This window comes from Drosophila guanche, unplaced genomic scaffold (assembly GCF_900245975.1).
Source record: "Drosophila guanche unplaced genomic scaffold, DGUA_6, whole genome shotgun sequence".
Lineage (NCBI taxonomy): Eukaryota > Metazoa > Arthropoda > Insecta > Diptera > Drosophilidae > Drosophila > Drosophila guanche.
Genome location: NW_022995743.1, coordinates 14,930,409 through 15,483,339, shown reverse-complemented (window position 1 = coordinate 15,483,339; position 552,931 = coordinate 14,930,409). Strand labels below are relative to the sequence as shown.

The 552,931-nt window shown below is 44.8% G+C and overlaps 76 protein-coding genes, 6 long non-coding RNA genes and 3 other non-coding genes across 141 annotated transcripts in view; 38 read left to right on the top strand and 47 right to left on the bottom strand.

The window, feature by feature from the left end:
* The window catches only part of LOC117592453 (heterogeneous nuclear ribonucleoprotein L), a 99,053-nt gene extending 32,496 nt beyond the window's left edge, over positions 1–66,557 (top strand). For 2 of the 17 annotated variants that reach the window (XM_034286229.1, XM_034286232.1), the window contains 7 exons: positions 16,991–17,173; positions 17,257–17,335; positions 56,123–56,304; positions 56,555–56,647; positions 61,902–62,177; positions 62,237–62,441; positions 64,152–64,288. In XM_034286229.1, coding sequence (XP_034142120.1) covers positions 16,991–17,173; positions 17,257–17,335; positions 56,123–56,304; positions 56,555–56,647; positions 61,902–62,177; positions 62,237–62,441; positions 64,152–64,288 — 1,155 coding nt within the window. Of the gene's footprint in view, positions 1–16,990; positions 17,174–17,256; positions 17,336–24,386; positions 25,036–27,289; positions 27,362–46,595; positions 46,644–56,083; positions 56,305–56,554; positions 56,648–61,901; positions 62,178–62,236; positions 62,442–64,151 lie in introns of those variants that run through there. The other 15 variants (XM_034286218.1, XM_034286217.1, XM_034286231.1 and 12 more) reach the window with 15 other exon arrangements.
* Positions 38,918–40,682, bottom strand: LOC117592454 (elastin). Its single transcript, XM_034286236.1, has 2 exons — positions 40,631–40,682; positions 38,918–40,570 (listed from the first exon to the last, which is right to left on the bottom strand). Exons 1-2 carry the CDS (start codon positions 40,631–40,633, stop codon positions 39,122–39,124), a joined length of 1,452 nt encoding a protein of 483 aa, XP_034142127.1. The 5' UTR covers positions 40,634–40,682; the 3' UTR covers positions 38,918–39,121.
* A 4,858-nt stretch (positions 66,558–71,415) lies between the features above and the next one.
* On the top strand, positions 71,416–77,325 carry LOC117592456. Its single transcript, XR_004574528.1, has 2 exons — positions 71,416–72,722; positions 72,790–77,325. It is a non-coding gene; the product is annotated as an uncharacterized LOC117592456 (long non-coding RNA).
* On the bottom strand, positions 73,457–73,777 carry LOC117592455. The gene is made up of 2 exons (XR_004574527.1): positions 73,645–73,777; positions 73,457–73,582 (listed from the first exon to the last, which is right to left on the bottom strand). It is a non-coding gene; the product is annotated as an uncharacterized LOC117592455 (long non-coding RNA).
* A 4,455-nt stretch (positions 77,326–81,780) lies between the features above and the next one.
* On the top strand, positions 81,781–83,691 carry LOC117588253. Its single transcript, XM_034279394.1, has one exon. The coding sequence runs from the start codon at positions 81,781–81,783 to the stop codon at positions 83,689–83,691; it is 1,911 nt and encodes a 636-aa protein (XP_034135285.1).
* Positions 83,692–83,750: 59 nt separating this feature from the next.
* Positions 83,751–85,544, bottom strand: LOC117592660. Its single transcript, XM_034286605.1, has one exon. The coding sequence runs from the start codon at positions 85,542–85,544 to the stop codon at positions 83,751–83,753; it is 1,794 nt and encodes a 597-aa protein (XP_034142496.1).
* Positions 85,545–85,755: 211 nt separating this feature from the next.
* LOC117592659 lies at positions 85,756–87,067 on the bottom strand. The gene is given in 3 exon segments (XM_034286604.1): positions 85,756–85,836; positions 85,838–86,245; positions 86,294–87,067. Coding segments are annotated over 3 exon segments (1,263 nt in total).
* Positions 87,068–89,329: 2,262 nt separating this feature from the next.
* Positions 89,330–89,401, top strand: Trnah-gug. The gene has a single exon. It is a non-coding gene; the product is annotated as a tRNA-His (tRNA).
* A 1,856-nt stretch (positions 89,402–91,257) lies between these two features.
* LOC117591392 (thioredoxin-related transmembrane protein 2 homolog) lies at positions 91,258–92,526 on the bottom strand. Its single transcript, XM_034284641.1, has one exon. The coding sequence runs from the start codon at positions 92,397–92,399 to the stop codon at positions 91,566–91,568; it is 834 nt and encodes a 277-aa protein (XP_034140532.1). The 5' UTR covers positions 92,400–92,526; the 3' UTR covers positions 91,258–91,565.
* A 2,340-nt stretch (positions 92,527–94,866) lies between these two features.
* LOC117590451 (WD repeat-containing protein 19) lies at positions 94,867–109,826 on the top strand. Of its 3 annotated transcripts, none has more exons than XM_034283094.1 (9): positions 94,867–94,871; positions 98,158–98,163; positions 106,656–106,734; positions 106,800–107,376; positions 107,431–107,713; positions 107,775–107,955; positions 108,017–109,100; positions 109,157–109,526; positions 109,586–109,824. In XM_034283094.1, exons 3-9 carry the CDS (start codon positions 106,669–106,671, stop codon positions 109,689–109,691), a joined length of 2,667 nt encoding a protein of 888 aa, XP_034138985.1. In that variant the 5' UTR covers positions 94,867–94,871; positions 98,158–98,163; positions 106,656–106,668; the 3' UTR covers positions 109,692–109,824. The 3 variants fall into 3 exon arrangements, with proteins under 3 accessions (XP_034138985.1, XP_034138978.1, XP_034138967.1); XM_034283087.1 differs by lacking the exons at positions 94,867–94,871; positions 98,158–98,163 and adding exons at positions 105,017–105,284; positions 105,339–106,064 and having other exon boundaries at positions 106,122–106,734; positions 109,586–109,826; XM_034283076.1 differs by lacking the exons at positions 94,867–94,871; positions 98,158–98,163 and adding exons at positions 105,017–105,284; positions 105,339–106,064 and having other exon boundaries at positions 106,119–106,734; positions 109,586–109,826.
* LOC117590670 lies at positions 95,167–96,056 on the top strand. The gene is made up of 3 exons (XM_034283544.1): positions 95,167–95,543; positions 95,610–95,744; positions 95,823–96,056. Exons 1-3 carry the CDS (start codon positions 95,420–95,422, stop codon positions 95,936–95,938), a joined length of 375 nt encoding a protein of 124 aa, XP_034139435.1. The 5' UTR covers positions 95,167–95,419; the 3' UTR covers positions 95,939–96,056.
* Positions 96,236–98,592, bottom strand: LOC117590626 (parkin coregulated gene protein homolog). Its single transcript, XM_034283440.1, has 5 exons — positions 98,172–98,592; positions 97,922–98,094; positions 96,763–96,934; positions 96,454–96,603; positions 96,236–96,396 (listed from the first exon to the last, which is right to left on the bottom strand). The coding sequence occupies exons 1-5, from the start codon at positions 98,449–98,451 to the stop codon at positions 96,236–96,238; spliced, it is 936 nt and encodes a 311-aa protein (XP_034139331.1). The 5' UTR covers positions 98,452–98,592.
* Positions 99,762–102,576, top strand: LOC117590566 (serine/threonine-protein kinase hippo). The gene is made up of 2 exons (XM_034283311.1): positions 99,762–101,181; positions 101,244–102,576. The coding sequence occupies exons 1-2, from the start codon at positions 99,894–99,896 to the stop codon at positions 101,954–101,956; spliced, it is 2,001 nt and encodes a 666-aa protein (XP_034139202.1). The 5' UTR covers positions 99,762–99,893; the 3' UTR covers positions 101,957–102,576.
* Positions 102,651–104,719, bottom strand: LOC117590581 (rab proteins geranylgeranyltransferase component A). Its single transcript, XM_034283335.1, has 3 exons — positions 104,562–104,719; positions 103,389–104,495; positions 102,651–103,330 (listed from the first exon to the last, which is right to left on the bottom strand). Exons 1-3 carry the CDS (start codon positions 104,608–104,610, stop codon positions 102,924–102,926), a joined length of 1,563 nt encoding a protein of 520 aa, XP_034139226.1. The 5' UTR covers positions 104,611–104,719; the 3' UTR covers positions 102,651–102,923.
* Positions 109,827–110,001: 175 nt separating the features above from the next.
* On the top strand, positions 110,002–111,229 carry LOC117590636 (tubulin-folding cofactor B). The gene is made up of 4 exons (XM_034283468.1): positions 110,002–110,241; positions 110,322–110,690; positions 110,754–110,875; positions 110,946–111,229. The coding sequence occupies exons 1-4, from the start codon at positions 110,143–110,145 to the stop codon at positions 111,061–111,063; spliced, it is 708 nt and encodes a 235-aa protein (XP_034139359.1). The 5' UTR covers positions 110,002–110,142; the 3' UTR covers positions 111,064–111,229.
* A 1,089-nt stretch (positions 111,230–112,318) lies between these two features.
* LOC117590648 lies at positions 112,319–113,506 on the bottom strand. Its single transcript, XM_034283493.1, has one exon. It carries the CDS (start codon positions 113,470–113,472, stop codon positions 112,846–112,848), a length of 627 nt encoding a protein of 208 aa, XP_034139384.1. The 5' UTR covers positions 113,473–113,506; the 3' UTR covers positions 112,319–112,845.
* A 17-nt stretch (positions 113,507–113,523) lies between these two features.
* On the bottom strand, positions 113,524–142,316 carry LOC117590466 (MAP/microtubule affinity-regulating kinase 3). Of its 22 annotated transcripts, none has more exons than XM_034283157.1 (17): positions 130,463–131,143; positions 127,718–129,356; positions 127,320–127,535; positions 127,014–127,234; positions 126,671–126,952; positions 126,406–126,599; positions 125,123–125,235; positions 124,854–125,037; positions 124,657–124,771; positions 124,463–124,590; positions 124,229–124,391; positions 123,519–123,632; positions 120,126–120,169; positions 119,092–119,215; positions 113,921–114,070; positions 113,742–113,860; positions 113,524–113,663 (listed from the first exon to the last, which is right to left on the bottom strand). In XM_034283157.1, the coding sequence occupies exons 2-17, from the start codon at positions 129,104–129,106 to the stop codon at positions 113,605–113,607; spliced, it is 3,615 nt and encodes a 1,204-aa protein (XP_034139048.1). In that variant the 5' UTR covers positions 129,107–129,356; positions 130,463–131,143; the 3' UTR covers positions 113,524–113,604. The 22 variants fall into 22 exon arrangements, 21 of the variants coding, with proteins under 21 accessions (XP_034139048.1, XP_034138998.1, XP_034139040.1 ...); XM_034283107.1 differs by having other exon boundaries at positions 120,126–120,214; positions 130,463–131,141; XM_034283149.1 differs by having other exon boundaries at positions 120,126–120,196; positions 130,463–131,141.
* LOC117590701 lies at positions 116,574–119,078 on the top strand. Of its 3 annotated transcripts, none has more exons than XR_004574324.1 (4): positions 116,574–116,922; positions 117,061–117,234; positions 117,308–117,396; positions 118,648–119,078. It is a non-coding gene; the product is annotated as an uncharacterized LOC117590701 (long non-coding RNA). The 3 variants fall into 3 exon arrangements; XR_004574325.1 differs by lacking the exon at positions 118,648–119,078 and having other exon boundaries at positions 116,574–116,738; positions 116,809–116,922; positions 117,308–117,599; XR_004574323.1 differs by lacking the exon at positions 118,648–119,078 and having other exon boundaries at positions 117,308–117,599.
* Positions 125,580–126,396, bottom strand: LOC117590713. Its single transcript, XR_004574326.1, has 2 exons — positions 125,968–126,396; positions 125,580–125,825 (listed from the first exon to the last, which is right to left on the bottom strand). It is a non-coding gene; the product is annotated as an uncharacterized LOC117590713 (long non-coding RNA).
* On the bottom strand, positions 139,715–142,201 carry LOC117590608 (meiotic recombination protein W68). The gene is made up of 3 exons (XM_034283400.1): positions 142,178–142,201; positions 140,663–141,017; positions 139,715–140,600 (listed from the first exon to the last, which is right to left on the bottom strand). Exons 2-3 carry the CDS (start codon positions 141,006–141,008, stop codon positions 139,972–139,974), a joined length of 975 nt encoding a protein of 324 aa, XP_034139291.1. The 5' UTR covers positions 141,009–141,017; positions 142,178–142,201; the 3' UTR covers positions 139,715–139,971.
* A 1,532-nt stretch (positions 142,317–143,848) lies between the features above and the next one.
* Positions 143,849–145,963, bottom strand: LOC117590593 (diacylglycerol O-acyltransferase 2-like). Its single transcript, XM_034283357.1, has 7 exons — positions 145,779–145,963; positions 145,199–145,473; positions 145,045–145,142; positions 144,843–144,974; positions 144,426–144,767; positions 144,165–144,364; positions 143,849–144,096 (listed from the first exon to the last, which is right to left on the bottom strand). The coding sequence occupies exons 1-7, from the start codon at positions 145,840–145,842 to the stop codon at positions 143,939–143,941; spliced, it is 1,269 nt and encodes a 422-aa protein (XP_034139248.1). The 5' UTR covers positions 145,843–145,963; the 3' UTR covers positions 143,849–143,938.
* Positions 145,964–146,154: 191 nt separating this feature from the next.
* LOC117590599 (diacylglycerol O-acyltransferase 2-like) lies at positions 146,155–147,687 on the bottom strand. Its single transcript, XM_034283372.1, has 6 exons — positions 147,481–147,687; positions 147,334–147,431; positions 147,141–147,272; positions 146,733–147,074; positions 146,466–146,665; positions 146,155–146,409 (listed from the first exon to the last, which is right to left on the bottom strand). The coding sequence occupies exons 1-6, from the start codon at positions 147,607–147,609 to the stop codon at positions 146,252–146,254; spliced, it is 1,059 nt and encodes a 352-aa protein (XP_034139263.1). The 5' UTR covers positions 147,610–147,687; the 3' UTR covers positions 146,155–146,251.
* A 2,072-nt stretch (positions 147,688–149,759) lies between these two features.
* Positions 149,760–153,762, top strand: LOC117590556 (tyrosine-protein kinase receptor torso). Its single transcript, XM_034283299.1, has 13 exons — positions 149,760–150,251; positions 150,312–150,557; positions 150,615–150,852; positions 150,916–150,998; positions 151,056–151,224; positions 151,287–151,592; positions 151,654–151,992; positions 152,048–152,219; positions 152,274–152,754; positions 152,810–152,904; positions 152,961–153,083; positions 153,135–153,272; positions 153,329–153,762. Exons 1-13 carry the CDS (start codon positions 150,102–150,104, stop codon positions 153,585–153,587), a joined length of 2,799 nt encoding a protein of 932 aa, XP_034139190.1. The 5' UTR covers positions 149,760–150,101; the 3' UTR covers positions 153,588–153,762.
* Positions 153,763–153,816: 54 nt separating this feature from the next.
* LOC117590620 lies at positions 153,817–154,989 on the top strand. The gene has a single exon (XM_034283427.1). It carries the CDS (start codon positions 153,929–153,931, stop codon positions 154,877–154,879), a length of 951 nt encoding a protein of 316 aa, XP_034139318.1. The 5' UTR covers positions 153,817–153,928; the 3' UTR covers positions 154,880–154,989.
* A 30-nt stretch (positions 154,990–155,019) lies between these two features.
* On the bottom strand, positions 155,020–158,827 carry LOC117590604 (ubiquinone biosynthesis protein COQ9, mitochondrial). Its single transcript, XM_034283387.1, has 4 exons — positions 158,704–158,827; positions 155,590–156,260; positions 155,321–155,530; positions 155,020–155,254 (listed from the first exon to the last, which is right to left on the bottom strand). The coding sequence occupies exons 1-4, from the start codon at positions 158,762–158,764 to the stop codon at positions 155,216–155,218; spliced, it is 981 nt and encodes a 326-aa protein (XP_034139278.1). The 5' UTR covers positions 158,765–158,827; the 3' UTR covers positions 155,020–155,215.
* On the bottom strand, positions 156,428–158,669 carry LOC117590575. Its single transcript, XM_034283320.1, has one exon. It carries the CDS (start codon positions 158,460–158,462, stop codon positions 156,540–156,542), a length of 1,923 nt encoding a protein of 640 aa, XP_034139211.1. The 5' UTR covers positions 158,463–158,669; the 3' UTR covers positions 156,428–156,539.
* Positions 158,828–159,403: 576 nt separating the features above from the next.
* LOC117590398 (F-actin-uncapping protein LRRC16A) lies at positions 159,404–180,016 on the top strand. 10 transcript variants are annotated; one of them, XM_034283011.1, is made up of 21 exons: positions 162,663–162,899; positions 168,266–168,363; positions 169,822–169,872; positions 169,947–170,075; positions 170,149–170,232; positions 171,136–171,362; positions 171,428–171,589; positions 171,654–171,751; positions 172,398–172,585; positions 172,649–172,726; positions 172,781–173,114; positions 173,191–174,184; positions 175,478–175,640; positions 175,973–176,047; positions 176,702–176,722; positions 177,119–177,713; positions 177,770–178,165; positions 178,217–178,333; positions 178,403–178,459; positions 178,633–179,066; positions 179,327–180,016. In XM_034283011.1, exons 1-21 carry the CDS (start codon positions 162,794–162,796, stop codon positions 179,420–179,422), a joined length of 4,503 nt encoding a protein of 1,500 aa, XP_034138902.1. In that variant the 5' UTR covers positions 162,663–162,793; the 3' UTR covers positions 179,423–180,016. The 10 variants fall into 10 exon arrangements, 9 of the variants coding, with proteins under 9 accessions (XP_034138911.1, XP_034138920.1, XP_034138933.1 ...); XM_034283020.1 differs by lacking the exon at positions 162,663–162,899 and adding an exon at positions 159,404–160,289 and having other exon boundaries at positions 177,770–178,333; XM_034283042.1 differs by lacking the exon at positions 178,633–179,066 and having other exon boundaries at positions 162,661–162,899.
* Positions 180,017–180,969: 953 nt separating this feature from the next.
* On the top strand, positions 180,970–181,987 carry LOC117590632 (probable U2 small nuclear ribonucleoprotein A'). Its single transcript, XM_034283454.1, has one exon. It carries the CDS (start codon positions 181,073–181,075, stop codon positions 181,865–181,867), a length of 795 nt encoding a protein of 264 aa, XP_034139345.1. The 5' UTR covers positions 180,970–181,072; the 3' UTR covers positions 181,868–181,987.
* LOC117590665 (respirasome Complex Assembly Factor 1) lies at positions 181,972–182,890 on the bottom strand. Its single transcript, XM_034283530.1, has 3 exons — positions 182,710–182,890; positions 182,521–182,624; positions 181,972–182,459 (listed from the first exon to the last, which is right to left on the bottom strand). The coding sequence occupies exons 1-3, from the start codon at positions 182,818–182,820 to the stop codon at positions 182,264–182,266; spliced, it is 411 nt and encodes a 136-aa protein (XP_034139421.1). The 5' UTR covers positions 182,821–182,890; the 3' UTR covers positions 181,972–182,263.
* A 1,741-nt stretch (positions 182,891–184,631) lies between these two features.
* Positions 184,632–186,017, bottom strand: LOC117590655. The gene has a single exon (XM_034283507.1). The coding sequence runs from the start codon at positions 185,606–185,608 to the stop codon at positions 184,994–184,996; it is 615 nt and encodes a 204-aa protein (XP_034139398.1). The 5' UTR covers positions 185,609–186,017; the 3' UTR covers positions 184,632–184,993.
* A 1,616-nt stretch (positions 186,018–187,633) lies between these two features.
* On the top strand, positions 187,634–188,329 carry LOC117590662. The gene is made up of 2 exons (XM_034283516.1): positions 187,634–187,771; positions 187,831–188,329. Exon 2 carries the CDS (start codon positions 187,839–187,841, stop codon positions 188,298–188,300), a length of 462 nt encoding a protein of 153 aa, XP_034139407.1. The 5' UTR covers positions 187,634–187,771; positions 187,831–187,838; the 3' UTR covers positions 188,301–188,329.
* A 337-nt stretch (positions 188,330–188,666) lies between these two features.
* LOC117590641 lies at positions 188,667–189,518 on the top strand. Its single transcript, XM_034283483.1, has one exon. The coding sequence runs from the start codon at positions 188,823–188,825 to the stop codon at positions 189,456–189,458; it is 636 nt and encodes a 211-aa protein (XP_034139374.1). The 5' UTR covers positions 188,667–188,822; the 3' UTR covers positions 189,459–189,518.
* On the bottom strand, positions 189,471–190,985 carry LOC117590587 (GPI mannosyltransferase 1). Its single transcript, XM_034283344.1, has one exon. The coding sequence runs from the start codon at positions 190,947–190,949 to the stop codon at positions 189,549–189,551; it is 1,401 nt and encodes a 466-aa protein (XP_034139235.1). The 5' UTR covers positions 190,950–190,985; the 3' UTR covers positions 189,471–189,548.
* LOC117590690 lies at positions 190,935–191,199 on the bottom strand. Its single transcript, XM_034283593.1, has one exon. It carries the CDS (start codon positions 191,164–191,166, stop codon positions 190,969–190,971), a length of 198 nt encoding a protein of 65 aa, XP_034139484.1. The 5' UTR covers positions 191,167–191,199; the 3' UTR covers positions 190,935–190,968.
* On the bottom strand, positions 191,134–191,433 carry LOC117590676. The gene has a single exon (XM_034283558.1). It carries the CDS (start codon positions 191,422–191,424, stop codon positions 191,170–191,172), a length of 255 nt encoding a protein of 84 aa, XP_034139449.1. The 5' UTR covers positions 191,425–191,433; the 3' UTR covers positions 191,134–191,169.
* Positions 191,274–191,865, bottom strand: LOC117590680 (cx9C motif-containing protein 4). 2 transcript variants are annotated; one of them, XM_034283582.1, is made up of 3 exons: positions 191,707–191,865; positions 191,464–191,636; positions 191,274–191,409 (listed from the first exon to the last, which is right to left on the bottom strand). In XM_034283582.1, the coding sequence occupies exons 1-2, from the start codon at positions 191,771–191,773 to the stop codon at positions 191,485–191,487; spliced, it is 219 nt and encodes a 72-aa protein (XP_034139473.1). In that variant the 5' UTR covers positions 191,774–191,865; the 3' UTR covers positions 191,274–191,409; positions 191,464–191,484. The 2 variants fall into 2 exon arrangements, with proteins under 2 accessions (XP_034139473.1, XP_034139463.1); XM_034283572.1 differs by having other exon boundaries at positions 191,292–191,433; positions 191,489–191,636.
* Positions 191,866–192,089: 224 nt separating this feature from the next.
* On the top strand, positions 192,090–193,457 carry LOC117590616 (dr1-associated corepressor). Its single transcript, XM_034283412.1, has 2 exons — positions 192,090–192,240; positions 192,432–193,457. Exons 1-2 carry the CDS (start codon positions 192,199–192,201, stop codon positions 193,338–193,340), a joined length of 951 nt encoding a protein of 316 aa, XP_034139303.1. The 5' UTR covers positions 192,090–192,198; the 3' UTR covers positions 193,341–193,457.
* A 3,996-nt stretch (positions 193,458–197,453) lies between these two features.
* Positions 197,454–205,429, top strand: LOC117592436 (protein stum). Of its 2 annotated transcripts, XM_034286193.1 has the most exons (9): positions 197,454–198,437; positions 198,495–198,959; positions 199,016–201,543; positions 201,604–202,180; positions 203,947–204,582; positions 204,636–204,741; positions 204,801–204,927; positions 204,990–205,184; positions 205,255–205,429. In XM_034286193.1, exons 1-9 carry the CDS (start codon positions 197,581–197,583, stop codon positions 205,362–205,364), a joined length of 5,601 nt encoding a protein of 1,866 aa, XP_034142084.1. In that variant the 5' UTR covers positions 197,454–197,580; the 3' UTR covers positions 205,365–205,429. The 2 variants fall into 2 exon arrangements, with proteins under 2 accessions (XP_034142084.1, XP_034142093.1); XM_034286202.1 differs by lacking the exons at positions 197,454–198,437; positions 198,495–198,959; positions 199,016–201,543; positions 201,604–202,180 and adding an exon at positions 202,973–203,123.
* Positions 205,430–205,995: 566 nt separating this feature from the next.
* Positions 205,996–206,916, top strand: LOC117592406 (eukaryotic translation initiation factor 3 subunit K). The gene is made up of 2 exons (XM_034286143.1): positions 205,996–206,152; positions 206,227–206,916. Exons 1-2 carry the CDS (start codon positions 206,082–206,084, stop codon positions 206,822–206,824), a joined length of 669 nt encoding a protein of 222 aa, XP_034142034.1. The 5' UTR covers positions 205,996–206,081; the 3' UTR covers positions 206,825–206,916.
* On the bottom strand, positions 206,904–208,370 carry LOC117592394 (TATA-box-binding protein). The gene is made up of 3 exons (XM_034286115.1): positions 208,215–208,370; positions 207,362–208,128; positions 206,904–207,305 (listed from the first exon to the last, which is right to left on the bottom strand). Exons 2-3 carry the CDS (start codon positions 208,112–208,114, stop codon positions 207,027–207,029), a joined length of 1,032 nt encoding a protein of 343 aa, XP_034142006.1. The 5' UTR covers positions 208,115–208,128; positions 208,215–208,370; the 3' UTR covers positions 206,904–207,026.
* Positions 208,371–208,967: 597 nt separating this feature from the next.
* LOC117592412 (immune-induced peptides) lies at positions 208,968–209,550 on the bottom strand. Its single transcript, XM_034286156.1, has 2 exons — positions 209,399–209,550; positions 208,968–209,336 (listed from the first exon to the last, which is right to left on the bottom strand). The coding sequence occupies exons 1-2, from the start codon at positions 209,448–209,450 to the stop codon at positions 209,041–209,043; spliced, it is 348 nt and encodes a 115-aa protein (XP_034142047.1). The 5' UTR covers positions 209,451–209,550; the 3' UTR covers positions 208,968–209,040.
* Positions 209,551–209,939: 389 nt separating this feature from the next.
* LOC117592404 (plant intracellular Ras-group-related LRR protein 1) lies at positions 209,940–211,222 on the top strand. Its single transcript, XM_034286129.1, has 3 exons — positions 209,940–210,207; positions 210,270–210,854; positions 210,910–211,222. The coding sequence occupies exons 1-3, from the start codon at positions 210,028–210,030 to the stop codon at positions 211,159–211,161; spliced, it is 1,017 nt and encodes a 338-aa protein (XP_034142020.1). The 5' UTR covers positions 209,940–210,027; the 3' UTR covers positions 211,162–211,222.
* LOC117592421 (mitochondrial import inner membrane translocase subunit Tim10) lies at positions 211,178–211,758 on the bottom strand. Its single transcript, XM_034286169.1, has 2 exons — positions 211,576–211,758; positions 211,178–211,510 (listed from the first exon to the last, which is right to left on the bottom strand). The coding sequence occupies exons 1-2, from the start codon at positions 211,724–211,726 to the stop codon at positions 211,383–211,385; spliced, it is 279 nt and encodes a 92-aa protein (XP_034142060.1). The 5' UTR covers positions 211,727–211,758; the 3' UTR covers positions 211,178–211,382.
* Positions 211,673–212,085, bottom strand: LOC117592427. The gene is made up of 2 exons (XM_034286181.1): positions 211,993–212,085; positions 211,673–211,928 (listed from the first exon to the last, which is right to left on the bottom strand). Exons 1-2 carry the CDS (start codon positions 212,028–212,030, stop codon positions 211,775–211,777), a joined length of 192 nt encoding a protein of 63 aa, XP_034142072.1. The 5' UTR covers positions 212,031–212,085; the 3' UTR covers positions 211,673–211,774.
* Positions 212,086–212,208: 123 nt separating this feature from the next.
* LOC117584640 (cytochrome c oxidase assembly protein COX19) lies at positions 212,209–212,598 on the top strand. Its single transcript, XM_034273666.1, has one exon. The coding sequence runs from the start codon at positions 212,290–212,292 to the stop codon at positions 212,563–212,565; it is 276 nt and encodes a 91-aa protein (XP_034129557.1). The 5' UTR covers positions 212,209–212,289; the 3' UTR covers positions 212,566–212,598.
* Positions 212,562–213,402, top strand: LOC117584631 (phosphopantothenoylcysteine decarboxylase). The gene is made up of 3 exons (XM_034273659.1): positions 212,562–212,736; positions 212,797–212,936; positions 213,010–213,402. The coding sequence occupies exons 1-3, from the start codon at positions 212,562–212,564 to the stop codon at positions 213,271–213,273; spliced, it is 579 nt and encodes a 192-aa protein (XP_034129550.1). The 3' UTR covers positions 213,274–213,402.
* On the bottom strand, positions 213,313–217,886 carry LOC117584611 (cyclic nucleotide-gated cation channel beta-3). 3 transcript variants are annotated; one of them, XM_034273647.1, is made up of 6 exons: positions 217,794–217,886; positions 217,314–217,416; positions 215,074–216,717; positions 214,864–215,013; positions 214,365–214,794; positions 213,313–214,308 (listed from the first exon to the last, which is right to left on the bottom strand). In XM_034273647.1, exons 2-6 carry the CDS (start codon positions 217,338–217,340, stop codon positions 213,392–213,394), a joined length of 3,168 nt encoding a protein of 1,055 aa, XP_034129538.1. In that variant the 5' UTR covers positions 217,341–217,416; positions 217,794–217,886; the 3' UTR covers positions 213,313–213,391. The 3 variants fall into 3 exon arrangements, with proteins under 3 accessions (XP_034129538.1, XP_034129530.1, XP_034129521.1); XM_034273639.1 differs by lacking the exon at positions 217,794–217,886 and having other exon boundaries at positions 217,314–217,493; XM_034273630.1 differs by lacking the exons at positions 217,314–217,416; positions 217,794–217,886 and having other exon boundaries at positions 215,074–216,852.
* Positions 217,887–218,790: 904 nt separating this feature from the next.
* Positions 218,791–224,821, bottom strand: LOC117578641 (high mobility group protein Z). The gene is made up of 3 exons (XM_034264248.1): positions 224,613–224,821; positions 219,234–219,462; positions 218,791–219,161 (listed from the first exon to the last, which is right to left on the bottom strand). The coding sequence occupies exons 2-3, from the start codon at positions 219,390–219,392 to the stop codon at positions 218,979–218,981; spliced, it is 342 nt and encodes a 113-aa protein (XP_034120139.1). The 5' UTR covers positions 219,393–219,462; positions 224,613–224,821; the 3' UTR covers positions 218,791–218,978.
* Positions 224,822–230,122: 5,301 nt separating this feature from the next.
* Positions 230,123–231,221, bottom strand: LOC117578640. Its single transcript, XM_034264247.1, has 2 exons — positions 230,761–231,221; positions 230,123–230,683 (listed from the first exon to the last, which is right to left on the bottom strand). The coding sequence occupies exons 1-2, from the start codon at positions 231,106–231,108 to the stop codon at positions 230,243–230,245; spliced, it is 789 nt and encodes a 262-aa protein (XP_034120138.1). The 5' UTR covers positions 231,109–231,221; the 3' UTR covers positions 230,123–230,242.
* Positions 231,222–233,044: 1,823 nt separating this feature from the next.
* On the top strand, positions 233,045–236,040 carry LOC117578642 (high mobility group protein D). Its single transcript, XM_034264249.1, has 3 exons — positions 233,045–233,144; positions 234,876–235,088; positions 235,155–236,040. The coding sequence occupies exons 2-3, from the start codon at positions 234,939–234,941 to the stop codon at positions 235,338–235,340; spliced, it is 336 nt and encodes a 111-aa protein (XP_034120140.1). The 5' UTR covers positions 233,045–233,144; positions 234,876–234,938; the 3' UTR covers positions 235,341–236,040.
* Positions 236,041–236,348: 308 nt separating this feature from the next.
* LOC117578638 (transport and Golgi organization protein 11) lies at positions 236,349–239,410 on the bottom strand. The gene is made up of 3 exons (XM_034264244.1): positions 239,275–239,410; positions 238,476–239,107; positions 236,349–237,282 (listed from the first exon to the last, which is right to left on the bottom strand). The coding sequence occupies exons 2-3, from the start codon at positions 239,034–239,036 to the stop codon at positions 237,001–237,003; spliced, it is 843 nt and encodes a 280-aa protein (XP_034120135.1). The 5' UTR covers positions 239,037–239,107; positions 239,275–239,410; the 3' UTR covers positions 236,349–237,000.
* On the top strand, positions 237,389–238,364 carry LOC117578639 (MIT domain-containing protein 1). The gene has a single exon (XM_034264245.1). It carries the CDS (start codon positions 237,465–237,467, stop codon positions 238,287–238,289), a length of 825 nt encoding a protein of 274 aa, XP_034120136.1. The 5' UTR covers positions 237,389–237,464; the 3' UTR covers positions 238,290–238,364.
* Positions 239,411–239,894: 484 nt separating the features above from the next.
* Positions 239,895–243,010, top strand: LOC117587687 (lamin-B receptor). Its single transcript, XM_034278584.1, has 3 exons — positions 239,895–240,002; positions 240,301–240,642; positions 240,833–243,010. The coding sequence occupies exons 2-3, from the start codon at positions 240,334–240,336 to the stop codon at positions 242,612–242,614; spliced, it is 2,091 nt and encodes a 696-aa protein (XP_034134475.1). The 5' UTR covers positions 239,895–240,002; positions 240,301–240,333; the 3' UTR covers positions 242,615–243,010.
* A 24,319-nt stretch (positions 243,011–267,329) lies between these two features.
* On the top strand, positions 267,330–268,048 carry LOC117583646 (glutaredoxin-C4). Its single transcript, XM_034272102.1, has one exon. It carries the CDS (start codon positions 267,355–267,357, stop codon positions 267,715–267,717), a length of 363 nt encoding a protein of 120 aa, XP_034127993.1. The 5' UTR covers positions 267,330–267,354; the 3' UTR covers positions 267,718–268,048.
* Positions 268,049–275,193: 7,145 nt separating this feature from the next.
* On the top strand, positions 275,194–276,670 carry LOC117584563 (periaxin-like). The gene is made up of 2 exons (XM_034273528.1): positions 275,194–275,492; positions 275,560–276,670. The coding sequence occupies exons 1-2, from the start codon at positions 275,268–275,270 to the stop codon at positions 276,286–276,288; spliced, it is 954 nt and encodes a 317-aa protein (XP_034129419.1). The 5' UTR covers positions 275,194–275,267; the 3' UTR covers positions 276,289–276,670.
* Positions 276,671–294,537: 17,867 nt separating this feature from the next.
* Positions 294,538–296,383, bottom strand: LOC117591900 (lysyl oxidase homolog 3B). Its single transcript, XM_034285287.1, has 4 exons — positions 296,181–296,383; positions 295,189–296,128; positions 294,953–295,110; positions 294,538–294,890 (listed from the first exon to the last, which is right to left on the bottom strand). Exons 1-4 carry the CDS (start codon positions 296,359–296,361, stop codon positions 294,673–294,675), a joined length of 1,497 nt encoding a protein of 498 aa, XP_034141178.1. The 5' UTR covers positions 296,362–296,383; the 3' UTR covers positions 294,538–294,672.
* A 2,809-nt stretch (positions 296,384–299,192) lies between these two features.
* Positions 299,193–302,246, top strand: LOC117586729. Its single transcript, XM_034277028.1, has 3 exons — positions 299,193–299,215; positions 301,910–302,036; positions 302,088–302,246. The coding sequence occupies exons 2-3, from the start codon at positions 301,911–301,913 to the stop codon at positions 302,211–302,213; spliced, it is 252 nt and encodes an 83-aa protein (XP_034132919.1). The 5' UTR covers positions 299,193–299,215; position 301,910; the 3' UTR covers positions 302,214–302,246.
* An 848-nt stretch (positions 302,247–303,094) lies between these two features.
* On the bottom strand, positions 303,095–304,310 carry LOC117589018 (trypsin-1). Its single transcript, XM_034280646.1, has one exon. The coding sequence runs from the start codon at positions 304,267–304,269 to the stop codon at positions 303,169–303,171; it is 1,101 nt and encodes a 366-aa protein (XP_034136537.1). The 5' UTR covers positions 304,270–304,310; the 3' UTR covers positions 303,095–303,168.
* A 129-nt stretch (positions 304,311–304,439) lies between these two features.
* LOC117589010 (trypsin-1) lies at positions 304,440–306,165 on the bottom strand. The gene is made up of 2 exons (XM_034280634.1): positions 305,150–306,165; positions 304,440–305,077 (listed from the first exon to the last, which is right to left on the bottom strand). The coding sequence occupies exons 1-2, from the start codon at positions 306,104–306,106 to the stop codon at positions 304,760–304,762; spliced, it is 1,275 nt and encodes a 424-aa protein (XP_034136525.1). The 5' UTR covers positions 306,107–306,165; the 3' UTR covers positions 304,440–304,759.
* Positions 306,166–307,773: 1,608 nt separating this feature from the next.
* On the top strand, positions 307,774–308,230 carry LOC117589026. Its single transcript, XR_004574187.1, has 2 exons — positions 307,774–307,879; positions 307,942–308,230. It is a non-coding gene; the product is annotated as an uncharacterized LOC117589026 (long non-coding RNA).
* A 5,634-nt stretch (positions 308,231–313,864) lies between these two features.
* LOC117578554 (serine/threonine-protein phosphatase PP1-like) lies at positions 313,865–314,960 on the bottom strand. The gene has a single exon (XM_034264126.1). The coding sequence runs from the start codon at positions 314,943–314,945 to the stop codon at positions 313,896–313,898; it is 1,050 nt and encodes a 349-aa protein (XP_034120017.1). The 5' UTR covers positions 314,946–314,960; the 3' UTR covers positions 313,865–313,895.
* Positions 314,961–314,962: 2 nt separating this feature from the next.
* On the bottom strand, positions 314,963–316,025 carry LOC117578556 (serine/threonine-protein phosphatase PP1-like). Its single transcript, XM_034264129.1, has one exon. The coding sequence runs from the start codon at positions 316,000–316,002 to the stop codon at positions 315,043–315,045; it is 960 nt and encodes a 319-aa protein (XP_034120020.1). The 5' UTR covers positions 316,003–316,025; the 3' UTR covers positions 314,963–315,042.
* Positions 316,026–316,388: 363 nt separating this feature from the next.
* On the top strand, positions 316,389–317,512 carry LOC117578555 (serine/threonine-protein phosphatase alpha-2 isoform-like). The gene has a single exon (XM_034264128.1). The coding sequence runs from the start codon at positions 316,442–316,444 to the stop codon at positions 317,486–317,488; it is 1,047 nt and encodes a 348-aa protein (XP_034120019.1). The 5' UTR covers positions 316,389–316,441; the 3' UTR covers positions 317,489–317,512.
* Positions 317,513–317,549: 37 nt separating this feature from the next.
* LOC117578557 (serine/threonine-protein phosphatase alpha-2 isoform-like) lies at positions 317,550–318,600 on the top strand. The gene has a single exon (XM_034264130.1). It carries the CDS (start codon positions 317,634–317,636, stop codon positions 318,570–318,572), a length of 939 nt encoding a protein of 312 aa, XP_034120021.1. The 5' UTR covers positions 317,550–317,633; the 3' UTR covers positions 318,573–318,600.
* Positions 318,601–320,782: 2,182 nt separating this feature from the next.
* LOC117578553 lies at positions 320,783–331,589 on the bottom strand. 2 transcript variants are annotated; one of them, XM_034264124.1, is made up of 7 exons: positions 331,420–331,589; positions 329,093–330,111; positions 327,893–329,033; positions 326,566–327,828; positions 322,722–326,501; positions 322,541–322,656; positions 320,783–322,475 (listed from the first exon to the last, which is right to left on the bottom strand). In XM_034264124.1, exons 1-7 carry the CDS (start codon positions 331,487–331,489, stop codon positions 320,916–320,918), a joined length of 8,949 nt encoding a protein of 2,982 aa, XP_034120015.1. In that variant the 5' UTR covers positions 331,490–331,589; the 3' UTR covers positions 320,783–320,915. The 2 variants fall into 2 exon arrangements, with proteins under 2 accessions (XP_034120015.1, XP_034120016.1); XM_034264125.1 differs by having other exon boundaries at positions 329,093–330,105.
* A 1,239-nt stretch (positions 331,590–332,828) lies between these two features.
* On the bottom strand, positions 332,829–333,875 carry LOC117580782. Its single transcript, XM_034267481.1, has 2 exons — positions 333,494–333,875; positions 332,829–333,433 (listed from the first exon to the last, which is right to left on the bottom strand). The coding sequence occupies exons 1-2, from the start codon at positions 333,854–333,856 to the stop codon at positions 332,957–332,959; spliced, it is 840 nt and encodes a 279-aa protein (XP_034123372.1). The 5' UTR covers positions 333,857–333,875; the 3' UTR covers positions 332,829–332,956.
* Positions 333,876–334,581: 706 nt separating this feature from the next.
* Positions 334,582–335,345, bottom strand: LOC117591925. The gene is made up of 3 exons (XM_034285318.1): positions 335,142–335,345; positions 334,927–335,078; positions 334,582–334,866 (listed from the first exon to the last, which is right to left on the bottom strand). The coding sequence occupies exons 1-3, from the start codon at positions 335,317–335,319 to the stop codon at positions 334,606–334,608; spliced, it is 591 nt and encodes a 196-aa protein (XP_034141209.1). The 5' UTR covers positions 335,320–335,345; the 3' UTR covers positions 334,582–334,605.
* Positions 335,346–336,010: 665 nt separating this feature from the next.
* Positions 336,011–336,956, bottom strand: LOC117580018. Its single transcript, XM_034266242.1, has 3 exons — positions 336,677–336,956; positions 336,458–336,612; positions 336,011–336,381 (listed from the first exon to the last, which is right to left on the bottom strand). The coding sequence occupies exons 1-3, from the start codon at positions 336,888–336,890 to the stop codon at positions 336,055–336,057; spliced, it is 696 nt and encodes a 231-aa protein (XP_034122133.1). The 5' UTR covers positions 336,891–336,956; the 3' UTR covers positions 336,011–336,054.
* A 6,243-nt stretch (positions 336,957–343,199) lies between these two features.
* On the bottom strand, positions 343,200–343,271 carry Trnag-ucc. Its single transcript has one exon. It is a non-coding gene; the product is annotated as a tRNA-Gly (tRNA).
* A 5,694-nt stretch (positions 343,272–348,965) lies between these two features.
* Trnag-ucc lies at positions 348,966–349,037 on the bottom strand. The gene has a single exon. It is a non-coding gene; the product is annotated as a tRNA-Gly (tRNA).
* Positions 349,038–361,363: 12,326 nt separating this feature from the next.
* LOC117592650 (mite allergen Der p 3) lies at positions 361,364–362,416 on the top strand. Its single transcript, XM_034286594.1, has 2 exons — positions 361,364–362,032; positions 362,087–362,416. The coding sequence occupies exons 1-2, from the start codon at positions 361,364–361,366 to the stop codon at positions 362,414–362,416; spliced, it is 999 nt and encodes a 332-aa protein (XP_034142485.1).
* Positions 362,417–365,740: 3,324 nt separating this feature from the next.
* LOC117581692 lies at positions 365,741–367,652 on the bottom strand. The gene has a single exon (XM_034269073.1). It carries the CDS (start codon positions 367,529–367,531, stop codon positions 365,789–365,791), a length of 1,743 nt encoding a protein of 580 aa, XP_034124964.1. The 5' UTR covers positions 367,532–367,652; the 3' UTR covers positions 365,741–365,788.
* A 5,187-nt stretch (positions 367,653–372,839) lies between these two features.
* LOC117580295 (leucine-rich repeats and immunoglobulin-like domains protein 3) lies at positions 372,840–455,330 on the top strand. 2 transcript variants are annotated; one of them, XM_034266779.1, is made up of 5 exons: positions 372,840–373,520; positions 431,360–431,436; positions 440,920–441,890; positions 445,987–446,147; positions 453,835–455,330. In XM_034266779.1, the coding sequence occupies exons 3-5, from the start codon at positions 441,051–441,053 to the stop codon at positions 455,093–455,095; spliced, it is 2,262 nt and encodes a 753-aa protein (XP_034122670.1). In that variant the 5' UTR covers positions 372,840–373,520; positions 431,360–431,436; positions 440,920–441,050; the 3' UTR covers positions 455,096–455,330. The 2 variants fall into 2 exon arrangements, with proteins under 2 accessions (XP_034122670.1, XP_034122678.1); XM_034266787.1 differs by lacking the exon at positions 372,840–373,520 and adding an exon at positions 414,562–414,580.
* Positions 383,652–384,831, bottom strand: LOC117580314 (serine/threonine-protein phosphatase alpha-3 isoform). Its single transcript, XM_034266813.1, has one exon. The coding sequence runs from the start codon at positions 384,754–384,756 to the stop codon at positions 383,686–383,688; it is 1,071 nt and encodes a 356-aa protein (XP_034122704.1). The 5' UTR covers positions 384,757–384,831; the 3' UTR covers positions 383,652–383,685.
* A 7,445-nt stretch (positions 455,331–462,775) lies between the features above and the next one.
* Positions 462,776–463,660, top strand: LOC117580325. The gene is made up of 2 exons (XM_034266824.1): positions 462,776–462,845; positions 462,910–463,660. Exons 1-2 carry the CDS (start codon positions 462,789–462,791, stop codon positions 463,471–463,473), a joined length of 621 nt encoding a protein of 206 aa, XP_034122715.1. The 5' UTR covers positions 462,776–462,788; the 3' UTR covers positions 463,474–463,660.
* Positions 463,661–464,653: 993 nt separating this feature from the next.
* LOC117580306 (leukocyte elastase inhibitor-like) lies at positions 464,654–465,912 on the top strand. Its single transcript, XM_034266800.1, has 2 exons — positions 464,654–464,714; positions 464,769–465,912. Exons 1-2 carry the CDS (start codon positions 464,693–464,695, stop codon positions 465,848–465,850), a joined length of 1,104 nt encoding a protein of 367 aa, XP_034122691.1. The 5' UTR covers positions 464,654–464,692; the 3' UTR covers positions 465,851–465,912.
* Positions 465,913–475,893: 9,981 nt separating this feature from the next.
* Positions 475,894–476,330, bottom strand: LOC117587625. Its single transcript, XM_034278488.1, has one exon. It carries the CDS (start codon positions 476,321–476,323, stop codon positions 475,925–475,927), a length of 399 nt encoding a protein of 132 aa, XP_034134379.1. The 5' UTR covers positions 476,324–476,330; the 3' UTR covers positions 475,894–475,924.
* A 739-nt stretch (positions 476,331–477,069) lies between these two features.
* On the top strand, positions 477,070–483,812 carry LOC117592627 (sodium channel protein Nach). The gene is made up of 10 exons (XM_034286563.1): positions 477,070–477,096; positions 477,341–477,930; positions 481,093–481,290; positions 481,369–481,653; positions 481,745–481,981; positions 482,050–482,204; positions 482,459–482,524; positions 482,929–483,020; positions 483,536–483,641; positions 483,701–483,812. The coding sequence occupies exons 1-10, from the start codon at positions 477,070–477,072 to the stop codon at positions 483,808–483,810; spliced, it is 1,866 nt and encodes a 621-aa protein (XP_034142454.1). The 3' UTR covers positions 483,811–483,812.
* Positions 483,813–487,127: 3,315 nt separating this feature from the next.
* Positions 487,128–489,916, top strand: LOC117588417. The gene is made up of 5 exons (XM_034279690.1): positions 487,128–487,903; positions 487,971–488,547; positions 488,612–488,682; positions 488,741–489,030; positions 489,093–489,916. Exons 1-5 carry the CDS (start codon positions 487,233–487,235, stop codon positions 489,332–489,334), a joined length of 1,851 nt encoding a protein of 616 aa, XP_034135581.1. The 5' UTR covers positions 487,128–487,232; the 3' UTR covers positions 489,335–489,916.
* Positions 489,917–490,689: 773 nt separating this feature from the next.
* LOC117583256 (putative gustatory receptor 58c) lies at positions 490,690–492,055 on the top strand. Its single transcript, XM_034271483.1, has 2 exons — positions 490,690–491,801; positions 491,859–492,055. The coding sequence occupies exons 1-2, from the start codon at positions 490,743–490,745 to the stop codon at positions 492,033–492,035; spliced, it is 1,236 nt and encodes a 411-aa protein (XP_034127374.1). The 5' UTR covers positions 490,690–490,742; the 3' UTR covers positions 492,036–492,055.
* On the bottom strand, positions 491,543–492,191 carry LOC117583264. The gene is made up of 3 exons (XR_004573781.1): positions 492,069–492,191; positions 491,880–492,016; positions 491,543–491,820 (listed from the first exon to the last, which is right to left on the bottom strand). It is a non-coding gene; the product is annotated as an uncharacterized LOC117583264 (long non-coding RNA).
* A 146-nt stretch (positions 492,192–492,337) lies between these two features.
* On the bottom strand, positions 492,338–493,969 carry LOC117592625 (putative gustatory receptor 58b). The gene is made up of 2 exons (XM_034286560.1): positions 492,557–493,969; positions 492,338–492,499 (listed from the first exon to the last, which is right to left on the bottom strand). The coding sequence occupies exons 1-2, from the start codon at positions 493,631–493,633 to the stop codon at positions 492,338–492,340; spliced, it is 1,239 nt and encodes a 412-aa protein (XP_034142451.1). The 5' UTR covers positions 493,634–493,969.
* Positions 493,740–495,130, top strand: LOC117582282 (putative gustatory receptor 58a). Its single transcript, XM_034269919.1, has 2 exons — positions 493,740–494,841; positions 494,906–495,130. Exons 1-2 carry the CDS (start codon positions 493,786–493,788, stop codon positions 495,047–495,049), a joined length of 1,200 nt encoding a protein of 399 aa, XP_034125810.1. The 5' UTR covers positions 493,740–493,785; the 3' UTR covers positions 495,050–495,130.
* Positions 495,131–500,273: 5,143 nt separating this feature from the next.
* Positions 500,274–501,567, bottom strand: LOC117583904. The gene is made up of 2 exons (XM_034272585.1): positions 500,960–501,567; positions 500,274–500,895 (listed from the first exon to the last, which is right to left on the bottom strand). Exons 1-2 carry the CDS (start codon positions 501,159–501,161, stop codon positions 500,354–500,356), a joined length of 744 nt encoding a protein of 247 aa, XP_034128476.1. The 5' UTR covers positions 501,162–501,567; the 3' UTR covers positions 500,274–500,353.
* Positions 501,568–503,824: 2,257 nt separating this feature from the next.
* Positions 503,825–522,212, bottom strand: LOC117587695. Its single transcript, XM_034278595.1, has 7 exons — positions 521,938–522,212; positions 521,629–521,772; positions 517,561–517,667; positions 515,614–515,787; positions 510,990–511,144; positions 510,625–510,904; positions 503,825–506,113 (listed from the first exon to the last, which is right to left on the bottom strand). Exons 2-7 carry the CDS (start codon positions 521,719–521,721, stop codon positions 504,547–504,549), a joined length of 2,376 nt encoding a protein of 791 aa, XP_034134486.1. The 5' UTR covers positions 521,722–521,772; positions 521,938–522,212; the 3' UTR covers positions 503,825–504,546.
* Between the last annotated feature and the right edge of the window lie 30,719 nt (positions 522,213–552,931).

The following is a 552,931-nucleotide window of genomic DNA, read 5'->3' as shown; positions in this document are numbered from 1 at the left end:
ACATAAAGTGAATGTGGAGGCGGAATGGGCGGGAGAACAAGTGTAAATCTTGCGCCCACATTTGAATTCAATTTACATTTTGTCGCATTAACATTTTTGGGTATTTTTAATGCCAAAAGTTTCCATCCGGAGCGACCCTCAATGTCGTGTTAAAAGCTTTTACAATGCGTGCGACTGTACGTGCAACTGAGTGTGTGCCAAAAAGGAAAGCCCCTGCACATGTTCTCTCTCAGTGGAACCTCTCAGCAACTGTGCGGAATAAGGGGCATACGTTTTTTTGGTTTATGATTTCAATTTGAATATCTATAGCTCATAATTCCCGGTCATTTCAGTCCGACTTAACATATATTACCCCAGTAAAGGTTGATGTTTATAACTGCCTTGATGTGCCATTTCATCCCCAATCTATATTTCCCTTTCTTGAAGCCTTTAGTCCCTGCAGAAAAGCTCTTAATGCCTCCAATGCCTATCAATTCTGGTTGTAGTACTCTTCGACTGAAACGTGATTAACATGTCGATGTCATTTGGAATTCTATTTTTGATTTATCTTGCAGCATCCATCTACGTATGCTGGTCATAGAAATCTGTTTTCTGTTTTCTGTTTTCCTGATTCCTGTTCTGTTTCTGCTGCCACTCACGAATCCTTCACTCTCCTCTCCGCCTGCCCATGCCACCCATGCCGTAATTATGCATGAATCCGAAGCCACGCTTGAATGGATGCGCCCCCAAAAAAAATATATGCACATAAATTTGGAGCACTCTTTTCCCTGCACCCCCCTGTAGCCCTCCGAACCCCTTTGCCAGAGACGCAATGAAAATGTTGAAACGTTAAAATGCTCGCACGTAGCACAGGGGAAAGCACAGGAAAAGTTATTTGTAATGCAAAGAAAAAAGCAACAGAACAATGGGGAAAACATAGTGATGGGACTTTTGTTTTCTGCACTGTTTCTGTGTGTTCTGTGTGTATATTGGGGGTGGATAAACAAGAAAACGCATTCGTAATGGAAATAAACTTTAACGGCAAGGACGAGACCAAGTAGAAGACACTGCAAAGTATGCAGCACTTTTCGTGGCTGCACTCACGTGGCACTTGCAAAAAGAAGGGCACAGGGCACAGAAAGGCAAAGCAGAGCACAAGATAGATATTCCTGCAGCAAAAGATTGTTGTTCGATCGTAGAATATGATCAATAGTAGAGTATTTGCCAATAAGTTTTTATCGCAGAAAATAGTTCGAGTGTGTGACGGGGCGGCAACAAATTGCTCTCAGGCAGAAAGGTGACAGAGAAATGTGACACCTCCAGGCCAGCTTCTTGTCCGCTTGTCAATGTCATAATTTGCCATTAAAGGGTGGGGCAGGAGGGAGCACAAGGAGGGGCAGGCACAACGAAAGAGGTAGCGCAGATGGATGCAGATGGAGAGAGATGGAGATGAACTATGTCAGGGATTAGGACAGGCATCAAAAGATGTCGATGTCTATGTGGATGTGGATGTTGATGCTGTTTTTGCCCCTGGGGGCAACGGTGGGCGTTGCTAAAAGGGTCCTTGTGATGGTCTCGGTCACTCGTTCGGGGCCATGACGACACTTCATATCGGTAGTTGGACTGGAAGTGGAAGTGGAAGTGGGAGTGCGAGTGGGTGTGAGGTTGTTGCTGGGGTTGTCTGTGGGGGCCAGCTCATGTCATGTCCTTGGCTATGTTGAGCATTGTCAACATTAACACAGCCCAGAGGCATAAAAGGCATATCCAATTGCAAAAAGACGCATGCCGATAACAAAGGCTCAGCAAACATTCAACTAACATTAGTGCCACGCCCCTAGCACACACACACACACAGACACACACAGACATTGCCCTATGGTGTCCTGTGGCACTGTTAGTCTCTGGTTGCAGTCTCTCGTTTGCTGTCTATTTTCCTTGGTCATTAAATTTGGATTTTGCGCTGTGCATATCACAAGCGCTTGACTCTCTGCCTCTTAAATATAGACACACACACACACATACACTTACAGGACACACCACATCCACACACACATGCATAGGTACATCTCTTTAGTGGCCTTTTGTGCGGCTCCGTGCTCCTCAGCCTTTGTATCCTCAACCACTCCCCGCCCTCTCACCGATGTGGCCTAAGCCATGTACTCGCCATTGTTGGCGAGGCATTTTGCATACGGAGAACGGATCAAGAGTGAAGGAAAAGCAGGTGGAAAGTGCCCACTCCACATCACATCTTGCAACATCAGTTTCCCTCTACCCACTACCCCGCAGTCCCGCTTTTAGTGCTCCCTCCCTCCGCTCTAATGTTTTGTTTTGCCTTCGGTTTCGAGTCCTTTGTGGGGTCGTAGATTCTTTTTTTTTTTTTTTTTTTTGCATGGCAATTGCAACAGAAGCAGAACAAAAATGGGTTTTGGAGCTTAATGCTGTGGATTTGATGGGGGCGGTAAACGAGACCGTGCTCTAAGCTGTGGGGGAGAGCAACAAAATAACCAAATCCGTTGATGGGATTTGCGGCAATCGGAGAGGAGTTACTCGTACGCTGGGTAACCAAAGCGAAGCCTTTGCTGTGACAGGAATCGATGTAATGGAACTTTCATGGCTAAGAAATCGTTGTGGCGCGGGGGGAAAGGGGAGGAACACTTGGCGATTGTTCAGTATAGAAACACTTACATTGATTAGATTTACTGTAAGATTGTTTTGAAATACACACGTGATTGCCGCAACTAATTGCATCCATGATTCTTTCTCGTTTTAGGTAAGTTCTCGTGACCCAATTTAAGCGCTCTTGTAGCAAATATTTAAGTCGTAAGTGCGTGAGGCCTGGAAGCCAGTCAATTGCTCATTTGCGCCACCCATCAAAGTCACATCAAGACATCAAATACTCATACACAGACACTATCATCATAATCATACAAATCCATCCATAACAGCAATTGCGGGGCAGCAGATTAGGAAGGGGCCAATAAATCAGTAGAGAAAATTTCCAGGAAGCCACTCCAAAGGCTTCAATCTATGGGGAGCACAGCAATCACAAGAAAACTTTCCAGCTTGATGATAGGGGTTAGATGCTAGGGGTTAGAGGGTGAACGTGGGGTCAGATATGAGCTGGGTGTAACCCAAAAGTTGCATCGTAATTCCCACGATAATAATCATAATAAAAATCAAGCAAGCGATAAAGCATAAAACCAAATTACATACAACTCCGGGGCTCCTTTCAGGATTTCCGAGACGAGCACTTGAGGTCCTGCTGCCACAGGCCTCTGCCACATTCTTGCTGTTTTTGTTGCTGCTGCCCCTGCTGCTGTACCTAGTTAGTGGCATTCTTGTTCGCTACAACAAAAAAATGAAAAAGTTTCTTCTTGCACATTGTCAAAAAAAGAAAGAGGAAAAATAGAAGAAAAGAAGGGCGGCAAATTGCGGCCACTAAAATATGTTTACGTACATGCATATATATTTATATATAAATATTTCCGTTCAGGCCCTCTGCTCTGGTCAGAACTGTGTGGGCATTTTATGGAGCACGTAACGTGCATTTTTTCTTGGTTATATTTCTCACTTTTGAAAAACTTTTCCCATAATACGCGAAAATGATGGGGCTTATGCAATATGGTGGTCCATCCGCAATATCGGCACGTACATACATATTTCGGTGGCCAAAAAAGATAATGCCGGGGGCGATCTGTAGAGTAAAAGTAAAGGGCGCCTGTGGCGTGAATGATTTATGCGCCGAGTGGAAACGCTAAATTCATTAAGTTGTCAAATGCAAGTCAACACAATACAATTTTTGACATGGACATGACATTTCCACTGTGTACAAGCCAGAGAAAAGAAAATGCGGCACAGTGAGTGAGAGAGAGAGAGTGGGAGAGGGAGAGGGTTGACAGGCAATGAGACAACTGCTGAGAGCAATTGGCGGATGCAAAGTCATTGAAAACCATATAAATTCGAAGCTAAAATTGGAATACAGCTAAGCGCAGAACCTGCCGCTGACAGAGAACCCAAAAAATTACCATAAAAGATTCAATTTAAAATTTATTTTTATTGAATTGCGATTGCCCGACGACTACTTAGATGATCCATCGCCTGCAATCCCTTCGACGTATACAGAAACCTGTAACGTCACGCTTCCGCACCATGCCAGGGGCACAGGCACAGCCTCGTTTGCATTGAACATATCTGCATTTGCGCATAACCAGCTGATCCACGCAAAGCTTTTGGCAGGAGCGTGCACACTTTACGGGGACATCATTGTTGGTGCACTCTAGATGGAAATCGAATAGAGAAAGTGTCTGCGGAAATGTCCGAGCTTACCCAGTAATTCTTCGGCAAATGCGAACGATAAGAGCATTGGCTGGCAGATAGCCACAAGCAACCAAGGGAATTTCATCTCAACGCAAATAATGTATTTTCTGTATATTTCAAAACGTGTTGTGGGGCTACGCTGCAAACAGCTGCCCCAAATTGATTCGTGAAGCGGTAAATCGTTTTGTTTCGAAAAATCTATGAAACTCATTTGCCGAACAATGATGGTGTCACCTCGAATGCCCCAAAAGCCCTGCCCACATCGCCGCAAAGCCTCTTAGCCCACAAAAGGCTTCGGCCATATTAAGTGGGAAAATGTGCAACTGACAAAATTTGCGCCAACAGATGAGAGAAATTCCCCACGAAAAGGGTGCGGGGAGTGTAATATAATTCTGCTAATTGATGGAATGGATTTGGTGGCCAATAGCCAGGGATCAGAGCAGGGTCTGGGCCTGGACCTGGCCAAAATCAAATGAAAATCCCTTACTAATAAACGGGTTAACGGAGCGTATGCGCAATGTGCGGTTTGCCATGTTGATTTTCGTGCAGTGTAATTAACTGGCAGCAGCGCACGCATAATTAAAATTCGTATATGTATGCAGTAAATGTGGCATATGTGGGCGTGCGGCATGCGGCATGCAGCAGCAGAAAGGTGAATTGTGTGTGTCTCCGGCTTATATGTCAGCCGTGAATTCCAGTGGGCAGTGGGCAGTGGCAGGGAAATGGATATGCTGCTTCAGCACCGAGACAATGCACAATAGATAACTGACCAGCCGCCCTGTCCCTCTGTCCCTCTGTCCCTGCCCCCTCATTATTGCTCCATGTGTGCGCGCGGCCATGGCCAACGATCATGATGATGAGGCATCACTGGCGCTATTTGTGGTTTTAATTATGTCCAGCCCGCATTTTGTAGAACAATGCGAGTGGATTTTGTGCATGGAAATGAGCAGTGCCACAGTGGCAACTGATTGGAATAAATGATGCGAATGATTCCATTCCGTTCCATACCGAATAAGCAGAAAAATCCAGAGAACCTTCAAACCATAACAAATAGCTGCAGCGACGTGAAAGGAAAGGAAATATGGAAAACGAATGCTCATCAGAGCATATACATATAAATCGTTCCATGCTGCAGGAGCTCCTTCAATTCCATCACAGCATCTCTCAGCATTCGCCACTGTTGAAGCCTGGGAAGCGTTGCCACAAGGCGCAACAATAATGTTCCGTTTAGGGGCACACAGTCAATCAACGTGAATGGCTTAAACTGTCACTCTTAGCCAAACTAACGAACAGAACCCAGTCCCACCCACTGGGGGAGAAATGGGAAAGGTTTATCCTTATGGCTGCTAAGCCAGGCGCCTGAAAAATTAATGCCTGCTAATAATTCAAAGGCCCCGTAAGAGGCCACACATAAAGTGTCTCTGCGTGTGTGTGTGGGTGTTCATGTTAAATAATCTAACGCACAATGAATTGAAGGTGCCATAAATATAGCGCATACGCAACGTAAATCAGCCAAGATGGTAGGCAGGATAGGCCAGCAGACAGATAGACAGTTGGACGGGAGGAGGAAACCCTTCAACAAAGACTGATTATGCACGCAATTAATTTTGGATACCTTTACAGCCCCACGCACAGTTCGGGCACCGAATGGGCACGGGACACAGGACAACAATGGTACATGGGACACGTAAATCTGTTTTTGGAGCCCAGTCCTGGGCTGCTCCCTGGGGCGCATTGTTCTGATAGTTTAGGTTCCTTTGAACGGAATTAACTCTGTGTAGCCGCATACGAATTAGGAGCCTGGTGCTCATTACGTTTGATTGTCTTGTCCCTTGTCTCAATTTGTGGCCAATGGCCAATCCGTTCTTGCAGGCTGCCATTCTCCCCAAATCACATTAGTCCGAGGAACAGCCAGCCGGATATAAAAACCCACGAACAGGGACGAACGTCAGTCCGTCAGTTGACCGCAGCATTAAAGCAACATTTGTTTCGTCTTCTCCGGGGGGTGGTGCAGGCCACCAAGCATTCAGCCGCCATCCCGCCGCAAGGGCAAGGGATATTCCCCTCTTTGCCTGCCGTCAGCTTCTCGTGAAAATTTCAAACAATGCAACACAAATTGTCGAGAACCGCAGCAGCCAACGCGGTTTAGTCTCTGTGGCAGCCACAGACCCAGAAATAGATGCAGTGGCAGTCTCGGACCAAGTTGGACTGAGTGGCAGCTTAGCATAGTTGACCAGTGCTATATTTTGACCTGCTCCAGCTGCAAATAAAAGAAGCCAGCCACCAATTTAAAGTGCAAGTTGAAGCCAAGTGCTTGGAGTGGGCGATGGCATTCAAGCAAAGCAGAAAAACGATTTAATGAATTCTCGGAATATTCTATTATAGCAAAAAATGCATTGGAATCAGGGTACAGAAATTTTCATTCGTGCAATTTGCAATCCAAACTGCATTTTCGCATTTTCTTGTTCATTTTTCTCCGTGCCCGTGCCATGTTTGTAATCAAGTTTCAACGTGACTGTAAGACCCCCACGGATAGACATGCCAACAACGACAGGTGGGGGTCCTAGCATCCTCCCATTCCGCCATTGGTAGTCATTTTTAAATGCTTCAGCAGGGCATAAAATTTGCATGAATTTCTTGCATAGTTTATTTAGCGTTTCGCCCCTTGTTGTTGTCCATTTTGAGTCCGACCCACGTTGAGGGCAGAACAGCACGACTGGAACGCAGTGCACACGCCCCCGAAATGTGTGCAGAAAAATCGACGGGGATGACACCAGTTCCACGGGAGCGTAACAAAACAAGGACCCGGACCAGCCTCCCACGGTTAGCCTTGCCCATATTATGGCTCAATTTCTGCGTGCGGCCTTCGGCGACGCCACAACGAAAAACAAGAGGCCGTTGGTGAATGGTGAATGCAGAATTTATATTCATATATGCGGTGTGGAAATGAATCGTGGACCTGGCAGCTCTCACCGCAGGATTTAGTCCATTGCTGACACACAGGTGGGAGGGTGGTGGCTGAAAAAAAAAACAACCACCTCACAGTGGAGGCGGAATGATGGAGTGGCATCTTCACAGCCAGCAAGGCGATGAAAGTCTGTGAGGCATGTGAACCAATTCAATCGCCGGCTCTCTAATTTCTTCAGTTTTATTCGTAGTCAAAGAAATTTGCATGCTTTTTACGCGTATTAGCATAGACAAACAGAGAAGACCCCGAGCAGGGGCAGCGGTAGCTGCAGGGACAAAGCAGAGCACTGGTGGCAAGTGAGTGTGACTGGGCGTTTGCAGCCTTCATCTGCTGCAATCCAATATGTCAAATTTGAAGCACGCTTCACAACTGTCTCTTGGCCGTTTCTATTTTTATTTCGTTCTTTTTTGTTGGATAATATTTTTGCTATCAAATGTCAAGTGTCAGGGCAATTTCAAAGCCAACTACTCAGTGCTTGTCGCCCCACTCCCACTGCTCTGCCGATGCTAGCCATTACTCCCACTTCTCCTCCTCCATAGTGTCAAGTTGGCTGCCATTTTGACACGAACATTCGTCAACAACGGGGCACTCTCAGTGCATTTGTCCAACCCGTTCCGATTGACATGTTTGCTTATCTAACGGGTGCCCGGCTCCCGGTTCCCGGTTCCCCGTTCCCAACACCCACAACCCTCATTCCAGCAGCTTCTTGTCCGACATGTTTCAATAACTATCCATCCATATTGGCTCATTCAGTTAATGCCAATAAATTGTCCTTGAAATGCATTTATGCAGGATCGAAGTGATGCTGCTGGGAGGGAGATATCCTTGAGCCAAATGACATAAAACGCAATTAATTCTCAAAGGATTGTAATGGAAATCTCCGTTTATCCAATGCAAATGGATTTATTGCAGGGGTTTGGAGGGGATAAATTACCTTTGAAATCGCTTACTGGCCAATATCCTGTTGCCCCGATGTAATTGGCGCCTCTACTTCTCATTAAGCCACTTTATATGCCATTCGAATCAAAGTCTTCAGTTGAGCTTAATTCCGTTTCGCATTATTTGAGTATTTGGGTGGCTGCCGTTTACGTTTTACCCACATGTTTCATTAGCTTCGCCGTCTTTCGCTGTAATTTGTGGCCTTTCAGCAATTAAAGCCGCATTGTAATTCCTTGTCTTGTCTGGCCTCCTTACCTCTCCTCCTCTGCTGCACAATAAATTCATTACACCCTGTCGGCTGCGGGTGTGGGTGTGGGTGTGGGTGTGGCTTGAAAATTGTTGCATACTTTTGTGCGGCGGCTTCAGCGCGGCTGCCACTTGACGCTGCGACAGCAGAAAGCAGAGGCAGCTGCCACTTTAACGCGCTCAGGCTGTGCCTTGCCATGCCACGCCCCATCCCGTATAGTACATCCCTGCCCGGCTTCTAGGGCCAACGAAGCAGCCACCCGGCCACAGGCGCACGGCCCACTCAATTAACGCAAGTCAGCAGAGGGGCTTTTGGGGCGGTAGCTGTAGATGTGTGTGTGTGTGTGTGTGTGTGTGTGTGTGCGTGTGTAGGTATGTTTATATGTGTGCACACTTGTACTTGTATTTGTCTTAACAACTCTTGCATACAATCTAAATGGCTCTGGCTGCTAACTCCAGCATCCTGGATCTTGGCTTCTTCCTTGCTCCTGTTTTTTCCCCCTTTGTGTTTCTTTTTTTTTGCGCTGCCTCTCGCATAATTACTTTGACTCGACTTTTACGACCTTTCTATGAATTACTCAAGAAGTGTTGGGAGCACGTCGCCAGTGTGTGTGTGTGTGTGTGTGTGTGGCTGCCCGGATGCTTGGCTGTACGTTTCAGGACATGCCCTTTCCATGCCATCACATCTCGTACAGAATGGAGATGCCACACTCGCTCCTTCCACCTCGTTCTCCCTCTGGAGTGGAGTGGAGTGGAGTGGGCGACGCAGTTTATCCTTTTTAACTGCCGGGATTGCCATCCTTTCGTTTCGCCGTCGTGCCTGCCCGCCGTTCGTCTTATTTATTTCTTTTGCTCGTGTTTGCCTGCTAATTTCTTTGCTCTCTTTGCTGGAGTGGAGTTACTGCCTCCATCCGCACCCCCACAATTTGCAGAAGGTGCAGCCAGTCAGTCAGTGTCTCAGACAGGGTTGTCGAGTCTCTGTTGACTTTTCTTTTGCTGTAACCTAAATAATTTAGTTTTTTTTTGTATTCCTAAAGTTTCTTCCCTTTCTTATCTTATGGTTATTATCTCTACTTTGTCCTGCAATAATGGCGGAAAACAATTTCGTGTATTTTTTCAATTTTTCCCAATGCCATCGCTAGTTCAGTTTTTATTTTTTCCATTTCCCCTCCAGCGTTGTAATGGCATTCGTTTCTTCCAGCATCATCTTATCTTTTCTTATCACTTTTTAATTTCCTCTACAATCCTTTTGCAACCCTGTCCTGTCATGGATATAACCGCATCTTCCCCCACTCCAGCTTACATCTAATGCAACATTCAGTGGCATATACACAAAGAGAGAAAGAGAAAGAGAGAGCGATTGAGATGGAGAATTGGCCGAACATTATCTCCCTTGGCTTTTTAGCCAAACGACCAAAGGACGACGCAACACCTACGCGATTGCTGGAGCCCATGCCGCCACCCCCCTGTGTCCGTCGCATTGTTAACCAGAATTTATGCTTTCAGCTGCTGCCTCCTACTCACTAACGATACTTTCTTTTTCCCTTTCCCTTTTCCCTTTTCCCTTCTTTACTTCCTGTGCCTGTGCGCTGGCCTGCCCCTTGTTCTTTTTCTTGGGCTAACTGTTGTTGCCATTACGTTTATAATTGTCTTGTGCAACTTCTGGCCGCCGCCCCGTTGTGGCTCCAACACACGCACCCACGCACCCACGCACCAGCAGTACGCAGCACCACCTGCCAGTAGGAGCAACAGCAGAAGCTCCACCTGGCGCCACCCAAGTCGTTAGGTGCCCGAAGTCTCTCTCTCTTTATCTCTCTCTCCCTCTTTCTCTGTCTTTCTGCTGAGTGGTGTAACATCTGCCTCTCCTTCTTTTACTCTCTTTTTCTTTCTCTTTTCTCTGCTTACCTTTCGCTCTGTCACGTTAACGGTTTTGCTCGATTCCGTGTGCCTCCCATTCGGCCCTTTCAGGCTCATTGGCTAACTGTTGATTTCGTTGTCATGTTGAGTGCACTGCCAGCCGCCTCCTCTCCTTCTCCGTAGCAACTACCAACCCCTGCCCGTTGCGACACACATTTTGTGTCCTCTGCTCTCTCTCTGGTTTTACCCGAGCTCTGGGCTTGTTTACATTTTCATGCTCGAATTGGCTCTTGTGCTTTGGCAATTTCCATTGTCTCCACGTCTTGGCCTTCGCCTCCTCCTCCTGCTGTGGCTGCTGCTGTTGCTGCTGTTGCTGCTGCTGTTCTCCTTTTGCCCAACTTCAAACAAACACATTAAGCGGGCTCTGACTCTGGACTTTTGTGTGCCACTGACAGGAGCTAGCCTCTGGTAACCTCTCCGGCTCTGCGGCTCTCGCTCAGCTCTGTTTCCTTTCTCCAACTTCCGCTTCCCCTTCCTGCTTTCATCGCTACCTTTGTGAGACATAAATTTTGCTTTAAAAAAACTGTATATCTCTCTCTACTCTCGAGCAGCAGCAGCAGCAAGCACTCTCTCCCCCATTCGACCCCTCTCTATGGCTTCTTTCATGTCCCCTTTTGTTTTGCGCTTATTTTCAATTTGAACATTTTAATGTTTGTGGTCATAAAATTCTTTTTATTGGTTGTAAAACTGAAACTGAAGAGCTGCAGCGGCAGCAGGACACGCGGGGAGGACAGAGAGGGGAGTGGTGTGTGGTGTGTGGTGCGTGGAGCACAGTGGGTGCTTGGAGAAAATTAGCAGCCTCTTGCCTCTGCCAGCCCTGACAATAGCCACTTAAGAGCCGCGTTAAGGTGCTTTAAGAGGTGCTGAAGCCCAAAATTTGTCAAATGAAACGAGCTCCAAATTGCTTACTAGAATCGATATGTCAATGACTGACACCTTAAGAGATAATTCGGGAAGTTTTGCCAAGATTTGCCTTCCCGTTCCCAATCGAATGTGCACATTTTCCTGCCATTAGCATGCCATTTAATTGAGGCATCCTCCATGGCTCTATGCCAGTTTCATTTCACAGTTTGACGCCCTTTCACGCCCCCCCACAAAACAAAAACCACTTGCCGGCAGACCGAGAGAGTTTCCGTTGAGTTTTTGTCCCAGCCTGGTGCGCCTCAATTAAATGTTAATGGCAAAATTTTATTGCCAACACTCGGCCGCCAGCTCCATCTGTAGTACATTTTCGTTGCCATCTCTGTATCTGCATCTTGGAGCGACTCATTTACATTTTGCTTACAGCCATCGCCACTGCTACTTCCAGCGGAAGTTTCTCAACAGCTCGTCTCTGTCTGGGCTACTTTGCTTTTACTTTTTATCTTCAAACAACAACTGCATCAGCAGCATCAACAATGTGGGGGCATGCAACTGCGGTCACTTTCACACACAAATTTTTCACAAATTGAATCTTCTTTTTGTTGTAGCATGGAAGGGGGAATAACTCGAATTATTTGTATGATTATCTACTTTATTAGTTATTAACTTATAAACAGTTTTATTTCAAATAGTTTCGCCTTGGGAACTTCATTATTCTTATAGTTTTTAATCTATTTATATGACTTATTTCTGAATTCCTGCATTCCGGTCTAAAATAAAACCGTATCTAAGGCTTCGGTTTGAAGCAAAGTTTCCCTCTTGGTTTCTATTACCATTTGCCTGGCCACCGCTCCTCTCCCTCTCGCGTGTATGCATATTTTATGGCTCTGTGATTTTTCAATTTTGATAATTTGTATTATGCTAATTTTCTCACTCCGTCAGAGATCGTTACGATACGGGGGAGAGTCCAGTCCCCCAAGCCCCTGTGCACACGTCCGGATAAACTGCGAATGAAATAAAAATCGAAATGATATCAAAATATTTGTGCAAACATTTTTGTTCTGTGCATTATGATTTGTTTGCTGTGGCCCAAGCGGAGTGGGTCCGGGTCCAGTCGATCGCTTTCAGCATAAATTTAATGTACATAATATTTACGGGACCTATTAAAAATAGAACACTTTGTGTTTATTTACGGGCACTGCGAATGTGTTAATTTGGTTTTTGCGCTTGGACACAGTGATCGCCCAATCAATGGCAACAAATATTTGCCATCGAATAAATTAAAGCGATTCGAGGCAGAATAAAACTAGCCAACTGCTTGCTGGTTTATGCTGGGGCTTAGAGGGTTCGTAATCTCTTTCGCTGGGCTTCACTTTCGGCTCTAACAAATCCACAAAGTCGCAATGCCTTCCTCGCAAAGAGGGGACCAAGAAGCGAGGATGAAAAACCCGTCTTTCCAGTTGTTCAAAATTTACTTTTGCACTCAAGGGCCGGGCCCCGCGATGCTGATTCTGCTGCTGCTGCTGCTGCTGCTGTTGCTTCAGTCCCCCCTCTATGGCTAACGGCACATGGTGAGAGCCAGGCTAAAATGCAGTTACTCACTCTATCTCTTTCTCTCTCTCTCCCCTCTCGTATTTCGACCTTCCCCTGGCAGCTGCAGTCCCCGAAAGTGTTGCAAATGACTTGAAACGGGTTTGAATGGGCTTTGCTCGGATTCGGGCTGTGTTTGGTCTTGTGCTTTTGGTGTTGCCCCGAAGAAATGGGTCAATAAGAAATTCAAATGCTAAAAAACTTGTTGAGTATTTTTTCTCTCTTTTTTTTTTTTTAATTTTGTTTGTGCGAAGAACCAGACCAAAACAGGGAACTGCCTGCTTGCCTGCTGCCTGCTGGCGGGGGAATGAACTCCGCTCTCGGTTTGTTTCCTTCTCAATTTTGCGGTCGGTTCAATGACTTGCACTCAGTTCGACCAAAAACCATGACAATCAATCGAACTTCAGGGCACTGCAGAAAGTGCAGCTGCAGAGTGAGTATCCAGGAGGAAGCCACAAACATGGATTTGATTTGACTTGATTGCATTTTGCTCTGGTCTCCACTGCCCTGACATAAACGTTTCAGCGGTAAGGCTCTGCCTGCTGTCAAATGCTTGCATTGTGTCGTATGCTGGCAGGATAGAATTTTAGTCCTGTAAACCTCAGCAGTAATTTCTGATAAAACCACGAAGCCAAGCAACTGCCTCATTTATATTAATTGAAATGAAGTTCTGGTAATACCGCCACACGTTAGTGTCCATCAAAATTTCTACAGCTTAGAAAGGATCTTATGATTCCTCTTCATTGGGTTTAGTACTTGTCAGACCCTAAAATAGTCTATGTAGAAAATCAAATACTAAAACAATGGCTGACCACACAATTTTTTGCAACGCGTGCACATTGATTGCACATTATTATTAATATTTAATGCGCTTTGCGGTGCTCTCCAGCCATGCTCCATTGTTCCCGTTTATGTGGCCAAATGATGTGGGAGTTCCTGGTCCTGGTCCTGTTCCTGGTCCTGGTCCGGTTGATGGACCTGGGAAAAGCCGCTTAAAATATTTTCCTGCCACACGGAGATGCTGTGGCGATGTTTGTCTCTGCTTTCATTCCATACTCCGGCAGCTGACGCTGCTGTTTTTGTTGTTGTTGCTGTTGGCATTTCGCTGATTTAATATTTAGCACGCCTGGACACTCCCCCAGCCCCTGGGCAACAGCCAACCCCCCTGGCATGACGCCTTAGTAAAATTTTAATGCGCTTTTGATGATGGCCATAAAATGGCAAAACAAAATGCATGCTGGGGCATGGCGGTGGTGCGGGTGGCTCTGGCGAATCTCTGCTCTAGATAAAATATTAATTTATTTTTTTCCTGCACCGCACACCAACACCCAACCCGCTGGTCCCTTTTCGCAGAATTCTTTGTGGTATGTGGGGGTGTGGTGATGATGTTGTCCCGCGGCCAGTCCGAACAAGTTATAGTGCCTCATAAAATGCCGCGTAGCTCGTACGATATGTATTGCTGGAAAGCACGGCGCTTGTATTTTAAATAACTGTTTCATGCCACAAAAAAGTGCAGCACCCACACACGCAACCACACCATCCCCCCTACCCAATCCCCACCCCCACACTGCTGTTTTATTAATACTTTCATTTTGGATGCGGTTTATTTGTTTCTCCCACAAGCTCTCTCTTTCCCTCTGTGTGTGTCTTGCAGCTTTTTATTTCTCGCCTTCTTGTGGATTAGTTTTTTAATTTTCACAGCTCGTGAAATGTTAAACTTTTTTGATATGCTCCGCTCTGCCCCCTCCTTGGATTTAAGAGCATGTCTCAAAGTTATTTGGATTCGTATACGTTTTATGGCGGAAATTCTGTTGGCCTCCATGTTGATTAAAGTTCTCAATCAGTCCAAGGAATGCAAAGAAAAGACGACTCGAACATAACTGTACTTTGTTATGGCATCCTCAGGAGAGAGAGCCCGGCACTTCCGTTGCCAGCCAGCCAAGAGTTTTGTCTAATCAGCTCCATTTCGCACATAATCATTCAGGGATACCAAAGCTCTTTCTTGCCCCTTCTCTGTTTGCCAATCCCAATGCCATTCGCCTAATGGGCTCGAATTACCCAGCCAACAATGACTGAACAGAGTCGACTATCCGTATCCCTTTTCGTTATTCGAGAAGGTCTCCCTGCTGCCATCAGAGGGCACGTGCCTCATTTATTCAATAAGCTGCCCTCATAAACAAGAGTAATTTTTTCACAGGGTTTCCACCTCCACACTTTTTTTTTTTGCACCCTTCGCTGGCTGGTGACGCTCGATGATTACGCTATTTACAATAATTGCAGACATTTCGTGCTCTCCAGCTTTCTCTCTTGCCACTTTCTATCCATGGCTGCCTCCAGCTACAACTATGCCTTGTCCTGTCCTTGTCCTGCTTTAGGACCTTGTGCAAATTGCATTAAATGCAGCTTCAAAAACGAATTGTAAAATGTCGCTGCAGATGAAAATGAGCGAGAAAACGTATTTTCTCTGACCCCCTTCTCACTCCTTCACTATCTTTCTCTGAAGCACACTTGCACTTCCTCCTGCAAGTCGCACTCCGCTTTCCGCTCCTGCAGTGCAGGCACTCCTCTGGCTGGCCAGCATTACCATGCAGTAGAATGGCGCACTATCCAACTATAAAGCGCAGTGTGCACACAAAAACTAATTAGAAAACTTTTGCGGTTGATAGAGGCAGAGACAGAGTTGTCGGGCGGACAAGTCGGGAAGTGTTAAGTGTGTGCAGGGAGCGAGAGAGGGGAAAAGAGTAGTGGAAGTAATGGAAAAAAAGAAAGCAGCTGCATTAATAATTAAGTAATAGTACACACACACACACACACACATACACCCACAGACGTACACAATCATTGAGCCAGAGCGTGGGGCGAGGGCGAGGGCGATGGTGCGGTAAAGTGAGAAAATGATTCATATAAGAGTTCCACTGCAGCCAGGAAAAATGAAGAAAAAACACACAGAGAACATGTAACTGTGTCAGTGGCAGTGGATGGCTAATATTGGGTCTCCAGTTGCAACTCAGTTGGAGTAAGAGTCTCAGAAAGTGCCCTGAAATTGGCTACATAAATACATAAATTTGTAGAAACTCCTTGAGGAACTGTACCAGCCATCCCTTGTCTTTCTTCTGGGTAAAAGTCCACCCAGTCCATGGGATAATATTTGTGCTGATGAAGTTGCTGCTGTGTGTAATGCAAATCAATGTGAAAAGTTTTCAGCACGCTTCAAAATTTCATGAGCCGACGGACTTATCGATGAATTTCATGAATAACAAAATACACTGACAGACAGACAAAATCCGCTTAGGCACTGCCTCCCAATAGAATCTGTGTGAGAGAGAGAGAGAGAGAGAGAGAGAGAGAGAGAGTTGGTAGTGGAGCGGTGGTGGGGCAGGGCAAAATAAATTGAACATTTAACCCATTACAATATGACAAGCGCACCCCCAAAAGAAACCCGCAAAAGCCTCTTCCATCATCGAATTTCTTGACTATTTTGCTTGGGAAATATGTACATAAACGGAAGTTAAAGATAGCGACAGTGGCTGAGAGTGGGTGGGGTAAGGGTGTGGGGACCATGGTGTTGGCAGCTTAAATTTTCCATAAATTTCCATGGCAACGACCAATGCTCATTATAACTTGCCATCAATTCAGGGAACATGAACCCAGCCAGACTTTCTTTGGCCTTCTCCCCACGGACTGCCAGACAAGAAATTCTTTATGTTTGTGCCCAATTCTTGGTTGGCCTAGACCTGACACGCCCAGGATTTTGCCGCCTGCTCGGCACACTCGAAACTCATTAACGTATTTTCGAAAATTTATGAATGTTAATTGGAAAATTTCTTTGGCTCAGTAGTGGAGCTGTGGAGCTGAGCAAAGTGCTTATTAAATTATGCTAATGAGTTCCTGAGCCTCCTCACAGACAGCTGTCCTGGCCAGGAACCCCGCCTGCCTTGGATTGTGGAGCATTCAAATGAGAAATTCCAATTATTTCGGACAAAAAACACAACTGAAATTGAGAAAGCGTGGCTGAAAAAGAACAAAGGACCCAGGGAAAGCCAAGAAATTCGTTTGCAATTTGATCAGCCCACGCATATGTACATATGTATGTATCTGCTGATCAAATGCAATTTCGAATATTATTTTAAATGTGTCGATAAAATGACTTACTTGAATGCATTTTCTTTGCAGGATGTTTTGCACAAAATCTGTCATCCACATGGCCAAGTGCTACGCATTGTCATCTTCAAAAAGAACGGCGTTCAGGCCATGGTGGAGTTTGACAATCTCGATGCGGCCACAAGGGCGCGCGAGAACCTAAATGGAGCCGATATCTATGCCGGTTGCTGCACTTTGAAAATTGATTATGCCAAGGTAAGTTTGATCCATCAATGGGAGACGACAACATAATGCTATCTCTATCGATTTGTTGCTACATTTCATTCATGTTTTTGCAGCCAGAGAAATTGAATGTGTATAAGAACGAGCCCGATACCAGCTGGGACTATACGCTGAGCACAGGTGAGATTCTACCAAGTGCGTTCACATTTTATTACTACTTTTTTCCCCCTCCCGCCCCCTTAGCCACTAAGTGATGCACCTATACACACACACACACAGCACTCACACACATACACACTCTGTCATAGAACACAATTGCATTTGCCACACGCATAAACACACGCACACACACGCACACGTACTCTGTCACGCACACGAAGACGGAGAGATGATGATTGCTTTTTGTGTGTCACCTCTTGAGCGAATATTTAGTGTAGAAATGTACCCAGAAATGTGTCCACAAACTTCGATTTTAATTGGCTAAACAATTCCACGTTGCGTATGCTCAATATCTTCTTACGCTGCTCCATCCCCCCCACAGCAGCTTTTGCTGTAATCCTGTAATCCTTTTATTAACAATTTGTGCCGCTTCAAAGTTCTTACCGTAGCCGCTTGAGGCGTATACTTAATGTCTTAACGTACAATCAGAGACACTCAGGAGGAGACCGCATCATCATCATCATCATTAGCATCACCATTATCATCATCATTATCATCATTGTGTGGCATCTGGCATTTAAGATTCACAACAGTGCCACCAACACCACTAGAGCCGCCTACGTCCAAGCAATAGTGCCACCTGTTTGTCTCTTTTTCTCAGTGCTACCCCAATGCCACAGCCACAGCCACAGCCGCCACTGCCCCTGCCACACCCACTGTCAGTGCTAGTGCATTCGCACATTTCACATGTTCTCAGTGCTTATGACAGGCGACAAAGTTGTGCGCATTAAATGCCATTTTTAATTTGTATATTTCACTTTGAATAAAAATGAAATTAAATGCTTTTGGCCCGTTTTCCGCTCTCTTCCGCTGTTCTCTCTCTCAACTCGACTCCGACTCGACACCGACTCTCGTCTGGGGCAGACAGCGAGGCGACGACACTGTCAGCGTTGTCATCCTTGTCGTTGTCGTTGTCGTTGTCGTTGTTGTTGGTTGTCTTTGTCTGTGTAACGGGCAATTTGTAGCTGGAAGAGGTCGACAGACGGGCAACATCAAAAGGCCGACAAACTGAGCTACCAGCGGATCCTGTCCCGTTCTGGCGAACGCACTATCAATGCTGTTGTTGCTGCTTGTGTTGCTCTGGCAAACTGTCAAAGTCTGCCGCAACCACTGCCACAGCAACGGCAGGAACTGTGACTGGCTGGGAGGGCATAAAGCTGGGATGACCAAAGCCACAATAACTCCAGGCAGCCACGTTTTTTCAATGGACAGACGGACGAGCACAAAGTTTGGCTGCTGTTGCTCCTGTTCCGCCATCCCCTGTTGCATGGCAACAGGACCGATCCGATGCATTTATCTGCCTCGTTGGATTGCCGTTTACATTTGGTGTTGTCTGGTGGCAGCCGTAGTTTGTTTGCACTTTGCATTTGCATGCCACATCCAGCTCTCTCTCTCTCTGTTTGGATTCCTCCACCCTGACACTGTGTGGCAGCTCTTGCCACAAACGGATGAGCCAGTGCTACGCTGTGTCCATTTGCCAGGCAGGGCAGCCTCCCATCAATGAATGGCACAGCATTGAATGAACTTGGATCCTGTCTGCCTGTCTGTCCGGGCGCTGGAAATGGAGAAGGCGTGGGCGGAGGAGATGTGTAGCTAGTAGCTACAACATCATTGTCATGTGGGCGTGGATGAGGACGGGGGACAGAGAGCAGGATATACGTTCCTTTCTTTGTGGTTGATTATGGTACAGCTGGGCTGGGACAGGTGGTGAAAAACTGTGGAATTTTCCCCACAATGTCCGTGTGGTTGGCTAATTGCACGGCCATGCAAAGTGCTTGGCATGGCCCACTGACTGTTCTCCACTTCTTTTGACAAGAAAATCCATAGATTTGATTAGAATTCATCGTGGGGCGGGCTGACAATCCGTCCGACCCCACACAACTTGGCTTGAACGTCAATTTCGTTTTGCATTATTGTCTTAACAATAATAACAGAGCGGACAGAGCAAACAACGGTTAGAGGACAGAGTGGACGGAAAGGAAAACAAAAAAGTAAAGTGAGGAAAGTTAAATATAAAGTGGAAAATGCAAACCTAATATTTGCATACGATTTTTCACTCGCCCCGCTGTGTGAATCGTCTTTCTATTCTTTTCTGCAGCTGTCTTTAACGTTGCCTTTGCCTTTTCCTTACCTTTTTCCCGGGCAATCGATACAAAATGCCAGCACGTGAAGGCGGTGGCAGTGGCACTGTCCTCCTAACTGTGCCACCGCCTTGGGTAAACAAGGTTGCTCCTGCCTGCCTGCCTCCCTCCTCTCCTCTCCTTTCTCCTCTCCGTTCCGCCTGGCCAAAAAAGCATTCGAAATGACTGGCACTGGCCGAACCGTCCAAAGCAGCAAAGAAGTTTTTAACAAGTTGACTTGAGTGCTTAGCCACCACCCGAAAGCCACCCAGGCACTTCCCGTTTCGCAAGGAAAGACTCCTGCAGTGGCTCCAGCTCCTGGCTGCAGCTCAAAACTTCATCAAGTACATACCATAAATTTGTATTTGCATTTGACAACCGAGTTTCTAGCTGCCACAGTTGCCACCGATGCGGTTCGTCCTCGCTCCTCCTCCATCCGGCTGCATAATTTTAGGATATATTTACAGTGGTTGGTTGGTTGCTTGGCGATGGTGATGGTTCCGTCGTCTCTCCTGCATTCTGTCTATTCGCGTTTTGTTAATTTTCTACTCATTTTGCTGTCATCCTTGCGCGCTGCGTCTTGCGGCTCTGGCGGTTATCCTTGTCCTCGGCTGCAGATGGATTCATGCTCATCAGGAGTCGCATTTTCCTTTTCTTCGTGTTGTCACGCGATGTTCTCTTTGCTAGAGCTTCGCCCTCCTATCTCTTACCTTCTGCCCCCCTTCTCTCCTCTGCATCCCCGTTGTTCTTTATTTGATTGCAAATTGTTTTTGCTCATCCTCACACCGACCACTCCTCCCTGCACCACCCTTGTTTGGGTTCTGTTTTGGCCCAAGGACGTTCGATTTTTTTGTTGTTCCTGCATTTTGTCCTACAACTTGAATTTTCATACACTTAGCTTCCCATTCCCGTCTGGCCCATCGCCTTGATGCAAAGTGACAGTTTCGTTTTGCCGGATAGTTTGTCTCCGAGTTAATTTGGTTTGCTGTGCAGAGAAATACTCGTAAAGTGTGCACTTGAAATTGATTAGAAACGATTTTGCGAACCATGCGAATGGTGCATCAAATTGCAGCTTAGTATTTGGGCTGTGGTCGGGACTATCTGCTGGTCAAAACGGTTGCCCATTTTCCCATTAGCCGCAGGCAACCTGCCCATAATTAACCACAGAATGAGTCCTTCCTCCCAGTGGCTCCCAGGGGTACCCAAAAACGAGCACCGTAATGGCAGTCATTATTTAGTTTATTTCCAAACAGCAACAAAATAACAATCATACGAAAAAAGGGACAGAGAAAGGCGGAATTAGGTAGCAGAAATTTCAATAAAAGGCGAGACACAAATAAAACAAGACAAAGGACAAAAGAAACGAGACGGAAATGCCATAAAATATAAAGAGAGAGCAAGAGAGAGTGGCTCTTGGTCCTTTGAAAGTGGGACAACTGAAGTTGAATATAAAACATGACAAAACTATTTCATGTTTACGATTAAATTATGTACGAAGTCTACCTCGTAATCCTCGCAGTTCTCTCAGGGCTACGGTTTGTCCCCCATGCACCAGAACGATGTGTGTCCCTATGCCACAACAATCGAATTAAATGCGCATAAATTATTCATAGAGTTGCTCTTTCTCTCTCTCTCTTTCTGGGTCTCTGGCACACATGCAAATCACGTTGACAAAACCCTGAGTCGGGTCGGGGCATGTGTAGGGGCATGTGTCGTGTGTCGTGTGTCGTGTGTCGCCGTGGCAACTCCGATTCTCCCAGTGATTTCAATTATGGCTAGAGTTTTCGATCCTGCCGCCTTTCGTATTTATTTAAATTGCATTCGAATAACTTTTCCCCCCAAACGCTTTCGCTTTCTTTGTCCTAAATCAACATGGGATTGTCCTTAGTCCTCGTCTTTACCCCCTCGTTGGGGGCTGTACATTTTTATGACACAACGAATTCCGCCAGTGTATGTCCTTCGGCCTGACTGCCTGCTGATTATTTTCGTTTTATCTTGAGCCTTGCGCCATTTTTGGACCCCCAATTTGTTTTTAGTGCCCTCCCATATGCTGTTGTCATTCAATGTGTTCTGTTTGTGTGTGCATGTGTGTGTGTGTGTCGTATGTGTGTGTGTGTTTACCCATCAAATACTACGTAATTATAACGGTTTACTTTTTCAGCATGGTTTATTTAATGCCCCGAAAAAGCCAGCCGAAAACTTCATGTAATCAGTGTGAATAATTTGTGGCCTTTGTGCCCTGATCTGATATGGGCTTTTATTTGCAGGAACCCCTGCCCTCAGTCCACAGTGCCCATAACAGTGCCCTTGCCCCATCAATGCTGCCAGATTTTACGAGTATGTGTGTAGCATTGTGGGACTGTCTTGTCTGTGCAATTGCGTGGACCTCACTCATTTAGAAGCAATTAAAATGGCTTTCATTGCTGCCCACATAGTGGCCAGTGCCGACTTTTAGGGCCTGTCCTATGCCTGCACCGCCCCGCCCCAGTGGCTTATTGCCAGAGTGCCCAGAGTTCCCCCCCCCCACCCCCACCCGCTCTCGGTGACACTGGATGAGATGATGGCACGAAATTTGCGAATGTCATCAGCGTTATGGAGCTGGCGAGTTCCGCTGCGTGGGGCTAGAGCTATGATTGAGTCTTAAACGGAGTCTCGGTTAATTATAGGAAAACATTTGCATAGCAAGAGCCTGAACCACACACACACACGCACACACACACCCATGTCATTCGCCGCAGCCGCTTTACTTTCGCTGATCTTTAGAGTAACTCATTATTACAGCACACAGCGTCAAGCACTCCATCCATTAGCCAATATCCATTATCCCACACACAGACACGCCTGGAATTGGGTATCTATAAACATACATACACACAAACATATATTTAATATCCTATACTTAAGAGTAGCTAAGCTTTTACATAGGAATATATGTACATGCGAATGCGCTCCAGCCACATTACTGCTAGTTAGTACATAACTTTGACAACCCATGGGAAAATATTCTCTACCTTTTGCCTATACCATATTTTGCTACTAGTGAAAAATAAATACACTGTAATTTCCTTGAACGGGGGTTTCATTTCTTCGTTACGTTTTCATTTGTTCGTTTGTCTTTTTGTGCCTTCAAAGTATATCTGATTCAGTGATTAAAGTGATACATAAAAAGTACATGAAGCAGCTCAAGCCTCAACGATCTCAGCACTACAGCCAGCAACAACTACAACAACAACACAATTCCAACACATGAAAAGCGTCTTACTAAACCAACAACAAAAACCAAGCCAAAAAAACACCAAACCCGAAAGAGAACATCTAACCAAAAGAAACAGCTACTAAAAACCTACTAAAAACCTAAAATATGAAACACACTTGTAATATAGGATACGACCAAAGAACACAAAACATTGAAACATTGTGTAACATAAGAACAAGAATCACCACCACAACAAGAACAACAAGAAACAGCCACAGCCACAGCCACATCAAGCCCAGCAACAACAGCCACCAAAAAGAGAGTCTGTCTCTGCTTCAGAAACCCCCCACAAAAAAAAAGAGAAGAGAATTCAACAACAACAGCCAATACAAGAACAACTACAGCCAAATCAATATATTTATATGCTACAGCAAACATTAATTTTAACAAAAATAAAACCAGAAACAGTCAACACCCCTGCACCATTTGTACAAAGAGAGATCCAGAACAGAGAGAGAGGGGACACACTGGAGTGTGTACTCCAGTGTGCTCAGCTATCTAACCAAAACCACCAACTCACTAACAAACAGATTCCGACTAAGAAACGTGTTTTTTTGTTTGTATACATATTTTTTATTTAATGATTTGTTTTATTTTTGCAAGAAGTCTGTCGAGTATCTTGAATATAATACCAATAACAACGCCAAGAAAAAACTATCAGCAACACACGGATAAAGCTTAGTTTGAATACCGAATACTGAATACTGAATGAATACGAGTACCCCCCCCGTACCCAATCGAATCTATCCACTAACCACTGCGTGCGGTCAGAACAGCTCCATCCTCTTACTCCTTACAGCCTTTAACCCGTGCAAAACCCCCTCTGCCTGCCTTGCCTGCCACGCCAACCGAACTAATTTCGAATCCACAATACAATACTAGCCCCACCAAGAATCCGAACCAAGTGAAAGGTACAGCCAGTAATCTATCTGTCTACTACTGCAATGTATTGAGAAAGAAAACAAAAACTTGCTTAAACCTTTTGCTGTGTTTGTGTGCGTCTCTCTGGGTGCGTTGAAAGTTCCGGAAACAAAAATATATATATATTGATGTACTTTATTTAGATATTGCCCCACCCTCCCAAAAAAGTATTACAACTACAACAACAACTACTTACAATTACTACAACAACAACAGCTACAACAACAACAGAATGCAACCAACAACAACAGAAAAATATAATCTAATATCTCTGCAAGAATGCACCAACAAAAATTAATTCCAGAAAATTCAAAGTCTGACAAATTCTTTTGAAAAATACCATTCAATTTTATGCAATCTATACAACAAATCAATCCAAAAAAATATAAAATTCAAAAACCACGAAAATGCTAAAAAAACAATTACCATACAAAAATAAACAAGAAAATATATAGATAGATATTTATATATAGACAATAAATAAAACTCTTTGGGCAGGACCAAAAGCATCACAACAAAAACCGAAACTTTGCAAGAACTCTCACTGTCTCTCTATCTATCTCTCTCTCTCTCTCTCTCTCTCTTTCTCACTATCTATCTCTCTTACTCAAAATAAGTAAAAACCAAACAAACAAACAAAAAAAACCCCCAGTAAAAAAATCAGTAAAATATCACAACCCAACACTATCTACTATCTATCTCTATCTCGCTTGTGTTTGTCTGTGTGCAGGAGAGATGCAGATGCAGATGCATGGCACTGGCTCTGGCACTGGCACTGGCAGCGACACCGACGCATCCAGAATGGTTGTTGTTGGACTTGATCTTGATGATGATCATCCGTATATGGAAAATATGGATAAGGATGAGGATGAAGGTGATAAGGAGTTTATGGATATGGAGAATATCGAAGTGGATAAGGATGAACAGAGGCAGCGATACAACGCGGGATCAAAATCAAAGCATAGATCCTCCACTACTACCATCCTAACAGATACTACCACTAGTGCTACTACCAATACCAATACCAATACCACTACTACTACTACTATTACTACTACTATCCCAGCAATTAGTAGTCGTTATAAGCCGAAATCGTATTTGAACAGATCCTTGAAACGTTGTTTGACTGCCGCCGGCTGAGGCGGAACAAACGAACGAACAAACGAATGTTTTTGAATTTTGTTGCATAAAACTGAAACCAATTGAGACCGATATCATCGGATAACCATGATATATGTACTACCGTATAAACATACATACATATGTTGGCAAATGTAAATGTGGTTGTTGCTGTGGCCTGATGTGTTGACTGACAATCCGACGTATACAATGAGAGAGAAGAACCCCCATAAGAAAAATCAAAACAATATCAAATTAGAACTTTTTGCTAACATCCATCCATATATTATATATATATATATCGTGTAGTATATATATAATTTTGTGTTCTATTTGTCATACCATGAACCACAAAATTTCAATTCAAATTTGAATTATATCTTAATTTTTGTTCACGAATTTTACCATTGGGATCTGTTCAAAGCTATGTAAAGCCCTAGCCTATACCATTCTCGTGTTATAATTATTGCTACTGATTCCCGGGGCAAGTACTATGTATGTATTAGTGAGTGGTATTAGTCGGTCGGTACGAGTATGTGTATGTCTTGTCTGTACGAGTAGTTCCCGTTGCCTCCGCCTAAGCATACTCCTACGCTCCGGGCACAAACCTTTCCTCCCAATTTGCGAACGGGGAGGGGAGGGGAGGGCCTTCCATGAGTGGTGGTACGGAGAAGAGAAGAGAGGCGTCGGCGTCTCAACTACGCAGCGACTGTGTGCCGGAGGTGAGTCAGTTGAAGCACTCTAATCTAACTCTATGTCTAAGTACCATACAATTTCATAGCTTGTAAGTGCCAAACGATTCGATTCGATCCGATCCGATCCGAAACCGACGAGCAAATCTGTCAAATCTAAGCACAAATATACGCGTATTGTATGTATTGTTTAAGACTAGTATGAATACTACTCCGTTAATGGATTGTTGTGATCCTTTTCTGGTGCACGTGGGGTTGGATGGATGGAAAATAAAACAAAGAAAACTGCCCGCGTATCGGTAATCGGTGTACGATGTAAATCATTAGCCCCATTTAGCCATAAAAAGTCAATAAAACAAACGTAAAATGCTGTACATAAAAATTAATTGCACAACGCTGGTCGAGCCGAAAAATAACAGTCGCTGGGGGGCAATCAACAGCGAAAATAAGTAAATAAATATATTTTGAAAACAGGTTCTGAGCCACTCGTCGCACCATTAGCTATACGATTGCTATATGCAGTCTATTGGGGTCGCCATTGAATGATTGGCTGCTGTTTTGGTCAGGCACCGGACTAGAAGTTGGCCCTGAAACATTGACAGTGCACTCGAATGGAGCGTGTGAATGGTCGCGCGAAAAAGTGTGCCAGAATCAACCTGACCATATACATATTTATGTATATTTGTAGACACACATATTCGGGGTGGGGGGTTATGTTATCTCTTGATCTATTCCACGCTTGATGGCACTCTTTGCCATTCTCCTTGTATATGTATTTTTCTTTGTCTCTCGTAAATAGCTCGATAATCTTGTTCAAAAAGCTCTTGATTTATGTGCCTGTCGCCTTTTATCTCAGCTGGTGACGTATGTGACGGTGGTGTAGGGGTAGGGGTTGGGGAAGGGCTGCTGCGTGCTCTGTTCATTTCGCTAAAATGTTCGGCTGTCATAAATTAATCCACTTTAGATGTAGTGTTCGGCATTTGCTTTTTTGTTTCGCTTTTTGAATGAATTTTATTAGTCGACTTCCCATGCCCATCCCATCCTCCCCCCCTTGTTCCTGACTCTGACCTGCCTCAACACTGAAATCCAATTTGTTGTGTGTGGTTTGCCTCTTTCCTCTTTCCTCTTTCCTCTTTCCTCTTTACTATAAGTATTTTATGTGTATATAAAAACTGATTCATTGGCATTCAAGGCACTGAACAACACACGTCGGGTGGTAGCAGCTGAAGAAAGCGGCAACATTAGCGTGAATTTGGATTTATGTGCTCCGCTACCTTTTATTCTAAGTATGCCGGGAACAGGGTGCGGAAAAGTAGACCTTTCACTGGTCGCATTTGGTCCCAAAGAGACACGGGTTTCGATTCCCGATATGCGAAGGATGTTCTTTTCTTTTTGTCTCCTCTATTTATTCTCATTTGGTTTTGTTTTTGGTTTTGTTTCTGTTACATCTGTGAGGTCAAGCACACACACAGACACACTCAGACACCATCTATGCTATGTACACTGAGAACAATTGTGTTTTTGCCTAGTTAGTAGAGAGCAAACAAATGAATGAAATCACAAACCAGAGAGAGAGGTGGAGAATGTTAATGAAGAAACATCGCCTACACAGCATACACACAACCACAAACAGCGATACCAAATCAAATCAAATCAATCAACAACCAACAAAACAACAACAACAACAACCAACCAACCAAACAATCAACAACAAACCCAACCAGCAAAAACCAACCAAAAAACCCAAACAGAAATTCAACAAATTTGTGGAAACATTTATCACGCGCAATCTGTTTGCCATTTTGCTCTTGTCTCATTTCAGTTAAGGATATCGGAAATGGTCGCTCGCCATTACTGCAGGAGCCCCTATACGGTACACGACCTCAGCCCTACAGTGAGTAGAAGGCGCCTATTCATTTGTAGTTTCTGTTTAGCTGACAAATGTTGTACCCAAACCCCCACCCAAAAACCTCAACAAAATATCTATCTATCCATTCGCCTGAACATCCAACGCCTACAGACCCCTACAGAACTATCACATTCGTCATTTTTGTCTAAAGAACTCCAAATGATTTTGGTGTGTGTGTTTTCTGTGTGTGTGCTCAAACACATATTTCAATTATTTATGCGTTTCGTTGTTCGTTTGTTTGTTTCGATATGTTTACCTACATACCTACACGGCTATCCGTTTGGAATGTCTCTAAGAAAATCAGTCCGACCTGACCTTTCGCCCCCACCCGTTTTCGCATTTCTGTGCAGCAGAAAGAACACCTGGCTGGCTGAAAAGTTCCTCTCTAATTGCTGCCACTTACGGTTGCAATCGTCATAGTTGTTTTTGTCATCTTTTCAACGAATAAGCTGGCGACATATGTATGCGCAATTAGGAGGAGAAGAGAAAAAAAGATCTCATCATAATTAACTAGGTTATGGGACTGAGAGAAGCACACTCTCGACCCAATTTCGTGTGCCTGGAAAATTCTATTAACAGAAATGGTGCGGGGGTAAGAGAGAGGTACAAGAGCTAACAATTTTGAGTCAACAAATAATCGAATGCTAGACAAGTGCGGGCCCTAAAACGTGACTGGGTCTGGTGTGATGTGTGTTGGGCCCAGGACATCCAAAGCGAGAGTGCCCAGCCGCCAGGCACCGTCTTGAGTGTTTTCCAATTGCCTTGCAGAAAATTGTCTGGTGTCAACGCCAGAAAACTGCAAAGGAAATGAGATATGTAGGATGTGGGGAAATGCGAAATGGCAGGAGAGGAAAGTAGAGCCTGGCTCAATATTTTCCGAAGAACATGTGTCTTCATTTCGTTGTGGACTTTGTGGCCTGCCAGGCAATCGATTCGTTTGCTTCCGCTCCCTCTCTCTCTCTTTGTAAAGTGGAAAATTAATTGATTTTTTTTTTATGGCATTTCAGGCATTTGCAGCATTTCAATTTCAATTGCGAGAATCCAAGTGTGAAATTCTGAACGAAAGCCAACTGAAACGTTTTCCTTGCCTCAAATTAGCCGGAAGGCTGAGAAAGTTTTATTTTCTGTGTGGGTTTTCTTTTGGCCAATAATGATAAATGTCGGCTGCTGCCACCACAATTCTCGATAAATTATCCATCGTACAGGGCTGAGAATTCAATATAAAATTAATCCCTTAATTAAGACTTTTCAGCCAGAGAGGCTGGCTGCTGGCTAATTCAGAATGGACTTATGTGTTCTCCACACTTTATTACTTATCGATCTTTGGCGTAAAAGTTGTTCTACCCAAGCAACCTCATGGAACGGAAGAACTGAAGGAAACTGAAACGCCTCAAGGACGCATCTAGTTACAACTTTTGCATTATCTCAAAACAGCAAACTATAAAGTATAGTAAAAAACAGCCTCCTGCCTGCCTGCTGTTGCTCCGCCCGCTCCTTCTGGTTATCAAAACTTATGTAACCTGGCCCCGAGGGCGCTGCTGTTGCTCGTTTATAATTTTAGCCAGACAAAAATCTCTGTGCCCTGCGCCGCTCTCAGTTGATGTTTAATTTTCTGCGTAAATAAGATTTGGAATTGGTTTGCTTTTGCATTAGGCCAGGCATAAAGTTTTTCCCACACCGAAACAACAATTGCTGGAACTTGGAACTTGGATGTGGCTTCTGGTGGTAGTGGTGGTGCTGCTGCTGTTGCTATTCCTTTTGCCTGAGTTGTCTGGATGGGGAGCTTTGGGACAAACTGATTCGGAAGATTAAGTAAAAATCCGTCTCTAACTGATGCTTGGCTGCTGCTTTTAATTGCATTTTACGCAAAAGTTTAAGTTCTCGTCGTTGCCTAGGTTTCAATTAGGGTCTTGGGGGTTGACTTCTAACTCTACACCGCCCACACCCAACCCCTATGCGAACTTTCTTTGCAGCAAATACTGTGGGGAGTTGGAGAAACTTTTGGCGTTTCGCCAGTTGCTTCTTTTAGTGGTTATACCCAGGCATTAGTATTTGCGTCAGTAGTAAAGGACTTTCCGAATCTTAACAGCTAGATGCGGATGTACATACATACTCGTATACATAGTATATGCATGTGTAAGGGTATCTAAAGCTTCGAGCACTGAAGCACTATCCTTTCGTTTTCTTTTATGTTTTGTTATATATTCCTTGGTTTCGTTGGTTTTTTTTATTGTAAAAGCATTCGAATGCTGCTCGAGAAACTTTCACAACCAAATTTTCTTTACTGTTTACTCTGTTTGTTTGATAATTGGCCATGGAACGGCATTTGGCATTTTATGGGCGGGCAGCCACCCCCTGGCACTGGCATTCCTGGTCGCTGGAATAAAGTTTTACTTTGCTTCAAGCTAAAAAGTCGAAATTCAATTGATACGAGAGGGGGATGGACAGAGACAGATACGAGCATGGATAAGGGGGAGGGAGAGTTCCAAGTGTAATGGATTCATTGGGTTGTTTTTGCTGTTTTATTCTATTTGTATTGTCATTTTTGGTTGCATGTTTGTTGGCTGTTGGCATGCTTCGGGCCAAATAAATGTGGTTATGCGCTGTGGATAATACATACTTTAATAGAAACAAATGTATGTAAATATGTACGTGCTTCTGTTACGTGTTGGCTAACATTTTTCCATGTTCTTGTTTGATTTTATTTTGTTTTGTGCAATTTGTTGCTGGATGGTAATTTTGATGGTAAATGGAGTTGAGTTGTTGCATTTGTTATTGCACCTTCAGCTGCCCTCCAACCACACCTGATTGTTGACGCCCTCTGTCCCTGCCAAAATGATTTTATGCATAGTTGATCAGTCGTTGGTTTGCTTTTCCTTTTGTCAATTTCCTTCTTCTGGCTTACGGGTTTGAAGGCATGTCGGGGGCAGCTCAACTTCTCCCTTTCCTAATCAGAGAATAACACCAGTCTGGATCTCAGCTGCACTTAGGTCGGAAATGTCGGAGCAGCACAGCAGACCAGAGTGGACTGCTCGACGATTCAATTCATTGGGGGTTTTGTTTTTTTGTAGCCCGTTTTCCCGGCACCGGCTGACTAATAAGCATCCTTGGGGAAATTATGATGAGCAGAATTCAATTTCGAGTTTAATTTGCAGCGAATCCGCCTTCTACTTGGACTCACTTTACAGGGCGATTTCCTTAAAAAATATAAGACATAAAATATGCGTGCAGTCGGCTTTCAAGCAACTTTCAGTCTTTGTTTAGGCCTGGCCAAGTTTTAGTATTTCCAAGCCCCATTTTCGTCAAGTTTCTGTGACCCGAGCTCACAAAATGCAAATTTGTTGGTTTCTTTGTTTTGGCTTTGCCTTTTATAATATTAAAAAAATAAATGTAAACGTTTTATCTGTATCTTGGCTGCATTTGCAACATTCTCACCACTTTCCACATTTTCCTTCCTTAGTTTTCAACCACAATGAGCGCTTTTCATTATTTGCTGTGGAAAACATTTGACTTTTTCCTTTCATTATTTGATTATTCTTTGCCGCTGCATAAAAAAGTATTTTTAATTTTACCACAAACTTTTTTCTACCCCACCGCTCCCCTCTTCGTCCTGCTGCTCTGCAAGCAAATGAAATGCTAAAGTGATTTTTATTAAAAAGTTTACTTTTTAATCTGATGTGCGAGGTCCCGGCCCCGCCCCAACTTTATTTATTTGTTTATGTATTTTGTGTGCCATTCTTTGTTTTTTTTTGTTGCATAATTTGTCGTTTTGCGGCCAGCAGGGGTTCATTAAAATTATCACTTTTGTGGGAAGCAATGACGAAGCCCTGGCAGGGTAACATTTACTGTCAGGAAATTCTGTTAATTAGCACGCGGGTGGAGCGGTGCGATCTTAGGAGTTGCTCAAAAAAAGCCACACAACACCATGCAATAAGCCCGGCCCATATCCCAATTGCAATTCTTTTTGATTAACATATTTATGGCCTCGGGGGCTACTACGCTTTTGTTGAATGTGAATCAGGCAGTCGGCAATCATTCACACCTCTAAGCCAGGCCTGACAGTGCCTCGAGCCTGGTCCCTAGTGGGCGCTGGGCCGAAACGCGTTAAAGCATTGTGCCCCCAGTGGGTCGCTCGTAATGGCTGTACATACAAAATGGCCACGGACCGGAAGTTGTGCTGCTTCTGGCAATGGCGGCCGTGGTGGCGGTGGAACAACTGTAACTGAGCCACGTTTTTTACTGCCATTTCCGCCGCAGTAGAAAATGTTTTTAATTTTAATGCAAGTGCTGTTTCTCTTTCGGTTGCTGCTGCTCCTGCTGCTGCCGCTCTCTGGGGGGATCGGGGTTTTGGGTCACTTTGCCATTTACCATTCTTGAAATTCCCTGAAATATTTAGAGGTTTCAGCGCGACCAGTCCGATTTATCAGCGAAATTCAGAAGGCCGAAATGCAATTCTCAACTTTGAATTGTGTGTCCATATACAATTGGTAGGGGTTTCTCTATTTTTTCTCTGCCGTTTTTCTTCCCATGTTGCCTCAGCTGTCAAGGGAAACTTTTATGAGAAATTGAACTGCAGAAACTGCCACTTGCCATTGGCTGCTGCTGCTGCTCCATCGTCTGCTCCCTCTGGTCCTTTTTTCTGCCATGTTTTGCATTATTGCCATGCCACAACAGCCTGCGGCATTGCATTTGAAAGTTATCAGCAGAAAAACACAAGAGCAAAGCAGCGGAAAAACTATCTAAAGGAAAACTCCATCCCTGCAGCAGCATCTGTTGCTGAATGGCATAATTTTACCTCCCACACAACTCCGTCGTTGCCATCCATCCAATCGACAATTGTGAAGGAAAGAAAGCTCGATTTCAGCTGTTGAGTGTTTTCCAATTGTTATCCGTAGGTTGCATGCCACAGCTCCCATCGTATCTGCCATCAACACATCATCTTGTGTGCCTTTTTTTTGGTTTGGGATGGACTGTGTGGGGTTGGGTGGGCGTTTTTTTTTTTTTATTACAAAATATTGGCAACAGTCTGCCACAAATTGAGGAAGCCAAACGTTTACTGCCCCACGTGACACACACACACACATTATCGTTCCCATCTTGTGTGGTTTGGTGCCATTGTTGTCGGGGCTCGGTCTCTGTCTCTTGTATTGAAACATTTCTGGCCAGATAATAATTTTGCTTTATTATTTTGTGGCCCTAGTCGGAGGAAGGCGAGACATTCCTCGATGTGTGTGTGTGTGTAAGTGCTGCTGCTTTTGTTGTTATTATTGCTGCTGCTGTTGCTGCACTTGTCTGCCTGGCTGTCTGATGTGTGGCTGGTTGACGATAATTGGCACATTTCGCCACTTGCAGCCATCCCCGGGTCATCTCGATCCATATCTGAATCTGACAATCCATTGTCCTGGCCAGGCCTGGCCATTTTTGGGATTGTTCAACTTACATATGCCCACCCCATGGTGACAATTTGTCCATCATCATTGGCAGCCCACCACCAACGGCATCGTGTCGTTTCCATTGTGCGTAATTGCACGTAGTGCCAGTAATGCCGATTGAGATGAAGCGTGACAGCACTCAGGATACACAGGATACAGTTGGATAATCTAAGGGAATGAATACGGCTGGATATCTTCAGGGAATGCGTTCAGTTGAATTCAGTTTGCAAGAAATGCAAGGCCATAGATGGGTCAAGAGTTTGGCATTTGATCAACATACAGGAGTTAATATTTGAGCTACTTCCCATGAGTTGTCTGGGTAATACTTCAATTGCCAAGTGGAAAACTTGTTCAACTATTGGCGGGTTAAAGTTTAGAGAGTCTTGCCAATGGGGGGTACTGTCTAAAATCTGTTTTGTCTCCATTGGCAGTCGGCTGCCACTGTCAGTGCTCAAAGATGCATGGAGCGTAAATTGGCATTGCCACATCTCCACACGCATGGGGAACACACACACACACACACACACACAGCCAAGTGGATGCAAGTGGAAACAATGGAGTGACAGGGACATTGTGAAACTGTCATCGGCGGTTGTCGGCCAACTAAGCATTTAATTTTAGCCCCAGCCCAGCGACAATTTTAGCGAGGCCTGAAGTAGAACTGGCCCAGACCGAAAGTCGAGCTCCCTGTGGCTGCTGTTGCCACAGCAGTTGCACAATACGCAAACTGTTGTTAACTGTTGACGTTGGGAAATTGTACGAGTGACAAAAGACATGGCAACTTGTCCAAAACACAATGAATGCGAACGGCAAATCCGAATGGGAAAACCGACTTGCAGACGTCGCTGATGGCCGGGAAATTGAATTAGCCAAATGCCTGAAAAGTGGTTACAATGCTCGCAGACTGTCTGGCAGCTCTCTCTCTCTGGTTCAGGAGTGCCTCGTGAATTATGCACTTCTTGAATTAATTGCGCACAGCGAGAAGATATCAGCGCTGCAGTCTTGTCGCTGCTCCTTGACAGGAGGGATGAGGGGATTGTAAAGGGAACTTATTCAATTAAACTTTTGCCTTTTCCTGTCCGGGCACAGCTCGTAATGGGAAAGCCTTGGACAGCCGCCACAACCACCGACTGTGGTTGGGAGTGCTGCTGGCGGCGGCGGGCAGAATAACTTATGCTCTAAATGAAATTTCATTAAAATATAATATTTGCTTGGAGACAGGACATTTCTGTGTTCCTAGAGGCGAGGCAGGGCGTTTCGTGGCGTCACATGTGACATGCGTTTAAATAAATGTTGCACTTGATCCTGCTCCACACTGGCAGCGACCGGCAACATCTGTGTGCCTTTGCAGCTGCATGCAAATTGGAGCGTTATTATATTGCACAGCCATCGGGCTAAGGGGCTCTGATGTATGGGAATTTGTGCGGTACGCAACTCGCTTCTACTTGTACTCCTCCTTCCCCGTCTTCTCTCCCTCTCTCTGGAGAGCGACAGTTGCTGACGTTGAAAGCATTTGACTTTTTGGCATTTGACTTTTTGGCCGGGCCCGGCCCCCAAGCTGGATCCGAATCTCTGGGGACGTTGTTTCAACAAAACTATTTCCATGGGAAAAGTCTCTGATTTATGCATGTTCTGTTCTGCCACATGAGGCCTTTGCTTCTGCCCCATCCGACCATCCGTCCATCCATCCAACCAGTCCACATTGTTTGATTAATTTCATAAGCTTCGCTGTGCCGCTGCCGCTGCCGCTGCCGCTGTCTTCCTGTTGCCTGCCACCGCCTGCCAGCAATTACGTCACAAAAAGGACAACATTCCAGGAGCGCCCCCAGCAGGGGAGACACGTGGCACTTGTGTGTATGTGTTTGCGTGAGCTTTAATTGTTCACCAGAAAGTGCTGTGGCAAACACTTGAAGGGCTTAAAGAGCTTGACCATCATTCGGGGCAGCTCGAACGGCCTTTTGGGACAGCAAAGTACAGTGGCTGCCACCCGACAAAAGGAAATCTGAGTCGCGTGTAATGGGACTAGAACGAGAATTCAGGGAATATACAGGAGAAAATATATTTGGAAAATTCTCGGGAAATCTTCAAATCACTCGAGCTCTTTCCTTTTGTTGTGGTTCTGCCAAGGCAACTAAAATAATTACACTGATTTTTCATTTCTTGAGTCATTTAACATTCATAAAATACATTCATGCAATCTCTTATTTCTGGTTGCTGTTACTGGACTTTGGCATTGTGTTCCATAAGCCAAGGCAGGCTGGTCGAACTAATCCCCAGATGTCGACAGCTAGCCTTAGCATCCAACCTCCCCCCCCGAGATGAAGCCTTTATTATAACATTCAGATGGATGTGCAATTTCTTGTAAATTTAATTTCCTGCTTTACATTTCTGCTCATTTCGCTGGCAATCTCTGACTTTTGCTCTTGTTGGATTTGCATTTTTGGCAGGCGAGCAATGACGCTGCTGCTCTGATGGCTTCTACATTGCTCATCATCTGTGCAGAATTCATTTCCTCATTTTTGGACGTACAAATAGTGAATGAATCATTTGCTGCAGAGCTTCCCTAGTTGTCACTGAATTTCAATAGTTAATTGGTTTTGGAATCCTATCATAGATATTCATTTGTGGTCTTCCAATGGCATGCTAATTGTTGATTAGTCCTTGAACTTTCAAAACTTTATTGTTATGGGCTGGTCGACATGTGTATTTGGTGCTGAAAATTGTTTGCCAATCAAATCAGTGGAAAATGTCGCAGCTTTAGATACCCTTGTGGGTGCAGCTATTAATGTGTGATTTGGGCGGGCTTCCTACATTCACCCCATTCCTACATACCCTGTGTAAGGGTATTTACTCAGCACAAAGCCCCAAAGCCAAAAGTTATGTGCAAAAATGTTTTCCCTGCCAATGAGACGTGAACTTTTATGGTGCTCTGCCTCTCACTCTCTCTCTCTCTCTCAGTTCTCGCTCTTGCCTCTGCCGCCCTCTCATGTCAAGAAAACTAATTGATTTTAAAATAAATAATGACTAATCGCCACCTGCAGCAAAGGAAACGGAACCCCACAGTTTTCTAGTGGGGCGAAAATGTTATGTGGGTCGAATTCGATAGCTCTGCGCAGATACGGGATAACCCGTGGCCGTGCATAGGGATCCTTTCCTTTCCACCTCTTGATTAATTGAAATTTCACTCACTGTCAAGGTGTACTACGTGTGTTTGTATTCCCACCCGAAGTTTGCTTGTGTGTGGGCGTGGCAGAAGGTCGGAAGAACCCATTTTCAAATTAATTAAGTGCGCTAATTTTGGCAAAAAGGTTTTTTAATTGATGGGTGAGAAGCGTTGAGGAACTTATTTACCACCGAAATACTCGTGCTTCCTTCAGTGAATGAAATTCCATTTGCACTCAGGCAACGAGTTTTAAGCTGTTAAAACTTTAACCTGTTTGAATGATTTCAATGTTTTATTTGATTTGATAATTGCATAATCTCTGGGCGAATTATTCCATTTAATGCTTGAAGATTTTCCATTGAAGGGAAAGTCTAATCGGCTTATTTTGATCTTAAATGCCACTCAATCGGGACAAAAGACAGCAGGCAAATTGAGAAGAAATAACAGCAATAGCTGATAATGAACACAAATACATAGCAATGATAAATGGACCCTTTTTCATGTGAAATTCGCTTCTCTATGGTTCAGAGTTTGCTCATTTCCACACTCATTTTCTCCACATGTGTTCTGACTCTTTGCACTTTGGTTTCCCCCTCAATTTGCATTCAATATGAGTGCATGAATGTGTCAGCAAGCTGCCTGTTCTATTGCCTTGTGGATTAGCTGCTCTTGATGATGATTTTCACACCAAAGTCTGTACACTTTACTGGCATTTTGTGGTGCTGTGATGATTTGGTAATTGTGCTGCAAGTGGGCAGTTGGCCCAATGAATGGATCGGCAAATAGTAATGTGATTGCTGGCCATTCGAGATTTAGACTCTGCGTCGATTCCAGTCAGATGCAGGAATGCAAGAAATACAACAGGACTGCCACTCTATGTATGCGTGTAGTTCATAGCTATTCAGGCTCTTTTCAACATTTCCTTTTGGCAAGTAATGACCCAAAAATCTACATTTCTCTTGCTACATTTGCTGCTGTATGGCGGCAGATAGTATGCCCAGCACATTTACATACATATCTGGCCTAATGCTATGCCCGAGGGTATGGGTTGGGCCGGGGCACCCCACGACATGCCATCCCCTGGCTGTGTGCCAGGGGCAAAATTCTGCTCTAGCAGGATACTCCATCCTGCACGCAACAGAGAGCAGTCTTCCTGCAGCCTTCTCTTGTGTTTGTCCTTCGACAATATTCAAAAACTGATTTTCATATGTCTCTCAAGTTTATTTGCGACCAGGCAGATTGTGGGTAGGAACACACGGTTCCGCCCTGCCGCTGGGGCACTCGTCTCCAGCTTCGTATCTGTATCTCTGCCGTCAGTCTCTGCTGGTGCTGCTGATGCTGCCACTGCTGCTCCTGCTTCTGCTACTGCTGAAGTCTTATCATCCCTCGCACACGCACCAAAGTTGGCCGAGTGCTTGCGAATTTTTCCTTCCAACTTTTTTTCTTTTCTTTATTGGGTCCCGAATTAAATTCGCAGCACACACTCCCACGGAAAAAGGGAAGTCGGGGCGAGACCCAGGGAATGGCAGGCCGACTCCTGTGTAAGTTTTTTGAAAAGCGATTTCGAATGCAAATTTCATTGGGCCCCCCAGTTCGTGTTCTCCATTCCCGTTGTGTGTGTATGTGGAGATGGAGATTAAAATCAATTCAATTTGCAGCAGACCAAGCAAAAGTGGTAATAATTTTTGTTCTTTGTTTTCCACGCACCCTGCGGAAATTCCCATTTTGCTTGCCTTTACATTCTTTTACTTAAAATAATGAGATTTTAAGCTGAAGTAAATTTGCGTTGAGCCGTTGGCATTGGCTTAAACGATGTTGGGAAATGGAATTGAGGTTTTCCGAGCACTAGCCGGAGCAGGAATCTATAGGATCTGTGCACAGTCAGCTGGCTCTTAATTGACTCATTTCTTAGCTCATTCGATACCTAGCCAGACAGACACACTGCCTGCCGACAATATATCACACGTTATGCACCATTAAGTGTTCATTTAATAGCGTGCCATTTATCAATTCTGCCGTCGATGCTGCCAAATGTTGAGTAAAAGTCGCAGGATGAGCCAGATACCTGGGCGGGCTGTTGGCAGCTGCCAGTTTCTAGGAAAAATCATGAATAATAAAAAAAAATATAAAGGGAGAAGTGGAAGCAGAGGCAAGACATCTGAAGCTGTGTTTGTCATAATAAAAGTTACTTCAAAAATTGTACGAGAATATCTGAGCGTGCATAAATCAACGTCCTGTCCACACGCTGCTGCGCATTCCCGTTTCTGGCCAATCGGGCGCTTGATCTGCGCCAGGTACAGCATGGCGTATGCGTGATTTATATGCTGCCAAGCATCGAAATTATGTTTCAAATATATTTTCCAGCGGAGTTCTCATAATTAGTCAGCGCAACAAAATACATCCATTGAGCTCATCCCAGGCACCGGCGTACCCGGATTAGCTTTGCAGCCAATTCCTTAAGGGGTTTGTCTTGTGTGTTAGTGTTTATTTTACGCTCGTAAATTAACAAACTTGAGCCAAGTTGATGGATAGAGTACTCTGGGAGTGTATCTCGTACCTCATATCTATGTATGTGTCCCGTGTTCCGTGTCCTGTGTTTGCTTAGGCAGAGTGCACAGCTGGCAGGTGCAGATGGAGATGCAGCGGCTCCTGTTGCTTTTGCTCTTGCCAGACTCCCAACAGGCTGCCGCAATTTATTGCTGTCTTGTTCCGCCTTTGGGGCAATCAAATACCAAAATGCCTTCGCTGCGCTTTGACATTTAATTGCGTCGTTCTGCGGTCTGCGTTGTTTATGAAATACGAGTATTTTTGTGCTTTACTTTGCTCAGCCCCCACCCAGTCTGTGTCTTTCCCCACTATCCTCCATCTATCTACGAGTATTTGCCAGAGCAGTCTCATGTGTTTGACGATTTTAACCATCGGCAACCCTGTCAACGCACCGGTTTCCATTTTGTTGATTGGTCTGTGGAGTGAATGCAGCTAAGGATAACGTCCCCCTAAGTCCTTTCGCACATCAGGATTACTTTATTGAATGCAATATTTTGTGATTTGCCTGTCGCCTAAGTGCGCTTGCCCTTGCTCCGACGTATGCCGGGCTTATCCTTGTTCGCACGGAAGCCGTGCCTATGCCTCAGTCTTTCCAACATGTGATTACAACATGCGTTTCTTGTGCTTTGACCGCCAGCTTAAGCCTTTGCTCCACCTTTTGCGCTTGCCCCGACGTGTTCGATGGCTGGCGCCCGTTCGGCGACGCACCGTGATGGATTCGACTTCCTCCACAGATATCTCCTTGTTGGCGTCGTAGTGGTACGAATAGCACTTAACGTGTCCATTCTCGATCAGGCACAGCCAGCTGAGGTCGGTCCACTCGCTGGTTGGCGTCTGAGTCTCGCAAGAGGCGCCCTGGCAAGGTTCATTGCCAGAGAAATCGTAGTCCGAATCTGTACCCATCTGTGCCGAGGAAGCTTGGCCGGAAGGCTTTGGCCCTTCCAGAGGATGTCTATCAAAACTCTGCTTCGGATTAGCTTCAGGAATCCCAGGGACAGCTCCAGGCATTACTCCAGGGACGGTTCCAGGAACACCTCCAGGGAGACTTCCAGGGAGACCTCCAGCGACGGTTCCAGGAACAGCTCCAGGGACACCACCGGGAACACCTCCAGGGACAGCCCCAAGAACGGTTCCAGGGGAAGCACCAGGGACAGCTCCAGGGAGACCTCCAGGGGCGGTTCCAGGGACGGTTCCAGGGGCACCTCCAGGAACACCTCCAGCTGCAGCTCCAGGGACACCTTCAGGGACAGCCCCAGGAACGGTTCCAGGGACAGCACCAGGGATAGCTTCAGGGACAGCGCCAGGGACTGTTCCAGGGACAGCACCAGGGATAGCTTCAGGGACAGCGCCAGGGACTGTTCCAGGGACGGTTCCAGGCACAACTCCAGGAACACCACCAGGGACACCCCCAGGAATACCTACAGGAACACCATCAGGAACAGCTCCAGGGACAGCTCCAGGGATAACTCCAGGGACAGCTCCAGGGATAACTCCAGGGGCAGCACCAGGGACAGTTGCAACCGGAGTGCCTGGTGGTCTGTTGACGGTACACCAGACGTGCAGCTTATCAACCATATCCTGGATGGTCGTACCGGCCAAGAGCTCTTTCATAACGAGTTCGCTGATTGAGTTAACGACATCAGTGTTTATGGGCACTCCAGGGCTGAACTTTTCCACCTGCTTGATGATCACCTTGGTGGCCCCCATGACCGCTACCTCCATAAGCTCGTCCTTGGTGATCTCTGGTGCACACAGTTCTTCCGTCTGCCTCGGTGGCAGCTCTGCATGAGATTGACGGTGCGCTTGAGATTGAGGGTCGGTACCAGGGTCAGCTCCAGGAATAGCTCCAGGAAGAGTTCCAGGGACAGTACCAGGGACAGCTCCTGGAATAGCTCCAGCAATAGCTCCAAGGACAGCTCCAGGCACAGATCTGGGTTGTACTTCAGTACGTCGGCGTGTATGGTGAGAGTGATGACGGTGGCTTCTGGCCTCCAGGAAGTTCAGCGGTCCAATCATTGCGCCCAGCCAGAGCAGCAGCCACAGAGATTGTTTCTACAAAGGGAGATAATGTAACACAATCCTACGGACACGCAGTGTCCCAATAGATTTCACCATTTCAATCTTCTAGTGGCAGCCACCTTCAAGTTTGGTGTTTGGATTTCAATTGAAAGGGGAACATTTGCATTGATTTTTACTGGATTTGGTCTATCCTAAGATTTCAAGCTCATTTGTCATGAAACTGAGATTAGCAACGCCTCAAGTCCATAGTGTTCGTATTATATAAGCTCCCATGTGAAGCAAATTACTGAGATTATCATGCCGTCCCATGCTGTGAGAGAACGGTCACACTGCCACAATTATTCCACTGGAAACGGTTATGCAACAAATCCGATTCTCAAAAGACTTCCCCGATCAAATTCGATTCAATCTGATCCTCTATGGGCTGGCATTCGCCATACTTCGCACTTGAAATTTGGCCAAAGGCACAAACAGAATGCGAAATGCAATTAATGAAAACTGATTACGCGCAGTGGGCTGCCACATAATGTCGGTGTCGGAAATTCTCAGCTTCGAATTATTGCTGCTCTCCAGACTGCAATGTCTGTTTACATTTTGCATTGCCATTTCCCCATTTTACCATCGTTCTCCTTTCTATACCCGGTACTCGACGAGTTAAAGGTGTATATTAGATTTGTGGTTGAATTGATGCGACTAAGGCACAGATGGAAACCGAGTCGATATAACCATGTCTGTTCATCGGTAATGTAAAACATGAAAAACAAGAAAATCATAAGTAGTGATGCGTTTGAACGCGTCTCACAACGTTCCTTGCCGATGGGTGTGCCTGTTTTCAATGAAATTGTTCGGCAAATAAAATTGGGAATATATGCATGTGGTGGTTGCTCTTCCTCAATTGTGCCCCCCTCTCTGTGTCCCTCTCGATTCATTTGTTTATTGGTATATTTGTTTACTTTTGGGCTTGAGGCTGTTGGCAAATATTCGGGCACTTAAATCGCAATGATCTATGCTCTTAGTGTACTATAAATGCACCTCTATATGTGTATGTGTAGCTGTATATAGCAGAATCGGAATTGGAATCTGAATCACAATCCGAATTCGAAATTGTTTACGAAGTTTCAACGCTGCTCAAAGATCTTTGCTGTGCAATTTCTTTCGTCGTTGAATGTGTCCCAACTTATACTACGAATACGAATCCATATAGTATATTGCATGCCTCCTCTCCTCTGAGGCATATTTCACATTTTGGCCCGCTGCTCGACAATTAATGCATTCATTTCAACTGACAGAAAGATGACCGCCCGAATATTTATGTGTAGATTTATGTTCACAGCTTATGAGATTATTTTTCGGATTTGTTCATGTGAAATAGCACCCGTTGCCCCATCGAATTAGAACTCAATTAGTCGTAGAGTACTTGTAAAAATGCAATAGTAGTTGGGATCGTTAAACCAGACAACTGGCCTGATGTATTTCATTGTTCTCTGCTCAGGTCAGCAGAGTGGAAGAGGTTGATTTCATCAGCTGGGATGGAATGCGCTTTCAAGAGTTGTGGGTAAATCGAATTTCCATCTCTTCGCTTCAAACTCCACTCAGTTGTGCTCGCAATATTTCATTTTCCATTTCGCATTTCCCACTTTGCCAATTTCGATGCACCGCATTAAAGTTGTACTTCCGGTTGGCCACATCCTTCCTTCTTTCACTTCCAATGCCCCAGCCAGTGCTGCCCCACAGGTAGTTCTGCCCAAAACAACATGCTGTTGGTTGCCAATGGTGCTCCAGTTTTGATGGCAACATGAGCCAATAGCCGCCATTAAATACGATGGTCAGCACAATGTCCTCCCCTGTGTATCTAGAGCTTGAAGCCAGAGGGGAAACTTTCGATGCAACACTGTTTTCACACTCACGCCACGCACTCTTCTATTCGTATTTGTGCTACTCGAATGGAAAACAAACAAAATAAACGTCGCACTAGTGGACGAGACGGGTTTTCCTACGCTTACATAACGCTCAAATCTCCTCCCCGACGATGGGAGCCAATGGCTCCTGATGAGCGCGGTTCATTGGTCCCCACAATGGCCACGCACATTCCGAAATTGATTTCGATTTCGATTTCGTTTGATTTTGCTTGCATCAGCAGCAGAAAGGAAGAGAAACCCGAACACAAACCGATACTGACTAGTAGAAAAGCAGCGAAAAAACATGTTGAATTGGTGGAAACTGCTTTTGCTTTGCCTGATTGTTGCTGCTGTTACCATTTCCTGGCCATGGACATTGTACTCTCCTCCTGCAGCAGCAGCAGTAAGATTGGAAAACTTGATATTCAAGTTGTGCCATCGCAAGCGGAAAACGCATTTCCCAACAAGAGCGCATAGTTTCCCAGAGCTGTCGTCGTCCACTTTTAGTCGTCGTTGTCGTTGTCGTCGTCGTCGTCGTCGTATGTTGCTCTAATTGCACGACAAACTCTCGAGCAACTTTCACACACTTTTGGCGCTGTATTTGGAGGTGAAGCACCCGCAAAGCGTTTTCCCCTACCTCAGCCCCTGCCCCTGCCCCATTTGATGTCCATAAACGTCACATGTCAGGGAGAAAAGTGAAATTTTCCTTGTGTATGCCTCCAGGCAGCGGATATTGTTGAACTCGTCGTAGTAGGAAGTAAATGGTCGATACGATGCCGTTCTAGAGACGGATTTCTAGGAGTTTGCATCAAGTAATTAATATTTAGATCAGATTTGATACAGGCCAGAGACACGCCGCCGTGCGAAGGCCTCGAGAATGTGGAAGACATTTTAATGTAATTAATTTTAAACGCAGATCTCTGATGAGCTTGTCTGCTGTGTATCTGGGCTAAAGTATGTGGGTATGGTATGCCATAAATATGCCAGAATAACAATATACAATGCCTGACACCTCTAACATCTCTCTCCCTCTTGGCCATTCTCTATGTGAGTGTGTATCTCGACACCCGCTGACAGCAAATACTAATAAGCATAATGAATGAACGAACGAATGAAAGAAGGAGCAAATGAATGGGGGGCAAGTGGCAACCAACCAGCTGAGTTGCTGTTTTCCCTCAACGCGTTGAACTTGTGCTGTCACCTGTGAAGGCAACGATGGGGGCCCCCACAGCACAGCCATAGCTAGGTCCCTCCCTGGTGGTGACCCTGGCAAATGTATTGAAATCTACACCCAGAGTATAATCTATTCGCACATGAGCCCACAAGAATCGTCTGCTTTTCGTCGTTTTGGCCTGGCCCAAACTGCTGTCGTTGGCTGCTGCCGGGTTTAATTAATTTCTATATTAGATACACTTCATTAAAAATGCTTTGAATTCGGATGTAGATGGGTGTGTTTGTGTCCGTTGTGCCATTGCATTGTCAAATGTGTGGACCCATTGTTGTGGTCTGTTCTTGGCAATCGAAAGGAATTCAATGATTGAGCAGCACAAATGCGGCTCGGATGGGGATTTATAATATAAATAGACGGCCCCAATGCATACCTAATGGCTTGTAAGAGATGCATGGTCCAAGAGCTCCAAATCCTGCCGACAAGCACTTGCATAGGTCAGTAAATCTGCTTGTACGTACGTATGTACTACGTACCCAAAACCAAGACAAGTCGAGTCTTTCTGTCAACCCATTCCGGAGGCTTTGGCAGTGCCAGCAATTAACGCACTCAAAACCGCCCCCCCAGGGCCAATAGGATGGGGAAATTGGGTCAAGTGCGGCTAAGAGCAAAGCGAAGCTCAGCTCAGCTCAGCCCGGCTCGACTCGGTCCCTGCATTTAGACTCGGCTTAATGAAATGCACTTCTGCTCTCATTAGGCAATCCATTTTGCGACTGTACACGAGCGGATTCCAGCCCTCGAGAGAGTGATGGTGAGAATGAAGGAGTCCGCCACGCACATGGCAGGGCACCAGCACCAATTATCAAATGGTTAAATTATTTCAAATAGCAAGTGACAGCTTTCTCCATGTAGCTGTCAGTTTTGGGTATATTTAAAGCATTTGGATTGGCATACAATGAAAGGGTTTGTGCCAGATGTGCCAGCCAGGCTGCCACTTAATGCAACTTTGATGTTTTTCTGGCCACGCACCCACCGAGCAAGAAGTTTTCACCTGCTGGTGGATTATCCGAGAGGAAAAATCCCTACACTACAACCAGTAAATAAAAACTTTTGCGGTTAAAGTTTTTGTGCCTTTGTTTTGGTTGCTGCTGCACCAAAAGTATTCCTGCCGCTCTCGCCGCTCATCCAAATGGACTTCTCATTCGCATGGCATTCCCTGGCACTTGCCACAATAGCCACGTTTCACTCTCTCTCACACTTGCACGCTCGCACACCGACAAAAACAGATGCAGAGACACACAAATGCATTCCGTGTCGAGTCATTCTGGTTGCGCACTCTTCCATGGTAGAGCCCGACGAAGGGCGGAGCGGATCTGGTGCGGCTGTGGCTGTGGCTGTGGCAGCCAAGCGGAGTGTGGGGATATGGCCACGGCTTTTTGGCAACAGCAACTTTGCTTTGTCATGTGCCATATTTCTTTCTCGCCCGGCAACTGTGCATCTTTTGTTTAAGACCTGCAAATGGGGAGGAAAACACCATTAAGGAATTTCACCCGCTCCATCAACGACACATCGAATTAACTCAGCACAGATGTCTCTCTCTTTTCTCATGATATTTCTGCGATTGCTATCAATAAGAGTTATCTCATTGCCAAAGTGTTTCCTCTCGTTGTCACACGAATTTCCAGCATTCACATTCAGTATTTCCTTCGATGTTAAGCCTTTAAGCTCTAGCACTCTTTTTCCTGCAAGATTTCATTCGTTGGCTATCGAATGGTCCACATATCGATATTATCCATCATTAATTACCATCATAGTAGGGTGGCAACGCCTGACCAAAGTCACGAACCTTTTAGAAGTTTTCAAATTGAAAATATAGTAGGCCGGTCAAGGTTTACCAGTCAAGGAATTGAACTCAAAAATCATTAGTCGCCAAGTCGTCGAGCCGCACGGAGTTACACAAGGAACTCAGAAAACAAAACTAAAAAAAAAAACCAAAAAAAAATCGGAAAAAACCAACAAAAAACTGTATAGGAAAAAAAAATTGTGTTAGTGAAATCGTTTTTCTGCGCTTTTCTTTCGGTTGTGATACTTTTTTTTCGACACGTTTCGATCGCCAGTTTTGCGGTTTTTTTGTACGTTTTTCTGTTCTTTTCGGCTTTTACTTTGTGTGTCGTCGGTTCGAAATCATGAATAACTTGAACGCCAATGCCACTGCCTTCATGTGGCCGGGTCAGCCGCAGCCGCAGCCCCAGCCGCTGCCCTCCCAGCAGCCGCTGCACCAGTCGCTGCCCTCCCAGCAGCCGCTGCACCAGCCGCAGCCCTCCCAGCAGCCGCTGCACCAGCCGCAGCAGGCTCAGCTGCTCCACGGCGTTGTTGTGCCGCAGAACCGCAAGTTTGGCGGTAACAAGGGAAACTACAACTACGTGCTGAGCCACACCGCTGGCGGCGCCATAATGGGTAATGGTGGTGGCGGCGGTGTTGGAGGCATGGCTGGTGGCGGCCAGATGGGAACCATGGGCGGTAATCCGAATTCCTTCCGCAAGCGGCAGCAGCCAATGAACCAGGGCTATAATGCTGGCTGCTTCCAATCAAATGGTAAGCAAGTGGAATAATCAGCTTATCACTTATTTTGCCCTGCAAAAAGGGACACGCACACACACATACATGCATACAAGAAAAAAATTGCAGCTGCCATGACTGGCAAAAAAAATTAGGTGACGTCATTGGATTTTTTTTTGTTCGACTGACAGCTGAGGGGCTCGGCTAACTTGGTTGCGTATGTGTGTGCGTTTAGGTAGTGCTGTACAATTCCCAATTCTCACTTTCCCCTGTCAACATTTGTCACTAAACACTGTTCAACACAGATGGAATTATTCAAATTGAATTCTTGTACTTACTCACTCACTGTTCGAATTGTGAAATATTATTGTGTGCCGCTTTCGACTGTTTGCACAAATTACTAATTGTTTATTTTCCTTATTCTCATTTTCAGGTAAGTCGCTGTTTTCTATACCCGAAAATGTTGTTATGCTTGAGAGCCGTAAGTACATTTGAAACTACAACCTCTTTACCAACACTAAACCAAACACGATTACCAATACACACACATGCACACGAATGCCAGCACTAAAACCGAAGCACGAAGCTGAAAAAACGACTGCAAAGCCGACAACAAATACCAATACCAATGCCAAAATGCCACTCATCCAATTCGGACATACGAATCAATTTTGGTTGCATTGGCAAAAGGCAGAGATGATGGGTAGTTTTTTGTTTTGTTTTAATGCAAATGCAAGCTGAAAAATTAATTACACTTGGAATGGGGCAGTGGCAGCCCAAGTTCAATTACAAAATAATACAATGGGGCGGGCGCTGGCCTCCGTGCTCGTGCAACAAAATAGATCAAAAGCGCACGCGGCCCCTGTGAACATTTGCATCTCAATGTGGAAAATATTTTGCGAGATCCATCAATTTCGGTTCTGTTTTCGTGCGTTCCTCCCCACTGCCCCACGTTTCGCGTAATGCAATTTCAGTTTTTTGTCTTGCATGAATTTTCAATTGCTATTTCTCCATGGCGCTCCATTAACATTTCCATAACGATGACGTGAATGGGGATCCAGCAGTAGTATCTGGGCAAGACTTCTTCCACATTGCCTTCCCCTTGGCTTTCGTTTCGCATATTGCCATTTATATTTTTTGTGTTTTGCTTTTCCCATTGTTTTGTTATTGCCCGGCGATTTGCATAATTTTCAATGCACGCAATTTCCATTGAAAACGTCGAGCTGACAGGCAGAGGGGCCATGCCATGCCATACATTTTATCTGTACGAGTACAATGTAAGTGCCCGGGGTCCTTTGTTTTTAGTGCCCTGCCAGGCCGTCAGTTGTGCATCCTTTCTCTGGAGCTGCCTGCTGCGATCGAACGACCAATGAGCACTTTCCGAAGGGTTTAGTCAATTCTTATTATGGGTCGTTTTCTTAATCGAGCAACAAGGCAGCCGATTATGACAACCAACCCACCCACACCCACAGCATCAGAGAGTGTCATAAAAATATGAAATGGCCATTTGAATAATTTCTGCTCTCGGCAGCAGAGCAGAGCAGCACACGACGAAGCCGAAACAAATTTGCACCATAATTAAAATAAATGCTTTCAATGGCCAATAATTGCCGAATAAATTAATTTTAATTGCAGGGTGGCTGGCTGTCGGCTGCTGCGGGGGTGCGGCTGCCTTTTGCGGCTGCCTAAAAATACCATTTCAAAAGTGGCTAAAATAAAATGTTTTCATGCGCCTCCGCCTTTCTTCTTCATCTGCTGTACGCCCTCTTTTTCGTCTTATCCGACAGTGTGCGCATTTTATTTTTAAATGTTCCGCTTCTGAATCTGTCCAATACGATCCGTGCCACGCCCACAGACTGCACCACCACCACCACCACCACCACCACACCAGAAGCAGCAGCAATACTCTCGCGGCAGATGTCGTGTCGCACGACATAGTATTACATTTTGGTGTGGTATATTTGCAGGTGGCAATATGTTGGCAAAACACTTAAAAATACATAAAAATACCAATGGTGGGGATGAATGTGTGTGTGTGTGTTAGGCGGAGGCTGTAGGGGAAGTGATTCACTTGACATGTTTATGGCCTTCTGTCCTAAAGACTGTTTTCCATGGGATCAGCATCCGAGTCACTCAAAGATTTATGTGGGCGTTCGTTAAACGCACATCCGTCGTCGGGCCAGCCACAGCCTCAGCCACATCCACTGGCCAATCACTTAGTTAATACGACTACGAGACACGCGGAATCATTTCGGAGCGTATGAATATTTGCATAAGTACTCACTCGTTCAAAGATATGGCGAATGGTGAATGCCTGTGATGGGGTGGGTAAAGTAAACATGACTTTTTGTTTGTTTGCACTTATAACCCCGTCAGTATGCCCAAAAGTAATACACATTTGAATATAGTATGCATATGGCCCAGCCCGTGGAGGTGGCTTAATTTTGTGCCATTACAACGCTTCTCCTGCTCCCACGCCCTTTATTTATCTACTTTTCTGATTGCTGTGCCTTACTTTTCCTGATTGACAGTGCATTTCGTTTGCTTTTCCTGTCGACAGTCCACATTTCCCCTCCCGTTGCTTGTTTTTTGGCTAATATTTGTACGCCTAATGCATTTGTTGTATGGTTTCATTATTGCTTTGGCTCTGCGGCTGTCCAAATTAATTTAATTATCGTTTTTCCTGTTGGGTAGGCTGCTTTTTCCGTGTACCATTTTCACCCAACCTCAACTTTTGCTGTTTTGTGGCTGTAAATCGGGCCGTAAATCTTGGGCCGTGTAACACGGACAAAAACGCAGCATCTTTCCCACCATAAATTCATGGTAAAATCCAATAAAAAGGCTAGGAAAACAGTAGGGGGAATTCTGGATAGTATGAATAAAAGGCAACCGCATCCCGCATGACCAAATATATAAATTGTGTCGCTTGCATTTTAATGGTAATTCAATAAATTGAAAATGACAAATTGTGTCATGTTGCGGTCATTGGATTGGCACCACCAGAACACGACCCCCGGTTGCCCCAGCGTCTCTTGCGGTATTGAAATGCTGGCGGATAATTAAATCTATGTCGAGGCATCAATAAATGTTGCAAATGGTTTTAAAGTTGCCGTGTGTCCATCTCCACCGGGAAGAGGAGGCGAGGATCCCAGGCGCATCCCATCAATCAATCAAGGTCGATCAATCAAATTGTTGTCAACAGCGGAGAGCATACGGCGCACGCAGTTAACGACTACGTCGTAGGAGGAGGATTCCGAAGGCGTTGGCGATGATATTGCTGTCGCTAGATGGCGTGTCGAACAAGAACAATGTCACTATTGGCGGTTGGATGAACTTTTCCACGCACCATCACCAATCCACCCACGGCTGACCCACTAACGAGCGCTAATGGACACCAGTACCAGTCCCATCAGCTCCTTATCCCAGCCCCTATTTTCGCTCCAAGCCGAAAGGAAACTATTGAACCAAAAATGTTTTAGTTGCTGTTTCAGGGTGGGTGGCAGATCTGAGGGCATATGGAAACTTTTCCACTCCACGCAATATTGCGTCGATTATCTTCAATCACGCTGCCGTGATTGATGACTGCGACGACTCGACTGTCTGGCCGGAAGACACTCTTAGGTCGCACACACAGCAGTGCCCGCCCTCAGAGCAGCTTTAAACTTCCTTCCTGCAATCCAACCCAGAAATCGACAAGCAATTCATCAGCGTCTGCGGTATTATTGAAGGCTTTATTGTTTGCCATTTTGATTGCATTCTCAATTGGTTCGTTAAAGCTTCAACTCGACTTCGGATTACCTTCTTCCTCTCTTCAAGTTTCTACTACAAAAAGCGCTGCTTCGAGCAGCTCCTTTGTACAGAATTTGGTTAATTTATGCAGGACACGGCTGCTGGTGGCTCCTGCAGCTTTTTGCCTCTCACTTTGACTTCTAATAATTTGTAATTAATTTGTGCATCTGGCGGCGATGGTGGTGGTCCAACAAAAAGCGTTTCGTGGCAGCTTTTTGTACGCCTCATACTTTTGTATATAGTCATTTTGCACAGCAATTAATTGGACATTTTGCTAATGCGTCTGCCACTGGCAGTTTTTGCGCCATCGCGGAGCAAACCCCAACCCCAACTGGAACCCCAACTATGTAGAATCGTGCAATTTTGCAAATTACAATATCAAAATTGTCCCCCATCTGCTGCACTCTGTACTTTTCCATGCTTCGCTCGCTTCACTTTTCTTTTGCTGTTTGTTGTATTTTTTGTATGGGCAATATCGATTTTCGCTTTTCCCCACTTATCTCTATCGCAGCGAGGGGGCAGGAATAGCAGGAACAAAAAGCCAGAAACTTTATCAAAGCAGAAACTAAGTAACGTGAACGCGAATTCGTTATGAGAATCGGCCGTTGCTGCGCACTTTGTTTAATATGATAAAAGAGAGTGTATGTATGTATTTCTGTACATATGTATTCCACTTACATACAGTGAAACTTCAACAGAAGTAACTTTGATTAATGGGCCTCCAGTTAGTTGCACAAGTTTGAATGGAAATCATAAATATTCAGTGGTAATTCCACTGCGGAGGAGCGCCATTAACTAGCAAAATGCTTCAAAATGTCATATCCGAGGTTGTGGGCTGCTTCCCCACAAAAGTCAATACACTCGTATCCAAGTCGTTGCGTTGTTCAATAAACAAGCAACGAACCAAACGGACAATCTACGGGGCAGGGATAGCCAATAAAGTTAAGGAATATCGAGGGCACTCAATGCACGAGCGATATTTTCGCTTGAGCAAAATGTAGCCACACAGGATATAAGTACTGTAAATATGTACATATGCATGTAGGCATGTAGAAGCATGTAGAAGTTCTGGTATTGAATAACTCAAGTAGGAACTCAAGATTGTCCGAAGAACTTAAGTGCATTCCAAGGAAGGAACTCACTGCTGGCTGCCTTTCTGCCATAAGTGTCTGTGTCTCTACCTATGGGTGTGAGTGAACTGATTACATGTGTGTGAGTGTGGGTGTGAGTGTGGGTGTGTATATGTTTGCATTTGCATGCCATTAACGCCGTGTCCCAAAAGGTTGACCAATGCGATAATTAGGCGAGACCCAAAGCAAATCTCAGACAAAGGCCAAATCCCGGGTGCTGCCAAGGCCAACTTCAATTTGTTAAGAACACACACACACACACACACCAGCAAGCGGTAATGTGTGTGTGTAGTGTGATTATGAATTATATTATAAATTCTGATACACATGGAGGATGGGCCTTATCCTGGCCCCTGATACACAGTGGAACACACAACTTAAATGCCATTTGGCGTCTCTAATTATGTTGTCCTGCACCACCTCCATATCCCACCTCGTCCTCCTTCTCGTCCTCCCACTTTGTCCTTGCCGGCGTCAACGTTCTGCGTATTTGTTCTTACTGTCAGTTATTGCCTGATGTCTGTTGCCTGTTTTCGCCCATGTTTGCACTTGGCCATAACCCCAGGCCCAGACGACAGGACGAAGCCGGAAAGAAGTGCCGCGCCGTATGAGCGGTGGGAGCGGAGGGAGCGGAGGGGTGTGGTGGAGTCAGAAGCACACAGCAATTACATGCGTTTGTATTATTCAAATCCGCCGTAAATGTAATTAAGCTCATGGGAATTAAGCGTACATTTATTTCAGCCAGCTCCCACCGCCAGCAGTTTCCTTCCCTAACCGTTTCGCAATCCTTTTCACTCCTTTCTCGCTAACCCTGCTTATCACAGACGCTAATTTCTCCTACTAAAATGGAAGCGTGTCTTGGGAGGGAGTGCAGAACATATCGCATATAAATTGCCTCATTGCCCGGAGGATCCAAGTACATAGCTCCGTGGCACAATGATTTCTGGCCGATAAGCAATGGCATTTCCTGTTCTGTATTAAAGGCTCATTGAATTTCAGTTTCGTTCTGCGGAAAAGTTTTGGAAGAACTCCACAGAATCCGTCTGCCTTCGTGCCAAACTGTCAACCTGAAAACTGGGCCACCAGATAGGAAGAGAGAGAGAGAGAGAGAGTTTGGGACACATTAAAAACCAATCAGGCGCGTTGTCACATAATCAACCCACAGCGCTCATGGGAGACCTATGTATGTGCTGGCCCTTTCCCCCACAATCTTTTCCCTATTAGAATTTTTTTTTTTAACTCTGGGAGCAGATTGGGTTTGATATGGCTGCGCTTTCGTATCATGTCACATCCAGGGACAACTCTTTGCCAGCATAATAGTTTTGCTTATGAAAACAAATTCAATTTTGAAGCTGCTTATGGAAATGTTTATGCGAGTCGTGAGCGCCAACTGTTGGGTGATGATTTTCCAGAGAACGAGGAGGAAAAACAGCTATGGAGAAAATTAATGTCACATGACAGGACGCGCGCAGCACCACCAGTTGCAAGAGCAGCATTGCTGCCGGCTAGGGGGGAGGAGAAGTCAACGGGTAGTAGCAGCTAGAGAGGGGCTTGGGGGGATGTCAGTACCAGTACCAGTACCAGTACCAGTGCCATTACAGAACAGGGCGTGGCTGTGTGCATGGAGCCACAGATAAACGGGACAACAGCCCCGATGGCGTACGTTGTCATGACTCTTGGCATATTTTGCAGCTCGGTACAGTTTCGTTTTGCTGCTGCTCCCCTCTGAAGCAAACAAATTGAAAATCATTGAACAGAGAGACTGCATATGTGGGAGGCAGAGGAGTGGGTGCAAGTGCTCGTCTAAGCCACTCTGCACAACCCAGCGGTTGGCATGCCCTGCAGTTTGTTGCAATGTAAGCAAGCTACGACAGGGGTGCGGTTGGTTGGTTGGTTGGTTGGGTGGCTGGTGTTGTCGGTTCACTGAAAGATATTGTCGCACACATTTAAGCAAACTGCAATTAAGGGGCAAAGTGGTAGGTAGATCCGAGAGCGAATATGCTGCTGCTGTCCCAGTGCCATTTTAATTTTTCCTGCGAATGGCAACCGTTCCCCATCTACAATGGGTTTTAGTGCATTTTTCTAGCCTTATTTTGATTTAAATCAGTGCTTTGTTTGCCATACATCCCTCCGTGGCGCCAATCGACATTTTGCAGCTGCTTGGAATTCCGAGATTCCATAAATTGTTGGCTTCCGCATGCACAATATTTAGTTTTGCCGCATAACTTCTGGTGTAGAGAGAATTCGTTTGCATACGCTTTCACAACTTTCTCTAATTGCGAACCAACAAAGTACTTAATTGTGGTGGCGCTCACACACATGTCCTTTAAGTAAGCCGCATGGCAACATTTCTATATGCAAATGGCACACACACCACACTTAGCGCTCCATAAAACCGAACTAAACTTCAACTTCCGTCTGCTGGCACTCGCACTCTCGTTCTCACTCTGATGCCCCTGTGCCCCTCTATTCCTCTCTGATTGCTGCGGCAGCACATAATCTAAAATAATTTGTGCGCAGTGAAAATTTACACCTGCCTTGGACTTGCCGCCATTCTTGGTCGGTGTCGGCGACGCCTTGCGTGCGAAACATTTTCCAGCAATTGCATGCAACAATTTCCCCAAATGCTTAAACATTTTAGGCACGCTTCCGACACCATCGTCCGTCCAGCCCGGGGCGGCGAGAATTTTTCTTTTCTTTGTGCGACCCCCTGCAGATTGTGGCTGAAACTTGAGTGGGCGCAATGGCGAAGGCGAAGCCGGAAGCTGGAGTTATTCGCAGGTTCTGCTTGCGCCTGGCGTCACGCATACGCCCCGTGTTGCTGCAGCAGCAGCAGCAAATCAGCGAGAGGGCTGTGAATTTCAATTAAAGGCAACGCCACCACCAATTCACTTCAAATGAATGAGTATGTCTGAGAGTGGGACTGGGATTGGGACTGCTTCAGGCCATGGCCACAGTGTTGTTTGGCCCTTGAACATTTATTACAGTTTATTCTGGCTGTTATTGACTCTCGATTCGGACCATCGCCCTGGGGGTGACACAGGGGATTAGCATGCATGCCAGAGCCAGAGCCAGAGCCAGAGCAAGAGAAAGGACTCTAAGGCCTAAGCAACATCTCATTCATTTCAACACAAACCCAACGCTCCGAGACCGCTTGAACTTCATCGGGGATTATTTACTTAAGCAAAACCTTTGCTGAATTGGAACGTGCCGATTAAACTTTTTTGGGGTCGAACGCTTTAAAGTTCTCTCCCCCAACATCAAACGGATTAAGGCCAAGTGAAAAATTGCATCAATTTACGTTGTTTGTGCTCCTCTCATCTCATGCCATCTCCTGCCCTGCCACCGTCCTGTCCGTGCGAAAAACAACACTGGAAAAGCTGAAAACTAACAACCAACATCAAAATGGTTCCTGTCGAACTTCACGTCGCGCATGGGAATATATGTGTGTGTGTGTGTGTGTGCATTTTCATGCAAATATTTTGTCAGGTAGCCCCAAAGTCCAAAAACAAACCTAGCCGTGCCGTGGTGCGGATTCACTGTTGAAAGGGCCACAGCCAGAGCCACAGCCATAGAGACAGACACAGAGCGCTTGCAACTAAATCAAATCAAAGCAAAAACAGCTCTCTAGCATGGAGCGGTTCTGCCATAACAAGCCACATGCAAATTCAGTTCCTGACGTGACTCCTCTTCTACCTTGGCCATCCCCTCCCTTCCACCTCCACCGCTAGTTGCCTGTGCGCGCGCGGCATTAACTTTGCGAGTGATTAAGTTAGAGAGTGTTTGGGTTAAACAACACTAGAAACTTGCAACAGCTCTTTGCCACACACATGTGCGACACTTTTAAAGTTAATTAAATGTCTTCTAGGGCCTCCATCCCTCCCCTCGCTCTCTTCGTCTCTCCCTGTCTGTGTTGCCATATTTGCTGCGACATTTTGACAGTTTGTTGTAGCCGTTTCCGCTTTAATTATAAGTGGGTTGTGTGTGTGTGTGTGGGTGATTTGCTGCGCGGTGGTTGTGTGGTTGCGCCTTTTGCTGGAATGCGACTTAGTGGGTGGGGATTGGGGGTGGCCCTGTCGATGGCTCTGCCAGAAGTCGACGATGCGGAAATGTTTATTGTTATTTCTGCACAGTGGGGCGAAAATTGGATTGCAGATCAACCGAGGCGCATCTCGTACACAGGCATAGCTAACGGCTATTTTCGGCCATTTCCGGTCGCCGCACACACATACATACACACACGCGCACACACACAGAGAGAGGGCCAATGCAACCGCCATAAAGCAAAACACAAAATGGAAGCCCGAAGAAAATCCTAGACCAATTTGGGCGGCGTATCCTCGCTACATTTTCGCTACATTTTTCTCTGCCTGCCAAAAAAAAATTCAATTAACTTACATGGCCAAACCGCAGCCAAAAGGAGCAGCAGCAAAACCCGCTCCAAAGCGGATCCTGCCAAAACTCATCTGACCAGAACCACGTCTCTTGTGGCATGTCTGTGAGGGTTGCTGGTTCGTGGTTTTCGAGGTTTGATATTAGAAGAACGCTTCAGAACTAGGAAAGGGCCCAAGGACTGTGACCTAGACTGAGACTGGGACTGGGACTACGCTTTAATCATCGACGGGATATGCAACAACAATAAACTAAACCAAATCAAATGGAAAGAAAGAATTCATCCATGAATTCATCAACTAACATTAGTGTTTACTTTAAGTCTTAGCTTTTAATTCTGGCTAAATCCAAAATATGTTTTCCCCTTTTTCTGTTTCGTTTCATTTTTGTTGATTTGCCAAATGTTTATTGTTGTTGCATGCTGCCCATTTGGTTGCAAATACTTACAATACACCAACAAAAAATGCAGTTGCACCACAACAACATCAACAACAACAACAACAACAACAACATGCACCACAACACCACCAACAACAACCACATCATCACCAACAACAACACCACCACCACCACAACAACCACCATCAACAACAACAACAACAACAACTAGTTGCCCCAGCTCAATCGCACAATCTTTGTCAATTTAAAGAGCCACCGCTATTGGGACCGGGCGCCGCCTTCCCGCCATTCGGTGCCCCCGAATATCATCCCACCACACCGGACAACTGGAAGGGCGCCTCCATCCATCCCACTGGACTCATGAAGGAGCCAACCGGCGTGGTGCCCGGACGCAATGCGCCCGTCGCCTTCACACCTCAGGGACAGGCACAGGTGAGTGTTTGCGCGCCGGATGAAGGAGGAGAACGAGGAGCATGCGTAGGAGGAAGTATGTGTCGAAGACACAGCTCTCGCACACCTCTGAAGTGGCTCCAAAATTGCATCACGCGAATATAATTTGAATTTCCGCCAATCTCTGGGCTCAAAGCCGGATCCTTCCCCTGTCTGTCAGACACAATTTTAATTAACTTCCCTTTCTCTTCCTGTACCCCATTTTTTTTTTCGCTGGATGCTGCTGATGCAGGGCGCTGTCATGATGGTCTATGGCCTGGACCATGATACTTCCAACACGGACAAGCTCTTCAATTTGGTGTGCCTGTATGGCAACGTGGCCCGGGTAAGTCGAATTGTTAACTACATATATAAATAGGGTTCCTGCAACCCAAACAAGTGTAAACTGTGCTCAAAAGTGCAGCCACTTTGATGACATTTAGAAACAAATTTAAAGTGAAAGCACTCATGACTTCAATTTTCATTATCAACCACACTTCAGGGCTTTATCAGGGTCGATAAAAAAAGTATAGCCCCTTGCTTTTATAACCTTTTACAATGTGAAGAAGAAACGAAACGTAGAAAGAAATATTCTCCCAGCTTGCACTTAGCCGGAAAGCTGACAAAAAAAAAAAAAGAAAAGGGGAAAAGACGCGTTTCATTGCCTTTTGCGTTGGTCGTCAGTCAGCACTTTGCGGCGAAGGCCTGGCCAAAAAAAAATATAAGAGAGCTCCGAAAAAAGGTGTTTGAATGGGGGGGACGTTGAAGAGCCCCGCAAGACAATTTTGTGTCTGTGGGCCATTTGTAAATGCGCAAATAAAACGAAAGGCAATAAAAGGACGAGACACGGACAGCGCCTGGAGGAGGCACTAGGAGTACCAGTACCAGCTGGCCAGTCGTATCGGCACAGGGACATTTAGATAAAGCGTTTTAGATTAATACCCCAGCCATATGTGTGTGTGTGTGGCATGCCTCGGGACAGCAATCAGTGCAGCGTCATCAGCTTTATCTGACGGCGGGAGGAGGGGTTCGCTGGCTAAGTGCTGGGGACTGGTGGCTTTTTCCCACCCAACAATGCGAAAACGATTGGCAGTCCGCTGTAAATCAAAACACGATGACGACCAAAAAAGGAATCCATTTAAAAGCTTTGGCAAATGACAATTCAAAATGTTCCTATTGTGAGACGGAAGCCAAAAAGAACGAATACTCGCTTGGGGAGCATTTAGCGCATAAGCGAAGGAGATGAGAGGAACCTTTGCCTGTCCCAATCCCACTTCTTGCCTCCCTTCCACAGTCAGTGGGTCCTGACATCAAAGTCAAATGCTAAAAACTTTCTTGGCTTGTGCCTTGTGCCACTACCAGTGCTGCTTTCACTTTATTGCTACTATGGCTTCTCTATGCGTCCCTCCTCGGATCGGAGCTGGAGTGCGACTGCGACTGCGAGTGTGGGTGTGTGCGTCCTTTGACAATTGTGCACACCAAGGACACACACACACATACACATACACCGACATGGGTTCGCTTCTTCATCGCTTCCCCATGACATGTTTTGTTTTCTTTATGTCTGCGATAAAGCGAGTCAAGGCGACTGGGGAGGACCACAGGAATGACTTTTCCCCAAACTCTGAAGTGGCCATGGCAAAGTCAAAGGATTTTCGCAAGCAGGTTAAGAGGTTGCTTTTCCATTTAGAATTTCATCCACATGGCATGGCATACACGTACATTTGAAATTCCAAAACAAATTCTCTTTAAAGTCCAGCGAATGCTCGATCGAAGTTCTTATCTATACGGCCAGTGCATTATCCATTATATTATCCATGCAAATAGTACGGACCGCTCGCCAGGGGCAGAGACAGAGCTCCATTAGCTGGGGTTGGCGCAACGATAATTCAGGACACGGCCATTTAGCTCGGTTTCTTTCAGGGCACTGGCTATCGCTCCGACTCTGACTCTGACTCTGACTCTGACACTTGCCTTGGTGGATATTTATTGCCAACTTCCTGTCCGAGACGGAAACTACTCATTAGCCATTAAAAATGATTATGCGCAAACATTATTCACTGGCTGTGGCCGGTCTAAGCCGCAAACATACATTTGCTCTCCACGCCGCCCACGCTGTCAGGTCTCCTGGTCTCTTTTCTCTTCTCTCTTCTCTTTTGCCTTCTGCTGGCTTGTCTCTCTCTCGCTTTTTCTGCGCCTGTCGTCAGGCACCCACACAGAGACGGGCCCACCCAAATGCCCGCCTCTGTCCGCTGTCTCATTATAAAATCTTTATAAGTGTGCGGCGTGTGTGTGTGTGTGTGTGTGTGGATGGGTAGATGTGTGTGTGAGTGTGTGCGTCAGTTTAGGGGCCGACATGTTTGAATTGCGAATGAGAAATTGATGGCCACTCAATCAAAGTGAGTTTCCTCCTCCTCTCTGCAACTCCGATCCTACACCCATCCGATGTGTCGGTGTTAATGGGAATCCCATGGGAAAGTATTCGGGATCAGACCTACTGTAAATTAGGGATAAGCACAGGCCGCCTCAACGCATGAGTGTATGAACGTGCGAGAGCAAAGGAACTCATTTGGAATGGTGTTGGCCAAAAGCAAACATCCCGGCTGCCATAACGGATATTGTAGAGGGATGCCAGGAAGTATTCGATTTCAATAAGCGAGGCGGAGAGGGGTAGCATAAACAATCTGTTGAAAAAATTTGATTAACCTGTCGAAAAACGTAGTAGGCCTCCTCCAGATGGAATTTCAACCTGTCGAAGCTCACCAAGAAAGCTGTCAAATGTGACAGGAGAGAGAGGGAGCGGGAGATGTTTTTGCATTTTGTGATTTGTAATTTAATGGGGGAGGTGCCTGTAGATGTGTTTACGGACGGGCACGTGTTACCTCCCGCTGGCACATATTTTCTGAACCCATTTTGGAGCCCATTCAAGTTGAAGGGGCGACAAGCTGGTTAATTATTTTTGGAGCTGTGCGATGAAGTCATCATCAAATTGATTTCCAGGTTAAATGGCATGACACAAATAGGACTGCGTTGCTGACAGGGCCAATAGCTACACAAGGAAAATGTTTGGATGTCTTTAAGGAGCAACCCCCGGCCCCACCAGCACACGCACTCAATTAAATGCGTATTAAAAAAACATTTGGATAGACTCTGGGGCGGGAGACGGAAGTGGAAATGAAATTGGAAACGGGGGCGGGGCGGGTGAGGTTGAGGTGGAGGCTGATGGCGAGGCCAGAGGTCAGCCATCGCGGCTGGCTCTCCGCGCTTGGCTCTCTGAGCAGCAATGAGCGCGTGAGCAATTAAATCAAATGGCAGAGCAGACAACATGCCGCACTGCATGGGGAGGTCGCATTTTAATTAACGCAACGCGCGGGGGTGCTGGAAAAGCAGCAGCAGGGAAGGCACAACGCAACAGCACAGCTCATTAGACACGCACCGAATGTTTGCCACCGTTGACCGGCAATGACCAGTCAGCCATGAAGCGCCCTTTGATTTGCCCAGAGTCCTGCCGCTGGTCCCTGTCCAACCCATCTCGCTGTCCAGCTGATGTCCTGATGTGTTTTTGTGTGTGTCTGTGTGTCTAGCCTTCTGTTTGCATGTTTGTAATTTCATTATCCCTTTGTTTTTCCTGGACTAGAATTGTGAATGGAAATGGGCAAATTCAGTGCCTATCTGCCCGCTTTCTGCTTGACTGATTTATGGTCTATATTTAGTTGTATTCATTGTTTTTACTTTTATGATTCGTTTCGTGTCTCGCTTTTGTTTTTCGCTTTTCGCTTTCGATAAGCTCCATTTGCTTTTTATTTACTTTGGGCTTCGGCCATCTCTCTGCATCAGGCCATGCCAGAATTCATTTTGATTGAGCGACTCACTCGTGGGCATAGAGAAACAAATAAAACGACACACTGTCCCCCCGCGTATTGTATAGACTTCGGTGCTTGCACCACTCACAATCCAATGTTGCTGTCGTTATTGACCTTTATTTAAGTTTAAATATCAGCGAGTTGAACCAAATTTGTGCTGCTGTATTTAAGACTTGAAAAAGTCACGAAACTCTCAGCCAGTTTACCGCACGAGAGGCGTAATGTGTGTGCTATTTTCTCGCTTATTTGGAAAACTCCCTTTTCCACAATTTTCCTTCCCCTGTTGTCTGATGTAATTATATCGGTTAAGCAATGGGAAACAATTTTTCCCGTCACTTGCAGGCAACGAGCGCCAATCATTTCGGCCTGCAGTCATAATTAAATTCCTTTGACCCCAAAACTGAAGTGCCAGTGGCCGGACGGGCTGAAAATAAATCAAATCAAAGCTCGGCTTGAAAGAAACTGGCCAAAATGCCAGGCTCACTTTACGGTGCGTGTGTGACAAACGCCACAAAAAAAGCGCCAAATGAAGGCATTTGAAAAGCAAAAATTGCAGCAGCTCTCGCCCAATTTGGACTCGGTGCTGTCGGTCCACCTGTCTGTCTGTGGCTGTTGGTCAATTGCGAAAACTCGTTTGAGCAGCCACCCCCCCTCGGAGCACAATTTTGATTCAGAGTCCGCAGCGCCATCCGACCAGCACTCCATTGAGTTCAATGGCTTGCAGCGGGTTCCAGCAAATTGATTTGCAGCCAAATGCAACCCAACCAAGCGAGTGAATGAACGGGTAACGGGGAACGGGGAACGGGGAACGAACAGTCCAACCAAACCAACCGAGTCCGCCAGCAGCATTTCCATTGATTTTTCACTTTCACCTGTCTCTCTATGTGTGCGTGTGTGTTTGTTGATTTTGTAATTATTACTTTGGAAATTATGATGGTCTATTATGTTAACAACTCTGCAGTTCGTTGGCAGAGCGAGGTGCCAGAGCCTGGGATTGAAAAGAAAATTGAGTGAGCTAATGAGACGGCTTCGATAGAAAGTTTGGTACTGCCAGAATCGAATACTGCTCGCCCGCCACTCCATCCAGTTAAAAGTAGTTGAAGTTTTCTCGCCATTTCAGCATTTTCCATAACTGACAGACTCCAACGAAAGTGTCGAGTCTGTCATATCGAATATTTGTCAAGTCAAAATCATAGGCAATGATAATATTTTATTTTCAGCTATTTCGGGCAATTGGGCACGTACGATATAATTTGATGACCCAATAAGGGAGAATCGGATATGACAATGGAACTGAGCATCCTTCCACGCGTACCTAAGAGTATGTTTGTGTCTGTCAGAGGAATAGTCTGCTGACAATGGGGGAAGAATTAAGGGCACCATTCTGTCATGTAATTGCATTTGAAAGAAATTTTAAATTGAATTCAATGAAGGTGTATTGCTTGTGGAACGTTGCTTGCTTGGCGGTTCAACGAGGCAGAGAAAGGAGGGTGTAGAGGGGCAGGAGACAAGAGAATTCAATCAGTCAGCAGGAGCCGTGGGCAAGGGTCAACTGTGGCATGGACGGAGTACGATGGGGTGCACCTTATATATATAAAGATAATAATTTAATTTATTTGCATTGCGGTGACGGGTTCAGGAGACAGGGGACAGACGTGCAAACGTGCAAACGTGTTCCATATTGGCAGGAATTTAACCTCATATTTGTTTCCCTTCTTCCTTCTTTCTCCCTTGCAGATCAAGTTCTTAAAGACCAAAGAGGGCACCGCCATGGTCCAAATGGGCGATTCAGTGGCCGTTGAGCGTTGTGTTCAACACTTGAACAACATTCCCGTTGGCACTGGCGGCAAAATACAGATTGCTTTCTCCAAGCAGAACTTCCTATCTGAGGTGATCAATCCATTCTTGCTGCCCGATCACACACCCAGCTTCAAGGAGTACACTGGCTCCAAAAACAATCGTTTCCTATCGCCGGCCCAGGCCAGCAAGAATCGCATTCAACCACCGAGCAAGGTAAGTCCCTAAATCTCGCCCAAAAGCTCATGTGGTATATTCTCGGTATTTCGTTATAGATTTTGCACTTCTTCAACACACCGCCTGGTCTGACCGAGGACCAGTTGATTGGAATCTTCAACATCAAGGATGTGCCCGCCACATCGGTGCGTCTGTTCCCCTTGAAGACCGAGCGCTCGTCGTCGGGACTGATCGAGTTCCCCAACATCTCGCAGGCTGTGCTGGCCATCATGAAGTGCAACCATCTGCCTATTGAGGGTAAAGGTGAGATAGTGTTGTGTTTAAGTGTTTTTTCAAAAAAAAAAAAAAAGAAAAAAGAAAAGAAAAGAAGAAAAAGTTAAATTCATCTGGCCACCCCAGAATCCAAAAGTTACACGAAATTCTCTCATCAAAAACCTCCAAAAACACGCCCCAATAAGTAGGCAACATGCATTTTTCGTTTTATTTTTGACTCCTGTTTTAGTCCTTCACCTCCGTGCCTGCACCCTTGTCGTTGCTGCCGCACTGCTCGAGAGTCAAAAGTTTTGACAGCTATTTCGCATGGCCTCTTGGCTTTTACTGTTGTGCAGCAGAGCAGGGGCCTTACACCCACCCAAAACCCTCCTATTTGCCCCACTTTCTACCCAAGCCCCTGGCCCACTCCACGCAATGCAAACTTTAACCTTTCATGTTTCTTTGGCTGATTTTTGGGCTAGCAAAGTTGGCCGCGATGAAAATTTTAATTTGGTAATTAAGATAAACAATTTCAGTTCTGTAGTTATTCATAAATGGGTCGCCCGCTGGAAGCGTTTCTCCAACAATTAGTCCCTAGACCTGGGTTACTCGGTTACAAATGGGTTGACGACCAATAAAAACTTTTCCCATAAATATCTCACCACCAGCAGCAGTTCCCGCCAGCATACAAATGAGGCAACAGATTTGCTGTCCCCTCAAGCCTTTTATTTGCCTTGTATACATGGGCAATATACATAAATTCTGGCAACATCATTTGTCAGCAATGAATATTACATATTCCGAAATTCTGAGTTTTCGAACTATTCCAAAGCCTCTCACCTTCCGTCACTATTAGATCTCTAGAAGCGCAGCCACCGGAAAAACGGTTCAGTCGAGTACGGGCTTGGCATTGGCATATATTTTGCAGCAGCAGTCACATTGTTTACACCTTGTGGTGGAAAACGCTTAGGAATAGCTTGACAGAGTGGCGTGGCCTTCCCGTTCGCATAATTTTGTCGATATTCTTGTTTGGTTATTTGCTGTTGATGCTGCTGCTGCTGCTGCTGCTTCTAGTGCTGCTCGAGTGCATCGCAAACAGTAATTAAAAGTGTAAAGAATGCAAATACTCGTGCACGAATGCACACACCCTCCCACGCACTCGTACCGAAGCAAATGGGAATGCAAATTCAAACGCCGAGTGCAAACAAGGGACATTGCCTACTTTCAGGCAGTAAAATTATGCTGAAAGCAAACATATGTATTGCTCTTTCACTTTGAATTGGCTCGTGCGTGTGTGTATTTGTGTGTGCAATTTTCACATATGAGTAATTTCGATTGCATTGATATGTGGCATATCCATATACTAATATTAGGAAATACTCCCACATATTGTATACATATTTGAGGAATCATAGCTGCGGGTAGCTGCTCCAGGTCCTTGATTGCATTGCATTGCATTGCCTTGCATTGTGCAGGGCAGAGTAGGGCTAGGGCAGGAGGTTAATTTCGTTTCATTCAACCCTCCACCCAATATATCCTTTCATCCATTCATCCATCCATCCATCCATCCATCCATTCGTGGAATACAATCAAAGACTCCTCCAGCAAAATCAATTAAAAACGAAATTCAAGAATATACAACACTTATACACATTACTACACCATGTCTAAATATATATGTGATATAACCATTGTTTTTGCGAAGGAACCACATGTCCTTATACCTCTTTTATCCGTGCTCTCCCACCCCTCTCCACATAGGCACCAAATTCCCATTCATCATGAAGCTGTGCTTCTCCTCTTCAAAGAGCATGAACGGAGCTTGGAACAATGCGACCAACGAGGGCATGATCGAGAAGGAGAATGAGGTCGACTCCAAGGTGGACATCTACAATTGAGATTTGATAACGATTGTGTAAGCGGGGCCCAACAACAACGGGGCCCATCCAGAACACACTACACAACAACAATCAACAAGCAACAAGCATCAAGCAGAGGGCCTAAGACAACCAAAACCTACACAACAACTACAAAAAGAACATTCAGAGGGCGTATACACACATGTGAAAACACACAGCCACAGAAAGGGGAAAATGCTAAGGCAAACAATTGATTATAAACTAAAAACTAAACGCAGAACCACTTCAAACAACAAACAACAAACAACAAACAGAAAAAAAAAATCCAACCAGAAGCACACAGGGCGCAAACGCATGTACTTTTTTACGAGCCACTTACATAGACAAGCTGAAATCATCTTCAATGATTCAGACACACGTTTTATCTGTCGCCCTATGTATGGTACGGACTCGTTCAAAAGCAACACACACTATGCACACTATATAGAATCTTATTACAGACAATTACATGCGTTTGCGTGGCAGCTGGAAAAACATATTCAAAATGCTAAAGAGATACAAAAAATGGAAAAAGAACTTTCTCACTCACACACACACATCAAACGCAAGCCAGAAAGCACACTAACCATTTTTTGTACTGCTTCCCTGTTTATCACACTTGAATCAATTTTATCCAATTGTATGATATGTAACGTTTGATTGGTAAATAATTAAAAAAAGGAAAAACACGAAATGACATAAACCAGAATAAACCAAAAATAATAAAATGAATGTTAAAATAAGCTGATCCCCTGCCCGCGATCCCATGAACCTCCTATCCCACAGGCAGATACTGTTTAGTTAATTAAATAATTTGGAAACGGAAACGAAAACGAAAACGGATACGGATATATGAATATGCAAAAATCAAGAACAATTTCTTTGGACAATATTTCGACAAGTATTCGGGCGTGAGAAAAAGTCTTAACAAAACTATTTATTGAGAGCAAAATAAATGTGTAAATTTAAACCAAAAATTTAGCAATTTTAAATGAAATTTATTAATTTTAGTTATGAGAAAGGCAAACACTGCGGACTGCTGCAGCCGCACTTGCAGTTCATTTTAAATTTTTACTTTAGCAAAAAGAATAAAAAAAGAAAAGAGAATCACAGAGAGAGAGAGAGAGAGAGAGAGAGGGAAGAAAAACTTGCACAAGCCAATGTTTTTACTATTAACAAAACAAGAAAAGACAAGACGATAAACATAATTTTTGTGCTTAATTTACAAAGTTGAAAAAGGCATAAATTTATGTGTACGAGCTGTATTTGTATTTACATTAAAATTAATATTAATTTTACACTAAATGTAAAAAGTGAAATAACTAAACAAAACAAAAGCAAAAATATTAAACCTACCAGAAATTAAGTTAAGTGCAAGTGAGGAGATATGCCAACCGCAGACATACAACAAAAATCAACATATTTTTGAGGCGTTTTAAAGTAAGACAAGGGAAGAGAGAGCCAAACATTTCAGAACTCCAAGTAAAGTTAGCAAAAGCAGAGCGACTACGACGAGCAGAGCAGAGAAGAGAAGAGACGAGAGAAGGATTAGGGCGTATTGCAAATGCGGATAATGGTAATGAAAACAAAAAAACAAAATAAAAGAGTTAATTAATGATATCAGCAATAAAGCAACAGCAACAACACCATATCAAAGGCGTATGTTAGATTATCTAAAACGACATAACTAAACATAAACCAGAAATGCTAAGTAGTAGTGTTATGTATATCTAATCGGTACATCCTCGTTTATCATTTTAAGTTGAAACCCTAACAGGCGGCCAGAAGACAAGAGAACCAGAGAGTCTCAGCTGGTAGCGCCTGTCTGTACATTACACAAGGCGTTGTTCGATATATCCTAAATTCAAATCAACGAATACTTACACTATGCTACGGCCGCGAATCGAATTTCTTCACCACCACCCGTTTCCCACACACTTCACCACACCACTCCATCCACGTTCACCGATTGACGGAATCATTTGCTTCCATAAAGATCGTGCTTCATCCATCATCAATCAACAATCAAATTATGTGCAATTTGGGCTTTAAACGAGACTTTATTTCCTTCTATTTATTTATTGCAACTCCCTCTCATTTCGAAATCTAGTTCGTGTAATTATTTCAAGTGTCTTTACAGTCTTAGTTATTATGTAAATTGTTTTTTAATCATTAATTGTATAATATTTTTGTAAAGATTAAGTATTATTGTACTTAATTTAAATTACGAACATGATTTACTGACAAGCTTCAATTAGCCGCAACAAAAGATGCAAGAAAAACAAAAGCAAAAACAATAAAAAGAGAGAAATAATTGCAAAACAAACAAAAAAAAAAACAAAAAGAAAATCTCGTTAATAATTAATTGATAAATATTAATTTGTAAGAAAATAAAGCAACAACGATCTTGAAGCTCCTAATTAGATAATAATCCAATCAATAAAAAATACAATAAATAATAAATATATAAAATATAAAAAAAAAATACAAATAAAAACTTGGTAGCTATATAATTTATAAACACACATCTGATAATATTGATTTTAAATTGTTAATAGTTTTATTCGGCTTCTCTCGCGAGGGAGTGCCAGTGCGTTTTATTTTTATTGCGTATTTTATTGCTTTTAATATCGTACATTTAATTTTTATGAGTTGAAATAGCAAACAAAATAAAAGATATATATTTACCTGCTGTTGTTTCAATGTGAAGCGGCGACTATAGTTAAATATATATTGCATAAATGTCCGTATATGATATATAATTTGTTTTATTTAATATTTAAATTTTGTTGTTATTTTTTAACGCGTATTCTTTAAGCCCAGAGTTTGTAACATGCGCGCTCATTTTTTGATATAAATATATATGTAAAAGAATCTGGCAATTGCATTTTTATTTTGATGACCGCCCGACACCGCTACAGAAGCAAGCAACAGCATTATCGAGTTTTTCCATATTCGAATAGGAATTTAAACGTGACAAATAATTTTCTTGAAAACTATAAAACACTCGCAATGCATCAAAGGCAATACAATAATGTTAGAGGCATACCAAGAACGCACACCCCTCACGCCCTTTTCCTTTCATTTACCAGCATTACGATCCGCGTCTAATGACAACCTATACTTAAACCAAAAGCAAAACCAAAAGATATGCCAAATAACTTAACGAGAAATCCTGAATTTTTAACATATCGAAATTTTTGAAAAAGCATTCAGACAGAGAAAACGGCCCAGGTGGCATATTTTACACTTTAGGCATTTTAAATGTAAAAAGGATAATCCAAGCTACCCAAACACACTTTCCAATGATCAGCAAAATGGCGAACGAACATAATCCTTGCAACAATCCTTTGTGAAAACGCCAAGAATTGTACATACGAGTAAGCATAAAGCCTATATAGAGCAAACAAATTAAACAAATAATCGACGGAATCCAATGATGGGCCTGAGCCGCCCATACATACATTGTAATTAGTGACTACTTTAAAGTATTATTTAAAAACAAAATTTAAGAGATATGAAAACTAGGACAATTGTTTTTAGTTCATTTCCCGCTTGCTCCCCACATTGAAATTTAGCAAGAAATAATTACTTTCTAGTATCAATTACTTAAGCTTGAGTTAAACGCATTCAAAATCAAATCAAAGAAAATTAGTCAAATTTCGTTACGTAGCCGCCACTTCTGGTAAATAAAAAATTGTGAATCACACTTTAAGGCTGTTACAAGGCCTAAACTTGTTACGAGCTGGCTATTCGCTATTTGCATGTTATGTTAAGTACCAATTATTTTGTTCTGTTTTCCGTTCTTTTGGTTTTGTGCGTTTGCAATTTGCCTTGTGGTTTTCAACTCCAGGAAATGCGCATTTCTTCCGATTTGTTCAAACTTGTGTACCCCAATCCATGATTTGTTCGATTGGGATGGCATTGCTCTCGACTCGATTGACGATGGGCCGATGTCCGATGGGCAGTGTCTATACCAGAATTTGATGGTTATCTCAGCGCTTTGCCTGAACACACCAGCAACACAAAATGGACCAGTTTATTCAGTATTGAATTGACAACCACCAAAAATCAAAAATAACAAAATTATGAAAATTTGTGAAACCGTCCAATAAACACAAGAACAGCAAAACGACAGACACCACACACACACACGATTTGAAAACTGAAACTGGCTACAAGAATACTTTATAGGGGGAAAGGAAGCAGAAAAGCAGAATCAGTTCTGTTTCTTCTGTTTCCGATGTGTCTTTCACAGAGCTTTATATTTCGGAGTGCATACTCGACTTTCACTTTTCCACCTATCTTCCTTCCATGCTGCTTACACGAGTTACAACTACAAGCCTACCACCTACCAATTACAGGACAAACTAAATTTGCTAAAACACATTTTCTATGATCGAGAGAGTCTTTTGAGTTGCTACAAACCTTTTCTAGGATTTTAGTTATGTATTTCCCCAAGAAGCTAAAGAGAAACACTAAACAAAACCAAGAACTTTGTACACCGAAACGAATTCATAATTATCTACAATGCATGTGCATATTGAGATGAAACATGAATTAAAAAGAATACAACTATAAAAACGAATTCAAGATCAACTATATTCTTATAGGCTTATAGTTTATACTTACATACACACTTACAAATACTTATATACATAAATATTTATATATATATATATATATCAGAGGGCATAACGAGCATGGTATTAAGACACCACTCATACACATATACATCATACATACATATAAACATATAGTTTTAATAGGAGGAATAATACGAAGCAGCGTGAGTCAATTTTAAATGCAAGCGAACCCCAAAAACCAAAAACTAACAAATGTACCCTTACTCTAACCAGCACACCCAAGACGATGAGTATTATTACTGTTGCTCGTAAATATGTGGGCAGGGGAGTACAATGGCAGGCATAGCCAAACTTAAGCATAATTACACCACGAATTACACACACAGACACTACACAACAGGCACAGACACAGCCACAGACACAGACACAGACAAAGATACCGATACAGACAGACAGAAGGACGAAGTCAAGTTTTAAAGGCAAACACGGACAACTGCATAGTGTAGTCGTACGCGTAATTACTGGTGATAATTTTGAAAAAATCTAAACAAATCAATGCTCGTAGGAGTCATAAATAATACACACGCAAACTCTAGCACGTTTGAATTTCCAATAGATGTCTATTATGCGTATATACATAAACATAAATATATATTGAAGATTCCTTATAAAACATACATACATAAATGTCTTAGTGTGCAGTCTGTAGAAATGTAAGCGAAAGCGCAGCATAAACGAAAATGCAATAAACGAAATTAACGAGTAAATGAATTAATTTTACCACTGTTCGAGTATTAGTGAATTAGGCATTGTATCTAGCAAACATTATTTAGTTTCCTCTGACATGCAGCATAAATAATCCACCCACCCAAGGGCCCCCAAAACAGGCCAAGCAGAGACTCTGGGACCTGGGATCGCAGGGCTCTAAATAATTTATTAGCATTTTTAAGCTCCCCCCCTATTCTACGGAACGATTCCTATATTTAGGCCCCAATTAGTTTGTTGTATTGTACGAGTATGTCTGTGGATGCAATCACAATTGTCGGTGCACTGGGTTGGCTCTCGGAGTTCGAGTCTGGCCACAGCCGCTTTAGGAAAACACCGATAACTGGCCATATACATACATACGTACATAAATAGTATGTATGTAGTTTCCACTCAACAAATACCGGTTGTACAAGCACACAGATGCGCATACCCACACCAGAGCCCTAACAGGAGCCACTACCGAACACCGGAAACGCACAAGCACACAAAGACACACGTTAATAGCGCTGGGCAGCAGGGAAGTTGTTTCGTTAACCGTGTGCAATAAATATGATTTGACCTGTGTTCAGTTAACACACACTCTCAGCTGTTAGTAATAGCAATGTTAGGATGCAATTTAGTTCAATTTCTGTTAATCGATTTAGTTTAGTTTAGTTTAGTTTAGTTAGTTATACTTTAATTTAGAGTTGATTGTGTGGCGGAAGACGTTTCCCCAGTTTTACACAAGCCGAATGAATACTCACCTTTTTACACACGGCCACACAAACACACACTTGTTAAACTAATCCACCGAATAAAACAATCTCATTGAACGATGTCAACATTTAATGCATTAACAAACAATTTTCGCTGTCTCCGCCTTGAGCTTTCTGTTCTATTGCGTTGCGGTTTGGGGGGAATTCATTGTGTACTCATTATTTAGGCCGCGACTGTGGGGCTAATTCTCGTAGGACCCACAAGACCCACAACAAAGCGGGCAATATCGCATAGAGACAAATTTAAATCGAAATTCTAAGTGTTTAGTTGAAGAGATTGTCGTAAAAAAATCGTATGGTAATACATTTAGCGAATAAATAGGGGAGCTAGTTTACACGTAATACTTACACACCTAACATTAACATACATACATACTTATACATTACATACAAAACATACATACATATATAATAAGTACACGTATTACATACATGACATACATACTACATACATACATACATACATACATACATACATAAATACATATTTAAGCCTACGAATGCAACATAATCACAGCAAAACTCCTTTTGATAACTTATTTTTGAATCTACAATGTACGGAATAGTTTTTGAAACATTTCTGCGTCGCATTTACACAACAGGCACACAGACATAATCAGCAGTTAGACACACAAAAAACATACTTAGATACATAAATACATTCATACATACATATATATAAATGATATATACCTTTATATACACATGCAAATGTACATCAATCGACCATCTTTCGCTTATATTTAAGAACAAGTAGGTATCGAGCGAGGCGAAAGTATTAACAGAAACCAGAAACCAGAAACAAAAGACAAAACAACAAAATATCATTTACTGCACGGCAAATTTACTTCAACAAGAACACACAGAGACACACACTCACACAGACACTAAGACACACACACACAAATAAGAAATTATTAACAAATAATATTCAAAACTACTATTTATTAAACGTTGTTAGCATCAGAAAACAAGAAAAAAATAAATGAAAACGAAAAAGAAAAAGAAAAAGAAAAGCAAGAATAAGCAAACTGATGAAAAATCGCTGTAGTGCAAAAGCAAAAACTAAGAACAAAAACAAATTGTAAACGAACATTGAATCTTATTTAATTTTAAGCCAAGTTTTGCAGCAGACGAACAAAAAGACAATTCTCAAATACATGAACATTAACTACCACAAAACAACAACAACAACAACAACAACAACAACAACAAGAACAGCAATGCCACAACAAATACAAAAATATACGAGTACATACATAATACTACAATTATTTGATCTTAAAGCAAAAGAAAACCCAGAATACCAAAACCGAAAAAACAAATAAATGAAAAACTTAAACTTATACACAAAAGAAACTCGAACGAAAACCTTGTTTTATTTAAGAGCAAACTTCGATTCCTTCGATTTCAACTCACTTTACTCACTCTGCCTATACCTTTATCATATTTACAGTTAGCAACTACAACAACAACAACAACAACAACAACAACAGCTACAACAACAACAACATTTAAACAACAACTAAAGATAGAGTTCAGTTAGTGGCCGCATTACAACAGCAACAACAACAGCACCACAGTCACCAAGCCCCCAAAAATATATCTACATATAGAAAAAACCTCCTAAAAACCACCAAAAACCAATCCAACAACAGTAACAACCACCTCCATCACAACTACAACAACAACAACAACAACAAAACCAGAACAAGAACAATAACAATAACAATTCTAAGAATTAATTAAGTCGCGAGCCAATTGATTGTCCTTTATTAAATTCTATTTTGTTTCGTATGTTTGTATAATAGTTTGCCAATTTGTTGCTCTTGGATACTACTCAGTTAAGCCTCACTTCTGTTTCCTCCTGCATGCGGTAAGTAATTACGAACCAGCAATTACGAACCATTTCATTGCATACCACACGAACCAAAGAAAAAAATCGAAAAACTCTCGATCAGGAATGTTAAACAGATCACTGAAAGGAAGGGTGGTGGTGCCTTGGAGTCAAACTTTCGAGCAGTTTTTACATTTCTGCCTATATGTAATGCAGCCTAAAAATCTAAACTTCGGGTTCTATTTGTTCATATGGTTTAGCCAATGCATAACCAATCCAAGTCATACAATGTTATTCAATATTTTACTCTCTATATTTCAACCGTGAATCGTTGGAAAAATTAAATAAAGTTCCATAATGAAGCGAGCGTAATAATCTAATTTAGCATCGAACCATTAGCTGCTGGTAGTGGGCATGCAATACAATACATTAATTAAATCCAGCCATTCGACAAACCATCTAGTGATTTCAAATGAACACAGCACAGAGTTGGCGCAGATAGCATACAAATTAAAATGTTCCCAACATTTCAGCAAGCAAATTTACTGGTTAAAGCTTCGCCCTTTCATGAATCTGGTCTTTGGTCTTTTAGATGTTTGATAATTTCGGCGTAAATCGACTCGACAAATGTTTGAACTGTTTGTTTTGTGCCCCATCTTCCCCTAATCGTTTTCTGGTTGAATGATTTTTTTGAATTGCATTTAGCATTGTTTAATTAAAAGGCCTGACCGCCTGGCCGCATGCCTGCCGGCCGTGCCTCTCTTCCGACCCACCTAATCTGAGGGAAAACTTTTTTAAGCCCACCCCGCTACGATTGGAAGCAGCAGCATTACCGGAAAGAAGGGTCAATCGTTGGTTCAGATAATCATTTATCAGCCGACTTGGGGCACATGCGTGCAGCCAATCCGGCAGAGCCACCCATCTGAACAAGGCTGAAGCAGTCATCTAAATGCCAAAGCCATGTCTTTGGCCGTGGCTCTCTGTTTGTGGCTCAATAAATTATTTACTTAAGCTCAACCCTATGCAAAGTAGCAGATTGTCCATTGGTAATCCTTTGTCTATTATTTCATTTCGAATCCAGACAGGAGAACGAGAAACCAAACGACTTACACAAATATTCCATTTAAAATGCATTGCGTTTGGCTTTGTTCATCTCGGGTCTTAGCCCAGACAGTTTTCCTTCCATTGTCATTCCGTTGAGCCCGTTGTTTTCCCTTTTTCCCCCTTTCAATGGGTTAAGCCTGTATTTACCTATGCTCCATTTATTCTGTTTCAGCAGAGACCACAATGCTGTACCAGTAGAGAGATAAATGTACATACATAAATGCACTGCTGTTTCTTTATTTATCTGCCAGGACTAATATTATTTCAGTTATTTTTTGCTGTCTTGTAGTTGGCGTTAAATTGCACTTCACATGTCCGGACCATGCCTGTGGCCGGACTGATTGATTGATTGCAGTGGCTGGCGCTCGGGCAGCCATGACAAATGCCAAACTGTTTGTCCACCCGAATATGCAGCAAAGTGAAATAGTTCAAATAAATAAATTGCACTTGCGCAAAAGTGTTTTTGGATTGGCAGCAAAATATGTCTAAAAAATGGCTAAATATTCGAGTTTTCGCCGTCATATACCTTCTGTCGCTTCATGTAATGCATTTCTAGAACTCATTTCCAAGAGCTTATTGACTGATAATCTTCACAGTTACATACATAGACACACACACATACACGTACACGTACACGTACACGTACACGTACATGAAAGGTAATGCCTGGAGGAGGGGTTGGAGAGAAAGGCTAATAGAAGGAAGCACTCGAAATGCAAGCAAAGGGACCAAATATGAGTTGCCACATTAAGATGATTGAGATTTTATGATTGTTTCGTTAAAGTTTCATTTTGTTAGGGATGACATAACACAGATTTAACATATAGCCTTGATATACGAGTGTGCGTGTGAGTCCTTGAACATTTATGGGATAAACACTCGCTGGAAGCTTTGTTGGAAACAAAGTCCAATTGTAAATAACGACAGCCAATGACCACAAAATGTAAATTAAAATGTTGAAAATCGTTTGTAATCCTAAAATTAAAGGACATCCAAAAGTGTCTGCACATGATTATAGCCAGCTTTGGGGGTTCATTTGCTTTGTATGTATCATTTATTTTGTATTTTTATAAATGCTTTGCAGGGAAGTGTGAAAAGTATGCAAACAATTGTAAAATAAAACTCCCACAGAAGAAATGAAAACACATTATAGGTACACATAGGTATAAATATAAGTGAAACATACACGGAAAGATGTTGAAAATGATTCTCTGTAATTTGCTCAATTCACTTTTCCAAGTGATTTATTCCCATTTCTTATCCAGTATTTCCGTGCATCACAAATGTACTCAATGTATGTAGGTATGTACTCCTAAGCCAAACACACACACACACACATAAAGGCATACAAAATAAATATAAACCAATACAATAAATGAGAATTACACCAACCTAAAGGAAGATGAATAAATGTGAGTAATTAAGGTTAGAGTCAATTGCCTCTCAATTATTTTAGAAAAGTGCACAATAATTATTGGATATACAGAAATACATATATACATAATTACATACATTTATGTAGTTGATTTAGATAGAACTACGCGTAGATGTAACTGCACCAAAGAACACTTTTATTTACAATTCTGGTGTAATTATAGAACTATAATTTATGAACTTAAGCAACTCGAAGTTCGGCCAAAAGCATTTCACGATGCGAGCCAACGCGGATGATCCTAATGTCAATTTCAAAGTAAAACTTAAGTAATACTAATAATGAATATTAATGAATACAAATACCTAGGCTAAGACATCACACAATTCATGTGCAAATCGAGTTACTTTAGCCCAGAAAATGCCAATTAGTTGCATCGATGTTTTCCATAAATGTCTGCCTCTGAGGCACATGCATACTTACCTGGGCGTTGGCATACATACTACACACACATACATACACAACATAAAAAAATTCGCTTTAAAGAGCCACGCCCTCCCAAAAATACATATATCACAGCGTTGTATAAAAGCCAAACGAAGCAATTTCAAAAGCGTGATTTAGATATTTGTCACCACTACATAAAAATACATGATTCAAATGTGATTTTGCTATATACATATACATATACATATACATATACATACATACATAAATACATAATAAAGATACAACAAAGTAAAATAAATTTAACTGTACTGTGTTAACTGCGAGACGGCTTGTGTTAGCGGTTTTAGGTTTTAGGGTTTTAGGGTTTTAGGGTTTTAGTTTGTGTAGCCAAATGTTTGAGAATGTAAGGTAGGCCGTTTAGGGTAGAGTAATAGAAGATACAATACATACACTACTACTGTCAATGCCGCCAAAGCCTTGCTCCCTCTGTCTCGCTAATTCTGCATTTTAATTGAACTGTTGTTTAGAATTCATTCCACTGACTAAATGTATAAATGGAGTCCAAATAAAAGCCACCGCCTCTATTTCTAAATAACTTAGAGAGAATTGTGAACAAATTGTGTCTAAACATAGTGCATATAAATATATATACATACTATATATATATATATACATAACTACAACTATTATTGCAACAACTACAACTATATACCATAAAGCATACATAGGTACATATGTATGTATGATGTGTGTAACGATAGGATATACAAAAGAGGAGGCCGACAGTATGCAGTGCAGATAAGAATGTATGCTGCATACAGCAAAAGCATACACAGAGAGAGAAGGAGGAGTACAGCATATATACAGATATTATACATACTTATAATATACAAGCATACCAACCGCATGAATACTCTTGAACTATATACATACGTGTAGATATACATATACCATATACTATGTAATACCGATATGCTAATCCTTTTGGACAACTTTTTCGATGTTGCTACTTCGAACGATGAACGATGAACGATGAACGATCTTTAACCAAAGAACAATTGATAGCCAACAATGTGTGAACAGAGTGTGGACGGACATAGAGCAACAATTATAAGTAGTCGAATTTGTAAATTGTGGTGCAACCTGGTCAAGTATAAAGCCAAATTCACAAAGTATTGAAATCCGAGACGAACAGCAGTTGCAAAGCAAACCCCATTTCCAATCGCTCAGATATTCCCATCTCGAATTGTCTTGTTTTTTTTTCGTAGCCTGCTTGCCTGCACACACACACACACACACACACACACAGCTATCTACTCGTATAATTTCCAAAAAACTACCCACCAGCTGCTCTTCCAGCAAGATGCAAACCAAACTATACAACAAATCCCTTTCCAAGCAGATATCTTGTACGAGTCGATATCTACCAATGAATGCCATCACTATGAGAGAATCTCTTCTAAACGCTGACTGCAGAATACCACCACGTTAAAATTAACTTAAAGTAAAAGTAAATACGCTAAGGGAGGCCAGGCCATCTCCACTCGAATATATTTTGAATGAAATATTGAGCGGCAGCAGGCCAGGACGCCGCCAGCCTCTGTAGTGCACCCTCTGTGTGGTGGAGGCTGAGGATGAGACGGAGGCGGAGGCGGCTCCCATCAGAAAAACATACTTAGAATGTACGAGTAAACAGTAAATTGAATAGCATATAAAGTATATTTTATTAGTAGCGAAATTGAACAGCAGTAACAGTAACAGTAAAGAAGGAGTAAATGTTACGAATTAAACAAATTAATAATAATTATTGTATTTAGCAGTAAGTGTCTATGAAGGTCATGTAATCTAATGCATAAAATGGCAATTAAACCAACAAAATGTTGTTAAGTTTTCCGCTTTAAGTGTCAAATTAGCCAAAGATTGTAATTATGATAAATGCTTAACGAATAATAAATAAATTATTTAAATGGGTGTTAATATAAATGGATACTTTAAAGGCGAAACCATTTTAACTGTTGGCGCATAATTTTAATTGTAAAGAAATTATTTAGTTATACAACGTTTTGCTTTAACGAGAGATTTTATTTATCTTTTAATAAACTAAACAATACGATAATAATACAAGAAGCTAAGGCACAGAGATGACTTTAAAAAAGAACAAATAAATGATAAATATAAATATAAATATAAATAAACCAACCCAAAAAAAAAGTCCAACAGGCAATTAAATAAATTTCTAAATGTATTTCAATGTGTGGCGGCAGATGCTAACGGCAGAATTTACAAAGTCATAACAAATGGTACTGCAGATCCAAACTACAATACAAATTAACAGATGAAGATGAAAATGAAGTGTTATGAAACTTCATGCAGACAAATATTGTAAAAGCAGCCCCAGAAGCTCTATTTCAAATGCGACAAAAATAAATATAATACGATATTAAATTAAAATTTATAACGAGAACTTTTCATTTGGTTGTGGTTAGTTGTTAATGTTAATTTCTCTTCGTCTATGCTCTTAGTTCTCAGCCATTATCTCGTTGGCTGTACACAAGCCTCTCCATCCGGAACCATCTGCAATCGTCTGAGTTTATCTCCTGTTCAGGATCCGCGTGGCTTTAACTGCTGCGAGTGCGGCAAAAACTTTGTCATGCCACTCGACATCCCTCCGGCTGCTTGCTGGTGACAACGGCGCGCGCTCCTGCGGTGGCAGCGGTTTAATTTACCCATTTCAAACTGTCCTGCCAGGCCACATTTCAAATGCACACAGACCACCGGACAAACATGCAAGTGGCGAGGGCCGCCACTGCAGTTGTAGAAGAAACACTTAATGAATGGCATAGCCAAAAATGGGCATCCCTGTACCTACAACTCTTCCTGCCCATCGGTTGCATGTCACTCTTACATGGTGCAACAAAATGTGGTTCCATTTCGAGTGTCATAACAAACAAAAAATACTCAATTAATAATGTTCAGTGTCAAACTATGGCACTTACCAAGGCACAGATTGCACAGACAATTCCTTTGCCTAGAAACTCTGAGCATTACGCAGTCAATGTTAAAGAGATTGCCTTTCCGACTCGCTCTCTGGGCAGACAGAGGGATTCTAATTGACTTTTCCGAAACTTTGGTTGCTGATCAGCAGGCAGCAAATGTCTTCATTAGTTTAATTGCAAACATTATTATTGCTCGCCAGAAAGTTGCACTCGAATGCTGCACCGCTCCAGACAGGAAGACCAGCCAAAAGCTTGACTCATTTGGCTAACGATTCCCATCTGGACGCGGTCCGTGCGCGTAGCAAGCAATTGTTGCTGGGCCCACAGAGTGAGAGATAGAGAGAGAGAGAGAGAGAGACAGGGAGATATATAATGAGGCAAAAGGCCAAAGCAAGCGAAAAGGCGTGAAGCCAAAGTGCGATTTTTTGTGTGTCTTGGTTTACTCTGTTTTTCCTCTGCATAAAATGGCATAATTATACAGAGCAAAAGAAATCTCCACCAGCTGCCAAAATGCCATGCTGTCGAATAAGTGGGCAAACTTTTAAGGGATGCTACTGCAATGCCTTAACTATTTTTCATTTAATGTAGTTAATAAACATGTTCGTTCGCCCATAATTAAGAGTCAGAAAACTACTATTGCCAGAAGAACCCTCCTGCTACTACCCTAAAAACAAGATGCCTTTCGTCAAGGGCATACAAGAAGTAAACTATTGTTCTTCATCAAGGAGAGGTATAGCATAGCGTGCAGCGATTTGTAACCAGGTAAATTCTCTAAGATATATATTTAGCTAAGACTTGTTTATTTGGAGCGTGTGTTTTTGTGTTCTTTCTTTGCCAAAATTAACATAATAATTAACAAAAAATGCATATTTCATAGGTTCTGATAGGGGACCCGCCTGGTTTTCCCCACATAGTCAAGAGTTTCTTTCCTTCTATGCATTGAGCACTTTCGGAGGTTAACGTATACGTAACGCGATTACTTACGTGCCTGAGGTACGGCACGAGTATTTGTTGCACCGAATATCACTATGGTCTTTGGCACTCTTGTGCACTTTCCTTGCAACACAACGTAAATATTCCCTTGATGGTAAATCAGCTTTACTCTTCTTTCCTTCTCGTTATCCTTTTGCTTTCACCTCCCCAGGGGCAGAGGCAGAGCCCATTAAAGTACGCATCAAAGAATACGGAAATTGCCTTTTTTCGGAGCTGCACCTGCAGCTCATAAGTTAAATATTGAAAATTAGCTAAAGCTGAGATATTAATGTGCAAATTGAATTTTTCTCTTAAGCGGATTGCATTGTCTGGAGCTCCTTCGAGGAGACTGTGACTCCCTTGGTCAAAGTTGCTGCTCTAGCTGCTCCTTGGCTTCTGTAAACGGGAATATAAGCACAAAAATAATTACTTTTCATTAACATGGGCAGTCAGGGCCTATTGCTTGCACCTGTTCTCTCTCTCTCTCTCGATGCCGAAAACTGAACGGGCGGATGGACAAATGAACGGACAACATAGCGGGTGAAGCAGGAGAAGCGGAGGGTAAATTAGAAAATACATTTTTCAGCATTAAAAACTGTTCGACGTGCGGAGATTGCGGTAATTTCGCTTAACAGTTAGTTGCTCGGCACACGGGCACGGACACAGACACAGATGCCGACACACACATCGACACATGCTGCTGCTGCGGTGGCAGTCAAACACACCTGCTGCTGGCCGATGTTGGCAGATATGGGAACTGGCACGAGGCACTCGGAAAGTAACCAACCATGGGGGCAGCACTAAATGTCGAAAGTGCAGCCCCCAGCGGCGGATGGGGCAGCAGCTGGCACTTGACATGAGCCACGGCAGGGAGCCACAACTCGAGGGCTTTCTCTCACCACCCTCGCGTATTTCGCTTCCGCTTAGAAATGGCAAAAACTCATTCCATTCCATTCCCCTACCCACTCTTATGCACAAGTAGCGACATCCGTGCATGTGTACGTATAAATCCTTGAAATATATTGCAACTAAAACGCAACAAAATGAGATACAGACGAGAAGAAACATGAGACCAGGGACCCCAAAGTCAGAAAGCGCTGGCGGCTGGCCAAATTGATAACTTTATTTCAGATTGTGTCGACTTGACTGGCATCATAACTGACGTGAAGATGCACGCGTGTGCTGAGATTATGTCTCAGATAATTAGCTTTGGTTTGTGTTAATGTAAAGTGAAGCTACTAATTGATGCCTTGACCTATAGGACCCATGCATAAAGGCGGAAAAAGGGTATTTATAGGACGCGTTAAGTTCCACAATATGGGGCTAATGCTTGGCAAACTTGAACGCTTTTGGCGAAAACAAGAAAAACGTTAAGAAATAAAATAAAAAGAGAGGCCTCTGCTGGTGAGTTTTGAAGTGTCTTCCAGGGTCTTCCTTTCAACTAAGTGTAGCTCCAGGTGTCGTACAGCTGGCCGTGTTCCCACGCATTTGGCGGTGCCTTGGAAGAACACAATGGCAGCATAATGCCAACCCGAAACAACTGCCGGGCTTACGTAAGCCTTAGATGATGATTTTGACAAATCATTCGGCAAACAAAGCAAAGCGAAAATGTTGCTGTCAATAAGGCACAAAGGGCGACTAAGAGGATGAACCCTTGGCTGCATCAATCATAAGTAATTTTAAGCCGCAAAGCATTTGCGATGACTTTGTGTGTGTTTGTTTTTGTGTTTGTGTGTGTGTTTGTGTTTGTGTGTGCGCTTCGTGTATGCGTACCTAATTGCATTAGCCAGGCATGGCACGGGCACGGGCATGGGCATGTGGCCTCAAATGCCAAGACTGCTGGCTAGTGGCATTTGCGCCAATTATGGAGTTTTGCGGCAATTAAAATTTAATGAGCACTTGCAATATGGCAACCCGGCAAGGGTCAGCAACGTTTAGCAGCGAGTCAGGCGCAAAAGCCATTTATATATGTATATCGAGTGACGCACAAACGAAGTCAAAGGATTGCATACAAGTGTCTAAAAGAAAGGACATATGTGTATGCTCAATGCAGATATCAAGTATGGGCCTTTAATCTGTTGAATATTAATGAGGTTCAGAGCATACCTAGCATGTAACATCTATTTCTTTCAGTGTATTAGTTTTTCTGATGGCAGGCGTGTCGACGTGCCGCAGGTGGCCAGCCGATCGCATGACCTGCACCGATTTGTCCAATTATATAGCTCTTGTGGCATAAACCGCTAAATGGCAAATATGCCTGATTTGCACTTGAGATAAAGTTGTTTTAGGGGTCTATAGGAGTTCATAATGAATACGAACCCACAACTAGCAGGGTCTCGATTAAAGCCAGGGGCGCAACCACCGAACGCGGGCCCCGGAAACAATGATGCAAGTACTTCCGTTTCCATTTGAGTAAACACAAGACTATTTAAGCAGCAATTTAGGGGATAAAAGTTAAAAACCTTATTTGTGCCCTGTGCCGTTCCTGTACAATTTGATGGCCATAACTGACATGGAGAAACTCGAATTGTGCCTTGTTGATGAATGTGAGATTATTGCTCACGCCCCGCCCGAACGTTCGCCCCCACATGTACATACATGGCGATGCGTCCTTCAACTTGTCAGTAGCCCGTTGGCATTCGTGCAACCAATATGGACAATCAAGCAGCAGAGCTCATACTCCAGGAGCGGGTTCCCATTGGAGTCCTGTTGCCACAAAATGGCACTGAACGCGGCAACGTGCACTTGCTCAACACCACATTCGTCTTGGAACTGCTGTTTGAGATTACCCAGTTGTATCACTTTAAGAACTTTATTTTCTACATTTCGGAGAGACTGGATCTGAAGAACAAGGACTCGCTGGACTTTTTTCACGACTTCTGGTCAACCTTTCCCCTGGCTCCGAACTTGATCATAACTCGGGACTACCATGCCGCCATTCCGATGGTTCAGTTTCTCAGTACTCCCTCCCTGGTGATGGTCTACACAACGGAACGTGACGACCCCATTATGGAAGTGGCAGCACAAACCATGAGCGGAATTCGCTGGCTCAAGACCATCTTCATACTGTACCCCTCGCTGGACACTCGGGACTTTGAGGAGAGTTTCGACTCGTTTGCACAGTTCTCCAACGACATCAAGGACTTCTACGACTGGGTGTGGAGCAGGCAGTTCATTAACACAGTCCTGATTACCATCAAGAACAATGTGTTCCTGCTGGATCCGTATCCCACGGCGACAGTGGTGAACAAGACAGACTCGTGGCGAGCCGAGGAGTTCTTCAAGAAGCACAGCAAGAATTTGAAGGGTTATGTGGTGAGAACGCCCATCCTGTATGACCTGCCGCGTGCCTTCAAGTCCGACCGGCCCACCAATAGCTACGAAAATAACTTTGTACACGGCACCAGCGGCAACTTGTTTCTGGGTTTCCTCGAATTTGTCAACGCCACGATCCTGGACACCAGCACAAACGTGTCGACGAACTATCTTAACCTAACGAATCTCCTGGATCTGGTGGCCCAAGGTGTGTACGAGACGCTAATCCACTCGTTTACCGAAATGCTCGGCAAGTACGTGGTCAGCTACAGCTACCCCATTGGCATCAACGACTGCTGTCTCATGGTGCCGTTCCTGAATCAATCACCGACCGACCAGTACATGCGGGAGGCGCTTCAGGACAATGTCTGGCTCTCGATAATCCTCTTCGTCTTCTACATAGCACTGGCCATCTGGTGGTGCTCGCCCCTGCGGCCGCGCGACTTCAGTACCGCCCTGCTGCAGTCCGTTTGCACTCTGACCTACATGGCTCCCACGTACATCATCAAGACGCCAACGTTGCGGATGCGCTACTTGTATCTGCTGCTCGCCATCATGGGCATTGTGACGTCCAACATGTACATCTCGAGGATGACCAGCTACTTCACCACAGCTCCGCCGCAGAGGCAAATCAGCACGGTTCAGGATATAGTCGAGGCGAATCTGAGGATCCTCATGATGGAAGTGGAGCACGATCGCATGGCCAAGTCGCCGCGGCAGTACCCGGCCAGCTTCATGCAGCAGGTGGATGTGGTGGAGAAGCAGGTCCTGGACACACACCGGGAGCCATTTAACACAAGTTTCGGCTACACTGTAACCACCGATCGCTGGGAGTTCCTGGACATGCAGCAGCTGCACCTGCGGAAGCCCATCTTTCGGCTCACGGAAATCTGCGAGGGTCCCTTCTATCATGTGTATCCCATGCATCGCGACTCCCACCTCCGCTCGCCCATGAAGGAGTTCATTATGGTGGCCCAGCAGGCGGGCCTCATGGATCACTGGCAACGCGAGGCGTTCTGGGAAGCCGTGCATCTGCATCGCATCACAGTTCCCGTTCACTATGAGGAGCCGTTCGCCCTGAGTCTGAGCTTCCTCTCGAGCATGCTGCGTGCCTGGTGCCTGGGTCTAGTGCTGGCCGGACTCACCTTTGCCATGGAGATGAAATGGTACGAGTATGTGACCTTTCGGCGACGCGATGCTTTCACCCGAAAGCCAAGATCCTTTCTGAGAAGATTCATGAGAGTGTGAGGGAATTGTGCGTATATTTGTTTGTCTACTGCAATAAATGTTGTCAATGTTTAATGGTTTCATACTACTAAACAATTAAGCAGTTCCATGGTGAAGACAACTGCAGCTATGGCGCTCATCACCAGAAGGTAGATAAAGGCAATGGCCAAATGCTGCATTCCTGCTGCCGTGTACTCCTGATTGTCCGGGATGCGCTCGACGAGTCCGGCGTGCAGAGCAGCCTGAAAGCTGCTGCGAGCATAGAAGTTGAGCAGACCCGAGGAGTGGATGCGGAAGGTGAAGTATTCTATGTCGCGCCAGAGAGACGAGTCCATTTGGAGGGGAAAGGCCAGGTGGTAGGAGCCAAAGCAGATGTTGCTCAGCTTGAAGCGGCGCTGCTTCAGGTGCTTCTGCTGTTCGTCGAGGAACTGCCAGTTATCCTCTGTGATGAAGTAGGCAAAGGAGCTGTTGAAGCGTGTCTGATGCTGCACAAAGATGCCAGAGTCCACTGGCCGTAGCAGCTTGTGGAACTCCTCGGGCAGCTCCTGGTTAATCTCCAGCAGGAACTCCATCTCGTAGTCAATGATCATGACTGGCAGCTGGGCTCGCACAATGTCGTCCATGTTGTTGATCTGAGCGTGGAATAAGTTCACGGTGAGAATGCTGCCCAGAGTGGATGTGTAATTAGCGGAAAGGAAGAATCCATGGAAGAAGACCGTGAAGAGCAGCAGGAAGCGCAGCAGGGAGGGTCGCTGCAACTGTCCTTCCGTGGGTACATTAAAAATGTAGCAGAAGGAGCTCAACACTGCTGCATGTATACCCGGCATGGTGGGGCCAAACATCTTGAGCCACAGCAGCTCAAGGCAGGTCAAGGCAAAGAATGATCCTAGGACAAAGAACCAAACCGTCCAATCGAAGGGCTGCAGGGGGTATAGGTATGTGGAGACACTGTTGTAGAGCGGCACCATGAGGCACCACTGCACCACCAGCATGGGATAGGTCTTCTCCAGCTGATCATCCGCCCTGAACAGTGCATAGGCATGGGCGCAAAACTCCACCTGACGATCCCGGACCAGCTGCAGGGCCTGCTTCATGTTGATCACCAGTCCACCGAGGGCATCGGGTGGCTGCCGCAGCTCCCTTAAGCTGCCGTTGATAAAATGGACAAAGGTGTCTATTATCCGATATGTGCTGCCCTCGTAGTGTCCTCGGGACTCGAACAAATGCGGCAGATCCTGCCGCAAAGGAGTTGCGAAACAAAAGCCCTCCACATCCGAGCGGGCGCTCAAAACCTGCTTTGAGGCGAGGGCAAAGTATCTCATGAAATCCGTGCGATTGGAAAACTTCATGGAGGGAAACTTCGAAACGCCAAAGAGCTGATTGAAGCCATCCTCGGTCTCGAAGTAGACCATCGAATTGAAGAACTGCTCGTCGTAGGCAAAGCGCAGGAGATCGTGGACCGGCTTCATATCCTTCATGTCCACCTTCTGCAGCGGCATAATCAGCGCAAAGTAGAAGTGGCGACCCAGCAGAACCTTTCTGAACACCTCCATTATGGGATCATCCACGCCCGTGGTGAACACAAAGCTGATGTGGTTCCTCTTTGCGGGTGAGCGATTCATTCGCATCTCCGTGTCGTTGTTCACCACCGTCTGTGTAGCGGATCCTGCGAATGCCTCACCCATAAGCCGAACGAACTGATCAAGCTCATCCACGCTCTCCTTTTGGCTGACAAACCACACGATTTCCTGGAATATACCCATGCGAGAAAAGGGGGTCAATAGATTTTGCACGTATCGCGGATTCCAGCCATTTGTGGCCTGCACAGCTACCAGTGCCAGGAGACCGACTCGTAACAGCAGCGATGACTGCATGACTTGACCAATGAAGCTCCAAGAAATAATTGAACGGTACGCATTTCGATTTGTTACGCAGCTTAACCTCACCTCAGGCCCCAATGGGGGGAGCTCCCTGGACAGCAATTAAAGTCATGTAAATTCATTCCTTACACGTCAAAGAAGCCCTTGAGCATTCCCTTTTGAGCTCTTGTTCTGACAAAACAAAATGATTAATGTGTCTATTTGATCAAACCGATAACTGATGAGCCGAATTGTCATCGTAGCACTCAAAGCGATCATGGCGGACCCGCCTCGATACCCGCGTATCGTCGATGCACACAAATCTCAAGGCACCAGGCGAGAAAGCTTACGGGGAAGCCGACGACTAGCACCAGCCAGGCTGTGGTAAAGAACTGCAGATCCAGCGGCTCCACAGGGTAAGTGTCGAGAAAGATTTGGGCATAGCCGCCACGAACGGCATAGCGAAAGGCCACATCCTCCCAGTAGTTCCAGAGACCGGCCTGCCAAGCGTACAGAATGAATCGATCCAGCTGCAAGGCGAATGTCGCGTTCCTTCGCATGGGAATTGCATTGTAGAGGCCGCCGAAGCACACTGAGGACAAACGGAAATGGGGCTGGATGAGGACACGCTGCTGGCGGTTAAAGAACTTCCAGGTATCCTGCGTTACCACATAGGCATAAGAGCGCGAGGGACTCGCCAGCAGAGCCTGGTAGTCCTGTCAGCTGCGTGAATCGAACTGAGGCTCCAGCAGGGAAGTGTCGACAATAGGCAGCGAGCGCAGCTCCTCCAGCAACGACTCGGGCAGAATGATGGGCAGTCGTGAGATGATCAAATCCGACCAGGAATCAATTGGACGAGTAAACATTGGCTTCATGTCGTAGGCAGTCATGTGGCTGGAGTGATAGTTGGAGAGAATAAAACCGAGGATGAAGAGCAGTGTGTAGAAAAGATTCACGCGCAGTGTGGCCTGGCTCAGCCTTAGCTTCATGTTCATGTTGGGGCTGAACATCAGGATGGCCATGGCCTGGAGCATGTTCCTGGTGTAGGATCGGGTCGCATGCGCCGTCTCACGCCAGTGCAGATATCTGAGCAGAAAGGCCACGTAGAATATGCCAAGAAAGAGGGTGGTCCAGATGAACTTGCCCAGGGGCCAGACCACGTACATCCACTTGGGCAGCTCCGGGTCCAGCGGCACCATCACACAGTTCATCATCAGCTCCAGCGGATAGCTGTAACGCATTTCCTTCGCAAATGTCTCCTCCCTCACGGGTCTGATGAGTACCCCGTGCATCGAAATGTCATATTGTCCATTGACAATATCCTGCTCGACCGCAGACTTCTTGGGCAAGCTCTGCAACTCGTCCAGCAGCAGTCGATAGCGATTCACGTCGGCAAAGTTCATGGCCATCTCCATGTAGGGGCCACAGAAAAGCTTCTCCGCGGAGGGGCTGTCATTGTAGACAAACGCGTGAGGGATGTCGAAGCTATATGGCGACAGGATACTGCCATAAGCCGCCTGCTCCGTATCCGACAGCATTTTGTTGCCGACTATTCAGCTTGCCGTGCACCAAACCATATTTATAGTATATATATAGTAAGTTGTAAGTTACCAATTACCATAGACTGAGTTAGCAAAAACGTGTCCAACGCGATTCGACAGACAGAATGGACAGGTAAGACTCTTAGTACAAAGTTCATCAGTGATTGTTGATGTTTAATGGCTGGTTTTTGTGTCATTTCGATGTTTATATAGATTACAAATAATATTTGTATGTAAAAAGCGCCATGACGCTTTGACATGGCTGAACTGAGGACTGCAAAGTTATATGCCAATTTTCCAGAATTTAGTTGCAAGCATAGTTTCGGCGTGGGTGGGACTTTGTTATGTAGTCGTCATCGTCCGGTCCAGAGCGCAAAACCATCCGACCCTTTGCGCACTTATTGGAGCGCGAGTGCTTTTTTCCCACTCATATTTAATAAAAAAAAAAGCGGTCAGCTTTTTTCACATTTGAAAGAGCAGTTCATAAAAAAGCATGGGGCGAAAAATCCCTGTGTATTCTGTCTTTGTCTGGTCGGTGGATTTTCCGTTTCCATGTAAATACTTTTCAATGTGTTTGTTTGTCGGTAAAAACCCGAAACCACGAGACCAGCATTCATTCATCTATCCCACCCCACGCTTTCATGAAAAAGGAGAGCTCTCGTTTGCAAATAGCTCAAAAGTAAAAACAAAACTACCATTGAAATAATATTGTGCTTATGGGTAATTACAAAATCGTTAAATGCAAAAAGTTCTATACAACTGGATTGTTCAAGTTTCGGTTGGAGAGATTCGGTTATTGCAAATCGAAACTTTTAAATGGGAATGTCGAATGAGGAAGAGTTCAGGAAGCTAATGAGAATATGAATATGTGCTGCACGCGAGCTTATTTTACACTCATTAATTGTTCCGTAAAAAACGTTGTATTGGGCAGCTAGAAAAGATTGTTTGAAGTGAAATATTTACTTTAAAACTATTTAATGAAACATAGGGAGAACACACATATGTACATATTTACCATTGGTGATAAGAGATTCCCTATAAGCGTTGATATGTGTGCTTATCTCCCTCCTAGGGTTAGCAACTTTTGATAGGCGTCGCTGTGGAATTACTAACTCAAATGTCACATAATTGTATGTATGTTAGACAAATCCACAGCCCCTTGTGAAAAAATCAATTATACAACAAATATCCCGGAGGGGAATGCCATCAACGAACCTCATTAAACCATCATTAATTCAACTCGTACTCGTAATAGTTTTTATTTTAAAGAAATTATATTTATTTTTTCAGTGACCAACGAACTTGAATGAGCCATGCAGGTTTTTTTGAATGCGCTAATTACAATTTCACTTATTTCCATATGTACATATGTATGTATGTATGTCCCGCGGGCTTAAAACCAACATATTTTGGTATAGTGTTAAATATGTAAATATGTACAGTACAGTACAATACAGTTTAGCCTGCCTAAGGATGATGAATGATGATGGATCGGAGAGACATATCAAACATAAGGTACTATGTTAACGTGTACATTTTTACATATGTATTTATATCTATGGTTAATATTGTTGACTGCATGTTCCACTTAACTACGGATATTCATATTACACAAGCATGAAAATCAGTTCATACACAGCAAAGCACCCACCGAAATTATGCATAGTCAAATCAAATAAATTCATTCTTTCAGGTTCGGAAGTTCTTGAATTTTTTAATACATACATATGTACGTAGGTATTTTTAGAACATTTTACTTTCGGAAACCCAGTCTACCCCCCCTGTCTGCCTTTACGGCACAGTGTGCAATGGGATTCTGTTCTACGACAACCAACTGACAGCAACAGCAGCAGCAGCAGCAAAACACTGCTGAGAGCAAAACGATTTTAAATGCTGAGCCAAGCAACGGTGCCGGTTCCGGTCCCTCCCATTTCTACTCCAGCCCACTCCACTCCACTCCACCGACCTACCTTACTTTTTGTGGCCCCATTGCAAACTCAAATTAATTTATGATCCAAAATCTTGTTTATCGGCTGTGGTCTGTGTCGGTCTGTGGGTCTGTCTGTGGGTCTTTGTGGTCCCCACCGGACTGGGGTTTCTTTGGACTTTCACTGGTTGCTACTGCTGTTGTGATTGGTGTTTTTATTAAGAGCAGTTGTTGCTTGCTCCACAATCTTTTTGGAGAGCAAGAAGTGCAAGGCCACCGCTCTACATTGCTCTTGTTCGCCATTTGCAATGCTAGTTTCAAGTGTCTTCGTAGCCGTGATCGTCTAGTGGTTAGGACCCCACGTTGTGGCCGTGGTAACCCAGGTTCGAATCCTGGTCACGGCAATGCTGCAATTACGCATTGTCACGGAGGAGACACATCCTTTTTGTTTTTCTTTCACTTGTATTCTCTTCTAATAGACTATAATATATATATGCTTTAATCTTTTATTCGTTTTCCATTTTTATCAGCCTCTAAGATAAGGTATTTCGGATTGTGTATGTTATTTTGGTGGCTTTGTAAAGCACCTGTGCCCGGGACTGCTTTTCGTCCTTTGCTGTGCCCAACGACGGCTGGAATTGACTGGAATTTTAATTTAATTGTAAGCAATTGACAGAAATACACAAAATCCACTTCGGAGTGTCGACCAAACGATATTAAGACGCCAGCAGCTGGCGTTGACATAAAAACGCAATAAAAAATACGTCCCCAAAAACGAAACGAAACGAAACGAGTGATTTCGCATAGTCAATGGAAAAACGAAGCTGGAATACCCTTTTGTGCAGAATGCCTGTTAGTTAAAACATTTAAGTTACTTATAATTCACTTTGAACTTAATCGGAGGTATCTATGAATATTTTAATGATTGATGCGATTGCCTTTCTCCAAGTAAAAGAGGGTATCGTCGGAAAAATCACTCAAAATCAATTGAATGTGGCCAACAGTGTTTGCCTGTCCCAATAAGGAAAATCAAAGTGAAAATAACGACGACAATGCGTTTTGTTGACTCTGTGCAGCCGCAACTTATTGGATTTTAACCGTGAGAAGCTCTTGACAACATTTGGTGGGGGGTAGTCTTTATTGGAGCAGAGCGACTTCTGACAGCGACAGTTGGTATGAGGGCGCAATGATTAAAAGCAGGGACATAAGCCTTTATAATTGTCCGTAAGTCCTGCGGTTGAAAGTCTTGGGTTCTATCGCATGTCTTATTGAAATTCAACAGTTTGCGTAAATGAATCGCACATGGGAGACAATTATAGTATACAATATACAAGAGCACAATGGAATGGCCACTTCCATGCCGTTTCATTGAAAATAAAGTACAAATAAAAATATTAACCGCAAAAGCGTTGCTCCCATCTGCCAGTTTTTCCCTTGGCTCCTCCAGCCTCTTTTTTGATGTGGGCGTGTGTGCAGTCGCCTGTATTTATGCATTTATAGTCGCTCATCTGTGGGTCGGGTCTGTGTGCGACGAGTATGCATATTGAATGGATAAATGGGATTTGCGACTATTTCGTCCTGGTTCTGGCCTGGGTACGCGCTTGACTGGGCTGTAGGGTCCCCGTGTGCCACCCCAATGGGACGAGCAACACTCCGGAAGCATTTTTGTTGTGCCATTTCCATTGTTATACATTTTCGATTTACACACACGAAGCAATAACGGGCCCATTCAACCCCATTCCATTGTATATTTCATAAACAAGAGCAAATAGGCTTTCACGCGAAGTTTGTCCAACTAATTGGCACTTTACCATAACTTCAGTTTAACAAAGATCTCAAAGATCAGGCTCTACTTATCATAACATGCCGATTCAGAATGGACAATTATATTATTTTATATTGAATTATGCCAAAAATTGAATGCAACGATTTTTAGCAGAGATGCGAACCTTTGCTTTTTAGCGAGACTCGAACCCAGTATTTTTATATCGATAACTTTCACATTGGGGCCAGAATGGGAAGCAACCACTCATATATAAAATAAGGGATTGGTGAATTCGAAATTCTGATTAAAATATTTTAAAAATTCTGCAAAAAATCCGCTTTAGAAACATTGCTTTATTATCAAGAAAATGGACTCAAAATATTCTTCCCGTGCCGTAATCCTATTGTAGATGTAGACTACGGACGCTGTGTAGTCTGACGACGGGAAATTGTCACTTAAGTTAATTGGTTAAAGTAGCAAAGACAGTAAAAAAAGAAAAGTAACACATACTCCGTTGACTCATTCCACAATTTTAATACACTTGATTAGCTACAAATTAAATACATAAATGTCATTCATAAAATGGCAACGTACTGCCAGTACACGATTCAGTGACAGGTAGTTTCAATTATTAGTGTAGTTGTACGTGTCCTCGAGGCGATGGCAGCGACGTCGTTTTGTGCAACGACCACAAATTGAAAACGGTGGCAGACACCCAATAAATAAAAATAAACTAAAAACTAGATAAATAACAAATATTAGCACGTGCACGCTGAAATGAGATTGATGGCTGGGAGCAGTGACTACTTTGACTTCTTGGACTCCAGAGGAGACGTTGCCTTCTTGGCAGGTTCCGGCAAACGCTCAATGGCTTGCTTGTACAGCTGATTCAGTCCAAATGTTGCACGCACATTGTCGCTGGAGAAGAAGAACTTCTGCAGCTTTCCCTTGGTATCCACGCAGGGCCGACGGTCGACTTCTTTGCCCTGCTGGAACAGCACAACGGTGGGCAACTGGCGGGAGAAGCTACTGTCCGAAATGCGATACTTCTGCGCCACATCCGGAAAACGGCCAATGTCAATCTTTCCAAATCGAAGATGCTCTGCGTTGTACTCGTGGGAGAGTTCGGCAAACACGGGTGCGAAGTTGACACAGCTCGGATTCCAAACGGTGTAGAAGCAAATCAGCCAACTGGTGCGCTTGTCCCGCACCAACTCATCCTCGAACACCTGGGAATTGCGGAAGTAGGTTATGTGCTCGGGCCCTCGGTATGACGGTTCCGGCAGAACCATGCCAACCAGCACGCACATCAGAAGGAAGCCCAGGCCGAAACGAAAGTCTGCATAGCCCCAGAGTATGGCATTGGCCACCTTTGTGTAGAGGAACGATGACGACAGATAGTTTATCATGGTGACGCTGCCGGTTTTTCGTGACCGTATCATTACGACGATAAGTAAAAAGAACAGTATCTCTGCCTCGCGGCTGTCAAGATCGCAGACATCGTCCTCTTCGCCAAGGGTAAAGATGCGGGTGCATATAAATTTCGTCTTCTTCGAAAGCAAATACGACAGGGCCATCAATATATTCACCCAGTAGTAGGGCATTGCGAGTGTTGCTAGCTGCTTTTTCCACGTCATGATGTAGTCGGGGGCTGCCTTGGCCGAGTTAGGTTATGCTTTTAATTAACAATTTCCCGTGTTTTTCTTTTTCTTAATTTCGGCAGAGTGTTGTTAATTTTAGCAATTTTAGTGTTATCGATCAAATATACCGTCAGGGCCTTCTAAATATACCAAAATATACCATTGCATCTTCAAAATATACCGTAGTCTTAAATCAGATTCCTCAATTTTGATCTTCTGTTTAATATTACCAGATAGTTAGGTCTCTATGCTTTAAAACTGTAATTTTTCTCGAATCATCATTCAATTCTCCAAGAGATCGGATAGTTTTCATGACTTTCTTTCATTTGAATGTTTTCAAGAAATGTTACGTATTTGATAATATGTGGATGACCCACCGGTATTATAGTATGGGCGTTAGTGTTTTCTATTTTCATTATTTAATATTAAAATTACGTTTTTCCAGCTGCTTTTAAATATTAATTATGACTTTATCTTAGACTGACAAAAATCCCTATCGGGAAGAGAGAAAATCCGCGAGGGGCATTAGAAAAACCAAGGGGAGTTTCGATTCCCTATATTCTTGAATAAACCACAAGAAGTGGAATTTAACAGGCGGATGATTTTCATTAAATATACCCTTAAATTGAACTAATTTTCGTTGTTGAAATATATCCAATTGTTATTAATATATCATTAATATTACCCCATGGTATTATTTTACGCAATTTTAGTTATCGATACAGTATTCTCTGACCCTCAGAAAATACCGGAAAATCTTTACTGTTTTAAATTCCTTGATTTTGATGTTCGGTTTAATAATACTATCACCACCAAACACATAATTTAACCAGATAGCTGAATCAAGTTTCTAGAGGACTGGCTTATTTTGAGGACTTCTCTTTTATTGGTTTGTTTATAACGTAAGCCACTATTCCGGTCCACACACGGTCCACTATTTATACAAGAAATTGTAGGAAGCAACTCGATTCAGTTTGGAAATTCTACCAGAACACTTGTAAAACTGACCCGTAATAAAGTAGTTTGTGGTCGACGTTTTTTTAGTAAATTTAGGGTTTTTAGGTAAATTAGTTACAAAATTTTCTGTGCCATTCAATAGGCAGGGCTAAACTCAGGTGGTTATGCGTATATATTCTGGTATAACCGAACATTCAATAAAAATGTAGGTGTGAAACACCCGCTACCTACCCGTCGATGACCTGTGGACAGTGGCACGTTCAACAACCTGTAATACAAAATTACTTCGAAAGATTTATCAACTTCCTGCCGAGAACATTGCCTTGAAGAACTTAAGATTTACTTCCTATTACATTCCATCCCGCCATGTTCTTTGAAATTCTATATCGAAAATAAATACTTTTAATACTTTTTTCCGACTTTTTACGCGTTTTCAACTTTCAACCAATCAAAATTCAAATTTTAACCAACCAGTGTTGTAAGCTGCTCGCAGTTGCCATGGCTGGCGCCAAGCATTTGTCGATAGCTCGACAATTTAAATCACATGTTGTTGATAAGGTTTATTATTCTGCTTGAATTTATTACGTCAGATTTTTGCAAGAGTCATTGGCGGCTCGTTGAACTTTGCTGAGAAGGTATCTTTCAAAGATGACCGGGGATATTCATTATCAGAGCACACGCCTGCCGAAAATAAAATAAAAAATATGTTAATCAGCAGAACTGGCTGGCTCTACGTGATCATAGACAGACACTCGCATTATCAGTTGAACATTTGTATTTTTCGGACCTCCTGTTATTTCTTTTTTGTACCATTTTACCAAAGAGCGTGTTTGATGAGAATTCATGCATTATAAACACACATTACAGAGTATCGCCTTAGCTACAAATCTGCATCATGACTTTGTGGGAACATTGTGCAGAGATTAAGTTTTATAGTAAACACATTGCGCGTCACCCAATTCAATGATTAATGTATGATTGTATGCATGTGGTCGCGGGTCATGGAGATCGGATCACCCACCTACATATTAATGTAATGTATATGCTGGTTTTCAATGTTTACATTTTCGAGTGGTAAAACCCTTATAAAATGTCTGTACTATTTTCTCACAGGAAAAATGTATTTCGTAAGATGCACACGTACCGCGGAGAGAAGGTTTTATAATACATTTATTTCAGTTGTCAACAATATAATTATTTTACTACAAAAATAAATAAACAACCTGCACTTAGGTCAGTTTTTAATATTATCAGTAACGTTCCAGACCATACATTGTACATACATATGTATGTATATGTACATACTTATGTATTAATGTACGTATAGTATACATTTGAATGTCACTCAAACTGGTTTAAGCTGCCTAATAATTGAGCTTTCGAACCTTAGATTAATGTATCTTCATAGTCAGCGGAGATCTGTAATCCTTCTTAGATCTTGCCCTGAGTCGGCTATAATAACCGTTATACGATTAACGTAATAACTGAAGCCGAATCAGGGCCTCTTTCTCTGTGCAGCACTTACATATTCGCTGACGCCTCGAAACATCCCTGGGAGCCGCCTCAATTCCAGCCGAGTCAAAACAAAACCAAAACAAGCGCAACTGCAGCTGATAATGTTGAGCCGAAAGCAAAATGGCGATCGGTGATCGCTTGCCTGTGGCTATCAAGGCAACCTGATCTCCCGTCTCTCTAACGGGTCCACATTTCGCTTATCGCTTATTGCCCATAGAAGCCTCGATTCCGATTCAGAAGGTCTGACCACGCGGTCTATAAATTGCAATCGATTCGAAGCGGCAAACTCAGTTCAGTTCTGAACCTTGTGCAAAGTGTGTTCGTCGTGAGCTAATGAAAATCGTCGTTGATCATCGAGAAAAACCAATCAAACAGTTTTGGCATTAAATGCCCAGTGGACAAAAACAAATTGTGCTTATAAATTGAATTTGATTGGCTTGACAAAGCAAATTTATATTCCCACAAAGAAACTCTTGGAAATATTTCGACAAATTGAAATATTCCCAATCCCCAAACTCTCCGCGGAATTTGATTTCTGTCTTTGAATGCTGCTGCAGCAAAACGAAAATTCAACCAAATTCAATCAGCATTTCACAGAGTGCTGGAATCAGCTAAGCACCCAGCGAAGGTCCGACATATTATCCGTTCTCAGCACCATATCTTTCAGCGGTAAGTAACAGCTAGGTAGCCTCTCAATGCATCTTAGCCCAAACTCTTTCTCGTTTCCCCCCACAGCTGCTAAGATGGCCACCATGCCCCAGGGTGCTTTTGCCGCTTGCAAGATTCGCCAGCAATTCAACGAACGCGAAATGATCGTCTCCCGCATGAGATCTGCGGCGGATAAGAATCCAGTTGACAACAACTCAACTCGTAAGTAGTGCACCCAGGAGCAATAGGTCAATGGGCCTTTGTTTACCCTCTCTCTGATTCAACCCGGTCTTCTTACAGAACGGGAATACACTCCGGTCAAGTATAATGACATGCTAATGAAGTCCATTTGGGGTCTATACAATCGTTATTCGCCGCACAACGTCAAGAAGAACGAATACGCCCCCACCAAGTGATACCCTAGCCAAGGCGCAGCTGCTTTGCTTATAAGGAAGCTGCTGTGCCGTGTTGTTGTCTGTACCCCTTTCGAGGGCATAGGCCGACCAAATTAATATATATACTCAACGATATATACACACATACTTATATAACCAACCCCCCAACCCCTTTAACCTGCTCATGAAAAATGAACAACAACAAAAATAAGAAGAGGTAATGTTAATCCTTGGTAACAAATTTGAATTTAATTAATCACATCTACTCTGATGCAGTAATATTTAAATTACAATAAAAATACTTATGATGCAAAGCACTCAATTTAAGTAGCACGACTCGTAGGTCGGCACCATGTACTTGATATTGATGAAGGCATCCTCGCCGCCGTGCAGCTCCAGCACCTGGAGCGTCTCATCAATCAGATCGCCAAGGTTCAGATTGTTCTTTTGGGCATAGTCGATCTCGTCGCCACAGTTTACTGCAGGCAAAATTGTTAAATCTTACATAGAGTAAGGGAAGGTGAGAGCCAACTTACAGTTTTTCACTTTGAAAGCGTTAAACATTGGCAGCAATTGTCTGTAGAAGGGCACCAGTGCCGGACCCACCTGATCCGAGGACATCACCAGTTGTTGTATTATCTTCAGTGTCGTGCACATTACCTCCAAATTTCTTGTGCTCAATGCGTCTAAAATGGTAATGGAAAAACCGAGGAGAAGGTTCGGTTCGGTTCGGTTCGGTTCGGTTCGTCGAGGTGAGCGACAAAGGTGCAAATTAAACGGAAAAAGTTCGAGGCATTTGCGTGCCAGGCAATTCCAATTTGCCCCTTTTTTTCCCATCTACTCACTCTTCAGAGGCAATATTAATTGCGGTATTACGGTGTGTATTTTGTCTCCGCCCGCAAGCAGTAGATCCGTCACTCCCTGGCGGGCATAGGTCTTATACGGATGCTTTGCTTCAGCCAAACCATCGAAGAAGAGCGGCAGATAGAGACTGTAGTCCAGCTTGTCAATGTCCACCTGCGGATATAAACAGCAGAGCATTGCCAAGATTTGAAATGGATAGATTCAAAGAATGAGTGGGGATGAGGGTTCAAAGTTCGCGTCAAAGTTCGGCAATTCCCTGGGCAAGCAGTATAAATGTGCACGCAATGCTTGTTACGGTTTTTTGATTTCTATTAAGATGCCTTTTATTTATTTATACTTTGCAAATGGAATCTTTTTCATTACGAATTGCAAAATGGAAATACACCTTCTCTAATCTTTACTTATAATATGTATTGTTTTTGTCAACGAAAGTCCACACAAGCAGGATTTCACCTCATGTTGGCCTACTGATCAGGGGCGACACCGTATTTTATTTGAGCTGTATGTCTTTTGGGCATAAAGATTTGCCATAAAGTTCAATTTTATTTGATGACTTTAGGCGACTGTCAATTGCGTGAACTGCTATGGGGCTGACCTTCAACCCATATGACGCAAATAACATAATGCCACTCACACATCACTCATATGCACTGAGCAGTCACGGAGGCATTTTGGCCTGGATAAACAAACGCACCACTTCGAAGCGATTTCATGTTATATCTCTAACCAAAAGACACCCAAGAACCCAAGGCCTGTGACATTGAAACAACAAGAAAGGGTCACGCCACATACACACATATGAAATGTGGATGGATCCTCCGCCTACACCTCTACACGTATTATGTTCTAGCATTTTCTGCCGGGCTGACTGATTGACGCTTGGACGGCGCGACGTTTTGAATGCCAGCATTCTGATTCCCGGCACCCGTACGACTGTTCTACTGACTCCGGAAATAGACAATGGCATATTATTTGTACACTGGTGTTTTTAGCTGCAGCTTTGGCTTACACTTGAAATAATTGGACACGCAGGTGTAAGGGAATCAAAGCGAAACCAAAGTATGAGTTGTGACCTCAAAACATGCAATATTAAATTGTTAAAAAACAAATAAGAGATCATCTTTGCATTTTTGTACTCACCGTCCATCCAATCTTATCGCCACCGCAGAGATACTCCATTTTGATGGGTAAGTCACCACGATCGAAGTACATTCGAAAGAGAGTGCCTCGCCCCGAGTCGGTGCCTGGAGGGCAGGCATTAAAGCCCATTCCCAGATTGAGTGTGGAAATGGATTTTTGTTGCCTTTTTAGGCCTAAACAACAATAAGGTGTCATTAGGAAAGCAAGCAGTAAGTAAGCAATGGCTGATGGGGTAGACAGGAGTACGCACATTTCGGATTTGGGGCCCGCCCCCTGGCACTTGCCGTTGTCGCGGCGGTCTCGTGTATTGGCCCGTTGATGACAACGGTATTTTTCTGCTGCGACTGTATGGAAAAGGGCGGCACATAACGGGGTCGCACCGCCGCCCCGTGGATGCCACTAAGTGGACGTAATTGCGGTGGATTAGCCGATTTAGAGCGATGCTTCAGCGATATGGAGGTGGCATGGTAGTCGTGCGACGGTCGCGTTCCGTAGGCGTTTGCTGTGGATATGCGTGCCGTTTGAGCCATTTTTGCCGTACAACTTTGCCCGCGTAGTGAGAACAACAAACTGAGCGAAGGAATTTTCTAGCCATCAGTAGGTGGCGGCTCCTGGTCTTTTGTGTTGCTGTTGGGTGTCGTTTCTATGGAGCGCGTTGCTAGGGTACCCCAAAAGGCATACTGACTGATAAGGATTTGCCAAATGTAGCACATAACGCGGCCCACTGTACTCTCGGCAGTTCTCATGCAGCAACAATGATTGAATAATGCTGTATAGCATATCAATACAAAACATTAGCCCTCAAGGCGCCTGGCCTGCCACTTTAATATGCATTTTCGTATCTCCATACAGATGTTCATACAAACATTGATATATATATGTATGTAGGCACGTTTTAGGTCAATGAACCTGGATGTAGCCGGGCCTGAGTTGAATCAGAATTTCCAGAAACCTTCAGTACATACATATTGTACATACATATATTCAATAATCATCAATATTTGTACATATAAATTCATTTTTAAAAGTGTATAAGGAACATAGAGTATAGGAACATACATAGGAGAAGGCTTATTGCATCCCTACATCACACGAAAACTTTCCTAAATGTATTCCATTTGATTGTACCCACATCTTTGTCACATGTTTCAAATAATTATACTTTGGCGCGCAGCTCTAGCAACCATCCAGGTGATAGTATCGATAGAATTAGTGCTTTCTTAGAATCGGCATAGTTCTATTTTTATATTGATCTTCTTGATTTCTACCTCATTTCTATAAAATCCAATAGAAGAGAATCGCAATTAAGATCAATCCGTATTGTAGGAAATTTGTTTATCCATCGAATAAACGTACATATATCTTAAGAGCTGAGAGTCACAGCTGTGTAGCTAGTTATATTAAGCCGAAAGTAAAATCGAGGAATATAGCCAACAAAAGGGAAACTAATGTTGTTTACCGGTTTAAATGTAGGTGGGCTAAATGTGATAAGTTCGTTCATTCCTTGGTATATTTACGGTATATTTTAAACATGAGAACGTATATTTCTAAGGGTCACTAATGGAAAGAAAGAACAAATGAGTGTGAAAGAAAAATCAAACAATTAAACCTGTTTTTAGAAACAATCCAACAAAAAGTAGCCATTACAGTAAGCTAATTTGCAGAGAATTGATTGATAAATCGAATAAAAATATACTTTTAGAGCTGAGAGTCCTAACTAGCTGGTAATATTAAATAGAACTTCAAAATCGAGGAAAACGATTTAAGATTACGGTATATTTACAGTATATTTTGAAAATTCAAGGGTATATTTCGGTATATCTTATCGATAATTCCGCGGTTAAATACCACAAAGAACAAATGAGTGTAAAAAAAATGTCGCTTTAAATTGACAATTATCTTTATATTTTAGTGCTAAAATAGATATATACGCGCAAATATTGTGCTTGTGTGGCTGAGACTGAAGTGTATTATGGCGGGTCACATGTCTTCCAATTCGAATGGGGAGTTGAAGAAACTTTCGGAGGAGAGTTTACTGCAGCCCCCGGAAAAGGTGTTCGACATTATGTACAAACTGGGCGAGGGAAGCTACGGGTCCGTCTACAAGGCCCTCCACAAGGAGAGCTGCTCCATTGTGGCCATCAAGCTGGTGCCGGTGGAGTCCGACCTGCACGAGATCATCAAGGAGATATCAATTATGCAACAGTGCGATTCTCCGTATGTGGTGCGCTACTACGGGTCATACTTTAAGCAGTATGACTTGTGGATATGCATGGAGTACTGCGGGGCGGGCAGCGTTTCGGACATAATGCGCCTACGCAAGAAAACGCTAACAGAGGACGAGATAGCCACCATAATGTCGGACACGCTGAAAGGACTGGTCTATCTGCATCTGCGTCGGAAAATACATCGAGATATCAAGGCTGCCAACATACTGCTCAACACGGAGGGCTATGCGAAGCTAGCCGACTTTGGTGTGGCTGGCCAGCTGACAGACACAATGGCCAAACGGAACACGGTCATAGGAACACCCTTCTGGATGGCCCCCGAAGTTATTGAGGAGATTGGCTACGATTGTGTGGCGGATATTTGGTCCCTTGGCATCACATCCCTTGAAATGGCAGAGGGAAAGCCCCCCTACGGTGATATACATCCCATGCGGGCTATTTTTATGATACCTCAGAAGCCGCCGCCTTCGTTTCGGGAACCAGACAGATGGAGCACCGAATTCATTGATTTTGTGAGCAAATGCCTGGTGAAGGCTCCCGATGAACGTGCCACAGCTACAGAGCTGCTGGAGCATGAGTTTATACGCAATGCCAAGCATCGCACTATTTTGAAGACCATGCTGGAGGAGACCTGTGCCATTCGAGAACAACAGCGAGCCAGTCGGGCTGCTGGCGGAGTGTTGGCCTCTAGTCAGGCCAAGAGTCTTGCCACCCAGGAGAACAGTATGCTGCACAACATGCAGGAGGAAGAAACCGAATTCAATGGCACAGGGAAGACCTTCATCGATGATCCTGGCACGCTGGTGCCAGAAAAATTCGGTGAATATCAGCAAAGCTCGGCTTCAGATGCAACTATGATATCCCATCCGGAGCCTGATATTGACGAAGGCACCTTGGGACCGGGTGGCATCCGAGGTTTGAGCAGGGCAACGGCAATAACGGCAACCGGCGTGACTGCTGTGTCTGCCTCATCCCCACTGGATGTACCAGCAGTCGATAGTGGTACCATGGTGGAGCTCGAGTCAAACTTGGGTAAGAAATATCTAAAACAAATAGAATTGAGAAAGGATTAGTACCTTTTCTTTGCATTTTAGGCACAATGGTTATTAACTCTGACTCGGACGACTCGACAACGGCTAAGCGCAATGACGATCAGAAGCCACGCAATCGGTATCGTCCTCAGTTCCTGGAGCATTTCGAACGTAAGAATGCGGGCGATGGACGTGGAGACGACAAGGCGACGGCTACAGAGTATTCCCCAGCGGCAGCCGAGCAGAAGCAGCAGCAACAGCAGCAACAACAACAGGAGGAGCAGCATCTGGCCAGTGGAGCCAACGACGTAAGCAACTGGGAGCACAACATGGAAATGCAGTTCCAGCAGATATCGGCAATAAATCAGTATGGATTACAGCAGCACCAGCAACAGCAGCATGTGCTCATGGCCTATCCACTGATGAATGATCAACTCATTGCCATCAACAATCAACAGAATCTTCTGCGTAGCAACGCTACGCCCCTGGCTCAGCAGGGACACCCGGCTGTGGCTGCAGCTCAACCGCCGCCCGCATATCAGAATCAACATGTGCACTCGCAATCGCACGCCTATGTGGAGGGCGAATTTGAGTTCCTTAAATTTCTTACCTTCGACGATCTGAATCAACGTCTCAGCAACATTGATCACGAAATGGAGCTGGAGATTGAGCAGTTGAACAAGAAATATAATGCCAAGCGGCAGCCCATTGTGGATGCCATGAATGCGAAGCGCAAACGCCAGCAGAATATCAATAATAATCTGATTAAGATATAGAAATAGCGACTCACAACTTTGCAAGGCAACAAAAACATAGAATTTGAACTCACGAAATACCCTCTGCGTTAAGTTGATCATAAAGAAAGTGCGTTTAAGCTACAGCAGCAGGTTCTTTCTCACCCAGAAATGTTGCTGATCAATCCATTCAGTGCAGAGGGCTCGAAACAAAACGCAAGAAATGAAAACACAAAAGCTTTATTGTTAAATGCAGTGAAAACAGGAATGAAATGTGGTTATAAACGTCGTCGGAAACACATACACACATACCCTACATACATACATACATACATATATTAAATAGCGCACGAACACTTTTCCTTTTTGTTTCGTTTAAATTTTGTTCGATTGCAAGTTTCATTTTGTTTCGCTTCACATTTAAAATATATTTTTGATCTACATATGGATCTATGGATCAATGAAGACATTCTCGAATCGACAAGATATTTTAGCATCTCGCAGCTGCCTGCATTATCTACTGCCTAAGTCCACTCCAAATTTGATAAGACTACGTACAATGTTCTTCCCAGTTAACTATGTAACTGTTAACCTATAATCTCTACCTATATTACCTACTTTTATTTTTGTGTCTTCGTGCGAACCCAAACAAAAAAACAAACAACAAACACACAGAAAACCCGTCAAGCAATAAATATAAAAAGAAATACGTTTTTACAACGCATTAGAATGCATATTTTTCGAAAGGTATATTTATCAAAGCAAAATGCACAGAAGCACTCACATTTATACATACATACTAGTACTTTTAGAACTTATAACTAATTTAACTAATAAATATAGATATATGGTAATATATGCAAAAAAATCCTTGTATACAGATAACTTTGTATAATATAATCTTTCATTCTTATTTACCTTAAAAGCGTATAGTCGTTGTGCTTTGATAATATTTTGATAAAGGTAGATTTAGCTATGGTTAAAGCGTAGTCTCTAGACCTACATAAGTCTAGTCTTGTATGTCCATTTGTTCAGTCGCCTGTTGCATGTCCTGCAGCTGGGCACGCAAATCCTCGGGCAAGCTATGCTCGTTCAAGGCACTTGGATCCTCCCCATCGACGACAATCTCCTCAACATCTGGGGCACGTGGCAAAAATTCCACATCCGTGTAGAGCCTACCAAAGATGTCACGCGCATTGGCAATGGCATCATAAAAGTCCATCTCGAAGCTAGGTGCGTCTGTATAGAAAACAGCATCATCCGCACCAACTTTATCGGGTTGGGACTGCGTAGTAAGGGTAAAGTAGGAGCTGAAGACGATTTCTGGAGTGGAGTTCTGGAAAAGCTGCATTGTAAATGGCCTTAAATCTTCAGCAGGATCATCGGAAACAGCGGGCGTAGTCACATGAAAGAGATCTGCAATTTTGTTGGGCATGAAAAAGAGTTCAAATTTTAGTTGGCTACTACTACTTACACAATCCCTTCGGACAAGCTCCAGAAAAGTGCGAGAGCTGGATGAAGATGGCTTCCCGGACTCCTTCCATTAGGCGGAGGATATTAACGCCACCGCCACCCTTATTAAGCACCTCATTGCCCAAAGGTGTGGAGGATAAAAACAAGCCCCGTGATAGGTGAGGACGCATAACACAGTCGCGTGATGCTGGCAGATATCTAGGAGCAGAAACCACATGTTTCGCACGGAATGTTGTTCCGGCGCTGCTTATCAAAACTTCTTTGGAGTTGGCATCCACGGCACAGTCATCTACGGATCGTTGCAAGCAATAAATGCCCCCGTAGACAGCACACTGACGACAGAAGCTCTGAGGGAATTCCCCACAGCCATACATGGGATAGAGAAACGGTGTGTTGCCATAACGACCGAGACTTCGGAGAAAACGCTGCGTGCGCAGCATTCCCTCCTCGAAGCTGGTGTTGGGGCCACACATGGCAATGGCCTGCATCACGCACGATGCAATCTTCTCCGTCACACGCTGTGCCTGCAGATACTCGGCAAACGTTCTGCCCCGAAAAGCCAGAGTATCCTCGTTGCACTTGTCCTCGCCGTAGTCATTGCACGCATTCATAAATTTCATCAGCAGCCGCTTCTCCACTATGGTCAACGATTTTGTATTGAAGATATCACTGCGAGAACAGGGTATGGAGACAATATTTCCGTTCTGCTGCATACACACATTGTCCACGGCCCGGAATTCCGTGTAGCGGCATATGTTGGACTGGATGAGCAGCTGCACAAGCTCACCAGAGGAGTAGAGAATTCGTGGACAGAGATCAATGCAGAATCGTCGCGACATGGCCAGCACTGTCTCCCGCGTCCACTGCTGCCCAGTCTCTTCTTTCATCTCATCTCCTTCTGACGTGGATGTGTCGCCAGATTCGTCGTGCCAGGTGTAGCTTCCGTTGCGCAGTGTCGAGTGTAGTACAGCATCACTGGCCAACAGCCGAATCAGGTCTTCAACGCCTACTGAGCCCCAAACATTACCGTAGTAGTCATTGCTGTCCAAATGGAGAACGGTCTTGCCCACCCGACTGGCCGCCGCGGCAATGCAAGATTCAGTGAAACCTGAAAAGGACAGCCAGATTTGTATGACTCATACGCCCTTCAAGCTACATTCAATGCCCAACTTACCTGTGCCTATGACTATTAGGTCAAACTGCTCCGGCAAGTCATCCGCCATTATAAGAGGTCTTGTCCAGATAAAGACAAAATTAACCCGAAATATCAAATATAACAATTTGTTTATTGTTTAATAAATTGGCAGTCCGTGTGACCGTGGATTAATCGATCAAATATACTGAAAATGGAGGGAGTGTTGGTAAATCAATATATTTTCAGAGTTTTACCATACTGTAACATGTGAAATCAACAGGTGCACTTCTCGATTTTGAATTTCATTTTGAATATTACTAGCAAATGAGGCTCTCAGCCCACAGAAAATTGATCATACAATCGGATTAAATTCAGTTTTTATTTCTGAGCGTCCTAACAAGCTGATAATGTTAAATAGAATATCAAAATCAATTAATATGATGTAGGATTCGGTATATTTACGGTATGTTTTACAATAGCAAAGATATATTTCATATGGTGCTACCATGGCAACGGGAAAACGGTAAACAAAAGCCGGAAAATTGTAGATCGCAAAATGGGTGCTTTTTCTGTATAGAAAAAAGTTTGTATTTAGGATAAAATGTCTTTCGAGAAGATACTCTACAAATATGAGGACCCGCACGGCATCGGCGACGTCTACTTCATTTGGCAAAAGGCTTTGCTTGCGACTACAGGTACTGATGGATCTGTGGCGCTGTACAATCGCCAGGGACAACTGGTGCAGCGCATAATCCTCGCAGGGTGAGACCCTCCCACATAAACTATATTCAAACTGCATCAAAATAATTCCATTAGGCTCTGTTCAGGATTTGCATGGGACAATGAGGGCGATCTGCTGGGAATCATCACCAGCGGCTCCCCGAACATAACTCTCTGGGACTATGGCACGCAGGAGAAGATCAGCGTTGAAACTGGACTACGCGATCCCCTTACGTGCATACTATGGTCAAAACAGCAGCAGCTGTTGGCCGTTGGCACGGGACGAGGAAACCTGGCGATTTACAACCACCGCAGTGGAAAGCGCCCGACCCCGGTGCTGGGTAAGCACAGCAAGCGAATAACATGCGGTGCCTGGTCGGCACAGAATCTGCTGGCCCTTGGATCAGAGGACAAGAGCTTCTCGTTGAGCAACGAAGATGGGGACACAGTGCGTGTGGTGCAGCTGCGGGATGCACCCACCGACATGTATTTCGCTGAAATGGCGAATGACGATCGCATTGCTGGAGACAATGCAATCAGCATGATCATTGGAAAGCGAACTTTGTTTCTGTACTACTTGCCAGACCCGGAAAATCCCACAGAGCTGGGCTTTCAGAGTCGCTACGGATCACTACTGCAACACAAATGGTTCGGGGACGGCTACATATTGCTGGGTTTCTCCAACGGCCATGTGGTGGCCATTTCCACACACCCCAAGGACGTGGGACAGGAGTTATGGCAGGTGAAAAATCATAAGGATACGCTGACAGGCTTGGCCTATTGTCCGACACTAGACATTGTGGCTTCTTGTGGAGATGACAGGTGAGACAATGATTTAATTGCTAAATATTGATAATATTCCCATCCTATGATCAGCAGCATAAAGATCCACTCGATTACAAATCTGCAAGAAACGGAGCGCATCATTACAGTGCCAGATCATGCTGGCGTCCAAATGATCGACTGGTCACCGGATGGTCAACTGCTGGCCGTAACTACAAATAGTGGCACCGTCTATATCTATGTTACCAAGCTCCCTCAGATATTTGCCGTCTCCGCACCGCGGATCGTTATGCTGAGCAGCCTGGCAGAGGTTTCCATTTATGTGTATGCGCCGGACAAGTCCAAACCACTGCCCTTCCGCTTGCCCCTGGAGGGAGAGCCTACGTTTATAGCTGTTGGCCCTTACAACTTTGCCGCTGGTATTGACAAGCATGTTTGGATCTACGCTTTGGGCATGACACTGGGGGAAGAGCCCCGTCCGCTGAGTGAGCGGGATTTCCCGCGGAATGTGTCCAATATGAGGATGAATGCTGAGTACTGTGCCGCGCTCTGTCCACCCCAGTTGATTCTGCAGGCTATCAGTACAGATAATCCCAATTGCAAGGACAAGCTACAGGCCACTTTTCCCAGCGCTCTGCCGAACATGCCCAACGATGCGGTGATTACATGTTTTGCCTTGAGTCAGGAACTGTTGGTGTTTGCAACCGATGTGAGTCTAGATCTTAGCCAGCATTTAAAGCTCTCCCTACAGCTGAGTTGTTTGATCTTTTTCAGATTGGACATTTGGTGTTTTACTCGCTGGAAAAATGGGACAGTTGTACAATCTACCGTCACAGCATGGGCATTCGCCAGCTGTTTGTGGACAGTGAAGGAACTAAGATCATTTTTATCGACGAACATGCTCAAGGATATCTTTTCCTACCCGCACTGGAGGAAGCCTTGCTCATACCGGACATTCCAAAGCAATGCCTCGGCTGCCTATGGGATCTCACACAGCCGAACATTTTTATTAGCTACGATGCCAGAATTGTGAACACCCACGTATTTGTGCGCCACTCCGTGCAGGGCACACACACCCTCAAGGTGGGCGAGTCTAAGCTGAATCCTGGCCAATTTCCTTTGCTACTCTGCGGCGGCGAAATGGCACTCCACGTGGACGGCGGACAGTACGCCACACAGTCCCTCAGCACCCATGTTTTGAATCCCAGCAACAGCCAGACGGCGAATCTCCAACTGCTCCTTCGCCTCAGGAACTATGACGAGGCGTACAAGTTGTGCGAGCAGATGAACTTGAGCAGCGCATGGCGAGAGTTTGGCGAACAGGCGACTGCTGATCTAGAACCCGACATTGGTAAGATTATTACCACTCAGCACTCCAATGTCTATATATCCAATTGCTCTTTAGCTATTCGAGCCTATAGACGATTGGGCGACGGTGCTCTGGTACATGCTTTGAGTGAGCTGCGATATGTAGAAGATCTGGACATGCTGATCGGCTGCTGCTGCACGATTTTGGCTCAGTACGAGCAGGCCAAGGAACATATGCTCAAGGGCGTATACACAAGAGCGGCTCTCGAACTGTGTAGAGACCTTCTCCAATGGGATCAGGCCCTTCTTCTGGCGCACAAGCACGACCCACAAGAGGTGCCCTACATAGCGAGGGAATACGCACAGCAACTGGAATTTACGTATGCAAATTGTCAGAGCAACTAGAGATCAGGAATTCTATGTTTTTCCGTTACTTTCCAGTGGTAACTATGCGGACGCTTTGTATCACTACGAGAAGGGCTACAAGGAGGATTTAATTAACGACAAGGAGACCGAACAGTCGGCTGCAATGGAAAGTACTCCTGAGTACGAGGAGCACGTACGTCTATGCAAGATGGGCATTGCCCGAACATCAATACGTGCCGGAGACTTTCGACGAGGCGTAAGTAATTATTTCTCTGTGAAGTGAATTACTGAAACGTTAATTACTCGTCCACCTACAGATTCAATATGCCGTGGAGCTACTGGATAAGCAGCTTCTCTTCGACTGTGCGGAGCTATTGGCTACTGTCGGACATCTGACCGAGGCTGCGGGTCTTTATGAGCGTGGAGGGTTTTACGATGAGGCCTGTGGCCATTACATTGCTCTGAAGATGTGGCATAAGGCCAACAATGTACTTTCCAAGGTGAAGAGCAGCAAATTGCATGCAGCCTATGCCAAAGCCAAAGAGAGTGACGGCCATTTCGAAGAAGCCATTCGGTGCTATCGCATTGCTGGGGACTTGGATGCATGCGTGAGGATTTACCTTGATCATTTGTGTGATCCTCATGCAGCCTCGGAAATTGTGTTGGAATCACGATCGATGGACGCTGCTAAACTGCTGGCCAAGTTTTACCAGAAGATTGGAGATATAGAGCAGGCTCTTCAGTTTCTCGTTATCTGCGGCTGTGTGGAGGAAGCCTTCGCTCTTGCCCAGCGCCACAACAAGCTGCGGCGGCATGGCGAACTCCTGGAACGCTACGAAAATGCGAAATCCTCCGACTATCTGGCCCTGGCTCACTACTTCGAGAGTGAGAAGTATACACTGCAGGCTGGAAAGTATTACTTTTTGGCCCGTGAATTCACCAAGGCCATGCGGTTTCTGCTGAAAGCCTCTGCGTTCAACAACGAGGAACAGCTGGCTCTCTCTCTGGCAATTGATTGCGTGGCTACATCGAACAACGAGCAGCTGGCCTCGCAACTCATCGAGTTTCTCTTGGGAGATGTGGATGGTGTTCCCAAAGATCCACGCTACCTGTTCCGCCTGTACATGGCACGAAAGCACTATAAGGATGCGGCCAAGACAGCCGTCATAATTGCCAATCAGGAACAGATCGCAGGAAACTACAAATCAGCCCGGGATCTGCTCTACTCCATGTATCAGGAACTGCGGCGGAATAACCTGTCAGTGTCGGCCGAAATGCGGCACAATTTGATCCTTCTGCACCGATACACGCTCGTCCGCATACATGTCAAGCTGGGAAATCATCTGTTAGCCGCAAAGCTATTGGTGCAGGTGGCTGCTTGCATATCCCAGTTCCCAGAGCGTAAGCAGAGACTTGTTTGTATTGTGTTTGGACCGATAGGTTTATTGCCTTTTCAGACATTATACCCATTCTGACCTCCACGGTCATTGAGTGCCAGCGTGCCGGTCTCAAGAAGTCTGCATTCACCTATGCCTCCACGTTGATGCGTCCGGACTACCGAAATCAACTGGACACTCGCTATGCCAAGAAAATTGAATCTGTCGTCCGAAAGGCCCCAAAGGGTATTAAACAGTTGCGCGATGAGATTGACGATGAGACCATGGAGTGTCCCATATGCGATTCCAACTTGGCCAATATGGAAGTGACGTGCTATAGCTGCAAGACAACGCTACCCATCTGCATAGCAACGGGTCAGCACATCATCAAAACTCTAATGACCTCCTGCCCGCAATGCGATTTTCTCTGCTTCCGTGCTGAAATGGAAAAGTGAGTCGAAGCTGTAGTAAAGGTCTAATGTGGTATTATATCCTTTATTCTTATTTTAGAATACTCTCTGAGAATGGCGAATGCCCCATGTGCGGGGAGCAAGTGGCCCCCGAACAGCTGCTGGATGTGGAGGACATACGTCCATACATCCTGGCGGCATCTTAGAATCGAGTGTCAACATGACTGGAATAAACGAATAGACTGCACAGCACCATAAAACACCAAATAATAGATTTAAGTTGAAAGCACATATAACACTTTTAAATCACAAAACAATACGTTTATAAATAAACACCTCTTAAAGCCAAGTAATTTTCCACAGTTCTATCGCAAAACACTCGCAAACGAGATTAAACGGGAGCAAAAGTTTCCCGCAATGTGTAATTTGAGTTTTCGTGGGTTAAGTCACGCGATATAATTTGCGATCTTTTGGTTTGCTGGGTTGTCGTTTCATGGTATTTTTACAACGCGTTAGTCAATTTTGAAAACGCCGTGACTAATTTGTCCGAGCTTGCGAATTTTGATTTATTTGCATTCTAAATTCTTATTTAATCATTCCCAAAGATTTGTGATATCAACTGCACGTCCCAGTAGATCCTAGTCAAGGATATAAGAGATGGCTGATTTTGTCAAAGTTAATGTATCCAACTCGCATAACGATGCCGTCGCATTCGAGGTGAAGCTTGCCAAAGACTTGACCATCGATGCTCTAAAGGTACGTCCACATGGAGACATATTTCCTTAAAATCTAACATTCCAGGCAATATCCACTCTCATGTTGGTTTCTTTCTGCAGAGTAAGCTGGAAATATTGACGGGAGGCAGTGCTGGCACGATGAAAGTAGAAGTGTTCAAGGGCGACAAGTGCTTGGGCAGCCTGGACAACAACGATGCCCAGCTGGGATACTATGTAAATTGCGATGGCCTTCGCCTTCACGTCATCGATACCTTCGCCAGCTTCTGCTTTGACGCCCCCGTTGAGAAGTTCGAGCTGAGCAAAGACCAGTACGACCAAAGGTCCGACTCTGTGCGGAATTACCTGAAACAAAATCGCCTGGGGAAGTACAACGAGGAGGAAATGCAGCAAATTGAGGAAAAGAAGCGTCAGCAAGCGGAAGAGGTGCAAAGGCAGGCCGAGCTTTGTGTCCTTGATAAACGATGCGAGGTATATGAATAGAACCTGCAAGAGAACAATATATTGATTGCTCTACCCTCTGATGCTTTTCAGGTGACTGTGCAGGGCAATCCAAGACGCCGTGGTACGATCAAGTACAATGGACCCCTTGAGGGAAAGAGTGGTACATTCATTGGAATACAATATGATGAACCACTGGGAAAGAATAATGGAAGGTACCTACCTGTCCATCATGACACACACGATTCTAAAATGCCCACTTATGTCTTTCCTTCCGCATTGCAGTGTCAACGGAAAAGTGTACTTTGTGTGCCCTCCAAACTATGGTGGCTTCGTCTCGCCGTTATCCGTGACTGTGGGCGATTTCCCCCCAGAAGACTTCAACCTTGATGAAGAACTCTGAACATTTTTCCATCCAACTATCCAGACTCGCATCGCACATCTCACACTTTAAATGAAAGACTTAACAAAAACCTAACTTTAGTTATGCCATTTTATATTTATTAATTAAAACATCTATGTATGTATATCAGATAATCTTACAACATGATTATTTGTAAATTCTATAATCGGTTTTATCATTTTTTCTGATTTAATGGTGTTGTCAATCAATTCACATATTTTTATTTTACGCGTAACTCAACCTTTTGTTGACAAAATAAATACCAGAAGTAAGAATACGCTATCAAATATTGTGCAATAAGGATCTGCGGATTGATGACCGCTGATTGATGACAACAGAACTGTCTGCAAACTGTCAAAGATCTCTTCTAGGTTGGGCGGTAGGGGAGCTTTCTAAGTGAGGATATTTTCCGAGGCAATATATGTATTAAGCTTGATTGCTTTATATGTATATTTATGCTTGTATTATATACTTATGTGTGTGTGAATAGGGTGTATGCATGTATGTACTTTTCATTCTTAAAGCTAATATTTATTAATAAATTGCAATCAGCTGTCGTTTAACAACAAATACATATATATAAAACGTTGCATGCATTTACTCGAAGGTCTAGAAGTGTTTTAGAAATGCGTCACAATCATGATGGTTTGCAAACTTTAAGTGTAACTATGTTTTGGTATTAATAGACTGATTTTGAGCCTCCACATACTTGTCAAATCAACTAAGATAAATGGTCTGTAACGTCTTTTTCTACATCTCACTTGTTGAGATCGGTTCTGCTTTAGTAAAACCCATTTTCTTCTCCATAACGCATTAAAGTCTGATTCCGCACAAAGCTCAGGTCCAGCCCCTATGCTCTGTGTGTTTGGGTTATCCGAATAGAGTTAAACTTGGTGGGCAACTATGTAAATAATTGGCCATAATTGCATTCGAGTTTTACATATATTTCGTTTCCGATCGGTTGAGTAAACTTGAAGCCTTAACAGTAGATAATATATGTACGTACATCTCTTTCCTGTGTTCTATGAACTGTTCAAATTGAATGAAATTAACCAAAATATTCAGGTATACAAGTACCAATTTATACCAACTACCATATTCGAGCAGATCTTAACATTTACAATTGCTGCTGCTGTTGTTGTTGATTTCTCATTCCATCAAAGCACTGATACTTTATACTAATATACCTGATGCTGCCCTAAAGCTTCGCAAACAACGTTCATTAAAGTATCTCTTAAAAATGAAACAACCCGAATTTGGATATCAGTGTATATTGTGTACTTTGATAACTTTCTTGCCAAGCAATTCTTTTTTTGTTTTTACTGGATATCGACACATAAATGCAGTTTATAGAGCGTTGATTTGTTCTTGTTAATATTTATTATTATTGTTTTATTGAATTGTGTGTGTGTGTGTGTGTTTGTTTCTCTTTTGTCATGATTATATTTATATACTTGTATTTTGTTGTCCTAACAATTACGTTATTGTATGTAAATGTGTGCGTATCTATGTGGGTTCTAATGCATTGTCAGTGTAGATACAGAGCTCGTCTGCTCGTTTGTTATACGAGCACATACATATGCATGTTGTAGTTTATCCAATCCGTTAGATCGATGAAGGATACTAACATGTACGAGTACTACTATTTACTTGAGATTCTGTGCATGCACCGACCCAAATATTTTAGCAAAACATACATACAACAGATGCGTATTCTACATATCTCTTCACATATCTAGAATTCTATTTCGCATGTGGTACGACGACCCGGTTCCATTATATTTAGAGTGTTGTGGTGCGTAGCATTTCCACATGCGATTTGGTGTTTGGTTTCTCCTCAGCCTGTTCAGATGGGACCTGTGACTCCTTTGATATTGTGTTCGTCCTAGGTGCACCTTTCTTTTCCGACCCACCGTGCCTGAAGGCTGTTAGTTTGCGCACAATGAGGCTGCCCGTGTGTTTGAGGTTCCTTTTTATTCGATTACTTCCGCCGCTGCCGCTGCCACTGACACTGTCATCCCCTCTGCCCTTTTGGCCACCGATGTACGTAGATGTGGTCGTTGGGCCTTTGGTAGCCGATTTGATAGATTCATGCGCTTTGTGCTCAACGCCCTCGCCATCCTCCTCCAAAATTGCGTTAATCGTATTTAATTCACTGCAGAGGGGCAGGACAATTGAATCGCTGGGCTGCGCATCAATACCCAGCGAGTCCTGATCACGCACTATGCCGTGCCGTGCTGCCTGTATATCGTCGCCCGCCTCCAGATTTTCCTTAGAGCTGAAGGGCGAGTACATGTGAAAAGCCGAATGCAAGGATCCTGATTTTTTTGAGTCCTCGTTTCCCGCACTAGACAGCCTGCTCTTCTTGCGCCGCTGCGAGCCATGCTGACTGGTCAGGGATCGGCACATAAGCGAGAGATCTGACAGCTTGCTGCTACCGTCATTGCTGGCCGTGCGACGGTAGTCAGATGAGATGTTGTCGGCATCAGTATCCCTGGCGGCAGCAGCGGCGGCTATCCCCTCATGGTTATTTTGGTTAAGTCACAGACGTAGGTCAAAAGCAATGCGAGACGCAATGTTCTTGAAACCGATGCTGGTGCCTGAACAAATACAAAAGGAGAAAAGGGTGTTGTTACAGCAAGTGTTCTGGTAGTGCCAGTAAACAATTGAACACTCACCAGAGATCCGCTTAAAGCGCACCCCATTCAAGGAGAGTCGCGGCAGCTTGCACACTTCAATCTCCCACTGCACCAAGGAGTCCGTATTGGGATCGCCATGCACGCACCAGAGCACAAACCTAACAAAATTCAAATGGTAAATTCATTATCCTCCTAATTATTCTATCCTGTCTCCTTACCGCTCCCGCTGCTCATAGTCGCAGTTGTTTTGATCCAGCACTTCGCGTATCTTTTGCATTATCTGATCGGGCATGAGGGGCGATGTTGTCTTCATGGACCATGTAAAGCGCAAAACACGTGGTTTCGCTGGCTCTTCCGTGGTGGATTGACTGAAATTAAATAACCGGTTTAAAACAACGAACGAACCACAAAAAATGTATTCAGACAAGTATTAAGCGTATATGGCTATTGCCTTTCCCATGCCGAGCTGTTTACCTGACCTTTCAGATCTAAGATGTTTCACCTAATTTTTGACATGTTCCCAGAACAAGCACCCACGCCTGCATTCCATGCCCAACGAAAGTATTCCGAACATGTTTTTCCGTCATCAGATCTTGTCATGGTCAGTATGTCAGAGTTGAGAAAATTATGTCAGTTATGGCAATCGCCATTTGATCGGAGCAATTTAAGTTTAAAATTTAAGTCCAAAATCACATTTTTGGCTGAAGCGTTTGGTGAGTAAAAGCACTCACGGACAGTCGGACAACTCCTTATCAAAGTGTGTTTACCCCCCTACTACTCGGACATTTGCACTGGTGTTAAATCCCAAAGCTTAGGCTGAAAGTGGGCGAAGGTGTGGGATGGTGATGGATGAGGTTGAGCCAGCATATGCAAAATGGAGAAATGAAATATAATTGAAATGCGTGTAGAGGTTTTCTTTGCTCACAAATGTTTCACATCATTTATTATGGTTTTATTAAATTATCAATTGTTTTAATTATGCGTTATTTCTTTGAAACTTAATATTTAAAGATAACTACGGGTCGAGCCACTGAAGGTGTCCGACATTAACACGATTTATAGATAATCATCTGTACAAATAAAATGGTCGCATGCACTAGTGGTAATACATTGTTATTCCTTGAAGTTAGGCTTAATCTGTTTAATTTCTGGTATGCTTAAAATGCTAATAACGCTGCACGCTCCTCCCTCTGGNGTCCCGCTGTCCTGCTCTTGTAGCGCGTGGTCGGTTTTTGGGTGTGTGGGTGCTTTTGTTGTGTTGGGGGGGGGGGGGGGGGGGGGGGAGCATTGGGTGAGAATTATGAATTGCAAGTTCGTTAGTTGGTTGCTTGGTTGATTGGCTGGCTGGCTGGCTGGCTGGTTGGCTCGCTGGCTGATGTCTGATTGTATGATCCACGGATACAATTTAGTGCAAGCTCAAATCGGAATTTGGAATACAAATACAGTCCATACATACAATACAAACATACATACATACAACTACAGATATTGCTAAATAAAAGTTAAGATCGTACAGTAGTTACACAATTAGCAACTTATTTTGGTGTTTTATTGATTTTACTTTCAGTTCAGCTTAGATCGATCGGTTTAGATTTGGGTTTCAGTTTATTTTAGTTTAGTTGAGTTCAGTTAAGGCTAACGTTCAGTGTAATGTACGAACTACTACTCTGTGTTACTCCGCCACGTTTTCGCTGATGCTCACTTCATTTCATGATTCCGTGCTTCCGTGACGATGTAATATCCATAATAGATTTTATTTATGTGTAGTTTAGGTATAGTTCTCGTAGGTGTAATATTTAGTAGTTGGTGTTGGATCCATAATCGTGACAGTAACAGACAGCAACTGCAGTCAGCATTCTCTCTGATTTATTGCATTATTACACGAGTGCTCACGAGTATCGTTATCGTATCGCCGCCTCTTGCGCTTTTCTCATTGCAATTTCGTTTAATTTCACTTCATTTCATTCATTTGTTCTGCTCATTTATGTTCTTCCATGCGCTGCTCGCTCCTCGCATCGTTTTGCAAACAATGAAAACAAAGGGTTCGTAATTTGCGTTTGCTGTTGCTTTACTTTAAATATATATATATATGTATATGTATATGTATGTTTAATTTATATAAATGTATATGTATAATTAGTTAATAATTGTAATAAAACATAGGCGCATTTGTGAAATTTGCAACGCAATTAACGCAACGGAACTCAACGTTGTCGGTGTTCATTTGAGGGGCAGCTGGCTGTAAGCGGCTCGAACCATTTTCGGAATCGGAATTGAAATCGAAAGCAGTTAAACGTAGTCGATATTCTGTATCGGTATCGTTATCGGTATTCGTATCGGATCGGATCGGTATCGAAACGACGCGGAGCAAAATAACCCGATCCAATCTGAATCGACCTTATCTCTGTACTCTGTCTGTTCATATCATATCTCTCTCTCTCTCTCTTTCTCTCTCGCTCTCTCACTTTCTCTCTCTGTACCTCTCCGTCACGCGCGTTTACTCTAGGGGGAATCGTTTGTCTCAGTTTCAGTTTTAGAACTATTAACAAGAAGTAGTTAATGCTTGTTTTGTTAATTACTGGTTTGGCCTAAAATTAAAGAAAAAATTTTAAACAAATTATTCACGGCTGGAAAAAATATTAATAATGGGTAAAACAAATACCAGAAATGAAACCAAAGAAGACAGATAAGAATAAAACGGAATAATGGTAAAAGTTTTGTTTGTTGTTTTGTTTTTTATGTTTCTTCGTACTAGAAAAAGAAAAGTAAACGCAATATCGCTTCAACAACTGATAAGTTCATTGTACATTTCGCATTGTCTTTTTTTTTTTAATAATCAACAGCATTATCGTAATCGTAATCGTAATCGTAATCGTAATTAAACTGATCATGTATTTAACAAATGAAGGAAAAGAGACGAGTACAAAGGAGCCTTCCTAGCGGTGTGGTGATTTAATGCAAGTACAGAGTCGTATAAAGCAAACGTGGGTATACAGGATTGGTTTGGAACTACTACAAAATATCTATATGCATATCGTATGTACCAGTATACACACATACATGTATGTTGAAATTATAAATTCAAACAAGAGTAAACAAATTATAGATGTGACGGAGATTTCGAGAGCGTAGAGAGGAAGCGACAGACGACAGACGTTGGCAGTTCGGCTCTTGTCATGGATTCTGTTTGGTATTTCTATTACACGTGATTGCACCTATTGTATGTATGAATGTTTTGTATTTTTCGTTGTTGGATTTGTACTTCAGAGGTTTAGGTTTAGATACAGAGTCTTGCAACCGATTCGGCAGTCAACATATCGTATTATTTCGTTTTATGATGGAGCATTTTTGATTACAGGGCAGGCACTGACACATCGGCAGATCATCCCGAACGATTGCCAGTTATTTGTTCATTCATTGTTACTACAGCCGAGCCACACACTCACTCACACTCACACTCGCACACACACAATCATTTGGAGATCACTGAGTAAATACATATAGTATGTACGCACGTACGTATACATATATGGTACGTAAAAATGCTAACTAAATATGAGTAGGAATACAAATGTATTAGCAAGTAAATGCATGCGTCATTCCAGCCCCAAACTGGCATATGCACCCCACAGCTACGCAGATCCACGGAACCCAATGGACCCCCAACCAACGGAGGATCCACCACAAAATCAAGGTGAGTTCGTGCCTCTGGTTCGTGTCGGTGCATATACGAATTTTGAGTCTGTTCTTAAGCAAATGTCCTGCGTGTACGTTAGGCTCTGTGTTATATGTTCGGGTACATACTCGTACACATATAGTAGTACATATGTACATACTTTCATTCTGAAAGACTTTCAGTTCAAAATAATGGAAAAAATAAACAAAATAAGAAAGCAAAAAAAAGAAAAGGAACCATAATTAAAATTCCATATACAAAATACGTGCATATCATTAGTGGAAAATAAGTAACCATTTCATAATTATGAGAAACTCCTCCCTCCTCTTTCGCGCAAAATCAAATTTAATCAAATGAAATCTCGACCGGTCTTTGCATGCAACCAACCAAATTGGGAGTGGGGTGGAGTGCTCTTCCGCGAACCACCCAACGCAACGGTTTAGAACGGTTGTTGTTAGTAACGTTATTGTTTCCTACGGCCAGAACTTCAGCGCATGTGCATAAGTAGCAGTAAAAAGTTAATTGATAATGTCGGTTAAGTGGATAGTTTTCCGTTATCGCTGCAAGACTTCATCTACACCTTCATTGGATTCCAACTTGGATTCCCCTCAGTCTCTGGCTCTTCTCTTTCTCTCTCTCGGTATCTTTTGCATTTTCGGTTGTGCAGTTAGGTGGACCTTAACAATGGTGATATACTTGTTGGTGATTGGGTAAACGAACGAACTTGCATAAACATCACGTGATTGACATTAAACAAAACAGAAATTATACACAGAAATGTTAGTGCATTTACAGAATACTTATGACTCACGTAGAGCCAAATATACAGTGCGTTTCAGGCGATTATCTGTGATTATCATCGAATTACGTTTTTTTGGGTTTATCTCAGCTTTCGAATCACAAGAAATATGATCTGTTAACTAAGAAAATTAGGTGATTATCATTTATTATATGTCAATAATTTGAATTTTGTGGGATTTCCAGGGATTTGTGCGGAAATAAAACAGACAAAATCGAATATCGCAGTACCAGATAATTTTGAGCCGATTTTTAGCCAATTTGCTTTTAACATTTTCTTTCCGCAGTCTACCTTCGTCTCCCTGTCCGAATGTCTGCATCATTGATTGCATGATCAAGGTATTTTCTTTAATAATAGCACTAGGTAAAAATAGTAGCCACCTAAGGCCAAGGTTTCTTTGTCAATACCCGCATATTCAAGATACATTTATGAAATATTTTTAGTCATATGCTTAATGCGTTTCTTTTTAGCGATAACTTGGAGCTGGCTTGGGGTGAGCAAAAACTCGTTTTGGACAGAATTGATATGCAGAATGGACTTTGTACAGTACAGAACATAAACACACACACACACCCATGTGTCATAAACAAATATATATTTTAATAGGTGTATACGCGCACGGGTGTGTGTGCTGCAGATATGCAATTAAACGAAACAAAATATATATGAAACATAAAATGAAAAACAAGGAAAAATACACGAGAAACAAACGAAAACAGTAAATAAACACGAAAACGATAAATAATAAATGATTTACTTATAAAAAGGAAGGAAATTATAAACGAAAATCGATTAAAAAAAGTAAACAAATTCGAATTTGCAGTTTGCATTTGCTTTTCTTCTAATATTCCATTAACTGAAGAAATCAAATTGGCATTTCGAGTGATACATATTCCGGTTGGAATGGCACTTACCGTTTGCTAAAACGTGAGGAGAGTTTGGAAAAGAAGCTCATACGCCCCGGATGGGAAGAGTCGCCGGAGGCCCCACTTGTGCCCGAGTATTCCAGCGCCGTGTTGTTTCGTGCTCTGGTTTGACCTGTGGAGAGCAACGATCATTTAGATTAGCAGCGAACATACTTGTGCAGCACACGAGACTCAATCTACGAGTTGGATAACTCCTTAGTAATACTGACAAGTACGTACACATGTACTAGGATACGATCGTTACGCTGTTTATACATGTATTTTATGTACATACACTAACGAACAGACATATGCCCCATTTTGTTGGCACAAAGTGCACTGTGCAACGGCGCTCCCAGTGCACTTTGCCCCAGGTGGTATTAATGCCAGATGGTAGTTAACAATAGTTTTGATATATGTTTTTTTTTTTGATAAGCGATTTATGGGTATCGCGGTAGCTGAATGTAAACAGAAAAATGTATCTGTTTCTATAAGACTCTATCGTTTTACATTTTGTGTTGCTATGAATAGTTTTCCATTCGTATTTCCAAACACACAAAGATATGTACAGGAGTGGCGGTATGGGCTGGGGCGGGGTTTTTAGGGAAAGGTTCAAGTATAGAAGGCATACGTACGAACAAACAAACGTGCATGGAAGTTGTGTGCAACAGATCGCGGAAATTATAAGCGATGTGGTGGGGTATATAGTACTGTAGTACGTAACGGTACGATAAATAACACAAATTAACATTCAGCTAAATGAGTTGATAGTCGATAACTAGATAATCGATTGAAAACTGAAAATAATCGGAGCGCGCTTGGATATGTTGATATGGATGTGGGGGTGCAGTGCGGAATTTTATTGGTATCGAATGAGAAATGAGTAATCGTTTCAATTATCGATAATCATACGATAACTATGCAGGATTTACACAAGTAGCCTAGTTTTCAGGGATTGTGGACTGGGTTTGGATTTAGTAGGTGTGGATAAAATTAAATTATTATCATTAAAACTAATAAAAATAAGTGAACAGAAAACTCACCAGAGTGAAAGGTTGAACGTGATGGAACATTCCTTGGAAAGTGTCTGCTTGATTTAACAGCCGATGCCATTCTAAGTCGATCGAACAGACTATATATGTACAAGTACAATACATATGTATGCACACATAGGTATGAATGGAAATCAAATCAGTTTCGAATCGGTTCGTCGGAGTACATTCAAATCCAATGAATCGCATTTCAGGGAACGAATATGTTTTTATCAGTATAGAAATGTTGATTTGGTTTTTGTTTAATTTTTGTTGTTTTCCATAAAATATTTGTTTGTGTAATCATTTGTACAAGAACCGTTCGAGGGTGAGTGTTTGAACGTAATATGGGATGAGTAATGATTGGACGAGTGTATCGTGTATCGGGTGGGTTTCGGGTGATTATTTCAAGAGAGCGGTGCACATCATCATCATCAATTCGGTTCGTATCAGATCGGTTGGGTTTTTGGAGTTTCGTTCCGATCCAGTGACGATTTTGTTATCGATTTGGGCATCATTTATCGATTGATGGAGTTGGATTTGTATTTGATATCGATTCGGTTCGGTTCGGTTCGATTTGATTTTGGTATTTGGCAATGACGACATGTATGTAGGATGGCGGCAGGCGGGTGGGTGTTCAGAACAGCGCGAATCAAGCAGTTTGTTTTTGTTTATGTGATAAATAGATGGCGATAACCAAAAGTTGATGGTTTTTTATATATATTTGATAATATATTGTTTTATCAATCACGTCGTAGACATAAACAAAATGAAAAGAAAAAATAAAAATAGATCATGTAAATTTCTCAAGAAGACAAGCACTTAAATATACGATTCTTATTAATTATGCTGGATACAACAAATCCTGAATGAATATGAATTTAGATAGTAGTAGTTGTGGTAATGCCATAATGCAGTACGTTGGAAAGCTGAGAGAGAGAGCAGGTACAATAGATATACATATGTATGTATGTATGAGAAGTTCCTGATCTAAATGAAAGCGTTTGGATGACTCATGCTTACGAAGTTCGAGTACTTCAGATGCAACAGATACATTCGACAATATTTAGATGGGTCTCTCTGCATCTCTGATATTCGATATATTCAGCTAACAATTAGAGTTACAGTTGAAGAAACTACGCATGAAGTAGACACATCGAAGTCGTACATTGGAGAGCATATAGTTAGTATGATCAGTCAGGTAGGCGTACACAAGGTTACAACAGCAGCACAATAACAAGCTATTTCAAATCGAGTATAAATCAGGGATATAAGCATTTAACAGGGAAAACGCAAAAACACAATTATGGAGAAAATTCAATTTACGGGCGATGGTAGGAGTCAATAGAGTTAGACTGACGAAGACAGACATGCATGAGGAAACGAAAACGGAAACAATAGAAATTATGAATTTATAGAAACGTATATACGGATATTCCGCTTTTGCCGAGTGTCGACTCTGTGTTTGGAAAATCCCAATGCGTATACGAAATAAAAAACTATTCACTTGATCAGTCTCGTAACCCTAGCAAAACCGATCCGACATTCTATTCGGATATTCTATCCACCAATTACTGGGCAAGAAGCAGTAGTCGTAGCCTTGACATCGCCGCGAATTGAATCTCGTTCGGATGAATGACAAATTATGCGAAAGTATGCGAACATAAATTGGTAAAAAAAATAAGCCAAATCCTACACTAGTTGTACACACTTAATTATAAATAGCAACTGTATCTGTATATGTGGGGGGAAGGGTCGCGATCGTTTTTCGTACACCCAAAACAACTAATGATCAGTTTTTAGCGAATGTTACAATTAATATATATAGTAAATAATCTTCTGTAATCTAGGATTACTTGAAGCGTGTGTGTGTGTGTGTGTATGGAGACGCTCACGACCCTTGGTTAAATGAGGCACAATATAAAATCTCTTAACGTAAGATTGGATATTCACTCACCAAATTTGTTCGATTTTGTTTCGATTCGATTCGAATCCAAATTGAATTTATTCAAAACCAAAATTCATTTCATTCAAGAACATAAATGGAATTTAGTTGTTTGAATTTTTGTTGGTTTTTTTGTTTGTTCAGGTTTTCAATTTGCATTACGATTACGAACGAAAAGGTAGTAGTAGTAGTAGAGTTATACAATAATTGGGCGAGCGTCGATAGGAAGACGAAGAAGGTTGTTGCAGATTCAGATTCAGATTCAGATTCGTAGGTGGTGGTTGGTTGGTTGGTGGTGTTATTTGTTGTTTCGGATATAGAACGCCACAAAGAATGGATGTACATATGTGGTAGTGTAGTAGTTATCAAATTAGACATTTGTTTTGTAAACAGACAATGTTTAAAATTGTAAAAAACATGAAAAGATAAGAGATTTACATTATTCAATTGATCAAATGGTTAGATCGATAAAAATACATTGAAAATAGTATACAAAACGAATAGAGAACCAAACGAGAAAAGGCCAACACTACAATAAATACTAATAATAGAAGAGTGAACAGTCAACAGACATTAATAATATTCAAATTAAATATATACTTTGAAATTATTTATAGTAACAGGCATATATGTATTCTATGTATATAGGCTTGATCTCCACATGTTCATCGATCCCAGGACACGCGACTAAACATACAACGGTTATGCCACGCTGTTCACGCTGTTCACGCTGTTCACGCTGTTGGTATCGCTCCACAATCCTAATCTGAAATATCTATACAGAACCATGTGACAGACAGATATCTACTACTTGCGACAGCCGAGTCTCAGACAACACGCACAGCACGAATTATTTAATTTAATTTGGATTTTCGGTTTAAATTTAGACTGGTGAGAATTATTGTCAGCCTCTGGGATCCGGTTCGCTCTAATTGACTTGCTAATGGATATTAATTGGCCAAAAGTGGGAAAAGGGAAACGACAAATAAACTAAATTATTAATTCGGATACGGCCATAACTTGAATTCTTTACAAAACCTCCAGAATATATCAAAAGTTAAGTTTATATAAAGTTAATTAAATTCTGGGTATTTGACTTGATTTTCTAGGAATTATAAATAATTATTGGAAAATAATTTGACTTTGCTTTGCCTGTACATCGGAGGTCCATATGCATACGAAGGTTTATATGTGGGTGGATGGGTGCTTACGGCATTGTTTTTATATTATTGGAAACTAAATCGATAGAGCTCTTGGTGACTGATATGGAAACTATGATTTATGAAGGTGACGTGTCGATGTGAATGTCCAAATGCACAATAATTCTCACAAAAAGAAATCAAATGGCAGCCAATTTTGGAAATGATAAGAAGTAATTGAGTTTCAAATAATCCGATAATCAAAGTAACAAAATGTTGTATACAGTTTTTGCTTTGTTTGTTAATTAGACAAGTGTATACCTCGTTCCGAGCGGGTCATTCGAGACTGAGACGCATCCGTCTGTGGAGGGGCGAGGGCTCGATACAGACGCGCTTTTCGTATGACCTTTTCCAGCGGGAGCTGCCGATCCGCTGCTGGTTACGTGCATAGTGGTGGTAGAATCGTAATCGTAAATAGGTTGTAGGTATCGTATGTATTGCATGTGCTTTGGTTTGGATTTGATTTGGTATTCTTTTGATGGGTTAAGGTTTTTCGGTTTGAATGGAACCAAATGAAAGAAACGTGAAATTAAAACGAAATCACTTTTGAATTGTGCTGACTGCACGGCAACTAAAGAGAACTGAATTGTGCATGACGGTATACGATTACGTTTCTATCGAGGGTGGGGAAATTTTTCCTTGTGGTTCTGTCGCCAATTCCACGCCACTGCATGACCGCACCATCGGCCAATATGCAGACTAATTGCTTTCTAGGCCGAGCGGTTCCGTGAACGGGAAGACGTGCAAACCAAAGACAAAACTATAAAGGACAGGCTCCACCAACTAACGACAAACTGAACAACTAAATGGGGCCTGCCAAAACGAGGGTATTACATATGGCAATGCAAACAATAACCGGGATTCGACACAGCAGTACGGAAAACTAATTCAGCATAAGAAAACAAGGCACTACTGTTGCCCAGGGTGGCAACGGGTGGCAGAAACAATTGGCAAGCTCCGGTCTCACGTACTTTGTCTCTGCAGGGATAACGTTGGTCTTCTCCGTCGACGAGGTCTTCTCGTAGAGCGTTGTGGAGCGGCGTGGAATGATGCCACTGGTGCCGCTCACCGTGCGATTGCCGTTCGTCGGATCATACTTCGTTGCCGTACGCGGCTTGGCGGGACTGTTCAGAGCTGCAAGCAGATTAAGGTAAATGGAACGGATTAGATGGAACTATGCTAAGCTTTAGATCAAATCCTCATACTTGTGTCTGTCGTGGTGAGCATCTTTTGGGTGGCCGAAGCAGGCCTCTGGTTCTGTGCGGCCAAGCGCGCCGTGTTCTCCTTAATGGTGGCCGAGTCGATGGTGTTTTGGCGCTTGAAATTGCTGCCACTGCAATGGGAAATCAAATAATGTTGCAACCAATTGACGTGTCCATAATATGCATATGCAACTTACACTGATGCACGATCCGCCGCTGTGCCTGCAGCGTTGTAGTTGTTGCTTGGATTGACCGCACCCACAGCTCCCGCAGCGGCCGCCACAGTTACGGCTGCATTTGCCGGTCCAGTGCCTGCGATGAGAAAGAGCAGAGGTACTGATTAGTATGGGTCCCATTGTACATGATATACGGTTAGCCCCTTGACGGGACTTACGCAATGTTTCCGCACCGGACGAGGCTCGACGACTAGGCTTAGTGCTAGACGCCGATATGCTCCTGTGAACCCCTCTATGTGTGGGACTCTGCACTCCCGTACTTCCCACATTGGCGCCCGCATCATTGCCAGAGATGTTGCGCAGTGATAGTGAGGAGCCCGATCGCGATCCATCACTTTCCGGCTGCATTGGTGGCAGGAGAGAGACAGAGACACAAGGGGAGAATGAGGCAAGATGGAAAATCGGGAATATTCCGCACCACACTTACGTCTGTGCTCTTGCGTCCCAGCAGCAAATACGTTGCAAACACATCATCGTAGCGCACCTGCGAGAGCGAGTTTTCAATCTCTAGTCGATTGTAGCCCATCGCGACCAGAGCTTCTGTACATCGCACGAAATGACAAACAGGAAAAGTGTGAGTGGGGTGATCATTGAATGGATTGTGGGAAAAATGTAGTACATTTAGATATCGCATGCAAAATCATTACAGTTTGCAGCCAGGAGCTCCCATACCACAGAGCGTGGAGCATGGGGCGCACCAGCCATAGATTGTATGTATGTAAGTGTAGCCGTAGCCATGCAGCGAGCAAAACAAACGATATTTAGCTAATGAGCATCACCAGATTGACATTCGACTTGCAGCAGACCCCAAACCGGACTCAATATTCACAGCTTTACGCCTCGACTCGCATTTGAAAGTAGAAGACCACACATCAGTTCTCATCTCTTGGGAGAAATTAATTTATTTTCCATATTTCAGTTCGTACATCGAGAAACATTTACTAAGTGTGCTGTGTGTGCATACAAAAAGGATAGCTATGCTATGCTATGTACAGGAGATGCGAGAAAAGAAACGAAAAACGAGAAACGAGAAAAGAAAAACCAAAGAAAAGGAAGAACCAATTCCGTGTCAACATTCAACACTTTCCGTTCTCTTGAGCTCGTTTGGCATTCGCCTCCTCCTGGTCGGTCTGTTGGAGCAGAAGGCGAGGCAGAGGCAAAGGAAGAAGAAGGCACAAGAGGGGGGGAAATAGAACAGAGATTAATGCGATTAATGCGAGGGGCTGTCTGCTGTGTGACGTAGATAGTGTTTCTCCCAACGGGATTGCATACATTTTGGGTTGGCTTCCGTTCGTCAATCAGAAAATTCACCATCAACATCAAGTTGTAGGCACTACGCCGAATCGAGAGCGAACCTTTGACACCGGTTTGTGGCCCCGCAGCTATGTGATTGAGAATTTACAAAACGAAAATCAAGATCAAGGAGGCATTACTGGCGCATCCCACCATCGCTTTGCCAGAGCCCAACAACAGCACACAGCTGCTGGTACTCTGCTCTGGCGCCACACTGGGGAACATCCGTGAACAATTATTACAAACTACGAAATTATAAAACCAAGTTGGTTGGGTAACGAATGATATTAGTAATATTACATTGCAGCAGATACATAATAAGTATAACAAAAGAAAAGAACAAATTGGCAGGCAAAACTCCACTCCACACACACACAAATCGTTAATAATATTAGTAATGAATTTTGTATACAGTACCCGTCTTACCTATCCTCTTGGGATCGGCTAAATCGGCTTTTGGCTCTATATAAGGCTTGAGCTCATCGTCCTCAAACCCCATATTCATCCACTTGTCGCCCATGATTGTCTCTAGACTAGCACGCTTTGCGGGGTTCAGTACTAAAAATTTGCGTAGCAAATTCTCACAATCCGTCGACATATAGAAGGGGATTCTGCAAAGCACCAGACATTCAGGTTAAAAAAACTGTATTTAAAAATGGTTCATATTATACGAAGTACATACCTATATTTTCCTCTGAGCACACGCTCGCGCAGCTCCCTCAATGTTGAGCCGTCAAAGGGCAGGGAACCGCTCACCAACGTATACAAGATGACGCCCAGCGACCACACATCCACCTCGGGGCCATCGTACTTTTTGCCCTGGAATAGCTCTGGGGCCGCATACGGTGGACTGCCGCAGAACGTGTCCAGCTTGGAGCCGGGCGTGAACTCGTTGGAGAACCCAAAGTCAGCTATCTTTATGTTCAGCTCGCTGTCCAGCAAAAGATTCTCCGCTTTTAAGTCCCTGTTGAATTCAAGTTTTATATGAGTTTGCACTCATATGACGAGCCGCAGATGACTCTCACCTGTGTATAATTCTCTTTTGATGACAGTATTGCACAGCTGAGACGATTTGTCGAAACTTAACGCGTGCCTCCTTCTCCTTCATGCGCCCATGTAGTACCAGATAGTCAAAGACCTCGCCACCCGACGCATACTCCATGATCAGATACAGGGTCTTTTCCGTTTCGATTACTTGAAACAGTTTCACAATATTGGGGTGGTCAAGCATCTTCATTATCCTAACCTGTGTTGTCCCAGGATTGGAGCAGAGAAAATAAATTCATGATTGAGAGGACATTCATTTAAAGGAAGGACAAGCAAGCACAAACCTCTCTGAAGAGTTTCTGAAGTGACCCAGGATTGAGTTGGGTCTTGTCAATTATCTTAATGGCCACCTCCTTGCCAGTGGGCAAATGCTTGGCCAGCTTCACCTTGGCAAAGTTTCCCTTGCCGATCGTCTTGATCAGCTTGTATTTGCCGATGTGCTCTTCGGTGGCGCGCCATCGCATGGGAGCACTGCTTCGCATCTGCATGTTCGGGGAACCCTGGAAGAGTAAGGCAGATATGGATTAGTTTAACTCTCTTCAAATCTATATGGGGTCGGAGGAAATATTTAAAGATCTGTTACCCCCTGACTAGTTTGGTTGGTTACGATTGATAAGACAGAAGGAGGGTTTTGTAAGATAGGTTCAAGTGCTTCTTCGGGTGGTCGGTCGGGAGGCTTTACCTGTGCAGCATGGTTGCTGTACGCATTGCTGCGGTTCACCACTGCATTGGGTGCCGGAGGAGTTGTGCGATGGTGTCCCACAGCTGGGGCAGCCGTCACAGATGCCGACCCCGAGCTGGAGCCAGATCCGGAGCGCGCATCCACGCTCGATCGCACCGCGTGCGAACTGGGTACAGCTTCGGTACGGATCGAGCTGTACGGCGGAATGGGTGCCACAATGGGCCGCTCCGAGCGCCGCTTGGAGCTGGAACTGGCACCGCTCCCAGTTCCGGCAGCCCCGCCCGATGCTGCATGACGATGGGATTTTTGTGCCAGTAGCGCCTCAAACTGGCGCAAGTTTTCCTCCCGCCGCTTGGACGCCGATATTGTGGGGGCAGTCAGTTTGGACGAAGTAATGCCATCCACAACGCTGTTGCTGCTGCCTCCACGGCTGGTGGAGGTCCTCACAGCAGGCGTGGGTGCTGTCCCAGCTGGTCGCCAGGCCTGTGCCGCCTGCTTCTCATCTGGATGCTGGTGCTTCTGCTTTAGGGTGGCCCGCATGGCCAGCACTGTGTCCGTGTTCTTGGTGTCTGAGGCGGTGCGTGCCAGCTTGTTTTTGACGGCTCCGGAGCCACTAGAGGCGACCGTCGTGTTCTTGGAATATGCACCAATGGAGTTGCGGCCGTCGCTGCCCCGCTGAAACTCGGAGAGCATCTGCTCATTGCTGTCATCAAGCTCGGCACGCCGTCCACCCAGGTACTGAAAGTCATTCTCCGACGACATGTCACTGATGCCTGACCTTAGAAGGTTCTCCGTTTCACCGTACCGCTTGCTCTGCTTGCGCATTATCTCCATCTTCATCACGTCCATCGAGGACTGTGACTGTTGCTGGTGTTGCTGCTGCTTGAAGCTCTCCTCGACATTGTGGATGTGCTTCTCTATAGAGCCCAGGGCGAAGGTCACTCCCACGTCGTCCTCGGCAGTCATCAAGGTGCGCGGCGGCTTCTGTCGTTCCTTGGGCTGTGGGTGCAGGGTCGGCATGGCGGAGACGGCCACACGCGGCAGGGGCGGCTTCGCATCGCGTCGTCGCAGCTCTACAATCCCCAACCCGTCCCCGTTGTTATCTTCGGGCTGCACATGGGCGCTGCCATCGAGATCGGGTTCGAGATCCTTGTGGCTGGGACCAGCTGGAGTCCTCATCGAACTGGCAAGTAGTGTTCTCTCACGCTCCGGCAAGATTCCGTCGCTTTGGTTGTTGTTGCTGTTGTTATTGTTGCTGGAGGTGGTTGTGGTGCTAGCGGTAAGGGGTACGGATAGCTTGGGCGGCGCCGGGGCCGCCCCCTTGCGTGCTGCATAGAGCCGGACACTCTTCCGTGTGGTATCGCCACGGTTCAGGTCAGGTGTTTCCATTGTGCTGCTGATTCTGCTTCTGTTGCTGTTTCTGTTTCTGCTTCGAGAACGGTAGCTCCACTTGTAGCTTCACCTGCTGCCTGCTGCTTCGCTGCTCTATGTATTTCTTGTCTTCTGTAAGAGTGTGTTTGTGTGTACGGTGCACTGCACACATGTAAGTAAGTACTTGTCGGAGAGATCACAACTTTTTCTTTTAGCTTTTGGAGCTATTGTTCTTTTATGTCGGCTGGCCACACTTGCTTTTGTTACACTGTAAGTTTAGATATGGGGAGGGTTAAGGGGAGGAGGTAGGGTGAGATTATTTTCTCTGCTTTCGGCATGCCAGTGCATCTGTGTGGGTGTCGTCTTTGTTTGGACTCGTTTCTGTGTGTGTTTGTCTACGACTGACATTTTAGAGTTTTTCGCTTGAGAACATTGGCTTTTTGCTCTTCATTTAATTACTTCACTTTACTTTATCACTTATACTCCACTTTACACCTGAGTGTGTGTCTATGTGTCTGTGCGCGTGTGTGTCTTTACAGTTGCTTTCTAAATAATGATCGGTAAACGGGAACAAATTCAAAGTCGTCTTTGTTTGTTTTGTCGCCTGGCCACACAGTTGAGGCGCATTTTAAACCTCGAAAATGAATTAACTTCCATCCGTACATATGTATAGATAGGTACACATATACATATATAGCTAATGTATACAAAAAAAAAAATGCTGTGAGCGTAATATTTACGACAAAAGGCGGACAAGAGCTAATCTGTCTCCCCGGTGACACTGAAATAAACACAAGCAACATACGTGCTAGAAAGAAATGCCCATAGATGTGTTAGTGGAGAGAGCGAGAAAGAGCTAGAGTGAGAGATATAGAGAGAAACAGCTACACACACGCTCCGGCCGACGCACACACCTGCGCCGTAAGCTGTTACCTGCGTGTGTGTGTGTCTGTACGTTGGCTTTCGTTTCTCTCTCTCTCTCTCTTTTTGTGGGGGCCCAGCTGAGATGCTCTCAGCTCAACTGTGTGTGTCACCCTCCCCCTCCTACATTTACATCTCTCCCTCTCACACTGCTGTTTCGTTTCAAGCTCTCTTTTCGCTTTATGATTCATTTTGCCTGAACGCTATTCTTTCGATTTTTTCGTTGTTGATTAAATTACTGTCCAAATAGTAGCAATGCCTCGGATCTAACTATCTGTCTATCTATGTATCCCCATGTACAAGTATCTAAAATTCGTTTTGTTCGTTAGCTTCTTTTTGGTTCAGTGAGCAGCTGAAAAGCTCCAATGCACACACACACACACATATCAGAACCAACACCAATGCAGCTTTTACACCAACACACAGGCAAAGAGTCGAAAGCAAATGAACTACTTTTTAGACAATTAAGCCGACTTTTTCACTTCTTTGTAACAGTTAGGATTTATATATAGATATCTCTTTATGTTTCTCCCCTTATTAGGGAGCCGAGTATCACTTTTTCGCACAAATCCCGTTTTCGTTTTTTATTCGCGCAGTTATCTTATCAGTCACACACGCGGGGCTTTCGAAAGTTCTTTGCATTTGCATTTACCCAGCGCAGAGGAGTGGGAAGACAGTACTATATTTTAGATTTATTTGTCTTTATTAACGGCCGTCCGTCCCTTCCATCCGTTCGTGTGTAACTCTGACGTAAACGCGCCGCTAGCCCCAGAGCCAACTGCTCGTACAATCAACAGGCGGCAGCGGACAGCAGAGAACACAGCAACGACAACCGACAAACCGACAACGACAGCTCAGCAGCCAAGAGCCAAGAGCAATAGCCACTTTAGCCACACGAACCAACAGCAGCAACTGGAGTGCGAGTGAGCGAGCGAGTGCGAGTACTCCAAAGCACAGGCAGAGGCATCGTAGAATGGCGGCCGAGCCGAGGCAGAGACGTCGGCCTTAATACACACTCACGCGAATGGATTCAGTGGGCAGCACTCTCTCTAAAAAACACACACAGACACGTTGCAGGCCCCCATCATTCCCCCAAAAAAGTATCTCGACAGAGAGCCCCGTTTTGGAGCTCTGATTTAAGAATGTGTGCGAATGTGAGCGTTATATGTATGTGTGTGCAGCTGATATCACCTGAGCGTAACGCTGAGCAGTAGAGAGGTAGAGAGAGAGCGAGAGATTACTGAGAGCAGTTTTCAACGAATTCGAGTCTTGGTCTGAGGCTCCTCCAATGATTGACGCAAATCTTCGTGTTATGCAAATGGTTGCTGCTCAGCCTGATCTGATCTAACACGCTCATGCAACCTGCTGTTCAATGTCTATAGGGATGGATTGGATGGTTGATCCCAACCACATGACTACCAGTCCCTGATTGTGGGCTGAAACAGGTCGGGAGAAATGACCCAGTTTGTATATGATATAAAAACCCCAAAATTAGAGTTTTGCCATCAGTACTTAATAGGAAAGCCCACTCCGAATCGGATATCCTACTAAATACCTGCTCCGATAATGTTTAATTGCAAATTTGCTTATTTCATATCTCAAAAGGCAATCTGATTCTGGGAAGACCCGTAATACCCTCTGCCAAAGTATAGTCAGGAACAACAGAAAATGATATTGAGATAAAAATGTGTAAACTGATATAATGGAAAAAACTACTGCGAATCGGATATTCTACTTAATACATATGTACCTACTGTATTGCATTATTCTGGGAAGACTCGAAAAATAAAATTGAGATAAAAATGTGTAAAATTATACAATGGAAAAAAAGCACTCCGAATCGGATATTCTACTAAATATGTACCTACTCCGATTACGTTTATTTGCAAATTTGTTTATTTCATATCTTATTAGGCAATCTGATCAATTGCATTATTCTGGGAAGACTCATAATACTCTCTGACAGAGTAGAGTCAGGACAACAGCAAAAGATATTGAGATAACAATGTGTAAAATGATATAATGGAAAAACCACTCCGAATCGGATATTCTACTAAATATGTACCTCCCCGATTATGTTTATTTGAAAATTTGTTTATTTCATATCTTATTAGGCAATCTGATCGATTGCACTATGCTGGGAAGACTCATAATACGCTCTGCCAGATTATAGTCAGGAACAATAGCAAATGATATTGATATAAAACTGTGTAAAATGATATAATGGAAAAGGTAAACATAGACAGAGGCAGACACCCGAGGAACGAGTTATAGAAATTCAATACAACTCCAGAGTTGAGTTCAAATTCCTCGGGAAAACTTTCAACAGACGCGTATTCAACAACAGGCGTGTGTATTCTCTTATTTACATACATAAACACATGGATATGTACACAAAGATTTCATTTGAAAGAAATTGGATAGTAGAAAACAGTTTCCTTACACTCGTTGTTACGGGAATTTCAGTTAATTAACAACCCACAAGTGCAGCCTGGTATGCTTTACTCTGCTCGTGTCTAGTATCGCACACATGTTTGTATTAATTAAGGCAATTGAACAACTTGCCTCTTTAGTCCATGTTAAACAAGGAAAACAACATACGACTCCAAGACCCTATAATCTCTGGAAAGCGCACGACAATATCCTAATCCTTTCCCCTTTTTCGACATTTGCCAAAATATTGGTATGACCTACGATCATTTATTGAACCCACTAAAAGCTACTCCAGCTACCACCACTCTAATCAATATAATTTAGTCTCCAATATCAGCTCAAAAATATAAAAAAAAACCCGGTCAAGGTCAAGTGTGCAATTAGCAAAAACAAATGTTAATTTCCGCTCGTATTTTTGGGTAAGGTGGAATCTAATTGAAGGTGAGGGGGGAAACAAAAAAATCTGAAATAAAACAAAAGCCATAATCAAAATAATAGAAATGTTAGTTAAACCAAATCGAAACTCGTTTCAATTTGTATCACGGCACGAACAACACACACAAACACCAAAACCGATGATAGTCACAGAAACTTTGTCATATGTGAAGAAAAACGGCGACAAAAGAGGCGATTACGATTAGATTGAATGAACGCATCGACAGGGTGGGCTAAGAATTGCATTTTCGTATAGGAAATGCTGTGCTTTGGGGAAAATGAATGGATTGCTCATTGGGGACAAGATTACAAACAAATATGAGTATATTTCCGGGGGAATAAAAAAATAAAGAAATCCAACGCTGTGCCTGTGTGGCGCCCACTTGCAATCCGAGACTTAAGAATATTAAACCCAGCAATCAGATCATAACCTCAACTAGATATGTACGTCCCCCAGACTCTGTGTATACATACCCTAGAGGCGCGCGCCTTGTTACTGGAAGATGTCGTATCCTTGGCCTTGGGTCGCTCCGCCTTGCTGGTAGCCACAATTGGCAGTCCCCCGTTTTCAATCATGGTCACCACAATCTTGTTGTTCCGGCTGCCCAACGGTCCGCCGCCGGATGCGGTGCCGTACGATGAATGGCTCTGTTTGGAACTAGCAGCAGTCGTCGCTGCAAGGTTCTTCTGGCGCATGGCATTGGAGAGCCGCTGCTTCCGCTCCATACGGGCTTCCTCCTTGTCCTTCTGCAGCTTGGCAATGGTGGCAGGAGTGTGGCTCTTAGAACGCTTCAGAAACTTCATCAGCTGGCTCTTCACATTAGTGGCTGCGCTGGCAGCACTGGTGGCATCGAGGCCACCGCCCATGTCCTCCGCCCTGGAGGAGCGCCGCGAGATCTGCGCCTTGGTGGGCACTTCGAGGCGACGGAACACCCCGTCCGCCATGCGAACAAAGCAACCCTCGGACATTTTGTGAAATGAGTCCGAGGGCAGCTTGTGGAAATCGCCGTTGGGGCCGCGGAAGTAGCAGTGGTCCGTCCGGTGGTAACCGTCGCCCACAATGTAGAACTCGTTGCGGTTCTCCTTGGGAGCCGAAATCGACTCAGCGGCCAGATCGTCAGTCTTAGCGCTGCGGTCCACCGGCCTTTCCACCTGGATGGCCATCAAGTTGGTACTGCTGCTGGCCGCCTCCCCGGGTTGCGGCACGACCGATCCGTTGCTATCCTCCACTCCTCCGTGGGCGGCACTCGACGAGGTGGACGTTTGTGGTTGTGGCTTCAGCTCGCTGATCGTCACTGGCCGGCGCTGGGGATCTCCCATGTTCTTGCGCATAATGCTGCCATTGCGCAGCAGGGAGTCGCGCAAGAGGGAGAGCTCGTCCTTGCGTAACGGCTGCACCAGTGTTGTGTAATGTTTCGACGATGTGGATTTGCGCCCCGATGTGCGCCGGTTGCCAAATTGTGATGTTGCAGTGGCGGTGGCGGTGTCGTTGCCGGCGTTGAGGGTCTCCTCTTTATTGTTATTATTGTGGCTGCTCGAGTGGGTCTGCCGGTGACTCGAGGTCTGGCCCATGATGGGAGCTTGGTTTCTTTGTTAGCCAACTGATTCTCAAAGATCTGGCCGGGCCTGGTCTGATCCGCTGAATTGGTTGTTAATGCCTTACGGATATTCGCAGTCGCTTCTTGTTGCTGCAGTTTTTGTCCCAATTCCAATGAAATTGTGACACATATTCCTATTTTCCCGGAGATTCAAACAGATCCACAAAACAGTCAGTATTCGTCGTATGTCAGCATTTAGAGCCCTTTTCTAGATTTATTTATTTGTATACTACGTTTAAACGTGTATTCACATTAGTATATACAACAAAGAGTATTGTATTGTATTTTATTTTATGTTATTGTATGATAAATTTGTTCGTCTGTATGGCACAATCTCGATTCGGTCGGTCGTGGCTTTGTCGCTGCGACTTTTCAAAAGTTCATCTTGTTTAATTCTATTAGAGCATTAACAGCACAAATAAATGAGAATTGAAGCGAGGCTCAGTTTCAGTCTCAGTTTCAGTCGCATTTGCAGTCATCATTCCCTGTCAGAGTCACAATAACATCAGTAGCAGCCTATACTCTGTTCTTTAGTTTTATTATTCCTGTCTGATCCGCCTCTTATATACGAGTGTCTACTAGTGTATGCACATTCTATTTACATATCTAGATTACCTTCCTGTATCACAGAGATCACAGAGCAGAGCGTAAATGAGGCAGGGGGAGGGAACTGCTTCTTATCAGTTATCGCACTTTACATATCCGTATCTGTGTGTACAAGACGCATTCCCGATAATTTCCACTGTCGCCTAAATGCGATCCACACGGTAGCAGAAGCAGCTTCAATGTCTAGTGTGGAACGTAAGCCTCGGCACGCCCGAACCGAAAACGTAGATACAGAGTATATGACCAAAAACAACAACAAAAAAACTACTGCCACACTGGCGAACGCGGAGACACAGTGGAACAGAGAGACAGAGAGAGAGAGAGACAACGATGAAGCCCCACACGTTGGGGGCACAAGCTATTTTTGTTTTTCCCTTCCTCCAGCCCTCTCTCTATCTATCTATCACTCTAACTTGCTGCTGTTTCTGCTAGTTACCTCGTTTACGTTGTTTTTAAAGCGTTACTTGCTCGCACTGACACAAACACACTAGCTTTCCGCTGTTGTCTGTCTATCTCCCTCTATCTCGCTCTCACTCACTGCTGCAGTAGTGTTTGTGTATCTGTGTGTGCAGGAATTTGTTCATATTTCATTTTCATTCCGCTTTCGTTCTTTTGGCTTGCTCTCTGCCTTTTGCTCTCTCTCTCTTTCTCTCTTTTGCTCGCTTGTTGCACCATGTCACTTTTTTATACTTTATAATTAAATTAACTTATCATCCCAATTGGCTTTTCTTATTGAATCTGCGGCGATGAAGTGGCTGTAAAGCTACTTTCCAGCTGAATTTACTCATTCCACTGGAATGGTTGCTTGTTATTGCCTTCTTGTTATTTTGTTGCTCTGCTCTACTCTCTCGCGCACACACACACACACTGGCATACATTTGAAATTTATAAATTAAACACTATTTAACCGAATTTATTTTTAAACAAGTCCGCACGTGCGTGTGTGTATTTGTGACTCCCACAATCCCACCCTCTCCAAACGCCCGTCCTGCTGCCCTTGATGTCATCTCAAGCCATTGTCCATCACAGTCGTAAAGTAGTTATGTATAAAGTTCTATCGCGGATGCTGTTGTATTACTCTTGCCACTGGGGGAGATCGCTGACTAACTGCGCAGCCACTAACCGGAGAGCGCAGAGTGCTGCTGCTGCGTTTCGTTTTTATATTTTTTGCAATCTTTTTCAATTTTTTATTTGACGTAACGCCAGCCCCGTTACCCTTGTGCTCGGCGCGATAACGGTCACAATGGCAAACGCGTATAATGCGAATAATGCTAAAAAGTTCCAGTCAAATCATCGCTGGGCGATAACCACCATGATATCGTCGGATCGTCGTCGGGGAGGCAGCGACGCGACGGATAATGACAACAACGACGGTACGGCACGGCGAGGCGCGACGAACACGACGACAGTGACCACACGAGTGAAGTGGAACTTAATACTAAAACAAGCTTTCGACCATCGCTTGTATCTATGGCTGTGGCCTGTGGATGTGGAGGCGACTCGATTCGACTGTTGCTCGTTCTGTTATTATTGTGGCGAGCTTCGGGCTTGTTTGTTTTTTCGCAAAAGTTCTGCAGCGGGGGCTTACTCAGAGCGGCTGTTCGTTAGGTCGTCCAATGTGCAAAGACAGCCACGACACACCCTATACACACACAGTCTTCGGGGCGCAGGTAAACTGCAGGTGATTCACAACGCATACGTGTGTGTCTCATGCTCACGCACACACTGTTATTAATGCGAGTATAAGATATTCGTCAGTGAGTGATAGAGAGAGAAAGAGAGCCACAGCCAGAGAGAGGAAGCTTTGGCATGCTTCAAACGGATCTTCATCAGTAGGAGGAAGCATAAGTTTAAACTTGGCTTCCAAACAAAGAGTGGATGGAGCTTACAAAAGCTTTGTTGCAAGCGAACAAAGTGAATGGCAAAGGAACGGCTGGCTATATTCCAGCAGTTAATTACGAGCCCACACACACAACCTATCGTATTCGAAAAAGGCAGCTTGTTAAGCTTATGTATTTGCATGAAAATATCTATGTACAAATGCAATGCAATGTGTAGTTTATGTGTGGATAACGCACACCAAATGGAAATCAAAACAGTTACAAGCTTGTGCGGCTCTCTGAGAGAGTGCCGTAGATCCCCCAGAAAAAGAGTTGGAAGCTTTATCTACGACACAGCTGACGATTTAAGTATAATAAATGTGGTTTCTGAATGGACAAGGTGTGCATTGCAATTCACTTGACTCACTTGTTATATTTTCCAAGTGTGTATGTGCCTTCCCATTGCGAATCCAACTCAAAGTGGTTTAAAGAGTGTTTGCTTTGCGTTTTGATTTGTAGTTAGCATGTCTACATATTTTGTACAAACAATCCACATTTAAGGTTCCAGCTGGCTTTTGATCTCACCACTGTCTCACCATTAGCACACCTCACACCTACACCTTCCTAATCGTTCTCAATCTTTTTAAAGTTTCAATTTGAAGATTAACGGAGTTCTTCTGCAGTTACCCAACACTATTTGAAGGTAACAAATACTGATTTCTGTATGTCTTCCTTATCCTATCCACTCTCCACCACTGTCTGTACGGTACGTAGAACATTTTCCATACTCTAACATTCCCGGATATACACAAATATTCTATATTATTAATAATCAACATTTAATAGGCTACCTTAGCAAAATAATGAAATATGATTAGAGGAAATATGAGTACTGATTGGTAATGGGACTCGCACAACAGACAGTTTTCCCAGACAGACTGAACCACTCTGAAAGGTTTTCAATCTGTGCAGGTTATTCCATGATACGTTCACGAATGATTTTTTCCCACAAACCCAATCTTAGATTGTTATACGAGTATAAAACGTTTCCCCTTCCGCCGAGAATATAGGACATTTGACTCTTAATTAATGGACAATACAGGGAATAATGACCCAAGCCTGAGTAGAACGATACTCTGAGTAACAGGGAGTAGGTCGAACAAGTAGATGAACAGGACGGGTAACAGATACAGGTAAAGCTACAGAAAGAGGAGGATGAGACTCACCTTGGCGGATGCGGTTCGCTGCTTGATGGCAGAGGCGTGAGCCGAGTGTGTGCTGAGAACATTCTTGTTGACTGAGGAAGGCACGGCCGAGCCCACGCCGGTGCCAGAGTTGTGGTGGTGATGGTGGTTGATCGTGGATGCCGCAGCAGTGGCGTTATTGCTTGAGAGTCTGGCACCGTCCGTGGTCATGTTGTTGGCCACGTGATGGTGGTGCTGATGGCTGTGCTGGTGCGAGTGGTTTGTATTTGCCGTGGCCGAGGCAGCGGACACCGAAACAGGCACGGGAACGGGCGTGGAAGTCACCGCACCCGGCACGGGGGTGGTCGTCACCGTCGGCGTTGGCGCAGCCGCAGGGCTGTTGCTGATAACCGCATTCGAGGACGTTATTATGGGCATCACCGTCGTGCTGGCTACAGACGTTGTCGTTGGTGGCAGTGAAACAATGTTGGCATTGGCGGAATCATGCTGCTGCTGCTGTTGCTGCTGCTGATCCTTGACAGAATGCGAGGATGTGCTGATCGAGTTGTTTGCGTAGGTAGTTGTGCTTGTGACGGCCGCCAGAGGAGGCGTCGCAGTGACACTCGAAGTAGTGGCCGATGACGCTGCAACGGTGGTTGCTGTGCCATTCGAAACGCTCTCGGCTGGCAGGGCTTCAGGAACTGGCTGCAGTGTGGTTCTCATTGCCGTAGACATAGTTCTACCAAGTCCAATTTACTGCTGGCTCAAAAATGAGTGATCTTGGGGTCCGTGCAGGTCCTGCTGGGGTTGGTACGTCCACAACTATCGTGAGATTCAATCGAGCGTCTCGGCTTCACTCTCCTGCCCGAACTGCACTAGAGTACTTTGCCGTCGAGTCTATACTGTTTCTCCTCCTAAAGTTATCCTAATGCCAGGTGGGCTTCCTGTCATTCGAGGAGCTACTTAACATCTGCAAATACAGTGAGAATATTTTTTTATTAACATTATTATTATATTAATTATTATTACATTAATATCGTTGCTGATCAAAGTGGGGCTTATAGTAATCCCTGTTCGTTATTTGACTGACTGCTTCCTGAAATCTCTTAACTTAATTTCCTAGCTGCCAATTTTAATCTCAGATTATGCATTTGTAAACTATTTATATATCAAATGAAGCCTAGACACTATTTGCGCTGTCTTTGGTCAATCATATTATATCACGTTATATATTTTTTCGAGCAAAAGTATGAATCGGAATAGTCCATTTTGGAAGAACGATTTCCCTATACATATTTATTCTAATATTAATGATGGAAGTTGCAGCCATTATTTTTGAGAATATTCACAAGCTGTTCAACCAATTATTAACTTTAACTAAGAATCTATTTCAGGAATACTACTTTATAATTTTATCGTACATCTAGACAACAGTTCCCACCGTTAATTACAAATAATCCCGTTTCACAGTGCGTTTGGTGTCTAATAAGAACCATTAATGTAATAAATTGATATTTCTGTTGATTATTGATATTAAACGAGTTCCTATTGAATTTTTTGTTACTTTGTGCCAAATTGTAAGCATTGTCAAAGTAATTTTTGCTTACAAAATACGCACTTGCTCGAAACTTAAGAGTTCTGCCACAAGTTTTATTTCGTTTGACAAAAGAGTTGAATGAATTGAGCTAATGGATCATTGGGATTAAGCAAAAAATCTGTAACTAAGTCCGTACAAATACAGGTGGAAATTAATAATTATATTGGGATGGCTTTAATATAGTTAAAAATGGGTTTGACATGATTGATTCTTTTCCTTTCTTTATTACTGTTTGCGAACACTTTCAGAGTAAGCTTTCGGGTAGGTAGGGTATTCATTTTCCATGAATCTATAGAAATAAATTCCGATTTATTTTGTTTGGAATGTAGTCGGTGAATAGGAAGTCAATGACACTCTCGATTTCGGCCTTCTGCTGTATCTGACGCAGCGAGAGCAGCTCCTGTCGCACTCCGGCTCCAATGTGGTCGCGAGCGAGTATGTCTTCGATTTTCTTGTTGTCCCTACTGCTAAGGGCAACCGCACCGATGGAGAGTGTCGGTATTTCGGAGGGGTGAAGGCCAATCCACCGCAGCGTAGGCGTAGCTAGTTCTCCCGACGTGAAGCTCATAGACTGCGAGCCGAGACGATAGACGAGCATTATTTCAATGCCAAACGGATCGGCGTCGACGAGTATGTACGCCGGCAGGTGGCACTCTACGGAAAGTCGATGCAAGATGCGCCGCGTGCGGCAATCTGGATAGCCCTTGCCGGTCAACAGGATGAAGCGACGACCAAAAGTGTTGAAAACATCGCGGGCAAGCAGGCTCTCGAAAACCGACTCCTTTTCGACCACCAGCACAAGGTCCGCCTGGGTGACAATGCGTTCCACCTGCTCGGTGTTCGAGGGCAACGTGATAGCCCCGCTATATACGCTGCAGTCCAGGACATCTCCGTTAGTCATGAGCATCCGTATGTTGCCTGCAAGATATCAACAACTGGTCAGCATGAGAAGAGAGGATCGCCTAGCTAGCTCGACTCACCTGCGATGAGGCCCTTGGAGGCGGAGAGCACTCCCAAGCGAGTGGGCGACGTGTTCAGCATACGACATACGTCCAATCGGGCTGCCGAAATGTGCAACTGCGTCCTTATCAGCTGAGTATCGCCGTAGTAGAGACCCCGGACCGTGTAGCTGCCGCCGTTCACCTGCAGGCGGTGAATCTTGGCCAGCATGTAGACCACCAGACAGAAGCGATGGCGACTCCGTCGATTGTTGTACGAAACTCGGCGATATTTGTTCTCATTCCGGGGTACCTTGAAAGTGGCATCGCCGTGGAGCACCAAGCTCGCTAAGAGTCGCACCACAATCCCCTCAACATCCTCGCTCATTTTCCGGTTCTGATGATCTAATCCACAAGGCTTAGACAATCAATCTTAGATTCTATTCTTAGGTAAATTAAGTAACTTTGACTTCAAATTAACTAATAGCTAGGGAAATTCCACAAATTTGGTTATTTTCTTATCATTTTTACATATTTATATTTAATGCTAATGCAGTTGACATTTTTTCGATGGTTTACACATTTATTATAGCTTTCAAACTTTGAAACTCTTGGATGGAAACTGTATTCCCTTGTTCTCTGGAGACTGCGCCCTTCTACCGTTCTTATTGTTCTATAAATTAGATGGATTAACAATTGCAACAGCTGTTTTTCTTTTTTCCTGACCACGCCCCCGAACCTGAATACGGGAACATTAAATCCAATCAATTATTTATCCCATCAATTCGGGTTTTTCAATAGCCGGGAAAATGTTAGTCAGGAGGGGCAGGATGTTGTCAGGTCGTCACACGCCCACCCATACATATATATATATACATGTAGATTTGTGTGTGCGCATGGGAATAAGTCTGCATATTGCTTTATACGTATTGTAAATACGTAAGCATGTACATTTATATAGAAACTTACATATACCCCGATGGGTTGCGTTTTGGGAACATTAATGCTTCGTAAACGTTTATCGCGTAAATCATTGCGTGGAAACGTTCGAGTGGGTTATAAATAATTTAAGTACGGGAGCTTGGTGGCTAAAAATACAATCACCAAAAATTCCCTTTCTGCCAAACAACTGTTTTTTAAATATTAACGCAACACTCGCACTCCGCACACACACACGCGTTAAACGTACACGTACTCAGAGATGGGCACGAAGGGAGAGAGACACTTGTACATAAATTTATGTGAATTTCTTTCTTTATTCGGTCTTTCTTTTTTCGTATGTGCAGAAAATTGTACTCGCTGTTACAGAGCACACACACACGAACGCACAGAAAGCGCTATATTGATGGGCGGAAGCGGGGGCGGTGTCGCTGGCGGACTAGGCGGGGGTTGGTACTGCCAACGAATGGGAAAGAAAAACTAACGAAACGGAATGGCAGCCCCTTAAAGTATTGATTTGCTGGCGCTGGTTGCCCCGACTCGCCATCCCATCCGTTCGACTGCGCGGAGCGCCGCTGGGCGGCGGTGAGCGGTGCGGCACTCTCTTCTTATACTTACCAATAAAATAAAATTTCCGATCGGGCCTGGGCAAAGAAGTGGTTAGGCGTTTGCTACGGCTGCTGTGTTCTGGGGTTTCGAGGGGTCCGGTCAGGCACAGCACTTCCTTCAGCACAGATTGTTTCCATCGATGTAACACATTATTATTATTTAATTTATCTCCTTTCTTTTCCTTTACGATTTTCACACAGTGGTTTCAGTGGAAAGGCCGACTTTTACCGAACAGAGTCGAAAGAGACGACAACTGACACACACAACGAAATGCAAATGCAATACATATCTTTCTCACTCGCTCACACACTCACTCGCTCGCAGCAGCAGTAGCGCTGCTCTGGTTTTCAATCAGATTTTTATCTTTTCTCTTGCTATTATTATTGCTTTTTGTTATTACGATATTACCGAGACGGCCACCGAATTTTCACAAAATTACAGCGATTGACCACGAATATTTTCTTCAGCTCTGCTTTCTTCGTTGGCTATATATTCGTAGTTATGTATCTATGTATTCGTTATGTACATTAGAGGTGGAGAACTATCGATAGTGGGCACCATCGATAGTGTACGATAGTAAATTTTAAACCATCGATAGTGATCGATAGTCGCAATGGAAAAATTGTTTTTTTTATGTATAACATATGTTAAGTATTTTTTTTTATTTAATCCACAAATTTTGGTTTAAAAATAAGAGGAAGTTTACGTTGTCCTCAGTAAGTTTTGTTCGCCTTTCGCAAACAATTTTCCCAGCCTTACTGAACTCCCTTTCCGACTCCACAGATGTGGCGGGGATGCAAATCAAAAAATTAGCCCGAGTCATGACTATGGGTGTCCACTTAAATAATCCTTCTTATTGGATTGTATGACCACCTTATGACCTTATATATCACAAATTTTTAGTTGAATTTTTCATTTCAATTACCCCTTCTGAAAACAAAGGCGCTTTATCTCCATGTAAATGTATATAAATTACACTACTCGACAATTTTTTTAATTACAAAAAAAAATTAAGTCCTGTCCTGTCAAAACAAAGAGAAAATTTCCTATGGACAGGAGAAAAAATCCTCAAGGGACATTTCAAAAACATGCTTATGGGAGTTTGGATACCCTATATTATTGAATATGCCTTAAAAATTGAATTTAATTGACGGATGATATTCATTAAATATACCATTAGGTTCAGATATACCGTAAATATCCAATGAACTCGATTTCGTATTCAAAATATCCTGAAAAGTTTTTAATATACCTTAAATGGTCACTCTTGTACATACATACAGTTTGAACGCAGATTTATCGATCAAAAATACCCCTAAGCGATATATCGAAATATACGTTCTCATTTTTAAAACAGTCCGTAAATATACCGATCTCTAAATCGTTTTCTTTGATTTTAATATTCTGGTAGATGTTACTGGCAAGTTCAAAGTCCCAGCCCTGAAACTATAATTGTGTAAGATTGATGAATCGATTGTATACAAGATGGGTTGGTTTTAGGAATTCCTTCTATTGGAATGCTTGCAAAAGTAGACAAAAAACGTTAAGCTAAATGACAGTTGTTTAATTTGATAGCTACACAATAACTACACATTTGCTACATGTAATAAATCTAAAAATGTAAGAGAATAAGATTTACTTCGCGCCCAACTCCCATTTCAAACGTGCGAAATATCGGAAAACAATAACAAATTTAGATTTATATTAAATGCAAGTTGAACTAAGATCACATTTCGTCGAAATACTTAAAGCACCGTTTTTCTCTACCGTTTAATGGATGACCAGCTTGGTGTTCTTTGGGTTCGGAATATACTTCTTCTTGTACTTTTCGAACATCTTTTCCAGCGCCTCAATAACCTGGCCGTGCACCTTGTCCACGTAGGCGGCATCCGGTTGATCGCTCTGCACCACATTGATGGGTGCACCCACTGTGGAAGTGAGTGTTTCATTTTAGATTAAGTATTCAACTGGAGTAAAATCCCGAAAGAAAACTCACCAACTTGCACGATGCGACGACGATTGGGCAGGAAGCCAAAGGAATAGTTGAAGATGCCACGACCCACTGGAATCAGCGGCGATATGCCCGTCAGCTGTTTCACCACAGTCTGCACGCGACGCACAAGGGAATTGGGAGGATTGGGCACCTGATCGAATATGTCCACCTCCCCGAAGGAAAACGTGGGAACAATCGGTGAGCTGCATTGAAGCGGAGGTTGGAAAACCTTTAAAATATTTACTCTGCCGTACATTTACTCACCCCGTTCGGATGGCCATTTTGACGAATCCTTTGCGATTCCTCAGCGTCACAATGTACTGCCCTGGATGGGAGTCCATGGCCTCTTGGGCGCCACCCACGAGAATGGCCACCGCATTGGATGTGAAGCCATCACGATTGTCCGCATGCTTGGGATCATTCGACTTGGTTAGCAAATAGTTGAGGGCAGCCTTCGACACGGACACCAGGCCCCAGGAGCGCAGCACCTCACGTCCAATGGGTATCAGGAAGTTCTGATCGAGAGTGCCCACCTTGGGGCGGATCTTGGGGAAGAGCTCAAGCCAGCGTGAGATGTCCAGGCCCATGTTGATGCCGATTCCGTTTCTATTTCAGGGATCAGTGTTCAGTTTCGTCACTGGAGTGCTTCGATAAGATTGGGCTATCTGTCGACATTCTTACCCCAGTATGCCGTGCGGAAAGCTGGCCAAGATATAGTTTTTGTTTGGTGGCAGCTCGGCTGTTTTCACCAGCTCCACGGGAAAGTAATTGCGATAGTGTCGATACAGGCGATTAGAACGGTTTAGCAGCCAACTGAAATAGATTTCCAAATGGATTTATTTCTTACCAAATCTGCTTTGCACACTCTGCACCTGATACCTACCCATTGCCATCAATTACAGAATTGTTTCTTTTGTGATCCACAAACACGTAGATCAAGTAGATGAGCACCAAGCTGCGTAGTATGAGTCCACCATAGAGCTAAAGGTAGTCAAAATGTCATTAAATACATCCGATTATCTCTGCAGTTTCCTTACCAGCGATGCTAGAATAATTGGTATGGCGGTTATTGAGAGCATAAAACACGTGAAAGTGATCAGAAACGTCACCAGAGTCTGCAGTCGCCGGCGTGGCGGCACTTTCAGCGGTGCCCATTCAATTTTCATATTTTCCCAATACAAAAAACACCTCACGGATCGACAGTCAAGCGACTCTTGCGACGGCACTCCAGCAACTGAGTGGCAGCAACTCAATATTGTTCGGCACTTGCACTTATCCTTATCAGTGGTCGAGCGTACACGGGGGCCCCCAGCTGTTAATAGAGGTGTGTTAACGAGTACAAATTTGTTAGCCGAAGAGTACCCAAGAGTACCCACTACTTTATAGCTCGAGTCAGCGAATTTCGAGTCGTTCGCGTAGTGATAATAATCCAATTGGTTGTTGCATTGCAATCATCGTCTGGCAAATTATATGTTTCGGGTTCAAGGTGTTGCCCCGATAAGCGCCAAGTCTCGACCCCTTTAGAACAACATTCTTTCACTCTCCAAATGTTTAGTTTGGTTTTTAAGCATTTAATGAGACTTGTTTATCGGGTACATATTGTGGGTAGCTACTCACATTTAGCATTCAATTGTGACTGCAACCAGATCAACAACTGCAGTTCTCTCAGACTAATGAACATGAACTGAGTGTGTGGCACGTGGAAATTCAATGGATTCAATTCCGATCATTCCTGCTCCACGTAAATTGTGCCGACGATTTGCTTATTTGTTGACCCCGTGCCAAGAATTTTCTCGCAAACAGACAGACAGAACACACCCGTCAACGCTGCCGCACAATGTTCAACTGGCAAATGCTGAGTGTAAGGCGAGTAGCGAATTAATTCACTCATTTATATACTATGCAAAATGTGCGCTATAAGCTGAAAAACATTGAAAGTAAACATGCATATCCATGTAGCGACAGAATCACATAATAATATGCCGACTTTGCATTAAATACAAATAAACAAACATATATTTATGCATAAACTCGTAATAGATGCTTTTGTAAGGCAGATTGAAGATCAAAAATATGTGCAGTGTGTCTGGTTACTGTATAATCAGTTTTGTGTTCTTTGACTGCGGTATATATTGCTCCTTGTACTGATCAAACATCTTCTGGAGAGCCTCCATGACCTGGCCGTGTATCTTGTCCACATAGGCGGCATCTGGTTCAGCACTCTGGACCACATCGATGGGCGAGCCCACTGTGGAAATTGGGTTTTAAAAAAGTCCATCTGCCACCACTCCAACAGCTACTCACCAACTTGTACGATGCGACGGCGTTGGGGCAGAAAGCCAAAGGTATAATTGAAGAATCCGCGACCCACTGGTATCAGCGGGGCAACGCCCGTCAGTTTCTTCACCACAGACTGCACGCGACGCACAAGGGAATTGGGAGGATTGGGCACCTGATCGAATATGTCCACCTCCCCAAAGGAAAATGAGGGAACAATCGATGAGCTGCAAGAAGAAACAGGAAATTACTTCCATTATCCTTCCTTAGCATTTATTTCCAGCATCTACTCACCCCGTTCGGATGGCCATTTTGACGAATCCCTTGCGGCTCTTCAGCGTCAGTGTGTACTGCCCGGGATGTGAGTCCATGGCCTCTTGAGCGCCACCGACGAGGATAGCCACCGCATTGGATGTGAAGCCATCACGATTGTCCGCATGTTTGGGATCATTCGATTTGGTTAGCATGTGGATGAGAGCCCCCTTTGATACCGACACGAGACCCCAAGAACGCAGCGCTTCACGCATAAACGGCACCTGGAAATGCTGGTCCAAAGTGCCAACCTTTGGTCGTATTTTGGGGAATAGTTCCAGCCACTTGGAGATTTCCACACCCATGTTAATCCCGATGCCAGTTCTATTGCGGGAAATCAGTAGCGAAACGAAATTAGAGTGCTTGCAGATAAGATTGGAGCTGACTTACCCCAGAATGCCATGGGGGAAGCTGGCCAAAATATAATTTCGGTTTGGGGGAAGCTCCACTGTCTTCACCAGTTCCACGGGAAAGTAATTGCGATAGCTCCGATGCAGGGTATTGGTGCGATTTAACATCCAGCTATGGAGGATAGACCCATGAGTATTTCCGCTAGGAAATTTCCGCTTTGTTTATGGCTTACCCATTGCTGTCAATAATGGAGTGTGTTCTCTTGTGATCCACGTACATGTAGACCAAGTAGATGAGTATCAAGCTGCGCAGCACAAGTCCACCATAGAACTAGAAGATGGATAATATAGCAATACTGACTGGAAGGTTTTCCACTTACCAATGAAGCAGCCACAAACAAGTAGGAGCAGAACAACAGCACAAGGAATGCCATGGTGAAGAGTGCCGTGACAAATGTTTGTAAACGCCGTGCCGGCGACACTTTGAGTGGTGCCCATTCGATTTTCATGATTCCCGTTGATGATTCGCCACGGACCCTAAGACAAAAGTCTTCCAACTCTGTTAACTTCAGCGGAGCTACTGAACGACAGCCGCCAGTGCAGACATTAAACAATTGCCACTGGACTAGAAAAACACTTATGATTATCACATTATCAGTAAAGCAATCCGAAATAGTTGCTAACATCCACCGACTGACGACTGGTGGGCAACAGTTCTTTGTTTGGGGGGTAGCAAAACATTCCGATTAGCGTCTGGGAAATCATATTTCACTGGGTCAAAGTCGAGTATGAGCACTTCACCAATTCTGCCACTGAAATCAACATAATCATCCTTATCAAAGCACCTGCTAGAACAGTCACTTGGACTGGCGAAATCAAATTATGCGGAGTCGATTGAGATTAGTGAATCATGTTTTAGATTGTTTTGATAATGGCTGGTAATGGTGTGTGACTGTTATTCCATTCCTCTCTGCTTATTTTCTGAATTTTAAATTCACGCGCCACAGAGTTGCAGTTTCTTGGCTATCGTTATGCATTCACTTCGAACTAACTTCGAAAATGAATTCGAAAACTCGAACTGACAGCAGGGGACCGTTCAGTTATATCGCTATTTTTGTAAACAATTCAATAAAAGATGTCATAAAGAGTGGGCCGACCTTGTGGCGAATGTATTGTACAAGCGTAGAAAATTGAAGTTCCCCGGCTAAAAGTCTTAGTTGGATAGCAATATTAAGCAGAATATTAAAATCGAGTAAATATGTGTCATTGACCGAGACCGATTAACCGATAACCAATGACCAATGGGTGTTTAAGTGCAAACTAAGAAATTTATGAAACTTAAAGATTATTAGCGCAGTTTGGTTGAATGAAACGGTGCCCATTCACCGGGTGGCTACAATAAAGATTTACAAGAACTTTTATTTCCCCAATTTGGACAAAGTGTTTACCTATTTAAAAAGGCGGGCAAAAGGGTTGCAAAAGACAGTTAAAGGGTAACAGTTTCAAAGTGACAGATTCAATGTGGAAATGAACTGCCGTCCAACCTGGTGTCTCAGATCGTGTCCCTCTTTGGCATTCATCTGTATAGCGGAATAGGGACCTCGATGAACTTATGACCCTCGGTAGAGCCTTAGCCAGGCCATTAGCTCGCGCCAGCGCCATTGCACCGTCCTTATGTCTGGAAGCCTTCTACGGACAAATCGACGCACAGGACATGGAGTACATACATGCAGGTACATATAAAAAGCGTATAATAAATTAGATATTCATTCGTCGCGACAACAAATATATCATCCGACCATTTCTAAGCCCTTTCAGAATAAGTTGGCTTGTTTCCTTGAGGGAAAATTGTGTCGGTTAGTGTAGATTAGGGTCTTTGACCCTAAAATATTCTCCAAATTTAGTTTACTAATTGTATTTCTCTTTTCATTTTTTAAATATAGGTCATACGCCTTTGCATGGTAACAAAATTAAAGTAGATGCAGTTGATCCAGTTGAAATTATTGCAGATATTGCGATGGGACCCATTGATATTGCAGAATTTTCAATAGCGAATTCCAATCTAAGCGAATTGTGTTCTTTTCAACTAGTACAAATAAAATATGTGCTAAAACAAATGCAATTGCGTATGATCCTTGTGGTATCCTTCGAAACAGTCACAATCCCTACCAGTCATTTGCAGATTATAGAGATGGAGAATGTATACAGATCGGTATTTAGTTCATACAAAACATAAGAAAATGTTAAATGCCTGTCAGTCTAAGACATAGTCACTGTTGATTATTGAAAGCAGTTGATTAAATGGACTTATATTACTAGGTATAGCAAATATATTTTTTTGGTTATCTTTTTCGTTTTAAAATGTAATTTGGTTTTTTTTATTTCATAAAAAGAAATGTAGAACGACCGTAGAAGCACAATGCCGATTAGGAGCATAGATTCCGCGCTGCCTTCGGGTGGCGGGGCTCTAAATATTCGATGGTGTCGATCCGTATTCCAATTGCCCAATTCCTCTGATCGCAGTCATGATATGATTTTCGATTTTTGCATTTCAAATGCATGGGACAGCAGACAGCACATCGATCGAAGCAGCACAAAACAAAACCCAATAAAATGTATTCCATTCCGTTATACACCGTTTTTATCATACCTTCTCGCTGCTCTCGCCGCTTCACTTTCGTCTCATGCTCACGGCTTCACTCTAGTTGGATAGTCCGTGTGCGGTGTTCTGAGATTTCGACGGTAATTAATTCCCAGCTCAATTACAGATTGTGCAGATTAATCCAGCATTAGCTAAAGGGCCACATGGAAATGGATTAAAGGGGATCAAAGTGCATAAAAGAAAAGTGCAATAACCGCTGCGTGGACTGCACGAAAAGAAAGAAAAGCAGCTTGAAGAAACAAATATATTTGCATACACACACACACACCACACACACACACACACATACTGTACACATATGCACAAGAAGAAGTGAAGAAATCGAATAGGAATAACAAAATGATGATTTTCTATGCCAAATACGCGTTCCTCTTTTGGCTGACAATTGGCAGCAACCGCGGAGAACTGCTGCTGCTGAGCCAAATATCAGAGGATGAGACGCTGCTCAGGGTGTCCGCCTGCACACAGCGCTGTCAGGAAGAGACAAAGGTGAGCCTCCCTAAGGGTACTGCTAACACGATGCCCATGACCCCGGATATCACTTTGCAGAACTTTCTGGAGTGCTTCAAGATTTGCAGGGAGCACGAGGACAGCGACTATGCACCCGCAACGCTGCGCAGAATCCAGGAGAACTATCAACTGAAGATGGTATGTCGCACCGAGTCTATGCTGGCCTTTCGCATAGATTGGGTGCAGCACGGCCGGTTGGAGCTGGGGGGCCAGACACCAAACGCCGCGTATATCATCAAGGTGAATGCTGCCAGCGAGGACATTGTAGAGTCGAAGCTCTTTCTGGTGAGTGGAAGAAGGCGATATTTGGGGCCCTATTTGTTAATCGTTTCCACCTGGCAGTCGGATGACAAATTCATGGTCTTGCACTCACTGGAAGCCTACACTGACCACAACATCACCGCTCTGGCTGTACACAGCGATGGCAGCTACTCCCTGATAGCCAACGAGGAAACATTTGGCACCCTCAAGCGTGGCTATCAGCCCAGCAAGATGGGTGCCGTAAAGCTGCGCGGATTTGTCCAGCCCCAAGAAGATGGACAACACATTGCCGCCGAGATCGAGTGGCAGCCATCTGCAGGTGGGTGCTTGTCATTGTCTCTTCCCGTCTCTACCGTCAAGTAAACATTGTACGCCGCTCTAGACCGCAACTGTTTCTTCGATATGGTGTATTATGCAACGCAAAGCGTGACCATGGATCAGCCTATTCAAGTGGAGATTCGAGATGTAAGTGGCAGGATGGTAGGCAAACTCTAGATATACCCTTTGTCTTGCCTTCCCCAGCCTCGTCGACTGTACAGACACACCATCGACAGCCTGAATTTCGGGGAACAGTACATGGTGGGTGTGCGGACGGTGAACTACCTGAACACGCTGGAGAGCGACCTCAAGTGGTTGATGGTGCAGGCTCCCAGCTGTCTGGACTGGCATCACTTCAACTACACGCTCTGCGGTAAGCTAATCAATACCCAGGGAACACGCATAACATAATCCACTTACCCTGCCGTTCGATAGCACCAGCAAAACCCTCAAATCTGTCCGTGACTCAGGAGCAGTACCTGAAGGACACTCTGGCACTGAATGTCAGCTGGGAGCGGCCCAGCCACCTGCCCGACAACTACACACTGCACATCCTCGATCTGCACATGGACAGCCAAGAGGCGAACTTCACTTTGGAGGGGAATGCAAGCTACTGCTTCATTCCCAAAATTAAGGTGCTCGGATCCAGCTTTGAGGTGCACTTGGTGGCCCATACGGCGGGCGGCAGGAATGCCTCTGGGGTATTGCTGGACAAGGCGCCTCGCGAAGATTGGCTAAAAGGTGAGGAGTAGGCAGGTCAATCCGCAATCCTACAGCTGATTATATATCTTCACTCGAATAGAGGGCCACATGATCAAGCTGATTGCCTTTGTCATTGTCCCCATCTGCTGCATCATCATGCTGTGTTCTCTGACGCTCTGCAAGCGCACTCGGCAGGAGCTACAGGCCGTGGACATGGAGTCCAAGGAGAAGGTCAATCAGAACGACTTTCACCTCTCACTGATAGACAACAGCGGCCTGTTGGTCACCCTCTCGGCCAACGAGAGCTTTGACTTTGTAGACGATCTGGAGGTGGAGCCGCATACTGTACTCCTGCTGGATGTCCTGGGCGAGGGTGCCTTTGGCCTGGTGCGACGCGGCGTGTACAAAAAGCGACAGGTGGCCGTCAAGTTGCTAAAAGGTGAGACACAGCGCATTGCTCCAGCCAACAATTGATGTACAACTCTTCCACACAGATGAGCCCAACGAGGAGGATGTGTATGCATTCAAGTGTGAGATTCAGATGCTCAAGGCTGTGGGCAAGCATCCCAATATTGTGGGCATCGTTGGCTACTCCACAAGATACAGCAATCGCATGATGCTGCTCATCGAGTACTGCAGCCTCGGCAGCCTGCAAAACTTTCTGCGGTAAGTAGAGTGATGGCCAGAGCGGCAGTCAAATCTAATTGTGTCTAATCCCAGCGAGGAGTGGAAGTTTCGGCAGGAGCGCAGTGGCGTTCACTTGAAGCAGAAGCAAACACAAAAGCAGGAATGGGAGAAGCGGCGACTGCAACGTACGAGGCGTGATTTAAATCAGGATCCCAACACACGCATTGAGGAGATCAACTGTTCCATGCTCTCCACCGTTGAGGAGGAGGAGTCCGACGCTGATCAGACGCACACCAGCAGCCGCGTGGAAACCTACACTCTGGCAAGAATGAGCCATGCCGCAGACAACAAGTCCTATGGACTCGATGACATTGAAAACATTGGCGGCAGTCTGACCTTGCCAACAGTTCTGAAAGTGGTGCAGCCAGAGAAAGGGGAAGCGCCAGGCGCAAAGCGCACCTTTGAAAACAAGGAATACTTTGATTCGCGGACAGACCCCACGCCGAGTCCCGAACGAGCGCCACTGAAGTACGCAGATTTATTAGACATTGCGCAGCAGGTGGCCGTGGGCATGGTAAGTGCTTGAAGGGTAGCAGTTTTAGATTTGATTCTCATCTCTCGCATTGCAGGAGTTCCTTGCGCAAAACAAAGTGGTGCACCGTGACCTGGCAGCGCGCAATGTGTTGATCTCTCTGGATCGCAGCATCAAAATAGCCGACTTTGGGTGAGTCTACGCGTTGTTCCTTCTTTCTCATAGTCATAGTCCTTTGCTGCTTTCAGGCTGAGTCGCGATGTTTACCACGAGAACGTCTACCGCAAGACCGGAGGCAGCGGAAAGCTGCCCATCAAGTGGCTGGCCCTGGAGTCACTCACCCATCAGGTGTACACCAGTCAGAGCGATGTGTAAGCAGACGCCCAAATCGATTACTTTTCGCTTATGTCTTCTCCCTTCAGCTGGTCCTTTGGTGTGCTGCTCTATGAGATCATGACCCTAGGCGGAATGCCGTATCCATCTGTGTCGCCCAGCGACCTGCTACAGATGCTGCGGCAGGGCCACCGCATGAAGCGCCCGGAGGGCTGCACAGACGAAATGTCTGTGAAACGAAACTCTATTGAATAATGTGCCACTGACAACTGATTTGTTCTAGGTTCGCGCTGATGGAGAGCTGCTGGAGCTCAATACCCTCCCACAGACCCACATTCACCGGTCTCAAGGAGCGACTGGGCGGTATGATTGTGGCCACCAACGAGATGCCGCTTCGTCTGCAAAAGCAAGCGGAGGCAGCAGCCAATTTAAAGTCAAAGACAGAGGCACAGCCCGAGCCAGAACCATGTGAGCAGGAGCAGCAGCAGCAGCAGCAGCAGCTGGACAAGAAAGAAGAGACTTACCTGGAGCCTTGTCCTTAGTGGGACTAACCACAGACGAAATGGAGTTCATTAAGTACGCAACAGAATGATGCGTTTAATGTGCAATATGATATCAATGATAGGAATCAAATTGAGACAATGCTGGGAAGCAGCTACGAGTGCGCGTAACCATTTACCATTAACTTTGAAATAAACTCCAACAATTGCTATGCCATTTCTGTCATCCGCAAGTGTTCCTCGCAGCTGAAACTATTTCAATCCTAATCCTAATCCTAATCCTAACGCTTCGATTCTTCAACCTCTATACGATTTGGCCCCTTTGGACTCTTGCTCGTTCAGCACTTGAAAGCTATCAAAATTGTTAGAAACTATTTTAGACAATGTGCAACTGCTGCGGCCAGCGACAAACATCCTTTCCGCAGATTCCCTATGCCTGTCCGCACTGTCCGATGCGGGACATAGCCAGCAACTGTTCAATAAAGCGAAGGACGAAGCCAGCCAGGCACGTGCCATACTCCAACCAGTGCGACACGCTGCCCGGGAAATGGCTCGCGCTGAACCGCAAGCTAATCACCACAATGGCCGTAAGGATGCGTCGATCCACGCAGACCATCCACTACATGCTGCTACGCTTGCTTCACGCCAACTACGCCGGTGTCTTGCAGATCGTGAGGAAGCGACGAGCGTACAAGGTGCCGATAAGTGGCTACCCGGATGCCCTCTTCTCCACCTTCTCTCTGTTCAATGATCAGGGTTATGTCTCCTTGCCCATGGCCCCGGAGAGTGTCGGCAAGCTGATGCGCATGATGCAGGATTATGTTGTCCAAATGCAGCTACTAAATCGCCAGTACAAGTGGTTCAGAAACGGACAGGATCAGGGCGACCTGGTGGGCCTGTTGGGGCAGCAGGACGAGCTGCTGAAGCTGCTGCGTGGCACCTTCAGGGGCAGCGACACATTGTTCATAAGGTGTCTCCTCACGACGCTGCTCGATTTGGATTTGTTTGTCGTGTTTGGCAAGTTTACGGTGGATCGAAAGCGCTCCAGCATGATAAGAGGCCTTTCGGAACTATACGCTGGTGTGGCGGGACCACAGGCATCCACTCGCTCTCCAAGTAAACGCACTGCACAGAAGATCGTAGACCCCGAGACCAAACCTTCCACACACAAACAAAACAATCTCGCCATTGAGCTGCTTCAGCTCTTCACGGAACACTTGTCTGCCAGGAAGACCCACTCGGACTCGTGTTGCGCATTGCCCAAGAGCTCCACCTCAAAAGCCTTTATTCTGCCAAAGCAGAAAGACCGAGCAGACCCACCGAAGACGCGTTAAGTAATCAAAGGAGGTGCCTGCTGGCGATGGCTGCTGCCCCCAAAGCGTTTGACCTGTTTTGGGGTAGTTACTCTCGCCTGCGGCTGCCTCCCACAAATTCTCTAGCTGTTGGAAAGTAAAGCAAACAAAAAGACGGCATACCCATTGAGAGTTTCATTTAATAACTTAAATCATCACCGCCAAAAGTACACCTCCGATGAGCTCCAGCTAAACACCAGCTAAATTGTAGAAAGAAAGAAAGTCGTACGTATATGTACAATATAAACATATAGAGTTAAGGTATATATATAATATAAGTGTAGATCGTTGAATGGACGAGGATCCATGGGCGAGGAGCTAAGTCCGCTTAAAGCCCAGGCCCAGAATATTCCGTGCCTGTGTGGTGGAAAAAGAAAGGTAAAGCGTGAGTGAAGGAGGTGCCAGGTTTAGGGGCATCCTCACCGTTATGAAAGCTGAGTTGAAGGAACGTTGAAAGGTGTGCGTCATGCCCTCGGTCTGGGAGAGTGCCATTTGCAGCTGTACGGCCTCGTCCATGCGGTTCTTGAGGAAGTCCCACGTCTGGGTATGGCCAGCGGAGGTGTCCTGCAGCAGGTACAATTCGGTCATCTTCATGATGGTCGCCAGGCCAATGCGTCGCGTGTACCAGCCAAACTGCAAGAATAATCAGACAATCATATCTCCTGGCGATTACTTGTCACGCGTCAACTCACGTCCACGGATCGGTCGCCCGAGTAGTAGCAGATGTCGTCCACCAGGGTAAGCACCTGGGCGAGCGCCGTCGACGCATGCTGCGGCTGTGCTATCAGGGACATGGCCTGCGGCCATTGGGCTTTGTACGGGGCAATCATTTCCATGCGCTGACGCACGGCCTGCACAAGGAAGTCGAGCGGGTTCTCGACCTCCTGCTGGCCACTGCCGGTCTTCTGCTTCAGACTCTGCACCAGCTGGGCGTTGCACTTGCCGTTGAAGTGTGAGACGAGGGCGAAGCCGCCTTCGGGGAACATGCCATGGACCACGCTGGGGTAGCCGCACTGCTCGGCACCGAGGACAATCGACTGCCTTGTCCAGCCGTGTTGCGGTACATGCTCCAGAGCCGCATCGAGTATCTGCTCCCGTATGGCATCCACCTTGGCCTGCTTGGCGCTCTGCTCGCCAGACTCTTGCTGATTGCCACCTGCGCCTTGCCCAGTCTCATTTTGTGTGGCTTTGGCAGCCGCCTCCTCGGCCGCATCCCGCTCCCTTTCCAGCTGTTCCTCGCGTGCCCGAAAGTCCTCTAAGCTTCCATTTGCAGTGCTCTTCTCTGTGGCATCTTTAGCATAGCCACGCGCCAGGGAGGCAGCAGCCAGGGGCAGCTGTCTGTGCAAGCGACAGCTCTGTGCATCTGCAAATAGAAGAAGCCACACACAAACAGGCAGGCATGAGCCCCGGAATTAAAGTCATGGACAGAACAGAGACAGTCTCTGTGGCCAATTGATTAGCACATCAGCGGCTCCAATTATCACCCCACCCCGGAGATTCCCCAAACACCACCACACCACCACACAGTTCTCGCTTGTTTCGTTTCGTTTTCGGTTTCTAATCTGTTTACACATACAATTAGTTGACGCTATCATTTCGCTTTCGTTGCTTACACAAATATGCATATAAAAAAGTTAAGAGTCTAAACGGGGGCTGGGACTGTGGCTGCATCTTGGAGGAGTTTGCGCTGGCGTGCGGTCTGCTCGATTACCTCGTTGGCGCGCACATAAATCGACAGCAGCCACTCCAGGCTTGTGATGGAGCTGGCCAGCACCTCGAGCTTCTCCTGGCGTCCGATGTCGGGCAGACTGCTGTCACCGTCACCGGCGATGCCGCTGTTGCTAATGTTCATGGACAGCATTTGCAGTTGTTTCTTCATTAGGGCGTCGTCCGAGGCACTCTGGCCGTTCTCCACGCGCTCCTTGTACGCCTTGTAATGGGCCATCGAGAAGTCCAGGGCCGTGCCCAGAGGCACCAGCAGCCGCTTCTCAATCTCCGGCATAACGTCCCAGAATCCAGTGATGTTCCGCTTGTCGCTCAAAGCAAAGTAGCGCAGAATGTTGATGGCATTACAGATCCGGTCAGCGTGCAGCAACAGATCCGACTTCACGTCGTTGGGCAGCACGCAGATGCACAGCATCAGCATCTCCCGGAAATGCTTGCCGCAGAACTCAGGGGCCATACCCACGCTGCATCTTATGTGGGCTTTCAGGGCCTTGTCCACCAGGTCCTTGTACATGGCACTCAGATAGCCCATCAGGCCATCGTGCTGCAGCGTCTCCAGCAGGTTCTTGAGGATCAAGTACTTGCCCTGGTCATCAAAGGCCAGTATGTAGTGCCGGAGCACGTGCAGGCCCAGCTGGCGGAGTCCCACCTGCGGCGAGTAGCCAACAATCTTGCAGAGCTCATCGCAGAATCGCTTATGGACATCCAGCTGCAGCGAGGAATGGGCCACCGTTGTGCCGCCGCGATCGATCAGCATGTGCTCGAGGAGACGCAGGCCGCAGTGCTGCAGTGGTGGCTCCGGCTGCCGCAGCAGCTCAGTCACCAGATAGAGCACCGACTCGAATAGGAAGACTGGCGAATAGATCTTGGGTGTCGTGGGTGGCAGCAGGTCGCGCACGAAGAGAGCGTGATAGTACATGGCCAGAGCGTGCAGTGGCATCGTGTCCTCGACGAGGAACACGTTCTGGCTAGTCATCTCGTAGACGCCCTTCGTGGCGTTCAGTTTGCGCTCCCAACGGGCGCGCTGCTCCACCAGGGCAAGCAGATAGAAGGGGTCGCCGCCAATGGACTTGGTGGCCTCCTGGGTGAGGTTCTTTACCACCTGATGGACGTAGGTGTGCGTCAGGTCGTCCTTCACGTAGCTCATCTCTAGCAGGGCCAGCGGTTTGCCCAGCAGCTGCACAAGGAAGCAGGTGAGGACATTGCGGCGCAACATGCCGCAGTGGCGGAATATCTGGGGGTCGGGGCGTGCGTCTCGCTGCAGAATGTCCACAAGCAGCGGGGCCTCGAACAGGCCGATGGTAATGTAGTGGGCCAGCAGATCTTCCACCTGCTTCTCCTGTTCCACGAGGCGACCTGCAGCCTCGTCATAGCCCTCGCTCAGATACTTCGGCAGCGGCAAATCTTTCAGGCGCGTGGAGACGCTCTGCAGACACCACATCACCGCCTGCGGCTTGTCCTGGCCGTGCCGCAGCAGGATTACCTGCATGGCCCGCAGGTATGCCGCGAATACAGCGTGACTTCTGCTCTCCTCGATCTTCTCCATTAGCTCCATCATCATCTCCTGCAGCGGGGCGTGCTCGGCGAGCAGTTTCAGCAACTCGTTGGCGCAATCGAAGAGCTGCGGCTCCCGGCCGTTGACCTCGTCCACCAGGTTGACGACGCAAATGTCGTTGTATATGTCCATGGCAATGAGCGGCAAGTGCTGCCTGTTCCTGGACGCCTCGTTGGGGCTCTGGAAGAGCATTCTGACGCCTTCGTAGGCCTTCTCCAGCAGAAGCTGCTTGATCAGCCTCAGCAGGTTAGCTGCCGCGGCGCTTGCCTCGTTAGCCGGCTCCATTTGCACGAAATTCACACGTTTTTTTCACAGGAATACTGACAATTTATATTACAACAATTTCAAAAAGCTTTGACCGGCGGCAGTGGCATTCGACATTGACCCCCTCCCTTTGACTTGATCGGAAAACAGCTGTTCACCGCTTCTATTTCGTAATATAATGGCCGAGAACTGCGAATTGGATGGCGCGAAATGGGGCTTCGGGCTGGGATAACAGGCGTGCGGCTGATGATGAATTACTTACGAAGGGGCAGCAGGAGCTTCTGTAGACGGAATAGTTTCTCTAAACAGCGTACGCTTGCCATTTTAGCGCTTTAAAATTGACCGAACGACTGGAAACACCTGGTAGAAAGCACGCTTTAATACGGCGTTTACGAGCACTGTCGGTCGTTTGGTATTTTTTGCATTTCATGACAGGTTCGGCCCGCAATAATTTGAATGATATTTCTTTGTTTTATATTTTGCTTGTTTAATGACGTCCCCATTCTGCTTTTAAAGCTTGTACCCCAACCCGGGACCGTAATAAGCCACATTTAGTATCCTTAAGGGGAATGATATCCTCGAATTGAGGATGTGTTTGAAATCTCCGGCTGCAATCAATGCAAAAATTAGTCAATTTGGCAGGTTATAGCTTTAGATACAAAGAAAATAAATGAATAGGGAGGAACATGTCATTCTAACCTAAGGTCATTATTAAACTCCAGTACTCAGACGCGCTAAGTTTTCTGAGAACTCAACTGCAACAAACTGGCTTTGAAATTTTCTGTCTAACCAAAAACAGGGATGATTTCTTATCGTTTCCATACGAATATCATCCCTGATTTTTTTGCGACCCCTTTTTTGATCTGAGTACTAGGCTTTACCGTATATTTTTAAAATGAAAAGGTATTTTTCGATATATTTTTGAGGGTAGCTCGGTAAAGTTAATCAATAAATCCGTGGTCACACTGTTAATAGTCTGGCCGGGGGGACTAGTTTTTGTTAAATTTTTAGTGTTTTTTGCAAAGTTCGGCGAATTTGTTGGTAGAGAATTAAGTGACTGCGTTTAAGTGGATCAGCAAGCAACGCGCGCGCTTGCACCCAAAAGTGTTTAGTGCTCCAGCTCCTGGCGGCTTGGAAAAATCCGCGAATGCGGCAAAAGAAAAGTGCAGAGTAAATAGAAATTCGAAAATTTGAATATAGTTGAATTAAAACCCAAACTGAACAGTTAACGTTGGCAGAAAAAGAGTTAAGTGAAACCTGGTTCTGGCTTGGTCTCGGCATCGTGTTCGGGAGTGCCGAGTTTTCCGACCCCGCGAGACGAGGGTGGAAAACGCGTGAAAAGCGTGAAAAGAAAGGAAAACGACAGGCAAGGCGTTGTGCGTGTGTGAGCCTGGGAATAATGTGAATAAATAAAAGGCGCTGCCAGAAGGAGGATACACCCGTCAAACACAAAAACCCCACGGAAGCGCGGAATGTCCGATCAAGCACGGTCTTCGGGGGATCGGGATGAGGAGTAGCTGCTGCAGAATCCAGTTTCTGGCTGCTGTGAGGCAAGGCGTTTTGTCAGGATTGAAATCGAATCGAAGCGAAAACCACCGCCGCCGCCACCAAAAACAACAACATCTACCATAAAAACAACAACAGAAAAAGCGGAGCCAAAAATTTCTTGGCCCTTTCCTTGCATCACTGCACCCGCCGTCGCCGCCGCCACAGCCTGGTTATTCCTGTTTGACTTCATTTTCACTCGTTTCGCTGCCGATTCGGCGCTACTTTCGCCACAAAAGATTTAAACACAATTTTCGGAAGGCAAGATGTCGACGCGCTCGCAATTAACCAAGGACTTGAACGGTGAGTAATTCTCTCTTCGTGCTCTCCCGCTCTCTCTTTCTCTTTATCTCCCCCTCACTCGCTCTCCTTCGAGCGGTGTTTGTGTCGTTTCTTTGTTTTGAGGAAGTGCATCTGCATCCCCTGCGCCGACGACGACGTTTTGTTTTCGGTTTTTACTGTTGTGTTTAGCCCGCTGTCGGCTTCCGTTTGCCTGAATGCAACACCCTGGTTGAGCGACAGGGATGGAGACAGGGACACAGACGGACCGTTCGCACGTTAACATTTCCACCCACCCAATGACAAAAACCCCCCACTCACACATGCAGACTTCTGCCCCCTTGATACAAACAGTTTTCAATGAACTGTGTCGTTCTCCAGTGGCTGTGCAACCTTGCTTTTAATTACTTCTCGTGATATTTTACCCCTTTAGAAAATGAGTTTTACGATGAAGTACAGTATTGTTGATGAACCCCCATATCATGATGTATTATTTCCTGTTTTAATTGAGCTTAATCTTACTCCCCGAGCAGAAGCGGAAAGTATGTGCTCGTAATAAACAAAATTAAAACAGCAAATAATAGTAAATATATAAGCCAAGTAAATTACACTTAGTCAGCCGCCGTTTTCGTTCTATTGTCATTAGACCTTCCTTCCATACATCCATATTGATAACAGTTCAAACACACACACACATACACAAACACGAGTACCCTACCTTAACAGTCCTCTTGGTTACCAATTAAACTTCACGTTCCTACGGAAATCGGTTTACGCTTGGGCAAACGCTGGGGCCAGAACTCCACGGGGCGTGAAACCCAATCTGACAAAAGGCGAATCGCCCACCGTTGGCATGAAGAGCCCCCTCCGTAATGCTCTATGACAGGTGTCTGTCTGGTCCAATATTGCAGGCTCCCCGAAGCCCCCACAACCCCTTCTACACTGGTGCCCAATCGAAGCAAAAACAAGAAAATGCTTGTGCCCCATTTACGCTGTTTTGCGGCTAGAGTGGATCACGTTCGAATATATTTTTGGGGTTGCTGGAAAAGAAGTACTCCTAAAATCAGAATCTCTTCATGAAAAGTAAACCAATTTCTGCATAGAAATGGTTATTTAAGTAGATTATCTAATAATAATTGCTAGTTACTACTGTAACGGTAACTTGTGCGCATAAATATTTATACTACAATCCGGAATCACTGTGCCTGACAAATGTCCCTTTGAATTTTCCTCAAGCTCGTCACCGTTCTGAGTAATTTAAATTGAGTGCAGTGACAGCAGCAGTCGGTCCTCGGTCCTCGGTCCTGTTCCACCAGTTCCATGCTTCATTGTTCCTGTACCCAGATGTACATAGGCGTTGACACGGTTGTTTCTTGTTTGTTTGCTTTACGTGCTGTTTGCCCAGGTGCTCTGCTGGTCTCCTCTATCTGCACCGCCGTCTGCCTATCGCATCAAGATGCTCTCGTCGCTGCTCCCATGTTTACTCCGACTCCAGAAGAATCTTTTCCCTTCCAATTAGCATATTCTTAATAAATAAATGGGGAAACCTTACGCAATAATCTCTATGCTCGTACATAATTTACCAAATTTTGTATTTTCGACGGCTGCTGCAACTGAATTTGAATCGGGGTCCGCTGGTATGTGGCGGCACACCCGCCACCGCCTTTGCTTCAAATTGTGCATTGACAATTTTATTTATGATTGTGTCGCGACTTTCGTTCCAGTTGGCTTCCAAAATAAACTTCTTTCTGTTCCGCGTCGGTGTGTGTTGGTATTTGTTTGGCCTGGGGAATGGGAGACAGTGGTGCTGCTCCCGAAACTCAATTGGGCGTTATATAATGGTCGCCAGAACGATCAGCTGTCTGAATTATTCTGTTATTATATTTCGGCCTCACTGAATTCGTTGTTTGCACAATTTAAGGCTGTTGGGACACCTGTCGCCGTCATTAATCAGCCTGAAAATCGTTCCATCTCTCAAGTAAATGACAATGCCCTGATAGTAGGGGACGCCCACATTTATAATCATATTGGAAATATTAGATAAGACAGCAATATAAATTGATACCATAAAAAGATTGCGATTGAGTGCAAGGTAATTAGACATTTTCGCTTCCTTTAAGATCCTTTGTCGATAATCAGCACTGCTTCGCAATGCAGTTATAAATATTGTGAAAAAACACCGTTTTATTATTTCCCTGTACATACATTCATACATATGTATGCCTGCCTATCACTGACTTCTATTATCCGAGGAACACTGTAGCGTACCTCACTGTGCTCAATTCTTTCTTTCTCTGTGTCGCTGCTGATAAGCCAAGGCGGCACTGATAAGGCGATCGCATTTATCACGGCTCTCAGTTCTTATTTTGACGCGTTTTGTGCCTGGCCTGCCTCTCGGAACTAGTGCGCGCTGCCTATTGGCCCGCAAATCCGTTAATAACGCGTCCCCGGTCTTCGGGCACACTCGCTTACGAGGCTTTCTGTCGGTCTGTTTGTGTACCTGCACCGTTATTACGAATATTACGTGGATGGGGGCCATGTACACCAACGAGATGATGAATCACATCGATCAGTATCTGCGGCGCATTATGGAGCTGCAGATACGCGACGTGGTGAAGAAGCAGCGCGACGAAGGTGAGCGCCGTCTCCATTTGTTTACCGTAATTTGAATGCGTCATTTGCTGCGCGGCTGCATGACGTGCTGAGCATGCACATTCCCGCTCTGTTGCTCTCTTTTGTTTTGTTCTGTTCTATTCCGTTCCATTCCGCCTTGGAACCGATCAATTGATTCTGTCAATCGGTCAGGTTCGGCTACGCCGCCAATTTGGCACTTCATAAAAGTTTGGCCAAGCACCAGCGCCGAACCCAACCCCACTTCTCTGACCACACCTTGTACTAAAACGGAAATTGACTTGTTGAAAGTTTATTGATGGTTCCTTGTCTTCGCTGTTGTTGCTCTGAGGTTGCCAATCTCTTTGTTTATTTGTAGTGTGAGGTCTTCAAAGGCTTATCTGACACGGGGTTGTACGCACACCCATTGTTGCAATCGAATATACACAAAGTGGATGTGCAATAAGTCAAATAAACAAAGTGATTGGGAAAAACAGTACGTTCAGAAGGATTTTATAAACAAAGGAGGAGCCAAGCCAAAGCCGGAGAGAATTTCTGTGAAATTTAACATTTTGGGGTAGAGAAACAGCTTACATAACCGTAAAAAAATGCATCGTTCCACTGCCCCAGTTCTAATAGAGTTCACATGAGCGAAGTCTCCCTGTAGTTGTTCTCGTTCGACCTCCGCCTCCGCTGCTTATTTGTTTCTGGCGTGCCCCGCCTCTCCGCCAAAGATGTGTGTGAGAAAATTCCCAGCCAAAATCGAAATTAAATGCAAAGCAGTTCACAAATTTATACAAATCTCAATAGACGGGTGAAGGGGGGGTATGAGATGAGCTGCTGCTTGCCGAAGGCCAACGCATAAACAAAGGCAGTTGAGGATTGCCCCAATTGGGGTTGCGAGAGCCTGACCCCGGGCTGACCTACATAGTAGCTCTCGATGATACTGTCCGCTCAGAAGGGGGATAATTTATGCCGCCAATCAAGTGCCGTGCTTACCATTCATTTGCAATGCAACTAAGTGGTAAATGGCCCGCTATTAGTGCGAATTTTTAATCGCAGGCACCTGCCTCCGTTCCAGCGCCTACTTCAACTCCAGCCAGATGACCCGCTCTCTTGTCTCGGCGCTCTCTCTCTTCCTCTCTACCCTTCCACTCGTTTATACTATCTGTGTTTTACTCTCACTTTCAGCTTGTTCCAATTTCAATGGCGCTGCTCTAGTTATCCTTGTTGCTCATTAGTGATGCACGTTTTCGTAGTTGCAGCGGCACACGCATAATAACGGCACCTGGGCGCGCTCTTAAGCAGACAATTTTCGGTAGATTGGGTAGGTAGAGGCAGAGGAAAGTTGGGGCCGAACTAGTTTGACAGCATCTCAAAAATAAAATACATTGGAGAAAGAAGAAAGAAAGAACACACGCGGCAGCTACAGCCCCGGCAAGCCAAAGCCGAAACACGCTCATATGCTCCATTTCCCAATAGCCAAATGCGAATCTCTCTCTTCCACTCTCCTGCAGCTCTCTTTCTCTATGGCGTTGGTGAAATTGTGTCACCCAACAAGTGACGTTAATAACGCCGCAGCTGAGGCGGCTCGCATCCCTGACCTGGCAGACTATGTCTGCTCCCGCACTCGCTTTTGCCCCTGCTGATGTTGCTGCTCTGTCCCACTTATTTTTTGGGCAAGAGTAAGAGAGGCGGACAACGGACCGAGAGAGTAGGAGAACCTGAACCTGTCGCTTTCTATTACTCTGACACAATGGGCGAGCGCAGGCCGCAACGAAAATTTCGCACTATAAATTGAGTTTTGAGGTCAAGCGAATTACACTCGCCAAGTGCCCCGCCCGCAATAAGAGTCATACACATGTATGTACATCCATACATATATGGAAGGCAGAAGGTGTTGTATACGCACAATTTGTTAAACAATTCGATCAACAGCTGTAAATGACTCACGAAATGTCATCAGAGTCTCCAGTGATGTCCAGCTCTTTGTTTTCTCAATAGAGGTGAACATTGAAAATTCATTTCTCTTACATTTAAGAGTTGGAAATAATTAAGAGTTGGAGACGACATTCATTTCTCCCCCACTGACTACCACCATGACACTCTTTTTCTCCCATCCATTCTTTCGACTGTCTCCGCCTGGTCTGCCTTATGGCACAAATATAATTAACAAAACGTAAAGTAATCACAAACTTGCGCAAAGAAAAACGAAAATCAAAATCTTCGTTTAACTTTCTTTTGTGCTGCGCTTGATGGAAACGCCGGCAGGGGAAGAAGATACAGAAGCCGAGGCCTTGGCCATTGTTATATCGTACTGTGACTTTTTTTTCGCAAACACTTAAAAGCGATTGCCGTTAGCCGAGTTTGTTGGTGTGTGCGCGAATGATTCACTCGAATATGTAAGCTCATCTCGGTCTGTCTTGCACTGAGCTAAACTGCAAAGCCTCTCCTTGATAATTGCAAGAACAGAGTTCAGTTTGAAGAGCTGAAGTTTTTATGGAAAGAAAGAATTGAAGAACATTTAAATTTGGAAGAGAACTCCAATGATTTCTGCCAGATTTATTTTTGTTTAGCGTGTTTTAATTTTCGTTGTTTCAACAAAACTTTTTCCAGTGTAAGCATCGTTATCTCTGTGACGGCCCCTGCCCCTTCGCCCATTGACTGACCGAGTCAGAATACTGTGTGCAGTTGCTGTAAAACTGCGAAATAGTTTTCTGACAAGTTTTGACAGCCTTTGTCGGGTTTACAAGCTTCATTTACATACATATGTATACGTACTACTTGAATCAGCGAAAAGCAGGCAGAGACAGTATTACAACTGGTATCGTAAAAACTGCACAGTAGTGTCTGTGCTACACACTTCCAGGGGTGTTAGACTAAGAAATACTGACGGGTGACGCATGCACTATGCACCCGCAAGCTCACGGCACAGTGAAGCACAATTGTTCACCCACTCCCTGCAGAGTGGTTGTAGCAGGGGGGGAGGGACAGGGCGAGGCAGGCAAGCACACTTGTAGTAGGGAGAGTATGAGTACGAGTATTTTGAACTCGTGTAATCTCTGCCATTGTGCCGAGCTTTGCAGCAGCAAAAAGCAGATAAAATTGGGTCACACTCGTTGGGTTCTGTGTCTGAGCCAGCTTAGATGGTTGTCAATGCTGCTGCCTGAAGATTCCGCTACGAAAAAGCCAACACACTGGGCAGAAACTTTTCGGCCAAACTTTATGGAGTGTATCAGTTCTTTGAACCCAATCTGAAACCCATTTATCTGGCTCATAACGTAAATCGAACGAAACAACCGCAAAAATCAATTAAAGCAAAATTTCCTTTTGGCGGAAATGTAGTTGAGATAGCAACAGAGGAGTGGAGGATGGAACACAGAGAATGTCCGGCCCAGACAGGCAATTACAGGTTGCTTGGTCAATGTAATTGGCATCTGGCAGTGTAGTTTCAGGTGTATATCCATCTATACAGACCTACGCCCTCAGAAAAGTTCAATTTTTGCTCTTGTTTCCATCGCTCTCAACGTTTGATAACCTCTCCGCTTCTGGTTTGTCAGCAGAAGTCGTAATTGTAGTTAATATCTCCACTGCGGGTCTTTCAGAACCATCATTCCGTTTGACGTTTTCAATATAAATAGCGAAATCCCACTCGAAGTTGGATATAGCAAATGCTTTTGTAACTGGCTATTAACGTTCCGTGACAAATCTGTGAATTCTGGGAATTTGAGGATACGCTATTGGTGAACCGCGCCCTTATGACAGAGTATCAGGGGAAGGACTTTGGAATGATTAGCAAACAATGGAGCAGCAAAGTAGTGGAAAGTTTTCGAAGCGTGTGTAAACTTCGGTAACTTCCGTTCTGTGTCATTTATTTGTTGATGTACAAGTTTTTCCATTGCTTCTGCTCTGCATTACATCGCTGCTGCTGAGCTCTCTTCCGTGTACGATATTGACATAGTGCCTCTCAATGTACGAACAAGTTCAGAAAAGGGAGTGGGGGATGGAGAGAGTGCCCAAGTTCATTCACATTTCGACGCGCTCCGTCTGCAATTAAGAGAGAATCAGTCAACTGTGCTTCACTACTGTTCCTATTTCAGTCGCTCGATGATTATCACGCTACAGTCTGGTGTCTTCCAGTGGGGTGTGGAGACCACACTCCACTGTGTGCGTGCCGAAACGTCTTAACAATCTATTTTGGCCATAACGCACAATTGGCACTCATTATCATAGTCACGCCGTCCTCCCATGGGCACGGACCATGGGCCATAAAGACAAAATGCCTTAATATTTATTTTGGCCACCACTTTGTGGCCGGGCCTAGCATTGAGTGTGGTCAGGATCGGAAATTGCCCTGCCGCAGCTCTTTTTATGGCCCACCCGTCGTCATGCAAATCCATTGTCAAGCACTCCCCCCATTGCCTGTTTATGCTCGTAGTATGTATTTTGCTTTTCACTTTCCACTGCCAACACTGAAAGAGAGAGTGGGGGATTACGGTAATTGCTTGATACTGATTCTTCTGCTCTTCTAGTTCAGTTTCGTGAAGAGAGTTGTTTCAAAGCTAAAGGGAGAGAGAGACACATATCTCTTTTCTTTTCTTTTGTAGTTTCTATGTGGTGGGTTGAGAGGGAGCGGCACTTATGCTATGCCGGCAGTCAGAATTTTTGACATTTCAATTCCATTTCTCCTCCCTTGCGTGCGGCATAGCCAGACAAGGAGTCATAACTCTCAGCTGCAGGCCCCAGAGAAAAGAGACGCAAAGGCTTTTGAATCGCGGCCTGCCCGTATCGTGACATAATATGTACATATGTATGAATGCTCACCTCCCCCTTGCACATGAGCATACTGCTCTCCCTATCACACTCTGAATAATTCGTCATCGCTCAAGCGTGTGTGTTTTTGCCTGTGCAGTGAAAGAGAGTACATACATACATACGTGTGAGAGTATGCTAAGTAGCTGGCGGCGGCATAAACACGACATTGGAGCAAGTGAGAAGGATTGGCACGACACAAGGCGCTCCCTGGCCCCTATCCCGCACTCATGGTCCCTGGGGGATTGTACGTGTTTCGTTTGAAAACCTTTGAATCAATTCGATATACGGGCAATGATATAATTCCCGATTTTAGCATGCATAACGACAAAGCGCGACAGATGCACATACATCTGTACATATGACAATACATACATATGTGCACAGTTGTACATACATATGTACATACACACTGATATCGTCGTAATAATATTTTAAGTTTTTATTGTGAGACGCAGTTTCACAGCGGACCTCCGATGTGACTGGCGACATCACCTAATTGCATTTCCGCTTGCCTCCAAGATGATCTTTATTTCGTTTCTCATTTGCCCTCTCTGTCTCTCTCTATGTCTTTGCAGAAAGCGTCAAATCGATTCTGGGGCGCCACACAAAGATACTCGTCAAGTATATGGTCAAATTGGAAACGAAAGGCGATAAGACGGAGAATCGTGTTTTGGTAAGTGAATCTCCCATACCCATGCAACAAGCTGCAGGTGCTAATGCGGCTGCTGGTGGCGACATGCCGCAGACGCTGCCTGTCAGCTGAGGAGCAGCAACATCTCTGCGGGCAGTCAGTGGTCCAATTTGTGCATGGAAATTGCATTTTGCAGCCAAATTGCCAGCAAATTAAATGAATAGTCGAGTGTACTGAGCACCCAGGCATGGCCTGAAGTGTTTGTGGAAGTAATGGAAGGAGCACGGTGATAAACTTTATCGCAAACTCAGCTTTAAATTGAGAGAACTTTAAGAAAATACTCCACCAAAAGCAAACATTTTTATTTTGCAGGTGTATCAGGTGATAAGGCAGTTAGATAGGATGTACATATTAATAGTCGAAATTGTGGAAACTTCAACCATCAAGGCCATTTAATTACTTTTATCACAAAATTCTATGAATTGAATCAAAGTACAGAGAGAGTAAATGAGGAACGAGTTAATTATAGGGAACTATAGAATAAGGTCAAGAAAGTCAATGCATTCCGTTCGCTTATTGAAACGAAACTGGTTAAAAGAGTTGGGGTATTGAAGATACACTCAGTTCAATGAAATTAAAACAATTAAAAGCGTTATCTAAAACGAAGTTTCCTTCAATGGTTTCACACAGCATTTGAATGAACTCTTACAGTTCTGTCACCTCCTTCGTGGCTACCAATCCGTAAAATTAATTAAAGAAACTCTCGGGAGAGACAAAGGAAAGACATAATTCTCAAGTTAAGACAAAGAACGCTTTCGACTGGAGGCGAAAGTTTTCCACCTGCCTGTAATTGATATTTTATAGCATACTTAGAGGCGACATGCCCCTTGCCCCTTGAGGGCCAAGCTATGCTAATTTCTTGGATGGCCGGGCCATGCCATGCCGACACTCTCCACTGGCAAAACTTGTACGGCCGCTTTAGGAGCTCACACAGCCGGAAAATTGATTTGTGCAAGCCGCTTACCCGTATACTTACAACGTTTTCGCCTAAGGTGGCTGAGACAAAGTGTCCAATTACCAAAGTCGACTAGAGCTCTGTTTCTCCCCACTCCTCTCTCAGTTTAGCTATTGCTATTGCTACTGCCGCTTTATTGCCTTTGCATTTGAGTGGTTAAACGAATTATTTGGCGCACTTTGATTTCCAATTGGAAGGCAACGAACTTTTCCATCAATGGAGAACAGTGACTGGGACAAAGGCCGCCAAGAAAGTTGACTTTGCCATGAGAAGAATTCACCGCGAGAGCGAAAGAGTGTACAAGCTGAAAGGTTTCTTTGAGTGTAGATTCCCGTGCTAATTAAGTTACACTTCACTAACTGATTGAGAGGGCCGTCAGCACTCTCCCCTAATGGAGTTGCAGTTTAGAGTGCCTTTTCAATTCCAATTAAAACGCTCTAATGGTTCCCCTATTCACATACTCCTTCCCTTTTCGTCCCTTGCAGGTCTTTACACCCGTGCGGGTTTACCTGCTCAATGCCAAAGTGCCAACAAAGGTGAGTGAGACGAGTGCATTTAATGCATATTTGTAATCATCTTATGTAATGCTTTCATCTCGAATCATTTGCAGATCGAATGCCATTTCCACTATCTGGACATTGTGGGTGTCGAGAGCAAGAAGTCCACCCACTTTTCCATTGTGACCAACGATCGGCCATACTCGTTTGCCACCACCGGCGATGCGGGCAATTTCAGTTCGGTTCGTAGCACGCCCTCCCTTCAATTAATATTACTATAATTAACTCGATTCTATATTTGTGCTCATTCTGCAGAACGCTGATGTCATTCTAACCGATTTGGCCTCAGCCATCAAGCAGATATTTCCAACAGTTCCTCTAAAATACATCATACGCAAGGCAAGTATCCATCCAATCCATGAAAACATTCGATTGTGGAATGATCTTGATGAAAACCTTCTCCCGTAATGAAGTTTTGCCGAAAGTTCGCTTCCCTTTTACCCTTCGATGACAATGCACTGACTCACGTCTGGCTTTAATTAATGTTTAATTAAATATTTAGTGAACAATTGTGTGTATCTGGTGTGGTGTCTCACCCACAGGCATGAGTGCGTTCCATCTGGTCTGCTTCTCCTTTGCACTGCTCCCCTCCGTCCAATTAGCGGCTTAAATGCATAAACGTTGTCATCTGGCGCAGTCGGGGTTAATAATTCAATGCATTTATAATGCTCCTACTGCTGGCACACGAGTTTGTTGTAAACTATGCTGGCTATACGTTTATGCAAATCGGCTAGATCCGCCCACCACAGGCCACAGGCACTCGGAGAGGCACCCACGCCAGATTTGAGAAAGAATACTCTGCCTTGTGGAGAGCATTATCATTTTGCAAAATAGGTTTCAGCCTTCTGAAACCTCACCCCTTGAAGCCCGAGCCTCTTTTGTTTTCCATTGTCGAGTGGGTAAAAAGTCAGCCAGCAATTGAAGCAACATGTTTGGATAATGGCCACATGACACGCGAGCTGTTGACGCCTCAAAATCTAGGCATCAAAATTCACATTAAGCAAAAGTGTTAAATGCAAGATTAAGCATACGCCGGGCAGGCGGACGGGGCAGGCAGTCCGCCAAAGTGGAGTCCGTGTCTGAGCTTGAGGAGTCATGGAACTGTGAATTGTTCTCCAAGTTGGTCAACTTGCAGCAAAACCATGTCGGACACTTGAAGCTTCTTAAAACTTGATAAAGTTTAGAACAAGTTTTCTTTGGCAGGTCTCTGAACTTTTCTCCCACTTCTCGTTTTCTTTTTAGATCGATATACAGCCACCGGAACGGGAGACAATCTTCTCCGAGGAATTTCGACCCTCCGATCCGCGTAATGTGGGACCCTGCGGTGGCTTCAGTGCCCAGTACGCGTGCATGTGCGACTTCCATGGGGTGCCATACCGCGAGGAGGTGGCCTGGGATGTGGACACCATCTATCTGTCCCACGACACACGAGTTCTCAACCTGCGCGACTTTGACCACTTGGAACCAAAGTAAGTTAGCTGCTAATGAGGTTTCAAATTGTGTTTTTGCTTTGACGCTCTTCTTCTCTCTACAGAGACTTGATGGCCATCGTTTCGGCGCTGGAGTACAATACGTTTTTTCGTGGCCTAAAGGCCGCTCACATGCGTCTCTCCCACGAAACCCTGGAACGCATCCTGCACGTGCTCAAGCGCTCGATGTGGCTGGAGGAGCTGCATCTGGAGGCTTTAGGCTTAAGGTGAGTTGTCCACAGCATTCCCAGTAATCTGAGTGACACTGATGGAACATTTCGCTCTTTTCAGATGGGATTTCCTGAACAAGTTATCTATATCTGTGATAACGAATAGCAATCCCGCCATTCGCACCATCGATCTTAGCCACAATATAATTGAGGACAAAGGTGTGTGTCCCCCAGGCCATGGAGCCAACTCCCCCTTTGCCCATACTACGCCCTGCCCTGCTCTCGACAGTCGATTGTCGACTCGTAATCCAATTAATCCAATTCTTGTCTACCCATCTGTTTTCTTTGTGTGTTTCTCCTGTCGATTGTCGTCGATTTTTGTTGTTTTGTTTTTATGGATTTGTGTGACATTTTTGTTCGTGTAGGTGCAAGCTCGTTGTGCGCCCTACTTGGAAAGATTGTACAAGGTTTGCAGCCACTAATAGAAACATCATTTATCATTTATCTCTAAATATAAATATAATACATATTCCATGCCATGCCATTCTTGTTGTTGCTGTTGTTAGCGCTCTTGTTACATATTCCTCCCGAATCCTCCCACCCGCTCCGCTCCCAAATACCCCCCACAAATTGACACAAAAGTTAGCACTCAGTCAGACCTTATTTCATACTCTTCTTCATGCATTTGCTATGCTCTCTCAACATATTCTGGTCTACAAATTAGTGAACAAATTCCCCAATTGGATTCACACCCTCCACAGATCATGCTTCATTCATGTCAATATCTCTCGTTGTTTTATGTTGTTTTATGTTCCGTTCTAATGACCATTTGCTAAACCTTTTACGCTTCTTTGTTGCTGTTTAGGTGCCATACATCTGGCCGGGCCCATAGCCAAGGTGTCAAAGGGTCTGTGCAAGCTGGCCCTGGCCCACTGCGGCCTAACCTCGAAAGGCGTCAACCAGATGTCGCACTCACTGACGCTCAATCAAAGTATTTCGAACTCGCTCACGTATCTAGACCTAAGTGGTAATAGTCTCAAAGATGATCTAACCGTAAGTACACCCAGAACTGCAGAGACACGAAGCGACTCAACTAAATCTAACTTTTTCTCTTAGAATCTGCACAATTTTCTGGCCCAACCGAATGTGCTGGAGCACCTGGATCTGGCCTCTACAGACATCATGCTGGAGAATGTATGTGAATTGTATTAAGGAAATAATCTTTAATTCAACATCTACTCTCTCTAGCTGTTTGGAGCTCTGCTGCGCGGCTGTGCCACGCATTTGGCCCACCTGAATGTCTCCCACAACTCGTTCAGCACGAAGAAGGGCAAGGAGATACCGCCCTCGTTCAAGCAGTTCTTCACCAGCACTTTGAGCCTCAAGCATCTGAACATCGCCGGCTGCAAGCTGCCCATGGAGGCGCTCAAGAACCTGCTGCTCGGCCTGGCCTGCAACGAGTCAACGGCGGGCCTCTATCTGGACCTCAGCAGCAATACGCTGGGCACCCAAGGCGCCCACGTTCTCGAGTCCTGCATACACGGCGTGCGTGTGCTCCAGAGTCTGGACATCAGTGACAACAGTGAGTGGGGAGCCAAGCCAGAGCATATATTTTTCACACAATGCCTCGCATAAATTAACACTGAATCCCCTTGCAGATCTGGATGCAGAGCTCGCGCCTGTGCTCACGGCCATCTCGAAGAATCCCTCGATACGAACGCTGCACCTGTGCCGCAGTCTGACGGGCATGAAGCCGAAGCACATACCCCCTGTGATGGATGCCCTGGTGAACCTCATCCAGAAGGACGACTTCCCGCTGGCAGAGCTGGTGTTGTCAGAGAACAAGCTGAAGCACGATCTGCACGACTTTATCAACGCCCTCGGCAGCAACCAGAGTCTCCAGAAGCTGGACATTAGCGGCAACTTCATGGGCGACGTGGGCGCTCGGCTCCTGGCCAAGGCGCTGCAGATCAACAACCGCTTGCGCACCATTTACTTGGACAAGAACGGGGTCACGCTGCAGGGGTACGCAGACATTGTGTACGCGCTGGAGCACAACCACAGCATGCGCACCATCCCCTTTCCGGTGTTCGATATTGCGCCGCACCTGAAGAACCATCCGGACAAGACGGACGCCGTCATGCGCAAGATGCAGGAGCTGCTGCAGCGCAACTGCAACGGTCTGCAGCGGACCAATGGCCAGGGCTTTCGGCTGCAGCACGGCTTCATGCTCTCATCCACACACCAGCTGGTGGACAAGCTTGTGGCCGAGACGCAGGACACCATCTCTATAGCCAAGGGCGGTGGCGGCGACTCGGCAGCCTCTGCGGTCCAGCGACTGATCACCGACGCCGAGAACTGCAAGCAGCTGATGCCCAAGCTACAGGAGGCCGTACGCAGCGATGCCCATCCCATCGAGATGAAGCTGACGCGCGTGGCCAGCGAGCTGGGCTACACCATCAAGAGCTACCTCGAGGAGACCCTGGAGACCATGATACGCACCGGCATAGAGCAGTGTCCCAAAACCCTGGGCAACCAGATAGTGATCCAAGATCTCCGCAAGGCGCTCGCCGAGCGACTGGTAGTTCCCGAAGACTTTCTACAGACCTGCCTCCTCAACAATGCCGGCAGCGAGATAATGAACAAAGTTGGGTGAGTGGTATAAAGAAAGTTTATATTTAAGCTAAGGTGCATATTTAAATAAACTTAAAAGTAAGCGGATCCATAGAGCATCATCTTTGTTTATATACAATGCTTATGGCTATCTCTTATACATACATATGTATGTACTCACACACTGGAGAATTAGCAAGAAAAAGATTCGAAGGTCAAATGAAATGGGGTTTTAGCGATAACTGAGAGAAACAAGGAGAGCAAACGGATTGTTGATATAGAAAATATTTAGTAAACTTGTATAATTGCATTTAAATTTGTATTTAAAGTTGGTAAACATTGTATCAAGATTAAGATAATAGCAGTGGCATTTTATTTCGTAAATATTAACACAGTTATTAGTCATGATTCAAAGTGTTAGATACACTTGCAGCTGCATAGTTCACTTACATTTTTAACATTATTCTAGGACGTATTTTTACTAATTTACTGAAAACGCAGGGTTCTGATACTTACAGGAACTACTTATATTATTTCCTTAGATATTTAATATAATTTATTTGCATTGCAAATCCTAAGCCCAAATGTCAGAGATACCCACTGGAAGAGTGTGGAGAGCCAAGCAAACAAACATATTCGTTTTTGCATATTTAAAATTGCGCTTCGAGTGGCGGTCTCTCTTGACACACTGCTTTGCTCTCCCACACTCGCAGATAAGCCTCTCCGCAGCTTGTTTCCGTACTCTCAGTGGAATGTGGGAGAGCACAACAAGTGTGCATGTCTGTGTGTGTGAGAGTGGTAGAAATAGAGAGCAGAGCATACTCCCCGATAAGATTAAACAAACCCATAAACGAAATAACGAAACAGCTGAATGCAGCTCCACTCTACGAAACTGGGATATATCGGACTCAAACGCATCTGTGGCCGAGAGCTAGGCACGCCGTGTGGCTTCAGCATATAGGGAAACATACACATTAATTTCTTAAAAAACATATGTTCCGAGCGACTTTGTGAGCGCCTCCATAACTTCCGAGGAGAATTCAGTGCGAATCGGTTGGCTGTCGACGTGCGACAGCTGTTGAGCTGCGACCCCCAACACAGCAGAGAGATGGGCCTGATGCGCACTTTGTGCTGCTGCTTTGGTGGCTCGTCCTCCAAGGCGCAGGGCAGGAGTAGTCCAGTCTACAGAGTGTGTCCCAATGAGGAGGAACCTTTGGAAGCTTCGCCTCTGCCTTTGCCCCCGGCTCCAGAGCCAGCTGGCCAGAAGTAGCCCTGCCTCCCCTGCACCCATGCGACTCCATTGACTAATTTGTGCTTTTCCATTTTTTACAGTGAGATTGAGCAGACGCTGGCAGCCGCCATCTCGGACCGGGCAACGGATGAGGTGCTGGAGGCATTGACCCGCTATCGCCGTGGCATGGGCATCTCCGAGTCGCCGTCGGTGCTGCTGGATGAACCCCAGACGCCGGACATTGTACGCAGTCGCTCCAGTCATGTAAGTTTGCTTCTCTCACCTCACCCTCACTCTCAATCGATATGCATCGAACTACCTATGGGTCTATCGAGGAGGCAGCTCCCTTATCAGCCGCGGGGTAAAGCTGGCTCATGTCACATGTGATGTCATGGCCCCTAAGGCCTCCGGAGAGAGGTTCACATTTGACAAAAGTGGAGCACCTCGCCAGCGACTGAGCCAGTTGGCCGCCGACTCTCCTTATCAGCATTCGATTAAATATTGGGCCAGTTTTGGGGAGTTGCCGAATCGAGAAACTATTTGGAGTGGACCCCAACAATAAAAGTGAGAACTACCCCAACCTCTAACTCTTGCAGGATGCAGACGGGCTGATCATACGCCCGGGCGGACGCGGCTCGATACTGCCCAAGCTGGGCCTGGAATCGCCCACTGTAAGTGTTGAAAATCTGTCGCTACCCAAGTGGATGCAATAGACTACTCCAAACAAAACAAAAAATATACAAAAAGATCCAAAAAATCAATTAGATCATAGAAATACGTCGAAGATTGTAAGCGAATAGTGTAGAGTGCTAAATGCTGAGAAGAAGTCGCACCCTCATAGATATACACACCCTTACATATACCCACACATACATATATATATAAATGCATACATATGTACATAAATTCATGTGTAAAATGAACTCATATTCCATAGCCAAATAGCCACAAAACGTAGATGGAACACAAACGATCGCAAATGAAAGAAATTTATCGAAATAAGAAATGCATCACATTGTGGAATACATATACATATATACATCCTACTGCATAATCGTACTCGTCATAGAATCATCGAATCTCATTAATAAATTATGTACTAAATGTGTATTCAAAATGCTCATGCTCATTATTTTTCTCATGTCTTCCTGCCCCTCGACAACCCAATCAACACCAACTCATCAAATCAAATCAACCAAAACCAAAATCAATGTACAAAAAACGCAACTACTCGTATTCGTACTATACAATATAAACTACTATATTTAAACCTTGTCTCCAACTCATTTACATAATTGCATTTCTAAATCAAACAAACACAAAAGAAATTGGAATATCTCAACCTTGTAAGTAGTATTTGTCATATCTCTCTCTCTCTCTCTCTGTTTATTTCTGTCTCTGTGTTACTCTGGAGTTGGTTAGATGAATCAATCAGCTTACTCTGGGACTGCCAGCGCATCATGGGATGATCATCCTTGATCCGCCGACAGCTGAGAGCCGGCTGTGGGAGCTTACTCAACTCTTTATCCTCCTTATATGCCATCCTCCCCGCTCTGTAGCCTGCTCGTGTCTGTAGTTTATCTATATCTATATGTATCTTTCTCCCCAAATACAAACACATTTCATTATTTCACACACCAACACCAACCACCATAAAGATCCCATAGAACCCCCCCATAACGTTAAGGATTTGCAAACACTTTCAAATGGAGCCCATCTAATGTCATTCATCTGGTTCACAGGCCACTCCCCATCTGCCCACCAAGCGGCGCAGCGTTGCGCGAAAAGTTCGTCCCCAGTCGGTCGTGGAGAATCTCAGCCTGAGCCACATTCCCGATCTGTTGGAGTCGCCCTCCTCGCATCGCTCCAACTCCCAGCTGTCGACCCGCGGTGCAGCAGCCGGGGCCGCTGCTTTGGCCGCTGCCAGCAACATGACGGACAGCATCGCGGCCATGGACGATGGCGGCGTCGACGAGTGCTGCGACTCCATCACCGAGCTGCCCAGCGCCTCGTTCCAGCTGCAGCATCTGGTCAAGGGACGCCCCAAGCGGGCCAAGACGCGCGCGCCGACCCGTCCGTTGGTCAGCGCTGAGTGCGCCGGGGGCGGCAGGGAGATTGGCGAGGGACTGGAGCATTTCTTTCGCCCGGGATCGGTGACACCCACCACACTGACGCCCCTCGTCTCGCCCACGTCGGAGGAGTGCAGCTCGCTGTCGTTCGTGGACAGCCCTACCATGAGCCGCGATGGCAACGGACACATGACCTCCGAGGAGACTACACCCATCCTGGAGGAGCGCCGACCAATTAAATTAGAGCGCCAGTCGCCCCTCCTCAAGAGTAAGTGAATACTGGATAATATAGTTGACAATTTTTTGATGACGCCTTTCCCGCAGGTGCCTCCTGGGCCACACGATCGCGCTCCACGGATAATCTTGAGAAGTATTCGCCTCTGGTGGGACGTAAATCGCCGCTGGTCAAGATGCGCACTGAGGGTGGGCCTGGCTCGGGCGCTGCCATGGAAGAAGTGGCCACATCCGGACTGCTCAAAGCGGGCAACCGCGACGACAAGATGCGCTCGCCCAGCAGCGATTCGATCAAGAGCCACGCCACCAGCGGCGAGGGCAGCGTGATAGTGAAGACGGGCAACGGAATCCTGCGCACACCCATTGTGCTGCAGAAGCCGCGTCCCTGGTCTGTGGTGGGCAGCGAGCCAAAGTCCAGCAGCGAGCTGGTGACTGGCAACGGAACCGCCGACTCCAACAAAACGACGCCAGACAAGCTGCAAGAAGGTAAGAAGATAACAAATTTGATTGTGGCACTAATAAATCGTTCCTGTTCAGATGTTGAGGTGCTAACCTTTGGACAGAGCACCGGCGGATCAATAGTGGGCATCACACCGGGCATAGCCATAGCAGGTGGCGGCAGTGGCGGCGGCAGCATTGTGGGCATCACACCAGGTGAGCGCGGGACACTGTTGCAATAAGGAAAGAAGGGAAATGTTATATGTAATCCATTTGTTATTGCAGGAGCTGCCCTCGAGAAAAAGTCTGTGCGCGAGCTGGCCGCAGGTCTCAGTCGATTGGGTAAGTGGAGTGCCCCATCCAGTGCATGAGACGATATATTGAATGCCTGCCCAGCACTTTGTAGATCTCCCTCCATGCGTAGATGTAGATTTATGCAAGTTTAAACGATTTTTGTTTTGTATCTTATTTATTTTCATATTTTGATTGATTTGTTGTACTCGTTAACTGTAAAGAACTCCCCCTGAAACCGCCCGTTATGCCCAGAACCCTCATGAACGCAGCAGGTGGTCGCACAAGCAACACATCGTCCACCTCGTCATTGTCATCCACCGCCAGCGGCGGTGCAACCACAACGACGACAACAACGACGACAGTATTAAACACACAGAACCAGGCGCGCTCTAGGATTGTGAGCACCACGAGCAGCAACAGCGAGAGCCAGGAGACGCTGAGCAAGACCACCATCACAGAGCACGGCAGCAGCAGTCTCTCCAGCAGTCACTCCAGCCACACCGAGAAGAAGCACGCCATGGCCTGCGCCAGCCTCATCAGCAACGAGATACTGAGCATGCGCAACGGCCAGCTGAGCGGCAAGTCGGCTGTCAGCTGTGCGGAGAGCGGCGGCGTCAAGCGCATCGCTGGCAAGGAGATCTCTACGCTATTCGAGGTTTGAAGAACGCGGAACCGCAACAGCTGCTGCTTCAATCATGACTCATGAATCGACGTTCGAAATTTGGGTGGTCTCGTTGTTTCGGTAGCTCATCCTGTGCGTCCAACATTTGTTGTCTAGAGCGTGTAGTCCTTAGTTTGCATGTCACTAGCACTCATCTTGCATCTGTATGTTGCCTGTTGTCATAGTAATTGTTAAGCTAAGAAATACGAAAATAATGCTGACTCGTTTCACATTCGCCTCGCCCATCTGAACAGGAGACATTAGCTGAAGACCTGCAGCGCAACATCTCGACTCGACGCCTGTTTAGAGAGCCTACGCCCTATACCAAGGAGGATGTCGTTGATTTATAAGTGTTCTAGTTATATGCTCAACATTCCTTTAGATCGTCCCTAGGCCCACCCGCAACCCCTGACCCATCCAAGAACCCTGCCACAGTTTCGATCGATCTATCGATTAGATGAGATGATGATATGTTTAAGATGAGGATATGCAGAGACGCAAACGAGGTTGCAACTTATTCGTACTGAACCATTAATTTATGTGCAATGGCGCGTGTGTTTTGTTTTCCTTTGGCAATTTTGTGGAATGAACGTGATTTATTTATTGATATACATATATACATATAACCTACATTTTATCCAAATTAACCTTTTGCATATTTATAAAGATGTTTTTGTGTACTATATTTTATATTTTATGTATTTTAAATGATTTAAGTGCCAATTATATACAGAACTAAACGAAATTTACTTTTAGCTCGTGCTATCAAACAATTTCAATGAAACTAACGAAGGAGAGCGCAATGAATATGATATAGATATGGAGAGATTGATGTATACACTTTATGTAGATCGATTGCGTGCATAAGAACTATTTTAATGGCCTACACCTAAACAAAAATCTAAATGAAATACAATATTTTTTATAACTGCTTCCAAATACAAGTATTTATCGTTTTTCATTTCAAATATTTTTAATTTCTCTTACAACTATACACGTACATATACATACATAAATAGGTACATAGTATTAAAACGACAATCCGTTTCAAATTTTCAAGCGCCGTTTGCGAACAAAGAACGTATGCATTTATTTACTGAGAAACTCTGATTTTTTCTACAAAGTTAACAATTTACGCTAAGAAATTACATGTATGTGAACGATAACAAATTACTCAATGCATTTAAAAGTACAGTAAAAACCTACTACTATATACGCGACACAAAGATGAAGATCAAGATCAAGTAGTTTGCACGAACGACACAGGAAGTTTTATCCAGAGAGTTTGACCCAGTCCACCTCCACCGAACACACACGCACTTCGAGGTTAGAGCGTTGCCCGATATTCCCATAGTTGGCTCCATTGTTTGCCATTCAACTTAGACACAAAAGAAACGAAAATACGAAAAACTTAACGTGTTCATTATGGTTAAGCAATTAAAACTTCATTGTAATCTATTGAAATTCAAATTAAATGGAAAACAACTCAACTTAAGCCTGCGTTTATATTTTAAAGCTCTATTTAATTACTACCTTTTAGATTAGAGATCATCTGTGGCAGCTTGGCCAACGTTACTGGCAAATTACTTTTGATATAAATAAATTATTAAATCAAATGTTTTGCTCGCCACAAAAAAATGAAATCACAGCCACCTTTCGACGAAATAGAAATTTCATTAAATGTTTTGCTCGCCTCAACCAATAGAAGCAGAGCCACCTGTCAACGAAATAGAAATTACATTAAATGTTTTGCTTCCAACAAACAATGGAAGCAGAGCCACCTGTCGACGAAATAGCACACAAAACGAAGTCAGGTGCGGTTATCGCAAAAAAATACCATCCAAACATAATATATATCCACATGAAATATATATCGATATATTCATTTATCATCTCTAACACGCGTCGAATGCGGTGTTTTCTTTTTACTGTAATTTTTTGTTGAAAAACATAAAAGAAAGTAATTTTAAAGTAAAGTATTGTGTATATACACTGCCAAGATGGTAAAGCTTACTCCGGAGTTGATAAACCAGTCCATGCAATACATAAATCCGTGCAGAGAGCGGGAGCTCGATTTGCGCGGCTACAAAATTCCACAGATCGAAAATCTTGGTGCTACTCTGGACCAGTTCGACACCATTGACTTGTCGGACAACGATTTGAGGAAGCTGGACAATCTGCCGCACCTGCCGCGTCTCAAGTGCCTGCTGCTGAACAACAATCGCATCTTGAGGATCAGCGAGGGCCTCGAGTCCGTCGTTCCCAATCTGAGCTCCATCATTCTGACGGGCAATAACTTGCAGGAGCTCAGCGACTTGGAGCCGCTCACAGCGTTCAGCAAGCTGGAAACCATATGCCTTCTCATCAACCCAGTCTCCACAAAGACCCACTATCGCGAGTACATGGCCTACAAGTTTCCGCATCTGCGCCTGCTCGACTTCCGGAAGATAAAGCAGAAAGACAGGCAGGCGGCCCAGGAGTTCTTTCGCACCAAGCAGGGCAAGGACATGCTTAGGGAGGTTACCAAAAAGTCAAAACTGAGCGCCGCCGCAGCACTGGCAGCCGAAGCGAGTAGCGGCAAAGGCAGGGGCTCTGATGGTGGTCGTTTTGCCAACCCAGAGGATATGCAGCGCATCCGCGAGGCCATCAAGCGGGCCAGTTCCCTGGCAGAGGTGGAGCGGCTGTCACAGATTCTACAGAGCGGGCAACTTCCGGAGAAGTTCCAGCACGAAAAAGACCTGGGGCAGAACGGATCATCGCATAATGGCTCGGAGCCCGTGGCCATGGAGTACTAGGATTTCCCATAGCTGTCAGCTACCTTTTAACTGTAGAACAATATTTGTAATAAAAAGCCGCAACAAATTATGTTCCCATTTTTTGCACACTAGATACACATACATACATACACAAATATATATATTGTTTCTGGTTCTCAAGTAGTGCCGCTGGCCGGGATGGATCTTTCACAGAAAAATCTCCGTCTGCCAACAGCCAACAGCCTGCGGCAACCATTCAAATGCACACATGATGGTAATTCACTAAAGTTTAACAATCTACACTGAGTTTAAAAAATGACAAAACGGGTTAGCTTATTTTGGCTTCGCAAATGCATCTGCGGGAATAGTAGTATTGATATTGGACTCGGGAGTTTGTTACTGCTCTGATGCGGCGTCGAATGGCTGGGAAGTGTATTATGAGGACTTTGCAGCCATTATCGTGTCGTAGTGCAGGCCCGTGTAGAAAATTATCCACGTCACCAAGAATCCGGCGAAAGATGTCATAAATCCCTCCTTCACCAATTCCCAAACGCCTCCGTACGCCTCCTCGTCCACGTTCTGAAAGTTTATGGCGTACAGGTAGACAATGCCGCAGCTGATGCCGGCGAAACTGTGGGCAAAAGTTCATGCATTCGATATGAATTTATGCTATTTATAACCCAGCTACTTACAGCACAAGACCCAGGAAGCCTTTGAGCGGCACAATGCCCCAGATGACACCGAGGATAATGCCAAACACCTGTCGCGACCAATATATGACATCTAGGAATTCCTCCTGCAAAAGGCAAAGAGCATGAACAATCAGCCCTGTACGCGTGCTTTGGTTCACAGGTCGGTGCTCCGGTACGGAAGATTCTTACCTTGTCCTCCCATTCGGATTTTGTGATGGCGCGCGCGCATATTTCCTTCAGTGTGGATGACTTAGCGCTGCCGTTTCCATGACGCTCAATGGTATTCGTTTTGGTTGACATTATCAATTTCAGTTATGACCCACTTAAATTATTTGTTAATTAATTTTTTCCATAAAGTGCAGTGTGACCGCGGAATTATCGATAAAATTCGGTCAGACCCTCAAAAATATACCATAAATATACCGTAGTCAAAAATCATATTCCTCGATTTTGATGTTCTATTCGATATTGCTAGCTTTTAAAGACATTTAACACTGAAACAATAATTTAATCCAATCCCTTTTTATTGGATTAAGGTATACAATCCTTATATTTTTCATATTTGTATTTGAATTTTTCGTCGTCTGCCGCGTCGAGGCCGCTTACGTACATACACGCGTATTACAGTGATTCACCCTTAGCTTAGAAACTTTGTAAATTGTATCTTTCCTTCCTCTCCTGAACTCATGGTTTATTTATATTTATTTCTGTTCCATAATTATCAGTTAATTCTAAATTTAAAATAAATAAACAAAAGCTATAAACTATAGTCATAAATTAATAGACTTTATTATATATATTTAGTTGTTCAAACTCCCTTCGCAAAGAAAACAAGCTTTCAAAACTCCCTTTCATGAGCTTTCAGGAGCTTTAATGGTGCGAAATACGTCACAAAAAATGTCTTTTGGATTCTTTTGGAAAAGCAATTCTTTTCCAGGTTCACAATTTTCACAGCCATTTTTATCTCTGAGATTTAGTCTAATATATAAAATATTGGATACATTTGAGTTCGTAAATCTTTTGGTAATGTTATTTTTTTATTCAAGTCACTTCACTCACACGAAACCGTTTGATACGGAGGAAGTACAAGCTCAGACGAATCAATCTATACATGAAAAACATAGCAAACTAGTGGCTAATAGAAATAGCCTTCTATTAATTGAAACTGATCAAAAGAGGTTGAAAGTGATTGAACAAGTTGAGCAGCAACAAAAATTGTTTGTTGTAAAACAATTTAACAACAAAAAATACTTTTAATATTCAAGAACAACTGGATTGATTTGTTTTGTTGTTTCTTCTGTTCTGCCTATAAGTATGCTATATTTTTTGAAGCTTTGCCCCCAAAAGAGACTTCATAAATTATACTGTAATATCAGAGCACCTTTTATTTCGATAAAAGAGACAAGCAAGAGACGCATACGTTCCTCATCCTACAGCTCCATAATGTCGAAAACCGTTTCAGGTTTTTGAAAAATTAAAAAACAAGCATCAAGCTATGCTATAAATAATATCGCTATATATAATATCTGTATTGTTATCATGTTACTGCATGTTGTGTGTAGGGAAAAATGTTTACTGAAAGTTAGGTACAATCGGTGGGGTAGATTAAGTTCGTTGGGAACCCCAAAAAGGTTACGCTGACTGTTGGAGATATTATACAAATAAATATATTAAAGAGCAGACACATTAAAAAGGTAAATACAGTTTTTCGGGTACTTCAATTGTGTGGTTTGGTGGGTAGAAAAAAATCCCCCAGAATTGATATTCGACACTAAAGAGTCCATTTCCAAGGGCAACTTTAAGTAAAAGCGACGTTTTTGGAGTTAATCAGCATATTGATCAGTGTCAATGGAAATAGGTCATTGTAAATGAGCATCGTAGTGAGTAAGAGAGTAATTCTACGAAGTTATGAATGAGAATAAGTCATCGGAGAGTGGGCAAAGTTGGCAGAGCACTGCCCACGTAAAAGAAAATGTTGTTTATTTGCACAGTTGCTATGTGCTTTACCAAGCGCTTCATTGTGATCGGCGGGGGGGGGATTTTTCCAAGACAAAACTATCATTGGCTGCTTCCATGAAGTGGGCGTTTGAATTAAAAATATATAGAGGATCTCCTTTAAAATATTTTGTTTTCTTTAATCAGAATATTCATTCTTGGAATGAAGCACAATCTTTGTTCACTATGCTTTATGCTACGACTATAAATAATTAGCTAATCAATGTAAAATGCATTGCATGTGTGGCCCACTTAATCATATGATGAATATTATTGCTGAATGAACATTAACTAGGTGGCGTATAATAATACTTTAAAATGCTGAATGTTATGTTTGTAGCAGTCGGAAGTTACATACGATAAGACTAATGACTCTACAGTCGGTAGGAACCATTCAGTACGGAGGCAAGAAACAATTACAATATTAGTCTTTGGCCAGGTGGGCGTAGAGAGCTTCCTGTCTACTCTTCGCCTAGGTTCATATGCTCACATTGATGGCATTCTTGATCACAATATTCCCGGCCACGCCATTCACGATCGTGAGGTTGTTGTCGATCTCAATGCCCATGGATGGCGTCGGCTTGGGCGTCTCCTTTGATGTAGGGTTTTTGGGGGTATTTGTCCGCTTGCTGGGCGCCTTCTTGCCGCTGCCTTCGAGATCTAACGATTTCACCACCTTCAAGAGGCCGTTGCAGCCAGTGTAGTCGACGCTCTGCTGCTGGGAATCACTTCCCAAATAGATGCGTCCGTCATTTCCCGTATACTTGAGGGAACCACTATTGCTCTGGATTTTCAATCTGTTGGCATTGCCGATGACCTGTAGATAGCCCGAGTTGCTGACAATCCTTATCCGGTTGCCATTTCCGATGATACGCAGATCCCGGGTATTGTTCTCGATGCGGTACTCCTTGCAGTTGCCCACCAGATCCCTTCTGATGTAGCTGGCACCCTCTGGGGGCGAGGGACTCCTCTTGCCACCGTTGCCAGCTTTGGCCTTACTTGGTGCTTTACTTTTCTCTTTATTGCACGTCGAAAAATCGTCATCGTCATACGAATCACTAGCCGAATCCGCCTCTATCACACGCACGCCCATTTTGGTGTGAATTACCTTAGCTTTTGTCGTTTCTTTCCAATGCTAATCACCCGCAAAAATCACCGCTGCTGTAGTCCGGTCAGCAGTGGCTCATTCTCTCTACTCGTTTGGTTTATCTCTCTCTCCGTGTTGTGCTGTTCAATTCTGGTCGCTCACACTCGCTCTGCGAATATGGACTATGGGATGAGCAATCGTACGGTGGTCCCCGGTTTTGGTCTGTTTAGGTAATAATATCCAATTGTGTTTTGTTGTTGCCAACAGCGAACAGCGAGGCGCGTTGTTAGTGTCAGCTTCCGCAAGGGGAACACCCTTCTGTTTAATATTTGAAGTTCACTTTCACGAAGCAGCTCGTGCCAGATGTTGACTGAATGTTAGCTTGTCGGCTTTTGAACGATATCAGTGCCCGACGACCGCTTTTATACCGGGCCGTTCGTCTCTGACAGTCGTGTCGGGGCTTTTTTATTTTCACCCGGTGGCTGACGCGAATAACACTGAGTGGGCATGAGGAAAACGAATTTTTCGGGGGCTTTGTCTTTTGGGGAGCCCTCTGATAAGCTGATAATAACTATTTAGAGTGATTAATGCCCACCTGCGGACACCTTGGAATGGGTTCCCTCAGCCTATAAGAGCAAAATACAGTTGGATTATTCATATTCTCTGCACTCAGAGGTGGGTGCATAGAAAAAAACACCCATTCCTTAGTAATTTTAACGATCAGTTGATAAAATTCAACCAAAAAACTGTGGGGTTTTTGGACAACACTCCTCTTATCGTTTGTTAAGTCTGTTCATTCAAGTATCGGTCGTATATTTTGCCAGCAACTGTCGCATAATTATAACAGCTGAACAACAAAAGGTAATAACCCTTGATAAGACGATAAAGTTAACCAGAGCGGGAGATTCCAATCTACATATGTACATATGTGTGTATTTTCTATAAGCATAGTTGCCAGGGGAGATCGTTTGTATATCTAAGGCATTCGCTTCCTATTCGCCTGCGATCCAGTTTTGTTATGAACAATAATAATATTCGCACCTGAAATTAATGAACATTTCCAGACAGCGTTTTCAGTTTGCTGCCTTACCCGAAGTATTCTCTGTTTTGTGTGCCAAAAGCTTCCGACTTCGAGTCGGCTCTGCCTGTGCTTACTTGTTTCAAGTTCAGATTAAACATTAAATTTGATTTCAGTCGCTCGGGCAAGCTGGATCGGAGCAGAACTGAAAATGCGTATCAGCCACATGCGAGTTTTAGCATAAACATTTGTGCGAATATTTGTTTGTTTATTGGGGGGGGGGGAACAACCGCAGCGCATATACAAACTTAGCGGCAATCAACCCAAAATGACCTGCATAATAAACGAAAGGGGTTGATCACGATAAATCGAGGGGATTGCGTCAGCTGCTCCTCTTTGTTGGTGCACTTTCACGGGTGCAGTTGTTGTTGACAATTCCATTATCTTTTTAGACATATTATTATATGATTTATTTATTTAGCCGGTTCATCAATTTTAGGGCCGTTAACGGGGACTTTTCTTGAGTTATCTCAGTCACACTCGACAAAAGCCAAAGTCGAAATAAAACAATAATAAAACGAAGCATTATTAAGTACAAATTGCTCAATTCTATATCAGCTGCTACTTACATCACAAAACTATCAGAAATAATAATGAAATGGCTCGACCGAAAGAAAAACCCCCTGCAGCTGCTATCTAGCACGCGTTTAAGTCTGTTGGTAGAGAAGTGCTCGGCTCCCTCCCGGGTGAAACGGATGAAAAAAAACACCAATTCCAAACAATTGTATCTTTTATTTAGATCATCAACACGAACTTTAGGTTGTTTACAGATCCAAAATGAAAACAACATTATTTTGATAAGGTGTGAACATTTCAACAACGGATCCCTCAAAAAGATATATGCATGCATGGGAAAGATTAATTGCTTGAAGATAAATAATCATGCAATTTCCAAAGCACGCCAAAGAATGCACACGACAAACACGACATACAACTGCGAATGTTATTTTGCCATTCAGCTGTCTGCGATAAATATACCATCTCCATTTGACTTTATCGTGAGCTTTTTATTGCGAAATTGTATTTGTAAATAAATACAACACCTTACCAGCTGGGCACAAAGGAAGAAGAAATTATATCAAATCAACCGGGTAAGCATAAAGATCTCTTACGTGAGTTAACACTCATTAATCATTCAAATAACTTTCAGGTAGCAAAATGGAGTCAAAATCAAGTGTATTGGCAATTGGAGACGAGACCAGCGAGCCTACAGAAAGTCCGCCGTGTCTTACGCACAACGAATACACCTTTAAGGAGGAATTTAAGAACCACATACAGAAGTTACTACTACCGGACGCTCCTCAACTGGCAACTAGAGCAGATGACGATAAAATCGAAAAATTTTGTGCAACAGTAATGACGAAAAATGGGAAACAATACTATGAATTCGGTCGAGATGAATCTAGACATGGACATATCATATCTGGACCAACGTTGGACCCCAAAGGGGTTACACTATTAGTAAAGAATCGCTTAAGCAAAGAACACTGGGTAAATGAAACAGTAATAGAGTCTAAAATGCAATGGAGAGAAGTCCAGGAAATAGTTTCGGATTGTCTCGATGAGCAAAACCATAAAATATATCATTATTTGTGTTATTTGCAGGAAAATCGTAAATGATAATATATTGTTTGACTGTTATATTTAAATTGTTTTTTGTTTTTGTTTTTGAATTGAATCGCTACAGCGAAATTGGTTGGTCGCAGACGCTGAGTCCGCATTGACCAGGTACAAATGTTACTAAAAATGCTGAGCTCAAAATAGAGTTGTTTGCCGAACGAACACTAAAATTGTATGTACCTGTATGTTAGTTTAATTGACTTGTACTACTTGCACGGACATCGTATATAAATATTATAAACCAACAATTTTGCATTTCAATTTCAACTCCAATGCGATAAGCTGATAAATATTTGCCTTTCGCACGTAAAGGCAAAAATCATCGTATAGAAAACCCCCATCACTAATATTAAAAGCTTTGCATTTCTTTGGGATGGGAGCTTTTCTTGCGAAATAACTTGTATGATTTCGAGCTGCAACTAAACAATCCGTGCATTTAAGAGGTTGAGTTCCGTTAGTATTACCTTAGTTGCTGCAGAGATATTCACACGGAAAGCATTGTTAAAAAAAATAACAAAAGCCATGGAAGTCGAAACAAACAGTGGTGCTACCTCTAGTTCCACAAACCAAAAAATTGAGTCATCCCAAACTCCAGTGCTGATTATTTCCGAAAGACGTAGAGACACTCCTCGCACTAGGGGTAAAAAGAAGAAGGCTCCTCCTACTGAGGCTGCAGGGCAGCCCAAAATCAGCACTAAAACATTTCCAACGATTCTAAGCAGAATTCTGTTGAAAAGTAACACTCCACCTGTACTGCCACATAACGAAAATTTGTACACGAACCCCTTCACGCAAAATCTGTGTTTCCTGTGCATGGAGAAACCCGCCGAAAGGAAGCGCCTATACCATATGTTCCTATCGACGGATAAGAATCATCGGGAGAACTACGACCGAGTAAATGCCATTTACAGCAATCGAGCGGACATCAAAGTCGTAAACCAAATTTGCGTTGGTGCAATCTGTGCACGGTCTCTGTACCGCAAAGTTCAAAAACACTTTAGCGATGCTGTGTGGAACAAGCAAGGGAATGTGTTCGAAGTGGAAAAGATCGGAGAGAGAACCGTCTCTGCTGTGTCAGATCAAGTAAATAAGTTGCACAATGAGGAATTGGAAAAACTATTTAATTACATAAAGTACTTGAGCATTACAAAGAGCTGAGCAAATACTACCTTTAACTATCTGAATTGTGATATATTTTTTTACATTAAAACTGCTTTAAGCATACTTGTAGTATGTGCAACTTCCTGATTAAAGCAACTTCCTATAACTAATCTTAAACTGTGTGAACCCATAGTGACTCAATAGTTGTTCCAGGATGTATCCGTTTGTTACAAAAAACACTGCGCCCTGCAGTCCAATCCAGTTGAAGCTGTTCCACGTTTTGAACTCCAGCAGATACGCGGGGAGCAGCCACAGCGCCTGGGCCAACAGCCAGAGGACCAACAGGAATATAGATCGGCTCCACGACAGCAGTTTGAAGTTGTTCAGGCACAGGGGCAGGATCGCTAAATACCAGATAAAGTATTGTGAGGTCACCACTGAGTTGTAGGTAACGATTACAAAGGCCACGGTGAAGATGCAAAATGGCAGCGTCTGACGAAACTGGCCAAAGCTCAAGCTTAGGTAGAGAATGAGGCAAAACTGTGGAGCCACCACCAGGAGCTTTGTCAACAACGCAGGTTCCCCTACTGTCGCCGCGCTGCCCAGATATTGAAGCAAGAACTGCAGTGAGAAGTTGTGACGCGAGTCCTTGCGTACAAAGTGGTAGAGATACGCTTCGTAGATGTATTGCCAGCCATAGAGCGAATAGAAAGTCCATGTGAAGGCCACAAGGCTGAGAAGTGTTCCTAGGACTAGGCAGAACTGTTGCTTGTTGGGTCGCAGAATTTGGCCCAGAAAGTCCAAAGGAGTTCGCGTTAGACGTGATGACAAGGACAGGTAGTAGGCCAGACTGAATAGCAACGGGTATAGCCTTAGGTGGATCACCAGTCCGTGCGCTAGTCCAGCGGTAAAGATGAGCCAGTGCTTGTGCGAAGATTTGTGATCCGATCTAATCAGCAGGTAAATGGTCAAGATCACAAAGAAACTCGAAAAGCAGTCGCCGCTCCCGCGTGTAGATATGATAGCCGTCAACGGATTGTAGAGCCAGCAGCATGCGGAGGCTCGAGCTATGTTGTCCGGATGACTGCGTTCGTCCAACGCATCGAGGGACTGGTCTGGTTCCTGGGGCCTGTTGAACTTGCTGAGCAGGTGCTGCACGGTCTTTTGGTACTGACTCTTGATCTCCATGTGCACCAGATGATATATAAGAGTGGCAATGAGTAAATCGAAAGTCGCGTAAATTAGCTTTCCGCATGCCGGGTGTACCAATATGTTTAGTGTCTGCAGATATGCCATTATAGGGCTGTAACGATAGGTGTGCCGCGCAAACGGAGTCTCTCCAGCCAGCACCTGACGAGCTCCATCTGTGACCACTTTGTAGTCAATGTCCGTGTAAGGCACCGCTGACCTACTGTCGTGTATTTGTCCGTAGCAGATCAGAACAAGGCGAAACACTGCGGAGATCAGTAGATGGGTTCGAAAGCTAATCTGCAGGATTTGACGGCCAAATCGCTGCCATCTGGTACTTGGGACTTTCGTGCGTATCATTGTGTTTATTGTTATTCGTTTACAACTTTGTTTTTAGTTCCATTGCGCTCTTTCGAATGCAGCTCAAAAATTCCTTAAACTCGGCGTCGCAGATCTTATGCTGCACGTTCAGGTCGCGCGACACACAAACGGCATATGCTGAGGCCTTGTCGGCACACTTTGTTAGCAGAATTGGGTAGTTGCGGAGACGTTGGTTGGCTTTGCGCACCGATTCCATTCCTTAACGTTTGTGCGCCGGCACACGAAACTCAGTGGGAGGCAAAGGATCTGCTATGAACGCGTCGTAAATTGGCTTGGAGAAGAATATGAGCAGGGAGCTTGTCAGGAAAGTGATCTGGAACAGTCGCGGGTTTCGCTGTATCCAAGAGCGCTTGGGAAGCACGGCTGTACGACGGCGCTGACCAGTTTGCTGCTGTTCCTTTTTGTCCAACAAGTCTTGAATGTCTTTTGGAGGCTTGTACTGCGGCATGGACATTATATTTCACTGTTACCAACGAAAATTAGCGTGACTTACAGCATAAAGTGCACCTTGAACTCACGACTTGCCGGCACCTTTGGATGCTTCTGTTTGGTATGGTTTTTCCAAATCAATTCCACTGCAACAAAGCGAAACCTTATGCCACTTTAGACAACATTGGCGCATAGCCTCGAGAACGTCAGCACATTTATTCTCCTGATAATTGTTTTCTGCAATGCGAATTCTTGATAAGTGGCACAGACTTATATAATAACAAAAGAGCCCATACTCGGTACGCACCATTCAAGCAGGCTTGTATACGGCACGCGTTCGCTTTGCAAGGATCCTTCTTTGTATTCGCAGACATGTAATTATATAGCTATTTTCATCGATTTTAAATGCAAACTAAAATTTATTTTAACACGGCAGTCTCCTTGGATGTGTCAAGTGAAGTTATCGATAACATATACCGTCTGACCATCCGTAAATATACCGAATCGGAAATAATTTTCCTTGATTTTTATATTCTATTCAATATTATCAGCTAGTTAAGATTCTCGGCAGTAAAATTATAGTTTTATCCGATTTATGAATCAATTGTCCACAATATTGGCTAGTTTTCACGATATATTTGCGGTATTTTTTAACATGAGATGGTATATTTTTGAGGGTCATGCGGTATATTTGATCGATTAATCCGCGGTCATACTGCAAGGAACTGTTCTTGTGTGAAAAACACACACACATTTGTTATATTTTGCTAGGACTTACTATATTACTTCACAAGGAGAAATGCCTTCGAAAAAGAAAAAATACAACGCGCGCTTCCCAGCGGTGAGTACGGAGGAAGCGGAAGTGGTCATTAGCTTGGGCTCTGGCGTGCACCGACAATGGTTATCAGTTTTTATGCATGTGTACATACATACTCACATAATCAGAGGCTCCGTGTTGTGGGCGCAGCGGCAGAGCAGCATAAGCACGGTGTGATTTGATATTGATTCGATTTTAATGCTTTTCCTCCGCAGGGTCGCATCAAGAAGATCATGCAGAGCGACGAGGAGATTGGTAAGGTTGCACAGGCGGTACCCGTTATCATTTCCCGGACGCTGGAGCTGTTCGTGGAGTCGCTGCTGACGAAGACGATGCGCATTACGAATTCACGCAATGCCAAGACATTGTCCACGTCCCATATGAAGCAGTGCATCATGTCGGAGCAGCGGTTCGATTTCCTCAAGGAGCTCGTGCGGAATATACCAGACATCAGTGTGGCCGAGGAGGCAAGCTCCTACAATGATGACAGCTCGCCAGAGCAATATCCGGACTCAGATACGCCATATGACCTTAGCCTGCCATCCACATCTATGCGGTCATTGCCGAATGGAGGCGGATCCGCTATCGGCCCCTACATGCGCTCAATGAGCTTGAACGGCACCGGCCTAAAGCGGCAGCAGCAGCAACAGCTCCCCCCATCCACACACACCCCATCGGTCATTGTACCATCTGTGGCGCACACGCACCAACTGCAGTTGGGGCACGTGCCCGCCAAGTTGGCTCGCTCGGAATCAACTCCGTCCTACACACCACGGGGCAGACCGCCCAACCCAAACTCCTACCATAAGAAACAGTCGCACGACACTGCCATACCTGCTCCGATCTGCAGCTATGAACTCAACAAGCCAATAGTCAAAATCGATTATAGCAACGTGCAGATGCCGACCACCAACCTGTGCACCCCAGAGGCAGAGGCAGACGCCAACGTTGCATTCAACTTTGACATTGCGGCTCCAGTCATCAATATCGATCTGACGAATATTGTAGCAGCTGGAACGGCTGGAAAGAGCAGCGCTCCCATCATTCCAAAGGCCACTGCGGCATCAACGACCCCAACTGAAACCATTTTCGAATTAGACGAAGACTATGACAATTTTGATTAGTTTTGATTAGTATCTATGTGAATGCGCTTTTAAATTATTGATACATTAACATGTACTCTAGCTCTAAGTAATCACAATACAACTTTTGCAAAATAAAGACCATGCTGGATTTTAAGCAGAACCCATGTGCTCCCTTTTACTAATCAAATATGAAATCAAGAGATTTATGATCACTCGAGCTGAAAGCGATGGTTCAACGACTTTACCTGTGTCTAACGATGCGCAACAAGGTGGCCAAGATCAATTTTAAAATCGTATTTATTGAGAGGAAGAATTGTGCAGAAATTCTTACACTATTCAGAAATCTTGCAATCTGAGAAGCTTACCCAAAACATGGTAAATTATTAACCTATTACCACAAAAACTTCATTTGACTAGCCTAAGCCAAGCCATCCCAAGAGGCAAAACAATTGGCCCCTGGAATTCCCAGTGGCCTAGTAAACTGTGACCTTTATTTGTTTTGCGTTAATCTATTTATATGTGGTATATATACACATAATAATAATTACGAGTATTACTTAATTTCGCCCAAGGTGCGCCCACTGACTGCCACTTAGTCATTGTGTAATCCTCGGTCACAGTCAATTACAATTAAATGCCTTTCAATCCCCTTTCGTACATTTGTATATTCGCACACGCAATCACGGGCCAGCAATTGATATTAATTTGGGGCTTCTATGTACTGGTATATGTGGGTCAAACATTGATGTGTCCTTCCAGAGACTGCACTCGGATGATGAACTGACAAGCGGAATAACTAAAGCCAAATATCGCGTGGGAAAATCTTATTGCAGCGAAATTTCAAGCCGCTCCTTGGCTCCTTTTTGTGCACAAAGGTGCAGTTGAAAATTATATGAATTATTAGGAAAGCACAGTCAGAGGGATTTTGGGTTTGGCATGGCTGATTAGGGTCAGCAGAAGGCCGAGATGATTAGTCTCCCACCCCCCCCCCACGATTATGGGAAACCAAGCCCAGATCAGGGCTGGTGAGCTGCTCATATTTGGGGGAAAAGAAAGGAGAAGCAAGAGGAAGTCCCATCACTGAGGAGACACGATTTCGTGAATTCAATTTCCCCAAAAAGAAGTCCAGATCTGCCCTCCTCCATTGTGGTGTGCTGCCCCCGGTGACTACAGCTTGAGTCATGGTAAAAAGTTTGAAACAATAAAAACAACTTGCGGCGCGCCGCCAGTGCCAAGTTTTCATGTCCAAGGCGTATTTATGTCAACCGGAAGTAGGTTTACTGACCCACGTATACCCGTACGTGTGTACGTTCAACCAAAAGGCAGCTTCGACAATCGTCGTCCGCGGTCGGCGACTCCTTCGGCGGTTGCCTCGAGTGGTCATCCCCAGAGCGCAGGACGACGATAGCCCCTCGTATAAGAACGTATTTGCCTTTAGCGGATTAGTTTTTCTTCGAACGGCGAGTGCAGTGCATCGGATCGATGCCAATGCGCGTTGTGATTTTTGGGTACTTCTACATTTGAAATTCAATTTCAATTCATTTCAATATTTTTTAAAATTCGCGAAGAATCCAAAAACTGCTTCGAAACGATCGATAAACAAAAACTTGAATCAAACACAACAAGAAAACTAAACCAAAAAAACATTTAAAATATCAGAAAAATTATAGCATTAACGACAAAAGTTAACTCCTGGATGTCTCCAGGAATTCCTATGACTTTGGACTCTGCTCTGGGGAAACGAACTCAACTTTTTGCTGAAGTCGCTCGTTCTGGGGTAGTCGGGGGCTATCACGACATTAGCCAAGGATTTTTCCCCCTCCCATCACTGCCACTTAAAAGTCAGCAGCACCCAGCCCGAGTCAAGTGGGTTTTCTGAGAGGGTTTACGAGTTGCTGTTTGTTTCTGTTGCTTTTGCTGTTGTCTTGATGTTGCAACAGTGCGCCGTGGCATAGGAGAGCCTCCAAGTGGGGCTCCAAGTGTTGTTGACTCTTAGCCGCTGCACAAGGCAAAATGAAATTTGTTGCGGTTTTGACCCTATTCCAAAGCCAAGGAAAACCGCACTGTACCCCAGCCTGTGCTCGACTCTCGGCTATGTCCATGTCCTGGCTGACACATCCCACATTCCACATCCTCGTCCCGTGACTTGGAGTCTCATGCGAAGTCTCTCACGTGCGTGCAGATACCCGACAGTGGGAGCATCCCAAAATATATGATTTAAGACCGGGAAGAAGGAAGGAAGTGTGTGCAAAGTGTATAAAAATATAGGACTAACATGCATAAATGGATATATTAAATGTGTGTGTGTGCGTGTGTATGTGTGTGTAGGGACATCGCGTGCCAGAGACATGCCAACAGGTGTCACAGCACAGCGTTGGGAAACAATCAAAAGTTGTCTAAGCAGCAGAAGGCAGAAGCAGAAGATGAACCAAACATGCAAGCAAACACGGCCCGGCCCGGCCGGAGAGAAGCTACGCCAACGGGCGCAAAGCAAATGCAGCGCCAAGCCGTGCGGCGAATTAGTGCGGCGAATTGGCAACACGGGCGCTGCCGTTTCTATTTCTTTGCTTTTGAATACCCGTTATTCGGGGAGTATTCGTGCGGGTGATTGTAGAGAGTCAGGGGAGAGTGAAAGCTCGTTGCTTTCTCAGAAATATAAATAGCGGGTATCTAATTGTCGAGATCTTTAATGCTGCGTTCTTGATTGTTTCTTTTGTAGGCTGTATTCTCAGCGTGTCTGCGTGTATACAAGTATTAGTATTATTATAGTGGCCGCTTCCCTGGGTGTTGTTGTGTTGTGCTTTGCTTTTGTTTGAATTTGAAGTGTAGGCAATATTTCTTTTGAAGGTTTCTTTGCACACTTACCGCGTACCATGGCGCCGTCGTCAGTTCCATTCAGGCAGTGCCAACGTCCCATTGTGGGGCTCCATTTTCAATGTTCGTTTTTCGCGGCTTTTCGTTTCTGTGTAATGATACTTTATTAGAGCTACTCTCCCGTGCACAATTCAAACTAATTTAAAGAACAATTACATAAGGCACAGGACATCATTTAGCCTCAGTCATTCAAAACGTTACTTAAAGTGTAATGAGATGCAGAAAAAACGCCTGTAATCCAGAAAAGTGTTTATAGTAGAAGGACGCAAAGTTGCGAAAAGTTAACTTACAGGCAGAAGCGGCACGGGGAGAGGCAGCGGCACAAGCCCGGCACGCGTCATGGCCATAACACAGCACACCGGTCTAGTCACTTCCTGTGGAGCCAAAGTGTGTCACCGAAATTCGAGTAGCGCCACATAAAATGTAGGTTAAATATTAGGCAAAGGAAAATCAATGCAAAGAAAGGCACTCATTCACACCTGCCATCCGCACCCAGTCCCTACCCTGTCCCAGCGGTTGGTTCCGCACTACCGCAATCCTCAAGGCGGCCTGCCTGCGTCATGCCACAAAATAAAACTACAATTTGCGTACCGCTTGCACCGCCAGTTCCATCCAATAGTAATAGAAAACAGAGATATAGAGAGAGAGCAAGCGCAATTAAAACATCATGTTCAGCTGATAGTTGGTGCCTGGCAGGCAGCCCCCAAACATCTTCGGGCGGTCCTCAAGTGCAGTCACTAATGCGGCAATTTACAACATGCAATCCAATGCGATTCCACACACACACCATCCATCTACCAACCATAAGTCTCGAGACTGTTGAGCGCTCATCAAGTTCTGCTCTCGTTAGCGCTGGCTTAACGGCCTTAGAGTTGGCCATGGAGTTGCAGTGTTAGATGTGGTGCTGGTGCTGGTGCTGGTGCTGCAGCAGTTGCATTCCGATTGCATGGAGTTTATCAGCGCGGCACACGCAGCTATTTATAGGATGCAAAATGTACAAATAATAATAATAATTACTGTGTGTTCGCCAGGCATAGTTTGGCTGTGCAAATCGGAAAGTTGAGAGGAAAACACACAAACACTTTGAGGCACTTTCAGTTCAGTCCACGGCCTCCAGCGTCGCGTGTTCGTCCTCTCACTGACATTGCAATGGCCGGAAGGCCTGGTCTGGTCTGTCCCAAGCTCAAGAATATTTATAGACATTTGTGTGTGTGATTTTTGAATACTTTTCTCTCTGTCAGTTTTCGGCGTCATTGGTTCTGTTGCACACGACGAAGCGTAGCGAAGGACAAACAAAATATAGCAAAGAATTCTGCGTAATGCTTTGATTATGGCCAGCAGAATGGACAAGGACTCATAGTAAACGAGAGTGGGATCCATCGAGCCAACGTACCAATGTCAAATCATGCAGCAAACCCTCTCGTACTCATCATCATCATCATCGCCATCCCCATCCCCATTCCCAATGCCAACGCCAACGCCAACGCCAGCAGGACCAGCACCAACACATACCCCAGCGACCATCCATGCCCCCACCCACAGCCACCCGCGACCAGGCTCAACAGGCAGCGATCCCAACAACAGGTACCAGCCGGCCATCATTCCGGTTGACTACAGCTACCACACCCACCCGCAGCAGCAGCAGCAGCAGCACCCTCACCATCACCCGACCATGGCCCCCTCAACGTACACATCGACACAGAGCTTCATCCGCCAGCCAACGGCCAGCACGGTGCTGGAGCTGGGCTCGGAGCGGGACTCCCAGCCATACAGCAGTCTCTTTGGGGATCCCGTGCCGCCACCCAGGCAGGTTGAGGACTACTTCGGGACGGCGGCCTTTGAGACTTTGCGATCTTCCTCGCTGGAGATACCCAGCTCGGAGGAGGATGCCCTTGTGGCAGCCGTGGCGCTCAATGCGCTGATGGGCAACGAGGCTCGGGTACGGCAGAGAATCTTCTCGAACATTCCCTACACACGGACACCGCGGGCATCGCTCATTCCGCATCTTCAGCCGCCCGATATCCAGATCCTGCCCAACTCCAGCGGTGGATCGAGCTCCGAGCAGCTGGGCTCGCCCAACTATCGACTCCTGGCCCCCGACGACATCCTCAATAAGCCGGACATGTACGACCTGGCGAACCCCAGTGAGGAATCGCAGTACATGCCGCGCCTCGACTTTGATCGGGAGGAAGAGGAGCGAGCACTGACTCCCAGCCGCAAGCAGAATGTCTCCACCATGACCTCAGATGACCATCATCATGGGTAAGAGTCGCTCCCATCCATCTGTCAATCAATTATTGTTTCTTTTATCCGTTGAAGCTTGCTGAATGACTCCTACTCGGGCAGGGACTGGTTCCGACCTGCTCCGCAGCACTTTCCGGAGTTTACGCGCATCCCCAAGCTGCGGCCCAGCTCGAAGAACGTCATGTCCATGAAGCAGGAGGATGTGCCGCTCTCCCCGCTGGCCACGATGATCCAGGACATGAACAGCTCCAGCAGCGGAGGCGAGGAGCGGCTAGCCACCGACGCAGAGCAGCAGTCAGACGTCATCCTGTCACCTCAGCACTATCTGGAGCAGCAGATGGAACGGATGAGTGTGGTGAGTGAGCGACAGCTGCTCGAGGACTACAGCCCGCCAACGCCTCCACCGGCTGACCCGCCGCCTTGCCACCAGAGAAGCCGCAGAGACACGGAGGAGAGTGTCGACTCACGTCCGTCCACAATGAAGCGAGAAATGTCCCCGATCATCATCAAGGACTCCATAACCGTGGGCGGGGACTATCGGTAAGTTACCCTCTCGCTCTTCTGGCCAGCTCTAATCTCTGATCATCTCTATACAGCGTGGACCAGCCACGGCCACACAAGAAGACTGCATTTACCATCCTCACAGTGCGCTCGCCGCAGACCTCGCCGGCCAGGAGAACCGCCGCTGCCGCTGCAGCTGCCGCTGCTGCCGCCAGGAGGCATGCTTCCATACAGTCGACATCGACTACCTCATCCATGGCCACCAAGCCGCCGGTTCTGCCGCGTCGCAAAACTCCCAGCGACTCTCGACTGCCTGAGCTGCCAGGATCCCAGATCTATACGCAGTCGCAGCCGCATCCATTCCACACAACCGATGACTCGCCACGGCCTTCGGTGCAGTTCAATATGAGCGGGCGGCACAGTCGCAGCAAGCTGGCGACACCCTCGAAGGGCATACTCCAGCAGAGGGACTCGCTCACCTCCTCCATAGACACGTACACCCCGCGGGCGCAGCGACGCGGCTCCATGGGCATCAGTCTGCCGCAGCAGCAGCAGCTGTCGTATGGCCAGCGGATCAAGAGCATGGAGAGCCTGCCGCTGATAACCGATCCTCATCGAAGCGGCATTCCCCGCCTGCACTACTCCACCATGGATCTGGCCAAGGAAGCGGCTGCCTTTCCACCTGGGGCACTGCCACGCCCACTGAAGCCAAACCACAACCCAACGCGAAAGCAGCGCGGACTCCTGAAGGTTATTAACCGGGAGGAGGCGCTCGCCCACATCCCGCCCCGCTCCAACTGGTGCAGCCTGGACGACCTGGCTCTGGGCCCGAGTCCCCAGGCATCCTTTGACCCTGGTCATGCGCAGGGTCGTCGTCGCTCCAGCTCCACCTCACCGGAGCGAAGGAGCTCCACCCAAACGGCCTCGGACCGACGCAGCTCCAACCTGAGCAGCATAACCGCCACCACCTCGGACTTTAGCTTCCGCCGTCCATCGCTTGCCACACTGCCAGCGTCGCGGCTGCGTCGCAAGTCGGTGCAGGCGCCACTGCCCGGCCGCAGGCCGCGACGACAGTCCATCTACCAAAGGGACCCGAAGCCACCGCCGCATGGGAAGCATGGAAAGATCGCCAAGCCCAGCAGCTTGTCGCCGATTCTCGGCACGCCCAACAAGGACAGCAGCTCAGGGCAGAGTCCCACCCATGGATCCTCGCTGATGGATCGCCGTGGATCCTCGCTAATGGATCGCCGTGGATCCTCGCAGATGGGACACCAAGGAGACGCTGTCGACACGCAGTCCGAGGTGTCGACGCGTCGGGACTCGCTCTCCCGCATTCCCATTCGCAGTCGTCCTGGATCCCGGGTAGAGTCTCGTTCCAGTTCACCGTCAAAGGAGTTTATGGCCACTCTGCCCACCGCATCTGGGCGCACCTCACGGGCCAGCACGAGTCGTTCGCCCTCGCGGGCGATGGTGCACAGCAGGACGCCGTCCAGAGAGAGTGCGCGACCCGCAGAATCGCGATCTGTATCCAGGGGCCCGCCCTCCAGGCCAAGTTCTCGCATGGAGCAGGCCCGAGAGCAGGCCAACTCCCGCAGCAACTCAAGGGCCAACTCCCGATTGAGCATAAACTCCTCGCTGCGATCCTCCAGTGTCTCGCCCGTCACCATGGCCAGGAACAGGAGCGTACGGGGCACAACGCCGCAGCCCGGTCGCAAGAAGTCCATCTCATTGAGTCCAAGCAGCGGTATGTTGGGGCGTCGAAAGTCCATCAGTCCAGCGGCCATCACGCAGGGCAGACGCATGTCTGTGGCTGATAGAGGGAAGCCGGAGATTCCGGAGAGTTTGCCGCGTCGCAACTCCCGCTCCCGCATACCCACACGACAGTCGGACAAGACGGGATCTGCCAAGTCGCCGACGTCTTCATCCAAGAAACGTTCAAAGTCCCCCGAGAAGACAAAGGGGACGCCGGCAACGACACCCAAGGGCGCCAGAGCGGGCAAAGTACCGCCAAAGGGAAGCCCCAAGGCCAAGCCCACACCCAAGCAACCTGCAAGTGCCAAACCCAAGACCAGGACAGAACCTGTGAGAGCTGTGAAGACCGCGGAGCGGACACCAGTTGCCAGAAGGGAACAGGCAACAGCAACAGCAACGAAGAAGCCAGCCCCCAAAGCTCCAACATCCACAGCAGCGAAGGATGCAAAAGGCGAGAAGGGAAAGCCATCAGCAGCCAAGGCACAACCAGTGGCTCCGCCGCGCACCAAATCCAAGCAGATGAAAGCCAAACCCCCGGGAGGTGCCACAACGGAGACCAAAAGACCGCCAGCAACCACAGCCACCAAAGGACAGGGGAATGTTCACGAAAAAGTTGCCAATGGAGAGATGACTCCACTGGCTGCACAGGTGGGCAACGTGGTACTCCAGGCAGCCGAAGCGGTTCCGGCGGTGACAAGCGACGTGCCCGTTCCCTCAACACCAGCAGAGAGGCGCAGAGCCCAAGGAGCAAACATGTCCAAGCTGGTCCGGATGAGCTCTCGCCTGAGCATGCTCAGCCAAAAGAGCCGCTCGGATTCGCCACAGAATCGCAAGGTGGCAACAGTGCCAGAGACCACGCACGAAACCGAAGGTGAGATTAAAGCTAAAGGATCATCCACAATGAAGATTTAATTTGAATTATTCCTTGCAGAAGCCACGGGGCATGGCTCTCTGATGAAGTCTGATGGGAGCCTGCCTGCCGCCGCCATTCTGGAAAAGTCACAGAAAACCCTCGAGAACATACAAAAGACCGTCACGGAGGCTACGGATGAGATCCATAAGACGATCAGCGAGAACCTCACCGATCTAAAGACTCTGGAGAACGACATGGGCAGGGCCGCAGATGCCTCTCCCGCTCCCGCACCCACTCCCACCTCTGGCACGACGCTGGCCAAGCCAGGCGACTCGGAGTCCCGTACGGGGACAGCGGATGGTGGCAATGCTGCCCAGAGCTCCGCGGAGCAGCCAAAGTCTCCGTTTCCACCCACACAGCCCATCGAGGCAGCCGTCTCTGTGGTGCATCCGGATGAGCGTGCCACGATATCCAGTGTGCCCGAGGTGGAGTGCCAGAGCTCCGACCTGCCCACAGTTCGGGACGTGTCCGAGTCGGATCTGGGCGGTCATGTGATGCCAACGCCCGAGAGCGGTGCGGACTTCAAGGTGGACGCCAAGCGACGCTCTCCAGACGGACAGGGCGGCTCCGCGGCAGGCAGTGGTGGCATGGCAAAGTGAGTAACAGGGGAAAACTGCTTAATATTGGTGGAAACACCAATGAATATTCATGGGGCCAGAGGATCTGCTCTGCGTCATGTTGAAATTTTAGGCGGGAAGGACTGACTGACGGAGAGTACTAATTTTTTACCTCGACCCTAGAGTCTCCACATAAAGCACTGGCCCAAGGCTTAGAGCGCTTGGCTAGTCGTCAATTTACATACAGGAAACCCCCCAAACAACGGGCAACAGCAACAAAAACACTTTATAGTGCCGTGTGGACTGTGGGCTGGGGCTGCCTCCTCGTGTGGGGCTCGGTTGGGCACAGGTCCGTCAAGCCACTCATAAGTGCGTCAATAAATTTTGAATAAAACACGAAGCGGGGTGGACTCCACGAAGCCACACCAGACGACCACCTTTGAGGAAATCCGTTCCTCTACCTTGTCGTCGTCGTTGGTTGTTGGTCGTCAGGTCGGTCGCAGTCGGCGAAGGTAACGATGTCCTTCACTGCATTGTTTTTCCAGTCAACCGATATGCGCGAGACCCCAAGAAAACGTGTGACCGACCCATTACAGTGGCCACTCTGCCCCAAGGACAGCTAGAGAGAAAAGAGCCACGCTGTCCACTCTAGGCTGGCTCTACCGTACGGACAGGGTATAGCGTGCATATCGCACGGAGGTAAAAGTATTTTCGCAACACGACTTAAGTTTCTTTGCCGCAATAACAAATCAGTTTCGACCGGACAATCGCGCTAACCGCAGCCTAGCTCCCGTGAGGCAACGGCGACTACAGATCTCATAGACCCGTAGAGAGTGCACCGTGAATTTCCCACAATTAATCCGAGTAACAATTTAGATAATTTCACGCAAAAATGCTGAACGAAACGAGCAAAAATTCGGTCATATATACGGTTGATCTAACGCAGGACTCGTTCATAGACGGCGATAAGTATTTCTTTAGGTAACGAGCATTAGCTCCCAGATTCCAATTATATTTTATCGTTTGCCATCAGTTGGCATAGCTTTTGCTTGGGTATGCATACGAGTAGTTAACGCACCAAACGACGACCTTGTGGATTCATTTAAAAACAAAACTCACAAGTAAATGCGAAGAAGAAAGTTTCATTTCATTCCGATTGTTGTCACTCCGCCACGAGTATCCGAGTATTCGTACTCCAGCTCGAAGTTTGTTGGATTCCATTCCTTTGCGCTCAGCGCGGGTCAAATAAATTACCGACCTCCAAATTGCGTTTGGTCGTTGGCTCGTGCACAACGAAATTAAAGGCGTTCGAAGCCCCAAAAACACATATAGTACATGTACATGGGTACATTTAGCGGGCTGTTTTGGGCCTATAAAAATTGTGTAAGCGTCCTGAAGGGAATTCTCGTGTTTTGAGTTGACATTTCCCCAGTCGGTTCTTTACAGAAGTCAAGAAGTGTCTGTCTGCTTTCATAAGCAAATGAAGAAGCAATTAAGTGTTGGATTATAAAGTCTGCATAATGCCATCATCCATCAGATGTGGCTGCTTTCCATAGTAATTTATACACATTGAGTAGTAGGTTATGTTCCTCCGACTTTGATTATATATTCAGGACCCATAAACTTGAACTTTGGCTCCGCTGGAACGCTGCTAACAACTTTCCAATCATACAAGACTTCCGGCTCTTGGCAGCCTGCCAAGCCCTGAAGCCATAAAAGCTTACATCCGGTCTTGGGTCCCCACTCAAGGATAGCATGTGGCGACCACGGACAAGCAACTAATAAGGCTTATACTTTCCAACAGAACCAGCAGCCAAGAGTTTCTGGAGGCAAAGGACAATAATGCCAATAAGAAGGGATTGTGTCGCTGCTGCTCCTCATTGTGCATGCCCTGTCGCCGCTCTCGATGCTCCCGCTGCTGCTTTAGACGCGAACGGATCACCTCAGCCGAGGACCAGCCTGTGCTATGGAGTGCACACAGTAGTGCCACAACCGCCACCAATGTCCAAGTGATTGATGAGACCAAGCCGCAGAAGAAGAAGTTGACGGACTGGCTCAAGTCGAGCTGCTGCCGAAGCTGCCGGAAGAAGCCACCGCCCGGGGACACAGACAAGCCAGAGCCGCCGAGCGTGAAGCAGGAGACCAGCATGAGTACGGGACCAAAACGTGGAGGCAAATGTGGCCTCTGTTTGAGCAAATTTTTCTGCTGTCGCTCGGTGAACAAAGTGGACGACACGGGCAATGAAACCGAGCTGAAGAAGTGCTGCTTCTGCATACCGTATCGAAGGAATCGCAGCAAGGCGAAGGGTAGCTCCGTTTCCTGGAGAGATCAAGATCCAGAGCTTGGCATCAAGCCCACTGACACATCGGTTCTGGAAGGTGCCTCCGAGGCCTCAATGACTTCAGCAGCTGCGGATGCTACGGCTCCAATGGCAAAAGAGTAAGTCTGCCACACTATCCATACTTCTATTCCTGATGACATTTTCATTGAAGGGGCTGCTGCAAGCGTTTCTGGCTAATGATGCTCTGCTGTCGCAAGAAGCCGCGTCGTGAATCGAATGCTCGCCGACAGAGCATCAGAGCCCCGCCGCCCAGTGAGGCAAGTGGATGATACTCTCTCTCATTGCAACACTCTATAATTCCATTTTCCGCACGTAGGACACTCGCCGGAAGCTGCATAACGACCTCGTGGAGCATGCATCCAAAATGAAGGGAGCCATTCCTGTGCTGCCGCTTTACTTGGCTTGGTTCTGTGCCTTCTGCAATGTCATCTTTCCAGGCTTAGGTGGGTTTTTCAGCGACTGAATCTTTCCGAAAATGTGAATTCTAAGGTCTCCCAATATTTAGGTACGCTTCTGTCGGGGCTCCTTTGCTTGTGTGTGGGCATTCCACGGTTTTCGCAGTACGACAGTGCACGGGCTCGGATCGGATCTTTCATAATCAACATTATTGTGGCAGTGTCCCAGTTCTGTTGTGTACTCTTCTGCTTCGTGGGCTGGGGCTGGTCCATTTGGTGGGGTACTATTATGCTGAAATGTGCAAGTAAGTTTACAACAATTCGCTGACCAACCGTTTGATAAAATACAAGCCAACAAATAACCCCCAATTGCAGAGAAACTTAGCAAGATCAAAAAGGTGGAACGGCTGGAACTGGAGGAGGAACAACGACAGGCCAAGCTGGCGGCCACTGCGGCTGGAGAGACTGAGCCGGCAAAGACATAGTAATCCAGTCCACAAGGACACATTCAAGGGACGTGATTTTTTTTATACAATTGTGTACATACCTTTGTACAAAACTGTAGACGTGCACTTCCAAATGTACTTCCATGATAAGTAAAGTGGACAATGCTTCCTTTGAACAGAAATTAACTGCATAAATGTATACATATGTATTAAAATCATTAAACTTCCACTAAAATAACAAGAGTTTTTTGCGAGTTTTGAATTTTATCGAGATAACTGTTGTAGTCGGTGGGAAGCAATCGAATAGTGGTTTGGTATTTCGTGTGTTTTCTTGAAGCAGGGCTGTTACACGTTTGGTATTTTGTGTATTTTCTTAAAGCAGGACTGGTTCTCTGTTCGAAGACGTTCAGGATGACCATTTAAGGTATTTTATATAGTTTTCAGTATATTTTGACTACGAAATTGAGTTTATTGTACATTTACGATTGAGAAATAATTGGAGAATTGATTGATAAATCAATTGATAAAATTATAAAATTATAGTTTTATAGCGGAAACACCTAACTAGCTAGTAATATCAAATAGAACATCAAAATCAAAGAAAATTATTTTTATTTTTAAAATGAATGTATAATTTTTGGTATATTTCTGAGGGTACATGCTATCGATATTTCCGCGGTCACACTGATTCAATTGAAAAACACGACGTCAATTTGCAAATTTGTGTAAACTTTTGTAAATTGTAGCTGTATTAAGATGTCGCACCTTGTGAAGATGGAAAATGGCCAAAGCCAGACGATACAGGAGATGCTGGGCTGCATTGAACGGTAAGCTTAGCCACCGCCACCGAGTTTTGTTCACAAAATAAACACATGCACATAACCTCGCTTTTTGACCACAGCTACAACCCAGACCATTTGAAGACTCTGGAGGCGTACATTCAGGATCAGGCCAAGAACAACACCTACGACCTGGAGGCCAACCTGGCCGTTCTCAAGCTGTACCAGTTCAACCCGCACATGCTCAACTTTGAGATCACCTACACGATTCTGTTGAAATCGCTGACAAATCTGCCGCACACGGACTTCGTGATGGCCAAGTGCCTGCTGTTGCCACAGCAGATGAAGGACGAAAACATTCAGACCATTATCGATCTGGCCGATATATTGGAGCGTGCCGATTTCACCCTGTTCTGGCAACGCGCCGAGGTTAACCGCACCATGTTCCGTCACATCAGCGGCTTCCATGATTCCATTCGCAAGTTTGTTTGCCATGTCGTGGGCATCACCTTCCAAACCATCAAGAAGGATTTGCTGAAGGAGCTCCTGGGCGGCATTGAAGACTCGACACTGGAGAGCTGGATCAAGCGCAATGGATGGAAGCACCAGGGCCAGGGTCTGGTTGTAATCGCCATGCAGGACGACAAAATCAAGACCAAAAATATTACAGAGAAAATTGAGTTTGAGAACGTTGGCGCATTGATGGCACAGTGCCTCTAGGTTTCTCATTACATTCATAGTTTTGTATGAATTTCTACGAAAAGTACATAATATACACGAAAAATAAAACGTCTGGCCCTTAATACAGCTAACAAGTTATTTATATTCAAAGACACACGCGAAGTAAACGCTTCTTTAGTTTACAAAACTATTTCCCCTAGACACACACACACATTACAGAACTAACAATTGCTTATCCTTTCTATGACTGCTTTTTGAACTTTTTCAATATGGGAAATATTTTGTCGAAGGCGTCGTAGATCTCCTGTCTCACTTTTGCGCCCGTCAACACCACTTTCCCGGAGACGAAGATGAGGAGCACAATACGCGGACGCACCATACGATAGATCAGACCTGGGAAGAGCTCAGGTTCGTAGCTGCTGAAGTTGCAATGTGTCAGCACCAGGCCCTCCAGTCTTATGGGAAACTTTACATCGCACGAGCCAACCATGTTTTGAATCTTGAAATCGAGGAATTTGGCCTGCAAGAAATGCATTATAAAACTTTCTTCAGATTCAAAGCAGACTTGGTACTCACCGGAAATCCCAGCTTCTGTATGATGCGCGCATATTTGCGCGCTGCGAGCCTCGAGTCGTCTTCACTTTTGGCGCCAGTGCATACCATTTTGCCGGAGCTGAAGATCAGGGCTGTGGTGCGTGGCTCACGGATACGCATGATGACAGCAGCAAAACGTTTTGGGTTGTACTCGGCGTTTCTGGCATGCAGCGCAATCTTTTTCAGGTCCAGCTTGCAGCACAAGTTCACTGTGGACACAATATTTTGGAGTTGAGGAACTATTCCGGGGTCTGCAGAGCCGGGCGTTGCCGGTGTCATGGGCGTCGCTGGGCCCATGGTTTGGTGTATGTTGCTGAGTGAGTCCCCGCCCGCCCCAGCCCCAGACGCACTGCGTTCACTCATGGGAATCATGTGCGACATCATGCTCTGCGGAGTCTGTGGCTGCATTAGAGACTGCGGCGTACTGCCCCCGGCAGGTTGTCCCTGGTGCTGCTGCTGATATGAAGCGGACGGCTGGTAGCTCTGCATTTGTTTGTGGGCCAAGGGCAATGTTGGTTCGTGGCCAAAAAGTCCACTGCCGCCGGTTGTAGCGTTGCTGGCATCTGATTGCTGTTGTCCCGACGCCGGTACTGGGGCGGATATTACAGGTTCTGGCTGTGGTATTGCCGGAGGATGATAAACTGGATTCGCTATAATCTGTTGATCTGCCTCCATCTGATGCATTGGCGTTCCAATGCTCGGAATGGAGAAGTTAGGACTTAGCATTTGATCCATGTTGCAGGCTATTTCTGTGGATATACAGATGCGTATTGAGTTAAAGGGACGCGTATAGACACAAATATGGTTTAGAAGTACAATTAAATGTTTTATTTACAATTCTTTCCTGCGTTTTAATAATGAGGGCTTCTACTGTTTTGCTTTTGCCAAAGCGGCCGACGACGGAGTCGCCAGTTCGCCAGCGTGAGAATGTGTAGAGAAGTGATTGCGTTGATATTGCTCGATTTTTATGTTCGGCTTACGATTACTAGCTACCTAACACACTCAGGACTGAATATACAATTTTCTTCTATTAATAAATCAATTTTCTAAAAGATTTTGATTTTCATATTACACCTTTTAAATTATATTATTCCTAAAATAAGTTTTTGACGAAATCTAATCATCAAAGATGAATGAAATGACAAGATTACTACGAAGCATCTACACATTTGCTACATACTAACTACATGTTAATGTATAGAAACGCTTGTTGACGAGTTTTCCCGCATTTTTATCATAAAACGCTAGTGGAAGCGGCAGTGTGAAAAACCTACGTGATCCACTTTTTACGTGCCCTTCTTATATTTTCTACATTGGTGCATTGGACAAGAGGGTGACGCATAATGCGTCTTTAAATATATTGGAACGAAGAAAAGAGTCAAAAATACTAAGACAAAAATGCAAGGTGTGCAACCTAAACAAGGTCGTCGTAAAAGTCTCAAAGTCTATTAATTAGTGTTAAAATTCAGTTTTCCGAGCTGTTATCATGATTTTTTCTTGTTGAGCGACATGTTGTTGACCTATTTTTTGAATTTCCTTTTATTTATCACGCTCTGGATGCATATTCTCGAAATTAATCAACACTGTATGTTTGAAAACCGCAGCCTCCCCCCTTCGGGGATCAGTTGAGAATATTTAATTCAAAATTTTTAGTTAATTAATTAATGTGATCCCATAAATATTACCCAGATTACTGACAAGAACGAGGTGATGGCCCAAGAAAGATCTTTTGTGGTTGATGCTCCGGACAGGGACGGGGAGGGAGAGTGGTAATAGGTATTTCCATGTTCATCTGTGTACTCATGTCTTCCACTCGATGGCGAGTTCTGGAATGTGCCGCCAACGCCAGGAACATTGTAGGGTCCTTCGTTCTGACCGCGTATGTAAATACCATTTCCTGGAGTGCCCAACTGATGTGGGCCATTCCTGCCGTCATAATTCTGCTGCGCACTTGCCGCTGCGTGGAAACCAGAATAATGGAATACCAATCAATACAAATCTGAGGTCACTGGAGCTCACCTGAAAACAGCACGCAGGCAGCAACGATACAGATGACAACGAAAATTCGCATGGTGTATGCAGTAGCTTCAGTTACAATGCCCAGCTTAAACTGAGAGCAGTTTTCGCGAAAATCTATTTATACGGAGCAATTAAAGTACGTTGGAAGAGAGCGCGAGAGCCTATCTTGCGGCAATTAGTAGAAGCTGAGAATGGGTGAAATCAGATGTCGGATGTCAGATGTCATAGACAGACAAATACATATGTATGTATGAATGTATGAGCATCACTTCCAATAACAATTTTCTTTATGCTCCAGTAGCCCCGTTATGTTGCACCAGAAGGCCTGCAGCTGAACACCTTATCGTACATTCGCATGGGAACAAATATATGTATTTATATCATTTTGCGCATGCTTTTTGAGAGCCAATGTAATTTTTAATTTTAGTACGATACCTTGGGAGAGAAAGCGCATCGTATATACACAATGAATATACAAGTACATAGCCATTTATGCATATATAGAAATTGACAATTGGTTATACAATAAACAGTCAAAAGCACTTAGATTTGCCTACAACAGCAGGCCTGTAACAGCATTATGTTTTGAAAATTACTGTAAATTAAGATTAAATCAAATTTTTATCTCAATGGAGACGATATTTCAGTTCTTTCGAACCAACTATGTGCTGGCCAACTGCGAGAATGCCATCATCAAGAAGGCCTTCACGTTGAATCTCTCCCACTACCAAATTTCCGAGGCGCCCGAGATGATTGGCCAGTGCGAAAGTTTGTTGAAGCTCTTTCTGAATCAGAACAAGCTGACAAAGGTAAGCTGACAGAGTGCTGATGTCATTTGAACAGATAAAGATAAGGATAATCACACCAACAGATTCCCTCTTCCATTACCAATCTCGTGCGCTTGCAAGTTCTTACCTTGGACTACAATAAGCTGGACGAATTTCCGCTCGCCATCTGCCAAATGTTGCAACTAAAGTTTCTCAATGTCAGCTGCAACGACATCAGCCGCCTGCCCCCGCAAGTGGGGTGTCTAACCCAGCTGGAGGCCTTCTGGTGCAACAACACGGGGCTGCTGGAGCTACCGTCGGAGATCGGGTGTTGCGAGCGCCTCGAGACACTGGGAGTGCGCGGAAATCAGCTGAAACAGCTACCCCCATCGATGGGCTCTCTCGCTTCACTGCGCTGGTTCACGGCCGAAGGGTGTCAGCTGAGCGAGGTGCCACTCTCATTCGCATTGTTGGCCAGTCTGGTGCACCTCAATCTGAAAGGCAACCGTCTCACACGAATCCCAGGAGTGCTGATGGCAATCCAGAAGTTGAGGTTCGTGTTCCTCAACGATAACCTTATCGACGAAATGCCCACACGCTCCCAACTGCAAGAGCTACGTTTCCTGGACATGCTGAATTTGAAGAGGAATCCAATTTGTATTCATGAATCGTTGCAGCGTTTCGCAGTGGTACGTTGATGATTGTTATCTTAAAATTAAGAGCGTCCATCAATCGATTTTACAGCGTCAAACAAACATCTACATGGAACTGCCGGATCACCTAATGAATGAAGCCGAGGAGAATGCCGCTGCATTTTCTGGCAGGGATCAGACTCAGGACGACCAGCCTGAGACTGATGACACGGCCACGTCGGACTGGGCGAACAGCGCGCGAACCAGTGAACTGGACACGACGGACGAGAGCTCGTTGGAGGATAAACTAGAAGAAGTCGGAATGATGTTGCCGGCAATGTCGCGTTATATCGCGTCCTTTTGAATTGTATAGTATGAGCTTTTCAGTATTACACAGCACGCATAAATGTGTTATTTATTGTTAAGATTTGTGTGTTTGTACATGCACCTTTAACAACATATCGTACCGCTCGAAATGCACTCTGGGCGAGCTCTAGCCGGTAGGGGAACAGGAAACAGGAAACAATACGATTTGGTTAAGTAGGAAATGGTGCCAATATGACAGGTGTTTTGTGTGTAAACGCATTAACTGGACATTTTCTTCATGAGTTCTTCGTCCTGCATGGACATGGCCGTCAGCTTCTTGCCAATCTTCTCATGAATGTCCAGGTACTTGGCCACACAGCGGTCGATGCAGACCATCTCACCCTTTCCTGCAACAAAACGAGTCATATGTAATTAGAGAACACTCACGAAACGCATAACCTGCCACACTCACCCAACTCCGACTCCGAATAGCGCGGTGGAATGCACTTCTTGTGGCACACGTTTGTCATGCGGTTATATAAATCGGACATCATTTCAATTTCCATTTCTTGCATGAGCTGTACTTTGGCCTGGTCGGCCGGGCTGATCTGGGACATATCCATGGTGGGTGGTGCTGCTTTTAATTGATGGTTAACTAAATGTGTTCGAACTTAGTCAAAACGCCTGTCGGAAGAGGAAGAGTCGTAGTCGCCGTGATTCGCTTTTCTCATGCGTTCACGTATTCGCATGCTCTCGTAACGCCGGCTATCAACGGATTGCTTAGACAGCACAAAAGCGTAAACTCCAGCAGCGGTTAGTATTCCCCTAATCAGTCAAGACTTCAATTTAGAATTGACAAAATGTAATTACACAATTTTTTTCTACAAACCAACAGACAGCAATTCGTCCAGCGTTTCCTAACGTCATAACTATTTATATCGATATATATTTTTGTGTGATAGTTTTCTGAAGAAAACTGAACATTAATGTGGGATCAATGAAATTTTTAGTACAGACATACAGACATTATAATAGACATACCGGCATTTGATTTCACTTATCGATGTACATGTAGGTGCAAAAAAGTATCGATAGTTTTGTGCGATCTCTATCTATCTTCTTTCGTAATTTAGCCCCGAATATCATCAATGAATTAAGATAAGATCAAGAAGACACATATTCCCAAATGACTTCACAAATCTACAGCCAGAAGAAGTTCATACCCACGCCGCCGGAGAAGGGCTCGTTTCCCCTGGACCACGAGGGCCTCTGCAAGAAGCAATTTCTTCTATACGCCAGCTGCCTGCGGCGAAACGCCCAGGACACTAGCCTGTGCCGCGAGGACGCACAAAACTATCTTGGTTGTCGCATGGACAACAATCTTATGGAAAAAACTGAATGGTCAAAGTTGGGTTTTCACGACAAGAAACCGGCTGCAGGGGAAGCCAATCAGCAACAATGAAACCAGAACGTAATGTGATTATAGCAGCCACAGGTAGTGTGGCTACCATTAAGTTAACACAAATGATAGCAGAACTCTCCGATGAGCGGCTGCCCTACAAATTCCACCTGAAAGTCCTCATCACCGAGGCAGCCAAACACTTCTTCGAGCTGGAGCAAATACCCGAGAACGGTAAGCGACGATTCTACGATAATCTGCGTAAAATTCTTCTAGAATTATCTGCATTTTCAGTACCCATTCTCCATAATCGTGATGAATGGTTGGGCTGGAACCACCGCGGGGATCCCGTGCTGCACATCGAACTGGGAAAGTGGGCCGATCTGATGGTGATTGCTCCACTCAGCGCGAATTCTCTCTCAAAAATTGCCACCGTAAGAATGAATAATGAAGCATTTTTCTTGGTAATCTTTTGTGTAAACGAGCATATCTTTGTGGTTATTGCAGGGGATTTGCGATAACCTTGTGATGTGCGTGGTGCGTGCTTGGAACCTGGAGAAGCCCCTGCTCTTTGCGCCAGCCATGAACACGCGCATGTACGATCACCCCATCACGAAGGAGCAGATCGACAAGCTGGTGAGCTGGGGCTACAAACAGATTCCATGCATTTCCAAGACGCTAATGTGCGGCGACACGGGCAATGGGGCCATGGCAGAAGTGCGCACAATTGTTGAAGCAGTAGTGTTGGCTGCCTTTCAGCTGAACAATTAATTGTTAAGGGCGGGCGATACGAGGAGAGCAAACACCCAATTTTGTTATACACACAATGTTTATATATCGCAGAATATTTTGTTACAACAATTAGACAAATACTATAATTGGCTTAGCCTTACAGATCCACCACCTGCATGTTCTCCATGGAGTTGTTGGCCGAGTGGTTGATCAGCGCCTTCTCCGAGTCGGTGAGATTGATGAACTTGTGCTTGGACTTCAGCTCCTGCTGTATGGAGGAGAGCAAATCGGGTGAAGAGCGCCCCATCTTTGTGCTTCTGCTGCTCTCTCCGTTAGCAGCGCACTTCTGCTCTTGCAATTCAGGATCGCCCGACACCTCAAGCTTCGGCTCCACTATGGTCTCCATTTGGAGGGACTGGCCCTTGCGGCGCATTCGCTTCGAGCCGCGTGTGATGAGCACCACGGCAGGCGACTCGAACGGCAAGGCCTGTATGACTGTCTGCAGAAGTTTTGGAGCAATCTCTGGAGTCTTCGGATTGCCAATTACCACATCCGCTTGCAGGGCACTGCGCGCACGCTCTCGCTCCTCCTCGCGTTCCCTTGCTGCATTCTTGCGCATCAGTTGACGGGCTCGCTTCTTGAGAATGGCCTGCGCATTGGGATAATAGGCAATCACTTCGTTCAGGTCCGACTTGGACAGCACAAACAGATTGGAGTAGCCCTTGGATCGCACATCGGCCGTGCGACGATCGGCCCCATTGATGCCCAGCAAGCTGATCTCTCCAAAGACTGAGCCTTCGGTGAGGGTGGCCAGAACCACGTCGCTGTTGGGACCGCCCATCACCTGCACCTGGCCCAGCTTTACAATGTACATCTCGCGGCCAACCTCCCCTTTGCGACACACAAAGTCCTTGGGCAGAAAGGTGACCGCCCGCAGTTTCAACACCAAATCTCGCAGCAACGCCTCCTCGCAGTCGGCAAAGAGTTGGACTTTGGACAGTGTCTGGATGTGCACGGAGATGGCGATGTCTGTCTTCAGATTGATGGGCAGTGCATCAAGTATATTCGATTCATCTGAGAGGGAATAAGAGTGTCAAGAGGCAGGTTGATCGGGAGGGGGATATGCCCACCTAAAGTACGCTGCTGCTCCCAGGTGAACTGGAACCACATCTTGACCCTTGACTGCACCTCTTGGGACAGATTCAGGCGTCGCATGTACTCGAGCGTCTCATCCTCCAGCTGGCGGTACTCGTGCCTGTTCCTGGTGGCCGTGGATATAATGTCGCGTATCTGTCCGATAAGCAGCGCAAACACAAAGACGCCCATAAGCCAGGCCACCGTCATGAAGACGTACTCCCCCTGTCGCTCCGGCTTTGGATTCTTCCCTATCGAAGTGGCCGTCTTGGTGGCAAAGGCAAAGCAACGCACATACGGATGTCCCTTGCCACTGAAGACCCAGCGGTTCTTGCCCAAGCCCTGATAGTCACTGTAGGCATAGTACAGGGCAGCCGTGATGTGGATCATGTACAGCATATAAGTGAGAGTCTTGGCCACGCGTACCTGTACGGACACAATGGAGTGGACACAATAAGACAAGAGGATGGCAGTTGGATTCAAGTGGAAACTTACAAAATGCGGCGATGATATGACCCGATCCAGCAGGCGAAACACTTCCCAGAAGCTTTGTATCTTGAAGAAGCGAGGAAAGCGCAACCACACGGCGCCCGTTCCCAGCTTTAAGTAGAACAGCTCCAGCGGCAGCAATGCCAAAAGATCCAACTGTTGAAGAGAGGCATGAGATTGGATTTTAAAGGTAAAGGTAATGTGTAAAGGACGCACCTTAAACTGTAGCTTCCGCATGTAGTTCTTTCTCGTGAGGTTCTTGTTCTTCACCCAAAAGCCCTCGAAGAGGTACATGACTCGATGCTTGAAGAAGACCACGTCCAGCAGATAGACAATGTCCGCACAGAAGTCGCAGGCCAGCCAGATGTTGGTGTTCTCCTTGGTCTGAAAGGGAAACGAGGCGCGCAGCGGTATGACCCAGGCATTGTAGAGAAAAGACAGCGACACCACACACAGCCAGGAGATATAGATCTTCCCCTGCGGATCCAGCGTTCGCTCGTCATTGTTGGCCCCGCACAGGCTGGAGCAGAGCCACACATTTGAGCGAGGAGTGTCGGCCTCAAAGAGGCGTCCGCGGTGAGGCGAAGTGCCCGCCGGCACCAAGCGCACCTTGTGCTCCGGCGAGGGGTGCAGGCTCTTGGTGCTTGCGTGCAGAGCCGTGGGCGGCGGCGAGGGCGAGCTGGCGTTGCTGGACGAGGGCGTGGGCGGCAGCTCGATGCGGGACTTCACTTTGTTGGCGCGCGCCGTGAAGCGTCGCACCAGATGGCGGACTTGGTCGCGCAGGAACTGCTGACCCTGGGAGTCCAGGCTGCCGGCGCTGCTCGGCTTGCGATGCTGCTCCTGCTCCCCATCCATTTCTGGCTCCACCACGGCCACGATCTCGCTCTCGTTGAAGGAGGGCGAACGCAGGCGGCGCACATTTTGATCCTCGTTCTGCAGCTCCGGCGACTCGTTGTAGCAGATCTGCACGTCCTGTTCGTCTTCGTCCTCCTCCTGGATGGGCTGGGACTCGTCTGCCGGCTGCTCGCACGACTCCAGCGGCAACACCACCTGACCCGTGGCCGCCGCCAACTCTTCGGCTCGCTGCACTGCCACCGGATCGGGCACCGGCATGGCCACCATTCCAGGCAGGGGCGTCATCTCCAAGTTGTCCGACTGCAGAATGCGTCTCACGCTGTCCGGACTCACCAGCGGCTTCTCGTGCTTCAGTATGTGCTTGACCAGGGCGTGGGTGGCGCCGATATTGCTCTGCTGCTCGGCAGCGTCCACGCAGCCAATCCTCCCATTGCGAAAGTACAGCCGGGAGTGATAGAACCGAGGACTGTTTGGGCGCTGGCGACGCTGCGGTGCCTTGTAGGCATTGATCTTGTAGGTGATCCGCTTGACGGGACTCGGCGTCTTGTTCTCCTTGTCGCCTCGACGGATCTGCGCTTGGACCTGCACCTGCAACTGCTCCTTCTCCAGCTCATTCTCGCGCTGCATCATCTGCTCTGTGGCGGTGACAAACTGTTCGATCTCCTTGATGTCCTTGGAGATCTCCTCCAGGCTGCGCCGCACCTGAGCCTCCTTTTCACCCGGACTCGAATAGCGGCGCACGCTCTCCGGTTGCTGGTTGATCACATTCCGCATGAAGGCGTGCCGCTCCAGAGTGTCGCAGAACTTGGGCTCTGCCGGTGGCCGCTTGGACCTGCCCGACTCGTAGCCGGAGCTGGTGGTGGGAGAGGTCGCCATACGCTTTAGATGCGAGTGTGCCTTCTGTAGGTGGAAGTCGTCGTACGAAAAGTTCTCCAAAATGTTGGGCGATGACTTCAGCAGCGATGCATTCGCCTCCAGTTCGAGCTCCTCGCTGCGCTGGTTCAGCTGTGAATGAATCGAGCACTCGGTTGATTCGATGGCCAACAGCTCGTCTCGAGGCGAACCAGCACGCACATCCAATAAAAACAACTGCCGCTGCTGTTGCCACTCGAATGTGCCTCGCATGGTAATTGACCCGAGCAGCCCGCACATTCAACATTTCCACCAGCAATACCTCATCTATGTATCTCTCTATCTGTTGGTTGTTGGTTGAAGCGCGTGCCATTAGCACGTTTTCGTTTTTGGTCAGCAAAGGACGCGGGTTCAAGCAGTTGAATATACCAAGATGTACCTTGAACCTTGGTCCTAGTGGGGTCAAAGTTTCAGGCTACTCAAAGCAGTTATTCCAATAAAGGAAGCTCCTCTTTACTCTCTATTAATTGTAGTCCTTTCTCGCACAGGGTCAACATATTTCTGGCAATTAGATAAGTATCTTACAGATAGAGAAGTAGAGGCAAGAATTCATCTATCCTTTTCCTCACAGAATATCAACCTTCCCCCATGGAGTACAACAACCTCTTCAACTTCCAAGATAACTCTAAGTAGCTCCCAAACTTGACCTATGCTCGCGTGTACAAAAATAAAGACAACATTTAGCTTACCATGCGAAAGCGTCCCATGCTGGACATTATGGCGAATGGCCACCGAGCAAGTTCAGTGTCAGCGTAGGGTCGGTTCTGTGGTCAGGGTCGTTTGGCCTTGGTTCTGAAAGGAGAGACACAGACAGATACGTGCTAAATTGCGTGCTGCACACGGCGTATGATTAATTTACTGTATAGAGAGACACGCAAAACGAAGTGCAGCAGGCGACAGCGCTTGGTATCTACAGTCCCGAAGTATCCATATGCTACGCCGTATTGATTTTTCCAGCCGCTGCAACTGTTGGGTTTTACTTCGCTGATTTACCTATGCCTTTGTTTTGCTCAGATTCTGATTTGAAGGCATGCCAACAGGTGGTTGAAAACTTATTGCAAATTGCAATAGAACGTTGAAACGTCTTTCAACGTGTTTTTATTTCTGTTCTGCACTAATTAAACTTATTAACTTTCCTAATTGCATTTCAGAATTGCATGGAAACTCACTTGCCCAAAGGCACTGGGTATAAGGTTTTGCTTTTGTGGATGCCTTTCGATCTCAAAGGAAAGGAGTCGCCTATCGCCGCTGGGGGAGAAGCTGAACTGGACAACAAAGTGCCCTGCACTATGCCAAACAAAATCAGCGCAGGCGCTCTGCTCTCTGTTCTCTGTTCTAAGGTACAGTGGAACTGAACGTATTTAAAAAGTTGAAAATTTACATTTAAAAATGTTTAAAATGCAGAAGCTTGTAGCTGGAAATTATAAAATAAATATACTTTGAGCTTAGTTTATTATGTTTTTTCTTTTTCAAACATCTCTTAGCCCTTAGTAAAGCTCTAATGAGACTTTCGGCACTTAAAGCTTGACCACTCAAAGCTCTTGCCCACCCAACCACCCATTCACGAACTCCCACACACACTCACTCAAAAGAGAAACAATTATCTACTCATTATTTTTTTTACAAGTTTTTTATATATTTTTTTTTTGTTTGAAATAATATTCCATTCAGCTCTACATTTACAATTTCATAATTGTAATTATTTTTTTGTTTTTGTTTGTTTTGTTTTCACTTTTAAATTACACAATTATATATATTTAAATATATACTCATGTAGGTATTTTAAAACGTAAGTGTTTTTATTATATATATTATGTATATATAACTTTTGTTTTGCCATCGAATCTGTAGATTCGAACTTCAAATAACTTTGATGCAATCGAAAAGGGGTAAAGGGCCAACTGGTACCGGGGCTTTACCCCAAAGATGCGCTGGCGTGGGGGGGGATTGTGGAGGTTCTTGAAGAAAATTTACATACATATAGGTACATACATAGGTATATACGCACAAAAACCTAGAATATATAGAACAGTTGCTAGTTCTCCGACTGGAAATTATGTTTTATCATCGCTTTTTCTTCGCTTTAGCTTATTTTTTATGGTTTATGCTGTGTCTGTGTATGTGTATGTGTATGTGGATGTAGGTGTGTTTCATGGATTTCTTTTTTAGTGCATATTTAAAGATTTAAGGTCTTAATTCTTTGTATTTTTTTGTAGTTTTTTTCATATTTTAAGAGTTTTTTTTTGTAATTTGTTTCTTTTTTTTGTTTGGTTTTTTTTTATGTCACTTAAAAAATTACATTAATAAAATGTATTTTAAAACTTATGCAAAATAGCTGCCATTTCGCATTCCCTCTACTCGCTCTCGTCCTCCTCATCCTCCTCGGAGGACTCCTTCTTCTTGATCTTCTTGACGGGCTTCACGGGCATCTTCTTTCGCTTCTTGGGCGCACCGGAATCAGTGCCGCCATTGGCCTCGTACTCCTTCACCGCCCGATTGTACTCCTCCTTCATTTTGATGGCCTTCTGCTCCCATTCCTAAATTGACACGAAATTCAAAAGAAATGATATTACAGCTAGAGATTTGTAGCTGCAAAGCTAACTCCTTACCGTCTTGTCCTTAAGTCCGCGCCACAGCTCTCCACCGCGCTTGGCGATGTCTGTTACCTTGCTGCCGGGATTTTCCTTCTTGATGGATTCACGAGTCTCGTTCAGCCATAGCATGTAGGCGGACAGCGGACGCTTCGGGCGATCTCCTGCTGCACTCATATTTGTATTTGGTTTTTTTAATGCGTTACACTCAACTGACAAGTTTGAAGCTCTCAATGAGTTATGGTAGCTGCAATTTAAGAAAGATAAAATACAATTAGATTTATTTTACATTCCAGTAGATTATTTATCCTGCTCTCCCGCATTATTATTTAATAATTGCATTGTGGCCTGAGCACAAACAGGCTCCAATTAAATAGTCCTCCAGCCAGTATGTGTATCAACGCACAGATAATATTGATATGCCCACCCAACCATAACTAACCCATTCCTACGCTCTGAAACTCACCCAGAGAGAGAGAGAGAGAGAGAGAGAGCCTATCAGAATGGAATACTTTTGGATACATAGTCCTTGAGTGTACCTATGTATTAATATACATTTCCCTGTACATAATCACTATTTATGACTGGAATATTTCGGGTTAATTGTAGGGGTGATTGATTCACCCACATATGTACTTATTTATGTGCTTTTTATACCTTAAATACTTTCCTGTACATAACTCAGAGTGCATTGCACCATTGAGGCTATTGTGTGCACAGGTTTTGTTTGTATACCTGCGGCCAAGTTAAACCTACGTAAAGCCAAGCCCAATCCACAGACCAGCTGTTTTGATGCCAGGATGACAATGGTCTAACATCGGAATAGGGTACGCGGCATGCAAATGAAGCGGCGACAACAGGCCCTGCCTCCCTACGGGGGCCAGAAGCCATGCACTTGACCCAAATCCCAAATGTTGAAGAAGAGAGAAGCAGATAACAACGTGAATTGGGTTAACAAACGACTCGAAAAGCGCTCTGAAGGAAGCTCGGCCGGAGGCCAACAGGGGAGCTTCACCGGGGAGTCGAGTGAAGGAGGGTAGGAGGAGTGTGGCGCATCAATCAGGGTGCCGACGCCTCCGCATATTGCACAACATTCTCCATTGGCCAGAGCCGACCCCCATTTATCTGTGTGTGTGTGTGTGTGCAGACATATCCTGGGACATCGGTGTCCAAGAGCAACAGGAAAACAGCGGCAAAATTCTTGCTAGTTAAACGCGACCACACACAGATGCACACCCACATCCACCACACAAAAACGAAGGGAAAGACGGGGAGCTCGTAGATGGATGACGAGGAGGCTTCGCACATTTCCGCAACACGTGATGCAGCCAGAAATTCGCCTGCAGCGCATGGCCAGGAGGGAGAGGGAGAGAACCACCTAGAAAATCGAAAGCGAATACTGTGCCCCGTCTGCAACGTCAGTGTACAGTGGTTGTGGTACGGGGGGAGACGAGAATGACTTGCGTTTGTCGTTCCTCGATGCAAATTTTGAGGATAATGAGGAAAGCGCTCAATAAGAATGTGACGAAAAATCACAGGGGATACCGTTAAAAAACTCAAATCGAACAAAAATCTAAAAAGTTATGGCTATAAAGACGTACTTATGGGCAGAAAGTAAGCCCACATCAAGCTCTATCAATGCCTTTCCCCTGAACATTACGCATACGCAGCATGCATAGGGCTGGCAATATTACGCATACGCAACTTGTGCGGCAGAGGCCCTGCATAATGGATGCCAGACGTAGGGCAAACACAGGGCACACGCAAAAGGTACACAAAGGACATTAAATGGAATACTAAATAAGTCAAAAGAGACCAGAGAGCAGAGCCCAGAGCCCAAATCCCCCACAGAAATTGCCATTTTGTCGATCTAAAATTGAAAAGCAGACGTCGCTGTCTCTGCCGCTGTTACGTCGCTGCTCTGACGCAGTCAGCGTCAACGTCAGCGTCGGAAAAGGCTCTCGACCAGGCCAAAAGGCATAAAACTGACAACGCTGCCGCTTATCTATCCGAATGTGTGCGTGTGTGTGTGTGTTTTATGGTGTTTTTGCCCAGCACCACCCAAAAGCAACCATCTAGAACCAAGGAAAACCACCCGACACCACCCAACCACCGACTGCGAGGCTTGTGCGCAGTACCAGCATTTTAGGGTAGATATTTTTACAGGGATTTGCGCACTGGAAGCCCAGCTGCAACAACCACAGCCAGAACGGGAACGAGTACGCCAGTTATATGCCCGAGAGCGAACGCACAGTGGTGACTTTTAAAAGGGGGAATGAATGCTCGCACATAATGCTGATAATAGCCTCGCTTGAGGGCCGTTTTTCCCTACCCGTTGTTTCTCCCAGTGTATGGTACAGTCAGGTCACGAAATCAAAGGGTAAGCGGTGTAAATGTGCTTGAAAACCGATAGATGGCGCATTGGTGGTGTGTGTTTGCATTTGAAATGTTTACTTTCTTGCTCCTCAGAGGCGTCGAATAGGAATTGCAATTAATACGACATTTCAAAATATTAAAGCCAAAACCGTTTGAGAGATAAAAGGTAAAACGATGATAATCTCTTCAAGAAACACTGAAAACACACACTGTCATCTGGACAGCAGTTCTGTATCTCTGTACCCCCTTGGTGCTTGTTGCCTTGTTGTACCTTCCCACAGATAAAACCAATATACGATTAGGAACCAGCACAAAACTGGCGCGAAAAGAGCTTTGTAGCTGTAAATCAAGCAAGCTCTCGCTCTCTCAGTACCGCACCTCTCTTCAATATGCTTGTGTTTGTGTTTTTTGTGTGCTTGGGGGGTATAGTGCCGCTATATGGCACAACTTTTGGCGCCATTTTTAGTTTGCACTCGAGAGTGCAGCACGGAAAAGCGCTAAAAACAAAAGCACGCGCTCGGAAAAAGCGAACGTTAATAACAAACCAAAAGGATTACCCCTATAGGATTCACGTAGAATGTAATCTGTGCGAAGATCCACAAAGATCCACAAAGACATGGCACCTTAATGCACTACAAACAACGGGAACGTGACCATCTACAGGAAGTGCTACTCACGGCCACACACCGTCAACCATTAGCCATGTGACCATGCGGAAGGTCATCAAGGGAGGTGCCGAGTCGGGAGGCGAAACTTAATGCCAATTGGCGACAGGATTATGCCCCACAGCCTGGAAAAGCTCCTAAACACAGCAGCAGATGCCGCAGCAGATGTCGACAGGTGGGTGGACAGCGAGCGTGCCGTCTGGGGTCTGTCTGGGGTGTGGGGCTGAAGCCGATCAGAAATCGAAGAGCCCAGCTGCAGCAAATGCAGAACATGCATTGGGGAATGTACAGTGGAGGTATGAAATATTGCCTACAGGCAGAGCAGCACATGGTAACAGAAGGTAAGGACCAATTTTTTTGTATTGTGAATAAAACCTTAAGACACCTTTTGAAACCTTTTAGAAGCATGATTACTAACTATTATTTTGTAACACTTCTTGGCTAATTTTCTTCAAAAACCGAATATTCAAAATAAATGGGCAATGCTTTAAATAAAATCTATTTGGAGGAAAATAAAGCAATTTTCCATTCGCTAATTTCTCTCTATCCCACTCAAAACAAAAGTCAATTGTGTTAATCGCTAGCACAATTAATATTTCCATGCACAGTCGAGCATTTATTTTCAATTAAATGCTGATAAAACCAAAAATAATCGCAAATGCGAGGCGGAACAACTAATTTGACGGCTACTGTGACAGCGCTGGCTAACACTTGGCGCAGGCCAGTGTAAAAGTTGAAGCCCCTACTAATGAAAAATACTCGTATTCTCATATCTCTACGTACGTTTTGCTGCTGTCGCCTGCCTGTGTTTTACACTTCACTCTTGGCCCGGCCTGTTTCTGCTTGTGCTTCTTTCTGCTGGGGAGAGAGACCAAACACCGAACAACGAAAAACGTACTGCGAACACTGAACTGAACTGTGAAAATCAACTGAAGCAGCTGTACCAGGGCCCAGGCAGCCAACGAAACGCAGCCAAAGCAAACGCAGAGCAGAGGCAGAAGCAAAGGCAAAGCAGAGGCAAACGACGACCGAAACGAACGAACGCTGTACACAGCGAGACCATCAAACGGCACGGCACAGGCAGGCAGGCAGCAAAGTATCTGTATATGAGTGTGTCTGAGAGTAGAGTCGACCGAACCAGGCGGCAGCCAACCAACACACAGAGTCGTTGGAAGAGCTGTGTATGTACACAGTGGTGGCAAAATGAGAGTGTACAGCACCGCCTGTCGCTGCGTGCGTGCAAAGAGGGAAATAATTTGAGTTTTTGTGGTGGTCGCACAGAGGCGTCTCGCAAAATCGGGCTGGCTGGCCCTCAAGCGTTCGTACGGCGCATGCACAGTGCAGGCGCTGCATATTGGCGGGGCTAATGTGACTTGTAAAACAATGATTAAATATTAATGAGGAAATTAACTAGGAAAAAAGATAATACAATTTGGGAAATACAACAATTTTTGTAATGTTTGCTGTACTTTCTGCCTATGCTTAAAACTAATCATACCTCAATTTCATACCATTTCCCCTACTTCCCATACAATCTGTTAATACGCGCATGTTCCGACTATTTTTGCCGCGACTGTACACGCTTAACCATATAAAAGCGTGGAGCGGAGGAGCCGTAAGCTCTGTGTGGAACGAAATGCTAGTAGTATTTGGCGGCGCCGCCGTCAACGTTTACCCCTCCGGCACACACATACCCCCCTGCAGCGAAAACCCCCCTCCACAATCTACATGTTAAACCGAAACGCTGCCCACTGCCGCCCACCTGCCTCCCCCAACCATCCCGCAAAAAACCCCTCCTCCCCAAGCTCTTCCCCTACATCACCTCTCCCAGCATTTCTCTCTCATAGACATTTTTACAACTTTACAAAATATCAAAAGCAGAAAAAAAGTTTTCGTTTTATTTCCAAGAAATGAATGCATAAATATTTAACCTACAATATTGATTTGACATTTACAAGCCTAATCGATTGGGTAATCAACGAATGGGGCATAGATTTTTCCTAGTTGCACTTGTGGTTCGATATAAATTTTCAAAAAATAACCGTCAATATTTCGCGCGCGCCCTCCATTCAAAATTTCAATCCCATGCAAGCGCAGCAACAACGATGTCGACGATGGATGACGACGAAAACGATGGGAACAACGACTACAACGCGGCCCGACCAAGAGCAAGAGCCACCTAACCAAAGGCCCAAGCAAAACCCCAATGTATAGAGAATACCCACGCCAGAAATTGGGTCGTTCAGTTTATTTAGCAAATTTTATATAATAAATGGCCACGATGGCGGCGCATTTTGGCCAGACCACACAGATGGAATAGTTAGTAATCAATCGTAGTGGAACACTTAGCACTCACCCGTACGAAAATGTCGCGTAATTTGCCTTTTAATTGCACCTCCAACCGAATCTTCTGTATCTTGCACCAGCGTTCAGTACTACTAGCCTGCTGTTTGTTCACTTTATAAATTTTCTTCTACTAAAAACTCAAGTCTGTTCGGTTTGGTTCGGTTCGGTTTGTTCAGCGTACGTAGTACAGCCTTGCCTTTGGAATATCAAATACACTGAGTGAATGCCAGCCAGCGCCAGCGAGCCACAGCCACAGAGCCAGAGCCAGAGCCATAGAGAGTCACACAGGCAGAGCAGAGCAAAGCAAAGCAGCAGTACGTACGGTACGACGCAAACTCAGGCACTACCGACTGTATCTGTGTGTGTGTGTCTGCAGTGTCCGTGTGCAGATACAGCTATCTGTGTGTGTGCGGTGCTCAGAGCTGTTTTCGTCGCTCTATGTGCGAGGCAAAGGCAATCGACAAACACACAGAAAAGCAGTACGGCAGCAGTACGTGTGTATCTGGCCTGGCTGGTCGACTCTGTCGCTGTATGGGTGTATGGCTGAAATTCGTTCGTTATATGAACACAGGCGGCGCGGCAGATGGACGGAAGCCGGGTGCCAGGGACCGAGGCGGCAGAGACATCAGCAGCAGCACCACCAACAGAGCCGCAGAGCGCAGAGTCAGAGCATTGAATATGGCCGCCTGCTTTTGCTGTATCTATGGTATGGTACGGTATGTATGGCATGGCATGGCATGGTCTGCTTTGTACTTCAATATTGGATAGTTTTAGGCCTGAGATGGGGTGTACGAAGTATGAGAATATGCTGATAAATGAATAATCTATCAAACCTCATTCAAAATTGGGAGACATTTTGATGGGTTATAAAGAATTTTGAGTGAGATAGATGGGATAACCCCAACGACCACAATACCAACAATTTAAAAATAAATTTAAACCTTAAAAATATTAAGCGATATATCAAATGTAATCATTTTCAACCAAAACCAAATGGAAAAGATTCCCAGATATTTACCAAAAATTTTTCTAGATTATAAGTTATGGCAAAACTTCAAAACTAAACATGAAATTCACTTAAGCAAATATCACAATTTGTAGATAAAAATACGACTTTTGATTGGGCATCATTCAATCTGTAGCTACCCAAACAAAATTCCAAGATATCTGTAAAAGAAAGTTCAACCAAAGAATAGCGCACATCCAGGTGCGACCAGAATCGCATGTTTTTCGCGTCCGTATGGACTGTATCTCGCTGTAGAGCCCCACCGCAGTACAGCTACAGCCAGGGCACAGTAGCAGCGAAAATACGAACCGAGAAAAGCACCGAACGAACGAGAGTGTATGGAGTGGTTTTGGTTGTTGGTGCGCGGAGCGTGGAGCGGGGCAGTGGGGCTGAGAGGCAAACAGACGGCGGCGACGGCCGGCCGTTGTACGTGTCGACACTGCTGTCGTACTATGTACGGGACTGTGTGTATGCCTGTATCATTGTGTGTGCGACTGTATCTGTATCTCTACGCGTACAAACAGCCACAAAGCGCACAGAGCATGAAATCAACATTCCCCACTCATTCGCCTGTAGGGTATACAAGGCAATGGGATATTGTGGACATGAATGCGACAGAAGACCAGACCCGGTCTCATGTTGCCTGCCTGCCTGCCGGCCGCTTGGTGGTGCATTTGTTGGGAGAACTGCCGGCTGAATCGCTCATCGGATTAGCCAGATACCATGTGTGCAACTTCAAAAGATAAAACCCGATCTTACTAAAATGTTGCAATTTGAACTCCACGAGTTGTAACTCATCTCAAATACACATTCATAAAATATGTGCATAATTAAAAATTATGGATATAATAGTAACTCAGATCTTTAAGAAACTGTACTCTAAATAATCCAATGAAGGAAGAATTTTATAGATTTACTACTATTATATATGTAGTAATATCTTCCATCTACAGTAGCATACAGCAACAGAAACTTTCCTTCAATTGTCAATTTTGAAAATAAAATTGCATCTGATACACCTACTGCGATAACAGATCCCATTTTGAAGATCATTGACCTCTTCCAAAACAACCATTTAAGGGTTGCTTTTATTTGAAATCCCTGACAATATTTCTGTATCCATTTAGCATTGCTAATCTGTTGCTTTTGCCTTGCAAGTCTATTTTTTTGGACAGTATAACTTTTTGCATGGTGCTTTGGCCCACAGTGCCAGTGGGTCGGTCGATTATTATTATGGTTGTTTGTCGTCTCATTTCAGCCTTGTCTGTGTAGCAGCACACAGAGAGGAGAGCCTGCCTTCCACTGCCGTAAAGCTAACGTTCATATCGCAGGGGCAGTGTGGGATGGCATGGGGGATGTATGGGCTGGCTTTGGTATTGGGTTCTGCTGGGTTCGGGCTCTGTCTCTGTCTCTGGCTCTGTCTCTGGCTCTGGCTCTGCCTCTGTTCCTGTGAGAAGGTGAGGGATACGGCCGGGCTGGCTGCAGTCAGCAGTCGGGTCGACTGCCGACGCTGCTACTGGCAGCAGCTCTCGGTGGTGGCAATTGTCGGGCATAGACGAAACGGAGCGGATGATGACGACGATGAAGGCTGCAGCGAAGGGGTGGTGTTCTCCGAGGGGTGGCATGAGGTCCCATACGCCTGGAGAGGAGTATGTATGCAAAAACGAACAGCCTAACGAGACCGAGCCATCCAGCCGGAGAGCAGGCAAACGCTTCATCGAAATGGGGACGCTGAAGCGTACATACATTTCTCAGGATGTGGATATAACGAGCCTGTGTGCGACAACGACAGAGAGTGTAGTAGAAACAAAATGCAAGTGTGCTTTGGAGCAACAATCGGATCGACAATTAAATGCCCTACAGGGACTACATTTCGAACTTTAACGTTCTGTATATCCCTAGATATCTCTCATATCCATATCCATTCCAATCCATTCCTTAGAATACTTGCATTTTTCAGTGATCTAACTTGGAGGATACATTACCATATCTTCCAATAATCTTATCGAAAGTTTTCCCTTCATATTCCATCTAATTGTGGTCTCTAGAGTATACAGAATATCGGTACTATCTGGGTTGTTCTCTTCTCAAACATATCCTGTGCCTTTTCCTGTCCTTTGTCGCATCCTCGCGCGTACCCAGCTTAGTTTCTGTTTTGCCTGGACCTGGAGCTGGTCTGAATCTGGCACTTGGCTTCATTTTGCCTGCAAATACATGGTTGCGTGCGAGCACGAGTATGTGTGTGGATGTGGATGTGGATGGATGGTCGAGTACTTTGGGCCTTTCATGGGACTTGCTGCTTACAGCGACACACACAGGCGCACAGCAGCTACTTCACTAGTATTCACAGCAGGATGCAGTCACAGGGCACATACTGGGACCAGGGGCACTTGTTGTTGTCTGTTTCCCTAACGTTGCATCTTTGCCGTTTGCCATTTTCCATTGGCGTCCTCTCTACTCGAATCAATATGCTTGCCATATGGATCCAATGTACTTGGTTTTCTGATTTTACTGTTATATTTTATTGGGTGTATTCTATAGCGTATGTACGTACATATGTATGTTTATCGTTTATAGAGTCACTCTTTTGGAACGCCCTTCCGTGGATCGTGACACAGTCCTTCCGCAGCTACTCAGCAAGGAATCGCTGTGTTCTCCAGGTGGAAATGATTTATGGTTGTATCCCAAAGACAAGATATCTTTAAGAATCTTCTTTTAGAAAACTTGATTTATATTCATATGTACATCAAAGACAGGTCAACCGGCATGTCAAAGCTAACGCCTACTACCATCTCACTTAAGTCTATTACGTTCCGTTCCGTTTCTGTTTGTGTCTCGTCTCTACCTTCGTGTCCCCATCTACCAGTTCGGTTCTCCCGAACAGCTGATGCTGAAACTGATTCTGATGGCAACGCAACTTTGCTGATGTATGTATTCATACATACACATGTACATACATGGTATGTACGAATGGGAAGGTGTGGAAAGTTGTGTGCTCGCTAAATATTGTGGATTCATGGTGGGGGTGGGTAGTTCTGTTGCCATAGCTCGACTGGCCAGCAATCCCGCAGCAAGTGACTCCAGTAAAACCCCCCTTGAGCCCGGCCCACCCTCTCGAAGGCCAAGTTCAGTATCTTAAACACATTTCAGGGGACGGGTCCTATTGTTGTGCAGCATGTGTGGGCGGGGGCCGATGCGGCGCTGATGCTGGATGCTGACGAGGCGCGATTTGCAACAAGAACAGCAAAAGCAACCAAAACACAACATGACGACTCCACTGGTGCCTATGTGACCCAATTTCAAAGGGAGACGCGAAAGGAGAGTGATGTGCCGCATTTATGATTGGTGCGGGAATGCCCATGCAATTCGCATATGATTGTTGCAGATCCCTTGGGGTACAGGAAAAGTCAGTGCTGCAGAGGGATCGATCGTATCTGATTATTGGCAAAGAAGCGAAAATGTAGGGTATACAAATGTTCCGCCTCACCTTTAGTGAATCCAATGGCCTATGGTAGGGTATGCAAAAACCGCAAAGATGATAAGCATGTGCTCGGCCATAAAATAACAGCAGAAACAACAATAACAACAGCTATGCTATGCGTTTCGCAGTCAGCAGTTCGTTGTCGCCTTGTCGTCCGGTTTCCGAGTCTCAGTTTCTCTCTCTTTTTTGAGAATTTAATGAGCATATACAGAACGAGTGTTCGTTCTCACACACACACTCAAACCCATGTGCTGCATATGTGTGTATTAGATGTTTGTACATGTGATTCATGCTTACCTTACTGAAAAATTACAAAAATTTGTTATTCAAATTGGGAAAGCATCAGTACTTGGTTTTAGCTTGAGCTTTGATTGATACAAATTTTCATTACGTTCATTCGCGTAATTAAGACATGTATTTTACATTCATGTTACATAGGGCACCCACACACGCACACACAGAGAGCGTGGAGCGAGAAAGAGACTCTCTCTTTATTTGCTGGTAGCGACGCCAGCAGCGCTGCCGCGCTCTCAGTATTATATGCTTTTTCTGCTGCCGCTGTTGCCGTTGCTTCTGCGGTGTTTCTGCTTTTGCTTTCTCCCACTTGAGTTGTTTTTGCTTTTCAGGCGTTGCTGTCTCTGCTTTTTCTGATTTTTGCCCCCGCAGCAGTAATCGCTCGTTAATAGGAACCAGTTAACACACAGTAATACGAGCAGTGGAGTCCGATTCTTCAGACCTCTATATGGCCACTATCACCCTTCCAAGAAATTGTTTTTGTTTAGATTTTGATGCCGTTAAGGGAAACAGCTGTTTACGGGTAGAGAAGACATCGAAAAAAAAAAATGCTGAAAGAATGCATTTAACATTGATATGTAGACTAAAACTTTTGATACCCTTTTAATATCGATCTCTTAATTTAATAAAAAGCAAATTCAAATTAAAATAAGTCTAAGAAAATAGTTAAAAACACAAGATTGTATGCAATACAATCAAAATACAATACAAAAAAAGTTGTAATAGTTTATAAAATTGTACATATTCAGAGGTTGAAATAATATAAAAAACTTTAACGTAATCACAACCGAAGTAGTAAATCATTTGTAAGAGTATCAGGAGCACTTAACGATCACTTCATGTTGATTAGGAAGGCGTATTAGTTAAAAATATTCATCTCGCCCCCATGTCCGATGATCTTGCGACGCTCTATCGAGAGTATGTACTGGATCTTGGACTGCATGACCATGGCATTGGATATTGGCATATTACGGAGCTGGGCAGCCACGCTCATTCCAAAGAATGTGAACTCGTCTTCACCACGGGTCTCGTTGCGGTCAAAGTATGAGGATGGCATTGCGGTGACCTCTGGGACCTTCGGCAGAGACGGCGGTGGAGTGGGTGGATGATGTTCAGTTGGCATGTTCACGGGAAGAACGGTGACCAACGGCGGCGCTGTTGGAGTAGTGTCCGGCTCTGTGGTGACGCTATCCTCCACAGGCTCCTGCTTGACCCCGTCCTGCAGCTTTATAGGCTTCAGGCGGTGGAGACGTACAGACAGTCGCTTTAGTTGCGGCGTTTCCGTAGCATCTTGATCGCTCTAACGGTAAAATAAATTGATTTGAGGTTAGGATTTTTCATGGCAGATCGAGGGATCTGCAGGATCTAATAATGTACCGTGTCGACGAACTCCGCCAGGAACTTGTGCAGTGGTGCGAACCACGGCATCTTGGGATGATAGCGTCTAGTGCTTGATTTGATCTTCTTGAGCTCCTGATGGTAACTGGTTCGTAGATTCTTGATCTTTATCTTGACCCCCTGGATAGAGAGTTCGTTTTCCCCCCGATCAATATTGGCATTGATCCCGGCCAGGATCCGCTTGTAGGCAGCGTTCCTTGCCCCCCTCAGGTAGGGCCTCTTGTTCCACAAGCAAGGCTCCCGCCCATAGAGCTCCACAAACTTGAGGGTCCGCTCATCGGTGAACCGGAAGGGCAGTCCGACTGTCAACGCTCCCCGGTAGGTCATCTCTCTGCGGTTTCACTGTATGTGTCGTTCCAGCCAGCACAAAAGCACAAAGCACACTCGATAACCTCTCTGTCGAAGCACGCGCTGCCAACTGATGCAGCTTTTTCCATATTTCTCCCTCTCTTGTCTTTGTATTGCTCTCGCGAAGCAAAGTTTCGTGTACCGTGCTAGCATGCTTCTCCGTACTGCATACGGTTCGCAATTCTGTGCTTATAGGAAGAAAAAAGATTCATACTCAAAGTATTTTGATCACACTTTTTATGCTGATTTTTGTTAGTAAATTTAATTTCCATAAACAAGCTCAAACTATTTTTTAAAGGTTGTAAATAAATATTATAAAAACTGAATCAGAGTATTTATTTTAGGCGCTTTTATTCAATACCAAAGCGAATAAAATATGCTTTATCAAGCTGTTGAATTTCGGACTCTTTGCTTTTCTGCTTTTCTGTAGCCGCCGCCGCTGCTGTCGCTGCGAGAGAGGAGAGTCATGCGCAAGCTGGAAGCTCTCTCAGAAGACGTCACTGGTGTTGCGGTTTCGGTGTCTCCACTGCACCTTGCACATGCATATGTACCTACATATGTATGCATAGGAATTTAAATATGTATGTACTTATGTATGTACATAAATATGTACATTTGTCACAATGGACTATTATCCAAAAACTGAATGTCCCAAAAAACTTTTGAAAACTATTAAAAATTTGCATTCTCGTTCGTATAACAGTGCAGGAATATGACGATCGGCAAAATGTAAACAGATCCATATTTTGCATGAATTTTGCTTGGATTAGCTACATTCAACTGATTTTATATGTATGCTTTTTTTCGATCCAACGGCAGCTGCGCACACAATTTTCCCCTAATTTCAGGTCACGCAATCTGGGTGCATCGGAATGCAGTCGAGCATCCTTCATCCCACTTTATTCCTTGCTTTGCCAGGTACCGTGGTACATGCATATGTTCTTTCCCTTGCGAAGGCCCATTCCATCTCGATCCAAACCGTGGAACCCCGACTATTGTGAACTTTCAACAGCGCGTGACATCGTTATCCTTTGTGCGAGAGGGACACACAAGGAAAAACTGCAGCGACAGTTTCAGCATCCATTTTCCCTCTTTTCTTTTGTTGCGCCTTCTTTCTGTTCTTTATGATTTTATGGTGGGAAAATGCCTGACAGCATCTGCTGATGGGCTGGCCGGCGAAAAGTGGAGTCTGCCGTGGCCATCGTTAACGGTTAATTTGTTAGCTAAACTGATTTTCCGATAAGAAGTAGTAGTCGACCTATCCGATCTGTCAGGCCCAAAACGCGTGGAGGAGTTTTCCTGATGGTTGCTATGACACACGAAAATAAATCAAAGTACCAGAGCTGGGTCCTTAAAAAGTCAAGAAAACTGCATAAATTAAACGTCAGAGGCCATCCAAATGCGATTTTGCACGGTTTTATATTTCCTACAAATTTAGGATAATAGATACAAACCCCATACTCTTATTTAGCCAATCTCTTGTTCAGTTATTAATTGCCATATCTTTTAAAATATTTCTTAAATTTTCTATTGAATGCTGCATATAAATTTTTGGCGCCATTTTTAAAAAGCGACCCTCGGCCGTACATTAACTGTGTGTGTACCAGAGAGAGCAAGCGAAGCGAGGCTATGCATGAGACGACGACTCATCCAAACGGCTTGGTGTATGTGTCGAAGAAAAAAATCTAGAATTGTTATAATTTTGGCATAATTTGATGTGAAAAATGCTTTCTGGCCTGCATATTCACTGGGATTTGTGATATTACGTCTATTATCGCATCCATCGCGTTTTATTTGTTTTTACAGTGCCATTTATCATGTTCCCTTTTGCGTTTGAAATTCTCAACTGCTCTCTCACCAACACAAGCGCACAGGCTCACGCTGACGCCGAGTTCGCTCGCGTCGCTGCCGACGTCGCCGTCGCTGCCAGTCGGCATATTTCTTACCTACTCGCTTTCCTTCCATCGACAGACGCTAGTGCCCGTACAGTTTCATTTGCGCAACACACGAATAAGGTTGGTGAAATATGGAATAACTCCTGAAATTGTGAATAAATATTAAATATATAAATAGGAAACAGTGCAATAGTTGATAATAGAGAAAACATAGAGATTTACCCCTTGTGAAGAAGTGAACATTCGCTGACATTTGTTTTACCCCTGAATCAACGCTAGTGAGAAATTTAAAGTGGCTGCCGAAAAAACTGAACAGAAACGCGGTCTCAGGCCGACGCTGTACCGCAGAGAAAGGAAAATAGTATTGAACGAGAGAAAGCGTTGCCATTTTGCCTTCAGGCTGGTGGCGAGTCAAACATGGCTGCCATTGAAATTTGCGTAGAAATGTGTTATTTTTGTTTAACTTTCTGTAGGAAAAATTCTCGAATTGTTTATTAGAACGCCACGCTGTTTAAATGCGCGCCTTTTCCATATTTCATGCATTTTCCTTTTGTTTTTATTCGGCATTTAGCGCTTCTCTTTTCATTCGCCGGTTACAGAGAGTGCGAGAGCGGCGACACAAAAAAGAGAGCGCGTTTCTCTCTCAATCTCTGATTTCTTTGCAAATGCATTTCGTTTTTTTTTCTCAACCGAAATTCTAGAAATATTGAATAGTTTAAAATGTAAAGGTTGCATTAAAACGTTTCCTTAATTTAAAATATTTGTTGTTCAACGCCGCTACAGTCACAGGGACGCGACGAACGCCGTTCCCTCTCTTTGTCTCTCAGGCCATCTGCCGCCGCGAATAGTTTTTGCACCTCTGTCAGCGTCTGCGTCGACTGCGGCAGCGCCTGTACGTGTGCTGATGCTGCCTTCGCCCTGGCTAGCGCGACGCCACCTCGTTCAGTTCGATAGAGGTTGGTAAACGCTTTAAACGCCTTCGTCTGAAGCAAAAGTATAAAATAATTGAAAGAGAAATATAATAATAGTGTCGGTTAATGTATACCCCCAGTGCTTCATAAAGTTGTGCATTTAAATTTGGCTTTATTTTGCCATAAATAGTCGAGACTTCAAGAGACTCGATTCGCAGTTATTTTTCTGCTTAACAAATCCTCTCTTCCTAATGTTAATACTCAGTAGAGTTGCGTTCAAGGTTTGCCAGTCATTCTTATGGCTAATTTCCTAGCATAAATGTGTATTTTCATAAAAAAATGTATCACACTTTGTTCAGGGTTTCCCTTTGCTTTGTCAATCTCTTCGTAGCGTTGCTTTGGAGAGCCTGTACCAGCAGGCCCTCGCTGTGCTGTGGCTATGGCATACAGAAAAAGCCAAGTGTTGCCATTCCGTTCCGTTTTGTACTCGCTGTTTCGCTGACTGCTCTCTGGCTATCTTTGCGGGGGGAAAATAATATAAAGTCTCTAAAATTTTCCTATGTTTGGAAACATATTTAATGTTGTAAAACTTCAATTAATATTCGTATTAATTATTAAGCGGCGCGCGCGTTTGTACAGAAACATACAAGAAGCAGCAAGAGCGCGCGCGCGCATTTTTTCTGAGCGTCAATGTTGACGCGGGCAGAGCAGCAGCAGAAGCAGTATTGCCGTCTCTTTTGTTTCGCCATTGCTAGGGTCTCTGTGCTGGTGGTGGCTTCTTTCTCCGCTCTGCTCTTGCCTTAGCGTTTTGGTACAGGAACATGGCGCGCGCTTCTGAAAAATAATTCTGAAAGTTCGCCTATTTAAAAATTGAATTTTATTGCAGTCTTACTTCTTTTGATTATTGTTTCATACTAACTTTACGTTCTCTTCTTTTCAGCTTGAAGCAAGCATAAAATAGTTGTATTCTCTATAAATAGTAACAGACAAATACAAAATAATTATGGCCGATAAACCAAAACGTCCTCTTTCTGCATACATGCTGTGGCTGAACAGTGCCCGCGAAGGCATCAAGCGCGAGACTCCCGGCATCAAGGTCACCGAGGTGGCCAAGCGCGGAGGAGAATTATGGAGAGCCATGAAGGACAAGTCGGTGAGTACACGGAAAGCTGAAAGATTCTCTGGGAGTCGGTAATAATGTATTCTTTGTTATCTGCAGGAGTGGGAGGCAAAGGCTGCCAAGGCTAAGGATGATTACGATCGTGCCGTCAAGGAGTTTGAGGCTAATGGTGGTAGTAATTCCGCCAATGGCAATGCCAAGAAACGCTCGAAGCCTGCGAAAAAACCAGCAAAGAAGACCAAGAAGGATGACTCTGACGACGATGATGATGATGAGAGCGAGTAGGATGGTTCTTTCAATGACCATCTCGCATTCACCATCAGTTATCCATCACCAGTCAAAAAAGTAAACACTACAACATCAGTGGATCGAAGATTTTACCTGCAATGCGAACACCACACACACCACGCAGAGTCCCTTCACACCAACCTTATAATAGAACAAACACACACACACACAAATCGATAGATCATCCATCAGAAAAAAGAACACCAAACTGCATGGACTGTTGCAGTTGCCGGCGACGGCAGAAAGGGAGGAGAGCCAATCAACCACAAAAAATAAGAAAACTTGTATTTATACATATGAATTTAAGTCTTAGGAATCGTTTCATTTATAATGACCTATACACCAAGAGAGATAGACACAACCCACAAAAAAACAACAAAAGTTGACCGAATAGTAGGAAGGGGAGCACGTTAAAGGTGTTTTTCCCCACGCGATCTCTTCTGCGGCGAGGAGAAGAAACTTTTCTTGCGTATAACAATTGTAAAGTAAACGATAAAATAATTCCATTAAAAATAAAAAAATATGAAAACAAGTTCTCCCGGTGGATGTTTTCGATTAGATTGTAGCGTTGTACAAATGCAGGGCCTCCAGAGTATAAGATTAGAGATCCACTTTATACACACACAACACAACACCCCGCAAATGAAAAAAACGAAATATCGCTCAGGTCTTTTCGTCAGTTCGTAATTGCATTAAACTTGAATAATGTTTAAAACGTCTTGTTATGTAAAAAAAAGATGTGTAGCCGAAGAAGCCAGAAGGTAGAGGATGAGTTTTGGGGAGAAAGCAGATGTAATTGCATTTAATCGGTAGATTTAATTGATAATTATACATACATATAATTTAATGAGAAACCAACAAAATAAAGCGAAAAATACATTTTTTAAATGCGTTAAACAATGGGTTCAATCCCGCGAATAATTATTTTTGGGCTAGCCTTGCACCCTTCACACTTTCCACCATCAATGAAACACGAGTGTTTGTTTTAACCTCTTCTTTATTTTAAATATCAATACGAATTCAATGAATTTGCTCCGTTCTTTGTTATGCGTTATGCAAAAAATCACTATTCCAACGATTCATGTGGGATTTAGTTCTATATATATATTTATCTATATATCGTATGGGTTAGCACCCCAAAATACCTTTAGGAGTTTTTGTATTCACTTTGGGATTATCAATGATTAACAAATATAAAACACAACACAACCCTACAAACAATATCTGTCGATTCAGTGCCAATGGATGAGGAGGAGAAGGATGATGGTGTTGGGTTTGATTCTTGCGATTCGATTATGGGTGAAACATACAAAGATTAAAGCTTACATATATGGTATATATTGAGTTGGGCGGCTACGCTCCTATCCTTAAGTGTTTTCAGATCTTGGTAGTTAAGTTGAGAAGTCCTTCGCCTTTTCTTTCTTTGTTTTTTATCAGTTGGGACACATAGTGGAGGTGTTGCGCTTAGTTTATTACAGAGCTTAATCTACGAATTATGGCGAACAACAAAACAAACAAGTCTCTCTCAGAGCCATTCCACAGAAGATGAAATAAAAATGGATATGAAACGATTGGGAGCTGTTCCAGGGGGTGTCCAAGTGGGTGGGGTCTGTGCCATTATCCACATTTTCCTTGTGGACCGGAGCACCTTGTCCGTCTAATTGCGATTCAGCCAGAATATTGTCTTCAGCACAAAGTAGGCCAGGCCCAGGCAATAGACGATCTTCTCCCGCTGCATGCGCTGCTCGTTGTTGATCTCAATGTTGAGCACCCGGCGATTTAGCTTGGCCAGCTGCCGGCGTAGATACAGGATCTCCTCGTGGGGCGTCAACTCGCCCATTGGCGTGCCCTCACGCTGGGCCAGCATCGAGGCATCCAGATTGTTGTGCTGCTGCTGCAGATTCAGCTGAGAACGTTTGCTGGCACTGCCGGTGGTTAGCTATAGGAGGAAATGGATTCGAACATTAATAACTTGGCCAGAAATCGGAAAATACAAAATTATAGAAGCTACAATGGGTTTGCCTCTGCACAGCAGACAGTGCCCAGTGTCAGTGTCAGTTTCACAAAACTAACGAAAATTCTCAGTTTAACAAAATCTAAGCCACACTTTTGGCCTCTACAATGTCACATCAGCCCTTCCCCCACGCCGACGATGAGGAGGAGCCGCCCAAACTTGAGCCAATTATCAGTGCGATGAAGTGCGAGCAGACGGGACACATTATGGAGGCCATTCTGTTGTACGAGGAGAGCATCTACAAGCTGAATCAGATGTGCGAGACGGAGCCCAACAAGAGGCAGCTGTGCGGCAAGTATATGATGATATACGAGTCCCGGGCCAAGCAGCTTAGGGATCAGGTGAAGAGCCACTTGCAAGCCAGCAGGGTGCTGGACCACATCAGCATTGAGCGTGATTCGCGCGGCAAGAGCTATCAGCGACTGTTCGGGGCCTATCTGGACGACAGTGTCAAGGAGGCGCACATCAATGAGCCGCACCTGACGGACCAGAATCATATTCGGAATCTACTGAACTTCCTGGAAGTGCTGGTCAAGAACTGTCGCTTTTTGAAGTACATTCGCCTCACCACCCGTCCAGATCCCGTTGTGCCCAGGAACCAGCAGCTCATCCTAGAACAGATACGCTCAGATCTGGCCACCGGCAACATTCAGCTGCACTACCAAATGGACGACACCCTGCACGACCGCAAGATCGTGCTCAGCTCGGGTGTGGTGATCAAGATTGGTCGCGGTCTGCACTACTTTGAGGCCAGTGACAATAGCCACAGCCTGGGCTTGTGCGACTTTGATTTTCGCAAGTGTCAGGCCACCGAGGTGGACATCTGGAAGTGTCGGGCCTTTGCCAAGAAGCCCAAGAACCCGGGCGAGCCACACAACGACGAGGAACAATCGCACCCCGAGACGGAGGCTCCCGGTTACTCCAGTGACTAGAGGAGAGGGCGACTTATCACCCGAAATAGTACTAGAAATCAATAAAAGCAGCTGTCGTTAATCGCTGGAAAGTCAGACGGTCTGTGTGTTGAGCGAGGCGAGCTTTTACTACAGACGTCGATCGCATTTCGTCATGGCCTGCATGAGTTTGCTGATAAGTCGAGTGGCTTAACCCCAAGTGCTTACCTGCGAATCGGACTCCACGGAGTTTGCATCGTTTGTGTGGAAGCCCATGCGGGCCGTGCCATTGGCGCGCACGTATTGCGTGGCATTCCCTTGCTCGTCCTCCTCGTCATAGTCCTGATCCTGGCCATAAACGTGATGGCCGTTGGCCCTGATGGGTGAGCTCTCCTCGGAGGCCGATGGGAAGTGATGATCGGTGAGTGTGATGACACGCGGTGGTGTCTGGACGCGGGCAAAGCTCGCCGAGGGATTCTTGGGTAAAATAGAGTTCTCCAGCTGTATTTCGCGCGGTGCCGAGCGCGTCTCTAGATGCTGATTGTGCCCCAGCACCACAATCCGGTCGGGCACATTCATGTCGATCTTGTCGTGGTAGTTCCAAGAGCTGATGAACTGATTCCCATTCTGGTTGGACAGCAGCAAGTCCTCGTCAGAGTATTCGCCCGTGGCCTTTATGCGCTTGGGTACGCGCATTTTGTCGTTGATTTCGTGTGCGAATTTGGCCTCGTTATAGAGATCGTCATCCAGTCCATTGAACATGGGTGTGGGCGATTGGGGGGTCGCCATTGTTCTTCACTATGCTATTCCTTCTGGCGGGGTCTGGTCTCGTCTGGTCGGGGCCTCCTCTTTTTGTCGGACTGACAGCAATCGATGTTTTTTTTTTTGGTGATGAGTTTTGTGGAGGCGGTGAGAGAGACGTTTTCAGAACAAATTAGGACAAGGAATTTTGATTGTGCAACATTTTGCACTGCAATTCGGATGCTCCTTCTATCTTGTGTGTGTGTGTGTGTGTGTGTGTACTTACAATTTTTCTCAAGTGACAGGAAAATGTTCGCAAATTCCGTATTAATTTAAATTTTTTTCCTTTTGTTATATCTTTGAGGGTGGCCAGAATCTGCTAAAAAATACCGAAAGTGCCTGGAACAGTGCTGTTAAGGAGTGTTCTCATGATGTTGGTATCTGGACTATTCGATAGACTTGCTGGCTATTTGGCGCGTACTTGAATAATACTCTGCTGTTGCCTAGAATGATCTCAAATGAGTTTTATACTTTACAAAAACAATTAAAATTGTGGTTTCTAGCAACTGATTTTAATTGAGCTATTTTGCATGCATTAAAAGCGTTGACAAACATTCGATTGTGAAAAATACATTCCGTACTGTTTAACGCACACGTTTGCCAAAATACCAGAACACGAAAATATAACGGCGAGTAAGCAGCTCAACAAAATTTCCACAAAAACCTAGCCAATCTTGTGTAGAGTTGATTGATAAAATTGATACAATTATAGTAACTTTAACCAGCTAGTAATAATAAATAGAATAGGAAGGCGAGGAAAATGTTTTAAGATTTATTGTATCTTTACGGTATATTTTAAAAATGAGAAGTCAAATTTCGGTATATTTTATCGATAAGTTTTACAACAAAATTTCCACATCTTCGGCAGCAGACGCGCGTCTTTTTTTACGAGTGGTTTTTTCATCATTATATGTGAAAGTTGCCATTAAAATCAATTATAAATTCAAGCAGAAAGTAAGTTGAACACCTTTTGAATGATTAAAAGTGGGAGGATCGGGGCGTGTGTGCAAATTCTAACGACAAAGAGAGCGGGCCGCTTCTGCAGTCAATGCTCTGCCGCTGGTGCCGGGTACAGTCGCTTAGGGACGGGACTTGTTTTCAGCGCGCCAAACTGCAGACACAAATAAATCGTTTTCTCCGCCCTCTGCGGCCTTCGTGTGTGTTTGTGTGTGTACGATAACTATAAATAAAATATAGCACTCGCTTTTATACATATTTTAATGCATACACAAATATTCTCACTTTGTTACAGCACGTTTTTGAGCAGACATAATAGAAATCTGACATGGACCGACGCCTGAGACGCCCGCGTCGCGATGAGACTGCAGCCGCTCCTGTTGCCTCCACACAGCCGAGCCTTCTGCCCGTTACCCGGCGGGCTGGCTCACTGGCAGCTGCAGCCGCCAGTGGCCCTGCGACCCGAACACGTGTCTCGCCCTCGCGCAACAAGGCCATACAACCGATCCCAGAATTAGAGGTGGGACCACGCACAAGGCGCTCCAGCCGACCTCGCTCCTCGGTTGGACCGTTAACTTCATCTCTGCACGGCAAGACATCGATCAAGTCGCCAACACCCATCAGAGAGGTTCCTGAGGTGAGTGAAAATCTAATTTTAGCCAATAAAGTCGCTATCAAGATCAACAATTGGTGGGCCCTTATCTATACGAGGGTTAGCCTCAGCCCTGCACGGAATTCTGAGAATTATCAGTAAAAGAATGTTGTGCTTTGGCTTCGATAAGCGATATAATCCATGTGAAGCTTTACTCACCGCCTATTCCTTGCAGGAATCAGCGCCCGTGCGGCAAGCGACAAGCAATTTGCCCATGACCCTCACCACCAATACCGCCAGCCGGGCACCCAACAAATCCTTCAACACCAGCTCCGTGAATAGCAGCGCGGTGAAAACATACAGCAGCAGCAGCACAATTACGGAACACATTGAAATACGCAGCGAAGGCGGGGGCGAAGTGGATATGAACGCTTTACGCAAACGGATCACAGAGGGATTGCGGCGATCCGTGTCGAAGACCTTTTCGAATTTGGGCGGAACCAAAGCGACCAACACAGAGGATGGCAGTCGCTACAGTAGAAGTTTGTCGCGATCGGTATACGAGGATGAGAAGTCATCGAAGCAGAGCTACTCCACGGGGGAGGAGGATCTGTACGAGGAGGATGAACAGGAGGAGGACGAGTTCCGCAGCTTCAATGACACACGACAATCGACCAATCTGGGCGAAACCTCGTGTCGCCAGATGAAGTCGCCCGAGGAGTTTGGCGGCCGGCTGGGAGCCTTCCTGCTGCTGCTTTTGGTGCCCTTTTGTGTCTACTATCTCACATGGAGCTGCGCGGCGCGCAACGCTTGCCAATTCAAGAATGTCAATCTAGCAGTTCTGATCGACTGGAACTATCTGTCGCGCCAGGTGTTCCAGGTCCGAGTGGTGGGCTCCTATGTGGCATACCAAGTGGCTGTCTTCCTGCTGGTGGCCCTGTTGCCGGGACGGCGTGTGCATCTCACCCGGGAAACCTACAAATTCAACTCGTTGGCCGTGGCTTTGGTGCTGATTATTGCCGGTGGCTATGCCGAGTATAGGAAGTATCCCGTCGTCAGCTATATATTGCGTCACTATCTGCGCTTCTGCATCTTTGGGATTGTGAGTGCCTTCGTGGCGGCTGCCTGGAGCTATTGGCGCGTGGACACTGCCAAGTACAATGTGCTCAGGCACAATGTGTCGAACGAATACGGCCGCACCGGGAGCTTTGTGGTTGATTTTGCCCTCGGCAGGCAGCTGAACCCCAAGTGGATGGGACGAGTGGACTGGAAGCAATACTACTATCGTCTGTCCTTGATCAGCACCCTGCTGTATGCAACATGTTACATCTACCAGACCCTGCAGTGGCCCAAGCCGCATCCCATGTCGGACGGAATTACCCTGGCGAAATATTACTTCAACAACATTCAGTACGATCCGGGCACTTTGCTCTCGGCCAGCTGCCTGATGCTCTACGTACTCGACGCTATTGTCTTTGAGCATCATTTGAGCTCGTCCTTCGAGCTGCAGTACGAGGGCTACGGCAGTCTCCTGCTGCTGCGCTATGCGTCCACACCCTACCTGCTGACAGCCGTGACGAAATACTTTTACGATCAGCGTGTGCCCATCACCTGCTGGTATGCGCCCATCGGAGTGGTCGCCCTGCTGCTGCTCGGCCTCTGCGTGAAGCGCTTCAGCAGCGCCTACAAGTACAAGTACAGGCTTAACTCGCAGAGCCCCATCTTTGCCAACATCGAGACGATTCACACCTTCCAGGGCAATCGAATTCTGTTGACCGGCCTCTGGGGCCATGTGCGTCAGCCCAACTACTTGGGCGACATCATTGCATTGGTGGCTCTGGCCACTCCCATGGCGCTGCGTCTGGCCTGGCCCCCAGTCCTGGGCCTGGGACTGCTCATCCTGGTGCTGCTGCACCGCACAACACGCTCGAATGCCCGCAACCATGCGCGCTACCACTCTGCATGGAATCGCTACTGCGCCCGGGTGCGGTACTCCATTCTGCCGAAGATCTTCTAAGATATCCCATTCTATAGTTTATTTTCAGTTCAGTTTTCGAGTTTATTTTTATTTCTGTGACCATTTTGGCTTTGTTTTATTTTATGTTTCGAATTGTATATATCAATACTCGTGCATCAATTTACCACAACCACAACACCATCTCTCATTGATTTTAGTACAAAATTTGATTATATTTTCACCAACGGACAATTAACACAACTACATTTAAACTTAAATAAGCTTAGTTAAGCTCATATAATAGTAGCTATACGAACATTTATATGTACAATAGGCTGTACGCTTAAGATTAAGACACCATATTGACTACTCTCTGTATAAAACATACTTACACTTGTAGCAATTACTTTATATATTTAAATATCAATTAAATAAATCCTTAGTTTCTATACTATAAAGAAACGCACAACAAAGGGTTTAATTATTGTGTAATTTGAGGGAGTTAAAGGATTAAAAGTGGTTCATTGCTTGTGAGAAATATCTTCCTGATAATACAGGCGGATCTCTAAAAATTGAATGACTTATGCATTATGAATACTCCTAAGCTTTAATGCTACAAAAATCTAGTTTTCTAAGGTTTAAGTGCAGCGATTAAAGTTCTTGTTTAGTGCAAACTTCCTTATCTTTAAGGTCAAGTCCGCCCTTAACTTGATTTCAAGTTGAAGCCAAATATAAAATATGATGGAGCATATTTCATGCCTTTTGCCACAAAATGTGGTTGGATGATGATGATGAATGTCAGCCAACGAATAAAAGAAGTAATTTTGTGTAAAAATGCCCCTGCTACCCACCCCCCATCCGATGCCCTGTGCAGGACTTTACCGAGCCCCTCACCGCACAAAGTTGTGTGGTGTGGGCGTGGCACAAAGCCGTTACAACTGTTAATGACATTTACGAATGTTTGCGAGAGACCAAAACTTGCTGGAACCACCCAGCCGTCCACCCGGCCTCTCTCCTCCCTTCCAACCACCACACACATAATGCCAAAATAATGACGAAGTCTGGCCTGCACCTCCGTCCCCCCAATGCCAACCCGCTACGGCAGGATTCCCCCTCCCTCTGCACGGGAATAGAAAAATGACGCGGAAACTGTCAAAAAAGAAAGCAACAGAGAACATAGAAAGGAGGCAAGGAAACCCCCAACGCTGGGCCGACATTTGCGGTTTGCTATACAAATGACCGCCGCCGTTGCCGACTGCCCCGCCCACTTGACGAAAATTATGCAATAATGGCGTCAACATTAGCAAATTGTAGAGCTATGCAGCTTGTAGAGGCAGTTCCTATTCAGGCAGGAAAGCAGCACCATGCCCCCCCGTTCGGTAGATTGTCCTTTAATGAGCGTTTAAATTGGCGGATCCCGCAGAGGGTGGGATTTTTCTTTTGCTTTTTTTATTTGATTGATTGCTCTTTGCGAGGGTGGCAGGGAACGAAGCATGTAAATGATTTCTACAAGTATGCAAATTTAACAGTTTAAACGAAAGAGTAGTGGGAATATTTATTGAAAATTGTTGTACTTCTTGAAAAATCTTGTGATCGCGTCTTGTGATGAGTCCCTACGGTGGTAAATGAATATTGTTTCCCCCTTAAGAGCCTGTTTCCACTGAGACTGGAAATGAAATTGCAGTTAAGCCTGCTTAAAAACTTTAGCAAGAGATAAAAATACAAAAGAAAAGAGAAAAAGTCAACTCTCACACATACTTGTTCACACACACACACACACACACACACACACACGCATACACTCTCGCATAAATCACGCCTTTTGTCAGCATCAGATAACGTTTGGCATAAATTTAGTTTTAATTGACTAAATGCTTGTACTTTTATCAAATAATTAATTACAAAGCACCAGAGTGTGGGCCAGCACCCAACTGACAGCAAGAGAGAGAGAGACAGAGCCAGTCGAGACAGTTTAAGGAGCTGTGTGTGTGTGGGAACAAAGTTGGGTCAAGCAGGGATCTCTGTGCCCAGCCCTATCTTCCACTTTTCTGTGGGCGGCAGCAGGCAGGCACTTCTGCAGTCTCTCCGCCTGCCGTTAGTTGGCCAGCAAACTGCAGTGTTTGCTTTTGCGTGGGCAGCCACTCGCTTTCAATTATCTAGTTTTCTATAAATTTTCTTGGTCCCGCAGTGGTTTGCCGTTGTCAATGCATTTTGTTGGTCTGTAATTGCCCCTTGTCAACAAGTTGGGGAACAACCAGTCCAGAGATCGATATCGCGGTCGTTTGCCACAATTTTTGCTCTGTTGGCAGAGCAATAAAACTGTTATTGAATGTAATTAGCTTTGTAATGGGGTTATTTATGTATGCCATTGCTTGTTTATGTAGTGCGGTGCAGTGCTGTGCAGTTTGTCATTGCTCTGTTTTGATTGATTGATTAATTGATGGCTGGATGGGTGCTGACTGGACTGAAATTGAGAATGGAAACTGGAAAGTTTAATTGAACCCTCCTTGGGAGGTCTCAAGAACTACTCTAACCTCTAACCTTGAGGCCACTTCATTGGCCAACCATGTGAAAAATGAGCAGAAAGGACCCAAACCACCTATCAGTGGGCCTGGTCTCATTGCCAACTTAGTCAGTGAGGGACCTTGAAAAAACAAAAAAAGTCAAGCAGAAAGCTCTTGACAAGTTTTGTCAGCCAACAATGGGACACGTCGCCTTTGTTCGCCTTTCCTCGCCAGTGTCAGGAGCTGAACATTCATCTTCATCAGGAAGCGGGCTAAGTTTGCATTTAAATTGGTAATTAACACAGAATGAAAGCGAAAGCCAGAACGAATACAAAATGTGATACGAAATAAACAGAAATACAAAAGAACTAAGCGAAGGAGTGTAGAAACAGAGAAACGGAAGCAATCAACTAGCCAAAAGATAACAAACGAAACGGAATAGTAAGTAGGACAATCACACACATTGAAGAAATGGTAGGGCCAAAGGGCAGAATATCATTTTCGATTGCACAATTGATTGTCAAAGCGAGAGCGTACACTCAGAGAAATAAATTCAGGCATTTATATTCTTAGTCTCAGTGTGAAGTTCCATTTGCCGAATGTTGATCAGATCAGCCGCAAAGTTGTGCAGAAATTCATCAATCCATAAGTTCTCTCAGTGTTTGTTTCTGTAAAATCGCAACCAATAATATTAATCCCGTTGCTTCTGGGAGCTGCACTTGCTGCTGATTCTTCTGCTTCTCCGCCGTTATCATTTTATTAAATCAGAAAAGGGAACAAAACAATAAAACGGTACAGCAACAACAAAGAGAGCGAAAGATTGCCAAAAGACAAAAGCGTACCGTTTTGGCTCCCCCTCCCACGAAGACGACTCTCTCTCTCTCTCCGCCATTGAGCGCTGTCAATTGAATGTAAATGAGAGAGAAACTGAGGGGTGGGCGCTGTCAACTAAACGAAGAGGAATGAATAGAGATAGGGCAGGGAAGAGGCAGAGGCAGAGGCAGAGGCAGAGACAGAAGTTGACTTTTGTTGAGCAGGTCAGCGCAATGACAATCGAAGACGAAAATTGTGAATGGAGAGAGCACTTACTGGCCAACAATTGTGGATGGAGCACCCATTGTCAGGTGAGATGTAATTTATTAGCCATCTATCCAGTGAGTGAAATAAGAAGGAACTGAGACAGAGAATTATTTGAATGGGTAATTACCAGAGATCAGAGTAGTGTCAAAAGATCTTCGATTTGAACTCCTTTATGAGGTTAAGAGGTAATTATCTCCACTGCTATTGGTTCTGTTAATCGAAAGCAGTATTCAAAATCATCCAGGGTCCTAGCAGACCCCCAAAACATCATCCAGGCTTACCAAAATGCAGTTTACCACCCTAGAAAAAGTCAATTGCATGCATTTCCTGTAACAGCAATTAGTGCTATTTCTTGGCCAGAAGCAGAGCAAAGCATACCTGACCCAAAATCCATTACCTGCTCGACTTGGCCATAACCGTAACGTAGAATTGGATTGTGGGTGGAGTGGTGCTGGGGGAGCTGCACCGGGGCATGTAGTGTGGAGAGAGTAAAAAAGAATGAGCACAGGGAAAACAAACTTAATTGTCTGCACAGTTTTATTTACTCCGTCGGGGGACGGACATGGGAGGACTTACCCATGTCCTTGCCCTGCCAGAGACAGATAGATATGCCATAGAGGATGAGATGAGGCTGTGTCTGCTTGTAATTACTGTGCTACGACGAGTACTGGAAGGCAGTCCTTTGCCTCCTGCACCCACTTAACGAACATGACCAAGACTGAACAAACAATAGGCCTCTGTCTCTGGGTCTGACTCTGAGCTCCGAACACTGAACACTAGACACTGAACACTCTGAGCAGTGAGCTCTGGACACTGAGAACTGGACACTGAGCACTGGGCTGTGGCTTCAACATGCACGGCTCGTTGCATGGATAAGTGATGCAAAGCCCCCTGACCTGCCAACCATCCATTCTGCCCTGGGTCTTGTTTAATGCCAACACAATAAACTTGGCCAAAAGGTTGTTGTCGATGCTGCTGCTCTGAGGACGACCGAGGGAGAGGGATTCATTCCAGTGTACGGTTGGCCAGGCACCGAGTACAAGTCTGTGGCCATGTAGTAGGTGTTGTTATCATATTTGCATCGTGCTGACCCTGGTGCTGGCTGGGCCTAATACCTCGTACCCCTACTTCCACCCCCTGCCAATAACTCAATCAATGACGCACTGCAGTTGCCCGGCGCCCATTCATCATCAGCAGACAAAATATTAATCGCTCCTGCTCTTCCACTTGCACGGGGCTAAAATTGGATTCGAGCGCGATTATGTCACGGCAGCAAGGTTACAATTTATAATTGTCAAACGTACGAGCGATATGTGCGGATATGGCCATGGATATGCGGATGCATGCCGCAACTGCCCAGACAAATGGCACACATACCAGCAGCATGGGGAGCAGCAGTCCTCCCAGGTAACCCTCAAGCAAATTTGCACCGTGATTTATGGCCAAAGGAAATTGACTTGTGATATATGATGCTCCAGCAGCCAGCCATAAGACCTTGAAAAAGCTGCCACAAAAGCAGTCTGTTTCGTGGAATGAAAAGTCTTTCGCCATTCACGAGGATGGTAGCCTTGATTTGCTTCCTAAAAGGCATAAAAAAGAGTCGATTTAAAAGACAATACATAGATGGATAGATCAAGTTAGATATACTTATAACAGAAAGAGATAGTCCGATGGTTTGGACATCTTCCAAGATTATCCACGAAAAGTGCTGTAAATCAAATATTTTACCATTACAAATTTAAGATTAAAATAAAATTTCTCAATAAAAAAACTTATTCAACATGAATTAAGTTCATCTAAAAGCATACAGCTTGACCCCAAAGTAAGGACTCGTCGCCCTGCGTAATTTGGCCAAGTAAAAAGTAACGGACCCGCTTGAGGCAAGTTCTTTTCCCTGATATTGTTGAAAGAGTAACAGTGAAAGGCATTAGCCGTTTTGCATTTCAATTATGAAATTGCCATGTCTAATCCGCAGCTTTAATAAAATCATCAGAAGTTCAGCGACGACAACCACAACTGTTTGTGGGAAGCAGTTCTTAGCAAGCCTTTGGCAGCGACCCTTAAGCCACCTCACCTTTTAATGAGGCAAAAGTTGATGCCACATAACGATGTCATAATGGGCATTGTGTGGGCAAGACAGAATGGCAGAGGATGATAGCCCATAATAGCGGCAGATGGAGTCGCGGTTTAGTGCCTTCGCTCTTTACTCTTCACTTTTCAGTTTTCCCTAAGCAACGTCGGGGGGTCAATCAGCAGCCAGGACAGCCAAGGAAAGCAGCTCTATTGTGATTTTAATTAGAAAAACTTTTGCTCCACACCTCAATTAGTGGGCTCGGGGGGATCAGGCACCGAGCAACAACCGACCACCGAGCACCGACAGCATGCCACAAATTCTGGCCCAATAACGAAAACTATTCCTTAGCTTAGCATAATATTTACCAGAAGCCAAAAGTGTTGAATATCGGAGAGAGCTTTAGGTACAAAAAATGTCTGAAAATATTGGAAGAAAAACTAGTTGAAAAAGCAGAGGGACAGAGGCAGAAGGCATGGATGGATAGCCACAACAATTCCGGATGCAGAACGGGGAAGAGTAGTTCCAGCTCGAGTTTGGGTCTAGGAAAAAAAGTATGCAACACTCCCTAAAGCTGCCGGAGCACAACAAAGGCGCTTACCAGGTGTTGGTGCATGCCAGGAGTGGCAAAAGGATTGCGGAGGGAAGTGGACAGACCACAAGCTCAGGCCCAGGGCCAGGGCCAGGCCCAGGCCCAGGACCAGAACCATGGCCAGGACCAAAGTAGCAAGTTTGCCGAAGGAGCGCAGGGGCTTGGGCTTGGGGAGCCATATGCGAAATTGTTTTATAGCTGCCCGGGAATGGTCAGTCCGCAGTCCAGAGTTCGACTAGAGGAGAGCGTTGAGTTTGTTTATGGCCAGCCAGGCAGCTTGGGCCAGAACGGATGTTGCCTTTAACGTGTACATCCGCAGGTCCGAGAGTCCCTCCAACCACCCGCTTGCAGGAATATGTGTATCTGTGCGAGGGAACTTTCTGAGCATTCAGTTTCATGTTGAAGCGTTTAACAAAGCGCCGTAAATTGCATCAGGCGTGCAACCACAATCTAAGAGTATCCCAACCTCAGTCCGCCCTCCGGGCAAGCCGTGTCGGATAGGTTTTCCAGGGTTTCTTATTCCCAGCCCAGAGCGTATCACTTTTGCCGTTCAGGTAAACTTTTATTACCCCGAAAAAAAAAACAATTTAAACATTGAAGGAAGGCTGGGCCTAGAGCATGCCAAGGAGCAGGCTTTTAGCCAGGCGAGGAATTAGATTATTGGCTTTGAGGTAAATGTTTCTCCGTCGGTCCGAAGTGATGCTAATGGAATGCGGTGGTCCAACTGGGCAGACGACAACTTCAATTTGTTGCCGTTTTCTATTCGAAATTCAATCGAATTTCCCTGCCCACAACTGCAGGTATAATTAAAACATCTCCAGAATTCTCGGTTAAAGTTGGCTCCTCATTTGGCAGTGGCCCGGGGACAATCGAACAATTATTAGTTGCTGTAATCAAAGCCCCAGCTGCGGACACAATTGGTATATTGCCAATGTTTATTAGAGTCGGCCCCGAAAGCCTTTGCCAAATTGCCAAACACATCCCAGGGGAGGTGGGTCCCAGTCCCAGTACCAGTCCCAGTCCCACTCCCGATCTCGTTCCTGGTGCTCGTCCAGTTGCTCCCAACAAGCGACAGCCGAGGGCCACAGCGGTGGCAGCAACGACGGTGGCAAGTGCAGCAAGGCGTTGCTTTTTTAATAGAGTCATAACTTGCTGCCAACTAATGGGCGCGGAACCAAAACACGCTACACTCAAAGATATTTACCGAACTGCATCCAACAGTACTTAATCAAATCTCTATTTAGGTTCTAAATCTCTCTCTCTGTCTGACCAGGGCAGAGACAGGGTAGAAATCTTCTTCTCTTTCCATAGCCAATACACATCCTGATGATGATTTTATGTTGTTGCTTTTGTCGCAGTGTACTTTTGGTCAGTCCTGGCTTAGCCATAACCTAAGCCCCTCGAGTTTTCATACACCACTTCAGCTTGCTTTTCGTTTGTCGTTTTTTTCTACGTTCGTTACATTCTGTGTCCTCTCTCTCTGGTGGCTCGACTTTGGTTACAATTCAATTTGCAGTGGGCGCTTTTTTGCTGGACATATTTTCATTTTTCTTATGTTTTTTTTGTTTTTTTTTTTTGGTGTGCGGTCGGTCGCCCGGCGCTCTGGAAATTTGTGTCCGTACTCTGCCGTCGTACCTGGGCAGTGTCGTAAATGTGTGGAAATTGTTGGGTGTTATGCCTCGTAGGTATGACTGCAAGTTAAGCAGCGGGCGGTCCCAAGCTAAGAACTCTTCCCTGCTTCATCTCCTCTCCTCTCCTCCCACCCACCGATTGTGTGGCATGTGGCCAACAAATCTCCACCTCTCTCTCCCCGGCGGCTCCCGCTGTCGTTTTATTGTCTTGGCATAATGTTGACGTTGAACTTGTTCTAGATGGTTGCTGGGCTCGTTACTTCTCCTGGCTGGGTGGTGTTCTGCTCTCGGTGCTCTTGGGGCATGTGGTCCTCATAATTGTCTTGCCCAAATGGTCGTGTAAAATTTTAATTGCTTTTTAGTGCAAACTCTTGGAAAATTTGTAGTTTCCGAAGAGGCCAAGAACGGGGCTAAGCCCAAATGTCTCACGCTCACATTTGAAGGGTCACAACTTGTGGACTCTGCTGGGCTGATTAGGAAATGTTTATGTGTCGTGGGTGTCTTTTGCTCACATCCTAAATGGCCTTTTTGAAGACATGTCTTCGATTTCCATATGGCCATTAGAGGCGGAAGAGTCCGAAGAATCGATTAGGGAAATGTTTTTTTTTGCTAGCTGAACCAAAGAACAGAAGCAACAGCCACATCTTAACCGAAATCAACAGACAGTCATTAAAATCCAAAGTCATTTTCCACACCATATCACCCGATGCGTGACACATATATCAAAAATGTATGTGCGAAATGTCAGAAAGTTTAAACACGGCCCCGCCATAAAAACAATTTGAATACATTTTTGATTACATTTACGGAGTGGGGCCAAAGGAAACCAAGTCAAGCTGAAAACAACTTTCGAACAACACTTGACATAGAAATTTCGTGTGTGTGTGTGTGTGTGTATGCAAACCATGAGAGGAAGCCAGAACCCTAACCCAAACCCCAATCACAATTTCAAGTCCTGTCATGGGTGGAAGTGATACGGGATGTGCGTCCAAATATTTGTACTTTTACTTGTCTATTCCACAACTAAACCAAATCGTCTCATAACTTTAAGAGTTCGGTCGGGTCGGTCCCTCATCATTTCTGATATTTTTTTGCTTCGGGTTTGTGGGGTTCTTCTTTTTCTTTTCCAACTGGACGATATTTTCTATTACGAGAATTTCTCATTCTGGTCGTTAGCATTTTTCCGGTTATCTCGCTTTAGATTTATAGTGCTCATTGGCCCAATGGCTGAGGCCCGTCATTTATGGTCACCGTTTTTGACATTCATTGGCCTTTTTTTTTGGTTCTCTCTCTCTCTGTTTTCCCCTCGTCCTTGGTCGTTGCACAGGGAGGATGGACTCTACTCGACACGACACGACACTCCACTCAAACTTAAATAGAAATGAGCGCATGAAGCGTGAAATTAAATTTGATAAATTCTATTTACGCAAAGAGATGGAAGATTTGTGGGGGACACTTTTTGAGGACCTCGTTGAGGGGGCTGAGGGTGCTGTGGGGAGAGGGTAGCTGGTCCTAGGTCATAATTTAAGTGTATCGAATGGGTTTTGTAACGCTCGGTTGTGCAGTGTAAGCATGAAAGGCGGTAAAGCTTGGGAATCACGGTAATGAAGATTTCCTTTTAGATATGGAAACATTTTTGATCACCATTAGAGGGAGATATGATGTAGAATAGAACCTGCGATTATAATCTTTACTTAGTCTATTCGAATCAGCAGGAACAACTTGAAGCTTTAGGGCAGATCGAGGGCTTCCCGCAAGGGCAGATACTCATTAAATGTACCAAGTAAATGACTATATGGAACAGAATAAAGTAATCATCCGGGAGGCAGGGGGAGCGGTGGGCGAACGCCCACATAAAAACAGAACCGCAGTGGAATCATGAGGCTGCAGAAACAACCGCAGGAGCGGTAGGCCTCATCAAAAGGTACAGAGGCCGGAGAAGACATTGAGAACTTTTAATATTCACTCTTGTCGGCTGCATAAATTAAGGCCCTCAAAGGGCTGTGCGCCAGTGGCGGGAGTGGAGAGTGCAAGGGGCAGAACCGAAAATGCAATAGCGAAACAACAAAAGTAGCGCGAAACAGGGAGGGGGAAATTATGGGGAAAGGGGTAAGGGGTAAGGGGCAGAGAGCGGGTGCTGATGGAGCAGATAACATGCAAACCAATGCCAGAAGCAAAGGCACTCAACTGAAGAGCGGAGAGACAGAGAGACAGAGAGAGAGAGAGAGAGAGAGGAAACTGGAGAGCAGCTTGAAGAAAAAGACCAACAAGAAGAGAGCAATGAGGAAGGATGGTGGAAGTGTTGATACCCTAACTTTCTTTGCTTGTTATGTGGTGGTACGACTTAAGTTAATTACAGCTGTGAAACTTTTGCAATAGATCGATGGGAGAATACGAATATTATCAGCTCTTTCAAAGGTAAAACTTTTCAATTGTAAATTCTAGATTATAATCGGGTACATACCTCATGGCACCTCTTGCAAGTGTATACCCAGAGTGATTCACAGGCAGGGTTGCTGCCGTGCGGACAGTGAATGGAAGAAGAACTACAGCCAGAATATGCACAAAGCGACTGAAGTATGAAAGCGGATGGCCAGGGGAGGGCAAAGAGCTGCCAACTTGTGGCGCCTTTTGTTGGTGTTGCCACTGCTGCTGCTGCTGCTGCTGGTTCCTGTTTGTTATTGCACTTTTGCGTGCCGCTCTCGAACCCCACTGCATAAGAGACCTCAGCGTGCAGAGCAGACCAAAACCCTGGTACAGACCCCAGAAACAGAAAACAGAACAGAGAACCCCGAACTCCGAACCATAAGCAGAACCCAGACCCAGATACAGTTCGGCCACTCAAGCTCACTTCAATGAATACTTTATGGGTTAATAATCGTAAAACCATTCAGCGCAAGAGTCTCGCCAGCCCTTTGGGCCTTTTGCCCCCTACTCTGCCCTGCTCTGCTCTTTCCCCTCTCCATCAACTCTAGGGCAAAGTTTTTGTGCGCGAGAATTCATAAACAATGTGCATAAAGCGCAAAATGTAGCGCTTCTGTTCGCCGGTGTGGGAGAGGTGCCTCGCCAGGGGAAAGCATGTCCCACTGCAGTGGCAAATTGTTGTTCCTGTTATTGTTGCGAGCGGCAGGCACTCACTGCCTTTTGGGGTTTGCCAGCTGCCAGGTGGCACGGATGGCAGGCTGGCTGAAACATCGTTTATGCAACTTTTCCCGCTTAGCCGCTGATTTTCTGTCTTCTGCGGAGGTGTTGCCAGAGTTTGTCAGATTTGTCGCTGCTCTTGAAGTTCCAGTCATTGTTGTTTAGGATTGTTTCATTAAGCATGTGCTCTAGGGATGGACGGCAAGGAAGATTAGGGAAGAGGCCGAAACTGAAGAAATTCAAGGTCGCAAAGCGTTTAATCATTTAAGATCTGTTAATGTATATGAATCGCTGATGGTTAAGCTGCCAACGAACTCCCAGCAAAAACATTAATCTCTCTCTATCTATCTGTTCAATTTTAAATACATTCACAAAATGGGAATCATTTATCAACCATTGGAAACATCTTTGTTTCGCCTTAACACAGATAACAAACACCGAAAGCACGTTCAGTCGAGGCCGTTGAGCCGCTTTCAAAGTTTCAAATGCCAATAATTCAAAAATAAATAACTCATACGCTGCGTGGGCCTCAACTCTGCTAAGGGCGAGTGACTGGAAATAAAATAAAAAAAAAGAGCAGAGTGAACAAAAAAAAAAAAAAAACAATGAAACAAAGGCAAAGTCACGCCTGCCAAACGCTGAAAATGTTTCAGAGTCAATTGTAAATATTTTTCCCATTGAGTTTTATCTGAAAAGTTCTTTGGGGGGCTGTAAAAATGCCACCACCTAATGAAAAGCAACCCCCAAAAGCGACGCTCTTGAGGTGTAAGCCATCCTCCTCCTACCTGGTGGGGTGGCTGCAGCCCTCCTCCTTCAGGTTTTACACGCTCGTTACGTTTGATTTATAAAAGTTGATGTTTCTCCGTGTTGTTGCCGCCGCTGTGTAACGCAAACGCACAAATTAATTGCCGTTGTTATGTGTTGATAAATTGCGTATACGCCGCACTGTACGCTACGGTACGCTACGGCAAGGTACGCCGGAGAGTTCTTTAACAATTTGTGAGTAGGGAGCTGTAAAATATTTAAGCAATAAATTAAATACCAAAGTGAAGTTTAGTTTTCTTTGCGCCCCAAATATCATTCTGTGCGTAGCACGAATTGATTAACGCTTTCGAGGGCCAAAAGTTTTCCGGCAATTTAGCAGATGAAAAGATATTTTAACAGGGATTCTTTACATTTAATTAATTGCCACGGATTCCTGCTCAGGTGGGGCTTAACACTGGCAGCTTAAGCGTGCTGTAGATCATGTTGAGCAAAGGCTTTGAGGGGGTTAAATGAATAACTTTTCAATTGGTTTGCCAGTGCTGCAAACATAATTTCGCTGCAGCTTTGTCTTGTAAAAGTTTAGCAGTTGCGACGATCGAGAGTAATCTTGTCTCCATCTATTTTCTTACGTGCAATTTTGTACATTTCCCATGATGATTTGTTCGCGTGGCAGGTTATTAAGCACTTCCCTTCATTATGCGCCACCACTCATCTGATCCATATTCTTCTTTCCGCTGTCTTCATAATTTATTTTCCCTAATGTTCCCCTTTCTTGAGGTCTTGTTATTTTATTTTCGGCTGGACGACCCCTTGCCGCTAAATCCACATTGAGTCCGGCTTGGGAGCCCCCTCTGTCGGCACTTTGTTTTAGCATTTCTCTTAATTTGTTTTGGCAATAGCTGAGGAGCAGCAACCCGTCCAACGTCCTACTTCCTACGCCCACGCTGCGCCATGTCCGAGGCTAAGCCAAGACTCTTTCACCAGAGGAAGTGCACACAAAAAAAAGAAACAATATTTCTTTTCCAGCTTCATTTTTGCGTGGATATTTCATTCGGACACGGACCTGGACCTGGACCCCGAGCCGTAGCCATAGTCATGGCCATGGCCGTGGCCGAGTGCGGCGCCAGCGGAAATGAAAACTTAACGCTTATTTGAACCTTCAACAGTGCACATAAATCACCAGACTGATGTTGCCACCGCTGTTCTCTCTGTGGCACCATATTCCCAGCGCTGCTTAGTTGAAAGCAGCTTAAATGGCATTTGGGTAGTCAGCTTTTGTGGCCTTTAGCAATCGCATTCTGGGTCTCTGTTTGCCGTGCACTTTGTTCCTGTCTGCGTTTTGTCTTTTGCGCTCCCGTCATAATTCTGTCTCTAAATATTTTTCGGGCCGCATTATGCTGATGGCGATGACGATGATGATGATTGGGGGCATATGTGCGTGAAAAGCGTTCCGTTTCTGCTATGCTACGTTCCACGCTTTGCGGCGTGTGCAACTTCCGTTTCCGTTTGACGCAGCGGAAACGACAGACGCCTGTGGCAGGCACTTTCACTGATTGCTCCGCCGCCCCCAAGCACCAACCCCCAAAAGAATATGCCCTCATCCCTCCCCTCATTGGGGTGCTCAGTTATTAGCAGAACAAATGCAACCCTCCTCCGCATCGGGAGCGTTCCTCCGAAACATCAGTCAGCAATAAAACGAATTTCAGTGGGGGCAGGCGGCGGCAGGACTGCATTTGATTGCCTTCTGGCAAATGAGTTTCGTCTCCGGGCGTACATTTTGAAGTAATCTCAAAATTTTTGCCCATTTGATTCAATTACACCTTTGGGTGTTGTAATTTTATTTTTGCTTCAACGTTGGAGCGCGCCGAATGTTGTGGAAACAAATGGCATGCGGCAGGAAAAGCACAAAGAGGAGCGATAGCAGGCAGAGGCGGAGAAGGAAAAAGGAAATTAGGGACACAACAAATAAGTGCAGCTGGGTGGTGGAGGAAATCGGGTATGGGATGCGTTTTGTGGCAGCTCTTCAAGCGGAGGTTGAAGGCGTATCTTTCAGTGCACGAACAAAAATGGGAGCTATGTTGATGGGAGATCTACAGGGAAACTCATTTCCCACATCCTTAACTTTACTAAAACCTGCCATTCCCTTGCTTTCTGCCAGTGTATCCAACTTGCGGTCATTTGTGCCCTTTTTTTTTGAAGCAACAATGGGCGAAAAATGAGATTTTCGCGCTACTTTTTATCCAACATAGCTGCTAATTTGCGGCAACAACAATGCAGTGTTTGCCCCCGCACCTCTGAAGGCTCATCACTGACAAAAGCCCTCCTCCAGCACACACTTTTGGCAGCCACGCGAGCGCGTCGTTCATCAGAGCTGCTGCAAGTCAAGCTCTGCGTTTGGGCTTTAATTTCATGCTTACTTTAATGCGAACAAGAGCGAACACCGCACGACCCTTTGGGATCACTCACTCCCCCCCCCTCCCAACCCATCATTGACTTTGTTCTGTAGTTAACGGCTCCTGGGGTGGCAGCGGCAGGCAGGGAGCGGTTGGAGCGGCCAAAGGGATGCCATGGCTCTGTGGCCGGGGGTTGGCTTTGGAGGTTAACTACTTTTCATGAGCTTAATTTTAAATTGAGGCTGCAGCGTCGGCAGAGTCGGCAGCGTTGGCGGTGGCTTCATTTACTTTGTGCCTCGCCAACTTTGTTGCAAGCAAACTTTTACGCGGACTGTTTGGCAAAAGGCAAAGTTAACTTGATGCCGCACAACACACACACACACACACACCCTTGCGGACCCCTCTTGTTGTGAATTCTATTAGAAAATGCCAACCAGTTGCAGGCCCATTGAGTTATTAAGCCAACTAATTGCTTATTTGCACTAGGAAAACGGAAAAAACTGCTCCACGCTCCGATAGGATCCCGTCTCCCCCCTCTCGCAGCATTCGCAATTTGCACTCAACGCGAAAAATTGCCACAAACGCCCCTCGATTGCGGTGGGCGTGGCACTGCACTGATAGCAAATCTCTCCCCGCCGCTCCATTGCCGGCTATTCACACAGAAACGCCTCCATATGTCGCTCTGTCTCTCCACCTCTCTGCGGCGCAGCAGAAGTGATTTTCCAGCCTTGAATTTTTCTTTTTAATTGCGCACAAAATTGCTCAGGATCGTGAGTTTAATTAAAGTCTGCCTGCGCACTGGACACTGTCCGTTGTTGGGTTGCGTGTTGATGACTCTATTGAGTGGAGCAAGCCACATCCATTAGATCTATTGAAATTAATATTTGTCTATTATAATATTTTGTAATCAAGTGCAGGAAGGCTCGAGGCGAGTTATCCAATATGAAGCGGCTGTCCTTCCGGTGTGCATCCTTCGACGAGCCAATAGTAAGACTCAGAACAGTACAGGCTCAGACCATAAACTTTAAAAGTTTGTTAAAGCTCAAATTATTTGGTTACCGTTCTCATACATTCCCCCACACTGCTGGTTCCTGGCATCAACATTCATCAATGTGTGTGCCTGTCTTGGCTTTTGATACGAAGATTCCCCAGTCTCTTTTAAGCAAATCTAAGAACTCTTTTGAATTACCTTCGAAAGGGAGTTTTCTACTGCTTACAGCTGCCTCTTCTAGCATTCCTATTTTAATTGCAGCTTTCTAGAACTCTTTTTTGGCCCACACAATTGCGCGGAGTCGCATTCTATCCGCGTAATTAATAACCCGCAACTTTTCAGACAATTTCGTGGTAAATATGAATTTAAGTTGTCTTCTCCGTCTACCATTAAGCAGCATTCCCTTGCTCTCTGCCTTCAGATGTGCAAACATACGACACAGATGTATGTATGTGTGTGTGGGGAAAGGGCACAACTTTGGCCAAGAGCAAACCACTTAAATTCATTTTAATTCAAGCGGCAAGCAAGCGCTGTGCCCAGAACCCGAGGAGCTGCATCCCCCATATGAGCATGCAGAGCCAGACCAGACCAGACGACTAACTCATAATATTTTCACATCGCACACACTTGCCGTAAAGCAATTTTAATGCATTTTTGCTTTGCCCATTGCTTTTGCGCTTTCCATCCACTGTTTCACATACCACGGTCTACCATTCTTTTACGTCGATACCCTAAAAAGGGGCTCTATGACTGAGAACAGATATATTTAAGGTGCGAAAGGAGAGGCAATACTGCGTACTTTTATGTAGAATGCAGAGTATCAACTGCTTCATTGTGCAAATGCTTTTTGCTTCATTTTTTTTGTTCTTTGTGGGTATTTTTTGTTGAATGTTTCGTTTTGGGTATGGAATGTCTAGTGCGTCTCAAAGGGTTTCACACTTTGTGTGTTTGCACCGGAAGCCAAAGGCTGCATATGAAAATATTTGTAGAGCCTTTTGCTCTGCAATGTTGCGGCACTTTATGGATTTGCGAGACGTACATGTAAATATTTAAAGCTCAAAATAGATTGCACTGACTTTAAGCGGTGTATTTCTTTCCGTTTTATTCTGGCAGTTCACTTTTAATTGCCAGTGGAATGGTCAGCCATCGATTTGATAAATTGCACTTGTGCAAACACCTTAAACTGCCATAAATTCTCAACAACTATTTATTGTTTTTATCAGATGACCCAAATTTGCATATATAGAGAGAGAGAGAGAGCTGTGGTGGAAAATGGATGACCCTAGACATCATTCATTGGCAAATCTTTCAATGCCTAAGGCACTGTTTTTTGTTCATTGGCAAATAGTACGACAAATTGGTTTTCAATTGTATTGGTGTACCTTCATTTCGGGCCTGTCTTTCACTGTCTCTATCTCTTTCTCTGTTCCAGCATTTCGGTTTTTGCAATTTTCGCAAATTGTTTTAATGCAAAATATTTTCGTTTAACTGCTGTTTCGAGTGCAATTATACATGGACAAATGCCATTTATGTAGGCCATTAATATTGCATTTTGGTTGTCGGTCGAATCGATCCAAAGCGGGTCTCTGTGGCTTTTTGTCAGCGCACTTGCCCAGCCCGATGGGAGCCGAATCGTTGTCATAGTTGAAATTCTGTGGAATTCTCTATGGCGATTCTGATTTGGCTGCCGTTTGCAGTTTTGCAGCGAAATTAATTTGCGTAAATTGTATTAAATGCATTGCAATGCCCAGCAAACTGTGCAAATTTTAATTGAATGCCTTTTGTTTGGCTCTGAATAATTTTTCCTTGTTTTCTTTGGTCTTTCCCATTCCCATTCCCATTCCCATTGCCACTGCAGGCTATTGATTTTGCTGTTGCTGTAGCTGTTGCTGCTGTTGTTGTCGGTCTTGTTAAATCGTTTGCCAATGCAATTTGATTGGCAAATCCACAAAAAAGACTGCACGGATTGCTCTCGAAATGATAACCGGATAAAGCGGGAAAACCAGCAAAAGCCCAGACACGCATTGAATGCCATTCGTTGGTAATTGGTTTATGAATTGTATTATGTTTTAATTATTATGTCCCAAAAAGGGAATCGATATGCTGCTTTTAGTGTTTTGTAAATTGCGTTTCTTAATGGGGAAATTAGTTGTAGCTATTCAGATATTCATTGGACTCCCTTCAAGGCCCGATTATCCTTGAACTCCCTTCAAAGTTCACCAATCACTTGGCAATCCCGTCCAGACATTAATCAATCAATACCCGTGAAAGCCAGTCCAGCATTCAAAACTAAATTATGGCATGAATTACCATCTAGGCAGTGGCCAGAGGAGATTAAACTTAATTAAAAGCCAGGAGAATGAGAGGCGGGACTGCTGCGCTTGCAATTTCGCAAATAAATCTTTCCGCAGAACGGACCCGAACCGCACGACACAAGGCACACGAGGAGACACGTTCAAAATGCTAAATTAGTAAAATGTCACTTTCGCTTTCAAGTCGAGAGCGAAATTCCTGGGGGACTGGCTGGGCGCATTGTTGTCGGCACGGATCAAAGTGTCGCAGCGGCTGCGACGTTGGGGACAGAAATGCGGCAGCCACATAAATTATCACGGCCTAAGCAGGCGCAGACACTTGCCACAAGTGGCGGCCCTTACGGGCGGCAGGGGGCACAAAGTTTACGGAATTGGAGCTGGTGTCGTGCGAAATGTTCCACATGTGGCACGCAGGCAGGCAGGCAGGCCGGCAAGGCAATGCATTGACATACTTCAAAGGCTTCTTCGGTGTTGCAACAGACAGACAATGATAGAGAGAGAGAGAGAGAGAGAGAAAGTGTCTGCTTTATATTTTGGCTTTGGCTTATAAATACTTTCCAGGGATTACATTTGAGAACAATGTATGGATGTGCTCCCACATAAGACAAGGAAGAAAGTCTGCTAGGAGGTACAGAGATTTAGATGTTTGGCACACTTATCGAATCACTTTTAATACACAACTATAAATGGAAGTTATGGGACCTTGCAGCTATGGTTAGGCGCTTTACAACACACATATGAAAGAATCCCCTTGGGCTTAAAGACCATCCCAACCATCCAGCAAACATTCATATCTCTGTTGGCACACATTTGTGGGAACTGGATTCTTTTTGTTGCACTCCGATTCTAGATCCGTTTCGAATCGTTTTCGGTCTGTTTGTGTGTGCCGATAAATACTGCAGCTGGGACTGCCCCCGGACATGGCTGGCAACTGGATTTGGGCCAATAAAACGTTGGCATGCATAAATCTTGAGCTGTTTATTGGGCCCAGTCGTTCCCATGCGAATATATCTCAAGGAACGATTTGTATGGTCAAGCCGATGGTTTCCTGTGGAACGGCCTGCTAATGTTTGTCAATTATGTTTATGTCTGTTCAAGGCAGGGGTTGGGGAGTGGAGAGCAAATTAGTCAAATGTGATGTAAGAGGAAGCAAAACATCTGCACATCCGATGTCGTATCATATTGCATTTCTGATTGAATTTCATGAGATCTCTTGGGGTCAGGCCAACAACATCTTTATTCCATCGTTTGCGAACGTGACTTACCCACTTTCCGATGTTCATCAGACAAAGTTTGATGGGGAGTAGTGGCAGCGAACTAGCAACATTTCCATATGTTAACTGCCGTTCTCTGGCACTTTCCAACACATGTCACGCACTTCTCAAACAACTTGGAAAAGCTGGAGAAGAAGCCCACGCCGTGGCAATTTTAACTGCACTTCACAGCTGGCCACCGGACCATGCCAAAGCCCACGCTGAAGAGCGTCCCCGAGCATTCTGTAAGTGGAGCGAACAAAATAATCAAAATGAGAATAAAATCAAAACATTGCGGCCCAGGCAGGCAATTTGCATGCGGAGAACCAGCAGCGACCAGCCAATGCCCAGACGACAGTGATGAGCAATCTTTAACAAATAAAGCTAAACAATAAAAAGCTACAATTTTGAAGATACAAGAAAACTAATAAATAAATCAATTCTGCAGAGTTTACTAACCAAATAATTCCTGTAATTTCTTCCAAAACATAATCAAAGTAGTGCGTAATCATTTATCGTTGACAAATTCAATTTTCTGCATTTAGCTAGTTTAGCTTGTTTTTCCAGCTAATAGCAGGAAAGCTATATGCTCATCTCGGGTTATGCCAGCCACTTGAAGACATCGCCAGCGGCGCCTGTGCAGCCGGCAAGAAGTGTGTTTGAAGACACTTGTTGGCTGCCTGCCAGGGGCACAGCACTGGGGATGGCTGCAGATGATGATTATGGCAGCGATGATGATGATCACGGCCGACGACAGCATAACAAATGAACATTTAGATGAAGTTGCAGGCAATGCAATGCAATGCCAGCGGCCTCCACAGCGACGCCTCTTTTTTTAATTCTTTCTTACCCACTCAGACGGCTGGCAAGAGGGGAGTCCGAGTGCGAGTGCGAGTGCCAGTTCGAGTGAGAGTGAGGGGGGGGGGGGGGGGGGGGGGGGGGGGGGGGGGGGGCACACGAACAGAGTTTCATGAAGCTTTAATCAAGCATCAAGAGCGTGTGTACGCGTCGTGTCTCTGCGAAAAGTTTGTCTTTGACTGGCGCGACGGACGGAGTTGGTTAACTGGTCGACAACGTCATCGTGTTATTCATCATACAGAAGGGATTGCAACTGCGACTACGAATGAGAACCCCACTGTGAATACTTACTCCTCGAACTCCATGTTGAGCACTACCACTACCAGCAGTTACAGCTCCAGCCTCCAATCCTGCATTGCCTTTATTAAACGTTTGCCTGTCAGGCTCAGATTGGTACCCGCTAGTCGTAGAGTGTTAGGGGTATATTGTAGAAGTGAAGAGTGGCAGAAGCAGCCACTCCAATCTCTACTTTTATCTCTTATGGGGAATTATGATGGAATTATTTGACTATTTGGGAGACTTTCAAATAATTCCTTGTAGAGTATCCTGCAGTCCACATACATTTACCTTAAACATTATTAGTGTTTTTTGTTTGTTTGTCATTTGTTGTTGCTGCTGTTGTTAGCCTCCGCAGCTGCTGTCGGCAGGCTCTGCTGCTGCTGCAGTGCCGATGAGTTGTTGAAAAGTTAAAATGGATTTTACGCAAAAGTTTTTAATTTGCTGCTGTTATCCCACAAATCGTTGACCGTTGAAGAAAATTTCTATTCTCTCTTTATACACCCCACCCCCGCTGGTAATTAAAATCTTGAGCGGGGCGGAGGGATGATAACCATTCCGTTTTAGTGTGACCAAAGGCGGGCGGGCGCTCATTATAAACCACAAATGATGACAATCATCGATGATAGTGTGAAGAGAATTTGAATCCCATTTTGAATTTGAGCACAAACTCATTATAAACTTTAACGATTCCTTCGCATTTCCACTTGGAACAACTCTTAACTCTCAATGCATTGTTTGTGGAACTTTTCGTTGTTCGCTCTTGTGAAACACTTTCAAAAACAAATTCTCTGCACGAACCAGTTATCAGCAGAGCCGCGCACAATTTTTGCATTAAAACTTGCACAATGCCTTTAAAAGGACCAACCCACGCACAGTCTCACAGGGCTTTGAGCCAAGTCACCAGCAACGTCTAGACATTGGTAAACAAAGGACAAAAGACTGCGTTGTGTTTTTTTTGTTTGCCACTATTGAGGCGGAACAAAAGGTCTCAGGCGAAAAGTGCGTTGGAAGTTTTTCGGTTTTTCTCATGGCCACTTCGAAGTGCATAATTGTGAGCTCTGGATGTGAAGAGTTCTTTGGCGAAGTGGAATACTTGGAATAGACTAAACTGTGGCCTACACAATTACCAGTTGATGCGGGAAACCAGTATCAACATGGGATATACTGAGACAATCTTCCTCCAGCCATTCCAGCTGCCAACGGTGCTGCTTGTCTTGACTGCAACTCTCTCTCTTGGAGCCTCTCAAGTATTCACCAGGCAATTTGCAATTTATATTTGGTTAGCCAAGTTGTCAAGGAGATGCGCGGCTGCACTTGCAACGTGAGACAATTGCAACAGGCTGCACACACACACACACACACATGCGAAGAGGCATACACAAATTAGTTAAATTACAGGCGCTTCTCTTTTGGCTTAGTTGATTAGAAAAAGTGGCATCCAGGCGAGTTGTAGAGCCGGCTCCAGCAAAATCTTGGCATCTTAAGCACTCGATGTCGTCCTCTCTCTCTCTCTCTCTTTCTTTCTTTGCTCCTATCTCTGTCCCTCTGCCAGCAGTGGGGCCCGTTTTCTTTGGCAGCTTTTGCCGCTAACGAAGCTCAATTCGAGCGCCAAATTGAAATTGATTGTGACATTTGATCATGCGTTTGCCACTGCCTCTCTCTGGCCCTTGCCTTTGCCTTTGCTTTAGCCATTTCTTTGCTAAGAGACTGAAGACTGGAGACAGCGGTGGCTGGTTGTTTTGTCTCTGGAATTTGTGCGGAAAATTGCTAAAACGGTAGGCGCGCAGGTGTGCCTCCTCCTCCTGCTCTGTTTCGTGTGTCTCCTCCCTGCCACCGGGGCCATTTCCCTCTTCGTTTTCCTCATGCGTGCCACTCAACCCCGCTCAGATACGCACTGGATTAATTGGACGGATGTGCATTGGGCTGATGAGTTGAGCCCCAACTGGCAAAAGCCTGAAATGCAGCAAGCTGGTGGGCCCCTCTGTCAGAGATTAACTGAGTTTCATTTTAAAGCCCACAACAGCAGTGGCAAAAAAAGTTTAAATTGCTTGGGTGAATGGGAAAATGCCAACGAAACAGAAAAGGGGGAATGCGAGATACAAAAAAATAAAGGAAATGAATAAGAAGTGAGAGGAATTGAACTACGCACATGGATTACCGCATCAGATGGAATTAATTGAAGATATCCAGATAACAGCCAATCCAAGCATGGAAAGATGATCCATGTACAATCCATGCTTGAGCTGAAACTTTGTGGCGACTGTACCTCGACAATTTGCCTTCCGGTTACCTTGGAGAATACAGACAATCTTCATTATTCACCTGAACAACTATTTAGCCAGGCTCTGCCTCAGCCCCCCCCCCCCTAACCTCAAGAACTATGCAAAGCGACTTGAGACTTGAGCAGAACGACGCCACTCTACACCTAAGCTCATCTTGGCGAGCATTTGGCTGGGAAATCCCCACATGAATAATTACCGCGCACGCAGTTCATTTAATTTCACTTTCTGTGGGTGGTGGACGGTGGTTGCTGGCAGAACCCTTTCGCTGTGTGCCTGGAAATGTGAATGGAAATATTTAATGAAGAAATTTATAACAAAGTTTTACAAATGGCGGCAGACGGTACGAAATGGCTGCAGATGCATGGGGGTAGCGCGGGAGGCAACCAAACAGAGGGTTGGGCCATTAAAAAAATTATGAACATTAAATGTAAATTAAGCTAATCAATTAAGTCGCAATTGTGCTGAAGATTGGCGAAGCCTTCGAGTATGCAATGGCTTTAAAGTACGCACAGAGGCAGAGACAGAGCGAGGAAGGTGGAGAGAGAGCCAACTTCTGGCCCATTTGCTGCCTAACCCAATTAGCCCATTAAGAAAGGGGCCGCCTCGCACGACAAATGGCCGACATTGAAATGGGGCCTTAAGCTGGAGAGGGCAGTTGGCAACGATCAATTGAGGAATCTCCCACACTACACGCCTAACCCTTTGCTGTGCTGTGCTGTGTAGTGTAGTGCATAGCTGAGTTAATGATTGGAAATTAATTTATCAGTGGGAGAACGGCATGGGCAAGGGGCATTGGGCCATTTGCGTAGACAAATTGCTGCCAATTAGCAGGGAGAACAACGACCGACGACAAAGATAAAGGCACTTCCCGGTTGGTTCCTTGGGTGCGTTGGATCAGGTGCAGCTCCACTTAACGAACAATGGCCATCGATCTGAGTGGTGTTGAGTTATTGATACGAATTATCGTGTGCGTGAGTTCCTGTTGAGAATTACAATAGATGGAAGATTAAGGGCAGACTAAGAGTTAACTATAAATGGGAGAAATAAATTCAAATCTTGTACAGAAATTCACAGGAATATTAACATGGAATTACGTAAAACCACCTATTACCCACCAGTCGACCATCGACCTCGACTGGTTACCCCTTTCGATGAAATTCTGTAACGAGCGCCTCCAACGAACTGGAAAATTCGAGCCAAACAATAAAAAGGCGTCACCAGCGAGCCGGGGAACCAACTGCCTGGCCTGACGGCTTGAATGGGCCTAATCAAATTAAGTACTAATCCTTGGGAAAAACCGCGAACAATTTAAAATGATTGTTAAGTAAATTTCCCAAAACAATTACGATGTCGCGAGCGGGACTCTCCGAATCTCCGAGAGCAAAGTGTCGCAGGCGCAGGCGCTTGGGCAAGACATTTTCTGTAGCATGCGAGAAGGTTATTTATAGCATGCGAGTGGGACACATGGCTAAGGACTTTAGGCTTTAGACGAAGGACTTGCTCTTTACATATGTGTAAATTGTTAGCGAGCAGATGGCCATTGAACAAGACAAGACGACAATAATGAGTTGGCTTCTTCGTCTGGAAGAGGTGCCCGGAACTTTTTGGCGAAACTGCAGAAAGGATAATCCACTTAGGAGCAACTTCAGGGGCGGAGAGGGGTGTCCTGGGGCAACGTTGCACATATGCATGTGTGTACATGTGTGTCGGTAGGGGGGAAATTGTTTTATTACCCAAGCGAAGCCGCTGAGTGTGTGTTGACTGAAAACAAAGGTGCGCACAATAAATTACATTGTTACACGGAAACTTACGACCAGGACACGACAACGGACACGGACACGGACACACAAACTCACATGGAGCAACACAGACACGGACATAGTTAGACACAGACAGGGGGTCGGTCGGTTCGTCCTGGCAGGAAGTCAGCAACAAGCGTCGCGTTAATGAAAAGGATTTCTCTGCCATCTCCACATGTCTGCAGTTAGTTCTCCCGCCCCACCTCTGGATCCAGTCCATTCCCCTGCGCTTGAAGTGACTTTCCGCTTTTGGGTTGTTTAATATTTAAACTCTGGCCAGACAGTGGATGTCCCGAAGAAGGTGATGTCCTTCTTTGATGTCCTCAACCCATTAGTTGAGGTCTCAACTGCTGCATAAATAAACGCCTCAGTTCATTAGTGAGTCTCCGCCCCACAGCCTCGCTCGATTCTCAATTCGGAAAAGGGTTTACGGCTCTCTGCGGTTCTCTATTCCAACAGTTGCTGTGGTCGCCTTTGAGGCATTAAAGTGCGTGAAAGTGTCATAAGCGAGAGGAGGGAATGGTTGGATTTTATGACAGACCACAGTAATCGGAGCTGCAGCCCATTTGAGACATAGTTGGGTTGCTGTTTGTGGGTTTTCCTTAAAAATTAATGATATTTTAATCGATTTTGGGATGGAACAACTTTGAAGAGATTCCCCCAGGGGAGCAGTAACCTTTGGAAACGTTCCAAAAACACCAACGTATCCCAGCAATCCCTGCTGTCAGTTGACAAGAGTTTCACTTAAAATCCGTCGGAAAATCATTGCTCAAAATTCAACTAATTCTGTTCTCCATTTGCCATATTTTCTTTGGACTGTGTGCACAGTTAGCCAGCTGGTTCAGTTCAATGGGTTCAGTGGTCAGTCAACTGCAGACACCTGCTCTGTACATGAACATGAACATGAACATGAACAGTCCGCAGGCGCAGTTTGTGCGCGAGACAATCAGCGCTCACAAGGTGGTGATTTTCAGCAAGAGCTTCTGCCCCTACTGCAGCATGGCCAAGGAGCAGTTCCGCAAAGTGAATGTGAATGCGACGGTTATCGAGTTGGATCAGCGCGACGATGGCAACGAGATTCAGGAAGTGCTCGGCGAGATGACGGGTGCACGCACTGTGCCGCGATGCTTCATCGATGGCAAGTTTGTGGGCGGCGGCACCGATGTGAAACGCCTCTACGATCAGGGCTTACTGCAGAAGTACTTCCAGTGATACACCGCTAACCAGTGTTCCAAACAATTCAACTGCGTTCTTTCTCCTTAAAAAGTATACACAAACAAACATTTACAACAACCCATTTGCAAATGAACAATTATAAATGACAACGCGGAAGCAGGCATCCCGTGGCGTGGTCAAGGCCTGGAGCGGAAACAATAATTGTCTAAGAGAAAAAGGAGCAACTCTCAGAATCCACCCAAGACTTTGTTTGATGTCTGAAAACTACAAGCAGCAAAGTACCTCCTTCTGTGTACCTCGTTTCAAATATCTGGGTCGAATCCGAATTCCCCCATAAGTGAATAAAAAGCAAATGGAAATCCCTCAATTGATTGCAGTTGATTTATTCTGCCTTTGTTGAACTTGCACATAAAATTGCTTGCAATTTGTTTTGTCGTTTTTGGTAAATTGTTTTTTCTAGATTTTCCATTTGATAGTCGCTTTAACAATGTCAAATTACTGACACACACTCAACTGAAAATTGCTCGCAGGTGCAGGTAAACGGGAAAAAAACGCCAGTGCATACGTGTCGTATGCGTAATTTGGCTTATCGATTTTTTGTTGCTTTCGGGTTCTTTCTTATGGGTTAAAACCCGCGCACAGCCAGAAAGGATTGATTGTGCAAATTGTTGAGCAATCCTTTAGCCTTACCATTGACTTTTTAGCATAGCTTTAGTATTACTTTCACTGATAATGCTTTAGGAAGAACAAATAATAATTCTATGAATTGTTGTCTATTTTTCCGGACACTTTTCAAAGTATTCACGTCTTTTTTATGGTTGAGTGACACTCACACTTCGGACACTCCCCCGCTCTCGAGCACAGTAAACTTTTGCATGCAAAAAAGTGCCAAACTAACCTTTGGCAGAGCCAAAAGGTTCTACATTGTAATCTACTTAGTACATTTCTTTTTGATATCCAGTAACTTAGTAAGTTGGTGATAACGTTAAAGCAGTCAAATTAGCACATTTTGTAGTACCTGATGCTGGTTTAAAATTGGAATACAATCTGTTCAACTATGTTAAGAATTTATGTTTATTATTTTAGAACGCAAAATATTATATTTGCAACGGGTTTCACTCAGCCTTTTGCTGTCAAAGACTTTCTCGTTCAAAGTTTTTAAGCTGCCAATCAAACATAGAGTATGCCATGGTTCGACTAAGACTGGTTTACAATCTAAAAAACTGTAGTTGTTGGACGTAGCCAGCGTGAAAACTTGTTATGGCCAGCAGCACGAAGAGCATTTACAACTTCATTGAAATGGAAATTCTTTTATGATCCCCAGTCGCTGGGCCATAATTTCTTACATTTTTTTCCTGTTTCAGCACACAACAAAAACAAACAGAAATGGTGTGTTGCAGTGGCATATACATAACTTTGTTTTAATTTGTTGAAGGATGGATGAGTGCGATTGCCACTGACGGACTGACGAGGCTAGCGCCTGGAGCTGACTGGAGCTGCCGTATCTGTGTGCCTTAATAAAAAATGCATTTGGCCGGTTGATTGCGATATTATCTACTTGGCAGATCTGCCCGGGCAGCAGCAACATTGTCGCGCCACCTTTAATGGCCAGAGATTTAATGCACAGACATTTTTTAATGGCTAATTTAACAGGGCGTGGCCGAACAATGTATTGGCCCCTCCCAAAATTGCAATGGGAAGAGCATTCCGTCTTCCAATAATAATTATCAGTGCGTTCGGCTCTCTGCTGTATAAAGAAAATGTCTAAAAATTTATTAGAATTCCCTCCTGGCAGACAAGTTGGCCGTTGGGATAGTTTCGTGGCATCTACTGTTCGCCGCTCGCCGCTCGCCGCCTAAATTTGTGGCAGCCAGACCCTGGCTAGACCAGCAATATATCATATAGTTGCCCCCTAGAACTCTGTCTGCCCCGATGCATGTGCATGAGTGCATTTGTATCTGTGTCTGTGTCTGTGTCTGTGTCTGTGTGCCTCTGTGCAGTGCAGCTTCTTCTTCGCCTGTGATGGACGATTTATTAAGCGTTTTATTATTAGTTTTCTCGCTTGGTGGCTTTTGTGGCATTTTTGATTACAAATTCCGGGCATCAAGTGTTGTAATTACCAAAAAAAAAAGAAAAAGAAAGACCAACCGAGAGAGGGAGCAGATATTCCATTGTTGGAGATTCTTTTTTGCGGTTTCCAAAAGATACGAGATGGAGGATTTAATAAATTCGCCTTGCTGCGGGCTACCATTTTTCGTGGCAGATGGCAAATGCTTAGCAGACTTTAAAGAGTGTTATGAATGCTTATTAAATATATGTATTCCCAGACCACTTTTAATAATTCAACTAATAACAACCCACCAAGCTGGACGAGCTTTGCCCTGTAAGAGCGGCTAGAAATGTGTTAAAATTTCTCAAAACGACACTCGCACGTAACATGTCATGCCAGCATGTAATTATATTAGTGGCTGGTTTCTTTGTTTTACACATGCCATCCCCGAACCCGAACCCAAACCCTCACCAGTTCCCAGCCTTGTCCGGCTGTTGGCCATGGCCATGCAACGGAGATCTTTTCAGGCTGATAAAATACAGCAAGCTGGGCCGGTCACAAGTTGGTCACCAACAGCAATTGGGGGAGGCAACGCACGTGTTAACAAGGATGCGATATAAAAGTAAAACAAAAATTAAAGGAACCAAGTAGAGCCAAGTGAGGAAATAAACCCTAGAATGACAGGAAATATGTGTGCGTGACATTGTTACTGTGGCTCTGGCACCGGAAGCAGCACTGGCTGCCTCCTATTGTTGCTATTTCTGTGAACACGAAGGCAACAGGATATACAGAAAAATGTATGCTACCTGGTTGAGGAATGCAGCCTGACAGCATTGACATGAAACGGCAAAACCCCCAGGCTAACGACACACCAAAGGAGGAGACGAGATTTCGAACTGCAAACTGATATCCCTTGATGTTGAAGTAATTGCATTAGGGTTAATGTTAATAAATAGATAAATGCATGCCTTTTGTTATCATCTTTCATGCGATTCTCTCACCAGAGCCCAAATCATAAATTAAATATTAAAATCATAGAATGTGGCTGGGGGCTGGGGGTGCTGGGGCGTTGCCACAAAACTTTGGCCTTAACTTTCAGCCCCCAACAATTGGCAGTCGCAACTCCCCTTGGGATGATCACCCTCGTAATTTGATACCTTGCGATAGCGTTTTAGCTAAACTTTCAACTTTTCGGGCCATTAATCAATTAATTATGTATTTTATGAATACTTTAGGATGGAGATGGGAAGATGGGGTATGGCCATCATCGCAGTTTGATTCCCAGGGAAATTGAGCGTTCCGAGCGGAGTTTACCTTAACGCGACCGCATGAATAATTTAGCGAAAATGTTTGAGGAAAAGAGTTATCCTTGACTCGGATAATAAGTTGAGACGAGAAAAAAGGGATAATGAGTTTGCTTCCAGGGAGTTGGTTGTTCATCAACTTTCTAAGGAATAAGCAATAAGAGCATAAAGCACAAGAAAGGCAACACAAAAAAAGCCACCAACTTTCCGACTAATTAATTAAATGCGCTATAAAAATGTTTGCTGCTGCTGGGTGCCATGAAAAGTTTCAGCGCAGTTACGGGACTTGAGAAATGAGCACCAAGAATATTCCAACATCAGCAGCAGCAGCGAAGAGTGCACGACGGCCAAGTGCTCAAAGTTTTTCGAAAATGTTTTACCAAAAAATTATGCAGGTGTTTTGCCTTCCATTCTACATTCTACATCCCCGCCGTATTGACAATTTTTTGTTTGCCCTCTCACGATAAGGAACAAGTTTTTAATGAGTTTGCCAAATGCCGCGAAATGCCGCGAAATGCCGCGAAATGCCGCGAAATGCCGCGGATAACTGGTGATGATTTGTAGGCAGTCGAAAGTTTCGACTCATGCGAAACGTTTAATTTATTCGTATGTATGTATAGATTTTCAAGCTCTCAAAATTATTGTATTATTATATTTATTTTGGATTTGAGCCTGGATATTCAACAACTGATTCGCCTGTCCAATGCAGCCTCTGGTCCATTTGCAGCTCCAGGTTCATCTCTATAAAAATCGCTCATGTGTCAGCAACATCCACGATTGCTGTCAATGAGCAGAAACTCTGAGCAGCTGGATCCCTCCACGCTATTCAATAAGCGCCCCATTGCAAATACTCCACATCCACATCCGACATCCCGCAGGTACACGCACTCCATCACATGCGTACTTACACACACACACACATAAACATGTACCTGCCCCACACATTAATGGTCAATTTCATTTCGATTTGATTGTGTGCTTCTGGGTTGGACGAAGCAAGACGACCACAGGACAACAGACCGAGGCACAGACGCTTGCAACTTACCGCCGCCTCCTGGGGAGCGCGTTTGTGGCGCTCATTGAATTCCTTCAGCTTCACCTTCACCTTCACCTTCAGCTTTACCCTCAATCCCCCCTGCGAAGAACCTCATGTGGGTTTGTCAAATTAGCGCATCGTTTGTTGGCGCTGGCAGGGCACAAAAGGAATTGCAGGAGAAAAACTTGTTAACTTTAAACCAAGTGCCCTGCCTCACTGGCCATTTCCGTGCCACTTGTAAGTCGCAGCGGGAGCGCTGGCGGTTCAAAGATTCCAATGCAAATTAAATAATGGCCCATGAATTTGTTGTGTCGAGGACTAGCACTTCAATTATGTACCTAGGCCATGACAATTTCATTCTGCTTTCCAATATGCTTTCCATCCCATTATTTTGCCTATTCCTCCCTGGGCACACATCCATGGCATCCACTTCGTATCGTTATTTGATGGCATCGCACAGCCGTTGCCATTCATCAAACTAGCGAATGGATATTACTTCATCGAGTACAATATTAAATACTTGAACGGAACGAACATCGAAATTGTCAACGAACAACAATCGAAACGACCTCAAAGTGGGCCCTGACCGGCGCGTACGGTTGCCAGAGGGGAGAGAGCTTGAAACAAAAGTAAATTGCAATAAAAGTTTTGTAATTGACAAACGGACAACAAACAAAACTCCACTTCAGTTGCCGCTGTGCTGGACAGCAGGAAGAGCATCGGGAGGAGAGGTGGAAGCACCAGGAGTAGCATCAAGAACACCAGAGCTCAGCATCGAATCGTTTTTGGGATGTGGTTAGGCGGCATGGAGGAGGTAGAGGATGTTCGTCTGTTTTTGTCCCAAACAACAAAAACCGATGCTGCCCCCGAAAAACAGGAAGCGGCAACAGCAGCGACAAAAACTGTAGGAGGCCCAGCTCTGGTCCGGGGGAGTTCCCCCTTTAGTCCCATTCCCCATTAACTAAACCAGTGGCTGGCCTGGCCTGGCCAGGCCTGGTTGTCTCATCATTTCGTACATTTGCGCCCGCATATTGACTTTGAGCGGGGTTAGGGGTGTGTGGGCAGCGCACAAACGATTCACAGATTTAAGAAATAAAAGTTTAGTGCCCCAGCGAGCAAATCTGCCACCAATGCCAAACGGCTAACCCACACAGCCAGACATAGACTCTGGAAACAAACACAGACACGGGCACAGTGAGGACCAGGAACAACAGGGAGTTGCTGTACCCTCTGTCAAAGCAAACAAAAGACGCGTCTGTGGTTGCACCTCCCACCTCCAGCTTCCTGCTTCCTGCTTCCTGCCCGCTGGCTGTCGAACGCAAAATGTCGTCGGTGGTTAGGACTTTGACTTGTTTGGTGCCAGCGACAGCATAGAATCCCAATCCAAATCACAGATTCCGAATCAGAATCAGAACCAGAACCAGGATCGAGAGAATGGTAGGTAGAATGGCTGCTGGGCTGGTTGGATGCTTGACTGGGCTGCAGGGCTCATTGGGTACGAGTAAATAGACTCACTCGATCCGTGCCAAACAGGGGACAGGGGACAGGGGACAGTTGAGTTAAAACCCATGACAAAACAAGCGAAATCAGCTTAAGGTGTTTACTAAAGTTAGCCTTCAACTAAGTTACTTGCATACAAGTGGCATGCCACTTCCAATACCTTTTCATCTCTTTTCTGTGCGTTAAATGCAATTTAAAACAATTTGTCAAAGAAAAGGAAAAGCAAAGAGAACGAGAAACTCGCAACTCGCAGCTCGCAACTCGAAACCCGAAACCGAAAATGTGAAAATGAAAATAATAATGAAAAAATGAATTATGAACTTATAGTAGACGCGACAGAGGTCCCCAAAGGACCTCCACACCACTCCCTTACAGTTGTGGTACGTGAGTGGAAAGCGAAAATTGTGTGGCATAAAAATGCGATTGTGTGTATGTTAAGTTTGGCACGCGCCACGCCTACAATAAACCGCAAAACTCATAAGAGTGGGTTGCCAAGGCGATAGAGATAGATATAGAGATAGAGATAGAGCCATAGTGGCAGTTGCCCCGCTGCCCGCTAAAGCAGGCAACATATTTCACAGTTCGAGGCAGATGGCAGCAAAGAGAAGAGGACAAAACAGACCCCAGGGACGACAGTGTGCTGCTGCTCTGTGCCATGGTGTGGCCCGCAACTGTCAGCACACGCCTACACTCATAGCGTGCCTGTTGGCCACAGTACGCTCCCAGCTCCCAGTTCCCAGTTCCCAGCTCCCAGTTCCCGATTCCCCTTTCCTTTCAAATTGGGCGAGCATTTTGACTTATGAGCGCTCTGGGCGTAAGTTATACTTAACTACATGCCGCAAAAGTTTATTGCCATTTCATGTGCCATTAAACACAGCAGAGGAAAAGAGAAGGAATGTGTGTGGTTGTGTGTGTGTGTGTGTGAGCGAGGAAGATGACAAGAGGCGACACCGAAACGGCCTGCTAATCTGTTGATAAATAAACAAGATGCACATTTTGATGGCTTCATTCCACCACGTCCCGCAGAAAAAACTCCTCGAGTGAGGAGTGTAACAGTCGTTGATAAATGTCATGGCATTTCTACCTGTGCCAACAATGGCCACACTTTTTCACCAGCCTCCCTCTCACTCCCACTCCCACTCCCACTCCAACTCTTACTCCTCTGCTCATTCTCCTGCTTCCGCTCTTCAGTCATGCTGCTCACGTCGCTGGCACGCAAATGTGACCAGAGCTCTATGGTTGTAGCTTTGTTTTTTTGTTGCCGTCATTCATCACAGTCAGAGAGAGAGAGACAGATAGTGGGAGAGAATGAGAGAGTGGGGTAATATTTAAATAAAGAATTGTCACTTTGACACGTCTGGAGCGTGCCCAAATGGTTACCAATTTTCCACACACCACACTCCAACTCCATCCTCAACCTGGTGACTTTTTGATGGCTTATTTATTCATAGGACAATGCATTGATCTTCACTTAGCTGTTTCATCTTTCTAGAGAGGGCATCAAATTGCTTTAAGCCTTTGCATTTCGTCAAGGTTTACCAGATCCAATCAGCCATCAACCGTAGTGAAATAATTGTATTTAAATATTGAACAGAATATAGATTCAAGCCTCTTGGATAGAATGGTTCGCGTGTGGATCTTACGGGTGTCACTCCTGAGCGTATCTGTTGATGTGCTTTGTGGATTTGTGCTGCACATGCCGAGCTTTATCTGCATTCCTCCATATGTTGCCGCACAGGGACGATGTGTTCTGCCCACTTCAAGCCCATGTCCATGTCTAACTGGCGCCCCAGCATATACGACAAAATATACAACGCAGATACGCCAGACGACGGGTGCTTCAAGAGACCCTATCGTTACCACAAGCCCTCCACAATGGACAACCCACATATCGAATTCAAACACAATTGGCACTGCAATGGTACGTACATTTTCCATTTTATTCGATTGATTTAAATGCGATTTATGCCTGAATATAACCTTCACAGCCTGCGCAACCAACAACCTTGCAGCATATTTCCAAGCCAATTATATCTGGGACAACGCCCACAAATTTATCAGCCATTAATCTCCCTCAAACGAAGTTATCCCAACTAGGTATCCCTGACACAAGTGTCGCAAAAATACCGATAATACCATCCATTAGCCTGTCTAAAATAACGATACCACAACTAGCAATTACACCTATTAATGTGCCAGGCATTCCCAATACAAGCGATCAAAATATTCCATCAATTAGTACTCCAAAACAACTGATTCCCGATGCTGGTTTCACGAGTATTCCAACGACAGGTATTCCTAGTGTAAACCACCCAAATACACCATCAGTTAGTACACCAAAACAAAAGATTCCCGACCTTGGGACTCCATCTATTACTACACCACGGATACCTAATGTTTACCAACCAAATACACTATCAGTTACTACACACAAACAAACGATTACCGATACTGGCAGCCCAACTTCACCAACGCCAGGTATTCCTAAAGTAAACCCCCTACAAAAACCAAAAGTACTACCAATTAAACGACCTAAAGTAACAATTCCTCAGTTACTAGAGCCCAACATTACAAAGCCAGGTATTTCTGGTATAATCCATCCAAAAGTACCAAACATTTACCCAATTAGCACGCCAAAAATAACGATTCCCCACATTAATTGGCCAAGAATTAGGAATATAAATATGCCAAAAAACAACGAAAGTACCACCGATTAACGATCCCAAAAATGTACCATCAACGATTCCAGAAATAGTTGTTCCCAAAATATCCAAGCCAGTTATTCCAAAAGAAAACACTCCCAACATACCCAAACACACAGTAAACTGACATTCCAAAACTGCAGATGTTAATAATTTCAGGAAAAAAAAAGCTACCAGCAACAGAGTTAGCTATGAAAACGAATCAAGAATTTGCTCCTGAGGGATCTTTTAGATTTTTCAAAGAAAGTTAGTCACCAGATACTTGCTCCTATTTCATTGTCTAATCTTAAGGAAATTGTTTGCCCTTGTATTGTCCAGAGTAGCCTTCCATTGAAGCTCTCTGTTAAGCATATGTGAATCGATCAATAAACATAATATTTGTTGCTCCACTGTTAAATCTCGTGTGTCGGGGGGTTCTGATTTGATTTGGACATGCAAATTCATGTTTTAATTTTATGCAAATTATACGCTGATTATGCTGTCAGCAACGCCAGCGGTTCCACACTCATTTAGCTTGTATATTTTTGCATACTTTTATACTTGTATGCATGTTAGTGCCGATTGTTATGGCGGTTGTTGGCTACCGCTTAATCATTTAAAATGTTCAATTTCATATGGTAATTGCCAGGCAGCCTTTGCCGTGCAAATGTTTGCTCAATCGCATGTTGGACATTTTGTTGTGTGCAAATTAGTTTGCCTCCCTGTGGCCCTGCGGCCCTGCGGCACGAATCGTTTGTCTTTGATTTTGAATACGAATGACTCGCAATAGATGTTGCAGTTTGAATCCTCAAAAATATTCAGATACTGCCAATTTGAATATAAACTTCACTGAAAACACATTCAATAGAGCTAAAATTCATGAAGATTTATCCGATTTACATTCAGCAGCAGACCGAAATTCAATTAATTAAACAAACTTAAATGAAAAACCGCACACACACACAGCCATGTTGGCATCATTATCAGTGGCTGTGGCAGCAACTGCAGGCCCTGCCACATCCGACAAATGCAATGCGGGAACATGCTGCTGTTGCAACAGCAACAACTACAAAAAGGCAGTGGCATAGTCAAAATATCTAACATACAACAGCTGGAAGACAATGCGAAGGCGGCGGCAAACCCAAATCAACGGCAGCATCCGTGTGGGATGCGAGAATGTTTATGCACATTATGAACAAGCATCGGTTTTGCGCGACCCATACAGCTGTGGGGGGAAACCATATATATACACATATCAAATAAACATTTTGTGCATTGCAAATCTGTTTCCCTACTGCTGCCACTATTGCCGCTCTGCTGGTTGCCTGTGGCAGGCATGGCCCATCCCAGCCCAGGATGCGAATGCGAATGCGAATGCGACCCCATTTCAAATCCTTCCAAATTATGCACGAAAATTATGTGTGCGAAAGCGAAAATTTCCACAGACAAAATGCTGCTTTTCGCACGTTTGTCTGCGGACTCTCGTTGCCCGACTGCGAAGACTGGTTTTGTATGGCGAATATTGCGCATACGACATGTGTTTGGCATATTTAAATGGGGCACAAGCCCAGAGCGGCAGAGTGGTGCACTGCCATTAGCCCAATTTGGGCATCGCTTTAAGAGACAGAGAGAGAGAGACACTCAATTTCAATTGTTTGCCTTTCACCCAATCATTTGTCAAATGAGTTCTCAGAAAATGTCACGCAGTGCAATTTTCTTTTCGCAGTGCGAGCTGAGAGAAAAGCCCCACGAAATAAATGATGCCAGCGCTTGCATTGCTCCTGCAGGGAGTTTTAGTGTCATATAAGTAAATCCCAGTGGGAGATAGAAAAATGACTGAACGCCAAATGCGAACTGCGAAAGTTAAAGCCCTGCAGAGGATATAGACTCCAAGCTCGCTCACTCTCTCTCTCTCTCTCTCTCACTCTGGCATTATTACATTGTTACATGGGACAGCCATCAGGGGACGCAGGAGGAAGCCTGAAGAGGGACTACGAGAGGCAGATGCGTGTGTGTCCTGCAGCCAATAAGTTGCAAGCAGCCGCTGCCACTGCCACTGCCACTGCAGCACAAATATCCTTGTCACATGACATTTATGCACATTCGTGTGTGTGCTGTGTGTTCTTCCTTCTGCTTCACGTTGACTGCGACTACAACTTTAAGCTTTTAATAAAAATGTCAAGTGCATTGAAGTGCATAGGGGGCGAAAACGCCAAAGGAATACGCATCAGCGAGCAAAGCGAACAAAGGTCAGCTGTGACACCATTAAAGGCTTGTTTCGAAGAGCCTTTTCCGACCCTTTTGCTGTTTCCAATGCTGATACGAGTATACCAATATTATCAACAATGAACTGCCTTGTCCAAGTTTACGACAAGTTCCATCACCTGGAGGAAGTATCACGTCATCCACAGTGATTCCTGTAGCTTCGAATAGCAGTTGAGCATCGTGGACATTACAATAACGAGGCTGAGATTCCCTCCTTGAAGGGTATCTCAGTGCCAATAGCCTCCAAGTCGGGCAGCTCCCCGATCCGCAGCATATCGTATTTCTTGTACATGGTAACGTGGAGCATGCCTTCGGGTAGGTGGAAGATCTGCATGTCCCTTCTGCTTAGTAGTAGCCGCTGGTCAGGGCCCTGTTGGAGGAAGCGGTTATGTCGGAGTAATGGGAGAATCTAGAGAAAAGTCACAGACAAATGTACTTGACAGTTGAATTCACACCAGAAGTGGTACCTATTACTTAGCCACAGATCCGCAAGGAAGGTTTTTGAAAGCAAGAAATTTGCGCTTATATAATCCCAATTGAGATTGGACTGAGGATTTTTTCTGTTACAAAATCAAGCCTCAAGTCGAGTTCTGGCTCTGTCCTCTTTGGCATGTCCCGGCCTTTGTTTCACACGACTTGCTCGGGGGTTTTGCCACAAGTTTTGCCATGGCCCCAAAGTTTGTTCAGTTGGAAAAAGGTATGCAAACGTGTTATGCAGGTCTGACCCCCTGCCAGGTGACTGCGCTTCCTGGCTGACAATATTATTGAAAGCTCGACATTTAGATTGATTGCAGCTGCAGTTGCTCTCCAAATTCTCATTCGATAACAATACGTGCTGCAGCGTTCTCCCCGCATCAATCTATTCTTTTATTTGATTTTTTTCTGTTTTCTTTTTTCTATTTTCCTTAATTAAAAGTTTGACTTTGCAAAAGGCATGAAGAAAAACAGCTGGATCGCAAAATATACGAAGTATCTCGGTATGCAATTCACTTTTCTTTTAGGTTACTTTCTACCTCTGTTTTTGTTCCATCTTGGGTGGGTGCTTCCTCTCCAGGCAATCGTGCAAAACTATTGCAACTCGAAGGTTTCGCCCATGCAAAAGTTTCCCTTTTTTCTTGCTTTTCAGATATGTTTTTCCAGGGATGCCCATACTCGCTGGGGGAATTCTTCAATGCCACTTTCCCACAATGACATAATACTTACAATTAAAGCTTCTCTCAATAGTCTCAATCAATATACTTTGCTACTTTCATTTGAAAATCCTCTATTCTCTGGGTAATACTTGGGCAGCAGCTCGTCAATTCATAGAAGGGCTCACACAATGGGGCTTAGGGCTTATTGACAATTGCAAATTTCCCACACCCACACCCACTACCCACTTGCCACTCCCACTCCCACTTCCACCTCCCACTCAATGTGCATGGCATAAAGCTGGCATCCTGCATCACTCCATGTCTACTGCTCTTCCGAGTCGAACTGTAAATTATGCATACAAATTAGAAACTACCGTTCGCTGTCGAGGGGCATGACGTAAACATACTCGTAGAAATGTTGAATAATAACATTAATGAAAACAATGCACAAGCAGCGACAGGCAGGGGAAGTTGTACAGAGAGTGGGCAAGATGAAGTGGGAGACAAGGGACAAACAGCTGCCGGATGCAAAGGCAAGCAGAAAATTAAACAGAACAAAGCAGAATGAACAGAGAGAGGCAAAAGCATGATGGCAGATGGCGACAAGATAAACACCCACACACACACACACACATACTCCAGTCCGCACAGTCACTCGCATATGTACGTTTACATGCACGGCAGCAGCGGCAGCAGCTTTGAAAACAATCACAGTGAGCGACAAAAGAAAACAACAACAGTAGTAGCAACAATCCCTATCAATTCGATGCTTAGCAACGTCGCATTAAAGAAAAATAGAGAGCGTACAGAGAAAAAGAGACCTTTGGGAAACTTGGATACACTGCAACAACGAAAGGTCCTGGGATAGATTTATGTTAAATATCTTCCTTCCTGCCGAACCTTTCAACGCCACAAACTCATCATATGATCCATTATACCTCTCTTTAAAGGGCATAAATATAAAAATAAAGCTTACAAAAATGAAGACTAAATCTCGTCAGCCTTCACATCAGATGTTACATCTGTCTGTTAAGTAAGCAACAAAAGATGTAAATACTGTTGGAAAAAGTACCAGAACAAATGAAACATTTTTGCAGCCTCGCAAGTTGAAAGAGAAAAGGAAACACCAGACACACAAGAGCAGTTTGTCCGGAATGTGTTTGTGTGTGTGTGTGTGTGTGCTGGCCGAAAGGGATCTGTAACCATGTGTGCGTCCAGTGATTATTTTACCATGTTAACTAATTCTATCTCTTATGCTTGCCACAAAAGATACACATTCTGTAAACTGTAAACCTTTCTAAGAGATGCACTCGGAGGCAAGGGATAGAGACAATATGCGAAAATATTTAAATGGTCAGAGCCACAGACCCTGCCGAAAGGCTTTTCGTTCTTTTAAAGCATTTGCGAATTCTTAAAATATGAAATTTAATATTACAACGACATTGAAACCGCACAAAACTCTTTCATCATTCGCCTCTTAAGTGTTTGAAAGCTTCTCTGGATTCTTCCCATCAGTCATTCCATTCACTCCTCTAGAGCAACTCTTTCATTTTGCAGCTCTGCGGTTTGGTGAGCCGCATTTTTGACTCACTTCCCCCCTCTGGCCAGCAGTTAGTTAGTACTTCCCCCTCCATTTTGTATCCAATCAAAGTCACCTTTGCGGCCGGGTTAGGCAGGCAAAAGCCGCCACTTCACTTATTCATTGGCAACCGCAAATCTTTTATTTGACTTTTGGCAACTCCACCTCCAACTCCAACTCCAACATGACTTTTACTTTGGGACACACTTTTTACCACCAAAAACCACCATGCAGAGAAAGGGGTTTTCATGCAGAAGGGATGCGATGGAAATGGTTTCTGGGTGAGTTGGCATTTTGGTTTGGCAAAGTTTTTTAATTAATTAGGGGAAAAGTCTAAGTCGAAAGTTGCGGCAATTAAATGCGAGTTAAAGTCACCAAAGAAAATTGTCAAAATAAAGAAAATTTCATTGCAAAAGATGGAGAACAAAACAGACGCAGAGACAGAGAGAAAAATATTTAATAATAAATGACGCAGTCACGTTTTTTCTGCCGGCGGCTCGCAGGAGCACATGACGGCCGCGGAGGCTCACACATGTCTCGACAAAAGTATGCACACATGTGTATTGTATGTGAGAGATGTGGGGATACACTCGTAGATGTTTAGATGGGGTATGCTTACACTCTGCTTACACAAATATGCGCCTAATAATGCCTCACAGATGGGCATGGGGAGGGAGATCATCTGCCCCAGTGTGCCCCAGCAAAGGCTTAAGATATTTGCACGTAAAATGTTTGGCGGAAAATCTCAACGGAGAGAGAAAGGGAGAGACGGACAGCACTCACACAAACACATGTACATGGCGCTTGTCAGAACGCAGCTGTTGCGTTGCGTCCATTGTTCCACACGGCGTATTCGTAATGCCTTCGGAAAGTGCCATAAGCATGTGCCTTTAATGACATCATTTTGCCTTTTTGGCGAAACGAAAATGCCTGCAAAGTGTCAAGAGTTGATGCTTTTATTGCCATCTTATTGCATTTAAGGACATATTAAAATCCAAATTACTTTAAAAGGAAAAGCAGGTGCTAAAAAATATGGACAGAATATATATGGATAAATATGTAAGAGGATAAGTAAACAAGTTTCGTTTTGGCCTACTAAATAATCAGTACAAAATTAATTAGCATGATTATGCCTGGCAACGGCAAAGGCAACGGAAACCCACTCAGACCCAGTCCTAATTTATTAATTAGTGATTCGTTAGTGTTACGCACTTTGGTTTTCCCAAGAAGAAATATTCTCACACACAACAACAGCAGAAACAACAAAAAAAGGCAACAAAGTGTCGCAGGTAAAACAGAAAGAGAAACAGAAACACATGCCACGGTATGCAAACATGGGAGATTCCCAGGTGGAGCAGCATTTACCTGGGGGCTTAATTAAAATAAATAGACACATGCTCCGCCTCCAGCTCCAGCTCCACCTCCGCCTCCGCCTCCTCCTCCGCTGGCGTCCTGGCACATTCCGCATCCTTGATGTGGTGGTGCTGGTGCCGCCGCTTCGTTATTATGCAGCGAGCGTGTTTGGCATTAACCAATATATGTAAGTAGTCGGCTCTGCCAATTTCCATAAGTCAACAGGGAGGGCCCGGCCGGCCACAAGCGGAGCGGAGCGGGAAACCGAAACGAAGTCAGCAATTAAAAGCGTTGTTCATCATGCGGACACAGCGGACACTGCGGACACTGCGGACACAATTTTGCGGTTAGCTTGCGTTTACCACTGGCTAAATATATCCTCCCTCCTTACCGAGATCCTCTCTCTTTTCTTTACTGGCGGATTACCCGTATTCAAATCAGTTGCAACGCCCAATTAATGTAAGCGGACACAATGTTGCATACTAATGAGACAGAACGCCGAGACGACTTCCAAATGAACATGGAAATAAAGATGTGCAGAACGATGTTTGATACATTCTCCTAGGCTGCTGCTGCCTGCTTTGAGCTTGGGGTTTTTGATTTTATAATTAAGAATGAAAGGAGTGGGAATGCAAATTGAACACGCAAACAATTAAGTTGCAGAACTTTAGCCATAGTTTGAAAGGGTAAGTGGGTTTAAGGGTTTACAACTTGTTTAATTTTGTATTTTTTATACAAATGTAATCAGGAAGTCTTGCTGCCTTCGTTCAATGTTAATCCCATTTGCCTGCAAATGTACTTGTGCTTTCTGCAAATGCCCTGAAAGCATAGTTAAAGAACATTTTTACGACCATCACACTGTATTTAGCGCCCTAATATCCAATTACAAAGCTCGTTATGTAATTAAAGTAGAATAGTTTAAGAGGCCGCAGCAGTAGTCCAATTTATGTCTCCCTCAGAAGTTATGTTCTGCTCACAAGTTTTTTTTTTGTTGGCTGACAAATGATAATGTAATGTCATCATATATTACGCATACGCCAAGGGTCTCGTGTCTCTCCTTCTCGCAGCTCAATTACAAAAACTTATAACTTTAAGTTTGCCGAATAAAGGAAAAAAGAAATAAAGCAAAGTGGAGCAATGACAGCAGAACAGAGTCAGAGTCAGAGTCCGTCCCCGTCCCGCCCCGCCCCGCACTCGTTGCTAATGAAACTTGAAGATGGCGCCGCCGGATGAGAGAGAAAAGAAGCCAGAGAAAGGAGCAGGGATATGTGTATGAAGTGCAAATGAAAGTTTTTCCGAAACAAGCAAAGATTATGCCATGTTAAGGAACAGCCAAAGTGCTTGGATGTAGATACGGGAAGGAAGCACAGAAAGGCGAGGGGCGAGGGACAAACAAAAGATTAGTGTCTCTGGGGTTGCAATCGCTTTCTACTCTGCCCGTCCCACATTTGTCGAAATTAAACAATGTAAAGTTTTGGTTTGCGCCACCAAGCCCGGACATACAGAAACTTTCCCTAAACTATCCTCGAGCCCTGCTTCTGTCAGCACCAAATATGTAACTCAATTAGTTTTTCCGCCCCTCTCCCCGGACTGCCCGAAAATCACCCTCTCTTACTTGCCCGTGTACACACGCACTAACCAAATCCTCTGCCACAAAGTTTATGTGTAATACAATGTGGTTGTTGCTGCAACCAAGTTGTCCATTCATTCAGGCATCCATCCGAGCATCCAGCCCCACTCGATGCCAGTCGCCAATCGAGTTCTCTTGAGCGTTTCAATTATGTGATTCGAGTGGTTCCGAGAGAGCTGCGGTTCAAACGGTTGGAGCCAGTGGAGAGCCCTTCAGGAGTCGCCACCACAGTCACATATAAATTTCAAGTAATTGCTTTCGCCCTTCAACAAAAGTCGAGTCAAAGTTGTTGCAAGTAATTGCCGTCTAATTGCTTATTGAAATTTTTTCTCCCTCTTTTCTCTGTTGGCTGTGGTTCCGCTGGGATCATCTGAAAGATATGAAAAAGGAGACGGAGAGAACTAAGAGTGATTGGCGCTGGTTCAAGTGAAATCAAACTGGTTCATCAGCGAAAGAGATTGAAAGTAGAGAAATTAAAAAGCAAGTTATGATGGGGGTAAAAGCTTTACGGCTAGAGATTCGATGTCTTAATACAAAGTTTGTGCGCTTTTGGCTCTAAATTTGTTGTAGCTTATACAAAAATATAAATTTTGAGGTGTTCATTCCAGTTTTTGTAGTTGAAACTCAAGCGGGCTCAATCTTTTCCCACATTCAACACAAATGCTATCCATAGACACTGACTCATGTGCCCATCGATCTCTGCTGGTAGCAGCTCTAACCCCTAAAAGGATAAAGGAAATCGAAAGCTCTTCGCTTTATTGAATCCATTTGTGTTGTTACTTTCAATTGATTGATTTTATTTGGCTTTGACTTTGGTCATGCCTTAAAGTAGCCAAACAACAAGTTAAAGTCCAGGCTAAGCGAAAGATTGATGGACACATTAAGAGGGGCTGGGGCTGGGGCTTTGGCGCCAGAAAGCCTTCGCCAGTGAAGCGGAAATCACACAAAGATTTGCCCATATAAATGTCTACTTTGGCTTTGGCCTGATCCATTGCCTGATTTCCTTATTTGTTATGCCTGCTGCAGTGGGGGTGCCACTCGTACTGTGGGTTCCGGGCTGTTGTGGCGACCGCATTAACCGGAAGCGCCTGGCAGGCGCAAAACTTATGCAAACTAAGGCGGAACAAAAACTTGGCCAAAGAAAGAGAAGCGAATGAGAAGCAATCTGCCCGGCTGGACCAAGACGATGTCTGATGGCCGCTGTCCGATGTCCGAGGTTTTCATGCTAGCGGCCACGACACAGCAAAAAAATAAAATAAAAATGAAGCAAAGATTCCAGTGCAGTGGGTGGCAGGCGTTGAAAATGTCCAAAAGCCTTTGGTGACAAGTCCCCCACTCGGATGGATGGAAGCTTGGCTGGTCGGTCGCCTTATTGTACAAAGTGTTGACTTTATATCCTTCATTTAGTGGACATAAAAAGGATATTATTAAAAGCTTAGAAAAGTAGCCATTTCCTTCGCTCTTCCTCTGCTCCACTTCTCTCCCTTGGATGCCTTGTCATTGGATTGCACAAAATACATAAAATATTAGATGACTTGAAAGGGAATACAATACAAACTGATTTGGTGGCTTCTATCCACTGACCAAAAAGGAGACAATGAGAGTGCCTCCTCCTCTCCCAACATTCCCTCTTCCCTGACCAGCCTCAGGCGCTTGTTTTTTCGGCTGCTTTTTGGCTGCGGCTCATTTGTCTTTTATGACGTTGGCCATCGCCATTCTCCGGAAGAGAGCGGGGCAAAAAAGTGCTTGCCAAGAGAGAAAAAATCGTTGCTAAAAGGTTCATTATAATTATAAATGAGTTTAGCGCCCATAATACTTTGTATTCCCTTTGTCAATGGCTGTCCCAGCCCTATGGGAATCTCTCTGTCAAATTGACTGCCACATTTTAATGAGTCAGTAAAAATTGTTGGCCCAGTTATGAGAGGACAAACGGTAGGGGGTGAAATGGCCAGAAATTGACAAAGAAATGTTAATTTTGTGTATTCAGATTGCTTTCTTTTTGACTTCGAATTGGGTTTTGTTCGTACTTTTATACGCTTTCTAATGTTATATGGGGCTAATGATAGCTAAGGACAATGACACATTTTTATGATGGTTTATCTGGGGCATAGACTTTTTCGGGTTAGAAGTCTTCGGAAATACTTTTTGCAGTCAGAAAGCAAGGCTAATAAAATCTCAATTTCGGACATTTTACAGACAACAGCTTTAAAACTCTTCAGATCCTGATGCTTTCCCAATAATGCTGATACATAATTGGAATATAAAGTGTACCTCCTGGTTATTCAAATACGTAACCAAACCTGCATTTAAGTTCATTTTCATTACGTTCAAAACTTCCAGTTGGTCCATACGATCACATGTGCCACAAAAGGAAGGAAGGAAGTCGCTTCTGCTTCTGTTTCTGTGTCTGTGTCTGTGTCTGTGTCTGTGCATCTGTGTGTGTGCAATATCCTTTTCAAGTGCCGTTCTGGTGGACGGGGGTAGTCCCTTTATTTGGGGCTGCAGCAATGCGTGTATAATTGCTCAGACAATGAGCAATTGTTTTTCATTTTCCATTTTCCATTTGCCATTTTTCCACCCCTCCCCCCCACCGTTGTTTGCTTGTTGATTGCTGCGGCTCCCTGTTTGGAGCTTGTTCCCCCCATTTGAGCGCTTCGCTCCCTTTTTTTTTTTTCTTTTTTTTTTGTGAATTTTTCACATTGTTTGCATACATTTTGCAGTCAGTGTTCGAGCTGGTGTCCGTGTATTTGTTATGCAAAGAGGCCTCAAAGCGGTGTTTTTTTCGATATGAGATGGAGATGGGTTTCCACTTCCAGCCCGAAAAGTATATATTGTAGCCACGAGTTTGCCATTTTCCAAGCAAATTAGTTTACAAAGGACTGTCGTTCGGTGCTACCCATCTGATGTCCATGCCCCCCGTCAGTCCTTTCCCCCCTCTGTTGTCCTTTCAAACGAAATTGAAAATGCATTTTAAAGCAGACGCTGACGAATAGCCGCTGGCTAGAAATTATTTCATATACGATATTGCAAGTTTATTTACACGCCTATTGTTTGGCCAGACATTCAGGGAATGAGGCAGGGCTCTGCATGGGTTATTCGCGAAGCGGTAGAGCATGGGTCTGTCCATAATTAAGTGCCAAAATTGGCCACACTTTGGGGCTGCGTGGCAGGGTGTGTGTGGGGATTGTGTGACCTCGACGTGAGAGGCGGTTGTCTGACACGCTGCCCACAGATGCTCGCAATTAGTTGGCCATTAAAACAGTCCGCCAGATAAACTACAGAAGGATACGACATCGGGGGTATATCTCAAATTAGTTGCACTTATCCTGCAGTCTTCTCGCGTCAACTCCTCTCGTCGCCCACGTCGCGTTCCAATCAAGCTTCGTTTTATGACTCAATAGGCCCTCAATGACCCCCGCCCATTCCGCCCCGGGAACAAAACACAGCCACAACGGTAGTCGCATGGAGTAGTAGCCTGCAGAAGACAATCTTGCCACACAATCCACATCTCTCCACTAATTTCAACGCCATAAAAGTTCAGTTTGTCGGCCATAAATGTCAAAGGCAGAAGAAGGCAGGAGGGCGATGGCCAGGAACTGAAGTCTCGCGTGTTTCATTAGTTGCGAATTATGACGATCTGGCTGCCATGTCGCGACCCCCACCACCACCACTCCTGCTGTCTGGGCGATGTGACAAATTTGGTTTTATTTTCGTACTGCCACCACAGACACACAGACACTGTGCTGGGGAAATGCAATGCAAAACTCATTTGTACAAATGCAGATGCAGTAGAAAGACGAGAGAACGGAGTATTTTATTGCAAAATGGTCATGTGGCAACTTTAATTATGTTTTGCGTTTTGTATTCAACTGAAAATTAATTCTTTTCCGTGTTTTCGAGAAGCGGCATACACTGAAAACATTTGGAGAAAGAGAGTGGAGTGAAGATTATGCACATGCAAATATTAAATTTCTTGGAATCAGACTCTGAAAGTTGTATAAAAATAATATTCACTAATGGAAGTTAGTAAACCTATTCCCAAATTAAATTTCCCATTGAATTTGCAGTGCTGCCAACAAAGACATTTGCTGACAGACCAAAGAGACCAAAGAAGTGACTTCTCTTCATTGCCATCACCATCATGAACATCAGCAAGGCCCTCGTCTTCGTCTTCGTCTTCGTCTTGGTCTTCGTCTTGTTTCTGCTCCCCCATCACAATCACACATCTCAGGGGCGTATCAAATGTGACAGCTTGGAAAGAAGTCAGAGCTATAGACATGGACACAGACATACTTTGTGCACTGTTCCTAGCCGTATGCAGGGGGCGGGCGTTCACAGACAATCAGAATTCAAATGGAATAACGTACGACGAGGTATGCTCGCTCGGATGATGACGAGACAGTTGAACATTTTTCCCGTTCAAGTTGCATTTACTCCCAGTCCGGGAGTCCGACTCCTGCCACCTCCCCACTAGAGGCTTTCCCACTTGCTGTCTCCTTCACATTGCCTTTGTGTATTTTGAGTTGCTTAAAACGACGACAACTATATCCACACATGCCACATGCCACATGCCACATGACGAAGTGATGTCTGCTGAGGCAGAGACTTGCTTCTACGGACTACGGATAAATGCTGATGTTTCTTTGTTAATTTCCATGCTGATGCCTAAATGTTTTGTGAGTGTGACAAATGTTGGGCTTGTACAATTGTCTGTGCCTTCTACCCCAGCCCCCTGCTAAAGGTGTTGCACAATAAAGTTTGTCTTCGAGTTACACACAACAAATTGCGTCTAAAATTCATTTGTTCGGGGGCAAAAGCCTTTTGACAAAGAAAGCCAAAGGCAGCTGCAGGCTTCTTGGAGCTACAGGAATTTCAATAAATTATCTTATGGAAAAATACTGCCTGCCGCTGGTCTGCGAGTATCAGTATCCACTTACTGATATTGCCTCTTGCCTTAAGCACATTTGCTTCTATTTAAAGATTGTCTGAGCTCCTCTCCGAGCACCGAATTCCCCCCATTTCAAGTGTCATTCAAGTCACAGCACAGCACAGCACGCCCTCCACTTAATTACAAAACAACGTGGGTGGGTGGATTTCCCGGGGAAAATCGGAATATCCGCGCTGCTTCAGTATGGCAGCGGGGTCACATCTTTTTTCGATTAAAAAGTTTCGAGAGTCGCAAGGCAATTGTCAGTTACATCCACTTAACCTGCTGCCTGCTGGCTCTGCCTGCTGTCTTTGGCAAACGAACGCAAAATTTTACGACAGATTAACGAACGATTAACGGTGTAACGTGGCACTTGCCACCCGGCACGTGCTCAGCTTTGGGAAAAGCATTCTCCCTCCTTCCACCGAGTCCCCGGGGTGTAGGCGACGTTTGCTAGGAATTTATATTTCACAGGTGATTTGTCGCATAAAATTCGAATAATTCATAAGAGCGGCAAAAATAACAAGTAGGGGAAGGCACCACCACCGCTGGTGACAGTGCTCTCTCCCCTCCCCATTTCTGCACAACCACAGTGCCAGAACGCCAAAAAGTATGCAACGAAATGCCGCAAAGTTGGCGTCGACGGCAGCGCGTCGTATGCGTGTTAAAAACTTTTTGTCAACCAAGCCGAGCGCTTCCCGCTGAGAGGGAGGGTGCGGTAAGGATAAGAGAGAGTTTGTCATTTCATTTGTTTGACTCTCTCTTTCTGCCCCTTCCTGTTTCCCCTGGCTTCCGCGTGCCCCTTTTCAACATTTTGGTCACATTCTACCCGCATTTTTTTTTTGAGGTTCCTGCTGTTGATTTTTATATTTTTCATTTTGCTGGTAGAATGTTGTTTTTTGTCGCGTATCTTTTAGCAATGCGAAAATTGTATCTTAAGCGGGCGTAACTTGTATACGAATGGATTTGTATCTGCCATCCGTTTTAGCGGTTGTCGTTTGATGGCTTTTTTTGTGCGGGTTTTGGAGAGGGTTAAGGTTAGATCGATTACTATCTCCCCTACCCCTATAAAAGGAATTCAATGAAAAGTACATGGTGACACTTATTTTTCTTTAATTATTTGCTTACCTTTAAATTATTTTGGGCATGTTAAGCAGTGCCATAAACTTGCCTTGGGTGGCACCTGCACCGTTTCGTATTTGCCATTTTAATATGTATCTCAATTTCCATTTTTCGCCTGTATGTTCTTTCTTCTCGTGGTGTTTTTTTGTTGATTTTCCGTTGCTTGCTGCACTCATATGGCAGCTGTGTGTTCCTGGTCGCTTTGCCTTTTCCCGCCTGCAGCTACAATGAAGGTGTCATTGAGAGCAGGTGAGGCATTCACACTTTTCGGGTCGCATAACTACTACGCCACTCTCTGAAAAAAACTGAGAGAATGAGCCTAGTTTTGCAATGCAACAAAATTTACAGCTTGTAAAACCTTAAGGGTCCATCGACACCTCTACCAAATATACCTTGCGCTGCTGCCCTACCTGCCCTGCCTCTGCTGACAGCACTGGGCGCACTCGCGCCCGCACTCTTACTCTCTTCTTCAATTGTCTTGCGCTCCTCTTTCTGGTATTTCTGCGGACTGCGCTGTCGCTGCCTGTGCTGACTGCGCTGTCGCTGCCTGTGTGGACTGCTCTGCGCTGTCGTTTCATTTGCATTCTTATCGCCTTCTCTCTGCCGCGTTTAAATGTCGCCAGCATGAAACTTTTTCCTTTACCCCTATGTACCTTCCCCGCCCTCTCCAACTCTAAAGCTCTGCCAATTTTTTGTTGTTGTTGATTTTAGAATGTTTCTTCTCATGTTTATCTTGTGTGACATGTGCGTATCACTGCTCTCTCTCTCTCTCTCTCTCACTCTTTATTTTTGGCCTCCACTTATTTTTTCCGTTTCTCTAGCTGTTGATTTTTGATATATGTTTGGGTCCCTGCGGTGTTGTTTGCCTTGGCGGGGGAGGAGTGGGTAGGTGGTTGGGCTAGGGAACTGTGAAAGGTGACTGCGTATGCGACTCCACTTCTGTCGTGGTTGCAGCATTTAAAATTTCTGTGTATTTTCGTATACCGTTTTGGAAGAGGCTAAGGGTATATTAGATATCGGATTACTGCAACGTCTCCCTCTGCGGGGAATACTCGGGATACGCTCGAAAATCCATTGCTTCTAGGTATTGAAATGTCGACTCTAGATCCTTGAACTTCTTTGGGATAAGTCTACGTGCATATGAATGTATGTGTGTGGGTGGGTGTGTGAGTGGCTGAGTGGCTGAGTGGGTGGTCTGAAATATGTCAAGCGAGTCGGATATCTTGGGTGCTGCTGTGTAATCAAGAGTCAAGTCAAGGCAGGAAACATGCCCCACGGCAGGGCGGAATCAGAGGCGGAAAGTCTCACCCTCATTCTTCTGATAAAGGATTTGATAAGGCAATGTCAGAATGACACACGAATTAGATGCTAATGATGGCCACAGCCGAGGATTACCCGACTGATGAAGAGTCATTTGTGGAATTTAAAGTTTACACAGCTACGAATATTGCTTTCACTTCTTCTTGCTGGAAATTGCGCACATCAAAGTGGGGGTTTTCCCCAGAGCTGTTTACAAAATGTTGCTGCAATGAAAATCCTGCCCGAACCGAAAGTCAATTCATTTCCAGCAAATTGTTATTTCAATTGTCAGCACTTTCCCCCTCTCGGACATCGCCTGTGTGTGCCCCACTTGCAACATACCCATGCCAGTACCATATGCAGTTAATTTTGTGCTTGTGACTGCAAATAATTTTAAAAGCACATTTCCAATGAAAGAAGCGAACTGAAAATCAAATGAAGCGAAACGAAACGAAACGGAAAACAATTTTCTGCAATTTCACTAAAACGACACACCAATTGTACATAGTGTACGGTGAAGGATAACGCAGTTTGGGGGGAGAGGGAGGTGGACACAGTGACACACATGTGTGTGTGTGTGGGCAGCTCCTGGACAACAAGCGAGTATCGATGGAAGCTCGGACTCTTGGGGCTCCCTGCACTTTTAGCCACAATTGACGACAAATGAAATTGTTGTTGGCCAAAGTGCAGCGTTTAAAGAGCACACACACAACACACGCACACCCACACCTACTCCTTCTCCAGTCAGGATAATCCTGCTCACACACACAGATACATATGCTCAACATTCATGTAGGTTCATATTGGAACCTGCATTTTGGCCCTGCTTTGTCCTTCGCCCTTGGTCGAAATTCTCTTTCATATTCAGTTATGTGACACCTTTTAAAGTAATTCCTAAATGTGTGTAAATATGGTTTAGGTTTAGTTCCACTGAGAGGCGCAATTTCAAGTTTTTTGCATAATAAAACATTAGTTCAAGTGGAAATTGAAGAAGGTTAAAGAGATGGAAAATAACAATAACATTGATGGCCAGAGAAACGGAAAGATTGAGGTAAACATTACCAACCTCTGAGGCACCAAGCACTTCACTGCAAAACCCACAGTTTATTCCCCCCTCATTGCGGAAAATTGAGCAGCAGGTTTAAGCTTGTTATTATTTCCGTAATGAAAAACAGACCGATACAATAAGAGAGAGAAATGGTAATAGTCACACAGCGAGAGAGAGCGAGAGAGTTGGACAGTTTGTTGACTCACTTTTGTGTGTGTTCAGGAGAGGCGCAACGAGGCAAACATTTGCTTTAATTATTATTAAATGAAAATTGCATAAATAAATATGTTAAACTCATTTTAATTTTTAATTACAATTAATTGGAGGGAGGTCAAAATGATTTCCAATCAAATAAAAGAGGTAGAAGCGGGGGCGAGAAGGAGAGAGTGTTTGTGGAGACACAATATACACATATAGGACACCCTGACATATCCTATGCACACTGAACTCATTGATTAAATTGGAGTTTCCCTTGGAAAATCTTCTTATCAAAATGGTGATTATTCGTAGCAATGCCCAAAAGCTGATGGATGGTGCATGTGAAGCAATCAAATGGTCGGTAATGTCATCCACACCCGCCACTGATACACATGCAGCAGGAGCAGGAGCAGGAGCACACCAGCTCACACATGACAGCAAACGAGGAGAAGGACGAAGGACGAAGGACGAAGCACGATGATGATGATGATGATGAGTCACTTTGGTCACGAAGCTATTTTTACGCTTGATTACACGATAAATGAAAATCAAACGTTTGATTGCTTAATGCCACGGACTAAGGGTCATCTGCAACACCCAAAAGCCACCCAAAAGTCACCACCCACACCAAAAGTGCTGCAATTTTGCGAAAGTATAAGACCCCAGAGAGATAGTGGGACAGCGAGTCGGTTGGGGGTCGCTTGGCTGTGGCAACATTTCAATTATTTATACGCTCGTTTGTCTCCTCTTTTTCCACCAAGGGGGAGGACATGTTTGTGTGTGTGTGTGTGTGTGTGTGTTGTGTGTATGCACGTGTCTGATAAGCGAATGGACGAAGCGTCCAACACTTGACTGCCTTTTCTCTCACTTCCATTTCCATTTCCACATCCACTTGCACTCCCACTTCCACTTCCACTTCCAAGTCCAGTTATCATTTATTTCCTTTGGACTTTGACTGATTTTCTGATAGTTGAGTGCGTTCTCTCACTGGCCACAGTGAGGGCAAAAAGTTATTGCCCAGTTTCAGCCCAACACCTCTTTGAGGGAGCGTTGAGCTTGTCGGGTGCTTTGCCACTTTGATTGATTTGTTAATCTCAAAACGAAATACAAATTAAAAGCTTTTTGTTTTGCCAGCAACACCCAACACCCAGAAGCATCCCAATGCCATTTCTGTGCCCCGCCACTAAACCGCTTATGTTAATTAAATTTTTGGGGTTATTCAATGTACAAGGCTAAGAGCTTCCTTCTGCCGCAATCAATCAATCTTAGGGAGCGTCTTGCAAGTCCTATCTTTGGGTTTGCTTTTGCAACTAAGTTCTCCATGGAAGTCTATTTACATTTTTGACTCATTTCGCTTTGTGGGTTAAGTGGAGCAGGAAAAGGGGTTAAGTCTTGGCAGGAGATGTAAAATCCTACTTATTGATGAGTTGGGTTTGTGTTTCAATAGAAGCGGAGCAATCAATAACCAATTGCTACAGAGATAATTTAAAATGTACCCGTAGAAGAGAAGTGGTGTACTCTTCATAGATTCATAGCCTCTTACTCTTTACATTTAGTTCCACTTCCACACCCTTGCAACGCCCCGAGGCGACACTGATAGCTTAACTCGGACGCACACTTGACGATTGACACTTGATGAATGGTTCGCTGACTCGAGAATGTCTCAATGTCTTGAGCTCTGCGACATATTCACACTCGACTGAGTTTCAAGTTCAAGCGAAAGGAAAGGCCTTAGAAATGTGCACTTTTAATTTCCGATAGAGATATAGATTAAGGTATAGATGTACAAACTCCCTTTGGTTAATGTTAATATTTGGCACAATTTGTTTTGGTTTGCAGTCCATCATCGAATTCCCCCTCCCTGTTTTAGGGTCTCGCCAGCTGGCAGTTCTGAACTCTCGCATAGTTATCCGCGTAAATCAGATCGCAGATGGCAGCATTGTTGTCGAAGCTCATCTCCGATACCTTGAACTCTGGATTGATGGCTATTTTAAGGATGTACGAGCCAGGACTGAGGTCCGTAACATCCACCCATTGGCAGTCCAGATTGTACAGGTAAACATCAGAGCAGTTGATGGAGATGCCTACGGAAAGAGGTTGTGGAAAATCAACCTTGGAGTGGCTAACCAATGGTTCCCCCTCTCACCCTGATCGCCATAGTTGGCGCAATTGTACTTCTTAGAGACTCCTGGCAGACAGGTGCTATCCTCCAGACAGAAGGAGGCCTTGTGGCCCTGCGCCACCTTCCGACCGCTCAAATCGAAGATGTCAAAGGTGGCAAACACTTCCATGCTGTGAAAGTGCCTGAAAAGGGAGGAGGGGAAAGCGAGTAGTACCACGTCTTGCCGTGCCACGCGGAAGGCGACTGAGTTATCTACTCACATGTGGCACATGTGCCACTCCCACTGGCTCTTCTCCTTGAAGGGGCGAAAGTCCGCATTGCCCGCATTGATGGCAGCCGCCGTGAACTTCAGGAGTCTCCGTGTGCGATAGCGCCAGTGGGGATCATCGCGCTGTATCTGATAGGCTTCGCTGGCGACGCAATTCTCCTCCATGGCGCACTGCATCAGCAGCATGGGACGATCCTCCAGATGCGCCGTCTGCTCAATCTCCAGGTAGTCAATCACCAGATCGGGCGAGGAGTAGTCACAGATCATAGCTGCCACATGTTGCCTGCTGCCGTGGCAGCTTACGATCCCACGAATCGGATCGTGGTGCAAGCAGTCGGCCAGCTCCGTCTCGTTGCCGTAGCACTCGCTGCCACTGAGGACGGGCCGGGAGACGTTGAAGCCACCGAAATAGTCGGTCTGGAAGGCCTCCCGTGCATAGCCGAGCCCCAGCTGGCGGCACACGACATTTGCCTCGAGCAGGGACCAGCCATCGGCGCAGATGCTGCCCCAGCGTCCTCCATCTAGTCGCACCTCCACGCGGCCTTCGTTCCGCTCCCTACCGCCTCGCAGCTGAACGTACAGGCGGGAGCGGGTGTGTATGGGGAACTTGGGTATGTCCTCATCCCTGAGCAGGGGCTCTGGTATCGGTGCATCTGCCGGGGGACTGCACACCACTCCCGCTGCCTCGCCCGGCTCGCAGTCATTCTCGCCCCATCCCTCAAAGTGGCACTCGACCAGCTCCTGCTCGTGGCCCTCACAGAACAGATTGTCCATCCAGAAGCGACGACGGGCTGCGCCGAAGTAGCCGCTGTGCGTGTACCGCCTCATGCCGGGAAAGCCCAGTTGCCGGCACACGATATGTCCCTCGGTGGCATCCCACTCATCGTCACAGATGGCGCCCCACTTTCCATTGTGCAGCACCTCAATGTTGCCTAAAAGAGTAGCGTCTATCAGTAGCGCTCTCTCTCTCTCTCTCTCTCTCACCTTCGTATTCGCTGTCGCCGCCGACCAGTCGGATGGCGCCCTCCTCCTTGTTGAGTGCTTTGATGTACTTGTGGACCAGCCGCTGCCGCTCCAGGCGTGCATCCTCCAAGGAGCGATGCTGCACTATTCCCGCCGCCAGGTGACACCAAAGGACAGTCACACACAAGAGTCTGGGAACCATGATGAAGCTGAGCTGAAGCCAAGATGCGATCCTTGCGCACATTCAACCGCCTCAACGTTCGCTCGAGAACTGAACGCGGCTCGAACGTTTGAATGGCAACAACAGAATCATTTAACTATGAACTTGCCAGCGCCATGCCATAGATGCAAAGATACACAGATAGATAGACAAATAGGCAGGTAGGTAGGGAGCGTAGCTAGAGATACGGTTCAGAAGCTCGCTCATCTGACGTCAGCGACAGCAGCAGCCACAGAGACGAGGGCGCAGATCGAGACGCGATCCAAATCCGCAGCTGAATCTGAATCTGAATCGGAATCTGAATCGGAATCTACTTTCCGCACGTAGCACATATGCATGTCACTTAATGACTGTAACAGACAACATTTGGAGGCAACTCTGACATTGATGCCACTCTTTGGGGAAGCAAATGAGAACGCACTGTGGGAAATGCATGGGAACTCAAGAAAAATACGTAAGGCAATATATATTTTGGCAAGCAGATTCTAGTTGGATTTCTCTCTGTGTATTTTTACCGAAGACCTTGCTCCATAAACAAATACGAAGAGGAAGTACAAGCGCATGTCTCATAAAACAACCGACAATAAAAAGCATTAAAAAATATTTAGATATGAATTTATTTCTCACAGACATTAACAACATTTAATGGGAGCTTTGTTCGAAGCCTTAACCTCCCCACCCAGACCTTCCACGCCATAAAAACTCAACCATTGAGCATTGCAAAATTCCGAATCCCAAAATGAAAATGAAAATATGGCAGCTGACGTTATAATTTAGTGACTGAACACGACGACCCACATTCTGTTTGTTGTGTGTGTGTTTTGAATGGCAAAGTCATCGTCATCGTCATCGTCATCATCCAACCATCCAAACCATCGCAATTCAGTGAGATTGTCCAGGGGGGAGGGCTGTTTGGCATGCGGCCATTTGAAACATTGCATGCAACTTGGCCAACATGAACTTGACACTGAAACAACAACAACGGCGAAAAAAACACATGGAAAACAGAGGGAGATATGGTAGGTACAATGAAGGCAAAGCCACGCCAAGCGGTAATGAGGTTTACCCCGTTTTGGTGCGGATCGTTCCATGCCAGCTGGAGGGGGTGCAGTGTGTGTGGGTGCCTCATTAGCAAAACTGCCAGCAGTCCGCCCAATCGTAATTGGAAATCTAACTCGTTTAGGTCAGTCTCCACAAAGGCAGAGCGAGAGAGATACAGATTTAGATACACTCGCAGAACGAGAGATAGAGATAGAGAGAGCGAGAACTGAGAACCATTGAAGCGTGATTTTCATACATTTGCTGGATAGATTTTCAAGATCAATGTAGCTCATGGAACAAAACAATTGTCGAATCATCTGTACATCTGACGAATGAATGACAGTTCGTTGTTAGGCAGAGCAAAAGCGTGGAATGTGCAATGGAAAAGGGGATAAATTAGCACCAAATCCCAAGCTTAGAGTCTTAATCTCTTTCAGTTCTGCCAGGCTATACTTTTGCCGGTATAGAACTATAAATTATTCACTCAATTACATATACTCAAACTAATTTTCGACAGCAGCTACAGAACTATATCATAATAAATGTACGTCCAACATTCCCATACGTACAAGTATTCATGTAAATATCCCTACGAATGCCCGCACGAACGGATCATAAATATTAGCGGTGGAAATTAATTGGATAAACGTTTTATGATATTGAATTATGATGACCCGGAAGGTGTGTGGGTGGAACGTTTGACCGGATATATTCCCACACAATTCACATGAAGGGGGGAACAATTTTATGAGTGCGTAAATTCCATTTGGATGGCCGCAAGGGCTGCACAAGGGCTGGGCGGAAGTAAGGACTTGCCGCAATTCTGGCGCAACGTCATGCACTAAGGTAATAAAATTCGATAGAAAATCGTGTAATAAAATCATTACACACCAGAGGCAGCATCAGAAGCAGCAGGACAATGTCTGCTCTTTGGCTTTGGCTTTGGCTTTGGCCATGACAATCCGGACACTAAAATCAAACTGGTCTGGCAACGCCACAGGCGACGAACCAATCTGCTCCAACAGATTCAGTCCCAGTGCGGCGGCTCCCCTAGATCCACTTCCTGCCCTGCTGCGCCTCTAAATTCATGCCCTGAGCTGCTGCTCCTCTAGATCCACTCCCTGCCCGGCTGCCCGGCTGCCCGGCTAAGACATAAAAATGGCAACGTGTGCTGCTGGCCAAGTCGGAAAAACGGCGACAGCAGCAGCCTCCCCTTTGGACCAACAATAAAACGAAGGAAAAGTGGCACAAAAAGAGGACAAAGTGGAAAGCAGCGGGAAAATAATTTGTGTGGGGGGAGTTCCCCACCCTCAAGGGATTCCCATAGAGAGGCACTGAGAGCCCAGGAACGGATAAAAATATAAAAATGGTTAAAGGATATTGAAAGGCGGTAAATTGCTTTATTACTTAAGTGAGCCCAGAGATGATTAGGTCCGCGTTCAGCCGTTCTGCCTTGTGTTTGCCTTGTGGCTGCCTCATTAAAACGAAGCTCGCTGCAAATGGAAAATGCAAGAGAATACTCGTGGCAGTGGGAAAGGCGAAACCATTAACTGAGTGTTAACATGGTCCAAACGACTTGGCACATAATGGCTCAGCAGGGCCATTCAAAGAGCCAGAGCAGTGCTCAACAGATCAGAATTGTGGGAGAGGGGAAGAAAGGTAACTAAGCCCAGAGCTGTGTATGCCTTTAGGACAGATTTACATTGCAACTTGGATTTAAGTTGGAGCTACTTCCATGTTGGTGCCAAAGAAACATTTACAAGTCCTTTAAAAGCAAAACCAAAGTCTCTCGAAAGCTACTCGTACCCACCCAGACTATCCTCAATTCCAAACAGAAGCCCATGACATAACTTCATTTAGCGCACAGAGACAACGCCAAAGACAAGCGCTGGCATTAAATCTCTTTATAATGATATCATACAAGTCCTATCATAAGTATATTGCGAAGCTCATTTGGACATTAATAAAACTGGATGACGCGCTGACAGCATAAATGTCACAGAAAATGCTATTAAAACTAAATTATAGCCGGCATAACCATGATTCACGAGCGGGCAAGGCCTCCCATCTGCGCCAAAAGAAATCATAAAAAAATACAAAATGCCAAATTTGTAGCTAGCTTATGGCTGCACAAACAAAAAAAGGAAAAGATTATTAATTCCTAATAAGAAGGCGAAGAATGCAAAGAGAGACATAAAACAAAAGTTGTATCAAAATGTGGCAAGTGGGGCGTGTATCTGCCTTGGCCCAAAAAGTAGAATCACAACAAACCATGGAAAAAGTTCACAATCAGTGAATGAATGCCCTGCCTTGAATACCCTTTTTAGATGCGAATTTCAATGGAATTCACGAAACCAAAATAATAAAATTAAAATGCGCCTTTTGCGGGGGGATGGGGCAGGACTTGGCCAATGGTTTGAAACTCAGTCAGTTGGACGGTCAAATGTACGACGAAGCAATAAAAATAATAATGAAATCAAAGGAATAAAACCCACAGAGAGACAAGGACACACGAGTCTCCTCGGAGCGGGCACGTGGTGGATGGGAAGGGACACGACTGGTCCGCTTCTCGTTTGGAATTATAATGAGCTTTCGCTTGTTGAAAGAAGAACATTTCAACTGACGAATTATAAATTATTGCAGTCTACTGACCCTAAAGTTTAAACACATAAAAAGCTAACTAGTGCTGGGGAAATTAGGTGAAACAATTCTCAACAGATATTTATCAGCATTAAAGAGCCCTCCGTTGACCATCAGCATCAGTCTTTAAAAAGTAGCAGCCCCAAGTGCTGACATTCTTATTTCTGATTTACTGAAGCGTTCAGATACAATTGAACTTCCTGGCAAGCTGACGACGACAGTTTATCGGAATTCACTGGCATTCGGGGCATGCACTCAGCATCAATGCTGAATATTTATTGAACAGACACCCACTGACACCCACTGCGTATGGATAACAGGTGGCTTTTCCGGTCTTCAATTTTTGTTTCCTTCATTCTTTTCTCTTGCATCGCTTAATGCACATTTTTCCAGGCATGATGGAAAGGGATTTTTATTCAAAATTCACGAAACTCTGCGGCTTTTACGAGTATCTGGAATATACTCTCTTGGCTAAGTGCAGCCCCGAGTACCAATTACATCCACAGCAAATACAGTGTACTTATGGAAGACACACAAATAAAAATATATATATAATTGGAACTGCTTCTAAGGTCAATTTCGTCTTCTACCGGAGAATGTGCTCAGAGCCATTCTCATAGAAAATCACTGGCAATGTCGATTCAGCTGTCTCTGCCACATTCACACTCCTCACATACAAATAAATAAACCTACAAAAGGCAACTCTTGCAAATATTGCAAGTCATTTGTATTTGTAGTCAGCCCTTGCAATAAGTAGCTACAGCGTCAGCTTGTACATTGTATTTTATTTGACTTTATTTCATTTTATTTTAATTTCGTCTGTGGCCTTTCCCCTTCGACTTAGGCTGGGGCATGCCCCGGGGGCAGAGACAGCTCTCTGTGGGGGATTTGTGACAAAAAAGTTTGTCTTCTTGCCAGACAACGTGTGCAAATATTTATTTTTGGATTTTTATGAAGCCAGAGCCCAAAAGGCAAGCAGCAAAAATCAAAAGAAAACACCAAAATATCCTTCATAGAAACTGCAGAAAAGTCAATAATGTGCAGTATACGACCACAATATTGTAGGCCCATGGAAATCAATTAATTTCTTTTTATTTTTAGTCCCAGTTCATCCAGTTTGTGGGCTGCTAATTGAATTTGCCATATCATAATAAACTCTAGTAAAATAATAAATAAATCCCGTGCACAATGGTGCACTGACTTTGATAGAGAAAAAGAGAATTGGGATTGCGGTTGGGGTTGGGTTTTTGGGGGAGAGGAGCACATGTTCCATATCATGGAATTTGTTCCCGTGCAGACTAAATGAATTATGTAACATGTCTAGCCATTTAGTGCCATAATTCAGAGCAATCTATGCCGGCACAGACAACACCCATCAGCATCCAATAAAAGGAAAAGGCTGTGGGAACGGAACGCAACGGCGCTTAATTGCACGCAGTCCAGACAAATTGCATTTGCATAGCGTAATTGGAAAATGTCGGAAAATATAGCTAAAATGATTGAAAAACTATAATGACAAAGCTGCAGCAAAAGACATAAATGATAGCAAGTGGGACTGACCCCATACCCGGTGGCACATAAGGCACATACTCCGCAGGGACTCGATTTCCCACATTTACTTCTACTTCAATCTGCTGCCCCCTTTTATGACCTGATTGAGTGATTCAAGTGCATCACTTTAAGCTTCTGTTTATTGAATGTAAATAAATATAACTCGTTGCTTTTTCCAATCCGATGGCTACTAGACATTTCCGTCAACATGTGTATAAATTCTAAATACTTCAAACTTAACGTTGGAATTTTGTATAAATTTTCGAATATTTGCGAACCGAAGAAGTTCCTTCCGCAGAATGGCCGTTGCTGTGCGACTGGTGGAAGTCCTGACCCTGATCACCATATTGGGCCTGATTACCTGCCTAAGCCTCACCGTGACCCTGGCCGAGCGTGCTATCAGTTTGATCATGACGTTTCTTGGGGTAAGAATTCTGCATACATTCGAGGGATTTGTCCTCTAATGATTCCTACAGCCAGCAGCGAGTATGGTGCAGTTTGGGTTGCTTTTTATTGAAAAAATTCTGGTGTATGCCCTGCTCTCTATATTGGGTTTTGTCAAGACGGTGATCGCCACTCTGCGTGTAACTGGTCTGGCCTGAGCACCGCTCTCCCCCCTGTCATTCCCGCATTTCGAACCGTGTCGTACTCTCAATAAATGATTGTTTATTTTCACCTCTATAAAATCCTCGATTGGGCATCGAAAGCGAAGCCGCAGCCCTAATATTCAATCAAACAAATTTAACGCCCCAATAAACTTTTCTAACCTGCGGCGCTCTCGGCAAAAGTGCAGCAACAAAAAATGAAATACAACAAAACAAAACTCAGCTCAACTGCAGCAAATTTGCCCCTGGCCAGAGGAGAAAGACCAACAAAGAGTTGGTAAAACAAAATGTTGTTACCACAAAAGCCAATTTGGCCGCACATTTCCACTTCACTCGAGGATGAACATAATTTTTGGTGCCTTTTGCCATGCACCATGCACTAAACAAAAGGTGTGGTTTCTTTTTTTCAGCTGTTTATTCTATTATTTAGTTGTTTATCAATGTTGGGCAGGACTGGACCGATGGGACAGGCACGCACAGCGAACGCAGCTCCGATCCGAGTGTAGGTGTCTGCGGCGATTGCTGCATGTTGCCGGGCCCATTGGGAGTGTGAGTATTTTTTTGATTTAGTGGCAATTTCGTGGAGCAAAAAGATTGTGGAATGCCTCGAGGGTGGACTTGAAAAGACTGAAAAGGCGGAAATTGAAGCAGGAGTGGGGCTAACAAGCCGCAACTGGAACAACCAGAAAGACTCCCGCTAAAGTGAGTCGAATCGAAGTGGTACGAGGATTGAGAGAACCAATTACCAGAGAGCCCAAAGAAAGCCAAAGAAGCGAAGTGGAGATCGCTCGAATACTTGTTTTTGCATCTACATGAAACTCGATTGAATCATCCAAGTGGAACCAATATGAAAATTAAAATGCAATCCCATACTGACGGGGCAAATTGCCTTTATTACTCGTAGAATTACTCGCCTGTTGGGCATATGTAAGTGGAAAGAAAATGTGTAATCTTAGATCAATTTATTAGCTTCCTCAACTTCAGGATCTTCGCCGGTTTGTCCTGCCGGCGAGGTGTTCTCCGATTCTGCCACTGCCTGCTCGGTGGTGATGGTGGAGGAGACTGGTTCGGCTGGTTCCTGCTCCCCGGATGGGGAACAGGCACAGGCATCGCGGGTATTGGACTCGATCCATTCGTTAAAGTTGCTCACACGAGTATAGACGCCGGGGGAATTGGGCTTGGCACAGCCCTCGCCCCAGGACACAACGCCCGCCAGCTGATAGGCTTGGCCGGCGCCCAGAACATGCATCGGTCCGCCGCTGTCGCCCTGGCAAGAGTCCTTGCCACCCTGATCCACCAGTCCAGCACAGATCATGTTGTCGGTGATCTTTTCGCCGTAGTTGCTGTCCCGGCACTCCTGCTGCGTCAGTATGGGCACCTCCACCTCCTGCAGAGTGTCCGAGACGGGTCCGCCCTCGCTCAGGGCACCCCAGCCGGTGACGACGGCCATCTGTCCGGCATAGCTTTCGCTGGGCGTGGGCAGGCACACGGGATGCATGTCAATGCCCAGACGCACCGGCTCGCTGAAGCGGATGAGGGCAATGTCGCTGTCAAAGGTGCGGGTACTGTACCCAGGATGCATGAGCACACGCGCCACCCGCCTGTCCACGATCTTCACATTGCTGTCGATGCGATTGTGCTCCAGCAGTCGGACCGTGATCAGACGATGGTAGAACCCATTGACGCAGTGGGCTGCGGTCACGGCGTACTGATCGTTCACCAGCGATGCGCCACAGTAGAAGCTGCCGAACCACATCAGCATGGCCATCCAGGGATACTCGTGCACCTCCGTCTCCTGGCCCCCGACGATGCGGTGGCGCGTGTTGATGTTGCCGCAGGCGCAGGCAGCGCACTGCCGCTTGGCCGGCACACCAGAGTCGGAGTACTCCGGGCCCAGGATCGAGGTGATCCAGTCGAGGAAGCTGTTCTGCCTGATGGTGCTCAGCGACTCCAGTATCTTGGCTGGCTCTGCGGCGCTGGGCAGACGAGGAGTGGCACAGCCCACATCTCCCAGAGCCACCACAGCGATGAACAGCAGACAAGTGTATCGCATGGCGAACTTTTCTGGCCAACTGGCAGTTGGCAACTAACCGAAAGCATCCTGGCCATGGTCAGAAAGACAACTAGAGCCAAGAACTAGAAACGAATGGAGAGAATGGAACCAGTAGAACCGGCTCCAGGGAAAGGTGAATGCCACCGCCCGAGAGAGATTTCTATGTAGCGAATTTTCTTTTAATCAATAAATATAAAACAGCTTGAGAATGTGATCTTCGACGGAGCCGAAGTCGGGATACTCTGGCAGAGCTGGAAGACGATTCTAGGGCGGAGAATCTAAGTACATCTGAAGAAAGTCTTGAGCTTTTTTCTTCACTAAAAAGTTCGACTTTCCTTAGATATAAGTTTGGTTTTGTTTTGGTAAAGAAACAATGGGTTTGTCCTGCTGAAAACCCATCTTTCAGTTGAGAGCTAAAGTATTTGGGAATCGAACATTTCTCTGACAGAGTATTTTGAGAGCAAGACTACTGGAAGAACCCAGCGCAGAACTACTTGATCTTCTTGGTCTCCTGCTGGCAGAGGCAAGCCTGTTTGGTGAGGTTCTTGATCCAGGTGCCGTAGCGGTTCACGCGTGCATAGACACCAGGATAACCGGACTTGGCACAGCCCTCGCCCCAAGAGACAACACCGCCGATCTGATGCTCTCGCGTACCGCTGGCCACAATATGCAGCGGTCCACCGCTGTCGCCCTGGCACGAGTCCTTGCCACCCTCATCGTAGCCGCCGCAGAGCATGTTGTCCGTGATTTTGTTGCCATAGCGACTCTTGCGGCATGCGTCCTGGGACAGGATGGGCACTTGCACCTCCTAAAGTGCGTGAAAGATGCAAATTTTAGTTGGGAAAGTCGCTCGATCGCCGATGGAGTGTCATTTGCTCACCTGCAGTGTGTCCGAGGTGGGACCGCCAACCTTGAGGGCGCCCCAGCCGGTGACGATGCCAGTTTCCCCCTTGAAGCTTCTGCCCGGCGTGGGCATGCACACGGGATGCAGCACCTCGTCGAACTTCACCGGCTCGTCCAGCTTGATGATGGCAATGTCGTTGTCGTAGTTGCGGGCATTGTACTTCGGATGCGTAATCACCTCCGCCACATTCCGATCGATCTTCTGCGTGTGGGACATCTTGCGATTGTGGTCCAGCAGGCGGACGGTGATCCGCTCCCGCCGGAAGCCGTACACGCAGTGGGAGGCAGTCAGCAGGAACTGATCGTTCAGCAGCGAGGCGGCACAGTAGAAGCGTCCGCCGTAGAGGAGCATCGCCACCCAGGGGTACTGGTGCACCTCCGTCTCCTGTCCGCCGACAATCCGCTTCTGAATGTTGGCTATGCCGCAGACGCAGTCCGTGCAGTTGCGCGGCGGACTGAGGGTGGGTGGCGCCGCTGTGGTGGCCCGCCTGGTGGTGGTGCTGCTGGAGGAGGGCGCTGGCGTCGTCGAGGTGGTGGTGGTGGTGCTGCTGCTGCTCGCGGGCTCTGGCTTCGTGGAGCTGCTGCTCAGGGTGGCCAGCGTGGCGGTCTCGCCATCCGAGCCGCCCGGACGTTGGGGCAACAGCGAGAGCACCCACTGGATGAAGGTGTTCTGGGACTGCTTTAGCAGTGGCGAAACCGGCGTGGCTTCCGGGCGAGCTGGCTGCTGCTGCTCCTCGGCAAAGGTTTGGCCCGGCCCAAGGAGGACCAGCACCAGGCAGATCACTAGTCCAATCGAAGCTCTACTCATTTCACTGGAACTCTCTTTCGCGTCTTCTTTTTTTTTGGTTTTTGCTTTCTCCAGAGCGACACCAGCGACTGCCGTGGCTAGTGGCAAACTGAACGGGCAGAAATGATATTTGAAAGCCAGCCCCATTTCACCCAAATTCCCATGGCCGAGCAACAAAAGTGGTTCTGGCCGGTGGCACGTCCACTTTGCCAATCGGTCGCCGCTTTGTCGCTCGCACACACTCAACCCAGACAGCGAGACAGAGACAGAGACGGAGACGGAGAGACACTCGCCGTCTCATGTGGATTTGCATTTGTATTCTGCTCATGCGTGGGCGCCTCAGGGCAGCCGCTTGACCACCTCAGCCACCACTTCATCCACAAAAGTCTACTTTTGGTTTGGGATTTTGCGCCACTGAAGTAGCGAAAGTTTTTACTTCCCCGCTTCAAGATTTATTGAAATTAATTTATTTTATTTATGTTGGATCCGTGGTTTTACTTTCTTTTGATTTATATTATTGGGGCTATTCTACATACGTTTGTTTTTACTGGGTTGTGGTTGTCGCTTTGTTGCTGCTTTTCTTTAGGCTTTTGTCACTTTTACACCATTTACGTGGCTTGATTCACCGATTCGCGAACGTACCAGATACAGGGTGATCTATGGAAGGCTACAGATCAGCATTCAGATCAGTTTCTGGTCACAGCCACAACTGGCTGTTCTGGTCATTCTTGCGAGCAAAAGCTGCACTTGCCATAAAAGTGCCCGCCCTGAGATGACTTGAACCTGTCTGCGGAAAGACTTTCCTTAGCCGGCAATTGTGTGGGGAGATTAACGATGCAACTGACTTGGCAGTCGCACGTGTCCGGTCACGTCATGAGTCATATTGGTCATGGCCCTAAGTAGCCATAGCCCCCACATGTAATGCTGTGTGGAGGCGGCGCCGGCACTCATGATGCTCCCGCTCCCGGTCCCGCTCCCGCTGCTGCGCCTGCGCTTCTTCACAGATGAACAGCAATCGATGGGTGAGTGGCTGAGAGTGGAGTCTGGATGGGGCACGCTCTCTTCATGGAGAGTCATTAGTATGCGCACACATAGCACTTGGCATATTAATTGTCCGCGTAATGCATCAAGAGAGGGAGAGAGGAGCTGGGAGCTGGGAGCTGCAGCTGATGATGATGACGAACTAATGTCAGCTCGAGGACTGGACACCGGGCAGCCATCAGAGCCAGGCCCATGGCCATGTCCGACCGCAGTGCACGCAGTTAAAACAAAGTGCCATTTGCATAATGCCGGGTACTAGACAAAACCGAAGCGGACAACAAAAAAACCAACGAATAGCTCTACACCCCACTCCTGCATTTAAATGGGAGTGGACCCGAGCGTGTGTGTGCGTGTGTGTGGTTATTTACGGGTGTGCTATGCGGTAGAGGCAAAAGCAGACGCCGCAGACCCACAGCCAGACCTACCTGCACTTGGCGACTTGGCAATTATGGGGGTCTGGGTCTGGGTCTGGGTCTGGGTCTGGGCAACGTGACCACCAACAAAGTTCTGCCTGCGACTGATTGGAGCTGCGGACACTGCTCTGGGTCGTTGGCTTGGTTAAACACGATGGCAAAATATGTTAATTGGCATTGTAATATGCACATTAGATGTTGCCAACTACTAAGCGCTCATTAAACATGCCTCCTGCTTGGCCAATTACCACTCTGCACACAGGTCCATCAAAATGGCAGAGCGCACAGAAAAGGCCTTGCTTGATAAGTGATAAATATTTAAGTAGGCTATAAAATCAGCTGTCTTTTTCTGTTCACAGTCTGAATAAACTCATTCCGTAGACAAAGGTCAGACACATAAGTCCTATTCGTTTCGTAACTTTTCAAAAAAATACTTTTGGCAGCCGGAAAACATAAATTTCAATAGGTAAATAGTCTTAGCTATGTTAACCAATCGAAATTAACCTTTAATTTACGCTCCACACACAGTAACCATGCAGCCATCCAACTCTGATGCTAACACCGAGAAAATCTCTTCCTGCAGCAGCAAATCCCCACTGGAGGCGGCTGGCAAGCCTGGGAAGTGCCCGTGCCCTGGTGGCCAAGACGGATGCATCTGCTCCAATGGCATTTGCATGAAGGACAAGTGCCCGGATGGCGTCTGCCAGAGGAACCATCAGGAAGCACCGCCTTCTCTCTAATCAGGCATAGAGTAGACCCTTGAAACAGATTCAGACCTAAAACAGAATGGAGATACAAATAAAATGCACCTTTTAAATACACAAAATATTTGCGCTTTAAGGATCAACTTGCAGCGGTGCAAAACCACAACAAAAAAAGCAATTATGTCGCCACGACACGACACGACACGAAGTGACCTCTACTTGCCAGCAGAACATGGTGCGGCACGTGTACATAACTGGAAAATTTTTGAACAGACAGCGTTGGGTGCGTGTTGAAAAATTGCACTTTTGATTTATGCGCACAGAGTGGAAAGGTGTTCGAGAGCCACCAGGAATACCAGGCACACTCGTGCCCGTGCAATATGAATGCCAAAAGCCATTGAAGGGGAATTGGGGATATTGCAACATATTTGCATAGACAACCCCATTATGGAAACGACGAGGACCATTCAACCATTCAGACACACAGCCATGGCCAGGCCATATAAAAGTGAATAGATTATGTTTTGCTATCCGCAGTGCCACGACTTGCCATAAAATTTTATCTGCCAAGTTAATTAAGCCGGCAGTTAGCTGGGAGCCTGAAACTATCACAAGTCCGTGGCTACCGAAACGGCAGCTCCCTGAAAATTTAATTAGTTATTCCATTTGCGCGTTTCATTCGCTTTTCATTTCGGACCACCGCCACCTTTTCAGACTACAAAGTTTCGTTTGCTGTTGGTTAACCCAAAGGATTCGTGGGCAAAAAGCGAAACCAAAGAGAACTCTTGTCAGTGCTGTGGTGGCAAAGGTAATGTCAGTGCCACAGCCACAGCTACAGCCACAGAACTAGGGGAAAATGTTTTACAAGCGCAACTTTATCGAAGGTCAAAACGAAGAGAAATGTTCGATGCTAAAAACTTTGCCCGACATGCAACAGCCATCATCATCATCATCATCATCATCGCCGTCGTGCTCGTCGTCTTGGTCGTCGCAAAGTTTCAAGTTGCAACCTACTGTTTGTGGTACTTTCGACACCAGCACGCGATTTGCGTACATTTTTGTTTTTTTACACATACCGATTATGACTTGTACTTGTTGAAAGTGCGGCTGCTAAAAAAGAGTCGGTGGAAAAATATGTAAATGATTTTTTGGGCATGCTCAACATACTTGCAATAATTTGCATGCAACCCTCGAGTGGCATGCAATGGAAGCGCCTCACGCAAGCGTCTTGCTCGGTGCATAGTATATAATGGATTAATCGCAGGGTAGGTAATACGATGCAAAAGATGCAATTGATGATCATAAAATTGAGCTCCCATAGCTGCTGGCACTTCAATGTCCAAAATTTACTCACTAACTTGCTAAAATGAGCATGGACAGGGCAGGGTCACACGCTAAGGCACTCTAAGAGCTTGTTTCGAACAACCTAAAGAACAAACAAAAAGTCCCAACGAGAGAGATGAACACTTGAAAACAAAAGACGTTGAAATGTTGAACATGAAAAGTCATTTCTAAAAGCATTCCCAGACTCCCAATATTGATAGTAAAAAAACATTTTCAATGCTAGCCCGACAGGTGATTCAACTGTGTTTTTTCTCTATCGATTGCATATTTTATGCTTCCCTAACGACTTGTTAATTTGGATGGGAATATCGTCGTAAAGAAGGCATCAAAACTGACCCAATATCAGACATAATGGAGAAGAAATATAAATAAATTGGTGCCATAAAAATCTTGTTTGTTGACACATTTAAATAACGCAAAAATTGAATAATAAAATGACCATAAAAGTCGGTCCATCAATGGTAGCCAGAGTGATGGAGTTTATGGATGTGTTTTATGTCCAGAAATGTTCTAAAATTATGCTCAAATTATAAATCCGATTGGCTAACCCCCAAATGAGACGACAATGGAAATGCATTTGTCGGGAGCAGAGGTTTGTTAATAATTTGAAAGCCATTATTCGAATGATATAATTTTGATTAGCAAATCAAATGTGGCTTATTGTGGCCTAATTAACAAGCAAATTATTGGCCTGACTGCATGTCTTGTTTAGATTTGATTTCCTCTCTATTGAAAATATCCCAAAACTCCTGTGGCTGCATTGGCATTCATTTGTATGACAACTAATTGAAATAATAATGCGGAAATGTGTCTAATGTGTGGTCTTGTCCATTGAACAAACAAGAATAAATGCCGCCTGATTCTGCATTGGAATTTGCTCCATCAGAATCCAGATGTGTGTGCACTGGCATTCGGCCGGGAATTTGCTGGTTCCGTGCGCATTTTCTTCATCAATGATTAATTGTTTTGACAATGCTGCAGCCATGTATTCGTAGTCGTACCTCGCTGCTGCCTGCCAGCCACCCTACCAGCCCTGTCTGTCGCACGGCATGGCATGGCATGGCGCTCTGCCTCTGGTCCATGTCACATTTGTGGCCTGGCACTGACGAATGTCCCCAAATTGATGTATGATTTTGGCAGCATTGCCAAAAACCCTGACGGCCCTCCCTCTACATCGCAGTTCGCTGTGTGAAAGATTTAGTACAGAGAGAGAGTTTTCTGGGTGGAAAAGTTATGTAACATTTCTCACTAAAGTTGTTGCACTTCGAAAGGGGAATCTGCGGTGGCTGTGATTGGATGAGCCGGCTAGAGAGTTCTACTAGGAAGTGGAAAGACTTAATTACATTTTACAGTCCAACCTGTGGTCTCTGGCTTAATCTAACAAGTGCAAGTAACTTGACAAGATCAATTTCTAACCCAGTTCTGTCACCCTCAGGCGCTGTCAAGGCACTTCGACTCGCTTTCACACCTATTTTTTTTCTATTTGAAGTTTGTACCAGATAAATCTGATGCCAATTAGAGGTGTTTCCTCTGTTTATGCTTTCCCTTTCGGCGACGGGAAAACAAATTAAACTTAAAAATAAATAGATGCCAGAGACACTATACCAAGGGGCTACTCGTGCAAGTGGGTGTGGGGCAACAGTTTAGCTTTAGTTGCTCGTAAAACTTTCACTTGACCCTTGTCAAGCCACTACAGGGGGCATGGCAGGTCGGTCGATAGGTGGGTGTGGGAGTGTTGTAATCAACAGAAAATTGGCACCAGTCAACACAGTACCATCCCCCGAAGGACCTGCTATCTGTGTCTGTGTCTGTGTCAGTGTCAGCATCGTTTACTCTGAACATCCTTGGGGAAGATCTACGGGGGTTGGGCTCCATTGACCAACTGACTTAGTCATCGCGAGGGTTGCTTCGCTCACTTTGTTTCCGTTCTGTTCTGTTCTGTTCTGTTCTGGATGATAAGTCTGCGAGTACAATAAATCGTTGCCTTAGCCCGAAATATAGTTAGTAGATAGTTCAAGTCGTTTACAGTAGTGACTTACAGCAGTGGCCCATTATCGTTGAGACGTGGTAATGTCCAAACATATGACCCCTAGTAATCGTTTGCCATTTACCTTATCATTTACCAAACATAAATTAGAACTTGGGTGGGCAGTGCCTGGCGCGTGTTTTGCATTGAATTAAGTTGTTCAAATATTTACCCATATATAGATGTGGAACAAATGCTAATTAAGTGCAGTGCAGAGGCGCCATATGCCAAATATTTGCCACACCTGACACCACAGACGGGAGTCAGCGGCACGTGAAGGTTAATTAAGCGGCAATCCGAATGCATTACATGTCCTAAGGCCCAGGTGCAGCATTCGTGCGACTGCCTCCAGGCCCTTTCCAACTGAATTGGACTACGTGACTTTCTCTCTAAGGTTCTTACTCTTTAAATTTTTAAATCAAAACTTGTAGCAGTTCTTCTCTATAACCCTTTGCCAAAGCAGTCAAGTCAACCACCTCGAAGCTCCGCTCCCAGGGGACGCCTGTCCAACTAACACACTTTTCCGCAGCCTTTTGCGGAGACCATTTTTCAAACGCTTTTCGCACTGAACGGTTTTGGGTCAGTCACCAAAAATAAAATTGAGACATTTTGTTTGGAGCAAGTCATGCATTCCATTTCCTATTTACATTTATCTATCTCTCGCCAAAAAAAAGCGTAGCCAAGGCAAGGAATTTAATGGAAAACCATGAAGCGCCAGGGTTGTTGCCCCCTTTGGACAGGGCCACGGGCCAGCGCAGTCATTGTGGCGCCTGGCAACCCTGTTGGCGCCACACAGAATTCCTCTCCGCATTGCGTTCGCTTCGTTTTTGTAGCGTGTGATTGCCTAATTTATTTGTATATATTTTTAAAGTTTCATGCAATCTTTCCAGCAGGGTAGAAGATGGGCATAACCGACAGTATGCCCACAGTCAGAGCTGTCAGAGCACTTTAATGGTGTTTTGTTGCTGTGTCTAAACTTATACAAGATTCAGAGCTGTTACGAAAGCGTATTCAAGGGTAGCCTACGCTTCGACCCTGAGAATATCTGAAACGCTGCCCCTTTTTGTTAGGTTCTATATCGCTTTTGGTGCTGACCAAATGGTGCCAAGTAGTCGCCATGCGCCAAAAATAGTTAAACGTTTGCCAACTGCAATGTAAATTGGTTGCATTTCCGGCATAATGCTGCGTACAGAGTTAATAAAGCGCAAAATATAGATACACAATAAATAAGTAGAAACAATTAATGCAAAGATTTCCCCTTTATTTGTGTAACTAAATTAAAAGTATTTCTCGAGTTCTTCAACCTCAAATTGTGTTTGGTTGTGGCGCGGAAATCGAATCCACGTAACCATAAATCATTCCGGCTTAAATCCCTGTAACAAATTTGTATGCATGCAAATCAATTGTGCAATTGTTTCTTCTAGAAAATAAATACAAAATAACACTGTAGGATCCGAATTGGGAGGTTGGGAGGTACGAGGATCCAATAGGGGAGCAGGGACAGCATACCCGTTGGAGGCCATAAATAAATATCGCTTAAGCCCAGAGAACCAACATAGAATATAAATTTCCACCCTCCTCCCTTCCATTGTTTGTAAAACAATCAACTTGATTTTGTAAAAATCCAATTTAAATAATGCCGCGGCTCTAGAAAAAAATATAGCTGTATCGCTAACCCGATGTTTTGTCTGTTTTGTGGCTAAACAAATTCGATTGTCGGGGGTTTAGTCGAATGCCAGATGTTTGTTGTTTTTTTTTGGCAAAGGCACGTGGTACTCGTATTTGGTTGAATTATTTGATTGAGCAGAGATAAATGGGTTTTGCCAGCAGCTGAACATTGAATTTTTACCCAACTATGTGCCTTTTAAAAGCTTATCAACATGAAGCACTCTAGGGCAGGGTGCACTCACATATAATTTCCCCTTTTAAGAACTTTTAAATATTCATAATTTGTGCATAAATGCACTGGCGCATTATTTTCTCAATGTTTTGCTTTTGTTCTGGATGCTGGCTAAAATTAAATTGAATTTGCTGCTCGAGTTAATTCAATTTCCTTTGGACACGATGCGAGTCCAACATGCAGGCTCGTGCATGTATAAAAATATACGAGCAAAAACTAATAAAACGATGAAGACACGTACCCACCTCAGACAGATACTGCCGATGACGATGACGATGACGAAGAGGACTCCTCCGTTGGTTGCTCCACTGTCCATGCCACATGTGTCGAGACTGCAGACTGCATATTGAAGTTGCAAATGTTGGCCGAGTGGCAAGAGAGAAAACTGTTGCGGAAATTACATCGGTGTCCCTGCAAAAGGACAAAAGGGAGAAAATACTTTAAGAACCGCGTTAAATCTTTTAAAGTAAACGGTAACAATAGGTTTAATCACTTTTAAATCTATTCTTTAAGTATCGATATTAACATTTTGTGGGGGGTTTGGGGCAGTGCGTTTAATTCTATCGTTAATCCGATTCATGGCAGCCTTAAAGACATTTGCACTCTCGCGAGGACCCAGCTGCATCGATTTACTGGTGTGGACCTGTGGCGTGGATCTTTTATCTTTCTTTGCCGGATAGATGTCGAAGGAGATGGTCAGATTTTCAGCGACCATCATGGTGGCGCCGGCATTTTCGAAAATGCCACAGTAGTTGGGCGCCGAGAAGACGGTGACCAGCTGCCGCTTGGCAAAGAACTCGTAACCATCCTCGACCACCTGATGGGCGCGACAGATGAGATCAAAGTCGTTGCGGTTGAGGAAGCGCTCGACCATGTCCCGACCAAAGGACACACTCACGCCCCGCTTGTTGTGCGTCCAGCCATAGGACTTGAGATGCGGATCGGACCACAGCAGGTCGCAGAGCAGACCCTGATGAGGTATTTCGGTGGGGCGAGGCAGTTGGTTGATCTGCTCGATGGTGCGCAGGTGGGGACTCAACCCGCCGTGGCAGCAGAACACACGACCCGAGACGATCGCCGCCACTGGCATGCAGTTGTAGCAGTCGACGAAGGTCTTCCACAGCTTGATCGTGTAGCGCCGCTTGCACTCGTCAAAGAAGCCATAGACGCGATTGAGCACCTCGCTCTCATGATTGCCGCGCAGCAAGAATATGTGCTCCGGGTAGCAGACCTTGTAGCAGAACAGCAGCGTGATGGTCTCCACGGAGTTGTGGCCACGATCCACATAGTCGCCGAGGAAGAGGTAGCGCTGCTGCGGCGGATGGCCAGAGTTGTTCAGGATGCGCAGCAGATCCTCAAACTGTCCGTGCAGATCGCCAACAACACAGACTGGCGCAGCCACACGCAGGCACATGTCCTCCTGCAGGAAGACACTGCGCACCAGCAGGCAGACACTCGTGATGTCCTCGCCGCTGATCAGGCTTCCCGACAGCCTACGCCGCGACAGCAGGACCCGTATCATATCCTCGATGTTGGGCTTGGAACAAAATAAGCTCATTGTGTCGAAGGTATTTGCTTGTACTTATGTATATTGAAAGCTATTGTCTGTACAATCAAGAGATTGAAGTGTAACAAAGAGACAACTTGTGCCGGTATCAGCCGGTTAGCATGTGCGGTGTAGCCCCCTCCACTATGGGCTTCTTCTTGTGATCGTGTTCGTGCTTCTTGGGCTTCATCACCACGAGCGTTATATTGAGATCGGGATCCACGCACATCATGGCACCCGCATTGTCGTACTCCCCGCAGTAGTTGACCGCCGAGAAGACGGTGATGAGCTGCCGCTTGGCAAAGAACTCGTAACCATCCTCCACCACCTGATGCGCCCGACAGACCAGATCAAAGTTGAATCGCGTGAGGAATGCCTCCACCTGTTCCACGCCAAAGGTGAAGCTGACGCCACGAGAGTTCTTTGTCCATGTGGTGACTGCGGGATCTGGATCGGACCAGAGCAGATCGCACAGCAAGCCATTCTGCTTGATCTCCACTGGCCGCTCGATGTGATGCACGTCGCTGAGTTCGTGCAGCGCGGGACTCAGTCCGCCGTGGCAGCAAAAGATCTTCGAGTCAATCACCGCCGCCACGGGCAGGCAGTTGTAAGTGTCCACGAAATTCTTCCACAGGCGCACCGTGAAGCGGCGCTTGCACTCGTCATAGAAGCCGTAGTAATGGTTGATGCTCGCCGACTCATGATTGCCCCGCAGCAGGTGCACACTCGTCGGATAGCGCACTTTGTAGGCCAGCAGAAGGGTCAGGGTCTCCACCGAGAACTGGCCCCGATCCACGTAATCGCCCAGCAGCAGATATCGCTTACTCGGCGGATGACCCGATGTCTCAAAGTAGCGCAACAGATCCCGGAACTGTCCGTGTATATCCCCGAGAACGTTGACCGGCGGCTGCACCGACAGCAGCATGGGCTCCGACAGCAGCACCTGTCGTGCCACATTCAGCATGGCCACCATATCCGGCTCCGGTATCGGCAGCCGCTTATCCGACTTCCAATTCACCAGCGACGTGATCATATCGTCCAGTTTCTTCTGCAGCACTGATCGTTCCATGGGATCGCTCTGATTGCTATGTTCTCCTCAGCGGTTCCTCAACAGTGTCGGTTCATCAAAATATAACAAAACATGAACGTATTTCACATGGTTACCCCCAATTGACAATGGTTTCATCACATACATGATATTCTTTTACTCTTGGCCTCACTGACTGTTTGGGGAAATTGCTCAACAAAAAACAATCAAATTAATAGTCTACAAAGAGTTTAAATACGCTCTGCGTTTTGTTGTTTCATTGGATGGTTAGCTGTTAATAGCTAAATAATAGCTAAATAAAAGATGAACTCATCCCAGCTGAATCCACCGATTCGTACACATTTCTTCAATTGTCAAATGGGTAGTCTTTTGTTTCCTTTCAAATAAATGTTTCAATTATTTAAGACTCACACAAAGAAAGCACACACAAACACCCACACACATACTAATTGGCCACCAAATGACGAATGGCAACAAAGTTCGGCCCACTGCCAAGCGCCCACTTGAGCAGAACGAAAAGAGACAAACGATCCTGTCGCTTTCCAGCCAAGTGCGGAGTTCGGCATCCGAGGGAGACGGCCTGAATCTGACCGATCTGATCAACAGATTGAAGAATTTCCGAAAAAACAAACAGCCACGCGTGAACATGCTCGAGGACGAGCTGTACAAGCTGACGAGCACGGCACGAGAGGTATTCCTGGATGGACCAATGCTTCTGAAGGTCGAGGCTCCGGTGCGCGTTGTGGGCGATATTCACGGACAGTTTGTGGATCTGTTGCGCATCTTCGATCATATTGGTTATCCGCCATTGGTCAACTATTTGTTCCTCGGGGACTATGTGGACAGGGGCCAGAACTCGATTGAGACCATCACCCTGCTGCTGGCACTGCGGGTCAAGTATCCGGAGAATGTCTTCCTGCTGCGAGGCAACCACGAGTCGCCATCGGTGAACCGGGTCTACGGATTCTTCGACGAGTGCAAGCGACGCTTCACGATCAAGCTGTGGAGGAGCTTCGTCGACTGCTACTGCTGCATGCCCGTGGCGGCGATCATCTCAAAGCGGATCTTCTGCTGCCACGGCGGGTTGAGTCCGCAGCTCAAGGACATGAGCAACATCAGGTCCATACCACGGCCCTGCGATGTGCCCGACCAGGGACTGCTCTGCGATCTGCTGTGGAGCGATCCGGATCGCTATGGTTTTGGATGGTCGCCCAGTGATCGGGGTGTGAGCTTCCTCTATGGCCGGGACGTGCTCGAGCGGTTCCTGCAGAAGTACGACTTTGATCTGCTCTGTCGCGCCCATCAGGTGGTCGAGGATGGCTATGAGTTTTTCGCAAAGCGGCAGCTGGTCACCATCTTCTCGGCGCCCAACTACTGTGGGCAGTATGACAATGCGGGCGCCTCGATGGGGGTGGACAAGGATCTGATGATTTCGTTCGATGTGCAGCGCCCCAGTTCGGGTCGCAAGGTTCTATTAAAGACTGTGATTGCCTCGGCCATCAAGTGACTTTGTCTCAGGCCGGGGCAGGCTTCGTTGGGAATGTCATTTTAAATGTTTCCATACGAACACCATTTGCTTTTGATTTCTAGTTTGGCAAAATTAACAACCTTAAGTTTGGTGATCGAGAGAGACCACCAGAGAGCGACAGGAAATGTCATCGATTGCCTTGTCGACGGATCTGAGCAACATTGATCAGATGATCCTGCGGATCATCGATGTGCGACGCATCAAGCAACTGCATCTATCAGAGACTGAAATACGGGGCATCTGCCTGCGATCACGCGATGTCTTCCTCTCGCAGTCCATGCTGCTGGAGCTGTCCGCTCCCGTGAAGATCTGCGGCGACATTCACGGCCAGTTCACAGACATGCTGCGTCTCTTCGACTACGGCGGCTATCCGCCCTCCTCCAACTATCTGTTTCTGGGCGACTACGTCGATCGGGGCAAGCAGTCCATCGAAACGCTCTGCCTGCTGCTGGCCTACAAGATCAAGTACCCCGAGAACTTCTTCCTGCTGCGGGGCAACCATGAGAGCGCCGGCATCAACCGCATCTATGGATTCTTCGATGAGTGCAAGCGCCGCTACACAGTCAAGCTGTGGCGCACCTTCGTCGACTGCTACAACAGCATGCCAGTGGCGGCGATCGTGGACGAGAAGATATTCTGCTGCCACGGAGGACTCAGTCCTGATCTGCTCAACATGAACCAGATCTCGCAGCTCATCCGCCCCTGCGATGTGCCCGACAAGGGCTTGCTCTGTGATCTGCTGTGGTCCGATCCGGATGCCAAGATCATGGGCTGGGGCGAGAACGATCGCGGTGTCAGTGTCACCTTTGGCGCCGATATTGTCGGCAAGTTTGTGCATCGCCACAAATTCGATCTCATCTGTCGTGCCCATCAGGTCGTCGAGGATGGCTACGAGTTCTTTGCCAAGCGTCAGCTTATCACCGTCTTCTCGGCGCCCAACTACTGCGGGGAGTTCGACAATGCCGGCGCCATGATGTCCGTGGATGAGACGCTAATGTGCTCCTTTTACGTCCTGAAACCCCCCAAGAAGGCCGGAATGCGTAAGGTTCATTCAAAGGGATGAACTTGATAGATACAATCATAGGGAAATCTCCAGATATTAAATAACAAATTCTGTGGCATGCTGAGTTGCTTTTGCAGCGTGTTTGTTGAATGTTTTTGCGAGTAAATAATACAACATATTTGTGTGCAATTGATTTGGAACGTGATACCCCAGAAACAGGCTCTCCTCGCCCGCACACCACGGGCTAATATTGAAATTAATTTCTCAGACGCTGGCACTCAAACATTTTAATCAAATGACAACAACCGAAAATAATTCATTTTGCAGCACGAATAGCTTGTGTGCAGGCGCAACAGTTTATTAAACCAAAAACCAGGCCAGACTTTGTGGTGCTGGTTGCTGTTAGCTGGTTGCAAGACTAACCAATCCAATTCGCTACAATCCAGTCAGCAGTCAGCAGTTGGCAGTTACCAGTCGGCAGTTGGCAAACTAATAGATTTTAAATGTGGCTGTCGCTGTCAGCAACACGAGACTGTGAATGTGTGCCATGGTGGCATGCAGTGGGGTGTTGTGTCTGGGCTAGGCGATGTGATAAATGCAACTAAATAAATTGGTCAACAGGCAGGCAATTCGGTTAACAGACAGTTTGTTGTGACAGCTGCATGGAGATATCAACAACAGGAGTGGCAGAGACAGAGACAGAGACAGTTATCAATGGGAGAGCCCAGAGATTCAGTTTCAAAACATTAACCATTTTATCTACGAATTAAAACCTTCTATACAGACTAGAAGCCATGGAGGATGGGTTTCACCTTTTATTCTATTCCATTCTTCGGGATTTCCCCAAGCAGTTATCTTTTTTGCACTCTTTAAATCTGTTCTCTTCTTTGACTCAACCCAATCAGTTTCAATTTGCTGGAAGAGCTCCCAATAAGTTCATTTATTTGCCATTACATTTGACATGCCCGTGCCGAGCATCGTTCCCGCCCACATGCGTGGCGTGGCGTGGCTTGGCTTGCTTATTGTGTAATTTGGCCATTAAATCGTTGTCAGCCATTTAATTGCTGGCCATAAATCTAAAACGCAATTGCTTATCGCTGGCTCTTTTCAAAGAGTGACCGACCGGCCAAATGCTCAGCAATTAAAAGCAAATCAAATTGCCTTTGCGACAAGTCTTTCTCGAACACAGAAAGTTGTTTCCTCCGTCCAGACTTCGTTATTCGTTTTGCAGTCCAACCGATGCCACGGCTACTTCGGATTGTGGTCAGAGATGGGGAAGAGAGACCCAATCTTGATGGCAATTTCGAATGACAAAACTCTGCGGCAACCGATTAGCCAAAAGGACAAATCTGACCGGGAAAATGGAACAACTCCTTTTATTCTGTATTTTGGCAACTGAGCAAATTTCAATTTGCTTTAGACTCCGCGCCGAAGAAAGGCCAAAAGAACGTATTTGCATTTGCATTTTATTTCCAATGGATGCGTTTTGGAAACTTTTTCTTTCCTTTGTTTTTGCGTGGCCATTGTTTTTTGATTTTTGCAATGGGAGGTTGAGCAGCGAGAAGGCAATTTCACTTTTCAACTTTATTCGAGCGCAAAATTGACGTGGAAAACGTTGGCGAGGAGTTGGCTGAGTCATCTGTCTAGCAGAAATCTAAAGCTACTGAAGCTAGACAGGCGTTAAGGCAACCAAAACACTGGAACTCAAGTGCAGACATGGAAGAAACTCAGCAAGAAGGCAGGGAAGTCGAGGAAACACCAACAAAGAGCATCTTAAGATATTTTCAGATGCAAATTCTTTCAGAATAATTGCAAAAGTAGCAACTCTCTTGAAAGATAGTCGCCACTGATCTATGCCCCTTACAAGAATATTCACTTGGTGAAAAATTATCTCTAAACGAGAAGGGACGTGTGAGACGCTTCTTACGCGTCACAACTTTTGTACCCGCTACTCAGTAGAAGTACAAAGGAGAAGAAATACAGTGTGAAATAACAGTGTGAGCATACAGAAGTCGGGATGCAAAATTTGGTGGCTCTAGCTTCTAGCTTCTAGGATCCAGGCGCTCATAAGGACGGACAGACGGACGGACGGATGGACGGACATGGCGCAATCGACTCGGCTGTTGATGGGTCGGAAATGTTTCCTTCTGTGCGTAATATAATAGTAAATAGGGATTACTCTTCGAGTACCGGGCATAAAAAATGAGAGTCTAGACCTTCTTTGGGCCTACTTTAACGCTCTTCCTCCTACTTATTTCTATCAAAATAAATTCATATTTTCGTTTGGTTTATTTACAAATCGTTTGTTGATCGAACGTAGATCTGGGGGCGCTCTAATTATGGTAAGCATATTCTACTCTATAAAGCTAACTAAATGTACGTATAGTAGGGCGAAAGGGCAGACTATCGCAGCATGCTGATGGCCCAGGCAACGATGAGGGTCAGGCCCAGACCAATGCCGGAGAGATGAGCTGCTGCGCCGGGCAGATTGGCCGTGTTGCAGCCATCTGTCTTGCACTCCTCGCAATAGTCATCGTTGCTGATCACGCACTTGACTTCACTGGCACAACCACGGATAAGATAGCCGTCAAAGTCCTTGGCCGAGACACAGCCGTCGTTGGCATCGTAGATGGGACAAACGGCGAGGTAATTGGGATCCTCGGAGCAGTGTGTTTGTGAGGCAGAGTTGCAGATGTGGCAGCGGCGACGGTTGGCGGGGAAGATCTCAATGTTGCACTTGTTGCCGGAGCAGACAGAGCAGCTGCCGTTGGCCTCACAGGCGGCAGCCTCGGTGTTGCTCAGTGCGCTGAGGCAGCCTCTGGTTGTGTGTCCGTTCTCCAGGCGAGCGACACACTTCGAGTTGGGCACATGGCACATGATGGTGGTGTTCACAGCTGCCGGGTTCTGGGCACACTCCAAGGTCTTGCTGGAGTCGCAGGACACGCACTCATCGTTTTCGGGCAGGCGGCTCAGATCGTTGCACTCCTTGCCGGTGCAGGTCCACAGCTGATTGGCCGCCTGCCACTCCTCGAGGCTGGTGTTGTTCTGGCTGCTGGCACAGCCAATCAGCTCCACGACGCCAGCATTGTACTTGGCAAAGCAATAGTCATTCGTGTCGTACTCCAAACAGGCCTCGGCGCGGCTGCTCGTGCAGGCAGCGTCCGCGCAGACGTGACAACTTAGTCGATCCTCGGGATAGCTGAAGGTGTTGCAGGTTTCAGCGGAGCAGGTGGCACAGTCTGTGCCACTCTGATCGTTGCTGCATTCAACACGATCGTAGAGCTCCTTGTCGTCCAGACAACTGCGAATGGTGTGCTTGCCATGGAGTGCCACCAGGCACTGGCCCTTGCACTGTCTCCTGCCCAGGCCGCTTGTTGTGGGATCCGTAATGCACGCTGCATTCTTCTCCGAGTTGCAGTAGACACAGCTGACAAACTCCTCGGTGCTCCAGGCATCGTTGCACTCGTTCGACTTGCAGTTGGGGCACAGTTCCGGATTCTGGCGGCAGTAGCGATCCTCGTAGTCATCCACATCATCCGAACAGCCACGACGACGCACAGTCACGCCATCCGCCTCGAAAACTGTCTTGCAGTCCTGCTCGATGTTTTGATTGCAAGTCACAGCCGGCCCCAGCGAGCTGTGGCATTGTTCGCCCTCGCACTTGTGGCACGTGAGCGGCAGCTCCTGATAGAATCCATGCTGGCCATCATCCTGCCTATTGGCCAGATCGATGGCATTGCACTCGCTGCCCACACAGCTGCGACAGTTGCGGTAGTCGCTCAGATCACACTCCAGGCTGCTGCTGCAGCCGCGTGTCGTCACATTTCCATTGGTCAACGAGGTCTTGCACGTCTCCGTATCGCTGACCCAGGCACAGGCCAAGGCGTAGCTGGGATCCGACTCGCAGAAGCTATCATCCTCGGAGGTGCATGTGTAGCACACTTGACGATCGGCAGGGAAGACCTTAAAAGACATTCCAGACTTGAGTTAGCATAAATTCTTCGATTGGTAATGCGTTTCCGGCCTACTTCTCGGTTGCAGCCATCCGTGGAGCAGATCGAACAGTTGGAATCGGTGCCCAGCAGGCAAGCGGCAAAGACAGACTGCTCCAAATCGTACAGACATCCGCGAGTGGTAGCACCATCTGCGGGAATAGAAAAAGAACAACGATTACAATGGAAACTCTTTCGATTTGCGGTTTGTACTTGCCGCTTAGCAGACGCGTGGCACAGCTTGTGTGCGGCATTTGGCTGCAGGTGTCAAAGCTGCCGACGGCCTGGGCATGGGTGGCACAGGTGGGATCCTCGCGAGAGTCGCACACGGCACAGCGGACGGGCACTGGCAGCTGGGGGACATTGCAATTGACGCCCTCGCAGACGGCAATGCGCTTCGTCTTGATGACACTTTCCAGATCTTGGTTGCGGAAAGAGCTCAGACAGCCCAGCTGCTGGATGCTGTTGTCTTCGTCCATCCACAGGAAGCAGCTGTCGTTGGGCTTGTAGATGGGGCACAGCTTGGTCGAGGGATCCTCGCACTCGTCGCCGACGCAGGTGTAGCAGCTGAGGCGATCCTCGGGCAGGGTCTGGACATTGCACGAGGCACCGCTGCAGGCGGCGCAGGTGGAGTCTGAGCACGTCAGCCGATCGGCCTCTTCCTTGTCATCCAGACAGGTGCGGATGAGGTCGAGTCCGGTGTCCGAGCTGCCGTACAGCGCCGTCATGCAGCCGCCCTGGCACTGGCGTGTCCTGCGGCCCTCCTGCAGTGGCTCCCACAGGCAGCTGGCATCCTTGAAGGAGTCACAGTAGATGCACGTCTCGTACTGGCTCAGAGCAGTGGCATTGTTGCAGTCGTTGGACTTGCAGGCGGGGCAGCTGGCCTCGTTGGCGGCACAGTAGGTGGCGACGCTGGCAATCGCTTCGACCGTGTCGTGGCAGCCACGATGGCTGACCACTCCGTCGGCGCCGAAGACTGTGAGGCAGTCCTGCTCGTTGTTGTCCTGGCACTTGACACTGGGAATGCTGGCACCCTGGCAGGTCGCTTCCTCGCAGCTCAGACAGCTGAGCGGCAGATCCTGCCACTTGCCATGATTGTCGTCAGCCTTGCTGGCCAGATCCACATGGTTGCAGCCATCGCCCTCGCAGTAGACACACGACTTGGCGTCCTCCTCGCAGCTGAGGGAGGTGGAGCAGCCGCGGTAGGTCACTCCGTTGCGCAGATTCGTCACACACTGATCCTCCGGCTCGTACAGGTAGCAGACGGTGAGGCTGCTCGGTACGGACTCGCAGGCGGCGTCCGTTTCCGAGTTGCAGACGTGGCAGGAGCGCCGGGTGGGGGGATACACCTCCTTGTTGCATGCATCACCCTGGCAGGAGAGGCAGATGTCGGTGGTGCCGTTGTAGCAGGCAAGGAACTCGTCCTCCTCCAGGCTGGACAGACAGCCGCGCTCGGTGCTGCCGTCGGACAAGACACGCGAGTAGCATTCGGGCAGACCCGTCATCTGGCAGCTGGTGGAGCTGGTCACGCTGCCCGGGGCAATGGCACAGCTGGCATCCGTGCGGGAGCTGCAGAGGGCACAGTTCTGCGGCTCCGGCAGGGACTCAATTGTGTTGCAATCCTCCGCGCTGCATGTGAGCAGCCGCTTGGCACGCTGCAGCTGGTAGATCTCCTCGTGGCTGTGCTCGCTCAGACACCCAAGGGCGATGACGGAACGCTGCTCATCGAACTGAATGTAGCACTGATCGTTCTCCCTGTAGTTGGCGCAGGAGGCTGGCTGCGCGTTTTGGCACTCGTCGCCCTGGCAAACGAGGCAGCTGTGCCGCGAGGCCACCAGATCCTCCGTGTTGCACTTGGCCCCATCGCAGGTGGCGCAGAATGCCTTGGCATTGGCCTTGCACGAGTCGCGGTCCGCCTTCTCCAGATCGTCGTAGCAGCTGCGCACCAGAGCGTAGCTGGGATCCGTCGTTTCCCCAAACAGAGGCCGGAAGGCGGAGACACAGCTCTCGTGGCACTGGCGCGTCTTGCCGATCGAGGCGGGTGTTGCGAGGCACGCGGCATTCTCGCTGGAGTCGCACACCAGACACTCCACATACGAGTCCTGGCTGGTGGCCACATTGCAGCCGTTCGAGTTGCAGCGTGGACACTTCTCAGGCTGCTCATCGCAGTAGGAGGATGCCTCGAATACCTTCTCGGAGCAGCCACGCTCTGTCACGGCTCCACTGGCGTCGAACACCGTCACACAATTGTCGTAGCTGGTGCATGTCTCGAGACTCGTGGCGGCGGCGCACTCTGCTGCGCCGGAGCAGGCCACACAGCTAATGGGCACCTCCTGCCAAACGCCGGGGAAGCCATCCGCATTAATGCGATCCAAGTCGACGGTGTTGCACCCGTTGGCGCCGCTGCAGATGCGGCAAGTGCGAGAATCATTGGGATCCGTGCAGCTCAGACTGGAGCTGCAGCCTCGATGGGTCACGCCATTAAGCAGAGTCGTCACGCAGCTGTCCCCATCCGCATAGACGGGGCACACGGTGCTGCTGGTGGGTGCTGAGGCGCAGTTGGGGTCGCTGTCGGAGTCGCACTGATGGCAGCTGCGACGACCCACGGGGAAGACAGTCAGTCCGTTGCAATTGCTGCCGGTGCAAGTGTCGCAGAGTCCGCCATGGGTGCCGGTGAGGCAGCTGTAGAAGTCATCGCTGGGAAGGTTGGAGAGGCAGTCACGAGTGGTGGTGCCCTTGGCATCGATGTGCGTGACGCACTCCGTGTAGGGCAGGTTCGAGCATATGTCGGTGGTCAGCAGCTGGTTGGGATTGGTGGCGCAGCGAGAGTCCTCCAGAGAGTTGCACTGCAGACAGATGTTTGGATCGGGCACAATGTCGTAGATGTTGCAATTGTTGCCGCTGCACAGGAACATTAGCTTCTGGGCAACCAGCTCCTGGATGACCTGAGTCTCAAAGTCGCTGGCACAGCCCATGGCCACCACGTCGCCCGCGTTGTAGGCGAGATAGCACTGATCGTTGGGCCGGTAGGCCAGGCACTTGGTTGGCAGCGGATCCTCGCACTCGGGATCGGAGCAGACGTAGCACTCCTGGGGATCTGCGATGATGTCGTTATTGTTGCAGCGGGCTCCCTGGCAGGCCTTGCAGTTGTCGTGGCTGCCGGCGGCGCAGGTGGTGCGCTCCGCTTCGTTCAGATCATCCAGACAGCCACGAACCGGCAGCAGAGCCGAGTCGACAGCGGAGCTACGTGGATACAGGCCCGTCATGCACTGGCCCTGGCACTTCCTGGTGCTCGTTGGCGTCTCCCACGCGCAGGAGGAGTCCTCATCCGCGTCGCAGAAGTAGCAGTCCACGTAGGAGTCCAGACTGATGGCGTTGTTGCAACCATCCGACTTGCACTGCGGACAGCTGTCCCCATTGAGATCACAGTAGTCCGCATGGGCGGACTGCACCGAGTCGCTGCATCCCCTGGCCACCACCTGACCCTCCGGATTGAAGACCGTGGCGCAGGTCTGCTTGTTGTTGCCCTCGCACTTGGTGGGCTCCGTGCCCACCGCCGCACAGCTAGCGGCATCCGCGCACACGTGGCAGCTCAATGGCAGATCCTGCCACTTGCCGGGCTCGCCCACATATCCCGACTGAAGGTCCACATCGTTGCAGTTCGCGCCGGAGCAGACGCGGCAGCTGCCAGCCTGACTCTCGTCGCATTTGATCTCCGACTGGCAGCCACGACGGGTGCGACCCTTGGACAGACTCGTGACGCACGTGTCATCCTTGTCGTAGGTGCGGCAGTAGCTGCCGTAGCCAGTGGGCGACGTGGCACAGTTTTCCTCGCTGGCGGAGTCGCAGCGCAGGCACTGCAGCCAGTCCGCGGGATAAACCTCCGAGTTGCAGCCGTTGGTGCTGCAGATTTGGCAGCTGCTGCTGTCGCCGCTGGAGCACTCGTCAAAGAGCTCGTCATCCGTGTCCATCAGGCAACCACGCTCCAGCACGCCATCTGGGAATATACAAAAAGGATGTTTAACAGGATGTTTAAGCGGTGGACACTGTCACTGTGTTACCTTCATTGATGTTGCTAAAACATTCGGGATTGATGTAATGCTGACAGACGGCCATCTTTGAGATGTCTTCACCCGCCACACAGCCAGCATCCCCGGTGGAGTTGCAAATGTTGCAGGAAACACCAACGAGATTGAGCTTGTCCTTCGTGTTGCAATTGTCGCCGGAGCACAGGAGCAGATCCCGGCGATTGGCCAGCAGGAAAGTGTCCTCCAGATCGGAGGCACAGCCCATGCCCTCGACACTGAGATCGCCCACATGAATGTAGCACTGATCCGCGGCACGATAGCCCAGGCACTGCTGACTGACGGTGTCCGCGCAGTCGCTGCCCACACAGAAATTGCAGCTGAGGCGATCCTCGGGCACTGCGGCATTGTTGCAATTGGCTGCCGTGCACGCCACACAGTTATCCAAGGTGCCGGCGGTGCAGGCCAACCGATCGTCGTACTCCAGATCGTCCAGACAGCCGCGCGCCAAATCGAATATGGGATTGGCTGCCGTGCTGCGTGGATAGAGGCCGGTGAAGCAGCTGCCCTGGCAGGACACGCTCCTGGACACATCGTCCACTTTGCGCACGCACTCGGCCTGATCGGCGCCATCGCAGATGAGGCAATCCACGTAGGTGTCCAGCTCGCGGGCATCATTGCAGGCCGTCGATTTGCAGAACTTGCAGCGACCCGACTGCTCGTCGCAGTACTGAAGAAGATCCTCATCCGCATACAGCTCATCCGTGCAGCCACGATGCACCACCAGACCCGCACTGTCGAACACTGTGGCACAGTTCTGTTCATCGTTGTCGACGCACTTCTTCAGAGCGCCCAGGCTGGAGCCCTGGCAATCGGTGCCGTTGCAGGTGTAGCAGTTGATGGGCGGCGTGGCCCACTTGCCGGGATAGCCAATGAAGGAGCTCTCGAGATCCGCCATATTGCAGTTATCCTTGCCGGAGCAGACGCGACAATGCTGCTTGTCGGAGTCATCGCACGTGAACTCCCGCTGGCAGCCCCGATAAGTCTCGCCATTCACCAGCTTCGCGCTGCAGCCCTGATCGACCAGATAGAAGGGACAAACGCTGGCTGCATTCGGGGCAGAGGCGCAGCTGGCATCCGTGACAGAATCACACCGCTGGCAGCGACGACGATCGGCGGGATAGATGTCCAAGTTGCAGAGTTCGCCCTCGCACACTTGGCAGGTGCCGTTGCCCGCTAGGCAGGCGGTCAGCTGCTCCCTTGGCAGGCTGCTCACACAGCCACGTTGCGTAATGCCATCTGGAAGGAAGGGAAGATCATAATTAAATGATTTGAATTGCTTGATCGACTAATCTGAACTCACTTATCACACGCGTCATGCAGTTGGTGTAGGGCAGAACACCGCAGGTGCCAATCAGCGCAATCTGGCTGGGATCCACGGCGCAGTTGGGATCCTCCGAGGAGTCGCAGGCCACACATCTGGTGGCCGTGGGCAGATTGTCAAAGAAGTTGCAGTTGGTCTCATTGCAGAACAGCAGCGAGTGGAAGTTCTCGTCCACAAAGTCATCCTCCAAATCAGACAGACAGCCCATGGATGTGATGTCACCGTCATCCTGGTCAAACAGAATGTAGCAGCGATCCTCGGGATTGTATTGACTGCACTGCAGGGCACTGGGATCGCCACACTCGTCGCCGGAGCACTGATAGCAGCTGAGAGTTTCCTCCGCCAGCTGTGCCACGTTGCAATCGTCGGCGTCGCACGCCACACAATTGGTGTCCGCTCCATCGATGCACAGCTGCTGATCCGCCTCGTCCTTGTCGTCCAGGCAGCCGCGCACCGTGTCGTAGATGGGGCTGCCATTGCTGCGGGGTTGCAGGGCAGTCATGCAGTGGCCATTGCAGCTGCGTCTGGCCTCAACTGCCGCAGGGTTGCGGGCACAATCGGCGTTCTCGGCATCGCAGTAGATGCATTCGCGATAGCTGTCCAGGGATCGGGCCTTGTTGCACCCATTCGAGTTGCAGTTGTGGCAGCTGGCGCCATTGGCATCGCAGTACACGCTGTAGGTTTCCTCCACCACCTGGCTGCAGCCACGAGCGCTGACCGCACCCGTTGCATCGAAGATGGTCATGCAGTACTCTGCCTCGGTGGCGCAGGTCACCTCCTCAATGCTGCTGGCTGCACACGAAGCTGCGTCCAGGCAGCTCTGACAGCTGAGCGGCAGCTCCTGCTGCCAGGGTCCCGGATTGCCATCCGCCAGCCGCTTCAGATTCGCCGTGTTGCAATCGGAGCCGGAGCAGAGCTGACACTTCTGGGGGTTCTTCGAGTCGCACTCGAGCGAGGCACTGCAGCCGCGTTTGGTGTTACCCGCCAGATCCAGGCTGGTCACGCACTGCTGGCTGTCGGTGTGCAGCAGGCAGAGGGCAGCAGCAGCCGGCGAGGCCTCACACTGGGAGTCCTCACTGGAGTCACAGGTCTGACAGCTCAGACGATCGGTGGGATGTAGCTGAAAGGGACATGGATTATAAAGTTAGTTCAAGCCAAAGTTGGACTTTGAATATTCACCTTTAGGTTGCAGTTCTTTCCGGTGCACTTGGCGCACTGCGTGGTGTTGCCTTCCCGCAGGCAATCCAGATACTCCTCACCCTCCAGACTCGTCAGGCAGCCGCGTTCCGTGTGTCCATTGGCCAGGATCCGCGCATAGCAGTCCGTGTTCACCGCATAGTCGCACTGCGTCTCGGACTCCACCTCTTCCGGATCAACAGCGCAGTCGGCATCGGTGCGGGAGCTGCAGAGTTTGCAGCTCTGTGGCGTGGGCAGGGCAGTGGCCACATTGCAGTTGTCCGCGCCGGAGCAGTACCAGAGCCGTTTGCTCTCCTCGAGCAGCTGCACATCGCTGACATTGAACTGGCTGAGGCAGCCCTGAGCGGCGAGCGTTCCACTCTCATCAAACTCGATGAAGCAATGCTCCACATCATCGTTGGCGGGAACGGCGCGGCAGGTCTGTGGCTGCGGAGATGAGCAATCCCCACGGCAGGAGTTACAGCTGCCACGGACACCCAGCTCCACCTGGTTGCAACTGGCTCCGGTGCAGGCTACACAATTCGGAAAGCTGCCCTCGGCACAGGCCTCGCGATCATCGTACTCCAGATCGTCCAGGCAGGTCCTCACCAGCTCCAGCGGTGCCTTGGCATCACTGGTGGTCGGATACAGTGCCGTGATGCACTGCTGTTGGCATCGTCGCCTCGTCTTCACCAGCTCAATGTCAAAGACGCAGTTGTCATCGCTCTGGGCATCACAGTACACGCAATCGACCAGCTCCGCGTCGGTCTTCAGGTTGTTGCAGCCATTCGAGCGGCACTGGTAGCACTTGTCCTGGTCCGCCGAGCAGTTCGTCACCAGATTGTCGCTGCAGCCGCGCTGCACCACAGCACCATCGCTGTTGAAGATGGCCACACAGCTCTGGGCATCGTTGTCGAGGCACTTGCGTAGGGTGCCAGAGCCGGCGGAACATTCAGTCAGGCTATCGCATTCGTAGCAATTAATGGGGCCCGAATGCCAATTGTGTACAAAGGGATCTGGATCTGCAAATGAATTTGGTTTTTAGTTTGCCTCCTAAAGGATACATTTATTCACTCAAAAACTGCAAATAAATGCCAAAATCATCAGCACACGCGGACTGGATCGTTACGTATTCGCCAGTATTTATGGAACTTTCGGCCCAATCGAATTAGTTGTTATTTATGGGTCCAGTGTATGGGAATGTTGGAGCTGCCGGCACGAGGGTCGCTTCCTTATCAACATCATAAATTAGTAATTGCCGTATTGAGGCTCATAAAATGTCAATTCAATGGCGATCGTCTCTATAATCTATATGGCCCTCGTCCATAGAAAGAGGGAAGTACAAATGTTCTTCGGGAAAGTGAAAGTGTGCGAATTAGTGGAGAAATATCTACTTATCGCCGAATTATCGCCGCAAATCTTTAGTATCTTTACGTAAGACTTAAATAAATTGCGTGACTTCAAGGCAAAGCACGAGATATTCCAGTGTACCTTTGACGATCTTTTATCAATGGAACTACTGGTCAAAAGTGAGTTTGAATTGGGTAAGTTATACATTACATTACAGCCTCTAAAGTGGCACTAAAAGTGACTTATTCGAGGCATCAGGTTATGTTGATATTTCAAAAGGTGCATTTTCCAAAGAACCCCTTAAAGTTGTCTCTGGTTTTGGATATTTTCAAGAGCTTTAAGCCACATTATCGCACATCAAAAAGTCCGCCTACTCGCGGCAATTTCTGTTTTCTCTGCTCAAAGTCCACAGCACTTTAAATCTCTCACAAAACAACTTAATCCATAGAAAGCAAGACCACTCGAAGCTGTAAGTGTTTCACAACCTGATAAACCAACAAAACAGATATGGAAGCTATCCGCCAATGTGGAAATTAAAGGGGCACAGGCTAAAGCAATACATGCGAAAGCTTTTACCCCAACTTGTTATCAAAATTGGTTACATTTTGATGGGTACATTGTACATATGCCACATTTAATCATGAATTAGTCCACTCTATTGCAAAGATAAAGCTTTAGGAGAGCCATATAGAGACATGATTCATAAATGTCAATGTCGGTTTCCTTTTAATTTGAGTTTTGGTAGGGGAATAACACACGGGCAGATAAGATAGGGCGAACATTTCGCTAGTTAGGACACTAATGATGATTCTTGTCTCTCGTTAATCCACAAATTCGTTGCAGTTTTGAGTTAATTATTCACTTTCTTTCATTGGCATCATTGGGTCTTTGGGCACACACTTGAGCACTTTAATATCACTTCCACTTTAGGGATTATCCTTTTGTCCTTACTGGGCTTCTTGCGGTTCTGTCACACCTACCATTAGCACTTGTTTGATTTGCACTAAGTGCAAGAAGCAGCAAGGCTGCTCCTACAGCGATTCCTCTCATGATCGCTTCGAGGGCTCTTCAAACCCTTTTCTTTCCTGACCGTGGACACTCGCGTATTACCAACAAAAATGGATTCGGGCAACTAATTTCGTGCTGGCCGCTGCGAGACCTTTTATAGATTCCGCCAACGACAAGTGAAAAACGCGCCAACGATCGATCGATCGATCGGACGGACCTTCCTATCGGTGCTGTTTGATTATTGCTGTATATTATTGGCCACAGCGATTATTGTTGCCATATACATAGCTCTATGGCCGATAAAGCAATTCGGCCGCTCCCCCCTCACCCGATTATTTATAGCCGAGTGCGAAGGGGGGAATTAACATAAAAGAAGCAAAAACAATGACCCAGATAAGCCCATCATAATCGAACGAAATGCGAGTCCAGAACACCTTCGATAAGGCTCTCCGATGGACATGGCCCATGTATGTACACTCGTACATACTCTGTACATATTTTTCTGATTGGACGGACGGCTTAGCCCAAGAGAGGCTGGCTATTGGCAAGAGCTACGGCAAACTGTTATGCTGTGCAAACTGCAGTCCACATTTGACGTAGTTTAGTTACTTATCAAATGAATGCACTTCAAATATTACACGATTACGCGAGTATCATCCAAAGAGCAGCATTTCATGGGACTTTTACCGATAGTTTCGGACATCTCACAGATGGCGCCTTTCCCAAAACATTAATCTTTAGGGTCATAAATCTTTTGGCATGGAATGGAAAAGCCCTGATATGGGTTTCCTAGAAATATTTTATAATCTTTGAAGGCATTCTGAAAATGTTCAATTAACTGTTCACCGGCGATTCTTTTGTGAAAAGAATTCATTAAATAATTGGTACAATAATTAAATAAAAAAAAATGGTGACTAGCGCCAGTTGAATGCACTCGTTGAACTCGCTAAACTCTGAATCATTATCAGTTTGTTCTTTTAAATGAATAAGAATATAAAACCAATTTAGCCTATTTTTTCGGTAATACCTAACCAAACTTTATAGCACTGAAACATAGATTAATGCCAATGATTCCGGTTGCCAAGCACCAACTAATCAACTAATCTGGATTGATTGGGCATTTCCCAATTAATTTGATAATCTTTCACAATCTAAGATGACTTGAATTTCGTGTTAAGGACCAGTGAGAATCGGTTTTGATTTCTCGATGATCGCTTTCAACCATTTCACAATCAATTATTAGATTATTGTGTAACAGATTTAGCGTCATAACTTTTTGGGTTATCTTAAACCGAAATAGAATCCAAAAATTACACAAACAATCCACAGCAGCATCGAACTTTGGGTAGTTGGCGCTATAAAGCCATATACAAGCCCAAGCTCCATTTATGTATGTTCGGGCATAGATTGTCATTGAGCGCGAACAGTGTTTATTGGATACCATAAAAATGAGTTAAACAATACATAAGTAGATTAGGTTAAAGAGAAGAGGTTAAACGAATTGTTGTACTATTTATGAAGGGTGTAAATGAATACAACCAACGGCACGATGATCAACCAAATGGTCGTGGTGGAGGAGGAGTGCAAACTGAATGCGGCATTGGGTTTGGCTGTCGTTGGTGTTGCAGTTGTGGGTGGTGCAGAAGTTGTTGTGGGTTGTTGTGTGCTTGGTGTTGTCTGTGTTGTTGTTGTGGATTGTGTGGTTGGTGTACTCGGTGTGGAAGTTGATGTGGAAGTAGCTTCTGTTGTTGTGTCTGGAGCTGCATTAAAGTCGATTACTTCATCGTTGCAATGTGGCCGCTCGAGAGGATCGCACAGCTGGCAGCCGCCACTGGCCAGGCAATCCATCTGATCCGAAAGACTTAGAGAACAGCCCCGTTCCAATCGTTCTCCCACCAATTTCGAATAGCAAAAACTTCTGCCCGTACGCGCAATCGCACATCTTTGGGGCACTAGAAGCTGAGGGGCATTCACACATTGCTCATCCTGTGGGGATATCGAATATTGAATAATTATATTAAGCGAATTTAATTCAAAACTTCTCACCTCACTCTCCGCACACTGAAGACAGGCGGCTCTCTCCGAGCCCACAGTGTTGCACTTGTCGGACACACAGATCTCGCAATCGACACCCTTCGAGGGCGCCTGACACAGTGCCCTCCAGCCATCCTCGAGGCCCTCCAGGCAGCCCTGGGCCTGGACTATGCCTCCCTCAAAGACACTTGCACAGGCGTCCAGTAGATCGGAGCACTGCTCCTCCGCCTGGTAGCTGCTCCTCTGGCAGTTGATTCCGCGACAGTAAACGCATTTCTCCAGCGCCAACGCCGTGCCGCTCGCCAGGAGCAGCCCAACAAGTAATCCAAGAGCAGAACATTTGGGGTTTGACATTGCAGAAGGCGATTCAGGCATTGGAAGGGCCTTCACATCGGCCCATCGATTTATATAAAATTCTGGCACAATCTCAAGTGTGCAGCAAACAAAACATCTCTTCAGATTTGTGCCTGTTGTCTTTGCGGGGTTGCCTAAGCACCTCCCAAAACACTCGAGTGGGTCACTGTTTTTCTTCGTGCAGTTCCTCGAGTAGTTCCTTAGTCACGAGCAAGTAAACAAGTTAACAATGGTAATGGAACTTTCTGTCGTTATCTAAGTTCTTTAGATTAAAGGCGCTGGCTTGAATAGGTCTGCAGGCACACCTCTAATTGAAGGTTAATTGCACACAGCTGACGTGGGGGGACTTCAAAGGGCAGCGGAGAATGTCACGGAAGACTTTTACGGGGAATGCAGTTATCAAAGTATTTTAGATGAAATATATTCCATGTTACTTTAAGATTGAAATCTACCATCAAATACCATCATAAATATAATAATATGTATATTGTATTCCATCTAATCAAACATTATCGTTCATTCTTGCCAAAATGAATAGTTATAAATGCAGTTCTCCCTTTAACGATCGAGCTTCAATAATTTGATCTGTTATCCTATAAGATATAATTCCTATTTCAATTTATTTTGCATTATTCTCAAAATTTCGAATGAAAGAAAAACAACAATCGATGACTTCTCCATTAAAAATCTGTTAGATTGTTAGATTTAAATCTAATTTTCAGAACGACTTTATTTATTTGTTCCCCAAAAGATCATATTCAATCAAGAAATTATCTTAGAAAGCGAGTGAAACGATTGCCGAGGGTCGTAGTGGCGGAAATATTGACGGCATTGCAGTTCCAAATGTCACCCGGGGAGCACAGCAGGCAGTTGGCGTCTCCCAGGCAGCTCTGCTGATCGGACTCCGTGGTGGCACAGCCGCGCAGGGTCGTGCTGCCCGATGTCTTTACATAGCAGTAAGAGTTGGGGGCAGTGGGAGCGGCACAGCGTGCAGCCTCCAAGGCGGCGGCATTCTGATCACAATTGGAGTCCTTAACAGAATACAAAAGATTAAGAAAAGTACCGAGAGACATGATGCCAGCTGCCATTACCTTGCTGGAGTCGCACTGGATGCAGGCATGCTTTGCCGAGCCCACAGTGTTGCAGCGATCTGTGTTGCACTTGTGGATGGAGTGGGAATCGGGGCTGCGTGCACGCAACGCATTGGGGATCTCCAGGGAACAGCCCTTGAACAGCACCTCAGCTGTAATAATCCAAGAAGCAGGGTCAGCGACTAATGCTCTTATGCTGCAATTGGCAGACTCACCTTCAGCGAAGACGGTCACACAGTAGTCCAGGGAATCGACGCACTTCTGCTCCTTGTGGAGCGAACTACGCTGGCACTGAGCGCCCTCGCAGCTGTGGCAGGTGAGTATGGAGTTGCCTGCCGCGTGTCCCGCCAGGCAGACAAGCGCCAGCGTGATCAGGATTGCTGTGTCTTTCATTGTGTTGCCTCAAATGTCGAGCAATTGGCCAATGTGCTCGGCTTTTATACCGCCAGCCACTCCAAGTGACCAACTGGAGGGCACTCAAGAGCGTTCTCCAACCCACTCCACACTCCACACTCCACACTCCCCACTCTACACTCCGAGTGTGCAAATGTGTGTAAATGGCCGAGCACTTGCGTGTGCTGTGTAAAGAGCCGACAGCACGGGACAGTGGCATAGGCACAACCACCTGACACAATAATCACCACTCGAATAATCGCGAATCGAATAGGAAAAAGCTCACAATTGAGGTGGATAGTTAATAAATATCAGATAGTTTTTGGAACTAGTCCTGCCTCGACTGCCGACAAGAGAAGATCTTGCGTATAATTTAGGTTTCGTAGATTCAAGGATACATTCAGGACACATTTATCGAGCATCAAATAATAAACAATCTTACACATAATTATCTCTTTAGATTTACAAATGAAAACCTAACACAAACACTGAAACATACCCAAAATAAATACAATTAAATGTGCCAAACTGTTGCTATTTGACTGACCATCACTGTATGTGCAGCCGTATTTTTTTTTTTGAGTGCTCTCCACAGAACTCACTGCGTTTCCATTGCCCACAATCATTCCACATGCCTCTCGCATGACCAACTAAACGATTATTTGGACAAAAGGCAAGGCAAAAACATTCATTGGGTGATTGATTAATTTTCATTTATTTGGATTTGGCAAATTACTAATTGACCAGAAGAAGGGCCAGCAGGCTAAGGAGAGCCAAGCTTAGGGCAAACATCTTTTGACCCTGAAGGGATCCTGCACTCGATTTGGGGTAGGCCAAGTTGAAAGTGTTGCAGGCCACGTCCTTGCCAAGCGAGCTATCCGGGAGGCAGAGCGAGCAGTCTGTGCTGTCGAGGCAAGTCTTTTGCTCCTTCAGGGACAGGGCACAGCCCCGCTGGAGGTGCTCGCCCACGATCTTGACATAGCAATAGGAATTGCTGGCAGTCGAAAGGCCGCACTGCAATGCCTTCAAGGAGGAGCTGGCTCCCTCGTTGCAGGTGTCTGACTAATGGGGAGTGGAGAGAGCATATATGTATCCGTAGAGCATTGCACTTGGAGTTGGTGTTGCAGGAGAAACTTACTATAGAGCCGCTGCATTGAAGGCACTTGAAGTCGCTGCGTCCCTGATTGTTGCACAGTTCCCCGCTACATTTGTGGCACTCCGGACTTCTTGCGTGGCACTTGGCCTGTCCTGCCAGTGAAATCTGCGACAGACAGCCTCTCTCGCTGACAGCAACTATTGAAGAGATGATTTTGGATCGTCTCAAACGATTAAGGAACCTGATCACCAGCCAACTCACAGTCCTCGTAGATGGTTACACAAATGTCCAGACGATCGGCACAGCCGATGGTCACATTCTGCTTGGTTGTCCTCAGACAATTGATGCCCTCGCAGCTGTAGCACTGAGGCGGCTCCGCCGCATTCTGCAGCTCTGGCGACTCCCAGGCAAGGGTCTGCGGGACGACCAAAACAGCCAACAGACAGGCAATAAATCCAGACCAAAATGGCAGCATATTTCTTATGGGCTACTGGAGCGAACAACCAACACCTTTGCTAAACCTAACCGAACTGAAACCAAACTGCAGTTGGATTTCGAAAACACTACACCAAAAATTCAAAGGCATTTGAGCCACTTGAAAGTGTCCCCGTGCCCCCTCCGCCAGCCCACATCAATCACATTACCCCTCCTCACAGCTGTTGATAACGAATAAAGCCAATAATTATATGGTTAATATTTCGACAAAAGAATACCTCAGGAAGCTGGCTACAAGAGCGGATCTATGGCAACATGTTCTTACTTTTAAATAGATACAACTAAAATGTTGTTGCCAAAGTACTTAAAGTTCCAGAGATGCTTCAGAAAATGTGTGGAGTTATTTGTGGAATCATTTTGAAAAGACTCCTCCTTAAAACGAGTTACAGCATACCCTGGCCAAATACAATTACTCGGTATAATTACGTAGTTCTAGGGCAAATAACTTCAAGATGTTTCCTCAGTTTAGTGCTGATTTCAAGTATCACGAAACGCATGGTGTTTGCATGACCATTGAAGTGGATCCACAGCTGGGCTTTTGTGGGATCTTATCTATCTTTCTGGAAATGCTAGCTGCATGACACTTTGACCATGACTCACACGCATGACCATAACTGTCTGGAGATTTCATTGAATTAAATTATGATTTATGAACATTTTTTGGGGTTTTGTTTTCGTCAACTTTTGTCAATTTCTTAACTTAATTTCTGAATGTCTTTCGATTGCCCATCGCCAGCCAATTGGCTTACGTATTTTATGTCCCTTTCGGTTATCTTTGACTTATCGCCGCGGATCGGTGTGTGAGTTATTGCAATCATTTTTTATGACACACAAAAAAGTAATCGTGGTGTGTAATAGATAGGGCCGAGTAAGACATTTGTGCTTTTAATTGAATGAAGTGTTCAGCTCTTCATAAGCAATGTCGAACCACGTACATATGTACTTCCTGGTACCTAGATTGTACACAGTTATGGTTCTGCTTCAGAAGCGGCTCAAAAGTGGTTCAGCGGCACAATAGTTTAGCTTACGGTAATCCCCATTTCAATTATATCAGATTATCTTTTGGTTGGAAAAGTTTTCCGTGGAAAAAACTTTAATGGGAAGGTCACACCCGTCGAAAACTTTGTTGGACTTGCACAAATTAAAGCACAACTGTACTTATTTGCATATATTTATAGCAGACGTTGCAAAGGAAACCAACACGAGGGGATTACGTTACACAATCGCAACGCAAAGCGGGAAGGGAGCGCTTCAGTGGGGTGGACCCCCGACTAAGCCTCCGAAATGGAAAAAGAACGCAAAATAATACAGAAAAAATAACAAGGAAATATGCAAAGCAGATGAATTGGGGGATACGAATGCGTGCAGAGGAAAACAAAAGAAAACCGAAACGAAAAACTCAACAAAAAAAACACAGAAATGGTTATAAAAATTGTGAGCCACAGAGCGCAAAGATGGAAAACTTTTTTAGAAACGGTCTGAGGGCAGGGAAAAGACACAAATGAAAATGAGTGCGGAACAGATTGGACATTACATGTGGATGGTAGCGAATGAATCCACGCAAAAGTATTTCAAAGGAAAAGGTGGAGCAACAGATGTCCAGAGGATCCGTCCAAGATGGATCGCTTGTCCTCCTTTAACTCCTGCGTTTTCTCCTCATTCATCTCTATTTCTGTGTCCTTTTCTTCGATGTATTCCTCTACATTCCGCTAACTCCAGCTCTTCCTTAAGCTTTACTTTCTTCACTCGTTGCACTGCGACATCCTCCCTCCCTTCCCTTTCATCACAATCTTCTTGGGTGCTATAGAGAAATGACCCCTGGGTCCACCAACTACAATTTCATGCCGATCCAAGCATTTGATTCTCTTTAATCTTTGCATGTAGCGCCACTCCATTCGCCACTAACCACAAACTGGAACTCATCCAGCGCGGCACAGGCGGACGAGTAGTTGCCCCAACGGCTGACCACCACCAGGCAGCAGCCGTTGAACTCCGATGAAACTCCGTGACTGTCCGTCACGAAGCGCCTCAACGGCCAGCACAGCGGGCAGAAAACGAGGGGCCAGGAAACCTGGCCTACTGGTCGAAGTGGAGAGATCCTCCTTCTCGTGCCCCATGGCCTCGGCAGTCCTGGCAGCAGCCTCACCCACCAACCCACCAAGGGAGTGGTTCGTGTACCTCAGGACATCGTGCGCCACTCCGCTGGAATTGCGTATGCCGGCCATTCCATTCAACGAGGGCCGCATCCAGGCTGATCCCGAGAGAACTTTTGGGAGCGGATGCACCGCCAAGGAGGCGGCAAACTGGCAGTGCAGGCAGCCAGGGAACCTGTTCGGAGCCTCGCGATTGGCATCCGTGTAGTTCAATGCGCTAATCATCAGCGGAAGAAAGCCTGAGAGCTGTGACTTGAGCAGCAGCAGCAGCAGCAGGAGAAGACTCATGACTGAAACCCAGAAGATTATTCGATTAGGCATCCATCCACCAATGACTCAAGCAGAAACTAATCCCCGAAGTCGGAAACTTCCCCAAGAACTTGGAAAACTTTTCAAATTAAAAGCAAATCAATCCGAAATACAAGCCACAACAACTCATCGAAGACCAATTAAGATTCATGAATAAGTCAGACAAGGATTTTACACCTCCTCGGATACATTTCATGGATGCACACACACTCTGTTACTCACTTGATTTATGTGCCATAGGGAATAAACAATTTGCAGGTATTTATCATATTCAGGGCATTGTCAACGGGCGGACAGATACTCGAAATGTGAGACAAAACTCATAAGATACAAAATATTTATTATGCATTGAACTTTTGGCCGTATCTTTGTTGCTGAATATTTGCTGACACACATTCATACATATGTAAATGCCTAACTGATGGAAACAAAACTTTTATTTGGAAAACCAAGAGAGAGAGAGAAAGAGAGCCATTGGGTTTTGGCTGTCAAAATTGACACCAACTCGACCCACTTGCAGCGACGAAATTAAAGCTGCGTTGGAGTTCTCAAAATATTGCAAATATTGGAAATGTTTAACTCACAGTCACGCCTTTTAGTTCATGGACTTTGGTGTTAATAATTGAATGCTGATTGGTTATTTGGTCACCTTTAGATCTGTGTTCCATGCTGGCCTGCCTGCTCCCCATCCACTTATCAGAAATTGCTGTTTTCTCACAAATTGCCTTCAATCATGCTGGCCATATGCAGTGACTATGGACCAGTGTTAGTCCCAATTCCAATCCCTGTCGTGGGGTGTCTGGTAGTTGCATAAATCCTTTTGCGCCCAGCCACGTTTTTGTGGCCTGTGGTTTGTGCTCTGTCCCTCTATTTCCATGTATCTCGTTCTCTAGTTATCTAACTGCATGAGCACTCTCTCTCTCTCTGTCTCTCGCATCACGCTTGTAATTGCGTTTATTGTGCGTTGGAGATTTGTAATTCGCTCGATGTGTGTGTGTGTCGGTCGAGTCCCTCAATGCTGATGCTGATGCTGAGTGTGTGGGTGTGTGTGCCTGAGGGCCTTGTTTGACTCGTGTTGATTGAAAATAGCTCAAGTAATTGACAGTTTACTGGACGTTGTGTTGTTGGCGTTGATATTCGGTGTTTGCATTGAGTTTTGACGCTGCGATTGACAATTGTGGTCATACCGAGGAAGGACTACGAAATGCGGTCAGTGGAAGGCATTGGGACAGTAAAGTAATTATCAACAGAACAGAATGCAAGTCGGTCACGCACCGAAAAAAGAAAATCATTTTTTAAGCTGGAAGAAAGTCAAAGACGGCTCACAGTTTGCTCAATTTAGTTGAAATTATTCAAGGGCGAAATAATAAAGAGAGAGAGAGAGAGAGAGCGATCCTTCAGAGTGTTTTCCGGGCCAACTAATGGTGACATTTTGGCAAAGGTAACATCCAACATCTTCATGTGAAGAACTTTTAGCTGTAAAAGTGAATTTGCTTTGGAGCCCATTTTGCGGCATTTTCCGTGTTTCTTTGGTGGGAGCATTTGCATGGCTTGCCGTGTGCGGTCTATGCTTTGGCGTTTTATTCACGTTTTGCTACACACAGCAAAAAAAGAAAAAAAAATAGCAGAGAGAAACTCCACCCATTCCATGCAGCAACTGGCTGACTGGCTGACTGGCGCTTACCTTTTGCCTCGTGCCTCTCGAAACGGCTCGACACAAAGTGGTGCTCGTGGCTGCATCCAGGCGTAAAAGTGTTTGTGGCCGCCAGAGCTGCCATCAGGCTTATTTTGCCACTGAAGAGCCCCCAGCAGACGAACGCCCTGAAGGGTGGTCGGGCTAGGGTTCCACCAGGTGCGCTCTTGTGGCCGCCGCATTTGGGTCAGGGCTCAGGCGGAGGCGGGCAGACTCAAAGATTGTGGCTGACATATAAATGTCTCGGAAGTGGGTGAAGGCTGTGCAGAAGAGTTGCACTTTCCCAGAAGAGAAAGTGAACAATTGAGGGGGAGGGGACTTAACCTGTAACTAACTGTAACTCAAAAGTCAATTAAAATATTAGAAAAACTGTTGGCCAATCATCCTCGTTTATTCAACTGAATGAACTGGAATAACATTCCAGCTGCAAACTAGCCCCAGCCCTGCCATAATCTTTGGAAATAGACAACTTGGTCAATCATCAGAATCCAATGGACACCCAAAGCGTTGGATACAGAGTTAGTGCGGGATTTCTGCTAGTTGTCAGTGCCCTGGGTGGGCAGCGACATCCAACAATCAAAACTGCCATGATTAATGTCAACACAATTGACATAAAGCATTGGCCATGGCCAATGCCAGTGGAAAGCCCCACGGGCAGGCAACTGGAAAAACTCGAAGCTGACAGGAGGGACAGTTTGGTGGCAGGGGCAAGGACAGGGACAGCAACGACAGCGAGACAGGGGCAGAGATAGAGCAGGCACAGGCACAGGCACAGGCACAGGCAAGTGCAGGATGCAATTATTGATGGATTATTTACTGTCAGCACTGTCCGTTATGACAATGAGATATGGCCACAGGGCGGGCGGGCTGGCTGGGCTGGCTGGTCTGGCCGGGTTGGTCGGATGCAATGTCTAGAGAATGTCTGCAGCCAATGACATCGACTAGACGATGAAGAGAGGAGGAGACGGACTTGCCAGCGGGCCCCCGAGCATTAGCCAGCGTCAAGTCATTGAATTTTCTTTTGGCATCTCCCATCCCCTGACTTGGCAATTTATGGTCCGCAATTATCCTGCGCGGTATGTGCAGCATAGGTATTCAATATATTCAATATATTCAATATTCCCCATCATTGCATTGAGGCATTAATTGCGCGTAATCACCTTTCATATAAATAATTCAAACAAACAATAACCGCCAAGACCGCAGAATCTCAATCTGTGGGGCAAACATGCTGAGGATCTGCAGATTGCAGGAAGGAAACCCTGAGGAAATTCAAAGTCAAAGTCAATGATGGGCGACGCCTTCACTCATTTACATATTTCGTGTAATTATGCGTGGAAATTACAACGGGAGCGATGAGACTATAATCGGGAATGCTATGGCCGGCCATCGTCATCCATCGCATAACTTCTTGTCATGGGCCAATGTCTGAGACGGTGGCTGCCAGTCAGGCCCAGACATTTGCCGTTAATTATGTTGACAGCATTGACAGCAGCGATGGGAATGCTATTGGGGTGGGGTGGGGTGGCGATCGGGAAATGGGTAACCGGGGGGACCACCAGCCATGTCGTGTCAATCGATAAACGTTTAATCGCCTTGAATTGATAATAACCAAACTGTTCATTGTGGGGATAGTAATGATGATGATGATGATGACAGAGAATGGACATTCGGTCTAATGGATAATTTGTGTTTCGGCTCAGCTTTTGATTTGGCCGCTGAATCACATTTCAAATGCGAAACGTCACTTCAAACGGGAAATGAAAAAGAATCAAATAGAAGAACAGTTGGATTTCTTTTTCTTTTTGTTTCTCTATTTTTCATTTGTTTTGGAAAATTATGAATTATGGCAGACAAATGTTGCATAAATTATTTGATTGGTGGGTAGGTCATCCCCATAAGGATTTACCTTAAATGTAGGTGTTTAAAGTAGTCAAAATGTGGTCTCTTGGGAGACAAATGTTTGATGAACAATTAATTGTGATGGAAAATCAGATTTAATTTTTATTATTTTATTTATTTTATTCACTTACCAATAATAACACAGTGACACAGTTAAGTCCATGCTGATAAAATAAAACTTAAAACTAAAATATGAAATAAAAGTGAAAAAAAAAAAAAAAAAATTTACTTGTGCGTCGGCCGGGAATCGAACCCGGATCAACTGCTTGGAAGGCAACTATGCTGACCATTACACCACCGACGCCACTTGGAATAGAACGGAAATTTACCCCTTTTCAGAAAAAGCGACGCGAGAGCGCATTGATAGCCGAAAGTTAGAAGAAGAGAGTGAGAGAGAGAGAGAGAGAAAAGGGCTCTCATATGCTCTTATAATAATTAGTAATTAGTTTATAAAATATAATTTGTGGAATTGGCAGAGACTTTGAGGGCATAAATCAGCAATTATCAACCGAATAAATAATTAATGAGCAATAGTTTACATTTAATTTTGCTGCTGACCTTTGATGGAGAGCGAGAGAGAGAGAGAGAGAGAGAGACGAGACGTTAGCTTCCGCTTACAAATTGCAGAAATGTGCTGAATTTATGAGCAGCCGCAAGATAAATAAAATGATATTTATGTTGATTGCTTATTTGCTTTGAGAGTAATTGGTTAAATTTGTTTGCCTTTTCCAACCACTGGTGACTGGCGAAAACCTTCCCGAGTAGGTGTTGCGTTGGTGTCAAAGGTCAATGGATGCCTGTTCGAGCCATGACTGCCTGCCTGCGGATAAAACTTGCTCAACAGCTCAAATGCCAAATGCCTAGCTCGGAGAAGGGGACCCGCTGCGGAACAGACAAGTTTCTGCGAGGCCTCTGCCAGACTTTGCTTTTGACAAACTTATTAAAAAAGTTTCTGCCAGTCGGCAAATATCATAATCATCTGCATTTCAGCGCTAGTACATGGAACTTCAATATCTCTTCTCACTCCTCTTCCCCGGTAGATTCGGAGTGTAGGCTCCGTTTTGGTGAGCGAGCAACTCTTCATTGCCAGACATTTGCACTGAAAGTTAACCCGTCCCGTCCCATGATGCTGAGCATATTCCATCTGTGCAGAGATATTTCTTTAACTGCGCACTCCTCAAAAACATTCCACTCTCATTTAATTATCAAGTAAGTAATGTGAAATGTGCCAGCTAGTGCAAGGAGGGGAGAGCTTATAATTAGTTGATTTGCAAATAGTTTGATCAACTTTCCATCACATATGCAAAAATTCACCATTCGGAATTAATTTTTGCATAAAAGTTCCATTGTTCCATGGTCGGTTTGTTGCCTTAATCAAAAATTTCAATTAAACAATTCTACGATATTTATTTTTTTTTTGTGGAGTATAATTTGTTGTTTGTAATGCACATATTTATATTATGGAAACTTCCGCATCCAGATTTTTGCATTGTAATTTAATGTTTTCTGTAATATTGTGGTTACGGGTATATAGGGCTATGGGGAATATGCTCTTGTAGCAGTCAATTCTGTGGCATAATTTTGGGTGTTGACATGGAATATTGCTTAGTGCCGAGCTGATTAAAGTTTAGACATTATTGATTATTTTTCTTGAGGATGAGGGGTACTTGCGATCCACTGTATCTTTTCATGTTTCATGTATTTGTATGCGCGTAAGTTAAACATTTACAGCGGTCTGTCTGTGGGCCAGGACAGTAAATAAGAGGAAAAAATAATAAACTGACACCGTAGGACAGTGGCCGACTGGTGGAGCGCTGCTGCTCTCCTGCCCCCTCAGTGTGCGTGCGGAAATTAAAAGCAACGGCATCCATCCACTGTGCGGTGTCTCATAATTGCCCTGCGGTGCTTAGCTAATAGAATTAGAATGTGCACCACATGAGCAATTTTCAGCAAATTAGTCGCTCACTTTGTTCGCGTATATCTGTGTGTCTGTACGTCCGTGTGTGTGTGTGAGGTGCAACTGTTGCACCATCGCGCGACCAGATCGTAGCGCTATGCCCTGCACTCTGAGCCTGGCTAATTAGTTGGCCATGAAGAAGCTGCAAAAAAGGCGGCGCACAAGAGAGCGAAAAGTTAACGCTATGCGGCGGGCATGTTGCATGAGGATGTGTATGCCGCCGCAGCCGCCGCCAGTGTCACCAAAGGTTGATTGGGATCAAGGTGAGAACGGAGTTGCATGTTGCTGTTGCATGTTGCATGTTGCTTGTCCGTTGTCCCTTGTCCGTTGTCTGTTGTCGCCGCCGCGGAGCCATGAATTCTGCACTTTATGGCCGGTGAATGGGAATGGAAGGAAATGGAATGGAATGGGCAATGCCAAGGCTTGTTGCAACTTGTTCACGGATCGTGTCTGGGTATTGTTTGAATACTATATATTGGATTGTCCACAGCCCTATAAGATAGAGTCCGATTTTTCACTATTTTTCTAACCAGATCGGTGGGCAATATATGTATATTCTCCTTAACATTTTGGGTCAGAAATAACCGCCGCCAACCCGTTGCCTGAATCAATTCTGCCTGTGGCTAACGGTTAAACTATAGAATTACAGTATGCAACAACAGAATGCAATTAACTTGGCCATCCTCGTTGGTCGTGGTCGTTGGCCGTGACTAGTCTGCAGAAAAAAAAAGATCCGCCTTGCGTTGAGCCAAAATAATGAAAAATATTTTCTTTTTCGCATGACAACGGAAATTAAATTGCATGAAATTGGAAAATTATTACACGCAGCCAGCCACTCACACACACACGGAGAGAGGGCAGAGGTAGAGCGAAAGGCATTTGCATAGTGTTGAAGTGGCCATGCAATTTGGTTAGCCATTTAAGCCAAATTAAGGCAGTGCTGCCTGGCCGGTGCCGCCGTTCCACCGTTCCCGCATCACTCGATGTGGTGTGTGTTGTGTGTGTTGTGTGTGCGTGCTGCGGCTGGTCAGATGCAATCAAGGTTGCAATTTTCTCAACCAGTTTTCCCCTTTAACCAGTTGACAATTCGTGTGCGTAACGCGGTCCCCGCCGCTTCGCTTCGTGCTGTCCGTTTTTCTAACGATGACACGCCACCGAGATGAGAGCCCAATCTTGGCCAAGTTTGGCTCTGGCTCTGGCATCGGCATGCATTGGCAATCAGTTGGCAGTTTGTTTGGCTTAATCGTCTACGTAATTGATATGAGTGGCTGGAAGGCAACGGCGGGCGGGGCCGGAGATCCTTTTTAATTAAACTCCACACAGATCGTTGGCTCGATGGACTGGCAATGGAACAGAGACATTAATAAGGGGCGAGACCCGATTGGGCTGGAGATGGCAGCAGTCAGATACTTGCACAGATGCCATCTACAATCTCGAATGCTAAATGGATATGCAAATCATTCCACAAGATTGACAAAGATGACATCGACAATGTGCTGTATGTGGGGTCTAGAACAAATTGAGCTGCTAATTAGGTTAGAACAAGCGAACAAGTGTCTCCTGACCCGAATAGATTCATCGGCTTTGCCAATGATGGAGAGTGGCTCGTTTATATTCCATTTAGTGTCAGAACATTGAAATAACATTTATTTGTATGCCCTTCCAGCGCTTTATTGATTTGCCATCGAATTTTCGGTGCACACTGATGACCTTTCTGTGGCTTTTCAAATAAATGGGCATTTCATTTTAAAACCCCTTTTTCGTGGAAAATTCATTTATGCGTATGTGCCAAAAATTACAATTACAAATAGTCTCGATTCGCTTTGTTCCTCCGCAGCACTGTCCTTCCCGCAGGACACCACAGAAGAGCGGCCCTGCCACAACTCCACAAGGGCCAGTGGCCACTACGGTGGACAAAGACAAATATTGGGCCGCAATCACTCAGCTGTGAAGATGCCGCAGAGCAAACACAAACACAAACACAAGCAGAAACAGAAACAGCATCCGCAGCAGCAATGCCGCAAAAAGCTGAAACAGTGAGCAGCAATAGCAACACAACACCACACCACAGAGCAATGGTCATCATAATACACAGCCCAACAGTAACTGCTATAAATATGCGAATTCGAAATGGACCAGAAAGCGAACCGAACTCAACCGATGGAGAGTCCCAAATAAACAAAATGAAACGTGCTGCTGGACTGCTGGACAGCTGAGTGTGTGTGTGTGTGTGGGGGGGGGCGTGACAGCCATTGAAATGCAAAAAGCATAAAAAACACAACAGAGAGAGCCAGCAAAGGGTATAAGGGCAGTCGTAAGAGACAACATTTCCCCGAAGGAGACAGAATCCAGCATTAGTGTAAATTCTGTCTAATTCTGTATTCTGTTATTCTACCAAAATAATTCTAGCATACGGACTACAAGTAACGGGTATCTTGTAGTCTAAATGTGTAGAAAAATTTACAAGTTAAACGGGGTAACGGGTGACGGGTTCTTCATTTACCAATTTGGCTGGTCACAACTTAAATCAAATGAAGTACAGGGATGCAAATTACTCAATTTGTGGCCAAGACAGAGGGCAGGACATGTCTGGGCGGGGCAGTGGCAGTGGCAGAGTTCTGGTTTTGCTTAGCCAAAAATTTAGTTGCACCCCCGCTTGGTTCTCTGTGAGCTGTGTGTGGCTGCTTGCTGGTTACTCAATGGTAATTAAAGATGCAGGGAAGCATGCTTTACACATACTACACCAAGAGTAGCCACTTGTGTCTGTCCACTCTGTGCCACATTCTATTTAATTGTTGCAATTATGGAAACTACCAGAGCAGTAAAGAAAATCTAGCATAGAGTGCGGAAGCCTCTCATACCCTGGCAGCGTTATGGTTTCTGTATTTGAAGTATTTCCAATGTATTTAATGCTTCAGTCTCTGCGTGACAAAGTTTTGACCAAAATCATAATGCCCGCAGGACAGAAAGGGTACCCATCCCATGAACATGAACAATATTTGAGGGCACTCTGAGGGCAGCTGCAAATCGTTACGATTGTGTGCGAGCGTGACTTTGACCCTATCCCCTCTGGCCACCCCTGCCGACTAACCGCAGTGAGAACACCTTACCTTGGGAGTGCTCTTCTCTCTCTCTCTCTCTCTCTGGCAGGGCAGACACATAAATCGAGCAGCAAATCAATTATGTTAACCGTCTGCGAGCTCTTATCTCCGGCCCCACTCTGCATGTGGCTGCTTGATTATAATCCAAGGTCAGTGCGGGTCCAGTGCAGGACCCCCAATACCATGGAGCGACGATGATGAAAGAGTGTGGAGTGGGAGCAAAAGATCAGCTTGAATATTTCACGCACGTTCTGTGCATTAATTGATATTTGCAGTAATACGCATAAGTCAAGAGAGACAGAGAGAGAGAGAGAGAGAGAGAGAGAGGCACAGGACAGCAACGAAATGAATAGCAAATGAACTTGTGGAGAGAGACACAACGGGAGTCGAGGCAGAGCAAGTGTCGACGATACAGCCAAGCAAAAATGTTTGCATTCGCTGTGATCGGCTTAATAGCCAACGCAAGTCTTGGAGCAATCGTGAAGTCTCCCAACATTTTTCTTTGGCTGTACTCCACACACATACAGACACCACGAAATCTGTTTTAGAGAATTTAGTGCAAACAAAACGCTTCTGCTGAATGAAAACGGAATACTAATTAGTTCTCGCCTCATCCCTGCACTGACCTTGGACCTGGCCGAGCGAATTCCATCTTAAATGCCAGAACTAAATTATTGGCTTCAATATTTACTCCTTACGGGGCTGTGGCAGAGTCAGCATAAAGCAATTTTGCATGCAAATATTTGATGACAAACAACACAACAGTAAAGTGGGAGGATGGGGGAGTAGTTTTAATAACTGAAATTTAATTGAGAGCATCAAATCGATTCGGAAGTAAAAGTAACGAAAATTAAATTACAGCAAACCATTTCTATAAAATAATGAATAAAAAAAAAGAAGAAAAGAACTTAATAAAAACGACAACAAAAAAATTTACTTGTGCGTCGGCCGGGAATCGAACCCGGATCAACTGCTTGGAAGGCAACTATGCTGACCATTACACCACCGACGCCACATTAAAGGTCGGAGAATTTCTACCCCCATGATCGGCACGACTTTGGAACGTTGGAATCGGACTGAAACTAAACCATTCTATAATTAGATCAAACGGCACATTAGGCCGCTTGAGAGCGGAAATCTCTGGTTTCTCTAGCTTATCAAATGGGGTCGGTTCGCGGCGAAACTATGAAGTAATCCAGAACCAATTGGACTTGAACTGAAATTCTAAGATTCGAAGATTCTAAATTCCAATGTTCAAATAATGTGACAATGCAGAGAACTTCTTTTTAGTGGTATTTTTCAACTAAAATTAATGGGTTAAAGATCTATTAGAGCATAGATAACTCTTTATCGATAAGAAATGATCCACAATTCCATTGAAAATAGTCATTTGGAGTTGGAATAGCTGCCAAAGCTGCTAAAATACCAAAAAGAATGCCCAACCCGCGTGACAAATGTTGGTACGCTTTCAATTGGTCACCCCAGTGCGAGGCTCATTCATATTTAAAAAAGCTTTTCTATGCAAAGACACGGCCTGGTGGGTCAGGTCAAATAACCCACCCACACTCGCACCAGACTGGCAGCAGCAGCAGCGCACCACACAAAAGGTTAAAGCAGATTGTAGAGGAGTTGGTATCCACAGGCGGTCCACGAGCCAAACTTATTTATTACACACCATTTTCAGATGTTTGATTTACCAACAAGCGAACCGAACACCAAATGAGCCATGCAAAGCGTGGAGGAAATAAACCCAACCGGCAGGGCAGTTTGAGGCCTAAACAACCAAATCGTGTTTAGTTTTGATCTTTGACTTGGACTCCCTAACGTTTTTTGTGAACCGATCGATCGCTCTCTGTATTTAATTAATTTGTATGATCCGCTCACAGCGTGTCGGTAATTTCCCGCATCCGAGTGGAGAATACTTCAAGCCCTTACAAATTGCAGGCAATACATCAAAATCTATCAAATGAATGCCCATTTTATTTGGCTACCTTTTTCGACCATGCCACATGGCGGCACAGCACAGCACACATAATTGATGGGACTTGGGACTCTGCTGGGGTCGGCTGCTGTGGTAACTTCGATTGCTCTTGGCCAGAACAATGCGGTTGACACAGGCTGCCCGCCCAATGATGTCATTGTCGGAGCTGGCACAAAGTTTGAAGCTGGAACAAAGCTGGAACCTGTTGCTCTCAAAAGAGTTTGCTTCTTTTCTCTCTTTTACAATTTATTTATTCAGATTTTTCATTTCTTTTGGTTTACTCGTTTTGGGGTTACCTATTGAGACGTCTACTTTGGTTAATTGCGTTCATTATTTGGGGTTAATCGCCCAACAAAAAGACTTTTTGTCTAGTCATGGTGGATTATTGAACAAAAATACAATGCGTTTCGTTTCGTTTCGTTTCGGATATTGGTAGATAATTGAGTTAATCATTATTTATTTTGGGCCTAATCTTAGGTTGGATTGTGTGTAGATTCGAAGCGACTTGAATCTTGAATAAAAATACTCTTAAAATAGAAAAACTTTGTAGCTTTTACTCGCAATTATTAGTTGGCCATAAAACGGTTATAACGAGTTTATTGGCCAACAAACTAATTATGGCCCTCGCTGTGCTGGAAGTTGAACAGTCCTTGAAAAGGCTTTTTGCCCACAAAATTACATATGCAAAATGTAAAAAAATAATCAAAGGAGTAAAAACGAAACGGAAACTGCATAATCAAAATTCACAGCAAGCGGTAATCAACGGACCATATATTTTTAACATGCCCCAGCACCAGCCCCCCCGCGGACACACCGAGGAACCCTCCACCACCGTGTGCAGACGCCGCCAATCTTGAGGAGCCCACACACAGCAACTAAGTAAGGCAAGCCATGTGGTGGCATGGGGCCATGCATGGACCAGGGAATGGTCAAAACAAGTCCCAAGATCCAAAGGATGCTTATGTGCACGACTACGAGTGCGGGTATAAGCGAAAATTGTTCGCCGTGCCACATGCGGCGTTCTGTTGAAAGCAACTTAGAAAGAGAGGCTGGTTGTGTGTCTAAGTTTCCAGACATTGAACTTGAATATGAATTTTTAATTGCATGCGGCATGCGGCATGCGAAACTTGCTCAAGCCAATTAATTACGCATCGATTTGTGACTCGGCAGGTTTTTGGCCCCGGCCACACTCAAGGCGGATGAAGACGGCAGGAGAGGTTCATGATGTGATGTCGAGTTCAGCATGTGGGGAGTCACATTTGCATTTGACAGGGGACTGAGAGCAGCCACTTAATTGTTGCCAGCACCAGTCCAGCCCCAACTACTGCCCCAGCCCCAGCTCACCTCGCTGACTTGGCAACTTTTGGAAATTGTGTGCTTAATGGAAAGCTCAAGGGATGTTTAGGGATGGAATGGAATATTGGCGTTGGTGTAGAGCTAAAATCACAGCCATTAGTTTTGGCTTCATCATGAGTCGCATTGTGGCCAACCTGGTGGCCGAAAAGGCTCATTTATCAATAATTTCATTGTAAATCGATGCACACTGCAGTCTCAGTGATTGACATCTGAGTTGGAGTCCTCCTGTGACCTGATTCTGAGGATTGTCGATGCTCCAAATTCACCATCCGCATCATCATCTTGCAAGACGTGGCCTGTGGCTGAAATTTTGCCTGCTTGCAAAACAATTTTCAATTAACTACCAGCACGAGAAGGTGCACCACCAGCAAGCGGTGAATAATAATTGCGTTTAAGTGAAACCCTCACCCGTTCGGAGAGAAATAACCAAGCTAATGCTTGGTCAGTCTGGTGACTGAGTTCCATTAAAATGTCCAACAAAAAGAGCAATGAAAATGGAAAAGGGAAAGGGAAATGGAAAGGGAAGGCACCGCACTCCATAAAAGCAGTCCGGGCCAACTAATCATACAATAAATGAATTCTCATCAATTCATAGACAGTCGCCGCCGTCACAGCAGCAGCAGCAGCAGCTTGAGAACGGCAGGAGGAAGCATCGCATCCTGGCATCATCCACAGCATCATCGTTGTCGTCTTGGTGAGTAAGCCTGGCCAAGAGACCAGATCCCAGAGCCTGGCCTAGCCCCCAAGTGGGCCAACAGCAAAAGCAAAAGCAATAAAATTTATGTTAAGTAGCGCGGCCATAAATAGCCAAAACGCAGAGTGGCTATCGGACAGCGTCGTCATCTGCCTAACCTTGACAAAGGAGGAACCCAGAAAAGAAATCAAGTAAGAAAGCTGAAATCGATATTCGAACCATAAGATACCCGCTAATCGATTGGAGAAACGTTTTTTGAATAGATAAATGGCTTTGATTTTGTGAATTATAAACACTAAAAATCGTTTGTGGATGGCAAAACTATCTTCCAAGTGTCCTACCCCAAGGTAGGGGTCTACGACAATTAAAGGGTATATAAAGAACCACAGCGCGAGCGGGAGAACAAAAAAATCGTGAAATCGTGGAATGATAAATGTCAAAGCAAATGACATAAATAATCGAATCGAGCGCAAGCTCAGTCAACCATGAAAGCGATGTGCCTAGAGGGCAGGCAGGCTGTGCCCGTGCCTGTGCCTATCCTATCAACGACATTGGCGTCGAGGCTCCCATAAAGAGAATAATCAGTAGAGTACGATGTGAGGCTGCAACGGGGAGGGGAGGGGAGGGGAGGAGCTACAACCAGATGAAATCCTTTAACGTCACCAAGTGTGGTCCGAGGTTCCATTGCGTGCCTCATCCCAGCCATTCGCCACGAGCACGAGCCGCGTTCCTTCAGCGGACTGGGAGGACTGGTGATGATGCCGATGCCAATGCCAATGCCAATGCCAGGCAAAAGAGGCGACTTCAATTATTGATAGATTATTTACTGTCAGTCAGTCAGTCGGTCGGGCAGGCTGTCAGGCTGGCAGGCTGTCTGGCAGAAGGGGAGGCTTTCTGCCAGGCAATGACATTGGCCATTGTGCTTCGGTTTCCAAGAAGGAAAAGCCCCGTCACAGTCCCATCGACATCGTCATCTCCGACTCTTGTACGCGACTTACATTAATCATTAACTGAGGCACTTGTACCCCCAACCCCTCCCACTTCTCCTCCGCTACTTTACCCTTTCTCATTCGCCCTCTGTCTCTGTCTCTGTCTGTTTGCAATTTGTAATTCTGAATAAAGCATCAGAAGGTAGACTTCATATATCATAGATTTCAACTGGACGAACGAGAATTGGCATTAACACATCATCAGTGGCTGCTGATGAGAGGGAGTGCCATGGGAACATGTTTGTGGGTTTAAAGCAGAAACAGATTAAAGTCTTTAGATGTTCATTTACACAAGCTTAGCCACAATCACCTTCCCGAACAAATCCTAAGCAGCAGTAGCCACGAAATATTTTCAAAAACATGTTACTGAAACCTTCCGTACTCGTAAATCAAGTGGCAGATCAAAATAAGGAACTTCTTCGATCATAAATTCCCGCAAGAGCAAATCGAAAAAACACGGACCTACAGGCGGCTCGGTTCTACACACCTTTATGGCTCATTAACGACATGTCGTGGCGGCCAAGACGACGATGATGACGACGACGACGACTAGTCGTTGGCCGCTACACCAAAATCATGAGCCATGAGCCATCTCCGAGTAACCAACAAAACGAGCTCAATAAAAATAAAAACTGTCTGTTGAGTGGGGCGACTGGACGACAATAAAACAAAATGGCAATTTACGATTTTATTTACGAGCTGCCGCACAACGGCACATGCACTGGGAACTGTGGCAGGGGCAGGGCTAGGGGCAGGGATTCATCTGGAAAGGTGGAAAGACTTGATAGGGTGTTTCGCACTACATCTATAAAGAGAGAGAGACAGAGAGAGAGAGGAACACGAACATCAAAAGGAGGCGCACAGACAGAACAGCATACACAAATTTGTCAGGCTCATTGCGTTTCCTTCATTGCTCCTCCCCCCCAAAAAAAAAGTAAAAATCAAAACAAACAGAGGAGTGCCTCGTATCGAGATGGTTGTCTAAGCTTGTGGAAATGCATAAATTATACTCAGACTATGCCACAGCCAGCTGTCAACGCCCGTCCGCCCCTTGCAGCCGCCCACAATTGTGGCACTAACTGGAGCAAATTGTTGTTCGCTGCGACTTCAAAAATGACCGAAACACACACACACACACCGCACCCCGTATTTATGCAGTTTTATGGGGCGTTTCACACCCGCAAACGTGCCCCTACCCTATTTTTGGTGGAGTAATTTGGTATTTTTGGGCATTTCTTCGCTTAATTGAAAGTTTATTAGTGGCATTTGTTAGGGCTTGGGCCGATTATTTAATGCACTCTGTAATGCATTTCAGGTTAAGAGTTTTGGTTTCAATTAGGCAAGGCCCAAGGCAATGGGGGTGTCAGCTGTGCACAAATTAGGGGATCGAATGTGGTTTTATTATAAGTAATACATTTGACATTCCAGCTCATTGAAGTAATGCTCTAAAACGGGCCTCTTTAGGTGTCCCATCTTGTTTCTGTCTTTATAGCAAGATCAAGACTAGAATTACTCTGTCTAAGGACCAAAGTGTAAGAAAAATTTGATAACTCTAGTAAACCATCCACAGGTCCCAATCTATTCTACGCTCTCTCTCTCTCTCTTTCAGCTGCATCTTCTTTCAAGTTCATTGGTACAAAGTAACGTCGAGGTAATGCACTCTAGAATTATCATACAAATACCTTTTTGAAGCAACCCATCAAGTTCTTAATTGTATAGCCAAACTCTTTCATCTCTTGGCACTCCTCCGACATAATCCAATTTCATTTCAAAATTTCCTACATAAAAACTACCGAAAAATCGTAAAAACTTGCCCAAATCTGTTTTTCATTACGCTCCTAGAAATTCTAGCAGCCAAGACGTAGAATAATCCCCAAACTGCACTCTGCCAGACGTTGAGGAGCGGGAGGATCCATCCCTCTCTCTCTCTCTCTCTCTCTCCAGTGGAGATGGCGCGTAATGCATCATAAATTCACATTAACACTTTGCAGACATGTGCGCGCGGCGGTGCCCTCCCTTTTGGGACTGACTGGCCGCACTCCACTTCGGAGGCCTCCTCTGTCTATGCCACATTGTTGTTGTCTGCCACACACATTTATGGGGCTCATTTTGCGCTTTAAAAGATACATTTTGTGTGCCATTTGTGTTGTTGTTGTTGACTGCGTCGCGACGGATAGAATTTGTGCATCTGTTTTGTTAGAATTTTGATGCCGTTACAACCACAAATGGGATACCCTATGGATTAGGGGTAACATTAATGTGAGATGAAGACTAATACTACAAAAAGTCAATTCAACCTCTTTGTTTTGGGGCATTTGGAATTCAAAGTTCTGTTTAGTTTTATAACTTTTTATGGACTCAAACTATCGCAGAGTATTTCCCAGTTCTATTTCGTAGCTTGTGTCCCGTTTTTGCTTGCTGCTAAAGATGCAATAAAGATTTCTTTTTTCAGTTTCGTGTGGCATCTGACGATGGCAACCGTCGCTTGAATATATTTACTTTTAATTTTTTATTGCCCCATTTGTGTATTTGTCAAAATTTTCACGATTTACAACATCGACATCATCATCAACTTCAGGAGGAGTACCAGTGGCAGCCAGGAGGAGGTTCGGTTGCCCCTTACCACTCCACTCCACTCGACTCAACTCCACAAATCCCCCAATACCCCAGTCCCCAAGCCCCACGGATGCTGAAAATGCCTTGCGACGACAGAACAAGATTTATGTTAATTTGTTGTGATTTATTGAATGATTTTTTATGGGAGTTTCACGCATTTTCTTCTCGGATACTTGAACCGCCAGTTGTCCCACATTTTTGTGGCAAAGCACAAAACATTTGCCACAAAAGCCAAATGACATTTTGAGTGCTCCGCATGTTTGGTTAATTGAAAAGAAAAACCGCATTGAATCGACAACAAACAGAGGCTGAGGCGGGTTCCCAATTACAATTTCGCAGAAACTTAACGGATATTTTGTTGCAGCTTTCCCTTTCAGACCATTTGGCGTAAAGCAAACTGGGAATGGGTGTCTATGCGGCAGCATTTCGCACAGTTGGAGTTCCGTTTGTTGCATGTATCTACGTACTCCCATGTGGACTCCCTCCGCCAATGCGAGTATGATCAATGTGCGTCTGTCATGCAAATTTAAATTTGTCCAAAATGTAACAAAAAAAAAGCAAAAGAAAAGTCCCAATCCGAGACCCAATCCGGCAAAAAGCTGGGCACGCAGATGCCTGCCGCAGCGAGGAGACGTGAGTCGGGGCACAGGGGTTGCTGTTGCTGCCGGGCCTAGACAAGCGGCAAGTTAATTTATGCAACGCTGCAACACAACGCAGCAACAACGGTCGCTGTGGCAGCAACACAATGCCAATAAAGGCTTTGGGGCAGACACAACAACCAAAGCAACAACGGCAACAACAATTTGAAAATTGTTTATGCGTCTGCGCAGCCGCACAGCCTCCCCCCCTCTCCTGCTCGCTCTGTCTCTGTGCAACTTGTGGCGCGTTTAGTGTTAAACGCTTGATTAAAATTCTTGTAACTGCAACACTTTTGTGGCATGTGTTGTAGAGGGACAGAGAGAGAGAGAGGGAGGGAGATGTGATGGCGGTTGTCTGGGATCTTTATGGAGCGTGTTGTTTCCTTTGTGGAGGTTTTTCTTTTCTTTTCTTTTCCATGCATCACTGGGAAAGATCGTTGTTTCTGTACCTTGCGGCGGCTGTGGCATTGAGGCATGTGCCTCCACGTCCTGGCCACAGCTATGGCTCTGGCTGTGGCTGTGGCTGTTGTCGCTTGTTGCTCTTGTTCTTTTTTAATTGAATTGATTTGCATTTTTCACGCAGGCGTTGCTCATTGAGTTTGCTTCTCAGCCTTTGGATCGCTGTGTTTGCATTGTCGCTGGCATGAGACATCGAGCGAGGGGAGGCGGTGAGTATGTGGCACATGTGAGCAATAGAAAGCAGAAAATGTTTGCCATTTTGGAGGCTGTGGCAAGCTAAATTAACCCAAATTAAGATGAGCGGGACTTTCAATCGAATCGAATGAGTGGAAATGCCGCAAATGCAATTAACATAACCGGTTGACAACCGTCCCAGTCACATTTTTAAAAATATTAAAGCCTTAACTATTTGCAGGGGGAAAGAACAAAACTCTGCCTTAATGTCTCTACCATTTCGAAAATCTTCTCCTTGCCATCTTCGATTTGTCGACTTTGGCTCCTCTCATTTATGCATCTGTTAATTATAATTTGAACATGCCTGAACGCCCGCCTCCGTCAGTCGCCATGCAAAGTGCCAGAAAGAAAATTGTTATTAATTAATGTGTAATTGTTATGGGCAGGCGACATGACAGAGGCCCACATTGCTGCTGCTGTGTTGGGGTGTTGCTCTCTGTCAAATCGCTGCCGGCTTTAACAAATTAATAAACTTGACCAGACACGAGAAAACCGCATAAATCAATTTCAGTGCAAATGCACTAAACAATCATAAATAATAATTAAATGGCTGTTTAAGCTACTTTTTCGGGGCACAGCACGGCACAACACAGACAGTTTATTGGATAATTAAAAACTGTCGGTGATTATTGAAATTTGTGGGCAGCGGCAGACTTTGGTTAACCCAAAGGCGCTTCAATTACAAACCGAACAATTTAATACTATTGAGGGAAAAGTGGAGCCATGCTCTGCTCTGCTCTCTCTCTCTCTCTCTCTCTCTTTCTATATATTTACATGCCTCGTTAGTTTTATCCACATCCTGTGTAAGTTCCTGTTCCGTTTCCTTTTCCGACTCCTGTCATCTATACAATAATTTGTGACGCCTAATTGGGCAAAGGGTAGCAGCCACTCATCCACATGCAAAGAGAGAGAGAGGGGGGCAAAAAATGGTACACTTTTGTTCACTTCTAATTGCGCATTTGTATGCCTAATCGATCTGTCCGATTCGATTTGTTTTTCATGTCTTTCATGGAATTTGTGGGCCATGTAGTCGACGGGTTTTTCTCTCTTTTGCTTTCCCATTTCTCTTTTTTTCTAGCTTGGCTTTGGCCAGGTGTCCGTTTGAACTGCTAAAGCAAATGAAGCGTGACATTTTTCACATTTTCATTCGTTTTCCTTCTTTATTTTTATTTCTTGTTCTGTTTCGGGGCTGAGGCAGGAAGTGTGGGTGGTGGAGCAGCGACCTGCTCTATGTAAATTGGTTGAATGACAAAGGATTTTGTGTGTCCGTGTCTCTATTGTCTGAGCAATCAATTGCTCTTTAACTGTTTGATGATAGCTTCCACGTGCAGAGAGGGTATATGGGAGCTACGGATGGAGTTGGGAAGGTTTACCTTGCACACATATTATTATTTCATGGCTTACTATTTGTTTCAAGCTAGCAATCATTTATTACAGGGTATCGCAACGTCTAGTCATAGCTTTCAGGCATCAGACTACCAGCTAAAGAGCCCCCATCCCAAATGGACTGAAATGCCCACTGTATTTCCCCTTCTCTTTCCACTTATCTCTGGCCTGATGCCCACTGTGCCCGGATCACTGTCGTCCCTGTACCTGTCATAAGCGGCTTAGCCAATAGTGGATTATTTGCCAGAGCTTCATGTCTGGTTAAAGTTGTTCCCTTTCCCCTTCCCCTTCCTCTAAGCAAACCATCGATTGCGTGTTGCAACAAACGCTGATCATGTAAATAGCCTAAGCGGCATGCAAGTCTATATATAAATTGTGTACAGATATATGCACTATAGTGCGAGCCAGACAGACCAGCGACCAGACCACAAAACCCACATGCAATTCCATTTCGATGTTGCACGCAATTAAAATCTTCATTAGCCGCGTTTAATTTCCACTTTTGATTGAAACAAGAAATAAAACATATAAAATGTGCAAACGCAGTAAAAACAAAACAACAACAAAAATAAAACATCAGAGAAAAAAACAAGCGAGGCTGAAAATAAAAATCTTGTGACATGTGTCGTGGCTTATCGCCATCAGCCATCAGCCGGCAGCAACAAGTGGAGTTGCAGTTGGGATCTGGGGCGGTGGTACACATGGAGTTGGAGTCTACACTGGGGACTGGGGCGGCAGAGGGAGTTGCAGTTGGGGTACTGGGTGGAGGCGCAGCAGGATTCGATTGGGACTCCTCTGCGGACACTTTGCCTGATTAACGATACGTCCTCGTCCTCGTATTCCTCTTGCAGGCACCACTCTTCGCAGTCGTCGTCGTCGTCGTCGTCGCTATCAATGTTGGGCCTAAGTGACAGTTGACTTGTTTATCAATTGACAGTATTTTTTTGCTCCGCCAAAGCGTGGATACTGTTTGGGGGTAAAAGAGCGTAGAGGAGCTCTGTGGGTAACGTAACTGTTAATAAGCTTGTTCCGTGGCCTGTGAAAATGTTGATTTTAATTAAAAGTTGTTGCAAATCCCCATGCCCATGCCCATGCCCATGCCACATCCGCACACTCCGCTGACGGAATGTTTGCCTGGTGTTTTGTAAGCTGCATTTTAAGGCCCGATGCTGTCAGGATAGCAGCCAAGAGCACATGTCGAACAACTAAGTAGTGGCTTTGGGTATGCTGCAAGTCAAGATATTTTACATATGCATAAATATTATAGCCCAAGCCAGCAAAGTTTTTCTTTTTTTTGGGCGAGGCAAACATTCGCTTGAGATAAGCATACATTCTGGATACTCTGGAAATATAATTAAATGTTATCCAACATTGTTTCTTCTATAAACTCAATGCTGAGTCCACTGACCACTGTTCTCCCCTCTAATCTACGACTTCTTCTTTATTTCGAAGCATTTTAATTGCTTTTCTTTTGTGGCAAACAAAACTTGTGGATAGGCAAAACTTTTGCCCCACTTTGGACATGTTTATTGCTTTGGCCACAATTAAGCGATATTTCTTCAGTGAAAAGCTTGTGTCCAGTTGCAGGGTTTCCTTCTTCTCCCCAACTGCCTTCCGCATTGGCCTGCATTTGGGACAGAAATCCCATTTCCATAAATATCAATTAAGCGGCGGGAGAATATCAAGAGTGACAGGGAACATGGAGAGTTCTCAAGTTGCTCTCTGAGACGACGTCTCCGAGCTACTGGTTGGGCCGCCACATCGAGTGTTTGCTGGCTGGCTGGCTGCTACCTGGCCTACGCAGTTTTATAATTGGACAATTTACTGGGGCGCTACTACCATGCCCCAGCAGCGCTGCAGCAACGCCCGCCCCCTCGCTGCCATCCCTCGTATTGAGTTCGCCTCATCAAGTTTTGTTCTGGAGTCGGGAGGAGGAGGAAATGCTACCATTTGGGCGTTGAAGCATGAAACTTATGTCCAACTGTGGGCGTGGCAATTGAAATTGCCATTGTCATGTGCCAACGCAGGCCGGAAGAGGGGGGTATGCAATGTACAGTTCGACTTGAATGGATATACCCCAAAAAATTCAATTAGTTAGAGTCAAAATCGAAGCGGCCCCTGCACCCACGACTCCCTTTCACTCATAATCGGCTTACACACAAACACACACAGAAACTCACAGGGAAACTGTTATGAAAATGCTTTCACTATGTCTTCTAATTACTCCCAACAGAATGGCGAAGAGAACGACAAGAAGTTTTCCACACAGAGAGCTGAATGTTACTTAGTCATTTGGCATCCACTAAGCGGTCACTAAGCGTCAATATTTCAGGCCTAAGCCTATTACAGATTATTGTGCCAGCTTACAACAGAGACAGAGATCTGACATGTCTGCCAGTTTTGGGGCAGAGACTGTGGGACCAGACGATGGCGTCTTTGGTTGAGTGTCAAGTCAACTCTCTCGTGATTGGGCATTTGATTTGCATAAATAGTTGGAAAAGAAGTTGATGTGAAAATTAGGGAAACTGCCAATTAGGGCGTGCGTTTTGGGGTAAAAAAGGGCAAAGACAGAGTAGAGGAATGTCGCAGGGAAAACGGTTTCCAAATGAATGCCATTGAATGTTGTTTTTAAATAAATTTCAACTCGTTAGCTCATTAAAGGTACTTTTTACTTGAATGCCAAATATTAGCCCAACTTTCGGCACACACACCGGGGGACTGGAGCTGCGCCGATTGTTGATTCGCCTGGGGAGAGCCTTTACACTTTGATGGCAAACATTTCATGAATTCATTTGTGCGACAGCATGGAAAATGTGTTTGCCAAATGAAAAGTTGCCCCGGACAAGGTCTCTGCTCGGTGAAACGAGATTAGATTCGTGGAGAGGGGAGAGGGGAGAGGGGAGGGGCGTACTTGCATATGGAATTTCTGCTTAAAATGGATCATCACACGAGGCCGAGTGCTCAGTTGCCGCAAGACCAAGGAAGATGCAGCTACAGTGGATCATTTTCGGCTGCTGCGTGGGCTGGACACTTGCTCGGGGCGGAGGCAACATCCTGCCAAAGCAGAGAGACTTTTTCGAGTGGCTTACGTCGATTTTTTTGCCACCACTAACGACCACGACATCGGCACCCACACCCACACCCACCAGCAGCAGCACCTCCTCCTTTCCCATTGAAAGAGAATGCGGCACGTGTCGCTGTGGCCTGATCAACACACTCCACAGGATCGTGGGAGGACAGGAGGCGCGCATCCATCAGTATCCATGGATGGCCGTCATACTGATCCACGATCGCTTTTACTGCGCGGGTTCCCTGATCAACGATCTGTACGTGCTCACAGCAGCCCATTGTGTGACTGGAGTGCCGGCGGAGCTGCTCGCCCTGCGCTTCCTCGAGCACAATCGCAATCACCCGAACGTGGATCTGCTGGTACAGAGATCTGTCTCAAAGGTCAAGGTGCATGAGCTGTACAATGCGCGCAGCTTCGACAATGACATCGCCCTGCTGCGTCTCAGTCAACCCGTGGATGTGCAGGGTCTGCACCTGAGACCCATTTGCCTGCCCGTCCAAGGTCACAGCTTTGAGCACGAGATGGCCATTGTCACGGGCTGGGGAGCCCAGACAGAAGATGGATTTGTCAGTGAAAGTTTACAGGTAACGGGAGGAGGAGCCCCACAAACTATCATTGAGTTTGTCCACTCTTTTCAGGAGGTGGATGTACTCGTAATACCCCAAAGTGTTTGCCGCAACTGCACTGCGTACAAACCCAAAGATATCACGGACAATATGCTTTGTGCCGGACAGCTGGTTGAGGGCGGGAAGGATGCCTGTGGCGGCGACAGCGGTGGACCCCTTCAGGTGACCTTCGACGAGCGACCGGGCCAGTATCAGCTTGCAGGGATCGTGTCCTGGGGCGTGGGCTGTGCCCGACCCAATGCGCCCGGCGTCTACACGAGAGTCAATCAGTATCTGCGCTGGCTAAGTGCGAATACCCCCGGAGCCTGCCACTGCATACCCTCTCCCTCAGAGGATTACTAACTGTTTGTGGCAGCATCAAAAGTTTGGCAAATGTTGCATAAAGTACTTCGAGGTAACATCCATATCCATAACCATATCTGGAGTCGCATTCCCCAAAGCTATTGGGCAAATAAAAAAGCAATTTGAAACTGGGTTACTTTGACTGCCATGGCTAAAAGTTTTCCCAAGGAACCCAAGGAGGCCATATCCCTCCCATGCACATAAATCCCAATTTGCTAGCGAAATATTTTGTGCAATTGTGATTGTTATGCATTTTGCATTTGTGCAATCATAAAATTCCTCTACCTTCCACAACAAAACAAAAAACCAGAAGCAAGGCCCAAGGACACGCGCCAAACTCAGAGGAGCAACTTCTCCACTCCAACAATAAATTGCTCGGAATATTTGCCACAGTTCCCATATTCCACCGTACAGCAAAATCGCTTATATAAAGTTGCAATTTGGCCAAAAGCATAAGCATAAAGATAAGCCACAAAGTTCTTAACAAAATGTGCAACAAATTATTCAAGGGGAAATGGCAAATTGTGTTTCGATTTTGCTGCTAATCGAGAGTCTACTTCCTTGAAATTGTATGATTTATTCTAAAAGATGCAAATGCAGATCATTAAAACAAGCTGTAAATGGGTTTTCCCAATTAGAAAGAGTTCTGGTATAGGGTTCAACTATTTATTGGATGTTTAACATCAGTAATAGATGTTTCTTTATGGTATTTAATTTCTCTACTAAGAGTTCGAGCTCTCTCCTTCTGGATTCATATTCTTAGGCCCAACCGACATTTTATTTTCCATCGGACATCACTGTCAGATCAAAGATATTTCCCATCAGCAAAGACAAGCTGCTCCAAGCGGCACTTCCACAAAACTAAAACTGGTCTTGACCATTAAAAATCCATCCATTAATAATGCTTCTCTAGTCAGAGATCTCCCCGCAAACTCCACACTTCATGTGTGCCTGCAGGAGTTTTCCCATCAAAAGACAAATTGCCAAACCTTGAGGAAAAGCACGCCCCACGTCTTTTCGGTTTGGTGTTGGGGTTTCCGTGGAGTCTGAGTGGAGTTTTGCCTCCATAAAGATACGTGTATGTAGATGCATATGTAAATAGTTTTACAAACGCCATGCATCATTAAAAATCTTTTTACGACTTCATATTAAAGCCAAAACAAAAAACGGGCGGGGGGTGCATACAAAAAGTGGGGAAAATAAAAAGGGAAACGGACAGAAATGAACAGTAAAGAAACCATTTATACTTTGCCAATAAATTTGTCTCACCCGAGAAACTCGTAAAGATTTCCTACTCAAAGTCGTAAAGAAGTCTCGAAAATACAAGAAACCAAAACCAAAACCGAAACGAAAACCAAACCAAAAAGAAGTTAAAGTACTGCCGCCGACCTGCACGGATTTCCAGCTAAACGACAAATAACTTGGCATTTAATAACTCTCCGCTCTCAGTCTCGTGCATTTTTATTTTATTTTTTTGTTTGATCCTGCTCTCGAGACACCCTCCTCCACCAGTCCCCGCTTACTTGTATTTGGCGGCTTCATTATTCTCGACTTTATTTCTGGTTCCATAATTTCTGTGGCAAAGCGAATTTATGCGCTGAAACTAAAGCTCCGATTGCGATTGCGGGCTTTTTGGCCACGTCTGGTCTGTTCGTCTCAGAGTGTGTGTGAGAGTGCGTATGAGGTGAGTAGTGGCAGAGGAGGATAAAACCTGCATGAGGGAGATGAAGGAGCAACAGCTATGGAAAAAGACTTTCATAAGTCAATTACTGAAAAAGGAGCTGCAAAAAAATGATATCTATAAGGAAGTTTCATCATTAAAATATCGATCAAATGCAAATAATTGTAAATGCCTTCACTTCTTAGAAGCTCTGTCAAGCCATCAGCTTATTGAGTATAATTCTGCGCATCCCTGACTCAACTCAAGCTATCCCATTTACCCCTGCTGATTGATACCCAAAATCATTGTCATCTCAAGTTCAAAGTCCCTAGAAGACATCATTTGAACATCCAATTTAATAATCGACCTGTCATGTTCATAATTGCGACTCTTAGCCGCCAGGCCATCTGAGTCCTAGCGTCGCCTACACTATAACCGGGGCCCAAAAAGCAAACGAAACGAAGAGCAACAAACACATTTCTCAGAAGGCAAAACATGACACATCTCATTATGATGACTCCCAAAAGATCTCAACCGCACCAGCGTACACTCCGATACCCACACTCCACTCTCCACTATCCCTCCTTGGGCTCTTTTTCCGAGCCTGTGTGTGGTGTGTGGTTGATGCTGTCAGAGCATTTTGTTTATGATTTTGTAGCTGTCATAAAGTTATTAAAAGTATGTGACATTTTTATGGCATTATGACGTCTTGACTCAAGGTTCTGCTCCAACCGAAAATATAGCCAGAGGGAGAGAGATAGGATGAGGAGTGCTTATGCCTCCCTGCCTTTTGTTTTCAACGCTCTGGCTAAGTTCTTGGAGGTACGAGTGCATGCAGCCTGTCCCTGAAATATGATATCAAATAAAAAGCAAATTAAAGACGATAAAAATCTTGTCTCGACTCACGCTGTGCTGACTGAATGCAGAAAAAAAGAATCACAAAAAAAAAGTAATACTTCTTTTTGCGAATCTGCCAAAGCGAAATCCCTTCGAAATCAACTCTCGATTAGCCCCTCTGGGTCTCGGTTGGGGTTTCGGTTTTTCGCTTTTTCGGCTGCCTCCTGGCCCGCTGCCTGTTGCTTCTGCCGCTTGTTGTTCATCTTGTTATTTGGTGGCTCATAAAACTTGTAAACATCCGACTGATTGTGCCCCTGTCTGGGCCTTTCCTTTGCCTTTAGTGCTCCCTCTCTCTCTTGTGTCTGTCGGTGTGTGTCTGAGAGTGGGTGCTTGTTTCTCTTCGAATTGGTAAGATATTTCCTGACCATATTACACTTTTGATTGGCCCTCGTAGTGGGGCACTGAGGGCGTGAGAGATCAAAAGTCGATAAGCAGCTTTAATTGCCTGCCTTGTGCCGTCTCGGACCACATGTCCAAAGTTATGGCACCCTAAAAATATATTTCAAATAATGGATAATGGTCTGGAGTATGCTGATGACCACAGAGAAGTTGCGATTGTTAAATGTGTGTGGAGTTAGAAGGCAACAGATAACAGACGAGACGTTGTCTGATGCTTCAAGTTGAGAGAGAACTTGTGTAGATATTTTAACCACAAATATTGTTGAGAATGTGAAAGTTGGGGGGAAAGTTGAAGAAGCTCCAAAGGTCCGATTCCTAGAAGGCTTTTTGGCAGGTGAATAATATTTTATTTGACTTTTTGGTCGCCTGTTGCATTTTGTTTGGCTTTGAAAGCCATCACATAATTTTCCAAAAACTTATTTTTTCTTGGAGCCACGCTTGACTTTCCGCAACTCGTAGCTGCGTCGTTTGGAAGCCGACAGTCTGGCTGTGCGGCGCAGCACCTTCTTATCAATGTACTCATCATCGTCATCATCGCCAGCGAAATCCATGAGCACATCCTCCTGGATAACATTCTGAAGGGAAGGCTCCACTGATTGCTGCCCCGTTTCTGCATCTGCATCTGCATCTGTATCTGTGTCGTCTGTATCGGTTGTGTCGTCCTCGATCTCAGCTTGTACCAGGCATTTCTTCAACTTCTTGGGCAGTGGTCGCTTTCCCTTTCTTTGATCGTCTTCCTGCTGACGTTTCTTGGTCGCTTTCTGTGGTAGAATCAACTTGGGCAGCGGCTTCTGTTCTTCTTTGGCCTTTTTGATATACGTGTAGGTGCCGTCGTCTTCATTCAGCAATAGCTCCACAGAGTCCTTAAGTAGCTCAACATCGTCCTCGCTGGCGATGGCATCTTCGTCGCACAGCTGGTTCATAACCTCCTCCAGATCAAAGACATCCCTCTTGGCCGGTTCATCGTTCTCATCGTCCGAGTCGTCGTTGCCAATTGGTATGTTCTGGTTGAAGTCACTCGACTTGTTGTGGCCGTCAATTACGATCTGCTTGTAGCCGCTGATCTTGATGCCATAGCGGGGCATGTACTGCTGGAAGAAGTCCTCCAGCTTCGGGTGCGGCACGTTGCCGTAGTAGCCGGCATACGAGGGCACCTGCTTCGTGAGTATCTTGGTCACCGACTCGTACGGATTCACAAACTTGTCCGTTCTGCCCGCAAGCTGTTGCTCCACGGTCATTTCCAAGATGGGTGCGGGACGTCCGGCTCGTTTGGCCACCGGCCTGTTGGACTCATTGGCGCATTCGTGGAGCAGAGCCATATCGCAGTGGTAGCTCAGCTCCGTGTGGAGGCGGCAGCGTGCCACCTGCAGGGGCGACAGGTACGAGTGAAAGGCGGTGCAGATATCCTTGTCCCTTTGCTGGTGTCCTGCTGCGAAAGTCTGCGCATTCTCCTGTCCCTCTTGCATGTTCTCGTAGCTTATCTTACGGATCTTGTGCGGCGCACCCATTACAAAGTTTGGGTGCTGAAAGACCAGGACTATAGTGCCCTTGGCCGCATCCTTGCAATCGACGTCAAACACACGCTCAAAGCCATATCTCGAGAGCTCTGTCGCGAACTGGAGGACACTGCGACAACGGAACATGGAACGAGAGCTGATCAAATGCTCCTGCAGCGCCACATATAGCACGATAATACACAATTTGTCCTTCGACCAATGCAGGAAGTCAATGCAGGGACTGTTGGCGGCCAGATAAAGCATCTGAAGAAAGGAATATTCAGCGAGTCGCTTCCGTAGAATCCGTTTCTTCACTTTTGGCTTCTGCTGCAGCGGGCTTGCTGCCTGCTTTTGCTTCTTTTGCGACAACCTTTTTATGGTATTGTCGAAAACAATGTCGATTTCGTCATCAACGTCGATCGTATCAATGGGTATGGGCACCTCCTGGACATCGTCCGCATCATCTTCAACATTGAGTGTGTCCATAAATGCCTTCAGCTCCGGGTCGGTGTAGCCACTTTCGGCGCTCCCAATGGCGGTGGTCGGGGGCGCGTTACGAAATATCTTCTGCCAGTCGTCGATGTCGGCTCCTTCTGAGCCTGAAGTACCTTCCTGTCCATCGACCTCATCGACGTGTAGATTTGATTGATAATCACCGGTCATTGAAATTGCGTTTGCGTTTGTTTTCCCTCCGTTCACAAAATGATCGAAAAAGTTTTGTTTCCCTTTTTTTCTATGATTAGGAATTTATTTTTTGTACTCTGATTTTGTGAGTTGTTGACTGGAAAATTGTTTTCGACGACTGAAAAATGAAAGTAAAATACAAACAAAGTGGTTGCCAGACTGTTCAAAGTGAAAGCAGCAGTGTTGGAGAAGGTTTCTGGTATTTTACTTTCACCGTTTGAAACTTGGTATATACTTGTGATGATGGTCGCTAAATTCATAGAAATAAGCTTTAGCCTGTGGCCCCTGCCCCTCAAGACATTCACTTCATTCCATTTGAATGCATTTCATGTATTGTTTGCCATAAATCTATTGTTATTTATTCCAGTTCTACAACCACCCAATGCCCCCCTATATTCAACCCTCCTTCCTGTCCAACCCAGCCCCTTCTGCCGCCCTGTCACGCACTAAGGGCGGCATAGTTCAAAGCGTGGAGGGGGCAAAGGAAAACCTTTCAATTGTGGAATCCACGCGCTGTATCAATAATAATACAACAAAAAGAAAGAAAGAAAGAAAAACAACGCCGCCAACAGTGACACACCACACTGGAGGGAACCCAATCGAAAGGGGTATACGGGGTTGGTGGGGCAATACAGTTGGGGGTGGCGGAGAGAACCCCATAGCAGTAGCTTTAAATTGACATTTACATGAATATTTAATAAACATCCTTTAATCATGAGTCGTCCATTGTGCACCAACGACAGGGCTGAACGTTGATGATGGAAACGAGTGGCACGGACGTGGGGCTTCCTGCTGCACGTGCATGTCCCAAAATGTTCAAAATGTTTTTTTTGCCATGCGTTGGAGTTGGAGATGCAAAAAGGGACATATTCTATATGTGGACAATAATTTCATGTGTCGCCTAATAAAACATTTACATACATGCAAAATACACCCAACGAATGATAGAGAAAAAATATATGATATGCCGCCAGAATGGTTGGAATCTGAGGAATAAATTTACAAGTCCAGCGAACAGCTGTGCATGAAAAAGGTGTCCCATCGGGCGCGTGATTTTGACAATGTGTCAGGCTGTCGTCACACTCTTTCCGCCTGTTGTTCGTATTTTATTTCGATCATATTTTTTATAAATTTTACTCCCAGCAGTAGATAATGTGCGCCATGAAAACCCATCTGCCGCATCATCCTGCTGAGTTAATTGACATTTTTAGTCACACGTAAGTCTTCGTCGAGTTTTGGTTTCAGTTTCACTCGTTTTTTTGTATACTTTGGTGAGGGAAACGGGGCTTTGGGCGCTGTGGGACAGCTTCTGTCCGTGTTATCTGGACAAATGATAACCGATGATCGACTGGACGGGTCTGTGACAGCTGTTTTTTCGAGAGAGATCGTTTTGAAATATTCAGAATATGGAACACTAAAAAATTGTTTAGATGCCGCCGCCGATGTGTCGGCACTTTTTGTGGTTGTTGTTTCGGTTTAATGCGTGTCAAGTGGTCGTAGATTATGCATTTTTATGGTTTATGTGGCGCTACCCTAGCGCTTTACTCCCTTTGAGACAGTACGGATATTGTTTTCAAAGCAATAAAAATAAAAGGAAGCAAAACATGAACAGCTGTCTGTCTGTCTGTCTGTCTGTCTCTGGCTTCTCTTGCTGTCAATTGTAATTTTTACGACTCTAATTCTGATTTCGATGCCGGATTTCAATACCATTTTCGATTGATTTTTATGAGTCACTTTCTCGCATGTACACACGTAAGCTTCTCTTACGCGCATGACTCATGGGCAGACAATGCTCAGAGCTCAGAAGAGTTGAGATCCCATCCATCCATCAATCATTGCACACATGCCAAACCGAGCCTTGGGGCTGCTGCTGCCTGTGCGTTATCTTTGCCCAGTTCTCCGAGTAAATTAATATAAATGATCAATTTCACATAATTTTGTAAGTGCATATTAAGGGCAGCCTCCAGAGCAGTGCTCTGACAATTAGTGAGGAATATTCACATGTATCATGCGACTAAACATTCGACTGCTGGGGCATGTTGAAAAATCATCACTCAAACTTTGTTGCATGCATAAAATATGTATTAATGATCTGTCCGTTTGAGCTCTTCTGGAGAGCTTACACAATACACTTAATTAATGAAAGGATTTCTGGGAAATTCTTTAAAATATAAGACTTGGCTTTAAAGACTCTTCATGATAAAGTTTTGACTAATTGAATGCCTAATTCTTGTTCCCTTTCGATCCCATTTAGATGCCAAGACTGGCAGGCAGCAACTCCCGTTTCTGGTAATTTGATATTTTCTTATTCTAAAAATTGTTCACTAAATGTGTTTAAGACTCACCTCACTCCACTGCCGCTGTGTATCGCTTTCACCCCTCGGTCTGCGGCTGTTCTTCAATCAGCTCTGAGAGCGTGTCGCCTCTTTCTGTTCTTTGTTTTTTCTCTCTAATGAAGCGTTAAAACTCCACGTTCTTCCGTGGGAGAGAGGGAGAAGATAATTAACACAACACCAACTCCATTTCCAATAGCATCGAACCGAACAAAGCTACAAAAAAATCATTAACCCTTGGCATTTGTCAGTCGAGTTTTAGCGTAACTTTCTAAAGGAGTTCTTTCCCCTTTGCCTTAGAAGTTTAGAGTTCCTTTTGGCCGCTTTGTTGGACAAGTCAATCTACGTGACATCCTTTCGACTGCCGACTCCTTTCGGTGCCACGAAATGGATTGCATGGTGGGATGGGGCAGCAGAACTTCTTCCTTGGGCCACAGCCACGAATTTTGTTGAAACAGATGTCAAATTGTTGTACATTTTATATTTTTCTTTCCCCTTCGCCTCGATCTACTTTTGTTTCACTCTTTGCTTTTGTTTTGTTTCTTCGCTCCGTTCTATCGCTGTGGTGGCCCCCTTTCTGTTTTCTTTCTGTTTTGGTTCGTTGACTGTTTGCGCGGTTTCAAATTTCTGTGAAATGCATGTAGTCAGACGTCTCCCCATTCCACTTTTTACTCCGTTGCGAACCATTTCTGGGTATGCGAGGGGGTTTTCACTGCTTCTCTATCGATGTGCTCGAGTAGTCCTCGATTAGGACACTTGATATGTGTCTTTCAGTGAGGCTTTGAAGCAGTAGGGCATTTTTAGAGGAACATGTGTACATGGTATGTGTGTCCTAAATTAAACTGCCAATAGTTATAGATTGTAGGGCCGATAATGAAGGAGAGAGTTATGGTTTGGGCTAGTCCCCATGCAATTTATGGGTACGATATGGTTCGTAAAACTAACAAAAGTTGGGATAAGATGGAAAATTCTCTCTCTAAACAGCGACAAGCAAAAGACACGCAAAAAGTGCGAAAACAGAAATCATTTTACGATAAGTAATACAACTTCATCAGCGAGAAACGAAGCCCCGAGAGCGGGTTCCCCAGTTGCCTCTGCCACCGCTCTCTGCGGCTCAACAGTGATCCAGCAAAGCGTGAGGCGTGCATAAGTGAAATGTGCACAAGACACCAGATACAAAGATACATCCGAATACAACAGCAAGAACAACAAAAACAACAAGACTGAAGGCAGAAGGCAGAAGGCATCCAAAAAGGTAATTAATCATCGTCATGGGGCGTGTGCACGATTCGCTTAACGTGCGCCTTTGGCGGTGGCCCCTCCATTCAGTGGCAAGGGGGCTGCAGGGGTCTGCAGAGCTTGGGGGAAAATTCGAGTACTAACAGGGTACGACAGACGATGGCGGGGTCAGAGTTTGGTTGGTGCACCACACTCCAGACATATTACTCAAGGCATTTCCATATGCTCCACTTGGACTTGGACCCATGGCTTCCACTGGTGCTCCTCCAGTCAGCAGATCGCGGAGTGACTGGAATGGGCAAACATGGGGCCTGGGTCTGCGGCAAGGAGGCGTGGCATGGCGTGGCGCAATAATCATAACGAGCCAAATTAATGCGTTTCTTTCTACATCAAGCAGAATTCCCGTGCCGTTTTTTTTTTTTTGCTCGTTCTTTCGGCGACACATTTGCTGATTTATCCGCTACCACAATACGGTGCGTACCCTCCAGAAAGCATCTAATATTTACCCAGTGGCGCCTTCTATGACGAGGATATTTTGTATGCATTTTGAAACATTTTTAATTGATTGCGCGGCAGATTTCAGCAATGCTGTGTGCCATTTGATTTGGTCAACGAGTCGTGACAGCACCACTAATCAGAAAATGGAAAATAATTATGTGATAATAAAATAAAATATACCCTTGATACAGGTACAAAAAACATACACAAATTATACATTTTCTCAGTGCTTTAGCTTAGATTCACAGATGGTCTTATTGAAAGATATACCCTAATTAAATAGGGTACTAGAGTTAAGCAGCGACTCTTGTTGAGCTAATTGGATGCTCTGCCAATTAGTTGGTTGGTTGAGAAAATCATATCTCAGGTGGAAACATAAATGAAACGGAAAACTTTAAATATGTCAACGCGACATGCGGTGGGGAATCTCCTGTAGAGTGCTCCTCTGCGCCATCTAACAGTTCTGTTAACGTTCAGTTTTGCATTAACATTACCGCTACCTGTGGCCGCATACAATTCTCTTGGGTGTGGGAAAAAAATACACGTGCTTATCACACACACACACACACACACACAGAAACGTACACAATGCAGACAACAGCGTCAGAGAATTTATTTGAAATAAACAAAAAACAGCTGTTGAAGAGAGCGTCAAAGCAAGAGAGAGAGCTCTACATACGCAGAGAGGGCGAGAGAGAGTTGCTATAAATGGTGGGAAATGTATGGCAAACCTTAAGGAAATAAATAAAGCCTAAATAAATAATATTTAAATTGTATTTGGCACAACAAAAAATATGGTAAAATGATAAGAAAAATCGCATGGTAATGCTTGAATTTCGACTTATTTTTAAATATTAATAAATTGGAATTAATATGTACAAAAAACATAGAAAATTCCTATGGTTATATGAAAATTCCCACACACCAGGAACCGGCTTTTATTCGCTCCCTTCTCCCAAGAGAACTCTCTCGTGCAAGTCTCTCTCCCATAAAACACCATGGCGTTTCTCGCATGCGATTTTCGTACAAACTCGCACGAGAGCGTGCCCAGGCATCGCTATAAACCGAAGGCAAGCCGAAGCGAGAACCGAGCCCACTCGCATGTGGCATCGGGTATATCGCAGGGTGTTTTCATACAGCAATAACTACCTATAAGCATGCTACCATGGGGCATGGGGCATTGGATCGTTCAGCGGAGTCCGCATCCGACAGTTTCAAAGATACTCTCGTAGCGTGCGGTTCTCGCAAAGCTCGCGTTTTTCCGCTGCATTTGTGGAAGAGAATTTACGTAAAAGTTCCCATGGTAGAGGCCTTTAATAGGAGTCAAATTTAACGAATAAAACGTAATTAAAAAGTGCTAAGAAACCCAAAGATAATACATAATATAACGGAAAAGCATTGTCAGAGGAAACCATAAACGAGAAGCATTGCCAGGCCAGGACCACGAAATAATCCCATTAACATATGCTGTGTACGCGTGTGCGCGTGAATCCGTTACGGGCTCTATAATTGCATTGATTGACACCCGTTACGACTGTCGCCTTGCTATTTATGGCCAGAGGAATTCTTCGTTTTTTATTTCCATTAAAATCTCAAGGGGGAAAAGCAGTGCAAAAAGTGTGACCAACGTGCTGAGGAATTCAATAAGTGAAGGCCGTAGTGGGGCATCGGCCCACCCTTCTCGCAATATTACTGTGCGTGTGTCAGCGTGAAAATTCGAGGAATTTGCAATTAATGTTGATCAATCACACGCACACACAAAAGTCCAATCAACTGAATTCAAATAAAATCATAATACAGGATTAATTGAAACTCTTGAGAATTTATTCAGCGGGAGCTACTTCGACGACGCAGCACGATACACTCATATTTATTGCAATTATTTGTCCTGGAAAAAGGTGAGTGAGCTTGGGTTCTAGAGAAATCAGAATTTGTTTAAAGGGGTTGTAATTCCATTGGTTCCTTTGTAACGTTAAGAATTTGCATGCAAAAGTGGGAGTTGAAAAGGAGTATTCTTGGATTGCATTGGAAGTTTTATTGAAAATGCAATTTTAGGTATTCAAAACAGAAGATTTTCTTTGAGTTCCCTTTTCGTTACTACCTTATCTTCCAATTTATCATGTCTCTAAGCTATTAATTATAATTAAAGTTAAGTTCTGTGGAACCATTGAAAGTGTCAAACTATTTGACAGCCTTTTCCTTTAGCTCCCCCCTGGCACTTCCTCACCTTTATGGTCAATTTCAAATGGGTCAGCGATGCATTTTGATAATGCCAGGCGGGTGGGTCTCCAAAGTTCAATCGCTTTTTTTTTATATTTGGGTAACGTTCTGTGACACGCAAGCTCCACCCTCGAAACGCAATTAGCATAAATTTACCATAAAGGTATTTTGGCATCTAATTATGGCCTTTTTCGTTGTAGTTTCCATTGAAATGTTTGAACTGTTGTTGCTTGATGCATTTGATGGTTTTTTGTTGTGGTCGTCTGTGTGCATTGAATTTTAATTGAAGTTGGCGGCGGCGGCGTTTTAGGCCTGATTGTTGATTGTTGCTGGCTGGTGTTATTTCGTTGTCTAATTATGCGGCGTGAAAATGCAATGCATGTACAAATATTGACGCGACACAGTCCTTCGTCTTTCGTCTATCGTTGTTATTGTTGTTGGTTGTTGTGGCCGTTTGTTAACAGTAATTCTCGATGTTTTGCTGTTGGTTCTGTTGTTTGTTTCTTCCATGTACGTGTGTCTATTTAAAGTGGAACCCAAATCGAAACATACACTATTGAAACAGTTTGAAGTGGATCCCCCACGACAATTGTTTAAACAATCAAACGAAGTAGGGGCCCGCATGGAAGGGGCATGACAAGATGATAATCGAGTAAGCAAAATGCATTCATCGAATATGGTGGATTCTTGGTTAATAATGTTGTAGATAATTAAGATATGGAACACTTTGTGAACACACCCTGGAAATATTAACAATACTACTTATAAAGTGGAGCACAATTATTGAACATTCCATTATTACGTTGGGGAAGTAGGGGACTTTCTTTCTGCTGATTTTCCTTGGTGTTTGCAGTTTTATTCACTCTCTAATTAACTCGTTCTTTGCATTCCAATTGAAAACTAAGGCAAGGTCCTGCTCTCAACGCAAAGCTGTCATCCATCTGCCAAGCTCCAGCAACAAAGGAGGCGCCAGGAGCACGAATCTAGTTCAAGTGTAGAGTAATTAGCGACTGGGGCGTGACTGTACGTGTGTCAAGTTGTACAGAGGGAAAACTACAGCAAATATTTACAATTAAAGCGAAAGCAGATGGGAAGGTGCTGCTCCTGCTGCTCTCTCGCTGAGCAAGAGTTTACCTCAAGTGGACACTCGAGTGGAGGAGGCGGGTCCAGAGCGGAGCAATGTAAGAGATGGAGGGGAAAAAAAATGTGAGGTTAATTAAAAAACCCAAACAATGCCAAAGGAATTGAAATTGCTTTTTAATATTTTCAACACAAAACAGGTGGGGGAAGAAAAAGATTTCCACTCAGAGATTAGCTCACATTTCCACCTACGCATTTCCATGACAGCCAGGGGTTAGGAAGTGTACAGCAACGAACACAAGCGTCAGGCGACTAAACATGTCAAGTGAGAGTGTAGGCTAGAAAGAGAGAGAGACTGTGAGAGAGGGAAACACCCCTGGATGACAGGCGACTGTCACACGTTGCGCATTAGACACACTCATCCGAGCGATCTCCGAGCCTCCGCTCCTACTCTGCATCGCCTTTTGTCTTTTATATTTAGGTGCCTGTGTTGCAATGTTTGTCCAAGTGCTGGGATCGCGCACAGCTGACACAACTCTCTTTTGGGGAGTGCGGGGAGTGCCCGCGTAGTGTGAATGAGATGTGAACTGCATTAGTAAATGGAGTTAAGTAAGGTTGAGTTAAGTAGTGTTTGCCCCAAAGCACTTCCGTTTTGGGATGGGCGCTAAAGAAAAGTGTCAAAGGTGTACTTTCCGGGCACTATGGGCACAACAGCTGTCTTTTGAGAGAGTTTTACCGAAACGACTTGAACGACGTGCTCGTGTGGAGACAGGAACTATAATCCAAAGATTACAGCTAGATTTGAAATGTAATTTGCTTTGCCTAAACACCAGTCGAAGTGTTTGAAGTAATTGAATATTAGTTTCGTCAGCAATTTTCCTATTAGTTCCATGGTGTAACTCTAGTCTCCCGTCTCTTCTGTTCAAAGTATCCTGTTAAATATTAGCCAGTTGCATTCGTCTATGACCCCCCCCCCATAAACATCTATTTGGCTTTGTAGAACCGAAAACATCTGCGCTTAGACTCAGGCAACAGCCAAGCCCCTTGCGATCCATTCGAATGGGAGAGGTCCAGGTCCAGTCCAGCAGTCGGTTTCTAATGTGAATAATTCCACCACATTACACACACCTGCATCTGCAGTCAGTCCCCAGTCGCCCCCCTGTGTAAGAGCTTTCATGCATTTGCGGTGGATATTTAGCAGTGGTCCCTGGCCAAGTGGTTGCAGCATTTTGGTGGTTTGCACGGAACGGCGGCGGTGGTTTCGGCGGTTTCGGCGGTTTCGGCGGTTTCGTTTGGTCCGTTTGGGAAAGTTGATTTGTTTGAACTGATTATGGGCATGTTCGTTCGTTGCGCTGCGGTTTCGCTTTGAGCTTGGTGCTCGGATAATAGTTTTAAATAAGTTCAAGTCGAATTTAATTGGCCAAACTAATGCCCGAACGTATGAATATATATTTATCTGTATCTGTGTCTGGTGTTGCTGTCTGGGGCGTAGCTACGCCCACTCCAACTAGGTTAAAGTCTGTGACAAATATGCAACGACATGAGAGACGTGACTTATCAACGAAAAGCACAACGAAATGGCAGGAGGACTATCATCATGCTCATCATCAGCTTTTTGGATGGACGTGTGTCTGTCCATCTGCTTTTGGCTGTCAGTGTGCATTAAAAACCAAACAAATTTGTTCTCCCCACTCCGCACACACACTGGGAGTGTGGGAAAAACTATCAAGTTTTCTGTTGTTGCCCAACAAGTCCAACAGATGCCTACACCTGTCGCCCTGACTAATTTATTTCTTGTAGATAAAGCATCGCAGCCCAAAGCATGGCATTGCATGACATGTGGTCCATCTGTATCTCCTCAGATATTTTATACACCCAAAGCTATGGGCCGCAGCGACCAATATGAAATCATTAAACAACAGACAGACACTCCGCACCACAGATGACGACAGGCGAACAAATTTGTTTGGAGTTTCTGTAATTTGCATAATTGAGTTGGAGTTTTGGCTCTTGGGTTACAGATCCCAAACAAGAGATAAATAATAAGCTGATGATGCCGCGACGAGGTTGTTGAAGTAAAGTGAAGTTTTCCCTGGAAAATGTACAGATCTGAATTAATCTGATTGATTTATGGCCAGAGATTTGTACGGTTTTTGGGCATTAAAAACAGCATTTTTGGCTCATAAAGAAAGTGATTAAATCGAGGAAATGTTAGACTCTCGAGAGTGTATTTTGTGTGTTTATTCCATTTGGTTTTCACATGGAAAATGAAATAAATATTCCAAAATGATTATTTTCTGCATAAACAATCTATTATTTCCTTTAACCATCAAAAGGATACATGCAAAGCCCAGACAATGCTCTGACAGACAGACACGTCAGTGTGCTGCCTTCTACAGATTCAAAGAAACTGAGAACCTTCCATCAAAGTTAACTGCATTTTTATGGTACACAGAGAGCCTCTACTCAGTAATCAGGCATTCATCCTCTACTGCAGCCAACCATCAAGCGATGATTATGCAATTTGCATACAGCTCACGTCCCAGCAGACGTCCAAGAGTGTCGGCATCTATTCAGAGTGCGGCGCTACTGGGCAGACAGTGGAGAGAGAAGTTAAACCAAACTAACCGAAACCCAAACCGAAACCAAATGCGAAACTGGAGTCCAAAGTGCGTTCAAGGTGATAAAGCAAAGTCCACAAAGTCCTCTACTACACTCTTACAGCACTGGGTACTGGGAAGTCTTGTATTAATGTGGGATAGATTTAAGCTGCTGCAAGGATATATACGAAGTTATTCAATTTTTCATAAGTTCATAATCAAACTGAACATTATTTTCCAGCATTCATTGAAATTAGATATAATTAGAAGTGGCTGCCAGAGTATATGTATCTTCGGTTTCCATTTGTGCCTCATTTCTTTTGGTTGTAACCACAAAATGGACTGAGACTGACCAAATGGCTCAAACGGAGACGGAGACGGAGACGCAGACGGAGAAAAAACATTTTGCTAAATGCAGTTTGGCTTGAGATTAGTGCGAGTTGATTATTTACTTTGGCTTCAAGTTGTGCAATGCAAATAAACGGAGAGAGATGGAGATGGGAATGGGAATGGGAATGGACAACGAGAAGGAGAAGGGACACAGGAGGCTAACCCAGCGAGACAGCCGCAGCAGCATTATTATGTTAATGGCAACGAAATGCAGTTGCATTTTGCAGTTTATTCAGCGCTGAACGTGTTGCCCATGCGGGTCGTAAATCCCCAACTCCAACTCCATCGCTGACTTCGAATTTACCTCTGACTGGAGGCAAACAGTCACCCGTGCAGAGAGACCACAGACCCGGCGATGCATGTTGATTATTTTTATTGCAATTGACAAAACTCCGAGAAAATGCCAATGCAAAAAAGAAATCAAAAAAGAAACTCTGGCGGCAGCGAGTAATTCTTTTGTAATTGACCAGCTGCCGTTTTGCTTGTATATCGCTCTGTCTTTCTTTGCTGTTATTTTTTAAGGCCTTTTGCCATAAACTGGCTGTCACAAATTATTTCAAGTAAAGAAGGATTTCAAATGGGTTCGGTGGCGTCTAAAAGGAGATCCAATTCCAGCCCAATTGCCATGATTTCATGGCGTACAAAATTAATTCAAATGATCAGATATCGATTGATGATCAATTCCCGTTCCCACTCCCTTGGCAAAGTCTGTCATTAATTTCGACGTTTTTGTCCCAAATATTTTTGGCCCGTGCATAAATCTTCCGTCAACGCGGGTGATCTATGGATTCCCCACAAGCTCCTCATCCATCCACACACAAAAGCGCATTCCATGATTGATTATATTTTCATAATTTATTCATTTGGCACCCACGCAGGCCAACAAATATAAAATGGAGAAGAATCCCCATCCCATAACAGATGAAATTTGTGAATATTTGACAAAATCAATAAATTATAAGAAAATTATTATGAAAAGATAGGCAGAGAGTGAGAGAAATAGCTGCCAAATGACGAGAATGGGAAATGAGGGACACGCAAGTACTCGTAGAGTGAAAGAGAGAACGAGAGCTGCACCCGCATTCGCTTGCATAAAAAGACAGCGTAAGAGCGGAGCGGGGCATAGAGTGCGTAGAGCGAGAAGAAAAATGATTTCTGCTGAGTCAAGATAACGCACACAACGGCAGCGAATGAGCGGGTGGAGCGGGCGAGCAAGAGATGGACGACTATGAGTCCCGTGGACTTTATCATGTCTGAACAATCGTTCGATTCGATTATTAACCCTCATAAATAGTTCCCCCTCAACACCGTCTCTACCTCTGCCCCCTGCCACTGGCTTAACCCACAGACTTGTGTAATCGAGGCAGCGGCCTGGGCTTCTCCACGTTATACTCTAGCAAAAGGGTATCATGGGTGGTTTGGGAAGAGTATTTTACTGATTAATATCTACATATGTAGATCCTTTTTATTGCTGAACAACTAACTTAAATGGATCAACAACAAATCAATGAAATACACAATTTATTTTCTTTAAAAATTATACAGTTTTTGGCAACATTCAGTTCTCGTTTGCATTGCAGTTCCCTCCACACCCCTTCCTGTGACCATCCTCTAGTAAATGTTTTTCAATTTTCATTGTGGTTAGCATTAAGTTGTCTTCTTTTTTTTGCTCTTTATCGTGCAAGTTCATGCTTGTTGTTGTTTTGCGGCTTTTCGTTCGAAACAATATAGAAGGAAGCTGAAAAATGCTTTATCATCGGCTCGAGGCATGAGGTCGAAGTCGAGGCTCAAAAGAGGTTCGGCGGCTCGCCTTTTGTTGGCTTATTGAGCCATAATAACTGCAACATTGTTTGTTCTTTCTTTCGCTTTTGCTGCTTTAGGTTTTCCCCATTTTCCACATATCATTTTGTTTTTGTTGCTGATTAATCATGATATTCTGTGCGTTGCCAGGCAGCTGTTCGTATGAAAGTTACTTGCGTTCTCATCTATTTTTTGTGGTTAATATTTTGATAACTGAATTAGGCTTCGGGTTTTCTTTTTTTTTTTTTGAGTTTCGTTGATCAGAAATTATGCATGCATTCAAGTAAAATAGCTGGAAGGGAACTCCCAACTTAGGACACATGAGGGAAAGCAAGAAGGCATCACTTTTCCTAGCTGAACTGCATTGGACAACCTGTTTTAGCATTTCCCACAACCATAACACAACTGTTCCATCCTCCAAGTTGGTTTTTCCGGCGTCACATATCCCTCAAAACTCTTCCACATTCCCATTTCCAAGTACTACCTCTTGTTTTAGATATCTCCGACCCATCTGCTCCCCAACTCTTCTGCAGCATAATACAGACGACTCATCATCAGCTGGCAGCCGTATCCTGTATAAATACGACTGCCATCCACCTAACCAATTGCCTACTCATCATTTTTCACAACACGCCAAAGGCGCCCGCTTATTCTGTCAAAAAAAATGTATTTTTGTAAAGTAACAAACGAAAAGGTGACCGGGCTAATGTCCTGCGCCATCCCACCATTATAATTTCTGCCCTCTCACTGACTCGAAAAAGAATGTTATAAATCATTCGCTTGGGCCACATTCTTAATAGAGATGTGGCCCTGTGTTTTATATCAAGCTCTTATTTAGGGGTCGATTGTGGTTGATTTTTTTGTGGCTGGTTTTTCGCTTAATTAGATGTCAGAGCTAGTTGGCAATTTTGAAAAGGGTTTTGCCCGAAATGTTTACTCTCTTGTAATCTTTTAATTAGCAAACATAACTCTTTCGGCCAACCCTGTTTAGGGCTCCGTTTAGGCATCTTCTTGCAGGTGAGTAAACTTTGCGGAGGGATACCTTGTTATCCCGCCACATGACAAGGGGAATCGAGTGAGAAAGCTTTATAATCAACGATGAGAATCGAGGAGAAGATACATTTATCGAGTCAAATCAACTGAAAATCTTTTCACACCCAGAGATACAATAGAAGTGGCACCCGGACAGGGAGGGATTTCCTTTTTTTTTCACTTCGCTTCGGGCCAAACAAAGCGGTTTTTGTGTATTTGAGTGACAAAACCGCAAGAGAAATTGACTCACACCCACACCCATCCACATTGAACGCCAATCCGCCATGGAAAAAACTTTAAAGAACCGAAAAACCAAGAACATTGTCATCATCATCATCATCGTAGTCATCATCAGGCATCTGGCATCCCGACATTTCCTTCCGCTTGTTAGAAGATGTTTTTTTTTTGGGGATGGGGTGGCAAGGATGGGCTTTCTTTCCCGTTTTGAGCAAAGGGTGGGTCTTGCTGAAACACTGTAACTTACTCAAGCATATGGTTGGGTTGCTTATTTGGCTTTTGAAGCCCCCATGATTGATGGATGGATGGCTCTGCTAAGGTCCGTTTCAAGCTCCCAAATATACCTTCCCCTTTGCACCTGTTGTCGCACCAGTAAGCTGAAAAAGTTGTTGAAAAGTCTGCCCATGCGATGGGGGAGAGAGCTCTATAAAAGTAGAATAGCCCTAAGGGAAATATGCTTCATGGGGGATTGTTATTTCCTTTTCCTGTTGGGATTATATATGGCAAAAAGATATCGGAATATGAAGTTAGACTTGTATGCGTCTTGTATCTGAGCGTTGAATGAAAGCTATAACTTTGAGTTACGTTTCTCAGCAAGTTTCCCACTTATGCTTGACAATTTTCTAAGCTTAAAACTTATTGTTCCATCAGAACCGTGAAGCAGCAACTTTCTTTGGACTTCAATCACAGATTCTCATTGAAATTTTAGATACTTTTTTGTGTAGAAAGAAACTCAAATGTCATATCGAATGTCAGTTGTATAGCAAGTGCAGCAATTCCTAAAGAATGCATTGGTTTTACCTCTACCGTTTTGTACATTTCTACATTTGTTCGTTCTACTTTCACTTTCCGGCAGCCTTCACTCGCTGCTTGAAACAGTACCGAAGGAACATTGAGAACTCCCGACATGGAAAACATCTCTAAACCCCTAAACAAGTTGCGTCACAGAGCACGTCAATGTCAAAGTTTGACAGATGCCAGTGCCACACAGAGAAGAGTGGAGGGGAAAGGAATGAAGGAGGGCAGCAAGAACGGATCAGAGCAGCGAAAAGGAGTGGAGAGGAAAAAACCAAAGCATGGATTTACTTTTATTTTATTACCGTCATTGTGCTGCTCTACCTCCCCTTTGTCCATAACGAGGGGAATCTCTTTTGCTGTGTGTGTGTGTGAGGGGGGGGGGGGGGGGGGGGGGGGGTGAAAGTGGGTTGCCGTTATGTGGCTTTAACGTAAGGATACATATCCAGGACATGGCGTTATCCCTTTTGCCAGTGACTGTGTGGCTCCTTTATCATCCATCTATGTTCGTCTCTGTCTTCGCTACTCTCACTCTCTCCCTTAAGTTTTCTTATCTACTGTTTAGTCAGGCTGCAGGGCAGCAGGGGGGGTGTTGGCTGTGGGTGTTGGTGTAGGGGGAAAGGGAAAGTCTTCGACTTTGAGCTTTTTGGCAAGTCGTAAATTAAAAATGGCTTAATATGTAAATCCTTGTCTCTCTTCCTCACACAGTCGCCCATCTACCTCTCCCGCTCGCCCTCTCTGTGCCTCTGTCTGACTTCCGATTAGTTTTGTGGATATTTCAGCTTATGCTTGTCCCTGTCGTCGCTTCGCTTCTCTATCTATCTCTATGCCTCTGTCTGTATGCTCCCATTGTGGGGTTAATGCTTTTCTCCGTACCCTTTCGGCCACACATGTGTTTATTCTGGTTTTTTTCTTTACTGTTATCCTGGAATACTGTCCAGGACAGTGATATGACTTAGATATACATAAGGGGTGTGTGTTGTGTGTTGTGTGTTGTGTGTTTCCATTAGTCAACACTCCTGAAGGCCTGGAAAACTCTCCGCCTGTGACAGCGTTCAAAGTTTGGGCAACTTTATGGCGAAACTTTTGCATGCACTTTGCATGGATTATTAAATTGGATGTTTTTAAAGTCACTTTTCGAAAAAATAAATGTAGGAAAAGCTCCAAAGTGTCATCAGTAAAAATGGCCACTTTGATGAGATGGGATTTGAATCCCCAAGTCCCTCCGTGGGTTTGCCACTTCTTCTACTATTTTATAGTTCAAGGTCCTTGACTTTATCTATGGCGTGGGGGGGGGGGGGCTAACATCATCAGTTGGCCCCACACTACTTGCCCCATAAATTAGCATTAATGGCCATTTTGCATCATTCCAATTTACCGAAATGGATTGCCATTAATTTATTCCCTCTGCAAATTGCAGTGTCATTTAATTTATACTTTTTCTGTGCTAACCAATTTGCATGGCTCTCTCAGCCCTCTCGTTCTATCTCTTACCCCCCAATACCATCTCTTTCACTCTCTTTTTATTTGCGTGCCCTTGTGTGAGTGCTATAATGCATTTTAGTAATTATTTTAGCTGGTGGTATTTTTTTTCACTTTTGTAAAAGAGTTTTCCCCGTCCCCGTCCCTGTCATTGGCAATTGGTGTGAGGAGAATGCGATTCTGGGGTAAAATTTCTTTGCCAACTTGGCCGTAATTAAATTGCCTTTATGGCTTTCCTAGATTGAAATTAACGATTGTAATTTATCAAATTAAAATGCACATATTATATTTGCACTTATGCATTTATTTGAGCTGTAATTTGCATTGTAAAACTCAATGATATAATTGCGATTGCGGTCCAATTATAGCATTTTATTGACATTCCCTGATAATCGATAATTCCACACAAATATCCAAATGAAGAGCTTCATTTGTGCATGGGATAAGTCAATCGTCGCAGGGATATCGGCCGCTGGATGCGAAAAGTGCATAACAGATCCTGATCGATTGACATCATGGCCCCCGCATTGTCAAACTGCCCGCAATAGTTGGGCGCCGAGAAGATGGTGATGAGCTGCCGCTTGGCAAAGAACTCGTAGCCATCCTCGACGACCTGGTGGCCGCGGCACATGAGGGTGAAGTGGAAGCGGAGCATGAACGCGGTGACCACATCTGCGCCAAAGGTGTGGCTTACACCGCGATCGTTCGGCCGCCAACCGTAGTTGACAAAGTCCGGATCGGACCAGAGCAGATCGCACAGCATCCCGGACTCGGGTATGTCGCAGGGGCGCGCAATGTTTCGGATCTGATCGAGGCTGAAGAGGTCGGGACTGAGGCCGCCGTGGCAGCAAAAGATGGCGCTCCCAATCACCGCAGCGATGGGCAGACAGTTGTAGCAGTCGACGAAGGTGCGCCACATCTTGACCGTGAAGCGCCGCTTGCACTCATCGAAGAAGCCGTAGACGCGGTTCAGGTTGGAGGACTCGTGATTGCCTCGCAGCAGAAAGAAATGATTTGGGTAGCGCACTTTCAGTGCCAACAGCAGAGTGAGCGTCTCAATGGAGTTCTTGCCGCGATCCACGTAGTCGCCCAGTAGCAGGTACCGTCCCTCTGGTGGATATCCACCCGCCGCCAAGTACTTCAGCAGATTCCCATACTGTCCGTGGATATCGCCCAGTACATTCACGGGCGCCTCAATCTCCAGCAACGCCGGCTCTTGCAGCAGCACTCCGCGAGCCCTAAGACACAGTGTCTCCAGATCCATGGCCGACAGCTGGACACCGCCCGCACCATCGCCCATCTGCGTGAGCTTCGCTATGAGATGGTCCAGATACTCCGTGCCGTTGCGTGGATGGGAGAAACGCCTGGGCCCGATCAACGGGTTGTTAGTCGTGGCACCCACTGTTAAATGGCCCGATGGACTGCTCTGGACAGACTGTCGCCTCGTCCTCACCGGTGGGGACCCTGGCAGGGCGTTGTGGTTGAAGTTTTCGAACATTGGAAGCGTTGGGTACCTTCGCCTTTTACGTCCGTCTGTCTGTGTTTTGTTTGTAGATTCGTCTTTAAAGTGTTATCAACTTTTCTGACGTAACAGTCAATGAGGAATTGTTGAATAAAAAATCTTTCCCTTACCCACTCCATTAATCTCTTAGAAGTTCCTTTGACATTTTGTTGAAATCTCTTCTAACGAACAATAACAAGAAGTGTCACCGAGTACCTAACTGTCTTTCAATCAACTAAATTTTAGTCAGAACCCATCCCTGAACCCCCAAACCCCCTGTCATCACGTCCCTGCACCTTTGTGGGGGAAGCCATCACATCCGTTGCTTTTATTTTTCAAATCAACATAATGGACACTTTGCCCCACGGCATAGTCATCATCATCATCAGCACAGCAACAACTTCCCTTTTGCTCTGAAACCCCCTCCAACTCCCCCGTAAGCCATGTTTCTGCCTAAAGCTTCTTCACGCCGCAAAACCCCTTTCAAGCGCCACCCTTTCTAAAGACTACCCTCTAAATCTTTCTAAGCTTACTCCCTCTGGCCATGGCCATGTCTGTGCATCACGTAAAAATACAAAGCCAACTTCAGTTTTTGGTTTTGACAGCAGAGGGGGAGAAAGTTGAAGTGTGGGTGGCCCGCACCCGCACCCTCTCAAAAATGCAGTCAGCCGGGATGGTTCTTTAGCCCCAAAACCTACCGCAGATGCAAATTTCTCTCTTTCTCTCACGTTCTCTGTCACTCTCATTCTGCACCGCTTTGGCTGTCAGTCAGTCATTCTGTCGCTCTGTCACTCATTAAACATTTTGCTAAATGCAAGCACGAGTGTTGTTGTTGCTGTTATTTGGATCCCAGTTGTCGTTGGCGTTGTTGCAATTGCTGTTGTTGTTGCTGTTGTTGTTGTCATAGCCAAGTGTCACAACAGTCACCCTGCATTTTGTTGATTTTACGAGCGAGCATGTGACGGACTGAGATTCTGCGAATGCAGCCGAGCAAACCCTGGGGAACCGACAGACGAGACCCATAAGAATGGGTATGGTAATGAGCAAGGGAGAGAGCGATGCCCTGCTAGGCGTTGTGGGAGCGAGAATGGCCATGCAGATCCGGGCGACAACTGCGAGGCGTGTGATTAGTAACGTACATATGACCCCCAGAGGCGCAACTCACTCCCCTTGCAATGCTAAACTAAACCCCGTTAAACTCCAACCCTGAATCCAACAAGTTGACAGGAAACATGTTCCCCCACCCCAACCCACCCCACCAACCAACAGAGATCCGCAACAGACTTTTGTTTTCTTCTTTAAAATGCACTTCTCTCTCCACAACAGCCGACGCCCGCAACTTTCGTTGTATTTCTCTATCTTCGTTCTTCTACTTCTCGTGTGTTTGTGTGAGTGTGTGCAAGTAAGCAAATATTTCACACGAAATATTAACTGCACTCTGCTTTGGACAGAGTGAACTGTGGGGCTGTGGTGGGGGAAGGGATGGCTATTTATAGCTGAGCTGCTACTGCTTCTGTTTTTAGGAGAGAGAAGGAGAGCAAACACAGATGGGATTCCTCAACTCTACATATATTTACTCTGCTCGGATCGGTTTCCAGCTGAGTTTTGCTTATCTAATGCACTTTCTCACTCCATACCCCCCCGCACGATCAGTGCGCTGCCCTATACCCGCTGTCACTCTTCTTTGCTTGCGCGCTGGTCTCCCTCTTTCTCTCTTTGGTTGTGTGTCTGGCTGCTCGCTCTTATCTTTCATGTTGTGGCTGTGGCTGTTGTTGCTGCCCGCACACATCGGCTCAGCAGTAGCCTAAGCATACTCGATCTCTATCTCCCTCTCACTTGTTTTGTTTGTCGTTGTAGTTGTTAATTGCTTGCCGCTACTTTCTTGCATTCTCTTCTCTCTCCACTTCGGTCTATCATATTCACCCCACCCGTGGCGTGGTTTTGCTGTTGTTGGTTTTTGCTTAATGGGTTTTTATTTGTTTTTGTATGCGAATGAGTGAGAGAGTATGAATGAGGGATGCCCCCCACTGCTGATGCTGACCATCGCTCCGCTCCTTCATGCACTAACTCTCTCCCACCCAATGTCATATTTGGCTATTTTCGCTCCCTTCTTTTCCATGTTCTTCGTGGTCGTCCCATGGGAAGTTTTACAAATGTTTTCAATGACAAGTGCTCTCTCTCATTCGGGCAGAGATTGACGTCCTTCAAGGGGGAGGTGTGAGGGGGCAGAGCAAGTGTGTGCTTCATTGGGGGGTGTGGCAGCGCTTATGTATGATTATAGTTCCACAATTGTTTCCATTTAAGTGGGCGTGGCATGTGCTGACTTTTTGCCTTTTAGCTGTGGTTATTAATTATTTTTTTTGTTTGGCTTTTTGAACTTTATAAAATTTGGTATGGGGCTACGCGTTGGGCAAATGCCAGCGGTCTTAGGAATGTAGTATTCATCCATGTTCTTAGTGCTTAAAATAATCTAAACCATAATCTTCCATTTCTCTTTACAGGTGAGCATCCCCGCACAATATTCCTTTAATTTCTGAGTGTGAGTACAATAGAAATATTCATTAAAAAAAATTCTTCTCCCCTAAGCCTCTTTTTCTTGATATTTTAATTGTTGTTTATTCTTCCTGGCTCCATAATCCAAACGAATACAAGTTACCCTTTGGCCAACATAACATACCATCAATCAAAGAGTCTTTGACCAAATATCAGCTGTCAAACTGGAAATCAATTAAACATTTATTGACACGCGAAATCTGGACATAAATATAGAATTTCCCCCGGCAATTTGATTCCCCCTACACAACAGCCATGCGATAACAATCGACAGAAAACATTAGAAACATCTGTATGCAATCGAAAAACATAATTAACATGGAATACGGATGGATGGAGGTTTTCATTTCATATTTAGTCATTTCGATTTTTGACATTTGCCATGGAATAGATGGATGCAATTTTTGCGGGCTCTGGGCTCTGGGCTCTGACTAATTAACACATTTATGAAGTGAAGTGACAAACGAACATGACATCGAAATGGGGGAGAATATACATACATACATATGTATACTATAGAGCCCACATATTGGAGGGAAACACCCATTTAGATAACCCCCGGATAGACGACTTTGGTTGATGTTTTTGTTGGAGTTGTAATTATGCGTAAACCGAGAGGGACAACTGTTGACATTTTCAATTGTGCTCATTTATGGCAAGCGACCCCAAAACTGTTTGCTAATTAAGCAATGAAATAGTTGCAGGCTGTGGTTATGAATGTTTTTAAGGGGGTGTAGGATAGATGCGGAGAGATGGAAGCGTAGCTGGATAATGGTAAAAGCTGATCAATGGATCACGAGGAAAACGGTTTCAAATTGTCAGACAGTGAAAGATGATCAAAGGTATGGTCTGGAAGGTGGAAGGATAAATCCTCTCCAAAACATTTGCATATTGAGACCCACACCCGAGCATATGTAGATCAGTGAGAAAACCAGAGAAAAAAAAACAGCATCCACTGCGCTGGGCGGACAGATGTACGGGCCGGTGCAGACGAGTGCCGCCAAAGCTTTTATAGCTGTCGCCGTTCACACAATGAGGAGCGGTACCCCTGATACCAAAATAAATATAAATCAGCCCCAGATAGGGGGATCTCGCCTCAGAAACTAAAGCCACCGGCGCTGTCAAAAAGCGAGACACAGACAGACAGAGAGAGAGAGAGAGAGAGAAAGTGGGGAGTTGGAATTTTGGGCTGTGATTTTCTTTTGTTTATTTATTCATTGATTTTAATACACTGCCGCCGCAGACAGAGAGCAGAGAGTGAAAAACTTCTTGTAAATGGAAATGCATTTTCCGATAAGGCATTGGAAATTGATTTTACTCCTAGCCCCAGCCCCACCACTCCCGAGACACCTCTGCCCATGCCCCAAACTACAACTCCAACTCCATCACTCTCTTCTGACTAATTGTGTGTGTGTGTGTGTGTGGTACCGCTCCCCGAGCCTGCCCCCACCCACTCTGACGATGGGTGGGCTTTTCTTCGTATTTGACTTCGTTCATTTCTATTGTTTAGATTTATCCGTATTGCCTTTTCATTGATTTCCAGCTGGTTGGGCCATTGCCTGTGAAATTCATTTCCCCTCACAACTGCATTTTCCAATGCCTTTTCTGGTGGCTGTTGTCCCTCGAGTTTTTTCTTGTCTTCTTTTTATGGATATTTTTAATGTTTTAATATTTATGGTTTTTAATGTTCCATATTTAGTGGCTGCCTACACGAGTCTCCCATTTCTTCTGTTGTTTGGCGGCCTGGTGTAGGGGGAAACTCTATTTTATAGGCTTGTTCCACAGCGGAAATTGATCGTAAAATCCACACACTGGCTACTAAAAAAGTTCACACGATGCATGCAGTCGGGGCAAGTGACAAAGTAGACTTTGGAGTAGGCTATGGGAGTAGCCAACTCCAAATTATGATTTTTCGTAATGAATGAGGAAGTAAAAATGTACATCTGTTGAATGCTGAAATGAAAAAGGGTAGAAGGTTTCATGATTTCATGCATAATCATTAATGTAGTTCATTCCTGTGCGGGAAATTGCATCATTCCATCCATACTACACTGACCTCTCGAAAGTCTGGCAAAGAAAACATTATTCTTTCATTTCTTTACTTACAAAATATTTCCTGAGCTTCTCCAAAGTTCCTTTCCTTTTATTTCCGTGGTTGAACCCATCAAACTCTCCCTTGGAGCTGCCGCCTGCACTTAACACAACCAAAGTGCAAACAATAGAAACACAGGGGGAAGAGAGGAGAGGAGAGGAGGCAGAAATGTTAGCCATAAAAGCAAGTGCAACACTTGATCAGCTTAAATCAAACAAAATGGGGAATAACATTTGGAGAGCCAGCCATGCTCTCAAGTCGAAGGAAACCCGAGACGTGTTCCCCAGTGGGGTAGTGGGTGGCGCTTTGGAAGTCATCTCAACACTCTGGCGTGCATGAATGGGTGGCAAACCTCGTACTTATTTTTTAGACATTATAGCACTTTACACTTTTCACACGCTAAAATAATATTTTCACAGGCCCCCAGACTGGCAGGAGGCAGGAGTCAGGCCAGTGTTTACACTACTCCATTTGGCTGCGTCCGCTTGTCCCACACTTTCTGCTCTCTTTTGCGGACTGTGCAAACAGCAGGCAACGAGAGCAAAACAAAAGCTCAGGACAACGGCGAGTGGGAGGGGGTGGTGGGCGTCACTGCAGAGCAGCACCAAATGTCAAGTAGCCGTCAATTGGGCAAATAGCGACATAGGCAGGAGAGAGCGTTGAGAGAGCAGCGGCAAGAGAATGGGTTAGAGGATAGTCCCAAAGCGGGGACTACACTTCAAGTGTTTGCATTTTTATCCTTGCCATCCACATCTCATGCTTTCTTTTCGCTTTTCTCTCTCAGTCTTTTCCTTCCTTTTTTGGTGTTTGCGCAAACAGTTTTACCTTCTGACTTTGTTGCCCTGAGGAAGGTAGCCCACCGCCATCCTTCCTTCCTTCCTTCCTTCCCTCCATTATTTTTGTTGAAAGGCTGGCACAAAAAGCGCTTAGCATGTTTACCGTTATGTACAGCCTCGCCACTTGAATTCGCCGCGTTGCATTAGTTCGCCGCATTTGCAGCATGGGACCGCTTGTAGGACTATTATTCACGCCCAAGTGCAAGCCGATGGCGCGTCAGGTGCGGGGGCGAAGGATGCGAGAGAGCACCGAGGGGGAAGTTCACAACTCTGCCGACGCACCTGCCTTGCCAATGTTTGCTCTGTTTGGCCCATAAACGAGCATTAACCGTTCGCCTTTGCCTACTACTCTGCATTTGGCAAACATTTTCTGCACCGTCAAAGAATCACGCACAGACACATACCCCCCGCCCACACCCACACACCTCATGCAAACAGTGGATATGGAGCAACCCTTGATATCGTAGGGTTGTCAAGTTTTTCTGTTACGCTGGCACTTTGCACCCTTTGATGGCATAGAGAAAGTGAGTTGACGCCCTCTTATAGCGAGCTAGAAGTCAAATTTAGGAAAGAAAAACACTTTATAGTAGCTGGGTATCAAGTTGAAGTTAGTTTCTCGGTAATCCACTCAAATCCTCAAGAAATTACTGCAACTTTGCTCTCATTCTTCATCCACTTTCGACCTGGTCACAGCTTCCAGCTAATTACTTGATTATCTGCACAAATCCCAGCAATTAATTGAGTCTTACATGCTTCAATAATCCCTCAAAAAAGAACCTGATCTCAGGCAATGAGTAAAATGTAATTAATACAAAAGAAACCAAGAAAAAACAGTAAAGAAAGTCAAACTCGGTGGGGACAAGAGACAGCATCAGTTTCCAAGCAAGGGGACGAGACGTGTTGATGTTCATTTAAGTTAATACTGATTAATGCTGTCAAATTAACTACGAAATTAATCAATGTCCGAGTATGTAGAGCAAGTGGCACGAACAGCAAAGTAACAACAACAACAACAAGAGGCAAAACAGCCTACACCATTGATAACAAACGGCACACCGAACTGTGGCGACATCTAGCGGGTGGAGACGTACTAGGTGGAGGGCAAAAGGGCAGTACTTTTGTTGTTTGTCACTTGTGACGATTTATCAATGCCAGCATAAATAAAGAGCGGACCCAAGACATAAAAGAGAGAGAGAGAGAGCGAGTGAGTAGGAGAGAGCATTTCATCAAAGTGTCAGGGAGATTATCAACTCAACAGAGAGGAGACAGACAGACAGACAGACAGACAGACAGAGACTCCACGCACTTGACTTGAAATGAACTATATAAATATATACATAAAATATACATATGTATAGAGAGAGAGAGAGAGAAAGGCAAGCATTGTGCGTGTTTGCAGTCCATCAAACAACATGTGATAATTTCAGGTTCATCAGCATTATAATCAACATAAAAAGTCAACTTTTGTGCACAAACTAAAGTATTTACTTATTTATAAGGCAAGACTTACAGCCACACACACACAAAGAAATGAGCGGTGTACATTCGTGTACATGTCAGTGGGCATTTACCATGCAAAAGTGGGCATAAAAGTTCCCATCATCATCTTCCCTCTTCATCGACTGCTTTACTCCACTCAACCACCACAGCATCTCTCAGTTACTTCTGGATGCTTGCTGCTGCTGTTGTCTGTTGATGATGATTGAGCAATGGCACGCAATGACTTTATCTTCACTTTTTTGGCATCCGAAATTGCATAATTTATTGCGTGTGACAAATCATGAGAGCATCAGAACTGGACAATCGTTTGCATAACTAATTGAGCGTAATGGAGAGATGATAAACATATCATGTTGTGGTTCAATGATATGTTCAGGTGTAAAAGGAACATATTTATAAATCGAAGCAGGTTGGAATAAGTCTTGGAAGTTACTCTAAATATTTGTCACTCTGACTCGACTTCTACACATCACAAAAGCAAAAACACCTCTGATATTCATACCACATGATGAAGACATTACCTAGACCCTCAGACAATCTCTATAGGGATATATGAATGCGTCAGCAAGTGATTGGGAAGCTCGTTGCATAAATTAGCGACTAAAACACAAGTCCGATACGATAATGCTAATGATGATGGTATTGGGGGTCAGGCTCTTTAAACGAGCTCCCATAAATTGACAGACCACAATGTTGTGGCGATCCACTTAGGAGTTGTCACAACACCAGCATGCGGACGATCGTGCCATCGATATGTACAGAATGTTAGTTAATTGTGACCATTGGGTATCGTAATTTATGATAGCATTCGGTGAGCGTTGAGCGAGAAGCTCCGATGTGCAATAAAAAAGCCAAATTATGGCTGCTGCGGCAGCAATCGATGTGGGCCCCCAAAGATTTGCAGTTGGCATTCGGTTGCATGCATAAATTTAGCAAATTATGTGCCCGATTCGCTTTTGAAAATCGGTATATCCACCGCCCCTGAGGCTATGGGGCAGCAAGCATCATACTCCCCCCCGAGAGCTAATTGAACCAGTAAATCGCAGTCACATTGCGCTCTGGCTCTCTGCCGGCTGCAACTTGTCCCCGAGACAAACCTTTCTTTCCTTCTTTTCGTTTCTTTGCAATCTTTGGCTTTCCTTCTTGAGGATTTTCTCTAATTTTCCTTGCCTTTGGGGTTTATCCCACTCTGGACACGACTTTGTCGCTGATTCTGTTGCCCCTTACCGCATTTGAAAGTTCAAAATTGTCTTTGCCTTCTGGCGGTTTTCTGTCATATTTTTCCGTTGGGCGTGTCAGAGAGTAACCAAGGGAAAGGACAGAACTAGCCACTTGAGGTGTCTGAAAAGACAACTTGAAAGTGAATCAGATTTGATTCAAGTTCTTTCGAGGTTTTCGCAGTATTTTGTGGTGTCTGATCCGTTTATATACTCCCCTAGAATCATGTCCTTTAAAAGCTGCGGTACCTTTAAAGATACACCACATGCCAGCGGAAAAGCAAACAGACTTAAGGCAGACAATATGAATTCAAATTAGATTTACTTATAGCAAAAGACCAACAAGCCCCAAAGAGGGAAAGTCAAATGTGGAGACAGGCGCGAGTACTTTCCCCACAAATAAACGAAACGTGTGTATCCTGCGGCACACAACAGACATGGAAGTTAATTAATAATACTTAAAAAAGGGCATGAGAGATGGAGTGTCTAGGGGTTATCCTCATTCTATTCCAGTCATATATGTTTGTACGTAATGGTTAATAACACGCCTAGACTGATGACGCTGGGGCTGTACAAAAGGGCGTGTGTGGGTGCCCAGGGTTTGGTAATGAATAATGTGCACTCACCTGGAAGCATTATTTGAAGCTACTCCCGCAGTAAGAGGGAGGATTTCGGCTTCCAGCTCTCTTTCGTTGAGTTATTTGCGCATTGCTGAAAAAAAGACCGGAAAATATATTACAAATTAAGGTTATTTATAAATGTTGACTTTAATTGAAATGAGGTGCGATAATTTAATGCATTTTTGTCAGTCACACGAGCATGTGGGAAGCGTGCTCGCTGCTTAAGGGTGCCCTCTGACACGGAACAGATGGTGACCCCGGCATAAACGAATACTCATAGGAGGGAATCAAGTGTTGGTCACTTATGTGGTGTTACATGTGTGTGTGTGTGCTTCAGGTTGATTTATGACGGCAAACGAGTACGAGTGGTGGGTGACCGTGAAGTGCGGTTTATGGAGGTTAGACATGAGTTTTACAGCTGCTCAAAATGTCTGCAGTCTGCAGTTAGAGTAATGAAAGGCAATCATATCACATTCGATTAGTTTCCTAACTGCAATCAGTGAAGAATTAAGTAGAAATATGCATCCATTTAATATACATATCGAACCGTTTATCGCTCCACTTAAATCCTTTCTCTGCATGAATCCATTATCGATTTGTAATCCTTAGCCATTAATATCTTTTTCCCCGTCATTCATTTCAGGTAAGCCTCATTTTGGATACTTCTGTGGAGCAGACATTCTGCTACCCATTTGAACGTGAGTAAAGGCCAAAAAGCTAGCGGATTTCAACGATTTCCCCAAATGCCAAACGAACAAAAAAAAAAAAACCAAAAATACAATACGAAATTTCCCCGACAATCAATATTGAATGCATTCCCTGTGTGTGGAAGGGGGAATGGGAGAAGGGATTTTCCAATTTCCAATTCATTGCCATGCAATTTTCAAATAAGTTTCCGATTTATAATGCGCCTTTGATGTCCATGTGTGTGTCTGGCTGGGTCTGCACTCTCTCCCCAGATATCTCCCACATGGGAACGTCAGCATATGCAAACGGCGTTTTGTGGCTGCATCATTAACAGCCACGGAGCCAGAGGCGCACGTGCAATGCGCATGTAGGAGGAGGAGGATGTAGGGCCAAAACAATTACATTTCAATTTGGATGATGTCAAAATCAGTCTCGGAATCTCTGCCAGAAAACACACGGCCCCCTTCTAGCCCCTGCCCGCCAATAATAATTAATTGAAAATGGTTGCCACAAACAGATGAAGGGGCGAAATGTTGCATGTGGCCAAAATATTTATGCATGCAAACAATGGCCCATCAAAAAACCCGTTGCAGAACTTGGCTTAGTTCTTCCCCGGGCAAGGGGTTCGGAATTTTCATAAATAATGCAGAAACATATGGGTGGGTTGGGGTATTCGATTCATAAATTTTAATTGAAAATTTCACACAATTAAATGGCAAAAAGCATTTCTAATATGAGTTATAGTTTCAAGTGTGATCAAAAATTTGTGCAAAATATTTCTAATATTGATTCCGAGTATCGCCAAATACGAATGTTGCAAAACATTTACGGAAGGTTGAATGTAATCACCATAAAGCTTGAATATTATGCAATATTAGCAACTAATGATTGTTCATTTAATACTTAGGCATCGCTCTCCCAAGACACTCTTCTCTTTCACTCTTTCTCTTCCATAATTATCCAAATCATCAATAAAACATCAAACACCAAAAACAGCCTTTGAGAAAAAACCAACTAATTTTGTTTGAAAAAACCAAAAGAAAATTGTGCTGTTGCTGCCGACTGTTTGGGTCATCAAAATCGCATCAAATGGGATAATGGTCTGCAAGAGCGCATTTAAAACGCGTTTTCTAGATGCGTGTAGGGTTAGTTTGTTGTAAGCACAGCCTCTGCCACTAATTTCTTTGTTGGCCACCTCTTCCTGCCTCATCATTAACGTGCGTAAAGGAGTTTTCTGCTTACGCAAAGTGTAAACCAACGAAAGCGCTTAATTTGTGCTGCCAGACGTTTAACAATTAATGCAAAATAAATAATAAATAAGAGAATTTACCATAATGGAAATTTATCGAAGAATGAGGGGCACACTCAAGTCTCAAAAGGGCTATGCATAAAAAATGTGTAAAATTGAGGTTTAATATGCATTGAAAAACTTGTGGCGGTGGGGCGGGACGATAGTTTTCCCACATGAAAAATTATGGATAAAGATGGGTAAAAGTGATGCATTATGCATTTTATATTTATGGAAAACCTTCAACATTTTCAAACTTAAGCTGGACTTATTTTGGCTTGGCTACAGATGTTCGAAAACGAAAATTATAAATTAAAAATTCAAGGAAAATAGAAATTTGATGGAATATTTAATAGATAGATCATCTCCTGATAGATAGAAGCACAGAATCGATAGCTACCAAGAGAAAGTATTGCGTAATTTTGTGTATTTTGGGTTACTTTTTTGAGGCTTTTGTTTTGACTTTTTTGCACATAAACCTGTTGTTTGTTCCTCTCCTTCTTCCCCTTGAACAGCCCGAATAAATGGCAATTCTTCTTCCCATGGGCATATTGGCTAGCTTTGTCTTTTTGGCGGCTCTCATTAGCAGCCACAAAAAGCTTTTTCGATGTTGTTTGCTGCTCCTTTTTTTGTGTTCCTTCGCACCAACGTTCAGGCACACAGCGTACAGTGAAGCTTTAATTAAATTATGACTACGTTAATGTACCGTTACAACGGCACATTACTCCCCCTCCACCAGCGCACTCACCGCTGGTGTGCTCCAACTCTGGTGCTTTGCATGTCGCTGCTCATCAGCAGCCAGTTCTCTCTCACACATTCGCACACATAAATACCCGCACGCACACACTTCCAGGGGACATTTTCTACACTTTCCCAACCACTCTTTCCCTGGTGTAATTTTCGTTTGCTTCGGTTCCTTTGTTCTGTCCTTAGGTTAACTTCCGCTACTGTTTGTGTTTATTTTTTTTTCACTTTGGCATGTCGTGTCGTGTCACAGGACTCTGACTCTGCTTCCTGTCTACCATTTGGCGAAATGTAAATAAAGTAATTAAAGTAATAAAATTTGTTTTAATGCTCTTAAGGGGGAGAGATGCACCTACATACGTACATATGCACAGTGGAAAGGTGATAATTACGCTTATTTAATCATTTATTTGCGACAATTTTATGTTCTATGATGTGCCATCACTGTCTGTCTCTCTATCATTAGTCCCATCCTTATCCAACTCTCAACCCTCTCCATTGCGGAGGAGGTTTTTTATGCAATTGACGATTAATTTGCTTATAGCACGAAATTGTCGCGTTTATCACGTACACAGCTCTCTTCTACCAGCTCGTTCATCACTTGCCTTTGCCTCATTCGTTGTTTGCTTTTTCGCCATTCTTCACTTTTTGTTTGCCATTGTGTTGTGGGTTTTTAGTATCCTTTCTTGGCATACCTTTGGGTGAAGATTAGTTATTGGTTGCCATCAGGGAGATTTTCGTAGCAGCTTTTGTATTTGCCAGTTTTGTTTCTGCTTTCGTATATACGTTTTGGAAAAGGGTATTTTAAGTCTCTGCCTTACTTTTTATTTATTTCCTCGTGCGGCTTTCTATGCACCTTCAAATGCAATTTCGGCTAACAGCTTATTCCTGTCCCTGCTCCGGTATTCGTGCTCCTATGCGCTGTGGCTTTGAACTTGCTCTTTTGGTTCCAGACTAGAATATGTACACATAAAAAAAAAACACGAAAAATCAATTAGTTGCGCATTTTATGCTTATATGAATATGCATTTCATGCATATGTACATATACGTACACATGTATATATGTACATAGTATTACATACCTATTTGTACGAGTATATTTCCATTTTAATTCAAATTTAAAAATTAAACCAACAAAAAATAGAGGCAACTCCTGGCAGCACTGCCATGGAAACTATGAAATGTGGAAATGTTTGGTGTGCAAGAGAAAAATGTTAAATGAAATACCAGACACAGCAGACAGCACAAATAGAAAAACGAACTCGAAGGGCTCACAATACTCCTACACCCCTACTCATTGTACACTCTATCTCCGAGTGCCTCTTCTGCAGGGTATCATCTAAACAAAAAAAAAAAGCAGAAAACAGCTTCATTTAAATGGCACGCGAGAGCGCCACTTGAATCCTCTTCTCCTACTTGAAACCTCCACATCTCCCTCCCTCTCTTGCGCGTCCAGACATTGTAATGAAAAAACTTCACAGATACAAAACTTCGCAGCAAAAAGTTGTTGGTGATAGAGGGAGTGCAAAGCGCCACAAATGTCTGGAGCGCGTGTTAAATAGTTTCCTTTTTTTTTTTTTTTTAATTCTCCCATCTTTATTTCTTCGTTTTTTTCCAGTCCGGGTTCGCTCTCTCTCACTCTCTGAATCGCTTTATGGCCAGGAGTAAATAATTTTCAGGTTCAAGTGCCATATAATTCCCTTTACTCTCGCTATTTTCCACCCAAACTCAACAAATGACACGGTCTCAACACACAAGCCCACTCCATCTCTCTGAGAGCCCCGCATAAATAACGCCATTAAACATGTTCGAACACGAATGAGGGGGAATCAGTGGGTGGATGGGTGGTTGGCTGGGCCATCCTGTGTTCCTCCCGTGCAATTTTCTCCTCTGCTACATTTTTATCTGCCGCCCATTTCAAGTCTTCTCTAAACATCGTTCGGCTTGTGCTGCTGCTTTTTCTGCTCTTTTCCTGGCCAAAAGGAGGTGGGTGGTGGAGTTGAGGGCAGGGGAGGGCAGGGGAGGGCAGGTCGTCTCCGGTTCAGGTTCAGTTACTGTGCACCCCCGCTCCCCTTGCATTTGGTGGTCTCTTCTGCCATTTATCAAACGATTCCGCTCATGTGTCTGAGCCCTGTCGTGTGGTTGCCGCCACCATCCAGGCAAGGCAGCCTGTTCAATGTCCTGGCCGCACTCCTGTTGCCATTCCTCTCCTTCATCTCGTGCTCTCATTCGTGCTTTTGTTCCTGCTTCTATTCCTGTTCCCATTTCCCTTACCAGACTTTGGCTTAATTGCCAAATGTGTTTAGGTGCGGTTTCGCCTCTCCATTGTCCTCTCCCTCCCTCCTCTTGCTTTTCCCAGCACAAAAATTAAAAATGTGGCAATGGAAAAACCTTCTTTCTGAGGGGTGAGCGGTGACTCCAACAGCTGAGGCCTTTTATTCGATACATCGCACAAATTTGCATGTTTTTGGGCCAGGCCCAATTCGAGTTGAGCCGAGAAGCTTTTGAAGTTTTATGGTTGCCATTTGATAAGTTGGCACGAAGAGAAAGGCGGTCCACGGATGGTAGTGGGGTTTGTGGAAATGGTAAGGGGATGGTGGCATGGTTTTGAGTCTGGGGTACATCTGAACAATGGTAATGCATTTCCTTTTGTTCGGGATTTCTCCATTGAATTCCAGAGGTCATTTAACGGAAGCTAACGTGTTTTATAGTTTCCCAACTCCCGTTGTACTCAACGTTTTCTTTTTGCTTTGCAAAGTTTTCGTTACACATTTTTGTGTATGTTTCAAAATAGTTTCGAATTTACTTGTGAGCTTTACATGCACATTTTGGTGGTTTAAAGACTTTAAAGTACTTTTGCAAGCCCATTAGGAGTTAGTGGCAGGCATTTCGGGTTAATTAAGGAACTAATCCAAAACATTTCGGAAATTTCGTACTTTTTAGAAAATATTTCGAGTCTTTTTATAGTTCAATGGAGCCTTAAATGCAGGCACATTATTTTGTTGTGTATTCCTTGTGATTTGCCCTCATCAAGTACACCCTTTAATAATTGCATCGTTGAAACACTAATTACATTCGCCTGGCACGCCCACACATTGGAAATACGCCCTCAACCACCCGACAATAATCACCCATTGGACTGTCTTGGGTCCTCTCTCTCTGTGACTGTCTTGGTATCGCCGATATGGTATCACCACGCTGATTCTGATCGATCTTTGTGGTCAATCATAGGCCAGGTAGCATGTCCTACATGTCCTTTGTGTGGTCATTGAGATCAAAGACTGTAGATAAGCGGATCATTGCTTTGTGTTGGTGGCTTTGTCTGATTTCTGGTTAACTTGAAATACCTCAAAGACCCGCCAAGTTTAGGAAACATAAATGCAAATTTGACCCCCACTCTCTCTGATTCCCATTCGTGATTTTCGTGTGGCGCTTGTCGCTCTGGCTGACTGGCTGAATGGCTGGGAGGGAGATCCATTTTAATGTGTGCCGCGTTGAGGGTAAATTATGAAACTCGGGGCGTTTCACTTGTTAAAACAAATTATAGGCTTCGTTTTGATTATTTTGAGCTGGATTTTTTTCTTCGTTTTCATTCGTTTGGATGGTAGGAAGGTAGGAAGGCCCCTGGTGTATAAGTAATATGAATTCATTTGCATATTTTACAACTTCATGGAGTGACTGCAGAGTGATGGAAGGAGCCATTTGTCAGCTGCAGGCGATGGGGAAACTGACTAAATGAAAGCCTGCAGGAACTACCAACTCGTAATATTGATTCTTTTGTGTTCCTGCTGGTTGCACTTAAAGTCTTTTAAAATGGGTCACAAGTTGAAGTCACTTTGATTGCCTCTACAATGAACTCTCCTTGTGTGTGTTTCCTGCTGCATCTTTCCATAAAACTGAAAATAATCTGTCCCCATATTGAATCCATAAATTGCTTTCTGCTCAGTTCTGATTGACACTCCGGCATCGATCTGTCTGTCACTCGCACAGCCTACAAATGTGTCCGTCTGTCTTTCTGTCTGTCTGTCTGTCTGTCACTTGCCTGCACGCCTGCACACACAGCCTACAAATGTGTCAAAGCGCAGTCAGATCAACAGCATTAAGCGGCATATTAAATGCCAACCCATTGAAGAGGAGAGCACTCTCCAATCGCCGATCCCCAATCCCCAATCCCCAATCCCCAGAGAACGACTCATTTAAACTCCAAATGTCAGATTATTAAACTTTGATAAGGCACTGCAGAATATATATGTATATGAACATAAATACATATCTAAAAGAAAGAGAGCGACAGAGACTGGTAACCCGTGGGCAGCAATTGAGGATGATTTCTGAGTTGGAGTTGTGCTTTGGAGCTTCGCTTCCTTCTCACTACGAGATGTGTCGATTACAATGCCAATTTCAAGCCGTCTGACGTCTGATGAGGATCATCGTGCGAGCAAACGAGCGCGCGCACACATGAGGCATGAAAAATTATAGCACGTACAGCGAGAGAGTCAGGCCAGAGCCTCGGGAGATTTCCCGAAATGATAATCAAAGAAATCATATAGCGAGACTCCCCTTCCCTCATTCGTATAAATATGGAAATAAATATTATGCATTAATGATGATGAGCCGTAGCAAAAACTCCTTAAAATTTGAGCTCTGTTGCCTTCATCTTTGATAAGCCATTCAGTTCGTAGCTGATTCGCAATAGTGCCTTCATCTCTGATTGAGATTACGCTATGGGAACTCTTTAGACGATAGTTTTAAGTCGAAGTCTTTTGATTGGGGCTACTATTAATGCCATTCGTCGATGGTTCTTCGTTGATTCGGATATTTTAGTACGATTTCTCTCGGTTTTGGCATGAATATATTTATGAAGAATTCTTTCCCACAACTCACAGAGTCGCCCTCATTATTGATTAGGGTTTCTCCAGCCTTTTTTCCTATGCATGGGAATACCTGTGCACTAATTCTATTGAGTCATGGCTGGGCAAACGAGGTTCCTCCTTCTATCCATAATAAAATCAATCAAAACCACGCCCCCTAACCACTATGCACGTCTGCTCCCTCTTTCTCCTGTACAAAAACTTAATATAAATGCAAATTCAAATCAGAGAAAATAAAGTAAGTCGGAGAGTCTGGGCATCCGAATGCGTACCAAATTCAAAATCAAATGAAACGAATCGCTTGGTCCGCCGCTCGGCTTGGACTTTTTCCATAGAAATGCACTCAAGTTTTGAAGGGAGGCAAGAGCGGAAAAGAAGATGAAATATGCGCACAAATCACTTGATTTGGCTGCAGCCAGATACTCGTCGTAGTTTTCTCTCTCTTTTTGCCAGCTGTTGGTTAGGCCAGCAGGTAGACAGATAAAGGCTAAAGCTATGGCTGAATGGCCAAAAGCGGCTCTCAATGCATCGATTTGACCAAGTTTTTGCTACTTTTTATTCTCTTTAAATTTTAAAGTGGTACAGTGGACATTCGTATTGGAAAAAAAAGGTGTTAGGGAAATCAAAATCAATGAAAACATTTCCGAAGCAGTTTGAAGTAAATAAAAATAAACTTCTTACGGGAAGTACTTCCATTGGAGTACTCACTGTAGCAGCTTTTTGCTTATTGTGGCTTATGCAGAGTTGGCTTTATCTGATTAGGCCTACTCCCCCGTGTCGGCTTCTACAGCTCTACCAACGTTTTGTGCTCAAGATTCGGCTTCAGCAACAGCATCAGAGATTTGAGCAACGGATTCGATTTGGGCCTTATGAATTTCATCTTTGTTGAGCTTTGGTTACGCTTTTCGGTTTCGGTTTTGGTTTTGGTTTTGGTTTCGGTATGGATTTCGGGGTTTGGTTATGGTTATGGACCGGATCTGTGTCTGTCTGTTGAGCATTTTCTTTTTCTTATGATTTCATAAGCCACAACAAAAAAGAAAGAAAAAAAAAAACGCCAGACACAAGCGCATCGTTAGCTGTATTTTTGTTGTTGCTGTCGATCAAAATGCAATCAAAAATTGTGCGGGTTCCCACCCAAATCCATCTCTTCTGTTGAGCTACTTTGTTTGATTGTGCGGACTGTGGACCACAAAATAGTTTCAGTTTTTTCCTCATAAAGATTTCTATCGGCAGCGACTGTGAGCCTCTTTAAAGTTTGTGGCTTGTTATTTATGGTGAGCGTCTGTTTGGGTTTGTAATTGATTTTTACAGTTCTCTCTGCTCTGTGGTTGGCCATGAGTTATGCATAAGACCCTACCATAGATCCGATCAATGGTAGCACAAATGGTATCGTAAATAATTTTTGGAAAAAGTCTTTTGTTTCCGCAGATGGAAATGTTTTTTTTAGGCTCAAATTGAAGTCTTGCTGGAAGTTATTTGGTGGCTCGTTAGAGAGACATAACGCTATTCCTTCTCCCTCATATTTGAATTCTTAACACTCTTATAAATCATGTAGAACATTTAAGAACCGAAACCCTTATAGATATAAATTGACCTTTCAATCTCTTATCTTGGGGATCCCAGAAAGTCGTACGGCATGTGCCACCATTAAATGTCTTTTAATTCTCCAATGAAATACTCTTTCTTTCCATGGTTTAGCCTCCAAATAAAATAAAACATTCAAAATACATTAAAATGGGAACGAGAGTGAACAACAAAAAAAACAATATAATCCAATTAATCCTTAAACGTTTTTTAAAAGCATATAATTTAAAACACACGCCGACGCCGATGCCGATGCCAGCTGAAACCAACGCCAAGCCAAACAAGCGACAAAAGAAAACCAAAAAGCAGACACAAAAAAAACAACAAAAAAACTCTAAAAGAAACACACACCCAAAACGACATCGGTAGACAACGTGTTGTGGAGCACACGAGGAGGGACAACAGCAGCAACAACAACAACAACAATGCCCAAATCGTTGATCGTCTGGTCTCCCGATCCCGATCCCGTTCCCTCTCTCGCTGTCCCTCTGTTCTCCATCAGTTTCTCCGCTCCCCATTCTATCCCTCTCTGACACACTGCGCTGATTGCGATCGCGAGCGGAAGGTGCGTGAACAATGGAAACAATCGAACATAATTAGGCTAAAGTGCTGTGGATAAAAACTGCCGAGCGACAGAAGGAGTGGAGAGTGGCTGCAGCCGCAGCCAGACTAGGAGACAGAGATGGAAAAAGGGGCAAAGAGAGTTAGGGTTCGTTCGTTCATAAATAAAAACGACAACGCAAATAAATTGTAGCGAATTTTTATAATTAATTGTATTGTCGTCGGCGGATTTCGTTAATGGAGCAGCAGCTCCACTGTGCGGGAGAGGGAGGGTCTGCAGCTCCAGTAGTTTTCTGATTTACCGATAATCATGATGAGGGGGCAACAACAGAGGGAACCGGTCTTGAGTCTGTGCGGTCTCCTTCGTGCATTAAAAGCGCATTAACAAATCTCCTAATCAGCGATGGCAAATCGCCTTCTGTGGGTGTCTCTCTCTCAGTCTCGGTCTCTTTTTGTCTTTATCTCTATCTGATTCAGCGCTTGGTTGTGCGTCGCTTTTTTATGTGGGTTCGAAGGAGGACCACTTGAGATCTTACTATTTGAATCTACCTCTCACAGTATTCCAATGAAAAATAAACAGATGGAAGCTCCTTCCCGTTTATTAAAAATTCTTCCATTGCAATTAAATGTTATCGATTCCCTGAATTAATCCTCCAAAGGCAGCTTAAAGTGTACATCCGTTGTGGGCTGATTTTGAATCGATTGAATAGAGAACCACAGAATGAGTTAATCAAAAGATTATTACCAATTAGTGCAAATATAACACAACCTAAGCAAACACATATTTCTGGAATATTGCAATAATGTAATTATTCCATCTCACACCATCTCAGCATAGACAAATGCATAATCCCATAATCCATCCATTAGAATTTCCCTACTCTTTCTACCTTTCATGCCACACACTGGCCTAGAGACAGCTGTAGTAGCAGAGGCTTTATCAGCTGTCTATTAATAAACCATAATAATTTATTGATTGCCTTATAAAGTCGGCCGGCCTGCTATTGACCCTAGAAAATAATCTGCACAGAATTATCGCTGAGAGCAAGAAAAGAGCCAGAGGCAGAGCAGAAGGTAAAACTATTGTTCTGGATTGTAGGTAGCCGCCGCAGCTATTTTGACCAGACCTTGCCTCTCATTATGTGGCTTCCATTCTCCATCGTGTGGGTTGTTTCTTCGTTGTTTTTTCTCCACATGTATTGCTTCTGCCTCGTTGCATTAATTCGTTCACTTTTCTTTTTGCTGTTGTATTTGTATGGCAGGAGCTCCCCAGGAAGGAGCAGCAACCTTCGGCTGCTCGTTTGGTGGCTTACTTTCCTGCTTGAGCGCGCATTTTCCGACGCCGTCAAAGGCAGCCTTTGATGTTAATCCCATGGAACATGCTCTCGAATGTGCTCTGCCCGTACATACATACATATGATTGTGTGTTTTAGCATTTAACTTTGGCTCCTTTCTTTACCAATTTTGGTATGCTTCTGTGGGCTGTAGCTCCACTTTGACTTCCATTTCGACTCGTTTTGGGACACTTCTCTTTCCACTCGTTTTGGGCCACTTCCATTTGGACTTGTGCTGGGCCATTGTTTGCCTAATTTTCTACTGGATGGGAGAGTATGCTTTGGCTAAGTAATTCCAAATTGGGTGATGGATGATTAGAGCTGAAGAATGAGTTCGTATTGCCTTGAATTGAATGGGCACAGGAAAGGGGATTCTCTCCTTAAATTAGTTCAAAGAGATTCAGTCAGCTTCAGGGCAAGTTTGGCAGCAGAAAGAAATTATGATTGCCTCCTTACTATGAATATCTTCAAAGCTGTTCAATGCCCAAAGTCTCTGTGCTATCTGCCGTTCTCCCTGACTCTTAATCTTCCCAACATTAAAGCCATATGGATATGTTTCATTGGCACACCCAAAAGCAAATCCACCACTTAAGACGAGAACAGCACACCGCAGCAGCAGCAGCTGTTACCAACACATGAACAAAAATATTTGGCAGGCGTCTTCCACTGCCTGCAGGTAATTTATCTAATAAAATTATTATTACCATATATTACAATAAATGAGGCTTAATAAGTGGGCTAGCACATACATTTACGTACGTATGTATGTTGTACCAACAAAGGCGAAGAGAGATTTTTCTTTGCCATGGCAATACTTTCTAGGCAGAAGAAGAGCCCGCCTGCCCCCCCGTCTTGGTCTTGTTTCGGTCACGTGCCGCGCACGCAATTTGTGGCGGCGTCTCGACCGACTGGGAACTACCGGCAGATCCACAGATGTCTGCCGTTCTCCTTTGCGCCGCAGCAACACAAATGCCTTCTCGTCTCCTGTGCCGCGTGGCAGCACCACCACAAAACGCGGGCACCCAAAATAGCTAAACAATTTGAAAAGATGTCGCACAATTTGAAGACGACAACACAGAAGCAGGCAGCAGCAGCAGCAGCAGCAAGCTCCAAGTTGGAGCTGGAACGGGGGCGCTGGAAGCCGGGAGCTGGGAGGCCGTGAAGAGACAACGACGACAACGATGTAGACGAGACAAACGACAAGACGACGGCACATTTGAAATGCAAAGTAGGCAGGCAGGCAAAACACCAAACACCAAGGGAAACGCCCACTTGCCCATTTGTAGGCACATCGATGTTGAGGAGAGCAACTGTCGCGAGCCTTCCTGAAGGTTTCAACAAAGTCAAAAATTGTACGAATTTTTTGAATGAGTCATTTAAAGCTTGAACTTGAGCTACAGCTTGGGGGTTCAACAGTTTTCCAGCTGAGATTCTTCAGATATCCAATATAATAAAAATCGATTTACAGTACAAATTGTAATGATTATATTACCAACCTTTCAACTTTCCCCTAAACATTCAGCAACCCAACATTCAGCCAACGATAACGAAAAGGTGGCCTACAAATTACTTCATTTGGCTCCCACTATCGTGCAACACCGCAATGGGGGGTGTAGGTTGGTGGTTGTTGAATGGATTACCAACCAGAGGGGTAAAACAAAAGCCAACAAATATTTATGTTAAATTTCATGTTGTACAACAACTAGACGGTGGGCAAACAATTGAAATGGCGCTTAATTTTTTATGGCCATCGCAAACACTCAAGTCGAAAGCCGGACGGACCCCGAGCAGGACTCCCCGCTCCGTGGAGTATCCTTGACACACAGGGAAAACAAATTTCTGCCTCCTTTTTCGGTTTACGGTGTGTGGACCGGGGGGAAATTCTTTTCGAACCGCCACAATTTTGCGGTTTGTAAAAACTTTTCCTCATTCATGGCATTTCTTTTATTTTTGTTTTTCCTGGGTTTCCTTTTTGGGTTTGTTTGTTTTTTCCCTTTCTCCCGTGTCCTGCAGTGTCCTGTTCGTGGCGCTCTCTATCCCTCTTTCTCTCTCTCTCTCTCTCTCTCTGCTACTGTCCTCTGGTGTCTTTTTCACTTTTATTCCATTATTTTGTTTGCATTTGAATTGAAAATTAGTATTTTTTGGGGCACTTTATCCAACTCCTGCTAATTTATCATGCAACGTTTTTTGTGTACAATACTCCCGCCGCCCCTTCGAGCATTTTCCACTTTCCATTTCGGCCTACAAGGGTTTTCCTGACTCTGCATTTCGCTTCTCAGGAGGGTTTTCTTTCAGGTTTTTCCTTCTACTCCATCGGTGTTCAAAGGTTTTTCGTGGCCTTTAGGCAAGTGTTTGTTTAGGTATTTCTTTTACATAATTTTATTTATGACATGTTTGATTGGGCCCTCCAAAGAATCCTTCTAAATTGTTACCTATCCTCGTGCAATTTATGCCAGGACATGACTCAATTGAAGCCAAGCTTTGGCTTACTCAATTTTCACAAAAACGAAAAAAAATAAATAAAGAAAAATAAGGAACTTTACAATGTAATAAAGGAGAGAGCAGGACCGAGTCGACGGCACTCAACAAATAGCAATAAACAAGAAACAGAAGCTCGTACCTTCGGGTTGCTCGTATATGGAAAAGCCCCTCCCCTCGGGTGGACAAGAGGCAGACACAGCAGACGGTGCCCAGAGTCTGCTGGCAGACAACGTCGACAGCGGGACAACTAATGAGTTCCTAATTTAAATAAATTTCCACTCATAAATTAAAAACTAACAGACAAACAGGAGTACTATGGCGACAGACAGAGGAGTGCAGATCCCCCATCTGCCACAGATGGAGGGGTACAGAGGGAGGAATTCAGATATGGCATATTAGGGAGACGTAGATACAACTAGGCATTGGTGCAGTGTGCAAAAAGAAGAACTTTGTCTGCTTTTGAATGCTCTGGGGTGTACGAGAGTTAACCACTTTTTAAACTAGAATCACATGTGTTTGAATGAACACAATTCGCTGACTTAAGCTTTACAAATTTTAGAAAGAGTCCAACTGGAGTCTTCAAGGGTACGCTACTCGCTTGAGGGTTTGGGCAAAGACTCTTTCAAAAAGAAATTTCATATCCAATTTAAGATACAGATAGATAGACTTCTGCCCCTGCCACACTCTGATTCGTTTCTGCGATCCAGCGAGATTCCATTATAAAGTCAATCGTCAGTCAATGCGTTTGCTTTTGGTGTTCTCCCATCTTCAATTCATTATCCTGCAATGACCAAAACTATTTACAAATTTTTGCTAACGGCTGACCATCTTTATGAGACCGCAGCACATAACCACATAAATCAGTTTCTAGCTTCGGTAACTGTGCGCTAAATGCCGTGACAGGCGGGCGGCAGAGGAGGCGGCAAACGAAGAGCCGTGCCAGAACCACAGACAGACAGACGAACCAATCCCACTTCTAAAACCAAAGCCAAACCGAAGCGAAACCGAAACCAAAGTCGCAACAATCCAAGAAACGATGCGTTGGGGCTACTACGTGAGGCAGAGCCAGCAGCCACATCAAATGAAGGAGGGAAAAACTTTGGCGCATACCAAAAAGTCAATGAGCCATTGAACGATCGATCCGAGGAGTCTGTGAGATAGGGAGCAGCAGCAGGAGCAGCAAGAATATATACCCCCAAAGATGGTCATCTCTTGTGGGGCTCTCCTGTGGTGTGTGTGTGTGTGCTCCTCCCCCTCCCCCTCCCGCATCCACAATACAATTCACATTTTTGCTACGCCGCATTTTTAGCCAATTTAAAGTCTAATTTAAGCATGCGCATTTGTAACGCACGTAAAAACTGGCCAAAACAGAGGGAACTCTACAGAGTCCGACAGGGTCTCGTCGTTCCGTTCCAAAGGATTGATCTGGTCTGGCTAATTTTGAGCACGTACGCATATAAATTTCATCAAAATTCCAATGAAATAAACGCACAAACGTTTAAAACTCGCGAATCTTGGGGAATGCGTAGCTGTGTCTCTGCTTTCCGTGTCTGCTGCTGTGCTGTTGCTGCCACCAAAAAGGACACAAACATTTCATATTAAATTATGGAAAAAAGGAATTTTTGTTGTCATAAAAGGAATAAAAGGAATCTTCAGCTCGTTTCTGCCTTTTTGTCACTGAACGCATAATAAACATGTTTATTAACATTTCTCGTATGCCGGCAGACAATAAATTAAGAGCGGTGGTGCCGTGCCTCCAGCTAGGGCCAGGCAGACAGTGTACGCCAGCGTATGTTGCAACATGTTGCACGCAACATTCATCTGGTGGCGCGAAATAATTATTTTTGTTCAACGAAATTTGAGGAATTTCTGCAAGAGGCCATGCAGAAATGAGGAGAGAGGGCAAAGAAATTCCCGTGGTTATGTTTCGCTTGAAACGGAAATTACACTTTTTAATACATGCTTTTTAAAGATATTTAATTTTAAATTAAAAAATAAAAAGTTTACGAATTTTGGTATATTTAATTGCTTATGTTTCGATTTCAAAATTTTACTTTGAATACTCGTTCAACTAAAATTAATTGCCAAGGATACTCATTCTTGAATACATACACAAAATTAAAATCTTTACGGAAGCGCATAAGAAAAATGCAATTAAATGTTCACCAAAATTTCTTCATGAAATGCAAATTAAAATGGTAATTTTTAGGATTTTTTTTTTGGTGAGGCGACTGGCAATAAATTAACAGCCTACATCCTCGTATATCGTTGAATGATATGAGCCCAAGGCAATTCCCGACTTGGAGATCATTAAATGCTCTTGTCGAATGGGTGCTAGGGAGGGTGGAGACAGCCAGGCAGCAGAGTGCGAAAGCGCTGCAAAAAAACCAAAAAGAGCGCCAGAGAGAGGCAAAGAGAGTCAGTGAAGCGATTGTTGCTTTTGCATTAATTTCACATGCAATTTACGCTGATTTATTTGATCTGCAAGCCCATGGCCTGGTCATGTCGATGGCTCTCATGGCTCTCCCCTCTGTCTATATATTTGACTCTTACTCTGACTCCGTCTTCCGTCTTCTGTGTTCTGTGTTCTGTCCCGTGGCTGTCTGTTTGTCACTCAGCTGCAGCGATCGGTAGATCTCTGAAAGACCTCTTCCTAAATTGGCTTCAGCCACCACAAAAGAGGTCTGTGGCTTCTGCTCCCTGCCTGCTGCTGTTGCTCCCTGCCTGTTGATTTGATCGATTTGTGTTGATTGCCTGTCAGAGTGGCAGGGCAATACAATGGCTTCTGGATGCAAGAGGGGAGGGAGCTGGCAGCAGCACCGTTGCGGCACAAGGACAGCGCTGTGGAACCGGCTCGGCTCTCTTGTTAGGTGTCAGTCGGGGCAGTCAAGTGTTAAATATATACGTATAGAAATATATGCATGGAGCCACAGAGTTTATGTTAACTAAAAGTGCATAAAATGCGCTCGAAAAGGCACAGATTCAAAGTCAAAAGTCGCTTCTGTCACTCAGTCACTCAGTCACTCAGTCAGTCCCTCTATCAGTCAGTCATTCAATTCATTCACTTTGGCTTTTTATGCTGAATTCACCTTCTCCATTGGCTTTGTTAGACCTGACTTCTTGGCTTGCTTTTTATGTTAACTCTTTTCGGATAATATGAGATTTCAATGTCGATGTTGGTAGTGCTTTTTATGAGGGCTCATTTGGTTATCTTTTATGTGTAGAACGGGGTTTAAATCAAGTTGGATTCTGCCACACGAGTGTCCTTTTGCTTACCTTTATTCAAATATAAATTCCTTTTCAAGCAACTCTAACTAATGAAGTTCTGTCAAAAGACAACATCAAAGACTGCTTGCTGAGGCATGTCCAGCCCAACCCCACTCACCCTTTGCAGTTTTCTTGCCATCTCTTTTTAATGCAATTTCATTGAATTTTGCCTCATTTTCTTGAGAATTTTTGTTNGCCCCCCCCCCCCCTGCCCACCTAGTGCTTCAGCGTACTGCAATTTATTGTGTATTTATTTGAGAGAGCGCCGCAGCAGTTCAGACTGTTATCATTCTAACGTAATCTTAATCACTTTGCCCAATGTTCATTCATCCACATCATCAATTTCCTTTTTCGGGGTGCAGCCCAGCCCCGCTGCTGCTCTGCTGGCCATCCGCTGCAGGAAAAAATATAAACGGGAATCCCCTTGAAGAGATGTCTTGAGTTCGCATTTTGAGTGTCCCTACCGTCTGTTGCTATCTCGTCTCTGCTCTGCCAGCCATCTCTTTTACTCCGCCTTCAGCCTTCATGCTTCGCCTCCATCAGAATTTCAAAAGAGAGTAGTTAAACCTTTCACAACTGCTTCAATCTTTCCACCCCATAGCTCCTTCAATCTATTTCTATATTCCCAAACCATTGCAACTTTTCTCTGCCATTTTTCCATGCTCGTGCCTTTCCTGCTGTTACCAATGCATCAGTCAACTGACAACGCCCTGAACTTTACCTCTGCCCCGGCTGCTCTCGTCTTTACTGGCCCAAAAAACAGCATTTGCTACTTAATAGTTGCTGGTCTTATCGCTTGCCAATCTGCCTGTATCGACCCCTCTGTATGGGCCAAGTTAGTTAGCCAGGCAACGGACGGAGCACAAGAGAGAGCAGGGGCGACACCCCTCCATTTGGCCATATTAAAAATGTATATAGAAACTCTTAAACAAACCTTCCTTTAGCCAGGAATCAAGCAGAGATGGTCAATGGTCAATGGTGACTCCTACTCCTACTCTGCCACTCCTCATCCTCATCCTACTCCTCGTGCTGCTCCTGCCGTTCCCTCTACTCCTTCAGCTACTTCTGGTCTGGTCTGGTCTGGTCGAATCGGATCGGGTCTTGGCTCTGGCTCTGGCTCTGGCCGCGGTCCCTGCTGCTGTTGCTGTTGCTGTTGCTTCTGCTGCTTCTTTTATAGATTTCAATAATAGATTTTTCGAGCTGGTTTCCTTTCGGTTGCGTTTACCCCCGCCACCCGACTGTCTGCAATTTTCGTCCATTCGGCGTGCAAAATTGTTTTTCTTTTGGCCATGAACCCGCGTGCTGACGCTGACGGCTTCTGGGGCTCTCTCTTTGCTCTCATGGCTCGTGGCCCTCTGGCTCGGACGCTGCTCTTCTCTTGGCGGCCCTGCCCCTGGCTTTGGCTCTACTTCTAATGTGTTTCTTTTGTTTCGTTTTTGGTTTTTTGGTCGCAATGCAGCTGTGCGTTGAACCTTTTGCCAATTGCAATTGTTTCGCAGTGTTGCTGTTGCTGCTGCTGTTGCTGCTGCAACAATTCGTTGCCTGCTTGTTGTCCACTTAAAGTGCCACATTTGGTATAGGGAAAATTGTACATGGGGAATGCTGAAATGCTTTGGGGTCAAGCAGACAGTGTGGCAAAGTGGCAAAAAGTGGACGGTGGGGTTAGCGTACGACGTAACGCTCATTTGTTGAAAACCTCTTCAACGGCAATGACTTTTCCCAAGTTGTCGCTGGCTCTAATGGTTATTTAGGGGACTTTATATAGCTATCGCTTGGGTAATCGATAAATGATGGAGCAATGAAAGCAGTTGGCGGCATAATGATGCATATTGAATGAGAATGTGTGATGTGGGGTGGGATTTATATTAATGGTAATCATGCAGGAATCCCACTTAGCGACTATCAGTTTAACTCACTGAAAAAACAATAGCATGTGATTCAAATTCCTTTATTATCGATTGATCTATTGATATTTTAGCAGCAAACTAAAGATTTTCTCTCATAATCTCCAACTAGCTCAGCTCAAGATTTTCCTATTCCTTTTCCCAATTTGACCACAACAAAATGAACTTTAATTCGTTTATAATCCCTTGTAATATTTGTAATTTGCTTTAAAGTAAATTAATCGCTTGGAAAATTGCTAATAAGCTGCGAGGGCGAGCCAAAGATGGAAGCAGTGTAAGCGAAAAGAAAGAGAACATCAAAAAGCGACTAACTAGAGATTAAGATAGTTACACAAGGGCTGGGGCTACGTGCAGGATGTGATTTCCCGCTGCCCTCACAGTTAAGTTCGCTCTTCCTCAGCGCAAACTTATCTCCCCGCGCAACACTACCACCACTTGAGGGCAAAGATTGAGATTAGCCAGTGCCACGAGCAGCGTAAAGATGCGTGGCAAGGTGAGGCCTTGCCTTGTAATCAGAGAGATTCACAACAAGCAGCGAGGAATCTCAAGAGATGCGAAAGGGAAGCAACTTGTCCCGGGGTTACGTTTAGTAAGTGTGAATTTGGTGTCATCAGTGGGTAGAGAGCGGAGATGGAGGGGCTGGGGGCTGCTCTCCCAAAGAGGGTCAAAGACAAAAGTCAACGGAAATGTGCGAGAGCTTCGCTCGGGGCGCAACTAAAATTGGCAATGAAAATAAGCGTAGATTACGTCGAAGCCTTGCAGAACCTTGGTCGGTGTGTTGGCCATTCCCATTCTCATTCCCATTGCCATTTGCCATCAAGCGAAACCCATCAAAGTGTAATGAGAAAAAGTTAACTTCGCTGCCAGGCATTTGCCCCATTCCATTCCCTTTCCGATTCCACGCTTCCAGGCCAGGCCCTCTGCTCTTTCTTCTTATTCTTATTCTTATTGTTGTTGTTGTTGTTGTTGTTGCTTTGTGGTGGCGTGTGTCTCTGATTATATCACCAGCATCCATCCATGGCTGGGCTCTTTATCTGCTTTGAAACTGAAACCGAAGTTCCCGCGGACACATGCTGGTCAATCTTAGGGCTAACTGCTTCTATTTAAGTTGTAAAATTTAAAAGCAACCCATAAACATGACCCAAAGTGGCATTTGAACACAGTTCGGAGGAGAATCTCTCCCTGTCTCTGTCCACTGTCCGTCCAGTGAAGTCATTGAAGGGAGTTGTTCCAAGTGTTAGGAGTGTCAAGTCATTTCGCGAATGACTCTTTTTGGGTCTCACGAAATTGAAAACTTTAACGCGGCTTTAAAGTGGATTGAAGCAATGGCTTGGAGCAGTGGGGGAGCGAGCACTGAACCCACCAAAATCAATGAATACTCTTCCCAAGAAAACGAACTTCAGCTTTGTTTCCTAACCCTTAATTACACTTACATTTAAGGCTTCAAAAATCGTCAAATCCTCAGAACTCTGGTTAATTCCTTATATCTAATCGGCAACTAAAGCTTCAGATTTGTTCTTACTCTTCTCTTCCCATTCTATGCTGCAATTCTTCTGCTCTTCTTTCTCCTATTCCATGCCCCAAATCTTCGCTTGACCTCACTCTCTATTTCGTAGCTTCAATTAACCCAAATATTGGGTATCTTATGCAACTTCAAAGTACTCGACAGAGTCAGCCATTGGCCAAGTAAAAAGGCGAAGTCAATTAGGCACAGTTTGCGTTGCTCAGTAGATCATTAATTTTGAGTTTTTGAAGCTGGGATGGCACAGCACACATCAATGTAACAGCATCATTAAATAAATCCATGTCAAAGTTCGGGACAACATTAGTGGATAATTAACACGCCCATTTTTCAGGGTGTGTGTGTCTCTCCCCCCTCCCCCATCCACCATCATTTTTGGCCAGCTTTTGTGATGCAAATGAGATTCGTATTTTCGGGGCATGTTTAAAGCTTGTGGTTATCGGTTCGCGGTTGGTGGTCCCTGGTCCACCCATGTTTCAGGGTGTTGTTAGCGCTTCCCTTTCGTTGTACATTTTCACGCTGTGTTGAAAGAAGAAACTGCATCAATGGCCTCCTCCATCAGTAACTTATACACAAACATATCCCATATCTACACACTGATGGCATGCAAATTATGACTGAAATTGTGCTCAGATTAATTGGCATATAATTCATTTTCTTATCACATTTCCCGCTCTTTTTCGTTGCAGGTTTGTGGCTGTTTTTTCTTTAAGTTATCCCACTGGAAATGTATCCATTACGAATGCGTTGGTTTTGAAGTGAGTTTATGATACATAAATTATATTACAAGTTTGCATTTACCAATCACAACTAGACACATATTTATACAGCGTTGCGACAGATACCCGTTATGATGTCCGCCTTTAATTGGTTTTCCGATTGTGGCCATAAATCAGTTGGGGATTGGCCGCAGGGTTGTGCGGTTTGAGGCGCAAATGCAAAGTAATTTGAGATGAGAAAATAATGCCTACGGATATGTAATTTCGTAATTAGTGTAACCGTTAATGAGGCTATGAATTGCATCGTTTTATGGCTGGGGGGGAAACTATTGAGTTCGGCAGGTTCAACCTGCATCAGCCCCTCCAGGATAAATCGCTAGAATACAAATTTAGCTTTGCCTGTGATGTGTATCTTTTGCAGAAAAGAATTCCATTAACCAGATATTAACCAGACAATCAGCCGTAGGGCTGAAGCCCACACGAAAAAACCTCTTCAACTCGCTTCACACGCCTGCATCAAATGTCTGCTGTCTGCTGGCCAACTAAGACAAACTGTTGCCTCTCAAGTCCGCCTAATGATGCACAGATGAATGTTTGCCACACAACAGAATCCACAATCCACAAGGAAAAGCGAGCCCACCACCGCCTCAGGAGAGACAGTTGGGATGGGACAACGGGATGGGAAAGCAAATCAACCGCAAAAGCAACGCCTTTTGTGCCAAAAACTGAAACTTTAACTATTTATTACTCGCACCAAATGGCTCCAAGGGGCTGTCACAACCATACAGTCTGACTGAATGACTGGATATCTACGAGTATTCAAATGCATTAGCTCCAAATGTCGGATATGACAGCAGTCTTTCCTCTAACAAAACAAAATCGACTTGGACTCCTGCGTCTCCGCCAGAAAGCTGCCTATCGAGTGCAGTCGGAGTGAAACTTGCTTTTTGTTGTTGTTGTTGTTCCAGAGTCAGGGGAGAGGAGGGGCAAAGACCGTAGTCAAATTAGCGCCTCTGGCTGCTCCTCAAATCCATCTGCCATGCCGTGCCGTGCCGCAGCCACCCCAGCCATGGACACCCTGACATTGAAAAGGGTCTAATGGGTCGCTCGTCTGGTTGTCTGGAACTTTTGCCTCTCACTGTTTAGCTGTTACTGTTAATGATCCCAACAACAAGCAGCAACCACAGTCGCAGCAGCAGCAGCAGCAACAATGTTTGTTAATCGATTTATGATGTTTGAGAAAATTAAATGTGTCTGTCCAACCCGAAATGAGGCAACTGATAAGACCTCAACCTCTGCGGCAACGGTGGCAGTCGGAAAGCTCAAGCTCAAGCAAAAGTCAACTTTAAGATGCCACACAAGGAGGCTAAAGTGTCTCTCTTCGATAACGTCAAATTCTCAGGCAAAATAATTCCGAGAACTTCAGGCGACAGATCGACAATAAGATACCCATTAAAAGGCATTCATCTGCGCATGAGAAATGAGAGCGAAAATTACTATAAAATATGTGTTTTTTCTTGGAACTTGTGCTTCCGTCTGATATTCCTGCTCTATACACTTCCTTTTGCCCAATATACTCTTTCTATTTTCGCTTCAGCTACCCGGGTACTACAACTTTAAAAACTGTTTCCTCAAAGGAGAAATCCGAGAGAGAGAGGGGGCTGTGGGGGGTAAGTCGCAAAGTAGCGTAAAATAACAATAAACAAGAAATAATCATGTTGCTCGTCCAAGTCGAAGGCGAAGTTCTTTCGCTCCACTCAACTCTTTCCACGCCAACAACACTCCAACCAACTCCAAGCACCCACAATCACTTCTACTCCCTGGAGAGGCCAATCATGTGTAAGATTGCTGCATGTGGCAGAAGGCGGGTGCGGAGGCAGGAAGATGATGATGCTGTCTGTCTATCTGTCTGCCTGCCTGCCTCTTTGCCAACTATTTGCCCCAAAAGGAGCATCCGAGCAGCAGCAACAGCAATGAAGTTGTCGATGGCGGAGGCGCTTTCAAAATGTCAACGAAAGTGAACGAAACGAAGAGCAATAACAACTGTTTTCCAGTTGAAGAAAAGTGAAAGGAAGTTGCTTTGTATTTTAAAGTTTTGTCACTAAATTGTTTCGTCAATGAGTTTTTGTACTTAAATATCTTTAAGCTGAAGAGTTTTATTATAGATTCAGCTACAAGCGATTTACATCTTTCTTTTGAAGCTACCTACAACATTTTCCAATGAAATTCCTCTTTTTGGGTTACTTTTTTAGCTTTTGCCAGCCAAAAATGTATCTCAAGGAAAGTCTAGATTCATTCATTAGCTCAGGACACATATTGTACATTCTTTGCCATCCAATCTAGTTCCCCCATTCTGTATAGTAAGCTCTACATGTGCACGCCCAACAACAGAAACCATGAAAAGGCAGCAACAGGCAACAGCAACAGCAACATCAAAGTTAAGTAACGTAAGGCGGTTGTCGCATTAGTTGTGATTATTATCCACAGACTTCCCTCTCGCATATGGAGACATAATGCCCCCCCTCAGCCAGAGATTTTCAGTGTTGTGTAGGTGTTGATTTGTGTTGTCTGCAGCCTCCTCTCTCGCTCTCTACACTCACTACTCCTCATGCTCATGGTGCTCTGAAGCCAATTGAATGTTGAGCAACAGGCGACACTTGAGTGTCGAGTGTCGGCGTGTGGAAGTGGATTAAACTCCGGCAGACTTCGAGATTGGCATTGAAGTGTAATCAGTGTAAGCTGTCAGAAAATGGTTTCAACTTTAACAAACAAATAAAAAATCTCATACGAGTTATGCTCGCAGATTGATTCATTAAATTTAATGCCCAGGGCAGTAGGCGCAGAAAAATCAAACAAACAACAGAAAAACTGCCCACAGGTTGGTTCTCTCTGCCATCCATTGACACACATAGTCGGGGCAGACAATTGGTCCACGAAGGCAACTATCTATCCTCAGCAGCAGTTAAATAGGTCCCCGAACGGAGCGGGTTGCTATAGCAACCATCTTCAGGGTTTCTTCCAATCTTGTAACAATTCGCCTGGGCCAACTTACCAAAAAAAAAAAAAAAACTAGTAAAAGAAAGAAAAAGAAACGAGTAGGAAATGTTTCGGCATTTAGATACCCTTGCCCGTAGGTATATAAATATATCCAAAAGATACACTAAAATAATATTCCTATTGCATTGGAATAGCTCAAAAAACATTCGGTTTTTGTCACAAGAAATCTTTATTGAAAAGGCGCTAATACTTCTTGAATATCTAATAGGGCTAGTGGCATCACAAGAAACCAACTCCCAGTATCTAATCTCAATGGGAGCACCCACTGTACGCTAAGAAGAGTATACGCAAAAGAATAAAGTGGCGATGACTAAAGTTGTTGCAATTGAATTTGCATAAATTGTGGCCAGAGTCGGAGTCGTCGAGTCGTTGAGTTCCTTCTGCTTACTGGTTTGCGTCTGCGGTTATGCAAATCCCCCACACCCACACACACACACACATACACATACAGCCACCCCCAACTATGCCCCTCGTGTGCATTTGAAAATGCATAAGATTTATCCAAAGATTGCTGTCCATTAATTCAACTTGGATTTACTTTTAGCATATTTTACTGCTGCATGCATGAAACCGGACCAAAGAGAGAGAGGAAAAGAGAGACTCTCTTTCTTTTTTTTTTTGTTGGTATTCGCATTCGTATTCACAGTTCGATTCCGATTCCGATTCCGATTTGGCATACGCAAATATTTCTTCTCGTTTTTTTCGTTTTGCATACCTCTGCCCAAACCCCCTCCGCGACCGTTTCCTAGCTTGTACGCTAGCAATAAATTTGCATTTACCCACAAAATGTTTTGAACTATGAGGTTTCCTCATTGATTCGCAGTTTGAGGGGGGATTGTGGGGCCATCGGTTGCCTTACCTTGCCTTACCTTGCGTTTCGATTTATTTACGGCTGAATGTATTCAAATCGTTGTCCGAACTTTAACTGCATCTGTCGGTACGAGGACCCGCATGTCGTTGTGTAGTATATGGGAGTTACATCTGGCATTTTATTCAGTCATATTGATTAGTTTTTGATTGCACAAAGATGACCTTTTCGGGTTATCATTTGAGTTGCTAAGCACTTGCATGGCAAATGAAAGCTGAACGTTCTCCTAGTTTGATCATTAACCAAGTCTAAAACCACAGGAAGGAATGCAGACTAGCACTTAACTAATCTTCTAAGTAAAAACCTTACATATTTTTCCATAATCTAAATGCCAACAGGAACCACACACAAATTCTGCCATAGACACTTATGGTTTTAATATCAAATGCATTTTCCTGGCAGACTTAAAAGCTTTTCTTCGCCTGTGGCTTTCCTGCACATGCAACCACAATTTGTCTATTACATTTGTGTCAAAATCATCAAAAGTGGAACCAAACCTCGTACTAATCGTAGTCAACTCGTGGTGTCTGCCTATCAAGTAATTTGCAAAAATATATTTTTTTGAGTCCGAAAACACACAAACACACAGAGAAGAAAACTAAAACTAAAACTAAAACCAAATAACATTTAAGTGGACGAAAAATGTGAAGCATTTAGGTGAAGTGTAAAAGAGAAACCGCAGCCGGCAAACCGCATCTGATGGGGAAATTTGTGTGTTAGTTTTTCCCGCAGAGGAAAAATGAAACAAACAGGCACTCACGTGAAAATTTAAATCCATTAACTGGTTAGAATTTCATGCACAATTTATGAGGCGCATTGGCAGGAGGAAAAGGACTAGGCTATAGTCAGTGTGTGCACGTGCATATATATTCGTGTATATATTGGGGTATTTTTTGAGGATTTAATGGCAGCCGCAGCACCGGACCGACTTTAGGCTTGTTTGAATAAACAAAACACACTGTTGGCAATAAAACCCACAGTGCAACAACGAAAACTACACCCAAAACTGACCGAATGCCCATGGTTAGATACAGTTGGGTGTTCTCTACTCGTAGGTTTTATATTTTCACCACAAACGCTTTAAATATTCGAACGGACAACGAAAATAGTGGGCCAGCAAGGCGAACTGGGCGACTGCTGACATTTCCCTTCTGGTATAAAGTTGCCACTTTACACACGATTGGCCGCAACGACTCCATGTGCCACAAGGAATGTCTTAAATATTTCATGATGTGAACCATGGCGGCAGTCAATTCTCAGAAAGTGTTTCTTGTCAACATTTCAAGACAGATTGTCTGTGCTGGCCCAAGATAAAAGCCAAATATCGACATTTGAGAGGGTTAAAGATACTTTAAAGTGAGGAAACGCAGTCCCAACTCTCTTTCAATTAATGATTCATTCTTGAAATGAAATGAAACCTTACAACATGATATTCGATGAGTGTTGGCTATTTTCTTGACAGTTTTTCAGAGGGTGTTTCCTAGTCGCTTCCTTAGTTGTTTTTTTTTTTGCTGCTTTTCACTTATAAAGTTGTCAAAACTTTGTGTAGGCCTCATTTGAGATATTTGGTCAAAGAAATTATGTACATTTTGTAGTAGCTATAAAATTGCTGGCTTTCATGGCTGCCTTGCGAGTGGATACTCTTGAATTGAGGAATGGGGCAAGGTTGTGCAGGGGGCCCTTGTTTAAAGGTTGTAAATATTGAACCATAGACAACGTCGATGTAGTGACAGACAGCGTTATTGATTACGAAAAGTGACGGCAATTATTTAAGGCGATTATTTGTTGTCCAACAGAGCCACACAAATGCCAGAAATAAATAAAAAGTATCCTGAAATTATAGAGAGTAACCTGTACTTAGAGGATTGCCTCGAACTGATATAATTTAGGCCTAGAGAATTCCTAGAATATGCAATGAGTGAGTGCCTTTATTCTGTTTAGGCTCGGCTCTCTGGTGGCTGTTGGACCGTGTTTCTCAGAGCTTTAAATTTCTTCCTAGAGTTCCTGATTGGAGCTTAAACTTGCGAAAACTTAATTAAGTTCAATCAAAAGCAGTCGAAAGTCTGGCAAAAAACTTTAAGCCGCGGACAGGTCCACCTACAGCCCGACGCACCCACAATTGGCAAGCAAATTAGCAACGCTCAGCTCCACAGTCTCGGAATCAGTCAACCCCAACTAATGCGATTCATTTTCGTGTAAACTAGCGAAACGCAAAACTTTTCACGGCACCTTCAGCGGCACCAAATAAAAGGAATTTATATATAGCAGCGGATCTAAACTGTACATTTTGGACGTTGTTTTTTTTTGCTGGCTTTTGTTCGGTTGAAATTCAATAGCAGATAAATGCAGCGCACGATTCTCAACAAGTGCAGAAGATACCAAAACCAAAGGCAGCGTCATGGAAAATTTGTCAATGCAACAGCAAGTCGAAACACGGGCAGGAGCACGAGCAAACCAAACGAGCAGGAGACAGGGGAAAAATATAGGATGCGAGCATATATTTCGAGCCAATTGGCAGCGAATCAGTCAATTCTGTCAATTAATGGCCAACTAAATTACTGAAACGAAACAAAAAATCATGCTTCCTAAAGTATGAAATTACAAAAATTCCTTTAACGCAGAACTATAAATATTTATGTTATTTACCAGATTCCATCGTCAAATGTTCGGAACAAAAAAATGTAAGCGCACATGTCGCATCACTGACATACATATATAGATGGTACATACATATGTACATACCATGTACATTTCTGTTCTATCTACTTCAAAAATCTACATATTGCGTGGTACTCTTGTTAGCAACATTTGTTTTATGTCTTTTAATATTTGTCAATTGGAATGAATTGCCATTTGATTTGCCACACATTTTGTTGGTGCGGAATTGAGAAAACATTTTCATTCGAGTTTTACAGTAATTTGTTGTATGGATGAATAGACGGACGTGGAGTTTATGCAGCTTGTGTGGCAGGCTATGATGATGTGGCATGATATTGTCTGATTGATTGCGGCTGCTAATCGATTTATTTGGGTTCTGTTACATCACAAACGAAAGCTTAACTTCTTTAGTGTGGGAATTTCATGAATTCCTTCATTTCTTTACAATTTGTTCAAAAATGTAAAATGTAACTTTAGTTTTTTACGTTTAACGTTTTTACTTTTCAAAACATTTGACATTTTTTATTCGAATTGCATTTTGCTTTTTCAACTCCTGAAATTTAACTTGCACTTTTATGTCATTCCATTTTCTTAATTTAACTTTATTATACAAAAACCTCGCAGGGGTTTGACTCCCCAGTACACATAATTTTTTTTACATTTAATCAATTAAAAAAAAATTGTGTGTACGTGCACCTCCTGCTGGTCGCTAAAAAAAATTGAACAGTGGATGGATGCACATGTGCAGCGCTCAAGGGGGCCTGGTACTTCCAGCTGAGAGATTTATTCAAAAATAATAAAACCCCCAAACAAAGGCTCCAAACACAGCAGCAGCAGCAGCAAGAGCTCCACCTCTAGTGCCGTCTGCTGCCTCCTGCCCTGCCCACCTGACAATGACATGGAATTGAGTCCAACAGAGAATTGTGCTCTGTGTCTGAGTGTGTGTCCCCAGCTTTTGTCTAATTGTCGCTCTAGCACCAGGCCCCCACCCAACGAGTCATACAATCCACCATCATCATAATGCAGTCCCAGTGGCCGCATCCCTCCCCAAAGTCTCCCTCCCTCTCCGACTCTTTTGGAGTGCATGGAAAAATGTTCGCATATGTTGCGCCTTTTTAGTAGAGGAAAATGGGGGTGGACCTGCCAGGGACTATGCTCCTTCTGCTACGCCGTGCGTGTCTGTGTTGGCAAACAAATTACAGCTGCTATTTTCAAATCATTTGGGGCCATAATTTACGTCTGTGTCTGTGTCTGTGTGCTGGCGGCTCTTGCATGCGAGTATCGGTGTGCGTGTTTTGTGGGCCCCCAAAATTGAGGGCAGAGACGGAGGTTTAGGTTGTGGCTGTGGTCCGCATGAACAAGCGTTAAATTATTTGGGTGCGTCTGCTGTCAAAATTAATTTGGTCTGAAAGCGCTGCACCGCCAATAAAAAGTCAATGGAAAACAAAACAAAAAACTTGGGGAAATTAACAGAAATATTGGTGGTAGAATTTGATTTTTAATTTAAGCATTTCCAACACCAGTCACGCTCATTGGAAACATTATTGCCATATATTTGCACAACTCTGAACAACTCCACAGTCTCAATGTTGCACTCTGCATGGCAAAGTCCATGCAACGTTTGTTTTCAAATAAATCCCAAATGGTTTTTGCATATTGGTTAATTCACGCCATAAAACATAACCGTGCAACAAAACAATAACGGCGAGACAGAGCAAGAGCATGTGTTAAATTGTGGAGCACATACTCGTAAATCAAAATGTGCGACACGGGGCACCCGACGCGGCCTCTGCACTTGCCACCTCTCTCCTCGTTGTATGTATTGTATTTGTAAGTGCCACACACACACACACACACATCAGGTAGGAAAAATTGCGAGTGAAATTTTCGCCTGTTTCCGTGTTTGGCATTTCAATTGGAAAATGGTGCGCACATTTTGTGCAATGAAAGAACAGAGGAGACATTTGCGATTTATGCTATAGTCTTTGTTTTATTTTGTTTTATGTGCGTTTTGTTGTCAGGCATACATATATATATATACATATGTACATATATTGGCACACATCGGACACACCCTCTTTCGGACCGCCTTCTTTTTTTTGCCATCCACCAAAAGAAGATAACAATCATTTTGAGTGTTTGCTTTTGTTTTTGAGCGCTCTTTTTATATGTTTGCAGAGGAGCCAAAAAAAAAAATGCATTAACATTAATGCTGCTGCTGATTCTTCGCTCACGCTCCATACCCTGGACTCGAAGCGCTCTTGCTGGTTTTTTTGGTGTGTGTTTTTTCATTACACAAAATTATTTAATTTCCTGCAGGCGGCACGCAATTTGATGAGCAGCTGACAGACGTCCCACCCACATTGAGAGAGTGAGAGGATAAAATGGTGTGCAGAGTGAGGATATAAAATGGCGTTGAGTATCAGGAGCAGAGGGGCACGGGAAGCGCAAGAAAGTGGGTGTTGAATGGGCGTGGAGACAGGATGTGGAGGCGTTTGTCTTCTGGCTGCTGATGATGATGATGATGATGATGATGATGTCCTGCTGCCCTCCGCTTGGCACTGAAGAAAAAGTTATGATGCTTCCTTTCTCTTTCTATCTCTCTACTTTTGCCTTGAAGAATTTCCTTTCCCGAATGTGAAAATTCTTTCCCTTCGTTTGTTTAACGTTTATCGGTGCCAAGTTAATGACTTATGTGGGTCATTAGCATTTTATGCTGCGAAAATGGTGAAACCGCCCCTTAGAACTTTAAGCTTTTGCAGGGAAGAAAGGAACCTGAGAGTTTCCTTCAAGAATACCAAATGGGATTAAGGAAATGAGATGCGTATGAAACGAAAAAACTTCTACTTATATTCTTAGATATATTCAACAGAAAAGTGTCTTTAAATCTCCTTAAGAGTGCTAAGAATTTACCAACAATATTTATGCAAGAGAAATGTCTCCGCAGGGAACATCTTGTGTGACATTCAAAAAGTGCATGCACTTAGCAGAAACAAAATCTGTTTGTAATAATAATCATCAAAAGCAATACCCTTCACTGGTGGCAGTCTCATCTGGAATTCCCCCTCTAGATATTCCATTTGACTCGAGATTGATATGATATACAAAATTGCATTTATAAGCAATCATGTCAACGCCCAGAGAAATATGAAAAGACATGGCAGCAGGCGCAGCAGGCGCCCCTTATCTGAGGAGTATCGTGTGTTATTTTCCATATACCTATGCAGGCAATCGGAGGAAGTGCAGGAAGGAGCATCGGGGGGAATGGGTATTTTTCGCCAAAAGGCAAAATTTCACTTCACACCTACGCAACAAAACATGAAATCGAAACGGAAGCAGAAACGGAGCGAGACTCCAGCTCCATGACCCCACAGGAAATGCATTTGTTGCCGGGGGACTACTACTTCACTTTTGGTGTAAACTTCTACACCTTGCCACACACGCACACTCTTACACCCCACCCCATCGCATCTGGGGGCACATCTTAGCTTACAAGTATTTGGCGCCATTAAAGAATATTTCTTCTTTTTCCGAGTGAAATGAGAGGAGACACGTTTTATGCTTGTTTTCGTCGACGGCAGCCCGAGGGCGGAAAGTATTTTAGTTGAAAAATAAATTCCCCTCTTCCGTGACACATGGCTGACGGCTCCGTGTGGATGGGAAAAGAAGGGTATAAAGTTGCGGAAAGTATTGGCCGAGAGGCTGACAGTAGCAAAAGGTCGATAAGTTACACTTTCTTTTCAAATTTTGTGTGTTCAGCGATTAGGGAAAGGATTTTTGAGGAGAAACTAAGTACAGAATTCCACATACCTGAATTTATTTGTATTAAGTTCGTCTCATAATAGATTGGCTGCTGCATGCGATGATGATTCTGGGATTGCTATTTATTTAGTATAATTTTGCTCACACTTCACTGATACACTGGCTTCCTTGGGTAGCCTGTACCTTTTTTAAGCACATAAAATAAAATAAAAAAATAAAAGCAAAACACTTTTTGACTACGTTTTTTCAAGTTTACTGAAATTCCCAATACACTACACTTAACAACACTGCACTGCACTGCACTGCACAACACATTCTCTTAATTGGCGCCTGGTAACGATGATGCTGGATAGAATTCTGCTGGATTCTGGGAGCGTTAAAGATGGAAACTGCTGCATGCGATGATCATTCTGGGATTCTTATCAATTTAGCATAATATTGCTCACACTAACATAATTAGCACATAAAATAAAATTTAAAAAAAAGAAAAAAAAAGAAAAGAAAATTAAAAAATAAAAAAACATTTATTTTAAGAAAAAAGGATCAGGTTCTTTAAACTTTTGAAATACACAATACACTACACTTTACAACACTTCACAACTCTGCACTACACTTCACAACACTATACTTCACAACACTACTTTTCACATCACTGCACTTCACTTATTTGGCGCCTGGTAATAATGATTCCGGATGATTTCTTTGATGCGATTCCATTGCAGAAATATTGCTTGAAGCAATGAATTGCCTGAAACGGTAAAAAAAAAACGATAAAATATATTTATCAATTTTCAATCAAACTAATTCGAAATTATATTCAGAAGAAGTGCAATTCTTACTTCCATTTTTTGTATAAGGTAAATTTTAGAAGAATTGTAGAACAAATAAGCGTTAATTTAGAATCTAAATTTTAGATTATACTTTAGCTGCCCTTGTGAACTTCTATCAATTCGTAAAAATAAAATAAATCTGCCTCAATAGCGCTAATTACTATACGAGTAGAACCGTTCCTATTAACTTCAAATTCAATCAGAAAATTGCATTCATGATGCCCCATTGACTGTTGCTAATGAAACTACTATTTTATGGCACAACAGAGGGGGACAGCGAGAGACCTTTCAGGAAGAAGCTTCTTTTCTGTCCGTCTTCCAGGGAAAATCTTAATTTCTGTCTTGTTTTTTACAGCTCATTAGCAAAGCGCCGCTGGGTAGGTAGAGAGAGAGAGAGAGAGAGACGCCAAGGGGGATGGGTGACCCACGACTGCATCTTTCAGAAGCTGCTTAAAAGCCAATCCGAAAATAAGTGGATTCCTGTCCGGGAAGAGCATTTAAAAGCCCAAAGTGTCAGTCTGTCAGTCAGCGAGGCACTTGTGCTCAATCAGCGGGGAGACATCATGACTATGGCTCTCCGGCAGAGCAGGGAGATCGCTGTGTGGGCGTCCCGCCATAACTCAAATCATCTGAAGAGAGGCAGAAGCAGAAGCAGAAGCAGAAGCAATGGCAGTGGCGGTGGCAACAGCAGGGCCTAATGAAGTGTCTCAAAGTATCTGTTAATAGGTGAGAGACAGGGACAGAATGGTGAGCAAGAGAAAGGGGGTGGAGTCGGTGGAGAAAGAGAGAGAAAGAGAGAGAGAGAGAGAGAGGTGGTGAGAGTTTAGAGAAGGCTGAAACCCAAAAGTTCAGCTCACTTTTATGGTCAGCATTAAAAGGAAATCTTTTTCCTCTGCTTTTATGACTTTAAAGCGAAAAACGGTAGACAAAATGCCAAAAGCTTGTTAGGAGGAAAAACGCTTCATTCGAATGAAAAGCATTTACATTTTGACTGCTGCTGCTGCTGTTGCCGCAGCACTGATGGGACTCGTGCGCCTGCCCCTCCCCTATGGTAAAGCAACATCGGCATCATGGCACATCAATCAGCGGCAGTGGGCAACATTAAAATGGTAATTTAAAACCGCGAGTGTAGCCTCAGGACCATGAGCCAGAGAGGACTCATCATGCCGACGTTTTAATGATTGGCCGCTGGCTTCCTCCTTCCAGGGCACAGAGTCCAGGCTCTCTATGCAAATGGTATCCTCTGGAAAACTCCCTCGTAAATCAAAGCTGCAACACCTTAACCATCCACCAAATGATGGCCAAAAGGTGCTGCCTGACTGATGGACAGACTGGCTGGCTGTGCTTGCTGTCCGTCTGTCTGTCTGACTGGCTGCAGTCGTAAAGTGTTTTGAGAAATGTCACCCGTGGGGCGTTCTTGTCATTCCACCAGAATAAAAAGGTGTTCAATCAACTGTCAGCAGTCATCTATCCGTTCCTACGCTCTGCAGTTTGCTTCTGTCTACAGATTGAATATATCTTTACAAAATATAAATAAAAGTAACAAGAAAACCTTTTAGCTGCCACTGAGTGTGAGAGCAGTTGGATTGCTGCGGAAAGTGAAGACTTTGCAATATTTATGGAGGTTGGGAAACCATTTAGAAGATACATAAATCATGGAAAATATATTGCACAGTCTAGAGTTGCTCCAAGACATCCTAATGCTCAATTAACCAACCTGCTGCATTCATAGTTTAAGTACTTAAATGCCCTGTAATCAGCCCTTACACTTTTCCGTTGAACCTGTCCATGCATCCCATACTTCAACGAGAGCCAGAGCCAATTAGTCATTCCATAACTCGGTGTAAATCAAGGACTATGCACAGAGACCCTTGAGAAGCATTTAAAAGCCGCTTAGCATCAGCTTTGACTCAACAATCCGGAATCCAGGAAATCCCAGCAGATGACCCACAAACGAAGCTAAAATAACGAGGAGGTTGGTTTTACCTTCTGTGCGTATGTCCGCCGCCCACGCCACAACTTGAGAGTTTCCCATCGGCAACAGCAACAGCAGCAGCAGCAGCACAAAATTCTTTCTCAAGTGTCTCATATGACAGAGCTCGAAACCAAAGCCCCCGCTCTAGACCTTCCTGAACCAGTTAGCCGCAACATTGAACTGAAGTTTGCCTTTACTTTGAGCGGGGCTTCTGTCATAACAAACACTTACTCGAAGCACACAGGCACTCCCCCGTCAGATTCCAGGCACTCGGTAACCTAAGACTCTGATGAAGAAGTGCGAAACAGTGGCTCATGTTCATGTTGCCCCCAAGGGGTGCACAGTCTATTCTGATTTACAGCGCGTTCAATTAGTTTGAATATGTCTGGAGAAATGAGTGGGCGAGACAGGGAGGACAGGCAGGAGCGACAGCTGCAAAGATGGGGGAAGGAGTGTACTTTTGGAGAGACAAAAAAATAAAAGAAAAACTAACTGGCTTTGGGACCTGCTTGGCGTTCCCCAAACAATTTATTGGCTTGGGCAATTATTTGTCTAAAATAATTGCCAATTGGTCGCTGAATTCCAGACAAAAACAAAACAAAAAAACACATGGAAAGACAACACAGACGGGACATCAAACAATCACAGCCAGAGAAACAGAAATTTCGAGAGAGAAAGGGGAACAAAGCAACATTTGTCTGCTGGCTTTGGAGGAGCTTCAGAGCTTTGTGGATGTGGAGGGGTTGAAGGAGAAAAATGAAGGCTCCCGCCATTCTCTTGTCAGTCGCGTCGACTGCTGCTTGTTAGTTGTCCAGCGATTTCCGTTTCCGCTTTCCCCAAACCAACTTTCCAACGAATGGAAAACCTGTGACTGTAACAACTCCTTTGGGCTCGATCCGTGTCTGGCATTGAAATGGGAACAAAAGCCAATGCCAAAGTCAAAGTGAAAGCCAAATCGTGGCGCGAAATTGCTAGAAAAGTAGAAAAGCCAGCAAAGGAACAAAGTGAATGGAGACAGAAAAGAATGGATAAAACGGTGGTGAGAATGCAGACACAGAGCCATGGATAAACCGAGGTGAGAATGGAGACGAGAGAGCGTGGATAATGGAGACAGAAGAAAGGAGCAAAATGGTTTCAAGAGGGACAGACGACAGAGGTAAATGGTGAAGCAAAAGATTTGCCGGTTTTAAGCCATCATTGGTATTTTATTAATAGCTAGGGGAAAGACTCCACAGCTTGCTTTCATCTATGTCCACCAATAAAGGAGGTAGCGATCCCTCTGCCCCTTTCTGCAGTGGGTCCTGGCTCCCTGTACCCTTGCTCGGGGTTCAATATTTTTGCTGCGTCGCTGTTTTTGGCATTCATTTCGTGGTCTGCTGAGGTCCGGGTCTGGTTTTGACTTTGGCCATGGGTCTCGACCCTTTGTCTGGGCTCCGGCCCCCGAAACAATAACCACAAAGCAATGAAATCGAAAATCGTGCTACAGGCGGCTGCTCTCTCGTCCTGCACCCCTCGACGCCCAGCCACCCCCAAACCCAGGGAGTATTTTTCCTTGCCGTCTATCGACATTATTGACTCTGGTTCTCCCTTTACTTCTCCATCAGCTGTGACCAGTAGCAGCAGCAGCAGCAGCAGTAGTAGAGCTCTTTTCACCCGTAGCAGACATTGGTCTGCTTGCAAAATATATTAAGAATGGAAAAAAATAATATTTCTCGCTTACGGGCTTTCCATTGGAGCCTCTCCGCTCGTCAGTCCCGTCCTTCCTCTCCGCTGTTGGCATTACAACTTTCGTTTTCAATTTTCTCGGATTTCTCTCATCTTGGGGTTTTATGTGGTTGGTCTTTTTATTGTGTAGATGGTAGTCCGCCCCATAAATAGGGTGTAAAATGCACCTGAACTGCAGACAATGGGGGGCCAGCCAGACGACGCTGGCAGGCGGCCTTAAAAATAAATAAGGAAAGAGAGTGAGAATAAGTTTAAAATAAGTAAAAGTAATGTTAAGCAGAGGGCAAAAATTGATTTCTGTTTGATTGACATTTTTCTATGAATATTCCATACAATTCCAGGTGCAAATACACCACAAAAAACAATTTGGAATGCATCTCGGTTGTGGTTTTTGATTCTTTGTCATGACTTAAAGGTGGTCAAAGAAACTATTTGCTGGTAAACCGCTTTTAACTTTCATTGAACGAGTCAAATGCATTCCTTCAGTTCGTCTGTACTTTGTTGAAATAATGAAATAATCATAATTTTGGAATCAATATGAAGCCATTTAAAACATTTTAATGACAGTCTCATTTTGCATGCTAAGCCCTTTCAATAGCAGTGTAAGCCGCAGCCTTGAAGGATAATTATTTATGTAATTAGAATAAATGATGATTAAAATCATTAAAAAGCTTCCCTCAAAAGCATCAATTTCGCAGCATAATTCGATTGCCAACGATGAGTTTTAATCAAATTGACAAGGGAGAGAGGCAAAGGCAACAGGCGGAAGGCATTCAACTGTGAGTCCTTCAGTCGAGCCAACGGCATGGCACAGCACCAGTGCGGCTCATCGATTACAGCTCATCAGACAAACACGACAGAAAGACCAACAGGCAGAAGAGCCAAGCAGGGATGTGGCTGCCACGCGTTCATGCAGAGAACTGAAGAAGGTTGAGTAGGCAGAGACCAGACCGAGACGATGACGGTGACTCCTACTCGGCGTCGGCTTAGTGCCTTGGAGTGTGGCAAATAAATTGACATTTAGCTGTGCGTGTAACAAGATCAAGCATACGCAACGTTGCCTCTGATTTGGCAACAAACGCAGACAGCGGTAGACAGAGAGAGAGAGAGAGAGAGAATATGCTACTCATTAATGTTGCATAGAGTTTTTCCACCCAACATCCCCCATCCATCGCCACAAACTCCACACTCTCCGTATACAAATTTGCAAACAAATTTCCAAAACGGAAGCCCAACTGACAGCCAAGCAAGCCAAGCAAACTGAGCTTTACCATGGCATCCTGTGTTACTTCTACGTGCAGAAAAAGTGTGCAGTGTACACTACTCAACGAAATCTATGACAAGCCGCCTGACAGCTTGATGTGGCGATTAGTGCGTGTCCTGATTGTGTCCTGGAATGGTGCATGATGCATTTTAAATTTAAACAAAACCAGGGACGGATCAAAGTTCTAGGAACATTCGGAATGGGTAGCTTGTAGCTCCCCAAGTACAGGTACTCTCCGAAGACCCCTTTTCTCTTTGCGATTTAGGCGAACTTCATGTCTTTGCAGCCCTGTCTGTGCTTATGCATGCGTGCAGTTTTGTTTGTGCAACAGCATGTTGCTCGCCGCCCTCTGGGAGATTGTAGTTGAGTTGTCAGCACCGCTGACAGTGATGAAAACTTTGTTGGCAGGCCAAAAGTTGCTGGCAAACTGGTTGGGGGTGAGTGCAACAGGCAGACGTTATGCTTCAGCGAGCAATCGATAAGGTTATCGTTTATCGTTGACTCACAATTAAAGGCGTTCTTGGGTGGTGGTATGAGTGGCAGATAGACGTGGTAGACTGCCCCACACAAACACTCAAGCTCTTTTTCTCCTTTAGCAAGTCTTAGCAGGAATTCACACACACACACACAACCCTTCATGCCAATGCATTTGCTGACCCAGTTTTTGTCTTCTTTTCAGAGCTATGATATAATTGGCATCAGGCAGACATCCCACTGGAGGACAGAACACTTCTCAAATCTCCCATCCGCATGCAGGTGAGTTCTAATTACACAATTCCCTCGCAGCATTGCTGTTCTAACACCTCCCCTTCATCAACTGAAACTCTACGGAAATGCCATATAGAACCAATTTGTTGCCCCTCGTTCCACCTGTTGGAGACGTTTTCCTGTGTCAGTCTGGGGCTGTCTGTGGGCAGATTTAAAGAAGTTTCCATCACATTTCCTGACCAGGATGCCATTCATGGAGCATGGTAATGACGGGGGGAAGGGACTTTAATGCTAGACGGAAATGCCCAAGTGAAGAGCTCTCCTGTGCCACATTGCCAAAAGCTCTTTCCATTTCCGTAAAAATTCAAATTCGCAGCTGTGGAAAAGTGAAAAGTGCAAAGAAAGAGAAGCTAAGAGAAGAGAAGAAAGAGAGCGAGGGAATGAGAGTGAAAATGATAAGTGCAAACACTAACAATGTGGAGCCAGCTCTTTCTCTAAGTCTCCTCTCTTCTCATAGATTCCCGCTCCCAGTTATCTTACCCCCGTCAAAGTAATGCCGGCAATGCGCAAAAATGTAATTAAATCCATGTCACAGTCAGGACAGTCAGGGCATAAAAGGGCAACAGGAAGTACGCACTTCAATGACATTTCTAGCATGATGCAAACTCTGATCCGAATTCTATCATCAGCTGACAACGTGGCTTTTTTTTTTAAGACCAAACTCAACTCCCTTATCCTCATCTGATTTGTGTAGAACATAAAGGAAAAGGGTGGGCCTCAGGTAAATATCTGCTCTAAATACTCCCCTCAGGTAATAGCTCTGGTTGCTTTCAGCGGCAAGCTTCGACTTATAATCCGATTTATGTTTTCATGGAAATATTCTGTCTAAGTAAACTCTAGGAAATTGTGTTGTTTCCTTTTCTGGTTTTTGTTCTTTCTAGTCTTCTTGCGCTGAAATTATTTACATTGCCTGGCGACCCTGGCTTCCTTTGTACAAAATGAATTTAAATGACTTGAACGTGCCTTCAGTGTAGGCTTCCTTTTTGCTGGATCACACACATGCAGGAATCATGAATAAATAAATTGTATGCGTAAAAATAATTCAATTATAGGCATTCCCCCACGTACATCCTACATCCCCTACGCCCAGCCCAACATGCGGGAAACCTCTTTGTGGTTGCCTCTTTTCCTTTTTTTTTTTTTTTTTTGTTGGTTATAAATAAATTGGTAAAGCAATTTTTCGTGTGGAGCCCAACGGAACCCGCCTGTATGGCGGAGTCACTTCATTGAATTTCATTGATTTTGTTTTTGATTTATTTTTACCCCGAAAACGCTTTCCTTTTTTTGTTTCTGTTGATGGCCAATATTTATGGCGGTCGATGAGTGAAAATTAATCAAATCAATATAAAAATAGAGCTCCAGAAGCTGAGACGAACTTGTCTTAAAATTAAGAGCAATATTTATTGCCGAACATTCTGATATTTAATTAGAAGTAAATTGTCGCTTCATTTGGCTTTCCTCTCTTCCCGAATTTCCGTTCTATTCCAGTCACAGCACTTAACCATAAATCACTCTGTGGCAGCAGAATCAACAGGTTGTCGTCGGGAGAGTCAACCCCATTTTTCAAGTTGGCCTTCATTCAATTAACAATTGTATCCATACATATATATTTATACGTATAAGAGAAAAAGAAAATGAGACGGAGAGGGAGAGCGAATCGATGGCAAACCCAAAAATGCTTCATCGACTTCTTCCTTCATTCCTCCCTCCCTCACTGTCTTTTCGTTTCCTCTTTCCAGGCACTGCCAACTGCAATTAAAAGGCCATGAATTTCAGCTCTTCTCCGACTCATTCTCTTATTTGATTCCGCCCCTGCTTCAGCAATGTGTGGGCGTGGCCAGCAGCTGCCTTTGGATCTGGCCCAGTCCTTTTCTGTAAAGTGAGAAGCACTTAAACGAAATGGCGCTCAACAGCTGGCAATAAGCGATGCCAGTCTGTCGTTGACTTCTGCTGGGCTGCTCGCCATGGCTCCACACAAGGATATATGTAAATATGACAATACATACACATAGACATATGTGACTTGTGTATCATTGACCCATTTTCGCTGCTCTTTTTTAAAGCCCCAATGCCTCAGATCACAGGAACGATAGTTTGTAGAATAATTATTTGTTCTATATATTATATTGTTCTTATCGAAGCAATATATCATCTAGCTGTCATATAAAATAATGAATCTTCAAGGACATCGAAAACTTGCCTCCTTCAGCTGTATATTCTCTGACCTTATAGCATTATCTCCCCCTAGTATTTCCACATATTTTGCTGTCGTTTGTATTGCCAAACCAACCCCCAACCTTAAGTCAAAATGTCTCTTCCCTTTTTATTTTGCGCCAATAAGAATTATGAACATGTTAATGCTTGCAGCTTATTTAGCTGCCAATTAATAAATTTTCTAAAATTCCGTGTCCCCCTCCAAGTGTTTTCGTTTTCGTTTTCGTTTTCGTTTTCTTTTCCATTTCTTTGTTATTTTCCGTGCCCGGTCTGGTCTGCACAGCTCTGCTCCAAATGTGTCTCGCATATTAATGAATATTTGTTTTTCCCTCCCGCCACACACACAACTGAAAAGGGGAGAAGACTGTGGGGTTCTTTTCCCTCCACTGAAAAGGGGCGATAAATGTATGGGGGAGGCAGAAGAAATTTATGTTCTCAGGTTAAATTCCTGGGATTCTTTCGTGTCGTTATTCTGTGTGTGTTTAGTTCTGTTCATTTGTTAAATTAATTTATGTTTGCTGACTGTTACATTTTTACAACATATTTTGCATACGCAAAGGGATGGAAAGGGGCCGCCCCGAGACCCTCTTAACCCTTTTGATATATTCGGAATTTATTTTTGTGCGACAAGAACTTAAAGATGGGGCTGGGAAGAGTGAAAAGTTGTGAAAGATTTGAATATTTATATTCGGATCAGTTCTACTTTTCTTTGGAACATTCTGTGATGTGTTTTCCTTTTAAAACTTAATTTTCTGCCACATTAAATGCCACATTTTTCCTATTTGAGGTAGTCCCAGGCCCACACACACATTATCTAGAGCCCTGTGGGGCGTCCACTCGTATGGTGGAGCCCCATTAATATTCAACCAGGCAGACACGCCTACGTCCTGAACTTTGACCCAAATTTTCCGGGGCTCATTTGCATAGTAGTCTTGAAACAGAGTACGTACTGACAAACAAAAAACGAACTTCACTGCCCTTAAAGTGAATTAAATATGAAATCTACTCAAATATTTAGCAAAGGACCCAGGACACAGAGTCTACGTGTGTGTGAGAGAATCTCATATGTGGCGGCATGACCTCCCCTAATACACACTGTCCTCCCCGAAACATTTCCCAAGTGGACAATACAACAAAACAAAGCAACGAGACAAAGAGAAATGGAGCTGGGAATCGGGTCTCTCTAATTGTTATATGTTTATCCGCAAAGCAAACAATGACCGCAGCATAAGAGACAGAAAGGGAGAGAGAGAGGAAGAGGGAGGGCAACGGACCTGCCACAAATCCAGATTCTACCCCTGCTTCTGGCTACCCTTTTGGTCCCTCTAGTACCTTTTAGGAGTTGACTTTTTGCAATTTTTTAATGTTCTATGGTCCGTGGCTCTCTGGCTCCCGAAAACGTACTTCACTTCATCTTTTATGCATGTTGCCCCCTAACACTACCCTCTCTAGGGGTGTGGTGTGGGGTGAAGCAGCAAAAAAAAAAAAAAAGGTTTGCGTGCCAAATTATTGTGCCACTGGCCCAAAGTTCTTTTATTTCGGTTGCCTGGCCAGCTTGGCTCATTTATTTCCTGACCGTTTTTTTCTGTGGGACTTCTGCTGAGGCAGCAGCCAAAGCGCCAAAGTGCGTTGGACTCTGTGGATTCTGTGTACAGTTTTTTTTGGGAACTGCCATGTAAAATATCGATTTTAGTTTTGAGTATGAGCAATGATGCACATCAATTTAGAGTTGAGAGGAATTAAATCAATTTTAAAGGTATAAATATTGAATGTTACAAAGAGTCATGATTGTAATGATTTCCCGATTTTCCTTAAATTTGGTATATTTTTCCTAAGGTTTCTTGTCTTTTCTTGGAATTTCCAACATTTTCCGGTTTTGTTCTCTCTTTTCCCCGCGCTCACTGTTTCGGGGTATTTTGCCAACCATAAAGTGCTTAAGTCGTGAGGGTTTCAACAGCTTCTATATCATCTGAAGCTTAAGCGGAAGGACAGAAAACACACACACACACACACACACACATTTCCACTCTGTATCTGTTCTACTCTCTGCCTCTTACACCACTTTATTTTAGCCATAACATGGGGCACAATAAAAACGAGTTAAGGATCTCTAAACCATTTTAAACATTTAGTGCACCGCAGCGCGAGACCACCCAAAAAAAAAAATGGGCTAAAAGCAACGTAAAGAAGAATGAAGGAGATAAACAGTGAAACTGCATATAAAGATAAAATATTTCATTTGCTAGTCCGCTGCGTCCCCTCCTCCTTTCCTTACTAGATGTGTGTTTCTGCCCCTCTCCGCTCCGCGCCTGCTCTGACATTTGTGGACTTAATGCAATTGTCGCATTATTTCCTTTACTTCTACGGCAAAACACTTCGCAAAACGCTCCACGAAATGATATATGCACAGAGACAGTCACAACTTTGGATAGATATCATATATATGTACGAAGTTTTGTATGAACTCGAAATAAAGGCTAGTCTTGCAGTCCGAAGCTCTTGATACCCCTGCAGATTAGAATGTACTGAACGCATTCACAGCAAACGAATCATTTTAAATGTTATTTTTTATGTAAAATAATGTGCGGACAAAAAACGAATGTAGAGTAGATTCATCTTCACAATTTGTTTGAATTCATCTGATTTTGTCGGTGATCGGCTGAGATATGAATTAAAACAAACATTCAATCCAAACACACAAATACTCTCTGCCGCATAGGGTATTCAAATAGTCGTACACATGCCTATATGTACATATATATTTATATATATATATTTTTTTTTTTTTAAATACCTCACTTGTGTTGGGCTCTTTTTCTGTTGTTGTTATATTTTGGTTTTTATTTTGCCGCATGGCGTCTCGTCTGGCGTCTGCCACGGCGTCTGCAATTGCGAGGAGTCTGTGTGCCTTCATCTCTCTCTCTCTCTCGCTCTCTTTCTGTGTGAACGTGCCACATGCCCCATGCCTCGCGGTTCTTGGTTATTAAGCCATTTTCCTCGCTGACACTCGTCTTTTTTTTTTTGGCAAATCAAGCAAAGTGTTGGACAAAAAAATATATACATATACACATACTGGTACATATATAAATTAAATAAAAATTCCTGGCCAGCGTCAAGACTGACACACATGTGCGCAAAGTTTTTCATTTTCCCAGGCCAACATTTTTTGGGGTGCTCTGCACTTTATTTGCAGACATTTCAGTGGGGTTTGTTTTCTTTTAATGAGTGGGGTTTTTGCCGAAACGGAGCTTCACTGGTGCTTTTTGTATTTAATTTAAAGCTTAGGGTTTTCATGTTTGAAAAGAGTTGTGGAACAAAAGGGGTTTAGTTTAGCCGTTGGAAATGGAATGCATTCAATGCAGAAACTAGATAAATGTTGATTCAGCAAGAGTTGATGTTAAAGCACCTTTGATTGCTACAAAAAATATATGAACTAAAAGCTATATAGATCTTCGGTGCCTAGAGCTCAGCTTTCATCTGTCTTTGCTGAGAGTTTTAGCTATTCAATTAATTACGGATGCCGACAAATCAGGCCTCGCAGACAAAGTCTAAGAAAGGGATTTTCGGGAAAAGCCACTAAAAACGTCGAAAAGTTGGTGCCAAAAATGGAAAGGAGTGCGGGGGAGGGTGGGAGCTGCCACTGCCACTGCCACTGCACTGTGGTGACAAAAACAATTCATCTCGAATGGCAGCAGGCATTCCCCTCAAACCCAAGAGCAGATTTGTGCAATTTGTGCGTGCAAACTCTGGGAATTCTCTCTGTTTCTCCTATGCCGTTTTCTTTTTGTTGTTTCTTGATTTTTTTTTTTTTGATTTGCTTATTTTTGTATTGTGTTTGCCTATCCAATAACAGACCCCAAGTCTCACAGACCATGCCGTGAAGAGGAGCAAATGCTAATCTTGATAAAAATAAACGCACTCGGGCACGTTGCTCAATAAGAGAAGAGGCAGGAGGACCAGAAGAAGGAGGAGATCCAAGTGCGAGACGACGGCATCTCACGTTTTTCGTCGCATTTTCAATTTGCTTGGCATTTCCCTGCCGTTTTTCCTGCCTGGTTTCTCCACAGTTGTAGCTCTATGTCTGGCTTCTGGCTTCTGGCTTCTGCTTCTGGTCCCCGTTCTTGCCATTGTCAGTCTGAGTGTTATCCAAACCTCCCCCCTGAAGCCAGCCTCCTAGACTAAGTGAATATTAATATTGACTTTGTGTGCTCTTCGCATAGTTCACAAAAGTTTTTCACCTTTGATTGCTTGACTTGACTTGGGCATGGGGCATGGGGCATGGGGCATGCTGCTGCTACTGCTGAACCCTGACCTCGCCTCGATTTTCTCTCCCCCATTTGTGGCCTTTAAAGTCAATGGCATGCTCAGCGGTTCGCTTTTTCCGGTGGAAATTTATGTGCAAACTTTATGCGTGGTACTGGAGGGGCCGTTCTTCCAGCCATCCCCTCTTGCTCTTTTCTATTATCAGCATTTGTTGCTCCACTCCACTCACCCGCTCATGTTCCACTCCTGCTCCTGCTGCTCCTACTCTCTTCGTCTGACATTATTTTGCCATTTTTATGGCATTTAAGTTCAAATGAGGAACGTGGGATAAGGACTGGCACTCGTTTCGGGTGTCACACTCCTTGAGCTTGAATTTTCTCTTGTCATTTCCACGTAGAACGAACAAGTCGCACAAGTCTGGGCGGATTACCTGCAAAGAAAGAAAGCAAAAGAAAAGCTCAAACAATGTCAATATAATTAAATGAAGCTTATAAAAACTGAAGAGGAAAGAGGAGCCCACAGACCGTGGCAGTGGTTGGAGGAACTGCCGCTGCTTTCGGTATGTGTGTTGATTGGATTTTTTGGTTTTAGCTTCAGTCATAAAGCGAATGAATATGGTGGCAAGCAAGAGTAAAGCAGGCAAAACGGAACAGAAAATAGAAGCAGATAATAGAGGCGAAATGTGCCTAAATGAAATGAGCAAGTCCCAAAGATTAAACCAAGTTTAAAATATGCTTAAAGCTTAAAGGTTTTTCCCTTTCTTTCAAAGGCTGACAAATGATTACTCTTCAATATTTTTGCTTCGATAGTTTGCTCACTTTGTGCTACCAATCATAACCTACCGCATTGCCTCTTTCGATGCCAATTTAAGTTTTGCTTTCATTGAATTAAGCCATTAAGCGCAGCACCTCCCGCCGCCCTCTACGCGACTTTTGCTTCTGGGCAAAGGAGAGCATCGAAAAGTGCAGGCAACAACTTTCAACTTGTTGGCCTTTGACATAGGAGCACCAGACCTTCTTACCAAACCCCCCACTCCATGACGCAACAATCAACTGACTTCAATCTGCACACCAAGCGCCCACCCACTTCCACCCCCCGCAACACTCTTTGGGATGCAAATTTGCCTTCAAAATATTTGCCACAATGAAATTAAGTCTGTGTGTGTATGTGTGTGCGCCGTTACCCCTCGTTGCACCCCTCCCGTTCCACTTGTAGGCCTCTCTCTACCGTTTCGGTCACAGCCGACAAACAATTTGGTGGAAGACTCAACAGCGGCGGCGGGCGGGGTTTGGGTTCAAAAAACGAACCAAAGTTGAGTTCGCTTTCCGTGCGAAAGTTTATTAAAAACTTTCCTTTTGCTTTTTGCACAAACAAACACAAACACAAACACACACACACGCAGCCATATATCCTTTTTTTTTGGTTGAATAAAACACTCTTCGGAATGAGGATTGATCGAACGATAAGAACGTAGGATTCCAAGGAATAATCTTACATAATAATCTTAATAATTTATCAATAGCTTAAGAGATGTGTGAAAAAAGAGAGACCCAAAAGCAGTGCCACAACGGAAAAGGGTATCAAGAGAGCAGAGTCTAGGAGAGAGAACTGCCACTGTGAAACTTAATAATTCACACGGGAGTGAATTTTTCACAATTTTCACTTTTTTTTCGAACTTTGCCAAAAAGGGAAAAGAGCACGAGAGCAGGGCAAAAGAGCAGCTCTTTTTTTGAACAATTTTATTCAAGCGTAAAATATGAGAACCACAATCAGAACCTGCATGAAAGAGAGGGACAGAGCTGGTAGAGATGAAGTGCCTTCCCTCTCTGTGTGAGCTTTCAACTTTTGTTGACATTATGAAACCTCTAAAGTTTGCGTCGTTTTTACTCTTTATTATTTGTTTTACAGCTAGTTAAGGCCATTGTTCAGTGGCCACACACATGCAGGTTTGTGTTTGTGTGTGTTTGGTGAGGGGACAGCAATCGAGGGTAGATTAGGGGGCTTCTTGTGGCGCCCATTTGTGTGCTTTTGTATGCAAATCAGTGTACAAACAGCCACAGAAAAGACAAACATAATTGAATGGGACACACACACACACACATGTTCCCCCATGCCCCCCATGTTAATTACTTAATTGAGTGCTTGCCGCTGGCCAAGTACCTATGTACATATATGATTTAAGTGAATCTAAATCCGAGTCAAAAGCTTAAAAATATGTCTGCAGGATTTTCCCCATTTCCATTCAAATTTCAGGCATGCCAGCCTTCTTCTTATTTCTGCTCGCTCATGAATATGCATTCAAAATGATATTCCTGCGGACAGAGCTCATCATGGCCATAGCTATCAGACGGTCTGGATGGACTGCATTATGCAAAACTTACTTATAAACCATAAAACGCAGCAGACTGGGCCTAGATTCCCATCTCCCTCCTCTCTGCTACGCTACGCCGACTGGCTGGCAGGCAACTCAGCAACTTTCAAAATGCAAAGTTGTCAGCAAGCAAAAAAAAAAATATTAGAGAAATAAAACGAAGAAGTTATCCCGACCTAAACTGAACCGACATTCTCGCTTTTCCTCTGCGACTCCAATTCGCTCTCCTCTCGCAGTTTTCTGGCTCTGTCTGCGTCTCGACTTTTATGAAATATTAGCCACCAACTTATGCACATAAATCTTGGCACTGTCGTAGCGGTGCGGTGGGGCCTCCTGCCTTGCCGCAAAAGTTCTCCTTTATCTTCTTTTTTTCAAATTTAACAATGAAAAACCATAACGAAAAGGTGTGAAAAGTGCGCAGCAGAGTCTCCTAAATATCTAGATAAGTTCCTGCAGAAGCAAAGGAGTGCTCTTCATTAAAATATAAGTTAATTTTCAAGGAACAATTCTGTGTGGGTGGAAAGCAGAAGAAGATGCAAGTTTTTGAAGAGTTTAATCCGATGTGAAACTTCTTTGACCCAACATCAATAACGTTTTCTCTTTGCATTTCCCTTTGCTTGCAGAAACCCCTTAAGTAGCCAAGATGTGCATTAATTGGTGGTAACTCCACACATTTGCCGCACGCAGGACAACAAATAATTATCGAGCCCAAGTACCGGAAGCAGCAGCAGCATCTAATAGCAGCGCCCACAAAATGGCTGACCGCACACAGACCACCGCAGCAACCACAGCCACACGAAGGAGCAGACCCTGGCTGAGAGGAGAAATGGGCGTGATACTCGTGGTGGTGCTGGTGCTGCTCCTGCCCCAACCATTATGGGCCTTCTGCCCCTCCAAGTGCCAGTGTTTGGGCGGTGAGGCCAACAGCAGGGCCCTGTGCGTGGATGCTGCCCTCGAGGATGTGCCCATCCAGCTGAATCCCGAGACAAAGTACATCAATCTGACGTTGAATCGGATACGCAATCTGGAGTTCTCGCTGCCATTCTACATGAAGCTGGAGATACTCGATCTGTCGCAGAACATCATCGAGACGCTGGGCTCCAAGAACTTCGAGTATCAGTCGGAGCTGCGAACCCTCAATCTCAGCAGCAATGTTGTGAGTTCCCTGCACAAACATGCCTTCAAGGGATTGACCAGCTTGCTGCTGCTGGATCTCAGCTACAACCGCATCGAGACGGTGCATCCGACAGCCCTCAGCGATCTGGCGTCTCTGGTGGAGCTGGATCTGACCAACAATAATATTGTGAGTCTCGAGGATAACTGCTTCAAGGGCATGTCCACGCTGGAGGTGCTCGTGTTTCGCAACAATCGGCTGCTTGACGTACCGGCCAGCAATCTGTGGCACCTGCATGCCCTCAAGAGCCTGGACATGTCCGACAATCTGGTGGAGTTTGTGCGGAATGACAGCTTTGAGGGTCTGAAGGAACTGCTGGCCCTCAGCCTCAGGGGCAATGTGATGAGCGAGCTGGATGCGAACGCCTTTGAGGGACTCATCTCGCTGAAGCATTTGGATCTGGCCGATAACAATCTCACGGTAAGTGAACTTTATGCAACACAAAACATGCCACAACATGCGGTGAGGGCAAGCCTCTGCGCCTGCCTCATAAATTTAGACACTCTGTCAGGACGAAATCCTGTGTCCAACACTTTGCCAAAGCGGATTTAATGTGGGCGAATGGGGAGTGCTATCCTACTCTTTCGCTTAAGTTCGTCCTTCCTGGAGTTTTGCTGCATTTTGCATACGCACAATTAATAACCATAACTTGTTGTTGCCTTTGCACACACAGGCACACACAGGCACACACACACATCGGATATGCCAGTCCTTTCTGGCCCTATAGCCACGTCCTTTCTTGCTATTTATGCATGCAAACATGTCCGTGCCGTTGCCAGGGCTGATTTCTGCTCTATGCTCCATGCCCCTCTCTTTGCTTGGGCCCTCGGCCACCGGACTTTCTGTTAAATGTTGCCTTTAGTTTGCAAACTTCGTCTCGTCCTTCTATCTGCAATCCCCTGCAAGAGTTATCTATGCATGAAAATCCTTGCAACAGGGCAGACTTAAAGCTGCTTCAACTTTCAACGGGCAGGCAGACAGTTTTCTAGATATGCTGCAAAAACGTGCCTTAAACTTCGGCCTTTAAAAGAGTTCCGATAAAGCAAATCCATGTCCAAATCCATGTTGGTAAGGCTGCACTTTAAATTTAAGACCAGTCAGTCGGTGTTTTAGTTCATTTAAAAGCCTTTCTTTATTGGCAAATAATGAGGAAAAAATGTACTATGTTATAGGGTGGACTTTTCAGGACTTTCAGTTAAGTTTTGCTCAAAGGCGAAATGCCATGAAATGTCCAGCAGAGACACAAAACGAGTGAGCAGCAGAGAAAGGCAGAGCGAGGCTGTAGTGGCAAGAAATGCGTTTTTATGCAATCACAGACTGTGTCTATGGGCAGGATGTAGCAGCAGCGGCAGCCTCGTTCACCTCGTCCTGTTTTTGCAAACTGATGGATGCAATCCCTGGCCACATTCTCTCCCCCGCTCTTCCCTTGCTCATGTGCATCCTAGTTATGGTCGTTAAAAGGGGATAGCGGTAACGTAAGAGTGTTGTCTGTGTGTAGTCCTGCTGCTTACTGTCTGGATTCTGTATCCGGCATCCTAAGCAGGTGCAACAGCAGAAACAGAGACCAGCAGCCACCAGGAGCAACCGCGCGCAGTCAACGTAGCTGGAATTTATGGCGCTCGGAATCAGTTCGAAACTACTTAAAATACCTTTTGGCATTTTGTAGTTGAAATATGGCAAGGTATCGTATGGTATGGTATGGTCTGCCCATCGTCCCACGCCCCTTTCCACGTCCGCTGCAGGAGTCTCTGGTTAGAGCCTTTGGCAAACCCGTTTCGGTATTCACAAATGGCATTCTTTTTCCTATTGGACAGATTGTTGTTTTATTATGCACATGGATAACCAACTCTCTCAACTTCTACTACTTTCCTTTGGCATGTGGCTGGCTAGTGCATGAAATTGTTGTCTACATCTCCATATTTGCCTTTTAGCCAAGCTTCAGGGGCTTCAGGGATTCAGGGATTTTGAGCGGCAACAGGATGCTGCAACAGTATTAGTCCTGTGTATGGAACAATACAGAAGGCATTCGACAAGCATGAAAATGATTTATGAAGTGCTCGCCTGGTTTCCTTCTAAAGTCTTTTCAGCACATTTTCGAGTTTTAATCGATTTCTATTGATCTTAAAACGTTACAACCTTTTCGTTGTATTTCCCCCATCAATTCATGCAACATTCAAATTTATTGCACACCGCATCAAAATTTATTCAACTCAATTTCCCATTTTTGAGAGCAGGAAAAACTACTACAACAAGTAAATAATTCGCACAATTGACTGATTATTTTGCTGAATACATCCTCCGGACAATTGCTGGAACATTAGTTATGCACAATTTTGCATTTTCCGTAATTCAACAAAAATATTTACTCTCCACTCGAGAGTTGGCAGGGCTGGGGAGAGTGAAATTTATATTTGTACTATTTATTGCGTATGCTTTATTTCCCATCAAAGTGCAGGGCACACCAAATGTTGTATCGAAAACAATTCCCAAAATGCGTGTAGTTGTTGCACATGAGGTGGAGCGAAAGTTTTAATAAAAACCAATTTACTGTTCTACTGCAGATGCATCTGCACATTATTTATTTATTTACTTGCAGTTTATGCATATGTAGATCTATTTTTTGTTGTCAACAATTGTATGTTTCATGTTGTTGCATAAATTTTGCGTATCGTTGCACAACAGGAAAATCGCTTTGCTGTGAAATTTATTTCATATCATTTTGCACGATTTTCCGTGAGCTGCTGAGATATTTGACATGTGCCATTGAGGTCCATCGAAGGGACGAAGAGTTGGAGAGTCAACTGCCAGAGGACTGAAGTTTTTACAGCAAAGGAAACTCACTTTAACGAGAAGCTTCTTGGGTGCAATTATTTTTTATTTGCTTTTAATTCAATTCATTTAATTTTCCACTCGAAAATCTCTTTAATTTTTTTATTTTTCCCGCTTTAATTCATTTTCTTGTACTCCGTAAGCAGAGAGAAAACCCGAGGGTTGGTCATAAAAATGGAAATTAATGCGAAAAATCAAAGTCAATATAATTTTCACTTTCTTTGGTGGCACTTGGGCTTCCCTGCACCCCTCTCCACGCCCAAACTGCCTCCCACTTTACACGCCCACAATTTTTTGTTCACGCTGCGTTGCCTTCAGTAGAGGGGAAAAAGGCGGGCGAAAAAGGAAAAACGGACAAGGGGCAAAAGGCTTTTAATTAGTCTCCGCTTTTCCTTTGAGTGCAGCGCAAACATCAACATAGGGAAAGAGGGAAGGAGAGAGAGAGGGAAAGTAAAAGTGAAAATGGGGGAAAATTGCGTGGGTGGGGAGGGTGGGGAAGGGTTGCCATTTGGCTAAACAATTGCCCCGCTTGGCCTACATTGCGTATGGGTAATGCCTTTTAATTTTCAAACATTTTCATTGCCTTATGAGAGAGACCTTTGTTGGCCAACGCAGCATTTGAATTCATTTGCCACACACACACACACACACACACGCACGTACACGTTTGGGGCAACACCCTCCGCCCTAACTCTCCTCCACTAACCTCTCTGTGTTCTGGCACCACTCCATCCCCCTTGATGTTCATTACGTTATCGCGTAGTGTATTCGTGTCCGGATGCCTGGCACGTAGCTTCCGACACGCCAACAGAGAGAGAGAGCGAGAGAGGGGGTGAGTGGAGAGTTGGAGCAACTAGCATCAGCCGAACTCTGTGGGCCAAAATTACAGCCAAAAGCTTTTGCACCCCCTTTCTACAGCACCAGCAGAGGGAACCTTTTCTTTTATGCATGCCACACTCGGAGCTGTCTTAGTTGTTGTAACAAATTCGTTGCAAGATTGATTTTATTGCCTGCCCCAAAAGAAAAGAAAAGAAAAAACCGCGACAGACGAATTTGTTGGTCAGAAGGGTAGAAGGTTCATTTTTGTGGCTGGGAGTAAGTACATGACGTACGTTTCCGTTTCCGCTGCAGTCGCTTAAGCAACGCTTTCGTATTGATTGTCTGCTTGTTACACCCTGGCGCGTATTCTGAGTTTTGTGTAGTTTTTTGGAAGGCATATAAGTAGGGAAACCAACTACTTTAGAGATCACAGAGTACTTAAGAAGCAATCAATACAATATGATGACGATATTAAACAGTTTTCATAACAGAAATGATTGAAAGGAAAAGCTATCAAATCATTCTCCCGCTTGAGGGTATCAAATATTTCAGCTCTCAAGTGAAAATGCCTTAAATCTCTCTTGCTTTTTGTTTGTAAACGCTTTTCCTTCCGTTCATTTTGTTTTATTTCTGTGTTGTGCAATAAAGGAGCTGCCTAGACTCTCTTCGCCAACTGTAAAGTGCAGAACCGCAAAAACGTTTTTAGTGCTGAGTGGCCGGACATTAATATTTGATGAGCCTACTCCAAAACGAAGAAGTTTCCTTTTCATTTTGGCATACTTTTTTACAGTTTTTGTTTTGTTTTTGTTTTTGTTTTAAATGCTATCGCTCCGTTCTTTAAGTAACTCTTTCGCTCTCTTTATTACAGATGGTGCCCACCCAGCAGCTGGCGAAACTTTCGAATCTCACCTATTTGAACCTTGGAGGCAATCGCTTTTCCCACCTGCCCGCCGTGGCATTCCTCAACTTGTTTCATTTGCGCGAATTGCACTTGAGCCGCCTCGACTATTTGCAGCGCATCGATTCGAGGTAAGTTCTACACACCAAAACTTCTATTCCCCTGACCTGGCTCCAAAAAGAGTCCAGAGACGAAAGGAACAAAACAAAACTGAAAGTGGGTCAGTGGAAAATGAAACTGTTTGTTTTCATCCAGGGCAGCCGTAAACAAGAAATGCGAAAAAGAGTTTAGAGTACATTCGGCCACTACACTTGGGATTGTTCTTTGGGGAGCATTATAAATTTAAGATGCTTTGGACAGTCAAATGTAATCCAGAAACCTGTGGACTGTCCGTCCCACCAGAACTAATTTGTTGAGAAAATCTAAATTTAAATCCACACGTAAGCTCTTTTGTTGCTCGAATTACCCAATAAATGGCATTATAATGCCTTTCGTCAACGCCTAATTGCTTTTCGTAACAATTCAGTCCCACAAATGTAAACTTTAGTTCAAAGCATTTGGAAATTGCTCGATAAAATACTCTTTAGAATTGAGGGACTAATTAATGAATGGAAATTCACTTTCGCACACACATACACGTGACCTCCACGCCCCCTCACAGACACACACACACACACACACACACACACGGAAGAGAGCTTGCCTCAGCTGCAGAACAAGGACAACAACAAGTCATTATAGCTGAATGCAATCAATCATGGCTAATACGCTTTTGGTAATAAGATGCCACCACACACACACACACACACACACACACACGCAGACACCGTCAGAGGCAGACACGACAGAAAGGGGAAGTTGGCTTTGGGTGGGATGAGGGGTCGGGCTGGGGGAAATGCTTGAACTCCATTCGAGCATATGTTAATTCAATAATTCCAGGCAATTTTCATATCAAATCGTTCAACGAGTCCTCTGCTTACCATACCACCCCCACCTTCGTGTGGCCCGGCCCTTCTTGTGGCATGTCAATCAGCCACCGCCACCAGCAGCAGAGTCAGGCAGCATCGACTCTGCCACGCCTACTGTGCGACATGACGCTTTACAATGACATTAACATGGCACACATGACACGTGACAGAAAGGGAAAGCAGGAGTGTACAAAAGAGAGAGTGAGTGAGGGGGACACAAGAAAGTGCCGTCTAAGTCCGTATGCCATTTAAATCAGTTGAATTTGAACATTTTGTTTGATTTTCTTGGAACAAGTTTGTCTAAAGCTCATCCCAGACACACACACACACACGCACACCCCCTGTCTGTGCCTGTCTGTGCCCGCCCCAATCAACCAAAAGCAGCCAACCCTCTCTGTTAGCCTGGCTTTGTAATTGCTTTTGCCTTTTGTTTGGCTTTTGTTTGGTCTCTGTCTCAGAATTGTGTAAACTTTTACGTCGCATCCACTCTCCTTCCCACATTCTTGCCAACAGACTGTTGAAATTGTTGCTCAATCTACTCAGTCATTTACATATGTAAGGACACACACACACACACACACAGACAGACACTGCACACACTCACACTAGCAAGTCTGTTTTGAGCGATTTGCTAACTAAATTCTGTGTACATCTTTCTCCACCAAATTGTCCAAATGGAACTCAAATCGGTTGAATTTTTCCGCTTTATGTTAATTTTGTACCCTTTGGAAGACAATCACCATTCAGACACATTTTTTTTTCATATTTTGTTGCACAGATTTTGGTGTTTTAGATGGCCACAAGTGGTGTAGTTTTTTATAGTTTCTGAATGTATCTTTCAGTGCAAAAAAAAAAACAGGAATAATCCTAGAGCAAGTGGCTCCGTTTTAATGCTCAGGGATATTATTTTGGCTGTAAGTTATACAATTGTACATTTATTTCGAAATTTTATGGTCAAACTTTATGGCAGTATAGAAAAGTTCGAGGCAGCACTTGATGGTGTATTAAATTTGCCAAAAGCGGCACGAAAAGGTTCATACGAGACATAAAATACCCTGGCAAATGCCTTTTTTAAGTATTGGCATTTAGTAAAATTTACTGGAATCTTGCTGACAATTTTGAAACAAATCTGAAGGAAATACCCTCTTAAATGGGTCCCAAATCTGAATAAATGGAAAAAAAGGTGGCAGCCAACACACAGTCCACCCTCTGCCCCCTTTCAACCCCTTTAAAGGATATGGCAGAGATTTGGAGATGGAGACAGACAGTTAGATGAGAGAGAAAGAGACAGCCGGAATAACCCTCACAGACAGAGAGGGAGTAAGTGAGAGAGAGAGACATGTAAATATTTATGCAAATGCGTTAATGGAAATCTGAAAGGTAGAAATGTTGGATATGCTTTTAAGAGGAGGCGGAGGAGTACACGCGATGGGGCAAATGGATACATTTCCCTCACACAGGCACACACATGTGCTCCTGCCACCGGTGGTGCTTTATGAAATTATGAAATCCCTACACCTAAACAATCAGCGCCAGTCCATTGCAAAATTCATTAGGCAGCAGCACGTTGTCATATGCCAACAACAACAACAACACCAGCCACCCTGCGAGAGCAAAACAAACAACCCTTCACCGCAGCAAAAGTGTGGAAAGTGTGGAAAGTGTGGAGTGCAAAAGGAGGTGTCATATCAAAGGGAATATCAAGTGAACATGACTTAATGGCGGAAAGTCATTCCGGCAAAAGGATTCCCCCCTTGGCCAACGCATGGACCATGGGCCCTGACATCCCTGCCATGTGGCACGACGTGTAGGTGTTGCCCGGTTTATTTGGTTGCGGATTTACAAAATTGAAACTAATTGTTTGAAAATTTATGCACAACGGAAGCACGCGGAAGTCAACGCAACAGAGAGGAAGAGAGAGAGAGTGAGCGAAAGTGAGGCATGTGTGACATCATTTGTTTTGTGGCTGCTTTTTGGGGTTGACTTGTCCATGAATTATAATGGAGCCCAAAGAACCGGGAGGCTGTAGCCATGGGGCGTTACGCCAGAGAGCGACAGCGAGAGTGAGAGTTGAATGCGACAATTGGGAATTGAATTCACGTGTAATGGACTGTGTGTGTCTGTGCTCCGGTAATGGGTGGATTATGAAGTGATTGAAGGGTTTAAATCTAGGGTAACAGAACTACAGCACAAATAGAATGTGGAATTAATTGTGGATTTTGCGTGGATTCTTTCTCAGTATATCTTCACGTTCATTCCACGCCAGGGTCCTGTTTCTTCCCAAAATTCAAGTGCATTGCACGGCTGAGGACTCTGTAGACATGCATATGCATAAATAGACAGACTTCAACTTGCACCATCCTCCCTCCTGTGCGCCTTGTGTAGCTCCTTCTGGTAAATGCGCCTAATGGCTACTCCAGCACTCAGGCAGAACCGTTTGCTAAAGTCATGTATTTCTGCTGCTCCTGCTGCCTTGAAATATTTCCCAGCTCATAATTTATGGAAAAATATGGCAACAGTCGACACTGTTGATGAGGAGCGGTGGGGTCAGAGAGGAGCCAGAGCCAGGGCCAGGGCCAGAGCAAGAGCCATCATGTTTATGTTTTCCTGTTTCCGTAATTTCTTCCTGCTTATGTTTTATTTTTTCTTTTTTGTGCTGCCTGCTTTATTTTGTGCCCTTTGCAGTAGGGTCTTAAATGCAGTGTAAAGAAGCTTATATCATGGTGTATTATTGAAATGAGTCATCTGTAAGGGCATCCAAGGGTTGGCATTCCGAATATGAATACATCTTTTGTTATTTTGCCGTGGCGGCACCTTGCGTTCTCTCTTTTTGAAAAAATTCTGCATTGCAGCTGAAAAATGAGAACAAAGAATGCAAGGAAGGAGTTGCAGCACAGTGTATTTCGTTGGGTCCTAAGATATTCTAACCTTTTGACTCGGGAGCCTTTGTTTAATGTGAACTTAACTGTGTGTTTATTAAGACTTCTGCAACGCTTTTGTTGGCTCATTAAGCTGACACATTTTCTTGTCAACATTTTCATTTAATTAGAGCTGAATAAAACACACACAATGGCGAGCCACTTTTCACTGATCCTGGTCCTGGTCCTGGTCCCTCTGTAAATGGCAGTCATTGACTCGGTAGAGAGTCTGAGCCGGCAGTCAATGGGTAAGGACAAGAGCCACTAGTCTCCTGTTTATGTCATATAGGATGTATGCATAATTAGCACGCCACACCATTAAACATTATCTGTAGTCGTGTTTATGTCAACATAATTAGATACAAATAAAATATGGGGAAACGGTAGAAAAATAAGAAACAAATTGACATCATTAACAGCCAAGAGATGCACTTGAAAAAGCAGCGCAAATGTGCATAAATTTAAAACAAAATTAAAATTTTCCCTGGTTTTACGGTGCAAAAAATCCCATTGAAAAGCAATCATTTTCTTCAAGTATGTGTTTTGTGCAATTTGCAATCGATTTTGCATGATCCTCTGCTTTGCCGCATTGCCTCCTCTATTGTTATTTGCTCATGTTTAATATATAATTATGTGAAATGAAATGGGCGAGTGATAAATGTCTGCCCGGGCAAACTATCGTACCTTTCCATGCATTCGCCTATTTCTCATTCTGGTGGTGACGCCCACCCGACTATCGACCGTATAGTTGGAAAATTAATGGTTCAATGCGGCGTATGCGTAATTTAAAAACGTTTAAAATGTCATTAACAAATGGCCGTATCCATATCACTTGATAATTTGTCGATTGCCCGCCAATGCAACATGGAGAATGAGGGCCAGTGTCCCGTTTCATTATAGAAGTTGAGTGCCACAGGCCAAGAGAACAATGAACCCCAGCCCCAGAGTAAACGTCAGGCGCAATATAAATTTCAGAGGCAAAACCTAGAGCCCTGTGAACATTTTCAAAACTTAAACCCAGCCCCAGAGGTGCTTTTCAGAGGTAAAGCCCAGTTATATAGGACAGTTTTAGACGTAAATCCCTGTTAAAAGACCACTGCGAACCTGTATGCCACTCCTATTCAGAGGAGAGAGCTTGGCACCCAGTTAACCCATCAACATAGAGCATATCCCATCATATTTTGTTGTAGTTAAAATGTCAATCAAATGAATGGGGGGAGACGTACAGAGGTTGGGGATGGAGATGGTTTTTAGCAGCCCGTTATTGGGAGAAGACTGTGGGGATACAGACAGAATTGACTACCATTCAAAACTGTATCAAATGGCGACTGACAAACTGTTTGACAGTCTGACTGATTGACTGTCCAATCACCCAGGCAAGCAGACAGCCGAACCAACCAACCATCCATCCATCCAGCCATCCTGTTGATGATGTGAGTGAACTCTGATGGTTTCTGGAGTCCTGAAAGTCGTGACTCTGCCACCCAACAGGAGTGAGTGCACGGACAGCAAACATTTCAATCGGATTTCGAGCAATTCCAATTCAGATTCACCCACACATAGTCAGGGAATGGGCGGGGGGTGAACAATTTGCATATGAGTAAACCCCCCCTTTGGGTTGCCCAAAAAACAAGCCAAAGGGAAAACGAAGGATACGGAATCAGGCAAACATTTATGCCTCACAGACACACACACACACACACACACACACACACACACACACACACACACACACACACACACACACACACACACATGACAGCCATTTCCGTTTCCGCACGTTTGACGTTGGCAAACGCAAACAAAAAGGGAGTTAAAAAGAATATGCAAAAGAAAAGAAGCGAAAAAACATAAAAGGGGCATGCCAATACCCTGGGAAATACCCTTATGGCAAAATTCGTTGCAAAGTTTTGCTTCTCTGCATCACAGGCGTAATACCCTCTACAAAAGGGTCCAAAAACGCGAACCAAAAACATGAAACATGCTAAATTCAGTCTGAATGATGGCTTAAACCATCGCCCAAAAGCACAGACAAAAACAGCAAAAAGGTTGGTCCCCAACAGCCAACCTATTCCCTCTCCCTCTGCCATTCTTTGTTGCCTTTTTGTATGCCTTGTCACGTGCTTTTTGCCAGGCAGTTGCATTTTAAAGCAAAAGCAAAGCCGCCAACACAACAACAGGTCCATGAGGTAGGTAAATCAACCTGTAGAGCCATTGCTCTGCCCAACCCCCACCAGCCCATAGAAAAACTTTTTCTTTGAGGTGTCTGGAGGAATCCATTCCCGTGGTGCTACCTTCAATGTCACGTTTTTCTGTTGATTTTCCCTCTACTGTGCACCAAAGATATTTGCATAATATTTGCACAAATAATTGAATTTATTTTTTGCCTGTTTCGGTGAGGTTTACCCGCTAAATTGTTTTGGGGATATACTCGTCTCACACTCGTAAGTCGCATACAGACACGAGTTTTGTCTTTGTGGTAATCGAAAGTTTTCTTTGCGGTTTTTTTGTGGTCTGCAATTGAAGTTTGGTACGTACTTAGGATAAATGTTAAACTTGCCATGAAATTGAATGTTCGAAAGGTGGAAAATTGAGGGTGTTCTGTCTAGGAAGTCTGTGAATTATGTGTGTGCTAGAAATGTAGGAAAAAATCCACCACGAAGGGTCGCATAAAATAGTGCAAATATCACTTTAAACTCAACACTTTGTGTTGAGAGAGTGATTGAGATCCTTTTGCCATAAAAAATAAATGTACTTGGAATCTAAAAGCAGCAAAGTGTTCTTTCATTGGAAAGTCTTTCCACCCATTTGTTATACAAATGAAATGCACAAAAATTACTTCTGAGAGTTGTCCGCATCCCAAAAGGACTTGTGCAAGCCCCGTCCCAGCCCTTCCTCATCATTCAACCTAATGAATGACAAACAGTTTTCATGCATGAAGCCAGCTCTCTCGTTGCCATTTCAATTCGAATTCATCACAAGATTCGCTCGACTTGATGCCTGCCCTTTATGGAGAGGGGAGTAAAGGGGTTCCACAAAATGCAGCCACTTATCAAATCAATGCAAGGGTATCCTTCTGCAACTGGTTCTGGGTTCTGGGTTCCAGGTTCTGGGAATAAATGCGTTCATTTAACATGGAATGAAACTCTCGAGCGTATTGAAATGAAATGTTGCCTGCAGAGCCAGGGAACGCTTAAGAGCGACAAATTCGCTTTGTGTCAGCAGTGGATGAAGTCGGGAGTCGCCACCCGATCCCTCCGCTGCCTCACAGCATTGCTCATACGCCACGTTACACTTATTTCTTTCCACATCTGAGACTGTCTGAAGCGATGCTGGGGATAGAGAGAGTTCGGGTTCCTGGGGTAATGCACTGTACTACACTCCACACAGGCACACAGCTGCACATGCATCGCCCCCCCCCCGAACCGTTCTTTCCGTCCCCCAAGTCAGCGACTTAGCGCGTTGACTTAACTTGGCAGGGATTTACGACAACGCTCTATGGAGCTCCGAATAACATGGAGAAAACTGCAGACTTTTCTCCTGACTTCGTCTTAGTTTTTTTTATGCCCTTCCATTCATCGTGGCTCCTTGGGATGTTGGATGTTGGATGTTGGATGTGGCATGCTGCCTCCTTTTATTAAGTTGAAAATACATAGACGCAGGGCTAAATAAATCCATGTCGCTCTACTCGTAAGTCGAAAGCTGACGTTGTCATGTGTGCAACAAGGGCAGAGAGAGCTGCTATTCCAAGGATATTTATTTAGGTACATACATATATAAGTAATATGTGTGTGCAGTTTTAAGCTTAAGCGTTGAATGCATAATTAATACCCACACCCGAGACCCTGGTGGAAAAACTAGATTCCCTTTGGGGGTCTCAGACAAACTGTCATTAATTAATGCCGCCTATTCTCTGTTCGAATCTCTTGCAGAGCCTTTGTGGATAACACGCACCTGCAGACGCTGCACCTGAACTACAACCCGCAGCTGAGCGACATACCGATGCGCCTGTTCCAGGGCAATCCCAACATCCTGGAGGTCTACATGCAGAGCAACAGTCTGCAGACTCTATTCTCCGCACAGTTTCCGGTGGATCAGTTGCAGAAGCTTTACCTGGGGGATAATCCACTGCAGTGCAACTGCTCGCTGCTGTGGCTGTGGCGCCTCGTTACCGGAAACTTCGAGGGCATTGAGCCACCGCTGGAGCATGCACCGGGCGGTGCTGTGGCCGCCTTGGCAAAGGAGGCAACCCAAAGGGAGGGGGAGCAGGAGACGGATGATGCCACCACGGCGGCCGTGGCCGAGGATGGTGTCGCCGTTTTGGCTGCCTACATAGCCGAGCAGCACATTGCTAATGCCCTGCACACCACCGAACCGAGTGCCTACGAACTGGCCACTTCCTCCTCGTCCGCAAACCGCAACACTGGGTATCTGCGGATGGACCGGCAGCAGATCGGCTGCGACATCTGGCGGGACACGGTGCGCACGCGGCGCCAGCTGCTGTCCATGAGCGAGGGCGAAATCACCTGCCCCGCCCACATTGTGACGGTGGTGTGTGCCGTCATCACGTGCCTCCTGGTGGCCATGATCGGGGTGAGCGTTCTCTACTATCTGCGCTTCGTCAAGCGTCGCAGGAAGCTGCTCCACGAGCGCGGACCCATGCGCACCAGCAAGAGCATCATCAATGTCCATGACCGAATCCTGCAGGGCCACCAGCCGCTGGGCGGCAATGGACTCGGCATGGGCATGGGCATGGGCATGGGCATGGGCATGAGCATGACACTGGGCGGCAGCAATGGGGGCATGGGCATGATGAATTATCCACACAACGCCCAGACGCTGCAGGCGCACCACCACTACCATCAGGCGATGCCGCTGCAGGCACACAACACAGGGAGTGGCCATGACTATCAGCAGACGACGCTGCCGCAGCTGGACAAGCTAGAGCTGGAGCGCTACCTGGCCGCCCAGACGATTGCCAATGAGTACAGGGCTCTGAAGCCCTGGGAGCTGCCCGTCAAGGAGGCGGACGACGAGCCGGAGCATCTGTACGAGCGCTTCGATCACTACGAGTATCCCGATACTCAGACCATGAGCAAACTCAAGCAGGCGGCATCGCTCTCGAAATCATCTGGCGATCCACCAGCTGCTGCTGTGGCATCGAATGGGAAGCCGCATGTTGTCTACGTATGACGTGGACGTGGCCAGGTCGAGACGGGCATGGAAATGCAAATGGAAATGGAAATGGTGGGCCTAAATCTCACCAACAACAACTATCGGAGCTATGTGCAGAGCGAGTTCTGAAAAGAGTGTGGATCGCTAGGATCCGTCGAAGATGCCATTGAAACAGGGAATGTGAGGTTATGGTTTGTTTAAGTTTCGGTTCTAATTTCTAAAAGCAAAACAAAAACAAAAACAAAATAACAAAGGCAACAAAGGTATAACAAGCGTCAAATGAAACAAGGGATATGATATGTCTATGAATACGAGTACTCAAAACGACTAAAAGATAACAGATATAAAGAAGATATACATACTCATCGATAAGCTATAAGGAATACTCGTACTAAGCAACATTAAGGAATACGAAATACTATTCAAATCATACACTTTAGCTCTCTCTCCCTCTCTCTCTTTCTATCTCTCCCTTTCTCATAGTTAATGGCATTTAGCATTCGCATACTCTAGATAGCATTTTATTGGATAAGCTCTCTCCCTTAAAAGTGAACTTAAACCAATATACCAACATATATAGAGATAATATAGATGTAAAATGATCCATTCACAAGCTGACGAAGAAGGATATTCTTTTGGTACAGTTGTGCAGGCGCAGCTTAAAAATATATTTTTATGGAATAATACCTTAAAATGATATTTTTGTTGCCAGAAAAACAAACGCAACTGTACCGCTCTGGGGGATGCATGGAACTGAAAGAGCATGCATAGACGTATACCATCTCTATCTCTCCCTCTGGCATTGAAAATAACCCAAATGGGGACCAAATAGTCCAGTCCTGTCCATTCTAGAACTAACTGATAACGAAACCAATTTGCCAGACCGACGCTCTTCCTCTCTCCATGTGTCTTTACCAACAATTTCCTTCAGCAAAAGAAAACAAAAAGAAACATCTAAAGTGACAATATACAAATACATAAAAAGCATAATACAAAGGAAATTATGATAATTCTAGATGTATTTTAAGTATAATGATATGGAATAATTGTAATCTTAGTGAGACAGAACTCAAAGTTGAAAGAATTTGTAAATATCTACCATTACCAGATCCCCCTAGATTATTGTAAATAATTTATGGATATTTTCCCAACAAAAATAAGCAATAAATTGCCAATAAATTCAACGCATTTTTTTCGAAATCAAAGCGCTCACTCGTTTGATCTTTTTGCATGTAATAATTTAATTAAAAAGAAAATATTTAGATGGCAAATTCGCTACAATATTTGCATGAAACCACACACACACACTGACAAATGGGGAAGAGCAAGTGTATAAAAAGTATAAATATTTATCAAATAAAATAGTGTATAAACATACCAAATAAGCAGAATCAAAAGGCGGATGCAAACACAAGCAAAAATGCACCCGAAATGCATTTTCAGAAATAAAATGGATTATAAATATAAACTAAAAATCACAGTGTGAGCAGAACGGAGGGGAAAACTGGAGCGTAACATTAAATACTATATATATATAAATATACGAGTATATGCAAAAATATTTAATTAAATGATAGACACACCCACAACAGAAAACAACAACAACAACAGCAACAAATATAAACAAAATGTTATTTCTTATACGAAGACTGAAGAAAATGATGATGCAAATAAAAATGAAATGAAAAATTACAACAAAGTTTACTCTTATTAAAGGAAATGAAGAAACGAAAGGGACAGAAAAACCATGCTACAAACAAAAAAGAGTTTTGTAATAAATCAAGAATTTCGGAACAAATGAACTTTCTTCCTTTGAAGAACTTATGCTTTTTCTGTGGCACTGCTTTGCTGGGTTTAGCTCTAGATCCTCCCCTTGCGGTTTAGCCTCTCCATTTTGTAGCAGAAAATACGACAAATGTACGGCAAAAATCCATGTAAGACAAATAAAATACTTGTCTCCGCACAAGAAATGGCATAAATCTAGTGCCGAAACAAGTGCTCTACACACAAGCACAACATCCACTCCATAAGTAACCCGAAACGCCTACAGCAGGAGCAATGGACGCACACAAAGAAGGAGAAGCGAAGTAAAAGTAAAGCAAAGTAAGTAAAATATTTGCCAGTCGGTCAATTGTCGGTAAATGGTGGCAAGAACAGAATTCAAATAAAGTCTGGACAACATACACAGCAAGTTCTAGTGCTGTGACTTTGTCTCACATGTCACAATTGCTGTTGGCTAAAATATTTACACAGCTACAACTGAGAGTTAGCTATGAATAAAATGTAATCTTGACGAGCGAATGTTAGCGTGAAATTGATTTAAATTGAAAAACGATTTAATTTGTATATGAAATATATTTACATAGGTCTTCAATTGATGTGCTTAAACAGAATATTTTCATTTTAGGCAAGCAAAAGTACCCGCGCGTTTCACACTTTTCGGTCTCTGTGCACTGTCGGGTATACATTTTTAAGTCCAAGTGTAATTATTACAATTTCAGGAATTTGTTTCTCTGAAGTTACCCACTTCGAAAAGTGTAACAACAGCAGTAACAATAAATGAAAGAGCGAGACAGATAAAGAGAGTGAAAGACTGAAGAATTAAGCAAATAAATCTGAATGCTTTCTAAATAATTAATATGCCTGAAAGCTCAGTTTCCTGGAAAACTGGGTCTCGTCTCTGTCTCTACCGCTGCCCGTGTGCCACTCATTGAGTTGTTCAACTCTCAACGCGTCGCGTCGCGTCGCGGCTTAGATGTAGCACCGACAATCTCCCTTCCCTCTCTCTCTCTCTGTACAGCATTTGTACATTTGTGTTTGGATATGTGTGCCTGTGTGTGTTTGAATGATTGTGTGGCATTTGTTGTGGGCCATGAGGCAGGAACACCTGAGTTTAGGTCTCTGAGGGCTGCTGGTGGATGTAGGCGTGTGAATGATGGCCACCAATTAATATTACCACCTAAAATGTACGAGTGTGTGTGCATTTTCTGATAGCTAAGCTGAACAAAAAAAACCACAATCCACTTTGTTGTACTTTTAATTAGCTCGAGAAAATGCTGTGCTGCGAGCGCGTAAGTAATCATCCAAGTACAAGGAGCAGCAATAAGTCATAAAGTGCAGGAAATTACTTGACGAAATCCAATGGCGGACAAGTGGCCGCCCATTAAATGCAGCTACAAATATATGCACGTCCACCCCATCTGCGGAATAATCGCTTCCTCCCCATCTGAATAACGATTTCTGCAGCATTTTAATTGCCACGAAAGCCGAATGAAATTCTGTTATGGAAGGCCGTTAAATAGATACAGATGCGGAGATGGCAGTGAGATATATGCTGGAACATAAAAACTTAATGTCTTGCAATTTGTTAAAAGATGCGCAAACGGCCAAATAAAAGATGGCCAACTGGCAGGGGAAAATATCTTTAATTGAACTAACGTGGAGAAGATGCAGACAACATCTTTCCCATGCCACAAATCCATGGCTAATTGTTTGCCTTTTGCATCTGAGAGGGAGTTGTCATTCATGCGGGTCCAAGCAGCTGTGTCCACAAACTGCTCAAATAATGGTCAAGACACACACACACACACACACACACACACACACACACACACACACACAGACAGACATGCTGTCTGTGCGCTTTTATGATAAATCAAAGTCACTTAGCCTTGATGGCGATTTGAAATTCACTTACATTACCAAGTATCCATGTAGTATCCATGGAGTTCCTGCTGTCAAAGCAAAGGCAAACTTCAGCTAGAGACCAAACAAAACGCAAGGACATATCATTTATATCAATTTAAATAAAGACCTTTCAATGGATTTGAAACTTCAAGATAGAAAAATCCCGTAAAAAGCTTAACAAACCGAAGAGGGCGAAAGGCGGATAGAAGATGGTTGGACGCCCTGTTCAGATGGATGGTTGGACGAGGCATTGACAGTCGTAAGCCATAAACCACAGAAAATTGGGCATTATATTAGTTAAGATGCTGTCAAGCTGAAAGATATCCACATGGCCCCAGGGGTAAGGGGGAGAGTGGACACAGGCCAACACAGTGCAGACATATCTCTTTCAACACCCGGCAGGCAACATAGAGAAAGAGGCGGAGCGAGTGAGATAGACAGAGAATGGTCTCCATTAGAAGGGGGATGTAATCGTACAGACAACAGTATCCCGTATCCTCCCGTACCAACCGCAGCCTTGTCCGGCACTAAAACAACATTTGACAGGGGAAAGAAAGCCAGAAAGCAGGAGCGTCACTGACCTCGGCTGGACCAGGACTCTCCTCAGCCGATAAGCAAACGCATTCATCTTACAGCCAGCCAAAGGGTTCTAGAGAGAGTAGCTCCTCTCAACTTGAACAAAATTTAAACATTTCAAGGGCTTAAAGTGTATCTGAAACTTAACATTTTGCCAGCGCTAAGGCAAATTATCTTGACAGCTAAACCGGTTGTGCACTTAACCAGGTTACGGTTACAGTCCGCCATGCAAAACCCAGACATATGGCATATATATCTTGATCAATTTGGATAACGGTAGAGGGGAGGACACCGCAAAAGAAACTGAAATCATAGCCAGAGCTTTTGTTTGGTGTTTTTTGCTCAGCTATTTACCTTTTTGTCTTTTTTTTTTTGGTTTTCTTTGGTCTTTTTGTGCCACTTTGCTTATCTTGGCCACACTTTTTATTGGTCTTCTTTTATTTGGCAGGACACACCCCATAAGTCACTGAATAACAGCAGGATAGCTGCAAATAAGTGGCTCATGGTAGGACACACGAATTAGTTGTGGTTTTGGCTTTGAACTTGAAGGTGGGGAAAGCTTTGCAGAAGTAAGACAAAACCCAAAGGATGTATGTGAATACATTCCTTCAATATCTTTCCAATCATCCCAAAATTATCGACAATTTTAACCAAGTTTTAAGTTACTGTTGATTTATTTTACAACCCACGCACCCACACTGAGAAATTGCTAAAAACAAAAATTGTTTTATTGCCACCACAAAAATCAAATACATTCCAGAAGCGGCCAAAAAAAAAAAACCCTAAAAGTGAGTGCGAGAGTGAATTTCATTGGGAAATTGGTTCGTGTTTTCCAACATGACACCCTGAAGTCTTTGGCATATAAATTTATGAAAATATTTACACATCAATTTCGTTGCTGTTGCCGCAGCAGCAGAAAATTGCGAGACAGGTGGGAGGAAGAAACACCTTTTGGCTTCATTGAACTTGCGCTGAAAACGCCCTGCAAATACGTATATAAACTGAATCAATTTCTACCGCGATAAACTTCAGATACACCTTCTGGCTGGGGGTTGGGTGAATTGGGAAAGGAGTAAAGTGATGGTGCGTTGAGGTAACTGCAAAATGTTGTGTAAAATTTGCAAATGCAATAAATAACTCGTTTCGGTGAAAAAGGGTTTTCTGCTGCTGCTGCTGCTGTTTACACCCTCCTGAAAAGCATGTAACGCTTCCTGCTTTATTTTTTTGGCTCTCTAAAGGAATAGAGTTGAAGGTATCCCTTGCCTCGCTCGAGTTTTAGGTATTCTGGTTTTTGTACCCCTCTCCGCACTGCCCATTGTATATCCAAAAGCGCGCCACATGTGCGAGTCTGCTTGTACTTCCTGTGGGTTTTTACTCTTTTGGTTTTTAGTTACCCTTCAACATTTTGGGAGCTGTGCAACGAGACTGTCGACTTAGTCTTGGAAGAAGATACATATACACATATTTATCAATGCAAAATGTATAGCAACGGAAGGAAATGAATGAAAATTATAATGTATAAATTGTACTTTTAAAGGTCTCACTACACATTAGGCGTTGCCATCGCTAAATAAGAACATTGTAGAGTATTTAATGCTCAGTCTCTCTGTGTATTCCTTTTTTTTTTGGGTTTCGTTTTTTGTTTCGCTTTGCGTGTTGTTTCGGTGGCAAGCATCCCCGAAAGTATGCAAATAATTTTTGGCTCTGGCTCCGAATCATATTTGATATTCAGTGTCAGAGTTTGCCTCAAAAAGAGGGAAGGATGGCACGACAGCAGGAAGGGTTTGCCGCCAGACAGAGTGTCAGAAGGGGTTGGCGTCGTTATTGAAATTTGCATGCAACGCGAAGGATACTCGGGCATAGGACTATATATAAAGGCGGCAGCAGAACAGAACAGCAGGCGTTGTTCTGGCAATTTATAGCACTTGTGTCTTGGGCCGAGGCTTCATTCGTGGGTCCCCCTAGGCAGAGTTTGGTTATTGTTTCGCCATATGAAGCACTCGTACAGGAGTCGTCCTGGGGCGAGGAATCTGTAAAAGGCAACGAATTTCCATCCGCCCATCCCCGTGGACGCAATTGTTTCGCAGTCATTGAAGTTTTGATTATGTGCGCAAATCTTTTCGAAATGGCATCTCGAAAGCATTTTCCTGACCCTCAAAATCCTCACATATGAATCGCTAATTAAGTCACTGCCCCGTCGGAATTCTGCTCTCAAACGTTGCCATGGAAATATTCTCAAACAAATGGGAAAAAAATGTAATGAAAATCCCTAAAAAAAATCGCCACAACGCCTCTGGCTACGAAAAACTATGCCAATAACAATGTCATATGGGTAGGGGTAATCCCTTCCGATTTAGCCTCTGTTTTTCTGTGCTGCCTGTGCGTATGTTTCCCTCTGCAAAACGCCACTAAACTTCGCTTATCAAAAGTTGAAATTGCAGCGCGCTTTGGGGATTTCCGAGGGGGCAGCCACTCGAAAGCTCCATTTACAGAGGCTACAAAAGGGTAGCGCGGGGGTTTGGCGTGGGGGATTCCACTGTAAAACTCTGATACGAGGCAATCGGCATTTTTATTTTCTGGTTTCGCAGTCGTCATCATCGTATGCCACTGACCCATTTCTGACATTTATCACACACACACACACACATACACACACAGAGATATTTTTTATCCACATAGATACACACTCGTGCATATATCCTGCAATTGTCCCGAGGGTCTAAGCACAGGCAGAATGAATGACCGACCAGCTGTAGTCCTTTCCCCTTCATCCTCCGACATCTGACTGCTGACTAAGTGGACTTTTATTTCCCTATTATTATTGCCAGCCGGATAAAGCGGCGTATACGCAATGAATAGTTTTTCCCGCTAGCCGTGGCGCGCTCTTCTCCTGATGGTTCCGTTCGTCATCTTCAACTCCTAAGCGTTTCAGATTAGTTGCGCCACTGCAAGGGCCACACACATTTCCCACTTGGCTTTTGATGGGCAGGCAGGCGGGTTTTTCCCATAACGATTGCTTTTGATGGCCCGAAGGCTTCACCCATCCCCCCCACCCGCCATAATGCTTGGCTCGGTTATTTCTTTTTTCCGAGATTGGGCCACCAGAAGAATGGGCTCTCTATCTTTGTAGACCACCCCCCGCACAAGCAGTGTGCATTCGTGAATTTTAAGCCACAGAAATGTTCTTATCTCTTATCTGAGTGTGTGTCTGCTCCCATGGGTTCTTCACCCAAGAAACGTCATTGAAATGGCGGCATCATGTGTCATCTTTATATATGTATTTATGTATGAATTTATTGATTCACGCAGACGAGGGACCCAATCCAAAAAGGGAATTTCAAACAGATAAGACTATCTATCTTCGAGCTGCTCTGCTTCCGAGTTCTTTCTGTGGCAAGCTCTCAGTCTCTCACACGTTCAGTCGATTCGCGATCGTCGGGCGGGCAAGATGGCCAAGAGCACACAAGATTCCTACATTGCGGTGCTGTTCCTTGTGGTTCCTTTTGTAAGTAGACGAGAGAGATCAGCCTTCCCAAATATCATTGGATAATAGTTTGCCCCTGCTTCAGCTGGTTTTACCCCCTGCGATACGTTGCTCTGGTGATTTGAATCGACATCGATTGTTTGTCCAAGCCGATCGCACCCTCTCCTCAATCAGCAATCAGCTCATTGCCCAGGCAACGGAGCTGGTGGACAATGTGGTCGAGGATCTGCTAGTGCTGGACTCACAGAATACCATTCTGATGGGCTACCTGGACAGCTTCGATGCCTTCACGGCGGTGAGTGGCAACCGAACGCAGGAGAAGCTCGATACCTTCTACGGCGTTGTGGGGGACTACCTGGACTCGGACACCACCGGGGATCCCCTGCGATTATCCAGAATCGAGACGCAGCTAATTGCCCTTTGCCTGCAGCGCAACGGCTTCGATCGCTGGAAGCGCACCGTCCAACAGCGAACAAACCAGTTGCAGAAATTCCTCAACAAGAAGCTGCGCAAACACCTGGACACCCTGGACAATGAGGATCGAGTGGCGGTGGAGCGACGCTGGAAGCGGACAACTGCACGCGGCGGCACCCGCAGACTCAAGAAGCTGCGAGAATTTGTCCAGTGGTTGGGAAAGTTCAGAGATTAGTGTTTAACGTGACGTTGTAGGTTATAGGGGGTACGGCGGGGACAGTCATAAATTATTTCGTACTGATAAGGAAATTTATATGTTTATTGTACAAAATGTATGTGCTCTATCATGCTCAAACATCTGCGACAGCGCCGTGCGCAGATATTTCTAATAAACTTTTTGACAAGTTTATGCAAAAGATAAAGCAGATAAACGATCTTTATTGAAGGGTTTCTCACAAGTCTTTCAATTGGCAACAGCGTGAAAGTAGAGACTCCGAATTCTGGTCGATTTTCAAAGAATTATCTACGAAGAAGCGACAGCACTTTTCTGGAATCTGCATTTTCTAATATATTTTGCATACTTAAAACCATCCTTTGTTCTCTTTCTCTTATTAGCAATTCTCTTTCTCATGGCACGCAGTTCATATTTCAATAAATCAAACGAAATACAAATCCTAAAGCTCTTACCTAAGAGAACAAGAGAACTCTCTCCGCCCCTTAATAATCTTAAAAAGGACATCTCCCAAATGCAATTTCTGTAGACACTCCGCGCTCCTTAATGCACTCGAGACAGTGGGGAAACTTTTTTGTGTGTTGCATGATGTCGATGGCAATGAAAACTTTGTCATGCCGGCACCTACACGTCCGTGAAAGGATGGCAAAACTTGGATAAAAATTATGAAACTGAATACGGAAGCGTTGCACAAAATTGAGACAACAAAACAACAAACACAAAGAGACACATACGGAGGGAGAGAGATAGAAGAAGAGACAGTAGAGTCATGTGTCATGTGAGAACTAAAACTGAAACTAAAACTGATGCATTTTATGGCTGGAGAATGCAGACTGCTGGGAGTAGAAGTGCTCCTGCAGGTGGAGAGGGGGAAGCTGTCGACTAAGGGTAAGGGAAGCAAAGGATAAAAGAAAAATTGCAGCTGCACTTCCTGTCTGAAAGCTGACAAAGTGCTGAGTGCATTTACGACTTGGACTTTCGAGTGTACGAATATTTGGTGCCTTTCCCTCTCTCTCTCTCTCCCTTTGCTCCCCTTTGCGTTGCGTTGCAGCTGCAGACAATTTACAGAATCTCAGCACTGGAGAGGAAAACTGCACTCGATGGCAAGCTCTGTGTCTAATCGGATAATCAACCGAAACTCTCGATAATTGGCGTTACATTTGTCACACATTTGCCTCGAATCTCTGCTCCAGTTGCAGCACAAACTTCTCGTTGGATAAACATGAATGTTCTACTGCATTTTGGTGAGTGCTTTGGGTATCCTTGATCGGAAATATATTCATTTGCAGCTTCTACAGCTGCCCTGTTGGGGGTTTTCCTACTCCTGGCCGTGCCCATTTATTCGAATCACTTTGCCAGTCAGCTGTACAGCCAGGCATCGCATGGTAACCATCACAGGAACCTTGTTCTGTCGCCTGCCACCACAAATATGGCCCTGGGTCTGGTTTTCTTTGGGACGAGAGACTGCCCGGAGCTGACGCAGGTGCTGGACACGATGCGGCACGGCGATTTGGCCACGGCTGCCATCAAAATGGTGAATCGTTTGTATGTCGACCGGAATATCCAGCTGATGCCCGCCTACCAGGAGGCCATCTCCGACGATCGCATGGGCCAGCCGGCCAAGAAGGTGGACTTTAGTGATACGCAGGTCGCGAGCGAAGAGATCAACTCCTTTGTTCGCATTCTCACGGACAACAAGATACAGCGGTTCATACATCCAGGCCCCCTGGACAAGGACATCAAAATGGCCATTGCGAATGCCGCGTATTTCCATGGCGAATGGGCGGGGATAAAGTCCAGCAAACGCCTTCCCTTCTATCCCTTGAATGGAACGGAGCAGCTGCTGGTCGACACCCTGGAGACGTACGATGCCCTGCGCTATGGCAGCATCGATTATCTAGACGCCCACGTCGTGGAGTTGCCCTACCGAAGCGAACAACTCTCCATGATCATCATTCTACCCCGTGATCCGGGGCAGAGTCTGAGCAAACTCAGTAGCCTCATACGAGATGTGGATCTTGTGCCGCTCACAGAGAATCTCACCAAAGAGTTTGTCCATTTGCAGCTGCCAAAGTTCCAGGTGGAGACACGACTGCCCCTGGAGAAGATACTGCGACCCCTGGGCGTGAAGACCATGTTTCATGCGCCCATTTTGCACAAAATGATTGCCAGTCGTGATAGGAACCATAAAATTGGCACAATTTTGCACTACAGCTCCATTGAGGTGAGCGAATCGGGCCGCGGGTATTCTCCCCTGATGATGATGAGCCAGCAAATGGGCAGAACACCCATCCAATTCTTTGCCAATCATCCGTTCATCTTTGCCATCAAGGATACAAATCATATCTATTTCATGGGGCATGTGGCGGCACCCCCCTGAAGTCGCAGAGGTTCCTACCGCTCCTATAAACAGCTATTTATTAAACGAGACAATCTATCGCATGGGCACTCTCTGTTTCCTTTTAATCATCGTCTCCAAGATCAGCACAATCGCCGCAGTCGCCACATTCCCCACAGCCCATGCACAAGGAGCCGAGACAGCCGCAGAAGCAAAGGGCTGGCAGGCAAACGACGAACACGAGCAGCAGGCATATGGATGCCATAACTATGAATATGATTCCAATAATTCCGAGGCCACCGCTGCCAGGCTTCCTTGTAGTCGCATCCGCAAAGCTGCCCGAAACTGTGGCCACAACTTGTTCAAAATTACTCCCACCTGAAGCCATTTTAATTCAATTTAATGCGCGAATAATTTTTAAATTTTTTGAAATTTCAACAAATTTAGAGCAGTATCTCGGAATGTTTTAGTTCATGTGTCTGATAGATGATAGGGCACTTTAAAAAATTCATGCGACTATTTCGATCTACTCCAGCCAGGTGCTAACCATCATTCAGTGGAAACATCACACAAGGCAAAGGCCACTTTAAAGGCCAATGTGACTCATTTTCAAGCCAAAGGTGAAAGAAAAGTTTCAAGCAGAAGGGAGAGCAATTTCAGTGACTTCCATTATTGACTGTGCCCTATGTCCTTTCCAGGCAAAGGAGTCTACACTTGAAAGCTACAAATTAAGTCGCCCAAAGTCAAGAGTGCACTCGCAACTCTTTCACGGGGCGCGGTTGAGATTGGGGACCACATCAAGTGACTTCTAACGATCCTCCCTTAACAAAAGTGCTCATTAAACACCCACACAGACCCACAGATATGCACACACACACACACCACAATCCCCATTCCCCATTCGAATTGTATAAAAAATAATGAAATGCATTAACGTAAGCGATGCTCCTGAAGTGGGCAAAACGTTGGTCGACCCTCGAGCGGGGATCTGGGGATTTTGTCTCACTGGGTCGCTAGCAGCAGACTGTACCTGCACTCGTTATCGCACCACATCCACAACTCGAACTCACACAAGTATTCAACCACCCACTCCCCCCTGAATATTCACGCACTCATTCCAACCACTCGTTCAACGCGCATATTTGCGCGAGAGTAAAAAAAACACTCACCTTTCCTCATCATTATCATAATTTGAATGCGTTGAGAGTTTTAAAATATTCATGCGAGTAGAAAGATTCCCTTTTTCAAGTGTGCGTGCACGTGTGGGTGCATTATTTGGGGGTGTTTACTGTACCAAAACGGGCTACAGTATGGGTTCAAGTATAATGACTGTATTTTGTGCCCTGATTACTCCACAATGAGGGAGCGAGGGAAGGAGAGTGACAGACAATCAACTGGATATAGAAGGGAACTGCGACTACGATATATTTATATATATTTATTCCATAATGATTCATTTCTGAAGCTTATTTTACATGGAATTATTCATTGCAGCCAATCTTAATTAAGTAAAGAGTGTCAAGGGATAATTTTCTAACAAATTACTATTTATTTTTATCGAAATCCATTTTAAGTGCCTCTTAATCATATTCATTTGAACTAATTCTCCTTGAAAATCCCCTAGAATGTTGCATTCCAAATTGTATGAACTTTTCACCATCCTGCATGTGTATTCCTTCTCTTAGCCCTATCACATTGAATTATTGATTGACAATTGTCGACTATCAGATACATTTGTCAGTCAATTCCCCAGCCCAGTAAAGGCAGCACTGAATGCTCATTCAATTCACTCCGCACACTCACAACTAACTCACTTGCACTCGCATACAACAATTCATTCATTCATTCATATGTATGAATGTCTGTGTACACCTTTTGGCTCGTGCACTTTGCGGCATCATCGAACACGTGGCTGCATGTCAAAGTGCAAAGTTTTGTTCAAAAAAAAAAAAAAAAAAAAAAAAAAAAAAAGATTCCCCTCTGAAGCAGGCGAAAGCGCAAAAGTAAAACCGGGGGGAAAGTGGGCAGGCAGTTGCAAAAGGGGCAAGGTGAAAGAGGCATTGGGAGAGTGGCTGTGGCTGTGGCAGTGCCAGTAACAGCGGAAAGCCAAAAGAGCTGCCTGCCGATGTGTTCCATACAAAAATACAACAAAACCAAAAAAGAGAGAAAAACAGGGAGAAAATAAAATGCACATTTTCCTGTTGTTGGTGGCAACCCTTTTAGCTCTGGCAATTTAAGCCTCGCCTGCTCCAGAGTTGCCCAATCCGTTCCCCGCACCCCTGCCAGCATCCATCCTGTCGTTGTTGCCGTTGTTGTTGCGGTTACTCCTGCTGTTGCCGTTGCACTGCTCCTCCTGAGCCTCGATTCACGCGGCACGCGGCGCGGTAAATGCGTGGCAGCAAATGCGCGGATGCACAAAGTCAACATGCACATTAGGTTATAGCGTGAAGCAGGCTACAGGATGGATGGATTGTGGGCAAACGTGTTAGCGGAGCCAAAGGATGAGCCGCATGTTGCAGAGGCCACAACAACAGGATGCCCCAGAGTTGAATGTCTCAGAGTAGGGTGCAGGGCCAGGATGTTTCGTATATGTATATGACTCGAGTGTTGGTGTGACTGCCTTGGCAAAGTCACATTGCATCTCAATCATCTTTATGGTTGCGCTGCCCAAGGATATAAATATTTGCCTATGACAGATACTTTCCCGCCGCCCAACCATGGAATGTGGTCAATGAGCGTTAAATGTTGTCAAATTTGTAAGCCAAACAAATAAAAAACTAACCAGACAAACAAAAACAATAAAAAGGCAAAAAAGAGATGCAGAAAAAACGAAGGAAGAGAAAACAAGATATATTGAATGTCTTGGTGGAATTTATGTGTCTGACTTTGGATACTTGTTTGGGAAAACTATGAGATTGCATTTGCAGAAGTCCTCCACAGAAGAAAGAAACTGCTGAGGGGAGACACTTTCTCGAAGCATTTTTTGCTTACAAAACTTCGATTCTGTTCGATTTTTCCTCTAGAAATTCCATCACCTTTGCATTCCTTTTAGAACATATCATTCCACCCACACCAATATTTCCCTCTAGTTTATTTTTATCCCCAAGCATTCATCGTCATCATCAACGAACAGAGGAGCTTCCTCTGAAGGAACAATGATCATGTTCCATCATCGCATTCATTGGCACTCAACGAAGGACTGGAGGAGGGAGGATGATAGGAGGCGTTGGCAGTGGCAGTGGCAGTGGCTACCAGTAGGCGAGAATTGCACTCGTAAACTTGATTGTAATAGTATAATTTTTGGCATAAAAGCCAAACAAATAAAGCGAACAAGGAATGGGGGAATGGGGGAATGGGGTGGCCTAAAGTCCTGCACTGAACCCATGGATTATCCCTCCCCTAAGCACACATATGAGACTGACTATCAGTACGAGTAAGTGGGGATGAAATTTGTGCCTTCAATTTCATGCAATTTTTATGAGTTCTATGCGGAGGCCGCTCCATCCCACATAGACAAACACACGCGAAAAATCTCTCACTCATAATCCGACCCAATGGACCTTTCTTGGTATTCGCTTCTCCCTTCGTTGTTGGCATCGTCACGCATCCTTCCTGGCCGGAAAGTTATTGTTATCCTTTTGTTTTAGTGCGCACATCTTTAATACCCGTTTCCCTTCTTTCTTCTGATGCCTCCTGTTATTGCCTCCAGGACTTCGCTCCACTCACTCGCTTTCGCTATTCGCATTGATTCATAAAACATAAATATAAATACACATTGCGTATACGCAGCATTTGCTTTGCCCACGATTTCCCATAAATTCTGATAAACGTAGCAAAGAAAAAGAGAGAAATAGGATGAGAATAAGAGCAAACCCCAGCGCCAAAAGTCATCAATCGTTTAGCATTTCACTTAGATATAGCACTCCTCCAATGACTCTCCCCCCCCTGCTTCATCACACTCCAATCCAAATCCCCATGTACTGCTGCCGCCCCTAGTTTATTGTTTGTTCAGCTTCGATATTTGTGCATAAATATTAATATTGCATGACCATTTTTATTTGTTTGCCCAGAAGTATGACCAGACAAGATCCAACAAGACTGCTGCCTCCACTGCCCAAGGAATACATCATGCTGAAAGCAGAAAAAAAAACATTAAGAGGACCCTCTACATGACCGTCTTTAAGCGAGTTTTCCCAATAAAAATTCTTTAGACATTTATTCCCAAAAACTATCCATATTATCGATGATCTTGAGGGCTCGCAAGCATATTTTCTGGCGAGCAAATGGAATTGAAGCTACTTTCCACAGAAACACAATAATCCCTCCAAAGTCTAGCTTCCAGCTGCCGCCACTACAATAAATTTGGATTCCAATTTGGATGTTCAATCAAGTGCTGTTGCTGTTGCTGTTTCCTGTCCTCGAAGGACTTAGCTCCAGTCTTCGCGATCGGCACAACACCACCAGCCCCATCCGAGGTATACGAACAGGAGAACGCATAAACAGAAGATTAACACGAAAACGGCAATAGCCAGGGCCACCCAAATGGCCAGCAAGGAGCTCTCACGACGATAGTACTCCGTCGATGAGTATACCCAGCCCAAAGTGCTGGCGAATGTGGACTCATCCGATTGCAGGTCTACGAATCCTTCAGGCATTTTAGAATGCAATTTTGATACTAGATACTTTAAATGTATTTGTTTAGAATTTTAAGACTGAACCTCACAGCTTGATGTGTTTTCCAAAGGCTAAGGCTAAAGCTGTACCACTTCTCGTTCGGAACGAGCTCCTCTTTTAATGTCATTGTTTTTTACTTTTGTTGAAAAATCATTTAATTATCCATTCGTTGGCAACACTGATTTATGTGGCTAAATAATTAGCGCCTTTTAGCAGCCATTAAATGGATGCCCGGCACCATTTTATGAGCCTTCCGTAAGAGCCAATCGTAAATCCAACCCCAAAACTCCGAAAGAGCCAATAACCATTCGATTACCGATGGGTGGAAATGGCAATGGCAATGGCAATGGCAATGGCTATAAATTGGAATGTTTCAATATTTAAATATTTGCAATTACATTTAAATGTTTGGCCATGTGTGTGTGTGTGCGGATTGGATCCTGAATAAGAGGATGAGAGCGGTGAGCGGTGCACGGCTGTCTGCCAAAATAAATATCTTTATATTCGGCTTTTTCTGGCTCCTCGCACATGCCAATAAATTGCTAGACACAAAGTGTCAACCGACGGGGACGAGGACAGCCTTATTTGCATACGGATCCCTGCCTGTCTGCCCTGCCTTCCATTCCCCGCTACTTACAACCATATTATAATGGAATCCACACTTGAAAATAGAGCAATATCCATCCACTTGCATATGTTGCCGCGGACATTCCACCAGCAATAAATATTATTGAATTGTTCGGCCACGCCTCTGCATATCCCACAACTCTCTACACCTCCCTCTCTCTCTCTCTCTCTCTCTCTCTCTCTCTCTCTCACGGTTTCATTCGAGTGTTCTGCCCCTCATTGTTGCAACAATGATTGCGGCAAGCGGATGTAAAAACCTTGGCAATGACAGTTTTTGGGGCCCGGGTCTACGTCGTCTACATCTCCGTCTGTTATGCAAATGTCTATAATACATCTGATGTGTGTGTGTGTGTGTGTGTGTGTGAACAACTGTTTATATGCAAATCTTTTATTTCGCCGTTGCCTTCGTTTCATTTCTTATTTCCGTTGCAGGCCCGAGACACCGACACCGACTCCGCCGTTGCCATTGTCATTTTTTTTCTGCATTAAATTAACATCAATAAAATGCTGTCTCTGTTCGGACTGGACCTGCCCTTGTGTCCCGGGGTGGCCTTCTCTGCCTAGAGTCCTCTTCAGTGTCCTTTCTTTTCCGAAAAGTTGTTGCACTTGTGCGTAATTTGCAGCTAATACCAACATATGCTGCGATTTGTCCTAACTCCCACACTTCTCTTCTCTCTGCCTTTTCCCTTTCCTGCTGTCGTCTGGTTTCTCTCTCTCTCTCTTGCTGTCTCCTTCTCCGCCTTCTCCTGCCGCCTCTTGTCGCACCTTCGACAGTTTTACAGTCAGTTTCATATTCGTATTATTCATTTCCTTACTCCCAAAGACATTTGCATTTGACAGTTTTTGGCACTTTCCTTGCATTCGGCAGAAAGTGAAGATCTTTGTTGGCAAAAGTTTCGCAACGAAAAAGTGTCTCGAGTGTCAGAAAGTGAGAGGAGAGTGTAAAAGGTGAGGAAACTAAAAGTGAGACTGATAAATGGATATTCACGAATCTGTGACCCAAGATGTCGCCGTTTTTACACCGCATGGCAGTGCACAACATCTCTAGTATCTCAATTTCAATTCAAGTTAGAAATGGGTGGGGACAATTTAATATTTCAACTGCAGGAATTTTATGTGTTCGGCAAAGCCTTAACATTATTGAGTCTATGCCGTGATCTCTCCCACCCCAAAAATAATGCTCAATGAATGCCCACAGGCAGCACTTATGTACTTGTAAGGATTTTGCCGCACTCCCAGCTGAAGGCAAATCCCTCATGTTGTTCATTCATGGGGCTATGATAGATTTCCAGGCGCATTCGGCGCATGTAAACATCGGCTTTTGTTAATCAAATTAAGTGCAAGTTAATGTTGGGGCAAAATCCCAGACCCACTACCCACTTTTCACAAGAACAAGAATTATTACATCCCATCAGTGTAGGATGGCGCTCGCCCTCTCTCTCTCTCTCTTCTTATCCGTTCTCTCAGTGCCGCTCTGTTTGCCCACTCGAAAAATGATGAATAATAAATTGCTAATCATAAATATTGCGAAATCAAGCGAATGAAAAGAGAGAAAATGGCCAAGAAAAGACCGTATGAAAAGGATGGGGAAAAATGACTAACAAAACTTTCCCTCATGTATAGAATTCCCTCCACCTTTTTTTTACACGCTAAAAAGCAAAACAATACCAAAAGTACACATTGTTAAATTGAAAGGAAACAAATGTAAAATTTATACAGCTGCAGTGCCCTTCCTTTTCGGATTCCTTCTATGGAAAGTAAACGAAAGAGCCCCCAACTTGAATGCAAAATCAAAATGTGTGGCAGAAGGCAGGAAGGAGTCGATAGAGGCAGCGGCGGGTGTCTACTACTAGCAGCCAGTTTGTTTGCCCCATTATCGAACCCAAATGTTGTAACTGTTGGGCGCTGTCGATGTGGGCGGATGGGATTTTCCTTTCTGCAGCACAAAATTAAGGGCGAGTTGTGGGTAACCCTGCGCTGAATGTTGGATATGATTAATTTAGCGTTATCAAATTGATTGGATTATCGCCAAAGGAAAGAAAAGGCATACGGATGGGAGAGAGCGGACTATGATTACAAAGGAACATTTGCTGCATATTTTAAATGTTATATCATAGATCATAGATACATCGTTTCAGTAGTAGAGGTCCCTCTTTATCGACCACAGGCTTATGGCATGTTCCATTAACGCAGCCGTCAAGTACGGACATCGAGGCCCAATATCTCAACCACAAGCCCCATTCACTGCCCACTCTTTGCATCGAGTAATTAGCGTGCCACACCAACAAAAAAAAAGAAAGAAATGAATACAATCAGAGGGCCAGCAATCAGGCATCAAAATCAGTGCAAGAGCCAGAGCCAGAGTCAGATTCCGATTACGAGTTACGTGTCGTGTTCCATGCCAGCAATTGCCCAAAAAGGGCAATCAGAGCCAGTAGAAGAAGGAGTGACCAAATCGAGACCAAATATCCTGGCTGCGTCGAGCAGCTGCCAAGTTTCTCAGCGGCGGCAAATCGTTGGAACAAAAGTCAAGTGCAGGCCGTCGTCTGGTTACAGTTCGTTAGCGGTCACTAAACAGTTCGGCAGTCGGCAGTAAACGGTAAATCATTCGTCCATAACATTTTCGTAGTGCATTTAATTAAATTTCCTGTTCGATGGTAGAGCGAACATTGCCTATTTTTGTGCAGCGCCACAGAAGAAACTGTTGCACATGCAGCCGCAAAATGTTGGCTGCTGGTGACAACCGCCCATCCCGCAGGAATCATCCATTCCTCCTCCTCCGGCAACCAAATAGAACTAGCCTCTCCCCCTGCTGATGCCACAACAACATCAGCAGCACGTAAGCCCAAACAATTTGCAGCAGCATCTTGTTGCAAGAAACATCTGGGTACACAAACCCAAGACCCAAGCCAACATCCTTAAACAAAGCACAACGAAGGGGAAATACACTTGCCAAAGATCGAAAAACTATTAAATGCTATGATGGGAAATTCGTAGATATTTCAGCAAATATTAATCGGCATATCGATAGATCAACTCCTTAAGGTTTTTATTGCAACCATCAAGTTGGGGTAGAGTATATTGAGAAACGGCTACTTGTGGACAGCAAAGTGGGGCTGCGAGTTGTAGCCGCATTCAGCGGAAATGCAAGCCCAGTTAGCTATGTTGTTGCTATTGTTGCTGTTGTGTTCGTGTTGTGTGTCTGGTGGCATGCCCCATGAATATTCATGGCGTTTGCCGGGGCAGTCATTCGTTCATTCGTGATTTCACGCAACCAGCCAACGCAGGGGATGCCGCCCCAAGAAGGGGCAACACGACTGCCGCAGCAGAGGACCAAAGAACGAAGAAGCTGCCGCAGCAGCAGCTCCTGAGGAACAGGAGGAGGAAGTTGCACAAAACAATGAAGAGGAATGGCAAAAGACAAAACATGAAACCAAATAAATAAACAAATGTCAAGCAAAGGAGTAGTGACGAAGGCGAAGGCGGCATCGGCAACGGAATCTAAGGCAAAGGCAGAGACAAAGGCGGGCACGAAAGCCAAGAAATTGGCGTGAAAATAAATCAAGAAATAAATTGGAAAATTTGTTATTTCAACGAGTAAACGAATCGGGAAAACCCCAGCACGAAAACGCGCAGTCGAAGGCAAATGTTTGTTCATGCATGTCTTATGTCGAAGACAATCAATGGTTTCGTTTATGAATGAATTGATTTGGCTGGTGGAAATACGTGGCGGTTGCACCATTCAATTTTCAATAGTTCTACGTAAACGTAACTATATTTGCTGCTCTGATCGATAAATTCAATATATTACTACTCCCAATAAATTGTTGTATCTTTCATCTGTTGAAGAGCATATCAAATATGCACTTTAATTCCTTCCGGGAATATTTTTTCACTCTGCTTTTAAAGCAATAACAATTCTTTTGGCCCACAAAATGAAGGCCAATTAAAATGGCCTTTAGGCGTTTTCCTTTTTGCAATATTAATTAACATGAAAAAGGCAGAAAGTACAAGCACATCCGTGGCAAAGGAATGCCCATGGACTTTGTTGAAATGAGGTCGCCAGCAGTGGATCTGACGGCGACCAGCAGCAGAAGCAGGCAGCCAAATACCTTAATTTAATTGTAAAATATTACATTTTAAACAATATCCATTAAATGCCAGCAGCAGCAGCAGCAGCAGCAACAAACTTGCCTGCTTAAGCCACAGGCCACTGCCACTCGATATACTCGTACTTCGTAACCCGCAACTCCGCAACTCCGTGCTCTCGCCCGCCCATCGTTTGTTCAGTGCATACTCGCATCAACTGCCAAAGGTAATCAACTGCTGGGAAAATGCTGTAAAATGCAAAAAAGGAAAGCTTTTAATGTTACCCATGTGCACCGGGCACCGGGCACAGTGTGCACCGGGCACAGTGTACAGTGCACAAGGGCGCCAGGCAGTGGTTGGACGCATGTCTGGGCGTCTGCGACTGAACCAAGTTCGCGTCTGGACCTTTGTCCTGGACCCCGGCAACCCCACATGGCAACTACTTTGGGAATGGAGTGGATTCCAGAGCCGACTACAGCGAACGATGGGTGGCAGATTGCCGGACCGTTAACAGCGGGACGGGGCGGGAACTGGTTTCCCAAGGGCCGCTCATTTAAATGCAAATTTAAATGAAATTTTAATCCCGTTTAAGGACGTAGTCGGACACTCTCCAAGACAAGCCTTTGATGTGCCTCTGCCTGCGGCACCCTGATCGCCGTCCCCACACAACCAACAAACAAAAAGCCAATTCCTGGGATCAGTCCCCTCCGCGCACATGGGGTTTATTCAATCACTCAAATTCTCATCATCGTCCCAAACGCCGGCCTCACACTGGATTTCCTTCCAACGCTCAGTGACTGTAGCGACACGCTGTGTCGAATTCTCCGTGTCCGTGTCCGTCTCCTGCGACTCGCTCTTCTCTAGAATCGGCGGGGACGGCTTGATGGCAGCATGCTGAATCAGGAAGTAGTCGCAGCGCTTGCAGTGCATGTGCTCCCGATTAGACGGCTCGAAGGCCTTATCACAAATGGCGCAATCCTTTTCCGGCAGGCGGCAGTAACGGCAACGAAGCTGCCGCGGCGAGAGATCGACCCACAGGAAGCGCTGAAAGCACTTTGTGCAGAGGTACCAGCGGTCGTCGGGCAAATTACTTTTATCGAGGATAGAAAAGTCCAAGGAATCCATTTCAATAATGATTAGTTTATTGAGAATGCAGCCCAAAATGAGACACAATATAATTTCAACGTGAACTTGTCAGACAATGACATTCAATTGGTAGACCTGTCGTCAAAGTAACCCTCAAAAATAAGTTTGGCAACACTGTTTCGGCTTACAATTGCCGTACTAAAAGAAAGGCAATGGTAGGTGGGGAGGTTGGCAACCCTATTTCGAATGGAGTTATCAAAATGAAAATCCGCTCAATCTGAGAACCCATCCAACTACCATTTAATCGCAATCTCTTCAGCCTTTAACAAAGTTATAGCCAGCCCACAATTGTGAATAAACAGAATGCCTCAATGATGACGATGATGAGGGACACACATGCATACATACATACGTATGTGGCAGTGGCACATCATAGTCCCTGGATCATCAGGCTCCCTTTTAAGCATTGATTGCATTCAGCTTGCGCTACTGCTGCCGCTGCCGCTACCGCTGCCACTGTCGCAGTGTCCTGCGTGTGTTGTCCTCGTCACTCAATGGATTTACTCGATTGGAGCATCGGACATTGGGCATAATTTACAGCGCATTAAAAACTCCAATAATGATTTATTGTTGTCCTGGCTTGCCGTGGCGCCTGCTGTCGCACCGCAAAAACATATTTAAAGCGAAGTATTTATATTTAATGAACAGCAAACTGATGCACGTGGTGGCCACGAGACCTGAGAATTGAACCGCGTTGCGAAAAATCAGGGCTTAATCATGTCACAATGGTCACAGGCCTCTTCGGAATACATGTAATCAGTGTTGGAAAGTGTTCGTTTCGCCACAGAGTCCCTCCAATTCACTGGGGATAATTGAGACGCAGCATGCACTCTCTTTCATTTTAATACAAATTAATAATCATTCGATAAGGTGCTTGTGCCATAATATTTCGTTCTACGCTTAAGAGTTTCCCTTTTATATTTATAAGCAATCGAAATTTGTCCCCTTTCCAACACTTGCACTCATGGAAAACACTTCTAAACTTCTTTCTTGCAGCTCAAAGATATGAGACACCAAATATCAGACAATACGCCATCGCCAGTGGGGAGTAACAGCACTGAAAGCTTGAATGGCAAATATGAATCCGCATCCACATCCGACTCGATGCTTACATCGTCGACGGCTTCATTGCAGCCACGGCACGAAGCAGAGGCACACCTGATTGAAACAGGGATGCGGACAGAGCCCAAGGACAGCAGACTGGGCCCTGGTCTGCTTCTCTTCCCTGGCACCGCTCAAAGACATCAGCATAATCTGGGAGCTAACTACACGGACAGGGAGAAGGGCGCTTTTGGGGGGACAAAAACAATTTCGAATGCTAATGACGGGCACGTTGCCATTAATCAACAGCGCAGCATTCGCTCTATTCGACGACCACCACTGCATAAGGCGGCGCCGCCTCCCCTGACCAGGACACCAAAGGGTGATGCAGAGGAGCAGGAGCATACCCCAGAGCCAACGCCGGACGCATATCGGGGCTCAAAAGTGGGAACCAAAGTGCACGCATTCATAATCGAGTTCCTACAGGGCTCCTCCATTCATGGCTTCATTTATTTGGCCAAACTCGGTCTAAATTTCGTCGAAAGGTGAGTCCAGCTTTTGTGATTCGAGCGAGGGATTAATTGGTCTCTATGCGCCTATTGTTTTCCCTCACAATTGAATGCACGAATGGTAATGAGAATTGGGCAAAGGTACATGAAATCAACGCAATGAATATCCTTCCTATAACCCAATTAATAGGAGGATCCCTTTGATAATTGAAGCTGAAACAGAATTTGACCTACGCCCGATAGAGCTGCGAAAACAGACAGCGAGGCGGTTGCAGAACTGTCCCGAGAAGCATCCACCATTCAACCTTTGTATTCAACCCTTAATTTCGGAATCAAATATTTAGCCAACATTTCCACTCAATTAATTCACAAGTGATATTACAGTTAAGCCTCATTACGGACCCAAAAACGCTGCCACAAACCGCAAGTAGAACTTTCCCAGAGGATTATTTTAGTTTTGGCTTACCTCTTTACCTCACCCGCCATAAAGTGGAAAACTAAAGCGATACAAAACTATAAGTCGAGGACTTACAAGAGCACTGCTCCGCCCCCAGGAACATCGCGCCACGTGCTGGCTGAAGATTTCGATCTGCCCCAGAACAGTACTACCCACAAAACCGAGGTAGGAGGAGGGCTAAAGGAAGTGCGTGTCAAGGTCCTGTGCCGCGCTCCCGCTCCATGAAAATGTTTGCATTACAAATACCGACTACATTTTTCCACACATCTTCCGATTTTGTGTGTGTGTGTGTGGTTCGGGTGGGGAGAATTTGTATTTTTGTGCGGTGCAATAAATCCTTAAAAACTGACATGACATGACAAGCAGGATTACACACACAACCCTCAGAGGCAGAGAGAGAGATCCAGAGGTCTTGGTCCGGTGGCAAGGCTTAAATTGGCAACAGACTCGCAAGTGGTAGAACGGAAGGGCAGCCCGGAAGCAGAGAGCGGAGCGCTACTCCACGCTCAGGAGGTGGGAAAAATCTGTCAGAACAGCAGGCTGAGGGCTAATTAGTGGATAACAGCCAGGCCAAGCGTACACTGAACGAAATTAAGGAGAAACTTGAGAGCAAAATTTGTTCCGTAACAAAGGAAATACTTACATAGATTTCCCCACTAAAAGATGCAATTTGTTATACTTTAATAGAGAAATAATTTCGAGGCCAAAGTTATTCTCAACACACTTTTTTCCTGCGGTGTAATACTGCACTGTGTTCCATCTAAATTCAGCTCAATTACAATTATTGTTAGTTTTCGGACATGTTCCTCCCCCAACCAAAAAGGAGCAGCTGCAAAGGTGAGATTCAAGGGGAGGTCACGCTAAAGGTTAGCTTTAATTAACACGCTTTCCTCTAGCTTCAGCTCTCATGCGAATGATTTGTGTGGAGGACATTTGGACAGCACTGCTCTTGTGAAATTTATTTCCCATTCGGAATTTTTATTTATTTATTTCCTTCCGTGCAAAAATAAAACAGTGCTGGAATATGCTTTGAGACGCACAAATTTGTGGCTAATACACAACCCCCCCAAACTAGGGCTTAAGCCCGCCCTGCACCTCACTCGCAAGAGTAGCACATTTCCAACGAAAATATCTGATGAAACGAACCCACACAGAAAACAATCTGAAAACCAAAACAACATAAAAACATAGCAAGTGGAAATGCATAAGCCTGAGCGAAAGAGTCTGTGTCGGTGACATGTGATAACCCCAATTTCACAAGCGTTGATATGGCAACTACCTCATATGAGGGCTTTAGTGCCAGGACAGGTGTAGCTTTGGTGGTGGCTGTGGCCTGGCAGTGATGGCAGGAGGTGCATAATCCGGAGCCAAAAACTGCAAATGCAAATGCAAAACACGCACAGGATTAAGGTCGTTGTGTCTGTGGAACTGCAGCATCGTGCAGTCGAGTGTCAGCCTGAACTGTGTAGAAACTCAAGCGATTTATTTCAGAGAGAAAAAAGGAAGAAATAAAGCCATCAATGAAGTACCAAAAAAAAAGATAAGAAGGGATTGGGCAGGTTTCAACTACCATTCCAGCTGGCAATTCTTTTCAATTCAAACTGTTTAAAATTTCTATGAGGTAATATTTAACAGCAGACTCGTTCCGTCTGCGGAATTCATTGAGGAATCTCGCTAGCCGCATTCTCACGTATGAAATCCAAGTCTGGAAATTTTTGGATTCACATAACGGTTCGCCAAGGCGAACGCATGAATTAAAAAATTCAAAAACTCACATTCACATTCAAAACAACCCTTCGAGACTCCCTCATGCAAATAGATTTCTCGTCTGTACTTTCACGTCCTCACATAACGAGTATTACGTCATCAAATATGCATCACTGAGCCTCATTCACGCACAAATTTCAAGCATATGAGTGGCGAGAGATGATGAAACAAAGCACACCACCCCGACACTGGAGACACACGAAAATGGGCATTGTGGTGGATGCGACAATGGGTCTGTCATATATGATGTCCAAAAGGAATTTTGTGGTGTTAGACAAAGTACAGCAGTCAACTTTCACAGAGAGCACACGAAAAACAAGCACAAACCAACAAAGACAACTTCATACAAAATAATAATAATAATAAAAAAAAGGAAGAGTTGGAAAATTAAAAGCCAGGCCAGAACTGACTGTGTGTCTGCCGTTGCTGAGAGCTTTATGAGCCATTGTCGGCATCAAACTGTCAGCGTGGACGGAGGAAAATTCTCCAAGGATTTTTGGCGACTTGTGTCTCAGTTCACAGTTCACAGTCCGCAGTGTCTTTGGCAGAGTTTGTTTTGTGGCAGTATTTTAGCCATCTCCGAAAATGGCAAAGAAAAAGAAGGAAATGGCAAGGAAAAAGGGTTGCAAAAGCGTTGACGCGTTCATTGACTCCTACTCCGGGGCCTGCTTCGCATTTGGCCATAATTCTTTTGTCGCGAATATTCCCGCATAATGCTCACAGAAAAGTTTACACGCAATAGATTTTTATGTCCTTTGGGAGAGTGCACACCACCCGACCCAAACAGCAGTGCGAATTATTCCACTGATTTCCATACATCATTTTTGACTGCTGCTACATTTGGAAGGCGGTAAGCGGCAGGCTCTGTGTGTGTCTCCCGAGGGCCCTTTGCCAGTTACACTCTCCTGCGATTCTCTCTCAACATTCAATCTACACAGAAGCTCCAGTCATACTTAAATTATCTCATTTTCCAGAATGCTCTGGTTCGCATTCATCTGCGTGGCCCTGTTCAGCATCATCTCGCTGAGCAAGAGGACATGGCATCGCTTTCAGACCTCCCCGATGGTCATATCCATGGATCGGAACAAGCTGGTGTGGAACACGAGCTTCCCCTCGCTGACCGTGTGCCCTCACAAGCGTATCGATGAGCTCAAAGTGGAGGATTATATATTGTAAGTGAATCCATCCTAAGTCTCACGACTTTTAAACCCCCTGCATCTGCATCCCCTCCCTGATGGGTGGCGAGACAGCTCTCATGCTGAGGACTTTCAGACCGAGGAGGATCAAGAGGATTTCCGTGATTTTATTGTGAAACTTGCGAGTCTCACATACGACAACTTGGAAACGCTGCCGCTGAACAAGTCGTTCGGGATCTCGGGCGAAAAGTACTTGGATTTGCTTTATGAATTGAAATGGGCCTTCGAGCCGGAAATCAGCAGTGGCGCCGCCGTCAAAATGTTCATCTATGAGACCCAAACGGAGTTTGGCATTTGCCATGCCGTCAACTCGTTGGTCGCCCGTTACAATTCCTTTGAGTAAGTGGCGGATGGTGGCGCCCCATCCGGACACATCCGGATATGATTTTATGGCATTCGACAACCCATATCCCATTCCCATTCATTGTAGCTATTGGCGCTCGAATGATTGGAGTATCTTGGACCATGGGGATCGTGTGACAGTGCATCCGTTGGATGGTGAAATCTACGCTCAAATTATAAACCTATCGACGGCATACGATGTCTACTTCCATGGAGCAGGAGATGTGCCTAGCATATCCAAGCAGCGCTACACATTTCCGGAGAGCGACTACACCACCGTCGAGCTAATTGCCCTGGAAATCTATACGAATGAGGAGGCCAGAGCGTGAGTAGCTCTCTCTCTCTCTCTCTCTCTCTAGAGAACTCTTTAATCCGTGAATCTTTTCGAGACAGATTCACCACCAAACAGAGGAGCTGTCGCTTTAATTATGAGGCCGAGGACATGCAGTCGGTGCCCATTTATAGCTTTGGCCTCTGCCTCTCCGAGTGTCGCATGTTCTTCGCTCTGCGTGCCTGCGGTTGCATTCCCCACTTTTACAGGAACCGCCGTGAGCATAATCATATTTCATCCATCCGTCCGTCCGTCCGTCCTCCTTCTCATGCACACAGTAGCTGCCCCACTTAATTGTCCACATTAAAGTTAACTTTTATGCGCCGGACGATGCGGCATTAATGCTGCTACTCGTTTTATAGCCGCCAAATTTGATCATAAAATGTTTAAATTCTCGTAGTATAAGTTGAAACTCGTCCGCCCGATTATGTATCTGTCTCTCACTCACACATTTTCTCCGCCTCCCGCCAGTACGGAATGGACGACGACTCCCTGTTTGCGGCCTGGAGGGCATCGGCTGTTTGGTCAGAATTAAACGTGAGTAATTTTCTGTGCCCCCGTCCTTTGGTACATGCAAATATTTAACCTGCCCAGAAAATTCGATTTACATTTTTCGATGGAAAAAAAATATTTCACAGAAATTTCGTAGAACGTGACCATAATTTCATAATGGCAGAGGTAGGTGGGTTGCAGCCTGTTGCTTCAATATAATGGGACGACATTCATAAGCAGGAGTCCAATTTTTGGACAGGGACATGACACAGATATTAGAATATTGAGTAAACAAAAGTAGGAGGATGGTTAAGCTGTTGCTTAACTGTGGATACAAAATATTTTATGTGAGAAATAAGTTGTAGAGCCGAAAAGTATTTGATTCACTCCCTTGTCATTTTCCATTATCATAAGCAATAATTTACCCATTGAAATCCGTTCCCTTTCAGGCGAAATAATCTCATTGAAATCGGAGAAATACAAAATCAATTGCAATTGTTTGGCCAACTGTGACGATTCCAACTTCTTTGTGCAGTCCCATGTAAGTAGATGTGTCTCCTGCTTAAAGCCTAGCTTAAAATATTAAGCAAATGTATGTACGCTTTAACTGTAAAATGTTTATGGAAAAGAGAAGCGCCATTGGGCGGTCGTTAAGCGCCCCGCCATACCGCATTTCAAGTGCGGGAAAATAAGAGAATATTTTGGGCAGCAAAATGTTTCTCTTTGCTTTAAACAAACATCAAAATTGTAGTCCGGGCTATAAAAAATAATAAGCACAAAAGTTGCACGGAACCGGGACGCCGTGAAATATGCAATTATTGTATTTCAGGGTCTTCATGGGAGAAGGAGCTGGCGCCCATTCGAAGCAAAAGTTTTCTTCAACTTTTTTTCGCTCTCTGTGCGGCTAAAGTTTTGTACATTTAATAATAATTTTTGCTTACTTGCCTTATTATGATGATGATGATGATGTTGTTCTTGTCCTGCTTAATACTGGTACTATCTTTGTTCTCTTTCGCACATTTTACATTCCTTTCGCCCGGTCACCGTTGTGGACAGCGCTCGCGTGTCTGGTTTTTGGGCGCTAATCTACAGTGGGGCATAATCGATTATCCCAAAATGCAGCTCCGCCGCGATGTACTCTTCTCCTTTGCTGATGTCTTGGGTAAGTCCTTTGGGGTTTTATAGGGTGCCCGCTGACTTTGCCCTTTTTCTTAATTACAGTTTATATTGGCGGCCTGGTGGGTTTCTTTCTGGGCTGCAGCGCTTTGAGCTTCACTGAGATAATATATTACTTCACTGCTCGATTTGTGCGGCGCATGTTCTTCAATTAAATAATTCGAAAAACACACAAATTAATGGATATATGTATGTACATACATATTTCACAGAATTAAATCAACCACAAGAAGTATAATACAACTTTTAACTCACCTTTAGACCATCTTGCAAACATGTATGTATAAAAAAATTATAGACTTCGTTAACGGATGGACGGACTTCTTGTTAAAGTTTACATCAAACTTTGGTACATCTATAAAGGGATGACATGTCAGGATTAGTATCGATAAACACAAACATAAACACAGACGCGCCTCTAATCAATAATAAAATACAATTGTTGCAATGTTGGCAAAAATCATACAATTTTCCCGTTCCCACTGCCCATAAACTAGATGAACCTTCACTTTGGCCGTCTCGGGTTTCGTCGCTGGCATTTCAATGAATCGTTTACATTGGCAAGGATGTGCGTGGGGGGCAGAGTGGGGAAGCGAGGGAAGTCGCTCAGTCATTCAGTCAGACTGACATCTTACGACGACAAATTGCCTTCGTCCCGTTGTTGCCTTTTGTATTTTTGCCAACCTTGTCGATTTCTATTAGGGTCGCTCTGCCTCTCTCTCTCTCTCTCCTCCTTTGCTGGATTGTAATGAACTCTTGTCTTGTGCTCATATGTACATATGTATGGATCTGTATGTGTGTGCGTTTAATATTTACTGTTCGTTTATGCCAAATAATTTGTAGCGTTATTCTGCTTCAGCAATTGTTTATTTGTGTGGAAATATGTCTACTCTGCTCGGTCGTTTCATTTTCCTAGCTTGTTGTACTATTTTTCTGATCGACTACTCGCTGTTCTCACTTTTTCCTTTCCAATTGAACTGTGGATCTATATTCACCTTCTACTTTCAAGTGCACACAAGTATAGTTGATCTCTTCTAACCAACAGCAAACTCACCACACTCTGTTTTCTTGTTTTACCCTTGGAAAGAAGAGTTGTACTATTTCGGCCAAACTTTTGCAACTTTCAAATCAGGTATGGATTATATGTGCAGCACATTAAACATGTTTTAGTTGACATATGCCAACATTTACATATGTATATCCGTACACGCATCAGTCTGTCCATATGTATGGGTAGTACACAAATATCTATGTGTAAGAGTATCAAATCATTCGATGCACTTTCTTGTTTTTTCTTGCCTCTTGCTTATTGCTCACCCACACACCCATACATACGCACATTTACAGTTTCAACAACTGAGTCTTTGACTGCCAAATGCGAGAAACTACAGATATTCTTCGCTCATGAATTTATTCCTCCTGCTGTTCCTATTGTTTGTTTCATTTTTCTTATTGTCATGTCATCAATAAATGAGCGGAGTGAATAACTGGGTCAGCGGCCGACTCTAAGAAGCAAAAGGCGATATAAGCCACCAGAAGTAAAAGAAGAGGAGAGTTCTAAAATCCGCAAAATCAAGGGTAATGTTAATGCTAACTGCAACGGAGGAGTGAGTGAGAGGAATATATGTACGTATGCAAGAGTAGAGTTTCTACACCTTTGTACATTCATGCATACATATGTATGTAGAAACATCACCCAAGCCACGCATCAAAGTTTCACCCCCCGCAACCAGACAATGGAAATGTAGATTTCAATGGCTTCTCATATATTTTTTATGCAAAACCACAACCGTTCATCCACGCCACAATAAAACCTCAAAGGAATTGTCAGCCTCCAGAAGTGTAATCTTTGCACCTTTCCAATGGCAGGGCAAACGAGATGGTGCCATCAATACACGGGAGAATTGTCCGCAAACGCCTTTCACACCCACACGCACACATGTTGCGTTAAGAAAAAAAAGGGACTGTGAAGGCACGGTGTCGTGCATTGAGGTTAGGGTGAAGGCGCGTGGGTGCGGCGCAAAAGACTTTGAAGTCTAAAAATTCCCAAAAGGGTTTGCAGCCATTATTTCATCGCATACATTTTGGAATTATTGAAATATATTGTAATAAATTGCATTGTTGCAAAAGAAAAGGACGCCGGCCCCTAGGGCTGCAAGCCATGTGCGGCCGCCCGGAAGCGCCGGCCCTTCATTGTTCATAAAATCGCTTATTAGGGCAGTATTGAGTGTATTCTTATGTTAATATCAATAAATGAATAATATGTTACCTTTATAAGATGTTTAATCCTTATGTTAATAGCTTTTTATGACCTTTTTTAATCAACTTCGACCGAGCTTGCAAATTGCGACTGCACTTTTCCCGATCTTCAAAGAATACTAAGGGGACATCTGGCGTTTTTTTACGAAAGCCATTGTGCCACAGGTGTGTTGGTGAGAGCAGCGTGTGCAGGGAAAACGGCCATTGGTGAGCTGAAGGAAGTCCAATATATTATTTAGCTAAAATCAATTAGTTACAGCTGTTTAATGTGTTTTCACTTTTAATTGTGCGTTTTTCTCACTTTTTTGGAGTTTGTTTTGCCGCTTTTCACCACGCCCGTGATGGCGACATCTGCCGCAATTTCGTGCGGTATTTAATACCAAATTGGATAATGCGCTAGTGCCAACGTTGATATTTAAAATGAAATTTGAAACTCAGAAATTAGTGAAAAGATCAATAAACGTAAGGCAACTGCAGTACAAGTGTTCGGAGCTATTCACATGGAAGGCAACGCTGGCGGACCAGCCCCAGCAGTACACCAGCACCACAGTGGGCAGCAGAAACAGAGAATGGGCATTCAGTATCAGTATTATGCTGGAACATCACCAGCATGTCCCACCGCAGATCGGACGGACATATAATATAACGAAAGCCTACCAACGTGTTGCTACTAAATGGTGTTAGTTAATTTAAATTTACGATTTCTCTCTCCTTTTCTATGACTAAAAAAATGTTGTTTGAACATTCGCGCTCAGCAAAATTGCGACATCTGTCGGCTACACTTTCAGGCATACACAGGCACTTAGCTCTGGTATTTTAATACCAACCTTCTAAATACTAAAGTACTTTAATGGTAGTAGATGTGTGTGCCAAATTCTTTTTAAAATCGCACAAAAGTATCGATATTTGCGTTTTCGTAGCTACTCTCATTCCCACTTGTGTTTTTTGCAACGTTCTGTTTTTGTGGGCCTGCTGCTTTTATCCACCTTTAGTGGTACATGTTGCTAAGACTTCCAGACCACACAAAATTGACTTGCCAATAGTGTAAAATTATTGATTTTCGGCTGAGGGTCTTAGCTTGCTAGTAATATTCAACAGAAAATCAAAATCGTGGAATATGATTTTTAAATGCACATTTGCGGTATAATTTGAAAATCAGAAGGTATGTTTCTGAGTGCCACTCGGTATATATTGTGGACAACTCCGCGGTCACACTGAGCCTAGGGCAGACAACAACAACAAAAATCGGACATTGGTGGAAATTTCCGCAAAAACGGAATAAAAATAGCAACGACCGCAGCGAAAACAACTGCACACAATGCACAAAGGTGCACCACCCTGGCAATTCACTGCCACGGTGGATGCCAGCGCAACAGATAAGCAGACACAGCAGCAGCCGCAGTCGCAGAAGGAGGAGAAAGACGTATCCGAAAAACTGATAAGATTCGCCATGTCCCCAACTGCCGTTGTAGCAGAAGCAGCAGCAGCAGCATCGCCCCCAACCCAAACCCTCTGCTGGCTGTTACTGCTGCTGCTGCTGTGCAGCCTGCCGCTGTCCCTGCCCGTGGCAGAGGCCACCCACATAAGCGGCGACTTCCAGACGGCGGACTTTTTTCAGTTTCTCGTCAAGTTTGGCTTCAACAAGGCCGATCTCCCCACACGACGCACTGCCTATGGCTATATCTACGGCAATGTGACATCCCCGGAGAACTACACGGCGCCCGTGACCCTGGTGGTGCTGGACAAGTCCACATTTCTGGACTTTTACGGCAATCGCAGCCATCGAAGCCGCGAGGTGGCCTGCTCCATGATGTTTGCGCGCCTGCACAGCATTGCCTACGATGCCAAGTGCAATCCGCAGGGCAAGCGTGACTTTCTCCGGCATGTACCCTGTCCCAGGGGGCAGCTGTGCAGCGACGAGGATGCGCCAGCGAATGTGATGCCAGGACATCAGTTTACGTACGTAATCAACCTGGAGGCAGAGCCGCGGTAAGACCAAGATGATCCTTTCCAGCTAAAGAACTCCTTTCTAAGTAGTCTCTCTTGTTCCTTGCAGCTTCTGGTACATGGCCTTGGTGGCCTGCTATCAGAATCAGAGCACCTGCCAGTGGCACGCACACGAGAGCCTGCCGCGGCTCAGCAATCGGAGCAGCGGGCTCCTGCACACGCTGCACTACGACATCCATTTGGTGAATGTGCATCCGAATAACTCGGCAGCACATCCGCTCACCTTTCAGTACTCGTACGACCAGCAGAATCTGCTGGAGATGTACCTCATCTTCCTGCTCGTCTACATTGTGCTGCTGCCCATGCAGATCTATGCGGTGCGGCGGCAGAAGCATCCCGTCACGAAGCTCTTCACGCTGAGTCTGCTCAGCGAATTCGTTAGCCTGGCGTTGATCACGGCCCATCTGATTCACTATGCGGCGAATGGAGTGGGTCAGCCGCGGCTGCAGGCAGCGGGCGATGTGCTGGACATACTCAGTCGAACGACATTCATGCTGATACTCTTGCTGCTGGCCAAGGGCTGGGCGGTGACGCGTCAGCAGATCAGTCGCACTGGCTGGATCATCCTAATGTCCATCTGGGTGCCATACTGTGCGTTCCATGTGTTCCTCTACATCTGGGATCGGGTGAGGCTTCAGTTAAAAACTTACTTTAAATGGATTTCCTTATCATTGTGCTCCGCCTTTACAGACGGAGGTGGATATTGTATCGGATATTGATGAATATCAAACCTGGCCCGGCTGGATTGTCCTCATTCTGCGGTAAGCTTACAAGGACTCTCCATTATCACCTCTAAACATCTCTTGTGATACCCTGCAGCACCTCCTTTATGATGTGGTTCCTGTATGAGCTGCGCAACACCATGAAATACGAGCATTCCACCAAGAAATTGGATTTCCTCTTGCATTTGGGCGCCTCCAGCTTGGTGTGGTTCATCTACCTGCCCATCGTGGCCATTGTGGCCTTGCAAATCAGCCCCATGTGGCGGTACAAGCTGCTCCTGGGCATCACCAACTCGGCCGACTGCCTTGCATACTGCGTGATGACGGGTCTGCTGTGGCCTCACCGGGCCGGACAATATCTTCTGCTTGCAGGCACCAAATATGCAGGTGAGTCGATGGATACATTCTCAACCTTAGAAGAGATATTCTTACTGTCTACTCTCCCTTAGGCATGGATGAGCTGGATGAGTTCAACGAGGCGCCACATATTGTGCGCGAACGTGAGCTTCGCCGGAATTCGCCACCCGATGATATATCAATTGGCACGGGCAGTGGCAGCCGCGGCATGGTGCTGTCCACGAGCATACCACACTCCCTGAATGGCGATGCATGCAACGATCTGCTCGAGGCCGAGGATCTGGATGCGGAACTACTCACCGATCTGAACAAGAACAGCCATATTGTGGCATAGAGTGCAGCAGAGATCGAACAGAAAACGGGTTAATTAGTAGATTTTTAGTAGTCAATTGTGCTAAAACACGCTACACCAGATATATACAGACATATAGATGTGTACAACGAAGACAGAAAGGAAAGATAAGCAGAGAAGTTCCCAGAAAATGGCGCAAAGATAAAAGTGCAAGCAGATTGCAGGCGTAGATAAAAGTGCAAGCAGATTGCAGCAAAGATTGTTGTGTGATTCTATATATAGTTATATTATATATGCTTGAATTTATTATTAGTGAACGATTAGTTAACGCATAGAACAACGATACGACTACGCTTCTACGCATCATCTACATCATTGATCATTTCGTTGTGGTACAAGTTACATGGCATAAGCTTACATTTTTAATGAACTAACATAAACATATAGTTATATAGGACTAGATATTACCCAATTATTATATAGAGTATTCATTAACAACCAAGTATTTTGATAAGAACAAAAACAAATCAAGAACTAACTGAAATACAACGTGTACAACGTGTGCCACTGCTGCGAAAAGATAGTGAAATAAATGAATCATTTTTTAGATAAGTATCAAGTGAACACGACTGCGATTTCATTTGTGGCATGAGGTTAGACCCTTTGATTATTTATATTTAGCTGGAATTCATTTTAAACATTAGATTGCAGGATGCGATTGGTTTTGTTTATTTTATTGCTGGTTATCTAGAAATTTTGCGTGGGTTCGTTTATATTTATTGTATCTTTTGTATTTTTTAAAGGAATTTAAAGTCTTGGCATTGCATTATGTCTATTTTTAGCTTTGGATATCGAATACACCAAAAAGAGTGCATCTGTCTGTGTGTCACCTGTTTATATGTTTCATTTCTTTCAATTCTTAGGTTGAGTTCGAGTCATAATTACACACACAATAATTATAATTATTAATTATAGATCTGCAAAATCGAATCAAACCCAGATCTGCACACCGAACAGCCAGATCGGGGCCACGCAGTGAACATTTACTGCTGCATCTGGCTGTGGCTTTTAAATGTGGGCCAACCGAAAGACGCTTGTCTAGTATGGGGTATAGGGTAACTGCTTTCAGCTGCATTTGTTGCGTGTTGTCGATACACGTTACCACAAGGTAAATCTATTATTTAAAATTCGAACAAAAACCCTAAGCTTCGGAAATTGCATACACATAGCAGTAGCACACAGAGCTCTGCACGACTTCAAAGTTGTCCCTTGATGTCCAAAGCGTTTATCCTTGTATAATTATAGAGTTATCTATAAAATTCGAGTACCTGTTGCATGTCACAACACGGTAAACACTCCTCCCTACCAGTCCCAGGAGACAATTGAACACTCAATTGAGCCCAGCAACGAGGTCTAAAACGGTTTAGTAATTGACGTATCCTACTCGAACATGGTTCACGTTTCGCTGCTGCGCTTCTACTTTGAGTTGAGTCGCCTCATTGGACTCTGTAATCTGCACTACGATCCGCAACATCGGTGCCTTGTGCGAAATCATGTGCCCACTGTGGTGTATTGCCTCGTCCTGGATGTGATCTATGTGCTGGTCATGCCCTCTGCCTTCGCCCTGCTGGCGGGTAACATTTACGGCTGCAAGAACCTTGCCATTTTCGGCGTCGTTTACAGTGTAATGGCACAGGCCAAGCTGTTCACCATGATGCTGCTCATCGGCAGCGTCTGGCTGCGTCGTCGCCGCATTGAAGCGCTGGCCAATGATTATCTAAAGCTGATGTCAGATTTCCGCAGCGACTTGCAAAACAACTGCCGAAGGCTCTGCCTGTGGAAGGTGGCCATGACGAGCTCCCGCTTTATAATGCTCATCCAAGCCCTCCTGTCGTCAAATTCTTTGGTGCACTGTAAACGCACGTTAGATCGGGCCGATGTGGCGCCCTACTATGTGGCCTCAATGGTTTTTGCCGTGATCATGGAGCTAATGGTGTGCTATGTGGACTTTACGGTCTATATGATCCAAGTCTCTGGGAATTACTTGATCTCGAACAAGACGGAACGGCTGCAGGAAATGATTGATGATGTGGCGCTGCTGCCAAAGCATTTGGGTCGTCCCCGCGATATGGGCCTCAGGCAGATTCTGAGCGCGTGGCTTTCACTTTGGCATCGCTGCCAGCAGCTGGATGATCTGCTCAGGCAACTGCGTGAGATCTTTGAGTGGCAAATGCTCTTCAATTTGGGCACCACGTATATCTTCAATATTGCCACCGTCTTTCGCCTCTGGATATACATCGAGTACGCCAAGAATTTCCACCTGTGGGAGTGCCTCTTTATCGTCTTTGTGGCCCTCGCTCATCATGTCGAGCTAATGATGCAGTTCTCCATCTTCGAAACAACTAGCACCAAGTGGCTGCAGCTCCGGGAGCAGCTACAAAATCTCTGGTTTGTGAATCAGTCACAGAATGGCACTGGTCTCAACTCGGAAGTGGTGCTCTCCAGGAAGGTAAGTGCCGCATATGTCACTGGTATGATAATACTTATGGTTTAATTCATATTTCAGTTGGAGTTTGCCATTCTTTACCTCAATCGGCAGCTGCAAACGCGGCCACAACGCGTGCGACGCCTACACATTGTGGGCCTCTTCGATTTGAGTCGTGCCTCCGGTCATGCCATGACCGCTTCTGTATTCAGCAATGCTCTGGTCCTGTGTCAGATTGCCTATAAAATATTTGGATGATTATGGTGCGCTTAAATACAACTTTATACTCACAATTTATGGTGGTTTTAATTGGCTTTACTTAAAGTTTATGCCATCAAAATCAACATTTTCATTACATTTGTAGAGAAGCAAAATTTATCCGCCATAAAACAAAGCTCAACAGCTATAAAAAAGCTTTAATTTCGAAGTCTCCTGGCGTCGCAACCATTTGCAAATGTTAAGGAAAGCTTCACACACATTTTTGTGCCATAAAATACAACATTTTTGTTTATAATTCAATGAAAAGTCGTCCCTTACATTCGCTGCAGTACTTATACGAACTAAGTCTCCTGCCGTCGCCTCAAGTCAAACTGCATGAGAATAATCACATGGCTGAGAATGGAACCAATGTAGCTGAGGCACGCCGAATTGTTGAGCTCCACAATGCCGCAGATTTTATAAACCAAACGATTACGTTGCAGCTGACGAGCGAAAAGTTCCAACTGAAAGCAGAAACAAAGGACTCAGTTTCGGAGGAATCAACCATCTTTGCCACTCACCTCAATTTGCAGCTCTTTGCTGATCTGTCGGAGATCGCTAAACTGTCGAAGGGTCTGGCCTAGATCGTTGCACGAGCGGACCACGCTATCCAGCAAACCCATGAGCATCAGAGTGCCCCAAAAGTTGAACACAATTAGGCCACTGCCAAAGAGCGAGCTCCCGGCGTTGGATTGAATGGTTTGGTTGCTGTACTGCACCGCATGGTACAGGATGTTCATGGTGCTCACAAACATATTGGCAAACAGCATGGCATTGACCACATCGTACATGTCGAAAAAGCGCCGGGCCAACTCATATGTGTCCCAGTGCATGGCTGCTATGCGACGAAGATCGTGCGCCTTCTTTTTTCCACCTTTGCGACGCTGGAGAGCGCCGAGGGCAAGGTGCACCGCCCGGAACTGGTGCTCGAGTAGCAGGAGCAGCGCATAGAAGCACATTTTGGTGGCCAGAACGTGCACGAATTGGGAGAGCCTCGCAGTGAGGGCCGTCAGGCTCTGACGATTGATAACGCTGAGCAGTTGATACTGAATGACAATCGAACAGAGCAGCGTTACATAGAGCACGAAAGTCTTGCGCCAGAAAAGATTCTTCAGTGAGAGTTGCAGCTCCTCCAGCGCGTGCTGCGCCACCATCCGCTTGAGTATGCGCCTGTGGCTCCTCCAGAGTTGAAGCGAATCTGCATAGAGCTTGACAAGTCGTCGGCGCTTTAGCCAAACGAGTCCATAACTGGAGACAATGGCCGCCAATCGCAGGCCCAGCGATACAAAGAAGTTCCACTGCAGGACAATGTTGTGGGTAATGTAGCCATCCAGGATGGCTCGCGGCACCATAAAGTAGACGTCCAGTAGGAGACAGCCACTAATGAGGAGGCTGTAGGCCAGGTACATCCACGACACCTTTTCCACGCGGATGAGCCGGCTCTGGCCACGCAACTGCAGCGTTGTTCCCAGCAGGCCAAAGACGAGAGCGTGGTAGTAGGCCACGCGCAAAGCCTGACCCAATTTCGGATGCAACATGTTGTTGGGGTGGTCGTGGCCGCCAGGCAACTGGTCTGACGACCCGCACGTACCTTCCATAGAGGGACGAGCATTAATTAGCTAAAACTCGGTTACACACCGATGGGATTCTGACAGTCCTGATAGCTGTCATATCGCATCTGAATTATCTATCAGTTGGTGCTTCCAAAGCTTTCAGTAGCCAGTTAACAGTCGCCCGAAGTGGTTTAGAAATGAGCCTCAGCTTGCTGCTGAAAACCTTCCATGGCTATGGCCTGGGCATGGGCCTGCTGCCGGCACCACTGCGCCTGGACCTGGACTGCATTCAGTTCAGTAAGCGATCGCATCAACGTCGCTGCTACCTCGCATACACGGCCTGTCTGAATGTGCTGCTCATTGTGCTGCTGCCCTTCACTTTTCCGGAGTTTATGTACGATGAGAGCTACATGAGTGACAGGCTGCTGCTGCAGTGGGCGTGGAATCTGACGAACGTTACACGGATAATGGCGATGCTTTCCTGCGGCTATCTGACGTGGACGAAGAGGAAACCGCTGCTGCAGTTGGGCGAGCGCTTGGCGAGGCATTGCCGCAGATGCCGCCGACTGGAGAGCGGCGCATTGCGTGCCTCGTGCTACATAGCGCTTCAGAGAAGGATTCGCGGCCTGCTGCGTCAGCAATTGTTTGTCCTGAATCTCAGCACAGTGTCCGCCACGCTACTGCTGATGCGCATCGATACGGATTCGCAGTTCAGCAATCTCACAATGGTGGTCGTCCACATGATGCAGTACGTGTACGTGGTCATCATGATGACCGTGCTGTATGTCATCTGTTTGCTCCTCTACTGGCAGATGGAGCGCGTGAATCTTGCCCTGAAGGATCTGTGCTCGCGACTGCACCACGAAGAGCGCAACGCACTGCTGCTGTCCGCTTCGCTGGCCAGGCACACGCTTCAAACCCTGGAGCATCTCTTCCAGCTGCACTGTGAGGGCAAGCGATTGATGCGGAGTCTGTTTAGCATCTTTGATGTGACCATTGCCTTTCTGATGCTCAAAATGTTTGTGACAAATGTGAACTTGATGTATCATGCCGTACAGTTTGGCAACGATTCCGTGGCGACAAGCGGCGTGACCAAGCTGTGGGGCGAGTCGGTGATTCTCTCACACTACTGGACTGCGGTGCTCCTGATGAACCTGGTCGATGATCTGACGCGGCGTAATGGCCTCGAAACAGGTGAAATTCTCCGTCAATTTAGCGACCTGGAGCTGGTAAAAAGGGATTTTCAATTGGAGGTAATTCACAAAGCACTGAGTACAATACAATTACCCTTTCTGTTACCCTTTAATTTTCTTGCAGTTGGAACGCTTCTCGGATCACTTGCGTTGCCATTCTACGGCTTACAAATGCTGCGGCCTTTTTGTGTTCAACAAGCCAGCGAGCATGATTTACTTTTTTTCAGCGTTGGTGAACGTTTTGGTGCTTTGTCAATTTGATTTCTAGAACAGCGTCTTGGAAATTTCTTGAACAACAAAAGCGCGCCAACAACTCAGCTGTTCACAACTCCAGTATGCAAAAGCGAGATAGCAAAAGTGTTGCGGTTCACACTAGAGGTGGGAAAACTTACTGCTTGGTTAGCACATGACATATCCAAGCATGAAATAAAATTCTGAAGCCAACAAAACCCATCAGGAAATTGTTGTATGCATAATAGATTCTCTTTGTATATCGAGGTCCCAACACGATCATGATGCACGAAACTTGCAGTTTTCATGGCACTCGTGAGCCACGAAGCACGATCCGGCCCGTGTCCATCGCTAGATCATGAAACTCTCCAAATTGTGCGAAGGGGATGGCTGCTGATCACAAGTATGGTGAAATTCGGCGATCAATGGCGTGAAAATTTGTGCTTCGCAAAATACTTAAAGAAATTTGTGTGTTGAGGGCTGTTTAATTGCTCATCACTTAGCGCAACAGTTATTAAATATTAAAATCCATTAATAAAATGTGTTTTCGTGCGCAGCAGCAAAACGCCGGCGGGAATATTGAATGCGGCAGCGGGAAGAAGGTGTGTCCACACGATTAGAGGTTAAGTATGAATGTATGTGTGCAACTAAGATATTAAATTTGTTTGTTTATGTGTTTTAGGTTGGCGAATATCATAATATATTCACTCTAGCCCACTCTCAGTTGTGTCATATGTTGATTTGGGCCTTTCAATAAGCTCATCAAAACGGACATGCACACCTGCACACGTGTGTAAACATGCTAAGTATGGTAATCCCCATTACGGGACGGACTGCCACACAATGTGGCTTCATCAAATTTAATGAAGGCGAGCCCCCTATGCAGGAAGTCAGGGATCCCAGGAGCAGGACATGTCCATTAAATCAGTCCCAATCTCTCCTTACTCCTTCAACCCGCTCCATCGATATTTCTCAGCTGCTTTTTGTATTAATTCCAATTATACGCACGACTGGGGAATTTTCATTTGGCCTGAAAGGATTTCGGGTCATTATGAGCTTCCCTTCGACTTCGACTCCATCTTTTGCCTCTGCCACTCCTTCCCCACAATCCGAACAGCAATCCGAACGAACGGCAATGCAGAATCTCATTTGTATTGCTTTTGGAACTGTACCTCATCCCAGGCTGACTCCTGGGAGAGGACTACGACTGGGGATAATTGGCCGAGTATATTGATTGCGGTCTGGTGTGCACATGACATGTCCGAAACCCCAAATATGAGAACAAACAAGATTTCTTTTGAAACTAATTAGGAAAACGTGGCCGGGTTATTTGCATGCCATGCCCTGCCCCTCTCCTGTCACACCCCTGTAATGCGTGTTTGTGTTCGATTTAATAAACCCTTTGGCAGCCATAAACCATGATGAAAATTATGAAATTTCTGCCCCGCAGCCCCAACCCCAACCCAATTTCAAAATTGTGCCCCGTCAGCAGTTGCTGATATTGCAATTTACTTTCTGACGCAACTGTACTTTTGCTGGCGGGTGATAAATGATTTTCGACATAATCCCCAAGCTGCAGGGTAAAACTAATTAGATTTTAATGGTATCGAAGAAGTGATTTTGCTGTCATAATATCTCGTTTTCGAATTACTACGGCCGAGAACTGGATCAAATTTTGGGTAAATATTCTCGCATGCCTGCTTTTTACATGCTCCTAAAATGCAATTAATTTGTTAGAAAGTTTTTGGGGGCCACAGTGTAGAGGCAAAATCCGACTAAGCCCCGAAATAGAAATGGACAAGTTTTGGTGCCAGTCGGATGTGGGGTGGTGGGTGCTGGTGAAACAGTTATCAACACCAGCTATGAGGGGTGTGGGAAACCACATGAAAGTCGGTCAAGTTATTTTCAACACTTGAAATATACTCTCGCCTCCTGGCAGCTGAAAACTGGATCTCGTGCTTGGGCTTGAGGTTGCTCCTTGGCTTTGGGGAGTGCCCAAAATGGTGGGCATCCGACATTTCTTGTGACTCCCGCTTTCTGGGTCAGCTTTTCATTCAGCAGTTTCCGCCCTTGCCCGCCGTTGTCATCGTCGTCGTCTCTGCGCATAAATATAAATTGTATTGTTTCGAAAAAGTTTTTCCCCCCATCCGAGTTTCTGCGGCCAGCGGAAAAAGTAGTTAAAGTTTTGTTTTCGCCGCTAGTTTATTGCGTGATTTCCTCCGCAATGACAGGAGAAGGCGCCACAAGAGAGAGTGGGTTGGGTGGTGCAAGGCGTTGGCTAGAAAGCATTTGGCCACATAACTTACAGTCGCTAGTTGCAATAGTATTTGTGCGTGGGCTTTTAACAAGTCTGGGGTGATAATGGCAGCGAGCGAGAAATTGCCGGGATACTCATTATCGAAAACAAATGGATTTTGAAACTACTCTGTGTATTCTATCTACTATTCTGCTGCAACACGGATACATATTGGATTTCACATTAAAGCAGAGAAAACATCGGAACTTTAAACTTTAAGTGTTGAAAATTCCAACATGTCCAGCATTATATTTGCAGCTGATTGCCTTGGTTATTTGAAACATTTATTTTGGCTGCCATGTTCCACCTTCAAGCGTACTTCAACCTGCAATGAAGGGGCACTTTGTGGCAGGGAAGCTCGTTATACATTTTCACCATTTGGCATTTGGCATTCGAGTGCGATGCAACCATTATGCACGTCCTGGAACGTGACCATCAGGCAGGCTGAATCCCTTCCTACTCACCTTCTGGTGCCGCCGAGTTAGGGTCTCAGAAATAGTTGTGGATGCACTCCCAAGATCGACGCTTTTCATTTTGAGTCTTTGGTCTAGCATTTCTAATTGCATTTTTACCTAGTTCTGGAGTCAAAGTTTCTTGGCCACGTTTGTGTCCGAGCTGCAGTCCGGATCCCCCGCCGTGCGTAAAGTTTAATTAAACGTGTTTGATTTATGACTTTGTGGGCATTCAGCAGCTTCTGGGGAATGTGGAGCGCCAGTAGCTGCAGCCGCAATTCCAATTCCCAAAATCTAATGTGTTTATTTTGTGGGGCTGGCGAAAGTTTCCACGCTGGCCATAAAAGCCAGGCCGGGCCACCTTTATGGCTACTGCGGCTGTACGTGTGTGGGTGTGTGTGGAGTGCCATGTGCCATATGATTTCCGTTTTCGCTTCCGTTTGAACACACAATTTCCAGCACTTTATTCACATTCGTCCTCGTCTTTTGGGCCATATTCCATGAAGCGTTTATTGTTTTCATGAGAACTAAAGTTGAATTTTCATCAGCTACACGCACGCAAAAAAAAGGAGGAAAACAAGCAAAGTTTTCCCCTCAACAAGTTCATCAAAGTTCCCCACACAGGACTCAGCAGGTGGGATTCAAGGACCAATCTAGGTGCAAATCCCCAAGCTTAGGTTACAGGGGCCAGCGGCAGCAAATCAGGTCAGGCCACAAGCCACAAATCTCTTGCTCAATCCATGCTGAAAAATATTCCACGATAATCAACTTTGATACACGTAGGCTTTTCCTTTTCCTATTTCCCCTACCACAGCTCCAGCCCCCGTTCCATGCCATGCATTAAAATGCCGAAAATGATTGGGAAAATCGCAAAAGAAAATCCCGGAAAAGGCAAGCGAGCACAAGCCCCAAAACACAAATCTCCGTCTTACATCGGGCCCCAAGGCCGTCGGGGCAAGAGTCCCCCCTTTCCCTTGTCCATATTTTTTATGGCGCCGCATGAAAATGGAAAAACTTGATGTTAAAGCAGTGAACAAGAGGGGGCTGGATGAACTGGGTGGATAATCGCGAGGCCGTTCATTGGCAGTGGCTTAGCCTTGGACCTATGTGGCATCTGTTTGTGTTGGTATTTTGTGGGTGTGTGGCTCAAGATGTTGGCTAGATTATGGCAGAATCCCAAGTGTTTATGGTTGGAAAGGTAAATGGAAATGCATGGCCTACGGATTGGATTACAATTGGCTTAGATTGCGAGTAAGTTTCGTAGTTTTGTGGTGCGGATAAACAGCAGTTTGCACTTTTGAAGATAGTTTTCAGCTTGATGGTTTCTGTTTGTACATTAATTTATTGTTAGAAAATTATTAGACCCCATGTAGATCCTCTTGGAGGCGGCTTTAACTGTCTAACTGAATAACTATCACGTGGTCTAGGGAAATTTACAAATTAGTTGTGTCATAGTGCAGCCACTAATTGGTCTGATTACTATAAAACTGTCTGGTAAAAACGTAATCCCACAATGTGACAAAACAACCAGAGACAGACACGAGCATAACGCAACCAAAACACGCGTCAGTTTATCTATAATCCATTAGAATTAATATTTCCATGTATGTGGAGAAAATGTTTACACATGCGAGTATTTTTGCATATTTATTATTGAAACTTATAGAACCGCTCGACGTTCTTTTTTGTTTAAGTTTTTCACAAATAAAATTTTACATTTAACATGACCAATTAATGTGCGGCAAAGCCGCATATAAAACCGCTTAATTACGTGTCACGGCCCAGAAAGGCACAGGACATAGCCAGTCGAAGCGAAGTCCAGTCAAGTTCAGTTATGGTTCTGGCACGGGCACTGGAACGAATGGGAAATTTGCATGACACGCGCATCGAAATGAAATAATAATATGGTTAATAAAGCCAGCCGCATCTGATTCATTCACTGCGGGGATACACGAGATACACGAGATACATCCGGGTTATACAGGAATATCGATCCCCCACCAGACTCGGGCGGGGGCCAATTATCGCACTTATTTCGCTGCTAATTAAAATGCAATTATTTGCTTTTAACAACATAATCCCATTGACAGCCATTTTATTTGTGTGGGCGCATCGACAGGGTCTGCTTCTCGCCATGAAGTCTACCGATTTGGCCATGGCCATAGCATATCCCGCAGTTCGGTTGTACTCGGCAGTCTGCAACGATCTTTTACAGATTATTATTAAAATCCTTATTGATATCCTATTTGCAGTTGCAAATCTATCTAAGCGGATTGCAAAGATTTGTATTGTTTTTAGATGAAAATCTCTGGAACTATGTATCAAATAAGATTGATTGTTTTGGGGAATTCCATTTAAGAGAATGGAGGCAGAATGAGTCCCACATTTACCTACCAAAAGCGATGGTTGCTGTGGTTGTTTCAAGGAATATGAACTCTTTTGTAAGCAATGACCAATGACATTTAACTCACATTAAACATGAACATAATATATATTTGTATGTACACCCGCATTTATAATCTTTAATTAAACATAATTTGTCCCCCCCTAAGATATTCGTTAACATTATTTAAACCCCAAGAGATTGTTGCCTTTAACGGGGTTCCTCGTTCTCTTCATCATCCTCGGCTGTGATGTGATGTGGCACGTTAGAAGTGGAAATTTTACCATTGCGAGGTCGATAGGGTTTCGGCAATGGATTCACGAACACACCCCCATTTTTGGACACATTGAGTGCAGCTTCTTCCACGTATTTGTTAATAATCTGCCACAAGGTCAGGCGATTAGCATAGCCAAGGGCACGCGCCTGTTCGACAGCGGCCGTGGCGATGCATGTAAAGTTGAGGATTCCCGCATTGAAGATGTGCAGCCAGGAGATCATCTGACTGTCGTCCGTTTCGTTGAGCGATTGAAGCGGCATTGGAAAAGGCAAGGGTAGCGGTGGCAGGACAACCGGATGGGGCCGAGGAGCCAGCATCGGAGTTGGAGCCAGCATTGGCATCGCTAGTGACTCTCTAATGTACTTTCGGGCAGCTGCCATCGAAGATGGTGATACTGGAGCCACAGGGTGACCATTCAATTTGCGCTTTTGTGGTACCTTCCATACCTTTGGCGGTGAGGGCATCATTTTTTTATCTGCGTGATGTACAAAAACATATTTTTCTTGGACTCGATTAAAAACATTTTGATGATTACTCACCCTGCAGCTCCTCTGTCCCGCGAGCACTGCGCTGCTCGGAGCGCTTCACCCAGCCACGGACCGTGGACTCGGGCACGCCCAGCTCACGGGAGATGCCGGCCTTGGTCTCGCCTTTGATAATGCGGGCAATGGCCTGTTCCTTCTGCTCTATCGATACTTGAACGCGCGGACGCTTGCCCCGAGGTGCGCCGAACTTTTCCATTTTATCAGCCAAAGAGGAACACAATCGTCAAAACAAATAAACAAAAGGAATGTAGGAACTATTAACAGTTTTTCGCTTTTTTATTTTTACAATTTCACTTTCGCTTTTCGCTCGTCGCGTTGCTTAGCTCTCGACACTTTTTTGACAGTGACCCAAAGAGACGTAGGGGTACGTTTGCGCTCTGATAGCCTTCTGACGTATAAATCGCCGACGTAGTCGCTGTCCCTTTCTCGCGTCTCTCTACGCTTCGCTTTCGTTGAGCGCTTGTCATCGCTTACTTTCTTCTCAATTTCTTTGTTTTCAGGCTGTCCAGGGCTGCACAAGTGACGTGGCAGAGATTGCCCCATGCCTTCACCTATTGTATTACTCTTTGCTTCTATTTTTCTTTCTCGACTGACCGTTTAGTGTGTTGTTGTTGTTGTTGTTGGTGGTGGTACTCCTTTCCTTTGCTTTCCTTTCTCAACTCTTTCTTCGCTCTCGGTGGTGACGACGTGCATTGGTATGGGTAGCGTTTTCATCTTTGGCTTTCTTTCATTATTGACTGTGTGTTTTGCCAGTGTAGAGCACGCAGCTAGAAGCCCCAGCTACATTGGTATAAGTGCCTGTAGCCAATGATTTTTTAGCGCTCCAAACCGATTTTGTCTTGATTCACACGGACACTGCAAGTAATGTATGTGTTGGTGCGCCGACTTTCTGAACTGAGATGGAACGAAAATTCGTTTTGATGATTTGATTTTGTTTTCGGGGCTTGGCGTATAAACCTAACCTGTCACAACATGTGCTGAATGAGGGGGGGGGGGGGGGGTAGCGGGGGGGGGGTAGCGCTTAAAACCTTTTCACATACCATTCAAATGAATACCCTCTAGACTTTATGAAGAAGCTTGCCCCTCAAAATCAAAATACATTTATTTTGTGGGACCTTTTATGCTTTATATAATTTAGGATGAAAGGGGTAAGGGATGTAAACATCTGAATATGTATACAAATAATGAATTTGCGTTGCAAATATTTTCCATTAGAGTACTTATTCAGAATCACGGTGTGAACAAGCATGGAATTTTGACGGAACGGGACATGGAGACATGTTTGCTGGCAAGGCGGCTGCCTTGCACATGTACACACACATTTACACTTGCACATTTTGCTCCGACTCCCATCGGAAAATCGAGATGTGGAAAACTGACTTCAAATTTTATGCCCAAGCATGGCTACCAGATCACCAAATTGGGATCCGATTTGATCATTATTATAGCCAGATTGAAGAAATTAATTTGCAGTGGCTAAACCTGCCTCTTTTCACATTCTCTCATTCACACTCTTCTTCTGCTTCGCTCGGCCTCTGCCTCTGCCGACTTTTAACCCACCTCGTCCCGCAGCTTATATTTGTTTTTTTTTTGTGTGCGGGCGCTGCCTCAGCCTCTGCCGCGAGTCTTCAGTGTGTTGGTGTGAGAAGTGTTGTAGATGTAGATGACAGATGAAGAAAACATGTTAAATTTGACCAAACACCGCTAAGGTGCAGAAGTAGTACTGAGTGCCGGTATATACTGTATATAATTATACATATATACATATGTAAATTATGTACACAAATAAAACAAAAAAATAGGTATACTTGTAGCTGGGACTTTGGCAGAGGCCTGGTACTCCGAGACGCACATTGAGCGGTGACGTTTCGCTTATAGAGGTTGAGAGTTAGTGGTTAGTGCTTTTGCCTTCTTTTGTTCGTACTCTACCTTTTTTTTTACCACTTGCCGCTGCAGAGTTGCTTTGGCATTAGTCGACGTGGTTTACCCGCCGCCTTTTGATTCATGCAAAATGTTTAAAAATTTCTCAATTTACTTTCGCATTTATTGTTTTTGTTTTATTTATACATTTAATTCTGATGTACACTAAAATATGTATGTGTCCTAATATCTGTTTGTTTGTTTTTTTTTTTATTATTTGTGTGGCATATCCATGTTCTCTTATTTTGCTTTCGCTCATCTTCTTCTTTGGGCATTGCTGCAAAGTTGCACGGCGTTAAACTGTACCTTTAAGATCCAGATTCAAGGATGATTCGTGTGTAACTGTGTACGGGGCAGGGCGTAATGTAAGATGATATTTTAATTTTGGAGCATGACAGCAATGCCCATGTGATACCATTCTACACCGACTTAAATACTAGAACCATTTCCACGTTTCAATTTACAATTTACCATTATTTCGGGGCAGTGGGACACACACAAGGAAATTACAATATTTCACCAAATTTCCTCACAAAATGTTTGTATATGGAAGGGAGAGAGTGGGGAAGTTCTTCGTTGAATTATGTTCTAGGTAAATATCTATGTGCAAAAAATAGACCCTATGTATCGTACATTAAATACATATTCATACACACATGTGTATCTACATATGCATGTATGTGGTTTTTCTTTGTGGTTTTTGTTTGACAATTTGCCAATAATAATACAATGGATTCTCGTATTATATTTCATAGATATAATAGCTAGTAAAAACCACCAACAATTATTATTAATACGTTGAATTCAATTGCTGTACGTTACTTTTCGCTTTCGTTTCTCGTTTTGCCATTTTACCTGTTTGCCTTAATTAAACTCTAGTTTCTTCTCAGCTTATGCCTTTTCAAAAGTATTTATTTGTGTGGTTTTTATTTGTGTTGCTTTCGATCAACATTCCTCATTTTAACAATTATCACGTGACAATTACTCTTGTTTTAATTAATTTATTCAGGGCAGTTTCCATATACTTTTTATATGTCTCTTATGGTGTGTCTCTGTTTTTTAAACATTTATATGTTTGAAGGGCATTTTTTTGCGCTTCGTTTTTATCGTACAATTTTTTGCAATTAATATTCATTAGATGTCACGTAGAGAGCCGTACAGAGCTACTTAAATATAGCTTTTCGATTTGTGGGTAGAGGGGTTTGGGTGTCTTACCCCCACATTTAATCAGAGAAGGGAAACGATTGGCAGATGCTTGTGGGAGTTTTTGGCAGTGTACCATGGATGAAAAGTGTGCCTTTGGGCGTTGGTAGCGCCGGAGACGGGTCGGCTTGCTTTTGAATGAAATTGAACCTAAAATTTTAGATATTTGTTTAAGTAAAATGTACCTAAAATGTTTTCCACTAATTGTAAAATAATATCATAGAATTAATGCCCCAAAGGTATCGACAAATCTTTAAAGTAAACCTGGAAAAAAATAGATTTTGGAGCTGAACTCTATGCTAAATGTGTGCCACACTTCGTAGATACCCTACTTTCTACACTTTAATTGTCACAAAAACTTGTAGCACGCCTTGTAAACTCCTATCACCATCCCTATTTTAATCCCTTACCCAATCTGCCAGAAAGTACCAACTCTGAAATGCCTGTCAGAATTGCATTTAGTAATCCTCCTGCAATTGATGCAAGCCCGGCTGCTTGGGCGCCCTCCGGCACATGCGGCGCAAGATGGCAAAGAGCAGGGCGAACATCAGGCACAGGCCCAGGGCGATGAGGGAGAGCTTTCCGTAGGGCAGCTCGCTGAGGTCGCGTCGCAGGCAGATCTCTGGCGACTCGTCGTGCAGCACCAGCTGGCGGTAGTCGCCGGCGTGGTGCAGGAGGCCGAGCTGCTCGAGGTTCCACTCGAGGTGACGCGTCAGCTGGTCGAGCGTCGAGGAGTGCGTCACATTGGGGCAATTGGCCACTCCGTTGCAGAGCAGGTGGCGGGGTATGCAGACCTCTGTGTTGCCCGGGCAGCGGAAGTCACAGTCGGCGTCCTGCAGGAGGGAGGCGGCCAGACTGCCGTCGGGATTACGCGGCAGGTGGAAGAGCTCGCTCCAGACCAGGCGGAAGATGTTACGGCCTGGCTGCCCGTCGCCCGTGTACTGAATGAGCACGGGCAGTGGCTCCTGGTCGGCCCCTGTGGCCCCCAGCTCGGCCGTGGTCAGGATGGGCAGATCCCTGGCCATCGATATGTTCTCCGGGCAGACCACAAAGCGCGGCTCCAGTCGCCCAGCCAGATACACCTCGATCTTGGCGCTCTCACAGCTGCGATCGGCGAAGCGCGCCTTCTCCAGGTTGAGCCACAGGTCCCGCTGGGCGGCCACCTTCAGCTCCCAGATGCACTTCTCGCGGCGGTAGTGATGCTCGGGCGGAGCCATCGGTCCGGCCACCATCGCGAGGGCCTTCTTGTAGGGGAAAACCAGCTCGCCGTCCGGCGAAGGGCCCAAGGTAATGGGACCACACAGCGGACCATGGGCGAACTCGTACGTGGCCTCGAAGAGCGGATTGGGGTTCTTGAAGTAGGAGGTGATGGCGTGCTGGCCCTGGACTATCATCTCGAGGTTCATCTGATCCGCCGACGATATGACGCGCACCGCCCGCGGTATGTTGTCGCAGAAGCAGGCGAGATTGTTCTGATACTTGTCCCGCTCCTCCCAGATGACCAGCTTGTCCACCCGCTCCTCGTGGCACCTGGTGCACGCGTTGCTGTTGTACGGCAGCTCCTTGAAGGACACGGAGTTCACCTCGATGATGGCCCGTGCGTACAGCCGCTTGTCCGTCACGAACTTGTACTGACAGCGCACATCGCTGCCGCCCGTGCGCTTGAAGATGAGCGAGTTGAGGGGCGACCGGAGGCGTCCGCCCGGATGCTTCCATGCGTACATCACCTCGTCGCAGAGGGTGTTTGGCACGGGATCGCCGAAGCGTGTGTTGTTGAAGAAATCATAGTGGGCCCAGTAGTACAGTGAGCTGCCGCTATAGCTGCCCGTCTTCGAGTCGAACTGCACGTACAGCGAGGGGCTGGTGCTCACAAAGTCCACCTTCTCCATGGGCCTCGAAAACGTGTCGCAGAAGGTCTTAATAATCCGCGCAGGATCGGCGTGGTCCGAATCGTAGATGGTCAGCGATTCACCGCAGTCTCCCTCGTACTTCAGAATCGGCGACTCGATGCGATTGATGCGGAAACTATAAGAAAGAGTAGAAAAATAGGGAAAACGCTGCATGAGAATCATAACTCTTTGCTGGTAAAGCATGCCGCCAGGCCAAGAAACAATTTAATTTAAATTCCCCCAAGTAACAGGTGAATATTCTCTCGTGTTCGGATTTTGGGGCTTGGGGTAGCGCAGAATGCAATTCGCATTCCTTCTTGTGTCAAATTGCATTCCAAAACTATTTGAGGCAGCCCACCAGGTATATGCATTGGGGTTGCCTCGGTTGCAAATTGCCAAAAGGAACTTCGCCAATGTTTACCTGAGCTCTTAGATGTATGCCAAAAAGTGGCATTTCATTTGCAAACATAGCACCTTGGAATGTTGCCGCATGCTTAAAGTTGTAGACCAAACCAACATTCAGTTAAATTTGTACCCCAATTTCCCACATTTCCATTGCATTTGCGATGTCCCCAACCAATCCTAAAACTCAAAACCTCAAAATGACATTCAAACTTCTCATCTAGATTACATTTGCCGCTTTTCCTCAGCAGCTTTTGAATTATCCCACAAATTCCGCAAATTGTTATCCACTTTAATGGCCAACGGCTGTTTATTCATTCTGCGATTCATGTGTATCCTGTATATCCTTTCATATAACCATTTCAGACTGCGGTGAATGCTACACTCTATGCAATTACATTACTCCATGCTCTAACCCAAAAATATGACATAATACAACATTTTATTAACCCACACAAAAAGTTGGCACACCAAAAAGGAAAAAAAAAACAAACAAAAATTGTGGCATGAGGGTAGGAGTAGGGACATTCAGGACAGAGAGAAATCACCATCATCAGCAGTATGCTGTGGAGGCAAATGGAGGGGCACGCCCCCTAATCTACTACCGCCCTGCCAGCACGCAGTGTGGCACAAATTTCATTTGGTTTCTCTTACTCTCGCTCTCTTTCTCTCCCTTTTTTTATATAGGACGAGTAGTAGTGTGTCCCCACGACTATTCATAATAGAGCAGAGTTACTATTTTTTATTTTCACTGTTTTTTTTGCACTAGCCTTTTTCCTCCACGACGTGCCCATAGCGTTATTCACGTGCGCGTCGTCGAAAAGTAAGCCCCAACGCCCTGCGGCATGTCCTCGTAATCCGTTTGCAGCCTAGCCTAGATCCAGAGGCCAGAATCCAGTCAGAATCCCCCTTCACAGTTCTGCTGACTCAGTGGGTGGTTGGGTGGTGGTTGGTCTCTGTACTTAGAGGTTTGGGCACTGTAGTTTGGGAACTCTGTTGGGGTTTGTCAACTGGTTTGCTTGGTTATGTGCATATGGGAGTCGATTGGTGTCGTGGCCAAATGCCCAAAGCGTCAGTTTATGCGGCCATAAGGCTTATAAATAGCCCAAGTGCGAGTGTGTGCCACGTCTTGTGCATTTCAAGCAGATTTTTGTTGTGCTATTCTGTACTTTTTTCAGCTTTTTTTTCCTCTGCAAAGCTTCTAAATGGATGGCCCCCTTCGGGGGAATATGACGGCAGTGTTTGGCGACAATTGATTTTATTTCGATTATTGATTGTGGGTTACAGCGCGCAAAGTGAAGCATGGGGTAGATGTGCTACTGCGGTATTTTATTTTATTGTGGCTTGGAAATCAGTCATAGAATCAGTCGCTAAACCTAGAAGAGTCGGGAAACCTGAGCTACCATGAACAGCCATTAATTAGTGGATAGCAATCAGCTGTAATTTAATGCAACGGACAATAGCGGACAGCAGCAAACAGCAAGTAGTTAGTAGCTTGATGTAGATCGACCGGAACAAAACAATATAGCAAAGAACTTTGTGTGTGTCCAGGCAAATGGATTGTTTCTCCATCCGCTCAACTCTACCTCTGTCCACCCACACTCGCTCTCTTGCTCTGCTTAGGCGAAAACTTAAGTGCAATATAAATATATTGGTGTGTGTGTACTCAAGGAGTAGTTCAACATCTGGTCAGACCACTTGGAGAAGCGAAAGAAAAAATTAGAGTAGAACGCTACGACAAAGTCGTAGCAAACAAAAAACAAAAACAGAAGAAGCAACCGAAAGCAAAGCCATGACATGTTACTTAAATGAGCAACTTTGTTGGAAACAATGTCGACAGCGTCTAGACTCTTGCGACAGGCCGCAGGACGAACAGGAGAGTGTACACAAACACCCACATACACACACAATTCCAAGGAAGAGCAGGATGTACTCAAGCCTCAATGTAAACTGACATTCCTCGAAGAGCAAAACTCCAGAGAAACCTCTTGTAATGGTTTGCAATTGTTGTAGCTGTTGTTGTGGGCGTTTTGCAACAATTTCAGACGTTGCCAGCAAATAACAACAACGAGAACGAGAACGAGAACGAGTACACCACGAACGAGCTGTACTAACTGGATGCATCCAAGAAAAAGACAACAACTTGGACCGAAAAGTCCATGAAAATATTTGTGTGTGTGTGTGTGTGTGTGTGCCTTTACCCATTGAATTTTTCGTCTACATTCGGAACTTTTACGCCAAACAACAAAAAAACTAACGTGGCTTTTCCATTCACTCACCCGATGCCCGCTCCTTGCTACATGTTTCTCCCTCTGCTGTCTCTGTCTCTGTCGATTGCTTACAGTGTGTTCGGTTGCATTTTTGTGCACTGTAATCACGCAATCATGTTGCCCACTTCTGAACTCCTAATGGCAATCGGTGTAAACGTGCGCACAACTTTTCCACCTGCCCTCCCCACACCCTCTGGTGGGGCACGCAATGGGCTGTGCCTCTCCTTTAATGCGAGCGTGCACGAACCTGGCTGCTTCCTTTTGCCTCAGTTTGTAGGTGGACATAAATATTTATCTTTTGGCAAAAACTTGTTTGATATTTTAACCCTCTCCTGTCTGCCTGCTCGCCGACAAACTCTTCCTGTCCATCTGCCCGTCCGGTGCCCCGTGTGATGTCTGCCCTGTACATAGTTTTCTTTAGCAGTTTCCACCCAGCAAAAACTTGGCAACATTTTCTGCATAAATTACAGGAGTTGCAACAACCAAAGATGGGCATGACTTTGGGCTGATGTGTGTGTGTGTGTGTGTGTGGAAGAGGTCTACGAATCATTGCAATTGCAGCAGGATTGCGGATAAGGTGCTGTGCTCATGTTCCAGAAAATGGAAAATGTGAAGAAAACAGAAGAGAGCAGAAGAAAGGGTACAAAGGGAAGGAGGTGCTTGGGGTGATATCTTTGTGTTCTTTTTAATAGAAAACGAAGGAAAGTCATGTCTTCTATAACTCCTGCTAAACTCCTCCAAACCTAATCCAATTTGCATCCAAATTTCACTTGATGTGCAACCAAATGAACTATTGCAAAAACCGCACAACAAAATGCATGTTTATTATGGAATTACTGCAAGTTTTAGTCGCTTGTTTACCACTTAACCAACTTAAATCCTTAAATTATGCTTCTAATATGAAATTTCCTCACACAATTTACTTGCAAAACTCTGTTCTTTATCCGGTTTGCCCTGCAAAGTTTTGCAACCCAACGCAGTCCAGCCCAACCCAACCCAACCCAACCATCAATGTGCCCTCAAAGTGTCAGAGTTGGAAAAGTTTTCCATAGTCTTTTGGATTCATCCTTATAGCCGTTTTCATTCCTTATCCTTTATGCCAAAAACCGCAGCACAATAAAATATTTCGCAGGGCCAGCAATGGAAATGTGTGTGGGGTGTGGGGACTTGAAATTGCAGTGGAAAATACTCGCTCTCGTATTCGTACTCTCGGAATGAAATGAAATGCACAATCAATGCGACACTTGGCCAAAAAGTTCAGCAGGCGAGAGAGAGGGAGAGACACTGGCACTTTCAGACACAAACAACGGCCTGGCGACAAACACTTTGACTACTGCCTGCTGCCGTGCCGTCTCTACCAGCTCTGAACAATGTAAAAAATATATATGTATATCACAGTAAATATATGTACGTATGTGTGCGTATTTGCGGACTGTGTTTGTGGGGAACAACTTCAGCTCCGACACGTTAAATTAAAATGTCACATAAATCTTTGCGGAAAATTTCATTAAAATACGCTTACAGCATAGAACGCAATGAGGAGAGCTCAAGCCCAAAAGCCCAAGTCCTGGCCAGAGGATTGCTAACAGCCCAGAGTTAAGGCACTGCACAAGGCGGTTGATGTCGGAGCACCACCGTGAGGTGGGTGGAGAAAGGAAATGCAAACCGCCCCCACATGGCCACAAAACTTTGCACTTGTAGCGAAAAGACCGACAAACGGATTTCGGACTGTGGGAGGGATCAACTGGGATGTTTCTTGAAAATCGTTACAAAATTAAAATTTTAATGGAAAAACTTGGAAAAGCCAAGCTTTGGGTTTGCTATTGGTGGCCCTGATCGTTACGCCTTCAAATTTCTAGAGTTCTAACATTATGGCTTAGATTTTGAGAGCACTATTGAGGTAGCCAGAATCCTATTCGTGATTATCATGGGCAATTCCCTAATGAAATGCATGGCATATGTTTGTAATGCTTACCTGGGGAAATAGAGTCGCACAATTTCGCCGGCATGTCCTTTGATGTGATAGCTGCAGGACGTATTCGGCGGATACCAGTGGGCAATGCTCAGGAAGATGCCCTCGCTGGCACTGCTGTCCTTTAGCGAGTCGGAGCTTAGCAGCCAGTCGCAGACCCCATGCTTAATGCCGGCTGTCTCCACGTGTCCTGGCCAATTGCCAACATTGAAATGGAAGCCTGTATTCAGCAGCGGCCCCGCCGGCGATGTTACAAACTCCACATACATGTACTGTGAGGTACCTACAGAGAGAGTATGGATGAATGGAAATATATTAGGATACATATATAGATGCCAGCGGCTGGGCTGAGTTCGGCCCCCACTCACCAATTATGCTGAACGGAAACTTTCCGAGGCCACAGAATTTGCCAATTAGCGGCGAGTGCTCGTCACGTCCATCGTAGACAGCCAGCCAGTCGAAGGGGCAGTGCTCATTGCCCGATCCAATCGGCCTGATCGGGCAGGTCATCACGTTTTCACATCTAAAAAAAACAATATAGTTTTTTACCATGAATAGCGAGTTTATAAACGCAATTATTGAATATGCCAATTGTTGAATTCAAATGAATAAATTAAAAAACAAAGTAGGATGAAGAAAAGTTGTAATGATTGGTGACTGAGTGCCTTTAGTGCCAGACAGAAATCAGTTTATGGAATTTAAGTTAAAGTTAAAGAAACTTTTGCTCACTTTGCGTTTGCTTTTGAATGAGCTAATTTAAAATGTTCATAATTGAGTGTATTTGCAGGTATTAAAGCTGGTCTCTGCGCACTCAAAGATCAAGATTATATTTATGTAAAAACTTACACACACAAAATCATTCTTACTGAATGATGAATACCAAAAAATATGCTCCGCAATACCGCCGCACACCGCCCTTGGTCATGACATTCATTTGCACTTTGCCTTCGACAGGGAGGAATCAGTGGAAATAACTTAAAAAAAAAAGAGTTTCCCAAAGCAAATAAAAAATAGTTGCCCAAAGCAAAGAAAAAAGAGTTTCCCAAAGCAAAAGCAAAAGCAAACAAAAAGTAGTGCAGAATCTAAAGCGTCTGTTCCGAAGCCCTTTCTAGTTTCTAGAGGATGCTTTTAATATATTGTTGCTGGGGTTGTCTAGCCTTGCCTCGACTCGACTCGACTCGACTCGGAGCGGCGTAACCCTGACTGATGGAGAACTCTGTGGGCCAGACAAAGTGACCTTTATGCCTTTAGTGGCATCCAATGGAGGCAGATGCCCTTAGCGCTCCATAGACGATCCATTGAATGGTGGAGGATGCCGACGATGACAGGCCAGGACGTGGGATGCCATTCATTTTTTTGTGTGTGCCCCTGTCGATTCACATTTCTGATTGCCCCACGGCAGAAGCAGACTGATTGGTGGCCAGTTCAAAAGGCAAATGAAATGCCTCTCACCTATCATTTGGGTTTTCGTTTGCATCTGTGAGTGTACGAGAATGGCAACTTTCTAATTGAAAGCTAACTTTGGCAATTACGAACTGAACTTTAATCAAACCGATTCATAGAGAGGCAGATAAAGAGAGAAGCCTGCCTGGTGTGGGACTCTGGAGACACTGAATCGAAGCCAATAAAGCAGTTGAATTTGATTTCGAAAGTGAAAGAAAAATACCAATTTAATTGACAGTTTCATTGGGCCGTCCACTCTTTTTTTCTTCTGTAAAACTTTTGGCAAACTTTTGTGTCTATATCTAGACGTGTGTCTGTATAAAGATAGATTTCTATTAGCTAGTCGTTCGTTTCAGTCAATTTAATCACTTTGTCAGCAAGTTTTTCTCGGCATTTCGAAGAGCCAATCCAACTTATTGATAATAAATGCGAGGTCGGCCAGAAAGTTGATTACAAAGAGAGAGGCGGAGAGAGAGAGAGAGAGAGAGAGGCTGGCGTAAAATATTCCTTGGGTTTGAGGGAAAACTTTTTTTGCCCAAACACATATCAACGAAAATACGAGAAGGGAAAGGCATGGAACAAAAATAAAGCACTGACTGGTAATAATTTTGGCATATTAAAAAACTTTTTTACTCGATGACTTTTGCATTTGTTAGGCATCCCATGCCCATGTCCATGTCCAAGTTCTACCAAAAGCCCCTGCTGTATTTTCTGCTGTTATAGCAGAAATTCCATAAACATATATATCTCGTAACTGTATAGGGAAGAGAAATTAGGAATTTTGTTGTGGGTTGTGTTTTTTGACAGCCGCCAAAGGAGCCACCGCCGTGCAATAAAATGGAGTGATTTATAAAAGAGCTACAGCATCAGGGGTAAAAGTTCTTGCTGACTTGGCAGCCAATGAATGTGGGCGGGGGGATTGGCTGTGGTTGTGGATGTTGAATGAACTGGATTTATGGTAGATTTAACCAAAGGTTAAACTGGGTTTCGGGCAAACTTAAAGCAAGGGTTAAAGGGGATGTTAAACTGGGAACTAAACTAAAGTAAACAGTTAAACACAAGTCGCACCTCGTAGAGGCATCGATTTGATGGAAACAAAATGCTGTAATTAATGTAACTTGTAATATCTTTGCACTGAAATGAGCCAATCCCTTGTAGAAGCACCACTTTCTACCAGTGTCATGGTAAATTCGAATTTGAGTAACTTTCAATCAGGAGCAGCATCTGAAGCCCCAGCTCCCTGTTAGCTCTTTCGAAAAGGGAATGCTTGTCTAATCCTTTCCAACATGCAGGAGTGGGGTTTTTGTCGGAGCCCCAAAAGCAACTTAGACTTGCAAATTAATACACACTTAAAGGGGATTGTAGCTCCATGCTGCCTGCCCCCCGCAGCTTAATCTTAGCACCCACTACTTTGTCAGAGACCCAACTCAAAGTTGCCAACTTTGACGTGAGTCTGTGTCTCGTCCCTCGGTTGTCAGGGAATGGGGGAATGAATGGAGAGTCCGTGGTCCTTCCGTTGGACTTTTCAAAAGGTAAATATTCAAATTGAATCTATAAAAATAAATTGAATGTTGCTTATCTAATTCCGACTTGCTGTTGCTTGATGTGCACGTGGCATGGCATGTGGAAGCAGCTGAAACTGTAGCTGGTGCCTGCCTGCCTGCCTGCCTGCCTGCCTGCCTGCCTGCCACAGAAGGAATTGACAGTCGACAGGGAAATATGCTGACTTTGGGCATTTGCACATCAAACAAGCTTTGAGAGACTCCGGTTTCTTCTCTGGGGAGTCCGCAAAGTGTTAAAAGCTGAAGGATTTTCCCTACCCCCAGCCTCATTAGGCGGGGACGGAAGCAGGACCTTTGACCCATGATGAGGCGAATTTTCTGTGAAAGGTCATTTCGGTTAAGCAAATGTAAATTGTGTTTGTCGCAACAGTAAAAGAGTCAGTCCAACGGGGGATTTATGCCCACTTGGGCGGCCTATTAAATATTTAAGCTTTGATTTAAGCAAACATTCAAATACTCTCAAATAAATAAAATGGCCACAAAGGGATTATATTCTACCAAAGATATTTTTCTTTTGGTGTTCATTGAAATGCATCATATTTATGCAAAAAACAAATTAAGTATAAAAGAAATTTTGCAAAAGAAAAAACTCACGTAGGACAAAAATGGAATGCACAAAAAGGCGAGTTAATGGCTTTGAGGGACGGAGAGCAATTGAAGTGAATGGTGACTGAGTGGAGAGGCTTTTAGTGCCAGACAGAAATCTGTGAAAAAATTGTGTGTTGTGCATCAGAGGCTTGTCGGCATAGGCGACAATCAGGGCACGGATTAAAAGTTTCTTATCGGCATTGTCCACCTGATGAATGGTGAATGGCAGGCGGGTTGAATTACGATTGATTGGTTGAATTCACAGTCAAAAGAACACTTTTTGCTCATTTTGCATTTGCTTTTGAATGAGTTATGAATGAATTACTTCAAAATGTTTGTTATTCTCTGTACTTGTCAGCATTAAAGCTGCTCAAAGATACAGATTTATCTCAAGTAACTCATATCCATAAATTCCTACCATTCTTGGAAATTCACCTTTTTAAATCGATCAATTTTCATCGAAGTCCCTTAACAATGTACATACATATATGAATGTATATCCTTCGTGTTCCTCGACTAACCCATTTTAACCCAATCATTTCGGGGAGCTCTGTACATACAAATTCAGTAATTTTCCTTTGTTGAAATCCTCACAATGCCACAGATCCAATCTATCAGTTTTAAGCGGGAGACCTAAGCAATTGTTGGAAAGGACTTTTCTTTCTCACAGACATTTTCATCATTTTGGCATTAATAATACAAGGCAGAAATGACTGCTGCCGACTCCAAAGCTTTGCCTTTTACCCCTCCTATAAAAGTGATGGCAACCTCACTCAAAACGTAATCCTTTAGCCAATTTTCCAGAACCAGAACCAGACCCAGGCACAGATGCAGATGCAGATATGTACCCAAACAGACAGAGACACCGAGAGACACAGACACTCGTGAATGCAGACACGGAAAGTGCAAGCCGAGGACATGTCGCCAACGTTTTCCAGCAAATTGGTGCCAATTTTTGCGACGAGCGCTCTGTCAAATTGTCATTGTCAGGATGCCAAATGCATTACAACAATTCCAGCAACATCTAGATGTTTGGGAAATGCCTGAGAATCGTGGATTGGGGGATTGTGCAATCGGCGAGCCAGAATGACAAATTACAGGGTGTTAAATTTAACACTAATTTCGGTCCATCGCCCCGCCAACAATAAAGCAGGATGCAAAAATAGAGAAAAATGGAATCACATTTGCATAAAAAAAATGTTTTTTAAAGCCGGGACAAAGTTTGGAACCATAAAAAATGTTAATACAAGTGAATATTTCAAGCGAAGAGTGGAGTAGGTGAAAAATCTTAAATAAATGACAAACATAAATTATAAATATTTTAAAATTACTACAACTAAAAGAATTTTTAACATAAATCATCTACAGTTAATTCTTCCATACTTTGAACAAAACTCACCTCTGACCATCCACAGCGAACTGTTCGTTTTGAAGATACAATTTGATGTAGGGCTGACGGGTGTGCAGCTTATAGCGACAGTTCAGAGCGCGCGGATAGAGGCCAGGATAAGCCGGTGATTGGACATAGCAGGTTTGCAGGCGACAATCGCGATATTCGCGCTCGCAGTAGGATCTATAAAGAAAATGAATAAAAATACAATTAGGCGGAATGTATAATTTAATTGCTTTCAAATTGATTGCATCCCTTAGCTCCCGAAATAAGTGTTCGCCCAGTAGGCACCTAAAATGATTCAAGGAAATTTTCGGGTCTGCTACAGATCTTTGCCCCCATCTGTAGCCATTCCGTTTCCCGAGACAACGAAACCAGAAAATTGTGTTCACTGAGTTGGAAATTTCTGTTCCGCTTTCTCACTTCTCCATCCAACACACATTTACGTTCTACAATTTTGATATTTTTGTTCCAGGCTTGTAAAATTGTTGTTAAATTGCAAAAAGAAAAAAAGTTTCTCTCGTTGGTGCGTATAATTTTCAATTTGTTTAAGTAAAACAAACGGAAAATCATTCAAGACGATGCCAGCGTAAATATGATTACCATTTTTATTCATTTTCCACCCAAACTCTCGTTCTTTCTCTTTCTTCTCGTGGCTATTACTCTTTGTCTTTGGCAATTTGCTTTGGTTTTGGCTCCTCGATTGGGCTTGGGGTTTCGGGTTTGCCTTTGGCTTTGGTGTCGATGTGCGCGCGTGACCGCAAAATTAGCATAAAAATCATATTGTCCATGCGGTCCAACGGGACTGGGAATTTTAGAATTCCCATTCTCTCTACTACTAGCCCGTTCTGGAGCAGTCCCTTAGGGGCCTCTATTGATGGTATCTTAAAGAGCATACCCTTGATCCCATTTAAGGTTGCTAATAAGGTTAATGTTGAATTGGTTAAGAGGGAAGTATGTTGGGAGAGCTCTGAGATATATTTTGACGTTTTTTTCATTATTTTCAATGTGAGATTAAATATGACAAAGAAAGAACCTTACGTTTAATGTCGCTCAAAATAATTTGTTACCATTCGTTAAGCGCTGAAATGATTTCACAAGTTGCCCTTACGAACTTTTCCCCTCATGTTTTTATCCCTGGCGGAGTTTCATTTCAAATTGTTCATGCTTCAAGTGTTTTCAGCATCCTTATAACTCATAGAAAATGTCGTTGATTTTCTCCTGATTTTTCCATCTCATACTTGGCTGTAAATCGTATTTCATTTCTTCGCAACTCATTTGGAAAACGATTCTGCCTACTCTGAAACTTTCGGCACTCATCTGCCCATCCCTTTGCATATGCACAAATATCATCAGAACAAATCTCGGAAATTCCCTCTGCACCTTCTGTCAGACTCTGGGCCCACTGCTTTTCGCCTGCTTCCCTCCTTCTGCTTAAAACTTGCAACTTATTTTATTAAGATAAAAGTTAGACTTACAGAACGAAAAACGGGCGAAAAAAACCAATCCAAAAAAGAGAAGAGCATCAAATAAAATTTAATGTCTGCAAAGTTTTATTTTTGTCAGCGTTTGGTGGCTGAGGGCGGCACGGCACGGCACGGCATTTTTTGGGCAATGGCTTCAAGTGGCGACTTTTTCTACCATATTACAAGAGAAAGTATGCGCCTCCCACTCCCTGAAATTACATGTTTGTCGCAGTGCAGAAGAAGCCCAAGGAGCATCAAGGATAACCCGACTGTAATTCAATTTAATGCGACCTTCTGTTACCACTGAATCGAGTCCTTGCATTTTTTTAATACGATTATGATACGATAAAATATCGACAAGACATTGTCTGTCTGTAGCCCACAGAATCAAATTGAATTAACGCCCTTATTGGCATGCAAAAATACCCAAAAAGCACTCCCCTCAGGGTCCGCTTTTGTTGTTTATTTGTTTGTTGGCCAATTTACTCACCCTTGTACCACTTCTCCGCGACGATTTGGATATAACTCCGGATGCTGGCCATATCGCAAATAGACTTCGGTTTGCTGTTCCGCGCGTGAATCGAATGTGAAGTAGGTCTGGAAGAACAGAGAGAGAAAAGCACACACACAAAGCGTGTGGGATGAGTGGACAATCGCAGCAAATCACGTATACGCCGGTTCGTGACCCTTTATCCTGCTAAGCTGCAAGCCATTAGTAGCCTTGGTTTAAGCCCCAACTGCCATACCCCGCACCACTGTTGTTGATGAATTTTGTCAATTTTTGCCATTGCCTTGCCTCGTTGCTTCGTGGCGACAATTGCGTGTTTCGTTGGAGTAACCACGGGGCATGCAACCTCAACCTGCAATAACCTCCACATGCAACCGCCACCCCCTGCACGCTTCACGGTCTGTCTCCTTGCCTCGGTCTTTATGCTACATGGAAATGTGCAGTGTCATTCGCCCTGCCACACGCACACAACGAAGAAGTCATTGAGTTTTTCTCTTTCTGCCTTTTACGTAAAAGTAAAGTAAAAAGCATAGATAGCGGTAAAATATATGGCAGAAAATATCTTACACTTATCACGGAGGCAATAACCAAATGGGAATGGAAAAGTATAGAAAACTTGCAAGTTCCATTATATTTTATCTATTTACTATTTGGATAAGAATCGCCAGCTTATCGATAAGTGATCGATCGAAATCAAAACTAATTGGAGTTTCATTTTCTTTGTTTAATTTTTCCTAATATTTTAGCAAGAATCTCCACTAAATTCTATTGCACAAACTCAATCATTTATCTGTTGATGCAATTGCCAAACTGTTTGCGTTGCCATTCGTTGAAATTTGATTACAAATTGTACAGCAAATAACAATAGCGAAATTACCTATAATCGTATAATTGCCAATAACAGGCTTATGGACACATGCCACGGGCCATGCCTGGAAACATTCATTTAAATTATCCGGATCGAAGTCAAAATTATCGAATAGACAACCGCAAAGGAGATTTTCAAACCGCCCCCCCCCACAAAAGTCAGCTCCCCTACCGCTGCTCCCCGCATCAAAGCCACATCAAAATGATGGGGGATTTTCCAGAGGGTCTGTCATGGTGGAAAGGAAAGCTGTGCGTGGTGCAGCTGCGGCAGGTGCACCGAGGTGAAGAGCGTAATGCACATGTCAATATTAAATGCGTTACCGGCGTCAATGACGTTAGCGCCACTTAACGACGTGAACAATGGCAGACGCAGGCATCGTTTCGATTCATCCATATGCTGCACACGTGGATGCTGCACCATGCTCCCAATGCCCCTCTGCCCACTCTTTATTACCAACCCCATCAGAAACCCCATTCAATCCATGGCCATCATTCCATTCCCATCGCTGTAGTCTCCTCTCGTTATGTGCGGAATTTTAATGCATTGAATGCGAGTATTCTTCCATCGATGGAGAGCCGAGACCCGCGTTTTCCCTTACGGGATGGTATGACGAGGATGATGATGATGATTATGCTGATGCAATGCAGCAGTGGCAGGAGGGATTTCGCTGTGGTCATTCCCGGTCTCCCGTTAATATCCTGACAAATTTCTGTTCGAATAAATTAAAATTTCAAATGGATTTGTTGTCTGCCCTGATCTTTGCTGTCGCTGTTGTCGCTTTGCCAAATTTGCGAAATTATTTTTGATTTATTTCTCATTGAATTTATCTAAATGTTAATTCTTAAAGGGAGGGTATGGCCGAACTATCAGTCATATTGTACTGTGGCTGCGGAGAATGTTGATGAAATTATTGTTTAAATTATTCAGCTGCAGCATGGACCTCTAAAGGGTATTAATTGCTGCGTTAAGTCTGACTTTGCTGTCTGATTTTTAATTTTTGTGTTGTGGCTGAGTGCCACAACTGTCCCTTGCTGTTCTGTTCTGCCGTGTCCTGCTGTCCTGTGCTGTGTCTCATTAAATCGTGTTATTACATTGCCAGAGCTGTCGCTTATTTTTATTTATGACCAAATGAAAAAGGCATCGCACCCACCGAACGTAGCGACTGAAGCCAGCGACAACACTTGCGCCAAGCAAGTTCCCGTCTGTGTTCCTGGAGAGATTCTGTTCGGGTTGGATCTTGGATGTGTAGAGTCCTGCGAGTCCGGGAGGGGATGGGCGCAAATCTGCGTGGCAAAAACAAAGCGCTCCATCCGCCAACTTTTCACTGGCAAGTTCCAAGCGAGCTTGGAGAGTTTTCATAAATATTTATGACTCCATTAAGGTGTGCATAAGACACACTCTGGAGGGTGTCCTGCCACAGGACTCCACACTGGCGCTGTGTGCACGGAGCACCGAAGCACTCATTCATGGCTTTAGTCGGGGTTGTTTGTGTTTGCGCAACCCGGCAACTTGTTGTAAGCTCAGGCATAAAGCCAATCGACTGCATTCACTACGCAGAAAGAGCAGTAGAGCTAGTGGCAGGACCCAGGGGACAGGGGCAGGGGCAGGATAAGGAAGGAAGCGCTTTGACTTGGAGGGAATGAAATAAGTAAATCTTGAATGGAGTTATGGATATATAGACGGATGTGATTTTGAAGGTTAAATCATTATGAATGGGAAAATTGGTTTTTCATGCGATGAAATCCCATTCAGAAAGTGCCATAGAAAGTGGGAGGCCCCATGGAAGCTGCTTTTTGTGACACGATGACAAGGTTAAGCTATAGAAATTTGTACGAAGTATAAGGGTTTTGGATATCATAGCTAATTCTTGCTTTATTTAGTTTTTGTGTAACTAGAATCATCTAACATAAATCTAGTTTTTCCTAGCCATAACACTATAATACGTTCCTCTGTCTGCAATCTGAAATTTTTAGCAGATACAAAAAATCTGCATTATAAATATTGAAATTCCTTATTTGACATAAATAACTTATCTCTCACTTTATAAATGCAAATACCGCAAATATCAAAAACACAGCAGCAAAGCAGTTGACGGAAAAAATAGTAAGGAAAATCAGAGGGAAAACAGCAGCCAAAAGCAAACGGGGGAGCAAAGCTAAATAGAATTCAAGTTTTGAACTGAACAATTTCACATAGATACCGAGACACATGCATGTGTGTGTGTCTGTATGTTTGCTGCAAACTAAAATGACGGCGCCAGCCAGCCAAAAAGGATGCAGGAGACAGGACGAGCAGACAGACGATGGCCAGACAACAGCCAAGGGATCCAGGGATCTGCCCACGCCATAGACGTTCTGCTACTGAATAATGCATTCACAAAAAGAGGGGAAAAAAAACAGAAACATACACAAAAAAAATATAAAGAAAAATATAAAAAAATATATATACAGAAAAGTATCTGTCTGCCAGTGTGTGTGTGTGTGTGAGTGTGTGTGTGTGTGTGTGTAACTCTCGCTGTCACTCTCTTTCTTGCTCCCTTTTCCTAAGTGCGAAAGTGAGTTGCATAGATGCAACCGAGCAGATAGAGCAACATGGGTCACGACAGAGCCACAGCCAGAGGAAAGCTAACAGGTCAGGATATGCCAGTTGCGGATACCCTTACGGAAGCTTAGCTATACGATTTTTGCTGTGTTCTCTTGCAACATTTTGCCAAAGTGTTTGGGAACGGGGGAAAATTGTGATAATTAATATGAAGTCTGTTCAAAAGCCTCTAATAGCCTCTGAAAGGGTATAAAAACAGAGTTGAGAGGCAGCAGGAGGAATGAGAGCAGAGTGGAGTGCAAGGAAAGATGAGAGTCGAAAGGAAGGACAGATCCGGGTGGCGCGGATGGAGCAACGAGGTGTAGAGGTTGAAGTGTAAAGAGTGCAGACAGGCAGCCCAGGAATTGTGTAATATTTTCCCTAAATTATGTGATAAATATAAATATGCAGGAATTTATATACACCTTTACTTATATATTGTGCCCCAGCACAGAAGGAGCTGCCAGAGACTTTTGTTTATTAGTATAAGTGGCAGGACTTGGAGACTTCTCACGAACGGGACAGCTCTGTTGCTTTTGCAGTAATTGGAATTCCCCCGCTACAGGAGGTCCTCTTCAAGAGAGAAGCGCTTGTGCTCTCACCTGATCCGTAAAGTTGTCAGTGTGGAAGAGTACTTTCACATAGCTCGTCTCGCTGATGAATGTCTGCGGCTGCTCGGCCTCGCCGCAGAACATGCCCGGCTCCCGGCGATTGGAGACATCGGTCTTGGCGTTGCCGTCAACAATCTGCAACGACACGACACGGAGAGGAGAACTCAATTCAGTTGGGAATAGCCCCATATGTCATCGTTTAGCTAAGGGCATAAATTAGCGCAGATTGCCAGTGGGGCATGATAAATCAAACGCTTGGCTGAACGGTAGCCACACCCACACACCCACACCCACACCTACCTGCAAATAGCCGCCCTCGCAGTGGGTAGCATTCAGCAGTTGTCCCACTTTGAACTTCTTGAACCGCAAACGTAGCACAAAGTCGCGTGGCGCCCCCTTGAGGGTACGGAAGCGATACCAGCAGGTCAGCGGTCGACCCACATTCTGATTGCTGACCTCCGGCGAGCTAATGTCCTCGAAGATGTCCACCGTCTTGTTGCAGTGATCCTTGGATATGTCCGAGGAGCTGCCACCACCACCGCCGCCGCCTCCACCGCCACCTCCGCCACCACTGCCACTGCCACCTATTAAGGATACAAAGGAAAAGAAAGAAAATACGGTCAGTAGGTTTTTGAATTGGCACAGGAATCGTTAGAGAAACTTGTTAGCTAAAGGACCAAGGACTAAATGGTAAAGTTGTGCAGTTAAAAAAGGCCATGGCCACACAAATCTCACATACCGCCGTGTTATATATCTTTAAATCTGTCTTAAAAATCACAAAAGACTTTCTCAAGTCTTAAGCTGGAATTGAAAGTCTAGCACACCTCTTCAGACATCATAAGCTTAGCTCAGAATCTGCTTACGGCTAACATATATACCCTGCAGAAAGCACTTTTATGTGGGCTACCTTTTCCCATCTAATCTGTGGCTAGAATTCTTTGCCACTCGGGGCTTATTAATCACGAGGTTCTGCTCAGAAGGCTCCCCTGTCCAGGGACGTCTCCAGCTCCATTATAATCTTGTGGGAGAACAAAAAGAAAACTCCTGCGGCCGTTCCTATTCATTGTGCTTAATTTATACAGCGAAATGCATAAATGACAAAAGGACATTGTGCTGAATTTGTAATTCAAGTCTGGCTGTTGACAGTGGCCCCCTCTGTTCTGCCGCTACTGCTGCCACTCCCATTCCTCTCCCCCCAGCGGAGGCCCGCCTCATGCAAAAGACGCAGACGTCGTTGTCCCTGACTCTGACAAAGACCAAAAAAGAGAAGGTCCTGCCACGACAGGACCCGGCGCCCCCTCCCCAGCGCCCACTTTAGCAGTCAACGCGCGTAAAATTTTAAGCACGCAGCAGCGACTGGGATGGGTACAGTAGAGCAGTGCGGGATATGAAAAACTGAGGAAAGTCGAGTCGAGTCGAGTCGAGTCCCGTCGACCGTCTGTGTGGTTGCCTTATAAATTACCCCAAAGGCGAGTGCAAGTCCTTGCAGAATCCATATTTTTTTTTATTTTTTGGTATTTTTGCCTATAATGCAAAAATATTCTTGAGCGCTCAACTTTTTAATCAGAAAAGAGAAGTTCTTGTGTTTCGGTTGGGCGGGTAAACAAACAAGAGGGTTACGTGACCAACATTTGTTTCCATTTAAATTTCTTTGATTGTTTTTCTTGTCTTATTTTTCTTCGATTTTTTTAACTTTCAGTTTGTTTGCTTTTGGTTCTGGCCTTGTTTAGTGTTGATTTGTGGCAAGTTTATGGCAAATTATGGTTGACAAATTGTTTGCCTTTCTCTAATAAGCGACGTACAGCTGTGCTTCTTTTGCGTTCCAGGAAGTGTACAGTTTTGGTTGTCGTACAGTTTCTCGTGCAGTTTTGGTACAGTTATTAAAGTTTTGATTTCGCTTTGTACAATAAAATCCAAATACAGTTCTGCTCGAAAGGTAGAATTACTGCTACAGCTAAGATTTCTGTTTGAGGCGCCACTCGGTACAGTTGCGTTTGAACAGAAATTGTGGCATACTTTTAGGCTCCGTTGGAAGTGCTCCTGTAACTGATTTTCCTCCTTCGTTTCTTTCTTTGCTCCATTGATGCTCTTCACCTCATTAGAGCTGATTCCGTTTTGCATAATTTTAATCAAAAGCAAGGAAATCCCCGCCTATCAAGCATATCGCCATCTCGCGCCTCTAATTGAATCCGCAACTTAATTAAAGCAAGAGAGAAGCTTTTCCCCCGCTCGCTCTTCATGCAAATAAAAAAACCAACCGAAGGCAGCTCGCAGCGACATCAAAAAGGATTTAATTAAATGAAATATTATACGTTTTCATTAAGCTTAAAGGGAGATGCGAGCGCAAGCAGAGGATGATACTGCTGGGATCGGGATACTGCTTCAAAGGGACTCTGTAAGCAAATCGATTCATACATACACGACGAACATCAGTATTTTGACAAAACGCAATCAGCTTAGCTGCAGGCAGCCGCACCCCACCCACCGCCCCCAGTCGTGAGCAATTCAAGGCACACCATCCATTCGGAACCACTAAAACCACCAGCCAATATGGCTACCGCGAGCTCAGCATGTGCTCTGAAGCTGAACAAGGATACCAACCCACCATTGAATTTTGTCTCGGCGGGGTGGCCCCTGTTTCTTAAGCTCAAATCGTGGCAGAATTATAGGAGAGGTAGGAGAAGGAGGTTTGAGGTTGTTTGATTGGGTTGGGAAATCGCCGAAGGCGACAGGCGTACAGCAAGCGTATAATAAATCTGTTTAATTTATCAGTGTTTCATTATGTAATAGATTATGTAGAGGTGGCCCACACTGCCGAGCTGCTTGCCTCCGTGGGTTTGGCTTTTGTTGCTCCATCTCCTTCGGCTGCTTGTCAAAGATAATCAGGGAAATGTGGTCCTCATATTCGGCTTTCGGTAATTAGCGTTGGTCAGAAGGAGCCTTCGAAGGGAGAGAAGCCAAACGTATTTATGGAGAATTGTAAGAGAGAAAGAGCAGATGCCACATGTAACCAATATATCGGTTGCTTTACATTTACCGCCTAGGCCCACAATTAAAGAAGTATTAAAGATCAGAGATTCCCTTCTCTGTAAGCCATTACACGATGAAACCTCGGATAAAGAATGTTTTCCAGCTTTGAGTTACGCCATTACCAGCCAAGAAGTTACGAACCATCAGTCAGTTTGTGGCTTTTGGCCCACAAAAAAGAACTCTGAGCAATGATTTAAACACTCGGGCAAGCAGAAAGGTCCAACTGGTGGCACTCACTTGTTAAGCCGACTTCAGCCTCGCCTCCTAATGCGGCTGCTGCAGCTGCTGGTACTTCTTGAGTCCTTAATCTTCGTCCTGTAAAGTTCACACAACTATTGTCACATGCGATACACCCACTCAATGGGGCTACGAGCAGATGGAGAAGTCTGAAGTCGAGGACAGCAGCAACAACAACAACAACAGCAAAGAACAATATATGGTGGCCCGAGTCCTAGACTGAAATCCGACATCCTCAAGCTCCGAATCGATTAGATGCGCTTTGCTGCCTCTGCGACTAACCTGTGAAGGACCCGGAAGAGCTGGTGAAGGACTCCAAAGTCAAGCTAGAAAAATGCTGAAAGTCGCTGGTCTTTTGCATATATGTACGACGACTCGGTGGACCCTGCCCACATGTTGATATATTGTCAGCAGACACACATCGCATTTGTCTCGGCTTTCGCTCTTTCTCTGCGGCCTTCCGTCTGCCGGCACCCCGATCAGTGGCTCCTTCGCTGCTCCCTGGTACATCCCTTTTTTGATAAAGGTTGACAAGCGTATGCCCCCAAGTCCCCCTGCTCCTGGTCCTGCTCCTCCTACTGTGTGTGTTGTCAACAGCCATTGAGGGTACCGACGGGGCAGACATGAAAATCGATTATGAAAATCGTTTGTTCAACATTTTTCATGCATACACGCATCAGGGCAAAAAGGAAAGCCGGGGCGAGGAGACATACGAGAGATAGACAGAGCAGATCGAGACCTTTCCGCTGCCGTTGCCTTATATATTGCTTCCTTTTTATATTTGCACAAATATTTTAATAGAAATTTTATCGAGAAAGCTGCTTGAACTATTTTGCAGCTGAGTTTCGGAGCCATAGGATTTATGTTTAATGTGGAACCCCACTCGAAGAGGGTTCGGTTTGTCGTAAAGGGAATGAAATAAAATTGACTTATTCAAATAAGTGATTTACCACTTGACGACGAACCCAAGAAGCTCGTAAAATACAACAACAGAATTTGCATATCATTTGAAAAGGAAGTTACCCCACTAGAAAAAAAAAACTAGAAAACGGGAAGGGAAATTTTCATTTGCTCATCAAAAAATGGAATTCATTGAGCAGGGAATTGAGATGACTACTCGGTTCGATTGGACGCAAATTGAGATGTAAATCTGTTGACATGTTAAATTAATACAGATCCATAGAGTGTGTGATGAACTGCTTTGAATAATAGTCATGGAAAAGTATTCTTACTTTAACCAAATGCAACCTAAAAGCTGTACTACTAAAGCAAAAAAAAAAATTATCTACCTTTGGAGAATGAAAATATCTTCTAATTACTTGGAATATGTATCTTAAAATTTCCCTTGAAGTTCTACTTTTTAAACATTCATACAAAAACCAAAAAATCAAACATTTCTCCATTAAAATCATTCAAGTAGAATCCAATTTTATTCTCAAACAAGGAGAATAACTTTCATTCAGATAATTCTTGAACGGACTTTCCTTTCAAGCTAAATGCCTTTTTGTGTGGCTTGTCCACTTCAAGGCCATTCAGATTATCCATCAACACTTGCAGCCTCTACTCTTCGCTTCATCCGATTCCCCTTATTCAAATGAATATAAATGACCTGACGCTTTAAATACTAATAGCCAGCAAATTCTTACTTATCAGAGCAAAAACATTTCTCAACATTTTTCCAGTCACTTTTTATCTAATTTCGATGAGTTCTTTGTGTGCGTGTCTGTGTGGGGGGGTTGGGTGTTGCCCGGAGCAAGCAAAAACTTTTAACAGGACAATTTGTTAAAAAGAAAAATCCCAAAAGATGTGCGAAGTGGTTCGTGGGACGCGTTCTCCTCCCAGTGGACTCGCTCGCCTGTCGTTGATAGATTAACTGTAACGGTGATGGATCATTTACTTAAATTATTAAAATTGCCTACTCAAATTTCACACACAAATGGAGAGCAAAGCTACAAACCTCCCTTCTCAAACCCACTAAACAAAAACACCCAAAAGCAAACCCAGTCGATGATTCACTGACAGACTGATTGAATGCCTCGCAATGAGAGGGAATAGGAGGTTTAGTCGATGCTTTCTAAGTCGAGCAAATCTGTCAGAGGGAAAACCAAACTCGAACGATAAGAAAAGTAAAACATTGCCTCCTGGTATACTCTTCTTATTTCTTTTGAGGGTTGGTCTATGCGCTATGACGTTGAATTAACCCAAAGAAAAGGCTTAAAAGGTTAACTTTAACCATAGATTAGAGATCTGATCTTTGAATGCCCTGAGATTTATATAACTATTTTGTAGGCAGCTTTTTTTAATCAAAATATTGCAAAATCCAACCAAATTGAGGAAGATTTTAAACGATCATAATACTGCAAAACTTAGCAGGAAAACTCTACCATAAATCAATTTAAGTTCCTCTTAAATGTTTCCCTAGTGTATTCAGATTATCATGGCTAATGCATAAGTTTTTTCTACCGTTCGGCTTTCTCCAGTTTTGTGATAATTTTATCAACATGAAAATCCATTAAAAAGTTTTCTCGTTCGCATTTTCAGTCTCAGTTTTCGTGCACTTTTTGCTTGAAGTATTTCCTCCACAGTCAAAGGCCGGCCTGTGTATCGACAGTACTTGTGCCTCAACTCCCTGACCTTTCCTGCCTATCCTCTGGGTGTCTTTTGCTCAAAGACTTCCCTGGTTGCAGGGTCACTTTGTGCTGCGATGCGTAAAAGTTTCGCTCTCGCTCTTTGGCTTGTTTTTATAGATTTTATTTGGCCAGACCCGAGGGCCATATTTGTGCGGCGACCTTTTACACTTTTTATGCTGATTCTTGCAGATTTCTTCAGGTTTTTTTTTCGGCTGGGAATTTTATGATTTTTGTATTTATTTCCGGCTTGGTTTTTGGTGGGTGACAACAAGAGGTGGAAAAATCTCCGATTCTGTCTGTGACTTGAGGTTTTTTTTTCTGTGCATTGGTTAAATGAAGGTTGGGTCTATGCCATCTGCATGCCTGAGGGTTCCGTGTTCCGGTTCCTGGTTCTCTGGGTCGCTGAAGGGTTCAGTTTGGAAGTTTCTCAACATTGATTTCATGTCGGAATTCAAGGGGAAACCTCATTAGCATTAACGACCAGAAAAAACTCCTTACCTGAGGCGAATTTTTACGAATTTATTCATTGTATATCGAATATGTCAAAAGCAGAGCAACCTCCATGTCGAGATTGAAGGAGCTCAGAAGCTGAAAGGTTTCGGCACAGGGTCAAAAAGGAGAAGGGTTCAGATCAGTTCAGAGTTCGCTGAGAGTTCAGACAGAGGGTTTTGGGTGAGTGACTTGAAGTTTTCCTCTTGGCCAGCTCATCAGAATTCGCTGCTAATGGAAGCCAGTGAAATTAAACAACTGAAAGAAGAATCTACTTGCCAAAAGCAGAGCCACTTCAAGTTGAAATGAGCATCTAGAATATCCTAAAAATGTTGAAATAATGAGAATATTTATCTTTATGCTGCTTTCAACTGCCAAAAATTGATTTAAGCACACCCTAACTCTTTAACAATAAACGTTTACATGAAAGAAAACATGCCATAAGCTTATTTTGCCATCCATCTTCAATCTGTAATTCGCACAGAGTACACAGAGCGAATGCCTCCATTGTTGTGAGCCTCCCATGAGCTCCCCAACCTGCACAGGCACATCGCATTAAGAATATTTACAATATTCCCTGAACAATCTTTCAACCTACTCCAGCCGCTTCTGCTGTACATTTTTCGCACTGCCCAAGACCCAACCCATTTACAGTGATTAATTACAATGTATCAGTGAAATTTTGTTATCCCATCAATTTTGGGTAGGGTGTTGGCGTGTTTCTCGTTCCCCCCTAACAAAAATTACGAGCTACAAACAATTTTCAATAAGCAGTAGCCAGCAGGAGCCGAGAGCAAAGACCGCATCTTGTTGCTGGCGGCGAAAGATATTCGTATACCCCTAATCCCGCCAATCAATCCGTTGACCTTCAACCCAAAATGCCTACACACACTTGCACACTCTCTTCGAGGCTTAGAGAGGGAAAGAGAGAACGAACTTGGTCTGTCAGGCATGAAAACGTTTTCCCATTTGGCAGCAATTAAAGAGCCTGAAATGAATTTATATACACATCCATAAATTAAACGAGTCCTTGGCTCGTGTCCCTGTCCGTGCTCCCATTACTGCTCTGCTATTTATGCTCCCTGATCCTGCTCTTATTGCCGCCCCATCACATCACTTCATTCATTTCATTTAAGTTAATTAGATTCAATAATTTTGAGGCCTAAAGCACAGAGATGCCAGGCAACAGTCGCCCGGACGGACCTAAGCCTAAATGGTTGCTGCGTGCCCAAAATTTCTAAATAGCCAACATAAATTGAGATTTATATGGCCGCTTAGGTGGCCATCATGACTAGCTCAATGCTTTTGGGCCATTGCTCGTCCATTCGCCGCGTGCTCCTTAATTCGGATGCAGCCCATGGCTACATCAGCAATTGAAATTTACCGATTTCGTTGATTTTTACGAGTGTGTGCATTAAAAAAAGTAAATTTAACGTGTCCATAAATGCACGGGGAATGTCTTTCAGTTTTTACTTGTACCCTGTGAATTTTTAGCAATGAGGGGTGTATACGATAAATGATTTATAGGAGCGAATTTCCCGAATTGTACCAAACATTTCTTCAAAGTTTTTGTCTCTTCATCGCAGTTTTTAAAGGTATCGCATCTTCTTTAATGCCGATTCTGCGCTCGGTTATTCGATCAGATTACCTGCTACATTGACTACCCTATTTCCTTGGGTACAGCAATTGGATTTTCCAGAACGGAAATACAAAAAAGTTGATGGGCAAAGCGGAAAATGCGAAATACGCTTACGAATTGGCTCGTATATTAAACGCTGCGGAAATTGTTTCATCAATTTGTTAATAAAACGCACGCACACACAGCCAAAAAAAAAAGAGCGAAAGAGAGCGGATGGAAAAGTATGAAAGAGAGACAAAATTAGAGCCAAATGGGGGACAGAAGCTATTGGGGGACACAGCGAAAGAGACACAACCAAATGCGGTTGGGGGTGGGGATACTGAGCTGACGGGGACAGAGACAAACGTTTGACTTAATAAAATAAATTGTATAAATTGAAGTCTGTCATTTTGTGATTCCCAGGCGTAACATCATAGTCCCCTCCACCCCGCACACACTCGTAAAACATAACAAATTGCATGAAATTTACTTTTCGAAGTGAGAGTCTGTGTGTGCCGGTGCCTGTGGGAAACCCACCCGAAAAATTGTCATGCATGGCGTGCATGACTCCCCCTGAAAGAGCAACAAATTCGTAGGCCTCGAATCCGGATGGCAGCAGACAATCAAGGCATTCGCACACACGCATACACAGAGGACGACACACATGCTGCACGGGTGTTCTGGCCACATCCTGTTGGCATGACAGACGAAACCAAGCAGCAAAACTTGCCCCAGGATGAAGTCAGGAACAATCTGCAGACAGCTAGGATGTTTTTGGCATTGCCAGGGAGGGGAGTCCTTCTGGATTGAGATGTTGTCTCAAAAACGAGTGAAAGTAAAGTAGATTAGCCGTAAGTTTGTGGCAAATATTTCCTGGGAACAAGTACGAGGTATGAGAAATATTTCCGCTAGAGTTTCCAACTATAAATTCAAATGAAATAATGGATAATCTCAACGGGAATCATGAGAGCTCTTTGATAGGAAATGTTAAGATAATGATTCATTAATCATGCTTAGTAAATCAAAGGTTATGCTTTGATTTAAAGAAACCTCAAAGGTAAGAATAAAAATTATTGGGGATCTAGGGAGAAAGACTCTGCTTTATTCTGAAATATTAAACATTTCTAGCCATCAATCCAGAAGATAAACTGCCGATTAATTGGCAACGATAACAATGATTCATTGAGATGAATGCATCTAATTTTCTCGCAAGTTTAACTCATTTATAAAGGCAGCGGGTTCTCCCTGGCATGCGCCATCTGCAAATTCATTGCCATAGCCCGGATAGATGGACTATTTTTACGGCTATCTTTTGTTTTCTCTCTCTCTCTGTGAGATAATAAAACTTATAGCCGACAATTTAAGGTTGGTGGAAAAACAAGAGAAGAGCCAAGGCTCAGGCACTGGCACTGGCACTGGCACACGCACCACTAAAATGGACTCGACAGACTCACGTGCAGATAAAAATAATGGCAGAAAAATGACAAAGCCAGAGAAAAAAAATAGAAGCTGCCGATCTGGGAGCTACTCGTGTACGATGGAGGAGTAGAACAAACACTGTGGTAAAGACACGAGCTTGCAATTTAATACGCAGATAAACACAAACAAAGAAAGGAGGAACACTAGGTCGCTGGCTGATGAAGTTGGTTGTGGCAGGCACATGACTGAATTTACTCACGAACTAGGTAGGTGGAAGCATGCACGTTTCATACCCCATCTCTCCATCGCAGGAGATCAAGCGATATCGTTTGAATGACACGACATGTCGAGCCCAACAGCCGCCTCATCCCCATCATCATTGTCATAATCATCTGCCTCCTACACATGGTTGTCGTTGTCGTGTTTTGTCGCGCTTGTTGTTGACTACGCTGATGATGCATGTTGTAATGTTGTTTAGGCTGATGTTTCGTTACGTAATACCTCTACCTAAACCATCTCCACTCCACTCATGAGAGGAATGCTACACAAAGCGGAGCGAATGCAATTTGTAGCAATTGTAAAATGTACGGCACAAGCCCGAGCCCCCAGTGCGCTGCCATCTTTGATGTGTTTGACATGCTCTCATGGGGGAGGTAGTGCCCTCCGTCTGAGTGCGTGTGTATGCTGCTGGTGTGTGTGTGTGTGTGTGTGTGTGGTCTGGGTAAGTGCTATAGTTAGGCCTGGCATTTGAAACGTTATTAATATTTATATAGCACTCCTCGCTGCCAGACGACTGCCGCAGCCGATTAATGTGTAGCGTTTAATTTGCGGACGAGACAATGGGCCGTATGAGCAATGTTGATTGGGTTTTGCTTCGTTGAGGCTTAGGCACTCCCAAGAGGATAATTGACTTTTGCTTTAAAGTTGTTAAAGTTGGAGTTACACTTTGTTCAGTGGGCGTCCCTTTCAGTTGAGTTTAACTAAGTACTCTAATTAATAATCACGGCCATTACCTACTTGAGTTAAATTTGATATTCATAATTCAAATTTCGAGACACACAACCAGCACCCCTACAAAACCATCTCTGGGTTTTCTTCAGTTTTCAACAAATTTTTATTGTGAATTTTATTGTGAAAAATTTGTGCGTGCTTGAGTGTGTGGCTGAGAGTAATAAAAGATTTTCTGATACGTGGCAAAAAGAAAAATTCTTGAAAATGAAATTAAAAAACTTATTTCAAGTGCTTCCTGGTGGCTTCCTCTTCGTGTTTGCTGGAGTCTCGGGTAATAAACAAGTTAAAAGTCTAACCATATTTGGGTTTTTCTTTACTTTTTGTTTAACGAGAAAACAAAAGCTGCAGAAATTGAAGCGGCAACCGCATCATATGTATACAGCCCTCTCATCTCCAAGGCGTTGTCTACAGTTTGTGCAAGTTTTTCCTTATTTTTATTAAGCATTTTTTTTTGTGAGTAGCTCTCTCAAGTGCGGCTTTTGGCTTTGGGAACAGTGGGAAGATACAGCAGCCAAGACAGGCTCTGGGGGCGCTCCGCATACCACAAAGTCCCTTTTCGAGGAGTAGGCAAAGTTTTGTCTTTACACTCAATTACAATGCAGAAACTTTGACAGGAAATTACTGTATGGCAAAGTTGAGAGTGTTTTTGTAAAGCTTTTTCCAGCCTCACTTGTCCCCCTCAGTCGGGCCACACAGAGAGGCTTTAACTAGATGAAATAGAGTTATCTGCGTGCTCCCCGTGAGACAATGGTGGGTTTTAAGTAATTGAAATTGTCAAAGGGGAATCATAGATTATTATTTCAGCATATTATCTGCCATACTCTGCACCCGACTTGTCCACACGAAATTCCATAAATCACAGCAAATCCTCACACACAAATAAATCAAAACAAAGGTCGGTACGGTGCGAGTACTCTGCTTTGCTTTGCCCTGCATAATCACGAAAGCAAATAAGTACTCAGCAATACGACTATGAGATACCCCTCGAAAATGTACACAAACTTCTCTAGGTATAAGGCATTATGTTGGTCTAATTCTTATCCATAAATAATTGTATGGCCAATATTGTGATGGCTTTACATAGTAGGCCACATCGTTCGGTGCCCAATTCGGGAGAACCAGCCATACCAAGACGCCACGTTGTTCTTTCTGGGCACGACGTAGGAACGAGTATGTGTTGCAGAATCCAATCATTGAGCGCCATAACGGCACAGCGGACATCTGGGTCGAAGAATCTTGGAATTCTGTATTGATTAGCGTCACCTGAGCGATCTACTCGATCCCAATATACATTCAAATTATACCGATTGCTGGGTATTATAAGCACACTGCAATGGATACAAATTGTATTTCAATATTTGTTTTAACAAATTGCTCAAAATCACAGAGCAAACAAAGCGCCCACACGCACCCAGTCAACGGTCCCACACAAAGAAATTGATAAAAATTTATTGCATTTGAATTTGTCGCCTCTCGTATCTCTCTCCTCTCTGTGGAACATAAAACAATTACAGGAGAAAGGAAAGTGCAGAAAGCACACATGAAAACAAACGAAAAAAAATCCACACACAACAAATAAAGTAAACATTTTTGTTGTAAATGAAATGAAAACAAATTTCGCGCGTACGCATAAAAAATGTGACACACCGAAAGGGAAAAATGAGAAGCTGAAAAGGGGAAAATTATTTAAGGCAGCTGGCGGCGGGTACAGCGGATTGCGCTGCTGGACATTTTTTCACAACGAAGGGTTTTAAAAGTATTTTAAAAAACTTGTGCAACTCGTGCATGCAAATGCATTCAATGTGCTTAAGGTGTCTCATAAATTTTCAATTGCGGCAACGTTTTTATAACAACCGGTATTCGAAGTGTAAATAGGGTAGAATGTATTTGTGCTCGAAAAGTGGAAAGCAAGAACAGAGTTAACCCTCAGAAGGAAACGTTTCCGACAAAGTAATTCTAAATTATACATGTATTTGTGACTGAGCTTAAATTATACACAAATTGTGGTACACTTTTTGCATAAATTTATGACAATTATGGTATGTAATTTGGATAGCAATTTCTTTTTATTTGAAGTGATACATATATTTTGGGCTATAATTACTGAAATGTATGGAATATGTACCCGGTACTCGAGGAGTAAAAGGGTACACAAAATGAAAAGATTTAACGCACAGAAGTAAACGTTTCCGACCCCATAATCAGCATCAATAGCCGAGTCTATGTCTGTATGTCCGTCTGTCTGTAACCCATTAACGGGATCCAGTTCGAAAATATTTCAAGTACAATGCCACAATTGCCATTTTTTGGCTTTACTTAAACGATTAAATTTAATTGAACTTGTATTCAAGAGGCCTGAAAGCTTTGCTCTTGAAATAATGCAGATTTTATAGAATCCACAAACCCCATAAATGTAAATTATTTAAATCCGTTTCCAAGTCAGAGACTAATGAAGCCCAAACGGAGGCAGCGCTTGGCTTGGGGAAATTACGCATCGTTTCATTATGAAATTTATCGTATTACGTTGATGAAATCACATGTCGGCTTTTGGTGGATGCCTGCCGTGGAGGAGTTGGTTCTCAAGCAGGCAGCCAGGCAGCCGGCACAGGCAGCAGCAGGCACTCACAGCCATTTTGCTTAATTTCCCCATTGGCTGATGAATCTATATATATGTATACCGTTGGTATGTGTTCACTTGCGTCACATTTGCTGCTAGAATCGTTTCATATTGTGGGTGTGTGTGTATGGCAGGCGGAGTAACAATTACAAAGGGAGAAGACGAAACAAGAGCCACATAGGATGGCGAGGACGGAGCTGGAGCTGAAGCTGGGGCAATCCTTTCAGCCTGGTTATTGTACACTTTACATGCCTGGGTATGTTTGTACTTATAATTACACATGAATTTCAATATCCTGCGGCGGCTGTGGTGCCGGGCCTGAACTGGGTTTCCTTTCCACTTTTCCTCTGTCAATATTTGCCGCTGTTTTCAGCCAGCATTCGCTTTTCTTCTCTTCCTCTCTCGCGCTGTACAACTTAATGATATTTTCTATATTTGGCTTGACTTTCAATTGTTGCCAAGGCCTTTAACGAGGGCGCAACAAAAAGGGTTTCCTCATTCTTCTGGTTTCCATAGTGCTCCAAAAAGTTCCATTTCCCCTTGCAACCACCCTCGAAACTTTCCATTTCCTATTTCTATTTGCCAAAACTCTTTCCACTCGAATCTTTGGCAATTTTCGTGGAAAAGTTTTCAATGTACGAGTGCTCGCTGTGTTTTGTGGTTCTATCCATGCGGCATTTGCGGGGTATATTTCATGTAAGAGGCAAAAGGAACGTGGCTTACAGAGTTTCCTATCGAAGGGTATCCTGGAGACGTTATAACCACCATCCATTCCCTGCATGTTTCTATTTGTATTGGTATTTGCTTGAGATGGAGTAGGAGTTTGTGTGTGGGCATGGCAGTGGCTGAGACTAAGAGAACCGCCTTACGCCTTGTAATTGAGTGTAAGCGCTAATTGGAATTTTGATGAAGTTCGGCGGGAATTTGGCAACAGTTTTGGCCTCAGCAGGGGCGAAGGAGTATTGCAATTATGTAAGTAGCAGTGGGAAATGTTTCGAATTTTCGAGTTTTCGAGTTTCTTGTGGTCGCTGATTATCTGGCAAGGAGGAAGGGAAAGGGGCAAACACGGTGCCTCACAAGAGTGATAGAGAGAGAGAGAGAGCGTTAAGTGCGTGTGATAAAGCTTCTTGTAGTCACTCGTGTCGAGTATTAAGTACAGGGCGGCTTCTCTCTAACAGTTCGTGTGTGATGGAAGTGCATTGGGAGAGTGGCACTAGGGTTTTGATAACCGAGTTGAAACCGAGTGTAAGTTTTCAACCAAACTTTCCTCAAATGAATCGAAAAATGCACACCAGGAACCAATTCTCCACCCTAAAATGCTAAAAGTTTGCAACATCTCTGGCATCCATGGATGGGGGCATTCATAATGGACTCTAGTATTGGTTGGTAGTTGCTGACACACACAGACAAAGCCTCCCAGAGGAGCTTACTTTGTTTTAATATGCTTTTCGAGGGTAATACAATGTGTAGCAGATGTTTGTGTAGCGAAGAAGGATACGTGGTCGAACGTAAAAGAAATATATATGGACGGACCAAGCATTCCTACATGTCTCAGTGAAGCTTGAGCTTGTACATATATTTTTCATGGAAGCAGAGGGTATCTAACGCTTTGGTACCCCAAAGGCAGCCTTTTCCTCTCGTTTTTTCCCTGGCTTTTTTTTCCATTTCTTTTATGTTGCTGAGCTCCTCTCAACCTCAACCAGGAAGTTGTGTGTCATAGGAAGCACTTGTGTGACATAATGAAAAACCCACTCCACTCTCCTTTCAGGTTGGTGAACATTCTGGACTGCGCCGTGGCCTCGGAACCACCTGGTTTCCTTCTACAACATGCTGCACTTTATGCCTTGTCAACAACGACGACAACATCATCAAGTTGGGTCCCGCAGGTGTTCTTCTCCCCACTTCTAAGCCAAAGTCAGCTGTAATAAATGAAGTTCATATACATACATTTCTCTATGTATTATTTGTATGTATATGTACATAAGATTTGAAAGCTCATTCATTTGCTGGGACAACTGTAATTTTGGACTCTACATTCAAAAAACTGCAAAAAGTTGTTCAAAATAAATTGTGTCTCATTTTGTAGATGCAGTTTTACATAAAAATTACATACATTTTACATAAAATTGAAAAAAAATGCTATAAATTTCGGCCAAATAAATGAATGTAGACCTGTCGGAATTTGGGACTTGCAGCAAGATATTTGTCTAAGTTTACCCAACAATCATCTGCATAAATCCATACAACTCTCTGTAAACCGATGTCCGGATTCAACAATTTTTAACCGATTTATGACTGCCATTTCCTTTTGCTTTAATGTTTTGTGTCAACTGCGAGTCATAGCAATTAAATTCTGCTTGCATAACTTTTATTGATTCGTAAATATTTATTTTTGTACAATTTTTATAGATTTGTCGAAATTTGTCAAATATTTCAGCATTTATTTTGGCCAATATACAATTTCCATTTCCCATGGTATTTGAACAACGTTTACCATAACTCTCATCGCAATTGCCAGCTCGATAGCCTCTCTTGTAATTCTCTCTTGTAATCCTTTTGTTACTGGTCCCCCACTTTATTGTAATAATGCCAAAAATTATGTTTGACGCAGCTCAAATATTGCGAATGTCAGCCAAAAGCGCTGGGGAATGAAAAAAATTCCCATTTGTTTTTTGGGGTTGCTCTTTCATTGAGACTGTAAGGGGTTGGAGTCTGGAGGCTTCTCCAATTAACCCTTTGGGTGCACTAATTGAAATTTGTTTGCCCTTGCTGTTGGGTAGAGCAAAAATGTTTGCATGGCGCTCAGAATTCATAAGTCGGCAAAGGGAAATCGCTGCGCTGCCTCCCTTGGATAAAGGCTGGCCCTCACACGATTTTCCCCTTTGCTCTAGTCTCTATGCCTTTGATTCCGCCTTCTCCCCTTCCTACTGCCTGTTGGCACTCATTTCTTGCCTTACTTTGAGCAATCAATTATCAAGTTAGGGCCGCCAAAAAAAAAAACCATTCCAGCTTCAGAATGCGCGGCAATTAAAGTTTCCATCATGCGTTGTGTGCGCTTCTCTATATCGATTCCATCCTTTCCACCCTTTTCGTGCTGCACGACCCTGGCTTCATTTCAAACAAGAAACGAAGAACTGCCTTGGGCTGTCGTCGCGTTAGATACCCTTGAAGAATTATACGTGGCAGTGCAGGTTCTCTTCTTGAAGCTGGATTGGATTCTTTAAACAAAATTTATATTATTTTTACTGGTTAAATAGTGGAACATTTTTGATGTGTTGATGTTTGCTGTTGGCCTGAAACCAGGCAGACTGATGGAGAAACCGCACCCAGTATCAAAAATTTCCATAGTTCACTGGAATATAGCATTTCTCTGTTGCACTCTCTCATCTCTCATCTCTCTCTCTCTCTCTCAGCACACTCTCTCTCGTTTGCAAAAAAGAGACACACAAAAAGTATGAAGAAGGAGCGTGGCCCGGATTGAGGGTATGGCTGCCAAAATTTGATTATGTTATGTTTGTGAGTGTTTCTGCGATTGTGTATGACGGCAAAGCCATTGGAAAAGTATACAAATACAGAATTGAACACTGGTGCAGCACAGCCTACATTTGAGGGCCAATTTGTGAAACTGAAGAATGTCGAATTTAAAAATGTTTACAAATGGAATTTTCAGCAAACAAACTGAAAATTGGAATTCATAGAAAAGTAAATATGGAATGCATAAGCGGCATACAGACAATGCAGTAAGGGCTTAAGCCTGCTGAATTTAGTTTGGGCAAAAAAGTCGGCTACATTTCTGCCACATGCACCACAAACTTTTTGTGGTCCTTAAAAATTACGTTTATTTCTGTTTGCTTCCCTGCCTTCTCCTTCAACTTTCTTGCCAACTGGCAAAACAAACACGCCGAAAAAACGGTCAAGAAAAAGGCCACAAGCTACAGTTTGGGCGGGGACGAGGCCAGTCCACGTTCTGTCCCGTTCAATAAAAAAAAGCACTCAACCCTCTCTCGGCAAAAAAAAGCAAGCAAAAGCTGAGTAAAAGGAATGGAGGTGTAAAGGACCTTCAGGTGCAGCTGCCTTCGCTTCATCGTTGCATGTAAAAATCCCTTCAAATGATTAATGTAATTTCACGCGCCACTTAACGTTATCCCTGCAAGGACATTATGTTTAATTGCAGCGTCAGTTTGAATTTAACCGAGATTCCACCCTTACCGCAGGGCCTCTCCTTATCATCCATATACTTCTCCTTTTCATTATACACTTTTAAAGCGGGGGATATAACGACTACGAGGAGTCGTTTGTGGTGTAGGAAAGGAAGTGCTTTTAGCAAAAGTATTTCAGAAAAAAGTCTGGACAATGTTTGAAAATTGTGAAAAACTCTTCAGATTCATTTGTAGCCTCTGAAGATCCAATCTTCTAGAGTATCTCGTGTTTCGGCTTTCGCGGCCTTCCTTTGTTGGCAAGTGGTTGAATGTTTTTTTGTGGTCGGTCCTGGGCCGTGGCCGTGGCCAAAACCGACGTGCGAATTTATGAAAAAGATTTGCCAGCCTGCGGCTGTTTAAGGTTAAAGAGGCGCACCGTTTCCCAGAGTAACACACACACACAGGTACTTACTCTTGCACACACACTAGCACACTTCATTTACCTTGGCAGCCGCCTCGATTTTTGGCCCTCCCCGCCACGAGTTACCTTTCATGCGGCCATTTCGGGGCCCCTCTGCAAATGGGTTAATTGCATAATTTGCGAATTTCACTGTGCAATCTGTGGCGGGTTAAGGAAAAGCGTGGGAAGCAGCACACAAAGAAATATGATGTGTGTTGGGCTTACAGTTCCATTAGCTGATGACCGCGCAATTTCCGCCCTGCTCTTGTTGAAATTTCCACAAGAACAAAAAATAAATATTTACCTGTAACGAAAAGGGAGAAATACAAAATGAATTGATGGCATTTTCAGGTATTTTTTAATAACTTGAGGTAGGTTTACATGATCAAAGCCTTTATAGTCAATGGACTAGAAACTAAAACGAATGTATTTACATGTATTGAAAAGTCTTTTCTATTTTGTTTTTCAGATTCGCAGAGTGAAAATCCCAAAAGGGATTTGTAAATTTGTAACTTTCGATTTCTGAACGCACTGCCATGAAAGCAAATACACAGACAAACAGGTCAAAGGTCTGATCAAAGTTCCATGTTCAATTTATGCTGAACCCAAACTCCGTCTTCTAACCTTGCCCCCCACATCTACCTCTTCCGATTACTGCGCAAATTTGTTCAAATTTCCGTTTATTTTCTCTTCTTTTGTGTGCCCTGTAATCGATGTGACTTGGGGCATGACAGTGGTAGAAGGAAGCCTTAAAAGCGACTAAAAGCGAATCTAAGTACTAGGTATCATAAAGTCTATATGCCACATTATGTAGCAGACTCTAACTTGTTTTTAGTGTAGAGTGTCGTTTTATGAACTCGCAAGGACATGCAATGGCCAACCCAATGGAGCTAGAGAGGAGCAGGAGGGCTCAGAAGGTGGAGAAAGAGGATTGACTTTTGTCTTTTTGCTGTTGCTGCTATTTTCCTCTTAGTCTGGTCAATGCCGGGACACAAAAACAAGTTTATCTAAATTGCCGTATAGACTGCTGCAATGAGGCAAAGGGATCCAGAGCTTGTGGCCTGCGGTCGAGTTGGAACTTCTAAAAACCGAACTGAACACTGAACCGGACCCAAGCCCAAATCTTTCTTTCTCCATCGTGCTCTCAGCATCTTCTCATCCATATCTGTATCTGTGTCTATATCTATGGCTATGGCTTGGCCACGTATTTGCTTTTCACATCCCACTGCTGCTGCTGCTGGCCTTCGCCGCTCTGCAAGTTGATTTGGGTCAATGCTGTTTGTTTTGCCTTTGTCTTTGTTCTTGTTCTGGTTTGCTGTCTTGTTTTTATAACTTTGGCCACGAGTTCAGTTTTCCTCTCATTTTTTGTTTCATTGGATTGGATTGTGTGTGCCATCGAAAAATAACACAAGTCTAATTGGTTTGTTAATTAAAATGTTGTTGAAATGAAATCTCCATCTTGGCCGGAATCAGTGTTTGTATATCATATTTTTGTTATCCTTGTTTTGTCGGTCTCATCTCTTGTCGGAACCCCATCTGCTATTTGCTGAGTGGCAGATCAATGGCAGAGATTTTTCGTTCTCCAAACAAACATGTTAAGAAAGGATTTGCCATGTTTCATTTGTCCATCAAATATTGTTTTTGTGGTTTTTGGGGCGGATTCTATGGCTAGCCAGGGGCTCTATAGTGCATCTCTGCCTGCTGTGTTTCACCTGTACGTATCTGTTTTATTCCCATTTCGATTGCCTGCCAATTGCAATCGGCATTGAAAATTCCTGGCCAAATTGCAATGAGCGGAGATTAGCCAGAGCCAAAAGCAGCCTGTCCCTCACCAGCTATTGTTTGGGTTTTGAGCTGGGCCCACAGCGATGTCCTGGAACGGTGGCAATCTCACAGACGCTGGCTCCCCAGGTATGCCAAATATAGGAACGTAAAAGGAGAGAGAGAGTGCCAAAAATAACTGTTAATCCAAATGCTAAGGCAACGTGCCAATGGAGTCCATGACGGCCAAATGTCAATGCAAACACATCGAACGAGCCCTGCCAGACAGACATGGCCATTCAAACATGGCGACTTGATTAGATATTGTTGCTCAGGCTCCCATTCCGCATTGGGCGTTGGCTTTTGGTCTTTGCTTTCTGTTCCGTTGGAGTGTCTGCTCCAGCATCCCCAGGAGTTGGACAGAGTTGCCGTTGCCATTAGCTTGTCAGTACAATCTGGCATCCATGGCCATTGAATGTTCATCGACAGCACAGCAGCAGCAAGCAGCAGAACCAGCAGATCCAAAAACATTCAAAGGTTGTGCAGCTGTTTGCTAAAATTTGCATATTTGTTTGGGAGCTTCATGTCGGAATGCATTAAAAGCGAGGACAGGACAGGGCTGGAACGGACAGCACAGAACAGCGGGGATAGAGCGCTCGAGAAGGACATTCTGGGGTTCAACTGAATAACAAGGCAAATTGACATGTGAACAAAAAGCAATTAAGCAACATTTTTGTTTCTGAATTTAAGTACCAAAAGTACATTTTATGAAGTGCTGCTGCAGCCATGGCCAAGCAGAGGGTTGCTTTGTCAATTTGGTTGCTTAATTTAAGCAATTTTGCACAGGGTTAAGGGTTCTTGTTTGAAACTTTTCTTCATCATACAATAAAAACCTTTTTTAGAAAACTTAAATGTGCCACGAATGTAACTAAAAAATGTTTTAAACTAAGTTTGGAGTTGCATAAAAGGCAAAAAATTATTATAGTGTTATTAAAGACAGGCAGTAGCTGCCATAAGCGACTCACGAAACAGAGCTCAGATAAGCTCTTAAAGCAGAACTACAACCAACCATTGATGCAGCCCTCGCATCAGCTTTCCATCATGGTCATCATCCATCCATTCATCATTCCATATGCCAATAAAGTAAATAATATATTGACAATTGCAAACTGTAACTGCAGGAGGGGCTTCATTGGTAAATGTCTATATAAATTGCACTTGATTGGCCTGGATTCGATGCGATACGATTCAATGGCATACATTAAAACCAAGCAGAGGACCACCACTACCCACTACCCATCATCCATTGCCGTCTCCATGTGCAATGTTTGGACCAAAGCTCGTACCCCCAGAAACTTCCAGCCAGTGTCACATCACTCATACGCAGCAGGAGCCCAGCATGAGCATTGGGCATGCCACCTTTTGTTGGTTTCGTTTGTTTGTCCAACCCTCACGCCACTTCCTGTCCATCTTTCCGTGTGTCCATCTGTCTGCCTGTCCATTTGTCATTTTGTTTGCTTTGTTTCTGCCACTTTGCCATTACAATTTCTACTTTTTCTTGTTATTTATTTAAATGCTTTACATACACCGCTGGCCTGCCTCCCGCACTCATTTACGACCAAATTGTCGCAGTAAGTGGAAAGCCATACAATTTGCATTCACATTTCTATTTGTTGGCCATTGTCCATGGTCCATGGTCCATTATTTCGTCCCAAATAGCAGCCCCAGGCTACAGACTCTGCACTCCAGTCTCTGCCTCCGTACCGGATGCTGTTGACATGCCTAAGCGGCTTTTGCTGCCTTGATCTTCTGCCTGTTTAGGCTCGGGCCAAGTAGCGTTAAGGACACCCAATCACCTGCTGCACTTTGCCGCTGACGGACGACTCGAGATTCTGCACAATGGAGGTATTTTGGATGATTTGATGTTGGACATGAATGTGGGTTGGGTAAATATGCATAAGTAGCCAGCTATTGGGATTATAATTTGTTACAAAAATGATTTAAATTAACTCAAAGACTGCCGCAGCAGTGTCTGAGTCTTTTACTTTCAAAGCACCAGCAAGGGGTATAATCTGCGAGAGCCAAAGGGGAAATCTAATTGATTATAATGCTGCACCTTCACAGCATTATTTATGCATATATAACTCAACTGATTAACTTAAACTTGAGGCAACAGCTGTCAGGGAGACTTTCAGCGGCTACCCAGGACTCATGGCATTAAGCAATTCATTTTTATGTATTTACTGGCGCGATTTGTGTGCGGTTGTTTTGTTTCTCAGCTTTCAGAGTATTCAGAATATTCAGAGTTTGAGGATTTCCATACATATGTGTTGGCTGCCCGGCCAGCAGCTGTTGGCCTTCCGCTGATAATCACATTTCGGGAAAGCTTTTTGTTGCTCTTCACTCTCTCTCTCTCTCTCTCTTCAAACAGTCTATGGCTGGCCATCTCTTTCGTACACATGGAAATTAAGTGAATGTTTGCTTATGAATAAGCAAATAAACGTCTCTGCAGTCGAATGCTTGGCTGCTGGGCTGCTCGGCTGCTCGTCTGGTTGGAGAATGTCGGGTGGTGGCTGCTGGCTGGGTTCTCTGATTCTGATGGACTCGCTGACGTTTACATTTTTGAAATGGCCAACACGTGTTCCTCCAGCTACTTGGCAGGACCCCACAAGTCCTTGAGGCCCGCTCATTTCAATTTGCTTGCATTTCAATGCAAAACTTTTTCCATTTCAGCCTCGTCCTGCATCTCTCTGTGTGTGTGAAAGTACATTGTTTTTCTTTCCTTTTTATCCATCCCGGGGACGAATGTGTGTGTGTGTACTGTATCTGTGTGTTTTTTTCTGTTTGCTTTGTATTTGTTGGCGTAATTAGCATTCGCCGTGCATTAATATTAATTAGTTAGTTATGGAGCGGCGGTCTGGCCGGATCTCAACCGGTTCCGTGGGTGGTCAAAGCTACGTTTGTGCATTTTGTTCCGCTCAGTTCTGCGCCTTCCATCAAACAAAATAAAGCTATAATTCATTCACTGGGCAGTATTTTTGATGACCAACGAACGGAATTTTTACCTAAATGCATTGTAAGAACCCTGATCCAATTTTGATATCGTGTTTAAAGTTATTTCCACTTCCACATGCTGCAATCAATTCGAACATCTCGAAACCAAAGCGGCTGATAAAAGAGCGCCGGTGCAGCAGGTGCACATCGAAAATAGCCTCGACCCTCGGCCAAAGATGCACAATATCGCGTGCTGTAGCAACAGTCAACAACAGCAATGCGTCAGTTAAACAAATAAACAACCTCAACGTTGCATGCCACTCGTGTGGGGGAGAGCCACAGAAAAAAATTGATACGAAAATTTGCCAAGCAAACAGCAGAGCAGCACAGACAGCAGCGCCAGTGGCAACGTCTATATAAATTTATAAACGAAACACAGTGCCTGTCTGTGTGTGTGTGTGTGTGTTTAAGGATAAAGCGAAAAGTTTGCAGACGCAGGGAGAGGCAGGGTCGTCACCTAAAGGGGGACACCAAGGGTAGTCAGGTTCAGATTCAAATGGAACCAAGCCCAGCGTCTACAAAAGACAAAGCAGGACTGCGACTGGGACTCCTACTCACAATTACTTCGCACGATTTTTCTCATTTTAATGGATATTTTGATGCACTTCATGTGATACCCTGAAAATGGCCAAGATGTGCCACAATTCCCCCCCTTTGCGGTTGGGGCAAACACGCTTCTGTCACACATTGGTGCGCAGGTGGTTGGCGCCTGTACACTGAGGCCATTTTGTTAATATTTAATATCAAATAAAGGCCTCGGCATCAAAATGGTGCAAAAACTGCACCTGAAACTGAAAATGCAAAATGCAAAATGCAAAACGGATAGCCAAGCGAATGGAAAGTGAGTTGGGAGTTTTGAATAAAGCAATGTCTGTCCGTCTGCCTGTCTGTCTGTCTGTTTGCCTCCAGTCGGTACACAGAGGGAGGAAAAATCCATCAAAATGACCGCACCAGACGCACCAACAGACAGAGACGGGGAACACTTAAAGGGAGAGAGAGATGTGTCTCCCTGTGGCGTATGAACACACACACGCATGAGCAGTTGGCACTTTAACGAACTCTGAGCCTGAGAACGTGCCTTAAACTATGTCCATTTATACAAGCTCTCTATTTCTATCTCTCTCCATGCCTGTCTGTCTCTTTCTCTCTCCGGTTACGGTTATTTCTCCCGCTCTGATGCTGTGCTAGGTTAATACCCAATTACTGAGCAAATTACTTCAAGCTTTTCTTTCATAAAACTTTCAACCTGTGTGTGTGTGTGTGTGTGTCTGCCTGGGTGTTCGTGCCCATTAAAGTTTAGCATTTCTCTAGCCCCAAAAATTTGAACCGATTTCACTGGGGACTACCCAAGCACCAACACACACACACAGGCAGGCAGACACCGAATGGGCAGGAGCAAGTGTAGGAGCAGGAGCGGCAGCAGCCTTTTTAAAGCTTTTTAATAAACGCCATACTTTGCTTAAAGTTTTCCCCTTACCAGCAACTTGAACTCTGGCACACGTGTGGCACCTCTCTATATATCTACGTGTATGTCTAAGTTCTAGTGCCTGTGGCGGCTGAACAATTTAACAAATTATCGAGATAGTTTTTGCTCAATTTTGTAGCTGAAAATTCTAGAGATTGTTAAGGAATATTTTTGTGGGAGCGAAGCGATGCACCACTCCTAGGTTAAAGTGGTTAAACATAAAAAGAAACAATCCATCTCTTATAAAGCATATCGATTAATGTAGATTACTTTTTGAACCACACATTCGCCCACCGAAAAAAAATGAACCAACAAAATCGGAACATCCACCGGAAAAAAGACGGGAGAACAAAGGAAAACTGTCTTCCATATCTCATGGTCTTACTTGCACCCACGGGACTCATCAAAAATATACGAGATTGCCCCCCGGCACCGCATTTCCCTCCCTCTATATGTGCCACAGAAAATGCACGTTTTAATTTTTTGTTAACCAAAAACAGCGCACATTTGGGACAAATATCCGGAGTAATATATGCAAGTATTTGTATATTCATGTGGGGGGGGGGGGGCGGACTGTTGCAGCGGTAGGTGGTAGCAGGAAGGGGGTGGCTGTGTGTGCTGACTTTTGGGCAAGCCACAATATCGCTTCGAGGTTTCGAGTGAAGCACAACAGAAGCCAAAGCGGACGCGAGTTGCCCTGAAAATGGAAAATGGAAAATGGCAAACAGCGGACAGAGATTACAGACGAAAGCGCCCGAAGGAGCGAAACAAAGTTTTGCTTTGACATGTCACACAGATACACATCCGCATGCATAAACACACACACACATACACACACAGATATATGTGCACAAGTGCAGAACAATATACAAAAGCCAAAGCCCTGATGCTTTTTTTACTTTGACCGCCTTTGGGCACTCGAAATGCATATGTGGAGAGGAGGGCCCAGCTTTTCATTCACCTCCACCCAGAAGCACACCCGTGTACACACCCATGCACAACAATTTTCTTAGCCATTTGTCTCTCTTTCACTCTCTTTAGCCCCAACCCACATCATTGCTGCGGATCTCTAGGGTGTGTTCGCTATTTAGCCACAAAAAATGGCTGCAATACGCGCAACTAAACACACAACAAACTTTACCCTCATGCACTCGCTCTCTTGCCAACACACACAAACACAAACAGATGAAAACTCTGCATTGGTATTTTCTTTGGAGTGCAAAAATCTCTTTCAAAAAATCAACATTCAAATACGCAGCCAAGTAAATGTGCGAGCACTCGTACTAGGTACTACGTATAGTAAAAGCGCAATTTCCTCTTCAAAACAATTTACCCCAACCACCCTGTTCCTCCATTTAGACTCTCTCTCTCTCTCTCTTGGCCTTTTTTCGCCCCCTTTTGGACATTCTTTTTGCCTTGCACTTTGTTTCGGGCTGCATAGAGTAAACAATTTCAGAGAGAGAACTTTGATTTGTGGCTCTGCGATGAAGATGAATTGGATTGTTTAGACCTAGTAGGCATACAAAGAATTTGGCGTAGCTTTAGTGGAAGGTTTTTCCGGTAAGCGCTTAGCGAAATGTTTTGGATAGCAGTCGCAAGTTGAAGCTTAAAGCCATGAACAGTTTTGTTACTCAAGAAAGTTGTAGCATAATTGAAAATCCGTTGATAAACCAAACCTGCACACACACAAGTTATGTTATTCATAGTGCAATGCCAAGTTCCGCACTCATATAAAGTTAGCTCAGCTTATGGACAAAGTTTAAACAAATCTGGTCGTACCGACCATATGTTTATGAAAGCGCCTGCCCGGCTTTGTAGCCATAATTTCCAACAATTTGTTGAGCTCTATGGTTGGGCTCCTAGGCTCCTGGGCCCTGGGATTGTGCTTTGGCTTGCCTTAGTCTCGGCCTGGTTTGGCTTGTGTATAAAATTACAATAAATCGTTGCATTTTAGCTGCAAATAAACAAAGATTTGCTGCGCCAAAAACGAACACTAAGCTCGCTAAAACAAAGCAGACGGAATGGGGGATATAGGATAAATGTATAGCAGCTAAGCGCACGAAGGGCGAAAGGGGAACGAGAAACAAGGCCAGAGAGTGCATGCAAAGTGGCGTTTTAAGTTACCAGAAGGAGGAGCTACAATGCAGAGCAGCAGAAGAAGGAAGGCAACACCACCAGAGCGGCCAAGATGTACGAGGGCAGAGTAACAAGGCAGCGCGAAGGAGGAGGGCTTTACTGACTCTACCCCCACCCCATCCAGATCCTTAAGCTGTGCTGTGTGTGTGCATGCTTCTGGATGTTAAATCAACATGTAAGCATTTAATGCGCCGCTCCAAAGCTGAAAAAGCGTAAAATTCCCCAAATGACCATAAATTTCTGTGTTTGGCATCGCAATTGTTGTTGCTGCCGGTTTGCTCTTCTCCCTATCCTCCGCTAACCCCGCTGTTGTTCCTGCAGCCAGTGGAGAGAAATGGAGAAAACTTCAACAAGCACTTGTAAAAATAAATGGCATTTTGGGTTATGTGCAATAATAAAATGGAAATTGTGCAAAAATATTGTCGCCGTTGCCCAAAAAATGTTGAACTACCACTGGGCCCGATGCAGGTCGCAGGGGCCACGTAGAAGTTGGAGGGTGAAATGTGCCTGGCCACATGGGGGGTTGGGGGGATGTGGGAAAAACTCAGAACTATATAATGGCCGATGATGTACGTCCTTGTTGGGTTAGAAACTGTGTTGACAGTGAATCTTTCGAGAAATCGTTTGGAAAAATATGAATGTGTTTGCTCTTGGGGGGGGGGGGGCAAAGGGTTGCGAGGAGTGGCACTCGATAAAACAAAGCTTCGAATGAGCTACACACACGCTTTACAAATGATTTGCAGCAACAATTGCAAATGGTTTGAAAAAGATGAATTGCTTAGTGAAAAATGAAATAAAGTTGCTGCACACGAAGTATGCATTATCGATTATTTATCAATAAATGTTTGAGCAGGAGATAAATGGAACTGTCAAATATTATAAGATTCGAATACCTCAGCTGCCTGGGGCAGACAGACAGTGTCTGAGAGTGTTTTAGATCAAATTTAAAGCCAAAGATAGCGGTTTGCTTGTCTTAAAGTGAAACTAAAAATGAAGCAGTAGATTGTTCAACTCATTTTCAGCTCTTAAATGCAATCAGCCACAGCTGCAACAGACAGACAGAGAGATAGACGTACCCAACTGTACCTGAAGCTGTCAGTCAAGTCAAACTGTTTGCTTTTGCTTTGGGCACCGTTGCTGTGTTGTAGGGGGGAAGCCACTCCAAACAGGCAACATATTTGACACGTCGCTGATTTAAGCAAAGTTTCTAATGTCACGCCCTGGCTCCTACCTCTACCCTTTTCCAGCCGCTGGCTACAACCCCTTTCTCAAGTGGTTGGGGCTTGTCAAATTCCACATGCAAATGACTTGCTTATCAAATAAAGTTTTTTTGGGGGGGGGGTTCGGTCTGAGAGCCTCAGACCCACGAACATTGTGTGTGAAGTGGAACAACTGTGCGTATGCGCAATTTTCACATTGTTTCAATATTACGCACACATGGAAGGGGTGCGAGAAAAAAGGGGTGCCCGGATCCCGGTACGGCTCTTTCTGTAGGTGTTTTCGGTGCTCGCTGTTCGGTTTTTGGTTTCGGTTTTTCGCCTCTGGCTTTTCCAAGTATGCACAAGTAATGTGAGAAAATTAAATTTTTGCGTACCGCCCGCAAAAAGTGTATGTCTGTGCGAGTGCGTCTGTTTCTGTGTATGTGTGTGTGTGTGTGTGTGTGTTGGGCATTTACATTGCCTCTGTCGTCTGCTCCTCTCTCTCTCTCTCTCTCGCTCCACACACCTACCGGTTCTCTAAAGAGGGCGTGAAAAATAGAACTTAATTCAATCTGCATACACTCGTACACCCAGTCCTTTCTCTCCCACATTTGCTGTCTTACTCTCTCTGTGCTGTTTGCTGTTTAAGGGGAATATTTAATTAAATGCCGCTTTTGTGTTTGTTGCCAGTGTTGCCTCTTGCTAATTGAATGCCAGCGTTGTAGCAAATGTGATTATCATTGAATTTGTCATTTGATTTATGCGAAGAATTAGGAGCGTGAAATTAACATAAGGAATGAGTTGGCTCAACATAAAACAGCTTTCTAAATGAGCGATTTTAATTAGAAACTTAAGGTTGATGTGGGAAACACATGGAAGGACACTACTCTTCTCTTTCCTAGTAAACTCATATTAATTCCATTACCCTGACTCTCATAATAATTGAAAATGTCTGGCTGGTGCGCATTTCCACACCATTAACCGCGTCAGGATTCATTTAAGCTCCAATCAATGCCATTCGATATGGAATGTCCATTGAGGGGGCTGGTCGCCAAGTGACAGCCACAAAAGCCGCAGAAATCTTTTTGCTGGTCCAAGCCAAGCGTGAAGCGAAATTGCAAATGTCAAATGCCTGACGCACTAACTTGAGATTTTCTTTGTCTCTAAACTAATTGAGTGCCACATAAACCAACGTCCAATTAGCAATCCGAGAGTATCAAATTATATTCATTCATCTGTGGAGCATTCTCTGGATATATTATAATAAGAAACACAAATATTAAATTAACAAACAAATGTCAAGTGCAAAATTGCCATGCAGATGTGCAGCATACATTAATTTGTGGCACGAAAATATTCTTGGGAATTTTCAATGCTTCAAATTGTGGAAAATTATGCAAAATGCCGTCAGGCATCTCGCTTGCACTCACACTCACACTGTGTGTCTGTCACTGTCTCGCTTTCTCTGTTGTTTTTGCATGCAAATTTGTGGCAGGAAAAGGAGAGGAAATTCTAATGTACATTTCATGGTAACACATAGCAAAAATGTTGGCCAAAACTCTCGAAGCAAGAGAGGACAAGGGAAACGCTTCACTAACTTCAATGCCAGGCCACTTGATGTCTTTCTCTTTCTCATTCTACTATGGCTGTATGGCTATCTCTCTCTCTCTTTTCCCCTCTCTTTCTGCTTGTACCGGAAATACTTGGCATGCCTCATTGAAGCTCGTTAGCTGACTTATTGCCAGAGTCTAGAGAAGGGATTCTTGTTGACAGCCCATGGCGGCACTTTCAATTGAAATAAATCCTCGCACACACATTCTTGTGGAAAAAAGCACGAAATTTGCCAATTTGTTGTCTGGTCCCACTTCTGCCACGCCCATTAGCCCATTGCAGACACACAGAGAAAGAATAGAAGTGGGTGTGGGCTATCATTGATGCCTAAGTGTGGACCAAAGGCATTGTCAATACTTGAGCCTTTTTACAGCTCATTCACAGCCTTGCGGCGCAGTCCTTTGCCTCATTTCTTCTGGCTTTTCTCACTCTTTCTTGCACTCTCTGCCTGCTTCTCTTTCTCAAGTGTTTTTCAAGTGGAGATTAGCACGTTTCCTGTGTGTGTGTGTGTGTGTGTGTGTGTGTGTGTATGTGTGTGCGGTTTGTTTGCCAGGATGCCAGGACACCCCCTTGCCCGCTTATCATCTTATAGCTTCGCTGGCGGAACTGTCTTCCTTCCTGCCTCCATTCCTTTGAGTTGTTTGGCAAATAAACATTTGAGATATGGCTTCATTTTCTCTCTTTAGATGTGCCATAAAACAGTTTTCTGCAGATAACCAAATAATATTCAATTGAAACGGGAACTGAAATCGATGAAAACATTCCTCATCTTGCAACAAAAAGGAAGACTGCGGGACAGGCAAGTAATGATCTCAGAGGCTTCTATGGTGCTTCTTTTTCTGATAAAACCCTCTGCTGGGGACAACTTGTTTGGGTCTATTTATGATAATTGCCACCTACCACCATGTCACTAGCAGGTGGCAGTCCCCATTTGGCTGCAGCTTTGTCACATGTACAAAATTGTTGAGCTAATGCTGAGAGAGAGAGAGAGAGACACACAAAACAAAAAGGAAAGTAAAAAAAAACACCGAAACAAAGTCATTTGCACCTTTAAAAGGGCATTAAAAGTGGACTCGAAAGCAGTGGGGGGAAAAGTAGGCAAAGTAGGGGATTGCGGGCAACAGCGGACTTGAGTGGCAATCAACACGAGCGACACACACACGCACACACATGCGGACATGCAGTCACACAGACACATCCAGAGCTAGGGAGCTGCGTAGCAAACAAATTAGAACACGCACGAATGACCAGGCCACAAAAGCGATTTGATGAAGACGAGGCACACATAGAAATGGAAGAATAAAGAGTGGAAGTAAGCGAGAGACAGACACAGAGAGAGAGAGAGAGAGGGATAGAGGGTGGGTGGGAAGGTAGGCACGTGAGGCAACTACGGCAACAGTTTCTCTCAAGCGGCATAATAATAATTGAGTAGATGCCAGAGCTAAAGTGGTCCGAAAAAGAAACGATAGTTCCAGCAAATGCAAAATATGTGAACGGGAAAGAGCAAGCAAGAAACAAGACGAGAAAACAGCGTAAACGAGAGAGAGAGAGAGAGAGAGAGACAGAGAGAAATACCGGCTCGGCCATTACCAGCAGACAGTCGTCTGCCAGAACTCTGACCGACTGGGCGTATACGCAATTTAAGCCGCTTTAAGCCAGGCCCAGCAGCGGTGGCAATGGAAGCCGTAACGAAATCTGTCCCCTCATCTATTCGGAATGGAATTGTGCTCCCCCACATCTGCCACTAAGCTCCAGCACGCACATGAAAAAAGTCCTTGGGCACGACACAGACCAGCAGAAAAAAAAAGAAAGGAAAAGGCAGCAGGAGGAGGCCAGGCCAACTCGAACTGGCACTTAAGAGCGTCGATGTCATGTCGACACAGAGAAAGGAACAGGCGAAATAAGAGGAGGAGCTGCAGCCTGGGATAATCTGGGTATGGGAACAGGAGCAGGCATCAAGTGTTGGCGGCGCCTAAAGTAACTGAAGTCGGCAAATACCCGCGCGATATCTCTGGATGGCTCTTCTGGCGGGACAAGTGGGATGAGGGAGGACACAGTTTCCCGGCTGACACCGAGCACACACAGCGACATGAAGTTAAGTGGCGTAAAGCGTGTACTTAATCGCTTAAAGCATTAGAATTTGAAATTGAATATCATAAAGGAAACTCGTATATATTCAAAAGTGCGAGGCAGCCAACGAACAAAACGAACAGAGACCACCACACGACCAGAAACCCGAGAAGCTGCTAAAAAAAAGCAGAGAAGAAAAGTGTGAAGAATGAGTAGAGCACACAGCAAATAGTTGTAAAACAGTTGGCCAGAAAGACTGAGTCAGGAAGGAGGAGCTGTTACGGGCGGGACTCAACATTTTTCGAATTTTCAATGGGTTCTGGGTTCTGCCGAATTGGCGGCTCTGAA

What these genes read in the sequence shown, in the direction of transcription:
- LOC117578553 (XM_034264124.1), bottom strand. Translation starts at nt 331,489, where the DNA reads ATGAGAGGAATCGCTGTAGGAGCAGCCTTGCTGCTTCTTGCACTTAGT. An exon ending in AAATCAAACAAGTGCTAATG is followed by an intron (nt 330,112 to 331,419) that starts GTAGGTGTGACA and finishes ATTCATTTGCAG; the next exon opens with ATCCAGATCCCTTTGTACAC. An exon ending in TGCCACGCGTCTGCTAAGCG is followed by an intron (nt 322,657 to 322,721) that starts GCAAGTACAAAC and finishes CTATTCCCGCAG; the next exon opens with ATGGTGCTACCACTCGCGGA.
- LOC117590641 (XM_034283483.1), top strand. Translation starts at nt 188,823, where the DNA reads ATGGAAGTCGAAACAAACAGTGGTGCTACCTCTAGTTCCACAAACCAA.
- LOC117590466 (XM_034283107.1), bottom strand. Translation starts at nt 129,106, where the DNA reads ATGGAAACACCTGACCTGAACCGTGGCGATACCACACGGAAGAGTGTC. An exon ending in GCTCACCACGACAGACACAA is followed by an intron (nt 124,392 to 124,462) that starts GTATGAGGATTT and finishes ATCTGCTTGCAG; the next exon opens with CTCTGAACAGTCCCGCCAAG. An exon ending in GCGCTTTAAGCGGATCTCTG is followed by an intron (nt 113,664 to 113,741) that starts GTGAGTGTTCAA and finishes GTATTTGTTCAG; the next exon opens with GCACCAGCATCGGTTTCAAG.
- LOC117578638 (XM_034264244.1), bottom strand. Translation starts at nt 239,036, where the DNA reads ATGGCGACCCCCCAATCGCCCACACCCATGTTCAATGGACTGGATGAC. An exon ending in CCGTGGAGTCCGATTCGCAG is followed by an intron (nt 237,283 to 238,475) that starts GTAAGCACTTGG and finishes TTCCTCCTATAG; the next exon opens with CTAACCACCGGCAGTGCCAG.
- LOC117588253 (XM_034279394.1), top strand. Translation starts at nt 81,781, where the DNA reads ATGGACAATCAAGCAGCAGAGCTCATACTCCAGGAGCGGGTTCCCATT.
- LOC117586729 (XM_034277028.1), top strand. Translation starts at nt 301,911, where the DNA reads ATGGCCGTTGCTGTGCGACTGGTGGAAGTCCTGACCCTGATCACCATA. An exon ending in TGATCATGACGTTTCTTGGG is followed by an intron (nt 302,037 to 302,087) that starts GTAAGAATTCTG and finishes TGATTCCTACAG; the next exon opens with CCAGCAGCGAGTATGGTGCA.
- LOC117590599 (XM_034283372.1), bottom strand. Translation starts at nt 147,609, where the DNA reads ATGAAAATCGAATGGGCACCACTCAAAGTGTCGCCGGCACGGCGTTTA. An exon ending in AAAATGGCCATCCGAACGGG is followed by an intron (nt 146,666 to 146,732) that starts GTGAGTAGATGC and finishes TTCTTCTTGCAG; the next exon opens with CTCATCGATTGTTCCCTCAT. An exon ending in CCGTCGCATCGTACAAGTTG is followed by an intron (nt 146,410 to 146,465) that starts GTGAGTAGCTGT and finishes CAATTTCCACAG; the next exon opens with TGGGCTCGCCCATCGATGTG.
- LOC117589018 (XM_034280646.1), bottom strand. Translation starts at nt 304,269, where the DNA reads ATGCGATACACTTGTCTGCTGTTCATCGCTGTGGTGGCTCTGGGAGAT.
- LOC117592421 (XM_034286169.1), bottom strand. Translation starts at nt 211,726, where the DNA reads ATGGATATGTCCCAGATCAGCCCGGCCGACCAGGCCAAAGTACAGCTC. An exon ending in CTATTCGGAGTCGGAGTTGG is followed by an intron (nt 211,511 to 211,575) that starts GTGAGTGTGGCA and finishes GTTTTGTTGCAG; the next exon opens with GAAAGGGTGAGATGGTCTGC.
- LOC117592427 (XM_034286181.1), bottom strand. Translation starts at nt 212,030, where the DNA reads ATGACGTTAGGAAACGCTGGACGAATTGCTGTCTGTTG. An exon ending in GGACGAATTGCTGTCTGTTG is followed by an intron (nt 211,929 to 211,992) that starts GTTTGTAGAAAA and finishes TTGACTGATTAG; the next exon opens with GGGAATACTAACCGCTGCTG.
- LOC117578554 (XM_034264126.1), bottom strand. Translation starts at nt 314,945, where the DNA reads ATGAGCTTATTTTGTTCCAAGCCCAACATCGAGGATATGATACGGGTC.
- LOC117590556 (XM_034283299.1), top strand. Translation starts at nt 150,102, where the DNA reads ATGATGATTTTCTATGCCAAATACGCGTTCCTCTTTTGGCTGACAATT. An exon ending in TCGCGAAGATTGGCTAAAAG is followed by an intron (nt 151,593 to 151,653) that starts GTGAGGAGTAGG and finishes TCACTCGAATAG; the next exon opens with AGGGCCACATGATCAAGCTG. An exon ending in GGCCGTCAAGTTGCTAAAAG is followed by an intron (nt 151,993 to 152,047) that starts GTGAGACACAGC and finishes TCTTCCACACAG; the next exon opens with ATGAGCCCAACGAGGAGGAT.
- LOC117578640 (XM_034264247.1), bottom strand. Translation starts at nt 231,108, where the DNA reads ATGACCTACCGGGGAGCGTTGACAGTCGGACTGCCCTTCCGGTTCACC. An exon ending in TGGCGGAGTTCGTCGACACG is followed by an intron (nt 230,684 to 230,760) that starts GTACATTATTAG and finishes TTTTACCGTTAG; the next exon opens with AGCGATCAAGATGCTACGGA.
- LOC117587695 (XM_034278595.1), bottom strand. Translation starts at nt 521,721, where the DNA reads ATGTTCTGCGGCGAGGCCGAGCAGCCGCAGACATTCATCAGCGAGACG. An exon ending in CTGACAACTTTACGGATCAG is followed by an intron (nt 517,668 to 521,628) that starts GTGAGAGCACAA and finishes CTGTTCTTCCAG; the next exon opens with ACCTACTTCACATTCGATTC. An exon ending in GTTTCCGTTCAGCATAATTG is followed by an intron (nt 510,905 to 510,989) that starts GTGAGTGGGGGC and finishes CTCTCTCTGTAG; the next exon opens with GTACCTCACAGTACATGTAT.
- LOC117590593 (XM_034283357.1), bottom strand. Translation starts at nt 145,842, where the DNA reads ATGTTCATTAGTCTGAGAGAACTGCAGTTGTTGATCTGGTTGCAGTCA. An exon ending in TTTCCGCACGGCATACTGGG is followed by an intron (nt 144,768 to 144,842) that starts GTAAGAATGTCG and finishes TCCCTGAAATAG; the next exon opens with AAACGGAATCGGCATCAACA. An exon ending in TCGTCGCATCGTGCAAGTTG is followed by an intron (nt 144,097 to 144,164) that starts GTGAGTTTTCTT and finishes TCACTTCCACAG; the next exon opens with TGGGTGCACCCATCAATGTG.
- LOC117590575 (XM_034283320.1), bottom strand. Translation starts at nt 158,462, where the DNA reads ATGGAGCCGGCTAACGAGGCAAGCGCCGCGGCAGCTAACCTGCTGAGG.
- LOC117587625 (XM_034278488.1), bottom strand. Translation starts at nt 476,323, where the DNA reads ATGGATTCCTTGGACTTTTCTATCCTCGATAAAAGTAATTTGCCCGAC.
- LOC117580018 (XM_034266242.1), bottom strand. Translation starts at nt 336,890, where the DNA reads ATGCTGCCATTTTGGTCTGGATTTATTGCCTGTCTGTTGGCTGTTTTG. An exon ending in TGTAACCATCTACGAGGACT is followed by an intron (nt 336,613 to 336,676) that starts GTGAGTTGGCTG and finishes TCTCTTCAATAG; the next exon opens with TTGCTGTCAGCGAGAGAGGC. An exon ending in TTCAATGCAGCGGCTCTATA is followed by an intron (nt 336,382 to 336,457) that starts GTAAGTTTCTCC and finishes ACTCCCCATTAG; the next exon opens with TCAGACACCTGCAACGAGGG.
- LOC117578557 (XM_034264130.1), top strand. Translation starts at nt 317,634, where the DNA reads ATGTCATCGATTGCCTTGTCGACGGATCTGAGCAACATTGATCAGATG.
- LOC117583904 (XM_034272585.1), bottom strand. Translation starts at nt 501,161, where the DNA reads ATGGAAAAGTTCGGCGCACCTCGGGGCAAGCGTCCGCGCGTTCAAGTA. An exon ending in CGGGACAGAGGAGCTGCAGG is followed by an intron (nt 500,896 to 500,959) that starts GTGAGTAATCAT and finishes TACATCACGCAG; the next exon opens with ATAAAAAAATGATGCCCTCA.
- LOC117592627 (XM_034286563.1), top strand. Translation starts at nt 477,070, where the DNA reads ATGGTCACAGGCCTCTTCGGAATACAT. An exon ending in AAAGTGGAGGATTATATATT is followed by an intron (nt 481,291 to 481,368) that starts GTAAGTGAATCC and finishes GTGGCGAGACAG; the next exon opens with CTCTCATGCTGAGGACTTTC. An exon ending in CCACTTTTACAGGAACCGCC is followed by an intron (nt 482,205 to 482,458) that starts GTGAGCATAATC and finishes GCCTCCCGCCAG; the next exon opens with TACGGAATGGACGACGACTC.
- LOC117590632 (XM_034283454.1), top strand. Translation starts at nt 181,073, where the DNA reads ATGGTAAAGCTTACTCCGGAGTTGATAAACCAGTCCATGCAATACATA.
- LOC117584640 (XM_034273666.1), top strand. Translation starts at nt 212,290, where the DNA reads ATGACTTCACAAATCTACAGCCAGAAGAAGTTCATACCCACGCCGCCG.
- LOC117589010 (XM_034280634.1), bottom strand. Translation starts at nt 306,106, where the DNA reads ATGGGGCTGGCTTTCAAATATCATTTCTGCCCGTTCAGTTTGCCACTA. An exon ending in CCACCTCGGACACACTGCAG is followed by an intron (nt 305,078 to 305,149) that starts GTGAGCAAATGA and finishes CACGCACTTTAG; the next exon opens with GAGGTGCAAGTGCCCATCCT.
- LOC117590626 (XM_034283440.1), bottom strand. Translation starts at nt 98,451, where the DNA reads ATGGCTCAAACGGCACGCATATCCACAGCAAACGCCTACGGAACGCGA. An exon ending in GCGGGCCCCAAATCCGAAAT is followed by an intron (nt 98,095 to 98,171) that starts GTGCGTACTCCT and finishes ATTGTTGTTTAG; the next exon opens with GCCTAAAAAGGCAACAAAAA. An exon ending in ATTAATATTGCCTCTGAAGA is followed by an intron (nt 96,604 to 96,762) that starts GTGAGTAGATGG and finishes TTACCATTTTAG; the next exon opens with ACGCATTGAGCACAAGAAAT.
- LOC117582282 (XM_034269919.1), top strand. Translation starts at nt 493,786, where the DNA reads ATGAGCCTCAGCTTGCTGCTGAAAACCTTCCATGGCTATGGCCTGGGC. An exon ending in AAAGGGATTTTCAATTGGAG is followed by an intron (nt 494,842 to 494,905) that starts GTAATTCACAAA and finishes ATTTTCTTGCAG; the next exon opens with TTGGAACGCTTCTCGGATCA.
- LOC117590670 (XM_034283544.1), top strand. Translation starts at nt 95,420, where the DNA reads ATGCTGCTGCAGCAAAACGAAAATTCAACCAAATTCAATCAGCATTTC. An exon ending in CAGCACCATATCTTTCAGCG is followed by an intron (nt 95,544 to 95,609) that starts GTAAGTAACAGC and finishes TTCCCCCCACAG; the next exon opens with CTGCTAAGATGGCCACCATG. An exon ending in AGTTGACAACAACTCAACTC is followed by an intron (nt 95,745 to 95,822) that starts GTAAGTAGTGCA and finishes GTCTTCTTACAG; the next exon opens with AACGGGAATACACTCCGGTC.
- LOC117580325 (XM_034266824.1), top strand. Translation starts at nt 462,789, where the DNA reads ATGGCCAAGAGCACACAAGATTCCTACATTGCGGTGCTGTTCCTTGTG. An exon ending in TGTTCCTTGTGGTTCCTTTT is followed by an intron (nt 462,846 to 462,909) that starts GTAAGTAGACGA and finishes CCCCTGCTTCAG; the next exon opens with CTGGTTTTACCCCCTGCGAT.
- LOC117592660 (XM_034286605.1), bottom strand. Translation starts at nt 85,544, where the DNA reads ATGCAGTCATCGCTGCTGTTACGAGTCGGTCTCCTGGCACTGGTAGCT.
- LOC117590451 (XM_034283076.1), top strand. Translation starts at nt 105,124, where the DNA reads ATGTCTTTCGAGAAGATACTCTACAAATATGAGGACCCGCACGGCATC. An exon ending in CATATCCCAGTTCCCAGAGC is followed by an intron (nt 109,101 to 109,156) that starts GTAAGCAGAGAC and finishes TTGCCTTTTCAG; the next exon opens with ACATTATACCCATTCTGACC. An exon ending in TTCCGTGCTGAAATGGAAAA is followed by an intron (nt 109,527 to 109,585) that starts GTGAGTCGAAGC and finishes TTCTTATTTTAG; the next exon opens with AATACTCTCTGAGAATGGCG.
- LOC117590587 (XM_034283344.1), bottom strand. Translation starts at nt 190,949, where the DNA reads ATGATACGCACGAAAGTCCCAAGTACCAGATGGCAGCGATTTGGCCGT.
- LOC117592412 (XM_034286156.1), bottom strand. Translation starts at nt 209,450, where the DNA reads ATGCGAATTTTCGTTGTCATCTGTATCGTTGCTGCCTGCGTGCTGTTT. An exon ending in TGCCTGCGTGCTGTTTTCAG is followed by an intron (nt 209,337 to 209,398) that starts GTGAGCTCCAGT and finishes GTTTCCACGCAG; the next exon opens with CGGCAAGTGCGCAGCAGAAT.
- LOC117590616 (XM_034283412.1), top strand. Translation starts at nt 192,199, where the DNA reads ATGCCTTCGAAAAAGAAAAAATACAACGCGCGCTTCCCAGCG. An exon ending in ACAACGCGCGCTTCCCAGCG is followed by an intron (nt 192,241 to 192,431) that starts GTGAGTACGGAG and finishes TTTCCTCCGCAG; the next exon opens with GGTCGCATCAAGAAGATCAT.
- LOC117578641 (XM_034264248.1), bottom strand. Translation starts at nt 219,392, where the DNA reads ATGAGTGCAGCAGGAGATCGCCCGAAGCGTCCGCTGTCCGCCTACATG. An exon ending in GCGGACTTAAGGACAAGACG is followed by an intron (nt 219,162 to 219,233) that starts GTAAGGAGTTAG and finishes GTGTCAATTTAG; the next exon opens with GAATGGGAGCAGAAGGCCAT.
- LOC117590676 (XM_034283558.1), bottom strand. Translation starts at nt 191,424, where the DNA reads ATGTCCATGCCGCAGTACAAGCCTCCAAAAGACATTCAAGACTTGTTG.
- LOC117590620 (XM_034283427.1), top strand. Translation starts at nt 153,929, where the DNA reads ATGTGCAACTGCTGCGGCCAGCGACAAACATCCTTTCCGCAGATTCCC.
- LOC117590636 (XM_034283468.1), top strand. Translation starts at nt 110,143, where the DNA reads ATGGCTGATTTTGTCAAAGTTAATGTATCCAACTCGCATAACGATGCC. An exon ending in TGACCATCGATGCTCTAAAG is followed by an intron (nt 110,242 to 110,321) that starts GTACGTCCACAT and finishes TTCTTTCTGCAG; the next exon opens with AGTAAGCTGGAAATATTGAC. An exon ending in TCCTTGATAAACGATGCGAG is followed by an intron (nt 110,691 to 110,753) that starts GTATATGAATAG and finishes GATGCTTTTCAG; the next exon opens with GTGACTGTGCAGGGCAATCC.
- LOC117580782 (XM_034267481.1), bottom strand. Translation starts at nt 333,856, where the DNA reads ATGCCTGAATCGCCTTCTGCAATGTCAAACCCCAAATGTTCTGCTCTT. An exon ending in TTCAGTGTGCGGAGAGTGAG is followed by an intron (nt 333,434 to 333,493) that starts GTGAGAAGTTTT and finishes ATATCCCCACAG; the next exon opens with GATGAGCAATGTGTGAATGC.
- LOC117592436 (XM_034286193.1), top strand. Translation starts at nt 197,581, where the DNA reads ATGCAGCAAACCCTCTCGTACTCATCATCATCATCATCGCCATCCCCA. An exon ending in GAGCCCCGCCGCCCAGTGAG is followed by an intron (nt 204,742 to 204,800) that starts GCAAGTGGATGA and finishes TTCCGCACGTAG; the next exon opens with GACACTCGCCGGAAGCTGCA. An exon ending in TATTATGCTGAAATGTGCAA is followed by an intron (nt 205,185 to 205,254) that starts GTAAGTTTACAA and finishes CCCCAATTGCAG; the next exon opens with AGAAACTTAGCAAGATCAAA.
- LOC117590680 (XM_034283572.1), bottom strand. Translation starts at nt 191,773, where the DNA reads ATGTCTGCGAATACAAAGAAGGATCCTTGCAAAGCGAACGCGTGCCGT. An exon ending in TATACAAGCCTGCTTGAATG is followed by an intron (nt 191,637 to 191,706) that starts GTGCGTACCGAG and finishes TTCGCATTGCAG; the next exon opens with AAAACAATTATCAGGAGAAT.
- LOC117580295 (XM_034266779.1), top strand. Translation starts at nt 441,051, where the DNA reads ATGGCTGACCGCACACAGACCACCGCAGCAACCACAGCCACACGAAGG. An exon ending in TGGCCGATAACAATCTCACG is followed by an intron (nt 441,891 to 445,986) that starts GTAAGTGAACTT and finishes TCTTTATTACAG; the next exon opens with ATGGTGCCCACCCAGCAGCT. An exon ending in TTGCAGCGCATCGATTCGAG is followed by an intron (nt 446,148 to 453,834) that starts GTAAGTTCTACA and finishes AATCTCTTGCAG; the next exon opens with AGCCTTTGTGGATAACACGC.
- LOC117578642 (XM_034264249.1), top strand. Translation starts at nt 234,939, where the DNA reads ATGGCCGATAAACCAAAACGTCCTCTTTCTGCATACATGCTGTGGCTG. An exon ending in GAGCCATGAAGGACAAGTCG is followed by an intron (nt 235,089 to 235,154) that starts GTGAGTACACGG and finishes TGTTATCTGCAG; the next exon opens with GAGTGGGAGGCAAAGGCTGC.
- LOC117591925 (XM_034285318.1), bottom strand. Translation starts at nt 335,319, where the DNA reads ATGAAAGACACAGCAATCCTGATCACGCTGGCGCTTGTCTGCCTGGCG. An exon ending in TGTGACCGTCTTCGCTGAAG is followed by an intron (nt 335,079 to 335,141) that starts GTGAGTCTGCCA and finishes GGATTATTACAG; the next exon opens with CTGAGGTGCTGTTCAAGGGC. An exon ending in TCCAGTGCGACTCCAGCAAG is followed by an intron (nt 334,867 to 334,926) that starts GTAATGGCAGCT and finishes TATTCTGTTAAG; the next exon opens with GACTCCAATTGTGATCAGAA.
- LOC117583646 (XM_034272102.1), top strand. Translation starts at nt 267,355, where the DNA reads ATGGGTTCAGTGGTCAGTCAACTGCAGACACCTGCTCTGTACATGAAC.
- LOC117578555 (XM_034264128.1), top strand. Translation starts at nt 316,442, where the DNA reads ATGACGAATGGCAACAAAGTTCGGCCCACTGCCAAGCGCCCACTTGAG.
- LOC117584563 (XM_034273528.1), top strand. Translation starts at nt 275,268, where the DNA reads ATGCCGAGCTTTATCTGCATTCCTCCATATGTTGCCGCACAGGGACGA. An exon ending in ACACAATTGGCACTGCAATG is followed by an intron (nt 275,493 to 275,559) that starts GTACGTACATTT and finishes TAACCTTCACAG; the next exon opens with CCTGCGCAACCAACAACCTT.
- LOC117578556 (XM_034264129.1), bottom strand. Translation starts at nt 316,002, where the DNA reads ATGGAACGATCAGTGCTGCAGAAGAAACTGGACGATATGATCACGTCG.
- LOC117583256 (XM_034271483.1), top strand. Translation starts at nt 490,743, where the DNA reads ATGGTTCACGTTTCGCTGCTGCGCTTCTACTTTGAGTTGAGTCGCCTC. An exon ending in AAGTGGTGCTCTCCAGGAAG is followed by an intron (nt 491,802 to 491,858) that starts GTAAGTGCCGCA and finishes TTCATATTTCAG; the next exon opens with TTGGAGTTTGCCATTCTTTA.
- LOC117590648 (XM_034283493.1), bottom strand. Translation starts at nt 113,472, where the DNA reads ATGTGCCGATCCCTGACCAGTCAGCATGGCTCGCAGCGGCGCAAGAAG.
- LOC117592406 (XM_034286143.1), top strand. Translation starts at nt 206,082, where the DNA reads ATGTCGCACCTTGTGAAGATGGAAAATGGCCAAAGCCAGACGATACAG. An exon ending in ATGCTGGGCTGCATTGAACG is followed by an intron (nt 206,153 to 206,226) that starts GTAAGCTTAGCC and finishes TTTTGACCACAG; the next exon opens with CTACAACCCAGACCATTTGA.
- LOC117588417 (XM_034279690.1), top strand. Translation starts at nt 487,233, where the DNA reads ATGCACAAAGGTGCACCACCCTGGCAATTCACTGCCACGGTGGATGCC. An exon ending in TGGATTGTCCTCATTCTGCG is followed by an intron (nt 488,683 to 488,740) that starts GTAAGCTTACAA and finishes GATACCCTGCAG; the next exon opens with CACCTCCTTTATGATGTGGT. An exon ending in TGCAGGCACCAAATATGCAG is followed by an intron (nt 489,031 to 489,092) that starts GTGAGTCGATGG and finishes ACTCTCCCTTAG; the next exon opens with GCATGGATGAGCTGGATGAG.
- LOC117590690 (XM_034283593.1), bottom strand. Translation starts at nt 191,166, where the DNA reads ATGGAATCGGTGCGCAAAGCCAACCAACGTCTCCGCAACTACCCAATT.
- LOC117580314 (XM_034266813.1), bottom strand. Translation starts at nt 384,756, where the DNA reads ATGTTCGAAAACTTCAACCACAACGCCCTGCCAGGGTCCCCACCGGTG.
- LOC117592394 (XM_034286115.1), bottom strand. Translation starts at nt 208,114, where the DNA reads ATGGATCAAATGCTAAGTCCTAACTTCTCCATTCCGAGCATTGGAACG. An exon ending in TACAGAAGCTGGGATTTCCG is followed by an intron (nt 207,306 to 207,361) that starts GTGAGTACCAAG and finishes CATTTCTTGCAG; the next exon opens with GCCAAATTCCTCGATTTCAA.
- LOC117592625 (XM_034286560.1), bottom strand. Translation starts at nt 493,633, where the DNA reads ATGGAAGGTACGTGCGGGTCGTCAGACCAGTTGCCTGGCGGCCACGAC. An exon ending in GCAAAGAGCTGCAAATTGAG is followed by an intron (nt 492,500 to 492,556) that starts GTGAGTGGCAAA and finishes TTCTGCTTTCAG; the next exon opens with TTGGAACTTTTCGCTCGTCA.
- LOC117591392 (XM_034284641.1), bottom strand. Translation starts at nt 92,399, where the DNA reads ATGACGTGGAAAAAGCAGCTAGCAACACTCGCAATGCCCTACTACTGG.
- LOC117592404 (XM_034286129.1), top strand. Translation starts at nt 210,028, where the DNA reads ATGGAGACGATATTTCAGTTCTTTCGAACCAACTATGTGCTGGCCAAC. An exon ending in ATCAGAACAAGCTGACAAAG is followed by an intron (nt 210,208 to 210,269) that starts GTAAGCTGACAG and finishes TCACACCAACAG; the next exon opens with ATTCCCTCTTCCATTACCAA. An exon ending in CGTTGCAGCGTTTCGCAGTG is followed by an intron (nt 210,855 to 210,909) that starts GTACGTTGATGA and finishes TCGATTTTACAG; the next exon opens with CGTCAAACAAACATCTACAT.
- LOC117580306 (XM_034266800.1), top strand. Translation starts at nt 464,693, where the DNA reads ATGAATGTTCTACTGCATTTTG. An exon ending in GAATGTTCTACTGCATTTTG is followed by an intron (nt 464,715 to 464,768) that starts GTGAGTGCTTTG and finishes CAGCTTCTACAG; the next exon opens with CTGCCCTGTTGGGGGTTTTC.
- LOC117578639 (XM_034264245.1), top strand. Translation starts at nt 237,465, where the DNA reads ATGTCACATCAGCCCTTCCCCCACGCCGACGATGAGGAGGAGCCGCCC.
- LOC117590665 (XM_034283530.1), bottom strand. Translation starts at nt 182,820, where the DNA reads ATGTCAACCAAAACGAATACCATTGAGCGTCATGGAAACGGCAGCGCT. An exon ending in AATCCGAATGGGAGGACAAG is followed by an intron (nt 182,625 to 182,709) that starts GTAAGAATCTTC and finishes TGCCTTTTGCAG; the next exon opens with GAGGAATTCCTAGATGTCAT. An exon ending in GGCTTCCTGGGTCTTGTGCT is followed by an intron (nt 182,460 to 182,520) that starts GTAAGTAGCTGG and finishes TTTTGCCCACAG; the next exon opens with TTTCGCCGGCATCAGCTGCG.
- LOC117592650 (XM_034286594.1), top strand. Translation starts at nt 361,364, where the DNA reads ATGCAGCTACAGTGGATCATTTTCGGCTGCTGCGTGGGCTGGACACTT. An exon ending in TTGTCAGTGAAAGTTTACAG is followed by an intron (nt 362,033 to 362,086) that starts GTAACGGGAGGA and finishes CACTCTTTTCAG; the next exon opens with GAGGTGGATGTACTCGTAAT.
- LOC117591900 (XM_034285287.1), bottom strand. Translation starts at nt 296,361, where the DNA reads ATGGTTCCCAGACTCTTGTGTGTGACTGTCCTTTGGTGTCACCTGGCG. An exon ending in CGGCGACAGCGAATACGAAG is followed by an intron (nt 296,129 to 296,180) that starts GTGAGAGAGAGA and finishes CTACTCTTTTAG; the next exon opens with GCAACATTGAGGTGCTGCAC. An exon ending in CGCCAACTATGGCGATCAGG is followed by an intron (nt 294,891 to 294,952) that starts GTGAGAGGGGGA and finishes CTCTTTCCGTAG; the next exon opens with GCATCTCCATCAACTGCTCT.
- LOC117584631 (XM_034273659.1), top strand. Translation starts at nt 212,562, where the DNA reads ATGAAACCAGAACGTAATGTGATTATAGCAGCCACAGGTAGTGTGGCT. An exon ending in GGAGCAAATACCCGAGAACG is followed by an intron (nt 212,737 to 212,796) that starts GTAAGCGACGAT and finishes CTGCATTTTCAG; the next exon opens with TACCCATTCTCCATAATCGT. An exon ending in CTCTCTCAAAAATTGCCACC is followed by an intron (nt 212,937 to 213,009) that starts GTAAGAATGAAT and finishes TGGTTATTGCAG; the next exon opens with GGGATTTGCGATAACCTTGT.
- LOC117590581 (XM_034283335.1), bottom strand. Translation starts at nt 104,610, where the DNA reads ATGGCGGATGACTTGCCGGAGCAGTTTGACCTAATAGTCATAGGCACA. An exon ending in CCTAATAGTCATAGGCACAG is followed by an intron (nt 104,496 to 104,561) that starts GTAAGTTGGGCA and finishes TGTCCTTTTCAG; the next exon opens with GTTTCACTGAATCTTGCATT. An exon ending in AGCTTGTCCGAAGGGATTGT is followed by an intron (nt 103,331 to 103,388) that starts GTAAGTAGTAGT and finishes ACAAAATTGCAG; the next exon opens with ATCTCTTTCATGTGACTACG.
- LOC117584611 (XM_034273630.1), bottom strand. Translation starts at nt 216,837, where the DNA reads ATGCGAGGCACATTCGAGTGGCAACAGCAGCGGCAGTTGTTTTTATTG. An exon ending in TCATATCATCGCCGCATTTT is followed by an intron (nt 214,795 to 214,863) that starts GTAAGTTTCCAC and finishes GTGTCCGTACAG; the next exon opens with GTACGCGTGGCCAAGACTCT. An exon ending in GGAGCAGCAGCGTACTTTAG is followed by an intron (nt 214,309 to 214,364) that starts GTGGGCATATCC and finishes ATTCCCTCTCAG; the next exon opens with ATGAATCGAATATACTTGAT.
- LOC117590608 (XM_034283400.1), bottom strand. Translation starts at nt 141,008, where the DNA reads ATGAGCGAGGATGTTGAGGGGATTGTGGTGCGACTCTTAGCGAGCTTG. An exon ending in CTCCAAGGGCCTCATCGCAG is followed by an intron (nt 140,601 to 140,662) that starts GTGAGTCGAGCT and finishes GATATCTTGCAG; the next exon opens with GCAACATACGGATGCTCATG.
- LOC117590604 (XM_034283387.1), bottom strand. Translation starts at nt 158,764, where the DNA reads ATGGCAAGCGTACGCTGTTTAGAGAAACTATTCCGTCTACAGAAGCTC. An exon ending in GAAGCTCCTGCTGCCCCTTC is followed by an intron (nt 156,261 to 158,703) that starts GTAAGTAATTCA and finishes TTCTATTTGCAG; the next exon opens with ATGCACAGAGCTGTCGCTTG. An exon ending in TCAACTCAGCTTTCATAACG is followed by an intron (nt 155,255 to 155,320) that starts GTGAGGATGCCC and finishes TCCACCACACAG; the next exon opens with GCACGGAATATTCTGGGCCT.
- LOC117581692 (XM_034269073.1), bottom strand. Translation starts at nt 367,531, where the DNA reads ATGACCGGTGATTATCAATCAAATCTACACGTCGATGAGGTCGATGGA.
- LOC117587687 (XM_034278584.1), top strand. Translation starts at nt 240,334, where the DNA reads ATGGACCGACGCCTGAGACGCCCGCGTCGCGATGAGACTGCAGCCGCT. An exon ending in CCATCAGAGAGGTTCCTGAG is followed by an intron (nt 240,643 to 240,832) that starts GTGAGTGAAAAT and finishes TATTCCTTGCAG; the next exon opens with GAATCAGCGCCCGTGCGGCA.
- LOC117590398 (XM_034282996.1), top strand. Translation starts at nt 162,794, where the DNA reads ATGGGGGCCATGTACACCAACGAGATGATGAATCACATCGATCAGTAT. An exon ending in AGACGGAGAATCGTGTTTTG is followed by an intron (nt 168,364 to 169,821) that starts GTAAGTGAATCT and finishes CGTCCCTTGCAG; the next exon opens with GTCTTTACACCCGTGCGGGT. An exon ending in TACGCAGTCGCTCCAGTCAT is followed by an intron (nt 175,641 to 175,972) that starts GTAAGTTTGCTT and finishes TAACTCTTGCAG; the next exon opens with GATGCAGACGGGCTGATCAT.
- LOC117590655 (XM_034283507.1), bottom strand. Translation starts at nt 185,608, where the DNA reads ATGGGCGTGCGTGTGATAGAGGCGGATTCGGCTAGTGATTCGTATGAC.
- LOC117590662 (XM_034283516.1), top strand. Translation starts at nt 187,839, where the DNA reads ATGGAGTCAAAATCAAGTGTATTGGCAATTGGAGACGAGACCAGCGAG.
- LOC117590566 (XM_034283311.1), top strand. Translation starts at nt 99,894, where the DNA reads ATGGCGGGTCACATGTCTTCCAATTCGAATGGGGAGTTGAAGAAACTT. An exon ending in GGAGCTCGAGTCAAACTTGG is followed by an intron (nt 101,182 to 101,243) that starts GTAAGAAATATC and finishes TTTGCATTTTAG; the next exon opens with GCACAATGGTTATTAACTCT.